The 576,716-nt window shown below is 39.8% G+C and overlaps 3 protein-coding genes and 3 pseudogenes across 15 annotated transcripts; 3 read left to right on the forward strand and 3 right to left on the reverse strand.

Moving 5' to 3' along the window:
- Positions 1-23,501: 23,501 nt before the first annotated feature.
- Positions 23,502-318,384, reverse strand: KIF16B (kinesin family member 16B). 8 transcript variants are annotated; one of them, XM_019714650.3, is made up of 27 exons: positions 318,178-318,384; positions 275,514-275,583; positions 273,368-273,481; positions 267,836-267,952; positions 265,735-265,832; positions 264,845-264,954; positions 262,198-262,340; positions 260,541-260,709; positions 260,211-260,342; positions 257,944-258,119; positions 251,328-251,393; positions 248,239-248,298; positions 178,462-178,581; positions 177,476-177,527; positions 175,731-175,868; positions 159,578-159,660; positions 158,004-158,092; positions 133,197-133,229; positions 132,793-132,846; positions 129,905-131,281; positions 123,751-123,903; positions 121,775-121,871; positions 121,004-121,054; positions 105,664-105,786; positions 83,432-83,521; positions 63,954-64,037; positions 23,502-24,784 (listed from the first exon to the last, which is right to left on the reverse strand). In XM_019714650.3, exons 1-27 carry the CDS (start codon positions 318,222-318,224, stop codon positions 24,626-24,628), a joined length of 4,005 nt encoding a protein of 1,334 aa, XP_019570209.3. In that variant the 5' UTR covers positions 318,225-318,384; the 3' UTR covers positions 23,502-24,625. The 8 variants fall into 8 exon arrangements, 6 of the variants coding, with proteins under 6 accessions (XP_019570209.3, XP_019570213.3, XP_019570211.3 ...); XR_002136070.3 differs by lacking the exon at positions 23,502-24,784 and adding an exon at positions 66,472-66,661; XR_016018232.1 differs by lacking the exon at positions 23,502-24,784 and adding an exon at positions 103,264-103,357.
- On the forward strand, positions 302,346-303,105 carry LOC148756051 (protein S100-A11 pseudogene; annotated as a pseudogene).
- Positions 318,385-324,963: 6,579 nt separating the features above from the next.
- On the reverse strand, positions 324,964-326,133 carry LOC148756052 (MAP/microtubule affinity-regulating kinase 3 pseudogene; annotated as a pseudogene).
- Positions 326,134-340,189: 14,056 nt separating this feature from the next.
- LOC109436220 (deleted in azoospermia-like pseudogene) lies at positions 340,190-374,071 on the reverse strand (annotated as a pseudogene).
- A 124,556-nt stretch (positions 374,072-498,627) lies between these two features.
- SNRPB2 (small nuclear ribonucleoprotein polypeptide B2) lies at positions 498,628-508,470 on the forward strand. 6 transcript variants are annotated; one of them, XM_088789272.1, is made up of 8 exons: positions 498,678-498,738; positions 499,554-499,560; positions 500,393-500,502; positions 500,905-501,077; positions 504,910-505,050; positions 505,810-505,860; positions 507,375-507,463; positions 507,928-508,470. In XM_088789272.1, exons 1-8 carry the CDS (start codon positions 498,693-498,695, stop codon positions 508,085-508,087), a joined length of 777 nt encoding a protein of 258 aa, XP_088645398.1. In that variant the 5' UTR covers positions 498,678-498,692; the 3' UTR covers positions 508,088-508,470. The 6 variants fall into 6 exon arrangements, with proteins under 6 accessions (XP_088645397.1, XP_088645398.1, XP_088645399.1 ...); XM_088789271.1 differs by lacking the exon at positions 499,554-499,560 and having other exon boundaries at positions 498,628-498,764; positions 500,413-500,502; XM_088789273.1 differs by lacking the exon at positions 499,554-499,560 and having other exon boundaries at positions 498,678-498,768; positions 500,413-500,502.
- Positions 508,471-514,912: 6,442 nt separating this feature from the next.
- Positions 514,913-518,000, forward strand: OTOR (otoraplin). The gene is made up of 4 exons (XM_019714647.3): positions 514,913-515,073; positions 515,456-515,595; positions 516,491-516,601; positions 517,439-518,000. The coding sequence occupies exons 1-4, from the start codon at positions 514,959-514,961 to the stop codon at positions 517,460-517,462; spliced, it is 390 nt and encodes a 129-aa protein (XP_019570206.2). The 5' UTR covers positions 514,913-514,958; the 3' UTR covers positions 517,463-518,000.
- The last annotated feature ends 58,716 nt before the right edge of the window (positions 518,001-576,716 follow it).

The raw sequence follows: 576,716 nt of genomic DNA on the forward strand, positions 1-576,716 counted from the left end.
TTTTAGGATGAAGTGCTCTATAAATGTCAATTATGTCCATTTCATCTAATGTGTCATTTAGGGCTACTATGTCGTTATTTATTTTCTGTTTGGATGATCTATCCATAGCTGTCAATGATGTATTTAAGTCCCCTAGTATAATTGTGTTTTGGTCAATTTCTCCCTTTAGTTCTGTTAGTAGTTGCTTGGTGTATTTCGGTGCTCCCTGACTGGGGGCATAAATATTGATGACTGTTATGTCTTCTTGTTTTACAGTCCCCTTCACCATTATGAAATGTCCATCTTTGTCTCTTGTTATCTTTTTCACCTTGAAGTCTGTTTCATCTGATATCATTATGGCTACACCTGATTTTCTCTGGGCACCATTTGCTTGGAGTGTCAATTTCCACCCTTTCACTTTGAGTCTATGCTTGTCCTTGTAGCTGAGATGTGTCTCTTGGAGACAGCATATGGTTGGGTTTAGTTTTTTGATCCAATCTGCTACTCTGTGCCTTTTTATTGGTGAGTTCAGTCCATTTACATTTAGGGTGATTATTGATATGTGAGAATTTCCTGTCATTCTATCTTTAGTTTTCTGGTAAGGCTGTGTCTCCATTGTTTCTTTGCCTTTTTGTTGTTGTCTATTATTTCTGTGTGGTGGTATTCTATGATGTTTCCCTCTGTTTCTTCTTTTATTTCAGTATATATTTCAGTTCTGGATTTTTTTTGAGTGGTTACCCTTAAGTTTATGTAAAAGTAAGTTTGATATTTAGAGTATTCCATTTTCTTCAGCACGCTTACTTTCTCCATTCCCATATTCCGGTTCAGGCCTTTATTCTCCCCCTTTTTGAGTTTTGGTTGCCACAAATTGTCCCTGTTGATGGTGGTTGAATAGCCTCCTTTAGTATTTCTTGTAGTGCAGGTCGTGTATTAGAAAATTCCCTCAGCTTCTGTATGTCTGGAAAGGTCTTTATTCCTCCTTCATATCTAAAGGATATCTTTGCTGGATATATTATTCTTGGCTCATGATTTCTCTCTTTCAATAGTTTGAATATTTGGTTCCACTCCCTCCTGGCTTGTAGAGTTTCTGCTGAAAAATCTGATGATAATCTAATGGGCTTTCCTTTGTAAGTTACCGTCTTCTTTTCCCTGGCTGCCTTGAGGATTCTTTCTTTGTCGTTGATTTTAGACAGCTTCAGTACAATGTGCCTTGGAGAAGGCCTGTTGGGATTGAGGTAACTAGGTGTTCTATTTGCTTCTTGGATTCGAGGGTCCAGTTCTGTCCACAAATTTGGGAAGTTCTCATCGACGATTTGTTTGAATATATTCTCTGTTCCCTTCTCTCTTTCTTCTCCTTCTGGTATGCCCATTATTCTTATATTGCTCTTTCTGATGGAGTCAGAAAGTTCTTGTAGAGTTCTTTCATTTCTTTTAAGTCTCAAGTCTCTTTCTTCTTCTATCTGTGTCATTTCCAGGTTTCTATCTTCGATGTCACTGATTCTTTCCTCCATCTGGTCAACTCTACTACCTAAGCTGGTTATTTCATTCTTAATTTCTTCTATTGAGTTCTTAATCTCCAGAAATTCTATTTGGTTCTTTTTTAAAATTTCAATCTCTTTCGTAAAATGCTCATACTGTTCTTTAATTGAGTTTCTGAGTTCATTTAACTGCCTATCTGTGTTTTCTTGTATCTCGTTGAGTTTTTTCAGAACTGCAGCCTTGAATTCTCTGTCATTTAAGTCACATATTTCTGTATATTTAAGTGCCTTTTCTGGAGATTTTTCACTTTCTTTCTGAGCTATCTTGTTGCCTTGGTTACTCATGGTGATTACTGGTTTACTATTTCTCTTCCTAGACATCTACAGGAGTGACTTCTGCAACAAGTTGATAGGAAGAGGTCTTTCTTTTGTTCAGCAGTTCTGTTTACTCCTGCAGGGAACCGCCCAGATAGGTGGGGCCAGGGGCGGGGTGAGCTGTGAGAGGTGGCCCAGAGCAATGGCAGCGACCACCACCACAGCCTGTCCTGCTTCCACAGCTCTCTTCCCTTTGCCGGAACTAGTTGGGCTGTGGATTTGTGTTTGTGGGCCACAGTTCTCAAATATAGCAAATTTTCTGTTGTTTTGATCTGACACTGCTACTGTTTCGCTTCTAGCACCGGGCAGGTGGGGGCGGGGCGAGCTCTGAGAGGGGAGGGAGGGGGCGGCTAGTCTCAGTGCCTAAGGCTCCGTTCTCTGCTCGGCAGTGCGGGCTTAAACCACCGTTTTCAGCCTTTTTCCCTCAGTCTTTTCTCCGAGGTCTCTGCCGTGAGCGTTGGGTTCAGCCGTGTTATATGCTGTCCCCTCAGCCCTGTGGAGCCCTGGCGGAGCCCTAGCAGTCCGATCTCCCGCAGCTGCGGTAGTTCCGGGAAGCAGCGAGCTCGGCGCACTGAGCTGGGTCTGAGTCCTGCGCCCGCGGAGCTGCGTCTCCACCCGCTTCTCACTTTCCTCCTCCCCCCGCTCGCGCGCGCGAATCTCCCACCTGTAGGTGATTTCAGTCGGTAGTGGGCCTCTTCGTCTTGCCTGTCTGCTGTGCAGGGAGTCCTTTGTGGAGTTTTTGTTGTTCGATTCTTTGTAAATTCCAGGGGAGCTTTACAGAGGCTCACCTCACTCTGCCATTTTTCCGGAACCTCTTCCTCATTATTTTCAAGGCTCTTAGCATTCCTATCCAAGGATGAACCATAATTTATTTAATTAGTCCCTTAATTATAAATATCTTGGTTATATAAACATATTTTACTATTATGACAACTGAAGTAAATAAGCTTGACCATGCATAAATTTGTACATGTACAACTATCTGGAAAATAAGTTTCTACAAATTGAATGGCTGGGCAAAATGGTAAGTGCATTTGTAATTTTGATAAGATATTGCCAAATCACCCTCCATGCTTGTATTAATTTAAACTCCCTACAGCAATATATGAGGATGCCTATTTCCTCACGTTCTTGCCAACAAGATTGTCTTAACACACTTTTTCTCTTTTCCAGGAAAATAACTGAGAAAGCTATAGCAATGAAATTTTATTCACATCTCTTATTTTGAAAAAGTAGCACTTTCTCATATAAATACTATTTGCATTTACTTGTCTCTGCACCATCTATTTATATACATTTTCCATTTTTCTATTGATTTGTAGGAAATCTTTGTATATTAAGGTAATCCTCTCTTAGTTTGAGAAGCACATCAGAATGAGGTTTAAGTAACTGTCAGAATGTTTAAAAAGAAAAAGAAGCTTAACTATAAATATGTTACAATAAAAATGGACACATACAAAAACGGGCAGAAAGAACTGGAAAGGATTAAGATAACTAGGTTAAAGGGAGGAAAAGCATGGGATTCCTTGAGTTAAAAATTGCAACTTGGAAGAAAGATAAAGAGATATCCTATAGAACAGGAACCAAGAGATGTGTGTTGTAGTTAACATATGCTAAACAGTTGCAACAAATATACCCCAAAATGCAACTAATCAAATGTAGTAGCAATTCATTTTTGCCCAGTAACTGTCTGGAGCAAGTGGTTCTTGTTAATATGGTGATTCTAGGATTCACATCCACCCCTAGGATCCGGCTCTGGTCTGTACCCACTTACTGAAAAGAAAGAATACTTAAAAACACTGTCCTTGCAATGGTTCGCATCCACTTATATTCCACTGGTAGGAAGGAGTCACAAGCCCACACTCAGCTGGGCTATAAAGAGCCTCCTGAGTGGGTAGCTACAACTTTATTACTATGGAAGTGGTGAACAAATTTTCATGGAAAGCTAGCCAGCTACACTACAACTGGTAAGAGACAAAAAGGGATAGATTTGGTACCCACACAGAACTCGGGACAAAAGGCATTAATACTGGGCAGAAGATCTTACCTGGCTTAGCAGCCAAAAATCTAACTGGTCAGGTGCTCACAACTTGCCTGCTATTTGCTGTGTCACTATTATTGCCTCAGTGTCTAAAATAGTACCTGGCACATAGCATGTACTAAGTAAAGTCGGTTGGATAAACAATTTTACACTGAAGCAACAGAAGCAGAGGCCAGAAGGTGGGGAGGTTTACTGCCTGACTAAGTGTACCTTGCCGGGGGTGTCATGAGGCAGATCATGGAAGCTCAAAGCCCACTTGTTTTTCCAAGCCTCTCCTTAGTCTTGGCCTTTTGATTTTCTTGTTTGACTTGGGGAATTCTTAGTATTTGAACCTGAGTTCCGTATTTCCAAAGAAGCTCAAAGTAGTTTATTATCAAACCTCAAACTTTAAAGGTTTCTCTCTAAAAGTCTTGAGTTTTAATATGAGTGAGAAATAATTTTGATTATTTCTGATTATCTTGCTTGCTTTTGACTCTTCCTCCCAAATTACTGCTCCTCTTCTTGTCCCTAAGAACACAAGATTAATGAGATTGGGAAATTGTCATTTTTATTCCTTCCCTCCAAATGCTTTGTTCCCATTAAATAGCATTATAAGCTAGGATGATTTTTTAAGCAGCAATCAGGTGAAATTCAATCCATTAATAACTATTTCGGCCTGAGGACAATTGCAGACTCAGATTCCTAACATTTTTAGGACTCCACTAGCTGTAGGAGCAGACCCTAATATGACAGTGTGTTCCAATGCTAGGGCTGCCAAAGACGGCACCATTGTCTCTTGTCAGATCTGTTTCTGAAAATTTATTTTTTTTCAATTTAAAATGGTATATTTTATACAGAGGAAGTCATTTAAAGCTGTATAAAGCAAAACAAAACACGCCCAGGCATAGTTTATTGTGGCTGACTTGACATATATGGTAATTACATTAGGGTTTCTGCAGGGGGAGGAACAAACAGAGATACAATCTTTGCTTCTGTTCGCTGCTCTTCAGTTTTGGAACAGGTAAATCTCAGGGACTGCTAAGTATTGATGCTGACCAAGTGGACCTGGTGGGGACAAGCCACCAGAAAATGAGAAAAGAGAAATGGAGATTTCAAAACACATACTGAATTCCGAAGTTCGTTGGGTTTCTGATATGTATTTTCTTATTTAACTACCAAAACACACCGGGGAGGTCCTCTCCCAATTTCATAGGCAAGGAAATGAATGTACCTGGTATGGACAGCTCTGCAAAGTATAGATGCAAAACAGACATACTAATCCCTTTTCCAAATCCTTTCTACCCAACTGAATTCAGAATGTTTCAGATTTGGAAAAGGTAACATGATGAACTGACTCTAGACTATGACTCCCCATCAGGATCGGACGTGGAACATCATCATCTAACATGAATATTTCTGCAGGAAGACATAGGAATGTTCTTGTTGGGAAGGACCAATGAAGATTACCAATACGCTCATGTTGAAGGAAGCAGCAGTGTACAAATGGATTAAACATTTTCTGAGGAGAGAGAATGCTTCACTAATGAAAAGAGGTCAGAGCGGCCAGTAATGAGCAGAACTGATGAAAACATTGCAAAAATTCATCAAATTGCGAGTCAAAATTGTCGACTGACTGTGAGAAGCACAGTAGATCAAGTAAACATTGATAGAGAAACAGGAAAATCTTAACTGAAATTCTTGGCATGAGAAAGGTGTGTGCAAAAATGGTCCCTAAGGAGCTCACCAATGAATAAAAGCAAAGGAAAGTCAAAGTTTGCCAAGACCTTTTGGAGAGGCAAGACAATGTTTTGGGCTATGTTATTATTGGTGATGAAACATGGGTGTACCAATAGGACCCTGAAACAAAGTGTCAAAGTGCAAAGTCAGCCAATTCTCTAAGACCAAAAAAGTTCCGTCAGTCCAAATCAAGAGTCAAAATGGTGTTGTTAACCTTTTTTGATATCAGAGGGATTATTCATTATGAACTTGTACCAACTGGACAGTGAACCAAGTTTTCTATTTGGAAGTGCTGAAAAAGCTGCATGAAAAAAATTGGACAAAAATGACCTGAACTTTTTGCCAACAACTCATGGCTCTTGCATCACTGCAATGTACCAGCTCACAGTGCACTGTCTGTGAGGGAGTTTTTAGCCAGTAAACAAATAACTGTATTGGAACACCTTCCCTACTCACCTGATCTGGCCCCCAATGACTTCTTTCTTTATCCAAAGATAAAGGAAATATTGAAAGGAAGACATTTGGATGACATTCAGGACATCAAGAGTAATACGACGACCGCTCTGATGGCCATTCCAGTAAAAGAGTTCCAAAATTGCTTTGAAGGGTGGACTAGGCACTGGCATGGGTGCATAGCTTCCCAAAGGGGGTATTTTGAAGGTGACCATAGTGATATTCACCAATGAGGCATGGAGCACTTTTTCTCGGATGAGTTCCTGAACCTAATTGTCAGAATTTGTATATGGCAGGAAAAGAAGAGTTTGGTTCCCTTTTAAAAGGTAACACTTGGGTATTCAAAGATCCTTCAGCCATAAATAATGGCCACAGTAAATGGTCAAACTGGCTCTTGATAAAGATACACTTAAGAATAACCTCGTGTGGTATTGGGAACTCAATTATGAAAGGTCCCATGAGACATGAGACCAAAATAATGTCACTGCTGGAGACTGGGATGCCAAGGGGGATGCCTTTGCTGAGCTCCTGGAGGCGGCCACTTGGGTGCCAGAGGTAAGTGGTCCAAGTCATGATGAGACCTCTAAGGCGGAAGGGGTCTATTATGAGGACCAGATAATTGGAGAGGATGTGGAGAAACTGGAACACATACGAGTATGTGCTGTTGTTGGGGATGTGAAATGGTGCAGCTCATGGAAAACAGTATGGAGGTTCCTCAAGAAATTAAAAATAGAATTATCATAAAAAATGCCTTCATATTACTTCTGGTTAGGTTTTGCTACCTAATGAGACTGTATCAAACTTGGGAAAAAAGGCTTTCTGACTTCAGAGCATTCTTGGGTTTGGAATCACAAATTAGAAATTATAGACCTTATTTATTCTTTCCTATGTCATTTCCTTCCTTCCTTCCTTCCTTCCTTCCTTCCTTCCTTCCTTCCTTCCTTCCTTCCTTCCTTCCTTCCTTCCTCCCTCCCTCTCTTCTTTGCCTCTAGCCGTTAGTCCATCCCTTTCTAAATCACTGGAGTGTTCTATGAGATAATAATGTCTTATTTGTATCACTAATCACCTCATTCCCCATCCCAAACAAATAATCAACAAAAACATTTCATGATCAAATGATTTGGGGAAATTTTGGGGAAAACAAAATATTTCTTTACTGCATCAATTATTGGAACTCTCAACATTATAAAATGCCTTGTAAATTTCCAAAAAAAGGAGATGTGGTGTGTATATGACCACAGACAACCATAGTGGGCTTTTAAAGACAGTGCCCTTGTCCTAAAAGATCCATGGTCTGAGTCCCTTGTACACATGGTCCCACCTAAGACCTCTTCATCTCTAAAACTTCAGGCTAGTCCCATGTATTAGCTTGAGAAAAATTAGCTGAGACTTCTAAGGATTCCTGTTGTAATACTGAAAACTAACCTTTGATTGTGTTCAGAAAGGTCCTATATTTTAGGGATCTTTTAGTATTAATATTATAAATTTATTAATAATACATTATAAAGTAGTTCTTTATTAAAGTAAAAACTGATTTTGTCTACTTATTTTTTACATTTTATGTATCACAAATGACTCAATGATTTTAAAATACAGTAAGCCACATTTCCATAAGCAAATTATCATTAGATTTAGGGGAGATGAGATATTCTAAAATGGATTCTAGTTGAAAACACATTCAATGGTTTGGTAAATCATATGTTTAAATCAACAACACTGGGGCTTATTATCAATTCTGGGGTCCCTATCTTTGGAACAGTAGCATTATATGTGAGGAACACAGACACACACATGTTCACAACAGTCTAAGGAAACTCTTCGTGAGCATAGATAAATAAATAATCAAGAAGTGTGGAAAACAGAATGCTGTCTTGGTTTGCTTTTTAAAATTTACAAATGGCTACAAAAATAAAATATATAGCTCACCATGAAAATTCTGAAAATAGAAAAAAAGAATAAAGAATAAAATGAAATATCTGTTAATTTCACCATTTTGTATGTGTGTGTATATATAATATATACACATTTATATACACTTACATATACATACACATATATATGTTTTATATGTATATATTATATATATATTTTGTGTATATAAAATTATATATTTTATAATAATATAGTTTGTTACATGTATATGGTTATTAAGTAATATTAATACAATGCATTATGTAATAGGATAAATATTATTTAATGTAATAAACTAATATTAATAATTATATGTTTTAATAATGGCATAACGATCATAATAGCAGCTACCACTAATTGGGCTCCTGGTATGAGTTCAACTTACACATACTATTAGTAAGCTACTTATTTAATTACTTCATTTAATTCTTATCATTCTCAGACAGGTACTATGATGAATCTTCGTTTTCTAGATGAGAAACCTGAGAGATCAGAAAGGTAAAGTGCCTTTCCCAAGGTACAGCCCTTGGGAAACTCAGTCTAGCCCTAGAGGCTGCATGTTCTACTGCTAGACTAGTCACACTCTCCTGTTACCTGCAGTTTTCACTTAATTTATAATATTATATTTTTATATCAATAAATATATTTTATGTCAATAAATATAAAAATTTTCTTTTTTAAAGGCTTCATTGCATTTCACTGTATGAAAAGCACCATAATTTATTAAGATTTTCCTCTATTTATAGGCATCATTTCAGTTTTGTCAGTGTTTTTATTACAGTACTACAATAAGTGTTCCTGTATATTTTTGTGCATTTGTGTGATTATTTTTATAGAATTCTAAATATATATGTTGGCTGTCTATTGCTATGTAACAAACCATCCTAAAATATAATACCTTATAACAGCAACAATTTATTATTTCTCATAATTTTGTGGGTTGGCTGGGCTCAGCTGGGCAGTTCTGCTCCATGAGGTGTTGACTGGGATACCTCATATGGCTGCAGTCTTCTGGAGGGTTGTTGGAGCTAGAACATCTAAGTTGGTATCCCTCACATATCTCATAGTTGGTATTGTCCATCAGCAGTGCCTCTCTCCAAGTGGTCTCTCCAGTAATATATACATCTCTTTACATGGTGGCTCAGGGTTCCAGATGACAAAATGGAAACTGCCATGTCTCTTAAGGCCCAACTTCTGAAGTTATACACCTCAGTTTTGTTGAATTCTATTGGTCAAAGCAAGTCTCTAGGTAAGCCCATATATTGGTGTGAGGATGGCTGATCAAATTGCAACAGGGCGTGTGGGATGGGAGGAGTTCTGACCATCTTTGCAAACAATCTATGGATTAGTCAAAGCACATGAAAATTAAAAAAGCTTTGGACAAATACTGACCCCCAGAAAGATTAGCCCAGTAACATCCCTATAGCAGAGACTCAGAATCTGTTCCTCCAGGTGTTCACTAATAGGTTAGCAGAAATCTCTTTAAACTTTTATCAATCTGATGTGTCTCAAATGATAGCCCATTACTGGTGATGACTTCATTTTAATTTTTAATTCCTAGTAAAGTTGAACATCTGCTGGTATGTTTGTTGACCACTTCAATTTCTTTTGTTGGTGTTAATTGTATGTTTATATTCTTTGCCATTGTAAAAATCATAGTTTCAAAAAGGCATTTAAAAATGGATTGTGTCACTTTTACTAACTTTTACTAATTTGAAAGAGCTCTTTACATGTTACTAATTCTTTTTCATATATACTGTAAACATTTTTTCCAGTTTGTGTTTTATATTCTTTCTAATGCAAGCACCACCTGCATCCTTTCACACCAACATCCCTGCTGCGTTCAGGCCCAGCTAGTCTAGATCTCTGTGCCCAATCTTCTCAGGAGCCTCCTCCGGGCAAGTTCCTGCACTGACTGACCATCCACTCTGTGGAGTATCTAAATACTGGTTTAGGAAGCTCGCGGAGGGGAATGTGCTGAGTGACTTAGGCTCACTGTGAGCTGTTCCTGGAGTCAAAAATTCCCACCAATAATGTTGGATATTTCTATAGTTCAGATCTTGGAAAAGGAATAGCTAGCTTAGAGCATTTCAGCAGAATTATCACAGCTAACCAAGATTTCTCATCATCCTTTGGGGAACTGAGTTAAGCTTGTTGCTGAGTCCCTGGAATGACAGTGCTCTTGTTTTCCTCCCTGTGTGAAGAGCTGTACCTGGAGACCATCAGCTTTCCCTCTCCAGCATCAGAGCCCAGCCTGAGGTACCTCAGAACAATGACTGATGGCCTTCAGAGAAGGCAGGCCTGTTAGCACTTTCCTAGGGTAGGAGCAGATTGAGCAATGGCTTGACAGGCTGGGAAGCTCTGAATTGCAATTTAAGCCTCTGTGATTGGTTTCTGATGGTGAGGCTACAGTTTCCATTTACGCAATCTAATACTAACCTAGCTGCTGCTTGAAAGTATTTTGCTGATTTACTTAAAATCCCTAATCAGTTTACTTTAAGTAAGGGAGTTTCTCTTGGATAATTTGGGTGGGCTTGACTAAATCCATTGGAAAGACTTAAAAGTAGGGGTGATATTTTTGAGAGAGAAAGAGAGAAGAAATTTCACAGAGGGCAACAACTTCTGTGTATGCCTGTAAATTTCCATCCTACTCATGGTCTTCCCTTCATTAATGCTGCCCTATGGATCTTAGACTAGCTTAGCCCACAATCTTATGTACCTTCTTTGGGAGATGATCTTAGCTCACTGAAACCACCCCAATGACCAGGATGCCTTCGCTAGTCCTGTACTAGGGGATTCCATGGGCTTGGGTTTCAAATTTTGTCCCTGGGTGAAGCTGTGGAGTAGTGGAGTGAAGATGAGAGAAATACGAGGAAGCAAGCTTCAGGATCTGAGCCAAACTAACATTGCTGAGGACTGAAAGGAAAGTGAAGAAAGACAGATGGACTCACTTCAGTGTTTGACTGATGGTGGGAAACATAAGAAGGAATGATGAGTATCGGGGTTGAACTATGGCTGTGGGCAGACTTGGCACTGAGGCGCTCCAGTGCAGACCTTCTCTCACCCCACATCTGTTTTGTTGTTTGTAAACCTAGACCGTCACTGCCTGAGATCCCACACAAACCTCTGTCTGAAAATCCCCTCTCTGGGCCGCTGCCAAACCATGCCCTCTTCTCCCTTCAAAATCTGATTTCATGCACCACTGTGCCATGACAGTTCCCCAGATTGGCACCATCTGGCTTTAGTTTGCCATTCCCAGACTTCCTAGAAACCCAATTGTCTCCTTTCTTCCATGTCCCACAGACGCACATGCTCATGTGTTGCATCTGGGATGTCTATCAGCTTCTGCTCTGGCCCTTTATTAGAATAAGAAATAATAACAATTTGGGAGACTAGAAGCATCTCTCCACCTTTGGAGTTTGGGGGTAGCACCTCCCATCTGTTCATGCTGGAACAAAGAAAGTCAATCAACCCACACAACTTTGCCTTTCTTCCCAAATACTAAAAAGTCCAGGGATGAGGCCAGCACCCAATTTCAGAAGGCAGTGACCTTATGCATCACCTTTGTTTTGGTATCACAGGTAACACCCATACATTAAATCTAGTTGATCTGACCTCTGTGGACACCTACACTTTCATCCTATCCCCACAGAGACTGCCTCAGCTAAGGCTCCCATAACATGTGGTCCCCTAAATTTTCTCCCTTCTTCCACTTTTGTCCCTCCAGTCCATTTCCAAGCAGTAGCCTGAGGGATCATTTCAGGACATCTGTCATTGCAATCTCCTAACCCCAGCCCAAAACACACACCAATTCAAATTATTAACCGTTGACTATGCTGAACACTGAGTTAGGGGAAAACAGTAAACCAAAGAATGGGATACTGTCCTCTCGGAACTCACCACATAAGAGAGGGTCAGACAGGGAAACTGATGTTTACCAGACAGTTGTTAAATGTCCTCCATTTCCTACTGAGTTCGGGATGAAATCTAACCCTTCACTGGATTTCTAACTTGCCCTAGCAGCCTCAGCGCTCACCCCACCCTTCCATGCAGACTCACCATACTGGTCCCCCACTGGCCCCTAATGTACTGAGTCTTCCACTCCTGTACACGTGCTGCTCCACAAGCCTGGACGGCCCCTCTCTCACTTTCCTGGTGAATTACTGGTGTGCCCATGTCAATTCAGGTATGTCACATCTAGGAGTCTCCCTAAAGACTTGTAGGGTTGGGAAGAAAACCCTCTAGATCCCATTTCCTATAAAAACCATGCTGACTAAATCTGGGCCAATGGTAGAGACACTTCATCAGATACTCATAGGGATGGAGCTAGGGAGGGAACAAGAAGGGAGAAGAAGAGGGAGAGGCAGAAGGACAGAAGGAAGGAGAAGAAAGAGAAGGGAGTGTGATGGAGAGAGGGAAGAGACTCGTAGCTGGTAAGCTGGTGTGGTTGGTGAGCCATCATTCCTATCATTACTTCCACAACTTTTATTGAGCACCTGCTATATGTTTAATGAACCATAGAATGGTCCCTGCCATCTGCATGCTGACAGGCTAGTGGGGGGAGACAGACTTGCAAACAAACACAGGTCCCCATCCCAATCAGGCCCTGAGGGGCCTAAGCTCACCAACTGGTTTTCAGAAACTGAAGTTTGTTTTTGTTTTTCTCCCACAGAACTGTTAGCTGCCTCTTTTATAGGCATGGTATGGAATAGCGTCATTCAGCCAACACACTTAACTGAAAAAATGACTGAATATACCAGGGGTGCCAAAAAATATATATACATGACTTGTGTTCATCTTTTGTTATTGGTATATATTGAGTATTACAATTTTAATACAGTTTTTTCCTTTCTTAAAATGTGTATATACAGGCAGAGAGTGTCCAAAAATGTATACACACTTTAAGAAAGGAAAAAAACTATTAAAATTGTAATACTCAATATACAAGTTCTGACAATTAAGTTCGCAAACTTGCCACCATATGCTTACATTGGTAGAACTGTACAAACACTTGGCAAGGTTTCATAACCTTGGTATATCAGTGTCTCATGGCTGTGTTCGTGTCGACATGTGGCGGTGTTTCGCTGCGTGGCATTCATTATTGTTGGGTGTTTTTGTGTGCCATCTCCAGAATGTCTGAGGTTGAATTAGAGCAACACGCAAACATTAAATTTCTTGTTAAACTTGGCAAGGCTGGAAGTGAAATCAGGGACATATTAGTCCCAGTTTATGGGGATAATGCCATGAATAAAACAGCAGTATACAAATGGATTAAACATTTTTCTGAGGGGGAGAGAATGTGTCACTGATAAAAAGAGGTCAGGGTGGCCAGTAATGAGCAGAACTGACAAAAACATTCCAAAAATGTATCAAATTTTGCATGAAAATCGTCAGCTAACTGTGAGAAGCATAGCAGAGCAAGTAAATGTTGATATAGAAAGTTAGGAAAATCTTAACTGAAAACCTTGACGTGAGAAAGGTGTGTGCAAAAATGGTTCCAAAAGGAACTCACTGATGAACAAAAGCAAAGGAGAGCTAAAGTTTGCCAAGACCTTTTGGAGAGGCAAGATGATGCTTAGGGCCATGTTACCACTGATGATGAAACATGAGTGTACCAATATGATCCCGAAACAAAGCATCAAAGTGCACAATGGAAATCAGCCAATTCTCCACGACCAAAAAAGGTCTGTCAGTCCAAATCAAGAGTCAAAATGATGTTGCCAACATTTTTTGATATCAGAGGGATTATTCATTATGAATTTGTACCAACTAGATAGACTGTTAACCAAGTTTACTATTTGGAAGTGTTGAAAAGGCTGTGTGAGAAAGTTAGACGACCTGAACTTTTCGCCAACAATTCATGGCTCTTGCATCACGACAATGCACCAGCTCACATGACACTGTCTGTGAGAGAGTTTTTAGCCAGTAAACAAATAACTGTATTGGAACACCCTCCTGCTCACTTGTTCTGGCCCCCAGTGACTTCTTTCTTTACCTGAAGATAAAGGAAATATTGAAAGGAAGAATTTCGATGACACTCAGGACATCAAGGGTAATATGACAACAGCTCTGATGGCCATTCCAGAAAAAGAGTTCCAAAATGGCTTCGAAGGGTGGACTAGGTGCTGGCATCAGTGCATAGCTTCCCAAGGGGAGTACTTTGAAGGTGACCATAGTGATATTCAGCAATGAAGTACGTAGCACTTTTTCTAGGATGAGTTCGTGAACTTAATTGTCAGAACGTGTGTGTGTGTGTGTGTGTGTGTGTGTGTGTGTGTGTGACTCTTTATATACAGTAAAATTTACCCTTTACAATGTATAGCTCTATGAGTTTTAACAAACACATACAGTTGTGTAACCACCTCCACAATCAACATATGGAACAATCCTCTCACCCCCAAAACATTCCTCCTTCATGGGCTACCCCTCCCCCATCTCACCCCCAGGTACTGAAAACTACTGATATGCTTCCTTTCCCTGTGGTTTTTGCCTTTACAAGATCGTCATATAAATGGAACCATATAGTAGTTATAGTAAATAATCATTATTAAGTTATTGCTTGTCCTAATTATGTACTGTGTTTCCCCGAAAATAAGACCAGGTCTTATATTAATTTTTGCTCCAAAAGATGCATTAGGGCGTATTTTCAAGGGATGTCTTATTTTTTCATGTACAACAATCTACATTTATTCAAACACAGTCATGTCATTTTCTTCTGGAACACTGTCAGAACGTACTAAATGCATCTGTCTGGCTGAAGATCTTAACTGGGGCTTATTTTTGGAAAACACGGTAACACTTGTTTGCCACTTTCTGTTGGTGCATTTTCTTTTATCACCTCTGCATTAGACAATGATGTAAGATCATCTTTAGAAAGAACAGAAAGATAGGCTTTCCTTGGACTCACAACTTATTACTGGAAATACCACATCTTGTGTGCAGTGCTTCTTGCCTAAGGGCAGGTCCTGGGAGAGCATTAGCTTTTTTATTTCTTCAGCACCAACCCCTGAGGCCTTGGCCTTGGCAGAGCTGTTCCAGCTCAGCTAGATACTTCCCCTCCCCCACCTCACTACTCTGCAGCTGCTGTGGGTGACAGAGGCAGACTGTGGCCCACACCAAAGTATTGCCAGGACCACCAGGTTCAGGAAATGTTCCTCAAGCTGGGGCAGAGCTCTCCCTCCCTCACCCACCTCCCATGAATGGCTGAGCTGCTGCTTCCTCCCCAGGTCTGCACAGAAGAACCCAGGGACCTTAGAAGGAGCCTATGCATGTTGAGAGGCTTAAGCTGAAACATCTTCACAGGAAATATGTCTCTGCCTTTGAACTTCCCTTAGGATAGCAGGAGGCTTTAAGGAAACAGCAATTCCCTCAAGCTTTAAAAGATGCATCCCTCTGCTCACAGCTCTTCGACACTGGAGTGCAAAGACGGCTCAGCAGGCCATTCTGTGTGTTCTCTCTCAGTCCTTCTGAAACGCTGCTTCCATCTCATAGGAAAAAAAAAAAAAAAAAGGAGGGACACAACTCAGATTAGTAGTCAGTCTGAACTAGAAATTTTTGTTATGAGGGTGGGGGAGGAGGAAGAAAAACCTAAGTACTCGAAGAAATTTTCTGAATTACCTGTATCTTGTCATTCCCTCTTTCCCAAGTGGATGATGGCTAATTATAGAGATTGCTTAAAGTATGTTTTATCTATTCAGACTTCCCCTTCTGTAAAAACCTCATCTTTAAGTGAGTTCCCTTGAATTCGTAGGCATGGTTTTGGCTTGTCTCCACTGATAAGCCCTGTGACACCATATTTTTCAGATAGCAAACTGTTACAACTCATGCTCCTGGCACCTTCACAAGATGAAGCTTTCTTTGTGATCAGATGTACCCTCAACCACTTGTCATCCCCACAGTGACGAGCCGATGGTCTGTCACTGATACCAGGAAATACAATGAAAATAAATGAAGTTCTTTGAGCTTCCTGGATTGCATCCATTCCAAGACGAAGACAGGCAAACACCAGCTCAGCCGTTGTGTGCTGGCTGGAGGGGTGAGGCTTGAAAGCAAGCAAGTATTAAATGTTCATGTCACTTCTTGAAGATTTCATTATAGTGTTTAGATAAGTTTGAGCCCCAGAGCCATAAGGGTTTTTTATGCCATCAGAGTTATTTGTCTCGATTGTAGAATCTTTGGACAGTTCTCTTCCAGAACCCCTTTCCTACGTGACTCCTCCGCTCTCTAACCCTGCCCACTCCCAGATGATTACCTATACCTCCTGGCACAGGCAATCAGCAAATGCTCAGATGGGAAGATAACCCTTGGGGTCCATGGCTTAGCAGAACTGCATCCACATTAGAAAAGTAGTCACGCAGAAGGGCCAACAAGAGCCTGGGAAAAACAAGACCCACATGACACCTGTCCCATCTTTGTTCATGGAATGTGAAATGTCTTCAGGAAATAGTTATTCCCACGTTCTGTAGTTCAGAATAGCCAGGAAAACAGCTGTTTCAGGTGTCTAAAGGTCACTGCCATGGTCCAGTAGCAGGAATGTTATGCCTGAACTTGCCTCACCTGGAGATAAACAGAGAAAAGTAATTTCTCAGGTGAGTAACGGGCAGAAGGGATAAAGCTGCCTACCTTAAATGGAGAGTCCATGGGGAATAGAGGCAATTCCAATACAGATTAGTAAGGGCTCTACTGCCAGCTGCAAAAAGACCAAAAAAACCCCTGCATTTAATTTATGGCATATAAACTCTGGGTTCCCAAGCCCTTGACCATAAAGCTTACTCTCCTGTCAGAACCTCTAAAACCTCATGTATTTCTGAAGGGCCTAGCCAGACTGTAGCTTGGCCGTACATGCCACTGCAAAGTGGATCTTCCTCAATCCGTGCTTCTGCAGCATAATCCGAGTGTCCTTCGAAGAGTGTGTCCTCTCCGTGTCCATCTGTATTGTTGTCTAGCTCTTGAATGGATCCAGACTGTTTCCAAGCCTCCTAACAGCTCTGACAGCATTTGTCTACAGCTGGGTGCAACGTTATCCTGCTCGTGACCTGTGGTTTTGTTGGAAGCTTGAAGAATGTCCCACCAGGAGGTTCAACTAGTGTAATTTCTGCCCTACCACAGGCACAGGAAAGAAATGCAAGAACTGGCCTCTGTTCCAGCCACTACGGACTGTCTGGAAGTATTACTAAGTGTGTTAAAGTTGTGCCCTTTGGGGTTCATGTGGATTGTAATGCATTCCTCATCCACAGTAGACGCTGCCTTACTGGTAGGTTTGCCAGAACAGATGGGACTTTCCTTCTATGCTTTGAATGCCTTGCCTGGCTCTAGGATGTGACAAGAAGCTTGGCTGCTGGTGGTAGAATGGTTGTGGTTTTCTCGGAGACTAACAGGGCTCCTGCCATCTCAGTGGGTGCCCTGCACAGCTCACTGAGATCACAGCCACATGTGTAAGGAGGTGGCACAGGGACATGGTATGGCACTTGGCAGAAGCTGCAGGAAGCTGACTTACCTGATGTTGAAAAGAAGAGTCATGTGCAGCTAGCAGGCCCTGGACAGCCCACCTCCTCTTTCCTCTGGCTTTTAACTTCAATAGATTTGTCCCTGGATGAAAGTTATTTAGGGAGACTGCCTTTGAAAGGCAGTCAAACCTCCAACAAAATTAGCTCTTGCTTCAGCACACAGGTACCCATTCTGACTCTGAGAAAGGAGGCCTTTGAGCCAGAACAGCCGAGGGACATCAGCAGTGGCAAAGAGGTTCCTGGGCCTGTCTGTTGAGATCCACAGGGCCCACTACGCAGCCAGGACCCCATCAGATGGAGCCCAGCCCATCTCCCTCTGCCTCTGTTGCACCTTCTCCTCACCTGAGATGTGGCCCAGCCCCGGTGCCTCTTGCTTTTATAAGACATTATCATTGACTGCAGCCATAGCCAATGGCAGTCTGTCCCCTATCGGTGATAGTTTTGGTGGTGGAGACCAAGGATGACCCTTTCTGCTTGTACTCAAAGAAGCTAGTTCACTAAATAGCCTAGAGAATTCATGCATGAAGAGCAATAGACCTTTTGAATGACAGCACTGAATTCCTCCAAACGGGAGCAGGCTAAAGTTTTCTGGAGGCCCTGGATTAGGGTATCAGTCTATGAGTCAGCCACCTGACCCGCTTCCCTGAACCACATTCTCAGGGTGGCTCAGAGGCTTTTGCTGCTTTTTCCAGCAAAGGGGCTTCTCTGTACAACCAAAGGATGGGTTACAGGCTGTTTGTTTAATCTTTAAAAGAAAACAATATTTTCTCTTATGGGGGTGGCTGGATAATGTTCAGGCGCAGAAGATAAAGAGGTGACCTGATGTCCAAGTGAGGCTGCAGGTCTTGGGATCCCCAGGCTTAAGGCGGACATGTGCCCCTGTGCAACTGCTGGTCCAAGTCATAAATGGAGCCCAACAAGCATGTAGCTTCATGACAGCTGTGCCTGTGTGGGGGCTCCCGGTTCGTGTTTCCAAAGCAAGGATTAGGTAGGAGCCCAGAGTGGACATGGGCTTTGGGCCTACTGGCTCCTGCAGTATGGGAGCTTGGACCGCTGAGGGTCTGGAGAGATCATGCTTCTTGATGGCAGGAGCCTCGGAAATCTCAGAACCCCAAACACAGCCCAGTACAAAGTTACAAGAGCAGAACAGTCAGACTCTAGGTGGCGCAGGATAGTACTCTTGGCCCTTATCTCGTCCTCTGGTTAATATTTAGTCAGGAAGTTGGTTTATCCCTATTATAAGGGATTTGAAAGGATGAACCCTAGTTGCCACGTGCTCTTATCTGGTAGCTGATGGGAAACCTGATCCCATTCACAAAATTCTGGCCAGCAACCTTCCAGGTACCTTTCATCTGCCTCTGTCTCCCTTTCTAACCCATCACACTCCTTGATGTTCTCTTTACGTTGTAGCTGCAATGGGCATTTCCCCTCCTGCATGTTCTTTCCTCAATCTGGGCAATCTCTCTGCCACCTCAGCACTCACTTCTCACAGCCAGTTTGCTCTGATCCTCCCTTCACCATCTCCACTGCCGGGGCAGCGGTGATGACATGACAGCAAGTGTCATTCACACCTTATGAACTTTCTGAATCTTACCTCACTATGTTCTTCCCTTTCTCAGCCCAGCCCCCAAGCAGCACAGAGCAAGAGAGGGGTCAGTGGGGTGCTAAAAGCAGGGAGAAAAATGGCTTACCCTGTGCTAGTGAGGTGGGGAGGCCCTGTATGGGGGGGGCAGGCTGGCTGGCACTGAGTTTTTGATCAGACTTGCACACGTGGGCAACACATCCACCACAGTGATCCCAGTGGACTGCAAGCTCTTCAGATGAGGAGTCACCCAGGAGGGGAGCCTGAAGGGAGCCCCATACTCTTTGGCCATAAGTTCTTTGCTAAGAAAAGCTACACGTGGGTGCTCCAAAGCTGCTGCCCTTGTATTAGAAGGCATGGAAATTCCTTTATAAATGTAAACATGACCTCCCCATCTGCTTATAAAAGATAAATAGCCAGTGTTTTAATATTACTTTGCAACCAAAGGCTTGCACTGTGAATCAACTTTTCTTGTTACATTCATTGAAATTCGGTCTTAAGACACTATACAAAAAAGTCACTTAAGAAGGCAAGCCATCCCCCTCCTTTTCCATGGCTTCTAGCTTGTTTTCAGGGGAAAAGCTGAGTTGAGAATCGACCAAAGTGCAAATACTAAAAAAGCTGTTAATCACCACGAACTGGTATTGTTGCTCACGGTGATTCTTTTCTCTGAAGATTATTCCTTGGCAGCTTTAAAAAAGCAGCAGCGGTCTTCCTCCTCCACCCTTTCTTCCCTTCCTTCCGACATGGCTGAGAAGGGAGTGGGGGCCTCAGGAATACCAGGCTGTTCTTCAGCGATAAGCTCTCAGGCACAACTTTAAGTGCTATTGAAAAGACACAAACACTTCTGCAAATATTAACTGTGCATAAGGATTTGTGACATGTTGAGGGAAATAACTGCTCTAAAGCAATGAAGATGTTTAATTATGCAGAAGGTGCCAAAAAAATGTATACACATTTTAAGAAAGGAAAAACTGTAGTAATTGTAATACTTAATATATACCATAACAAAAGATGAATACAAGTCACATTTGACTTCTGCAATTCCAAGAGGTGCTCAAAGTGGTTACCATCAGCGTCCAGACACTTCTGATTATGGAGGACTACTGTTTAAGTAATGTTGACCAAAGTGTTCACCTGTATACATTTCTTGGCACCCCCAGTATTTTTACTTCTCCCCCCACCCCACCACACCCCTTTCAACCTGCCCAGATTTAAATTGTGGAGAAAGGTTTCTCTCTTTCTGGTCACCTGCCTTAATGGTACCAAATAGCTTTGTCATGCTAACCCTATGGGGGTTTTCACATTCTGCTGATGCATTTTTCTTTATGTATTTCCAGTTTTGTACCTAGTACACTTCCCCACCTTCAAATTTTAAAGAGATGGCTTGTGCATCTTTTGCAAATACATCTACTTGTCTATCTGAATGGGGAAGATTTTGCCTTCTGAATGGAGAAGAAGTAAAACCAAATTAATGAATATCAAATTTCCACAGAAAAGTCAGTTTTTGGAGCGATGACTCTTAGGGAAAAAAAAGTCTCATCATTAAAAAGTCTCATTTTCAAGTAAAAGGTGACCAAATGAATACAGTCAAAGAAGAGATGTTTGTATTCATTTTGCAAGATAGTCACAGAAGGGAGAACCTTCTAGAAAGGTATGGGGTAACCTTAGAAGACATGCCCGAGCTTAATGTCTGTAATTCCATAGTGAGAAGTGTACGTAAATGTTATTTGCAGGGAACAACAATGAATGCATACCCTTGGACCCCTTCAGGTCAGTCAAGTGTCTTTCTGCCCTGTCCCTCCCATCATTTAAAAATCTAACAGGGTTCTACTGGGTTCCTAAATAAAAAAGACTCCTGAAGGAAGCAGCTTGGCCAACAACAACTAACTCCCAGGTACCATTGATTAATGTGAAATATGATGCTTCAGAAATTATAGTGAGAAGTAGGTGGTTTGGCTTCATCTTGGAAATAATTCTGTACATGCAAAATTCAAAATCTAAGTATCACTTAGGCATTTTTCATTTAATGTATTATCACCAGGAAAAGCATTCTAAACAGAAGAAAAAAAAGTCAAATCTGGATCCTCTTGCTGCATGTGGAATAACAAGAGGAATACATGGGCTTAATTTGTCAAGAATGAGTCTTCTTAGATGAACGATCTTCAGTTTTCCAAAAATACAAATCACCTGTCATAATTTAACTAAAATTGAAGGAGTTGCCTTTGCCCTGAAGTTGTTTTACCTAAATTTCCCTACTCCTCTTATTTAAACAAAACAACCACAAAAACCAACCTTTCCAGTAAGAAGTCCAATCAGAACCACTCCTGCAGGAATATGAAAGGACAATAGGTGAAAAAATGTTCAACTGTGGACTAAGGACACCTCAAGGCATCATTTTACACATTTGTAAAAGAGTGTATTTAAAATCCTCTTGCCAACATGACTGGAAAGCAGATGTCACTGAATATTCTGTCATGTCAGGCTGGAATTCTTATCTGGGTTCTCTCAGAGGGACAAGCCTTGACTTGTGGTAGGCTCTGAATGGGTGATAATGAGCCACATCCCAGTACAACACTGCTCTCCATCTCTGAGAGCACACTTGAGGAAATGGTGGGGAATGCACGGGATTGTGTGCCAAGGGAGATGTGTCTGGCGGTGGGGAGGGGGGTGGAATGTTCATCTTTAAAAGTTGAACCCAGAACACCCAGGTGGCCCAGCTCTGAGGCTGGGGACTGCAGATCCACAGCTGCTACACTTTCGAGTTCACAGATGCTCTAGGCTATGAAAGCTTATGGTTGCTTCTGCCCAGATTCTGAAGCATATGCTGTCTAGACCTCTGAGTGGGTAGATTGGGACCAAATTGAGCAGAACTAGCTCTTTCTTCATACAAATGTAAATAGAAGTGACCCTGGGGACTGGTCTCCTGTTCATGAATCTTCAAAGCATCTCCACATTATGAGACAGAGAATCTTCTAGATGTTCATTCTTAGGGAGCCAGCATAACTTGGTCACTCCCTATTCACAGGTTCAAATTAATCACAGAGTTGAATGTGAAACTTTCTAATTCAAGAACCAGCAAGGTCTAGGTGGGAGCCAGGCTGAATGATACTCTACTACTTGTGATTATAAACAAGTTTGGTGCACATATTTTACTGTGTAAGCAAGACCTTGGAGGACATGCTAAAATTACTTAAGAATTCTGTTTAATTTCCTTAGAATTGTCCAACTGACTACAAAAATATTTATAAATTGATGGCACCTCAATCTGAATTGTCTAAAGTAGGAAGCCTTACTTTCTAACTTGATGCACTTGAAAGTAATAAAACATACACTTGCTAATTTTCTTTCACTCCTTTGAATTAGTCCAAATTAATGAAGCTTTAATTTTGTCATCCTGACTCTGTAATCTGCCTTATCTGCATTCCAAAAAGGGATTCCATTATTTATTTAGATGAGACTTTTCACTGGCTTTTCTACATTCCCTGATGTTTTATTCAGATTAAGCTATCTTTGAGTCCAATTAGAAATTTGTATTTCACATCCACACACCTGTTACAGTCCCTGTAACTGAAGAACAATCTCAACTGAAGCAGTTACTTCCTCTGCTTGTAACCATGGACTAGAATGGAACCTAGAGATCCTCCTGTGCAAAAGTTTCATTTTCAGATAAGGAGACTGAAGCTCAGAGAGGTGAAATGACTCGCTTATGTTAAAACTGGCTTTACTAAGTGCCAGCTAGCTCTTGAACTCTAAACGCAACGCTAATTACTTAAGATGAGGATTGGAATCAAAGGATTTTCTGGTTCCTGCACTTCTCACAAACACATGTCTATTTATTCTTGCCAAGTTATTACTGTACTCTGTGTAATTTTAATGAAATGCTTGCTGTAAGCCAGGTCCAAAAGGGCAGGAGATAGATTATCTGGTCAGTTGAGAAAACCATTTAGTTTACTCAGCAAATGAGGGACAATCTTTAGCGCTTTGACTCCTTTTAAATAAATGACTTCTGGTTAATTATTATCTCCCAGATTTTATCCTTTAATCCTCAGGTTTAAACTCTCTAGTAGTAACTGTCCCTAAACCCATGCCAGGAGTCATGACTGCAGACAAAAGCTAGTCTTTCTGTAGCAATTTTTAAAAAGTCCTCATTTTTTTCCCTGCTAAACAATGATATCTAATTAATGCAATAATAGTTTTCCCCCTTATCAGGATAATGCCATCTTTAAATATATTTTTCAGGTTGGAGAGCTCTGTAAAGCAGGTATATTCTAGAAGACTGAATGAAACTTGTTTTGTTAATCACTCATTTGTGACTTCAACCATTGCTATCACGGCATCTTCTGCAATGCAAATGCTAAATTATACCTTACGTATTTTTCCAAACACAGTAGATAAAATTTTAAACAGACCTGTAGAAATTATCATGTCGCAAACTTAAAATGAACAGAGCTACAGGGTAGATTCCATAACCTCATTTAATATTGACAGCAGCTCAATTTAAATTTTGGAAAGCAAATACCTTTAATAAATTTGATGTGAATGATTATACATTTTGATAAAACTATTGTACAGGAGTACATACATATATAAATCTATAGGTAGAATTATATACATTTCAATATGTACCACATATATATTTTTTCTACTCACATTTTTCTCTTTAGTAAAACAAAGCAGTTTTACTGTACCTAGATGTGCAAGGCTACATTAAGTCCTGAGTAATTTAAGGAACCATTAATAAACTATGTAAATTCTAGTCTTTCACTTAAAGATCCAATAGCTTATACAACAAAAATGTGAACAGAATTGTTCAAAAATATGCATTCACCTATGTGCCCATTTTGTGCTTAGCATAGAAAACTCAAGAAATGCATAGTAGCCATTTACATTTGGGAAAATTTTCTTGAATATTCAAGATTAAACAAATACCTATTTGTATGGATTTATAGAAGTTTTAAGTGATGTTATCTATATCCAATTTGTCAAGCATGGAAGACTCCAGTTATGATTGGACTAAAAATCCCTTTTGCAGAATATGAAATTCTGTGTAAACATCAGTGGTTAGGTATTATATAAAAAATTTAGACTCAAACAAGAGGAAAGAGAAAAATACAATGAAATAATTTAAAATGCTTTTCTTGAGATATAGGCAGCCACGTGGAAGGAGTATAAAAAATAAGAGTATATTTTGGTGAAAGAGGAAATAAAAGTCATTTAAGGAGGGTCTGGTGAGCCACCCCTGTTGGCTCGATTCAGAGAGCCCAAGATAATCAAGCTACATCCACCTTGCCGTAGGGATCGGACTCCGCTGCACAATGAGAAGGAAGCACTGTGGGGAAAAGGCCACATTCAACCACAACGGGACAGCAACAGTTGCCCATCGGAGTCAGAGTCACCATCAGCAATCAAAGCGTCCCCGCCCCAAACTCAGGCACTCGGTATGAACTGGTGAGGTGGTCAGCAGGCTGCTCCAGCAGCAGCAGGATGAGGGCTGGCCCCTTGCCTGGGAGGCTGCGCTGCCCCGGGAGGCCCGCTTTGATGAGAAGGCACTGCATTGGTGGTTCCTCCATCACCCCCAGCTCTACCCTGTCCCGTGGCTGCTGTAGTCAAAGACTCCTTTCTTGAAGAACGGTGAAAACTCACAAATGGTGTGTTTTGAAAGAGTCAGCCCCACTTTGTTGATGTGTAGGGGAGATGTTGCAGATTGGAGCATCACGCTGAAAAAGTCCCTGAGGTATTTCTGTGGAAGAGACCAAAGTTAAAAACATGGTCAAGATATTGCTGGGTAGAGTCGAGGAGAGGAGAAGAAATCTCCAGAAACAACCTCCCATCCAGCTTGAGAGAGCTGTCACCATCATGAGAAGCAGCACTCAGGAAATCTCCTTGACTGCCTTCTCTATCATCAGACCAACTGAGGACCACAGCCATGATATCCATTATCAGATGACACATCTTGTAACAACGCAGCCTCAGGCCTATCTGCAGACAATGCCCAGGGGTTCCCAGCACAGGGGTCTGCTTTTTAGCAACAGTGTCACTTGTTAATATACTATTTTTTTTAAAGTCACGTTCCCCAACTTACTCATTAAAAAGAAAGATGATTAAAAGAGAGGAAAAAAGCCTAGCCATCTGTACAATGCTAAACATGCTGCTGACTATTTTTAGATGGGACAGTTACTGTCTGCTTTGGATCCTTCTTATAGATAAAAAAAATACTGGGGACAAAAGGGTTAGTTTCAAGTACTAATAATTACAGATCATTTTGCAAATCCTATAATCATCAATGAAAAGAAATTTCTGACTAACATTAACTGTTCTGAACCCTTGCTGTCCTCTCCCTCCCCCCCACACACATGTTTGTCACAGCATCGTCCACCTTTTCTGGCACTGAACAGCAAAGCATGTCTGAGACTAGGATCCAAGATGCTGGGAATGAAATCAGATGTGGGTGTTGGCAGGATGTATTAAAGGAAAAGACGATACACAAAAGCAGCTAATATATTTCAGGTCAGGCAAATCTTATCCATAACAGAAAATGGGGCGGGTAGGGAGAGAGGTGGTTAAGACTAAACCTTTATTACTGTTTCAGCTTGTTTAAAAATTAATCAGTCCTGTCACAAACTTAGAATTAAATATAATTACAGACATTGAGTAACAAAAATAATTTGTCTAAGAAACTCAGCCTAGGCCTAGAGCAGTGGTTTCTAGCCAGGGGTGATTTGCCCCATAGGAGACATGCAGCAGTGTCTAGAGACATTTTTGATGGCCACTCTTGGTGGGGGGAGGGTGCGTCTAATGGGTGGAGGCCAGGGATGGGGCTAACACCCTACAACGCACAGGATGGCCCCTATGCAAGTAATTACTGGATCCAAATGTCTGTCATACCCCAGTTGAGAAACTTTGGCCAAAGGAAGTAAAATTCAGCTACCTCTATGAAATGCCAACCTGAAATTTACTTCTGAAAGAAGACACATTGCTCAAAGAAAATCTGTTAGTTACTTTCTTAACACGTTGCGTACGGATCACGAGAATCTTCGTTTTTTTCTGAGCCATGCGTTAAGGACAGATAACGAGAATTCTCGTTTTTACTGTTGACTCTTTTTACTTTGCATATTTTATTGAATTATTTGTAGAATAATTATTTATAGAATAATTTATAGAATAATTTATTTGTAGAATCTATTATTTATAGAAAAATAATAAATGACATAGAAGCATTTACGCTTTAAACAGAAGAGTGCATTTTAAAGTAGTTTCTTTTAAAAACCTGCCGGAACAGAGGGGTATGAGGGATTTAAACCCCGCCGTACGCAACATGTTAAAAATAATAAAAAGGATTACTAACACTTAGTTTTTGTATAGTAATTTACAGTTTCCAAAAATCTCCTAACGTAATATTTTATGCTTTATGGAAGTAAGTGGTGCACAAGAACTGCACATTGTTAGTCCTGACACGTGTACACCTGTGAAACCATCACCAAAGCGAGATAACAAGTATTTGCATCAACCCCAAAAGTTTCCCAAGTCACCTGATTTTACGTTACCATCATATTCTACCTAGAGTTACCTCTTTTTATTATTGTAATACCCATTTTGGGGTGAGGAACCTGTTGAGAGGTGGGCAAGGCTAGTAATCAAGAGAGGAGACTTTTGAAAACAAGTATTTTCAACTCAGACTCCATTTTCAACTCAGAGTTTTGAGCTGGTCTCATGATAATCTCATGAAAGGTTTTTGAAATAGCAATAGGTTAAGGTAAGAAGGTGCCAAAACCAACTGCTAAAAAAAATGAAGATCTTATTCCACTAGTTACTTGCATCAGAGAGGCAAAAGGGAACCTGACTGCAGCTTTTTGGGGGAACAGGAAGCTGAGAATACCAACTTCGGAGGGACTCGGATTCCATCAAACATCGTTACTAGCAACTATTGTGACCACAACTGACCAGTTAATGCTTGCAATGAAACGCATGTGCGCAACTGTTTTTGAAAGGCCAAAAGTGAAATGATTTACAACGAGGAAGGTGAGGAGCTTGTCCACAGGTGCATGGAACTGCAACTCCTACGCAGTTTAAACGTGAGCAGAGCTGGACTCCTGCGCAGGCGTCATCTCAATGGCTCCTACGCAGTTCCTGCTTCAGGTCGCCCGCAGGCTGCATCACAGAGGCAAACTTGCCTTCCAGATGAATTCTGACAGAAGGGACGGTATTTAAATCTGGGAACAATGTTGTATCGACATTTGTCATAATTAGTTCACAAAGCAGAGACCACTTAAAGGGCCAATAAAGCCTGAAAGGTATAATGGAAAGTGAAAGTTAAGAATATAAATAAAAGAGAAAACAAAAAAAAAGTACTGGAGACAGTTCCTGCCAGGGCCCCAGCATAAAAAGAGAACAGTAAACTAGCTTCAGATAAACTAGCTTCAGGTAATGCCTTTTTTAAAAATGAACTCATCAGTATGCATCAATGAAAACTTGAAATAGAAGGATCTGATTCAACTAATTCTAAACATTAGTTTTTTCATTGCAAAACAAATCTCTGCTTCGCAGAATCGGGCAGCCTTGGCTCCCTTTACAGAGACTGCTTCCTTGCTCAAAGAAATGCTCTGACTACGAAGTGTTCTTTGCCATGACCTCAAAGTGCTCTAAAGTATATGATGTGAGGCATGAGACTGGTTGAATGTGTCCAGAGCCACATGCTTGTAATGGGCTGGGCAAATTCTTTCTGGTGAATGACAAAACAAAATGACTAGGTCTGGGGCCAGGGACAGAAGACAGAATGAAAATTTCAGAAGGTTCTCGAGGTCACAGACAGCATCTCATTCTTTCCAACCCCCATAATCCCTGGCACACTGCTAAGAGTGGGGAAAGTATTTAGAAGAAACCCGGTTGATTGATTTTGATTGATTTAAAAATGGAAGTGTATACAGAGAACACAGCGCATGTCGTACGTGTACAGCCTAATGAATTTACAAAAAGTGAACATACCTGTGTGTGGGGACAGAGCCCCAGAAAGCAGTTTCCAGGCTCTCAGCCTCACATAGACAGGTGCTGGCTCAGGTAGTAAATGGCCATCAACTGTGATTGCATGGCCATCAGCTGTGGCTAGTTGGCCGTCAGCTGTAACCAGTGAGCCATTGGCCACTAATATAACTGCTGTGGCTACGCTAGCAGAGAGAAGAGAGAAGAATGGGGGCTAGCAAGAAGATGGTGGCTGGGCTGGCAAGCGTGGATGGCGGTTTGCGGACAGTGTGGATCCAGCCTCCAGTGAGAGTATAGTGCCGCCAGAGTTAGAATATAGTGGTATGACTCCTCTACCTATGTCTCCATGGGTGTTCCTTTTTGGCCTCACCATATCCTGCGTTCTTATGTGGGCAGCGGGACCAGAGACCCCACCGGACTCCCTGCACGACACATGGCGCAGCGAGCAGGGTCTCCCGCACGACACTGTGTGATCAGCATCTAGGTAAAAATAATACATTTCTAGCACCCAGGCAGCCCTCCTCACACTCTCACAATTCCTTCCTCAGGTGTAACTGCTATCCTGACTTCTCACACCATCCGTTAGTTCTGTCAATTTCTGAACTTCATATTAATGGAATTACACAGGATACACTCTTGTGTCTGGCTTTCACTGCTTACCACGATGTTTGTGAAATTCAATGTACACTGATGGGTATAGCTGTAGTTTGTTCGTTATCACTGCTGCATAGTATTCCATGTGCAAATATAACCACTGATTGACTTTAGGGGCATGCAACCATGAGTGATTTGGTTCTTTTGTCTGAGCTCTTCTTCAATGTAATGAAATCTACTTCCATATAATGATGTCTGGTGAGTCAAGTTTATTACTATTCTTCCAATAAAGAAAACCGTTAGGACTTCATGCTTAATCCAAAGTCAGCCAATGTACTAGAACTCTATTATATATATTTAATATATATTGCAATTACATATAAAATACATATGTACATATATACGTATTTACATTAGTAATTTTTGTTGCCTGCGCTCACAGTGTTTTCCATAGCATCTACAGCTGAAGAAAGAAAATCAAAGTTCTTCCTGTCAAAGTTGTCCCTTTATTGTTGAACAAATGACATCCAAGCCCTCCCTGGTATATGGAAAATGAGTCCATGCGCTGTGCTGCATCCCCAGAGCAGTGCACCGTATAAAAGTTAAAAAAATAAATAAATGAAGGACTTTTGGAGTTTATGTGACTTATCAGGGTTATAAGGGCAAAGTAGGAAAAGAATTTGTGAAATCCAGTATCCAACTTGTTTCTTTCACATGGTGTTTTCTCCGTTAAAAAAAAATAAAAATAAACAGCAGGCACATTTAAATGTCTGTAGCCATTAGGGGCCATAGAAAGCCTGCACCTTTGCTCACCTTGGTGGTGGTTGTCCCACCTGAGTCTTTGCTTTGTTAAACACCCTAGATTTGAGCCACAGAGAACAGCATTCACACCCCCTGGGGTTGTGCAGCATTTCAGCTCTGCTTCAGATACTTAGAGGATGAAAGTCAGATTAAAACAAATCCTCTTTCAAATAAGATTGCAAACCTGGAAATGGAGTGGAGAGCAAGAAGGAGTCTGAAAGAGGGTCTATCTGAGTGTGAGAGATAGAGGGAAAGGGAAGGGGCCAAGAGGAGAAGGGGCCACACAGAGGTGGGGGGGCTGTTAGCTGGAGGAGAGCAAGAGGGGAAGGGTTGGGATAGAGGGGAGAACCAAAGGCACCAGGGAGAGAAAGAAATAGCACAATGTTGAATATGAATGCCCATGAGTTACTTGTTTATCAAGTTGGCAAAAACGATTTAAGAATAAAATATATTAGACATTTACCAAGGTTATTTACTTTTTGCTACTTAGGCCCACCCTAAAGTATAAGGTGTTTTCTTATCAATACTTTCAGAAAATCAAATTTAGATGGCTATTGTTTAAGGCATATTTCAATACTGATGTCATGTACTTTGATGTCATAAAGTGCCTTTCTTCTACAGGCTGTGGGCATATTTCATTGTTGTTGTTGTTTTGTTTTTGTTTTTTTAAAGTCAAGCTATGCAGGTGTAGTGAGCAGGGGGTAGAAATAACTGGGAGAGATGGGCCCCACTGATCTCTTCCAAAGTGTCAAACTGGCATGTGCCTTTAAAAATCCCCTCAAAACAAAGGCAAAATCCTGTAGGGACCATGCATTGTCAAAGGGGAGGCCAAGAGAGACCAATGGAAGCATGAGGGACATACAGATTGTCAGAGACACCCCACACCAGGCTCTTGACCCCTTCTTTCCTAAGTGGCCCTCTTTTTCCTTTAGCTCGTACCTGCCAAGATTCCTCTGAGCATTTCCTTAGGACTGTGTGCCACGTGCACAACACCAGGCTGACGAGCTACCATCTCATTACTCTTATGGAGAGAACATTTATCAAAGGGCTTGCGATATTCTAGGCACAGTGAGACGTTTTAATGGTGTATGTCATTTAATGACCATAACAACTTTTATGAGGTAGGGACTGTGGTTATCTCCATACTCTAGATGAAGAAACTGAGGTCCAGGAGGCTTACGTAATGTTCCAAAGGTCACAGAGCATAGAAGTGGGAGTTCCAGGCCTGGCATCTGATCTTCCAACTTGAAGCTGCATCTCAATCACCAGGCTGCTGCCCACAGCATTCACCATCCCCCTGTTTCCCACTGGGCCCCCCTCTCCCGAGCACTGTTGTCTCTTACGGGGCAAGGCCATCTACATTGGACATCTCAGAGGCTTGGGCCAGATACGCTGCCTTTCCCAGGCCTGATGGTAGTTTCATGGAGGGAGACCAGGGGCTCTGGGTTCTCTAGAGTTAACATCCATACAAACATGGGGAAAATACCTCTTTCCTGTGAGTCCTAGGCAGATCTGCTCATCCTCTGACATCTCACTCAGTGAGATAGACACTGGCCAATTTTTTACTGCCCTGCCTCTGTTTGCCTTCCCAAATAACACTCAGATTCCCTTCTGAAAAAAATATACTTCCCTTCTTTAGGGATTGGTTATCTGGTTGACTTAGGGCACAGGGCTGGTGAATTTTTCCCTTTCATATTCTGGGATGGGCACTTCACAGCCAAAGACCTAATTGAGATACTGGAACCAAGTCTGCTGGAATCAAGGATCCTCTCGGGTGAGCCTCTTCCAGATTGCGTGACTGCTGCCATTGAGCATTTTCAAGAATGTAAGAAATTCAGTGAGCTCCCATTGGGGGGAAGCTTCAGGAGAGCCTTTGGTCAGCCCATTCCCAAGCCTGGGAGTTTATAAACCCATTTGCTGATGATGGCCACAGGCATTTTCTACTGTTTGCAGTCATGTGAACTGACAACCCCTGGGGCTCTGGCAGGTGGCAGGCACCAGTCAGGAATCAGAGGAAACCTTCCATCTACACCACCCCAGACCTCCTTGGGGGCTAGTCTGTGGTCAGGTGAAGGCATCTGCCCAGGGCACTCTTCTCCTAGGAAGAGCTTTCCTGAATAATGTTTCTGATGGGTCCATCCTCCACCAGCGTTAAGCTGGAAGGCTCCTGCACCAAATCCTGATCTGTACACAGGCCAATCTTTAAAATTCCAGCCCCATTTCAAAACATAACTAAACATTATTAATCTTTTGAACCAAAACACAGGCTAATATGGTCTGTTGGCTGTGTTAATGAGTTCTGAAAGGCGAAACACACTCCCTACAGCAATACAGAGTAATTCAGCCAGAATTTAGTCAATTATTTTAGAGCTTTAGCCTGGTACTTCAATCAACACACTGCATTTTTTTTTTTTTTTTTTTAGGAAAAAAATTGAAATATAATGTGTAGCTACATGCTATTTCATTCTAGACATTCTTGATGAAGGTCGTTATGTTAACGTGATTCATGTGTGACCTATAATCAATTTCAGTTTCTCCTCTGGCTGGGAAAAAAAGGTATGGAAGCTAATGGAACAACCTGGGTAAACACTAGCCTTTAGATAGCCTTTGCTGGGTTGTTCTTTTCAACTCTGGAGCTTCCAGCTGAAATGCTAGTCTGGTCATATGGACTGACCACGTGTTGTATAGTCCATCCAGGCAAAACCCTGTGAGATTAGCAGGGTGTTAAATGGTATAGCCCATCTTGCGGTCATTTCCTTTCAGGTTTGGGATTTGGAAAGAAGAAATGAGTAGTAATATCCAAGCTCAGCAAACAGTGTGGTGTGAACAAGGGAGCACGGCCAACATGTGTAGAGCTAAGCATGGGAAACAGCAGGATTTTAAGGAGCACACAGACGACCTTGAATCTGTATTTGGGTCTGCAGGCACTTTGTACAAAGCAGTTCCCAGTTCATGAACATATGATCCCTAGGACACACGGAGGAGAGGAGGAGGACAAAGGTGTATCCTTTCTTTATAGATGAGGAAACTGATATCTCAAGAAGCAGTGACTTAGCCAAGGTCAACAGACCATAAAAGGCTGACAAAATGACTGGCTCCTCATTCAGGAGGAGGTCAGAATGGCCCTATGTAATTCTCAAAGTGCAATCCTTTAAGCATGTAAATGTAAATGTAAATGTAAATACAGACCCTCTCTTTGGGGCTCAGAATTTACCTTGAATTTTAATCAGCATGCGCGCGCGTGTGTGTGTGTGTGTGTGTGTGTGTGTGTGTGTGTGTAGAAGATGTGGAAATGAGAATAGGGCCTCAGGAGCATTTGAAAGATCTTAACTTCTTATCTTTTGGCTCCCTTCCTTCTATTTTAATTAGCAGGGGGATAAAATCATGACCATTGTATGTTATTAAAAAGTAAAAAGTTTCTCTTTTAATAGTGCTCGTGACTATCGTTGCAGCCTACTGCTTACTTCATGAGCAGTATATCACTCTAGCTGTGTCATTCTAATGATTTTCCCAGTCATTTCATTGTTGTGGCACTCTCTTTATTTTTCAAAATTTTAACATAAATTGTTAATTTAAAGTTACTGAAATTATTAAAATTGAGATGTGTTTTAAAAATGTAATATGGCTTCAGCCACCTTTTCATTGTGACATATTAACAGGGAAGACAATTCAAGGCATTCCTCATCTCCAGAAGTCATTAGCCACACTGGCAGCTTAAAGACAACTATCAGTCTAATAAGACTTAGAGGTTTCATTTACCTTGTAACGCTTGAGAAATTCCTCAGCGAATGATGGGCTCTGAAGAGAGATCAGACCCGGACGGGGAAACGCTAGGATATTTCTAGACCTGAGAGAAGTCTAGTCACCAGTGGGGTCACTATTATTCACTCAGTCAAGTCTTCCTCGTTCATGCTCATAAATTATAGTCTGAACACCTCTATCTGACTATTTAGGAATCCCAAAATATGTCTCCACTGGATCAGATATGCTGGGTTCCTTTGCCAACATGCTCCAAATGTCCTCCACACGCTAATGAAATTTTGATATAAGCACCTCTTTCATCCAGCACACAGTTACTACATACCGGCTACACACAAAGCAGTGTGCCAGGTACTGGGTGCCCACTGTTGATAAACACATATGGTGCCTGCCCTGGGCATATTTGTGACCACCTCCTCCTTGTTCAGGATTGTTCTTTTTGGTGCTTTGCTCCCAGAATCTAAATCCTACTTATCTTTTAGGGACTGGGTGAGGGTTTGTTCTTTGTTGACTCCTTTCTCTTCTTACTTCATTCATACACCCCCAAAATATTTATTGAGAGCTTTCTACACATCAGAACTGCAGGAGATTCAGGAGTGACTAAGACTCAGTTTCTGTCCTGAGCAATATACAGGCCTTTCGGGGAGATGGATAGGCAATGCAGGAATTAAAATATGGCTACAAGAAAACGGAGATGAGATGCTTTTGGAGCACACAGGAAAAAGGCAACCCACCTAGTACTGGGAGTTGGTCACATTAATCCCAAGACCTGACGGGTAAGAATTAAGGAGGTGAAGATATTGGAGGAAGATGCTAGAGAAAGCCTGTTCCAGGCGGTGGGGAAAGCATATAAGGAGCCTCGTTGTGGGGAAGCAGAGCTTGGGGCAACATTGATAGTCCAGCATGACTGGACTGCAGACCATGCACGGCCCATTCAGTGTGGGGTATACACTCCTGGAATGCATGGCTCACTGGATCAGCTCTCTGTTAGTCCTTACACTGGGGGTACTGCACTGTGCGCTGGTGATCTTTCTTCTTTTGGACGAGTAGAATCTTGCCAGGCCTTTTGGGTGGAGCCTGTTACTTGTTTTAACAACGAAAATGCACTGGAAGGTAATGCTGAGAGTGAAGAAATCAACTTGCAGGTTCCAGTACCCCAGGTGAGCCCAGTCCTTAGTGAAGGCACGACCAGAATGCAGCATATAAGTGGCCTGACCTGACACCACTTGGAAAAGATGAACTATCCAGTTGAGCCCTGCCCAATTCCAGAACCACAAAATCCATAAGCAACAAAATGGTAGCTGCTTTAAAGGCAGTAAGTTTTGGGGTAGTTTATTACACAGCGATAGATAACCAAAATACATGTGTTTGGGAATAAGGTAAGAGATGAGGGAATAAACAAAATTAGTCAAAGCAGAATAAAAAAGTTTCTTTGGTTTTTATTTGTAATTTATGACCAGCCATAAGTTGCAGACCTATTCTATTTCATGCCAACCTCTTCCAACCTTTTTAGTATTTTTAATGATTAATTATGTCTTAGCAGGTACGTTTTTTCTATCTATCCTAGGTTTTAAAGTAAATACTTGAAATAAGTAGTCATCATTTGAAATATGGCATTTATTCTTGATGTTATAGAGAATTCTGAGAGCTCCCAGTTAAAATTCATCAGGGTGAAATGTTAGTCTGTGATTACAAAATCAGAACTATTCATTACAGCTATTCAGAGAACCTTCTTTATAAGTTTAATGATATAAGCATATTGTATTGAATTATTATGGTACTGCATCAGCTGGACTCACAAATTTAATATATTCAGTCTGGTTCAAATATTCTAATAAAATTCAGCAAGCTTTACAAATTTTACAAGGGATGTGCAATTTAAAGTCCATGTGATATTTAATTTTCACAGGTTGATGTTCTAGCTCAGGGTATCAAGTAGCTTCAATGATCATGATGATGATTGCACCTGGCCAGCAAGCTTAGGAGAAACCCCACAAACAAGCCACATGACAATCCCAAATCTGCTTGGGCTGGGAAGCTGATTGAGCTTTTCTCCAGAACACAAGTCAATACCAGTCCCATCTTTTCAGCTCATGGAGGGGAAGAGAGAAATGGAGTTTATGCTACACCTGTGAGCCAGAAGAGACAACATACATCAGCAGTAATGGAGAAGACAAACAGCATCCAGACAGACTGACAGGCCCAGGTCGCAACTCCATCTGTTTGAAGCAAAATATGGGAGGACGCTATGGGAGAAGCCTACTTCCCAGGACTCACCTGGGTTCTCTGACTTTTGTTTATTGAATCTGCGTAAGAGATTGGTAACAGGCTAAATACAGGTGCTTAGCAACTCAACTTCCTCAGAATGGAAGATGGGAGTCTGGAAGAGAGCTCAGGATGCACACCTCCACTGTTTGAACCACAAGGTTGTTGTAACTCTGCACTACCATGTTTCCCCGAAAATAAGACCTACCTGGACAGTCAGCTCTAATGCGCCTTTTAGAGCAAAAATTAATGCAAGACCTGGTATATTATATTTTATATTATGTTATTATATTATATTACATTACATTGTATTATATTATACTGGGTCTTATATTAATGTTTGCTCCAAAAGATGCATTAGAGCTGATTGTCTGGCTAGGTCTTATTTTCGGGGAAACATGGTATGAGCCAGCTCCCGAGGGTACTTAATCACTCTGTAGCCAGCATGCTGGGGACAAGGGACATTATAGCAGAAGGGCTTAGAGTAAGTCCCTGAACTCCTCTGCAACCTCAGTTTCCTCATCTGATTATATTTATTTTTAAGATTAGAAGATTAAATGAGCTACTATTTGTAAAGTGCTTAGAACAGGTCCCAATTAACAGTATGTATTTATTAAGTAGTCAATATTATTATCTGCATAGCCTTCTCCTTAGGGATTTAATTCACAAATGTTAATTTTCTCCTCTTTTAGTTGTTTAAAAACACATGGGCTTAAAATGTGGACGTATTAACTTGAATGTTTTCTCCTTCAAGTAGAAGACAACAACAACCTGGAATGTTTCTTCCCCCCAAAGTCAACTCATATCAGATATTGCAGATCCTTTATTTTAACAGCTGCTTTAAAGTAAGAAAGACTTAACCTGTTTTTGAAAATGGGGAGTCACATTCAAAATAAGTCTAAAAAAATCTAACCTATACCAGGTAAATTAATTATTATCCCTCAAAAGCTCATTTTAAGATATATTTTGGATACTGAGATTCTGAGAAGTGACATCTGAAAAGAAAAAAATCTTGTTTGTTTCTAAGCTCATGATTCCTTTCTGCACTGTATAAACCTTCAAAGAGTTCCTGACATTTTGAGATAGAATGACTGCTCTCAACGACCGATTTGATTGACAGACTTTCAAATGAGAATCTTGCTGTGTTGTATCTCTTGGCTGTAATGCACTTAAACTCAAATTCAAAGAACAAGTCCTAAAAAACTTGAGAATCAAGAAGTAATTGCACATTAATTACTGGCATCCCTATTAGTAGAACCCAGAAATGGACGTGGTGCGATGCTGCAGGGACACCAAAGGCCCATCTTGCTCCTTTCACCAGCTATGCCTGTGGTTGAGCAGGACAATCCTTCCCTTTACTGAGCGGCCTAAGGTCATTTGTATATCGATGGCAAGTTTTCTTTGGCTGGCCTTGGACTGGGCCGTCAGACTAACATTCTGTCCCTGAATTCTAGGGCAAGAGGGTAAGCTCTTGAGACGCTAGGAGAAAAGACCCAGTGCCCCTTTTTGTTGTCTAGACGAGGGCTCCTCATTATCCCTGTGTGACTGTTTGCCTTGAAGATCATCCTTCTGCCCAGGGAGTCATTCCTCACTGTCCACATTCTGCCCTGTGCCCCAGGGGTCCACGGTCATGCCCTGGTGTTATAAAGACTGTGGCCCCAAGTGGTGGGCCTGTGACCCCACCCCACAGAGAGGATTAGCTGGGGATTTGGATTATCTGCACCGATGAGCCTCTTCACTGGGGACAATGACTAAAATTGACTCTGTCAAGGAAGGTGGAGGCAAGCAGAAAAGCCAGCTCAAACTTCTCTAACGTAACATCTCTAATTCTATACAAAAGGATGAGGTAGGTGTAGATTTCATACAGGAAAAGGTTTCCTTCACCAAACAGATGTTATCTATGGAATTAAGCATCAAAGCTAAAAAATATATACACTGAAAATACGCACTTCCTGCACAGTAGTTTGCTCATAAAGGACACTATCCATCAGATGACTGATGCAATGAATGGCTATTAGGTAATGTTAATAAATCATGATAAACAATGAGAAGCATGAGTTTTCTCTTCTTATGACCTTACCTAAGGTAAGGTAGCAAAATTTTGGTAGCTAAATTTCACAGGTTTATAGTATCTCCGTTCCCCTGAACAATGGAAGTTTACTAAATTACTGGAGAGAAGGCAGTCTATCAAATCTTAATGTATGCTTCAAAGCCACACTTTAGAGACTCTTAAACTGTTCTCGCCATCCCTTAAAATATGAGAAGTTGCTGCAGAAGAGAAGTGAAGAATGGTGTCCATTAGGCAGCTGATTAAACATGTGCTTCCTAGGACACTCGTGTGTGGCTGTGTTAAACACCAAATGAACCCGAAACTGTGTAAGCATCAGTCTTTCAGTTGTCAAAACTTTTAGCAACTGTGAATGTTTTGAGTCAAAAGGCTGTGACAGTAGTGCAGTAAAAGTTAAAAAGAAGTCTTGGCAAAATAATGTGGACAAAAAGACGATCTTACAGATGAAAAGGAAATCTGACTAGCTAGGGGATCTTGCAAAACGTTGTAAGGCATTTAATCTAACAAATAATAGACTAATTTGGGCTAATTTAACATTCACAGTTTCTGCCACAAGGAAACTGCCTTTCAAAGTAAGAAGTGTCAGTTTATATTGGCTGAGTTATTACTTGGATATGCCCAGATTCTTTCAAATAAGAAACTGCAAATAAATGCAATTTTGTGAAGTGGAAGATACACACTATAAATGGAAAAGAAAAGGTGAAGCAACAGTGACATATCCCAAGAAGCATAAATACCCCAAACTATGGAGACAGTAAGAACAGACAGAACTCTTGCTGCTCACAGCACTTATCCACAGAGCTCTGAAATAAAAGCCCTATAACCCACCAGACTCTGTTTCCAATGGCTAAGAAAAATCTATTGAGCAAAGATGATAGCTTCATTTACCACCATTTTCAACTTTGCTTAGCAAATGCGTCTTGATTTCAATATCAGTTTCTTAATTTTACTTATATATAATATGAAACAGGTGATCTCAATTGGAAAACAGATTAGAGAAAGTCCAAATTGTTTTTGGTTGCCTGGAATGAATATCATATATGTAAATATAACTGCATTGCAGTGAATTCCTGGGAATAAAAATAAGTCTACCTGAAAATAGACGGGAGCTTTACACAGGCAAACAAGAAAGATAAAAAGTTGTACCGAATCAGAACAAACTGGTTTCTATTCATTCCCTCTCCCCATATTGTCTCAAAGGGCTGCAATATATGCTATGATTAATTACCATTATGAAATATAAGTGATAAATACAGAAGAAAAAAGGGTTGTCAAGGGATAAAAATAACTAGCTGAATTCTAAAGTGAAGATGCGCTTACAAAGGCAACAAAGGGCGGGACAGAGGTTCACTGGCAAAGGCCACTGGGAGCACCTTTTATCTAAGAAAAGCACAATTTATTTTGGAAGCAAATCTAAATAAATGGAGTTAAGGGAACTGAAGCATTTCCAAGAAAGCTTAATTCAAATTTATAAAAGAGAAACGATGATTCCCAAATGTTGATATAAACAGCGAGCAGGGAACTTACTGGAGCTAGGACAGAGACCGTGGCTCTTAAAATACACAAATGCACAAGAAGAATTTTGAATACATCTTTTCGGTTGTTGCAACAAAGAAAGTGTATGAAGAGGGACTATACCAACATCAATGGAAACAAATATAATTGATTATTTCAGGAAGCATGAAGCTAGGGCTTCAGGTTTAAAATAGCACTAGAAGATGCAAAAGTAATAAGTGCAGTGTTAAAATGGGGAAGAAAGAGGGAGGTGGACCACATGGTACAGTGCTTCTCAAACAATCTGTGGGGAAGGACCAATTGAAGAAAGAGAGAAGGGAGTGGGGGTAGATTCTCTCTCTCTCTCTCTCTCTCTCTCTCTCTCTCTCTCTCTCTCTCTCTCGAAAATGGAAAATAGAGGAGATAGGAAAATGAGAGGAGGACCAGACTAGGAGGTACAACAACAACAACAAAAATATTATTCCAGAAAGAAACAGCAAAAACAAAAACAAAACAAACAAACAAAACTTAAGAGAGGAAATTATCATGAAAATCTCCCAGAAATGAAAGCTATCAGAGATAATGTGCATAAGGTAGAACTGACATTGATGGACTGCTCACCAAAGTAGAATTGTGAAAGCTCAAAACAAGGGGGACAGAGGGAAGGCCCTAAAAGCTTTTGGTAGGGGTGGAGAAGTATCATGTCACATACAGAGGATCAAGAATCAAAATGGCTTTGAACTGCTTACCACCACTGGTGTTAGAAGACAAGGGAATAAAACCTTGAAATTCTGAAAGAAAATGGTTCCCAACTATTATATTCCATGTAGCCACTGTGCATGTGAAGACATTTTCAGACATGTCTCTAGAAATTTACCTTACATACTTTCCTCAGAAAGCTACTAGAGATGTGTCCCACCAAAATGAGGAAGTAAATCAAGAAAGAAAACATGGGCCACAAGAAGCAGGGGGAACAATTCAAGAGAAAGCAAAGGATGACAGAGAAGGGAAATCAGAATAGATGTGACTCAGTCTGACCAAAAGAGGCAAGAAGTTTTCAGGAAAGAGTTCTTCAAGGAGGCTGCATTCACAAAATACCTGATGGTCTGAAGCTTTTCATAAGCGATTCCTGCAACTGACCAAGCATTTGAAGTTGAATTAGTGATCAGTATGTGACAAACTAGGCAAACAAACAAGCGGCTCTCCCACAGTCCTGACACACTGCATGGGAGGCTGAGCAACTGTTCCTGCACATTTTAGGAGGGCGGTGGGCTTGGGGTGTATGTTGGGGAACCACCGTGCGCTGTGGTATGTTACTAGATAGGACCTCACATTCAAACAAAAATAAAACGGCAATATACGAATGCAGTTTCAGTTTGGAGGAAAGTACCAACAGGTACTGAAAGGGTTCTGCTGGGGAAAGGGAAATGGGGGGTATAAACAGAAAGTAGGGACTGCTTTTCAGAAAAGCCCAATGGAACTATTTGAGCATCGTCATAATGACATTTAAAAAGATGTTTAAAACCACATATACATACACAAAACAGCATTAGGCATATGCTCAATCGCTCGCCCTCCCTCTTTTCCTCCCTCTTTCTCTTCCCCTTTCTTCCCAGCCCCTCAGAAAAATGGTCAGAAAGATATACGTCCAAACCATAAGAGCAGTTACCTCTGGGCAAATGATTCCATCTGAAACCCTCTGAAAGCACAGAATTAGGTAATTGATATGGGGGTGATCCTGGACATAGAAGCAAAAGGGTGGAAGGCAAAAGAGGGAAAGGAAAAACATCAGCAGTGGGTTACCACTGTGGGCGACTGGACTCAGTTCTGCTGGGGATGCTTTGAGAAACATGTAGAATGTGCCTCCATATTGCCCCAGTAAAGTATGGGAGAGGCAGGCACATTTATCCATAGGCGTCCTCTCTCACTGAGAGTTACCTCCAGGACCTCACCTCCCTCCAACCTCTGGACTAGCCTAGTCAGGGCTTGAGGGAGCTGTCTGGGATTCGGAGAAGGCGGATGGAGGAAAGTTGAGAGACCAGGTGGGACACTGCCAGCACACACTGCAAATATCCACCAGGATAGGACCAATATTGTGGTAGGTCAAGGGGATGTGGAATAGCACACGGCATGTGTCAGCTATTGGACAGGACTGGGTTGGTGGTGTTTAAGGGGGATTCTGGCTTTAGCTGTAAAGAGGGAGCCCTGCTTAGTGGTGCCTCCTAAATACCCTTGGGGAGCCAGTCTAATGGGAGGTGTTAGTCTTTGATCTGGTTTCCTCCCAAATGTTCTTACTGTGTCTTTAGCATCCAGTTTTCTGATGAGGACTTTCTGATTCACAACAAGCTTACTCGTTATTTTCCTAAGGATAAATAAGCATTTTTAAAATACTTAAAATGTAAGTTTTATTGCAACCCTAGACGATAAGAACTCAGGTGAATGTGGCTCATGCACTGGATCTAACAGAATCCATCATCAAAAGATTCCAGGGCATTCAGAAGATAAAGAGCCACCCATAAACTCCCAACTTGCCTACAGTCTTAGCTGATATCCAATAGGCAGGACTGTGGCATCTCTACGGGAGAACGAACCAGAAGGGCTGCCAGTCCTGAGGTCACTGGGCTGAGCTACACTGCAATCATTTCAAGGAACTCCTGTGTTTTATGTTTTTACAAGGATTCTTATTTTTTTTATTCTATTATATAATAAATAACTATATATATACATATATATGTATATATAGATATAATTATATCTATATATAATGAATTGTACCTATAATTGACATCTCTATACACATCTATAACCTATACAGCTATAATCTACATCTTTGTATACCTATATAACTATATTTATAACTATACCTATAATTTTATCTATATATTACCCATAGATAATTAAATCTGTTAATATCTTATTATAGCATGCTTTATCTTATTTTATCATTAGTACTATATCACTGTATATCTTCTCCAATGAGTATTTTACAAGACTGTGACTGTATTTAAAACAATGCAATCAGGGTCTCTAAATGACAATCTGGTCACCTGACAGTGCCAGGAAGGGACGAAGGACCTTACTGGTATGCCATGCCTTTATCTTCAACCAGGATGATATGTGCATATCCTGGAGGAAAAGAAAACATAGCATGCTCTGGCAGAAATGAGCAGCTATAACTGAATAAACAGGAATTCTCATAGAAATTAGTGACACAACCATGACACTATTGTATACATGATTCCAAAACAATTTCAATACTAACTTGGGTGTCACCGGAACTTGGTCAATCATCACATCTCAAGTAAGGATATTCTTTTTCCCTTTTAGCTGTACATTTATCTGATACTTCCCCTGGGGCCCAGGAGCTAATTAAGTGCTTCAGTTTAAAAGACCTTTCCTTCTCTCTCCTGTAATGCCACAGCATGAATGTGAGGTGTAAGGGACAGCAGAACGAGAAAATATTAAAATAATATTTGATTAAGCAGAGTAAACAATGGTCAATGGCAACTTGAAACTAACATCTGTCTCTGAACAAGACAGGCAAGCAGCCTCCAGGTACAGGCAACAGAGAAGTGAGCTCATGCTGCATGCTCCTTTTGTCTACGCCACTTGTGACATCTACTTCTACTGCAGAGACAATGAGACATTTAATAAAACAAAACAAACAGCGGTGCCTTACTAGAAGAGGAGGAACAACTATCCAGCTGTTTAACACTGCAATGTTCAGGTTCCAATTGCATTTTGCTTTTAAAAGTAACCAAAGAAATAAAAAATGTTATCTACCATCTCCATAAACAGGGCATGGAAAGCTCAGAAGTCTCTCATATTGAACTGTGCTGGGTTACCTTCACGTGACACTATTTCCAAAAATAGGAAAGAGTTGGAGAATCTCTGTTATGTATTTGTCAAGCCCCAAACACTCTGTGAATGATTGTGGGAGGTAGGGAGATGACAGATGTTACAGTTTGAATGCTAGGACTGCACATGAGGTGGCACTTGGGATTGATATTAGAATAGCAAAAGCCCAACAAATGGAAAAATTACCCCTGCAACTGTATCTGGGATGAACAGAAGTGGCTTCTGTTATGGTTAATTTTTGCCCAGACATCTGTCAAACATTATTTTGGTGTGTCTGTGAGGGTGTTGTTGAGTGAGATGAACATTTGAGTCAATAAATTGAGTAAAACAGATTGCTCTTCCTAATGTGGATGGGCCTCATCCAATCAGTTGAAGGCCTGAACAAAACAGAAGGCTGACCATCCCTCGAATAAAAGGGAACTCCTCCTGCCTGACTGCTTTGAGCTGGGACATCAGTCTTTTCCTGCCTTGGGACTTGAATGGAAATATTGGTTTCCCTTGGGTCCCAATACTGTTGTTTTCAGACTGGAACTTATACTATCAGCTCTCCTGGTTCTCAGGCTTTTGGACTTGGACTAGAACTACACATCTGCTCTCCTTGGTCCCCAGCTTACAGACATGGGAACTTCCACCATGTGAACCAATTCTTTATAACAAATCTCTTTATACACACACACACACACACACACACACACACACACACACACCCTATTGGCTGTTTCTCTGGAGAACCTTGACTAACAAAGTTTCCAAATCCAAAATAAGGGTATTAAAAAAAAAAAAAGCAGCACTATTTCAGTACCATGAGTTATATGTAGAAATGCAAAATTCACAAATATATTTAATACCGTATTTCACTATCTCAAGATCATTGTCCAGGGTCTTGGGCATCCATACTAATTTCATCACCACTCCCATCTCTCATTTAATTGAGTGACAAGCCATGCTGATTCTACCTCCTGTGTCTCTCTAATCCAGCCACTTTTCTCCATCCCAACCCCATTACATCCTCCTTCAGGCCAGTCATGTCTTACCTGAAGACAGCAACAGCCTGGTCACTGCCCTTCCTGTCACCTGTCTCCCCTGCTTGCATACATTCTCTCCACAGTAGTAAAATCTCATCCCTCCACTCCTCTGCTTAAAACACTCCACTGGCTCCTGACTGTCCCTGAATCAGGTCCAAAGTCATGGAGATGACTTCAGGATCTGGCTTTTCCTTCTCTGTCTATTGCCTCACCAGTCTCATCTTTCCACAGTAGATTCAAATACATGGGTCCCATACTAGCCCTGCTGATCAGAATATACTGGAAGAGCATTTGAGAATCAGTATTTTTCAGAAAGCTTTTCAAGATAATTTCAAATATCAGCCATACAGTTTTGGGAACTACCGCTTTGGGAATCATGTCCCCTGATCTGTTTCTGCACCAACAGGATTCTGAGCTCTTGGAAGACAGGAACCATATGACTGATACATGTAAGACTGGCTCAATTCAAGCTGGGAAGTAGTCCTGAGCATGGACAATGGCTGTCACAGTCACTGGATTGCTTGAATAAAGACAACAAAGACTATGAGAAAGACCACCAGACAGCACATGCTTCCTCTGAAATGTAACAGGTTGGACAGCACAGCCTACACTTTACACACTATCCTTGCCAAAAAGAAAAAAGAAAAATCAAACCTTAACCTCCTGGAGCATTCAAGCTACTGGTTTTCAGAATATGCGGGATTAGAGGATCATAGTGAGTAACATCATGGGGATGCAATTAGCAAAACGCAAACTGAGAATTCAACAGATAAATGACAAACAGATGGTGGGAAAAAAATGTCACCCCAATAGACTTCAATTAAAAAAAAAACAAAAAAAGATAAACCTATAGATTATAAGGCTCTTTAGATACATACAACCAGCGCTATGTATAGATATAAATTGGGTCTTGATTTAAGAACATCTACTGACAAAAATGAGAAAATTAGTGTGGTCTGAACACTGATCAAATATTTGTTTCTATTGAGAGATTAGTTAATTTGGGGGATGTGTGTATGTGTATGTGATAATACTGACATTGTGGTTATGTTTTTTAAAAAACATAATCTCTTGCTTTTTAAGAGATACATCCAAAAATATTTATGGATAAATAATATGATGTCTGGTATTTGTTTTAAAATAATTGTGTGTGTGTGTGTGTGCATGTGTGTGTGTGCGCGCGTGTGTGTGTGTGTGTGTGTGTGTGTGTGTGTGTGTAGTAGCTAGGGGTATAACTGAAACAAGACTGGTCACATGCTGATTAAATATGACAGCTAGATGATGTGGGATGGTACACTGGGGTTTATTACATTATTCTTTCTGGTTTTGTATGTAGTATCATAAGGAATAAAGTGAAAAATAAGGTATAGGTCATTGATTTTGGTATCACGGTATCTTAAAGTTCCTTTAATGTACTGAAGTATGGAAAGCTGAAGATGGTTGTATAACCCTTTGCATAGAATTCTGCTAATATGAAAAGCTCGCACTCTTTGACTCTAAGAATTCTTTTAACACCACACAGTAACCAATCCAACAGACTGGGGTAAAGGCAATTTCTCTTCTGAGCCAGAATAAGCTGCAAAGGACTGCCAAAGAAAGTCACTCTCTACGAAGGAAAACCAGGGCCATGCCCTTAAATAAAGCTGTTCTTTTTTTTTCCATGGGAAATTCTAACCATATTTTGATCCTAAAATTAATGTGTTAAAGTCCTTCTGGCTCTTCACATTAACTTGACAGAAGATTATTTCAACTTTTCTGTCTGGCAAAGAACTAAAGGGAATTTAGTTTCAGTACAATAGAAAGTTAAGAGGCAGAGGAAAGGGCAAACTATATTGAGATTTCTTAAGTGATCCTTGAAAAAATGTTTACAAATTATATTGACAGTGTAATTAAATGCAGTAATAGGTCACTTAGAACATCTTAGATGATATGTGCATGAAGGTCCTCTGAACTAAACATCACTGTGGAGAAGTCTTTGTAGTAATATATGAAAACAACAGTGGAACAGATCTTTACAACTGTTTGTCAATTATATCAGTATTCCACCTAGCTTCTAACATATTTTATGGTTATATGTGATTACAAGAGATTTCTTTCGGTTTTTCTGTTCAAATATTTTAATTTGTAAAGGTGGTCTACTGGGTGGACACCTCATTAACTTGCTGATTCTGAAAAGCACTGACTCATGTAGACAAATATCTGTCTTGAGTTTGGAATGAACAACAGAGTAAAAATGGTGCTTGGTAAAGATAAATAAAATAGTGATTTTCAAAGTTCAGAGTAACGAGTGAGCCACTCTCAATGAAACATAAATTATCATATGCTTAACAATTGAGAAAAGTTGTCTGAAAAGTGTAATTTGTTTAGAGGATGATTGCCTTCCTTTTAATAAGTTTAACCTCATACTCTCAAGGAAAATGTGTAAGACTGTCAAATCCACTCACCCACCAAATTCATCCATCCACTCTTCTTCCCTTCTTTTGTTTAGCAAAGCAATAAAGGGACAATGGAAAAATAAAGAGAATGTTGGGAGACAGAAATGAAAGAGGAATGGAGATGAGGAAAGGAAGAAGATTATAAATGCAAGATGATTGCATGGTTTAAATTCAAATGATTTTTATAGACTATTTTTAAGAGAAATGATAGGTTCACAGAAATATTGAGAGGACAGTAAAGAGACTTTCCATATATACCTCTACGCCCACATACACAGAGCCACTATTAAAAATCCCACACCAGAGTGTTTTATTTGTTATAATCAATGAACTGACACTGACACATTATCACCCAAAGTCCACAGTTTATATTGGGGATCAATCTTGGTGTTGCACATTCTATGGGCTTTGACAAATGTACAACGACATGTATCTCACAGAGTAGTTTCTAAAACTCCTCTGTGCTCCACCTATTCGTCTTACGCTCCCCCTTAGCCCTGATAACCAATGACCCTTTTACTGTCTCCACAGTTTTACCTGTTCCAGAATGTCATATAGTTGGAATCATACGATATATAGTCTTTTCAGATTGGTCTTTTTCAGCTACCAATATATATTAAGGTTCCTCCGTGTCTTTTCATTGCTTCATAGGTCATTTCTTTTCAGTGCTATCATAATATTTCACTGCCTGGATGTACCACAGTTTATACATTCACCTACTGAAGAATATCTTGGTTGCTTACAAGTTTTGGCAATTATGAATAAGCTGTTATTCATGTGTAGGTTTTTGTGTGGACCTAAGTTTTCAGCTCATTCAGGTAAATAACAAGGAATGCAACTGCTGAATCATATGGTAAAAACATGTTTAGTTTATAAGAAACTTCCAAAGGGGCTGTATCATTTTGCATTCCCATCAGAAATGAACGAGAGTTTCTGTTGTTCCATCCTCACCAGCATTTGATGTGTTGGTATTTTGGATTTTGGCCATTCTACTAGGTGTGGAGAGGTATTTCATTGTTATTTTAATTTGCAGTTCTCTAATGACATATGTTGATGAATATTCTTTTATAAGCTTATTTGTCATCTGTATATCTTCTTTGGTGAGGTATCTGTTTAGGTCTTTTGCCTATTTTTTAATTGTTTTTTTTTTCATTTTCTTGTTGAGTTTTTAAAGTTCATTTTGTATTTTGGATAAGAGTCCTTTATCAGATGTATATTTTGCAAATATATATTTTCCCCCAGACTGTGTTGGTTTTCTGATTCTCTTGGGGTTGTCTTTTGTAGAGTGGAACTTTTCAATTTTAATTAAGTCTAGCTTATCAATTATTTCTTCATGGATCATGTTTTTGATATTATTTCTAAAGGTCATCTAGATTTCCTCCTATGTTACCTTGTAAAAGTTTGATAGTTTTGTATTTTACATTTAGGTCTACGATCCATTTTGAGTTACTTTTTGTGAAGGTGTAAGACCCATGTTTAATTCTTTTTTTTTTTTTTTTGGCATGTGGATGTCCAGTTATTCCAGCACCATTTGTTGAAAAGATTATCTTTGTTCCATTGCATTGCCTTTATTCCTTTGTTAAAGGTCCGTTGATTATATTTATGTGGGTCTATTTCTGGGTTCCCTATTCTGCTCCATTGAATTGTCCATACTTTGTCCAATAATACACTGTCTAGATTACTGTTATTGTAGTTTATAGTAAGTCTTGAAGTTGGGTAGTGTCAGTCTTCTAACTTTGTTTTTCTCCTTTAATACTGTAGTGGCTATTCTGAGTCTTTTGCCTTTTCATATACACTTTAGAATCAGTCTATCCATATCCACAGAATACGTTGCTGGGATTTTGATTGGGATTGCACTGAATCTATAGATCAAGTTGGGAAGAACCGACATCTTGACAATATTGAGTCTTTCTCTACATGAGCATGGAATAGCGCTCTCTCTCTCTCTCTCTCTCTCTTTAATTAGAGTTTTGTAGCTTTCCTCTTCTAAATCTTATACATATTTTGTTAGATTTTACTCAAGTATTTAATTTTGGGGGATGCTGCTATAAGTGGTAACATGTTTTTAATTTCAAATTCTGTTTGTTCATTACTGATATATAGGAAAGTGATTAACAATTGTATATTAACCTTGTATCTTGCAACCTTGCCATAATTACTTATGAATTCCAGTAAATTGTTTTGCCACTTATTTTGGATTTTCTACATATACAATCATGTCATCTGCAAACAAGTTAGTTTAATTTCTTCCTTCTCAATCAGTATATCTTTTATTTCCTTTTCTTCTCTTAATGCATTAATTTGGATTTTAAATGTTTAATTTCAAAAGTAAACTCTACATCATTATATGGCAACTGCCATATCATTTCTAGTGTTTGCTTATGTACCTGGCACCTATCTAAGTATTTTGTATGAATTATCTCATCAAACCCTCACAACAACTCTATGAAATGGGTACTATTACTATCCCCATTATTTAAATGAGGAAACTGATTCACTGAGAGATTAAGTAACTTGTCCAAGGTCACCCAGTCAGTAAGTAGCAGAGCAAGGATTCACGACTAACCAGGATGGCTGGGCTCTACAGTGTATGTTTTTAGCCATTATCCTGTGTCAATTGAGGATATAGTGCAGGCTCTATCTTCTATTAGGTGTTTTTCCATGCCATTCTCATTTGATCCCTTCAACAACTCTAAAAGTTAGTTCTTTTTATCCCTGTTTCACATTAGAATAATGAAGTTCAGAGGGGGTAACTTGCCCAATGGCATACTGCAAAGTGGTACAGCTAGCATCCAAACCGAAGTTTAAGCACGTGCTCTCATTAATTTTTTTTTTTCCCAGAACAAATCTGTGCTATTTGCTATTCGATACAGCGGTAATTGGTCATTCAACAAACAATTATTAAGGACCCATTAAGGGCAAGATACTGTTCTAGGCACTGAGGAAAGAGAGGTGAACAAGATAGCTGGATTACCTGTCCTTATAGAACTTACCTTTTAGTAAAATATAAAACACTTAAAAAGCAAAACAAACCAACCAACAAAAATTATCCAACCACTAAGTGCTGTAACCTAGAAACAACCTGGGCATCCTGTGGGGAATCTGGGGTAGGGCTGCTTCCACTAGGGGGCAGGCCGCTCTGAGGAGAAGACATCTGAGCTGAGAGAGGTGTTGTAAGCTTGGGGGTGTCTCAGCTGACTTATATTACAATCAAGAAAGAAATGAAGATCCTGATTGCCATTTTAGAGTTTAGATTGGAAGCACAATGATGGGAATAGTTGTTTTACTTTTCGTGTATGTTGAGGCCCTGAGTTGTTAGCCATCACCCCATAGAGGATGCCATTTTGGAAAGGAGAGGAAGGAGAAAAATGGCAGAGAGTAAAACTGTTTGAGGACAGGTGCTTCCTTCCCTCCTCCAGACTCCCATCTGGGTTTGGAAGTTGTTACTCCCCTTGGAAACATCTGTTCTAATTTTGCTTTCTTGTTAAACTACTAGTAATTGCTCATGGAAACCAAAGTGGGATTTTCCCTCCAGTTGGACACTCACATTCTTTGATGTGATCATAAAATACCAACTTACATTGCTACTGTAATGACTTCTGTTGTATAAAATGATTTCTGGCAGTTTGCCTGTAGAGTTCATTCTTTCTCATACTTCCTTCTCCCCTTTCATGGCATTCCTTACTTCCAGTATACTATATATGCTTTCTCATATAATTCCAACAATTCTGAGGAGTAGATATTATTTCTGCCATTTAATAAGAAGCTGAAGTTTGGCGCGGGGAGAGGGAAGCAACTTGCTAAGACCACACGACACTGCTCTATCATAGAACTGGGTTTCAAACTGAGGTCTGACTCTAGAACCTTCTATATTGTTCCAGTCAACATCAAATTTCCCATCTCCTTCCCAATTTAGCCCCAGGATCACAGCATTTTCAGATCCTCTGACTCCACAAAGCACCAAGATGGAACAACCGAACTGCAGCTGAATCTTCTCTAATATATACAGTCACTGAACTCTCCTCAAAAATGTTTTGCTACTGACAGTGGTGATAATGGACTAATCCCTGCTACTATAAATAACCAGACAACCAGAAGGAAAAAAGCATAAATGAGGAAGAAAAGGATTCTTTCTATGAGGTATTTCTTAAAATCTCTGCGCATGTTTGATAATGGTTCTACCATTACTCATTTTGTAAGATCAGCAGAGAGTAGATAGAAAGAATGTTAAATTAAGCATAGAATTGCTAGATATCTTTTAGACAGCCAAGTGAATGAGAAAAACTCAAGGATTTTTCATCTCCTGAAATTTACTTTGAAACTGAAAGGGCTCAACCTATAAAATGTCTAAATCAAACTATTCTATTGTTGGAAATTTAAGGTTTGAAAGTAACACAAAACTAAAGTAGAATGAGACACTGTTGTTTGTCAGAAAAGCTAGGCTGTCTGTCTTGCAGGCACCATAAGCCAGAAAAATGACTCCTGGCAGTGAGGGTAGTGGTGGCAAAGGCATATCAATACTGACAGCCACTACTGATACCTATATTTGGCAGATAAAGCAGTTGAGTGATTAAGACTTTATTTTGAAAACAAGTCTTCATTTATTTCATTGTTCCCTTATAAAGGATGCTACCCATAAACTCTAGGCATCCCTTTATTGTAAGAAAAAGAAAAGAAAAACAGCTGGGAACTGTCCTGGTACTCACAGCTAAGCTACAGTGTTTTCCTGTCAATCTTAAACAATTTCAAAGAATACCAACACCAGGCAAGCCTGCTCCGTGATGATGAAGAAAACAAAAAGAACAAAAACAAACAAACAAACAAAAAAACTCCATAATCATGTCTGAACATAGACAAAAACATGAACATTGCACACACCACGAATGCGATCAAATATCTTACAATTCTGGCTAATATGGGTGACAGCTACTTTTTTTTCTTAATCACAGTTTTAACCTCACTCTGTTCTTGCCTTCTAGATAAGCATTATTAAAACATACAATCACAGAATTAGCCCAGCATCCAGTCCAGTGCAAAGCCCCTCTTCTGTGCATTCTCCCCAAAATCACCTACAATAAGCTTAAATCCTGTCATAAATTCTTTATAACAACTCCTTGTTGAGATGCCCCCATGCCTCCCATGCTATGTTCTCCCTTAGTGCAGTGAGTCAATAAATCTAACATTGTTTCAAAAAACAGGTGTATTTCTGGGGGCCTTTGCTGAAAGGCATTGACATTTCTATTTTTTCACAGGCAGAAGCTCAAGGGATACATCAGGTGAAATGGGGATGTCATAGCGGGCAGTCTTGCAGTCAGTGACCTGAGAGACATGCAAAAAGAACTAATCAGCTATGAGTACTAGCTATGTACACGTGGAGGAATTGTGCTCACTGCACAATGATCCTAGGACTTTAAACACTTTCACACTGGACAATAGCTTGACCTTGATTAAATCATCAGGATGCATTTCTACTTTTCAGATTATAATTTTACAGGTTGAAAAAAAAGGTTGGTTAGAGCAAGAGATTCCTGGTATTTTCCAGGAATCACCATGAATAAGAATACTCACATAATGCTTGTGCCTTTGCCCTCAGAAATTGATTTGCAATTAGATGTGACCAACTCAGAAACTCGTATTACACTTTATGCCTGCTGGTGGTGGAGCTCTTTGTCCTTCCGTGGCTCTTAAAGCAGATGCACCGAAAGGCTCCATCACTGTCGTCATCACCACCACCATCATCACACCACTTAACACTTTTGAGTGATGTACACGATCTCACTTAATCCTCAAGTCAACTCTAGGAAGGTAGTGGTATTATTTAACCTCATTTCACATATAAGGAAACTGAAGCAGTGACAGTACATAATTGCAAAGGAGCAGTACCAGGATTCGAGACCAGGATGATCTGCTCCAAGGTCCACACTCTTAGCTACCACATTACCTTTTATCCTTCTTAATAATGCTTTCGCTCTGAGATGAAAATTGGGAGAAAGAAGTGGTCTTAGGTTGCTGCATGCTCTACTACTTTCAAGAAAATTTCCTAGAATTTCTCAAGTTCTTACTTCTAAAGATGGTTGTATTATTCTTGAAAGCTTTATAGTTTTCAAGGATTTCATTTGTTTTCATCAGTTACTCATTGAAATGATAGACTATTAAGGTGACTAGCAGAAATATTTCCAAGTAGATGATGATGTTCTCTGAAATTAGTAAACAAAAATGCTCCTTTTATCAATCAACAAAAACTAAACAAAAAACTCATTAATTTGGGGTCAATGTAGGCAGATTTTCTGATAATTTAATGAATAACTCAATGAATGTGAAGCACACGTGCAATATCATGGGAGATTAAGAATTGAATTAGATGTCAATTCTGCTGCCTTCAAGTAGTTAAAAAATATAAGAGGGAAGACTCGAGACACAAACATATCTTTGATACAAGTAAGAAAGTGACAATAGTCTTTTTTTTTTAAGTTAATTTTCTCTTTTAATAAGAACAAGGAAATTATCAGGGGGAAAAACAAGAATTTTCTTAGAGTATTTGAGAATAAAATTATGTTGTTATTTAGTTTCAGAAAAAATACATTTTTGAGAGGAAAAAGTCTTCATACTTTAAATTACAATCTGAATTAGATTTAATCACTGTGTAAATTAGTTTCTCCATTGAAAGATAAATTTTTGTTATTAACATTTGTACTGTGTATAGCAGGGATATTGACTTTGAGGGGCAGACTGCATGTCCTAACCAGGTCAGAGTGGTCAAACATCGCCAGTGGGAGCAAGGAGACCAGCTCAGTCTCCTCCAAGGTCCTGTTATTCCTCTTTTAGACTTCTATGGGTCCCTGTCTATTTTTCAGTGGTCTGAGAAGCAGAAGAAAGTTCCCTGATTCAATTCTAGCTGAGTAAGCTGGTTCTCTAAGAGAGTTGCTGCCTCCTGAGTAGAGCTGCCTTAGTGGGCTGTGTTGGAAACATAGGAGATGGGGCAGTTTTTCCTGTGCAGTAGTCGTCTTGAGTTCTAGAATGGTGTCCTGCCTAGTTTCGGAAAGGTAAACCTCCCCACTTTCTAAGGTACTTCTGATTTTAAAAAAGAATTTCCCCCCAAACTGACTGGTGCCCTCAGGGTCAAAGTTCATCAATTCCTGAGCCAGGACATTGACAATAGTTTTAAAGGAAGTGAATGTGTTGTTTCATGGACATTCTAGAACAGTGCTACTCAAGGTGTGTTTATGGTTTAGATACTTTTGTTGCAATTTCATACAGTACTTTTGTCTGTTGATCCTACATATATTTAAAAAAGAATTGCACTTGTATTTTTTATGACCTTATTTCATTTTCTCATTTCATGTTTCTAGCAGTTAATTCTCATTCATTTTGCAAAAATACTGATAAATGATGAAGTGTAAATAACTGGTCCTTTACCACTGCAGTTTGAGAAGCATATATTCTAGAGATACACAGTTCAACTCGGGATGTTTAAGGCCTATTATTAATAAATACCAATGCACACTTTACTTATTAGAACTCAATTTGAAATCCATTTGGATATACATATAATATACTATATGTATTTTTATATATAATATTTAAAGTCACAAAAATCTCTTTAAAGATATTCTGGTGGAGTCTTTAAGGTTTTTATGGAAATAATCATGTTGTCTGTAAAAAGTGACAATTTGACTTCTTCATTCCCAATTTGGATGCCTTTTATTCCTTTCTCTTGCCTGATTGCTCTGGCTAGGACTTCCAATACTATGTTGAAAAGCAGAGGTGATAGGGGACAGCCCTGTCTTGTTGCTGATCTTAGAGGGAAAGCTTTCAGTTTCTCATCTTTAAATATGGTATTAACTGAGGGTTTGTCATATATAGCCTTTTTATGTTGAGGTACTTTCCTTCTATACACATTTTATTACTGTTTTAATCATAAATGGACACTGTCAAATGCTTTTTCTGCATCTATTGATATGATCAGATGATTTTTATCCTTTAATTTATTTGGTGTATCACATTGGTAGATTTGCATATGTTGAACCATCCTTGTGCCCCTGGAATGAACCCCACTTGATCATGCTGCATAATCTTTTTAATACATTGTTGTATTTGATTTGCTGCTATTTTGTTTCGGATTTTTACATCCACATTCATCAGAGATTCTGGTCTGTAGTTTTCTTTTTTGTGTGCTTTCTTATCAGGTTTTGGTATCACAGTAATATTGGTCTCATAAAACAAGTTTAGATGTATTGGCTCTTCTTCAATTTTTTGGAAGAGTTTCTCCAACTCTTCCAAAGGTCAGGTGTTAAATCATTTTTGGATGTTTGGTAGCATTCACTAGTGAAACCAATTGGTTCTGGGCTTTTGCTTTTTGGGAGGTTTTGATGATTGTTTCAACTTCCTTGCTGTTGATCAGTCTATTGAGATTTTCCAGTTCTACATGATTCAGTCTAGGAAGCTTATATATTTTTAAGAACTTGTCCATTTCTTCTAGGTTATTGAATTTGGTGGCATATAGTCTTTCACAGTATTTTTGTATGATCCTTTGTATTTTGTGGTATATATCATAAGTTCTCCTTTTTTGACAATAAACAAATACAGTAAAGCTGCAGGATACAAAACCAATGTACAAAAATCCATTGCATTCCTATATACTAACCCTGAAAGTTCAGAGAAAGAAATGGAAAAAAAAAAGCAATTTATTTTGCAATTGCAACTAAGAATACTTAGGGATAAACTAAACAAAGGATATGAAGGACCTATACACTGAAAACTACAAGACATTATTAAAAGAAATTAAAGAAGACACAAACAAATGGAAAGATATCCCATGTTCATGGACTAAAAGAACCAACATAGCTAAAGTGACCATATAACCTAAAGCAATATAAAGATTTGATGCAATCGCCATCAAAATCCCAATGGCAGAGACGTCATCAAAATGGTGGCATGAAGTGAGCCTCTGGAACTCTCCCCTAGAATTGACAACAAATTGAACAACTATACCTCCACAAAGGACTCCCTGCACAGCAGACAGGCAAGACAAAGAGGCTCACTACTGAACTCCTAAAGGTGGGCAAATTGTGCATGCTGGGGGGATGGAAGGGAGAAGTGCGGAGACAGGGCCATGTGAGTGCAGGACGCAGACCCAGCTTAGTGTTCCAAGCTCGCTGCATCCCGGAACTACCGCACCTGTGGGAGAGGGAAGCACTCGGACTGCTAGGGCTCTGTTTATGACCCTCAAGGCTGAGGGGACAGCAAATAACACGGCTGAACCCAACACTCACGGCAGAGACCTCTGAGCAAAGACTGAGGGAAGAAGGCTGAAAATGGTGGTTTAAGCCCTCACTGCAAAGCAGAGAACGGAAGTCTTAGGCACTGAGATTAGTCGCTCCCTCCCTACTCTCCCAGAGCTCGCCCCGCCCCCACCTACCCAGTGCTGGAAGCAGAACAGTAGCAGTGTCTGATCAAAAGAACAGAATATTTGCAGTTCTGAGAACTGTGGTCCGCAGACACAGATTCACAGCCCAACTAGTTCCAGCAAAGGGAAGGGAGCTGTGGAAGCAACACTGTGTGGCGGTGGTCGCCACCATTGCTCTGGGCCACCTTTCACAATCCACCCCGCCCCTGTCCCCACCTCTCTGGGCGGATCGTTGCAGGACTGAACAGAACTGCTGAAACATACGGGCTCTGAATCTGGTGCAGGAAGAGCTTTGGAACTTCAGAAGCTCTCCGCATCCCCACAGGGAGACGGCGCCCCATGACCCAGGTGAACTGTTAAAAGAGGAGAAGCCCGTCTTCCCGGGATTCCCCCCATTGTCTGAGAAGCTGAAATAGTGTAGAAAACACATAACACTACAGTGTGAGAGATGAAAAAAGGCTGCAGTCGGAGAGAAAATAAAACAATCCACCAACACGTACTGGAAAAAAAAAGAAAGACCTCTTCCTATCAACCTGTTGCAGAAGCCACTCCTGTAGATGTCTAGGAAGAGAAACAATAAATCAGTAACTGCCATGAATAACCAAGGCAACAAGACAGCTCAGAAAGAAAGTGAACAGTCTCCAGAAAACGAACTTAAAAATATGCAAATATGTGAGTTAAATGACAGAGAATTCAAGATTGCAGTTCTGAAAAAACTCAACGATATGCAAGAAAACACAGAAAGGCAGTTTAATGAACTCAGAAATACAATCAAAGAACAACATGAACATTTTACCAAAGAGATTGAAATTTTAAAAAACAACCAAATAGAATTTCTGGAGATTAAGAACTCAATAGAAGAAATGAAGAATGAAATAGCCCATTTAGGTAGTAGAGTTGAGCAGATGGAGGAAAGAATCAGTGACATCGAAAATAGAAACCTGGAAATGACACGGATGGAAGAAGGAAGAGACTTGAGACTTAAAATAAATGAAAGAACTCTACAACAACTTTCTGATTCCATTGGAAAGAGCAATATAAGAATGATGGGCATACGAGAAGGAGAAGAAAGAGAGAAGGGAACAGAGACTATATTCAAACAAATAGCTGAATATTCAAAAATATTGCCCTAGGCTGTATTCCTAGATTTTCCTACGAAAATCTAAACAGACCGATAACCAGTAACGAAATTGAATCAGTCATCTAAAACCTTCCCAAAAGCAAAAGTCCAGGACCAGATGGCTTCACTAGTGAATTCTACCAAACCTTCAAAGAGGATCTAATACCAGTCCTGCTCAAACACTTCCAAAAAATTGAAGGAGAGACAGTACTCCCTAACTCATTTTATGAGGCCAACATTACCCTGATACAAAAACCTGGTAAGGACAACACAGAAAAAGAAAACTACAGATCAGTATTTCTGATGAATACAGATGCAAAACTCCTAAACAAAATTCTAGCAAATCGAATGCAACAATGCATTAAAAAGACTATTCATCACAACCAAGTGGGGTTCATCCCCGGGTCACAAGGATGGTTCAACATCTGCAAATCCATCAATGTGATACATCACATAAACAAAAATTGATACGATTATATCAATTGATGCAGAAAAAGCATTTGACAAGATACAGCATCCATTTATACTTAAAACACTTAATAAAATAGGTATAGAAGGAAAATACCTGAACATAATACAGGCCATATATGACAAACCCTCAGCTAATCTCATATTTAACAGTGAAAAACTGAAGGCCTTTGTTCTACATTCAGTAACACGACAGGGCTTTCCCCTATCACCTCTGCTTTTCAACATAGTGTTGGAAGTCCTTGCCAGAGCAATCAGGCAAGAGAAAGAAATAAAAGACATCCAAATTGGGAATGAATAAACTAAATTGTCACTCTTTGCAGATGACATGATGCTATATATACAAAACCCTAAAGACTCGAGCAAAAAGCTTTTAGAAACAATCAACGAATACAGTAAAGTTGCCGGTTACAAAATCAACGTACAAAAGTCCATTGCATTCCTATATACAATGAAATCTCAGAAAAAGAAATTAAAAAAAAAATTCCTTTTGCAATTGCAACAAAAAGAATAAAATACCTAGGAATAAACTTAACCAAGGATGTGAAAGACCTATATGCTGAAAACTATAAGACATTTTAAAAAGAAATTGAAAAAGACACAAAGAAATGGAAAGACATTCCGTGCTCATGGATTGGAAGAATTAACATAGTTAAAATGGCCATATTATCCAAAGCAATATACAGATTTAATATAATCCTCATGAAAATCCCAATGATATTTTTTAAAGAAATAGAACAAAAAATCATCAGATTCGTTTGGAACCATGAAAGACCCCGAATAGCCAAAGCAACCTTAAGAAAAAAGAACAATGCTGGAGGTATCACACTCCCTGACTTTCGCTTGTATTACAGGACTACAATAATCAAAACAGCATGGTATTGGCAGAAAAACAGACACACAGACCAATTAAATAGAATTGAGAAGCCAGAAATAAAACCACATAAATATGGACAGATAATTTTTTACAAAGAAGCTAAAAACATACAATGGAGAAAAGACAGCCTCTTCAATAAATGGTGCTGGGAGAATTGGAAAGCCACGTGCAAAAGAATGAAACTGGACTGCTATCTGTCACCTTGTACCAAAATGAATTCAAAATGGATGTAAGACCTAAGCATAAGACCTGAAACAATAAACTGCATAGAAGAAAACATAGGTACTAAACTTATGGACCTTGGGTTCAAAGAGCATTTTATGAATTTGACTCCAAATGCAAGGGAAGTAAAAACTAAAATAAATGAATGGGACTACATGAAACTTAAAAGCTTCTGCACAGCAAAAGAAACCATCGACAAAATAAAGAGGCAACAAACTGAATGGGAGAAGATCTTTGCAAACAGTGCCTCCGATAAGGGGTTAATATCCAAAGTATACAAGGAACTCATGCAACTTAACAACAAAAAAACAAACAACCCAATCGAAAAATGGACAGAGGACCTGGAGAGATATTTCTTTAAAGAGGACATACAAATGGTAAATAGACATATGAAAAAATGTTCAACATCACTAATCATCAGAGAAATGCAAATAAAAACCACAATGAGATTTCACCACACACCAGCTAGAATGGCTATCACCAACAAGAGAAATAGTAACAAGTGTTGGAGAGGCTGTGGAGTAAGAGGAACCCTCATACACTGTTGGTGGGAATGCAAATTGGCGCAGCCACTATGGAAGGCAGTGTGGAGGTTCCTCAAAAAATTAAGAATAGAATTACCACATGGCTCAGCAATCCTAGGTATCTACCAAAAAAATCTGAAAACATTTAGCCATAAAGATACGTGTGCTCCAATTTTCTTTGCAGCTTTATTTACGGTGGCCAAGACATGGAAATAACCGGTGTCCTTTGATAGATGAATGGATAAAGAAGATGTGGTATATATACACAATGGAATACTATTCGGCAGTAAGAAAAGATGAAATAGTACCATTTGAGACAACATGGATAGATCTTGCGATTATAATGGTAAGTGAAATAAGTCAGACAGAAAAAGCAGAGAACCATATGATTTCACTGATATGTGGTATATAAACCGAAAACAACAAAAGAACAAGACAAACAAATGAGAAACAAAAACTCATAGACACAAACAATAATTTAGTGGTCACCAGAGGGTAAAGGGGGTGGGGGGTGGGAGATGAGGGTAAGGGGGTCAAATATATGGTGACGGAAGGAGAACTGACTCTGGGTGGTGAACACACAATGGGATTTATAGATGATGTAATACAGAATTGTACACCTGAAATCTATGTAACTTTACTAACAATCGTCACCCCAATAAATTAAAAAAAAAAAAAAAAAATCCCAGTGGCATGATAGGGCGGATCCATATGATGTCACTCATAGGTAGGATATAAAACTGAAAGCAACAAATGATCGAGACAAATAAAAACAGTTGTCTCACTGACAACTGTTTAGAGGTTACCAGAGGGTAAGGGGGGAAGGACGGTGGTAGAAGAGGGTAAAGGGGTCAAATATGGTGATGGAAGGAGAACTGACTCTGGGTAGTGAACACACAATGCAATATGTAGATGATGTATTATAGAAATGTACACTTGAAACCTATGTATTATTAACCAATGTCACCAATAAATTTAATAAAAAATAAGATATTCTGAGTTTATATTCTTCAATAATTCAGATAGGAAATAAATTTACATAGGAATAATGAGACAGCAAGCATACATATATGCTTCAAACATAAACAAAGCCATAAGCAATTTAGACTCAAACCTCTGGTGAGCCATGAAGTAAATATTTAAGAATCAACAATTACAATAAATATCTTTCTTTAAAAAAACATAAGGTTATAATGAAAGGCCATCTCTATAGTCATGGTCAGTTAAGAGGTGAGGAAAAGGGATGCTGTGTCGCTCTACAGTTTCTTCAGTTCTAGGATACTGCTTGGCACAGACTAGGTGCTCAATGAATGCCAAAGGAATAGTTATTTAAGAATAAATAATCAGGCATTGGATCCTGGTTAACACTGTAGTGATAATGGTGGAAGATGATGTTTCTTCAAAAGAAATGACATTTCTTTACAGAAGACCCAAGTCCATTTCAAACTTAGAGTGTACTGATTATTAAGAGAAGGGGCTTGCTCTGAAAGAAACCCTACTATGAACTGAGGCTTTGCCACTTACTAGCTATGTGACTTCTTTTATCCTCCCCAAGACTTAATTTCCTCACCTGCAAAATGGAGATTAAATAGAGCTCAAGCTAGTGAGGAGAAGCAAATGACATGATACACGAAGCGTTCTGCTCATGCCTGGCACTTAGGAAACAAGCAGTAGTATTAAGCAGATGAATATGAATTGCCAACGTGCCATCATTTTTGACCTACAGCAATGGCAGTTTCTTATGATGCAGCCTAATTGATAGTAATGATATCTGGGTAGTAATAGTAAAAACCACCTTTCTGCTCAAAATAACTGTCAGAAAGAGATTAATAGATTCTTTTCCTGTTACCCCCATAGCCTCATCTACCAACTTTTGTTTCCTAGGTAAAATCTGGGTTACAAGAAAGGATGTATGTTTCTATTTTCTTGCAAGTCACACATGGGGAGTGCTGCTGTCGTAATCCTCTGACTTACTGGTGGCAGGGTCTGCCTACAACATGCACAGTTACACTGAACTGGCTCCAGCCAGCAATCGGAGGATCTACCCATGTTAGAAATCTTCAAAGATTCCATGGCATGAATCTTTGATTTGAGCATGAGAGGCAAATCACTAACAGGCCAGATTCCAGAAAACTGGCTCCAGGTATAAACTGAAGTTGGCCCAATAACTGTGTGGGTGCACCTGATACACGTTTGTCAATAAGAGCTCTGACAGCCACGTTTGTACTCCTCCATTGATGATCAGCATATTCTTACTCCTGCCTTTCATGGTGCAGCGTGTCCAAAGCTACAGTCCCTGGGCCCCCACACCGCTACCACCAATACTGCCACACATACAGCTAATATTCCTCCCTCTAATGGAAGAACATTAATCTCCGAGACAGCCCATGACAGTTGGAAATTTCTGCTCCTAAAAATAATCATTTTTACAAACAATTGTTTTAAAAGATTTAACTTATATAACTTGGAAAGTGCCAACATGGTGTCTGTATCTTTAATGTGAAAACATTTTATACTTTTTGGTGATAAACTCAAATACAAGGTCTAAATCTTGGAAATATTTAATAGCAAGGAGGGTCAAAACACAACTGAATGCTTGCTTAAAACACTGCTTTATACAGCTGACTCAAGGTTAGGAGGTTTATAACACTGCATTCCTGGATTTTAAAATTTGTGACACAGTTCTGAGCACACACTATGCATACTAGTGTGTACCAGTGCAAATGTGTTCTAATGAAACTGTCTGTCTGTGTTTCTGTGTATCTGTGTTTATGTATTAAATTTTACCTCCAGGTAGTTTCACATAGAAATTTAAACATATGTTCTTAGAGGGAAAGGAATGTCTCATTTGTATTCCATATAATGCCTAGCGCCATCTCCAGCATGTATTAAGAATTCAATAAACGTACATTGAATTCAATCGAATAGGAAGTTCAAGAAAAATAATTTTGTTAATTTTCACATGCAAATGCTCTAAATGAAACAATGATTTCTGACGTTAGTTTTTAAAAAAAAGAAAGTCATAATAGTTGCAGGAAATTAACTCAATAATTTTGGATTAATTTTCCATTAAAGTGAAACTGAGTTATGCTTGCTCCCTGAAAAGAACATTCTAAGATTTAATAGTCAACATTAGATGAAATACATTTACTTTGAAATGTAAGTGCCTATTTCCATGAGGTGTGAAATCCATTTTATATAGATAGGCTAATACCACAGGTAAATAAGAGACAGGCAACAGAAGAGGTCCTCGTATGGGTAGAGACATTAACACAGAATTCTGTTCATCAACAGTTGATGGCTTAGTGGGGCTAAGTGATTAAGTAGGAGATACTGAAAGAACAAACGTGGGTCCATCTGAAGGTACCAAGAATGAAAGAGTGCCCTGAACTTTGCTCTGACTCTGGAAGCTGGAATGGAAAGACAAGAGTCACCGAGAGCTGTGCTCACAGATGCACAGCACACAGAATGCCCATCTGTTGTAGCACAGCTGGGCACCACGTGAATTTCATTAGAGCCCTGAGCAGCTAGGAATGACAATAGTCTATTGTTTGGGTTGTTTATAGACTTGGTTTTGTATACTATCATTTTCCGTGTTTCCATTAACGACAAGTCTAGATCACTAAGGTAGGTAAGGATTAGATAAAGAAAACCATCACTAGTTCTATTGTTATTTTTTAATTTCTTGTATGATACAATCAAACCTTTAAGATAACTTGATCAAGCAGACTCCCCATGATAATCTTTCCCTTGAAGACAAATTCTTCAGTTGGATAATAGGGTCATGCTATCTCATAGAATGATTTTTAGAAGCCTGCAATGACCCATCTGAGGTTCAGTCTTAATAGTTCCAGGGCCTCTTAAAATGTGTTCTCTACGGTTTAACTCAAATACATGTTAAGCATGGACACACCCTAAAACTTGTGTTTCCTCGGAGCAGTTCTGTATTGAGGATCTCAAAACTCTAAAATGCCCTTCATGGACCACAGTCTCCTGGTCTTCAATTTCTCCATGTCCCTCACTTCACCCCCTTTGCTTTCTTTCACTGGAATCTCAAGCCTCTGGCACATTTCCTAATTTTTGGTTCACTGGCATTAAGTGGACACCTTGGGCAACCATTTCAAACTGGCTGTCACAGGGACTGAGAATAATACCTAACTTTTATGTAGCACTTCACAATTAAGAAAGGACCATCTTATTTTATTTAATCTACAATAGTTCTTATTATGTCTCTTGAAGTAGCAAAGGGGACTTTAAGAAGCCCACTGAAAGCTTGCTGACTCAAGATTGTAGTGAGTCATCTGTAACCTTATACTGCTGTCTGCTTCCATGACTCATAATGTCAAGAGTGCAACAACCTAGGACGGCTGTAAACGTGCCTCAGCACTCAGACCTGCCACATTAGCATCAGAACCCAACCAAGTAAGCAACTCTATCCTGAAAAGGAATACAAACAATATAAAGCAGTCTGTAATGTGCACTGGCAGTGAGGCCGTCAGAAAAACAAGTTGTCCTGAAGCAAAGTTCTACATGTAGCTGGCCCAGACGACTAAGTTAAAATAAACCAAACAAAACCTAACCATGACTAAAATAGATGTGTGTATATTTTCTTCCAACTACTCTGAAAAAGTAACAATGATGCAATACTATAAATCTTCAGTTAATTAATTCAAGTTTTTTTTTGCAGCAAGCTCCATACGCTCCTCCTGTGTTACACACCATCTGTCTATGGTGAATATTTAGTTCTCACCCACAACCTGCTTCCTAACCCTTAGAATAAAAGTATCTCCTTAAAAATCAGAAAAACATTCTGTTAGACCATAGGGGGATAAGAGCTTATATTTCAAATAAACTGGTATCATTACTTTATAATCTACTGCTGCCATCTTCTGTGTTAATAAAGCAGCACCTTCACATTCATGAACAAGAGTAATAGTGATTAATAGGAATAATTCTCACTGGTCAATCAGATGGCAAATTATCTATACACAGAGAAAGAAAAGTTTCATTCTGTTACCTCTAAGTGGCTCCGCCTCTCAGCAATCACACGTTCATCCTTATTTCCAAATAGTTTCTTTGGAGGGAATTCAAGGGTAGCAAGCTGAAATACACATTTTGTAGGAGATGTGTTAATATGTGATCACTGAGCTATTATTAACCTATTATTTGGACTCTCTATCATGGGGTAAAAAGAGAAAGGGGTTGAAATTTTAAAGATAGTAGAGGTCCTGCCTTCCTTTGTCACCAACCTTGGACAGATTAGGCAAGATTCCATAATGGTCAAATGAGAAGGTAATACAATGGGAACTCAAAGGAAGGACAGACAAAAATCTCAATACTTTGTCTCAGACACCATTAGACTCTTGACCAGATAGCATTTCACAATTTTTTATTTTTAAAACACAAGTTTGTTTTTCGTTTACCATTACTTTTACTAGAATTCAATTATTTTTGTGTCAGGAACTGGGAAACTCAACTTGCACACTACCTGAATATTGTAAAATAGTTCTCAGACCATTGCTAAGGTTCTTTAAACATTCCATATTGCCTTTTTTTTCCAACTGCTACGGCAAATAAAAACGGCCCATGTGAAAAGAGGACTTCTCTTTGAATCTTATTGAATCTTTTCACCTCGTTTCCTAGAGAATAAAGGTTCAGAATTTGTTTTAGCTAGGTCTTGTAATTTCAGTTATTTTCCTTATGATTTTTTTTGGAGGTATAAAAATCATAATAAAAAGATGTTTTATTATAGACTCCGAGGCAAGAAAGACTCTATAATCTGATAAAAATTAAGAAACAAACAAAAGAACCTGACCAGCTAGTGTTGCTTTGGTGGAATGAATGCTACGCAGCATTAATTGCTTGTGTTCGCGGAATTCACTATTTCCTTCCTTCCTCACCTTGTGGGGTTCAGACAAATTGAGAGGCCAATAAAGCATTATCAAAATTAACAACATTTCTCCCACAATATAGGTCACAATATTCCACAAAATTCCTATTTTATACATATGCAAATTCCCTAGTTGATTTAAATTTATATTGCCACAGTAGGAGTCAAAAAATAAGCATCTGTACATATAGTACTTTAAAAACTTAGTATCAAAGTAGAATATATGTACAGAAAAATGCACATATCGTAAGTGAACAACTTGGTGAATTTTCAACATCTCAACACACTGTAACCATCACCCAGATGGAGAAACAACATACTCAGCACCCAAGGAACCCCCAGATCCTCCCTTCCAATTGTTCCCTCCCACCTCATACAAAGGTTGACTGATTTCTAAGAGCTTAGCATTTTCTATTTTTGAATTTCATGTAAATGGTATTATACAGCATTAACTCTCAGGTGTCTACCTTATGTTTGTAAGATCTATGTTGTCATGTGTAACAACAGTTTGCTCATACTATGCCTGTATAGTATTCCATCGCGTGAGCATTCCACAGTATTTATTTGGTTATTTTATTCATTTATTTATTTGTTTATTTATTTACTGGGCTTTGGGTTAGTTTCCAGTTTTCAGCCATTAGGAATTGTGCTGCTATAAACATTTTCCTAGAGTCTTCTGATGAACATATGTAGGATTTCTGTTGGTCATACTCTTAGCAATAAAAATGCTGGGTCATATGGTATACAGGTGTTCGGTTGTACTTCAAATTATCAAGTTTTCCACAGTGGTTTTACTAACTGATACTCCTACCAGCAGTGACTGAGGTCCAGTTGCTCCAGATCCTCACCAGTACTTAGCACTGTGGTCTTTCTGACCTTAGCAATTCTGGTGGGCATGCAGTGATTGCTACTGTGGTTCGAATTTGCTTTACTCTAATGACTAATGATGTTGAGCATCTTTATCCATGCTCACTGACCATCTGGTTCGTCATTTTGGGAAAGTGTCTTTTCAAGTCTTGACCATTTTTTATTAGGTATCTGACTTTTTCTTATTAAGAGTAATTTTCCCTTTGATCTCTGTTCAAGGTATTTTTGATGACTTTGTAGTCCTTTTTCTAAAGGTAACTGAAGTCGGGCCGATTTTGCTTCTTTCATACTTGAGTGCTCTTTCTACCAAAGCAGAGAAACCTTGGGTAATGCTGTGTAGCTCCTCTTCTCTTCCTTTTCTCACCAGCGTTCCAATTTTGTTGCTGACATTCAACTTTAAAATCAGTTCAAGGTAAAGTAAAAGACCATGGACAGTGAGGTTAAGACAGACCCAGTATGAATCTGGAATTGACTGCTAACTACCTAACTAGCTGTGTTTCTCTGAACCTGAGTAATCTCTGCTGGAAAAACAAAACAAAACAAACAAACAAACAAAAAAAACAACAAACCAGACAATAAACTTTACCAGGCTTCTGTGAAGATTTAATGAAGTAATGCCAAATGGACCTTAGCTACTATTATTATTTGTTAGAGATCTATTAATTACTAAGAAAGCAGCATGCCTCATTCCGTTGTACCCTCTCCCCATCCCTGGACTGGTGATGTGGCTTCAAGGAGCAGCGTTGCTGGAACCCTGGCCTCACTGGCAGAAACACACCTCCCGTATGTTGCAGCTTAGAGAAGACAGGCACACCAGAGCTTGACTTTTGGGCTTCATCCAGCTTCAGTTTCATCTTGTACAAATGTTTTCTCCCCCTCAATTCAGTGATGCTGAAAGCTTGGCAAGTATGCTTTGGCAGTTGGTTGTTTTGTCATTTTCTTATGTGGCTGATGAGGTGCTGTGGTTTCTGTCAGGGGAAATTGATAGTCACACTTGTACGCTCAATCAGAAATGGTACACTAAAAGGGCTTCAGGTTGCTGAACCAGGTGGGAACCAAGCATTTAAATGTCCTTGTAGTCAACAGCAGTGCTGATGGAGGCTAATATTTTATGCTATTAATATCCTCCCTGTGAAATAACTATGTATAAATTATGTGTAATACTGTTGTTCAGATTTTAGGAAGAAAAGGGCAACTTTAAATGACGTTTAGGCACATAATCATAGGACTCCAATATTCATCCATCTAACTTTAGAGACAAAGAAACACAGACCCAGAGTTAAGTGACTTAGAAAGGTTCAGAGTCCTGGGTGGGATGGCAGAGTCAGGATGAGGAATCAGGACTGACTCTAGGTTTTTCGTAATAATGCTGGAAAGGATGTCTGCAGTGTACCAAAGAACCCCTTCTGAAGACCTTGAAATCTAGGATTCAGATGAAAGGAAAGTGTATTAAACCACAAAAATGATGTGTAGTTGCTAGGCAGTGATCAACAGTTCCAACAAGAGCTGTTAACAGAACCTCACCTGAACCCGACAAGAAACAGAAAAGTGACAGGGGTCAGCAACAGCAGTGGGAATACCAGGAAAGGAAGTGGGTCTGGAGGCAGGCTCCCCAGAAGTCTGCCCTTGAACATATAGAATTAATTCCTATGATCATATACCTCTCATAATAAAACAAGTATATATCTTTAAACATAGTTGGAGGGTTGGAGGGAGGGAGAAAAAAATGGAAGCAGAAGTTCCAATGTGATTCATGATAGAAATGCATGCTACTGGGTTCATGTCCTATTGGTGGGGCTGGGGACATGAACGAATGGAAGTAGAAAGGGAAGATCATGAGGCAAAGTATAAATATATATATATGGCCTCCATTAATTATATTTACATCAGAAACAGCTTTCCAACTCTATTCTTTCTGACAAAATGAAAACTACCTAAATTTCTCCTTTTTAGAGACTCCTAACAGTGCTATCTATAAGCTCTTAGGTTGAACAAGATGAAATTGATAATTTTGTAAGTTAAAAATGGTTGACTATCAGTAATTTCATCTGGTTAAGCCTTGTGAAAAACTGACATTTTTAAGTGGCCACTAGGGAAAAGGTACATTTCTACCTGCTCTACATGTCAAATGTAAATATTCTCATTTAATGGATTATTAGTTGGCTATATCTAAACCAATGTTCCTTCATAAAAATATTTCCTAGAATGCACTCAAAAATATAAAACTAGCAATATATTAAAAATACACATGACACTGAAATAGCTGAGGAATTGGGAATTCAGGAGAGGTACCACACGACGCCAGTTAGGGACCAACTGTTGCTGACATAGAACAGAGAGTCACACTCAGCCATCTGAATCAGCCCATCTTCCACAAAGAAAAAAACACCATCATTATCTTTACTTGAATTAGGAGAAAGAAGGCAGGAACTGCTGCTTCATTCTTAAAATAGTAATACTATAAAAAACCTTACAAGAGCTTAGAAACCTGGGGTAGAAAACAGACCTGAACTTTTCCTCTCCACAAGTGCAAAGAAACAGCTTCACTTATTTTAAAACAGACAGTAAAAGAAATCCTCTAAAGGTTTCATTTCTGGATTGTGAATTAAACTGTCCAAATATTTTTAAAAATGGACAATTTACCAAAATCGGCAAAACCACCGGTCAGGACAAATAATGGGCCTAGAGAGTAAAAAACAAACAAACAAACAACAACAACAAAACTCTCCCATTTTGCTGAAAGTGTTCCTGTCTGAAAAGTAATATTTCCAACAAATTAAGAATAAATACAAGAAAGATGCTCAGAGAGAGGGTGATTCAGAATTGTCCCTGACTTCCCCACTCATGTCCTACATATATCAACATCTTTCGTTTATTTGCTTGGTTGGTTTTTCATGTTAAACAGAAAATCTGGAACAAAACCAATTATATTATCTGGACATTTTCATTTCTTCTCGGGTTCTTTATATTTACAAATTTTCATTTTCACAGCCTCATTTTTTAATCTAGCAGATGGTCTAGATTTGATTTCCATGGGAAATATTGTCAGGAACAGTAAACGGCAATCTGTAGGTAGAAGAAAGACTCCTCTTTGATTTCCTTTGTGGCTTCTGACAAAGGAAATACAGTGGTCTACATTTCTAAAAATTAAAGTTCCTGAGGTTCTATATTCCTTGCAATAACTAAATTCTAAAGTGGCTCAGATAAATGTTCCTGATTCATATAAAAATTATCAAGAAACTTGCGATTCAGTAATGAGGGGAAAATCATTTTCTTTCTTTGTGTAAGATTTTATTTTCATAAAGAGTAAGCACCACACTTCCCTTTATAACTTTCATAGAGTCAAATGTTCAAAAGTGTGATTTAATAAAAATAATCTTTTCACAAACTATAAAGTTTGATGGAACCGTTCTTTTCACAAACTATAAAGTTTGATGGAACCGTTCTGGTTACGATAGTAGAGCTTTCATTGCTCCACCCACCTCCTTCAAAAGCACCAAAAACAAAAAAGAGATAAAAGCTAAAGCAAACACTCTATCTCCATACCAGGAAACCACCACAGCCCCCATCATAGGCTAGGCAGCACCCAGGAAAGCACTGTGGGGAGGGGATGAGATGGGGGGCTTCTGAGAGCCTCCCTTACCTCATCTCCAGACCGTGGCACCATGAGCGATCCACCAAAGTCAGTATGCAAACTCGCAGACATTCCATTGTGATGCAATGTGCGGACAAGGAAAAGGTAGGGGGCACCTGCAGCCAAGAGGAAGGCTTGAGGAGGCTCTGGGAGGAAGAACCGGAGAAGCTCACAGTGTTAGAGGGAGAAAAGGTCAGAGGGCAAATATTAGGTTTTATGGCCATAGCCAGTTCAGCCCTTCTGAACACCAAAAAGTGAGAGAGTGTGTCTGTCTCAAAATGAAGGGAAAACATTGGGGAGAAAAAAATTCAGAAAAATTCCAGGCAAAAGTTTAGGCATGTAGCAACTTGCTGACTTTCTCCTCCACAGTATCTTTCCCTCCGTGGCCCCATGCCACGCTGGTATTTTCCCTTCAACAATTAGTCCACTTCACTTTAAGATGAGAAATAATTGGAAGAAACCAAAACTGGAACTTGAATAAAAGGGTTGGGTAAGAAGATGCTGAATCAAACAGAAGCAAAGGCAGATAAAAAACATATACCACAAGAAGGACTGGCCAAAGACAGCCAAGCAGAATTCAGACAAGAAATTATTCACAGGAACCACAAAAATCATCTCTAAAAGAGAGGTGAAAGAAAAAGTGATACACAGGTTGGAAAAAGAGATTACAAGTGGAAAGCGGGTAGAAAAGAGAGCCAGGTCTTAGAGAAATGGCTGATTCTAGTACTGTGACCTGTATATCGAAAATAAGCCTAACGCATCTTGTGGTGCCAGGACATCAGGAAGTACTCAAAAACAAAAGCACAGGGATAGGAGTGTTGTGAAGGAACACAGGTGCCAACTGAAGGAGCTCTTAATGGCCAACCTGTAAAAAATTTGAAAAACAAAATTGGGCCAGCCCGGTGGCTCACGTGGTTAGAGTGCCCTGCTCCTAAGGCCACAAAGGTCGCTGCTTCAATTTCCACAGGGGCCAGTGAGCTGCGCCCTCTACAGCTAAGATTGTGAACAACAGCTCTCCCTGGAGCTGGGCTCCTGGAGCTGGGCTCCTGTTAGCAGCCAGAGGTTGGCGAAAGCGGCAGCGTGCTGCCATGAGTGGCAGTGGCCGGCAGCCATCGTGAGTGGCTGGCAACCGGTGAGAGCTGCCATGAGCTGCTGTGAGCGGCTGACAGACAACCAGTGACCGACTGCCTCAGTGGGGGGGGGGAGTGCAAGGTTCCTAATACCAGCATGGGCCAGGGAGCTATGTGCTACACAACTAGACTGAGAAACGTTGGCTTGAACAAGAGTGCGGGGGGTGGGGGGGGGTGGAAGAAGGGGGAAAAATTTAAAAAATAATATTGGCTTACAACACAAAACATAATGAAGGATAAACAGTAAAGTAAATAAATAAATGAGGAAGAAAAGACAAGCCTCCCATGCCGAAAAATCCCAAATAATTGATGTCGATACTTTATCCTCAAGGAAGTCAAACATGTATCTCCCCATTACTAAAATGTGTGCTGTGCACAGTGACTTCCTTCCAAAGAGCACAGGGGAAACTGAATAAATATCCAGTGGAGAAACCTGAGCCAGGTGATCAAGGCCAGTATCAACAGTGATAAGTCATACTGATACTCCATGTATCCTTTATATGATGTGATAAGAATAGCACTTTATTTACTTCTGTGGTTTTCCTCCTTGAAACCCATGACTCTAATCTTATCACAAGAAAAACATCACATAAATCGCTACTGGGGACATTTTATAAAATACCTGACCATCATTTCTCAAAACTGTCAAGGTCATCAAAAACAAGGAAAGCATGAGAAACTGTCACAGCCAAGAGGAACCTAAGGAGACATAACAACTAAATGTAATGCGGTATCCTGGATGGGATCCTGGAACAAAGGACATTAGGGAAAAACTAAGGAAATCTCAAAAATATACTTTACTTACTAATATATCAATATTGGTTCACAATAATGCTGCAAACGCTGTGACAAATATACTATAGAATATAAATTATTAAAAATAGAGGAAACTGGGTATGGGGTATATGAAAACTCTCTGAGCTAACTTCACATTTTTTTTCTGTAAATGTAAAACTATACAAATAGAACTCCTGGTTTCTGATCCGATACTTAAGGAGCTCAGAAGCCATCATTCCTGTCTTCATGACAAAAAAAAAAAATGCTGAACAAACTGAAATTCAACAACTCTTCTTAGATCCATCAAAGAGTTGAGGTCACAGGGCAAACTACTGTCCCAAAATCAGAGAGACAGACAGAGAGAGAGAGAATCACAGCTTCGCCAGCATGGAAGCCCGAAGCTGGAATCAGTATCGGTTGGAAGACTAGGAAGACTTTAAATTGCACTTGATGAACTACTGGAGGCTTAGTGTAGACGAGCACGACAGTTAAAAGCTTGGGGTTTGGGGGTAATGTGGGGGTGGTCTCCACACTTTCCTGAGTTTTACCTCCAGGAGTTCCGTCTGTTTCTCACTGTGAAGATGGGAGAAAAATCCCCTCAGTTCTGGCAGGAGGAGAAAGGAACCGTTCTGAAATATACCCAGAGCTCTCTGTTCCCCTTAACAAGGTCTGCCCTCAAAGGAAACTCTTGTACCAAAACCTAACCACCTTGGGTTTTACCAAAGTCTGATCTACCTGAGGGAAGGGAAATGTCCCACTCAGGCTCACTAAAAGACTGAGACTCAATTGTTTGTCTACAGAGCACTTCACCTCCCCCCACACCCCACCACCACCTCACTAGGGTTCCTGTATAACAGCTAAAAGAACAGCAAGCCTCAGGCTCTATTTAAGAAGTATCTAGGAAAACCCCAAAACAAAGGAGACCAAAACAAAAGCACTAGAGGAAATTTTAGCCTCTGACACCATACCTACAGCAAACAGCAAACACAGCTTGTATTCTAGCCAGGTAAACATAACAACTCATACTAAAGACCTATATACCTCAATTCCTTTCACCCAATACATCATGTCCAGCTTTCAACAATAAATTATAAGGCATGCTGAAAGGCAAAAAAATACAATCTAAAACTATTCTAAAATGAACAAACTTGATTGAAAAAAGGAAAATCAATACCACCACACGGTCCACCCCATCACTCCCCTCGATCTACTAAAAAAAATTAAGCCAAAAGAACACAAGGATAAAAAAGGAAGAAACAAAAACAGTATTGGAATGAAAATCCCAGAAGGAACACAAGCAGAATGAACACAATGAAAACACAGATTAGCATAAAGTATACAATGTACAGAAAATAACAATGCAAAATGAAATGTGCTAAGAAAAAGAAAATGTGACCCAAGATGTTTATAACTAGCCAACGTGTTTTTCAAGTGTGTAGGCAACAGACAGAAATTCTCACACAGGTAAGAACACAAATAAAACACATCAAGATGCAACTTTCAAAAGCATCGTGGATGACCAAAAAACCCAACAAAGAGACAGCATAACATAGTGATCTCAAGAATGAAGAAGCCATGGCAAAGTAAATACTGCCTCTATTTAAATTTACAACTAAGATGGAATTATGTATAATTTATGCATATAAGAATGTGAATGTTATGTATCTTGACAATGTAAATATAAAATAGTATCATTTAATAATTTGGGAGATGGGAGTAAACAAAGTGTGCTAATATTACGTTGTGAGAATAGTCAATTTATCATTTATAAAACGGAAATATAATTGATAATTTATAAAACCATATTCGAAAACAAGCAACTAAAATTTTAAGGTTTTTTATAATCTTTTTTCTTAAAGTCATGTATTTTAGAAAACATAGCTTGTGGTGAAGAAACACTTAATTTGAAGTTCAACAATTTCTTCAGTTTTACTGTTTTATTTCACTTCTGTTACATTCAAGTAAAATTAAATTTACTTTTTTTGTAATTAAAAATAGCATATCTAGAATGAACACAATGTTATAGTTATTTCATTCTTTCTTCCTATTATTTTTCTCATTTAATTTTTTTTATCAATCTACATATCCATCCTTCTACATGTGCCTATTCACTTAAGAACTTAAAATAATGTCCATTAAATGGTAACCTTAATTACATTTAGAGAATGATTTTGGGTAATCTGTTGCTTTCTTGTATTATGTGTAATTTTTATAAATGAGTATGCATCACTTTTGAAACAATAAAAAAGTGATTCTTCTTTTTACAAATTTAATGGAACAGTTAAATTAACACCATATGTCTTTTTTATTTTAATAACCTGGGATATGGAGCAATCAGATTTCAAGTCGCAGCTCAGCAAAGAGCTGGTTGTATAATCTTGAACAATAAATACAACCTCTCTAATATCTAGTTTTGTCATCTGTTAAAATGAAGTTGAACTAAGGTGTTTAAGTTTTCTTTCAGCTCTGAAATTCTATAACTTGGGTACTGATGATTAAAATCTCGCTATGCTGAATTAGAAGTAGCACTTCAGATATCATGGAGATATTTTACCTATTATCTTGGCTATATTGCTTTTGAGGAGTGTAACTTACTTCCTGTAAAATCTTTGTAGCATGCTTATTCGAAGTAAGGCAAAAATGTATAGAGGGAAAACAGAGCCCAATATAACAATGAAACATTAACTTTCAAGAGGCTGTAGAATAGAAAAAGGACAAACACAAATGGGAATGCAGTATACATGAGAAAACCCTTCAAATGATATCTTTTCCTGCTATAGCCATTATCTTTACAGCAGGAGTGGGAAATGATGCAAAGATATTTGAGCTCTTATGGGAAAACTACATTAAAATTAAAAAATATGACTGAGGTCAAATAAATTGGATATTTGTGGGAGACAAGATAGGCCCAGAGAACACTGGAAGAAAATTTAACAAAAGCCCATGGTCTACTTTCTATAATTATGAAATTTGATTTTGCAGACTAAAACATAGAAAACAAACGAATGAGGATTAAAATAGCACATTTTTGGCCTAAGAAAAACATAATGACAAGCTTGTTCTGCAAATCAGTAAATAAAACACATTCTGAAAACAAAAGAACAGAAATAATAGCCATTAGAAAAATGAAATCAATAATTTTGAGGCTACTGATTTCCAATGAAATATATTTTTCATTGCCTGAGAAATCTAAAAACCCAAATTATTAACTTAATTTTGAGTATTCAATCAATAAGCCTCTAATTTTTAGGTTGAACAATAGATCTATATGAAGAATTATCAACAGATGAGAGAATTAGTAGTTGCTCCTAACTAGCACAGTCATTTTACAGAATAATTTGTGAATCTCAGTTATGGGAAAATGAAAGCAATGAGTATCCATCCATTCATTCACCAAATTAGCTAGCTATATGTGTATTAGAAATATAGTCAGCATTCTCTGTTGCTTTGCAATATTTCTTAATTATCTTAATGATCTCAGAGTGAAATTGTCATCTACAAGTTGGTTTTTCCCTTCCTGATTCTCAGTGAATGACACAGCCCAATTATCTTCTGAGAACCATCATGCTCAAATACCGATTTCAATGTTTATTACATTATAATAAGATAGGTCAGCCAGTCTGCTGCCATCAAAAAATATAAATTAATTGCAGTGGAAATGTTTGCTTTTATTAGAAGCCTTTCTCTCTTGGCCAAGTCCACTTTTTAGGTTAGACAGGCCCCATATTAAGTCCAGGTGGTCATAGAGGCAACACGACTGCATAGGTTTTGATAAATAGCATCATTATTCCTTTGGATATAAATAATGACAGACCTCATATAGAAAAGAAATAAAAATAGCAATAAAAAGTCTTGCCTGTCTTTTATGATTTTATAACAATTAAGCAGCTAAAACTGGATTACAAATCACTGAAAGAAAACTGAGAACAACTAATAAAGTATAGAATCTTTACTAATGAAAACATTTGACTTCTGTTACCATCTAACAAAAGTGTACTTTATTATCATTCCTCATTTACAAGGCATTTTCTTTACTTATGTAATACTTGGCTACCTAACTAGTACCCAATTTTTAAAGAGTAGAGGGAAAAATTCTCCACGGAACTCCAATTGGTCAAATCTGCTATAACCTATCTTTTGCAAGTAGAAGTACCTACATGATAACTGGCAGCATTTTAAACATCCACACCCCACAAGTTTGTGGCTGTAAATTTCAGCCACTCTAGCTTCTGAGAAATGCAAATAATAAAAACTCATTAAAGGACAGCCATAATTCTCACAGCTGACTAGATGGAAGCACTTCTGACTACTCAAAATTAATAGCAGCTCCCAAAGCCTTAGAAGAACAGCTGTCACTGAGAAATACACTGACAAATAAGCGACTCTCCAAATTTGATTTGTTAGAGGCATGAAGCAGCAAGTCTTCAGGACAAATTAGGTGGATTATACCTTAGGAGGTATACCTTTATACCTCCGGTATGATAACTTGAGCATACCACACAATACTTATGAACACCTACTGGAGGCCTAGTCCAGAGCTTGGCACATACTAGACTCTTATTAAATATCTGCTGAATGAATAAGCAAGGCTGAATTCTTTGCTAGTGGTCCATGTGGAGCAGCCAGCAACTACAACTAGGTCAGACCATTAACAGAAGCTGCTATCCTTTTGTTACTGAAATGCTACTGTTTTCCCCCGAAAACAAGACCTAGCCGGACCATCAGCTCTAATGAATCTTTTGGAGCAAAAATTAATATAAGACCGAGTATTATATTATATTATATTATACTCGGTCTTATATCAGACCCGGTATTATTATATTAATATTATATTTATATTATATTATATTATACTATATTATTATGTTATATTATAATTGTACCAGGTCTTATATTAAAATAAGACTGGGTCTTATATTAATTTTTGCTCCAAAAGACACATTAGAGCTGATGGTCCGGCTAGGTCTTATTTTCAGGGAAACACAGTAGAACTTGGAGTTATGACAGGTATAAAACCGCAGTTGGAAATATAGTTAAGATCGCACTGACCTAATTTCATTTGGTATAAAGATTGTAACTTCTCCACATAAAATCTCACTCCTCCCAAAACCAGGGTCAATTTTATTTAGGCATGAGCCAGTGAAGAGATTGGAAGACATTCATATATGTCGTCACAATTTTTAAAAGTGAGAAAATTTCAGATCTGTGAGAATTTAATATCACATTTTTAAGAATAATTATGAAAATGAACTAATTCAAATGTCTGTATGTCCCATCTTATACTATGATGTTAATTGTCTCTTTTAGATACTGAGACATGACAGGAACCTGTCATTGTCATGACACTCAATAGAAAGAACCCAATACCTAGTTATCATCCATGGAGTTTTGCTATTCAGCAGATTTTTACAGGAAACAGATTTTCTTCTCTTTGGTCTAACTCGGAGCACTCTGAATAGTCCCCCTTCTTGAGTGAAGTCATGGACATGGAATGGACAGGGAGACTTAGGACACAGAAGGAGGACCAGGGCTTAGGAGACATGAACCTTGCATTTGGCCTAAGTCTTGATGTGACTTTGAACAGAACTCTCTAGGTATTCGATTCCTCATCTCCTAAACAAATAAATGGACTACACAATCTTTAAGCACTTATGTTTAGGGTTTCCAGGCAGAAATTCCTTCCCACCCATTCTCGGGAATTTTTTTCACTTTCCTGTTCCCGAATCCCGAGAAAAGTTGGTTGGAAAAATCGGGAAAATCGGCTCCTTGAACCCAGTAAACCCACAACGGGAAATAAATGTACTACTCACAATGTATCTCTTAGACATTTTTCCTATTTATCTGTACCTAAAGTTACATTGTGTTACTATGTTACATGCCACCAGACATGCATGTGCGACACCAGAATCAGATATCAAATGACCAGCTAATTTTAGCTCTTGTAAATTAAGCATATTTGATCATGGAGAACAGAAAACAGTTTGTATTTACACAGAGAAATATTTATTTTCACAGCCCAGGATTTGACTGCAAAATCATCTTCAGGTGAATAACTAAGGAAATCTAAGGTAGTCAAATCCTGGGTTATGAAAATAAATATTTCTCTGTGTAAATACAAACTGTTTTCTGTTCTCCATAATCAATCGTTTCCACAAGTGACGGCCGATACTACCAACCACATTCGATCAGTTTGTTTACGGCTGACGATTGTGATGTATGTGAGTGTTCTTGGCTCTCTCAGCTACTGTGGGTAAGTCAGTCTATTTAAAAACAACTTGCACTGCTAATATTTTATTCCAATATTACAATAATTTCCAATCTCATATCATAATGTTTTGTGGCACTTTTTAGCTATAAATATTTGCTGAACAATATAGGTCTTTCTTAATTTTTTCTTAATGCCTTTAAAGGCAATAAAATTTAATTTGGTTAAATGTAGAAATAGAGATCTTGTGTCTCTCACAAAGTACTTGAGTAACGTTAGTGGTCTATGTGAAATGGAAGAGGATGAATGTTTTGCCTTGTCAAATAAGAATGAAATTGCACGATTGGCAAAGCCATTAATGGAAAGACTTTTTAAAGGAACATTTACAGCAGAAGTTCCAAGAGAAGAAATAAAGGATGTCCTTACAGAGAGTTCTGCCATTAAATCAGAATCTGATCTGAAGTGCGAATTGACTAAAGCAATATCAACTTTGACATCAGAGTCTAGCCTTATGCATGCAGACAAAATATTTGCTTCTCTAAGGAAGGAAATGAGCTTACATGAAGCAACGCATTCTCTCACTCCCAACTTGAATATGCTTTTAGATGCACTCATAACAATTCGACCGACATCTACAGAAAATGAAAGAAATTTTTCCATATCAAGCATATTTGTTACAAAGCGAAGATCATGACTGTATGATCAGGCAATTGATGCTCTATGTTTCTAAGGTTTCATTTTAAAAAGGACAAATAAAAACTAGTTTTAGTATTTTTTAAATTTTCAAACGAGTAATATTTGCTTTCGTCTTCTGTTAATGTTTAATTAAATAAATAAAATATTTAAACGAGACTGGGAATGTTAACACAGTGTGTGATAATGTAAAAACTCACTGTATACTATAAGGTTTGGTTAAACAAAGTTTGTATTAATTACATTGCTTATATTTTGAGAAAACCTGAAATAAATAGAAACCTATCCTAAATGATACTGTAGTGACTACTGTTTAGCGCTCAGGGCAAGAGATGCACTAGTCATGAAATTCCGGTCGACCTCCATTTAGGAAATTTTACTTATTCAAGTTTCACGTCGACCTTTTACATATAGGAGTGTCCTGAAACCTCTGAAAGACTGCGCCCGGGGCCTCGAACCCCAGTTGCCTCACCTTCTCTACAGCTTTTCTGTTTATTAACATTTACTGTTACAGCCATTACTACAGATGATCAATGACAATTTAATTAAAAAGATTATTTCGGGAATTCTGGAGAATTCTCGGGAAATACAATTTCCTGTTCTTGATTCCCAAAGGTTCCAATGTGTCAGGAATTTGGAAATCCTACTTATGTTTCATCATGTGCATATGGTTCTAACTCACTGCTATTGAAGTTCCCTTGCTGGTTGCAGAGGCAGCTTCATACAAATCTATGTTCCAGTCTTGGTGATCAAAGAGACAATCAACATGTTTTCATTGTGTAGGTTTAAAATAGCCTGTCATTAATTTTGACAAGGCTACTTGTCACTTGAAATCACCTTTTATGTTTGGTGATATACAGTAATGAAAAATCAGTGAATGCTCCCAAAATGGGTACAAAAGAAACAACAGGCAGTATCTTAACCAGTGATCCACAGAACATCATTTAGGGGATACTTTTCCCCCAACTACACACTCTCAGGCCCCATTTTAGAGGTACTAAATTAGAATTTCATAGTTAGGGGCCTGAGTCCTGATATCTTGGAAAAGCTCCCCAGCTAATTCCTATGCCTTCTGCACCCTCTCACCCTCCCACCCCGCCACGCTTGAAAGCAGAGATTTAAATACTGTTTATCTATCAGGTGGAAAGAATGGTCTGACACAAATCCAACAGTGAGATACCTAGGTATCTGATAACGTACCAGGTCAGGAAGACAGCAGCATTCCATTTTTGCCTACATAGCTGTTTGCTATTTAAAAATTCAAGAAGGCTGAGGGCTTAAAGCAGCTGAATTTATCTAAGGCTTACTGATGTTCCCCGTGGCTATGGTTGGTAGCATCATACTTTGGGTGGTGAGTAGATTTGAAATTTTTATATTAAATTTGGAATGCAGGTTACAAACTTGTTTTAAATGCATTTCAGTGATGAATGGTAAACAGCTGTCCAAGACAAATATAAGGCCAATAGCCACTTTCTTTTCTTTTCTTTTTTTTTTTTTTTTTTTTTTGGTGCTGCTTTGGGGAAATTACTTGGAAAATAAAGAAGATGAGAAACGGTTCTATCAGCACACACTGCAAGTCCATATAAAATTAAACAACTTCTTGCCTAATCGCGTTTCTTCCATCCCGTTGGTATTTACTGGGCATTGAAAGACAACAGTTGCTCAAACATCGCAATCTTTCATGATTTACTGGAAGGCTCCCCTTCAGCTCTGCAGAGAGAAGGGAGCCCCTTTGGGGATGCGGCTGATGGAGCCTGATCCTGTTTGCAACTCGGGGATTCTAATGACTCACTGTAATAACTCAGTTATGATCAGAGAGGCAGCATGGCCTGCTCCACATAACTTATGCGGTCACCATGCAAAGGAATTAAGAGTTACCTTAGCACTTATTTTGATTGCACATTTTAATACACAAAATATCCTATTTTCATGGTTCATCCTCTTGCCTCCAGGCAGGACAACACAAACCTGCTTCAGAATAACTCTTAGCCAAAATGATAAAAGGACCCTCAATGATGGATTCCAATGCTTAACTGCTTTCACTGTGAGATGATTCTCCAAAGAGATAAGGTGCCTATTAGACTCTAGCAACTGGAAAGGGGGACTCCTTGTTAAACGTACTAAAATAAAGTCCTCTAAAAATCAGACAAACGTCGACATCTCGGAAGCTCCCGGAGGGGGCGGCTCACTCAGTGACCCTCTGATTTTGCAGCCCCATGTCCTCCTACTTAATTAAATACATTCAGAGCCCACTAGACAATTATCCAAAAGGAGGGGAGAGGAAGAGGGAACACAAGATCTTCACTATTCATTCTGGTGGTTGAAGAAGATGTGGTTTTAGAAAAGTGTTTTTTTTCCAGCGTTTTGATGAGCTATGTTTTTGTCTTGATGGATTCTCAGACTGTGATCTGGATCCATAGGTAAACTTTATGGACACTAGACATAAACAGTAACTGCCTCTTCCATAGAGGAAAAAAGGAGGACACTGAAGCTTTGTTCCTGAGCAATAGCTTGACTGATATTTAAAAGGATTAAACTGATTTTAATAGAGTCAAAATAATACATAGTTTTCATATAGATAAAGACCGTGCAAATCGTTTGCATGATAAAATTTCAAAGACATGCGCTCTAGCAGATACTGCATAATAGTTCATAGTTGCTTTTAATAACATATTTTATCCAAGGCTCTCAAATTTTACAACTAGCTGTGGCATTATCATTTTACAGATGTGAAATTTGAAAACACAGGGTTTAGTATGATTAAGATGCCATACAAGGTCAATGAAGGGGAACAGAGAAGGAAAGCCAGAAGGACCTACTATTTTGCACAGTACATGTCAGTATATCAAGAGGACAAATTAAAAACAAAAGGGAAACCTATTTAGAATCCAGAAGGAAATGCTAAGGTTAAAGAAAATGAATAAATAAAAACAACAATTTTAGAAATTTTGAATAATGCAGCACCTCCAGTGAGAGCTCAGTCCACTCATATAATGACTCTGAAAACAGAATGAGCGTAACGCTTACATATGATCTAAGAGCACAAGCAGCCAATTGTTCCTTTTTAGTATTATACAGGGTATTTAGGGTTCTTTTTCTATTCTGAAATTTGTCACCATACAAAAATAATGAACTAATTTTTTCTTTGGTTTCTGCTTTTTCCCTTGCCCTCAATCTGCACTCCTCAGTTTCACGGGACCCAGTAACTTCTTGTCCTTTCAATTAAAAAAAAAAAACAAAAAAAAAAAACCCACTTTATTTCTCTTATAATAACCCTAAACTAAGTTCCTTCTATTTTCCTTCAGACACATGTGTTATATCTAATGATCAATGAGTCCTTCCTGTTTTAATTGGTTCACTACCCAAGTGTATATAAAGGATCCCTTAGGGGTCTCCAGTTGATATCATTCTCCTTAAGGAGACATTACAGTAAATAATTAAGCAAATAATTGTGAGTAAACAGGGGTATTAGAAGATATAGCTGAATGACGGTTACGGAACTCTTAAAACCTTTTCACTAATGGAGGTGAAGGCCCTTAGAGCTCTCAGCTTACCCAGTTTGTGTGTTCTTCCCTAATCTTGTTGTTGTTGTGTTGTTGTTGTTTTTTTTGTTGTTGTTTTGTAAATTAAGTCTTTAAGAACAGTTGAGCAATTACCAAATTTCTTCACAGAGAAAGTCTGCACAAGTGGATCAGAAAACATATAGATATCTTGAAGAATGTCCATAGGGAAGTAGTCACAGCAGCAAAAATCTAGAAACTACCCATACGTCCATCAAGAGGATTCTGGAAACCTGATAAGGTGATATGCCAACTTTGTTAACTAGGTACCATTGCTCACAGTAGAATGATAAATTGCTTGAAAATTGATCAACTGTTTGTAGACTACTGTCGGAAGACATAGCTTTAGGCTTCTCCAAGTGAGGTGACTTATAACCCAGCATGTTCCTTGTAGAGACTCTGGAAGTTCTGCCTGTGAAGTTGCTCCCAGAGATACTGGCTTCCTCAGTGCACAGCATGAGATGCCAGAGTGGTTCTTGCATCTGTCCCACGTGGATCTCATCTCCTTGCACCTAAGCTATTACTGGGAGAACAGCACCGGACAGCTGTGTGAATGGCTGTAGGCACTGCTAAGAAGCAGTGGTCACTGTCATATCCTTCCCCAGTCACCCAACCTAAGTATGGCCTATGAAAGCCCTATGAAGCTGAATGTCTATTGGACCCAAGAAGACCTACTGATGGCATTGCAAATGGCTACTTCTGAGGGTTAGATTCAGAGACACTTTCACATTCTATGTACGTATCTTTGAAAATTTTCAATCTTTTACCATAAACATGTAACTTATCATCTTAAAGAAAAAAGATTATTCAAAGAAAAGACTCTTTGGCTCTTGTCCACTACAGTATTACTAGAAACTAAAAAATATGCCTATATAGAATGGCACTGAACTGATGGCATTGAAAGATCAGATATGAAATAAATCATGGAATGAATATGTACATAATTCATATTTATGCATATATATGTATGTACATATGTATATAAAATCCTTGTAGTTTGTGTGCCTTTGTTTCAAGTACATATTTTTTTTCCATCTATTAATGTGGGAATTTTGCATGTTAATATGAATATCTGTATACTATTAAAGTACTGATATAGTAACTGAACCAGTTAATGAGCTGCATAGCTCATTTTAAAAATAAGTTGCTCAGTACATTTAATGTGTACACAATACTCCCACTTTTCATTTTCAATATTAATTTGGGAGATAAAGAATAAACTGTAGAAACAAACTTAACTTGACTTTGAAGCAGTTAGTTCTGGAACGAAAGTTTCTTGGGAACATTGAGCTATATAATTCATACCATTATTGAAGCTTCTTCAATTTTAAATAGAACACTATTTAATACTAGTCTTTTTATAGAGAAAGAAAGGGCAAATCTATACTGAGGAACTTATTGCTACTTCATTTTAATAGGTGTCACTCACAGTTGAGAAGTTGTAAGTTGATTAAAATATTTATTTAAAATTTATAAAATTTATGAAAAATAGTTCATTCACTGTCACTTTATTATCACTTTCAAAATTTTATGTTCAGAAATTGTGTAGAATTAAATTGTCTAGAATAAAAATGAAACAAAGGACACAAATTAAAAAGATACCTTCAACAGATGAGTAATTCAAATAAAACTTGGTGACACAAGCTAATAACCTAAAGGGGGGACACCAATAATGCAATCAATGCATTTACTTAATAAAAGAAATGTTCTTAATTGGAAATAATCATTTTATAACTTACCTCTGCATACTTTAACTTCAATGTTTTATGCATTTCTCGAAAACGACTGTAACGCCTGAATACAGTCCATGTTTCGTCTAGGACAGTAATCTATTAACCAGGAAAATCAAAATAAATCAGCATTAATTAGAGGAAAAAGTTACAAAAAATATTTTAAATAATTTACAAATTAACAAAAAGTGATTAGTATGCAAATTTTCTCCAGAATTGAAAACATTAATCTTGCTGCATAAATAAGACTTATAAATAATAATTGCTCTGTACTTAAGCATGCAGCTCCAGTTTCCAAACCTGGTTATAAGCAGCATGTGCCTATGTAAAGTCAGGGACAGACAGTTACCTCTTAATGGCTTATGAAAAGTATCCCTTAACCCCTCCACTTGGGTTGTAGAAAGAAAATCCAAAAGGATGACCATTCTGCCACAGCGATGTGCCCATACAAAATGTTGGTGCAGGTCACCAGATGCCACCACAATGGACAGGAGGGAAAAATAAATAAGAGAGAGAAAGGCAGAGAAAAGACAGTAAGAGGAGGAGGAAGGATAAGGACAGGAAAGAGGGGAAGGGGAAGGGAAAGAGGAAGAGGAAAAGGAAGAAGGAGGAGGAGGAGAAATGAGGGCAGAGTAGAAAAAGGAGAAAAAAATCTTTCTACATCAAAATGACTGTTAATATTAAAACACAATGTATTTTGCTTTATTTTAGAGAAAGAATTCTCAATCCAGCCGTTAACCTGCAGTTGCTATTAAATGAGCTGACTGGATGGAAAGTCTGGCATACATCAGCTCACATACTGACAAGCAGAAGATGGCAGACAATGGCAGCCTTTAGAATCACACCTAAAGTGTGGACTAATGAGTCTCAAATTCCTGTCTCAGTTCCCGTCTTTCTTCTGAGCTGCAGATCCAAGTACTGAACCTGTAGACATCTTTCTTTAGATGTCACATAGGAATCTCAAATTCAATGTGAACTAGACATACAGAGGTTGTCAAAAAAATGTATAGAAGTAGATACTTCGGTCAACATTGCTCAAGCAGTAGTTTGCCGTAATCAGAAGTGTCTGGACGCTGATGGTAACCACTCTGAACAGCTCTTGTAATTGCAGAAGTCAAACGTGACTTATATTCATCTTTTGTTATTGATATATATTGAGTATTACAATTTTAATAGTTTTTTTCCTTAAAATGTGTATACATTTCTTATATTCTTGCTAGAGAATATCTAGAGCTAGCGAAGAACTTAGTTCTCTGCTGGTGTTCCATCTCAGTGCATTCACCATCCTCCACCAAGCTATGCCTGAGAGAAGCTGAAGCCAACCTCATCCGCTCCTGCCCACTAACATGCCCACAGAAGAACAAGCAGTAGCTCCTGTTCTCCTTTTACTTCCGTAACATTTCGTAGAGCTCTATCCATCCATTCTTCATCGTCACTGCCATCTCACTCTAGGCTATCAGGTCTCACTCTGCCAGGGCCTCTCCCCATTATCTATATCACATTAACCCACTACATCCCTTCTCTGCACAATTGACAGGGAGCTTTTAAACACTTAAATTGGATATTCCACCTCCCCCAAAAGATCTTCCCTAGTAGCTTCATGCTGCTCCTAGGAAAAGACCCACCTTATCAACCTTAAAGACAGCAATTTTTAATTTTTAACCACTGCCTACAGGAACCTCACCTCAAGTCTCTCTCTCCCGAGGTGACTTCACTCGTGCTGCACTCCCTGAAGGCACATACTCCTTCCCACCTCAGAGCCTCTGCATGAGCCACGTGTCGGTATGGGAAATCTTATCCTGCACTTTAGAGAAATGCCCTTCTGGAGCACAATAATTCAAACTGATTTTCCTGCATGCAAACCATAGGGGATGAGCAGAAAAGGAGAAGCAACAGTGGGGGGCAATACACATGTAGGTCATTTTGGGGGGAGGAGCGAGTCTTGAGTCTTAGCCATTCTCTGGTTCATTCATTTCCCAAAGTGGCGAATGAGATGATTTGGGGAATATAAGGATGGACATTTGTATTTTCATCATTCTGGCTCTGTATTCATTAGTCACAATAACTGTTTAAATTGATAAGTTTCTTCTTATAAGTTAACTTTAAAAATATATTTCTATAGGAAAAAAAGGTAAGTATATTTATAAAAAATCATTAAGTAAAAATAGTACAGTGCTCTGCAGCTGTTAAAGCTGGTTATGCAAGTCTCTCAAGCTTTGGAAACACTGCTACTCAGCACCTAAGCTGGGGGAGCCTTTCTCTCTGGTACTCTCCTCAGCAGACCACTCTGAGGTACCCTGAGTAAGGCCAGCACAATCAGCAGGGGTGTGATGGCTTCCTCAGGGCAAGAGCAGAGCAATACGCTGCCTTGGCTGGACACAAACCAGGTGTCAAAGAGAACTGGAGCAGAAAAGGGCATGATGCTGCCTACTTGCCAGGAAAGCTCAGAAAATGAATGGAATCACACCCACAATCTGGGGGTAATAAGATGTAGGATGTCCATAGGTGAGACCATCCTATACTGGGACTTTGGATTCCAGAGAAAGTCACCCAAGAACCATAGGTTACCCTCATCCCCCAGATTCTAATGCCCATGGCTCCTCTTTCTCCTCCTGAAATCCTTCCACTGTACCTCTTGAACTCATGGTCAATCATGAGCAAAATCCCCTAGGTCCTCATCCTCTTCTGGGAACATGCCCTTCATCTCTGTTCTGAGAGCTGGCTCAGGAACCACTTCCCCTGCAGCCTTCTCATGTAGGGACTTTCTCCCCACTTTCTTCATGCCATTGTGCTGGGAGGTAAGTAGACATTCTTTTTCTTCAATCCAACTTCCAAACCTTTGTTCTTTTATCCTTTCTAAAATCCCTTCTCTGTGAAGCGCATGCCTTCAGGTCCTGCCACTCTACCCCTCTTTCCTGCAGGCATCAATTCACCTTAGTCATTTCCCCAATTCTTCAAAGGCTTTAGGTTCTGTTCACTGTCATCTGCTCCAACAGACTGTGGAACTATGGAACTCCTGCCATGAGTTTTGGTAATTTCATTAGCAACAGACAATCCCTCCAACACCCTGACCTCTTGTTCCTTGACCTCTGCCCTTGTTCCTTCCTCACTCTATTTGAAAACCATAGCAATCATCATAACCAGTGTATTCAACCTCAACTCTCTGTCCCACTCTTGAAATTCCCCGGACGAAGCTAAACCACAACCCTGGTTAAATCCAATTGTCTGCTTATTCCCAGCCTGCACCTTCCCAAGACAATGTGGCTGAAGAGAAACACACCACCAGATGGATTGGTCTCATTTTAAAGTCACTATCACCACCTTCAGGTCAGCCTCCTACCAGTCATATCACATTTCCCAAATCCATCCTCTTAGATAATAGTTACCTAAATAGTTTACTTCATCTTTCTCCTCCTCAAGCCTTCATCACCTCTTTCCCTGTCCTCACTCTCAGCTGATAACCTTAATTCCCATTTCACTGAGAAAACAGAAGCAATTAAAAACAAAAAATTCTACAAGCACCCTCAACCAAGTCTACTCATCTGCCACCATCTGCTCTGTACCTACCTCATCTTTTCCTTGTGTTACGAGGCACGGGATATGCATCAGTGCTCCTAGTTAAGGCAACCCCTGTTCTGAAATACTGGATCCCATCTCTCTTGACTTCTGAAGGATACTGTAATACACACATTTCTCTTCTCCTGTACCAACACATTCCCATTTTCTACTAGACTATTCCCAATAGCATTTAAACAGACTATTATTTCTCTCATTAAACTCCCGTCAATACCTGTAACTCCCTTTCCCTTCCAACTACCACTCCATTTCTATCCATCCCATAATTCAAAACTCCTTGAAAGAGTTTATTCTTGATGTCATCAATTTCTCTCCTCCCATTACTTCTTGAATCCACTCCAACCTACTCACCATTCCACGCAAACTTCTTTTACCCACTCTAGCAAGGTCATCAATAACCGCCATATTGCTAAATCCACTGGGTAACCGTGGTCTTGACCTTACTCTATTGGCAGCAGCTGACCACTCTTCCTTTTAACACTTTTTTTTCCCATTTGACTTACAGGTTGCTATATTGTCTTACATGAACTTTCTTTGCTGGGATTTCTCCTCATTTCTCTGACCTCTCAACATCAAAGTGCCCCAGGGCTTAGTCCTTGAATGTGTTTTATTTTCTACCTACACTCACTCCTTTGGTGATCTCATCCCATCTGATAGCTTAAATTTATATGCTGATGACTCCCTGGATGCTCACCTCTCTTCTGAACCCAGACTCATATATCCTACTGCCTACTTAACATGTCTGCTTACTTGGAAGTCTAATATGTATCTCAAAGTTAACATGGCTAAATTTACCAAAATTATTATCACCCAAACTTGCTCCCTCCCCACTTCTACATCTCAATAAATGACAATGCCATTCTTCTATGTGTTCAATCCAATGACTTTGGCATCATTTTGGATGTTCCTCTTTTGCTCGTACCACATCAAATCAGTCAGCAAATTTTTTCTGCCAAAGTCCAAAATATGAAAACCTGACCACTTCTCATTATCTCCACTGTTAACATCTTGCTCTAAGTGACCATCATCTGTTGCTCAGATTATTTTTAATGGCCTCCTAGTTGGTCTCCTTGCTTCTGTTTTGGTTCTCACTCCCCAATTTTCCCTTCATTTTTTTCTCAACATGGCTGTCAAAATGGTCTTGTTAAAAATTAAGTCAGATGAGGCCATTCTTTTGCTCAAATAGGACAAATTTCCAAGGTGGCCTTTTTTTATCCAGGGTACAAGTTCAAGTTAATTTATTGACCTACAAGGATCTCTATGATCTCTCTCCTTCCTGGCCTCATATCCAACCACTCTCTCCCTTGTTCACTCTCTCTTCCTTTCTTTGTCTAGAATACCTCAAACATGCTACACAGTAAGTATGGCCTCAAGGATTTTGTATGTGCTTTTCCTCTGTCTGTGTATGTGTGTATATCATTTTCACATGACTAGCTTCCTCACTTCTTTCAAGTCTTTGCTCAAATCATTTTCTCAGTGAAGCCTTTTTCTGGATATACCATCTAAAACTGTACCCCGGTGACCCCCATTCTCCATCTCCATATTACTTACTCCTCTATTTTTCTACTAAACAAAATAATTTTATTACCTAACATTATATATATATATATATATATATATATATATATATATATATATTTTTTTTTTTTTTTTTTTTTTTTTTTTTTTTTTTTTTTTCTCTCTTCCCCATTAGAATATAAACTCCAGAAGAGTGGGGATTTTTAGCTGGTTTTCATTGTACCTGAGAAGAGTACTTAACACATCACAGGCATCCTGAATGAAGAGTTTGGAAGATGGAGCCCCAAGATGGACTTGTCTTAAATGCACTCAGGCTGTTAGTGACAATGAATGAATAATGTCTTTTTTCATCTCTCAAGAAGGCCTCGGGGAAGCTGGTTAGCTCAGTTGGTTAGAACGTGGTGCTCTTAATAACAAAGTTACCAGTTCAATCCCCATATGGGCCACTGTGAGCTGCGCCCTCCACACCTACATTGAAACAACTGTGTGACATGGAGCTGATGGATCCTGGAAAAACACACTTAAAATAAATAAAAGTTAAAAAAAAAACAAAAGAAGAAGATCTCAAGCAAAACTAGGATAAGGTAAACTGGAAACCTAGCTTGTGGGGCTTTGGCATACATTTGCCGCTGCTACAGCTCATTAATGTTGAACCACTTTTTGAAATCTCTGATTAATGAAATGGCTACTCCAAACTTACCTCATGAATTTGTGTTTCATTCCTCTTTTTCAGAATAGTGTCTTTATAAGGAATGCCAATTTTTCTAACAACATGCACATACCTAACACTGGGGAGGACATGATATGACTAAGTGATTTCCTGGGCAGTAAATATCAAAGGCATTTGGGCACAAGGTGATAAGACAACAAAAAAGAAGATAAAATCCCTGAGAGAGCCCCAAAAGCATTCACTAACTTGCGTCTGCTTTCCTGACATCACCCTCATGGCTTATATTGGGACGTGGGATGCTACCATGGTGAGTGCATAAGTGGAAAGAGACAGAGAAAGATGGTCCAATGTGGAGAAGGCCATTCAAAGCTTCATACGAATATTACTTTGAATTGGGTTGAATGAGATCAAGAGGGATCTTTGCCCTTACTGTGTTACCCTGGTGTCTCCAGGAGCCTCACCATTAATGAAGAGACAGCAGACTCTGTAACCATTAACACTGTGTAACCGAAGTTCCCCAAAGTGTTTAACAATGGATATCATTATTAGTATATTCTGGGTAATGATTTATTTTATTGCCTCATACCTACCTTGATATTTTAATAAATTCATGTTAATAAACTCACAAACAGATCTCAGTGACTTCTGCCCTCAATGTTTCAGTCTACACTGTAAGCCAGTAGTTCTCTAAGTGTAATGCCTGACAGCAGCATCAGCTCCACTTGGGATCTTGTGCAAATTTTCAACATCTTACCTGCACTTACTTAATCAGAAACTCTGGAATGGGGCCCAGCAACCTGTGTCTTAACAAACCCTTCAGGGGATACTGACGCAGCTTAAAGTCTGTGCATCCTTGCTGTAAATCAGATATGGTCACCTCCCAAAACCTACTCACCCACCTCATCCCAAGGCCAAAGCTCTTAGCATGGCAGTCAGGGCCTTTTCCAGGCTGATCAAACAATAAACCTTTCTAACCCCAGGTCCCAGTAGATTAAAAATCTGATGCTTCAATTTGTCAACAAACAAATACGGCATATCTGTCGATCTTCTGAAGGGTCTTTTGAATGGCCTCAGTCATACACCCTGTTGTGTGATGAGAGCACATGCTCAGGCCCCCAGGAAGCATCCAAGCCACACTTCCTCCCTTGGCAGTGTTCCCACTCCTACCCCTTTCTCCCTGGAAGAATCAGTCCTTCCTCAATGATTTACCATGTAGGTCACACTTTGGTCACCCTACAAGATATTAAGCCTTTTAAGGAAATGAGCCTTTGGCAGTAAGTGAGGTAGAGGTGAAAGGACTCTTGTAGAGATAAACATTTATTGGGCTATCACTTAGGTGCCAGGTACTATACTAGATGCTGGTAGTTTTCTGAGAGACACAGTTAAGATTATCTTGATTTTTAAATCAGGTAAGGTTCCAAGCTTGACCCAAATCAATGAAAATGGAGAACAAGACCTGCTGTAATCTTGGCTCCAGTTCCTCTGTTCTGGTGGTTTGAGATTCATCTGAATCAGATTATTCGAATTAGTCACACAATAGTATGATTTTTTTTTTTAACTGCACTAAGATTATGGTGCATTCTCGATATTATTTGTAACACAAGTCTATAGTGAGGTACAAACAGATGTTTAAATTCTTCACCCTTGAGATTTTTACCTGAGTTCAGGTTAAACACAAGGATAACAAAATCTCAAGCTTCCTACTTTATATATAGAACATTTAAATCTCCCCCTTGTCTATCAAAATGTAAACAAGAGGAGGAAATGATGATTAAGGATGAAGATCATCAATGGTCATGACAGAAATGGCTGGCAAGTCAACCATAGGTGTCATCTCTCCATAGGAAATGGTCAAACCCCTTCTCTGTAATGGAGACAGCTTCACACCTAGAGCTGGAGAAATGGTGCATATGAAGTTTGGAAAAACTATACAGAAAAGGGATATATGTATTAAAGTCCTATTTTGCCCCAAATTAAAATTGGGCATGGGATGAGGGGTTGATGTGGAGAGCAGAGACAGAAGACCACTATGACAATAAATCAGATCAAAACACTAAATTATATTTTTTGATGTTGAGAATGTAGGGCATCATTACTGTGTAACTTTGACAAGCAGATTTCATTACTTCTCTCTCCTGAATGGTTCCGCTGATACAAATCTATCTTTTCTAGGCCATAAAATTATCAAGCACAACTTAAACACCATAAATATATCCAGAAGAAGTGCATTTACTTATAAACTATTCTCATTTGAATGTTTTCCACAAATTTATGTTATATATAATACATATCTTGTTGGCTTAAGGATTGTAGACTTTATTTTTTAAGATCCATCCTCAGTATATATTTGCTATGTGTAACGAAAATCAACAGTGTTTATCCAAAGAAAAATATTCTGGTTCCCATTTAAACAGTTACTTATAGAGTTCTCTTCAACATTTATTTTTTAACAATATTTGGAGAACCTATGTCAAGTATGTAAAAATAAATTTCCTTTTATTTAGTAACAGTTTGGAGGAAATGGTCTAATATCAACCTAGTATATACTAAAAGAGTCAGATTTTGCAAAATGTAATCTTATGAAGCAACATGACTATGAACATGTTTGAGGAAACATGAAACATTTTCCAAATGTTTAAATCTGTTTAGTAACATACATTAACGCAGTAGGTTTAATTAAAACCTCTTCAGACAACTGTTGCAAAAGAAACTAAATGCGAAGTGGTGAAAAAAGCCAACACTCCATTAATCACAGTGACATCCCATAGATATCACAGTGCCACTCACTGACTCCTGGCTCTGGTCAACCTCGAAGATCGCCAAATATTTCTGAGGGTAGACAACACCGGTGCTTTTGGATTTCCAATAGCCGACATGTGCCGAATCTGCTGTCTTCACTGTGACTGCCCACAACCTTTCCTAGTCTTCTAGCTCAGCTCTTCCCTTCTAATCACACACCTACCGTGTTTCCCCAAAAATAAGACCTAGCCAGATAATCAGCTCTAATGCGTCTTTTGGAGCAAAAATTAATACAAGACCAGGTATTATATTATATTATATCACATGATATTATATTATATTATATTATAAAGACCCGGTCTTATAGTAAAATAAGACCGGGTCTTATATTAATTTTTGCTCCAAAAGATGCATTAGAGTTGGCTAGGTCTCATTTTCGGGGAAACACGGTATATGCCCAGGCTGGACACCTGGTCAGTCTTCCTATGACTGGGAGACAAGCATCTTAAAATCCCTTGCTGCCTAGACCTTCTGATGAGTCATCAGAAGAAGAATCACCCAAATCCGGCAGCCTATACTGTCACCACCACCACCACCCCACCCTGGAAAGACATGCATTTGCATGAAATTTATGCAATTTTAACTCAGCAGGGTCACTCTCACTTGGAAATCCTTATAAATTACATTCTCTGCGATAAGTATTTCAAAATGTTCATGATTTTCAATTTTAACAGACAATGATCTTGTTTTACTGAGATTAGGGTTGCCCAAGACCAACTCCCTCAACACCTTCTCAGCCTATCTCAAAATGATGCTGTTGCGACATTCCTTTTCCTCCCTTCTTCAAAACCTCCTCATCTTCCACCTGAAAGGAGAGTTCCTACCCAAGGTTGGCCTCCGACTGTACTATTTCCTATGACCAATATATCATCTGTACCTGTCTGCGCTTGGGCCTCTATTCTGGTGTTCCCATTACCTAGAGTGCGCTCTGTCTCTCACCTCCACTCATGGAACGCCACCTGTCTTTCTCAGGCAAACAAAAATGTTAAGTCTTGATTCTCCCTTCATGATCCTCTTTCCTCTGCACTGTCCTATTTTTCTGCATGTGTCTCTTCCCCACCGTAGCAGACCCTTGAATACATGAACTGCTTATTCATCTTTTCTGTCCCTCAATATCTTCATATCTCTAGTACGTTTTATTTTTTTTAATATATTATAGGCACCAAATAAATATTTGTTAAATAATAAATGAATAATGGAGACAGTGGAGTCCAGAGTCTCATTTCAATAAATATTTTTCTACTTTATTTTCCAATTCCTTTTCTATTGTGAAATGTGGGCAACAGAGTGACCTGCATTTTAGTCCTTTCCTGACTTACCAGTGACTATTTAAAGTTTTTAGAGATTAGGCATTAGGGGAAAAGTAAACAATTATAAAATACAGAAAGAAAAAGTGTCATTTTCCAAATTCCTTTTGGAGAGCGGAGTCTATTGATTTAGAAGAAATACTATAATAAACAATTTGGGGTAAGAATGAGGGCAGGTTGTGAGGCTCTTAAAAAACACAGCAAGAAACAAAAGGTGGTCTCTAAATTGCCGGTGGGGTGGGTCCTATTGACTTAAGAGGCTTTTGTTTCTGAGTGTCATGATCCTTAGCTGTTTTTTATAATTAATTTTAAATTATAGTTCATATACAATACTATATTAGTTTCAAGTGTACAACATAGCGATTTGACATTTATATACCTTACGAAGTGATCATGAAAAGTCTAGTAACTATCAGTTATTATGATATTATTGAGCATATTGCCTATGCTATCCACTACATCCCTGTGACTTACTTTAGAGCTACAAGTTTGTACTTCTTAATCGCCTTCACTTTTTTTTGCCTATCCCCATTCTCCTCCTCTCTGGGAACCATCAGTTTGTTTTCTGTATCTATAAGTCTATTTCTGTTTTGTTTGTTCATTTGTTTTGTGTTTTAGATTCCACATAAAATAAAATAAAATAAAATAAAATAAAATAAAATAAAATAAAATAAAATAAAATAAAATAAAATCATACAGCATTTGTCTTTCTCTGTCCAACGTATTTTACTCAGCATAATACCCTCTAGGTCCATCCATGCTGTCACAAATGGCAAGATTCCATTCTTGTTTACAGCTGAATAATATTCCATTATATATATGTGGTAACACCTCTTCTTTATCCATTCGTCTATCAATGGACAGCGATTGCTGATTGTTTCCATATCTTGGCCACTCTAAATAATACCATGATAAACAAAGGGTACATTTATGCGTATCTTTTTGAATTGGTGTTTTCACTTTCTCTGGATAAATACTGAAGAAATGTGCTGGTCCTTCAGGTAGGCAAGCTGGAGGATAAAAACCAAGGATGTGAGCTGGAGTTCAATCCCTCCACTTAGCAATTGGAGCTCCCAAAGGATATCTAAGAAGGAGGAGAGGAAGGCCAGTGATTTGGGGAGAACCTAATGTCTAATAGGGTTTTTTCAGTTATTTGCTATGAGATGTGAAATGTACCTCCTTCTCTGGTTCTTCTAGGGAAAATTCAGGAAAGATTATATACCTTTCTTTCTGGGGATTCCAAAGAAGTGGTCTGTAGCCAAATGGTCACAAAGGAAAAGAGACTGTGTCAGTGACCATCCAGGGGTCTTGGAGGCAAGGAAGTAGCTGCCACTTGAATCATGTCCACAAAATGCATAAGGAGATCCTGAACCAAGCAGGCACCCCCTCCACTGTAGTGGACTCCATGAAACAACAGCTCTAACTCACTCCACAAATTCCATCTCGATGGCACCTGAGGTAAGAAACTGGGCTCAACAGGAGGAGCCTGGTATTGAAGCCAGTGCAGTGCGCAAGGAGAAAGGAGTCAAAGTTCCAATGCCAGATCTGTCCCGGTCAGGGATGGGAGGCGTATGGAGTTTGGAGAATAAACATTCCTGAAAGTAGGAGACCCAAGCAGATATAAGATCATTCAGCCTTATTACTCAGGAAACTCCCCAGACATCCCTCTGTGTAACTCATCACCAACAAGTACAGAGAGTGCCTTAGAGTCTTTGGCTCCTGAATCTGGTGTGCCATGAAGAAAGGAGTCTAGCGGTTGACTACCAAGTTACACCATACTCTACAAAACTATTAGGTTGGTGCAAAAGTAATTGCAGGTTTTGCAATTATTTCTAACCTTTTAAACCACAATTACTTTTGAACCAACCTAATATATGAAGTGATACAAAATCAAATAGGGCTTTCTAGCTGACCCAAATGTCAGCCTTCTACAGTTAACTACAATAATGACTTATTGATGCTTCAATCTTAGCACTTTTGTAGTAGGGATAATGAGACAGGTTAGTATGTTGCTAGGTAGACAGCGGGGTCCCTGGTGGAATAAACAAAAAGCAGCCATATCCTGAAACTCCAGGTCCTGGAATGTCTCATTCACTCCAGGACAAAGACAGGAGAATACGCCTTGAGGTTAATAAATAATCTCAAGTCCCTTCCTGACGGACAAAGGAACAGATCTGATAGATAGGAATGGGTTGGTTCGTTAATCCCTTCAGGATGAGCAAACAGGACAAACCTGATAGGTGAATTCCATTAGAAGTCTCCAGTCCCCTTCTCCAAGCAGGCAAGGGAAGGTATAAAAGTAAGAGTTTCTGCCTCAGTCACTGGGCTTCCTACCCCTGCCCACTTGGGAGCTGCAAACCTCTTCTCCTGCTTCTAATAAACTATCTTCCTTTACAACTCCTTGCCTCTCCCTGGCCCATGTGTCCATTCTTCCGCTTCACAAGATATGATCCTGGCCTAAACCCAGAAACTACTGGCAGATCCAACATCATTTACATCAGTAATACTGTTTATTTTACCATACTTATTTCATATAGCAATTTGAAGACTGTACAAAGACCCTAAGGTTCTGAAAAAAATGGATGCCTTTCAAATCCAAGATCATTACTGTGAAGTATTTCTCTTTTCCCCTAACACCTCTGTGAATCACGTGAAGAATGGGGGGAATTATTCTACTTTAAAATTGTGGGAAATTGCAAGAATAATAGCCTAAGCAATTTTCTTCAAATTATCCTAATATTCAGAGGCAAAGCACGGAAAGCAAACTCTCTACAAGTCATCACTGGAGAATGGCATAATAAAAAGCTCTGGATTAAGACAGACCTAGATCCTGACTTCAGCAGTCACTAATTAGCTCTGTGACTTTGGCTAAATTATGCAACTCCTCCAGGCCTCAGTTTTTTTCATCTGTAAAATGGACTCATGATACATAACCTGTAAATGAACCAAAAAATGTGAAGCAACTAGCAGAGTGTTTAAGTACTCAATAAATGGTAACTCTTGGCAGTGGTCACGTTCCAAAAGAAAGGCCTTTTATTATGTTCTAGTGAGACTCAAGGGTATCCACAGGCAGCAACTGCAAAAAGGGAAGTTTGAACCATTTGTGCTTTATTTTAAAATTAGTATGTTATAGGAAGAGATGAAAAACTCCCCGAATTCTGAAATTAAGAGAAAACAGTAATATATTTTTATAGAGAACAAAACTTTGAAATGGAAATTCAAGGTATGACCACAAGGTAATGACTGCTTTTCTTCTGTGCCTGGTGACTTAATCTCATTTCTTCTCCATCATTTCTCACATGTGCAGCAATTGCGTTGTGAAGATAAACACAACTGCCCAAGTAAAAGCAATATAAAAGATTAGTTGCTTTGTGTGAAAACAGGGCAAGGAAAAATGTTTGTTCCTATTTTTTTCAGTGAAAGATAAAATTCTCAAAGAGATGGGAGGGGTGCTTAAAAACAAAACTTAGGATAAAATATGATTCTTCAAGTCCCAGTGCTATTTCTTTCACTTGTTATTTATGTTTAAGAATAATACACAAACTGAATATTTGAATCTAGATGGACCATGGCATAAGCAATACTCCATTTGTCTCAGCTACGCTAATGCACATGCAGGGAGACAATCTATCAAGTTACTAATAAGCAGAGATTCAGATGCCAGCACACAAATCCTTCTGAACATTTATATTCTATCAAGTTGGGAGTATTTCTAAAAGACGAATATGTGCATAGTTTATCTAATAGACTGGAATGGCTCTTATTTCTGTTCTGCCAAATAAAGAGAAATTTCTCTGACTGTAAATGTGATTGTTTCTACTCCCAAAGTGCAAATTTTCTTCGTGCTTCCTGGCAGGTCTATCCACCATCAAATTCTCCAGGTTTGTCAAAGCCTTAGCAATAGCTCCAGTTTATAAAATGCCTGCAACTTGGCCAGAATTCAAGATAAGAAGTTAAAACACACACAAAAATAACAGCAAATTTTGAGAACAGGCAAGGATTTGGAAATGGCCACCCTGTTTAGGACAATACTAAAATACAGCCTCATTTCTAACATGTGCAGAAATCAGCAACATTTACAAGGTACACTAAAATGAGCAAGTGAGAGAACCAGCATGGCTCAGAAGACTTAGATTTGACACAGATATTTAGTGCCTGGATCTATTTACTAACTGTGTGGCCTTGGGCAAGTCACTCATAATTTCCTAATTCATTAAATGCAAGTAAAACCCCCATTTTGCTACATTTGTGGAAATGTCTGGCAAAGTGCCCAGGAGGATGGAAAAGGTGCTTGATAGATGTTTGTGTCCTCCCTTAAAAAGAGATTGCAAACTCAGTTGCCTACAGGGATCAGTCAGGAATGAAAATGTAAGAGGCTCCGTGACTGTAAGACAACAGGGAGCATAGCAGGAGTCTGCGCACTATTTGAGCACATTCAATCCTGCTACAGAAGACGGATGAAACACAGAAGAAGGACTGAGCACAGCCAGTAAGTAAGCTGGAAGCTTATGCAATACAGGCAAATCTCACAGAATGTGTCAAAACAGATAACAAGTAAGCAAGTAGCTTGTGAGACTCAACAGAATTCATAAGATGTGCTAAATATAGACCTATAATTTATAAGACACGCCAAACATACAGTGAATAAATATGACAGAACAGACAAGAATGCTACTTAGATATAGAAAGCGTTAAGTCATGATCACGCCCTCTCTGGGCCAATAGCGATGTCAGTCCTGAATTGACCACCCTTGGTGACAAATGGCCTGGTTCTGTGCTGGCTCCATGTGTGCTCTACCCAAGAAATGCACATGAAACCCAGGGCTATTAGCAGGCCACAGGCCAGCCAGGCTCCCACGGTGCAAGCATGTGTTACTCTGGGCACCCTGCTTCTGCCAAGGCCCCTTGCTCAAAACTCCGGTCCCGGTAAACACGAATGGAAAGGCTGAGGCAGCAGAGGTGAACATGGTGTGACCCTGGGGTCAGGTAGTGCAGTGTCCACCTGCTCCTCCATCCCCAGGCTTCTCTGTGCGTGTTTAAACTGATTTAATAATCTGTGATCAGAGCCTTTATGTACAGTGTAGTCAGACCGTGTGAACCTAGAGGTGTCCCTCTATCAGGTGACCTTCTCCAGGACAGGCAGCTCTGAGGTCTGTGGAAAAGCAGAGGCACGGGCATCACCCCAAGAGATGCTGGCTGCTCTGGGGGGACATCAGCCCAGGATTCCCAAGTTTTCTGACATTTTTCAGAAACTAGGAAAATCTTGATTTCCATGTCAGATCTCCCAAGTTTTAAATGTTGACAACTTACTCAAATTTTTAAACATCTGTTCAGGCCACATAAAAATATACATGACTCACCACCAGTTCGCTCCTGCTGTCTTAAGTGAGTATGTGCCACCAGTCCTAGAACCACAGTCTGTCATGTGGTCCGTTAGTGGTAAAAGGAAGATACCATAATTTGAAGTTTTGCAATTGACCACATCTCACCTGCATGTCTCCTCTGTCTAGGAAGGACCAAGCAGACCTGAGAGTGCTCGGCATTCCCCCCAGCCCTAGGGCTACACTCAAATTAAAAGGGAGGGCTCAAATGACTGAAGAGAAAACGACCACCACTGCCTCAGAGACTCAGGAATTATTTGCAGGTGGTCTGCAAGCTTGTGGTTATACTTCTTGAGATTATACTTTCTTGCTATCATTCTTTATCGTTGTTTTCTCTGCTTCTCTCCTTGTTTTCAGGGCACTGACTGGGAGTTAGAGCAAAACAAGGTGGCATTTAGGAGCAAAAGAAGGAGACTGTTACCATGGTACCTTCAACAAAAAATCAGACAGTTAAAATTAGGACAGGTTGCATTTTAGATGTTGTGTATGTGAGGTAAAGTGTGTATCCCTGGACCAAAATGATTCTGGACAAGAGGGCTGACTTCCTACAACCACATGAGGTAAGGCAGGGACCTTTTCTTTTCCTAAACAGTGTGAGGGGAGTGTAACTAGGGTACTAGAAAGCTCCTTAAAGGAGACAACACTGTAACATGTGCTCCCATGCGCAAGGGGCTGGAGCATGCCCAGGAGCTCAGGAAAATGCCTAGGGGGTAGACAGTGGGCAGATGTGTATCCCTCTATGCAGATAAGCCAGAACAAAATTAAACTATTCTGTAGGTGCTGGAGGCTGCCAGAGCCGGGATGTGTGCATGCACGCATGCTGGTGTGTGTGTGTGTGTGTGTGTGTGTGTGTGTGTGTGTGTACACCAGTATACTAGAGGCCAGGGTTGAGGAGGTGGGAGAGTGGCAGGGAGGTAGAAGACATCAGCTTTCTTGGACTCAGACACAGTCAAGAAGCTTGGTTTGCCCACACTGTCACTGGACAACTAGAGAACCAGACAAGGGGCGAGAGGACTAATCAATGACTGAATCCATCAGCACAGACAGAGCACGGGGAGCCCAGGGCAGGGGTCTGGGGGGAACTGCTTATAAAGAACACACGGTCACATAATTCCTGGATCATGTCCAGTGAGAACACCTTGTGGCAGGGCTCGTGTGGGTCACAATACTGAGTACTCTACCAGGTGACCATTACCAGTCATGCCTGGGTGAGGGCTGGGGACTCAGTGCTCCAGAGACTGGTGGGGCGGGGCCCATCATACATCTACAGGAGAAGACCAGCAATAAACAGGGCAGTGACTGAAAAAAGAAAACAGTGTGACTGCCTGCGGGCTGTGACATCTGCTGTGAAGGGAATAACCAGGTGATGGGATGGAGGGTGGGGGAGGGGCACTATGGCAGATGTCACCACTGTAGGAAGGAGCCAGGAAGACAATCTTGAAACATTACTTTCACTTTTAACAGGAAAAAAAACTCTCAAGGAAAAAAATATATATACCAGTGTTGGCTTGTTTCTTTATATGACCATGTTAATATGTAAATTAAAACGCAGGAAATTTAAAACAATGCTGGAAACATCAGCTTATTTCTACAACAAGAATATGACAGCCTCTATTATTAGTCTTAATTATTAGATTTCCTAGACCGGTGTTTTGTATCATGCTGAAATGTAATTTAAAAATTAAATTCCATCCACTCTGGTTCTAGCTAACTGAAAATCGCAAGTATAATGCAATGTAATTGATTTCACATATCAATCACTGAAAAGCATTTGAAGCAGGAGTTTTAAAATGACTGTTGCAATTCAGTTACTCGTATTACCTGCCGTTTCATGCAAGCACATGTTGTAGAGGTACGTTCTGCTGACCAGCAGGTTATATTCAACAATATTCAGCACAGAGTGGGCTCTTCTCAGAGAGTAGCCAGAACACCCTCAGTTTCTCTGCCCGCCTCTGACATCAATTGGCAGGATATACAACTCTTTTTTTTTAAAATAACATTTTTAATTAGTTTCAGGTGAACAAAACAATGCAATACTTAGACATTTATCATTTATATCCCTCACACAGTGACAACCCCTTCCCCCATCCACTACCTCTCTGACATCGCACACAGCCATTACATTTCCACTGTCTCTATTCCTAATGCTGTACTTTGTTTCTTGTAAAAATATATATATATATATATATATTTTTTATATATATTTATTTATATATATATAATTTATACAAATATATATAAAATTGTAGTTGGCATTCATTATTATTCAGCTTCAGCTTCAGGTGTACAGTGCAGTGATCAGGCATCTACATCATCCCTGAGGTGCCCATCGGTAGACGACTGGATTAAGAAACTGTGGTACATTTATACAATGGAGTACCATGCAGCCATAAAGAAGAAAGATATATTAGGATATACATCTCTTGAAGTAAATGTGGACACAGTCCTAGAAGGAGGTGCTATTGGGACCCGCTGGATGGTGTAACTGCAAGGACAATGGGAACTGATGCATTAACCCAGGGATTCCCAGGAATATACCCTTCAAGGACCAGTAAAATAAAGAGGGGAGGGGTGCAACATGGAGATGACAACTTTCTGTGTTGTCAAATAAAGACATTAAAACAAACACAAATCCACAAATTGTGATATATCCATACAATGGAATTCTATTTAGCAATAAAAAAAAAAAAAATACTGTTATACTCAACTACATGGATGAATTTCCAAAACATTACGTTAAATAGAAGTGACCAGGCACAAAACAGAAAACGCTGCCTGATCCCATTTACATGGCACGTGGAACAGACATAACCAATCTGTTCTTATAAAAAGCACATCAGTGCTCACCTAAAGGCTGGGCATGGGCACTGACTATAAAGGGGCAACAGAAACTTCTGGAAAGACTGAAAAGCTCTAAGTCTTCACTGGTTACATGGGCGTATACGTATGTCAAAACTCACCAAACTACACTTAAAAATATGTGCATTTCATTGTATGTAAACTATGCCTCAATAGAGTTGATTAAATAAATTAAATGTGACCAAAAAACAAAAATAGATATTTCATAAAAGAAAGTTGTTTTTAATTCCCAAAGTAATAGTAATATAAAAGACAGTCCACTTGAATTAAATATATTTTAGTTTAATAAAAAGCTCTATTTTTCTCATTTTTAAAGCCCAGTGATGGAAACCTCCTCAGGACCCATCAAGGATCAGAAAATGAATATGTGAGAACCACTGTTGTCTCCCTTCCTCCCTACAAATTCACTCTCTGAACCCTATCTTGAACAGTCCTTTAACAAGGCTCACCACTACTTCATTCTGCACTGAACAGACCACTGGAGCTACCAGATTGGGGATTAAAATGAAAATGGCCATGAAGAAGGAACGATTTCAATAACTGAGGATTTCTGTCTAACAAAGGGTAGGCAGAAAAGGGCAGGGGGCAGAGGAACCAGGAAGGGTGAGGGAGAAGCTAAAAGGAAGGGAACTCAGGGCAGCCATGGCTCCATGTGCTATCTCTTCCCAGGCTCTCGGTGACCTGCCAAGTCAGCTACTGGAGACGTATATCCAGTGGGCCCTGTGTGTTTGTGAGTCAGCACAGCCCCTGAACGAACTGGCAGTGACCACAGCAAGTTACACAGTCAACAGTGGTCTATTCCAGGGGTCTATTCTAGATCTATGACCCTGCCCTACTGGTCAGAGGGCACAAGGCCTTGCTAAGTTCATTCAGGGCCCTAGAAGACCATTAAGGCCATCATGAGAAAAGGGTGGAAAACAAAGATTGATATTTTTAAGGAGAAGCAGCAGAGATTTTTCTGAAGTAGAAAGTGCAATAATATAAAATATATACATTAAGATCAGATTTTCCCTCAAAGAAGATCTAAAATAAAACAGAACAGACCGTTTTGAAATTAATACTTTTTTATCTTAGCCTTCTTAAAGCACTGGCTCACCAGGAGAATTCAGTAGTAGCCAAACTATTTCCTAAGTGTGACTATTTGTTCTAGAAAACACTGCCTCTGCATGAAATACTCAAATGATGGATGGAAAAGTTTGACATACTTAATTTTAAAATTCAGAATGTTCAGGGAGAATGAATCATAAAAAAAATAAAAAAAATAAAAAATAGAAAGGAAAAAAAGAAAGAAAAAGACACAATTGAACATTGAAAGTCACTAAGGGGATTCCAACGGTAAAATCTCACAACTCTCCCCACAACTTTTTAAAATTGATTCATTTATTTTTAATAACACTTACCCAGCACTTAGTATGTGGAAGTCACTGTTCTAAGCACTTTACATACCTAAGCTCATGCACTCCTCATAATCAATCCAACTGTGCCAGTTTCATTGTCCCCATTTTACAGATGAGGTACAGTGAGGTTGCCTGACTTGTTCAGGTTACCTGGAGGAGACCGGACAGGGCAGCACTACTCCAACAGCTAGGCCTTTGCTGGAGCTTGGCTATTTTTGTTAATTTTATTCAGGGGAGGGAGAGTATATTCATGTCATGTTTGTTTCTAGTTCCTGGCCCTGATGCTTCTGTGACTGGGTATCCCCACAAGAATGGAGGCCCTCAGCACACTTACCTGTGAATGCATCAGGGGACCTTTCTACAAGGTGAACTAGGAATTCTCCAGACAAATGCTAATGGGCCATTTCTGGTGCTAATGATTACAGCACCTGGGATAAGCACAAAAAGGAAGCAGAACAATGATGTGCTTTGAGAACTTCATTCTGATAAGTTCAAAGAAAGCAAACTCTTTGGATTTTACATATTTTGAAGTGAAAGCCTAAATTCTGAAAGGCCTCATAATGATTTTCTTGCATTTGGTTTTTCTAACTTGCCTTTACAATAGCATCTTCACTATTTTGGCCAGATTTGCATATAACCTGGACTATTTATTACTTGCTTGCAATTTTTATTTAAATCAACTCAATTTTTCTTTTTTTTTCCTTTTTGAGGTATAATCGACATACAACATTATATTATTTTCATTTTAATCAACCTAATGATTAAATATCTGTATATATTGCAAAATCATAATCACCATAAGTTTAGTAAACATACAAAAATATTTTTCTGGTGATGAGAAGTTTTAATATTAACTTTCTTATCAACTTTCAAATATGGAATACAGTATTATTAACTATAGTAACCATGCTGTAGTCACCACATTACATCCCCAGGACATATTTATTTTATAACTGGAAGCTTCTAACTTTTTATTCTCTTTACCTATCATCTCACTCTTTCTTCTGCCCCCAACCCTCAGCCCCTCAGACAGCCACCAATCTGTTCTTTGTATCTATGAGCTAGGGATTTTTTTTTTTTTTTAGATTTGACATGCAAATGAAATCATACTAAATCAACCCAACTTTAAAAAATTATATATCTTTGTTATCCATGTCTTAGTTTTATGCATGAAATTGATTTAAACTTATGTTTTATTAACACATTTATCTATTAAAATAAAATAAATCTATGCATACACTAAAATCACTGCATGTCCTCCAGTGCTGTGAGCTCTATGTTTTGGAGGATTCATATTCTGAGCTGGTGAAAGTCAGTATTTACCCTCCAATTAAAAATAAGGAAATAATACAAACACACCTTCAGAAATTATTTTTATGTATGCATATGCCATTACATGTATTTACAAAGGGAATGACACACACACACACACACACACACACACACACACACACACACACACACAATTTCCAGTGGCTGAGAAACGGAATTGAGCAGGCATAAGGCATTACGTTACAGGCAGTGCAAAGTACTGAATCAAGGACAGAGTATAACGTTAGTTATTTGCACTTTTCTCCAGGGAGACAGAACATGCATGCCTGGAGAGAGCAATGGGGGGGCCGGGGTGGACAGGGAGTGAGGAGGACTGGCGTCAGGCTCCCTCCCCTCTGCCTCCCAAAATAGCAGCTCCTTGTTTATCTGTTTTCTACAGTGTCCTTGCTCACAAGATATTTTTTGAACAAAAATCTCTCAGCTAAGAAGAAATGTGGAAACCACAGGTACTATCCAATTTCCTAATTTTATCTATGAGGCAACTGAGGCTCAGTTGCCTCATGGATAAAAGTGACTCAGCAAACTGCAGCAGAATCAGAGCCTAAATATCTCAACATCCAGATTCCTAGTCTGGTGTTTATGTGACCAAGACCACCTCTGAGAGCACCCTCACGCAGCTATATACTGGTGACTTTGGTGGACGTCATTACATCAATAACCTCGTCTATCCTAAAAAATGAAGAAGTATAATTAATCATTAATTCCTTGAGGAGAGAACAGTGGTCAACAATATTTAATGAAGTGTTATGAGTCAATGGAAATAAATTAAAAAGAAGATGAAGTCATTATTTCAGAAAGTATGATGTAACGAAACAGGCATCACTCTTCCTGAAAGCTGTATAAATCAAATAACGCCTAAAACAGATTAGGAACACTTCCTAATTAGTAATAATAGAAACAACAATAAAAACAGCAATAACTATAATTAATTATCACATACCAGACACTAGACTCAGCACTTTATATGCACTGATATCGTGTGACATAAATATTATTATTCCCATTTTCATAGGTAAGCAAATTGAACCTAAGCCCATGGGTAGGGTGACCAGCTGTCCTGGTTTACCTGGCACTACTGGGTTTTCCAGTACATGGAACTTTCAATGTTGAATTCAGGAAAATCCTGGGCCACCTGGGATGGCTGGTCACGATTTGTGGGGCTGGTGAGTGATAACTTCCACGTGTGCCTACCTCCACAACCACCACTACTTTCTACGGGATAACTTCCCTCCACATGCTCCAGTCAAGATTTGTACATACTGGTTTAAAGAAGGGAGTGACCAATACCTTACAAAACAAGATACTCACATGTAGCTTCTTCTCCTTTTACAAAAAAGACAAAGAAAGTACTGCATAGAATCAAGCATCTATTCCTCAAGAAGAGTAAAGAAGGGACACTTACCTTGACCTCAAACTCGAAGTGCTCGTCCTTTCCTTGCCCACAGAGAACATAGCGTGGAATACTAATTTTAATCGGGTCCTTCAGGTCATCTGGATTTGCTCCCAAAGAACGAGAAACCATCCTCTATCAAAGGCACATCAGAAGGGGAGAACAAAGAGAACCAAGATCACTCAATTGCAAATACCTTGCTTGGGCAGGCAGGAGAAAATGTGTTTCAGGTAGAGAAAAGAGCATCAAACCAGTAGAGTTTATTTAGAAAAATGATGGTTTCCTTTGAAAGAGAAATGTTAAATCTCTCTCATAACAAAAGACCATTTCTTTAGGTATACCATTCCCAGAAGTTAGGGCAAAAGCACTTCAAAATGTTGTTTCGCTTTGAAGTTCCTTCCAATTTATAAGAACAAGTGAAGAAAGGGACAGATTACACATTCTGACTTTCAAAGAAATCGGTCTAAACCAGATTCCTTTCTGAAAAGTCTTGATCATCTGACTTATTTTTTCTCCACAGACTATCAGATTGCCGTACATAAAGCTCCAAAAGCTGGAGATTTTATTCAAGCTTACTTCATTTTAAATTCTAGGCATTTTTATAAGCCAGTGTAGTGTGGAAAGCTCTTTAAACCACAATTAAAACAAATCCCAGGTATTTTCTTTAGGCTCCATTTGATTAATAATGAACTTGGCTCTGACAAATATTTATGGTCTGGATGGTGGGAAACCAGAGGGGTTTGAGGAAGAGGCATTATGAAAAAAATAAATCTTCAAAATGAGTTCTCTTGAGTGTGAATGCAAAGAAATCTAGGAATAACCTTATCATTTGCACTAACCTGGGGCTTTAGAAAATATAAGAAAGTATATTTTTGAAGCAGTAGCAATAATAAAATAATTACAATTACAATTGCATTTATTGAATACTTATTATATACCAAATACTTCACTTAATAGTTTATATGCATTGTTGCATTTACTCCTCACAATCCCCTATGAGGTATTAACCTTTGCTAACCCTGTTTTATCAAATGAGAGGCCCAAGACAGACTTTCGGTAACTTGACAGATGTAAGTGATAGAGTCAGGATTCGAATTCAGGCTAACACAGGGCCCAACTACGGCATCACTATGCCATACTGCTACAGTGAAATTTTAAAATAATTTTATCCATCAGAGATAAACTGAGTTAATGAACACTTCAACATCAACAGAATTTAAGATGGGAACTCCATGATTATGCAGTGAAACCTACTATTTGACAAAGAAGAAAACAGTGGGCAATAATGCTCCATTTCTCTCAGGCAGAAAGGGGTCCTAGATCCTTGGCTCTTCAGCCAGGTTGGACATAGAGGGTCCAACCCAGCTGCTGTGTGTGTGTGTGTGTGTGTGTATGAGAGAGAGAGAGACAGAGAGACAGAGAGACAGAGAGACAGACAGAGACAGAGAGACAGACAGAGACAGAGAGACAGACAGAGACAGAGAGAGACAGACAGAGACAGAGAGACAGACAGAGAGAGACAGAGAGAGACAGGAGAGAACTGAGCTCAGATTTCTGGATGATCCAGAGGCGTATGGTTTGTCTCAGATTACTGCTTTTATCTAGCTGACAGTACAAACATTTTGGCATGACGTGACATTTCCAAAAGCTTTTATACAACCTTAATCTTTCCCTGTGTGGCTGGCCACCCAAAACAAGAACCACTAATTTTATCGCAATGGTGCCCCTAATAGCTTTGCCTGATGTCAAAAATCATAGTGGAAATTCTTAAAAAGCAAGTTTCTCAACATGCCCATGGACAAAGACCTTTCAATTCACTGGCAGTATATTTCTAAATTACTTTAAATGTAGACATTTTCTGAAACATGGAATATGTTTTTCTATTTAAAAGTGAAAAGGCAGAGAAATAATTTAGTGGTTTTATTTTTCAAAGAACACATTTAATGTTAGGAAATGTCTTTAACCTACAAATGTCATGGTTTACCTGCTCTGCTGCCTAAGCTCTGAAACCTTATATATCATGCTTAATAACTATAGTTTTCAAGTAGGAACCTAGTCTCTTTTCAAAATCTGACACAATCACTTGGGAAATCAACTTGTGGCATGTGTGTGGGCTGGGATTTGGGAGCACACTGTAACTTGGAACAACTTCAGCAGAAGGGAATGCTGCTGAAGACATTTTAAGCAACAACTAGCAATTAAAAATATGATCTGAGAAGTAAAGACCCATTTGTTCACATTCGGAAGAACCTGGATCCTCCCTACCGATTACGCCAAAGGCTGACACCACAGCTGATTTGGTAAGGCTCTTTCCTAAGATGTGAGAATGAGGAAAAGGAAGAAAGAAAACAAATCTTTCTCCTTCAATCAACAAGGAACAATGTATTACTATGTGTATTACGGTTTCTCAAAAAGGTGTGGATGACAATGTCAATAAGGGTAACACACTTGGTATTGAAACTCTACCGTTCTCAGCTTCCCTGAAGCAATCACAGAAAATGGACTCGGTATTCCATGTGGTGTTCACTTCAAAGACTCAGAGAAAGAGAAGACTCAGAATCAAATCCCAGCTGGAGGACTTGTAACACTCTCAGTAACAGTCACCCATCCCCTCTGCACCCAAGTTTTCTTGTGTCTATGGAAATGGGCATATTTACCAAATCCCAACTACATGGCAGGCACCTGACTGCGAATGAGGGAGTTTATCACCTTGTGGGACTTACAGTTTGAGTAAACTGGTAATTACAGGGGGACTGGAGAGTTGTGATGGAGGCATTGAGTGAGAAGAACTACAAATACATACGAGGTGTGATCAAACAATACGGTGACTGTTTAAATGAAAAAACTGATTACAGTAAAAGACATTCCCATTAATCCTCCTCAAAATACTTCCCCTTGCTTCAAACACATTTATCCTATTGTTCTTGCCACTTTCTGAAGCAGCTCTGGAAGTCCTCTTTTGTGAGTGTCTTTAGCTGTGCTGTCACGGATGCTTTGATGTCCTAAATCATTTTGACTTTGGGGAAGAGCCAGAAGTCGCAAGGTGCCAGATCCTGTGAATAAGGTGAACGAGGACACACCATAATTTTTCATTTGACAGAAATTGCCGTATACCAGAAGTGATAGGTGACACGGAGCATTGTCATGATAGAAGATGATTTACGGCACATTTTTAAACACACCGTCTCTCAACCATAGCTCACACCCGACTGACTGCACCGAACAAGCTGAAACTTGTCACACACTGTTTCTAAGGTTCAACACACTACTTCCTGTATTGATGATTCCTACCTTTCTGTTGGATAGCACTCGGCAGCAGCCTTCACCATATTTTGTGATCACAACGGAAAAGCTCCGTGTCATACGTCACTTCCGGTACGGCAATTTCTGTCAAATAAAAGGATTATGGTGTGTCCTCATCCATCTTATTCACCAGATCTGACACTGTGTGACTTATGGCTCTTCCCCAAAGTCAAAATGACCATGAAAAGTAAACATTTGGAATCGATTCAGGACATCAAAGCAGCCATGACAGCAGAACAAAAGACACTCACGAAAGAGGACTTCCAGAACTGCTTCAGCAAGTGGCAAGAATGATGGGATAAGTGTGTTCGAAGCAAAGGGAATATTTTGAGGGGCATTAATGGCAATGTGTCTTCTACTATAGTCAATTTTTTTTAAACATTCACTGTATTTTTTTTTTTATCATGCCTTGTACACTAGTGTCTAAATGTCCTGAATTTTACTGAGGGAGAACTACAGTCAAAACCGCCCAGGTAATAAGTAGTTAGCAAAAAAATGGAGACTTAACTTTAACTTTCTAAATGCCTTTCTTATAGGCACCCCTAGAATATACAAACAAACTGGTGTCTTTTATTGAGCACCAACTATGTGCCATGCAGAGGACCAGGTCCTGGAAAAACAAAGTAACTTTTACAAAATATCTGGAATTTCTAAAACCTTTAGGTTTTTTCAATTGCATTAAGTTTTGAATAAAGATTTTGTTTTTCCACTGGAGATGGAATACATTCTAAAGTTAGCAAATGCTACCTTAACTTTCTGTTTTTATAAGTCAACTTTCAAGTTGAGATAAGACTGTAACTGATGGTCTGGTTACTATATAGGCCCTTTAAAACTGGAAAGTTCTCTATTTCTAAGAACGTATAATTGTGAAACCAATTCCTAATAAAAAGAAAGTTGTTTGAAGCTCAGGCCTATAGACCACTTAAAGATTTTCAAAAAATCCTTGCCTTTGATAACTTGACTAGGTATATGAATTAAGCCAGGACCAGTTATCTGGGAGGAACTGGATCTTATAATATTTATACAGCTCATCTAAACCCAGGACAGCCCTTTATATGCCAGCACCTGCCTGTGTAGCTCAAGAAATGGTTCTAGATGGGATACGAGAGCCCTGCCTCAATCAGGATTGGACAGTGAAGTGTAACAGAATCCTTTGCTGAGAAAAAGGATATTTCTCTTTGTTATCTTATATGTTGGGGACTAGAAATAGTGTTAGAGTCTGCTGTTATCATTGGTGGCCACAGTTCACTTCAATTTCATAGATTTCAAAGTAAATATTAAGGGTAAAGAAATTAAAAACTGCATAAATAACTTAAAAATAAATTTGAGCATAAGTATAAACAGATAGAAGAAAAATCAAAAGAGTCTGTGTTTCCATCAAAGCACTGCTGCAATGTCAATTTTAGAAATTACTTTTGAAGTCAATTTCATGAGAAACATAGACGTCTCAGGATACAGTGTGAAAGGTTCCTGACATTTTCCTAAACTATGTTGGGCAGGAAGGAAAACTAATATAACCGTATCCTAAATTTATTTTTTTTTTATTTAAAAATAGCTATATTTTGAATTTTATACCAGGCAAGTATGTGTTATATCATATTATATCCCATTATTTATGAGAGCTTTTAAACTTCTATGTAATAATTTTACAATCAGTCACAGTTTCTCTACATGTAGCAAAGATTCTTAGACTTGGAAGGGAAGCTTATGACATCATCAGGAGGTAAAGAAACATGAAAGGCCGTATATTCAGAAGCATGTCTTACAGCCGACCTGGCATGAGTAAATACGTAGGACATTCCAAGGTACTTTAAATGCACCGTGGATTGGCTCTATTTAGAAGTAAAAGGTCAAGGAAAAGCACATAATTAGTAACTTGCATTGCATTTCTGTACATACAAATATCACCTTTTAAAATACGATAAAAAATGTTTTACTGATAGCTTTAATGAAATAATGTCCTATGTCAACAAATACTCTATTTTTCAATGGTGTTGGGGAAACATCATAGTTGAGTCCTCAGCCAAAAGCAGCAGGTAGAACACAGACTACATTTTAAATTCTCAGATTAATTAATCTTCTCTCCTTACGCAGGCTATCTCAGTCAAAAAGGGCAGATAAAAGACATTAATAGGACATGGCTTTAAGATCCCCTCAGATAACTGTCGGCAGTGCAGAGGGCACGGAACAGGGGGTCATCAATGTTTCCCCTGAATGCTCTAATTACATACCAGATGGCTGAATTCAGTGTACGCTTTCATCGTGACAAGGTCAGACCTAAGGACAACTGTCTGATCTCCTAGAGTCAAATATCCAAGCTTTGCTTGTGAAACACGGGCAAACCTCAGTTTTTATCAGATTTAACAAAATTATGAATTTTCCTGTCTCTGTTCCCGGCAGAGCTCATATTTCGAATCCCTCCTGTTTTCAACCACACGCACTACAGTGATAGCTCTAATTAGAGCTATTATGTATCGAGCATCTACTATGCCCCAGCAGTTTGAAAACCTGGGTGTGGGGCAGAGATGGTAAGGATCTGTTACATTCTCAAATATGAGCCATGTTATAAGAAACAGGGAATAAAGGTAACTTGTGTGAGCAGGTGTAAATTATGACTATGGTAAACAGCCATGTTTATATTCATCTCTAGCAGGTGAAGTCTGCCTGTGCCCAGAAGGGAACTTATGCTAATGCTGAGCTCTCCTAGAGGCTTAGTGCATACAACTGAATTGGATTCTGCTAAGACATGTGGCCACACATGCTATATGCACACCCTGACCATCCTTATCAAGGTGAGGACTTAACAGCAGCTTGACACAAAGAAATAATACTAACCTTATCTCATTTCAGAGTGAGTTTAGAACAGTCACATCAGGAAACAGAAATAAGGGTTTTCAAATGAGTATATCTTTAATTTTGATATATAACTTTATGTATAAATTACCCAGAAAACGACACCATCTTGGACATAGGTACCTGTGAAATATCTTATTTACCCTAGTGCCTTTGGGTAAATCCACGAGGTTTGGCTAACATTTGCAATCCATGATTCTTAACAGAATAAACTATTTCATCCATATAGATCTGAGTTGATCAACATTGTTTCAAGGTTTGGAAATACTGGATATCTGATGAATGTTTCAACTTGGAACTATTAAAAATGTTGCCATTTGTCTCTAGATCACCAAAGACTGGTCCCTTTAATGATCATCATTTTCAGGTAACTCGTCACTAAGTGGGTACATTTGAAAAGACGAATGGGTCTAGAGTGACTCCTTGAGAACATGGCAAGTTGCTAAGTGGCTCTCCTTGCGAAACATGACTATAGACAGTTTGGGACCACCAGGAGGGGAAACCATGTGTTCTCCCTTCTAGTTCTACAGAGTCTTTAACCATGGAAAGTACCACTTATCTTCAGTGATCGATTTTTGCTGAGCCCTAGTTTTAGTTCCAAACGTGTTGAATTCTAAGGCCTAGAAGAAACGAAAGTGTGCCTCTGTGTGGAGGCGTGGTGGTGGTGGGTGAGGGTGGTGTTCTTTATCAGGTTTCTGTAGAGCATATTATTTAACCTTCCAGCTAAAAGAATAACACTGAACATACTAGATCATTGTACTATATTCGTGCTATGACTGTACCCAGGCTTTTTGTCCATAGGAATTAAAAATGCAGAGAAGAGGGGGAAAAAAAGAAAAAAAAAAAGGCTGAGATTCGTATAAGGAAACAATGGATTGCAAAGATTTTTTTTTTCTATTTCCCTTCCCATCTTCCATCACCAGCTCAAGCCGTTGTTCTCAGTCTAGTTGTGGAGGACACGGCTCCCTGGCCCATGTTGGTATTATGAGCATTGTGCTCTACCCAGCTGAGCCAGTCGGTCGCCGGCCACCACCCGGCCGCTCACGGCAACTCACAGCATCTCTCGCTGGCTGCCAGATGCTCACTTGCTCATGGCAGCCCATGGCAGCCCATCTCCCAGTCGAGCCATTGTTCTCAATCTAGCTATAGAGGGCACAGCTCCCTGGCCCATGTGGGAATCAAACTGGTGACCTCGGTATTAGGAGCACAGTGCTCTAACCACCTGAGCCACCCGGCTGCCCCACAAAGAAACTTCCTGTAAGACAATTCTATGGGGAGGAAAAACTTATAAAGAGAGAAATAATTTTTAATGTCTAGAAATTTCAAGATAAAAATTGCAAGTCAGAAAATAATCAATTTAATAGTTCCTCCAAATATTAATTCCTAGCATAGTCATTCCTATTTTAAAAACTTAATTAAAAAAATACGCTAATCTCAAAAATAACTTGTGACTAGGAGATGACCTTGACAATGAGGAAAGAATGTATGCTCTGGAATATGAAGTTCTGGGTTTGAGTTCCAATTGTCAATCAAATGATCCTTTCTGAGTTAAATTTCCAAATATGAAATGGAGATTGATGATAACAATTCCACAATCCCGGGAGGATCACTGTGGGTCCCCAAGGAACAATGCATAGGAAAGAACATTGTACACTGAAAAACACAATACAGACAGTAGTTGGGATTGTTATTACTATAATCCACTACATCTTCAGCAACAAAACATTTTAACCAGATATTTAAAAGAAAAGGCAGAAGGACTGATTTGCAATGAATCTCTTTACTTCACGCCAAGTGGATTATTCAGTCCCATTCTTTATTAAGGCGGCTTTACAAAATTATATGAGTTCCTCCTTAACAAGAAATTAGATGGTGGTGGTTTGGAAACTGTTGTGTAAGAAACAACATAGAGACCGAAGGGTGCTGGAGGTAAAGAAGAAAAATCAGAAGAGGTAAGAGAGATAACTGTCCTCTTTGAAGGGTTGTGCTATAATACAGATTGTGGAACATACGTGTTCCAGTCTGTTATAGAAGGATACTCTGCAGATGGGGATCACAATAAGGAAAGTTATGGAAAGAATGGTCTAACAATGGGAACAGTTCCCAATGAATAAACTGCTTCAGAGGCAGACAGTGATCAGTCCATCCATGGGCATATCAAACAAAGACTGAACTAAAAAGGAAAGTGAACTAAGTAAGTTTAAATGACCTATGACATATGTCCTTTCTATGACTGAATATTTCTGTTAGGGAGAAGTCCTACAAGTTTTATCTGAATTTTACCTTCAACAGCCTTAGGAACCCTGACATAATACATCTGTGGTAGATTGAATTATTGGTCCCAATTCTTCTCTCCCTTGTAGTAGTAGTAGTATACAGTCTTAGTCATGCCATGACTTCATGGTGGATGGAGTAGACTTTATAGCTCCTTGACTTTGGACTTAGTTGTGCAACGTGTGTTGGCCAATGTGATGTTAGCAGACATGATGCATTGATTGCAGATGACCTGTAGCCTACAGCAGAGCCACCTCAACCTATATGTCAACCATCAGTGAGAAAAAAGTTTTGTTTCTTTTTTGTGTATCATTGAAATTTTGGGGGTTAGTTGTTATTTGGCAACAGCTGACTGATATAACATCTGTTACAAAAGATATATTAAGGAATGAAGCAGAATTGTGTAAGATGCATACTGGAGGCTATGTAAGTAAATTAACAAAATGACCTCATTAGAAACTGGTCTATCCAGTAAGACCACTACAGAAGCATTAATAAAAGTGCTGTAATCTATTTACCATTCAAAACTTTAAATCATCTAGAAAACAGAATGTAAATAAAAATGACCTAATTACTACTGTTGGAAGGTGTAAGTATTCTCTCCGAAGGGTGCACATGCAATTTTTAAGTAATGAGAACAGGGAGACCAACTATTTTGACATGGTCTTCAACAAAGCCTAAATAAATTCACCCTACCAACCACAAGTCTGCAAAACAGGCATCTGTGAGCAAAATGGATTTTAATTAAATTCAGATCAAATCACTGTTTCAAAAGAATGCAAAGAAGTTTTGTGTAGAATACATTAACAAGCCCTATGATGGATGAATCTTTTTTTTTTTTTTTTCTTTTTATGTAGAAACTCATTATAACTGAGAGGTTCCATTACGCTGGTTGTTGAGACTCTCATACCCGCTCCTGTATAGTAGCACTGAGGATTCAGAACTCCTGAAGAATGAGCCAGTGGAGCCAGAGGGAGGCCGCTAGAATGGAAGCCACAGTGGGTAATGGCACCAACACTACTCCACTGACTTCTACAGACATTACCACAATCTTAATTCTCACTTCATGGATGATAAATCGAATTATCGTATCGGGAACCATATTTGATCTCCAGGTAAAAAGTGTGCTTAGGTAAGAGAAGTGACATGTAAAATTTGACTGCTGGAGGCTGCTTCTTTTATGTGGTGAGCTCCGAATGTAATCCTCACTGCGGCCTACTTGCATCATAAAACAGAACTGAGAAGTTATAACGGATAATTTGGTTTTTATGCAATGCTCATATGTGCTGCATGCTCCACGTATGAACAATACTAAAGACCATAATTTATCACACAGTAGACTTACAGCTTTTTACCTGTAAGAACAAGCAAGTCTGTTTAATATTTATCACTCTTTGTTAAAATTTTGTACTAGTTATGTATTGTATGCTTTCCAAAAGCAGCATCCCTGTGCTGGCACCTTAAATTCCACTCCCTCTGTTCGTCATGATCATTAATTCTGTTCTTATCAAGGACATATGAGAAAATACTCAATGGGGCAATTTTTTCAAAAAGGTAATGTGAAATATATTAGCTAAAAAAAGTGAAAAATATGAAAATAAATTAGGTGAAATATTCTGATATTAGAAGACTTTCAGGGTTCACTTTTGAAATTTTTCCCTGGTCGAAGATCTAGTAGCCAAGAATATGACAAACTAAACAATGTCAATGATGTCCTCATCAGAGACTCAAAAGCCTTCACATATAAGGCAATAGGTGTGTACATGTGTGCATGTGCATGGAGGGGGGGCGAAAGTGGAAGTGGCAAAAGCAGGCTCCACCTAAAAACATTTGAATTCTATTACCTCAAAAAGACAAAAAGCCTCCACTTAAGCCACTGCAAACAAGGCCGCAACCACTAATGTGTGGATTCTCACACACTCTCCAATTTCTTACCTTTTCCTATTCACTTCCCCAGAACGTGGGTAGAGGAAAATATAGAACAAGTAGCTTGTTGTTCGCTCTGACAAGGGAAAGAAAAGAGCTGCACTTCTTGACCAAAGGGAGATGGTAAGTTTCCGTGTGGGTTAAGCTTTGACACTGCCCCTATCTTCGATTAGGAGTAGAAATGAAGAGGGAGCTATGACATCTATGTTGCCCACTGTCTGAAGATCTGACCAGAACAGAAAATGAGCCCCCCATGCCAGGGGGAAAATGAATGGCTTAATGGAATCTCTGACTTGCTCAACTGAAAACATAATTTGGTGAATAGCTACCCTGAGCTCGGCATGATCCTGGCTGGAAGGGGAGGGAGAGTAGATGGAGTGATAAAGATGTGTGCCTCCTTCCTGCTAAGACTCTGGAATTTAGTAGAACACACATACCCAAGAAACAGGAGCACATTGGCAGAGCAACCCAGGGTCAGGCAAAATAAAACATAAACACAACAGATGAAACTTGATTCCTTATTAGAATGCTGAACAGACGTGGATCCAAAGGAAAGAGTCAATCAGAGGAGAGAGACAGTCTGAAGAAGCCAGTTTTAAGCCTCTGACAGAGACAGAGGGCAACTAACAACTGGATGGTACATCATGACAAGAAAAGACCTACCTGAGGCGGACATGGGCATGAACTCATCTCAGAAGGGAGGCTAGCACACTGACTGGCTCAGGCCAGCAGAAGACCTTGGTCAGAGGTTATGAGTGACGGGTAGGGTGAGAGGCAAGAGTGAGGACCGACAGGGAAAGGTGCTGAGAGCCTTCGGAGGCGACGCTATATCTGATAAGACAGCATAAAGAAGTTGTTAGAAAAAGTAAGATGAGATGAAGAACCTTTCTAGGATAGAAATACAAGAGCTCAGAAAAAGAATTGGTATGCAGGGGCATGTGGCATAGGGGGAAGGTAGTCAAAGATAAACAAGTAAGGAGCTGAAATCACAGGGTTGGAAAGGAATAGTCAAGAAGTCTGAAAGGAGGAAGGGAAGGGCAATTAACTGAGAAGAAGCCATTGCAGGGCATGTGGCATCTTCATTCCACCCATTATAGTGAGGGGAGGGCATTTGAAACCCCCTTAGGAAAGCCTGATGTATCACTGCCTCGCACTGCTACAGAGCTCTCCTCATCATGGGTAAGAGAGGACGTCGAGGAAGCTCACTGCCAGACCAGGCACTTTTGTAGGCAGCACAAATTAAAGTCCGCCAGCATACGGCAGGCACAGACAGCCTGCAAGCCATCATACTGTAAGTCAGCATGAAGCTAAACACAACAAAACATTCTTTAATGACTCACAAGTAATGAGGAGGACCCAAATTTACAAGGCTGGGGTTCAAGAAAATGAAGCATTTTTCTTTTCAGTACTCATCACCTATTTTCATTTTATTATAGATATTTAAAATATTTGCATCTTCAGTTTTAGAGGTCTGCATTTTTCCAGTTTCAAATCAATTAGCTACACTGAGATATTCATAGTCCTTGATTGCATTCATAATGTTCATTTTATTAAAGCTCTCAAAAAATATGCAGAGTATTTTCACAAGTCTCCTCCCTAGAGCCTCGTCAAATGTGAGATTAGCCACAGAGCCTCGTCCTGAGAGTTGAGAGTCAGTTTCCAGACCTCAGGCGCCACATTCTGACTGCCCTGCAGACACAACGGGCTGGTGAACACCTGGACATTCTGGGCTTCGTGAGAGTACTCAGACAGACTGTTTCTTAAATTTGATGGAAGTCTGAGTTTTTGTGAGAAGACAAGCTCGACTGTTGCTAATGTTTTCTTCTCTGGAACAACGATGCACCTGAATTCACTTAAAGCACGGCATTTGATCACATCGAATCGTGTTCGTGGAGGAGGCGTGTTTAGATACCGAGAGTGTGGATAGAAAACTCGATCTTCACTCACAAGGGCAATGTGGGTGTTCAGAAGGACCAGTGACTGGCAGGGGCCTTGGCCAGAGTCACCTTCAACTCTGACCGTCGTGTAGAGCAATAACTGAACCTCCGACAGGGAAGGGATATTGACTTCCAAATTGCCATGAACAAAGTAAATCATGTCAACCAAGGTATTCTGGAATTTGGATGACAACCGAACTCCATTCGGCAAAACCAAATCAGGGACTTCTGCTTTCCAATCAAGAGAAAGCTGAACCAGATCACACTGGAGCAAAGGATGACCAGTGCAGGCAGCAGCATCAGAGTCGGGCATCAGGACACCCAGGAGGTCACGGCATATCTGTTGACAGAGGTCTTTGTTGTAACAAAATACAGTGAGGAGGAGGCTCTCTGCAGAGCTCAGGAATCGAATGTGCTGCCCGCCAAAGCCAATTTGAATCTCCCGTAGTGCAGAGAGAGACAGAGCATGAAAAACACCCACGGAGCCCAGGTGGTCATCTGACAGAACCAAGGCATATAAAGTGGAAGGAAGCAGGAGCAAACACGCTGGCTGGGGGTCAGGTTCTGCGCAGTTAGCAACAGCAAGCCAGTAAACGCCTCTGACTTTGTGCATGCCACCCAAAAGTTCTGGTACAGAACAAGCCACATGCTCAAGGAAGTCTTTTAGAGGGCACCCCTGGAGTTTCAGCATTTGATCCGGGAATTGCAAAAGGGTCTGCTTAAATGCAGAGCTGCTTCTGGCATCTTCATACTCCAGGCAGACAACTGAGCTTGGCGATGAACGCGGTCCCTCTCCAGCCACAGGGCCTAGTGCTCTGTAAGGCAATGTGCTCTCTGCTGCCCGAATGGCTGCTGCCTCCTCGCTGCTGCTGCTGCCAACCTGATGTTCTGCAGGACAGGAATGCGATTCTGATGACACCCAGTATGACTTCAAGCGCACGTCCGGGGATAAGTGTTTCACAATCGGCAGTCTTCTGATGAACGTTGTTATGTGGGAAGTGAGCCCACTGGGGTCCCACAGGCTCCCCACGTGCCTGGCTTGGCTGAGCACCTTTGTGCCAGCCTGTAGCAGGTGACTGCTGGTATCTGTATAAAGGTCTGAAAACCTGTGGTAAAAGTATCCCAATCTACTGTTTCCTTCTGTCCTAGTAATCAGTGACTCTGGAGAGCTCATGTTTTTAGCAGCTAACTCTTTCTCAGTGTGCTGCTCACTATAAAACTTGGAGGAGAGCATACTCTCCTCACTACACACAGTTTCAGAGAGAACACAGCAGAGTAACTCACTTTGTCTGGTCTGTTTGTTTCCCCTGCTGACAGACACTCCTTGGGACATATGTTGAAGCAAAGTCCAGCTGGACTGGATTCCAAAGCTGTGTTCATCTTTATGAGTCATCAGCTCACTGTAATTTTCTGACTTACCCTGAAAATATTCTGCATTGCCAGTGTTGCTTTCATTAAGAAAAAAGGTTTCAGACAGATTGAAACATCTTGGCTGAAAACCACCCATATACTCAGGACGACTATATTTGCAATCACTGTTCTGTAGCACCTCGTGTGCTGAGGGCTGACCCCTGTGCTGCTGGGTTCTCTCTCGTGATGCTGAGGAGAAAGTTGTAGGGCCTGAGATGCTCCGTGTCATGGAATCATTCTGATCCACCTCCTGTCTGCTGGAAGTGTCGGTGACATCTCTGGGCAGCAGTGGGACAAGACACCCTTTCTGTTCAAGATGTCAAAAACAGTTGAAATGGGGATGTGGTAACAGCTTTTGCGATTCTTTTGCACATGAAGATTCTTGCAGTCATTGGTTTCATTGTGTGGATTGATTCGGAGGTTAAATCAAAAGCCTAAGCTATTCTTATTGATTGATACATGATTTAAAAATATATGATAGAATTCACACATAGAACATCAATTTCCATATTAGATATATTACAAATTGCCGAGTATTGTTACAGAAATACTTTGTATGGAATTGATCCACAGTATCCATTTCTTGGTCTAATATTTAATTTACTCTAAAATAAACCCTAAGACCTTGGGGTCAGTTTTCAAAAGGTCAAATTTAGTTGTGAAAGAGTCCATGACCATATAAGAATCCATGTCCACAATATAAAAGAAATCAGGGGATACTTAACTAAAATCAGACAGAAAGCAAGGCCAAAAGAAACTGACAAATACTGCAACCAACATCATGTTTCTCTCATCTCTTGGTTTGTTTTAGGGAAATTCTTAATTGTATCTGCCCGGTGAGATTGCTGTTACCATATCTACAAACCAGCACCATGAAAGGCCAGGCACTGTGGATAAAAAGAAATGAAAGGCAATGTGTCCTGCTCTTCACGAGGTTTTGGCTAAAGAGATGGATGTCCAGAGCACATAATGTCATTACTGAATGACTGGAAGGAGGGCATGGTAGTGGCCAGAGTCAGGGAAGCCTATTGTGGAACCCCTACCCTTTCAACCTCTCGCTCTCTGGTCAGGGACTTACGAACACCATCTGTAAAATTTATACCACCTAGTAGTTTTGGGTTTTTTTGTTTTTTTTAATTTAAGAATATATGGGAAGGACAAGTCTCTCAGTGGAGAAAAATACAAGCAAACCCTTACAAATTGTATGCCCAAATAAACCTTGGTTTGACAATCCACCAGAGAAATAACCAAGAACCATTTCCTTTGTACTACTGCCAACTCAGTCTGTAAAATGAGCAGGGTTTTTAAAACATTGAGAAGTACTCTGTTTCATTTCCAAACCACATATCTGATTCTGATTATATAATTCTGCCTTTTAAATGCAGACCAAGGAAAAGGATACTGTTACGAATGAAAAACCGGGCAAAGCCCCTCCACCACAGCTACATGCCATTCAAATAAAGTCAAAGCAGTTTCCAACCTGCAGGATTCCGTTTTTAAGTCCATATAAGAGCTTGCCTTCCTTATTAGCCATTAATCTCACTGGAACGTTAAAATCCCAATTATGCAACTAAACATTAAGAAAATTTAATTATATGAGCATGCCATAATTTAAGGCGACCCTATCAATCTGAAAAATCATTACCTACCTCATATTTTAGCTTACGTTGAATGGTGCCATTGTGAAGTTTCTCATTATTCTGAAAAGAAAATTTTAGAAAAACCTCTATATTAAATTATAGTGTGTTCATAAAGCAGGAAAATCGACTTGGTTAGAAATATTTATGGGAAAAAATTCTAAAGAAACGTACTTATTTCAATGACAAGCCCCCTACAGAAATTATATTCCAAGGTAAACATGACTCTATCGACCCATCTGCCTGTAGGAGAACTGAACCATTTATTCTGAATCTTAAAATTCTAAGAAAAATATTAAAAGCAAGATTTCCTTAGGATACTTCTTACATTGGCTGGACAGAAATGAAATATTTTTATTTTGATAAAAATCAACTCGTGACAAGTACTATCTTCTCAAAGGTAAAACTGTATTTCTACTTGGGAAAATTTATGAAGCAAATTAAATACTTAATGGAAATTGGTTGTGTTTTGGGATAAAATAGGAAAATGTTACATGTAGATTTTTATAAATCAAACAAAGTAAATGAAGCATTTTAGGAAACTTTATATTCATTTAAGAATTTTCCCCATAAGTTTAAAACTTGAAAACAAAGTTACTCTTGAACTGATACTATTCGTGAACAGTTAGGCTCCACCCAAGCAATATTTAATTTTTTTAGGACATTTGCATCTCAACTTTCTCACTGACGAACAGTAATAAAAGAGCCTATCATCACCACTAATAACTTATTGAAAGGCTATCTGAAAATGAATGAATGCATTACTTGGCTTCTCCCGCTCACCTTCATTGTATCTGTAGATGTACTGCTATCCTTGCCAATCACACGATGCAAATCCTGAAGACGTCTTTGGACTTCTTCTTCAATGTAAGCACTGACCCTGGAAACAATGGAGATTGGTGTACTTCAACACTTCTAACCACACGAGACATTTGAGATCATTTTTTTATTATGCCCTTCATAACAGGGAACTTTCTCATTTTAAATGCCAAACATAATAACAACACAAGACCTTAAAACATTTTTCTACTTTCTAAGAAATCTAGTACCATGTGTTCACTACCTGTGTTTTCCCCAAGTGAGAGAGAACTGGATGGATAACAGAATCTTGAGAATGGAAGGGAGACTAAGTGAACCCATCCAACTCTCTCCTGGATTTCCTTAGCGGAATCCCTGCTACAAGGCAGGGCAGAATCATAGACACTGGTTTTTGAACGCTCTATGACCTTCAGTTTATTCACACACAAAAAAACTGATAGTTATTGTTCAAAACACAAAGTCATTTAAGAGGATTCAAAGTAAAAAAGAAGTGAACATAATCTTGACGAATCTTCACTATTCAAAGGGAACAATGTCGAGCATTGTTCCTGTTCTGTCTTGTCTCTCCAACTGGGTTACCTGTACCTGGCCAGGAGAGACTACATTTTAAAGGTCTCTACCTTCCAAAATGCCTGGCACAGCACCAAAACAGTGGAAACCAGAAACAGTGGACTTTTCAGGCAGTTATCAACTGAATATTTCAAGCCCCCTAGAATGTAGGTGAAATTATATGAAACACAACCAGCCACCAGAGGAACCAAGGAGACTACAGAATTTTATTTCCATCTAAAATCTTTCTAGTAGCTCAGACTGCCAAGATGGAAGTCTTACTCAGCTCCCAACTCTCCCTCCCATAGGTCTACAGGCATTGATTAGATTAATTAATTAAAATGAACTGTTTTGCATATTTACATCTTACCACACTAAAATAAAACCTGGTTTCACCTTTCTAAACATATGCATAGTCCTATAAATATTTTTGTACTACTGACCACAGCAAAACGATTGTCTGAAATGTTAAAGAGATTAATATTTTAGGTAAAATAGCCCAGAAGAATGGAGTTAGGGTAACAAAGTGCACTATTTACCTTTCAGTATTGAAAATAAAATCATGTGGAACTGAATTTGAGCAAAGTCCACTTACAAATGAATTACCTCACCAGGCTTTTAAATTTTAAATTTTAAATTTTAAATTAGCCTTGTGGAACATGCAGAACTAGATTTAAAGGGCTACAGAGGCTCATGTTATTCCAACTACATTTTGATATCCAAATATATATCTCCTAATACCCAGGGCTCAGGAATACCCAATTTGAAATGTCCCCATGACATAGATGGGATTGAGAAAAATAATTAAGTTTCTTATAGACAAAAAATGACTGAATCAATTTATCTGGGAGCTCTAAGCCACAGAGCAAATGACAATGCCACCCAAATTGAAAATCATTTTACTATAGTAACATCAGATATATAGTTATGTTATTTGTGATCATTTTGAATAACTGGTACAATTTTGTAATAGACAGCATCTATTTGTAATCAGTGACTTCTATAAATTATAGTAACTGTCAGCACAAGGTCCTTCTTTCCTGGTACAATTCAACTAACTCTACTTCTTTGTTCCTCTCAACTTGGCCACGCATCACTCCTTTCTGCATGAGCTGGTTTCTCTGGATCTTTCAAGTTTACCTTCCTATCAAACTCCTTGTACCAGCATTCCTTGGATTTAGCTGGCCAGTTCTGAGGTCTCTTGTTCCCTTGAAATGATACTTCAACCCACCACTGGCCACAGAGGTAGATGGAGACAAAGCACATCTCAAGGACACAGATTACTTGTTGGCTTTGAAAGATCCCTCCACATGCAAAATGGCCAATACGAGGTAGTGACTCATTAAATCACAACAGAAATGTAGGCATGGCATCAGTTTAATGTCCAGTACCTGGCATCCATGAGAGGAACCAGGTGAGATTTTTCATCACTGGATGACAAGCTGGAAGAAGCAGCCTTCCCCTCCAAGGTCCCACGATACCCTTTTTGAACACCATCAACCTCACAGATCTTTTGCTTCAACTGCTGGATTTCATGTTCCAACCTACAGAGATGGGAATTACATGAGTTCATCCATTAACAGTATTTCCTGAGTATCGTCACTGGTTGGGACATTGTTTTAGAAATCACTGGGGATTCAGACACAAACTCTGCAAACAGCTTTACCTTATAACAAAAAAAGGTATCACAAAACTATACGGCAACATATAAGGTGATAATAGGCCACAAAAGGGGTTCAGAACAAGTGCTATAGGCATCCAAAAGTTGACGAATTTTATAATCAATGTCAAAGATATTCCCACTGTGTTCCAAGCAAATTCTCAGAGGCAGATGTGCAGGACACTGAGCCCCCTACCCCGGCTTCAATAAAGCAGTTGTTTACTATATATCAGGATCCCACTAAATATTTCTGTTTGACAAAAGAGATCTATGCTTTAAAGAGTTTTTTTTAAAAACCACCAATCCTGGAGAACCTTCATGGTCAAGGTAGTTCCAAATTGAATCTTCAGAAGCCAGTGAAAATTTGGACATTTGGGAATGATGGTGGAGGATTCTTCCAGGTACAGAAAGGAATATGAATAAAGAGGCTAAGCCAGGAAAACCAGGAATCCACTTTGGTTAAAGCAGAGGGTGTGAAAAAGCAAACCAGTGAGAGACCTAGGAAAGCAGGCTGAGTAGCTCAAGAAACTCAGATAAACCATAAACTGTGGAACCAAACATTTCCAATAATAAATGATACATCTAATATGAGGTCAAGTGTCTGTAAGGCTGTTTTCCCACTGGCCCAGGTACACATGAATCCACGGCCATCAGGCTAGAGGGGCAAGCTTGCTAGTAAATTTGGCACCAGAGAACGCAAGACCCAGCTAGGGGTTACAGCCCACGTGCTGTGTGAACTGGGGCAAGTTAATGAAATCTGGGTCTCAGTTTCTTCATGTATCAAATAAGAGAGTCAACTCGTCTCTCTAATTTCCTTCAGATCCAAACATCAGGGATTCTATCTTCAGATGCTAACACACTGCGGTACTGCCAGCTCTCTGATAACACCAGCAGCAACTGACTGCTCTATCTTGAACATGAAAGCCACATTCTTAACTGTCAAAATGGGATTATGGAGTCACCAAGGTCAGCACTCATGGGTTCCATGGGAGGCAATGCCCTGCTTAACTCAGCCCTTCATCTATCTACTGATTAGCGAGCACTTACTGAGCTTCAACTTGCAGAACATATAACATTTTCAAAGGAGGAGGGAATAAGTTTAAAAGAGTGATGTTAGGGGCCAGGTAGTCAGCCAAGAACCAAGGAACAATATTAACAGAGTCTCAGAGATCAGAAGGAAAATGAGCCGGATGTAAGTAGGTAACCGCCAATGTTTATAATTAAGATGACGCCCACTGGAGTTGTTCAAAGACATCCTTGAGGGCTGGCACAGTGGAAGAGACTCCACAGAGCAACAGGATTTGCGAGGAGCCCTGAAAGCTGGGCAGGATTTATAGAAAGGGTCACAGCACACAGGAAGAACCGGCGTGCCCAGGCAGCAGCTCTGTGATCAGCAGACAAGAGGACAAGTGGCGAACAGTTGGGTGGTAAGTAGACCTAGATTCAAGTTGCAGCTCTGCCACTTTCTAACTGCCTGACATTTGTCCCTGATGGTTATACAATCATTGGGCAGAAAAGAAAACAGCAAATGGATTAAATTTTGTTCATAAAGCAAGCCGGCAGGGAAAGTCAAATTCAGTTCTGTTGTCTAATCTGGTTTCATGTGAATTTAGTATTTCACACTTGTGGAACTTCACAAGTGGACAGGTCAGGCTGTATGGCATGGCCTGGCTTAGCCATGAAAACCCAGAGGAATAATAAAACACGAAACACTCACAGAAAACCACAGACGCATCACAAGTAGAGAAAAGACCTCAGATTTGTTGGCCTAAATTAGGTCTTAGAAAGTCTACTCTATTAAAACACATGAAGCTAAAAGCCTCCCTTGTTTAGCTGGAGGAATGCTGACATTGGGAAATCACCTCCATGGAAGTCACACTGTATCCACTATAATAGAGTATTAATACTAAATGGCCAGGGAGCAAAGCTGGTTGACCAAAGCCAGGGACATCAAGCTAATCGCTCACGCTGCATTCTTACTGTACACTGCAGGATACAAATTGAGAGCGTGCCCTCCACTACTTTAAATTTCCTGGGGCTGGAGCTTTGACCAGCAATTTCATTTACATAACATACCTGCAATCATTTTCTTAAACCTCCGACCTATTTCTCTGAAGTAATAGCATTATGGTTTTTTATTGTTATTTGTTGCCGTTTTGCCTGAGGGAATTACCAGAGAGCAACTGTAAATAAAATCCACAGTATAAACAGATCATTTGAAAGGAGGTTGTCATGACCTTTTCAGGCATGATGGATGGGCTCCAGCTACACCTCAGAGTAGACCCTGCCTTATCATCAGCATGGATCCCGGGTCTCTACCAATGTCAAGCTGGGCTCCTAGAAGCCAGCAGACTGGGCTTCTATTGCAGCCCCTCAAGAGGGGCTGTGGGTGGGAGAAATGCTGAGGAAAGAGCAGCGTTCTAGGCCCTCCCACCTGGGCTACAGTTAGGATCTCAACTGACCAAAGGTCTGGAGCTAAGAAAATACACAGACCCCCTGACCTTGTCCACCCCATCCTGTAAGGGTGAGGATACCACAGCTCAATGATAAAACATCTGCCCAAGGTCACTGTAATGCAGGGACTCTGGTTCGGCTCCCAGTGGGTGGACACAGAATATGGTGAGGCCAAAAAGGAACAACGGAGCCATGGATAGGGGAGTCATACCACTATATCTTCGATGGCGGCTGGTCAAGACACAAAAGCAAACATCCACCAGTACCCCAACAAGGGGTCTTCCTGCACCCCAGTCTTACTAGCGGCCGGGAGAGACACAGGAAGTAGGATCCACATGATCCGCAATCCGCCATCCGCACTTGCTAGCCGCAATCCCCAGTCTGCTTCTCTGCCAACCAACCAACCCCTTGCTAGCCACAATCCACCATCTGCTTCTCTACCAACCAACCAACCCCCTAGCATAGCCACAGCAGTTATATCAGTGGCTAGTGGCTAACCGGTAACAGCTGATGGCCACCCAGCCACAGCCACATCTAATAACCGAGCCAGCACCTTTCCACCTGAGATTGAGAGCCTGGAAACTGCTCTCTGCGACTCTGTCCCCACAGTCAGCAAGGCAGAAAGTGCTGGGCTGGGCCATGAAGACCCCTTGCAGGACAACAAATTGGGTGATGTTTGCACTCTAGGCGGCCCTCAGCCCTCCTGAGAGTCTTGACATCATGTCTGCAGGGCTACCAGAAAAAGCATTCTCAAATTCCTGTATTTATTCATTTGGAGAACCTACTGTGTGGGAAGCAGGTGACAGGGGATAGGTGAAGGAAGACAACTATTCTTTCTTTACCATGAAAATAGTGCTAGTTCCTAGTTTTATTTTTCACACCACCAATAGTAATATCAGGAAATCATCACCAAACATGCTCAGAATCATCTGGAGAGTTTTGTTTGGTTGTTTACTTTTTAATACAGTATCCTGGTGATACGAGCCAAGCAAGTAGCCCAACCACAACCACACTGACAAACTTTAAGTTTTCTTTCCTATAGAGATTTTAAGTTTCCTTTTCCTTAAAGTTTCCTTTCTCCCAGTTTTTTAGCTCCTATCCCCCTGCTCCTTAATTATTTCATAAAACAGTTTCTTAATTATAAACAATAGATTGTTTTTAACCTGAATCATGGAAATCTCCTACCCCCTGCTTTAGATAATTACCCTAACACTTGTGATTTATATTTGTTGATTGTAATCATTGAAGCCTAATGTTCTTTCTAATCCATTCTGGGCCCAGCTCCTGGATAACTGACGCCACCTCAGTGACTAGTTGAATGGCCGCAGGCTCCATAAGAGCTGACGGATTTTCCATCACGTAGCCACCCTGCATCAATAGCTTTGAGCTCTGCTCTTTAAGCACTTTTAAATTTATCAATTAAAATCTATTTCTCCTCATTCAGGGGCCTTGGGATACAGATGCCCCAGCAAGGTTACCAGTCCCAACCAAAGAAGCCAGCACGGTCTTCCAGGCCGATCTCAGAACCCCTTCCTCTCATCTGAGATCAGATAGGGCAAGAGTTCCGTGAATCCCCAATAGGTAGGGACAGCTCTACGCCTCTGCCACGCAGGAAGCAGATACAGAAGAAAAGACCTCCTGTCCCTCAATTTCCCATAGAGATTTTATGGGGATCACGTCTCTCAAGGGGAAAACAAGGCAGGCAGGCAGTTAGACAGACATTGGGTCTCTGCATTCTTGCATGTCAAACACAACCCACAGAATGCAACCACTCAACAGACCTCCCCTCTCTGCCCAAAACTTCCCCTTTTTATTGTAATTATTTACCCCTATGAGGAAACAAATGGGTACAAAATACTCAACTAGATTGGACCAGTCACTGACACCTGCGCAGTAACAGCATTACGACCTTCTTTTCACCTGGGCCTCATTATACCATAATATCATACATATGCCTGGAATTTCATTAATATCATTATAACAGACTGAATTCTGGGAAGGAACATGCGTAGTCTAAAAAGATGAGGTAATAGCCGTTTGTCAATCACAGGTGTCAATCAAGTGGTCCCATGCCCAGAGAGGAACAGCCTATTCTAGAGGAAAAAAAAGGAATAAAAACTCCAAGTCCTGGTCAGTTAGGGCCTTTGAGCCACAGCCCCCTCCTAACCCTTTAGAGTGTACTTTCTCTTCTAATAATGGCCCCTGAGCCACTGCTTTCTACTCGGGCCGCTTCTACCGCATTTCCCCGAAAATAAGACCTAGGTGGACAATGAGCTCTAATGCGTCTTTTACAGCAAAAATTAATATAAGACCCAGTCTTGTTTTACTATAAGACCGGGTATAATATAATATAATATAATATAATATAATATAATACTGGGTCTTATATTAATTTTTCCTCCAAAAGATGCATTAGAGCTGATGGTCCGGCTAGGTCTTATTTTCAGGGAAACACAGTACTTCTTTGAAGTGTACTTTTTCTTCTAATAAACTGTTCTTTCACCATTTCATTTCTGTGTCTCGTTCAATTCTTTGCTCGAGACGCCAAGAACCTGGACACCACGCCGAAGGGCCCATCCTCTGGCAAGGTAGCAGCTAGGATTCCCAGTTTTCCTCAAAGTCTGGGTGTGACCTGTGGTGTGGGAACCTAGCTCGGACTCCTCCGGATTTGACCCCCGGTGTAGAAACCAAGCCCGGACACCGCGCCGAGAAGGGCCCACTCTCCGGTAATACTGGAGCCTCCTTTCAAATCCTGTAAATCCTCAGGGTGTGAGAAGTATTGTTCCCTTCCCTACCAGGTCTGGAAATCAGTCCACTCGTCAATCTGTGAACACAGTGGGGGGGAGGGGCTTTACTGTAACTCTGGCTTGTCAGGGAAAAGATGTAAAGCCAATGAGGAAGGGAGGAGGGAAAGAGAGAATGGAGCAGAGTGAGGAAGAGGAAAAAAAGCACAGAAGGAAGGAAGAAGGGAGAGAAGGAAAGAACAAAAGGTGGGAAAGAAGGAACGAGGGAGAGAGGGAGGGAAGAAGGAAAAAGGAAGGGAGGAAGGAAACGGAAGGAAGGGGACAGACCAGAGGGAAAAAGGGAAAGGAAGAAGGAATCAAAGGTGGAAGCTTTCAGTCTTTGACATTTATCAAATATTAAAACATACACATTCCATAAGTCAGTGGGCTAATGGACAAGGGTTGTGCTTTTGTTTGTGTGTTTGCTTTCAACTTTAAACCAATGATTCTAAAACAAGGATCCTAAAGGGAAAGTGAATGTTTAGGGGTATTTTTCTCAGGTTGGTAGAATAAGCATTTGCCTGTGTACTACAGAATATAAAAGCTAAAAAAGAAAATTACTTTTTAAAAAGACAGTGAGAGACTCATTATGCGGGTAAAAAGCACGCAATCATGACGGTTTGCCGTACTTTTCTTTCCCAGTCTCACCTCTCCCCGTCCTTCTCCAGGGCTTCCTGCTCAGCTTCCAGGCCGGCCTGGAGCCCTGACTGCTGGCTGCTGCTGCTGCTGCTGCTGCTGCTGCTGCTCAGAGTGGCCAGCTTTTGTCTCTGCTCGTCCATCTCCAGGCCCAGGGTGGAGCGCCTCTGCAGGGCCGAATGCCTCCTCTCCAGCCGGGCCACAGCGAGCTCCAGCGCCTCCCTCTGCTGCTTCTCCCGTGATTCCAGAATCTCCTTTTCCTTTTTCCTCACTTTTTCTTCCTGACGTGCAATGTTGGCAGTGAATTCAAAGGTGGCTTGGAGCTTCTGCAACTGGCTCGCGTTGGCTTGGTACTGTGCAAGCTGTTCTTCTTTTTCCTCCATTTCTTTTTCTACTTGATAAAGTGTGTTGTCTAAGCCGAGAGGGCCTCTGTCAAGGACTTCCAGCGCTCTCTGCTTTTCTTCTAACAGAGTTGGCAAGTGCTTCTGCAGGAGGTACTGGAGCTGGCGTTCTTTATGTTGCAGCCTATATTCTGCTGGCCTTATCTTCTCTAAATCTTGAGCCACCTGGGTGACATCTGTGACACTATCATTACTTTTTTCCAACAACCTAACTTCCTCTTCATTTTCAGATCTTAAACACTCCAGGATTTCCTGTTCTTCCTCGACTTCCTTTCTCAGAAGGTCCTTCTGCTGAACCAGGTCCTTCTCCAAGTTGGCGAGCTTGATCAGCTGCCTTCGCTTGAACTCTAAGAAATGCAGCTGAGCCCTTTCTAACTCCTCGCGGTCTTCCTCGCCCTCGGCCCGGGCGTCCTTCACCCGCAGCAGGGACTCGCGGATGCATTCCAGGTCTCTCCTCTCCTCCTCCAGCCTCTGCACCTCCCCGCGCCGCAGGAGCGCAATCATCCCCTGCTTCTCTCGGAGCTGCCCTTCGAGATGGGCCACGAGCACAACCTGCTCCTTTTCTTGCTCCTCCAGCCTCTTTTTTTCCAGTTCAAGCTTGGCATATTGTTCGTCTTTTTCCCTTTTGAGCCGGTCCAGTTCTTGAAATATCTGGATCTTCTCGGCCTTCTCGATGTTATTGAGTTCCTGGAGCCGCTGGAGTTCTTCTCTGACCAGGAAGAAGCTCTCTTCTTCTTGTTTCTTCTTCTGCAGCTCGATTTCCTGCTGCTCCCTCAGTCTCTCCTCTTCAAACTTCTCTTTTTCAGCAAGCAGGTCCTTCAGCCTGCTCTCGATGTGGAAGCTGCGGCGTTTGAGGCTCTCCTCTTGCTTGCGGATCTGGAGCTGGACGATTTCCGTCTCCTTGCGCTGACTCTCCACCTCCTGCTGCATCCGCTCTAGTTCTGCCTTGTCTGATTTTTGCTTTTCCTCCATTTCTTCTATGAGTTTCCTGAAATGCAAAATGTTGACAGATCATTTTTTGATCACTGCTCAAGTGTTGCCACAACTTTCCCCTAACTGAAATGTTCTAAAAATAAATATAAAACCAAACCCTTCACTGTAATAAAAATGCGGGAGAACTGCTTTTCTTTTCATTTTCAGCAGCAGGCTGTTTAATTTATTTTTATTTTTTTTTCTTTACTCTGTAACTGTCCAACATATCATTTGCCTAATCTCTTTCAGTTGCCTCTGATATCATTTCTTTGTAGACACTATAAGTATAATGTGTTATGCATGATATAATTTTAAAAGCCCCCTGAGCTCAAAGAGAAAGAACCATGCTCAATTTAAATTTAAATGTGAATAATTTTATTCAGTCCAATGGCTGCAAAGTAACAGAAATTCAGTTAAGAGATGACATTAAATAAAAATGCTTATGCTGCCCTCAACTCATTGGGGTCAAATATCAAAGTCAGGATAATCAACAGTTCATTGTTCCAGCTCAAATAACTACATGCTATTTAGCATTTAAACACGAGTTTAGAAAAAATTGTAATAACCAAATGGCCCAAAATATTAGTTTATTAATATATAACATTGAAATGAACAGTCTCCATTAAAATACTTAAATGCATGGTTCCAGGGGTTACAAGTCATGTTTTGTCTAGGACAATAAACGACTCCCGCTGGGTGCTAAATCAGTGTTTGGAGGTTGGAATGGCCTCCAAAGCAAGAACACAGAATATGTAAGAATACTGATATATGGCCTCCATCTACTGATCCACCAAGGATCTATCATTTATGGTGCTAAAGACTAAACTAATTTATCTGTAACATCTAAACTCCAGATTCCAGAACATACCAAATTTATAGATTTTCTATCGCCTTAGTTTCTACTCCAATATCTACCCTTGATTCAGTTCTTGGATTGTTAAATAGGTCAGGAAAAAGAGAAGAAGAAAATACAATTTTATCAAATAATTATACTCAGAACATATAAAAAACTCTCCAAAACACACACACACACACACACACACACACACACACACACACCCCAAAAGAAAAGGGAGCAAAGAATACAAAGAGGTGAATTACACAGGGAAATACAAACAGCCAATCAGCATAAGGAAAGGAGAGATGTTTAAAAGGGGGGAGGCATAAGACAGGAGAATTGTCATTCTTTCGGCTTTTTAAGAACTCGGCAGATATTTTTAAAGAAGATATACCTTTGAGTTAAATGTAAACAAGTATATATTTGGTGTATTTAATGAGTATATTAAATTTGCCTACTGATTATTTCTCCTTTCTCACAAGTATTTGAAGATGAACTATTTAAAAAAATTCAAATATGAAGTTTGAAAAACTAACAAGCTGAAGAGAAATGACCTACAGTCATTAGACATGTAAACAACAGACACAGAGCCAGAAGGAGATATTAAAACACAGATAAATCAGTTTAGGACATTATCATATTAATCTGCAACTGTAGTAGTATTAAAACTCGTACCCCACATGGCTTACCTTTTACTTTCTAATTTTTCAAGTTCTTCACGCTGTTGCCGCTCAAATTCAAGTCTGATAAAATCAAACGAAAATGAGTCACTTTCCTAAAAGAGCTTTCCTCTCTTTTTCACCCTCTCAATAGTTATGTATTACAAAGCATCAGTTATTCGAGTACTATTTTTCATTACTATGGATTAGCAAGTTTAAATGTATACTTTGCTCTATGACCATGATTAGAAATTAGACATACTTTTGGGTGCTTGAATTCAGACTGAAAAAGAACATACTTTACTTAAAGGAAAACAAACAAAACATGACTGTACTGAAAAAACAGAGTTAAAGGAGACTTGTACATGATAATAAGTACATCTATTCTATGCAGCTTAGTCACTGACGAGTATATAAAAATGTAGAATCTCTACCTTAGACAGATGGGTCCTTTTATAGGGTAAAGACTGCCAGGAAGGAGAAAAAGAGAGAGAGAGAGAGAGACAGAGAGAGAGAGAGAGAGAGAGAGAGAACAGACATCAATTAAAAGAATTAACCAGGAGAAACATCAGGAGAGAAGCAGTTAGGTACTTAAAAGCCAATAGCCATACAGAAATTGAAATGTCTTTTTATACATATCACATTTCAATTTCTTGAAGCAAACACTTGAGTTAGCTCCGTTGTTTTGCACACTTCCCATAATAATTATGGCACTAATAACTGAGTACCAATAATTGCGAACAGTAATCACATTCATATTTTTACTACTTCATAGTTATACTGCACATAAGTTCGTCAAGATGCCCTCGTAATTAGTAGTTATATGATATAGGGATTACTGGGCGCTATATAGATCACGAACAGATTTACCACAGTGGTAGCAAAATAAAGGGAGCTGGGCCCTTGGGAATTTTAAGACAACTTGTTAAACTGTTGGTAACAAAACTTGGTTTCTCCTCAAACACTAAATTCAATTACTGCAAGATTTCACTATTCCTATTAAACAGCATGAACTATAATTCTTAAACTTACACTTAAATGTTCCTGTTGTGGCAGATGGCAGATACATCTAAAAAGTTGAACGATGGAAAAATTCACCATAAATTGTTTTCCTTGGATAATACGCAAATCCAGATTGGCAACAGTTACCTTTCTAAATAAGCTAACACATATTTCAAATAGCTCTGTTACCAACTTAAATTGGGCTAATACTGAGAGTAGGATGTCTGATGGCTTTTGTAAGCAGAACTGAGTGCTATGTTGAGTGATTTATACATGTTTGCTTACTTTGTCTTCCTAGCAAATCCTTAAGATAGCAAATAGTATCTCCATTTAACAGATGAGGAACCAAAGCTTGGATATGTGAAAGAACCTATCCAAAGTCATAATGGTACGTAAGATGTGGTGGAGCCAGGATTTGAACCCATGGCAGCCTGCTTCCAAAATATCCTCAATTAATTCATTTTATGAGCAATGCTCCAATTTGTGATATATGATAAAAAGTATTAAATCCTTCATTTAAACTTGTCACTTAGGGTTATATTTATCCTCCTATCAAATGAAAATAATCTGTAGATTATAGGCATTGCCACCCATGAGAAATCAATCACATAAATACATATAAGAGGTTTTTGCCAATTCCTGAGTCCAGCACATATATCATTATACTAAGTAGGTACAGGGCTTCATTAGAGTTAATATATGATCATTCTCTTTTATATAACAATAAACAGAACCTTGGGAATGTTTCCTAGGAGAGATTTTTAGACGTTGGTACAGTTTAGTCTTTCTAGAGATATTTATATAGTCAAACAGAATCCCTGGATAAAACACTTTAAAAACTAGAGAATTTCCTTAATGGAATTGTCTTTATTTTCTATTTTTATTTTCTGCGAACAATAGCTTAGTGTGACCATCGGCAGACACTACCACAACAATGACACAAGCATGTGGTCATAAGCCAAAAGCTCCTCTGAACATTGGGAGACCTGTGTGCGAATGAAAGTCTATCTATCACCTGAGGACTGTTTATAATGTGTGGGGGCTGGTCTCAGTGTACGACACCCTCACTTTGTTCTCTCAGCCCTAGCGGGTTGACACGTTTCTCATCCCATTTTATAGAACAGAAAATTGAGTTTTAGAGCAGGTAAGCAGCAGAGGGAGGCTATGAATTGAAATTTGGTACTAAAAATCTGTACTGACAACTATAATTGTTGCTAACAAGCTGCATAGTTTCAGGAGGTCATAAAATGTGAGTTTTAATATCTTCATCTCTAATGTGACACTCTGAGTACCTACTTTTTTTAAATGAGCACAGTGTAAGGCACTATGCTACACATAAGGGATACAACAGTCTGTACAAGAGATGTGGTCCCTGCCCCCATGGGGCTCCCATTTTGTAAGTGACAGTCACATAAGTACGGGGGGTTCACCCAGTGTGTCACGAACCAAGACTGAGCAGGAACACAGTGTTATAACACACAGAGCAGGGTACTAACCTCAGAATTTGGAAGTGCCTAGAATCAAGGCAAGCTACGCAAGGGAAGCTATATCTAAGTTCCACCATTCTTCCACGAGCATGACACAGAAATTCAAGAAAAGCTCAATGTAGCCAGATCCTGACTTGTTATGTGGGAAGTGGCAAGACATGAAGTTCAATAGGACAATAGAAGCCAGACAGGGAAGGGCCTTGACATTATATTTAGGACTTTGAATTTGACCTTAAAGATGATGGAAAAAAAGTGCCTTGGAATAGGGTTTTTGAAAAATAGATGGTGTGGTGTTCTGTGGAGAAAAGGTGGGAGGGGAACATTATGAGAAGCCAAGAAACAAATTAGGAGGCTGTTGTAGTCATATAAACAAGAGATAAGGGAGGCAGGTCCTAAGATAACTGGGATAAAGAAATGAAGATATCGTCTGATATTCAGGAGGTTGACTTGACAGAACTTGGTAACTGGTTAATTTTGTTGGGGGTTGTGATGAGAAAGGAAGAGTCGAAGTTGACCCTTAGGTCTCTGGCCATGTTCCACAGGTGGTAGGAAGGCAGAAGTGCAAAACGGCTGAGCTAAGAGGTCAGCACGTCTGACCGCTTACAAATTCTTGTTGTTATGAGACTATGTGATGAGTTATGTAACCTTGGCTGCTGAATTTTACTAGAAATTGAAGAAAATAACAAGGCTGACCTCAAAGGGTGATAGTCAGGCTCAAATGAGATAAGACATGAAAATACCTGTAGAGCACCTGCACATATTGGGTGCTCAAGTGTTGCCTCTTATTGTTATGATACACTGAAATGAGGAGCAGTGCTGGGGATGGGGCCAGCGGAGGGAGGGCGAGCAGTAGCACTGGGAGCTGTACGAGTGCTAGCACTCATGGTGGCGAGGGCGAGGGCAGCTGCCATCCACCGAAGAGGCACAATGTACCTGTTTCTGAGTACTTTGCATTTAACTCACAATGGCCTGTGTGCTAGGGCCCATCATTGCCCCATTTTACATATGAGAAATGGCCATATTGCTAGTAAATGGCAGAATCCATCTTGACTCTAAAGCCTATAATTCTAATCTCCTCTCTAGCCTGCCTTCAAGAAGGTGAACTCAATTTTACATGTTACATCTAATGATTCAAAAGTCATCCAAATTGAGATGTCCCGTAGTCAGGGGATACAAACAAAAGTACTTAGGTCTTTTATCAAAAACAAAAGAGTGGATGAAGCTACCCAAAATGTATGTGTGGACGGAGAATAAAGGAGCTTTAGTGCAAAGTCTGAAAGTACACAGCACTGCAGTGACTGGCAGAGGACAGGCCTTCACATGGGCTAGGGGTGAGGAGCAGTTAAAGACATAGAGAGATCAGGACAGGTAGGCAGAGGAAAGGAGTGTTTCAGGAAAGTAGGGATTAGTAATACCGTATTTCCCTGAATATAAAACCTAGCCAGACCATCAGCTCTAATGCGTCTTTTGGAGCAAAAATTAATATAAGGCCCAGTCTTATATTATCTAAGATCCGGTGTTATATGATATATTATATTATATTATACCTGGTCTTATAGTATATTACATAAGACCAGATCTTATATTATATTAAAATAAGACTTATAATTAATATGTCTTATATTAATTTTTGCTCCAAAAGACACATTAGAGCTAGGTCTTATTTTCGGGGTAACACGGTATGATGTGCTTCAGAAATGCCATTTAAGATAGACCCCAAGGAGAACTCATTGAACTTAGCAACATGGAGGTCACCAATGACTTTGGAGTGACCTTTGTGGATTGGGGCCAGACTACAGTGGGTTGAGGAGTGAGAGGAAAGTGGAGACCGTGACTGTAGATATGGTAGAGAGTTTTCTTGGTAATTTTCGTTATAAAGGGGAGGTGGTAGTTTTAGGATGATGGGTGCTGATTTTGGTAACTGGAAGAGACTCATGTATATTTAAATTCTGGTATAAACAAGCCGTGAGAGAGAGGGGATACAAAACTGGGGCAAGGTTGGGATATCTCAGGGGACCCTGAGTGAGCATAAGAAGAAAGAATGGACAAATGGCTAAAAGCAAGGGCTCTGGAATTGCCTACCCCAGATCAAATCCTGGCACCTATGTAACTATGGAACAAGCTCTCAACCTCTCTTAGCCCGTTTTCTCATCTGAAAATATACTAAAAATAATCCTAGTCCTTAATGGGTGGAGGATCTAATGTTGAGAAATCAGCAGTTAATAAACTTTAGCTATGAATCCTATAGAGTCCACAGTACAGTTCGGCCATTGGGACGGGAAAGAAGGAGGAAAGGATAAATGTAGACGGGATTTGACGGTGTTGTTCTCTTAGAATTTCTATATTCTCTGTGAGGTCAGAAGCCAGGTTCTCTGCTAAGAGTGAGGAGGAAGAGTAGTGGGCTTAGAGGCATAGAGAATATGGAGATTATTTGTAACAGGTGAAGGGGCCATGGGCATGAGAACTGATAAGGATAATAAGCAAAAAGGGGTGGCTAGGTATCACTCAAGCTTAGAAGCCATCAATTTACAAAGGCACCAATCTCTTGTTGCACTGAGGGGAGATGTCTAGGTATATGAGTATAGGTTCAGGGCAGGAATACAGTTCAGTGGTTCCAGCTGTGACTCTGGCAAGCGAGAGAGCCAAAGGACGATCTCAGGTTTAGGAAGAGGATGGTTCAAGTGATAGGGGTGAAGACTTGACTGGACAGGGAAGTAACTGTGTGTGTGTGGGGGGGGAACAAGACAGGGCACACAGGTGAAAGAAAGAAATCAAATTAGTTTCCACAATGAGTTATCCATGTGGAGTCACACAAGATAACGTCAGGACTTAGAAAGATGGTCAAACTTAAAAGGAAATGCCTGGAAGGCAAGTAGCTGACAACAGTTAGGAAAGGCAAAGCATGCAGAAGCAGATGCCAGAGTGAATGGATCAGGAGTGGCCTACGGATCAGAGAAAGGGTGGCCTGAGAGCAGCTTGGGGGAGGGACCCAGTCTCTGGGCTGATGAGCTCACTGGTTCCTCCTGGGGAGAAGATTTCATTTTACAATATGTGACTGGGATGGAAAAGCGAAAAGTATCTGGATCAGTGGCAGCTGTCAAACTCAGATGTAGGTCACAGCTCTGATCCCTCCTGAAGAGTAGTATCTATTGAAAAGTTCTGAGTCAAGAAATCAGATCAATGCTGTACACATGAAACTAATATAATATTGTATGTCAACTATAATTGAAAAAAATTAAATTAAAAAAAGAAATCAAAAAGATATATCCATTCTAATTCTGAATGAAGAAATATAATTTAATTATGCAAATAGGAAACTTAAGTATAACAAATAGGAAAAAAGTTTAATTGCTTTCTAAAACAGTATGTCCTTGATAAATAATGACTCCCATTTCCTCAAAAATAAGAGTAAAACAAGAAAAAAACAAAATATGAAGATGCTCAGTCTTAACTTAAAACAAAGTCCCAAAGAGTCTGAGGAGTGTGTCATAATTACAAAGTTAGGAACTATATTTTAAATATGTGTTGATATGAGCTATTGCCGGTACTATGTAACTTTTGTTAAATATTACATATTTAATAATCATACTTTAAAATGCACCTTTTTCCATAATCAATGATCATCATGCCAAATAGCAAATTTCAATAGATTGTAAAATATAAATGTGAGGATGTTAATATCAAGGACAAAATATCAACTGTAATTGTATTTTAATGTGGCTTCATTTTAAATAAGTGCCATTCACTATCTTACTTCACTGCAATTATCTTGGCCCCAAATGCTAATTTCCTAAATGTTACAGTTAAAAGGAAAACCAAAAAAGATGTAATTTTTGCAGCTGTTTTTAGCATTTTAAAATGACAATTGGAAGTACATATACTGTGTTAGGTCCAACAAAATGCTTGGCATACAACTGATTTTTATGAGAAACAGCTTTTCTTTTTTTTGCATTAAAAGACATCTAGCATCTTTAGGTGTAACTGTGCATCTTATAATTTATATTTCTGTTATCATTGGAAATGAAAAAGCAAGGGGATGGGAATTTCTCACTTTGTACCATTACACTGAAAATAAATTGTAATTATCAAAAAAAGAAATTAAAAATTTATGAACTGAAAGCATAAATATTTGAGATCTTGTGTTGTTCCAGTGGTGATTAATTTGGTACCCCTGATGTTATTTCACTTTCTAAAAGGAGGAAAATGGCTCCTCAAGTCCAGCCAACACTTGAGCCACCTCAAAGGAGGTGGAGGCAGGGAGGGTAATGGAAGCTGAGCTCCAGACTGCAATAGAACTAACTGGAAGGGAGCTCTCACCCAACAACGGAGATGAGCTGAAGGTGAGGCAGTCCCCCACGTGGATATTTTCAGCAGGTGTGAACGGGTAAAGAAAAAAAATTATTGGTCAGTGCTAGGCCTAGATTTCTCCTACGTGACTCATAGGTTATAATCAAATACAGGGATGACTTCATGGTGTGCAACCCCTGAAGCTGCACAGTGCCATGCATTCAGTCGATGCTCTACTGTCATCATCTTTCTGAAATATATGAATAGGAGGTCCCCATTTCTTTATGCTCTGAGCCCTGCAAATGATGTCGCTGGTTTTGAGCAAGTATATGTCATCTAAAAAAAAAACCAAAAAAAAAAACCTGGCCTCTTTCCTGGAATGTTTGGTGGCATTCCTCAGTCCAGATTCTGGTAAGGGACAGATGGAAAGGAGGTGGAAAGGCTAGACTCAGTGTAAGATGGTTCGCTTCTCCCAGATCCTTTGAAGGGATTTGGTTTTGACCACAGTGGGTTCTGTAATAGTTTAGACCAGAATGGCTGACCTTCTCACAATGCTACCACCCTCAGGAACTTGCAATCAGTCTCAAGTCATCTTATGAATGAGCACATTCCAAGAAGACAGGGAGAATCCATCTTAAAAACTAAAGAGAAAATTTGAATGTGGATGCTGGAGTTTGTGCAGGTTCTGCCTAATCAACTCACGGACCCTGAGAACCTTGACATTCTCGATGTTATTTAAAGGCTGAGCAGAAACCAGTTACTGGGCCAAGGCAGACACAGGGAAACTCATAAAGGGGAAAACTGGCCATTCATCCAGATTCCCACTCTTCACAGAAAGGCTTTGTGATCTTTCCCAGGTGCATCAACTCTCATGTAAACTTTCATTAGAAAGCTCAGAATAGCTGCCGTGTAGAGGCAGCTGGAAGTGTTACAGCACTCACTCCCTGTCTCCTTTCACCCCCAAATCATGGTGTAACATGCCAGGTTACCTTACAGAAAGTGGCTTATATATAACTGCAATTCAAGATGTATGTATCAAGATGGGGTCTCACAACACAATTTAATCTAAGAGGTTGTGAAATTAAACCGCTTTTGGGTAAAAGTCAGAGTTTATAACATAAATATCCCTAGCACTCTGGGACTAGTTTTCTACTAAATTTCCAAATCCCTGGTCTAGAAAGTATTCACTAAAGACTTTCCATAGACATAGAGAATATTTTGATGGTTGCCAGATGGGAGGGGGGTTGAGGGGATGGGCCAAAAAGGTGAAGAGATTAAGAAGTACAAACTGGTAGTTGCAAAATAGTCATGGGGATGTAAAGTACAGCATAGGGAATATAGTGAATAACATTGTGATAACTATGTATGGTGTTAGATGGGTGCTACTGGGGTGATCACTTCGTAAGTTATATAAATGTTTAATCACTATGTTGTACACCTGAAATTAATATAATATTCTATGTCAACTGTAATTGAAAAATAAAAATTATTAAAAACAAAACTTTCCAGGATCCCATGTTAGCCTTTGGTATTACAAACGAAAGTGCTCAAAGAAACAAGGTTCACTGTAAAAAAACAAAAACACAAAAAGCAAAACAAAAAACAGTAAAATTCGATACCATAAGCATTTTAAGTGAGTTTCTCTGTAGGCTAGTTCTCATAACAGTATAACTTACTCTAATAAAGACAGTCAGGGCCAAATGTTAAACCCAGGAGACCTATCTGATCAAGCTATAGGATCACAGCGGTTAGAACTATATGGAGACTCAAAGAGGTCATGCACTGGACTCAGCACACACCCCTACATCCTGCTCCCTCCACCCCCACTTTAAAGGTTAAGAGACTGAGGCCCAGAGAGTTTTAGAGAGAGGTCCAAGGTGACCTCCTCTTTAAAGGAGCCAAGAGTAATGCCCACCTCTTCCTACTCCTCCTCCATTCTTACTTCACCTCTGGAATTCCATCTCACCTCCTCAAGCAAACCATGCTAACTTTTACCCCAGAAATAGCTTCCCAAAAGTTAAAAATAATTCACCATACCACCAGCAATTTTGCTGCCACTTCATTCAGGCATGTATGCCACACATCCAGAAACCTTTATCAAGCACCTGCTACGTACAAGGCAGTGTATTAGACTCTGAGGGGAATACAGAATGCAAAAAGTGCCTTTCAGTCTTAAGAATGATTTGTAAGTGAAATAAAATACACATATATATCAATCACACAGAATGTGATGAGCATGACAAGAAAATTCCATTTTAAACAGGAAATAGGATGGAGGGAGAACACTTATGGCTGCAGGGAGGAGAGGAGGCCTCCCAGAGGAGCTATTCCTTCTGAGCTGGGCCTTGACAGATGGACAGAATAACCAAAGGACACAGTGTGATAAATGGAGGAAAATCTACTGGAAAAAAAACAAACAAACAAAAAAAACAGGAGAAGCAAGACAAAAGATACAAGCAAAGGAAGCAGTAAAGAGCCTTGTTTGGCTATTGCTTAGAGAAATAAAGGGCAGTGATAAGAAAGAAAACCTGGAAGTTAGACTGTGGGCAGCATATCAAAGGTTAAGCTGACAGTCTCAGAGACACCTTCCTGGGTGACCTCTCCTTCCACTGCCCTGTGTAGTCCTCTACACAAGGCACAGGATGAGATACAGGAACCAATGGTTCATGCATCCATTAACTCTTTTGTTCAACAGACCACCCATGTGTCAGGCACTGTCCTAGGCACTGTCCTAGGCACTGCGGGTGCAGCAAGAGGAACCGAGTCCTTGCTGGCATAAACCTCCCATTCTAGTGAAGGGGACAATCAACACAATGAGTGTGTTATGTGCTAAGTACTATAAAAAGAATGAAGCCAGGGTATAAAGAAAAGGGGACACTCAGGAGAGATCTGAATGAAGGGAGTGACCATCAAGATGCATCTAGTGTAAACAGGAGGGAGAAGCCAGGCCAACAACCAGAAGACAATGCGTGAGGCACACTGGGAACACAGCAAGACCAGCATGGCGAGAGCAGATGGAACCAGGGGACAGTGATGGCATGAGAACAACTGTGGCCCAAGAGGGAGCCAGGGAAAGACCACCCAGGGCCTATAGGTCATAGAAGGCGGACAGAGCCCGGTCCACCAGGGCTACTTAAGGACAGAGACCTGCCTTAGTTGACTATACATCCTGAGGGCCTTCTGCCAGGCATCTAATAGGTGTTTACCCAATGACAGCGATTGACAGAGCTTTGAAGTCAGTGACACATGAGGCTCACAGCCAGAGTCAAACTACAGAGTCACAGAATACCTGCATGAGGAAGAGGTGGTGTCAGCCAATGCAGAACTCTCTTTGCCTTTAGAAACAACAACTTTTGTTGCATCCCACACTCTCAAGATGAAAATAATTAACTGTAGCAAACGTAGAAAAACAGGTAAGTCCCTTACCACGAATGCCCCATCTTGGTATACACAACCTTTGGTGTTCACAGCCATACACATACACATGAGTGAGAGCCTAAAACAGAGTCTATTTTGTAAACTTTTCCTCTTAATATATACCGTAGACAAATCCCCAAGTCATTAACTATTATCCTATCACAGTTTAATATCATGCAGTTCTATACTAGACATACACCATGACTTATGCAAGCAATCTCATATTGTTGGGCATGTACATGGTAGATGATTCTGACAAAACGGTTTGGTGGGATCTACACTGGGTAGCCCATGGGAAGGCTGGTTTAAGAAAAGCTACATAAATTCTTGGGCAGCGGGAAGACAGAGAGCAGAGAAGGGAAGTTTGAAGATATGAAAAAGACTTAAAATGCACTACAGTTCCTCTGCCTTGACAGTACATCGTTGAAGTGAAGAGCTTTGCAAATCTGCTTCATAAATTTGCACTCCTCTGATATTGTACAGTGAAAGACAAAATGCAAACACACCTAACCAGGCAATGCTTGGTATGTGCGCCTCTATATTAGACGGGCTGAACAGAGGTCTGGGAGCGCCTTTTGTGTCTCCACAGGCCCGTCCGCCCACACCCAGCTCTCCACTGCCATGCCTTTTCTTTTTCAGGTCTTCAAATCTTCCTTCCCTTTATTTCTCTCTCTGACGTCTCTCTCTTCATTCCTCCCCTATTACTTGAACGTAAGCAGCAGTTGCCATCAAATAAAGAATTCAGGTGGGTGTAGACTTAGCTGAGAAAATAGCCAAGTGGGAAAGATTTACATAAGTGGATTAATTGCAACATAATTAACAATTTATGTGAAAAAAATATGCCCCAAAGTATTTAATGATTAAGCAAGAATTGCATTATGATATAAACACAGAATTAAGACTTATGCTCAATTACATGGGAAAAAGTTCACAATAAAATGTTTTAAAAAATCAGAATATAGAACTATATATCTAGAATGATCTCAATTTTATTTTTTAAATATTCTTTATACTGTATAACTATAATATATGTACAATTAAAAATATATATGTATATATATATATGTATTATAAAATATGAGTAAATATTACAAATGTAAATCAATCATTATTTTTTGGTAGAAGGATTGTGAATGCTTGTGATTACTTTATTCACTCCTGAATGTTTTACTTTTTTGTAATAAGCATTTCAATTTATGAGACAGACTACCTGTTTCAAAAATTCTTCTTAATCTACTCTGATTATGGCAACCATTTCATTTCCTTTTTGCTTTCACAAATCTCTGGTTTATTTCCATTTATTTCCAACAATCATGATGATTAACCTTAGAAAATCATAAAATGTAGGGGTTGATGGTGACTAAACATCAGATGTCACTGACGTGGGACACAGCTATTCGAGGTTAGAATTATGGTCTGTGATAAAAGAAGGGAATGCAAGTGCCTCATCAGGGCACAATTCTCTCTTACTCTCACACACGTACGCACACACACATTCAATCAACAATGACTCTCAAACCACCTACTTATAAATGGGAAGACAATAGTAAGAAAATCAGACCCTTTTATTTTACCACTAAATATACAGACCTAGAGTAGACAAATAGTTGCACCAACAGACATAATTACCAACTACTTAAAGTTCTACAAAGAAAAGATAGAGGATGCTGTGAATGAATAACCAAGGAGATGAAATTTGGATTGGGGTTGGTAGGGCCTCCATGAGGAAGTGACATTTAAACTGAGATTTTAGGGACTATGTAGGTTTAGCCATGTGAAGAGCTGGTACACACATGGACGAGTGTCCAGGAGGAAACAGCATGTGCAAAGACCTGAAAGCAAGAATGGATAGGTACAACTGGAACCTTCTACTGAATCAAAAACAAGCTCTAATCAAATGCGTTAAAAGTACAGAGAGCTTATGGTATGCAATCGAGTTAATGTGTTACTTGAAAAGAAAATCATGATGTCAAGTAGGACTAAAAGGAAATCTACTCACTTCCACCCTTGCCCATAACTACCATTCTTCATTTCACTAGGAAGTCTCATTTCCTCAGTTGACCTTTACAATTCAGCTTGCGATCCTGCACAAAGTGTGTGAAGCACAATGCAAATCTAAAGTAACTGAATAAAGACGAATTGTTCTTTAAATTGTACTGCTCATCTTTCTGCCTACTTTGGAAACAGGAAAAAAAGGGAGCCCATCATTTAAAGTGGCTCACAGTAAAATAATATTCAAGGACAAAAAAGGAACAAAGCAAAGGCCGTAATTAACAATAATCTCTGCTAATGAAAGGAAGAAACACACTTCTTTCAGTAGCTTTCATCACAAGTTCCCGATGACTGTGTATCTTAACAAGTTATTTGAAGCACTCTCCAGCAACTGTAAAGTTAGTAAATGATCCATAAAAAAAGCAAGACAACTGAGACAAAAAGCTGGAGAGGAAATCAGGCTTGCAGCGAAGCAAACTTCGGAAAAATGAAGGTCCAATAAAATAAAGCAGCAGAGATAAACACAGTAAATAACCATCAACTAAAACACAGGCTAACTACAAAATCACCAGCTACATAAATATTGCCAACTACATGTATAAAACTTTCATGCTCAAGGTCAGCAAGAAAAAGTAAAAAAGATAAAACAATTTATAAAGCACTAGAAAGTGAGAGAACAGGGTACCATATGTATAGGTAACATAACCATTTCTAGCAGGACATGCAGTCTAGACCAGGGCCTCACCCAAAGCTATAAATCTTACCAAGCATATCTCCAGCTATGACCAGATTCTATTTCTGAAGCCCCTTCTACATTGGCATGAATTAAATAAGGGGGGAAAATGAATTCACTTAGTTCATATTTATTAGATGTCTACTACGTTTCAGGTACTATGCTGGGTGCTGAGTGAACAACAAATTAGATTCTGTGCCTGTTTTCGGGAAGCTTGGAGTCGAGCACATTGAGCTAAGGCTCAACAAAGGGCATAACCCTGTTAGTGATGTCTTATTACTTTCTCCCTAATGTGATGTATTTATACTTTCAGTTGAAGGGAGGGAGGAAGGAAATAGGGAGGAAGAACATAAGGAAGAAATAGGGAAGAGGTGGGGGATAGAAAGGAAAATGAAACTGTTTACTTTTTATATAATTGTTGACAGCTGGTGCTTTGGAAGCTAGTTCCTTCCAGCTTTACATTCCAAAATTCCATTCCTACTCTTAATCTGAAAGGACCAGGAAGGCTGGCGCTAACTACACGCAACATTCTAGTACAGCATGTAGCTCAGCACAGGGTAAATTAGGCGTTTTGTGGAATCCTTGGTCATAATTAGGGTACCCAGGACACACTTCTAGACAGAGCCACTGTTAGCAGGATTCCCTAGTCTAGTTCCTGTGAATACAGCATAGAGCTGTATCGAGTAAGGTGTACATATATTGACAAAGTCCACACTTCAAGAGAATGCCTTTCCAGTTTGCAAGCAGATGGAAACTCTGGTGGTGATATGTACAACCATTCTATAGAACAATTTGTGAACATGTATCAAGAACCTTAAAACTATATACATCCTCTGGTGTAGTATTTCGTTTCCACTTTTTTTCTCCCCTGAGGAAGTAATCATGGATAAGCACAAAGACATAACTACAAATATGTTCACCCCAATTCCTTGTGATAGCTGAAAACTAGAGAACGCAATGCCTAACAATAGAAGACAAGTGAAATGATTTGTGGAATATTTATACAATGGAATATGACATGAATACTAAAATGATGTAGGAAAATACACGTGAATGAAAGAAAAAGATCTGTAAGTGTGAAAAACTCTTACCAATCCACTTTAAACCCACTTTGGTAAAAGGACATATAAATATACATATATATATGTATAAATGTATATCTACATAAATGTGTGTACATATATACGCCCACTCACATACAGAGAGGAAAAGACATAGGTGGCTAGATTCAAACAGGCAGAGGTATAGACTAGAACGTAGAGCAACATGTTTAACTCTGCAGTAATTTCTTCTTTTTTGCTTATGATTTCTAAATTTTCCAGAATGAGGACATTTAAATAAAAAGTTAGGCTAAAAATAATTATCACTCATCTGTCTTCATCCCCTGATTGTTGATGACTTCAGACCATCTTCAGAGTTAGGGGCCTTCTACAACTACTGAGGTCTGTGTTGGCCCTTTTGCCAGTCAAACCGCATCTCAGACCGCGACACTCCATGAAGCTGCTTGGATGGCTCACTAAAAACAGGTCTGATTTTTCACTTCTGATACTGTTTGGTCCAAGCATGGGTGTTTCTCCTCTTCAGAATTTAATTATTCAGATATATCCATTTAAATGAGCTCACCACTGGTTAGTACTTAAAGGGAAATAGAACACAAATGAAAATGCCTTCCTTTATTTTCAAGACTGAAATGAACTTGGATTGTATGTAATTCTGCTTCAAGCACTTTCAAGAAGCTGTGAAAGCTTCGGTATCCTGCCAAATTAGCTGCCTGTTTGCAGTCTCAGAGCAGGACAGCGGAGCCCAAGCAGTGGGCCCGATTTCCCCTTTAAGACTCCATCCCGGCTGAGGAGGAACGTTTCCCCTGCAGCAAAGTTATTTCCGGGCAAAGTCCTTGGCTGGGCGCTTCTCCAAAGTGGAGCTAACACCTAAACGAAGTCACCAGGCTGCTTTGCCTCATCCCAAAATTTTCTGGCACCAAATACCACGCATGTGTGTATACAAATCTCAGTTTCCAGGGAGCTTGAGATGTGGGCCAGCAGCAAGTTCCAAAACTAAACTACGTTAGAAATGAGACACCCAACTTTATGTGCATATCAGTTGGACTGATAAGCATAAAACGTCCTTGGTTAACAAGTACTTTACTTTGAAAAACTCCAACTCTTACTACTATTCAAAGCACAGCTTTTTTAGCCGTGGTTATGTGGAGAATTAATATGTTGCCTGTTGAACAGACAAAAAACTGGGTGCTTTGAAGATAAGTTGGACCTTACTGGATACATTAATTTGTAAACTAGACTTAATTCTTTCAGAGAGCTTTGGTCTAAGAGGAACTAAGAACTAAGCGGTAATTTTTTTAGTCTATTGCAAAAACAAACAAAGAAACAAACAAACAAAAAAAAAAAACCCACATAATTGGGTGTATATGATACCAAAGAAAAAAAAAGATATGCTGATTTGTAATAGTTAATAAAGCCACAAAACATGTATAAAGTACATGTGTGTGAGGGAGAAATAAAAAAGATAGGGCGCAGCTAACCTGGAGTTACTAAAAAGTACACAGGATCCATTTGCAGCACAAGGCACATGGAGACCCGTAAGCAGATACATCCTATGGACTGAGAGCATGTCTGCTGTCCACAACCCACAGCTCAACGTGCCCGCTGTGTGCGAGCTTCTGGAGATTCAAAGATGAGGAAGAAATGGTTCCTGCCCACAAAAAGCCTAACAGAAAAGCAGCCATAAGGATCCAGTTAAATGAATCTGGAAAACACTACGATAAAGGTATGCACGACATGCCTGCCAGAGAATAGAAAGAAAGCATTTGGTTCAAACTGGAGAGGCACAGATGCTTCCTGAGGAGACAATTCCTATACTCACTTGAAAAGTGAAGAGGCCTGGCTCACGGAAGAAGAGTGGGAAGATTCTATAGATGATTTTACAAGATAGATTTTATAGATAGGTTTTAGACAGGCTTAATAACCTCAAGAGAGGTGTGAAAGATCTGTTTTGTCCACTTAAACCAAAGCATAAAGTTCAAGGTGGAAAGTGACAGAAGACAATGTTGGAGAACAAAGTCATGGACGATTGTTGGAGCTTGGCAATCATCCCATAGGCACTGAGGGGCCGGGCTAGAGGAAGGAAGAGTGACCAGGAAGGGCTAAGGAGGAATGCTAAGCTCCACCCTCTGGTTCAAGGTTGAGACAGGATTCCAGAGGTAGGTCCATAAGTCTTTCGTCTGTCATGTCATGGAGGAAGTCAGGAATCACTGTCAGGGCCAGTGATATCACATCTTCTTTACTCATTCATCCATCAATTGAGACTCAGTTTGCTTACTTATCTGAGCTATTATAAGTAGTGTTTCAATGAACATGGGGGTGCATGTATCTTTTCAAATTAGTGTTTTCGTTTTCTTCAGATAAATACCCAGAAGTAGAATTCCTGGGTCATGTGATAGCTTTTTTTAAATTTTTTGAGGAACCTCCATGCTGTTTTCCATAATGGCCTTACCAGTTTACATTCCCACCAACAGTGTACATCCTCTCCAGCATTTGCTGTTTGTTGTCTTTTTTATAATAGCCACTCCAGCAAGTGGGATGTGATATCTCATTGTGGTTTTGATTTCCATTTCCCTGATAATTAGTGATGTTGAGCATCTTTACATGAGCTTGTTGGCCATCTGTTTGTCTTCTTTAGAAAAATGTCTCTCTTCAGGTCCTCTGTCCATTTTTTAATCGGATTGTTTTGGGTGTTTTTACTATTGAGTTTATGAGTTATTTACATATGTTAGATATTAACCCCTTATCAGGTATGATTTACAAACATTTTCTCCCATTCAGTAGGATGCCTTTTCATTTTGTTGATGATTTTTCCTTTACTGTGCAGCACATTGGCCATTTAAAGAAAAAAAAAATATCTTGCATATTTTCCCACATTGACAGACAGCAAAGTTCTCAGAGTGAAAAGGCCCCATGGATTTGCTCAGGGTGGGGATGGAGACTGCGAGAGGGAGTGAGCTGGTAAGAGAAGAGTCTCTGTGGAGAGGAAATTTGAGGAGAAAACAATTCCCAAGGCAGAGTGGGAAGTGATTTCCACTAAAAGACAGGAAAGCAGGCTGGTGCTCAGGAACCTGGGGCAAGAGAGGGAAGGAGCTGAAATTCGAGAAGGGTTCCAACATCTTTAGGTAGAAGTGGTAATGAGAGTTTAATAAAAGAAAAAGAGAGGAGGAGGAGGGGGCTGTTATCATTTATTAAGCAAATACTGTGCATTATGCAGTCATTAAGAAGGTTAAAAGCGACTTTGCCTACGGGAGTACAGTATTAAAAGCTGAAGGAGAAAAGTTTTGAAACAAGTCTGAGAGGGAGGTGCCTCATCAATTATTTTCTAATTCCGGTTTGCTAAAACTGGTCCTACAGAAGTGACAAGGCAACTATGGAGTAGGGACACCGAACTCTGCAGTTTTCACCAGGGCTTGGCCACCTGCTGATCACAGGCTTCATGAATAGTGGGGGCCTATGAGAGGACTCACTACACTGAGATGCAGAGCACCGGGGTGGGAGGGGGGTCTAGACTGAACTGCACAGCTGTCCCTAATGAAAGACACCCCAGAGTAATCTAAGAGTCCCATGTGCAAATGTTACCGGTGTCCTGATTTGTGGCAGGATTCACAAACGTCTTCCCTGTGCACTAAATCCTGCTCTGAGGTGACTCAACCCGTCTGTCTTACTCACCAGAGCCCCAGCACAGGACTGGAGAAATGATGGCCCCTCAAACAGCAGCTGAATGGATGAGGAAAAAGTGATAGAATTTGTGAACATCTATTTTATTCAACAGGAGAACCAATTGAATCCTGTACTTTTGACAGGCTGCACAGACCCTAGCATGTAGTGGCTGACAGAATATTCAAATGCACAGTCACTTACAGGAGAAAGTTCGCCTGGAGCCCAGTTTTTCAAGGTTGTACTCATTATCCTTTACACTTCTTGACAACCTGCTCTTCCTTCTCCTGTATTTGTATTTTGGCTGGGTAGCATGCAACCCTTAACCAATTATTTAAACCAGAAAATGGAAATCAGTATCTTCATTTCCCACATCTAATTAATTATAAGGACCTCATTACTTCCTGCCCTGAAAACCTCTATAGCTCAGTTTTCTTCTAGGTTCCTTCCACTGCTGCCTCAGTTCAAGCCTTTATCTCACATGTCCTTCCCATCACTTCTTCAGTGCCCTTGTTACTCAGCCACCAGAGTGATCCCTTCAATGCAAAGATGATCACTTCTCTCCTTACCTAGAAATACTTTTTGGGTTCCAACCATCAATTGGATTCTGAGATGCATGTGAATGAGCTGGTTGAACTGAACTTGGCAGAACTTGAGAGAAGTCATCAGGAAATTGATCCTTGTTAGACTCATGTTCACCATTTGATTACTACACTTATTGGGGGAACTAAGTTTTGAGATTTTCTTTCTGTATTTCCAAATACTATTTTCTAGATTGGACATTTGAAACAATGGGAGGGGGAAATAAAGAGCACAGGAAAAGCACAACAAACACTACTGCACATCCATTAGGTTGGCTACTATCATTTTTTAAAAAAGGTGCAAAAAACAACAAGTGTTGGCTAGGATGTAGAGAAACAGGAACCCTTGTTCACTGTTGGTGGGAATGTGAAATGGTAAAGCTGCTATGTAAAACAGTATGGCAGTTTCTCTAAAAATTCAAAACACAATTACTAAATGATCTACCAATTTCACTTCTAGGTATATACCCAAAAGAATTGAAATAGGGACTCACACCGTATTTGCACACCCATATTCATAACAGCATTATTCACAATAGCCAAAATGTAGAAGCAACCTAAGTGTCCATCAACAGATGAATAGATAGACAAGATGTGGTATATACATCCAATGGAATATCACTTCCTTAAAAAAGAAAGGAAACAGTTTTGATATGTGTTACAACATGGATGGACCTTGAAGACATTATGCTAAGTGAAATAAGCCAGTCACAAAAAGACAAATACTGTATGATTACATATGAGATACCTAAAATAGCCAAATTCCTACCACAAAAAGTACAATGGTGATTGCCAGGGAAAAGGGGAAGGAAGGAATGGGGAGTCACTGTTCGATGGGTACAGAGTTTCAGTTTTATAAGATAAAAAGAGTTCTGGAGATTGGCTGCACAACAATGTGAATGCACTTAAAACTACTTAAGTGTATACTTAAAAATGGTTAGGATGGTAAATTTTATGTTGAGTGTATTTTACCACAATTTAAAAAACAAAGAGTGAAGAAGTGAGTTACCAAATGCTTCTGAGTATATAGAAAATAGTTCTCTTTTATTTGAGGTCATGCATTTAAATCATAGTCATAAATTCTGAACATGCTAACCATGAACCTGACCTGCAATCTCTCTCCTACTTATAACCCATCCTGCCCAAACCCCAAAGTGCATCTCCCCAAAGAGCAGCTCTGTTTATCAAAAGCAAACTAAAAATCACGATGCTTGGCTATCAGCGTGCCGCTCAGCCAGGCCTCAATCTGCAGGTTCCTCTTATTTCTTTCTAACCCTCAGCATGACTTTCTCCTTCCAGACTCCATCTGTTTTACTCATAAAAGATTCGTCTCCCAGAATATCTTCTCTCCAGTCTGCCACTCCTACTTGCAAATATCTCAGGGCCCAGCACAGAATCCAGTTCATTTGTGAATCTTGGAAAGAATTCTCAAGCAGAGCTGAGGCAAGTGACTTGGGATTCCTCAGGGGTGGGTGTCCAGGACCGAGTCTTTGGTTAATATTCTTCCCTGCTTTGTTCTCCAAGGTAAGGCATGTTTATAGACTTCTAACATCTTTAAGTCCTCAACTCTGGAGAAGAAAGCATTAGACCAGAAGCTTCTGAGAGGAAGGCTCCTGATAAGCCCTGCTATCCCCTCCATACCACCCTTCCCCTGGCTACTTACTATAAGCGACGTGTGGCTATGAGAGAGAGCAGAAAAGAGTGAAAACTGGGGAAGATGTTATAATAGGGGGAAAATGCCTGGCCTCTATAAGGTTTGAGGGTAAGTGGGTTTCTGTTCGTTAGGCGTATGACAGATTCCATGACGCTGGCTGAGGTGATCTCAGTGTCAAGAAAGATTCCTTCTGGACGTCTCCAGTTTTCTGTTGCCCAGCACATTACAAGGTGTGGCTACATGAAAAGAATTCCTTCCTAGGAACTTCCCACCATTCCTTTCCCACTGGACCTCCAAGAGGACATGCTACTTAAGCACTGCTCTTTGTCCTAAGTCACAGATGGCCTTGCATTCACTCTAAATGGGTTCAATTGCATGTGTCAGTTTTCCTAGCAGAGACAACACTGCAACTGACACTGACAGGTTCCACACACACAGCAGACTCTCCCGAAATTCATGCTGAACCGTTGAAGCATCTCATCCCTACTTGTCCATCTTGAGAAACTAACATGCTCAAGTGTCTAAGCACCTTATTATCCAGATTTAAATAACAACCTATTTAGCCAGGATCCAAGCAGTAAACATATATCTTTCAATGTCCTTCCAGTTTTTCATATGGTGCTTAATTTAGGCTGAGGGTATTTATACTGTAACATAAAAAAAGATATAAAGAACATGGCTACAGCTTTAATTTTGCTTCATTTTACAGAGTTGCTGGAGCAGTCAACTTCACAAGGTGTCATCTTATAAATCAGAGCAGGAAATTTTTCTCCAATTATGTTTTAATTCATGGGCAATTATTCTCTATAGCAGGTGACAAGTTTAGGGGAGCATGAAGTCAGGGCGATGAAGTATTAAGTAATTTTAATCTGAATTTTTACAAATGAGTATTGCAGGAGGGGCAGAGACAAAATGTGTCTGTTAACTGAAGCCAGGTGAACAGAAGGCACATTGGTGGCATCAAGAGACTCTCTTCCCACATTTTGCTTAAGGATCCTGAACATGATCTTGAGATTATTCAAAAACCGCAGTGTCATTTGGGAGTTGACCCATTCCACAAAAACACATTCGTTTGCATCATATGCTGTTTTCTGCTACTTCGAACACCCGATACCCAGAGAAAGTTCCTTCTTAATCTGTTTGCTAAACATATACTAAGCATGTTTTGTGACTGACACTTTAACATACAGAAGTTAATAAAACAAGCCTTTGACCCTGAGAAACTTCTAATCTAATGCGGAAAACATTCACATAAGCCGAACTCTTACCCAAACGCCAGCCCACACCGGTCCTCCCTGTCTCCCACACCTCAGGAATGGACACATAATCTTCCCAGTTATTCACATCCAAAACCTGGGACTCACTCTTTTGATTCCTTGATACTCCATCTCTATGGCTACCACCCAGATCCAAGCCATTGTTGCCTTTCACTTGGACGAAGGATACAGCTTTCTAAGTGGTTTCTTGTTCCTATGCTACTTTCTCCCAAGGACACACATACACCCTATTTGTGGTATGCACGTCTTCGGGTCACTCCCTTCTCAAAGCCCGCTAGTGGTTCCCTCGCACTTAGAAAAGAGTCAACGCCTTCCACGGCCTACCAGACCCTGCACTAGACGGCCCTTGACTCACCTTCTACCACTCTTCCTTTTTCTTACCACAGTCTTTCTACTTGCGCCCTCTTGCAGCTTCTCATTTTTAAGCCATTGTGCTTGTTTTGTCCTCTGCCTGAAATACTCTCCTCTCTCCCCCTTTGAGTGTCACCTTCTCTCCACTCAAGTTTTAGATTAAATATCCCCTCCTCAGGAAGCCTTCCCTGATCACTCCATGAAATACTGCTCCAAGACTGTCTTATTTTATGTTGATTTCATTTTTGCTTTCTGCATTTGTTTGTAAATTACCTGTGATTGCTTTTCTCCCACAGCTAGCTGTAAACTGACTTCACTGATGGTGCTGGCAACTGTGCTACTGCTAGAAGCTGCCTGCTTCACAGGAGGGGCTCAGAAAGGACTTGCTGAGAGATGAGTGTCCATTACAAAGAAGAACAAAATAAAGATGACATAAATGTGTCAATGTACCATAAGGAAGGGACACTTACTTTTCATTGGGAGGAGAAAAGCTGGAAACAGCTTGCAGAAGAGAGATCTTACATGCTAAACTTTATAGGACAAGAGAACACATCTTAAATAGCATTGCAGGCTCTGAAACCAGCAAAGGAAGAATCCCAAAGGCACAGCTAGTCCAGGGGGGTCTGAGCAATGAACATGGTACCCGAAATGGCTGGTGCCCAGAAGCATGAAGGGATGTGCTGAGAAGAGCATAGTGAAGAGTCTGAATGACAGTTTTATTTGTTAGACCATGGGAAGTAACTGAAAAGATTTTGAGGATTAAAATTAGTACACTCAGACCTACATTTTATAAACACTGAGAAAAAATGTTTTAACTTAAAAACAAGCAACCAACAAAAAATGGTATCGTGTTTCCCCGAAAATAAGTCTGAGTCTTATATTAAGTTTTGTTCCAAATGACGCATTTAGGGCTTATATTCAGGGGATGTCATGCTGAAAAATCACACTAGGGCTTAATTTCCGGTTAGGTCTTATTTTCGGGGAAACACTGTACCACTTTTAAGAGGACCACATATTCTCCTGCATTGGAAGGAAAAAGGACTTAGATCCCATCTATCATGCAAAAGAAAGAGGGTCCACAGTTGGTGACCCTGTGTCTCAGGGAATAGGCAGACTGCAGAACAAATTTTGGTTTTCAAAGGCACCAAACAGCTATATAACATTTCCAAATTGTTTCAAAGTAAAAGGTACCACCATCAAGGATAATAAAGCTGGTGCCTGGGTTCCAGGATCAGAGCTCAGTTCCAGGCCAGGAGACAACTCCAAGCAAGCATTCTTCATATCCCAGAACAACTGAATTAGTCAAACAGTACTGAACAGATGACTCATACTATGTAAACTGAAATTAACCCTAAAGACCTGCATATTATATTAAAGTTAAACAAAGTGAGCATATGAATTATTCAACCTAGCCATGATAAAAAGAGGTTGCTACAATTACTGTAAGGAATTAAAGACCTACAACAAAACACACCTTTCGAAGTAACGGTAATCCATTGCTGAGGGACTTTTATCAATATGGCTTATTTCAAGACAAATTTATTTAATAAGCACAACTCTCCTCAATAACCACATAATTGGATGGAAGAGCTGACTGGTACAGACAAAGGTTGACACAAGGGAGTCAACCGCTTGCTTATACTTCCAGAAGTTCTGGAAGGAGGGAGAGACCAAGGAGCCTTCAGCAGCCCTGGTGTTGCACTATCTGGCTTTTATTTATTTATTTATTTTTTAATTCAAGCAAGGTGTCACATCTGCGCTTCCGGTAACCTAGAAAATGAAAAAATCCAGAAAGGTGATCAAAGGTCCCTGCCAATTTTAAACTCCTATGATATGACTAGAAAGAAACTCCTTTTAGGCATGTCTGCTTTCCATGAACCAGAGTACTGACTTGCACTGAAGGAGGGAGTGTCTGTGAGACATCGGGCCCAGTGTCTGTGAGAAATGCTGAGCCAGGAGCCACAGGCAATGGAACTGGCTCCAGATCTGAACTAGCCCTCAACTGGAGAAAGGCAGGTCATAACATAGAACATAGGTTGGAAATCAGAGAGACCTGGACTTACACCACAGTTCTAACTACAAAACCATGGGCGAGCAAACCATATAAATTCTATGTGAACCGGGGACAGAGTCATCGTGAGAATTAAGAGAGATAATGGATGTGTGGTGCTTAGCACAGAGCTGGCATACAGTCACTACTAAATAATGACACTTCTAGAAGATGTTGTCAGTTTTAGCTCACTTATTTAGCTAGTAGATTTACCTGCACTGTTTTACATGAGATTCTCCTTATAGGAAGAATAACCTTATGAAACTTCACACACCTGGAAAGGACCCCCAGAGGCCTTTCATCTAGTTCCCTATTTTTAGACATTTTCACCATTACCAACATTTCACTGATGAAACACCGAAGGACTTGAGTAGTTAAGCTGATTATCTGAGGTCACTCGCCATGAAGTCCATTTAAAACACTGTATGTTAACACGTTGCGTATGGATCACGAGAATCTTCACGAGGGATTTAAACCCCGCCGTACACAACGTGTTAAGTGAAATAAGTCAGACAGAGAAAGAAAAATACCATATGATCTCACTTATATGCAGAATCTAAAGAAAAGATTAAGTGAATGAACTAATCAGAAACAGTTTTGGAGACATAGAGGAAAAACTGAGGGTTGCTAGATGGGAGGGGGGGTAGGGTAAAGGGGGAAGGTGAGGGGATTAGAAAATAGTCGGTAACCACAAGATGGCCACGGGGTTTTGAAAATTAATTTGGGGAATGTAATCAATAATGTCGTAAAGCTTTTGTAGGGTATCCAATGGACACGTGTCACATCTGGGAGACCACCTCAGGGAAGATGTAGATGCCTGATCACTGCACTGTACACCTGAAACTGAAGCTGAACAATAATGAATGTCAACTGTAATTTTATATGAATATATATATATATATATATATATATATATATATATATATTTGTTTTATATATATATATATATATATATATATATATATATATATATATATATATATATATATTTGTATATATTTGTATGTATATGGTTACAGGACACGGAGTACAGCATTAGGAATAGAGACAGTGGGAATGTAATGGCTGTGTGCGATGTCAGAGGGGTAGTGGATGGGGGGAGAGGGGTTCACACAGTGTGAGGGATATAAATGATAAACGTCTAAGTTTTGCTTTGTCTTGTGCACCTGAAACTAATAAAATTATATTTTTAAAAAACAAAACAAAACACTATTGTTTGTGTCCTCAGGGGACCCCCCAGAGCTTGGAAGTTGTAAACATAATTTTCTGGGCTATATTGTGCTCTAAGACTCAAAGCTGTCTCTGTTATTACAATAAATTTATAAAATGAGATGAAAGTGCCTCAGCCAAAGAGAGATCGTGCACTGAGTAATCAAAGTGCCAGCTCTAAAATATTAGACAGTTATGAAAATGATAATGAAGCTTGTAGCAACCCTCACTAATGATTATGCTGTTCAGCAAAATTTTAAAAAATCAGAATATGTAATCTCATTTATGTTGTGATTATAACTAAGTAAAATTATGTACATATATAGCAAGGGCTGGAAAGGAACCTGGAAAATGACTACGGCTGATTTGATAAGGAGGCGCGATTGCATAAGTGTTATTTTTATCTAGTGACTTTAATGGAGTTGACACAATAGACATCATCACAGTAATAATCACAGGAAGAAGACACTGCTGTTCACTCACCCTGGGTTGTATAACATGACTGTGGAGAGGTTCTCACAGGACTTCGAGAGGTCAGTCATGGACAAGCTGAAGGAGGATAGAAGGCCACTCTAAGAGCAGACACAGGGCAGATCGGTTACCTTAGCAGATAGAGGCCAGTGCTCTGGACTTAATGCTTTCAACTTGTGAGAAACAATGAAGGGCATACACTCCTCATGAGCATGCATACCAGCTGGTCTGTCTGAGTGTGGCACATCAGGGACAGCCTCAAACCCAAGCCTTCAACTAAGCAGAGCAGGGCCCTAGCATACTCGGACTGGGCAAACCAACCAGGAACTCCGCACCCTGATGGTCTCCCTGACCACGCTGCATTAAAGTTGAGGGAAGGGCATGACATCGTTATCATCCTCATTCCCTGGCAGGAGCACTGTCCTGTAATCAGCAACACTCAAGTACGTTTACTGAGTGATACAGATGGACAGGGGACAGGGGACGAGAGACCAAAAAATAAAGACCTTGACCTGTTTTGCTTCCATGGAAAGCTATTGGCAAATTTTCTGCAACTGTGGACTAAGAAGGATCCTCCAGGGAGATCCTGGGTTGGAACAGATAAGAGGCTTCACTGGCTAGAACGAGCAGCCCGGACAAGGCTGAGGTTTGTAGCTTTCTCGTTATTTCCCATCTATAGCACTGGCAACCTTGCGCAGTCCTTACAAAACTAGGCTGAGATGTGGGGCTGTGTAACTCTGGCAAAAGGCAAACACTTCCTGGTTGGGAGGTCAAAGCTGCAGCTCAGGGCTGCACCACTTGTTGTCCCAGGAACAAGTTTGTCTTAGTTTCTCACCATTATCATCTGTGACATGAGAGTAGTAGCAGCTGCTGCACAGATAAAGCAGTAGAATGTATGTGGAAGTTTTGCCCAGTGCTTGGCTCATAGAAATGTTAGCTACAGTCTTCATTATCTCCCTCAGTCTAAGGACACCATGATGTCCCTAGGTAGATCTCTCTCCATCTCATTTTTTTCCCTCTCTCTCTGGTCCCCTAACCACCTCCCTCATCCAGCATTTAAAGTGCCCTTGGATATCCCCATCCAACCAAGATAAAGTGTCTCCAAGTTGTCCTAAACTCACTCTCTGCTTCACACCCCAATCAAAAGTCCTATTTAATATGGCTCAAAACAAAAAGTGAGCAAAGTTTTGGATGAAAGTGATTCTGACATTGGATTAACTACTAAATAGATGCTCATAAATGGAAGCCACTCTCTACTTAATGCACAATGATGTCCAATACCTTTGTGGGGGTGTAGGGTTGAAGAGAAGGGTCTAGAAGGAGCCATTTCTCCTGCTCTGGACTTTATTGCTAGCCCTCCTACTTCATCAGCCAATCATCTGCTGGGAAACTAACTCCCTAGAATCAATCCAGGCTCCAGAATGACTTTTCTGGTTCTGTACTCCAGAAAATCAAACTTCTAGAACCAGAGTGGAGATACCCCCAACCCCAGGCCCAGGCCCAGGCCCAGGCCCAGGCCCACGCCCAGCCCCAGCCCCAGCCCCACCTGGATCAGAGTTAGCTCCTGGAGATTTCATGCAACTCACCTTCCTCTTCTCCCTGAGCTTGGCAGCCTCCTTTGGATGGTTAAAGCGAAACATATTGGTTCTGCCCAAGAGTATCACGGCACCTGAGAACACACAAAGACAATAATGAGTTTACAGTTAGCAACCTGGTCAACTGGCAACATCAGAACATGGAATTTTACAGTTCAAATGCAATTTCCAGTGCACTATAAAACAATAATAATAAGGGGAAGAGTTAGTCTCAAAAGTCTGCTTTCATAAGCCACTTTTAAATCTGCAAATACTTTTATTTTTACAGCCAAACGTTGCAAGACAAATGTTACCCAAGGCAAAAGTAATAGATCCAAGTATTAGAATATATTATAATATTTAAAACTTAATATTCAGGTAATTATACTTTTTATTATTGAGAGAGAAAAAGGAAATCAGTTCTTCAAAGAGATGCTGTATTACCAAGCAAAACATATGGTCACAAATTTAGGAAATGTGTTTTAATGCCGGTAAATTAAAAACTTCAAAGGAAAGTGTTTTTAAAAGAAAACATGGGGAAATTGGCAAAGTACAGGTAACTATTACTAAAATCTCCCTCAGAATTTGACAGGAAAGAAATTGTGTACATGTAGTTTTACATTTCCATGTAAAAACACTGATTCTTGTTAAAACCTATTAAAAGAAAAACTCCATCTGATTGACCAGGGTCCTGCTTATTCAGAAAACAACTACACAAGGGATAAAATAATTCAATGTAAATTCCCAAGGGTAACAAAATCTTTGGGGAAGCAGGTGGCAAATTTCAGCTTGATTAAGCAAATTATCAAGCAAACACTTTCTAAGGTCAGAGCTGTCGAAAGCTGGCAGAGGTGCCACGAAAGGCAGTGAGCTCTTTGTCACTGGAAGCATCTAAGGGAAGCAATGTTCCAGAAGAGATTCAGGTGTCAATGGGACTATCTTATCTGGTCCCATCGACACCTGTGAGTCTACCACATCTCGGAATGGACCTCCAGGTTCAATCTTTGCCCTGAAAAAGAATACAATTGATTTGTGAAGACAAAACACAGATACTAGAAGTCAGCCAAGAAGGATGACATATAATGAAGTGTCGGGCATCTAAGTGATGAGTGCAGGCTGCAGTAGGTGGGGACAGACTTTTGCACTGAGGAAATAAGCTGGGACAGGTAGGGGACAAAAGAGGTGCTCCAAATTGGGGTAACCACAGGCAAGGGCTAAGCCTTAGACAGAATAGGCCTGCTATGTCTGCAGAGGGGAGGGAGTCAAGACCACCCAAAATGCAGGACATCTGAAATAGGAGCAAGAATCGATACTGGATAGATGACGCAGAAACAGATTCTGAGGACCTGGAGAACCAGGATAAAGAATTTGCACCAAAGGTCACAAACGGGTCGCCAGAGAAAAATTCAGCTCAGAGATGTGTTTTGTGTGTCCTGTGCAATGTTTAAAAACCAAAATTATTACTTGCCAACAGTTAAAAATCTGCAATTTTCACATAAAAGTCTGAGTTTCTTTCTGGATTCCCTCAAAAATCAGAAGATATGGTACGAGTAGATCCATGTTGCCACTTGGCAAAAATCCCTGGGCCCTGATGGCTGCCCCCTTTTGACAGAGCACGTGACTTCTGGTTGACAACAGTCACCAACCCCCCACTTGGGTATTATGTCTACCTGGACCCTGCAAGTTTACATCATAACCCCAGACAGCTATTCTGGAGCTTCACACCAGTTTATCTACCTGCCAATTCAACAAGTTGTCTCAGATTCTCAAGAAGTTTCAGACTCAGTAGGGTTAAAACCTAATAGGTTTAGATCATAACCAAGGGACAACCGAAGGGTTGATTCTGGTGGTGGTTATTATGTAGTGGAAATAGAGTCAGTACAAAAAGGAGAACACAGTTTTAGGAGACTCAGAGGGGCAGCAGGGGATATTATCCACTCTACAATCTGCTTATCCCCCTCATATAAAATTACACTCATATGTTTTCCAATTATGGAAAAGCACCATTACCATAATTAAGAATGGTGTTTCCCATGCCTTTTATGACTAGGACTCAGAACTATGTGCCACATAGAGACTCAAAAGTTAAGCAGCCATGTCTAAGATATATGTATATTTAATGCTCTTAAAGTGACATTAGAGATTAATAAGGCAATCGCATTTGAGGAGTTAATTACATCTAATCCAATTCTTCTTTTTCTTTCTGTTAATCAAATGCCCAGCCATGCAAGTTGAAAATTGCTAAAATATGTTAATGGAAAAATAGAATAGCATTTCAAAGACATATTTCATATCATATTAAATCACTGAAAATAATCTTGCCACCCATGTATTTGCATGAAATACATATAAAAATCCCTTTAAAGAGTTATAAAAGGAAACAAAACTACCCATGACCATTCCTGTTGCCATCTAAATAATGTGTGTAAATTATTGGCACACAAAGAGGGCTCTGGTAAAGCTAGTTTCCTTACATTTCCTCTATTGTATTACTCTACTCAACAAACCTACTGACTAAAAATTTGCTTCATTTTTACATGATACTGCTGTTCACTCAACAAATACTTAATGAACAGTTACCATATGCTAGTCACTGGTAAGCACTGGGGATACAGAGTTGAACAAGCCAGATATATGCCTTGCCCTTATAAACAAGTACGAGAAAGAAGTAAATAATCAAGTAATTCCACAAATAAATGCAAAGCTGCAACTGAAGAAGAGATATCCTTCCCAGTGTTGAAAGAACAAAGAAGAAGGGAGCTGATTGCAGGAGAGGTTAAGAAAGGATACCTTTGGGGAGGTGGTGCTTAAGACAAGCTCTGAGGATTGGGGGGTAGGGGGGGTAGCATACGTAAAGGTCCTTTAGCAAGAAAAGATGATGATGATGATGACTGATTGAAGACAGCTGCACGTCTATAGCAGAGGGAACAAGGGAGAGCACTGTACAGATCAGGCTTGACAGAGAGGGAGCAGACCACAAACAATCTTGCAGGGTGTAGTAAAGCATCTTGTATTTCATAGAAGCGCAATAGGAAGACACTGAAGGGCTCTGTGCAGCAGCATTACATGGTTAGATGTGGGTTTCAGAAAGGCCATTCTTTCCACTATTTGAAGAATGAACCAAAGAGGACACGAATAGATGTAGATAAAAAAGGTAGGAGGCCACTATAATGGTCCAGGTCAAAGATGATGGTGGCTCAGAATTGGGGAGGAAGGGTAGAGAAGGAGAGAAATAAACAAGTCTGGAAGATATTTAGGAGATAAGATCAATAGTACTGAGTGATGGTCTAGATATACGAACAAGAGCGGTGAGGAAGATGTCTCCCCAGGTTTGGCCTGCAATAATTAGTTGGTTGGGGAGTGTTCACACAGACTAAGAACACTAGAAAAAGACTAAGATTGGGTTAGAGGGGAAATCATGAGTTTGATTTTAGACATAATTAATTTGAGTGTCTTTGGCAGGCAGAAACATGAGTCTGAAGCTCCAAAAGAAAAAAGCCTATCAAGCTGTCTATCTACCATCTTACCTACTACCTACTTACTCTCAAATATATATATATATAAATATTTAAGTATATAAAACACGCCCATACACCACACATATATGTGTACATATTTACCTAATACCTGTATATACATATATACATATATCTGCAGATATTAGGTATATATGCATACGTGTGTGTGTACATCTCTCTCTCTCTCTCTCTCTCTCTCTCTCTCTATATATATATATATATATATATATATATATTTGAGAGTCATCTCTAATGAATGAAGCCATGGGTGTGGGGAAGTCACCTGAAGAGAGAATGGAGAGGTAGAAGAGATTGGGCACCTTGGAAAACGCCATTGGGGGTGGTGGCATGGAGGTCGGAACTGGCCCTGGTGATCAGTGAAACTGTTATGATAGTGGTGAGAAGCCAAACTAGACGGGCTGAGGAGTGACTAAGAGCTAAAGATCTCCTGAGTCCAGACAACTCATTCAAGAAGTCTGTGTATGAAGAGAAAGACAGAATTGGTAGTAGCTGGAGGGTGGTGATAGATCCCATGGGTAGTTTGTTTTTGCTAAAAGGAGACTCATGGGTATATATTAAAAAGCAATACATGAGCTGAAGGAAAAAAAGAATAAATGACTGAGAATGACTGATGGTGTAAGGTTTCTGGGTGAGACCCGGAACCTGTGTGCTGCCCAGAACCCTTGGGGTGGCCAAAAACGAGTCACTGCTTAAACTCTCCAGAATTCAGTCTCCTCATCTAGTCACAAAACTGGATACTTTCTAAGGTTCTTTCCAGATCTTAAATTCCATTTAACTATGAACTACTCCTTGATCTGAGGTTAATGTAATTAATCACAGCAGATGAACTTTTTGTGATGCACTTAATCTTTAGCTTTTAGAGTATGTCTAAATCTTGAAATATATGATGGCTTATTTGCAATTACTTCAGGGCCTGTTAAATACTTAAAGATAGACAAATTCCAGATGGTCTTTAAAAGGGATGGAGGGGAAATGACATTGTAAAAGGGTAGACTAAAACACTCGTTAACAACAATAAAACCTTCATTTAAATCTCTGAATGAAACCACTGAAATTGGTTTCACATGACATTTTCTATTTTAATATTTCAGGTACACTGAAAAATGTTAAACATGTAACCATTTCTAGTGATTTTTAAGGAATATAATGATAACAATTAATATCACTATAATTACTTTTTTCAAATTTTATGTGAGATTTCCTAATTCTGCTAACTACACAAATAAAGCAACTCTTTTTTTTTTTCTACTAAATGTCATATGAATGTTTTTGAGGTGATGATGTATGAATTATTTCATTCTGGGTTACAATTAATAGAAGCATAAAAGACAACTATATCCTTAAAAGTGCTTAGTCCAATGTAATATGAGCTTAGAGGACAAAAAATAGTGGGCCCTTTGAAATTCTGCTTCAGGGCTTAATACTGTAGAATCCGACCATCCCCCATACACACAGACAGGTTATAACGCACTGCTAAAGTATGCTCAGGAAAATAGAGGTTTTCATTTTAGATACAACAATCAAAGGCAAAGCTCTGTCTAAGAACATATAATTCTCTGCAATGGTACTGAATGAGGGGTTGGGGTGAGGTAGGATGGATGGAGTTCTTATTTCATTTCCTGAATCAAGCAAAAACAAACTAGCTTGTGTGACAATTTCCCTTCTGATTTAAAATGTCTTTAAAATATTTATATTAAAACAGGTTACGATGATGGTACTATTTGGGGGACCTGATAAAGAGAAAGTCTAATTTCCACTAATATATGCCAGTACTTAAGAACATATTAAAGAATATGTCCTAGGGCCTTGAACTCTTGTGACAGTGACTTTTTTATTTATGATACCTGTATTATAGTATTTTTTCTCCAACTCAAAAAATGGCTTTGGGCAGCAATATGGTGAAGATTAAGATCCGCCATGGTGACTGTGGTGGGTGAAACAATTTCATGTGAATATTAATGAATTCAAACAGGCCACATGGCTTGGGGTTGAGGCTGGCTCGGATGATGATAGGCACTTGGCATCAAGGATAGCGGGTGTCAGTCTCACAGCATGCCATCAGATCATCAGTTAGTATTTCTGAAGGACAAGAAGGCACAGGACGCCTTACCAAAAAGCCACATAGGCTGTCCTTTCCTTTTCAACATTTATAATTCACATATGGAGTTACAATTTCCAGGTTTAGATAAATCATTTAAAACCCTTGTTTACTCCTGGTAAAGTAAAAATGGCAAACTTAGATTATTGGACTTAGGAGAAGAAAATAGATTTTCAATCTTTGTTACTAAGGTTTCCAAACAAGTAATCCATCAAGAATGATTTGCCCAATTGTGTGCACAGGCTGAATGTGGAGCTTTGTAAAATTTTCAAGATGCTCCAGTGTCACCGCCAAAGAAATTTTTAGAAGTGTGAGGTAGGGGGAGATGTGGGATGAGTGGGAGCTGAATTTTTTTCCTTCTTAAAGCCTCGGAGGAGATACAAAAAGAGTGTGTGGAACAGTTTTCTTCCTTCTGAAAGAAAATGTAGAAAGTATATGAAATAATTAGAGGGCGATACCAGACAGCAGACAATGAAATGATAAAATCTAAGGGACAGAATGGAAAGCATTACACTAACTGGTCAAGCTATTTGTAACTTTCTTTACTTCATATTTTTCACCAGTAACACTACTTATTCTGTTAGTAACAATCTCAATTATTTAGTTCTAGCCTCCCACACACTCCAAGCTGTCTATATCCCATTGTTCCTTCTAAAACAGTTCTTCCAAAACTGTGTCCCTTCTCCCTAAGCTCCAACAGTCTCGTACCGTCATCAACCCCGTTTTGTTACTGCGCATCTCCAAGCCTCCATTGGGGCTACACAAACACTATACTGTCCTTCGCCTCTGCAAGCACTTTCCACAGAAAATTCATGCCAACAGTCTGGGATTCATGAGCCCTACAAAGCAGCCGTGACTCAGCAGCCTTGGTCTCCCACTACTCCGGCTCCCACCTCAGCTGCTTTCTTTCTAGTACAGTAGTACCTCGGTTTTCGAACATCTCCATTGACGAACATTTCGGTTTACGAACGCCGTAAACCCAGAAGTACATGCTTCGGTTTTCAAACACACCTCGGAAGTCGATTATGTCATGCGGCCTCTACTGAGTGCAAGATCCTGAGGCCTAGCTATTGGCTGTTTTCAAACATTTCAGAACTCGTCTTCCAGAATGGATTACATTAGAAAACCGAGGTACCACTGTATTTCAACGTTTCTTCACTACACACTTTTGTCAAAGCATATCTAAGTCACTTTTGCAACATGTACCATTATGGCAAATACATTCACTCACTTTAAAATTTGGCTTTGGGTAAATTTCTTCTTGTTTAACAGTCTAAAACCACCCTATGGGAGGAATTTTGGTTCTGTATAAGATGGAATAAGCACATTCAAACCCGTCTCTCCCACTGAATGCCACTGACCATAGAGGCAGCAGTTTTCTGAGAGCCCTGAAAAATGAACAATAGCAGGTAGGTTGAAGAAGACCAGGATCTGAAGTACCACTCAACTGATGGTGAATTTACCATTTCTTTCCTCCAGTGTTCCCTGGCTTGGTCTAGGAGTAAATCCAAAAGTTGACATCAGTGCAAATGAGAGAAGTTCAGAGAGCCCTCCAGTTCATGTTTGAGGAGGAAGGAGAGGGTCCCCTGGCAGCAACAGCGGCAGAAGCAGGGGGCCCACAGATGTTTCAACCTATGAGGGAGGAGGAAATCTCCCTCTAGTCACAGGAGCTATGGTCCCCAGGAGGGTGGGGAACACCCCTGTTGTTTTTTCCGTTCTCTGTCCTCTCACTGCTTGGCCATGGACATGGGGACAAGTGCAAGAAGAACATGAAAAGTAGTATGAAGCTCCATACTTGTAGCTAGATGACAGAAAAAGAAAAACCCTTGGGAGATGGTATAGAGCGAAAAGTTCAGAAAGGCATCCTTGTAGAATTGTTTATGAATTCCTGGGCCATCCCCAACTGTGCATGCATGGATCTGATTTTTAACAGCACATGAAGACTATGAGAACTGAATTAAGATGTAAACCACTGCTCAGATCCCAAACTGGCCACTGGGTAGCACCCTGATGGGACAGACTAGAATAGTAGCGCAAATGCTTTGAAAACTGAACTGGCATTGGAACTCAAATCACAACCCACAGAGGCTGTGATTCTAACTTATGTCTGAATCCAACCAGGTCAACTGCCTGCTAAAAATAAAACCTAACAAACAAAAATTAACATTTCCCATAGAATTTAAACAAGACCCAGAATCTCATAACATGGTACCAAAATATCCAGGATGTGATCTAATATCACTCAGCATATGAAGCACTGGGAAAAATCTCCATTTATGTGAGGAAAAAAAAAATCAACAGATATTAATGCTGAGATCACAAAGATGCTGGAGTTATTTGATAAAGACTTTAAATTAGCTATTATAAAAGTGTTCAAACTTAAGGGAATATTCTTGAAAGGTAAAAAGGTTTCAACAAAGAAATAAAAGATGCAAAGAATAATCAAATATTACAACCAAAAATACATTAACCAAAATTGAAAAAAAAAAAAAGCCTACTGGATGAGCTTAACAGCAAAATGGAAATGACAGAGAAAGTGGGTCAGTAAACTTTGAGACAGATCAATTGAAATTATCTAATCTGAAAAGCAAAGAAAAAAGTTTACCAAAATCAAAAATAAGTAAACAGAACTTCAGAGACCTGTGGGACAATACTAAAAAAATTAACAGTCATGTAATTGGAGCCCCAAAACAAAAGGAGAAAGAATATAATGAAGAAAGAAAAAAAAAAAAAAACTAACCAAATAATGGCTGAAAGTTTCCTAAATCTGGAGAAAGATATAAACCTATAAATTCAAGAAACTTGGCAAACCCCAAAAAGGTAAATGCCAAGACACAGTGTAAAACCACCCTATGGGATGTGAAGTTGAAAATAAAATTTAAAAAGGAGCAGACAGAATATGGCAAATAGATGTGATGAACCAAACAAGAAACTGACAAATGGTTGTCTCATGCCCAAAGTCTGGGGCACCAAGGAACTGACTTCAGTGTGACTAGCTTTGGTCAGCTGCTCTCATATTAGAGCGGGCATCAGAATCACTTGCAAGTGTTGGAAAACAAAAAATAGATTGTTGGACCCCATCCTAGATTTTCAAATTCAGTAGGTCTAGGATGGGGCATTTCAAAAAGTTTCCAGGTAATGCTGATAGTCCTGGCTGGGGACACACTTTAAGAATCACTGGCTTTGGGGACACACTTTGATATTCAAAAGTATCTGCTGAATCATCCACACGCAACCCAGATTTGCAGGTCTCAAATTTGAAGAAGAAATCTACTGAGTGCTTATGGGCAAGTGCAGGTGAGTCAAATGGGCGAGAGGGTAGACACTGATATCTGCTGGCTTTTTGTAGTGTGTAAAAGGTCTCTTCTGTTCACTAGGTATCTTGGCTAAACTCCTAGAAGATCTATTTCCTTTTCTAGATCCACAAAAAATTATTTTTTAATTTGCTTCTGAACAACTCACAGGAGCCTGTCAGCAAATGAAAATTTTATCCAAGACTCCTGAGCTTCACTCCCCAGACAATCACCTGTTCCCTCTTTCTGAGTGCTTGAATAGACGCAAATATATTTTGACACTCAAGCATAACACATTCAAAGGCACCTAAGTGTAAATTCCCCAAATGCAGCTTCTGCAGCACTTTAAAAGGACAGTTGTATGTTCAATGTCTCTGACGAACCAGCAAGAAGACCAAAGGAGTTCACTGATATGAACAAAAAAGTAATTACATTTAACAAATTTCAGCTTTAAAATAACATTACTACAAAAAAGAAAAATATAATAGTCAAAATAAGAGATATTTCCTGGCAATTGGAGGACAGTTTTTAAATTATAACTCAATTGATTTTTATAGCATTTCATATTAAGTATATGAAAAAAAAGAAAGAAAAAAGAAAAACCTAAGCTAAGGTCTGAGAACAACTCAAGGCCTATGAACTAGACTCCAAGGTCAAATTCACACTTTTTTCTCTAGCAATTGCCTCCTCTTTCTATGGAATCACAGGAGTGAGGAAAACTAAGTGTCAGAGAGCATGCCAATTGAAGAGCATAGTTACATGCAACGCTACATATCCATGCACTGTTTCTGGAAGAACTCAAACAAAAGGAGAAAAGCTTCATACACAGGCTTAAGGCAACATGTGTTATATATGTGATCATATTTAACTCCCACGGTATTAGCAAATGCTTTTCATTTTAGTGACATTACCAGATGAAAGTATTCCTGCAATTTAAGGCAGGGGATGTACTGTTTATGCAATCTGAAAGAAGGAAGGCTGTTCACTGACACAGGTAAAAATTTCCCCGCAATGGTGACAATTTGCTAAATATAGATAAATCTCCTATTAGTTGATAGTCACAAGTGCCTTAAGTGATTTAGATAAAGAAGTGGTAATTACTACATGTGCTTTTTAATGTGACAGCCAAACTAACACATTTCCAAATGAACAGTAATTTACTAATGAAAAGAGACATTTGAATACCAAATATCAGCAATAAACTGAAAACTGATAGTAAAAAGATAGGGAGCTGCTGGTAGTGCAGGGTGAACAAGGAATCCAGTCAATGTGGAGTTAACATGGTTGGATCACTGTAACTTGGATAAACATTTATCTGTAATTTCTGTTCTTGACAGCTTTACTTAAATCGTTTCATGAATAAAAGCCAAGGAGTACGAATATACTGCTATGTTATCTTATTTCCCCATTGTTATATTTTAATGAAGTCTATATACTTTTTTCATTTTTTTTTTTTTGCTTTAGTCTTTGTTTTTCTTTAAAATCTAAAACATTATAGATACAGTTGAATCTTTTGTAACCCTGCCTAATCAGAAACTCCCCTTTTTCTCCAGAGGTTAACACTATACTGTAGTGTCAACAAAGGTTACTGTGGCCAATTCAATGCCAAGAGGAGTCCCCAGTTTCAGGTGTAGGGTAGGGAGAGGAACTATTCCATAAAAACCGCTCAATCATGAAACAACATAGCTGTGGAGCAACTCTATGAGGCGGCCCAGAGGAGGAGGCTCCAGTGTTACAACTCCAGTGTTATAGCGCTGGTGTCACAGCTCAGTTGGGAGAAACAGCTCAGCTCCAGGGAAACAGTCCTCAGTAAAAACTGAAAGTGGCCTTCACTAAGGCAGAGGTGAAGCTGGCTTATGTAGAGAAGAGTTCCTTACCCCAGTCCCTGATTGGTCCATTCTCATGGGAATGAGGATTCCTCACAATTTGACTGGAGCAGTTGATTGACCAAAGACACAAATGAGGATATAGCTTGTGCAGCCCCAATTGACCAGAGCAGGTCTTTAGCCCATTGTTTGATTCACCAGCCTAGAAGCTCCTTTATAAGACTCAACTCTGACAGCAGAAACACAATGCTGGAGGCTGGTAGCTCAGTGCAGCTTCTCCCTGAAGCGCAGAGAATATGAGAGGCCCTGTTTAGCAATGACTACTAGAGTGTGTTTACAAATTTGAACCCAATTTGCCACAAGGAGTCCTTTTTAACAGGCACATTCATTCTCGTAGTCAACAGAAGTAGTCATGTGTCAGTCTCATTCACATCTTTGTATTTTTACTACATATTTTTGTAACCACAAACAATAGTATATCATATATTTTGTGTTTTAAAAGTGTGTTCCAGTTCTCATTTTAATAAGGCTCAATAATCAAGCAAGGTTAAGTAGACAATTCCTACCCTAATTTCTGAAGGACAGTATATGCTTTCCCCTTGATGGAATCTTTCAGTCTTAAAGCATGCGCATTAAAAAAAAGAGTCCTAGCTTGCTTCTCTCATGTAATGCCTTGAAACACAAAGTCATCTTGCATTTCACTGCCCTAAGACTTACTAATGACATTTATACTCAGTGCACGGTATTTTAACACCTTGAAACATAGCATTTTTATGTCAATTTTATTAACAGTAATACTGAGAAAGCTGTTCTGTAGCAGAGCAGAATGCCAGAGGAACTCAAGCCCATCAGATCTGAAAATCATAGCACCGTGGTAATAAAACAATTAAGAGCATCCCTCAGGGAGAGAAAATTCTGATGGTTAACCTTGAATGTCAATTAGTACCACTACTTTCTTAGGACAAGTCCTATCTTCAACATGAAAATGAAAAATTTAGTTCCCACTCATCACTAACTTAAACAGGCATATTTTTTTAAATGGACTTTCAATTTAGGTAAAAATTTAAGACAAAACACCATTTAATAAAAATACTGCACAGGAGATGTATTTATTATTTATCTACCATACCTCAGTCCACAAAGAATTTGAGACATAATTATAGTTACATAAGTAGGGGGCAATAGAATGATACACAATTTCTTTGAACTAAATAAATAAATTAATCTTTTTTTTTCGGGGTGGATTACTCTAATATTAAATATTAACTTCTAGGCAATTCCCATATTAAACAGTATGTGCTCTAAAAGTTTCATTTTCAAAAGTATGTTGTTTGGAACTCAGGACTGATTTTCTCACAGAAACATCACTACACATAACTGCTTCCAGGCAATCCACAAAAGACCTAGCTAACCTATAATATAGTAGGAGCAGTGATCACTGCAATACACTGTAATCCACTCAGTCTTCTCAGCACTCAGTGGCCAGGATGTGGACAGTGAAAGCTCCAGAAGCTCCAGAGAAACAAGGCTGGAGCAGGGAGAGTACAGTCTCATGGCCGGAAAACAAAGCCAGGTGGATCCAGCAGCTAATGTTGAAGTTTGTGGGCTATTTGTTTTTTAAGCACTGCTTATACTAAAGAACGCCCCCACATTAATCCCAACCATACATGACTCCTTCTTTAATTTCCACAGACAAGCAATACTGCATTCTGGGTATCTGGAAGAACCACGCACAAGACTCAGAAGTCCTAGAGTCCAGTCACTAAATTCTTTGGGCTCCATTTTCCTTGTATGGTTTTAAATTGATATTCTTAAAAGCCCTTTGTGCTGGAAAAACCTGTAACACTATCATGAAAATAGATTATTATAGAATGAAGGATTTTTTTCTCCCCAGTTTTGGGCAGTGATGTTTTATTTGATAGAAATTTGGGCAGTGATGTTTTATTTGTCAGAAATGGCCGTATACCAGAAGCGATGTGTGACACGGAGCATTGTCATGATGGAGGATGATTTATGGCACACTTTAAAACACACCTTCTCTCAACCATACCTCACACCCAACTGACTGCACGAACAAGTTGAAATTTGCCACACACTGTTACTAAGGTTTGATATACCACTTCTTGTATTGAAGATCCCTGCCTTTCCATTGGATGGCACTTGGCAGCAGCATTCACTGTATTTCGTGATCACAATGGAAAGATTCCATGTCACACATCACTTCTGGCATGGCAATTTCTGTCAAATAAAACCATTACGGTGTGTTCTCATCCACCTTATTTACCGGATCTGGCACCGTACGACTTCTGGTTCTTCCCCAAAGTCAAAATGACCATGAAAGGTAAATGTTTTGAATCGATTCAGGACATCAAGGCAGCCACGTCAGTGCAACGAAAGGAACTCATGAAAGAGGAGTTCCAGAACTGCTTCAGAAAGTGGTAAGAATGATGGCATAAGTGTGTTTGAAGCAAGGGGGAGTATTCTGAGGAGAATTAATGGCAATGTGTCTTTTACTGTAATAAATTCTTTTTTATTTAAACATTCACCATATTTTGTGATCATACCTCATATATTAAAAACCTTCCAAGCTTTATTGTAAGAAATAGATGATAATTCAAGTAGAAGAAGACATATACAGAGTAAACAGAACTCCCAACATGGAACTATATTTTTCAAAATGAGAAAAAAAATCTAACTTCTCAAAGGATATTTTAGAACAAAATGATTCTAAATTTTCTTTGAAAAAATTAATAGGCATGAATAGCAAAAATCACTCACATGAGAAAAGAAAGCATATTATAACATAACAGGCATTAAAACAATGTGATACTGGTACAAAAGTAGAGAAATACAGAGTACTGGAACAAAGTGGGAAGCAAAGAAGTAGACAGATATGCTATATGTGTTTTCATTTTTGGTAAACAAAGTTTCTTCAAAAGGGACATGGGGGTAGTGTGGAGGAAGGTTATAATAAATGGTATACCAATGTCAGGGAAATTAAGTCAGATCTATACAGAGCAGTGCACCTCAGATGTGTTAAACAATTAAATATTTCAAAATGAAATAATTTTGATGGGTGGCTGAGTAGATGCTGTGGAGGTGGGAATATGGGTAACTGTCCCATCAATTGCTTTTTAGGATATCTTTGATAGACTCTAGGTACCTCCTATAAAAGCATGACTGTCCTGGTCCATGCTATATGTCCTTCATTTCTGAGATACTCCTTATAACTAACTCCCACTTATGATATGGCTAAGCCAATGACACATGCTTTTTGGTCCCCATCTTTCCAATTCTTATGTTATAACAGGTATGTAACCACACAAAAAAACTGTAAGTATAAGGACTATATATAATACACAAAAATGGGGATAAAATATAATACAACTTATTTCTTTCTTGCATAACTCAGTCCAAAATCCACTAGGCAGGACTAACCAAAGTAGGCATCAGCATGGGAATGGGAGACATGTGACACGTTTCTGCACTAAGAGAAGGGTGAGGGCGCCCAGCATGGAGTGTCGCAGCCTAAGCAGGAAGGGGAGGGTCCCTCAATGAGGAGGAAGCAGTAGTGACAAAATATTGGTTACATAGTGGGAGTAAGGTTTGCAACTGTCAGGAAAGGGAGCTACAAATATGAAAAAGGAGAAAACTAGAATGAACTCTATGGTATTGGGTTGGAATTACAGGTGTTGGTGTAAATTCCTGGTTAGCAATGTAGATAGTTAAATATATTTCAATATAGCAATATAAACAGAAACATAGTTGTAAAAGTCTCTCTCTCTCTCTCACACACACACACACATAGACACACAGACACACAGACACACACACACACACACACACAGTTAATTTCCTTAACACTACTGACTGACAGGACCTGGAGCAGCGACACTTCAGCAATGAGCTTACCGAGCTGCCCAGATCTTGGTTTCTAAATCTCATTCTCCACTAAAAGGAACCAGGCTCCCTGTAGAACTAACTGGCTGATTGCAGCAAAGTATAAGATGGGCCTGGAACATCTTGTATCAGAAAGTAAAAAGTATTCACAAACAACGGGGACAAGCCAAAAGGACAGAGAAGCCAGCATGAAGGAACTCCCATTGGCCAAGTCTGGGACGATTTGAGTATCAAAATAAATATTGATAAAAATAAACCAAGACCTCCCAAATAAAATAGCAAGCAATGTGACGCTGATGATTTAAACAAATAAATGAATAAATAAATGGCAAGAAGAAAAAAGTTTTCTTACAATAAAAAGCCAACTTTCTGTAAAACACGGTTTCTTAAAAAACACTGTTGTACAGTAAAAAGAAAATGAATGAAGAAAGAAGAAAATCACCATTCGGCAACCATCAGAACAAAAATTAAATCAGATAAAAAAGAAAAAGATCAATGGATTCTGAAACCAGAGTAATTTTAAAGTGAAGAAGCCTAGCAAGCTCCACCTTAATCAAATGATCACAGTGAACATCATTAGTAATGGCAATAGGAACCGTGTAATGGAACACAAGAAAAATACAGCATTTCTCCTATATGCTTGTCAAAAACACGTAATATTAGTGTAATCATGAGGAAGCATCAGAGAAGTCCTACATTTACATAGAGGAACATATCTGACCTGCAGTTTTCCAAATTGTCAAAATTATAAAAGTCAAGGAAAGACCAAGGAACATTTCCAGACAGAAAGGGACTAGAAAGACATGGTAACCAAATGCAACATAGGACGCTGACTAATCACTGGACCCATAACGGACACTGTTGGGACCAATATTGAAAACTGAACAGTGGTCTGAGAATCAGATGGTAGGAATGTATTAGTGTTAGTTTCCTAATTTGGATGGTTGTATTGTAGTTACATAGGAGAATGCCATTGTTTAAAGGAAATATGCACTGAAGTATTCAGAGGTGGTGGGGCATCATATTAGCAATTTATTTTCAAACGCTTCTGAAGTTAAAAAGTTCTTTGTACTATTCTTGCAACTTTGCTATTCTAATGAAATTATTTCAAAAGAAAAAAGATACCAGATCATGTATGTTATAATTGTAACTTTTCATTAAATAATACACATAAGGTAATTAAATTATTAAACAAAGCTTTGTGTTAAGATTTTGTATCGGAAGCAAACTTTTTTAACTTAAAAAAATCTGATAAAGTCGTATTTCCATTACAGCAATAACTTCTAAGATAACTACATACATGTTCCTGTTTAATTCAACAAGACAATGGGTATTATAAAGAAGTCCTTCAGCAAAACGAAAGAGAAAACAACATAATGAAGCAGCCTTTAATCTTTAAATACTTAATTGGTAACTAATTCTAAGATGCACATGTTCCCCCATTACCTAGCCAACTTGTTTTCTAGCAACAGAATATATAAACATTTCTGAAAACCAGAACCCAGATACCTTGATTTAGGTGTGTGGCCTCCATGATCTGAACACCATTCACAGAGCACTGAGACCCACTCAGGGGTATCAGAGTCACCGTCCCCCCGACATTTTCAAAGACACAGTGTTCACTCTCCAAGTCGAGGCCATGAAGAACTACATTGAAAAAAAAAAGGAAAAAGAAAAATTTTTCTCTGGTATCTAATGCAATGATTCCGAACCCTTATTTATTTTCCCATATTGAATACTTTTCCTTTTCTATATAAATATTGTGAAGTGAACATTTATGCTTGGTGAGGAAATTGAATTTCAGGAGTTTGTGGCATTAACTGATAGAAATGAGGGTATCCCTTAAAAGGGTTTGGATATCACCTGTATAAGGAAATAAGTTCTCGAATGTTCATTTATTTCATCTTCAGGGAAAAAATAGTTGAGTAATTTGTCTTAACTGAACACCACTGAGTCACTCTGATGCTGAATAGATTTCTTTTACCAGCCATCCAAAGGTCACAGTAAAATGGAGGGAACAAAAGCGCTCCATGGGTCAAGGACTTACTGTGACTTTACAGGCACTGTGTTCCAGGAGAAAAAAAAAGGGTGAACATAACATGGCATGGATCTTGGGAAGCCCAAGGAACTCTCTAGAAGCTGTACTGGGATGCACACTGCTATAGCCTGTGCCAATTCAGAGCATGTGGCTGCTAAGGTTTACCTAATCACATAGGACGACCTGAGTTATTTTGTTTAATGAAAAGCTAGACATAGATATAAACTCCTGCCAAACAAACCTACATGGTTTTAGGTACAGATCTTAGCCAGATTCTCACAAGTACAGATGAAGTAGCTCCCACTATTCTCCACAGAACTGCACTACTGAACTGCTCTGTTCACAGAAAACATGTGTTCTTACCACTCAGCATCATTTATAACAACCGCAAAGGTCAAACACATAATTTAAGGATTACAAGAAGAGGCCTGATGCTTAGTTCTACTCAAAAACAGTTGAACCTAAGAACTTCTGGGAATTGGTTTTCAGCTCTCCCATTTTCACAGGAAATAGTAAATATCTGTAGGAATATGCTAAGGTTGGCTTGATTAATAGCTTATACTTGGCAAGAAAGCAAATTAATCACGAGCAATTCTAAAGACAGCTGAGAAGATATAATTCTTCCCCTACCAATCCCCACCTTGCCACACACATATACAGACCACCGCCACTGCCACAAATTCCCTAAGTTATGCTTTTAAAACCTGGCAAGCCCTCACCCTGCTCAGGCTGAATCCCTGGTTATCTATTTGCCTCATGAAGACTTTCAAGAAACCTAGGAAGTAGTGCCTCCATAGGTGTGTATGCTGTATCTGTGTATCCTTTCCATCGTCATCTTTGTGCAGGTAAGTGTCTATGTCCTTCCTATGAAGGGGTCTTGTATCCTTTACCCATGTTTGTTGGCATATTTTCATCAACCATTGTCTCACTGTGACAAGAGCATAGTGATTTACACAACTGCTCCTGGAAGACATGATGGAGCATAGAATGCATGTAGGGTGGGGGGAAATAATTCATAGTTCCATTTTATTAGCTAAATTAATTGTTTTGTTATTCATTTGAGTTGAGTTAGATATTACAGAAATACATATATTGATCAATACTATATTTGAAAAATTGTTTTTTATAATTAATTCATGTTCATCATCCAAAAGAAAGTTTTTCATTAAATGATTTTTTAAATCATTGGGAAGGGGAAATTGATAAAGATTCTCACCTATATCTTGTTCTGTTGAAGCATCTTCTCTACCAACATATGTCTGACCTTCCTGGAAAGAAAAGTCAAGTAAAATTTATTAGTAAGAGTATGAGGAATGGTCTGTGTCTCCATTTGTCATTTAAGTCCAAGAAACCTAATGACTGATGGGCTGAGCAAGGTCCCAGGGAAGGCCACAGCAATGTCCCATGTCCCAGGGAAGGCCATGGCAATGTACCAGGGAAGACCACTGCCTCAGTGCAATTAGAGTTCACTGAGACTCTGAAACAGTACCCAATGTTGCCTAGAAAATGAGAGCAGAACTCCTGGGGCTTACGGCTCAACAATGAGTAGGTTCCTATCTTGGCATGCATCAATGACTTTCCCAGGACAGTAATCTCACTTATCTTCCTGATCCTTTCTGGTGAGATTTTCCTCCAGTGGCGAGAAGTTTCTTTGTGTCTAAAGATAGTTTATGGGAGCCCACAAAGCACAGCACAATACGATTCTCATTTTAATCCATGGATGAGAAAGAGGACACTAAAGTCAAGGTTACAGAAGCAACACTGAGGCTGATGGGCAGATTCTGCTCTCTTGACATGAATAGCCTGTTCAGGACCAGGTCCAATAATGCGAGAGACACAACTTTATAATTAACACAACCGACCAGGAAACTACATACAACCAATCCCAGCTCCAACTGCATGTGACTTTTCTTCCTCAGTGCGTCTGCTTTTTTGGTCGTTACCTCCCTCTTATCAATTCTACAAATTAGAAGGCAAAGTAAATGAATCTTCATTTACTTTAGAACTCCATAAAAATGTGAACTTCTAATACCACAGAATCCCAATGAACTGCTGAAAATCTCCAGAGGGTTCAAAGATTTGTTGCATATTCTTTAATGCAATAGCTGTGTCCATGGACACAGAGTATTATAACAAACCTTGCTAGTGTCTAAAGGGAAAACTGAAAACAAAATTAGAATGTTCCACTTAAGCAGTTTTTACCTTCAAGTGATATAAGATGATTCCAGTACTCAGAAGGTCATCATCAATGCCAATCAAATGGGGCAGTTCAGAATCCAAAACAACTCCAATCCCTTCTTTCCTAAGGGCTAGAGTTTGTTCCTGAAATTAGGAGGAAAAGAAACAGAAAAGATTACCTTAAGGAAAGAGAACTTTTTGCTAGGTATTCTTTAGAGTGTTAGAAAATGTTATTTCGCATCCAAAAAAAAAAAAAAAAATCCAAGAAAAATGAACCTTAAACTTCATGTTGAAATCCTGGCATATGGTAGGCAAAGTGAACTTGAAACATATAAAAGCTCAATATAAAATGAATTAAACTTATTGCCTGATACATATAACCTCTTTGAACCATGTTCAAACTTTGCCTTCCTTAGGAAAGGTTCTATAACCACCCAAATACAAAATAATCTTTCTCTTCTAAAATCTTTATTTCACTTAGTATCTAGATGTCTCTTGATTTGTTGGCTCTTCTCTCCAGTTACTACAGTCAAACTGTGCACGTCCCTAAGAGCAATGATGTCCTGTGCATTAGCTACCCCCGCACCACAGCTGCCTGACCTTCTGTCTCCTGCATCATCTTCTCCTCTTACTTATCATTCCCCTCCACACACAAATCTGCTACAGATCTCCCACCACCACCAGCACCACTGCCCTTGGCTCTGGATCTCCCTCCAGCTCCCACCAATTTCTCTCTGCCACTTTAGAGAAAATAACTTCCAAAGAGTTCCCTACTCTTGTGGTTCTCCAATTCCTCCCGTCCTGCTCTCTTTTGAGTCCACTCTATGGAGTCTTTCATCCTTGGAAGTCTAGTAAGTACAGTCACTCCGTTGATGATTTCCTGCCTCTTGACTTTACCCGCAACCTATATGCTGATGACTCTCAAATCTAAATTCCCAGGCAGACCTCTCCGTTAACTCCATACCCGTGTGTGTGTGTGTGTGTGTGTGTGTGTGTGTGTGTGTGTGTGTGTGCATGTTATATATGCCTGCCTGCCTCAGTATATCTGTAGGGATGCCAAACAGGCAGCTGAAACTTAATACACTGAAAAACCAATCCTTGATTCCTCCTGCCTCCCAAACCTGCACGCTATCCCTTCTCAGTAAATGCCAACCTTCCTTACTCGTATAGTTACTCAGACCAAAAACCATGGCTCTACTTTGCTCCTTACTTTCTCTAAACCCTACACATTTAGTGTTGACTCTGCATTCAAAATATGCCCCCACCTGATAGCATCAAGCTACCTGTACCACATTCTTCCCTTGCCCCCCCCATCACCTCAATGATCCAGGCTACCACTACTCAAGCCCCAACTATGGCACATGCTCTGCTCAACAGCCAGAGGGATGCCAGGACAGGCCATGCCTCTGATCAGATCCTTTATGTGGCCTTCCATACTCTGAAATAAGAGCCCAAGTCTTTGTAAGGTTCTACAAAGCACTGCACAATTGCATCCCTTGCTAACCTCTTGCTCTCATCTCCTGCCACTCTCCGCTTTGCTCATTCCTCTCTAGGAATCCACGGCTCTGCTGTCCTCAGACTTGCCAGTCTGCCTCTACCTCGGGGTTTAGACATTGCTTTTCCTTCTGCTTTTGTGGTTGCTGTTTCTTCTGATATTGTCTATTCCTTCAATTCTCTTAAAGCAGGGTTACTTGCCCTTGGTTGACACTACTGACCTTTTAAACCAAATGATTCTTTATTATGGGAGGAATATCTTGTGTATTGTAGGATGTTTACCAGTATCCCTGAACTCTACCCACTAGATAACAGTAACACACTACATCTCCCCTGAGGTTGTTAAGAACCAGGTGTCTCTAGACACTGTCAAATGAGCCTTGGGGGACAAGATCAGTCCCAGTTGAGAAGAACTGCCCTATATACATATATAACTTGGTTCTCACTGCCTCAGGTCTCTGCTCAAAAGCTACTTTCCTCATCACCCGATACAAGATAGTAATCACCAACCTCCCTTATCCTGATTTCTTCCTCTCCTTAGCAATTATCACTATATGATATGTTATATATACAAGTATATTAGTTGTCCCGACTAGAATGTAACCAAGTGACTAATTACATGTCTGACACATAGTAGCTCCTCAATTAATATTTACCAAATGAATGAATGAGTGGGTAGATACATGTGAATTCAGAGAAATACAGGAATGAGGGTTAATGGCAGCCCTTTAGGGAAGACACTGGTAGGCCTATGTCTTAATATCAGGTCCAAGACAAAAGACCTCTAAAATCAGGCTTCTAGGCAAGTCCAAGGGAAAGCAGACAAATTCCAGAGCACTGAAGGTGAGAATTCCAGCCTTGAAATTGAGCTGTGCTAAGTTCACAGTGAGTCATCCCAAGAGCATGACATTGTGCTCTGTGATTTCAGGTGCGATGGGAGCAACAGGAGAGCAATTCCAAGCTACAAACCTGGGCTCCTGGGGAGAGACACTCCCAGTGAATGTCTTCTCCACCCCCCACCCCCCAACAATCAGACAGCTCTGGAACTCCAATGCCCAGTACTATCTAAAACATAACAGGTATTCCCTAGATTCCTGGAATGGAAAAAGTATTTGTGTCATTTAAATATTAAAACAGTGTACAAATTCTGCCATTCTCTAGGTGAAAGATTCAGAACCTCACAACCTTGCAGACAAGGGAACTCCTCTAAGTTTCTGGGGAAGAGTGGGGGAAGCAGAGCAGTCCCTCAGGCCTTCATCTCTGCAGATATGTGTGTGAGTCTCAAACATGCACATGCAGAGCTGGAGTCATGCAGAGGGCAATGGAATGAAGTGGCAGAAAAGATGGCTAATAAATAAATAAATAAATAAATAAATAAATAAATACCACAACTTGAAAGAAAGAAATTTAATTTAACAACCATTAAATAGATACATAGAGAAAATGACCAATGCGTAACAGATTCATGAAAAGGAAATGAAGCTCATCAGTTACTCCTCTTATCAGCCTGGTTCTCATCCCAGGGCTCAGAACCTCAGGCTTTGAGGTCAGAGACTTGAGTCATTTGATGTGTTACACCAAGGCCCTTGCAAAGCTTAGCTGAAATGAGCTCTCTAAACAAACCAACCCCTGCTACTACCTCTGGGATATTGGTAGAATTTGTGCTTCTCCTTCTGCCCACAGAATTCAAGTAGAAGTTAAAAGTATTTAACTTTTTTAAAGATATAAATCACAATGGAGAAGTTAATCATACAGCCCCATTGCATAAAACAATGCCCTCACTTGTTGCCTGACAGCTGCCAAACCGTTTGTTCCCCGTGCTCTTCCCAGGATTTCACGAGGCAGTGCTTCAGCACAAGGCAGTGCTTCAGCAAACTGAGGCTCGATGGAAAGATATCGATAAAACTCCCTTGAGGAGATGTTTCAGCAAACTGAGACCCGAAGAAATAATATCCCCGCTGCCCCTTAATGGATCCCCTAGAGTTATGTGTGTGCGTGAAGGCCCAGTACGTGTTGGAGCACAATGGGGACTTTCGGAAAGACAGCCAACAAGCACATAATTCACAGATCTTAAGATTACTTCCTCGTTTGTTAACCAATAAAAGCTTTGTGTTGCCCTGATTCGGGGCTCAGTCCTTGAGGCTTGAGTCCCTTGGCCCCACTTGCACTCTGTTCTTGGCTACTGTCTTTCTTAACCCTGTGCCCTTCTCGCTTCCCACAGCTCTTGTCGTGCAGGATGCGACACTCACTGGAAGGTCTGGTAGCTCAGAACTGTGACAGTGCTGCACATAAGGCAGGTAACCTCCTGGCAATGAATTGTTCCAGGCTTCCAGGTCCATGTGACAAGTACAGTAACTGGTCTCATAACTCCAGACACATATGTATTTTCTTTCTGCATAAAAGTGGACAATAACCCCACCAAAAGGCAGTATTTTAAACTCTAATAGTTCCCACTCAAACTAGAGAAATTGTTTTGGAATACATCCCAGTTTGGTTTAATTTTCTTTTTCTTTTTTAGACAATGAAAAATAGTTTGTTTCTTTTTCCTTCCTTGAAATAAGTCTCAGAGACTTCGAAAATCATTTGAAATTCATAACTTTGGAGCCATTAGGTCAAAAGCATTATTTGTCTCTACCTATCTCCTCCCACTCTTCCACACACACATCAGCATGCACTCACACACACTTCAATACATAGAATGGGTGAAACCGGAATTAAGACAAAGTTTTCCAGGATTGGGAGTGGGGGCAGATGAATTTATGATTAATGTTGCCCTAAAGCTCTATGACATTCGAGCTGCATTCACTACATGATATTATAAAAGTGTCACCTCATAAAACTAAAAATGATGGTTTAAATCATTGCTCAAGTGAGAAAGTGATTTCAGACAAAAATATCTATCACCTATAAAATATTTATTGAGTGGCATCTACTGTTATACATAATTTATGAAACACCTCCTTGATAAGATGGAATATTTAAATAGTAGGCTATCCCTCCAACTCCAGGTACACTGGGTCCCAAAGAAAGTGATAAAATATGTCTAACCACACATATATTGTATTGAAACAAATCTTTTGGCAACCAATATTTGCATTAAAAGGAAACTATGGACTGACTAAAAGTGTCAAAACATAGAATCAGCGTATTTTAAACATTATATTCATTACATTTGCAAATAATATGTTCAATATGTTTTTCTTCAACCTGCGAATTTAAAACATATGTCCAGTGCTGGGACAACTGCAGCATCACTTCTGGCAGATGCCAGGTGGGAAGAAAGGCCACACATGGGTTTGGCTCACTGGGAGCATCCTGTGTACCCACTATACTCGTTTTATGAGATTGAGCAGGAATTCAATCTCTTAATCACAGCTACATCCTTCCCATCTATCTCTGTGTCTGACAAAATTCAACAACTTTCCTGAATAAATTAGTGAAAACCAATACAAAAATTTATCAACAACAAAAATCTATATTTCTGTCTTGAGAAGTCTACCTGAGAGTTAGATCTTGCTTGGGAAATATTAAGAAAACTTTGGCAATGTGTCTGTGCTACCTAAAGTAAAAGCTCTGTAAGATTAGAAATTGTGTTTGGCCGTGGAAGGGAATGGGTTCTTGCCATCTGCAGTGGCATGGATGGACCTGGAGGATGTTATGCTGAGTGGAGTAACTCAGACAGAGAAAGACAGATGCAATGTGATTTTGCTTATCTGTGGAATCTAAAGAACAAAATACACAAAACAGAAACAAACTCATAGATACAGAGAACATTTTGATGGTTGCCAGCTAGGAAGGGAGTTGGGAAACGTGTGAAAAAAGGGAAGGGATTAAGAAGTACAAATTTGTTGTTACACAATAGTCATAGGGATGTAGGGTATAGCATAAGGAATATAGTTACTATTGTAATAACTATATATGGTGTCAGATGGGTACTAGATCTATCGGGGTGACAGATGGGAGGGGATTTGGGGCAGGATGAAAAAGGGATTAAAAAGTACAAATTGGTAGTTACAAAATAGTCATGAGGATGTAAAGTAAAGCATAGGGAATACAGTCCATGATATGGTAATAACTATGTATAGTGCTAGGTGGGTATTACTTCTATTAGACTAGTCAGGGTGATCACTTTTTAGTTATATAAATGTCTAACAACTATACTGTACACTTGAAATTAACATAAAATAACACTGAATGTCAACATAAACAAATAAATAAAGTGAAAAAAAGAGTAGAAATTGTGTTTCCTCATATTAGTATATTAGGTAACTACAGCTGCACAGGTACACAGTAGTTACTCAATAAATGCTATTATTTGGCACTGAAGGGAGTAAATGATTTTAAGTGGACACACACACACACACACACACACACAAATACACACACCAAAGGTGCCAACAAACTGTATACAAGTGGACACTTTGGTCAACGTTGCTCAGCAGTAGTTCCCCGTAATCAGAAGTATGTGGACACTGACGGTAACCACTTTGGAGCACCTCTTGTAATTGCAGAAGTCAAACGTGACTTGTATTCATCTTTTGTTAATGGAATATATTATTACAATTTTAATAGCTTTTTCTTTTCTTAAAATGGGTATACATTTTTTCGGCACCCTCTGTGTGTGTGTGTGTGTGTGTGTGTGTGTGTGATAACCAAGAATTAAATGTCAGAATCTTTGGACAACTATGTGTTTCACTAACTGGAGGAATTTTGTAGAGATCCCTCACAGTATAAAGTGTATTTAATTTCTGCAAACTTGACCACAACACTTAGCAAAACGGGAGGAAGAGAGCCACAGTCAAGGCTTAGCGCACAAACCCAGTGTGGGTGTGAGGAGGGAGGGAGGAAATCAGACAGGCAGGAAGACTTTTCCAAAAAGTAAAATTACCCTTAGCAAAGCTGCTTTCTATTTTTATTATTTTTTTAATGCATGTGATTTTATTTTAATTTAGCATTAGGAAAAGTATTTGTTGAATTTCAACCAAATGTTTCTTCACTACAAGAGATATTTCCTAAAATATCCTTCTAAGTTAAGACATTATGAAACATATTTAGAGGTTGACAGCACTGCATATACATATTTTTCATACAAGTTTTGGTTATAAGAACCATTACTCAAGTTTGTACATGTTTGAAAATATCTGCCTCCTGCCCTTCTACCTGAATGACATTGGAGCCGCATCAATTTGGGCCACATGCTGAGTCATACTAACTGTCCCTCAAAACAACTAAAGATGTGGCTTCACTGTCTTCAGAAATTGAATGCTGCTCTAAGGAAATACGAAGCTAATTTGACTTTCAGTCCATGGAAGGTAATTTGGTTTTCTGTCTGGATCTTTGAAAATTTTTTCCTTTATACTTGAAATACAACAGGTTAATTAGGATAGACTGCAGTATTAAACATTCTGTACTCTAAATTTTCCTGGAACACAATACATTCTAATCTGCAGACTCAATTCTTTTATTTGTTTTCCATTTCATGAAAATTGTCTTGTTTTTATATTACATTTTCTGTTTCACTTGATGACTGTCTACTTTGGGGACACCAATTATCCTTATATTACATTGTCTTTGTCTTCTTTATCTTTCAGCTTCTGATTGCTTTACTGTCTTCATCATTTCACTTGTGTCCACTGAGATTATCAAGCTTTTTAGTAATTTGATCTCAATGGCATCTATTGTTTTCCTTGATAGTTCTAACATTATTTATTAGTCCTGCAAAGCATGTTGTTCAAGACCTCAAAGTCTACCTTTAGGTTTGCAACCTCTCTTTTTTCATCTCAGTCTGCTTTTTATTATCATCTTATTTACTGAATTTCTGTTTCTCATTAACTTGATCTATAGAATAAAACAATTGTAAGGAATTCCCTTTATGCCTTGAGGTATGTTGTCATCTAAATCTGGATCTTTTTGTCTTTTGCATGCTTTATTCCTTTTCTTGTATTCTGTTTATCTGTCTGTCCATCTGGCTATTTAGCTATCCATCCACCACTACAGCTATGTTTATATAATTGCCCTACTTTTTCCTTCATCTTGCGTATGCTTAGGTTGCCTGTCTATAAATTCCATATGCTCTAACACAGGATGGGCATCTCCTTGACTCTTGTCATATGTAGGGTCTTTCTAGTTTAAAGACTGAGCAGCCTGTGTTCTATCCATTCTCTCTCCAGATGGGATGACAGAGGGCCAAGAAATCTCATCTGAAGCACTGTAAAGACTTTGAGTTCCTGGGTTCTGCCCTTGTTTAACAAAGGTGGTTAAATAGCCTCTACTGAGCTCCTTACTTCTGCTTGAGAAGAAATCTCATTCCTATGGGGAGGGTTGCTCTCAGGTTTCTCATTGTTTCACCAGGCCTTCACTTAAACAGAGAGTCAGCATCACCCCAGTTACCACCATCAGCCATTTCTATGATTCCTCAATAAGAAAAGGAAAATCAATTTGTTTCTCCCTGATTTGAGGGTACTGAGGAGGGTTTATAGAATCTTCTCTCATTGAGCTTCTGAGGTACACGCTTAAGAACACCACCTCCCTTACAACCGTCCCTATTCCTCAACGGCCAGCTCATGACTTTTTCATCCGCTTCCTATTAGTGATTTTTTACAGTGGTTCTGCTGCCAACAACATGTTTGTCTTGCTTTTTATTATCAACTATTCATTTCTTTGAAATCTGTGATGTCATCTCCAATTGCCTCTTTAACATCAAAGTCAAGAATAGGATTTCAGCAAGCTACAAATGGGAAGGAAGAAAACAAGGGGTACTTCTTTGGGTTTGGGGGATTCCTTAAATAAAGATACGGAAGTGGAAAACATTGGCATATACATAAGGAACCACTGGGCATCCAGTTTAACTGATAAACCTGGGGAAAATGGTCTGAAAAGTCAGACAAACATTATTTGATTCAGAAACTGGGAAGCCACTCAGAATTTTGAAAACAGGAATTGGTTGATACTTCATAAGATGAATCTGGCAAGGATGTGCAGGATAAATAGAAACAGCGGACAAAGGGAGGCAGAATTAGAAGGGAAGGGAGAGCGTGAGAGACACTATAGAGGGAGATGGCCTCTAAGTGACAATTAATTTAGACTGATTGACCTTAAGTAAAGACATTCTTCTCAACTGTTTTACATATTCTTCTTAATAAGAAATAAGGAAACCAGAGAGCTTGCAAGAGTTGCAAAAATATGATAAATATCCGGAAGATTTTTATTGCTAGGTAAAAAAAAAAAAAACCCTGACATTTCCTAGTTGTACTTTCCAGACAGCTCAGCAAGTGGGTATTGCTGACTTATTAAAACTCACTCACCAATTTGACTAGCAAGTGTCGACAAGTAATTTACATGTTTCTTTTACAATATACAAATGATAAACAATCATTTTCATCACAAACCAATTAGCTCTGAAATCCTGAAAGTATACCACAAACTCGCATTCACCCAGAAGTGAAGCACGTTTATTTTGCACATAGAAAGACACTTGACTGTCCAACAGAGAAAGGAAATAGTTGCCCAGATTACCTGGCAGTCAATGAAGCTGCACCTGTGAACTGCCCTGACTACCATCCTGTCTTCCTCCACCCTTTGTCCATGCAACCTGAGCAAACTATGATGAAAAGATACAAGAATCTCCTTCACATCCCTTCAGGAAATAACTGCTACTTTTGCTATGTTCCCAAAGAGAACGATGAAGTAAGAGAAACAGTACTTGCTGGTTAGCAGCATGTTCTGTCCCTGCAGAGCTGATAGGTAACATGTAATCCCTCATGTGGGAGCGCTACTAATTACACTCTTTCAATCAGAATCAGGTTTAAAAACACAGACATAAAGAAGGGAAAGAACAGTCTGTGGAAGTTAAGGACTGGAAATCTACCTAAACTGAAAAGAGCTGGCAGATACCACAGACCTAGGGAGGCAAGAGAGGACCAGTCATCAAAATGAAGCCCCAGCAAGAAAGAGGTTCAGGTAGGAAGACAGAATTAGCCATCAGGTTGGAAAACAAAAACAAAAACAGAATCAAGTGAGTTAACCTAGAAGCCACCATCAAACCGTCTCTTTGCCTCAAACCCCATAGCTACACCATCAGTGGGTCCATCAGCTCTACGCGCAGAACAGTCGGAATCATCCACAACTTTCTGTCTCCACTGTTACTGACCTGGGTCTGGCTATCACCATCTTCTGCCTGGAGTCTCTAACATGCCCCAGTTGGTCTCTCTGCTTCCTCTCTTAGTACCCTACAACCTATTCTCCGCATGACAGCCAGAGCCATTGTTTCAAAACTTGAAGAGGTCGTGCATAAAACCCTGCAATGCTTTCCCATGCATTTAGATTGAAATGGCCCCACATCTCACTTAATCCGGCCCTTACCTGCATCTCCAACCTTACGCCCCTCCACTTCCCCCTTGGCTCACAACGTTCTAGCCACAGTGGCTTCCTCATGCCGAGTACATGCTGTTCTCCCTGCCTAGGAAATTCTCCCCCTAAATATCTGTGGCTTGCCCCTTGTCCATCAGCTCTTATACATGCTGCCTGCTCTCTAAAGATCAAAGATACCAGTGAGTAATATGGACAAGGTCCTTGCTCAGGTAAAGCTTATGTGCCCCACCCCTATTCTCCTACTCCCAAGCATGTTCTGTTACTCCACGGGGCTTACTGCCTTCACAGCACACAAGACTATCAAAATCATACATCAGTTTATTGCCTGTTGCTTCTCCAGAAAGCAAGCAGAGGGTCCAGGACAACAAGTCAAGCCCAGGGAAAGAGAGATCAGGAGGGAATCATCGAGAGCCAAAGTAATGAGCAGTGTCATGACCTCTGACCTGAGGGTTGAGACTGTCTCTTACCACTACTGTTTTTACACCCCTTGCTAGGCAAAAACAGCTCTTGAACCACAAATGAACACCTGAAATTACCAGGATAAGTCAAGCTTATAAAGGAAATCTTGTTTAAATATGAAGGTTTGATTCTAAAAGACTATCATCATAAATAATTTAACAAGTATCCAAAACATCTGTACTTAGCATCATGACGTTGATATCAGATTGTAACCTATTATATGATAAAAACCAGAGTAGGAATGCAAAAGCCTTTGCATTTTTCAATGCCTGTCAAACATTCCACATTAAAGTACCTGTGGTCAAAAGAAACACATTTAGACAGATGGTGAACAGTCCCAGACTCACCAGGGCAGAAACAGGAAGAGAAGAACCTGGCTACCGCCTACTCCGTGGTATTAATAAACCTAAATTTCCTCGCATATTGGCAGTAGGCTCATAAACAGTAAATAGAATTAATATTGTCATTTTAATGAACAGAAACTCTTGGGGCAGTTCAATTTCTACTACACTTCCCACTGCAGAAACATCCTTCTTTTTTTAAATGCCACACAGTTAACTGTTGGCAGGCAGCTCAGAGAAGATGCTGTATAGATCTTTCTGATGAAACAGTCCTCTCTGCAGGCTGAGCAAATCACCCAGATGTCTGTATTTAAATTATGCAAAATGCATATACCAATTAAAGAAATTACGTGTGAAAATATGCAAGAGCAAATTTCCTCACATTAATATTTAACTAGACTTTTTAAGTAGAGCAGATTCTTGTGATCACAAGTACTTTAGTATATTTGACCTAAATGGAAGCCCCAAATACTCAGAGTTCACCAGAAGGTTCTACAAGGGCATTTCTATACAGTACGAACTGTAACACTAGGTAAGAAAGCTAAGTGAAAGGATCACTTTAAGTGGCACTTTGTAACCCAGAAAGCTTCGCTCTGACATTGGCTTTAAACTTTGGTCTGTAAAGCTGGCTTACTCTTGTTTCTTAGCCATAGAAATGTCACGCTTATTTCTATGTCCCAGGCTTTACTCAAGTGGTCACATATGCTTGGGACAGCCTTCCGGTTCCTCCCTCTACCTGAATCTTACCCACGCGTTCCCTTCCCCTGGGAAGCACTCCAAGCCTACTTGGATCCATGGTGCACCCTCCCTTTGCAGTGACCACCGTTACCCGGCCTACTCACTTGCATCTCAGTCATTAATGGACTGATGTCTTTACATTCATGCATTGCTTCTTTCTCCTGCTAGACCAGTGGATCACCCAAGCAGTTTTTAAAAATAACATGTCTGAACCCTGCACTAGTCCTTTAAATGGGCATTCAGGGGCAGGGCCTGGGCATTGGTAGATTTTTAAGCTACCAGGTTTTTCACATCCAGGGTTGTGCCGTAATTTTCTGTATTCTCCAAATGACCAACATCTCTGTTTTGTTCGGTGCATCTGGAGAGTGCTCAAAGGAGTAAGTGCTGCAGTTTATCAACTCAAATCCCCTCGTCCTCCAGTTAGCTTCTCCTGCAACTCACTGAACTAATACATAACAAGCATCTCCTACTTGCCAGGTGATAGTCTATGCTGGGAATGCATCAGTGAATAAAACAGACACTCCCTTATATGTTATCTACATCTATCTCTGTATTGCTATCGTTAGATCTGGATCTATAGCTGTGTTACATGTAAAGATATTCCTATATTATGTAAGCATAACTATAGATATATCTATGTATTGCTCTGTTAATCATTAGATAATTTATCTATATTGGCTTATAAATATTAGACAGCAGCTGTTGTCACTAAAATAGTGACAAAAATAATTCAAACAAAAAAACCTGAAATTCACAGCACTTCTGTTTAACCAAAAAGTTTCAAGGTCCTGGTATGTGACAGAGTTATTACAAATAATATTTAATCCAACAAAATTCTTGCACACAGACTGGCAGAGTTTTTGCAAATTTCAACTCCACTGGGCCAGGCTGGGCACTAATGAACTATAGTGTCTAGTCACAGATTGCACGTCCTCCCTCCTTAGTTCCATTTAATCAGTCAGAATACCATGCCACTGGTAAATAACAGACAGTGCCACAGGAAAAAATGACATGCCTCTATATCAGGGCCATGAGTAAGAATGGTTGTCTTCTTCCTTTGGGCAATGTAAGGAATTAGCTTGATACCAATTCTTCAAGTGGATCATGAGATCCACTTTACAAAGGCAGTAGCCTGAGTCAGAGGGTAACTTCTCCCCCACCCAGCACAGTTACCCCAGACTCAGCAGTCTGGAATAGTCCAAACCCAAGAAGAAAAAGGGGGCTATGCGCAGTCCCCACTGATGTCACAAGTACCCCTGTTACTATCAAGCCCTACACAGCTTTAGAGATAAGAAAACTGAGCCTTGTAACACTAGCTGAAAGCACACAGCTATACTCAGAAGTTTCCAGAACACAGGCTGACACACGTCTTCATGCTATCCCCTGGAGCCTGCACATAAAAGATCACGTCGTCCCGTGTTTTATCCTTGCATTTATTTGAGACGGTGATTTCATTTCCTTCAGTTATAACTTAGCAGAAGTGGAATTGCTGGATTGTAGGGTAGTTCAATTTTATATATTCAGCCACAAAAAGAAGGAAATCCTGCCATTTGCAACAACATGGATGGACCTTGAGGACATTATGCTAAGTGAAACAAGTCAGAGAGAGTAAAATACATACTGAATGATCTCACTTTGAAGTCTGAAAAAAACAAACTAGTAAATACAGAGAATAGATTGGTGGTTGCCAGAGGGGACTACGGGAAGAGAGGGCGTAAAATGGGTGAAGGTTGTCAAAAGGTATGAACTTCCACTTATGAGATAAATATGTTATGGGGATGTACAGCCTGGTGACTAAAGTTAACAATACTGTAATGTATAATTTAAAGTTGGTAAGAATAAATCTTAAAAGTTCCCATCACAAGAAAAAGAAATGTGTAACTATGTGAGGTAATGAATGCTAAATAAATTTATTGTGATCTTTTTGCAATATATAAATATATATCAAATCATCATGTTGTATACCTAATATAATACAATATTCTTAAGTCAATTACATCTCAGTAAAACTAGGGTAGAAAACAAACAAAACGGGAAAATCCACAGGTGTCTGGAAGACAAAGGAATTTTGGCCACTTATTTATTTATTTTTTAATCAGCAGAAATCACACTTGAAAGACTTACTAATGCTTTCAGTAAAAATTTACCATTCTCCACAGGCATCAGGAACACACTCATGAAAATAAAATTTAAAACTATGTGGAAACCTGTAAGTGTGGCTTTGCATGATGCTGTGATGTCACAAGGCATCTGGATTCGTAGCTCTTAATTAAGCAGGAAATAAACAAATATAAAAGCAAAGATCCTCTAACTTTTAATGCAAGATGTTTTTACCTTTTTTTTTTAAATAAAATACGCGTGCACACACAGAGGTTTTCTCAAACAGGTGAAAGAAGGGTGAAGGTTAATTCCTGGACTTGGGGGTAGAGATTTCATTTATTTCTCAGCCACTTGAGCCACCAGCATCATGGCCAGAAGGGAATTTAGGAAAAAAAGAAGAGGAGAAGGAAGGAGAGATGTAAGAAGATAAAAAGGTAAAGAACAAAATTCTAGTTTCTCACAATTTTCTTCTGGAAGGTGCATAACCCCCAGCGAATGGGCTCATTGCTTCTCTTACTAATAAAATCTTCTTTTCATGGAGAAGAGAGAGTATACGCCTCTTTCCTTCTATTAACTTAATATCCACCATACTCACTAAAACCAAACCAGTCTAATGAATCCGTGTTCAGACAGCTGCTTATACCACAAGTAGTGATGGTTCGTCAAGAGCATACAGCAATACAGAAATGAGTTTCTGCCCTGGCCATGCAGTACACTTGGGGAGAAGGAATGAAAGCCCAACACAGAGGGACGTGACCTGGGTACTCAGTGAGTAACTAAATACAACCATCCTCTAGGAATCTCAGTAGTTAATCCTTTCCAAATGGTCTGCCACTCAAACCCAGACCCTTAGGAGTCCATGTCCTTTCCATCACAACACAACACTTAGATGAACACCAATCCCAAAAGAGCAGCTCCTCCTCCCCCAATTAATTTAGCAGGAATATCAGTGTATTGCTTGGTTGTATAAATGCTCTTATGATCAACAATATTTTACACAAGTATTCCTGTAAGTGATACATTACACTGTGAAACATTCTTAATATTTCTTTGGCAAGATAAATTGCAAAGTAAATCAAAAGGGCACATTCTTTCAGATCATACCAGAGGAGAGCTTGCAAAAGCCCACATATAATTTTGAACACTAACTGGACATGGCCTCAATAGTTTATTCAAATAGGAAACATAACCCATTTTAAAAAGAGAAATTACATTTGAAAGCTGTTTTGCAAGTAAAGCATGTATGGCTAAGATTACAAAACTGTTCAAGGAAACATGAAATTCAAAATAAAAAATGAATTGTGTTTCCTCATCTGGTCCATTAGTAGTAAAAGAGTAAACAAAATAAAAGGTACATGTGCAACATTTTCCAATCACACACTTCAATTATTTTTGCTAATAAGTGCAGTGCCAGCCAGTTCTCTAAACAAATAACTTCCCACAACCAGTTAAGAGTCAACAGTAAGCCAACAACTCTTTCCTAAGCCATCACAAAATCCAAACTCTAAAATCTACAACCTTCGTTCATTAAAAAACAATTTTACATGTTGTAAACTGGATACAATCACTTTGGAAAACTGACAGTATCTTCTTTAGTTAAATAATAATTACACCATGTGACCCAGCACTGCATCCAAAGGCACAAGCACTGCTATGGAAGGGATGGTTGGCTCCAGTTTAAGGCCGAATAAGGCTATTTTTTTTTTTGTATATCCTGTGTGCTACATTTTCAGATAGTTAAAAAAAAGAAATCAAAAGAAGAATCCTACTTCATGACATGTGAAAAGTATATGAAATTAAAATTTCAATGTTCATAAGAAACGTTTTGTTGAAATACACATTGCATATTCATTCATTTACGTGTTATTATCTGTGGCTGCTTTTGTGCTGCAGCAGCTGAGGTTAGAGCTGGGAACACAGACAGTATGGGCCCCGAGGAGGGAGTTGTTTACTACCCACCCTTTACCCAGCTCGCTGACCTATGCACTATGGAAATGCATGCATGCGTTCACCAGAAATGTCCGAATATGTTCATGGCAGCAGTATTCAAAATACACCCACAAAAAACTGCAAACTACTCAAATGTCCATTAAGAGTAGAATGAGTTAATGGCCATTTATTCATACAATGGAATAACATATAGTAATGAGAATGAACAAACAACAGTTACAGAAAATACCATTTTCTGAATACTACATATCTGATATTTGTGAATCTCACAAACCTTATGTGGAGTAAAGAAACCAGACAGATGGGGGGGGGAAATGTGAGATTTCATGAGTCTAGGGTTCAAAAACAGGCAAAATAGTCTGTGCATATAGAAAACAGGATAATGGTTAGCTTTCAAGGGGAGACTAGTGACCAGGAAGGAACTGCTGGAGCTAGAACATTGTTTCTTCATCAGGATGTATTCACTTTGTAAATATGATTCAAACTGGACACTTAGGATTTCTGCACATGATAGTTCTATGCTAATACTTCAATGAAAAGTTCACTAAAATTTAAAAAAAAATTACATAGAGTTTATGCAGGTGTGATAATGTGACTTCCTGACCCGACAGAGTAGAAACGACCAATAAGAAATGAGGAAGGACATGACTGGGAGAAGTAGGTGCAGGCGTGACAATAGGTAAGGCTGTCCAGAAGGGAAAGTGAAATGCATTGGCACTTTTAGCATTCAGTCTATGTTCACTGCTGCTTCTGCTATCATGCAAAACAGACTCAAGAACACAAAATCACGTGAATTATAGGGTAGCAATTGGTAATTTAGCTGTACTATGTGTGGGCTCAAGAGATCCCCGTAGATGGGCATAACATTCACCTGAGTTTCATAACAACTATGTCTGGGTCATTAAGGAACACTTAGGGTGCCCTTACAACACAGTAAAGTCTTGCTCTTTACCTGTCAGCTGCTTGTGTGTGTTTTTTTGTGTGTGTTTTTTTGTTTGTTTGTTTGTTTTTAAATCATCCCACCTCCCCAAACAGGACAGATCATTCCCCAAAGGCACCAGGCCTAAGGCTGGACAATCTCCCCTCCCAGTGATTCTTTCATTGTTCTTATTAACACTAAGAAGAAATGTGGCCATTTCAAGTATTATGGTGCTGTTCTACTGCTATGCTATATTTAACATGATGGGAAAGTGTGTTGTCTATTTTCTGAAACATTCCGCCCCAAATGGGTAACATGTGTCTGTTTGCTCTGAGGGGTAAACTTTTGTAACCTAGAAAACAGAAGCTTATAGCAAATGCCTAACTCACAATAGTATCAAATAATGAGAGCCCTGCAGAGTCAGGAAGGCAATTCCTTTCACTGATATTAAACTATATCGATAATTCCCTCACCCTGGGCAATTTTGTACAAAGGAGAAAAGCCAAAGTACATATAAATTTTAAAACTGCATTAGTCTTCTGTTGCTGCATAACAAATTATCACCAACTTAGTGGCTTACAAGAATACAAATGTATTACCTTACGGTTTCCCTGAGTCAGGAGTTGGGACGTGGGTTAGCTGTTCTCTGCTCAGGGTCTCATAGGTTATAGCAAGGTGTGAGCCAGGACTGTGGTCTCATCTGAAGCTCAGAGTCCTCTCCCAGGCCCGTCAACTTGTTGACAGAATTTAGTTCCTTAAGTCCCCCCCCCTCCCCCACCTTTTCTTCACTGGCTATTGACTAGGGATCACTTTCTGCTTCTAGGGCTCACCCTCAGGTCCCAGCCAGGTGGCCCTCACAACATGACAGCTTACTTATTCAAAGCCAGAAGGAAAATCTCCAGTCTGTTATGACAGAGACTTATATAATGTAACATAACCATGGGAATGACATCCCATCATATTCACAAGTCTTACCTTCGCTTACATTGTGTCCACAGCAGAGGACAAGAATCTTGGGCTATGTTAGAACTATGTCTCCCACAAAAATGAATAAAAGTTAATTTACTTCTTGAAGGTATTTACAACATTAAAAACTATTTCTTTACTTTTGAGACACTTAAAATCTGAAATTTCATAGATAATATTAGCTAAAACTAAGCTTTTTTTCTAATAAAAAAATTAAATTTTTTCTACTAAGTCTGTTTTCTACCAAGAAAGAAAAAATGTACATATCTCTAGTTATAGTTAAGCAAAATGTTTAAAGGAATACTCAGTTGCAGGAATAGATTAAAGTACTGTATCTCTGTCCTAAAAAATATTCCCCTTCTTTCTTTCCGTCCTTCTTTCTTTCATTTAGTGGTGTGCCCTGTAATGTGTTAAGGAGGCAGTAGTATCAGATTAAAGAGCTTGGTCGTTCTTCTCTAATCTTTTGTTTCAACATTGGACTAACAAAGGATGTTAGCTTGACACAGAGCATATGAAAAGATACACATATATTCTTTTCATCTATTTTATGCATAAAGTTATATACAGATGATTATGCAGAACAGAAGCTACAACAACAACCCATAGTATCCATCAAGTGAGAAAGGAGGGCGTCTCCAATGTCATGATTCCTCCTACCAGAACCCTGCACTGTTTGGCTTTATAATTAACATGCTTCTAATATGCCCAGCAAAAAACACCCAGATATTTATCAAGTTGTAGTCATTTCCACTGGAGTTAACTTAGGTCAAGATGATGCCTACACCTCTGTGCACCTCCAGTCATTTCTGACACACAAAGTAGGCATTTCATCAGTATATGATGATTAATGTGGGTGCTTACCAGATGTGACAAATAACATTAGTAGGACAAGAGATATTAGCTCAGCCTAAACTTATTGTCCTTTTGAAAAATAGCTATTTTGTTCTAATTCTGATATTTTTGTTGTTATTTATTTTGAGCAAGGACAATATGGCAATGAGTCTTTTCAACCTGGGACAGCACTTATAATAGACATAATGACTGAAGAAATATTGCTGTGCTGTGTTCTGTTTTTGACAATACTTAGGTACTCTCCCCAGAATTAAGTTACCTAAGTTGAGAATACCTGGGTGTCCGGACTTTACCCAGTCTCTATTTACAAGTACGCCTCTGCTGGGCTGGCCAAGAGAGGCGGGCCTCTGTCATCCTACTTCCTGTACTCAACCCAGGGCTCTCACCCATGACTTGTGACCTTAGGTGAGTTCTTCACCTTGCTCTCTGGTTTTGAAAGTAGGAACAATAGTACTTACCTCAGAATGTGTATGAGTTTAAGTAAGACAGTATGCTCAAAGCATTTAGTGCCCATTACAACAATGGCTAGAATGAAGCAAGAACTCAGTAAATGTTACGTTTATATCTTCATCATTTTAACACATAATTGTTTCTCAACAGGGCTAAACTTCTCTTAAAAACAGTTATCTCCCCTGAAATGGAGTGATACTCTTGGAGACATTCTTGTCCAACCGGAGATACAACCCATGACCAGTTTCATACTGATGACTTCAGATCTGCTTTTTTACAATTATCAACAGATTGGGTCATTTCAACGATTTTTTTTTTTTAATCAGTGATACAATCACATGGAATAACATTCAAACTGTATAAAGAGCATACAGGGAAAACACTCCTTCCCACTCCTATAACCCAGCCAACCAGGACCCTTCCCCAGAGGCTCCTGTGAATCCTAGCAGAGATGCGGCACAAATGAGTATATGATTACTGTGTTACCTCTCTTCTCTTTTTGTACACACATGATAGTACATCATGACTACCATTCTGAGCCCAATTTCTCTCTCCCTCTCCTTCTCTCTCTCTCCTCCTCCCTCCTTGTCTCTACTTAGTATTTCTGGAGTTCATTCCATATCAGGATATAAAGAGCTTCTTCAGGTTTTATACAGTTACATAAAATTCCATTGTGTGAATACACCCTAATTTATTTAACCTCTATTCATGGGCATTTAAGTGATTCTCAGAATCTTTCAATCCCTGGCTATTGCTAACAATGCTGAGATGAATAATACTGTACTTACAATAAACCTTTCAGCCCCAGTTTAGGTAAATGATAGATAGTCACAATTTATTCTCATTTATGCGTTGGAAACAATGCAAAATCTCCTTCAGGGCTTGGGTTCTAAATGAGCTAAGTTCTATACTAAACTTAAATGTGGCCAAAAACCTCCTCTCTTTCTAGGGGGCCAAGTACATAGGGCATTAGTTATCATATGTGCATTTATTAGTTTTTTAAGAAAAAAGAAAATAAGAATGAATATATATGCACATATACTTATGTATTCATTTGTGTGTGTGTGTGTGTGTGTGTGTGTGTGTGTATGTATTTTCCCCCTATATCTGAGATCATTGTATTCCAACCAGAGACTTTACAAGAACTAATTTAAATATACTTTTAAGTCAACAATTTGAATAACAAACAAAAGTCACATGTAGTTTAGAATTCCAAGTGTTCTCAAATGTCACAACCAAGGAGCACTTTTCATGGCCTTTTTTCTGAAAATAAGGACTTTAAGGGCATGTCATGTTTTTGCCCCTGTCAGCACTGGGGACGGGGGGGGTGGGGGGGTGGGGTGGTAAATGAGGGTGTAAGGTCCTTTTTCACAGAATCACAGGGTGTTTCTCAGTGAAATGCAAGTCCAGAGCAGTGATTCAGAGTATGGTCTACAAACTGCTACTATTCCTCAGTAAGTACAGAAATTAATTGCAAGTATTTAGAAACTTAAAGAGAATTGGACAGAATAATTGAATGAGCATTGATTCTAATAATAAAACACTGGGACTTATGTTTTCGTATATCTCTTATTTCCTATTTTGTTATTCTAGTAATTCATTTTTACGGTATTTTACAGACATAACACTGCACAATGGATTAAGATTTAAAAAACAAAACAAAACAAAACAAAAAAAAAAAACCTGTATTTGATCATTGATAGTGTACACAACCTCCTCTTCCTGTGGGATTCTGCCAGAATGGACAGCCTATGGGAGAGGAGAAGCTGTCGTTGCCTTGATGTCAACAATGCCCCGTAAAGAGTGGGGAAATCAGGGTAAAAGAGGTTGTCACCTTTAACAAAAACAAATTTTTTATTTTCCATCAGTTAAACACTGAGAAAACAATCAAGGATGCTAAATATCCTCTTCTTTCTTAAAAGGCAAATTCAAAAGTTTATGAGAAACCATAAAGGGAATTACATTGTGGTTTTAAGGAGAACAATGTCAAACATTCGCTGATTCCAACTTCAACAGCCCTGTGGTCGTTAGTAAAGCACCAGAGCAGGCTCTGTTTGTACTTTAATTAATCTAATGAACCGGGTGTCTGGCTTCAGTAGACATTTTTTAAATGTCACTGCATATCTGGGGGCTGCAACTGAACCGGTGGTGAGCTCTCTTGCACCATCCTGATTCCATTAACACTTCCCTACAGGAATATTTTACATCTACATCTCATATGCCGTGATAAGGTCGTAAATTTATGCTTTATTAACCTGATTAAAATACAGAAATGTTAAATAACGGAAATGTACAAAATTAGAATAATTCCTTAAACTAGACTACATAGCCTCAATTCAAAAAATATATATTTATAATATAGCTGCCAGACCTCAGTTATCTAAAGGATCCATGGATTCTACCTGCTAAACAGGGGAAATGTTGATCTAATTACTAGAGACAAAACTATTTAAATCCACTAGATGCACTAGGTACCGTGTTTCTCTGAAAATAAGACGTACCCTGAAAATAAGCCCCAGTTAAGATCCTCAGCCAGACGGGTGCATTTAGTACGTTATGACGATGTTCTAGAAGATGACATGACTGTATTTCAATAAATGAAGACTGTTGTACTTGAGAAAATAAGACATCCCCTGAAAATACACCCTAATGAGTCTTTTGGAGCAAAAATTAATATAAGACCCTGTCTCATTTTCGGGGAAATATGGTATAAGACCCAGTCTTCTTTTCAGGGAAACACGGTAGAACAGTGGATTTCTGAAGGCTTTACAGACTCGGCAGTAAGTGTTTCTAAATAAAACTTTCAGACAAACTTGAGAAAATATTAGGACTCAAAAAAGTCATCCTATACTGGATTGCATTCACCCATATTCACCAACTCTATTCCCACATTACCTCTTGAGAACAAGAACCTTGTTTTTTTTTTAACTACTCCCAGCACAGGGAAGATACTCAAACACAAAATGAATGTTCCCTTGCAAACTAAGTAAGCACTTTAAATCCTTCAAATCATGGACTGTACTTAAAAACAGGGAAAAAGGAAAGAGTTTAATACATTTCTTTAGGGGCTTATCTGATTTACATTAGATGTGAGCCACTTAGAACATCTTTTCATTTTTTCTTCCCCTTGTTCAAAAAGACTTCTATGACCTAAAAACTATCCTAAAATTAGACAAAGAAAAGTACAGATAAGTAACAAATCACAGAGACTCATTCTGATGTGAAAAATATCCCAATGTTTTTGATCACCTTCTTGAACTGAGATCAAAGACCTGCCTCCAACTTCACTAATCACGGGAAGAGAGATGAAGGGGTTCTAGAGGGTGACCTGTAATTTCATTAGAGAAAGAAAAGATACGCTAGAAACATACACAGGAAAATTGCATTTAAAAGGTCCACCCCAAGCTAAAAGTTCTAATGAAAAGTTCTGGCTTACAATGGTGAGGGGGAGCAGTTTGCCACTGCAAAATATGCCTTTTTGGGGATACTGATTATGTTGAGCAGGTTATTTTTAAGAAACAAAAGACTCATAAAGAACCTCTGACTTCCTCCTCGCTGCCTAAAAGAATTGAAGATAGAAGATCTGCTCCAGGAAGGGAGATAACATCACAAATAACTATGGTTTAATATGAACTAAGTGTGACAGACAAGGAGAAACCTTGCAAGGCACCCACTCTGTGTCCCATTATTAAAGATGGCCCAACAAACATTTGTTTATCAAATATTTGCTTTTCCATGTCTATGTGAACTGCCTTCCTGTCCTATGAAGTCTCAAATCACATTCCCTGTCCCATCTCCTTAGCTCAAGAAGGCACATAAGCCTCAACCTCCTCTGGTTCCATATTCTTATGGAACCCCTGTATGTACATACATAATAAATTTGGTTATTTTCTCCTGTTAATCTGTCTCACATCAATTTGATTATTAGACCAGCCAGAAGAATTTAAAAGGGTAGAAAAAAGATTATTTTCCTCCCCTACAATAATAGCAACTGCTAATAATACCAGTGGCAGCTGTTACACTCTAATCTGTTTCCACATTAAAATACTAATGAAAACACAGAAAGAATTGCAAACTAACAAACACGTTGAGATTTGGAAATATGAGTGATGCTGAGAGATGTTTCTATCAATAAAACACAGGTAAGTGTCTGTGAAAAAAACAGCAAGGTTACACAGAAAGACATATGAAATATGACAATTAAGTTCACGAACTCATCCTAGAAAAAGTGTTCCATATCTCATTGCTGAATATCTCTACAGTCACCTTTGAAGTATGACCTTTGGGAAGCTATGCACTGATGCCAGTGCCTAGTCCACCTTTCAGAGCAATTTGGGAACTCTTTTCCTGGAATGGCCATCAAAGCTGTCATATTACCCTTGATGTCCTGAATGTCATCAAAATGTCTTCCTTTCAATATTTCCTTTATCTTCAGGTAAAGAAAGAAGTCACTGGGGGCCAGATCAGGTGAGTAGGGAGGGTGTTCCAATACAGTTATTTGTTTACCAGCTAAAATCTCCCTCACAGACAGTGACATATCTTGCAGCATTGTCGTGCTGCAAGAGCCATGAATTGTTGACGAAAAGTTCAGGTCATCTAACTTTTTCATGCAGCCTTTTCAGCACGTCCAAATAGTGAACTTGGTTAACTATCTGTCCAGGTGGTGCAAATTTATAATAAGTAATCCCTCTGATATCAAAAAAGCTTAGCAACATTGTTGCAACAAGTTCACAAATGTAATTGTCACTTTGTATTTCTACCCATCTCTCACCAAACCCCCATTGCCAACTCTTGGCAGGAGGGACCTCCTTTCTGAAGTAGCCTACACTATTTCACCATCCCAGCCCAACCACTCCCGTTGGTAGTGTTCTTTCTGCAAAACCATCAGTCACAGCAGCATGAAAGAAACAAGCCACTGTACACTGTGTTTTGTAACATGAGGCAGATAATAGGAAGGAGCAAAAAGTGGAGGAGCTACCCATGCAGTGTCCTATAAAGAAGATGTATTCTCACACAGCATTTATTCCAAGGTAAAAAAAATGCAGATGTTTCCATTTATTATAAATAAATCTTAATTTAAATAACCCCATAAAATACAATGGGAATAGGTCATCCCTTTTCAGAAAGGCAAGCTGAGCTCGAAAACATAACTCTAAGATACCAAGAATTTGACAAAGGGCCGTCCACTTAGACCAGTCCTTCAGCTTACAATCTGGCAGAGAATTCTAACAAGAAAGAAGGTAAACTCTGTTGGGAACCAAAGGAAATCCCCAACCAAGTAAAAGCAACAACAAATAGCAAGCATAAGTAGCCACTAACATAAGCAACAACAATATCAATAATATCAACAAATATCAACCAGCATCACTGATAACAAACAACAAGTACTAGCAAACAATTTAAACAAAAATAGTCCACAAGGAGAGCCAACAATAAGGACTCTGGGGCAAAAACATTTTGCAATGCAAAATAAGGGGAGCGGCACATTCCAGATACCAGAAATAACAATTTGCTCTATTCTGTTTACAATGAAAAACAGAAGCTAATCCAAGAAAATCTGACCTTGAAAATAAAGGAGAGAAAGAGAGAGAGAGAGAGAGAGAGAGAGAGAGAGAGAGAGAGAGAGAGAAAATAGCTAGGATGTGACTAGAGGATGCAAACTCAGAATTAAATTCTGTATCAGAAGAGGAAACAAAATGTGTCTCTACATAACCAAATGAGAGAAACAGAGAACAAACAGGAGCTACAATCCTCAAGTGCAAAGTGTAAGAATGAAGAGATGAAAACAACGTAGGAAAAGATGACCAATGCAGAGCAAGGAAATGGAAAATCTGAATTAAAGGAAAAGGGTACTCTAGATGAAAAGAGGAGAGTAAATGAGACAGAAGCTGCAGAGATAATGGAAAGAAGCTGAAAAGAGACCAACATCTGATAGGCAAAAGGTCTCTCTGAATCCTACAGGTGAGAATATTTACAAAGGAAAAGATATTAGGCCGGTATATGAATTTCTCTTGGTGATACTGACCCAGAAATAAGAAAGTAACATTCACAGCTGTTTGAAGGGCTGTTTGAAAGATCAAGAGCAAAAAAATTCTACACCCACATTTTCCATTTGCAAAAGTAGCAAAAGCGCCAAAAGATGGTCTGCAAATAAGAGATGATCTAAAAAAGGAACTTAAGAAGGTAGGTGGGCATGGTCGTACAGTCTAAAATGAGTGGCAGAAAGCAATGAGTCATTTCAAAGACTGTTCTTATTAATTGTTGGAAATAAGGTTATAAAACTGAATATAAATGTCAAAATAGAGATGAAAATTAAATAAAATTATTACTAATATCATATAAAACCTCTCATTACATCAACAACAGTGAAATGGATGGCAGATGGGTGAGATAATTAGTAGAAAATAGCTGCTAGAACTGAACTGAGTTCATATAATTTGGTTCATTGAGTACCTCCACGAGCAAGGCACCATGGGACATAAAGGTGAACCAGAAACATAGGTTTTAATGAGGATGAGAGCAAACGGCAGAAATACTAGAAAAAAGTTTAAATAATTAAGGGGGGAAAGAAAAAGTTACAGGAAGGGCAAACGTAGATTCTTTTAAAATTCTAAATGCAATCCAGCCTACTTCAGCATTAATCTCTGACAAAGTTTACCTGAGTTTGAGTTTTAACCTCTTAACTATTTTATAGATTTTTGCTAATTTAGATCATAAAGGAAATAAATATGAAGCTAAAAGGAACACATTTCAGTACTGGTGTTCATACAACTTGGGACTGGCAAACAGAAAAAAACTTTACAAACAAGCTCCAACTCTACCATTAAACATTTGCACACAGAGCTCAAAGATCCATCAGATGTCTTCCAGTTTAAAATATCAAAATGCTAGGTCACTGGCTTCAAGTTGGCAAAATTCTACTGTAGAAGCTTTTCCAGCAGGAGGCAAAGAACAGGAGAGCCACAGAGGATCTGAGACCTCTGTGACTGCACTTGCAAACACACACACACATACACATACATACACCTGCCCAATAGGCTCTTCTGCTCAAGTTCCCCACGTTACACTGTTGTTCCTGACTGTCTGTACTATAATCATATGCTGTCTCACTGGACTGTGAGTTCTTTGAAAACAAGGACAGCATCTCATTCAGGTTTGCAACCCCAGCACCTAACAGTGCCTGGTATATGGTATATGCTCAACAAATGATGTGGGGCTGAACTGAGCTTTAAAGTAAGAAGAAACACGTGACATTTGGAAACAAACATACCATATTTAAGATCCACATTTTAATTGACAAGAGCTCAATTCTGAAGAGATTTGAATGTACCACTCTTTGGAGAAGGATAAATAGTAAAATGATGTAAGCATCATTTTTCCACCGAAGAATGCTGCAATTTGTTTTAAGTGACAAATAATGTGGGAGTATGAACAGAGCGCAGGACAGTACGAATGATGACAGCATCATCTTCTATATTCTTGCATATTCTCATATAGGTTTGGGTCAAAAATTTCTATTCTTCCACATTACACAGAAAATAAACTTGTCAGCATATATTTTGCAAGCCACTTTCCAAGCTCACATAAAAAAAAAAAAAATACAAATGAGAAAGACTAAAATAGAGCAAGTCATTTAGCATCTCATGTGGCTAATGTCTTTAGGGAAAACGTTTCTATAATTGTAACTTCCTTATTTGGCCTTCTGATGGGAGACATTTATAGAAGCAAATGCAAGATGCTGCTAGACTTGGGAGATACAAAAACACATTTCATAGAATAATGAGGAACAGGAAAAAAAAATGAATCTCCTCTAGCCACTAGGAAAGTTTATGATGCATACACAACTGCACTTCTCTTAGTATTTAAAATTTCACTGATAGTGACTCTGGATCAATCATAAATGACTCAAAATAGTGTCCTAGGGCGCTTGAAGGCTTCCTTCTTTGGATCACTATGCCATTTGCATTAAAGTGAAATAAATCCCACTGTGTCAAAAAATCATTAATTCTCAAGATATTTTAGTCAAGTTTATTTAAGTCTCTCCCTTGTGAACTTGGCAAACAGAAATCAGGGGAGAAAGCAATTATTAAACAAACCTTGTCTCATGTTCACACTATCCAGTATCCAGTACCCAATGCACATGAAACATTCCCATAGATATCTGTAGAAAGGGTTGAGAACCAAACTATTTTAATTCAGATCTTGGTTTCATTAATTTTAAAATTCAGTATTTTTTAAATAAGCTCATGTTTACCTATTATTAAAAGGAATACAGGGCACCTCTCCAGTTTCTGGAAGGAATATGAGAAGTGCCCACACTTGAATCTTGCCACTTCTAAAAACCATGAAAAGCAACTAGAAGAATAAACAAAACCTTTTATGATGCATAGTTCAAATAGTGTGAGAATGTGGGGGGCACCCACACCAGTAGAACTGATGGCACATGAAAAGCGACAACTGTGTGCGGGGCAGTGGATGCAACCGGGCAGAGCAGGGGTAGGTGGATAGGGAGGGACATTATTAGTAGTAGACCCAGAAAACACCAGCAAAAAACTTTTCACCAGCAGAAGGAGAGGGGCTCACACTTTGAGGGAACTGCTCTGAGCAGGTCTGAGAATGAAGAGGGTAGAGCAGGAAGCACTGGGGAGTAAGAGAGAAAAGGCATGGAAAGCAAAGAAACCATCCATTTCATTTGATCCGTAACAGAAGATATCGTACGCTGAGAAACCAGGAGGGTTAAGTCCTCTACCATCACAGGACCCTGCTACTAGCAGATAATTCAGGAAAACACAAATAATTCGAACAGAAACAAAAAAGCAAGTAAGATCACCATATCCACCAAAAGAAACAAAAAAATTATTATTTCTCAGCAGAAGAAACTTCACCAGAAAATATAGCCACAGCTAGAAAGTTGCAATAAAACATTCCAAGAATTCAAAGCTATGACTAGGCATATTGAAAGAGGGGAGAAGAAAATATACAGAACTCAAGAAGGATGAAATAGGAAAACAATAATTAAGAGATGAAGACTGAAGGACAAAGAACACATGGGAAAACAGAGATCCTAGAAAGCACAGTAAAGGACATCAAGAAGATAAAAATTATGAAAATGAAATCCAGAGAGAGAGAGAGAGAGAGAGAGAGAGAGAAACACAGAGAGAGATAGGACAAAAGGGGATAGCTATAAAAAAGTAGTCAACGGAAAAAGAAATACACATATTTCTCCATCCAAACAAGAAAATCAAAACAAATTTTTGAAACCTAACACAAGCAAACATCCCTAAAATAAAGTAGTTCTCTAAACCAGGGGCTGGCAAACTGGAACCCAGGGCCCAATCTGACCACGTGCTTTGGTCAAATTATATGCATCACCTATGGCTACCTTCACACTACAACAGCACAACTGAGTAGCACAACACAGGGCCTACAAAGTTGAAGCGATTTATGCTCTGGTCCTTTACATAAAAAGTTTACTGATCCCTGCTCTAAACTATGAATTGGAAGGCACACCATATGCCTGGAAACACCAAAACGTGAGCTAGGAAAACCAACAGACTATTTAAAGAGGAAGACTCTTTTGGGAAGCCAGTCAAAAGGACCAAGTTACTTACATGGAAAAATAACTCAGATTGGCAATGGACTTTAACACCAACATTCAGTGTCAGAAAATAATGGAGCAGTACTACACAGAAAGGATCACTGACTTACGTATGTATACATGCTTTCAGGGAGTATTTTTCCTGAGAGCTGTTCCACAGAAAACTACCAGAGGACAAGCTTTAGCTAACCAAGAGATAAGAGAAACTTCAGCAGGGTCTAATGGAGACCCATAAGAATCATTTCACTGTAGAACTGAAACTTCAACAAAAATGGGGAGAAAGATAACTGAATAGCTTGTACATGTTAATGCACTGACAAGGCAGCAACAGCACAACTCACAGGCCACCCATCGGTAACGGCTGAGGCAGAAAGGATGGCAGTTTAAGCTGGTAAGTCTTATTTAAGGGTTAAAGTTAAATATTAAGAAATGTCACGCAAGCGACCAAAAGTGGAGGCGAAAGAGAAGGGGAGGAAACTGAAAAAAGAAATCACAAGTTAATTTCATTGTTGCTCATTGCAGGGGACCAATAAACATGGTGTCAACTAAAGGTAAAGGGGAATGAGAGTCTTTTGTGATTCTACTGTCAAAAAAAAAAAAAAAAAAAAAAACTACTAAGGAAAAAAGTATAAAGAATACATTTCTAGGTGTTTTTTTTGTTTTGTTTTTCTTAGTTTCAGGTTGAAGGAACACATTTCTAAGCAAACAGAACATATAGGGAAGAACCTTTAAAAATGCACACACTCAGGCATACATAAAAATGCATAAATTAATATCACAGAACTAAACTCGTCATATTGGTTATATCTAGATCTACAACGTTCTGACAATTAAGTTCAAGAACTCAACCTAGAAAAAGTGTTACATACCTCATTGCTGAATATCACTATGATCACCTTGGAAGTACTCCCTTTGGGAAGCTATGCACCAACACCAGCACCTAGTCCACCCTTCAAAACAATTTTGGAGCTCTTTCTGGAATGGCCATCAGAGCTGTCATCGTATTACCCTTGATGTCCTGAATGTCATCAAAAGTTTCAATATTTCTTTTAATCTTCAGGTAAAGAAAGAAGTAATTGGAAGCCAGATGAGGTGAGTAGGGAGGGTGTTCCAATACACTTATTTGTTTACTGGCTAAAAACTCCCTCACAGACAGTGCCCTGTGAGCTGGTGCATTGTCGTGATGCAAGAGCCATGAATTGTTGGCGAAAAGTTCAGGTCATTTTCATCTAACTTTTTCACACAACCTATTCAGCACTTACAAAAAGTGAACTTGGTTAACTGTTTGTCCAGTTGGTACAAATTCATAATGAATAATCCCTCTGATATCAAACAAGGTTAGCAACATCAGGCATCAAGTTTGCGTACTTAATTGTCAGACCTCATATATCTATCTACACATAAAGGGCTTAATTCAATGATTTTAAAATTGAGTAACAAAACAAAACTCCTTTCTATGTCAAGTACAAGAGACACTTAACATAAAATCCATCAGAAAGATTCAAAATGAAGTTAGGAACAACGGTATACAGGACAAATGTAAACCAAAGAAGTGCATGGGTCATGATCTTGACATTAAACGATACAGAATTAAATCATGTAAACAGCGGGCACAGTGATTGAATAGACAAACAAAAGAGAAAGTATAAAAGTTCAGAAATAGATCTAAATACATTTGGGAAGTTAACAAATGACAGCATATCAAAACAGTCAGGAAAAGATCAATTTGTAACTACAGAGGGTGCCAAAAATATATATACACATTTTAAGAAAGTAAAACTATTAAAATTGTAATACTCAATGTATACCGATAACAAAAGATGAATACAAGTCACGTTTGCTTCTGCAATTCCAAGAGGTGCTCAAAGTGGTTACCATCAGTGTTCACATACTTCTGATTACTGCCAAATACTGCTTGAGCAAGGTTGACTAAAGTGTCCACTTGTATACATTTTTTTGGCACCCCTGGTATATGTGGTGTGACAACTGAATGGCCATTTTAAAAAAAGATAAAGTTGACCTCATACTTTACACAGGATATGTGGACCAAAGAGTTAAATGTAAAATATAAAACTATATAGATACTATGAAAAACAAAGTATATACTCCTTTATAGTCTCAAAGTACAGAAAGCCTTTCTAATTATGATTCAAAATCCAGAAGTCAGAAAAGGTTAATAAATTTGATATAAAAGCTGTGTGGCTATATCATATGCTTTAAATATAAATACATGCATACATTTATAAACACTAACATACATAATTCACATATAAGCATACATACACTGACACACACACACACACACACACAAACACTACAATGAAAACATATTTAAAATTGGGGACAGAATATTTGCAATGTATACTACTGAAAAGGGGTTAGTATATGAAGAGCCCTAGACATTCAGGGAAGGGGAATGACAATAAAGCCAATAGAAAAATAAGGAAGTTATATAAACACATAATTTACAGAAAAGGAAATACAATTAATTGGCCCTTAAATAAGGCATTTTGTTAATTTCACTAATAAGAGAAGTATAAATCAAAACTACCATGATTCAGTTCTGATCTATCACACTGGCAAAATTTCAGTTTAACAATATATTCTGCTGAGAGGCTGTGAAGAAAGCAGAATGCTACAAACCCTACAGAAAATAATTTGTCAATATCTTCCTGTATTACAGATTAGTTTATCCTTGACTCAGCAACTTTACTTCTAGAATCCTGTCTTATGAATTTGAAGGAAAAAGTACAAAATGACTCTCTATCTCTCTCTCTCTCTCTCACTCACCCACACACCCACACCCCACACCCCCACACACACACGTTATTCAGTTATTCCTTACGAGACTGTTTATACTTCAAACACTGAAGGGAAAAAAATGCCCAGCAATAGAGAAATCTACCCCAGATACAGTTCTATTCACACAATGCTGTACTATGCAATTGCAAAAAAATAAACAAATGAAGAAAATCTCTAAGGGGAGCTAGGATATATTGCTATGTGAATAGAAACAAGATGTAGAACAATGTACATATATTCTTGTCTTATTTTTTATAGTAACTGTGAAGAATAAAAATATATATTCATGTTTGCTTTCCAAAAGGATATTCATATTATTCATATTTTCCAGAAGAAAAACTTGAAAGATAAAGAAGTAACTAATAAAAATGGTTACCTATGGAGGCAAGAATAAAAGTAAGATTTATCTGTATATATCTTTTATATTGATTTAGACTGTAGAACTGCACTGACGTAATATATATGTCACAACTATATATAAACACATATACAAATATCCATTTTTATTTATGTGTAACATATATATAAATGTAGACATATACATTTTTAAAATGAAATTATATATGCAGATATACATATATGTATACATATATGTTAATTACATATTACACGTGCATATTTATTATATATGTATATATGTATATATGTATACATATACACATATAATTAATTTTTCAACTTTAGCATTTAATGCTAAAGTTGAAAACAAATTAATCCAAGGATTCATCAAACTAAAAATATAACCACATAATCATTATTTCAAGTGAATTTATAACAGTATTTGGACAACATATCCTCCTTTTTCTTTTTCAATTCTTTTTATCAGGGAACAGTGTGTTTCTCCAGGGCCCACCAGCTCCAAGTCGTTGTCCTTCAATCTAGTTGTGGAAGGCGCCGTTCAGCTCCAAGTCCAGTTGTCAGTTTAAATCTTTAGTTGCAGGGGGCGCAGCCCACCATCCCATGAGGGAATTGAACCAGCATCCTTGTTGTTGAGAGCTCGCGCTCTAACCAACTGAGCCATCCGGCCACCCCATATCCTCCTTAATAAAAAGCATTGTGAGGACAAAAGACTCAAAAATTTATCTTAAACTTCATTCATTACTTTTATTATTAGTTATTAGTAATGATTTTTTTTTGGGGGGTGTTGTTGTTGTTGTTGCTGCTAAATGAAACTTCTATTGAGAGAGAAAAATACCAGTAATGTTTTTCTGAGGTTCTTGAGTCTCAGACCTCAGGAAGTGGGGCCCCCAGGCCAATGATCTGTTATGCTATGCTGAGTTGTAGGTCCTGGGCACACATTTCCAGGTTGAGGCCTGGCCTGTAGACTCACAGGTCTGCAGTCCCCACAGCCTGATCTTCAGAGGCGGCCCCATGGGGTATAGTAAAGCTTTTAAATAAATCAAAAATTAATAAATATAATAAATCAAATAATTTGTTAATGGTCTTAGAAATCGATATTTTCAGTTAAGGAAAAGACATATAATTATGTCAGAGATGAGGACAGGCTGCCTCAAGATATCCAAAAATGGCATATTGATTATTTAATTAAAGTTAGTTAAGAAACTGCCCGCTGAAGAAGAAAACCCGGACCGCTCTGCCACCCTAAAAGCAGGAGATGAATCTCCCATGTGATAGGTGTCCTCCCTGCTCCTGATGGCTGAGCAAAAATGTTATCACAGAGTTAAAAGAATCCCGAGTCCAAAACTTGTATAAACAAATGTTGTAACGCCTTTACTAATTCACAAACCCTGCTTAGATTCTTTTCTAATGAGCACTTTCTTTGTCCTGTCAAATTCTCACATATGTATTGCTTCTCTGTCTACAAAGTATAAAAAGGTGTCTAGTTCGATCATATGTTTGAGACTCATTTTATAACCTAATCATCGTATTAGCATTCTCCCATGCTCACATATTAAACTGGCTTTTCTCCTGTTAATTTAGTCTTGTACTAATTGTATTACATTATTATTAGTCTAGCCATAGGAACTACAGAAGGATAGAAGGGGAGGTGAATTTTTCCCTGCCTTGACAGTTATGAAATCAAATAAGTTAAATACAAAGATTGCATTCATGACATGATTTAGAAGCCATAGCAGCCCAGCAGCAATGAGCACCCCAGTATTCAGAGGTTGGTCTCTAATGCTGTTCCGTCACTAATAGGAACCAGTGCTTCCTAAAGAAATGGCTGGTTTCAACTTTCAGACAAAAAAAGGTTCAGTATGTGCCTGGGACATCTTATTCTGGCAGAAAGCAAGAAAGCTTTCAAAGACTGATACGGTTGTGTAGGGACAGGTTGAAAAACAGCCACTGAACAAAGTTGTAAGAGTTCGTACATAAAAAGAATATAATTGTTGTTGACTGAAACACACTGAACCCAGGAAATTCTATGGTTCTATAATAATAACCAAAAAAGAAAAATTCAGAAAGAAATAAACCTCATTTGTCATTGTTTGAAGTATCTATGAAACTAACTCCTTACCTTAAATAATGTGATAAAGAAAAGACAGTAAGCATCTGTCCTGCCTTTTCAGAGGAACTAAATGGGCCCTGGTGATAAGGTGAAGTGCAACTTTACAGAAGAATGCCAGCCAATAAAGGAGAATGATAAAACTAGAAAATCGTTATTCTGCAACTTCTAATAAAATCATTGATTCAGGCAAGAATTGTGTGTGTCACACACACACACACACACACACACACACACAATTGTCAAATATTGTCAAAACCAACAGGTAAATGTCTCATGGAAACTAAAGTTACTACATATATTTGTTATTACTTCCACTCCAATGCCCAACAAGAGTCTACATATAATAAAGACAAAACACGAAAAAATAAAAATGAAGGGGGGATAAAAAACAGACCAAACGGCAGTAGGCTACATAAAGGAGTGAGGAAAGGTTACAAACCTCCTACCAGGAAGTCCTATACAGAGGACAACCTCTGACCCTAAATGTATCTCCAACACAAAGAGGGAGCATCTGCATGATTCACAATGTTGGTGAGTTTAAAAACAAAACCTTTCCTCAACACAGTTGGGATCATCTCTGATCCCAAAAGAACTGCCCACATGGGTTCTCACAGAGAAGCAAGCACTAGTCCTAAAAACTCCTCAGATTAAACATTGCATCCTGCTTTCTAGGACATGTCCTTCAATATAGGTTAATGGAATGTTGACAAAAGTTAGGTCAATCAAAGCAATTCTACTGGGAGCTATTATGGCCCAGTCCAAGCATGTAATTCTGATGGTCTTATCTAATCCAGGGAAAGATTTCTGGGTAGCTAGAATCCAGCTCACCACATTTTACTCATATAAACACATGGCAGATTCATATTTCCTATGGGAGGCCTAATTTGGAAAGCACAGCTCTCGAATGCTTAAATTCTCAAATTCAAAGTGACATTAATGTCTTTGCAGTAGACTGTTTTTCTTTCTATGAAACAAAAAAATGCAAGCCAAAAAGGGACAGGAAAGCCCTTCCATGATCTTGCAAAAAATAGTCTCACTTTTTTTGTATTTGAATTAAAGCGTGCGCACACCCTCCCACCCCCCACACACATACACACACAAATGCTTTATTTCAAAACACGCACACCTTATGCGCTTTTTGACCAATATGGTGCTGGTGGAAGGTGAGACGCTCAGAGCTCCATAGTAATTCCAAAAAAAGAAAGAGAGGCGCTAAAGAAATAGCTAATATCCTAACAGCTAAAATATAAGTAACTTGCCCAAATTATACAACTAGTAAACGCATCTAGGACTGGACCTTAAGTAACCTGACTTTGGGACTATTACATTAAACACTATACTCTACTACCTCTCTATAGCACGTCCTCCTCCATGCATCCTTTCCCCGTGTTTTGTTCTGTGTTTCCCCCCACACAGCTGGCTTGAGGAAGAATATAAACATGGTACCAAATCTGCTTACCATTTTTAGAGACTTATGAAAGCTGCAGAGTAGACAAGTCTCATCCAGCCATGATAGGATCTGCCTGACCACGCAGCTTTAAGCTTAGGGACAGAAAGAACTGTGTTTCTCAGGGTAGGAACAGATCTGCAACGCCTGAACATTCCATCCATGAATCAACTCAAGACACAGAAACATAAATGAGCGTAATGCCCCTCCCTATACACTAATTTACAAGCTAATCCAAACAAGACAAATACAGTGCATCCTGGGTTAGAATCCCAGCAACTTCTCACTCTTGCTGACAACACTAATAAACAACCTTTTATTTTGGTATCTGTTCTGGGAGACCTTTGGTCAAATCCTGTTTGAGAGAAATGCTACGCAAGTGTTTCCATTTTTTTGGAAACCACAAAAAACAGCAAATAATATTTCTAAATCTGTGTGCATTGTTGCCAAACAATAAATTATACATATTCTGAAAAGGAGAGAAAGCATATAATACTGCAAAATTTCTGTGAGCAATGTTTATCTGATAATGAAAATGAAAACTCGATGGCTGACTATTCAAATGAAGTTACAGACTTATGATTTAATGTCACCACAGCCCTTCATTCTGTTTCAGATATTAAAAGGGGTGGGCGGGGGAGGGGGGAATGAGTCCTGAACAACCCCTGCTTCTGAAGCCTTTATTGCCTCATCCATGAAAAGCTCGACTGTGGTTTGTAACGCAATATTCAACAGCTGAGCAAGTCCTATGTGAATGCTGCCGAGCATTGTCCTGGACAGAAAACAAAGGACCAGGAAATAATACCTTGAAAGATCTTCACCTCATGCAACCTTGAAGCTTCCGGCTCAAGGTCACAGTAAGGCTTCATAGTCACAGTAAGGCTTCCCCAGATAAGGAACTGACCCTTGAAATGGACAAGGACCTGAAACAGGCATAATGATAATAGAGGAAAGCTTCAAGGCTTAGCCACTCCTGCATCACTGGTTCAAAATCACAATTAAAAAAAAGGTGGATGCAAAATCCTTTTATTCTTCTGGAAAGAAAAAGATGTAACCTGCACTACCCAAGTAAAGCACAACAAAGAGGAAACTTCAGAATTAGTGTTTCGGGGGGGGGGGGGGGGGCAGGGATATAGTTTCCTTTTGGCTTCATGAGGTCCTACTACTTGAATCAATCAAGAAATCCATTACAGAGTCTGCCACAACCCAGATCAAAACAGTGCAGTTTTGCTGTGAGCCACTTCACTGCCAACATGCAGCTCTATGAGAGCAATGCACAAAGGCATTGAGAGCTGCCACAGATGAATATCAATTAAAGAAAATGACAGGTGCGGTGTAAACAACTGTCCATATCAAATGGCAAGTCTGGCAAAGAAATGAGGGTGATAGAAAATTAATATGGTTGTTCTCTATAAAATGTTGAATTAGGAATATCCTCACCTTCTCACAATTCTCACTTTTCCTATCAATTACTTGCTTTAGTCACCGAGGCAATTGTTCACCCAAGGGTGGGCATGAAAATAAAAGCAATTATTAAGAAAACAAGTTCTATTATGAGTCAAAACAGGAAGCTGCGGCTGAAATTCATGTTTTAACAGCAATTCTGGTATCATCTTTTGATTAATGGTCTGATGTGTATGGGTGGCATATGCTGTGTGTTTTTTTTTCCTAGAAAACTCCATCTTTATGAATAAATGTGGCTTAGGATTCTAAAAATGGTATGCAATTGTTTGAAACATGATACTTAACAAAATGCCAAGTTCTACCCAAGATAAGATTCAGAAAATAGCTTACATTAGACGGAATTAGAAGTGAAGGAAGAAAGGGAAGGAGAGAGGGAGGATGGAAGAAAAGGAGGGAAGGAGGAAATCCACATGCAGACGTGCGTACACAGACACACACCCGAATAGCCACTCTGCAGGAAAGCAGAGATTAATTAGATGATTTCTGGAAAGTGCTTTGACTCTTTGCAAGAAAGATGCTATATACATGGAAGGTATTAGAGTTTTCTTATTATTCTGAAAGGCATTTTCATTCACCTCCAGATGAAACATCATACAACTAATAACCAGTCTGCTTTAACAATGATAATTAATTAAATCACAAGTCTTTTTAGAATTTTTATCAAGCAAACACCAATTCCCCATTCACCAACCCTAATGCTTATAGGAGTACCATTTTTTAACAAGGGCCTGGAATCATGATTTCTTGCCAAACTATTTTAATATAAATTTAATTAGCGAGATATAGATATTTCTCACTTCTGAGAATTATGCTTTCATCAGCAAGATTATCAGCACAAGTATTATATTGACTACCTACCCTGAGTAATAAGAGAAGCACAAAATGACCTCAAGAAGCTTGCAATTGTAGGACAATTTACAGATATACATAAAATATAAAAAATATCCACTAATATATTTACCCAACACTGTGGCTGGGGGGTAGGTGTCAAGTGTTCTCCACAAAAGAATTTTCCCAAAAGCCTAGGCCTTCTTTTTATAAAGTTCTAAGCCATTTTCTAAAAGGAAATTATATTCAAGGGGAATTTTCTGAAAAGAACAGCCCACTTTGCTTTGTTGGCTCATGAGCTGACTACACTATCATCTACCTCTGGGACTCTGAGTCATCATGATGGCCTCAGATGACTCAAGTGTGACAGAACTCAGTCCCTGCCAAGGCTGGGGCCTCTGAAAGTGGTGTGGGAGCTGCTTTCCCCCTAAACCAAGGAGCCATCAAAGTGCTTGGATTTGTTTAAATTATTCTGCTTCCTTTCAAATCAGCAAGCTGTCATTTACCCCGCATCTGGACCTGCTCCTCACAGCGCCTACCCCACTTCTACATTGGTTTTTGCTCATCTCCTCTGGGCTGGGAAATTCAGAAATCAGAAAGACGTGTGCGTGCACAGAAGGGTCGCTCATGTAAGTTCCTGAAATACTCCAAATACTTGCCAGCCTTTCTTTGACTTTTCACATGTGCTCAAAGGGCTGCCCTGTGTTAGTGCTCAGCGATATTCTAGGTAACTGAAACTGTCAAATTCACGTGTCTAACTTACCCACTCACAAATGCCTACTTTAAAAGAATAATAGGTATAAAAATGAGGAAAATAAGGAGTAGTGCTAGGAGATTAAAGGCAACATCTATTCAACAGAAATTTCAAGTTGTTTTTCCTAGGTATCCAGACAGAACAAGACAGAAGTGGCCAGTACCTGCATACCTGTTCGTAATATGCTTTTATAAATAGAAAATGCCACAAAGAAGTACAAATAAAAAGTAAATGCAGGTTGGCTTCAAGTAGCAAAATGATCTAAGATTTCTCCTCAACTTAGCATTTGGAAGAAAATAGAACATGTTTAAGCTTTAACCAAAACATCATGACCCAACAGCAATCTAGCCGTCAGTTACGTACAAAAGCCGCAAACATCCCAGGAATGATACCTCCATTCATCCAAGAGATAAAATAAAAAACAGGGTTGTGTATTAGTTTAATATGATTTCAAATCAACTTGTTCATAATTTAAGTGAAGTGGTTTTAATCCCCGTGCTTATAACAAAGATAAAAAAAACAACAGTTGTTTTTAGAAGTTGTTTTGATATAAGAATAAAGTAAGTTGGATCAGGATGTCATCATCTCTTCTGTTGTCTTTGATAAGCAGTCAGCAGCCCCAGTGCTGAGGGGCCCTTCTCGGGGTTTTTGGATAAGAACTTGTGCAGAAGTAACTACAGCAAGGGGACATTCAGACCATAAACACTGGGAGTGTGTGAATTTCCCTTTGGGGAAGGTGACTCTTTGCTGATCTAAAAACTCTCCAAAGACTTCAAGATTACAGACCTCTGAGGCATTCTTAGCCCTCACCCAGGCCAAGGTAATGCTGGTTGGCAATGGTGAGAAACCCCATTAACAACCCCATGAAAGAGATTAGTCCACCCACCAATACTGGGGGCGTCTTCATTCCCCAGCAACGAGCTCCCTTCCCCGGAACAATAGTGTGATTAATCTGTCATTTGCCTAAAGTACGTTATTTCTTTATTTGGTTTATTAAGAGATATTATCCTGTGTGCTACTGGCTTATGAAATTCCTATAATTCCCACAGTGAACCTATGTTAAACTAATGGCTGGTAGAGACTAAATCAGTCCCTGAGTAAAGCTTTGCCACCTCCCCCAAAACAAAACAAACAGAAAGAAACAAAATTATGTCACCTCTGCTTAAATAGGCCCACTTTACCCATCACTATATATGAGAAGATTAAACATACATAACAAAGTATATTAAGCACAGTGATTTCAAACTAAAGGTAATTTATCATTGATTTATATATTAAAAAACAATATCAGTGATTGAAAACTACCATTAACTCAAGCCCACATTGAGTACACATTGACAACAGCAGAGCTCTTCCTGAAAAGTACAAATCTTAATGGACTACTGACCAGTAATTCCCAATTTACCCTTATAAATACCAAATTTTAGTGACCTAAGAAGTTGCTAACAAGTAACTGTTAGCTATAAAAACAAAATCCAACAGAATGTTCATGATGTGCTCAGAAGAATCACATAAAAGACATTAATTTTTAATAAGTTTCTGGCCTACTAGAACAAAAATGGATATTTGAGAATCACTGCCCAAAAGCTGAAGTCTCAAACTGAAAGTTTTCTAAAGATGGAAACTTCCAGAGGATATTAAGCATGGATGGATTTAAGAGAATCAATTTCCAGATCTCCAATTTGACGTGTATGGATCTGCCTACGAAGGAGTCTGCAATTTGCAAACCCCCACGTCCATTTTCACAATTGCTCTTCATTTTACAACAGAAAGACATACTTGTTACCCATCTTAATTTTTCTACAGAGCACTCAAGGTACCGAACAAAGGTAAAATCTGAATATTTGCTTTAAACCTAACCTCCCTAGTCAAGGCATATTATAGAACTCGTTTTTCCCTATCTGACACATGTTTCTGTTAAGGGCAAACCTGGTGATGGAATCTGGATATTCTGGGCTATGTCGGGATGCTCTAAACTGAGATACATGAGAGAGCCTGACAACAGGCAAACAGAAAGAATGATAAGACATGTTGAAGACAGTTTCCTTACTTCAAGTTGGTAAAGTCACAGCAAGGCACTGTACCTACCTCTCACCATCTAACTATCTTAGAATTGGAAAACTGAAATGACAGAGATGACAGAGAAATAGATAACATCTTATTTGAAATGAAAAATGTAGTCAGATGTTTTAAAACAAGAGGTCTGACTTTTCTAACTGGAATAACAATAATTCTACAGCTCCCGTTTTCACCACAAATACAGTATAGAGACAAAAATACATTTAAAGCCAATAATATGAAAATGCATTCTCAAACTATCCAGAGTACATGGAACTTTAAAAGGTGCCTTAAGGTGAAAAAGCAACAGGTATGATTGATAGTCTTCTGATAAGTCAAGGTAAAGGCTTTCTGGTAAACTTCCAGATACGGAGAAAGTGAAAAATTCTAATGACTGGGTAACAAAGTCTTTTTGGAAGTCACGTGGTTTCCAATTCTTGACTTTCAATAAAATTGAAGAAGAACCAAATCTCGAGTTGTCAGTACACAGAGTATTAACAATAATGTTTGATGACAGAGCACCATGAGACTTTTTGCTTATTACCTAAAACGATTTGGAAGAATTGAAGGACACGGCTAAAGCAACTCTCCTTCCATTCCCCTCAACTCATCTACGTGGAAAAGAAGAAGGTTTATCAAGGGCAAATCTTTGACCCTCTATCAATGTCTCTGTGAACAATTACCTAATTGAGTGGAAAATCCCATACACTTTGTTAAATGATACATTTCTAACAGCACTTTTAATGTTTAATAATTAGTTATCAAAATGTGTATTACTGATGTTGCTTTGATAAAGTGTGTACCACTAATAATTATAATGGTAACTCACTCTGGAAGAAATTTTCTTAATAACTACATCCTCATGATTGTAGGAAATATTTTAATTACATTTAAATTTCTTTGCATGGTTTTTGTATAAGGAATTATAAGATGATCAAACAAAACCTTCCAAGCACATAACTATATTAAACCAGAAAAAAAAATTACAGGGAAAATTGGATATACATGTTCAAGCAAGAAAAAATGACGTAAGAGTCTCAACAATTAAAAAAAGAGAACTTTAATTTATTTTTACATGGATGGTAGTGGGTATTGAATTCCTGTGGTTTTAGATTCCACTGCACTCATTTAAAAAAGTGATATAAATTTTCTTTTATATATCAATATTTAAAATCCACCAAAAATTCCATCTTGTGCAGATGTTAAATGTGTGATAAAACATAGTCAGAGTCAGATCCAACTTACAAATGTGCAGGGAATACAGTTTTGTGAAATTCCTTTTGCAAATATACAAGTAAAGAAGTCTGAAGGCCTTGTCCCCTGTTTTCCAGAATGGTTATAGCTTATGACAGGCACGCACTCCAAAATCCAGACTCAACCATTTCTTTGACACCCTAACACCCACTACTAACTTCTTCAAATGGACTGGACTCTGATTTCCTTCACTTACTCTTTCACAGTATTTGTATCCCAACTGCCTACCACAATAGCACACGACAGTCATGCAAAAAGTATTGGTTTTCAAAATTAAATAAAATGTCACTTGCCAAAGGTTAGAGAGAGTAATTCCTTGCTCTTTGAGAACCTGTTCAAGCTGAACATTTATCAAACATAAGAAATCAGATGGGTTGAACTTTGGACTACGGGAAAAGAGGCTGGGAGTTGAGTTCCTAACCACCATGAATCCTAGGAGTGACCTTTGATAAATCATTTAACTGTTGGATGCATCAAGCAGGTTTCCATCTATTTAAATATAAATGTAGAAGAGATAAGGATTCATGCCCTATTGTAAAAGTGGCCTCAAGTGCATTAATACATGCCTGAAAAAGTATTTCCAGCACCTAGTAGAAAGAAATGCGTGAGACTGGGACAAGAAAGGATTTCAGGTACTCATTTATTCTAGTGTATTATTGGCCTCTGGATAAAACCAGAGCAAACCAATTCCACACAGAGCTGATGGTAACATGGTATTTAACCATATGGTAGTTAAGCATAATGAATTGGAAATCAAGAGGTTCTTTAATAAAAAAATAAAAAAAATAATAAAAAAAGATGCTTTGCTAATTCAGTTTAGATCCACAGCCTCTGACATCGCTGGAGGTGGTCAGACAACCTCAGTCCATCATGCAGCCTCTGTCCTCCCCAGTGAAGTATTTCATAGGCCTCCAAAGTACTGTGCGCAGCTATTTCAATGGGCCCCTGCATTATTCTTTTTTTTAATCATTTAAACACATGTTATTGTAAAACATGTGGCTACATCTATACACATTCCTATACATAAACACACATGCAATGCAGAGTCTCTACATGAATTATTTTACATAGTTCAAAAACTAAAGGTGAAAGAAAAAAATCACTTTGAAGCCTTCCAACAAAAAGCAAACACATACACACACACACACACACACACACACACACACACACGTGCATAACATTTACTTAATCACATCACATATTATGTTCTACATAGCCAAGGCTGAACAAAGCAGATTCATCTTTCCTCTCACTTAAAAAAAACAAAAATCTCAGTGTAATTCTTAGTGAACAGACGAACAAATCATTCCTCCTGCACTTCTCTTTCTTTTTTCTCTTAAACTTAAGGAATCTGTAAAAGAATCAGAATGATGAAATCTCCATGAGAGCAGAGCCCAGGTCTGTCTTGTTCCATATCCCCAGTGTCTAGGACCCTGCCTGGATGGATACACTAGGCACACAGTAGTTACTGTTGAACAGACAATACAAAGATCCAAATGTAGAGGGTGAGGTCTCACCACCACACACTTCAGACCTGCAGGGCAGGTAAGTAATAGTATCACAGTGCAGCAGATTTAAGTGAAGTTTGTTCGGCTTATTTATATTGGAATAGCAATTTTCTCCAGGTTTACTGAGGTATTGTTGACATATATGTAAGTTTTTTGTGGTTTGATACCCATATATACTGCAATGGCTTGATACCCATATATACTGCAAAATGATTACCACAATAAGATTAGTTAACACCTCTATGCCCTCACATAATTACCTTTTCTTATATGTGGTGATGACATTCAAGATCCACTCTCTTAACAACTTATAAGTATATAATACAGTATTAATTATATTCACCATGCTGTATATTAGATCCCCGAAACTTACTCATCTTATACCTGATAGTTTGTACCCTCTGACAAACATCTCCTAGTTCCTCCATTCCCAGCCCTCGGCAATCAGCATTCTACTCTCTACTAATCTGAGTTCAGGTTTTTTTGGTTCTACATATAAGTGAGAACATACAGTATTTGTCTTTCTCTGTCTGACTTATTGCACTTAGAATACTGCCCTCAAGGTCTACCCACACTTTCATAGAAAGCAGGATTTCCTTCTTTTTAATGGCTAAATAACATTCTACTGTATACATACATACCACATTTTCTTTATCCATTCATCCATACATAGATACTTAGGTTGTTTCCATGTCTTGGCTATTGTAAATAATGCTGCAATGAACATAGGAGTGTTGACAGATCCTCAAAACAGTGATTTCATTTATTTCAGATATATACCCAGAAGTGGAATTGCTAAATTATATGGTAGTTCTATTTTTAATTTTTAAAGGAAACGCCATACTTTTTCCATATTGGCTGCACAAATTTGTATTCCCATCAACAGTGCATTAGGTTTCCCTTTTCTCCATATTTTTGCCAACACTTATCTTTTGTCATTTGGATAGTAGCTATTCTAACAGGTGTGAGGTGATATCTCTTTGTGGTCTTGATTTGTATTTCCCTGATGATTAGTGATGTTGAACACCTTTTCATGTATCTATTGGCAACTTGGTATATCTCCCTTGGAAAAATGTCTATTCAAGTCTTGCCTTGTTTTGTTTTCGCTGTAGAGTGGTATGAGTTCCTTGCATATTTTGGATATTAAACCTTCATCAGACAGATGGTTGGCAAATACTTTCTCCCGTTCTATAAGTTGCCTTTTCATTCTGTTCATTATTTCTTTTGCTATGCAGAAGTTCTTTTCTTTTTTTAATTTCTTTCTTTTTTTTTTTTTTTTTTTGCTTTTACTGCTTGCAGTTTTGGCGTCATCTCCAAAAACTCATTGCCAAGACCAATGTCACGAAGATTTCTCCTTGTATTTTCTTATAGTATAATAGCTTTACAGTTTCAGATCTTACATTTAAGTCTTTATTCCATTTTAAATTAATTTTTGTAAGTGGAGTAAAATAGGAATAATATTTCATTATTTTGCATGTGAATGTCCAGTTTTTCCAGAACCATTTTTATTGAAGAAACTGTCCTTTCCCCATTGAGTACCTTTGGCTCCCTTGTCAAACATTAGTTGATCATATATGTGTGGGCTATTTTCTGGGCTCTCAGTTCCATTCCATTGGTCTATGTGTCTGTTTATATGTCAGTACTATACTGTTTTGATTACTATAGGTTTGTAGTAAAAATAAAATTATTATAATGAGTGAAACACAGCTAAACGCAGATTAGGGCTTGAATGAGGACCCATTCTGGGATGAATTTCAAAGAAAAAAAGAACTGAGACCTAACTTCTGGTTTCTAGTCCACCAGGTAAGGAAATTAGAAGCCATAACACCATCCTAACAACAAGTTAAAGACTGAAAAAATTGAAAAACCAACCACCCTTCTAAGATCTGCAGAGAGGTAAAGTTACAGGGCAAACTGCTGCCCCCAAAATTGAAGAGACAATAGATACAGAAGAACACAACTTACCAGAGCAGAACCCATGAGAAAGTGCCAGGGTAGGAAAACCTAAAGGATAATGTGACAAATTGGTGGAGGCTTGAGAGGTTGGGGGGTGGAATTAAGCTTTTATGAGATTTCCAGGAGGTCTACCAGATCCTCATTGTGAATATCAGAGAAAAATTTCCTTGTGCTTCTAGCAGGACATGGAGAAAAGTAGCCATTTTGAAATACAACAGAGCATTTTGTTCCTCTTAACAAGACCATCCTTCAGGAGAAATTATTTTCCAAGAGCTTAACCTGCTGGGGTCTTATCAGAGCCTAAACTACCTGGGGAAAGGGAACTACCCAATTCCAACTCACGCTAACAGTCACGTCCCACCTAAAGGGGCATGGAGGGAATGATTGAGATGTATTGTGACATTCATAATCCAGGGGCACAGGCTCACCAACAGACTGAGAGCTGATTATAAGACTACTTCCCCTCCTCCCAAACCTTACAACTACATTACAAAAGGCCTATTTACCACGGTTCCTTTCACACAATGCAATACGTCCACATTTCAAGCAAAAATTGCAAAGCATACCTAAAGAAAAAAAACACAGTTTGAAGAAACTGAAAAAGCATCAGAACCAGAGTCACATATGGCAGGAAAGTTGGAATTACCAGACTAGGACTTTTTAGAAACTATGATTAATATGCTAAGAGCTTTAATTTAAAGGAAAAAAAAAGTAGCTAACATGCAAGAACCCGTCACAAAAAATAACTCAGAATGGATCACAGACCTAAAAGTAAAATGCAAAAATACAAAACTCCTAGAAGATAACACAAAAGAAAACCTAGATGACTTTTGGTATGGTGATGACATTTTACATGCAATAGATTCATTAATACCATGTTTCCCCGAAAATAAGACCTAGCCGGACCATCAGCTCTAATGAGTCTTTTGGAGCAAAAATTAATATAAGACCCGGTTTTATTTTAATATAATATGGGGTCTTTAATATAATATAATATAATACCAGGTATAATATAATTAACACAATATAATATAATATAATATAATATAATATAATATAATATAATATAATATAATACCGAGTATAATATAATATATAATACCGGGTCTTATATTAATTTTTGCTCCAAAAGACGCATTAGAGCTGATGGTCTGGCTAGGTCTTATTTTCGGGGAAACACGGTATGCATATGGTTCCTAAAATAGTTACTATCCGGTCCTTCACAGAAAGTTTGCCCACCCCTCTTCGTGAGCACTGTGTAAAGCAGTTATATACATTACCTCTTTCCATATGTTATTCCTTTGAGGCAGAAATGATTGCTATCCCTATTTAAAGAGGAAGGCGCTGAGGCTTATCAAGATTAAGTAATTCGGCCAAAATCATAGGTGGTCGAGCAAGGCTTCGACCCCACTCACTCGCTTAGAGTAGACACTGAACCACCGAGCTCTACTGGGTGAGATCTAGGGGATAACTTAAACCTAATGTTACATAAGCAAAGAAATCTTAACTTCACTGGTACAAAGGTGAAAGGCCTAAGCCAACCTCTGGGATACAGAGACTCCCACACACTCTGGAGAAACATTTCCCGAATCCCACCATAAGTCTGATATCACAGCATTACCAGCTTTCCCATGATAATGCCATACATACTGTTTGCTTTTGCCACTCTGTGGATCAAGTCAGAACCTCCCAGCAGACTGACTACAGCCTACTAACTTTGCAGTCTGCCCTCGCTAACCTACTCTGTGTTGTGACCATGTAGATCCCCTCTAAGGGCTGCGTAAATCAATACCTCAGGGCACCTCATTTCCTGAGCTAAACCAACTTTGGTGGCCCAACCTTAGAACCTATCCACAATTGAATATCAATATTCAATGGACAAAAACAGGTTCCAGATTCTGAGAAATTAAGCACATAATTCATTTTTCAGAATACAATTACCTTCCAAGACAATGAGTTTTTTTAGCAGAAAACTTTTCACTATTTTAACAGCAAAAGACCAAAAGGCAACCTAAAAAGAATAAAATTCACTTTTGTTCTAAGGAATCCATTCAGGCTACAAGTTTTCTTAAATCTGGACACCAACATTGAAAAAGGACATTTAGCTTAGAGCCAAACAGGAATCCTCAGAACTCAGTAGGTTTGAAGCGATCAGCTCCCTCCTTATACCCATTTAGAGCCACAGAGCACAAGAGAATAAGTCCATTTAATTTTATTTAACCCAGCATTTCCTAGACTTATTTAAACAAGGATTTTTTTCTCTCTCTCAAGAAACTGCATTAACACTGGAATAGCCTGTCAACACAACATTCCTGAGTGTCCACTATGTGTCAAGCATTCAATTAAGGACTGGAACTAGAATCCAGGAAGGATACATGTCAAACACATAACCATAAATTATTAGCTAAATATCGGTGCTCTGGGAAGGAACTACACCGGGACTAGAGAATACATTCTGGGCAATACTGGTAAGGTGGACACTGGACTGGGAATCAGAAAATGATGTGACCTGAACTCAGACACTGACTCCCTGTGAAATCCCGAAGATCACTCAGCAAGGGAACCCCCCACGTGCCAGCTGAAAAGCTCCCAGCTAAGAAATGAAAGGTTGAAAAAGATCGGCTCTAAGATTCCATCCATTTTGAATATTCTATGCCATTAATTCAATGTGAAATGAGAGAATGAATAAGAAATTTCAATGTACTACTTAGACACTTCAAAAGACAAACTGATGGCATAGATAATGAAACTAAACTGGAAAAATGTCTTCAGAATATACATTCAGAATTTAAATGAGCTCTGAGTATTTTTCCTGAAGGAACAATAAAGCAATAAGAGCTTTAAAGGGGAAATTAAGCCCTCCATGATCTGACCCATGTTCTTTCTCAAGCCTTGGCACCTCCATCCTCCCTCCCCCTTGCTCCAAGCTCACTCAGTTTCCCCAAAAGCCCCAATTTACCAGGATAAGGGATTCTTCTGAGCTTAGGATCTCAGAACGCCTTTAGAGACTCCCAACATCAACTCAGTTCTAAGACTAGCTTCGAAGTCATATCTTCTCTGAACCACTCCTGACCTCTTCACTACCATCTTCCAGAAGGCTTCACCTATTGACCAAGCCCTTCTATGTGTCTCCACCAATCCTCAGACTGACAACTAGGCAGTCTGGTCACTTACTGGGTGTGTGACAAGTGTCTTACATACTCCAGCCTCCATTTCCTTTAATAATTAATGAGTATCCACATGGCAGGATTGTTATGAGGTTCTAATGAATTACAAGTAAAGTGCTTAGAACAGTGCCTGGCGCTTAGCAAGTGGTTGTGGTCAAGACAGCCTTCTGCTTTCCCTTTCTTCCTCATAAACAAAAACCCAGTTTGTTGGGGATGACAATGTGCCCAGCTGAAGAAACCATTTCTTTGCAGCCGGAAGAGGCCACGCGGCACAGCTCTGCAATGAGATAGAAGCAAAAGTTGTTGAGCAGAGCTTAAAAGAGGGGTAAACTCAGCTAACATATGCCCCTCTTTCCTTCCCGATTTCTCTTGACTGAATGCCAGATGGGATCATACGGTTGCAGAAACTGTCTCGAAACCATCAGGGAAAGACCAAGAAAATTACACAGAGCTCAGTTCTGGCAACCGTGATCCAGTAAATTCATGCCACCACCAGTCTAGCTCTGTAGTTCTCAACCAATGAGGGGGAAAAAGACAACCCTTAACTGACTTAAGGGATCTTTTCTGAGGTTGCTGTTATCTGCAGCCATTTGTATCCCTGAAGCAGTTAGCTCTTGCAATTATTAACCTAGCACCTACAACAATTTATTTCATTACATGTTTAAAATTCGGTTTCCCCAGCAGATGAAAGGTGTCTCATTCATGTTCATACAATGTCTCGCACCAAGCAGGTACTGAAAAATGTTAAACGAATGAAGTGACAGTAATGGTCATCATAGTTTGTTTCCAGTTCTTTGCAAGAGAAAACAGATTTTTCTTCTTCTCTCCCTAACTGAATATACTCTAGATTACTTAGCATTTATAAAAAGCCCATAGAGTACCTAAAACTAAAGTTCTTTGTTTAATAAGCCCTTAAATAAGAACATTATTTGCCAAGCAGTACTTTCAATGCTTTCACAAGCAACTCATTTAATCTTCATAACAACCCAATGAGACAGGCAGGTACTATGATCTCCATTTCACAAATGAGGAAGCTAAAGCACAGAGAGGTTAAAGAACCCACCCAAGGTCACACAGCTAGTAACCAGCAGAGCGGGATGGTATTCCATGTTGTTGGGTTCCAGAGTTCATGTCCTTAACTGTTATTCCCAGTGCCTCTCAGTCACTAACTGGGGCAGTACCTTCTTGTTTCTACATAAACAAGAAAAAAGCTGGGAGAACATTCAATCTGAGTATCTATAAAGGTTCTTGGCTCCACAAACCACCACACACCAAAGGAGAGAACTCTGCATACACTATACCAAGAGTCGAGGTTACTTTACTGGAGTAGATGTCAAATGTAGGACTGGTGATAGAAGGAGAAGACAAGGATTGTATGTTTTAATTCTCTTCAGAACTTCTAGAATTGAAAATGAGGAAAATGCAAAAAAGAAATGACATACTAAGAAAAGCCTTTTAATTGGCAAATATAAGTAAATGACAAAGAAAGCTTACTAGTGGCAAGCCAATCAAAATGACTACCTAAATCCAGATTAAGAAAACTCTTAGAAGAAAGGTATTATCCAGGTATTCTGCTCTTGAAGAACTATTTTTAAAACTAAGAAAATTACCTCCAGAAACGAGGAATTTACATCTGTTAGCAGCAATTCTCAAGTTGGCTGCAAGAAGACATTACTTATACTAAAGTCTTCACAATTTATCTCTCGCAGATTCAGCATCCAGAATCTGTAACCAGGCCCAAACCCACTTAGCAATACCTGTCAAATCTCTTCAGACAATTTCACTGCCAAGGACCTGGAATTAAACATAGGTAGAGAATTTGTTTTACCTATCTTCAGCGACATCTAGTGCTAAGAAACTAAAACGCACCCTACAGCAGAACATTTATTCCTATTATCACATTAACTGCATATTATAAAATAGGAATATGTATAACTCTAAAACGCACGGCTTTTTCCATAATTGGAATTGCCAGTTGTCAACTGTCTTCTAATACAAAATTTAAAATATCTCATAAGATTAACCCATTGAGAAGATATACTTGTTTGTTTGGTTGAGGTAAAGAAATTATTTTATTCTCCAATTTTTGTTTGTTTTGTTTTAAATGCAAACACATCTTTATTTAGTAACATTAGTGATGTTAGAAGATTCTACAGACATTAAAAGACTTCCTCTTAAATTTAACCAGAAAGCATGCTGGCTTAATAAAATCATAAATACAAGCCATTTTAGAAAACCAACTTTCAAAATCTCAGAAGGAGAATAATTTAAATGTAAATGAAGCTCATTATATAGAACGGTTTGGTGATTTTAGTATGCCATGGGCTAAATTCTGTCTCCAAATTTTACACATTAAAATCATATTCTAAAAGATGTAGTGTGGCCATACTCTCTTCATCAAAGTAAAGTACCATTTTGGTACTATGAATCTAGGTATTTGGAAACCATTTTAAAAGAGAAGTAAGATATTAAAAGCACTGGATTAAGAGTGAGAAAACAGAATCTAGCCCTGGTTCTACCTCTAGAACATTGAGACCACATCGTTTAATTTCTTTTGGCATCAATTACCTAAAAAAAAAAAAAAAACAAGGTAGGGCGGGCCAAGGGAACAGTTTAACCTAGATTCTTTCTTGGGCCCCTTGTTCTAACAGCCTATATTCTATGAACAAGATGATTTGTAAGATCTCACTGAGCACTGTTTTGAAATCAGTATGGAGTACACAAAGATCTCTTTAAGATGTTTAGATGATGACTCTTGATCTGGATCAGACACACTAAACTGCAACCACCATGACCTTGTACTTTCTAAATCATAAATATTGTCTAAAGCATTTTTTAACTTAATTTAAATTTATTGGGGTGACAATTGTTAGTAAAATTACATAGATTTCAGGTGTACATTCTGTATTACATCATCTATAAATCCCATTGTGTGTTCACCACCCAGTCAGTTCTCCTTCCATCACCATATATTTGATATCCCTTACCCTCATCTCCCACCCCCCAGCCCCCTTTCTAAAGCATTTTAATAAAGGTCTTCAGAAATCATGTAATTTAAGTGGGCTTTGCTGCTAAACCAGGATATTCATTAACATTCTGGTTAAGTGAGGTTTTGCCACCACAGTAAGCTTAGATCGTGTTTAGTTTGCAGGGAATGCTCACCATAAAGATTTTCTAAGATAAGCAAAGACATCTAAGTAATTGTATAATATGCCTGGAGTTTTCTACTATGGCTATTACTCTTATCACTTTGCAGAAAGCACTTCGACATAGCTAAAAGAAAGAGATATAGAACAGCTAAAAAGAGACGGGGTGGAGCGGGGGGTTGAGCCAGCAGAATGAGTAGTCAAATTCAACAAAGAAGAAAGTAAATAATAAGGTAAGCTGAACCCAAAAAGCCCACCAGATGTGGGTTGGCTCCAGATCACTGCACTTTTTATGTCCCAAGTATCTTAGAAAGTCCCCGTGGACATTTGTGAAGAGCTGGTGACTGAGTGAGTGACAACTCTCCCAAATGGGGGTGGCAAGTTCATGCATAAACAAAGTAAAGTGAGATGGAGAAACCTGGAGGAGCGCCCAGTGACCGAGGACATTTAAACGCTGGGACAACTCATGTGTTGACAAGGTCTGAGGTGAAGTCAGTCAGGAAATGAGGCTAATTAAAAATAATGGGGAGTTTTCTTTTATACTATCAGAAAATTCAAAACAGAACCATAAGAGGACACCACTACACACCCAATGAAAATGCCTAACATGAAAAAAAAAGACAGAAAGCAGCAAATGTTGGTGAAGAGGAGCAGCAAGCAGGCCTCTCATCCGTGGCAGGTGGGAGTGTAAATGGTTCACTGTGGAAAACTGTTTTCAGTATCTACTACAGCTGAATGTCCACTTGCTCTGTGACCCAGCAATTCTACTCCTGGGTACACACCCAACAGAAACATGTACATACTTTCACCAAAAGACATATAAGAAGGTTCACAGCAGAACTATTTCTAACAGTCAACACAAGTAAACAACCTAAATTCAAAGACTAGAATGAATAAACAAACTGTGAGATAGCCACATTATGTAATACCATTCAATAATGTAAATAAATACAGTTATGTGCAAAAACATAGATGGATCTCACAAATATAATGCTGAACATATAAAGCCAGTCACACACAAAAAAAAAACACACACAAAAAAAAACATTCTGTAAGATTCCATATGTATTGAGTTTAAAAGCAGAATAAACAAAGCTATGCCTTTAGCAGTCAGGCTAGACATCCCCCTTGGAGGAGGGAGCTGAAGCCTGTATAGCAGGGACACTGAGGGGCTGAGAACGTTCTATTTCTTCACCTGATCACAGGATATGCGGGCGTGTTCAGTTTGTAAAAATCCATCAAGCAGTAAACTCATAATGTGTGCAATGTTCTGTATGTATGTAAAACATAAAAACATAAATGCCCAGACTGAGAACAGGCTCCACAAGACACATTCAAAAATGAAGTGTGGTCACACACACAAAAAAGTCCATCAGTAAGGGACAAAAAGGACGTAGTCACTGAAGATCCCTGAATGCACAGAAACAGGGAGGGTCCCCACACCCAAGACATGGAGCCCACAGGTTAATCTCATGCAGCGTCCTGAGGAAAAACCCAAGTCCTTCTCAAATAGAGGGAACCCTCAGAGCTCACCTAGACCAGCCCACCCCGTATATGATTGAAAAAACTGAGACTGAGAGAGAGAGGGTGTAACTTTGTCAGTCACACAACTAGTTAGGGATAAATCCAAGTGTAAAAGCCAGGTCATCTCAGTTAATAAGTCTTAAATAACTATTACAAAAAGGAAAGATATTTCAAAAGAATGACTTATGTGACCACCCAGAACGGGTACGAACTCAAGAAAAAAACAGGCTTCTGTCTACTTCATTCAAATGACATAAGGAGTGAAAAGGTGAAGTGAAGCACACACAGCATCCACAGAGAGAAGGGCACCTCAGAAGGAGGGAAAGAGAACGCAATCTTGGAGAAATCTGGGAACACAGCACATTGCAGATGAAATATAGCAAACTATCACTTTATCTCTACATTTTCTTTCTTCATATGCAGCACTCAAAATAATACTTTGCACGTCTGAACCACTTTTCCCTGCCAAAGAGCACATTTTAGATCTCTGTTTTATAAACTATCATTATAATAAAGGGCAAGAGAACAATTACATAAAACCAAGTCTCATATGAAGTAAAATATTACCTATAAAGATAGACAAACACACACAGCTGGCTGGATACATTTCAAAAATAAAATCTGAAAGATGCCCAGAGAAAAATCAAATGCTAATAACACATGAGGAGAAAAATAAATAACTGGGGAAATAACCATGACTCTCTGCTTAAGTAAAAGACTAGAAATGAGCCAAGGTAAAAAGAGATGACTAAGCCCAACCTTGGTGGGGAAAAAAAAAAAAAAAAATCAGACTCATTATTAAAGAAAGAGCATTACAAAATACAAAAGGAAACCTGAGCCATTATTTCAGAGAAAGTAAATCCTGTCTTGACATTTATAGAGATAACAGGGCAGATGGTGCTTAAACAGTGGCCATTATCTATTTTGGTTTTTAAAACACTGATGAACAACCAAATTCACTGCAAATATAGGATCACTATATAAGATTACTTTTTTTCACCAATTTTTATAACATGTAAAAGCAAAAACGACAAAGGTCAGAGAAAGAAAACAAAAGCCAATGCATTTGAACATGAAAAAAATTGAGGTCAGTTTCAAACAATGAAGAACTAGAGAGGGTCACGAGCCCAGACCTCGAGACAGGGTTCAAATTCTGACTTCACCTCTTCCTTCCTTAACTGTGTGCCCTCAGTTTCCTTGTCTGTAAAATGAAAAAAATAATATACCCACCAAGGCTGCTAAATGGGACAAATTAATACATGTAACACCTAAATCTGCATCTTGTACGTGGCTATTGAACATCTGACATGTGGCTAATGCAGTGGGAAAACTGAGCTTTTAACTTTATTGGCTTAAATTTTTAATCTACACTGAATTAAGTGACTGGAAACTCTTAAATATGTTTGGAACAAGCATAGCTACTACGAGAACCTGCTTTTCAACAATAAATTTTATAAAATCCAAATACAGATCAAATATACCTGATAGAAAATTGAGCATCTGAGTTGAAATACATTGTAAATGTAAAATTCATGCCATGTCAAAGACTTATTAAGGAAAAAAGATCACAAAATATCTCATTAATAATTTTATAGTGATTGTATCTTAAAATGGCAATATTTTTGCATAATGGATTAAATTAAATGTACTGTTAAATTAAATGTATTTCAGCTAGAAATAGCTGAAATTAATTTGGCTGCTAGAAAATTTTAATGTGGCTACTAGAAAATTTTAAATACCATATGTGGCTTGCATTACACTTCTATTAAACAGTGCTGACTTAGAACAATGCCAGCACATAGTTAAGAGCACAACAAATAGTATCCATTATTATCCCTATTCATACTATCATGATTGCTGGATGTAAGGCAATTAGTGGGGAGGGGGGGGATCCAAAAGCAATTAAAACATGTCTCCAGACCTCAGAGTCTAGCAGAGGAAAACCAGACAGACCATAAAAGCTTTATAGAGAACAAAGTAATAAATATCTAGCTGTGAATAAAGGACACTTACAGAAAAAAAAAAAAAAGTCCACAAAGATTGTATTAAACGTATTGAAAACCTTTGAAATTGCCATTCTAAAATCTAAGAAATCAGAATTTGTGTTAATCGCCCAATTAGACTAGATGAAAATAGGGAGAAGAATTACCTGAGGTATTCACACAGCCCGAAGGCCAACATCTGCAGTCTGTGGACAGGCGGTTTGGGTCCTGCTGGGTCCAGACCTGACACTCTGGGACAGGGAGTCTTACCTTGCTCCCTTGGCCCAGCTCACGCTGAGAGCCAGCTGGGTGGGGAGTAGAGGTTGTTTGGATCAGGGATACATAAAGACTGGGCCAATGTGTGCAGGAGAAAAGCAAGTCAAACTATAATCCAGATGAGAACCAGAAGAGGGGCCCAGTGAATGTATACACACCCAACAAAAAAGGTTCAAGAATGTTGGTAGAAGCACTATTGATAATAATCCAAATGTAGATAATCAACAATAGAATGGATAAAAAGAGTAGAATATTCACATAATAAAGATTAAACTACTGCTAAACACAGCACAGGTGAATCTTAGAGACAACGTGCCGCACCAAAGAAGCCAGAAACGAAAACAGAATGCACTGCATGATTCCATTTGAATGAAGCTCAAGAAAAGGCAAAACTTATCTATGTAATAAAGGTCAGAGCAGTTGTTACCTCTGGGAGAGGAAGACAGAAAGTAATGGTCTGGGAAGGGACAAAGGGAACCTCTGAGGAGTAGGAAGTGTTCCGTATCTTGATCTGGGCATGGGTAACGTGGTATATACACAGGTTAAAATTCATGAGCGGTATACTTCAGATTTGAACTATACATTTTTTCACTGAGCTGCACTCTTAAGACTTGCACACTTTGTGTATACTGAACTTCAATTAAACAATAAATCATTTTTTAAAAAGTCCTATGAACAAATCACCCTATTTAACAAAAAGTATCCTATTCAGCTGAAATTTATTTTCAAATGGTATTAACCACTGCATTCAAATGCTTGCATGAATGTACAATTTGGGGACTTCAAACATTGCAAGAAGTGGGGCCGGCCCGGTGGCTCAGGTGGTTGGAGCTCTGTGCTCCTAGTGTCGAAGGTACTGGTTCTATTCCCACACGGGCCAGTGAGCTCTCAACCACATGGTTGCCGGTTCGACTTCTTGACTCCCACAAGGAATGGTGGGCTCCGCTCCCTGCAGCTAAGATTGAACACAGCACCTTGAGCTGAGCTGCCGCTGAGCTGTAACTGAGCTCCTGGATGGCTCAGTTGGTTGGAGCGAATCCTCTCAACCACAAGGTTGCCGATTGACTCCTGCAAGCGATTGCGGGCTGCGCCCCTGCAACTAGAAAAAGGCAACTGAACCTGAAGCTGAACTGCACCCTCCACAACTAGGATGGAAAGGACAACTTGACTTGGAAAAAATCCTGGAAGTACACACTGTTCCCCAATAAAGAAAGTCCTGTTCCCCTTCCCCAATAAAATCTTAAAAAAAAAAAAAAAAAAAAAAAATGCAAGAAGTACTGCGCACTGTTTTTTTTTTTTTGTTTTTTTTCCTGAGAGCATACACTCATGCAAGAAACAATTGGAGGTATGTTTTAAAGAATGATATTCCACATGCCCTAGGGCTGTGAGTCCCGACTTTTGTGAGGTTCAGGGTACTTGTGTAAAAATAGAGATTTGGGGATACCATCCCACTAATTCTCCTTGGATGAGTCTTCAGAGCCCAGAATTTGGTCTTTTTATAAGGTTCCCAAGTGATTCTGAGTGGAACCACTTCTGCATGGAAAACCAACTTCTATGCCATGTAAAATAACTCATATTTAAGTTGTTTTGGGTGAGACACTGGACACAGCATCTTAGAGAAGTGTCACAGCAAGTTCTGTTGCTTGATTTCATTCCAATCTGCAGGAATGCCAATATAACTTTTATTTTAGTGGCAAGGACAAGAAAGGCTTAAATATAAAATGCGTACATTAATATTGGATCTAGAAAAAAATGACTATCTTCGATGATATCTGCCTTGTTAGATTCTTTCAAAGAGAAACCACAGCTATTTGAAACTAATTCCTCTCATCTATGGGAAACAGACAACTTGCTCAGGAAAGCTGTTTTTAGCAGGCAAAGCTGGTACTGTGTAAAGTGTTACATAAGATGTTAAAAATGTATAGCAGCCACCTCCCCCCTTACAAGTATCAGAATATCCTGGTAATAAATATCCACATGCAACCTAGGTCCATCTTTTTTTTTTTTTCAGTAGATGCCCACTGCTAATTATATTGTCTTACAGATACATACTTCTTAAAACTATCACTTTTGCTAGGAGACTTGGAGCTCTGGTCCCTGCTGTTAAGAGAAACTACTGTCATCCTTAAATAATGCAAAGGCAAAATCAACCAGAATGCTAAGGAAAAGTAATTTAAAACCTGCTGTTGTGTTACAGATGGAGGGCAATGCCAACTCACTGTTCATAGTAACTGTTGCTAGGTAGACTGGGCTGGGAAACACCAAGCTAAAGGGGTCAACTGGAAATTAAGCCAAATTCAAAACCACATGTGAAAAGCGGGAGAAGACAACACCACCCACATTTAGAGTGCATTTTGAATCACACAATCAATCTAATGGAGAAAAGGAAAATGCATTTACATATATGGCATTTGCTGTGTGCCATCTTTCAATTCTAACACCAGAAAAGAGCAATTCTTCCTGTATGGAATGTGCACATCACAATACAGACATTCAGTTGGCCCTTTCACATAATTTTCCAGATGAATATAGATAGGACTTCTGAGTCATAAAGGAAATATTCAGAAATATTTTCTCTTAAATAAAAGAATGTTTCAACTAATTTGCATCTCCTGTTTGCCTTGACTGTATCCTACACTACAGTAAGTGACCAGGTTCTATGTCTGCAGTGGAAAATGTGGATGATATCATCAAGATTCAGCTCCCCCCCCCACCCCTCACCTCTACCCCCTCACTCCCCGCCCAACCTCACAGTGCATAGCAGCTGTGGCAAAGGGGCCTGACCTCACCCCAGCTCAAAAGGTGGGACTTGCTTCATATCTCAACCAATTAGGGTAATCCATTTCCTTATCAAAGTGATTGGCTTAGATAACCTAGGCCTAAGTTACTCAGCACAGGGCCCCAGGGATTGATTCAGAAATGCACAAATCTGTACAAACATGAGAATTTTGCTGGGGACTCTGAAACACACATACTCTTTGAATTTAGATGGTGAAGGGAAGCCTTTTGGGACACTGATTTTAAGGAACAAAAGACTCAGGAAAACTCTTTGACCCCCTTCCTTTACCTGCTTAAAGGAATTTAGATAAAGGACCCTCTCTGTGAAAGGAGATATCATCACAGATAACTATAGTTTAATATAAACTAGTGTGTGATAGGGAGGAACCTAACAGGCCCTTTTGATGAAAGTCCTCTTTGTGCCACACTGTTAAAGATGGCCCAGCAAACATTTTTTTTACCCAACATTTGCTTTTTATCCCCATGTGAATTGCCTTCCTGCCCTTTGAAGTCCCAAACCACAATCCCACCCCGTCCCCTTAGCTCAACTGCTCAATGCTTCCTTGGGTCTCACATCTTATAGCACCCCCAAAAGTACATCCGTAAAATAAACTTTGGACTTTTTCTCCTGTTAATCTGTCTACTTACTAGCCCAGCTAGAAGAACTTAGAAGGTGGGAGTAAAGTGATTTTTTTTCTGTTCTCTTACTTCCATTCTGAGAGCAGAATGCCTGAACATGAAGTCAATATACTAAAAAGGCAAAACCAAGAACAATCCCAGAGAACCAAAGCCAGTGTCCTGATCAAACCATGCCTAAATCCCACCCTGCCTCCACACCATTCCTCTTCTGTGAGCTAATAAACCCCTTTACCATTTATTAAGCTAGTCTGGACTTGGGTTTTCTGTAATTTGAAATTAACAAACATAAAATGCCACATGATAAAATTTCTTACAAGTAATGCCATATTGTAGATGCAAAAACTATACATTTAAGAGTTTCCATATATGTAACTTCTGGTTTTTTCCTGCCCAACACGCAACCCAGTTTTACATGTAACAGGATGGAGGCAGAGAAAACAAAACAAGTAAGAAAAAACGGTCACTTATATGTGGAATCTAAAAATAATTAATTAATTATTAATTAAAAAAAAAAAAAAAACTGAACTCCTATAGAAAATAGGTGTTTGCCAGAAACAGAGCTGGGAGAGTGAAATGGATGAAGGTGGTCAACAGCACAAAATTCTAGTTATAAAATAAGTCACTGAGATATAAAATATAGCATGGCGACTAAAGTTAATACTGCATTGGATATTTGAAAATTGCTGAGAGCAGATAGTAAAAGTTCTCATTACAAGAAAAAAAAATTTATAACTACGTGTGGTGAAGGATATTAGTGACACTTATTGTGATGATTATTTCCCAATATATACAAATATTTCATCGTTAGTTTGGATACCTGAAATTAATGTTACATGTCAATTATACCTCAATAAAAAAAGAAAAAATTAATAACATCACTGTAATGTTTACAACCCTGACTGTGCACTAGACACAGTTCTAAATACATGTGCTCATTTCTCACCTTGTACGGTAGGTACTATTATTGTCTCCATCTCACTGAGGTTCTAAAAAACAGAAAGGTCAATGTGACCAAGGTCAAAATAACGTATAGATAAAAATCATAGGCTAGACGGGCCGAGGACCATGTCCTCACTCCCAGGCTCACTCTACCACCACCCACTCCTTTCCAAACTCACAACTCTTACAACTCCTCCAAGGTGATTTCAATGTGTTTCCCTGAGTGACATGAACAATAAACTGCTTGTACTATGAAATGGTCGTTTTCGAAGCTTCCCTGCCAACAAAACCAAGTTCCTAGAGTTTAGCCAACCCAGTGATTCAGGAGTACATAAAGCACACTTCCACACGACCAGGCAATCTTTTTCTCCCTGATCGTGGCAATAAATATGCAGTAAGAGCCCGTCAGCAAACATATCTCACTGCAAAAGATCAGAAGGAAAATCCCATATGTATTCAAAATAATTTACTGCATGGTACCAACATTTAACAAGATGCATTTGACTTATTTCTGAGCCTTTTGCTCCAGAAACGTTATACAAAAGAAAGAACCAACATACACTTGCAATACTTTCATTTATGAGAAGTTCCTTCAAGAAGAAAACTGCCATGGAAAACATGGTAGGCTTGACATTATTAACAACGTTAGAGCTGGTTCTGTGAATCGTTCGCTTAGCCTGTGACTCTGCCAAGTTCTTCAGTCAACCTCCAGTGCTGGAGCGCAGACAATCATCTCCCCTATTAATTATCAAGTCCCAGTTTCAGAGAACAATTAACTTTATTTCTTTGTGTTTCATCTTAAAAACAGTTGCACAAGCAGAACTTTAGAAAAGGGAGAACACACAGTTTGATGGAAATTAACAGCCAGAATCTAACTTTAAGGAAATGTTGACAAATTATCAACTGCATATAAATAAAGTGCAATAACATTTTTTTTTTCTTGCTTCAAGAAAGAGGCAATAGATAGTATGCATGAATGCACTGAAAAAAGATAAAGGGTTTTGCACATGGGGGGCACTGACTTTTGTTCAAACAGACACAAAGTCATCCACATTAGTCTGCAGATGAAAGCAGGAACACAAATAATGTCTCACGATGCTCTCTCAATTCATCCTTATTTGAAACCCTCATCCCAAATCCTCACTCCTTGCAATACTCTCTTCTATGGAAAGACGGGAACACATGCTCAACTGTACACACACAGTTGGAAATCACTGGGGCTGGTTGGGAAGACAAAGGAGAACAGAGAAAGATTCTTGTGCTTTATTTTGCTTTTCCCTGCAAAAATGGAAAGAATCATTGCTTTCCCTGTACCCATGCCTTTCGGTAATTCCCTCACTCCTAACCCCTAAGCTATATGGCTAGCTTTGGCCAATGGGACATTAGCAAGTGAGGTGCAAGAGAAAGCTGGAAAAATGCTTGGACATTGCAGCTTATCTCTTGCTCTTCCTACGACTCTGAGACCACCATATAAAGGATGAGAAACAAGGCCAAATCATCCCCAACTGACACCATGTCAACCACTGGCCATGTGAGTGAGGACATCCTGGACCATCCAACCCCAGGGCATGAGTGAGGGCAGCAGAAATCCACTGAGCCAGCGTGGTCCACAGAATCATGGGAAATATCAGTTTGTTTAAGCCACTGGGTTTTAGGGCAGATTGTTACACAGCAAAAGTCTTCAAACTTGTCCTGAAACTTCTCAGAAATGGGAAAACTCAGTTGAGTTCAACAGGTATTCATTGAATACTTCCCATTTATAAAAACCTAGTATACAAGACAATAGAATTTATGAGAGATACAAAGATGAGTGAAACATGTTCCCTGACCTCAGGATGTTTATAATCTAACAGAAAGAATAATGAGCATACCCATAGTTACAATGCAACATGAAGGATCAAACATCGTTCCCTCCCATCTCCAGGAATGGCGCCTGTCATTCAGCTTACATTCATGAACTCATCCCCCAAACACGTTCTCCTGTGACATACAGCTAAGTGGGGCCTTTCTAACCATCCACTCGTTCATCCGGTATTTAGACCTACTGAGCAGTGAAGAAAACAGACAGAAGCTGTATCATATGGAGTCTATATCCTAACGGATATAAATTTGTAAAATTTTGTGTTTCGGGGCCTTTTTTTCAAAGTGCTATCAGTATAAACGGGTATATTAATTCGTTTAGCATAAAATACCTTTGTAAGTAAAATTAATAAAATACTAAAACTGAAAAAGCCTTTTTAAAAAAGGTAAGACTTATTTATTTTACATAATCTTATGCCTCAAACATAAAACAGTCTGAGAGATGCACTGTATTTTTTTATTAACAAATATATTTTTTAAAGGAAAAGAGATAAGAAAAGGATTAGATTATGGGAGTTTTACAAAAAAATGCCCAATGTTGGGAAAAAGTCTTCTAGCATTAGGATGTGGTCTCCACGAGGACAGGAATTTTTGCTTTGTTCACTGGATATACCCAGTGCCTAGAGCAGGGGTGTCCAAACTGCGGCCCACGGGCCAACTGCGGCCCGCAATCCATTTTTTATTGGCCCGCAGCAAATTCCAAAACTATATTTAGTTTACTTAAATAAACCAGGTGAGGCAATACGTACTTCACCTCGAGTGAGTGGCCCGGCTGTTTGTGTATTTTACCACATCTGGCCCTTGGTAAAAAATGTTGAAAAAAGTTTGGACACCCCTGGCCTAGAGCTATGTCTAATACATAAGATGTTCTCAATCTCTCAATAAATAAGTGCTTAATGAATGAGGGAAGGAGGGAGGGAGGGAGGGAGGGAGAGAGGGAGGGAGGGAGGGAGGGGTGAGTGGGTGGGTGAGTGGGTGGGTAAGTGGGTGAGTAAGTGGGTGAGTGGGTGGCAGGGTTGGTGGATGGGTGGGTGGATGCAGAGGTGTATGATTGGTGTTATGACAGAGATAAAATGAGGCAAGATGGGCAAGCAAGTACAGAGAGGGTATTTTCAAACTCACAGTAATGCTAGGAATATCTTTATCAACATAAGCGTCAACCCTAGTTTATCAGAATATCAGCATGCCAAAAAGATGCTCACCACCTTTTATCCATTCTTTGCCAAAAAGCTTCCTAAAGTTTGAACATAAAGTTTTTAAAAATTATGAGATTGAAACTCACAAGGCAGTTACTGTGACCCTAAAGGTATGACCTACACATAGGCTGCAGGTGCTGAGTTGGACTGACTCTTTTTATAATAAAAACCAAAGAAGAAAGAGCAATGACTTCCAAAATTCCCACTACAGCCAATCTCTGCTTGGATGAACACTTGGAAATTCAATGTATTATCTTCATGCAGCCAAATGAGCTCTAAAGACTATTTTTAAGATGGCTGTAATTAAACAATTAAACAGTATTATGACTGTCTGAGGTCAGAATTTTGAACTATCAAATGTCCAAATAGTTGCTAATAAGGAAGGTGACTCATGGTTGAAAGAGATGTCTCCTCCCTAATCCAAAATCTGGGCAAAATTGATGTCCAAAAATAAAATTCTATCCTAGAGGTACCCTCAGGTTCAATTTTTGTACCAAGAAGAGGTCAAGATTAACTGATTGTAAAGGAGACACAGGCCACAAAAAATGTCTCTCCGATGTTTTTTTCGTAGATTATCTGGAAACCAGAGGATTCAGCACCCTGGGCAGTAGGAATCCAGAGGGCCACAAACTTGGTCTGTCACAAGCCCACTGAGCAACAGCCCATTATTAGTGCTGCTTCCAAATCAATTATGCTGCCCAATACACATCTTCTACACAAAATGGAAAAATGCAGACAGTGGGGGAAAAATCTTTTACAGGTTGCCAAAATCCTTGAGAGACACTAGTTCAGCTGACTGATTCTATAATAAAACAAAAATAAGTTCGTTTAACGTATGCCTCTCCATGAAACTTCAAATGCAAAAAATCTTAAGCCAGTAAAGGATCCCAATTTTGTTTTACTATATTTCTTATTAGTCAAAGCATTCTGAAAGAGTGAAAAATTTTCTTCCATCAGTGTGTTATCTACTCCTGCCACAAGCTTGAAGTAGCCTGCCTCTTCTTTTCCTCAGAGATGGTATATCAAGACACTAGCACAATTTAAACTTAAGTCGTTTGCATTAGTAGGATCTCATCATCACATAGATTCCAATACACTCCATTCTCCAAATTCAATTCAACAAACATTGTTTACTGTGTGTGAGAAAAACAATCCATATAATTAATGTCTGAAAAAAAACAACTTTAATTCAACTTACACTTATACAAATAACTCACTGATTTTCAAGGACAAGCCTCTCCAGTTTCAGCCTCTGTATATGAGCAGCCTGCTTCCTCCCTCTCACCCCCATGCCAAGTCCCTGTCAGATGTCTTGTACACGGGAAAGAAAACACAACATCAAGTTAGGTACTGGCTATGTCTTTTAGTAAGGAAGAGGCCCTATGTATTAAAAAATGAGAAGAATAACCAATGCTGGGGGGATTCAAACAGGGCTGCAAGCACCACTGTGCAGTTCAGCTCCGCACTGATACTGCACGGTTAGTTCTCCCTTCTGTTGCACCATCTGTCAGACACTTGGGAGCGTGGTGCTGCAGTCCAAACTGTCTGTGATTTATTCTGGAGCACAGTGCTTAAGGAGTTATTTGGAAGTCAGATAACATATCTTTGAGCATTTTTTTTTTCATTGTTTATAAAACACTGGAACAGAAAAACCAAAATGCATACAAACCAAAAAGGTGTATAAAAGGTGGGGTGGGGAGAAAGAAAGTGGAAGTGGACAAAGAATTGGGGGAGTCTTCATTACTTGAAAAAATTAATCAGTAACAAAACATATGGGATTTATAAAAAGCCAAGCCAAGAGGTACACAAGTGGGGTAACAAGTAGTCACTTTATAAACCACTTGAAACACAAAGGAGTCAGTGCAATATCAAAGCTATACAAAAGGGAAACCAATAGTAAGGCCTCAGAAATGCAGATTCCGGGGCTTGAAGAAGCAGGATTTATCACTAAATTCCAATTCCCAAGTGAAGGCATTTGAAGGCATATTCAGCCAGGATAAAAAACACACTGGGGCAGCATTTTAAGAGACCAGAAAGACAAACCAAAAAAACAGAAGAAGAGATGGTAACAGATTCTGAGGAGCTGGCAGCAAACACCAAGAGACCGGGATGTGACCAGTTCTAACCACGAAACAGAAACAACTTCAGTATTTAAATCCCAGAGGCTTTACTACAGAGAACTGGTCACTCAGCAGAAGGAGGGGCTGAGAAGCCATCACGGATGGTGAGGCCACCCACAAACTGACAACAGCAGGAGATCAAGGTCACCCCTAGTAGGGGGGACAAAGGACAAGGAAGCGTTTTTGGAGGCCAGGGCTATGTCACTTGGGCTGCATCTGGGATGGGCCTTGTGGATGCCATGTGAGGCAGGAGGGGGCAAAGTCTGGTTTCTCCCCAACCTTCTAAAATGAGTCTCACAGAAGTACGGAAAAGGGCAGCCCACGGCGCTCAGCCCCGACAATACACGGCAGAGCAGGAGAAGGGGGAGAGGGGACCTGAGCCCGAGACTGCTCCACGTTGCCTCAGATTTTCTAACTGAGCACTCAAACTTTAAGGTGCAGACACATCACCTAGAATACTTATGAAAGTACAGCTTGTGACATAGGAAGGCTACAGTGGGACCTGACATTCTGCGTATCTAACCAGCTCCCAGATGATGCTGATGCTTCTGGTCCGAGAACCACACTTTGAACAGCAAAGATCTAACTGGCCCAAATGAACATCTAAACTACAATCAAAAGGAATTCAGCCACATTCCTTCCAAGAATAGAAATACACAGTCATATATAAGTCTTTCAAATAGGAAAGAGAAAAGTAAGATGGATCATGTAGGTAGAACATTGCGAGGGCAAGACTACTGCCCACACGCCACTCCATGCTACTTTTCTCACTGGGTCATCAGATTTGTATGGTTCAGAGTTGTTATGGGCTGAAATGTGTCCCCCTAAAATTCATATGTTAAAGCCCTACTCCCAGTATCTCAGAATGTGACTGTCTTTGGAGATCGGGCCTGTAAAAAGGGAATAAGTTATAATGAAGCCATCAGGATGACCCCTAATCCAATCTAACTGGTGTCCTCATAAGAAGAGGAGATTAGGACACACAGAGGGTGGCCAGAGGTGCAGGCACACAGAGAAAAGGTCATGTGAGAACAGAAAGAAGGTGGCCACCCATGAGCCAAGGAGACAGGCCCTCAGGAGAAATCAACCCTGAAGACACCTTGATCTTGATTTCTAGCCTCCAGATCGGTGGGCAAATAAATTTCTACTATATAAACCAAACTGTCAGTAGTATTTTGTTATTGTATTAACAAATTAACATAAAGCTGTTTGTTTTTGTTTCTTAATACTACTTGAATCCAGTACATTTTCACTGCATGCCTCTTGGTGAGAAGCAGAGTGCTAAGAGTTGGTACACAGAGTGACAGAGCCAGTCCTTGCCCAGATCCTGCTCCAGTTTAGAGGGCGATGCCAAGACCACCAAACTCAGACGATGAATACAGTGACAGAAGTAAAACCAAATGTTATAAAAGCCAGAAAAAAACAACATCATTCTACCTGGGAAGTGGGAAAGAAGAATGATCAGAGAGCATTTTAAAGTGGATTCTAACAGTCAGAGAAAGGGGAAGTACCTTGAATGATAGAGCAACACAGGCAAAGCCCACAGAGACAATACAAAACCCAATGCCCAGCTTTGTGCAGGGACCAGCAAGACATCCTGCAGGGTTGGGTGGCGTTCTGGGACAGAGGACTATGACAGGACATGTGAAACTGAGAAGATCAGTGCCTTTCAGGGCCAGGCAGGGGAGCTTGGACTTTAATTTCTAGAAAATGAAGATTAATGAAAATGAGGACTGTAGATTAAGGGGCAAGAGAGCGGATACACAGAGTACATTGTAGAGGATAATGAAACTCTCATTACCTAACTGCCTAAAAAATGCCTCTTTAAGATAAACACACTTTCCACTGTCATTAGCTACTTTCAAAATAACTGAGCACTTTATTATCTCTTACCCTGTTAACTTGGATGTTATGGACGGGGTTGCCATCAATCCTGATTTCCAAGCTGGGAGCTAGGGTATATAACAGTTGTAGATAAATGGCACTACCCAGTGAGTCAGAAAGAGAACTCAAGCCTAAGATCTGAGTTCCAAAGATCATAAAAGCCCTAGGCTCCATCCTTATCACCATGATGCCACCAACTTGGCTGAGAACAGTAGTGCCTTTTGTCAGAGCATCCGTTTACCCAGAAGCCTTTCGTTCTCTCCCTACCCCCATTCAACATGACCTTGGGTTTCACTCATCCAGAGCAAGGAAAGCCATAGACTAGATTTAAAAGAAGGGAACAAAGTTACTCCTTGGCTTTTGAGAATCCAAGAGCTCAGGATCTGGTGAATTAAAGGATTTTTCAAGAGTGATTTTGACACTATGAGATCTTGGCCTTACACACCGACTTGAGTCTTCTACCCCTGCATGAGAGGGACTCCAATATATTCCTGAAGCAACTGCTCATGATATACTCTGACCAACTACTCTCAGGTCTCATAACTGAAGCAGCACAGACAGAGTAATAGAAAGAACATCACTCTGATAACCGAGAAGATGGGTTATACTCTTTCTTTAATCGTCTCCGCAAACAACACCTATGAGTCTTCTCTGAAACTACCTGTCAATAAAGTTGGGCAAGAAAAAGCAACAGGGCAGGTTCTCACTGTGCCAATAAAAACCAAACTGGTCCTTGTATGTCCCTTCAATCCCCTGGATGTTTCAATTCTCTCAGTCTTCTCCCCAAAGGTCTCTCCTTGGATGTTTAGAATTTGGGGCTTGGAAGGGATGATGAGTAAACAGCCAGGTCCTAATGAAGAAGATAATCCTGGAAACGCACTACTTTATGGGGCCTAGCCGTACAAAATGGGCAAATTCGGTAGAAGGGCAAATTCCCAGAATTTAAAGATTCATATTTTAACACAGGCATGTGTAGGGTAAAACCACTGATCTCAAAGTAGGATTACCTATTTACACCCTTGCCATGGCCTTATTACAGGTAAAATATACTTCTTCCCCCCTTGACTTTCAGTTCAGCCAAGTGACTTGCTTTGCTCAATGGGATGCTAGCAAACATGATATAAGCAAAAGCTTGAAACGTGCTCATATGATGAGGCCTGCCTGCTTGTACCTTGGCCAAGACTATGAGAGGAGCATGCCCCGGACAACCAACTGGTCAGAGGATGAGAGACACGTGAACCCACCCACAGCCTGAATCCAAGCCCAGCCAAACCTACTTGACCAGCAAACCCCCAGCCAATCTACACAAGTATGACAGAATAAATGTTGTTTTGAGCCACTGGGTTGGAGTGGGTGCTATGAAGCATTATTGGAACAATAGCTGACTGACGGAACAGTCAGATAGCAGAAATATGGGAAAGGATTACACAAACCACACAGATGCAAACTCATCGAGTAACAACCTCTCCCCCCATCAATTTCCAAAGAATGTTTTCAAAAACATTTGAGTAGCCTTTCTTCACCTCAGTCCTCAGGCACTGTCTTCCAGTAAGACGTGAAGACAGCCCTTATCAAACATGAGCAGAAAATGCCTACAGATTTAAAGCACAAACACCAGCAGAGAAATCTAAAGTGGGCTTGAAAGGTCAAAGGAAGAGAATAATTTGAAATACGATTAGCCTTTCTCATAACCTTTAACACCTAGCACATATCACATTTCTATTCTTTTCATCTGAAACGTTATAAAAGTGGTAAGATTTATGAAAAATAGACCTGGAACTGGAAAAGGATTTTAGCTTCAGCGCCCCAAATCACCTTATGAGAAAAAGCAAAAGACAAAGTTCAGGGGTTCAGCAAGGTGGCTCTCCGTGTGGATATCTTTGCAGGGATGTTACAAAACCCCCACTACAGTGACAAGGAGAGGCACAGCAGCAGAAGAGATGAGGCTGAAGCCTTTCAATTCACTGCTGCATTGCTCCCTCTGCTAACAGGCATTACGTACACTAATCTTTTCAAATAGCTAACTATTTGATTTCGCTTTTCCTTAAATAAAGCAGATGTAAGCCCTCCCTCTCTTTGACAAATGTACTGAGGAAAGTGTACATCGCACCATGAAAGGTCAAACAACTTAGCTGCGTAAGCCTGGGGATGCGGCACTACATCTTAGAGTTGGTGCAACTTAAACAATGAAAAATATTCTCATCTTTGGTGGTGCTTATTCCACACCTGACTATTCTGAAACGCGAGTCAAGTCTTTGTTCAGTTTCCTACACAAAAACCTCTCAACAAAAGAAACGCTGAGGAAGTACCTCGAAATAATATATTATCATCGTAGTCAGGAGGAGAGAAAAGAAAGTCTGAATGCAGAAGCCCTCATTTATTGTAGTAATTTCTGTAACTGGAATAAATGTGTCTAGGACCATCAGAACCCACCACCGTTGAGAACTGCAGCACAAACTCTGACTTCGTGAGAAACAGTCTTTTTAACCCCCAGAGCAGACTGAGCTGCCTAAATGGTGCAAGGAGAACTTTACATAATATGATGATGACCCCACTCTCTAGGAGAGCTGTTAGATGCTGAACTAAATGGCTAATCCAGGCCTTCAGTTTAGCCCCATGAAACAGTAACCATGAAAACGGGTGTCCCATTTTCATGTGAAGTGGATCCAAGTTAGGGTTCTGCCAAGACATGAAGCTAAACCTCATCTACCCAGCCTTGTCAAAATTAGAGGGGCATTTTAATCCTTTAGAAAAGTTTTACCTCAACAGACCTCAAAAACAAACATAGGATTCAAAGCCTCTGGATCGCAGTCTCTCACACATAAAGTCTGACAGATTCTATCAAAGCCAAAAATTCCATTCTGAACCTCAAACCTGGCATTGCTAACCCTCAATAAACACAGGTTTTCTACCAACTCAGCAAAAAATGGGAACATAAAGAAACATGTATTCTGAAGCAGAGAGTATGAAAAACAGAAGTCATTACTGATGTCCTTTCACAATGAGTGCTGCAAAAATGGCAGACCATCACTGTCTAGTCCTTGAGACATACAGAAAAAGTTTCTGATAAGAAATTACTGGTTTAGAAATTTCTGAAATCTAGCCATGTTGTGCACACATATTCCACAATATTACCATGGAAGCATTTTTTTTTCATTTAATGTATTGTTTTTATACAGGATTTAACAAAAGCAGAAAGGCAAAGTGCATGCCCTTGATATTAAATGAAGTTTAATATATGCCGAGTCAAAAATGGAAAAACTCCAATAAGTGAAAGCAAACACCTAAGGTATCAACATCACCTCTACGTTACAACACACAGCTTTAATGTCTACTAGCTCCCTTTCCCATTTCTTCAAAATCAAACCAGAACCCCAACCCTGCAAGTCACTAATCAATTCTACTGATCTTACCTTAAGCAAAGCACACAATAGCCTTATTTGAAGGAGAAAAAGTTTTACCTATTTAAAAGCCAACACTGCAAAATTAAGACACCTTTTCATAGTCCTTACTTTCAAAATATTTTGGGTTTCATTCCACTTATTTGTCCACTCCTTGGTCAATTCTTGAACCTAAAAGGAAAAATATACATATGTAATTTCTGCATAAAAAAATTGTGATTTTTCTTCTAGAAAGTTTCCAAACCCTTATAGCTTTATGAAAGCCTGTAAAATACATACACACACACACACACACACACACACACACACACACACACACACATCTTTTAATTATATAGCAATTCCTATCCCTGAAAGAACCATCACCAAATATAAATCAAACAAACTGATCTCATCCTACAACCTACGTTATGGCAAAGGAAAGAACATAAAAAAAACTGTCAAGTTGCCTAGAGTTTTACAACAGTCTTTTCCATAGTGCATTTAAATAAAAGCTGCTTCCTTGGATATTAACCAAAATTACGAGTTCAAGGATGACAACGTCTTATTAAATTAGTTAATTTTTTCCTGATCTTACATTTCAGAAATAGTGATTCATTCTTCTCTCTCATTAGATGTGGTGATTAAATCACCTGGGATGCTGCAGTTTTCTTTTAGGAGATAATCTGCTTTTGTAGCTAATTAATAGTTTATAAACCTCATTCTATCTTTAAAAAAAAAAAAGAGGGCTCTTAAATTGACTTTTAGTGAACGCAAAATCTTTTGATAAAGAATCAGCTTTTCTCCAGTCTGCTATAACTTAGGGGAAAAAACGTCCCCAACTGTTGAACACAGCACAGTTGTAAACTGCTTCTCAAAGTAAATGAAAATATTCTGCAAGTTCCCATAAAACTTTTTGTATGAGCCTAGTGAGTAATTCATTAAGAAGCAAAAAGTGATAACTGATTAAGAGGTAGAAACAAAAAGAATGAAAAATGTGTTCTATGAAAAGGAATATACCTACAGCTAAAAAAGAGTGACTTCTGAGAGACAGAAGAGGGGGAACTCATGCTTTCAAAGTATGTTCCCTTCTTTACTTTAGTACTCCTGCCACCTCCCCACTCCCAACAGCAGATACCATCCCACTTACACCTACCAGTCTTCCCTCTGATAAGTTATCTTATTTAACCAGCTCAAATGAGTGCACGGAATACATGTGCCTGTACTCTCACTGCTACGAGGAAGATACTTTCCACAGACTTAGTATTAAATAGAGTAACTGGAAAGAGCATTCGTGTTTTCAACCTTCATGAAAGAAAGCGTTTGTTGCAAGAAATGGAGGAACTGGGCTGATGGTTTATGCAAGAAGAAAACCAAAATCTATCTCACCCACCTATGTTGAATTGGTCATTCACTTTACTCCTCAGTTTACCTTTAATAGGGCTGTAGAACACAGAAATTAAAATCTTTTTTTTATTTTACTAATAATGTCAAAATCTATCATTTTCTTGGTAAAAAAACAAAAGACACAGAACTAAGCCTCTCTAACTTTGTGTTTTGCTTGTTTTTAATGGTTTGATACGGTTGTCCTGATTTATCTGGAACCCGTCGTACATTCCAGTCCTTCATCACTTAAGTGATGCCAACGCCATAAACTCTAATAACAGCAATAAAAGTCATAGCGCTCTCAGTGCTTTCATTTTAGAAAAGATTTCAGAAAAGGAATATTCTTATACCTTCTCTCCCTACCGAAAGATAAAGATTGGTGTATTGAATTTACTAATTTATAATAATCAGTTAACAGATTCTCACTGGCAATTTATCCAAGAAACACAAAGCACTCAGTAATAAATGCTTCTGCATTTCACCAACAGATATTTTTTCCCTGAAGAAACATAAGCCAATCAATCCTTTCCCACTTCAAATAATCCTAGCTTTAAACAAATTTTAAGTATGCCTTGAGTTTATTTTACTATTGAATTTGAAGCAAATAATCTTCATTTATAAAATTAAGAAAAAATGCAAACGTGATATTAATACCACCTCTAACAATGTGACCAGGTAATAAGATTTATACACAAGCAGATGGCAAACAATTTTAAAAGGTCATCCAAAAAATAGACGAAAATTTAGAAAATATTATGAACAAGACAGGCAGTCATTTCTGTCACAGCATGTATAATGCATTCAAATTCAAATGTTTATTGGTTTCTATTAGCTTGCTAGGTATTCCTGAAAACTATTATTAGGAAACAATTTAAGACTATATCCAGACATTTCAAAGCACTCAAAATTAGAATTTGAAGTACTAAATACAAAATTTCATGAGAAAAACAGGGATTAAGAAACTAATGACTTTATTAATGCTATCATCAGCAAATTAACCAGCATAATTAACCAGGGAAATGTCACCAAGTTCCTAACTACAACCCAATTTGTATCTTCAGTACTGTGCATTCTTTAAAGAGCTTCACCAATAGAAGCCAATTTTCTTTCTCAGTCTATTTTAACAATTCACTGCAGTGAACAAAATTCACTCCAAAAATGTTCTTAATGACAGTTTCTCTTCTCACAGAGGGTTTTATTTTTAAACAAAAATAGTATAGAACCAGGTCAGTCATGAAACTGGTTTGCAAAAAGCACCAGCCACAAACACTGGCTTCAGCCACAGTATCTCTAGAGCTACTCTCTCTCCTGCTCACTTACTGCCATTCTCTCTCCCTGCCTCAAATCCCACCTTGCTTAAGAGAAACCACCTGAGCATCTACCTAGGGCACTTTGAGATTTCCCAACCGCTGCACCTCCCCCTGGAACTGAAGCAAAAGATTGACGAAACACTAAACAGTGGTCACAGTTTACCTACGCTTCAGATATGGGGATCAACGCTGTTTCATGAATGTTGAACACGGCCTCCCCTCAACCTGGGACTACTCTGAAGCCCCCAGCGGCCTGTTTCATCAGTAAGGACCACATGTGAATTTCAGTTACCCTTAATCATCACATGCCAGACAAACCCCATTTATTAGGTCAGATAACATAATGAGATACATAAGAAGTCAACTATTATGCTTCTTTAAAAATAATCACGGGGTAGGGACGGGGAAAGTTAAGTGTAACAAAGGAAGAAAATGAGTCTCAAACAGCCACAACTCAAAAGCATGCACTTAAAATAACAGAGAAAGTTGTGATTTTACAATAACAAGAAATAAGGTACCACTTACTCTTGCTTCATTCTGCTGAAGTTTTTCCTCCATACTTAAGGCTGTGGGGGAGTCTAGGAGGGCAATCTAAGATTTAAACCATAAGAAAGCAGCAATTAGTAAACAGCAATAATCTAGAAGAAGGATTTCTCCATGATATAGTAAATTACCAAAAACTGCCAAATAAACTATTAAATGGCGCTAAAAAGTATTGTCCCACACCCTCCAAAAAGTGTCACTCATACCACTAAGTCTTTATTCCATGGGCTACTTATCTCATACTTTTCGAAACCATGGCAACCTGGTAAACTTGTATTTGCAATACAAATCAGCAAAGTGAAAAACGACAAAAAGACAAATGTAACATAACTGACATTTTACCAAAGTCAAGTATGATCTAAATCTCTAGATCCTAAAGGATTCGTCTGTGTGAATAAGCACAAAGTTCAAAATTCAAAATCTAAGAAGCGTAAGTAAGTCTTACTCTACCACAGGCTTCTGAAATCCATCCATGCTGATACTGCATGCAAAGGAAAATCATTTATTTTCATTGCTGGATATTCCATATATGGTATAGCTACACCACCATCTATTTATCCATTTCCTTATCCATGTTGCAAAGGTATAAAGATTGACATAAGAATAACTAAACACCAAAATCAGGTTAGAACTGGGTGGGACAAGTCAGAGAGAGAGAGAAGAAGCAAATGGAGCCAGGAGGGACATACAGGGGGTTTGATGACACTCATAACTCATAATCTGAGAGGCAGAGACACAGTGTCCCCTCAGGCTTCATCAGAAAGAAAAAAAGAAAGGGGAGTCTTGCTCCCTCCCCATCCCACAGGCAACCACTCTTACCCAGTGTGCTGTGTAAACCTGCAATTATTCTGGTCATATGCAAGCATGTTTTTGTTGTCTTTTTAAACATAACATGAACACTATTTTGAATGCTGCCTTTTTCATTCAACAATATATTTTGGGGGATATTCAGTGTAATTAAAACTACTTGATGCTTTTTAACAATTCTAATTCCACCACAGAGTGGAATTGTATAGATATTCTATAATTTATGTCAGTGCTTCCCTATTAACGGAAATGCAGTTTTTCCTCATCGCTGGCTTTACCAGCAGTGCTACAATGACTATTCCTGTATTAGTTACCTACAATATACATGGCTGTAGCAACAGAATGAATTCCTAGAAGGGAATCTGTGAATCATCTATATATATGATTCTTTTTAAATAGCCAAGTTGTACTCCCCAGAGGCTGAGCATTTTTTTCATTACTACTATCCACTTTTCAATTTCTATTCAAACAAATATAATACCAATGAGGCGGTCTTATTAGGCTCAGTTAGACATTCAGACTAACAAGACTACCATGGGCCACACTTGGCATCTGTCCACTCAGCAGAAAGCAGGGCTGCCAGCAGGGGAAGGCAAGGTCATCATGTGGTCTCTACAGTCATCATCACAGCTGTCCAGGAGCTATTGCCTGGCCCTCGTGAGGTGACCCCACAAAGGGGCCCACCGTGGCTTAGAAGCCCACGCGAGCCCACATCTCTTGTAACAATGTCATAGGCACATCCTCTATGGGCCCTAAAAGGGACACATCTGTTATAAGAGTCACTGCACTCAAGGAAACCCAAAGCTATGGCTTCTCAACAGGGATTTATAGTTTTTATATAGTTCATCCTAATCTAGATGCAATTCACCAATTGGGGACAATTTTATCATTAGAGACGCTGCCTGGTTATATAGCTGGCCTCCCACTTTTATCCATTTACAGAGAAAGAAGCCAGCGAGTTAACCCAAGGTCAAATTCATCCTTAGTGAAGGAAAAGGAGCTTGGCTAACACATTACTTCAATGCATCACTGCACCTAGCATGTCATCTGGCACACAGATGGTATTCAATCAATATTTTAAATGAAGAAATGCAAGTCACAGACATTATAATGACTGCATCGCTATATATGGTTGATAATTTTCAAAACAATTAGTAAACCCTTTATAACAGGGGTGTCCAAACTGCAGCCCGTGGGCAAACTGCGGCCCATGATCCATTGTTTATTGGCCCGCAGCAAATTCCAAAAATATATTTGGTTTACTTAAATAAACCAGGTGAGACAATACGTACTTCACCTCGACTGAGTGGCCCAGCTGTTTGTGTATTTTACCACATATGGCCCTTGGTGAAAAACGTTGAAAAAGATTTGACCACCCCTGCTTTATAACATGGTTAATTTTACATCATCCACTATTGGAATTTTTTCATCTATAATCAAAGCTGACACATTCCTACCACATCATCAACTGAGTAGGTAATAAGTGACTGATATACACATGCAAGCTATCATGACCACCAGGACTTTTGAAAAATTATGTTATAGCACATGCACAGAAAGGCCTACCTAAGTCCTTTTTAAAATAAATCTTTGGTAAAACTAAACCACTTCCAATTAAATTACTCATTATAAGGTGTCTGTTTAGAAGAAAAATGTTCAGGATTAAATAATACCCAGACTAAGTTTACATGTTAAACCAAGAGTAACACTACATCAGAACTGCAGCAATATCAACTCCACTGACAACACACATGAGCACCTCTTGCTTCCATCCTTGCCAATATACCGTGCAATCAAGTATTTTGATTTTCACCCATCTGTTAGGTGTAAAGGACATCTCATTGTTTTTTAAGAACTTTGAGGTACAATTTACATACAGTAAAATACCCAGCTTGATAACTATGTATGTATCCGTACACATGTATATACACATTTCTCTATTCTTAATATTTGAATTTACCATATTTCAAATGACATTGAGCACACTTCCATGTTTAGAAGCCATTTGAAACTCTCCTATGAATTGTATTCACATTATTTGTTCACTTTTCTGTCAGGTCGCAATCTTTTTCTTATTTTTTTAGTAGCTCTTCTCATAATAAAGAAAGTAGTCATTTGTTGCATGAGTTGGCAATCTTTTTCCTGGTTTGTTTTGATCCAAGAAAATTTTCATTTTGTCATGTAAATAAGCTATGTCCTCACTTATTTGAAATGAAAGAGGAGTTCAAGTTGCCTATGACAAATGTGCGTATGGCTCTGCTCCTACTATTTTCTACAGATTTGTTGTTCTTTTTTTTTCCTTTATGAAAGCTGATGTCATGTTTGATTTTAATTATAAATTGCACTCTTTGTCATGATAAAGTGCTTTTCTTCAGGCTCAAATAATGCTGTTTTTGCAATGCTTTCTTTCCCCTTGAATTAGCTGGCAGAGCTTTGCCCCGCCTTACAAACATCATATAACTGAGCTTTCCTGTGTGACCCTCTCTGAGAAGTGTCTATCTTAAAGGTTTACACATTATGATATTTCTGTTATCTATTATTTAAAGTGTATCTGTACTCCAGCTACAAAAATGAAGAATTTATCCTACTTCCATCTTCTCTCATTGTCTTCTTTGCTTTCTGACTTTTGTTGCATATCTAATATCTATATTGTTTAATTTTCTTGTTAGCTCCAGATACATTCAAGAGAGAAGAGTTGAAATATTTTCTCTCTGCCAAATTCAAAGCAGAAGTCTGAAAAGATGTTTTAAATATAATAAAAGAGAACACTTGAAAAGACAAGATATCCAAGTGCTCAACTTCATTAATCAACTGAGAAGTACAAACTAAAATCTTTCTGTGATACCACTATGCAGCCATCAGAATGGTTACAAAGAAAAATGGACAATACCAAGTGTTGGCAAGGACCTGTAGCAACTACAGCTGGTGCTTGCATATACTGACAGTGGAGTATAAATTGGTCTAACCACTTTTAAAAAAATGTTTGGCAGCATCTACTAAAACTGAACATATGTATATGTACACTTCTGATCCATCAATTCCACTCTTAGGTATAAATCTAACAGAAATACATCTGTACGTTCAGTAAAAGACATGTACAGGAAAGTCCATAGTAGCATTAATAGCACCAGAAGGAACTCCCCAAATGCTCATCAAAAATGGAATAAATGAGTTGGGATACATTTGTATGATGGAATACAACATAGAAATGAAAATAAATGGATCTGCAACTACATGAACTAACATGGACGAATATCACAAATACAATGTTGAATGAAGAAAGGGAGATCAAAGAGTATATACTGCATGATTCTATTTGTATAAAGAACAAAAATAGGCAAAACTAAAAACCAATCTATGCCTTCAGAAGTCAGGATAGTGGTTACCCTTGGTGGTACCTGGAAAGGAACTTTAAAGGGGACTTCTAGAGTGTAGTTCCTGTTCTGTTTTTTGATGTGGGTGCAGGTTCGATGGGTGAATCCAGTTTGTGAAAATTCATTGATCTGTATACTTACACTGTGTAATTTTTTATGTATATATAATACTTCAATAAAGCTATATATATATATATATATATATATATAGATAGATAGATAGATAGATAGATAGATAGATAGATCATATATATATAAAGTTTATATATATATATAAAGTTACATATATATATTTAAACTACTATATATATGTATATATAATTAGTAGAAGCAAATCCAATGCATGTCAAAATGTTTGCTTTATTTAAATTGTGCTTTTGAAACTCTAATGTACATGACATTTTGCTTGGCAAACACATAAAATTATTAAAAGTAGGAGTTTATTTTTACTTATCTGTACTAAAATAATCCTAGAAATGGAACTTTGATTTGAATAACATTCTCAATGAACCATGGCAGCATTTGGAATAAAATATTGTGGGACTATAACAATGTCATCAGAAAAATTTAAACAGAGATCGTTAATGGGCACTTAAGAACACCTGCTTATTTTATTGAGCATCACAAATTTCATTAATCTAGGATGAGCCTGTATTGTTTCACAACAATTTATAGCTTCATATTGTGATAAGTTATTTTAAATTGGGCTCCTGTTTTTTATTGTAATGTATTAAGTTTATCAATGAATTTTATCTTCAGCATGTTCTAAAATAGACTTAACCATCTTTTCTATCCTCACTACCAAAACTACAGCAACAAAAGTACTCCTTTAATTACAGCAGTAGTCTTTGGTCACAAAAGAAACAAGATAAAAGACCACAAAGTATAAGGCAACTGGCATGCACAGTATCTCTGAAAACATTCCTCAGACAGAATTTGAAAAATTTCAGTAAATTAGAGTTTTCCTGTCCATGTAATAAGGCTCCTTTCAAGGATTTCCTCAGTTTGATTTAAAGTGGCTGATTTTCCTTTTCCTTCATTCTTATAACTTAGTAAAACATTAAGTACAAGAAGTTGCACAAGAATTTTCCAAATACTTTCCTTCATACATAGTTTGGGTGATCCTATACAATCAGCCTTAAAAGTTTACTTCAGATAAATAATGTTTTAAAAACACTGAAAAAGATTCCAATAACAGGGTATATAAATAAAAATGGCTATTGTGGTTCACGTCGTAAGTTACATGAGCCTGGTAACATCACATGCAGCTGGACTACTTGTTCTGACAACTTCCCTTCACACACGGGAAAGCTCCACATCAAAAAGTAAAATGGATGTGGACATATTTTTAAGTGCAATGAGCAATTCCCATACAACTGTTGTTCACCACCTATAGCAAAGAGCTGTCAGGTGTATTTCAGGACACAGGAAACTCAGCAAGGTTTTTAACCTATCAATCTTTTCATAGGTCAAACCACTTACCAGATGTCAAGGGCTTCAAGGGCCATATGCTCCTAGATGGAAAGCTGCTCTGGAGCAAGTACTTTACATTTAAAGAAAAGTATTTTTTTAATGATACATTTTAGATATATCATTTAATATATCATTTAATTGTATCATTTAATGATGTATCATTTAATGATATATCTGTTCATAGGTTAAGAAAACAGGAAGAAATGTATCTTTATTTCTAACTCCAATCTAACTTGAACATTTTTAAAAGCTGTCCCTGATTTTCTTTCAGAGTGGACTTTCCTCACAACAGTCTAAACCTGTAAGAACCTAACTCACACTATTCATCAAGAATGTAACTCTGTATGTACACTATGCAGATGATAAAGAAGTCTACTGTGAAAAACACAAAAGGACGAGGCTCCTTCACTAGAATCCAAAAGATCCTGAAGTGAGGCTGTTTCAACAATCAGCCAGGCCCCAGGGACATCGTCTCAACCAGGCCACATGCATTTCACTGCATCACGATAACCACCTCTGTAATGGGCAAAAGACTCAGAAAGATGTGCAAACTAGTCTTTCTTTCTCTTAAAACACATTTTCAAGTCATAAAATGCATGAGTAGAATTTTAAATATTACTCCAAGCACTTCAGTTTCCTTCTACTAATGGAGATTATGCTGTTAATCCTATCGCATGTTAAATTTCCATCCATAATTGATAACTATTAGATGGTTAATCATTTTGAGTTTAGTGGATAAAATCTTACTTACACACAGAGCACATAACGCATATAAAGGCCAGTGAGAGGGTGATGTAAAGGAGAAACCAGCTAACTCATTCAAGCTTTACTTAAAACTTATTTACTCAAATCAATACAATGAGTGAGATAATTGTCTCATTAAGATCTAGAAATAGATGCCATTATTCAAAGAAAATTATCCATAAATCTCAGAAAAACCCAACCTGATTCCCTTGAGCAAGCAGCGTTTTCAGTCTGACTATTTCAGCTCGCAGCTCACGGATGAGTTTGACGTTAGCGTCCTCATTAATGGTAGGCTTGTTGATGATATTTTTGGCTCTATTTGCATAGCGAAGAGTACTTAGGGTTTCTCCATAATTGACATCAGCAGGTGAAATGGCTGTGAAGAATGAATTCAAAAAATAATTTATCTAGCTCTCTATGTTTCATTTAACACAAAGTTGGTTTGTAATTTAAAAGTCAGATTAACCCCAGGTCATTGCATAGACTAAATATTCATTGCCACAGTAATGAATATTAAAAATTATCTAGGATTTATAGTAAAGGTGTTCACTATACTAAATTAAATATCATTTTGCTCTTCTTAAGTATAAAATCAGCCATCTAACTAACTCTAAAATGAGATATGAGATACTCCACTGTAATTTAGGGAGTTTTCTCTATTAAAAATACTGGAAGAAAAGGATTTCAAGACTACAGTAGTCCCTGCCTCACCCATGGGGGTACGTCCCAAGACCCCCAGTGGATGCTGGAAACCACAGATAGTATCGAACCCTAATCAACTTCTTCAACTCAGCTGGAAATGTGGCAGCAGCTTCTTCACCGGCAGATGCAGCCTCGCCAGTAATTTGTCCATTTTTCAGTCCAAACTTATTCCTGAATCTGTGCACCCCTCCCTTATTTGCAGCAAATGGTTTGGTGTCACTTGTTTCAATGGACACTTTGCCGAAGTCTGTATATGTAGGCTCAAAGCTTTTTGGTGCAACATGTTGCCATCAATTGAAACATTTTCTGTTCATGGCTTCCACCCACAACTGTAATGCTTTTTCCATCTTAACTAAGTACTTATCACACTCTGTGACTGTAACTCTTACAGTTCGAGGTGTGACGGCAAAACTAGCACAAATTTCTTTTTCCTTCTTCAGAATTTCTATTAAATAGAAGATTTGCTTACTGTAGATCTTAGCAACTTCAGCATATATATTTTTTTCTTTCTTTATTAAGTCAAGAACTTTCAACTTTTCATTTGAAAGAAGCACTTTACAGCTTTTCTTTGGCATGTCTGAATTGCCAGTATCACTACTTTTGCATTTTGAGGCCATTATGTAAAATAAGGGTCACCTGAACACAAGCACTGCAATACCAGGACAGTGGATCTGATAACGAAGATGGCTACGAAGCGACTAATGGACAGGGAGCGTATAGAGCATGGATGTGCTGGACAGAAGGATGAGTCACACTGTGGGTGGGACTGAGCAGGATGGCGCAAGATTTCATCATGTTACTCGGAACAGTGCACAGTTTAAAACTTATGAATTGTTTATTTCTGAAATTTTCCATTTATTAATAATACTTTTGGACCAAAATTGACCGCAGGTAACTAAATACACAGAAAGTAAAACTGCTGACTGGGGGGACTACTTTATTTGTATTTCTCAATATTAAGTCGAAATTCACCTATACAATCCCAGAGCACGAAAATTTTTGAAGAGTCAATAGATCAGTTGATTATTTACCCTTTAAAGCTTTGGTTAATCACACACCCGCACCACCACCACCACAAACTTTAGGGCTTAGGTGACTATACAACTGCATGTGGTGTGCACACCCCAGGGTAGATCCCTTGCCTAAGGAATGCATGGCATGGAGAGTAGACATGGAGACAGGGCAAGGGAAAAGAGAAAGGGGGAGGAAAAGTGAGGTTCGTAGGGGAAGAGCTTTTGGGTTCTCCTTAACAATTATGTTCTCTTTGTACATTTTTTCCTCTCTTCTGCTTCTTTCAGTTAATTAGTGAAAATATAGAAGTACATTACTGTTACCATTATTTGTTATATGCATTGGGGCTCTTCCCTCCCCTCCCAGTTCTTAATTTTAAATTCTGCATTTACTGCTTTCAAATATAAAACAAAGTTGGGAAATCTTTTCTTTACGTCCTTATGATGATTTTCTCCTATCAGTTAAAAGTTTCTATCATATACTTTGAGCAGAGAAAAGCTGAGAGTCATTCTGCATGTATCACAGCTGGCATAACCAAGAACATGGCAAATTTATAGAACTAGAAAGAGGGAAAAAGTTAGTAATATGATACTGCAGACCAGATCACAGGAAGTGGTTTTCTTCAAGACAGAAAGACTATTATTTTTTTAACATAAAATAGTGTTATTTCCCAATGAGACTCTTTAAAATTAAATATTTACAGTTAATTCACATGAAACACTATATGTTGAGGAAAAGAACTTAAAATTCTTACTGGCAATCATGATAGTTTTAGAGTTTCCTCCAAGGCTATCTTTTAACAACCAAGTCAAAACAGAATCTCTGTAAGGCACAAAAGCTTGCTTCTTCTTTACATGAGGATTTGCTGCATCCTGAGATAAATCAGCTGTAGAGAAAAGAAGAAACACAGGACCGAAAAAAAAAAAATTACTAAAGTTGTTTTTTTATCCCCCCTCTAATTTGGCTTCGGAAAACCTTGAGGATATAACCTCAGTTTGTAAACATAAACATTTGTAAACATTAAACATAATTGCTGAGGGCACCACAAAGAATAAGAGGAGGCAGGAGACAAGTATAAACCTACCTAAGGCAGAAATGACATTTCCCAGAGTCACGAGGGATTTGTTAATATTCCCCCCTTCCTTCAGTCTAACCCCAGTGGCACCAGTGGCATCGGCTCGCTCACTTCCAGCAAGATCAACTAAGTGGATCTTACTCACAGTTTCACATGGCATTTCAGAATCAAATTTTGCCTGTAGTAAAACATAAAAGCAAAACTGAAGAAGTGTAAACAGTCCTGATGTTGTTTATGATACAAATTCTAATTATTTTCCACTCCTCACTGTGATCTCTCAGAGTAGGATTTTTGTTTTTGTTTTTTAATTGTGTTGTTTCATTGGCATTCTTAGTGATTATAAAAACTCCCAAAATTAAATTGAATATAATAGAACTACAGCATATGTGATTCTTAAACTTTCTGAAGAACTATTCCATTACTCAAATCACTCCGTCTTTTTCAACAAAGGCTTACAGAGTCTGACTGGGACGGAATAGGAACCTAGGCACAGAGAGGCAATCAGCAAAGGAAAATATAAATAAATAAATAATTAGTTTTGTTCTAATCTAGAAACTTCAGCATTCCAAGCACAATAGCTCTCCAAAGTATGATAAATATAGACAATTATGTAAAAGATCATTTGACCGTTATCCAATGCTAAAACATTTGTTCACAAATTATAAAAGACTGAAGAATCTTAAATACTATATCCCTTGATTCTGAATTCTACCAAAATCTTACTTTCCCAAAGACTTTTAACTACATTTACAGTCTGAACCAAAATGCCAAAAAGAAATTACCGTATTTCGATAGAAATGTAAGCCTATTAGGAACTGGGGAGGACCATAGTCATACTCTGCACTAACCAGAAAGCAGGAGAAAAACCAGTAGAGTAAATCAAAAGCAAAGGACTAACAAAAGGTAAAGATGTACAGAATTTATTGGGAGAGTTGTTCAATTGACCTCAGAGAACTTTTTTCATTTTCTTTGCTCTCTGATCGCCCTAGTTAATAAAATGCTATATCTTTGTATCTGAAGTGTTCAATGGTTAATATAGGCCAGGACACCCCCCCAAACTCCTAACACACTCTTAAGTTCTGGGAGGACCCCATATTTTTTGCGTTCCTGTGTTCTAGTAGCCTAGGTATTAAAATATTTAAACTCAACAATTTCCAGGCATATCCAAATGCCCTCCAACCCTTGATCAGAATGAATCCTTATATTTACTACTACTTTAAAATGTTCGTTTTCCTTTAATATGATTCCAATAATCACAATCAACGTTGTGGGTTGAGCTCCATGGAGTGATAATGTACAGCAGTGAGTTCCTCACCTTGGCCTCCAGCTGGCCTGACTTGAAATCCATTATCTCCCACAGAGCTTGCAACAATGAAAATTTTTGCTTAATTAAGCACAAAGCAAATTTTTTTATGTTCTGAACAAGGTGGAAGCCTGCTAAATATTTCTTAAGAGTACACATCAGGACATTTCAAATTACTGTGATTGTAACCACAGAGAAACTCAGCACACAGCACATGTTCAACTCTAATTAACAAGAAAATGACAGTCAGTCACCTTGGCCGGCTGCCGCTCCTGGTTCAACAATGATGGGTCCTCAGCTGGTGTTAATCAGCAAGTAAAGACCTCAGAGACACAGCCAAGCAGTCCCCACAGCTGCCCTTACCTGAGTGAACTTGATGGTGAAAATGGCATGAGACCTGCTACTGACGTCATTCATCCCAGTTGCTGCAGTGGTGCGATTGATATTTCCTGCATCCATAAGTTCTTCTACATCACCATAATTCTGTACTAAATGTTTGGATAAATCTGAGGGGGAAAAAAAAAGACGGAGTGAAGAAATCTTCACACATAGTAAATGGAATAGAAATTCACCTCTCTGAAATAAATACACAACTGAACAAATCTGTTGTTTGAAGATCTTACTTATTCCTACAGTGGGGTAGTTTATAATACACTCGGGAGCTGGGCTGCCTGGGATCTAATCCCAACTCTGCTGCTTACTAGTGGACTTACATAGTTATAGCCAAGTCACATAGCCCACCACAATGCCTCAGTCACCTCATCTGATAATGCATGTCTGACACACAGGGATAAATGTTAGCCATTATCATCAACCTTAATAGCATTAGTCATAGCACACAGAAGGGAAATATAAACACTAACTTCATGCAAAACCCAAAAGCATTTTTAAAAATCCTCTTTAAAAACGTTTTATTTATTTTCTTGGGAACATTCATATGGTTCCAAAGGCAAATACTACAAAAGGTATACTGTGTAAAGGGTATACCACACCCCCTGTCCTATACCCATCCCCAAGTTCCCTTTCTGACAGGCAACCCAATGTAATCAATTCCTCCATACCCTTCTAGAAATAAACCATACATAGACAGACAATTACATATATAACAAAGACATCTTTTTTTCCTCTCTTACACAAACCATAGTTTTGCATCTTGCTTTTTTTCTATGTAGTAATACATTGAAGAATATTCTGCATCAGTTAAGGTGGGTCCTCATTCATTTTTATGGCTACAAAGCATTGAATTGTGCCATAACCAATTTAACCAGTCTCCTATTGAGATTATAGAGGTTGTTTACATTTTGTTTCCAATTACAAATAATGCTGCTATAAATAATCTTGTACACATAGGTCTTTTGAAATGTGTGTGAATATTTCTGCAGAATAAATTCTTAAGAGGTGGAATTGCCTGATCAAAGTACATTTGAAATTTTGATAGATACTGCAAAATTGTTCTCCATAAAAGGCAATTTACACCCAGCAGTAGTAACACATAAGACTGCCTGTCTCCCAACACTGTCATATCCGGCTTACTTGTATCTGCCAGAGACAGGTAATAAATGTTATCTTGAAGAATTTTTATTTTGCTTTTCTCTGACTATGAGTGAGGCTGAGCATTCTTTCCTTTATTTAAAAATCATCTGTGTTTCGATTTCTGCAAACAATTTATTCACATCCTTTGTTCATTTTTCTACTTGGTTGTTGAATCTGTCCTTATTGATTTATAGGAACTCTTTATACATTAGGGAAATTAGTCCTTTGTCTGAAACTTGAAATGAAAATATTTTCCCCATTTGTAAGTTGTCTCTTTACTTTGCTTATGGTATTTCTGCCAAATATAAAGTTTTATTTTCCTTAACTTCAAATTTAACACTTTTATTTCATGGTTTCTGAGTTGCCAATCAAAAAATTTTAAAGCCTTCTCCAAATTTACGGAAAAAATTAGTAACCCATATTCCCCCAATCTTTGAATAGCAGATTTATTAGAAACTAAATCCCTATATGTATCTACATCAGATTCTGGACGTTTTACCCTGTTTGATTATTCTGTCTCTTCATATAGCCACTTTTTAATATGTTTTAAAATCTGATGAAACAATTAAAGAGAAAACATGAGGGTACAGTTAGTATAAAAACTATTAACAATAAGAGCTATTCCATACACCACAAAACAAATACATTGCCACACACCTTACTTTGGGCATAAAAGGCAAAAGTTCAATCGAAAATTTAATAAAATGCAAATGAAGTCTTATTGGTGTACCTGATATCTGCAAGTAAAAAAGGATAAGGAAACAGGAACATCTTTAAACCCATGACCAGTTCTCAGCATTGCCTCCAATGAGACACACATGAAGGACCACAGACACAGGAAAGAAGGTTCCTGTGTGTGATTCCTACAGGCCAGCCATTACTCACCCATCTTATGCAAAATAAGTGAGAGTAGCTTCATTATAAGAAAATGCTTAAATCCAGCCTATTTTTAAAATAATTAGCAAGGCCCAGCCCTTTACCTTACCCATCATTACTTGTGACATTCCTCACAACTGACTGTGACACAACTATCACAACACAAATGCTGAGAACCATAGCAACAGGAAATTCTGTAAACGCTCTTCTCAAAAGGTAAGATTCTTAGAATTTCCTTATGGTCGTATTTTACCATTAGGGTTAGTAAAAATATTCCGCTAAAATGCAATGCCATTTAAAAGAGACCGATTGTAGAGTTGCTTATCTTGCATTATAATATTGGAAAACGAACTGCCAAAGAGTTCTTACAGCCAGAGGAAATCCATGAGCAAACCCCACAAAACAATTGAATGCGCAGTGAAGTATGAATTCATTAAATGAACATTATGTAAGTGATGGCACATGTCATTTTTTTACTATAATAAACTGGCAAAGTAAATTAAAATTTTTAAAGCTCACCATTATCCTACGGTTTTCATTGAAACCATTATTTTTGCACAAATTCCCAAGAAGAATAGGGCTATGAAATATTCACTCTTACCTTCAACATAAGGTCCTTCTTTTGGATGCTCACGGACTCTTAAATTGAAGGTTTTAGATGACTTCCGCCTAAGTAGATCTCTCACACGTTCATTATAAATCTCTAAGTAGCTAAAAATGTTAAATAGAACTGAATTCAGAAAAATGATTTCAGATATCAATAACAACAATACTAGCAGCAACATGCATTTGTGGGTGGCAACCATACATCAGGTACTATGCGAAGCACTCCATGTGGATTATTTCATTTAATCCCTACAGTAACCCATAGGTAGGTACTACTATTATCCCCACTTTACAGGTTAGACAGTGAAGATTTAGGGTGATTGAAAGAACCTGTCCAACGCCACACAGCCACTGAGAGGTCAAGCAGCCATGAGAACCCTTGATTGCTATGTCTGCCCTCAACACCACTGACGAGTGGTTCCCAGAAAGGTTTAATTTCAAGAAGGGAAAAACACCTCAACCCTGCAGACTTATTTAAAGATTAGATTTATAGTGATCCTACCAACATAAATAACACAAGCCTTATTTAGCTAAAAGAATAAGGCAAGTGAATTGGGTATACATTTAAAAGTCAAAAAGCTTACTACATTAAAGCAAAGCGTCCAACATTAGTGTTTCTGACCAAACTGGGTTATTTCCACCAGCCTCCCAAATCCGAATCCAAAGTGTACCCAAGAAAGTCATTGAAAATAAAAGCGTTGTGAGCTTTATTTCCAATTATCATAGTACAGGAGGGGAAAAGGCAAACTCTCCCTTTAGGAACCCAAAGGCTTTATCCATTCCTTGTGCCTAAATACAAAATTTAATTTAATGGATAATTTAATCCAATAGATTCCTTGTATCCATTCCAGCCACGCTCACACTCACTCAGGCCACGGGCCCTACCTGACTTCAGTTCGAAAAGATGCTTCATCCCATCTGGTGGTTTCATTTATCCGACTGAAAAGCCCTTCACAGATCCGAGGTATTAAGCCAGAATCGCCCTGAGATGGGAAGAAGGAATGGCAACAGGTATCACTTGAAATAAAAGCTTCTGGTGATTCAGTTTACAATTTGTTGGAGTGGACTTAAGACTCATGGGGTCTGCATGCCAACCCCAGGTCTACCATCCAGGGCCCCAGACACACCACTTACCCTTCCAGAATTGCATCCTAGTCTCTGAAATGAGAGAATTGAGTTTTCTAATTTCTACATGCTGAGAAATATATATGTTTATTATATTACGGTGATATACAGTCATCAGCTGTTAATCAGTTAAATAATAGTTTGCAAACATTAGAAAACTCACTCTCTTTCACACAAGACGGTCTACAGCTATAGAATAAATGTTAAAAATCTGATCTGGTCAAATGACCAGAGAAGGTGAAATATACACTAAGCACAAAAGAAACACTAATGAAACCTCAGTAAGTCCTCAAAATAGCTCATCATTGTCTTAAAACTTAGGTGATAGGACCACATTAAAGCATGTAGGATATCACTCCTTTGATGCACTAATATCTACACAGGACTTCCTAGACAGGAAGATTTTAATATATTATATTACTTATATAATGTGGGCATAACCAATAATTTTCATGTTTCCGCCAGCATGAACAAGTTGATGAACCTCAGAATGATACTAAAGATGAGGCAAAATGTTCTTGTTAAGAAACCAAAACTTCAGAGCTTCAGTGTTTTCTTGTGAAGCACATCCCTACCTTCACTTAACCGGAAAAAAAAAAAAAATCAACACAGCTTTAAGAGATTTTTTTTTTACTTATACCATTAAATCAGCACCAATTCTTATCAAGGATAAATGGGCCTTTCATCATATTTGTTGTTCTTATTTTTTTTAATATTTTTTAAGTACCCAAACAGTACTCAATTGTAAGGTCAGAGTAATCAGTTGTAATTTAGGAGTGCTTTATAAATGTTTAACTTACATAAAATAGCTACTAGGGAATCAGCATGTAAATTTTATTTTTACAGAAGGCTTTTTTTTTCAAAGGCACAGTAAGAGAGTAGGAAGAGAGAAGTAGTGATAAAAGGAAATGCATCTATTTATTCTTCCCTATTTACTCCTCCGTACTTTTCAGCACTGAGGACTCTCCGCACAGCATCTATTTACTGATGTTAAGGAAAAGCCTGGATTTAGAAGCCAGGAAGCATGCACAGAAATACTTCCATCTGGAACGACCAATCCTCCTGTGCTGCACTCTTTCCACGCACCACCAAACCTTTGTGCTCCACCACCACTGTGCTCACCAGCAAGAAGCTCTCAAATCCTCCACTATCTCCACATCTAGAACATGCTACAGGTCAAAGAGTCAGTGAAGAGTTTTCACGACTGCACAAGAAAAGTAAAACACACAAGCACCTTCTAGATCTGGAGAAAACACAGATGAGATAAAGTTCCTGCAATAATGTCTAGTTTTCACTCTTCCACATTTTGGGACAAGTATAAGTTTGTTAATTTATATAGCATAACTACTAAACTTTACATACATACTATGTTTATAACTGCATAGATTTTATATAAACTTTAATTCTAACCCTTTTAATGTATTTGTTGGATTTATTTGGTACCTTTCTACCAAAGATTTTGATTTTTTTTTTACATTTTTCTTGGGGAAAAATGTTTTGAATAATTTAAAAAAGAACAGAGTTCAGTAATTTTATTCAAACTGTTGTGTTGGCAGGAAAGAAGAATAAATTACTTGTGGGCCCAGCATACTTTTTTGATAAGATTATAAAGCCTTCAAAAATGGAAAATGAACTGAGACTTGCATCCATTATTCATGGTTATAAACTTAAAACTGTTTCTAATTTAAAATCTCTCAAAGGAAATTTAGTCCAACTTATTACTGAGTTTTATCTTATTGCTAAAGAATGATCACAACATGAAAAGCAAGTTAGCACAGACCAAGGAGATAAAAGAGACAATTCTATCAGTCCAAAGAGAGATAATGAAAAATTTTCTTCCCACACAGTGTAAACAACGTACAGAATTTCCCATCATAGTGTATGACTTTCCCGATCCAGTTTGCCCATATGCAAAGACACAAGCATTATAACCTTCAAATGCAGATTTCACGACATCTGTGCCAAGGGTTTTGAAAACCTGAAAGCAAAAAAAAAAACACAAAAGATACAATTACCATGGATTTTAATAAAAGCCCCTTCATTATTGACAATATTCTTGAATGTCATTTTCATCTCATAAGGATTACACGATATAAATAAATCACAGCGGAACTATTAACAACAGAATATATGTGTGTACCTCAGTTTTTAATCCAAAGGAAACTTTCTAAGGAAAAAGCAACCCCGTTCTTTTTCCGACTTACATTAACAAAAAAGTTCCTGAAATATAAAAATGTAAACAAGGCAAAGTGACAATCATATCTACAAGCAGAGATGATTTTTAAATATGATGATTTACCATTTCAAAGTTAAATCAACTTACAAAGGTATTCATTCTATCAGAGCTTCCAAAAACTAAATATTCAATACCTGAAAGTCACAGCAGCCAAAAGTTATTGCCCAAACCATGCCACATCAATGCCATCATTTTAAGGGTCCAGTTATCCATGAAAACAAGGCTCTGGAGGTTTGGACAGAGCTGACTGATGGTGGGTATGGATGAGGGGGAATGGCTGTGCTCCCCTTGAGTCAGAGTTCAGATACTTTTTCCCCATTGGGTATTTGCCCAGGATGGAGAGGGCTGGAAGATGAGCTGTGTGGAGACTGGGGTTACATCTACAAGGGCCTCAGCCCATGCCTGCGGTCCCACATAGGTGCAAAGGGTCGCTCTAGGGAATGAAAGGGGGTGAAGGACAAATACTTCACCTAGACAATACAGATGAGGCAAATCAAGATGCCTGGTCATCCTAGTTACACCCCGTTGGGAAGGAGACCAACCAAAGCTTTCCAAACCCCCACAACCCTTCATGCTGCCCCTGTCCTCTCGGACTGGCACACTAAAAGCACATAAAACATCGCCTTGCTTTAAAAACAAGGCACATCAGCAGCTAAAGAGATATCGAAGCGAGGGAGTGTGATCAGGCTTTCAGTCAGAGCCAGGAAAAGTGAGGCACTGCTCTGTAGAATCACCAGAGTCCAAGATGGGAGCTTCATCAACGCCTCAGGAGTGTCTGAGTGACGCCAGGTCAGCAGGGGCCTAGGCCTTCTGGCCAGAACATCCAGCCCTTAGACAGGGCTGTTAAACACCGGCCATATTGATCTCTGCTCCACATAAACCATCCCTGCTAATAACACAGCCTGTCATCCAAGGATAAGATAAAAATACAGTCAACTGGACTTCAGCTTTCTTCAGGCACCATCTTCCCACCACCTTGTTTGGAATTTGTTTCCTTAGTCTTGTTAGTCAAAGATTTACAAACTGTCATTTCAATGGAGTCACCTCCACAAATGACCAGTCGCATTTATTTTGAGTTAAGTTTTATCCATTTCAGCTTTTGGGAGCTGATATTTTCTAATCTTATTATCAAATTCTGATGGCTTACTCAATTCTCAACTGCAATAGCAGCTCACATAGTGTTCATGCATTAGTCCTCATAAAAATGATACAGGGTGAGCAGTGTCGCTAGGTCCATTTTCCAGGGGGAGAGGTTAGGTCACCGGGCATGCACAGTGAGTGGCAGATTTGGGATTTGCACCCAGGACCTTCTGACCCAAAAGCCTGTGTTTCTAAAGGACTCACAGCCATGAGTCCCCCAGCACTCGGCCGTGTGTTCCTCATAGCCATGTGTCCCCCAAGAGGCCCCCACCCGATCTAGAAGGACCTCCCCCAAAAACACTTCTGTGAAGAAGCAGAAGCCAGGAATCTCAGGGAGACTCAGGGCTCCAGACCACTCATTTGAGTTCGTTTTCACCACTGTATATGGAATATGAGGAAAAATTCAAACTATTTCTTCAATTCTCTCTCATTGAATAAAAGGCATTAAACAAAAGGCATCGTTTTTACCATTTCATAGGGTGTCACCCTATAGGAAGAACAGCCTTCCACAAACTTCCCAAAGAGTAAAGATCGCTCATACTTTTGTCTGGGGCTAAAACAAAGTCATGGAAAATACCATATTTAAATCAAACCCAAAAGTTTTCAAAATGAAATTCTTCCCTCGGGTTAAAATCCATACCCACTATTTCACTACTACTCTATTTTCCAGCAAACTAACTCAGCTGGCATCTCTGACAGACTCAGGGGGCCCAGGGCGAGGCTGAGGCTGGTTTACATGACTGCAAAACAGGGCTAGAAAATGTAGGTGCAGAGGTGCTGAGACCCAGGTCTGGCTCAGTCTCAGTTTCAAGTAACCCACCCGAAGTCGGCTGGGACTCAAAGAAGCAGAGGACACTGTCCATATCTCAGGGGTTCTTGGCAAGGAAAATAGGCTATCCCACCGCAGCTCCCACAAAGCCGTTATCTATCAAACAGGGTAAGGAAGGAAGGGCTGCTTTATGAAACTAATGACCTGCTCTCCCCACTGGCACCAAACCCACTGAGATCCTCACCTGTCCAGGTCACCTTGCTGCGCAGACTTTAAAGCCACCTTGCTGCGCAGACTTTAAAGCTGATTTCCAGAGTAATCCAAGGTATCATTTGGTCTCACTTGAGGGGAACTGCCCACAAGAGGGCACTGTTAAAACAAGACTCCTCTCCAGCTGGTCTACTGGGAGGTTTTCGGTTTCAAGTTTCTCCAGGGTTGAATCAAGAAACAGGTTGTGTGAGATCAAAGTCTCCCTTTCAAGTTTTCAAGAACCACTAAGAAAATTAGACCTTATTTAATAATGGTCTTTAATTTACATGAATATAGATTTAAAATGCTCACTGGTCTTTTTTTCTAAATCTAAAATTCATTTGGAAGGCAGAAATAATGGTCATCTTACTTGGTATTTGTTAAACATTTAGGGAAATTTGACTTGAACTACAGTATTAGGCATGACATATTTTCTCAAGATGCTTTTATATTCAAACGAAAGAAGAAGAGGAGGAGGAGGAAGGGGAAGGAGAAGAAGACGTCATGCTAAGTTTGCATCTTTCCTGTTTATAGTAGGGATACAACCTGTCAGCTTAATTCCTGTGCTGAATACGACAGCATGAAACATTAGTCAATATTCGAAATTGAAGCCCCTTTTAGTAACAACAGCTATTAAAATTAGAGATGAGAGAAAATTAGGTTTTCTTTAATAGAGTGTTTAAAAAATAGGTATTTTCCTGTATCTATGCTGGTTTGATTAGCACATAGTTGTACTAGGAAATGGTGTTTACTACCATATCTCAAGGCTTTTTTAATCTTGTAATTTATGGAACAATCTCAGGTTATTTATAGAGTCAAAGAACCCAAAGCATCTGAGAAATGCTGCTTATACCTGAAGCATGGAAATTATCCTTAACAATTGAAAGATTTCACAATCTAAAACTATTTTTAAGATCTGGGCATTTATTTTTAACTTCCAAAAGAGCTAAACTCGTTAGTGCTTCCCTGATCTTTATTCCTGCAGAACCCAGGAAATGTCACCTGTTCCCATAAGTTAACCACCATCCATAAACAAGTTCTTCCAATCAGCAAACATTAACTGAGTGCTGCCTGTGTGCTGTCACACGCCTCTACTCTGTCCCTGGGCTTTCCCTCAACACAGCCTTCTATTCCCAAAAGGCCTCAAATTCAGGTTAAATAAGGGGGCAATCCAGCCACTCGTTAGTTAAGTTAGAAGGGGAGAACTTCATGGCTCTTCATTCATCCTCTGTTGAAGACATTCTAAAGACTGTATAATGAACTGGCTTTTCCCTTAACAAAATCCCTTATACCAGCCACTTCATTCCCATTCCTATATTAAAGCCAAAATTTGGATTCCAATATCTATCTATAACATTCCTCACCAGACTCCTAGCTACCAACATTGATTAATCCAGTTAGTCAACACCAAAGTCATCTTCACTCACTCACTCGTTCATTTATTCATTCATTCAACAGGGCTGCCCTATCTGTCATTCAGAACACACCAATCCTTTTCTCATAGCCCTAAGACCTTCCAGTAGCATCTCCACTACCCTACCCATCAGTCCCAGGACCTCAGCTCTACAACTATTACGTCGATTGTGTCTATGGACTTGAGCAAGTTACCTGAGCTCACTGAGTCTCTTCAATAAAGAAAAATGGAGCTAATGTTGACCTTCTCTTGGTCCTTGTGAGGATTAACAGAGAGAGCGTACACGAGCACCAAGCAGGGTTTCTGACACCAATGCAAACTCCAGCAACACTGGTTCATCTTTCCTCACACAGCCCCTTCTTCATACCAGGCACTTCATCTCTCTTTACAGCTCTGATTCTGATTGCTCTTGTCTTTTCTGTTTCTCCCTGATGTTGAATCAACATCTTCTGGATACAATCACCCCAGTCCTCTCCTTTGAACAACTTCTCTATGTTCACAACCTACCTTAACTCCAACATTGCCTCAGAAAGTCAATCTCCATCACAATCCATTTCTAAACCAACTAAATTTGTCAAGTGTTGGGGTATATGCAAATAACCTGGGGATCATGCGAAAACATGCAGTTTCTGATTTAGCAGGCCTGGGACAGGTCCTGAGATTTTGCATTTCTAACATGTTCCCAGGTAACGCCAGTGATTCTGGTGCATGGACACATCAAATTTCAAGAAACCAGACAAGAACGCCATTTCAAGTGGCCACTGCACAGGCTGGACAGGAATTCTTAGCCTTGTTTTAACACATGGAGACCTGAAGTAATGTAGCTAAAGAAGCAGTTAACTAGCCAGGAAGAGGCCCAGCCATGAAATCCATGTTCTTCCCACACACACACTGGTGCTTCCCATAACCCAGCTCTGCTCAAACACCCTCCTTGACCCACCCAGGGAAACACCCTTGTCGTTCTGCTCACATGAAATGTCAACATGCAATGGTCTCCCGGGGGATCTTGGAGTCTTTTTTTATCTGCCTGTGTCATGTCTACATTTTAGACCATAAAAGCCTACAGCACAGGTTTCTTGGACAAATTCCATATTCACTCTAATTTTTAGAAAGATTCTGGATAAACAGTCCTTTCTTGCTAGAATCTTTCTTTCTAGAATCATAATGATCCATCCAGCAGGGGACATGTGACTTGGGATTAAAATCTACCTTCCAGAGCTCTGCATTGTAGCAAGAACCAAGACTAAGTGGTTTATTTGCCAAGATTAGCAGCAAACAGCCCCCCAAAAATGTTTTATTTGCAGATCTCCTGCAAAACAGTAGTTTTGAAATAAAAGTTAAGAAATAAAAAAGGTTCTGAAATAAAAGTTAATGGTCATCAGGCTTATGGGTTAAAGACAATCATTTTGGGGGGGATTTGATTCTTCTCAGGCTTAAGACAAATGGTGCTAATTTACCAAAGATTAATTTTATATAAATTATACTCAGAAAAAAAACAACAGTAAGCTGTTTTAAGAGTTTTAGGGTAGGCATGTTTTTCTCAATATGAAAATAAACCAAAGTAAAGATTTTGAAAATGTCTTACTGTTTCTTGTGAAACATAATCTGGACTTTTTGTATCAGCAGAATAAAAAGAAAAGTCGTAAGTGAAGGTCTTGGTCCGTTCTCTTCCTGAGTCCCCCGTCCCTCCTTCTGGTATCTGGATAGAGATGATTATGATAAAAAGAAAATAATAATAAAGTAAGAGTACTCTCAGTTAACAAGTGAACCAATTAAAAAAATTATCTTCATAAAAAATATGCAATGACCACCATTTTTCATATTTATATCCTAAGAAGCAATTAATTCTTCCTGAACCCCCCACCCCCAGCAAAATAAATAAATAAATAAACCTCAAGTCCTCCCAGCAATCCACGGCCACTCTATGATACAACCCAATACTACTTTCTTGGACTTTTTATCATGATTACCTTATATGAACCCAGCACTTCAGCCAGACTTGATTTTTGCCCACCTTCAATGCTTTTTACTGTTCTCTCCACCCGAAACCACCAGAGCTGGGTCTGCACAAGGCCAGGGGGTGCTATTCACATAGTTTATGATGTGACTGGAACTCCCTAGACTTGTGTGATTTTGTGGCCCCACTGAAAACTATAGGTCAGATGCTTCCTCTTAGATGAAGCTTCCCTTGGGCACTCCATCCAGAAGTAACTCCTCCCACCTCTGAGAGACTAGACTCTCCCAACACATAGCACCTTATTGCAGATGTTTGCAAATATATTGTCCACCTGGCTCTGTTACCTAAACTGAACCAAAAAACATGTTTAAAAATCTTCAAATTCCACCAAAGCCTCACACAGCTCCCTGGACATATGCTGAACAAATCCAATGAGCATCATGTTTTCCCAACACAATTCAGATACTATAAAGAAAAAATATTAAGGTTCTTATTATTAAAATGTTAAAAATCTGGGCGTCTTTTGTGGTTACATCAGTTGAGGAAACGTTTGTAAAACTCAAAAAGCAACAAAATAATCAAGGAAAACAGATTCCATTATGCATAAAGAAAGGAGACTCACCCAAGGCCAGGGTCTCTCACTGTTTCAGTAAATGCAATTTTTTAATGATTTAACTTTTACCACAGCACTGTGAACATACAAAGATACATGAAGCAAAGGAAAGGCAATTAACAGCAGGGAAGGGACAAGTGGTGACTGGTAGAAATGTGAGAAAATATTGGAGGTCAAAGGAGGGAAAGCTAAGTGTGGGCCAGAGAGAAGATACAAGGATTGTGGTCAGTGGAGAAAGAAAGACATTCCACTGGAGAATGCCTCAGGCAAAGGACACCAGAGCCTCAAGGGAGGACTATCAAATTATCCAGTGCACAGCCCAACTGCAGGATAGGGGCATTCCCCAGCTTCTACCACTGGAGATCAAGTTGTACTACTTTGAAATTAGATTTCAAAGTGTCCAGTCCCTTGAGCCACAAATTAAGAGAAATCCAACTTGAGGATGACCTGCTGCTGGCCACGAAGCAGCAGGCCTCAGAAATGCAGATCTCTAAGTTTATGACATATGTCAGGAGAAAGGGGTTGAGTCTATAAAGCACACGATTTCTTTATTATTAATTTTACACCCTCATTTCCTCCCTAAGTGAAAAGTATTCAGGGTCCTTAACAAATTCACTGACAAAGAAACAATTAGGATATTTTAAGTGCAAATGGAAGAACTTGCTAACTTAGAAAATTTTTCATTTTGTTTTTTCAGAAAAAAAAAAAAGTGTTTTTTCATCTTTTACCCCTGAGCTCCTCTTACAAAGTTTATAAAACATGATTGTTTTCATTAAAAATGAAAACAAATCTAGGGCCAAAGCTTATTTAATGATTCACAAAATGCAGTCAACTGCCAGGCTAAGAGTCCACCACAGGATACAGGATAAAAATGCTTAGGTCTGGACTAAGCGATGAGCTCACACACCAGGGTTACAGCTCTGATCTGGTTTTCAGATCAGATGCAACCAGGGATGGGAGAGGAAGCAGAGGGTCAACCCTCTTGCTTCATGACTGAGCCCAAGCCAAGAGCAAGTCGATATGGCTAATGGAACTGAGGAGTGGCTCATTTCAAGTAGCAGTGCTGCAAGGGCAGAAGCATTTTTATTTATCCAAGCAATTCTGATAATAAAACAAACATGGGGGCTCATGGACCAGGAGCAAGGCCAGGTTGCTACTTACCTTTAAGTTTGTGATTGTTGTTTTGCTTTTCTCCATTTGAATAATGAATTTGGCTTCCAGGTCCTTTTCCCTGAAACACAAATAATTCTGTTTGGTTAGAAAAGAAAAGATTGTTTAAAACATTTTGTATTTACTGTTTACATATGGGAGTTTGTTTTTAAATGGCATCTGAAGCACAATCCCTGATATGACTCCCCCTAAATCCTTACTAACATAAACATGCAGACACACAAAATAGAAGTCACCATTAAAAACTAAGACTGACAAATAACGTGTTGTCAAAACCTAGAAGAATTTCTAACTGTAAGCCAAAAGAAGTATAAATGAAATGACAGAAAACATGGAGATGTTGAAACATGGAGAGAATCATGATAAAAGCAGCCCCACCCAACAAGTTACAAAAAGAAAGACTGCATCCCTTCACCCAGGATGAGCTAAAAGATAAACTGGAACGAGTGGTCACAACCCGGTGCTGCTTCTAGAATCAGCCAGGGCACTGCTCCCTCATCCCCCCCTTCTTTCTATTTCCAGTCAGAACAGGAAGTCAAGAGAACTCCTGAAAAGTATAGTTCTCTAGGATAAATGACCATATATCTACACAATTGAGTGTGACATAACTGAAAAAGAAACGAAGATCTCTACATGCTGCTATGGAAGCCAGGATCTACTGTTAAGTGGAGAACGCAGGTGGGGAAAAATATACACAGAATGCTACCATTTATATTTAAAGATAAGAAGGGATAACCTGAGTATTTTTCAAAAAGATACCTATAGAGAAAGAAGAAAATGGAGTGGAAGGAACAAGGATAGAAAATTAGATTTCTTAAAAAAAAAAAAAATACCATCATCTGTGATGAGGCAGGAAAAGAGTTAATAAAAGTGAGCCTGAAAGGGGACTGCCCAGGCCTGCATCCCCTCCCCAGGGACCACCCAGGCTCATCCCCTAGAGAAAGAGGAGATAAGACCCTAACCAGAGTGGTTTAGTTTTAATGCCAGCGCAATCTGCTGGAGTCTGCCTATTGTTTGAACTCCAGCCTCATTATAATTCAATTAAAATAAAATGAACATTATGGCTTGCCCCCCGGGGCCCCCAGGGGATTTTCTGTGTGCATTCTAAGAATATGTGCAGAAAAAAACTAGTTATATAACTACCATATGTCAATCAAATGGCCTCAGTCTATGGATCGAATGTCCTGAGTTTGGATGTCACATCTTCCCATGTAAGAACATTTACGTACCCTTCCTTTCTTATATAAGAAAAACCTAACCTGAAGTTAGGTACAGTTGTCTGCTCAAGGCTTTGCCCCGAACATCTTCTCTGCCAGCGCCTTTCTTCTTCAATAAACTTTCTACCTTCTATTCCTTTTGAGTCTTGTGAATGCTTTCACATTCTGTAAACGGCCAGCAGTATCCAAAGACAAAACATTTGGTGCAGACTCTACCTCCTCCTCCCTCCCTCAGGAGCCTCTCACAGAAGGGTGTTAGACCGTCCCACTCCCTTCGCTCCCTGTCTCCTTTACTTTCGATTTCTGATTTCTACGAGGCAACTCCAGTGTTCTAGCTGGGGCATCAGTCGGTAAGTGGATATGCCTGGGGACATCCGTGGGGCATCAGAAATTCCACAGATTGGGTCCATGACGCCTGAACTTAGTAGTGCTGGGGACGCCCTCATAGGTCAGTCTCACACTCTCTCAAGCTCTGACATACCAGGTAATGAGTACACTAATTCTGTAACTCCCGAGTTAGAGACTCCTCAAGAAATGGCGGAGAATTAGGGGGACACCAGCTATCATGAACCACCACTCCTGCAGCCACAGGAAGTAGCCCCTCTATTGACAAGCCGGGAACTTGTCAAACCAGGAAGCACACTGGAGCTCCCTTGTCTCTGCCATCGGAGCCTCTCTTAGGCTAATGTTTGGCACCAGTTCTGGGCTTATATGCTGTCTGGGCTTCGTGCCAATCTGGGGCCTCTCTGAGGCCAATCTGCAGTGTCAGGTTGGTTAGAGACCGGGTTTTAACCCCAAGCTCCTCATTTCAGGAAGATTTAGTTCTGTAAGTACCCATCTAGTTTTTATTTTGTTTACCTCTAGTCTGTCCTTTCCCTTTTTTCCCTCATACTCCATTTCCCTTTTCTATTTGTATCTTAAACTACAAATAGGAGGCTCTATATCTATACCATTTGAGAGCCCCCTAGGTCATATATTAGCAAACTGGTCAACTTACAATTATAAGCCAATGATGTTTTATTGTAACACTGCTTGGCCCATATATGTTCTAAATTCTAAAGAAAGGGTAGGTAAATTTTCTTACAGCAGGACACGTGATGTCCAAATGTATGACATTTGACATATAGACTGAGGTCATTTGATTGACATATGTTGGTTATGTAACTAGTTTATTTCTGCACATGTTCTTACCCATAATGCATACAGAAAAACCCATGGTGGAGGTGGGGGCAAGCCATAATATCCATTTTAATTTAATTGTATTATAATGAGGATGGAGTTCAAACAACAGGCAGGTTCCAGCAGTCTGGCAAGCCTTAAAACTAGATCATTCGGTTAGGGTCTTATCTCTTTTTCAGGGTGTTGGGACAGCTTACTTTATCTCTAGGGGATGAGCCAGGGCAGTGCCTGGGGAAGGGATGCAGGTCTGGGCAGTCCCCCTTCGGGCTCACTTTTATTAACGCTTTTTCTGCCTCATCAATCTGTAAATCAATTTTAGAATAATGAAAATAATTTACACAAAAATGAAACAATGTATTTTAAATTAACCTAAAACACAAAAGTTGAAGCAAATAAACCTAACTGTGCACTGCACAGTGCAAAACAATGTCAATTATGACTATATGGAGAAATTTGACTGTATAATGTAGTAGGACGTAGCCCAAGGAGAGAGAACTATAAAGAAATCTTAAAACATTTTTGGTAATCATATTTTTGGTGATAAAGTATCATAATTCTGAGATGTTTGTGTATTGTAGAATAATACATGAATAATTATGTCGGTGCCACTGAGAACCAAGGTTTTTGGTTGAAAGGAGATACACACATAAAATTCATGAGGTTAAGTAAAAACTCCATAAAGTGCTGAATCTGAATAGGAAAAACTAGCATGAACTTTACCTAAAATTGACAGTGTCCAGGCAATAATGAAAGCCAGCTGCCATGTAGTTGAGAAGCCCTCTGGAGAGACCTAGGTCTGGAGGAACTGACGCCTGCCCGCAGCCACGTGGGAGAGCACCCTACCCAGGTCACACCAGGAGATGACTGTGGAGCATGCTGACACCTAGAGTGCAGCCTTGGGAGAGACCCTGAGTGGGAGGACCCAGCTAAAGTGCCCCCCAGATTTCTGTCCCACAGAAACTGTGAGATAATAAATTCTGTTTTAAGCCCCTAAATTTGGGGATAATTTGTCACATAGTAAGAATTAAATGATACAAGGGTCATGTCAAAAGTACCGAGGAATCAACCTAAGTTCCTACTGACCAAATCGAGTATCAAAAAGAGTAATAACCACGGACTAAAAACACATAGACTATGCATGTTTATGAACTCATAATTTAAAAATAAAACCTGGATGGTCCCCTTTGAAGGATCAAAAGAATTTCCTCATTATATCTTGAAAGATATTAGATAAAGGGAAAGAATCAAGCATTTCCCCTACATTTCCTAAACAATCTGCACTCCAGGGTAACCAAATAATTGTCACAGTTGTCCAGAGGAAGTCTCTCTTATCAAGGTTTTCCAGCTAATAAATGAAGATGGAATGAAAGAATTAGAATATCATCATTTTGCAATCCCTGGTGAATTAATGGCTAACTACAGCCACTAAGAGACAATCCAACATGTTGCACCTTCAAACTGAAGGACCAACCCACTGCTACAGGAGTCTTGACCCTCACTTAATGACCAGGAAATACAGGGGGAACACAACCAACAGTGCCAGGGAGGCGACCAGCACAATCCAGCCTCTGGGAAAGCTGACAGATAAATTATCCAGTTTCTTCAATAACAATGATAACAAACTGCAAGGAATATAAGGATAGAAGGGTAACTTACTGATTAAAAAAGGCTTAAAAGATATAACCAAATGGATCTCAACTCAAAAAGAAAAAGCATGTTTTTTAATTATAAGATATGTAGGGAAATGGTAACTAGATATTTGATGATATTAAGGAATTATTATTACTATTTTAGGTGTGACAATGGTATCATGATAATTAGAAAAGGTCTTAACCTTTTAGAGATACATACTGAAATATTTACAAATGAAATGATATAACATCTGGGATTTACTTTAAGATAATCCAGGGGTGGGGGAACCAGGTGGGGATAGCATCTGGCCACCTCAGGATGAACATACAGAACACCTAAACCCAATGAACATGTAGTAGACATTAGTCAAGAACTACAATAGATTCACACAGAATCCATTTATTGTATTTTGCCGTGTATAATGTGCTCCAGTGCAAAATGTGCATCCACATTTTTAGCCCAAACTTTCAGGGGGAAAAATACTCCGTTTTAATTTTTAATTCAAAATTGTAGGTACTTGTTTTTTGTATCATAAAGGAATTTTAGGGGGGCGGCCAGATGGCTCAGTTGGTTAGAGCGCGAGCTCTTAACAACAGGGTGGCCGGTTCAATTCCCACATGGGCCAATGAGCTGCGCCCCCTGTAACTAACACTGAAAACGGTGACTGGACTTAGAGCTGAGCTGTGTCCTCCACAACTAGATTAAAGGACAACAACATGACTTGGAGCTTATAGATCCTGGAAAAAACACACTGTTACCCAATATAATGAGAAAAAAAAAAAAAAAAAGGAATGTTAGCATTTATTTTTTAACACATTATGGTACAAGAAATTTTATGTAACAAATAATTACAAAACACAAGAACTGACACAAGGTATAAGAAATTTTATGTACTGATAACAAATTTATGATATTTATGCATCAAAGAAGGCCAAGAACTCTTCCTCGTTGCAAGTTCATCCTAAATTCAACAAAACCCATCACTGTATTCCAGGGTATTATTTTGCATATGGATATCATTATTGATTTCTAGAGTTACACTTTTAACTCATAAGAATAAATAAAATAATTAAAAACATATATAGATACGGAATTAGTACTATCCATGTATAATGTGCATCCTTATTTTTCTTCAACAAATTTGGGCAAAAAAAGTGCACATTATGGTATACACAGCAAAATACGGTAACTTTTCCAAGCCAGTTTGATGAAGGGTGTGGCTGGATAAACTGAACAATGGCTTAAAAGTCAGGTAAACAAATGAAATCCCTCTTGTGTACAAAGAGCTTCCATTCCTGCCCTCCAGGTCTTGGACTGCTCCACTATGGGCCCCAAAGTGAGAATTGCATGAGGGACACCCTGGGTTCATGTGGCTCTAAAACAAATGCTTCACAAACTGGCTCCTTTGCTCCTACAGCACTCAACTACCAAAAGTATATATCCTGCCCAGCAAGAGAACTGGGCAGGGATGAGTTTTAACACCACAGACTGCCACATCTGGGTTCCTCCCATTCCCACGTGGGTTGGGGGGGGAAGAAGGAGGTAGGGGAGGGGGGGAAGGGGGGGGAAGGTGAGGGGAAGGGGGGGGAGGGGGAAAGCGGGGGGGGGGGAAGGATGTGGGGGGGAAGGAGGTGGGGAGGTGGAAAAAAACAAACGTGAAGCAATGCAGCTCATACCATGCCTCCTTCCTATTGGTTGCCAAAGATTAAGTAATGCCACAGCTCAGAGCCTTATATCTTTGGAGCAGCTGGATTTAAAAGGCCCTACACATGATCCTTTATTCTAACCTACAGGTAACCACAAAGTATTTTCCCAGTTTTAAATTAACATCCACTCTATGCAAACAACTAGGAAAGATACTGACTGAAAGACTATTATGTAATATATGCATCTTTCTATCAGCACTTCTGAAATCAAAACTGAAATCAAAGGGTTCACTACCTCCGTGACATCGTATGACTGGGATTTGGTAGTGGGGAAGGGTGTGGTAACAGGTTCACTGTTCTGAGGTCCATACCTTTCCCCAGTTTCTCAAAAAGCTCTGTGCCCCAAAAGATAGGAACCCCAGCTAAGACCCTTGTTACTCAAAACGTAGCCCAGGACCTAGCAGCGTCAGAATTTTCAGGGAACTTGTGAGCGATGAGGGATCTCAGGCCCCACCTCAGACATACTGAATGGGAACTTTCATTTTAACAAGAGCCCTAGGTATTTCCAATGAACACTAAAGTTTGAAAAACACTACTCTGACATTATGTTAATATGACAGTGATAACTGGTCTTACATTTACTCTCATGAAACAAACGCTACAATGTTCATACTTTGTACACTGGGGAACTAACTTTGTACTTTCACCTTTAAGCTTTATTTTAAAATTGCATGAAAGAATATGGATATAACCTACGTCAGCTGACATTGTCTCTACCCTTTGCTCTTAAAGTGTACATTAGCTTCTGACCAAGAGCAATAAATGTCTGACATAATCAGATCTAAGAAGTCATCTGAGTGCCATCACATCCAGCTTCCGTCATCCTCAGCACTCTGCCCCACTATCAGCTTCTAGCCCTTTCTATCCTCAGACTGTTTCCCAATATCAGTGTTAAGGTTGCTTGAAGTCATTTTAAAAGTAATCACAGGTCATCAAAATTAAGATGGAGGCCATCTGTTCCAGAAAGGAAATTTCACAAATAATTCCCTAGATTGTTTTCTTCTTAAGCATAAAAACTAAAACTATAAGCAAAAAGGAGTATCTTTACTCCGAAAATAATCTCTAAGTATAATATTTATAACAAAGATGCTAGCTAGAGATTTAGCCATAGAGAGCAAATCTCACTGCAGTTCTTGAAAATACTTATGGAAAAGCCAAAGTAACCTCTATAAAGTGGTTATGATGGTTGGAGTTATTAACTGTTGAAACTAACCCTTGGGTACCTTGATCCCTTATAGATTCCAGGAGGGTTGTGAAACTTCCAAATATTTCACAGATGCAGGAAAGAAGGAAGGCTCATTCCCTGCACACCCTACTGACCAATCCTGCCCAGCCCCCACATCTACTGGAGAATGGAGACTGACGGCTCACGGCCTCCTCTGCACCCCAGGGCCTTGAACTATCATAGGTGACTTCAGGGTCCTCGTGATACTCCATCCAACAGCCTTACCTCCCACTTCTTCATCCCCCACCCAACATTCAGTTACCTAGTCCTGTCCAATCTACCCCCTATTTACCAACCTCAGCCACATGTCTCCAGTCCACAGCCATTGTCCCATGTCGGGCCACCACCACCTCTCCCTAGTCTCTTTACCATCAACCCTGTCCTCTCCCATCCACACTCCACTCTGCTATCAGAGAGATTCTTTCAAAGTATACATCTTACCATGAGGCTTCCTGCTTTAAACTCTTTTGGTGACTTTTCAAAGGCTATAGGATAAAATCCAACTCTCTGTGGTACACCAAGCTCTTCGTGATCTGACCCTAACTAATACTGCCATTCAACACGACATCTATTCCATCTGCTCACCTGTGCAACTCCCAGCCATCCCTGCAGATTCAGCTTAGGCTCCACACACCCTGGAGAGAGCCTTCACAAGCCCTCTGTATCGCCTGGTTAGATGGCCCACCTGCTTGTCTCACCCACCAGACTCTGAACTCCTTAAGAGTAAGGACTTGCCTGTCTGGGTTTGCATCCCCAGGTCCTGGCACAGGACCTGCAACTTTGAGGTGCTCGTAAAATGGCTGTTGAATGTGATGGGTTGACTGAGATGTTACATAAATGGTTCTTACCCCAGCCTACTTTTTGCCACGTGCATCCTCTACTTAATGCGATCTCCCTACTAGCCCCCCAGCATCCTTTGTTCTTACTTTCCCACATACTAAGGTATCTTCCCATCCACATTTTGAAGCAAAGTTTGTCTCAGGTCTGGTTTGACTTACCTAGCCTGATAAACCTTCAGAAACAATTTCCCTTCGTACACTTACCTAGCTTATCCCACTCATGAGGGTTTCATCCCTGCTAATGTCACTCTCCAGTTACTCTAGAGAATCCCAGGGAAGTGAGGACTCAGATTCCTTCACACTCCACAACCTGAGCTCACCAAGCATAAGGGGGCAAAGCTCACAATCCACACTCTGTGCTTTGTCTTGATCCTTCAGCTGAAAACCGGAAAACACCCAGCACTGATTATTCCCCCAGCACAGGTCAATTTCCTCTAACATTTAAGAAACATGGGACATAAATCTTGCCGTTTTTCTCATATTGAGGAAAATAAATAATCCTAAAATATTATTTGAACATTGATTTGATAATAGAGCAAAATGAACTACATCTCTCCCTGGCCACTTTGGTGAATTGGGTTTCTCAACCAAAAAGTCAATTATGGTCTCTTCGTATAAATAAGTAATTTATTTGAAAGGTCTGGAAGCTAGATCATAAGATGCCACAAATGAACCAGCTACAGTAAGTATACTGAGTTATAGATCAATACTGGGGGAGAAGGGAGAAAGGAAAAGAAAAGGTGTAAAATATCCCATCAGAAAAAGAGATAAATTATGTCAGCTCTGAGATATATGAATACGAGAAAGCTTATAAGAAAAAAACAACTCTATGTTAATTCAAACATTCTAAAAATGTTTTTAAATTATTCAGCAATTCAAATTGATTCCATTTGTTCATTGCTATTTTTGGCCACTCCATGATAAGCTGCCTGAGTAGATGGTGCTAAGATCTCCAAACTGAGCCATTAGCTTGGAAGATTCTAAACAGTGACTTAGTCACCTGGATTTCTGAAGTATATCAGTATCCCCCAAATTTACTTTAAAACTTATAAACTATGAACCAATATTTAATTGCCCTCATTTTGGTGGCAGGGCACTGAACAACAAAGATAAAAATGAAAAACTCTGCTTTAAAAAAGAATGTGTGACCTCCATGGGTACTATGGAAAGAAGCCCGAGGAACACTGGTAAGTAGGAGAAGGAACAAGTAGCAAAAAACTGTGCCGACCACGATCCAGTCTGCAGTTAGATAAATAAGGCAGAATATGCACCTGTATGCTTCTAGGTGCACAAAACATCTCTGAATATTTCTGCAAGAACAAACAGGAAGCTGTTAACAGTGGTACCTCTGGACAGTAAGTGACAGCAGGACCTCAGGGGATGAGAAAATGAATTGAACACTTTGCTGCTGGAGTTTGTTTTAGCGTGATTTAATATGACTTGTATAATTAACACAAATTTGGTTAATTAAAAGACACAAATCCCCTGACTTAAAACTTTGGGTGGCTTCTCAGTGCTCTAGGGTAAGTCCAAGTCCTTCCTTACAAGGCATGAAAACGAGGGCTGGTATACTGACCCTCCGCCCCTGACGACCTGACCGTACAGCAGCCACCTCACCTCCACTTCGCAGTTTCTCACGTCCCCCAGCATTGGTCATCACCACGCACTGCCTACATTTGCCACTCCCCTTTCCTACCTAGTGCTCAACATTCAAAACCAGGCCCAGATTCCCCTCTTTAGGAAAGCATTCCTGATCCCCTCTGCTCAATGAATTGCTCAGTCTCTCTGCTCAACCCAATGGCACTATTCTTTTTCTCTTCTAATTACAGTTCCAGATAAAATACAGGACACCCAATGAAATCTGAATTTCAGATAAATGCCTTTGTAGTATACCTACATCCCAAACATTGCATGAGACCCACTCATACTTGATTTTGCTTGCTAACACTGATGCCACTGTCTCCTACCCAAACGTGTGCACCGAGCGGGCTCCTCCAGTGAGATGCATGTGTATCAGCCTCCCTTCCTCAAGCCCAGAATGTGACGGAGCAGAGTCTTTGATTACACCTGAACCCTCAGCACCTAACTGGTATAGCAAAGGATTCATAATAGGTGTCCCCTCGCTTATGTCCAAGTATGGAAACAAACTCAGGGAGGGCTATTCTCCTGAAGGCTCTTTGCCTTTGCCTTTGCCTTCTGGTTGGTTCTGAGCACTCAGAGATCCTGGGACTGCCAACCACTTTTAGCTGTTCCTATGGAATACAGTCAATTCAGTTTTTGAGAAAAACCCAGGAGAGACAAATACTGAAAAAAACTCTGGAGTGGGTTTTCCAGGCACTCACCCTGACTTCATTTCAGCTCCACAGATGCCTCACCACACAGCAGGCAGCTAGAGGTCAGTAGCACCGTGACCTACATCTAACTGCCAACCTTGAGTGGCAGCCAGGAAGAGTCTGCACAGCTTCCACTCCATTCCCTATGGGCTGTCACTATGAACAAGCCAAGGACCACATGCTGTCGTCTCAGATGTTATGAGCGTCCCATGTTAAGTGAAATCCTCCACTGACCCCTGCTATAGCAGGAGGGAGCTATTACACGGAGCCTTTTATTATCTTCCCTGGTCTAGAGAGGGTGTAATAAACCTAAAAAGTGAGGCAAAGAGCCAGCTGTTACAGGTTGGGAACCCCCAGAGGGAGGCAATCTGAGGGAGTTTAGCATGCAGGGTGCTCATTATGGCGTGCCCTTGGGATCAACATCTGGAGAAAGAAGGAGATAGAAGCAGGACTGGGCAGAGGGAGCAATGAAGCTACGACAGACCCAAGGACAGCTTTGACCCACCCCACAGGCAATTCTGGAGCTACGGTGGCCCTTCAGAGTTGCCAAGGTTGGGCCAAGATGGCCAGGTCTTTATACCCCCGAACAGGTCAGTCACATCATGTGGGCTGCCTGGGGATTGGGGTGTAACCTTGGGACACTAAGGGACTGACACTGAAGGCCATGCCAACAGCACTCCATCAGTTGGGCAACAAGCTTCAGCAAAGGAAGATTTGGGCAGTAAGCACAGGGTCCACCACACTAACTCCCCTTAAATCGATGCATGTAGGGCATACTGACAAGTGGCAGCCACCACCCCAACTCCCCAACCGAGAGCAATGAGCAAGAAAAAAGCAGATACTTTTTTTGTTTCCAGTTTAAGATAGCCTAACACTCAGAATCATCTCAGTACAAATGAGCTGCTTTGAGATGTGCAGAATCGTCACTGAGGAGGTTTAGTAGGAGACTGACAAGTCCTTACCTGGTGAGAACCTCTGACCTGCCAGATAATACTCTCAGTGTAGGGAAAATGTAGTAAACAATACAGACAGAGTCTTCCTGGAGTCTACATTTCAGTGAGGGGGGTCAGAAAAAAAATGCAACAATATTTTAGATACTGGTAAGTGCTATAAAGAAATGAAAGGGTGTCAGGGACAGGATCAGGGCAGAGGCGGGGGAGGCGAGTAGTCAGAAAAGACCTCACCAAGGGAAACACGGGGGCAAAGACCTGCCCAGGTGGGCTGACGGCAAAGATCTGAGAAGAGATTCCAGGTAAAGAGAATATCAGGTGCACAGGTCCTGGGGCAAGAACCAGCCAGAGGTCTGTGGGAAGAGCAATAAGGCCAGTGCAACTGTAAAAAGGAGAGGGGAAGCAAAATAGAAGGTGAGGCCAGAAAAGGAGGCAGGGGCCACGTTTCATCAGGCCTTACAGGCCTTGGTTCAATGGCTAAGGCTTTGGAACTAAAATATGATAGGAAGTCATGGACACAGGCAGGTTCCGGGTATGGGGGAGTGGCAAAATTGCATTTACATTTTCAAATGATCCCTCTAGCTGCTTCAGAGGGGCGAGAGTGGAGCAAGGAGCCCAGTGAGGAGGCCACACAGGAGATGCTGGGCCAGGAGTGCAAGTAGAGATGTACCCAAAAAACAATGAAGCCAGATCCAGACTCCCAAACCCTGTTTGATCAACAGAATCGTCTGAAGAGCCAGCCCAGACCTACCACATGAGAATCACAGGATAGGGAGCAGGAATCTGTCTATTTAACCTCCTAGGAGATGCTGATAACCAACCAAGCTTGGAGACACGGCCCTAGTTGGTCTGTGATACCTCTTTAGCTCTGAGGAGCTAGAATTCTGCAAGAGTGCAGAAGCTTAGAAGGCTTTCAGCTCTCTCTGAGATGGCACTTCACTAGGTGGTCTTATCCCATCCTCCGCATGGGGCCCAACCCACCTATCCCCAATTCCAGAACAAAAACCCTGAATGGGACTATGCCTTTTGGGTTATCATTGTTGGCTTCTAACTGGGGCTTCTCATCTGAACTCTAGAACACCAAAGTCATTGAGAAACACTGTAAAGTGGGGACAAAGAGCAAGCAGCAAAACAGCATGAAAATTACAATCCAGTTTGAGGTAAAATAAAAGGAGGCATGGGAAGTGGGGATAATATACACATTACCAAGTAACTCTTTCCCCAATTCTCCTTAAGAAGGTCCATAACTCCTACCATTCTAGAAGCACAGGAGTAAAGTTAATTCACTCAGGGCATCAGGCTTAATTCTATCATGGCAGCCTGGTCCCAGATGAGAAAAGCTGGTAGAAAGCTGAAGAATTTCAAACATTACATAAATCAAGCCCAAAACCATAAAGAGCCAAATTCTGCTCAAGACAAAAGATGTAATGACACTTTCACAGGGAATTTTGGATACTCTGCAGGGAGGACAACTGAGGCCAAGATGGTGAAGGGCTTGAGAGCCAAGATGTGGCTCAGGGAAATGGAGCACTTGACAAGAAGAGGATGAACTCAGAAGAAACCAAGAGACCTAGCCTGTGACCTTGTCTGACACAGATGGAAACTGAGGCACCAGGATATTAAGTGACTTACTTGGAGTTGCTACTACAGAGTAATCATTGTGAAAGGTTAGAGGAATTAAGCAAGCAATCAATATTTCAAAGCCAGAGAAAACTGCTGAGAGCAAAGCCAGCACCCCTAACTTGATTTCAGCTGCATCCTCCTAAAGGTGGGGGTTTAGTAAGCTTGGGCTCCCATGGAAACACAATGGGCCAGTCAGCACATTTAAGGAATCCATAGGTACATTACTCTCTAAACAGGATGCATCGCCACCCAAGCTCTCCCATCCCATTCCAAACTACCCCTTCTTCCAGGACTCACAAAGACCCTCATGCTGGTCCCTCTGCCTGGAATGTACTTTTCTCCTCTATCTCACTTTGCTTCCAAAGCCCTTGAAGATGTCTCCTCCTCCAGGAGGCCTTCCCAGACCTCGCCTAGCCATACCTTCTGTGTCATATTCCATAACACACCACAGCAGTTTCCACATTCTATCTGTTTATTGTTGGGCAACTACATGTTTGTCTTCCCCACCAGTCTAGACACTTCCTGAGAACAACGACAATACCCTACTTTTGTATATATCCCATAGTACCTGGCACTGTCCTTCCACACCGCCAAGCACTTAGATGAATGAATGAATAAGCAATGAAAGAATGAATGAAACAGTTGAACTAAAACCAAGATACTATTCTTGAACTCAAGTACTAAAATAAAGTTAATGCTTCAGAGTTTACTTTACATTTTTAATTTTTAAATGCTAATGTATTTTCCCCATAAACAGCAGTTAACCTGGCAGATGTTAACGCCAAAGGTAGAAACAAAGCTCAGCTCCTCGCGCAGACCCACAGCTACGACTCTGACTCCAGGACAAAGGCATAGAGAAAGTCTGCCTCTTGTGCAACACAGGAAAGAGGAAATAAAGGATGTGTACACGGCCGAACTTCTTTGTTACGTTTCTCCAACACACACAAGCAACATATTCATAAACAGAAAGTGGAAGTTTAAAAGGGGTGGTGTAAGTACAAACATTGAGAACATAAGAACACTTATTAACACATCCTTTTATTTCCCTGTGTGCAGACATTAAACCAACTATTGAATGCCCCAAGATATTCTAGCTTAGTGCTGTAGCATCATGAAACACAAAGAAACAAGCGTTCTCTGCTCTCTACCCACACCATTACTACAACCCTCTTTCCAGATTTATCTGTTTTAGAAAAATGTTCTCAGTGGCAGCTTTTGAAAAAAACTATACATAGCTGACCTATAAAAAAGAAGATTGGTTCCTTTTACAATATTGGCAGCTAATATACCAGATAGGAGAAAGGTATGCTTCAAAATACTAAACCGCAGGACTTTTTCTTCAAAAGACTTCATTTCGAGTCAGAGTGGAATAAGATGCTACCTTAGTCTTGTGTAGCTTTTTCAACTGATGTTGCCGAGCACAGTGGTATAATAATTGTGGGGATGAAGTACTGGGCTTCGGGGTTCAAACTCACGGTAGCTCTGTGACTTTTGCACCTTATTTAACTTTGCTGAGTTTTGGTTTCCTCCCCTGCGTAATAGGTGAATAAAACCTATCATAACCAGTTGCTAAAAAGTACTGATTGCTCTGGGTACTGAGCTACCCAGAAGTAAAACTTTTTGCTGAAAGATGTGATAGAAGAAAGCAGGTGACACCAGGCCAAGCACACAGCAGACAATAAATGTACTCATTTCCATCACAAATCCAAGATCCATCCATTTATTCAACAAATGCTAATCATGCCTCTACTGTTTGAGGCACCAGCCAACAAAATTGACAAGTCCTGCTGTCCGGGAGCTTACATTCTGATAAGAAGATTCACTTAACAAAACCTTTCCAGTGCTTTCCCAAAATGGGTAGAAATGGAGGGAATACAGAAAATACATTTTGCCAAAATTTCCAGCCACATCTCAAAAAACGTAATGAACCATCATATAGTTAATCTTCATAAGTTTTGTCTATGAAATGCTTTACCTTCATCAACACAATCCAGAGGCCACAGTTCATTAAAAAGATAAGAATATCAGAAACACCAAAATTCTTTCACTTATTTTCAAATACTTGCGAATTCTGTTCGGTTATTCTGACTATGTACTGAACGCTCAATCCAAAGACATGTAATGCATGCTGTCCTGCACTGTGCCTGGCCTCTCGTTTCCTTCCCTCCCCTAGGGTAGGCTTGCAATGCTCACTCCTAGTTTCTCTATTTCCCCATGTTAAAAAGAGAAACAACAGGCACAAAACAGAGTCACTTGTGCTAAGTCCCAGGTCAGCAAACCAAGGCTTTTAATACCTAACCTAAGTGCAATGTCAACCTCTCCCAGAAATGGGGTCTTAAACCAGTCAATCTGGAGTTTCCTAGTCAACACTAGTAAGGTACCTAACGGCAAAACCCTCTGCCCTCTAAGGAAAGGTGACAGGTGCCTGAAACAACTGCTACCCTGTTTCCCCGAAAATAAGACCTAGCTGGATAATCAGCTCTAATGCGTCTTTTGGAGCAAAAATTAATATAAGACCTGATATTATATTACATACCATATCATATCATATCATATTATATGAGACCCGGTCTTATACTATAGTAAAATAAAACTTGGTCTGATATTAATTTTTGACCCAAAGGGCAAATTAGTGCTGACTGTCCGGCTAGATCGTATTTTCGGGGAAACACGGTAGTAGCTTCCTTGTCCCACCCCTTTCTATCTATAAAAGCCTTCCATTTGGTACAGCTCTTTGGAGATCCTTTCTATTTCTGAGATGGGATGCTGTCCAATTCATGAATTGGTAAACAAAGCCCAAGATCTTTAAATTTATACAGTTGAATTTTGTTTTTTAACAACCGCTAAATGTCTCAGAGGGACAACGTGGGACTCCTGCATAATCACCTGTCACTACCATAGCCCAGAGGAGAAAAGAAAACATGGAGCTGGGCGAAGCAGGATGCGAGAGAGGCGAAAAGAACAGGCAGACCACCCAAACCGTCCGCAAAGAAGAAAAGGCTGCCACGCACAGGCAGGCAGTGTGCACAGAACCAGAGCATCGTGGCCAAGCATGTCAGAGCCTGAAGAGCCAGGCTGAGACCCTGGATCTCTAACTGACCAGCGCTTTGATGACCACTGAGCCTGTCTACCCATCCGTAAAATCAGGACGAGCCCTGCCCGCTCTCCCTACCTCACAGGGGGCTAGAAGATTCGGAGGAGCGATGTGAAGTGCACAGTGAAAACAAAGCTTACACAGGCGCCCCAAGGGCTGTCCTTACTTCGAATTACCAGCACAGTTCGCAGAAGCCCCTTTAGAGCTATATCATATCTTGTAGGAGACCCCATCTCCCATGACCCTCCTTTCCTCATCTTTGTGGCTACCAGGACAGGACCAGTCTCTGTAAGCACTCAGTGAAATTCAAAGATACTGGGGCACAACTGTGTAATGAGCAAAGAGCACTCAAAGATGATACCTCCCCAAAATATTGAAAGCACTGATATTGTAGGAAAGTGATAAGGGGAAATGGTCTACAGAAAATAAAGAGTTGTAAACAAGCAAATAAAGGAGAGTTTTAAACATTCATTCTAATCCAGAAGTTTTACGATGGCATCCAGGTCTAGGACTGGTACACTCTGTGTTCTAAAACATCTGTAATTATTTGCCAGTACTTTAACAATCAGAAGATTTTACATAAAAATCTGGGTTTCTGACTTCTCTGGAAATATGGGACGACATGGCACTCTGTGTCTGCATTCCACAGGACAGCACGGCAGCTTCAAGCCACAGTCCCACCCGGCTCATGCAGGTCAGCTGCTCCGCCCCACTCCTCAGACATGGAGCTGAGACCCCACCCCCACTCCCTCCTAGGAAATAGAGAGACTTCAGAGAAGGGATTATGCATTTAACAGCAAAAATCTTTTTTAAATGACTAATTGGCAGCAAAGGATCTTAGATTTCATGCACTTTCTGCTAGATTTTATCTTCTTCTGCCACCCCTAGTGCCTCCAAGGGAGAATGAGCAATGAAAAAACTGTCTGAGGTGATGAAACTAATCAAGCTGTCTTTTAACAAACTTGAAATGATTTAACCCTGCTAGGAGCAAATAAGGTTTTATTTGTTCAGGTTTTCTAATTTCTTATTTAGGATTTATTAAAGAAACCACCAGTGAGGGGCTTTCTCACACCCTTCTGTCTTTTCAGCATGGGCTAGATGGCCCTAATGTACAATCCCTCTGACTCCGAGACAGTATTTTCACCTCCTGATGCCCTCCAAGTGTGCAACTTTGAAGACTGAAGCAGTCATTCCCCAGAGCTATAATACAGGGGCACTATTACCAGGTGCTTAACACTTAAGAATTCAGCCATCCCAGATTCATTGAAATTGAATGTATACCACAATTTATAGGGAGAAATAAAAGAAATAACCTTATAATCAAGCCAGAAGGGCCTGAGGTAAGAAAGCCCTCTGATATCACCATGTTCTTTGCAATAAAACAGACAAAGAGAAAAACAGGTCTGGCCTCATTTCTGTGGCTCAACTGACCAAATAGTCTATGCACAATAACGCAGGCTCCCTCCTACGACAGCCATATGAGGGCAAAGGAAGGCTCAAGGTGCACCTGCCATAATACTTACACCTCTAATTTGGACCTCATTTCAAAGAGGAAAGGAGGAGGGGGAGAGCCAGCACATAATGTAAAGGGACTCACTGTCTGAGGCCAGAGGCCTGATCTTGCGATAACAATATGACATCAAATAAGCAGTTCTACTTAGTTTCACTCAAGTCCTCAACTCTCAAGTGTCACCTTTCCGTTCTTTAATGATTAGTCATGCGTTTAATTCAGCCTCTACTTGCCTGCACACTGCCACTTCCTCTAAGCCCCTTCGTGCATTTCCAAAACTTGACAAACCCAGTTCAGCACCTGAAACAGGAAGCTCTCCAACAGGAGTGGCAAAGAAACAAGACCCTAAGCTTTCTACAAGTCACCCAGGGAAGGGACTTCAGAACAGCTCTGTAAGCAAAAAAGCAGATAAAATCACATCACACGGAAGCCACACAGAGAAAGCAAACTGTTGGTATCATTCTAGCAGAGACAATATTAACACATAGCCTGTTGAACTCCTTTTAGTTCATCTCATGAGGCCTCTGGGCCTCGCACATGCTGTTCCCTCTACCTGCTACACTCCTCTTCCCTGGCTGATGGTCTGGGTGACGTGTCTCTCCCTCCAAACACCTTCCTTGATGCCCCAAGTCTGAGTTACACTCCAGCTCTTACCACAGGCGTCCATGGTACGAGACCTGGTCCAACAGAGCCAACGGCTGTGCCTGACTTGTGTACCACTGTATCCCCAACATGCAGCCCAGTGGCTTTTAAAGGTTTGGGGGGACTCTGCAAGGTCAAAACTATTTTCACAACAATACCAGGATGTTATCTACCTTTTTCACTCTCATTCTCTCATGAGTGCACAGTGGAATTTTCCAGACACTACAAGAGTGTAATGACAAATCATCCTGACGGCTAACGGAATGTGTGCTTACGTATTCCCACATACTAATTTTTTTCTGTTTTAACTTCTAATGTGGAAAATATATATTGATATAACCCACAAAAGCAAGAGCTTTTTGGGGTCAATTATTTTTAAGAGTGTACGGGTCCCCAAAACCAAACAGTTTGAGAACTGCTGGTCTAGCACAGGCCTGGCACATCCCCAGCAACATTTAAACACTCTGCAAATGATCAATCAATGCTGGGTCGATGGAACTCTTTCTATTAACAGACTGATGTCTAGCTCATGGTCTATGATAAATAAAAGATGTAAAGAAGCGGTGCCCAGGGGTCACTCTCTCTCTCGGCTAACAAGAAAAAGAAACAGATTTGGGGGAAGCATCAAATGAGAGAGCCAGGACCATCACAACAAGTCCGTGACTCCACACCAGTTCCTCCCACAGGTCTGTACAGTGTGTTTGGTATAATGAATAATACTATTATACATTCTGATTGTTTAAAAATTGGCCAAAGACAATGTTACCCAGCCCATCCCCCAGCCACCCAGGAATTGTCACCCATTTCTTCCCCCCCACCTCCATCTTGTGAGTCACTATTAACTCTATTAAGCATCTCTTGAATCCTTCAGAATTCAGCTTGGCTGTCCTTCCTCCAGGCAGATTTCCTGGGCCCTTCTCCCTAGCTACGTCTATTATAGATTCTTGTAGAAGTTTTCTTCTTGTTTTCCAGAACACTTACCTCTACTTTTAAACAAACACCCATTTGTATTAATTTCATGCTTGCCTCCTAACTAGATCACAAGCTCCAGAAGAGCTGGAATGTGCTGGCCTTGCTTACCACACTATCCCAAGCAACTGCCACAGAGCCTGAAACACAGCAGGAGCCTAATAAATGATGAGTAGATTGCTGGTTGGTTCGTTGGTTGGTTGGTTTGGTGGGTGGGTGAGTGATGGGGTGTGGTGATTGGACAAGCACTGGTTGGCTGGGTGGGTCAGCAGTTGGGTAGATGAGTAGATAGTCGAGTGGGTAGACAATAAGGATGGGTGGGTGGATGGATAAATCACTGATTTGCTGGTTGGATGGTACCTGAGTAGGTGAGTGGGAGAGTGGATCCACTCCAACTGCAGTGCACTAACTAGTTCAGGCCCTTCTTTGACCAGTCATATCTGATGGCCTCCCAAATAGTTCTGACAGTTGTCTCACTCCACAGCTTTCTAATACACAAATCTTGTCACATTACACCCATTTGAATCAGCTATAGAATCAGCTTAAAGTTAAATCACTTTTAGAATAATAGATAGGAAGAAACAATAATAAAGTTCAAACTGTACAACTGGTCAAACCAGACAACCCCATAACCTGAACCTCCCACTTCTCCAGTCCCCACTCTCACCAGCCATCTGGTTTCAGCCATGCTGTAATATTTTGCAGATCCCTAATAATGCTGCACAGTTTAGATGCTCTGTACCCTTCCTGCTTAAAATGGTATTGCTCACCTTGCCTGTGGCTGACTCACCCTTCAGAGTCCTGCCCTCAGTCATGACATCCTCTAGGATTTCCTCTTAGTCCTCAGAAGGAGATCCTCTCAACAGTTCCCCATCCCCAAGCTGCCATGCCTGGAGTGCACCATTATTGCCCACAGAACTTGTGAGGGTCTCTTTGATTCTGTTGCTCCCCCTACATCACGGTACTAGAGAATAGGGATCATGCCCTCAGTCATCTCTGCCCCAAAAAGGGTTCAATAAAAGTTAGATGTGTGGACAAATGTCAAGGTCACCAGGAAAATGTCTGCTCTTCACCAAGCTAAGCCAACTCAGACTTCAAGCCTAACTTCCACCATTACACGTTGACTGTAGACTTGAGCTCACCTTGATCTTCCTATCTCCAAACACCTCTGGACTTTAGCATCTACACAGCAGAACCTAACATTTGGTAACTAGTGGACTCTGCCACTCATTACTGAGTTATGCAAGATTCTGCTCCATCATCATAATATTCATGTAATATCCTAAGAGGTACAAAACAAAATCATAATACTTACCATCTATTGCACCTACTCTGTGCAAGCACTTTACAGCCATTAATTCTTTAAACCATCAAAATAACCTTATGAATAAGGTATTATTATCCCTGTTGTACAGATGAGGAATGAAGAGATCAGAAAACTAAAACATCCTTTCCAAAACCATGCAGGTAGTGGCAATGCCACGATGCAATCCTAAGACTATCTGATTCACTTACACTCCCACATCTTTGCCTCTATCACACACACACACACTTTCACTCTAATGAGCACTGTATGCAAGTTCGGGCTTATGGGGCAGCAAAATCTCTGCCTCATTAATTTCATCAAACCACAATCCAAAGGCATCCTTCCAAGGAAAAGCTTTCATTAGAAAAAGGGGGGGCGGGGGGGCAATTTCTCATATGCAGAAAGCACTTAATGTCTGCTGAATGGATGAATGAATGAATGAATAAGAAATGACAAATCAATAACTACAAACATGCCCCAAAGGCTAAGGAAGATGGTACAGAAAATAAATCAGATTTATCCAGGGCTGATTAGCAATAGCTACCTTTCAAAAGTCAGAGGAGAATAAAAGGAAAGATGGCAAAAGCAAAAATAACCACAAAATCCTCTGACTCTTCAAAATTGAAAAAGAGAGAAATTCCAGCGAAGATCAAATTAGAGACAATCAAATCAGTCCATAAGCATTTATATTTCAGGGAAGGAGGAATGAATTCCTCCTGTTGATTCTTTAATTAATTTCTTAGTCATCAGAAAGAACAGAAAATCTGAAAACTACTTGTTAATAAAAAGTGCAAGCTAAGTTACCACTGAAAATAAGGTTCCCTTGAGGAAAAGCCTGCCTTTGGAGAGTTATGACCTCTCCTTCTCACCATCCTCCTTCTTCCAACACTGGTCCACTGACTATCACACTGAATATCAGCCTCCATCTCCCCAACGTACCTTCAGTAGCTGTCCACTGCCAACAGAATAAAAGCTGTTGATCTCAGTGCTACCGTGTTTCCCCGAAAATAAGACCAGGTCTTATATTAATTTTTGCTCCAAAAGATGCATTAGGGCTTATTTTCTGGGTATACCATCCTGAAAAATCATGAGGGCTTATTTTCCGGTTAGGTCTTATTTTCGGGGAAACACGGTACAAGGATCCCACAGGTCACTTAAGCACAAGCTCTTTAACCTGATACACTAGCCTGGTGATTAGCCCAGCAAGGGAAAAAAGCAGAGCCAGGTGGCAGCACACCTGCCTCCACAACAGAATAGCTCCCTGCCTTCTCCACTGCTCCTCTACTCAACCTTTCAGTTGTGAACCAGCTGGTTACTCACTTACTAGCCTGCGCTTCCTAAGGACAAAGACCATGTCCATTGGTGCCCGTGATGCCTAAAAGGATGGTTGGCACTTCATGGGCTGTCAATCAATGCTTGCGGGGTGAATGATCATGTGGATAATCATGATCATATATATTCAGGCCTCTTGTCAAATCACCTGCCTCTATCCGTGCCTCCTCAGAGTCCGTGCTCCAACAGCAGCCCAACGTAAGTCAGATCAGCCCACTCCCATTCCCTTCCATTCCCAATGGCCCGAGCCACACTTAGTATAAAGACTGCACCCTTACCATGGCTTACTGGGCCCTACATGACCCACCACACTTCCCCTCCCTCACTGCACCCAGGACACCCTGGCTTCCTGTATACACTGTACAGTGCAGGCTCACTTGTGCCCTAGGGCCTTTGTACCTCTGTTCCTTCTGCCTAAAACATTCTTCCCAGATATTCCCATAGCTCATCACCTACTTTCAGCTGCACAGACAGTCCTCCCCTAACCACTGTTTTCTATAGTTATCTATCCCTTCACTCTGCTGTACTTTCTTTATTGAACTTTCAACTATTTGCCTTTACAGATGATCTATTGTTTCCTCACCAGACCTGTGCTGTCCAATCAGCAGCTACTAGCCACACGTGGCTACTGAGCACTTGAAATGTAACTAGTCCAAACTGAGTTGTGCTGTAAGTGTAAAATATATGCCAGATTTCAAAGACTTACTACAAAAAAAAAGAAAGAAAGAAAGAAAAAGAATGTAAAATATTCTATTGATTGCATGTCGAAATAACATTTTGAATAAACTGGGTTAAATGACATAGATTATTAAACTTAATTTCATCTATTTCTTTTTACTTTTTAATGTGGCTCTCAGAAAATTCTAAGTTACATATATATGTGGCTCATATTACATTTCTATTAGACAGCAGTATACTAGAATATAAGCTCCCTGAGGGTAGCCACTGTATCTGGCCTGTTCACCAATGAATCTCAAAACCTTGAACAGAAACCTCTACATAAAAGTACTCAACAAATACTTAATGATTGGAAGAACTTTCCCCTACTATGATTCCTTCCCATCTTGCAAAGTACAAATCAAGCCTCCCCTCTTCCCAGAAGCTTTTTAAGATTGTGCCACGTGGCACTTGTTCCCCCAGCACCTAGCACAGGGTCCAGACAGGTAGACACTCAGTAAGTCCAATAATTCAGCAACCATTCACCGAGCATCAATGGTACATCAGGTGTTTTTAATGTATGATCTACCTTATTTAATCATCGTAGTAATACAGGAAGAGAAGGAAGATGAGGGGAACTATTAGTCTCTTGTTAGAGAAGGATCTGAGGCCCAGAGAAGTGAAATGACACACCCAGCCAACACAACGAGCAGCTGGCAGACCTACAAAGCAAACCCCTGTCTTCCCTCCACCCAAAGCCCAGAATGGCAGCCAGCACCACAGAAACAGACATGGTCTGCCTGACTTGCACAGTATCTGTTTGCTTATATGTCTTAGCTATAATCCTTGTCAACATTTGAAACTGTAGGGATTATAACAGTCTAGGTTCCCATTCTTATTTAACACCTGAACACTTGTGACATTCCAAGCACAAGGAACGTATCCAAGAACAAAATAGAAATGGCCCCTGTCCTCATGGAGGGATTCAGACAGTAAGTCAATAAAATAAGGCAAATACATAGTAGGCCGAGTTGTGGTAAGTGCTATAAAGAGAGAAAATACAGAAGGAAGACAGGAAATATCAGGGCTGGGGGATGCTAGTTTCAATGGGATAACTGAGGGGTAACATTTGAGCAAAAGCTCTAAGGAAAGAAGAAGTGAGATGTATGGACATCTGGGTTTCCACACCTCCAGCAGATGGAACGGCGAGTGCAAAGGCCCTGCATGGCGTCACTGGTGGAATGGAGAAACGTCATCTCTCCAGACATAGGGTGCAGTAGAAAGAACTTCCTTTTAAGGTATGCAATTGTCACTGGAAAGTGGTTTCCCAGCCAGTTAAGTACAGTTCCCAGAATTCCTTGCATCCAGGTTTAGGCATGCGACCAATGGAAGGTAAGCACTAGTGATGTGTCTCTTTCACACCACGGCAGCCCAGAAGCAGTGCACCTTCCCCACCCCCCGGCTCCCTTCCACTGGCTGGAGAGATGACACTGAGGCCCCAGAGAGTGGAGGCTCCAGGATACAGGGGAAAAGCCACCTGCTGACTGGAAACTGCATCAGTGACTTCTTACTGAGCAAAAGATAAGCTTCTTTGGTGACTCTAGCGCTACGCCATTAAAATGTAGGGGCAAATTTGTTACAGAAGTTAGCAAGTGCCTCTCCACACACGATTTCCTCCCTGACTCAGAAACTGAGCATCTGTGGCTACTCATCCTCTCCTCTGTGCTGTTTCTAATGTGGATTCCTGCAGGCCTGCCTGGTCCCTGCAGGCGTTACGCTGGTGGCCCCTGTCCAATGCTTGACACACCACTGAGACCTGCCTTCCTCCAACCCTTTGTGCCTCATCAAGGATTAAAGGTCCCCACCATGTCCTTTTTATTTGACATGTGGAACTAAACTATTAATCCAACCAAGGTTTTAACAGCTCAGTGTACCTGTCTATATTCCGATAAAGGAAACCAGAAGGAATAATTCCTCAATCTTTTGAATGAATTCAGATAATGTGGAGGAAATGTTATCTATTCTTACTCTTACTGTCATATCAGTATAGGCAAGGATCCCTAAGAGAAAGAAAAGCTTAATTAAGAAGATGTTTTACAAGACAACTAAATACATTGTGTGATCTTGGAGGGGATCTTGGACCAGAAGAAAAGACATTATTAGGGCAATTTAAGAAATCTGAAAAAAAATACTGCTGTATCAATGTTACCTTCCTGGTTTTTAATTATACTCTAGTTATATAAGATTGTAACATTTGGAGCAGTTGGTGAAAGATGCATGAGAACTCTGCACTATTTTTGCAACTTTTTGTGACTATTTCAAAATGAAATTTTTAAAAATATTTTTTTTTTAAAAGAAAAAGTGCCTTAATTGGATAATCACATGTGAGCACCAGCCCAATACTGACATTTTTCTCACAATTGCCTTTCTATCTGATCAAGCAGAGACAGCTCACATGAAAACACTAACTTTAGCAAAAAGAAGAATACAGACTAAAATCTTTTTAAAAGCTTCATCTCTGCAATTTTTTTTTCACTTTGAACTAATCTCCATCAGCTTGAGTCATAGTATCTTGAAAACTCCCTGGGGAATTTTAAGTCTCTCTCAAAGGGAGTTTACAAAGTGATTTACCTCTGCTCCAAGCAGAATTTCCAAGTAGAACCACTAGGATGGCACAGACTCTGTTAACAAAACTCTGAAAACAAGAATCAGCAGGTACAACCAGGTGAGAGACTATGAGGGAGGTCACCAGGGCTCAAAAAAGAAAGCCTATGAGAGTGCACATCCCATGGGGGGTTCAGAATCCTAGACTCTTAAAGGTTTCAATTTCTCATTCAAAGCTTTATTTAGCCTCTTGGGATCCTGCGTTTTCCCCTCTGCCCACCTACAACACCCCACCCCCTTCCAAGAGAAAACAGAATTCACTTTCACTCTTGTCCTGCGGGAGACCATGCTGGCTGCACCATTTGTCGTGCAGGGCGGCCTGCGGGGTCTCTAGTCCTGCTCCCCACATAAGAACGCAGGATATGGCTAGGCCAAAAAGGAACACCCACGGAGCCATAGGTAGGGGAGTCTCACCACTATAGTCTCACTGGTGGCACTATAGTGTCACTAGAGGCAGAAGCCACACGACCTACAACCTGCCGTCCACTTCTCTGCCTGCCAACTGGCCGACTCACTCGACTGGACTCTCCAACCAGTGCAGCCCCAGCAGTTATATCAGTGGCTAATTGGCTAACTGGTAACAGCTGAGGGTCAATTAGCCACAGTTAATGGCCATCTACTACCTGAGCCAGCACCTTTCCACATGAGGCCGAGAGCCTGGAAAGTGCTCTCTGGGACTCTGTCCCCACAACTCTAATGGCATCCTAATTTCAATGTCCTCTCATGTAACAAAAACAGATTTTACCAACTTCTGCTCTGAATAATAAACTCACTACACTAGTGTTTTTCAAACTACAGATCATAACATCAATTTAGTGCATAACAACCACCTTTTCTTTTTTAATGACATAGTGGAGGGTAGAAAATATCAGCATGCACTGAGCTGATAATTGTCTTACTGTGGATACACAGTGCTGTACAAACATCTTCAGCAGTCTAAAACACAAATGTCCTTCATTTTAAATGATATTAAAATCCTTTTTCACTATAAGTCAGAGGGAAAAAAGTTTTAAATTAATCTTACATGCACAATAACTTTTATTAGAAAATCTGAAATGTGTTCCCATGAGGGAAAATTCTCTTGCAAACTGAGGCCAAAAACTTCCTGCAATGTGTCTCCTGAAGATATTTAATAATTACAAAGAGAAAAAAATATAGCATTAGAGGAGAAATCCTGCAGACACCACCTTAACCAATTGATCACGGTCAATATCACCAATAATAAAACATAATAACATCATGTACCCCTTGATATGTCTGTGAAGCGCACAATATTCTTGCCAAAATGTGGTATTCTTGCCAAAATTGCATAACTTAAATTTAATCATGATACAACATCAGAAAACCCAAATTGAGGGCCATTTTACAAAACAACTGGCACTCCTCTGGGACTGAGAACTGTCACAGAGCAGAAGACATTAAGGGGACATGACAGCTACCAGCAATGGGAATACTGGACTGAATCCTAGGACAGGAAAAGGACACTAGAGAAAAAAATTATAGTTAATGGTAATGTACCAATGTTAATTTACTGGTTTTGGTAACTACCATGGTTATTATGTAAGATGTTAATATTAGGGGCAGTAGAGTGAAGTATGTATGGAAACTTTACTACAGGTCTAACATTATTTCAAGATAGAAAATTTTTATAAACAGCTTTTCTAAAGAAAGGAACAAGAGTCCCATAAACTACGCATGATTTAAATACAGTAAGTGTGGTATACCTCTAATTCTCTAACCCTAAGAATTACATATAATGAGGATTGGATGTGTAATTCATGTATCATTAACTTAATACACAGGGAAAGCAGTGAAGTTGTCACTCTTTACCCAGGCTCTTCCTCAGCCCTCTTCCATCTCTCCCTTCTTCCTAACATCCAACAGGAAGAGCATCAAAATTCTCTTTTCCTCCTCATAGGGAACAACGCAAGACATCCTACAACTGCTGGGCTATGGATTCCTAATTCCTTACAAGCACCCACCAACTGAAAGACTGGGAGTGGGGGCGTGGCAGTTATTAAGGCAACAAATATTTTCTGAGTACCCATCCCTGCTGGGCATGGTTCTAGGTCCTGAGAAAGAGCCACGAACAAGACCAACAAAGTAACTGGTTCTCATGGAGTTTACATGCAAAGAGAGAGACAATAAACAAGTGAACAAACAAAACTACATTCATATGGAGCTCGCCACGCCAGTCCCTGCTCACAGCCTCCATGCCTCACTCCGCTCCGATGCAACAAAAATGGCCAGCCCTACAGAGATGGAGCAGTCTCTGACTGCTGTTTTCCAGAATTGTGCTGGAAAGGACTGTAACAAGTGCAGTCTCTCCAAGACTGAGTTCCTAAGCTCCATGAATACAGAACTGGCTGCCTTCACAAAGAACCAGAAGGACACATGATAAAGAAACTGGACGTCAACTAGGTGGGCAGCTAGATTTCCAAAAATTTCTTAATCTTATTGGCAGCATGGCGGTAGTAGCTTGCCATGACTCCTTTACCAGTTCCCAGAAGTGTGACTGAGGAGTCCCTGGAGCTGGCCTCCAGACCACCCTTTTTCTTCCAGCCTCTCAATCACCATAATTTCCTCACAGACCACACATACCCTGAGCCCAGCACACCCACTGCCCCATGCAGGCCACTCCTGCTGGCAGCAATAAAACATTATCATTTTTTAAAACATACACTGGAGAGTCAATAAACTTGTGCAAGGGAGAGTGGAAGGAATGTAAATTGGACTAATGAAAGCAGTTACCAGAAGCTTCTATTTACTGTGTTACTGGTAACACAGTAAATAGTAAAAACGCATCTTGGGTGTATACATAATCATGACTAATGATACCAACAGAATCATCTCTAAATTACTGACTGATAGAGAAATGTCACTTGTTGTCATTATTCATTCATTAAATATCTACTCATCCCTACTACAGGCACTGACATAAGCTCTAGGAATACAGTCAGCAAGGTAGACAAGGTCCCACCTTCACTGAACTTATTTTCTAATGGGAAAAAACAATGAATGAATAAAAAAAACCAACACACACAAAACAATACGTTCATATGCACACACACAGGCATGTTCACACACATATAAACTCAGTCACGGTAAATGCTATGATGCCAGAAAACCAGAGTAGTATGATGAAGTCTTCTCTGAAGAAGAGATATTTGAGCCAGGACCTTATTCTTCCTGCTTTAATGCCTAGTTTTCTCATCTATAAAATGGAGCTAACAATGGTCGCCTCTATAGCATTATTAAGAACTAAATTAGATAATGATGGCATAAGATTTACCAGTTTCTAGTAAGTAAATAAGTGGTTACAAATAGTAATTGGTGACAAAAGTTACTTATTAACACCATCACAGTGAAAGCCCTATCTTTCTCAATTTACTTTAAATTCTACAGATCCCATTGAAATTTGCTCAAAGTGTCTATGCATGTATTGTTAACCACAGAAACAGCTATTTCCCGTCCACTGGACAGCAGCGAGGAATAACGAGGTATGTGAAAATGGACAGAGCAGGCACAACTGCTCAGCCCAGAGCCCATGAGAGTGCAGGAAAGCTCCCAGGCCTGGCTGGCGGTTATCTCCGCTGTGCTTGATGAAAATTGATGGGCTGAAGCTAAGGGAACGATAACCACCTTCCCACGAGGGATTTCTCTCTTGACTGTCTCTGTAACTGGGGCTGGAGAGAAGGCAGTCCAAGGCACTGACATAAACTAGAGGCTTTCAGTGTTGGGGAAGGGCCTGGGGTTGTAAGGCATTATATCACATTTCCCCAAGGCTGGAGGTGTAACTATAGCATTTTCTTTCACAAAACAAGCTTCAGCAAGATTGCATCCCAATTCCAGAACTCACAAAAATAGCAAAAGCTACTAAAATAATTTAGAAAAGTAATTGTGAAATGAGGATGTGTAAAATAAATCAACTGTAAACCAAAGTGCTATATGTACCACACAACTGGACATTTCTAAATAATCTCTCTGATGGGTAGACAGACAGACACACACTCGCAGCGTCTCTCTCTCACACAGTCTCCATGAATAAAATAAAGTTGCAGAAGTTTAATGCCAACCTATGTTGACTAAATATTCTGAGTCACTAAAGAGCATTTTTTAAACAACCAGTACTTACGTCATGTGTAAGTGCATTATCCACATTAAGATATTTTTTTAAGTTCTGCATAAAAACATATCATCGGTCACTTTTTTCACATCATTTGTCAAGTCCACCTAAAAGAAATGGAAGAAACCTCCATGTGCTCCAAACTCCAGTCAGCAACAGCACAACCCTTCCTAGAAATCGCACCTGAAGCACCACAGCTGTTCCAAAAAACCTGCCTCTCTCCTTCTAACCATTGATACTTCCCTCCCTGGGCCCAGTAGCCTTTCTCCAACCTCCAGCTCCCCATTTTCTTTTCCTCTTCTTTAAAACAAAAACTGACCAAACACACACTTCTCTATTGCTGAGCCCAGGTTTGCGATGCCAGGTGAGGGATGCCCTGTGTGTCACACAAGCAGTAAAGGTGTTTGAAAAGATTTTATTACAAGAGCCAAACTCTGCACATGTGAGCAGGGATCAGCTGTCTTCTTCCTGTAATCCCTCCATTACCAGAAGGGCAGTCAACAGGTACTACCTACCTGCCCTCAGCCCCAGTCTCCTGTCCCCATAGCCCCACCTCCCAGCCCTCAACTAAAACAGCTTCAAGAGACAGGAACCAATTGGGTTCTCAACCTGTGAGCCTCCTGAGGCTGGAAGCCTCCCCCCCACCCCACCCCCACCCCCGTTGTTAGTCATGACCTTCCACTCTCCTGCTTTTCTCCCTCCTTCTCTCACTCTGCCTCCACTCCTGCCTCCTTAAGTGTAGCTATCAGTAACAACAGGGATTATAAAAAACAATAGCAGCTATGATTTCTTGAAAGGTTATTACCCACCAGGAAGGAAGTACATTGAACATTCTATATACTCTCTCATCTAATCCTCTCCACAACTTCTGCAACATTATTTCACGGCAGCATTCCCAAATGTAGCTTGAGGACTTTTTCACATCATTAAAAAATGACTGAGGAGCCCAAAGAGCTTTTATCAATGTAGATATATCTATTTATAGTTACCATATTAGAAATTAAAACTGAGACATTTTTAAAACATAGACTGCACAGCACACAGAGCCCTACATCATCGTACATCATGTAGCTTCTGGAAAATCCACTGAACCCTCATGAGCGATGAGGGTAAAAAAGGCAAAAACATCTTTGTGGCATTACTGTGGAAACAGTTTTGACTGCAAACCCCCTAAAAGAGTCTCAATGATCGCCAGTCATCCCTGGACGCTGCTTTGAGAATCACTGTTCTACAGAAAAAAAACAAAAACAAACAAAAAACTGAGCCTTAAAGAGTAAAATCAACTTGCCCAGGTCACTCAGCCAGCCCCCTGAACAGCTGTCTCAACGCAGGTTATACAGGTCTGCTGTCCCTCTGTCCCCTTTGTCCCCCTCCCCCATCCTTCTTTTTTTACTATGGTCTTCCTCAGAAACAAACTTACTTTAGTCACCACATTCACTATCACCTTCAAGTGACTCACCTCCAAATGTGCATTCACAGAGCTGGTAACTCACCTGAATTCTTACCTCCTGGATCCCCCACCAGCACCCTGAGCCATCTCAACTTACCACCATGCCCCTCCACCCCAAGCAGCTCATCCCTGACATCCTGACTTTGGGAAACATCATTCTTCCATTTAATACGGCCCTAAACCACTCAATCATCTTGGATTTTTTGCCTATGTCTTGCTGGTTCGTCTTCAGAATGTCTCTTGCAAATGCAAAAACACAGTACATAAAAAAGTATACATTATATTCCTACACAAACTATTCAAATGCACCAAAACTTTACAAGGAGTTATCTCTGGATAATGGAATTATGAGAGATTTGTGAGCTGATTTCTTTAATACACTTTTCTGCATAGCACACATTTTTTTATAAGCATAAATACTTTTCACAATCAGGAAATACTGTGTAGTGATAGCTTCTTCAGGGTTTAGTTTTGTGTTTCACCTCTTGACTAAGCCGTTTCCTATTACAACTCCAACCTAGTCCAGAATCACATCATCACGGGTCATATTTCAGTTCTCTTTATAGTCTTCCTCCACTGGCCTCTTGGGACTTGGGGTTTTGCACCACAGAGTATGGCAGGGAAGTCCATGGAATACTAGTGTATAAAAGGCACTTAGCACAGCACTTGGCAAACAGTAAGTAAACGTTCATTGCTGCTGTTCCCTACACTGCTATTAAATAAAACTTCTAAAAACACTAATTGGCAAATGGCAACCCTGTTTTAAAACCATCAGGAGCTCCCAGTGCCTAATAATAACCAACATTTATAAAGCCCTTACTTTGGGGCCCGACATCATTAGCAAGTGTTACCTCATTCAGTCACCATCTCAGCCCGATGAGATCTCCATCTCTCAGATGAAGCAATTGAAGCACCGAGCAGGTAAGTCCCAAGGCATGTAGCCAGGACGTGGTAGAGCTGAGATGCAAACCTAGTTCAGCCTTACTGCCCAGAAGAACTCTGCACAATGATAGCCATGTTCGATATCTGCATTGTTAAATATGTGGCTATTGAGCATTTGAAATGCGACTAGTGCAACTGAGTTACTAAATTTGTACTTCATTTCATGTTAATGTAAATAGATGCACGCAGCCAACAGCTACCACAGTGGCTAGCACAGGACTGGAGTACAAAGGCCTGAAGTCCCAAGCTTAACAAATAGAAGCCCTTACAACATCCCACCTACTACCTCTCCACTAATTCTTACAAAAAGCTGCCATAAACCTGAAAGCCCTGCAACTGTATTCATCCCTACCTCCAGCCATTCCTTGCCCTCTTCTCATCCAAGTCCTCTGTATATGGAGGAACTTTAGAAGTTAGAGTAAGAGAGACTTGCATTCAAATCCAGGCTCCACAGAGACCTGGGTGTGTGACCACCAGAAGGTCAGTTCAGTTCATGATTCTTTGTCTTCATCTGTAGAATGGGGTTACTATGCCACCTTCCAAAGAGCATCTTGCCACACTCTCTAAATCGTCGCTAATAATACACCTTCAGAGCTCGATTCAAACTCTATCCTCTTTTCTAAGAGGCCAGTGGAAGCCCTGGAGATCTCCCCTCCTTCTCCCACCCAGGCTACTTCTCAACTGCACAGATTCTAATGTTATTTTTGTGTGTTGTGTGTTTGCTCCTTTTCTGCCATTAGACCAGCAGTCCCGTGAGGCCAAGGGCTTCTATCATCAGTGAGCTCGAGGCAACAAGTCACCATACAAAGGGCTCTAGAGGGAAGTAGAGCCATCTCAGCCCTGCAGGGGTCTCAGATTCTCTCTGTAAAGTGGGGATAAAAAGTCCTCAGTGAGTTAGTGGTAGGAGGAAATGAAGTTGCCCAGGTAAAGAAATGAGCATGGTGCCAGGTGCAGGCAGCATCTCAACAGCTGTCTCCCATTCTTAATACAAGAGGCTTCTGCTGTCATCGTCACAGAACTAAGAGACTAACCATGAACTAACTATTCACTGACACTACCTTGCTCTTAAAATGGGAAGACTTCAGTACACTCTAAGGATGTCAATCCTAGTCAAAATATCACTGGCATTTTTTTCTTCTCTTTTTAACTTGATAGATACGACACTAAATTCCACCTGAGAGACTAATCAGGAAGAGAGGCTAAGAACAATCAGAAAATGGAAGGAATGGGATGAACTTGGTTATCAGATAAGAAAGCACATTATAAAGCTACCACCTGGCCCTTTGCCAGCATTTGGTAAATTATTTTTCCCCTTCTTGCGCCTCCTCCCCGCCCACTATGGTTGAAGCCGTTGTTTCTCAGTCTAGTTGTGTAAGACACAGCTCCCTGGCCCATGCAGGTATTATGAGCCTTGCGATCCCCCTGGCTGAGGCAGTTGGTCGCCGGTGGTTGGTCGGCCGCTCACAGCAGCTCACGGCAGATCTCACTGGCTGCCGGCTGCTCACACTGGCCATCAGCCGTTCCTGGCAGCACACAGCAGCCTGCAGCAACACACAGCAGCTCACAGTGACCTCCGGCTGCTCACAGCAGCCCAGCTCCAGGGAGAGCCATTGTTCACAATCTTAGCTGTACAGGGCACAGCTCACTGGCCCATGTGGGAATCGAACCGGCTACTTCGGTGACCTCAGCGTTAGGAGAACGGCGTTCCAACCACCTGAGCCACCAGGCTGACCCAATATTTTTTCCTTTGGTAAAACATTTTAAAATACTTGTTATTGAATGAAGTTAATTAAATTTAAGTTTATTTATTAAATTGTAGAAATAGCAGTAATAACAAGAACCAATCTTTACAGAGTCCTTGCTAAATGTCAGGCAGTGTGGTGAGAATTTTATCTGCTCATATTATCTCATTTGAACCTCACAACAGTGTTTTCCACACTGCTGATTACAACTCTTTATTGGATCTTGAAGTCAATTTAGTGGATCTAGAAACAGCATTTTTTAAAAATGAAACAGAATAGGGAAAAATAAAAAATATGAGTAAATTTCATGAAACACCCCATGAATCTTTTTACATTATCCACAGTTTCAATTTAAACTTTTTGTTATTGTAAGTCACAATAAAAAATATTTGAAAAAAACACTTTATCTCACAACTTATAAGGTATGTACAACTATTATCACCATTCTACAGATGCAAAAACTGAGGCTTAGAACAATTAAGTCACTGGCTCAAATTTACCCCACCATGTAAACGATAGCCAAAACTGGAACCCAGGCAGGCTGCCCTCAGATCCTGATCCTGTGAACATTAGCATATCAGTGGGACAGGATAGGTGGCCCTAAAGAATCACTTAGTGTGTCTATGAAAAAAATGAGCAACTGAAACGAACAGGAAATGGACTAGTTACCAAATTATTACTTTGGTGTCCTTCAGAAGGGGAAAAAATAATTCTACCATAAAACTGTAAAAAATGAAACCATTAGAAAAACTAAGCATAAGAACAATGGAACAAATCACAAACAAAAAGGTATACAGACAATACATAAATGTTAAACTTCTGCCCATAAAAGTTATGAGTAGTTGTGGGGACAGAGCCCCAGAAAGTAGTTTACAGGCTCTCGGCCTCACGTGGAGGGGTGCTGGCTCGGGTAGTGGATGGCCGTCAGCTGTAGCCAGTTAGCCAATTAGCCACTAGTATAACTTCTGCGGCTGCCGAGGAGAGCCGAGGATTGCCAAGGAGAGCCGAGGAGAGCCGAGGAGAGCCGAGGAGAGTGGAGGAGAGTCGTCAGTCGGTTCGCAGAAAAACGGACAGCAGGTCGCACGTCCAGTGAACCCAGCCTCCAGTGAGACCGTAGTGGTATGACTCCCCTACCGATGGCTCTGTGGGTGTTCCTCTTTGGCCTCACCATATCCTGCGTTCTTATGTGGGGAGCGGGAGCAGAGACCCCGCAGGCCACCCCTCCTGAAAAATGGCGCAGCAAGCAGGGTCTCCCGCACAACAACTGGCGCAGCGAGCAGGGTCCCCCGCACGACAAATGGCGCAGCGAGCAGGGTATGGTGTCGGCTGAAACTCTCCGGAATATACTGGAGCAGTTTACACGTATAAAATCGCAGCTTCGTAAGCAGAGTACGGGGCCGGCCAACACCTACCGAAGCATGGGGAGCGGTTTGTGCGTGTGAGAGCCCAGCTTCGGATGCCCATGAGGAGCGACATCAAAACGGGAGGCACGGTCTGCCTGGGAGACTCAAGCCTCCAGCTGGAACATCACCCTCTTGGCCATGGACGGCGTTGCCTTCATTTTGGTGATCTGCTGCAGCCTTAAGCTCCGAGAGTTGTGGACATCTTATACCGAGGCCTCCACCCACTCAGACACCTGGCACGGCGAGCAAGATTCCGACCAGGTAGGAATGGAGTCTGACTCTGGGCAGGAGGACGTGTGGCCCCCACACAGTATATGGTGTTCGGTGGCCACTGTTCTCAGGAGTTGCACCCCCAAGGAGGGGTGGGAGGACATGGACGGCTCTCCGGCCAGTGTGGAGAGGGCCCTACAGGCTCTGGCTGAGCGGTTGCCGGAGGAGGAGAAGGCTACAGCCGGCCGCGTGGGCTGGATGTTCCTCAAGGCCTTGAGTTTCAACACGGAAAATGGGCTTAATGAAATGGCCCAGGTGCCAAACCAGGTGTCCCGGTTGGAAGCGCTGGAAGCCCGGGTCCACCTGTTAGAACAGGGGCCCCAAGGTGGAGACTTGGAGGCAGAGGCGGAGGAAGCGAGTGGAGACAATGTAGCTCCCAACCCACAAGCCTGGCCAATCTTGAAGCAAAGGGTAAAACATGAGCAACCTTTGGGCCCCGGGGGCGTTGCTGCCAGCAACCCAGCTGTGACTGAGTTCACAACCTACACCCCATACACTCCCACTGAGTTGCAGGAGCTGGGGAGGCAGTACAGACAGTGCCCTGGAGAGCCGGTCTTGGCTTGGCTATTACGTTTATGGAATGAGGGAGCAGACAACATTCTCTGCTCCCCAGGCGAGATGGAAAAGCTAGCCTTCGTGACAGTGCATCCGTCCCTGCGACAAAGGTTACAAAACTGCCATAAGTTGGCCAACAACCAGGGCAACCATTCTCTAATGCAGTGGCTCACTGCTGCGGTATGCACAGTATGGGGACAGGCTGGCGAGCTGCCAGACACTGTGAGTCAATGGCAGTCATATATAGAACTTACGCAAATAATCCGTGAAATGGGTATGAGACATGCTATTTTTAACCTCAACATGCAGGGCCCAGATGACGAGCTTTTTACTGCCAGCATGAGAGATCTGGTTTTAGATACTGCACCTGCGAGTGCTTTTGGATCCTTGATTGCTATTCTTACAACGTATGTAGGGTGACGGATCCATGAAATTACAACTGCCATGGCCACCCTAGGGAATGTAGAAAGCCGGAGGCAAAGGAAGTTAAGACAGGAGGTCCGCGCAGTTGAGACCTAGAAGCCCAAACCAAAGGTAAAGGGGCGAGATCGCGGGCCTCAGAGAGTAACATGCGCACAGATGTGGCGTGATCTCGTGGCAGCAGGGGTTGATAGGAAGAAAATAGACTGACAACCCAATGCACTCCTGCTGGAACTTTGGAAACAGTTGCGTCCGGAACAACAATTCCGGAGAAGCATAAAGGAGGAGTCTGGGAAAGGGCGACCCGTGTCCCTCCAGGACTTCATGCAGCCGCTTGAGGCTGACTCCTTTCAGCTTGATTAGGGGTGGGGCCAAGGTATCCAGTCAGAGGGGACGAGCAGGGACCGGAGGCCCAACGTGGAACTGTCCATACATTGGTCCCCTTCGAATGTACAGAGGGTTTTGGCTCTAGTTGACACTGGCGCCGACTGCAGTCTCGTTTATGGGGACCCAGAACTATTCCCTGGACCAGCAATCTGCATTGATGGCTACAGGGGAAAAACTGTGACTGTGAAAGCCGTTTCCTTACCACTAGGTATAGGAAGGCTTCCTCCTCGTACCTACAAGGTTTATGTCTCCCCCGTTCCAGAGTATATTCTAGGGGTGGACGTGCTACATGGCCTCAGCTTACAGACGTCGGTAGGAGAGTTCCGTCTCCGGATCCGGGTGGTGAAAGGGGTGACACGCGGGCATGCTCACCACCCTCCTCAAGTGTTGCCACAGCCCTGGCGCGTGGTTACAGTGCGACAGTACCGCCTGCCAGGAGGACAGGAGGAGATTGGTCGTACAATATTGGAATCGGAGAAGGCACATATTGTGAGGCAACGCACAGTCCCTTTAACTCCCCAGTATGGCCTATCAAGAAGCCAGATGGGACCTGGCGAATGACTGTGGACTGTAGGGAGTTAAATAAGGTGACGCCACCCTTGCACGCTGCAGTGCCTTCAATTCATGATTTAATGGATCGTCTGACTGTCCGCCTGGGGACATATCACTATGTAGTGGACTTGGCCAATGCTTTTTTCTCCATTGACATTGCACCCGAGTGTCAAGAGCAGTTTGCTTTTACTTGGGATGGGAGGCAGTGGACTTTTCAAGTCCTTCCGCAAAGATACTTGCACATCCCCACTATCTGCCATGGGTTCGTGGCCCAGGATTTGGCACGGTGGGATCGCCCATCCTCTGTGACCTTGTTTCATTATGTAGATGACATTCTGTTAACCTCAGATTCTCTTTCGGATTTAGAGCAAGCAGCTCCCTCTCTTCTCCGCCACCTGAAGTCAAACGGCTGGGCCGTGAATGAGGAAAAGGTCCAAGGCTCTGGCTTATCCGTCAAGATTTTGGGTGTTGTGTGGTCGGGTAAGACAAAGGTTATACCTGAGGCAATCATTGATAAGATACAAGCCTTTCCCCGGCCGACCAAGGTCTCTCAACTGCAGACATATTTGGGTCTGCTAGGATATTGGCGGGCGTTTGTACCCCATTTAGCACAAATGGCGCAGCGAGCAGGGTCCCCCGCACGACAGTAGTTACGTTTCTGCTGACATTTTACTCATTTTAAAAAGCATAGCTGTGGGCCGGCCCGGTGGCTCAGGCAGTTAGAGCTCCATGCTCCTAACTCTGAAGGCTGCCGGTTCGATTCCCACATGGGCCAGTGGTTTCTCAACCACAAGGCTGCCAGTTCAATTCATCGAGTCCCGCAAGGAATGGTGGGCAGCACCCCCTGCAACTACGATTGAACATGGCACCTTGAGCTGAGCTGTCGCTGAGCTCCCGGATGGCTCAGTTGGTTGGAGCACGTCCTCTCAACCACAAAGTTGCCGGTTCCACTCCTGCAGGGGATGGTGGGCTGTGACCCTGCAACTAGCAACAGCAACTGGACCTGGAGCTGAGTTGCGCCCTCCACAACTAAGACTGAAAGGACAACAACTTGACTTGGAAAAAAGTCCTGGAAGTACACACTGTTCCCCAATAAAGTCCTATTCCTCTTCCCCAATAAAATCTTTAAAAAAAAAAAAAAAAAGCATGGCTGTGAATGTCCTAAGAAACTGACGTTAGGCAATTAGTTTCCCAATCTTTAAAATGGCATGACAATAAAAGCCTTCACCTGCTAAACCTGTTGCAAATATTAAACTAGATTTCTGTACCATTGGCACAGAGCAAATTATCAACAATTTGCTATTGCGTGATGCAACATAATGGCTCTTTCAGAATTAAAACTACTACTCTGCCACATAATGAAAAGCCACAAGATAGTAAAAACAAATCCATCAATCACATCTTGACCTGAATCAAGCATCGGGTGTTCCCTGCAAGGAGGACTGGTAACAGGAAGTCTCCCAGCTCAGAATCTCAGTATCTTACCACCTTGCCCCCATTCTTTGAGAGTCTGGCAGCTACAGCTGTACTCACTTTCCAATCATTCCAGGTGTTTCCTTACTGTTGGTTGTTTCCCCTTTGCCTGAAGCTCCTCTACTCTAAAACCTAACATTAAAAAACCAAACAATTTTATATATGCACCCTTATATTCACAGCAATCATTTATAATAGCCAAGACATGGAAACAACCTAACTGTCCATTGACAGATGAATGGTTAAAGAAGTTGTGACTGATACACACATATACCACACACACACACACACACACACACTGAAATATTCAGGTATAAAAAAAAATCCTGTCCATTGACAGATGAATGGTTCAAGAAGTTGTGATTGATACACACACATACACACAAAATGAAATAATCAGGTATAAAAAAAGAAAATCCTGCCATTTGCAACAATATGGATGGACTTTGAGCACATATGCTAAGTGAAATGAGTCAGACAAAAAAGACAAATACTATATGATCTCACTTACGTGTGGAATCTAAAAAAAAAAGCAAACGAAGCAAACAAACAACAACAACAACAAAGAACTCACAAAGAGATCACATTTATGGCTACCAGAGGCAGAGGGTAGAAAAATTCAATGAAGGTGGTCAAAAGGTACAAACTTCCAGTTAAGACAATTAAGAACTGGGGCTATAATTGTTCAACATAATAACTATAGTTAACATTGCTGCATGGTGTAACTAAAGTTGATAAGAGAGTAAGTCCTAAGAGTTCTCATCACATGGAAAAAAACATTTTCTTCTTTTTTTTTTTTTGGTATTATATGAGATAATGGATGCAAACTAAAATTATTGTAGTAATCATTTCACAATAATATGTAAGTCAAGTCATTATGCTGTACACCTTAAATTTACACAGTACTATATGTCAATTACACTTCAATAAAACTGGGGAAAAAACATTTTTAACAACTTCCTTCAATCCTCCTAAACAACCAGCTAAAAATTCTTTCTCCGGTGCCAGTGACTTTTTAGGTAACTTTTAAAAATTACATAAACAGGGGGAGGCCAGTTAGCTCAGTTGGTTAGAGTGCAGTGCTCTTAACACGGTTGCTAGTTCAATCCCCACATGGGCCACTGTGAGCTGCACCCGCCACAACTAGATTGAAACAACTACTTGACTTGGAGCTGATGGGTCCTGAAAAAACACACTTAGAATAAATAAAAGTTTACAAAAGAAAAACATGTCACATTCCTTCTTTTAAAAAAATAACATAAAAAAGTTTGTAATTATTAATTATAAAACTATGCCTGAGGAAAGTAAAAATTCAAACAGTAAAAAGAGAAAAAGAAAAGCCTTCCATCTTCATGTAACAGATTCATTAGTCCTCCTCCTCAGTTACCACTGTTAGACTTCTTATGAATAATTCTATACAGATATAACCATGCACACGTGTGTGTGTGTGTGTGTGTGTGTGTGTGTGTGTGTGTATATATATATATATATATATATATATATATATATATATATATACACACACGTACATTTTTTTAACACACACATTCATACAATTCTGTAGTATGTGTGGATATCTTGCTTTTCTCAATTCCCTACCTTGGAACTCTTTTAAGATCAATACATTCTTTTGTAAGTACTGCATAGCATTCTACAAAATGAATAGGCCATCACTTAACTGGGGAAATCCCCCATCTTTGTATATTTAGGTCATTTATGATTTTTTGTTGTTACACATAATGATGCAACAAACAACCTTATACATACACTTCGGTAGGTAAGAATATAATCCATAAAATAAATTTTTAGAAATGAAATTGCCCAATCAAAGGGTTTATAAATGTCTAATCTTGACAACTACTGTCATATTTCCCAATACGAAAGTTTCAGAGATTTTGACCCTTTATGCTTCCATCACCACTCCTTCACCAGCACTTGATGTTCAGTTTATAGTCACCAATCTCACCAGTAAAATATGGTTTCTTATTGCTATTACAATTTATATGTCTTTCCTTATAAGTTAGGTCTAGTGTTTTTGGTTGGCCATTTGTATATCGCTTTCCATTTTACCACCAACTTCTGGGTCATTATCTCTCTTGCTCTTTGAAAGGTTATCAATGCCCTTGTCTCCAAGACCAAGGACCTCACTTTCTCGAATCATCAAGAGCACCATCTTGGCAACATCTGACACTAACAACCCCCTCCTTCAGGAAACACTTCTCCTTTCCCTGCCATGACTTGTGCTGTGCTGGTTATCCATGAGGTACAAGCAATCTTCTCCCTAGAATCCTAAAGAGGAGCATATCCCAGTGTCCAATCCCTGGCTCCCTTTTCTTCTCACTTTAACAGCCTTAAACTGTCTTCTATGTGCAAAAGAGTTCCAAATGTCATCCCCAGATCACCTAAGACCTAAACCCAGGTGTCTATCTACTGAAGACCAGCAAAGAGATGGATGTATGTCCTTCCCACACTTCAAATAACAAATAGGATCACACCCGGGCAGCACTCACTCTGTGCCAGACACCGTACTTGTACTTGACATTTACTGTATCGCATGTAACTTTACATATCCAAGAGAGAACACACCAATCTCACTGTTCAAGTTCCCAAACTCTTCCACCTCCTTGATCATCAAACCTCAGTTAATGACTCTGTGTTCCTTCCCTTCCCCCTCCTTCCCACCCAACGAGCTACTAAATCCTGTCAATTCTGCCAATAAACTGTCTTGGTCTATATATCTAGGATTCCTCTTTCCACCTCTGGCCCAGACCGCTGCTTCCTTACCTTTTGCCACAATCCTGATGCCACCACCAGAGTTCTCTGCTAAGAGCACAAATATCATCACTTCAATCTACCTCCTCAAAGCACAGGGCTTTTGGACATGGTTCCCGCCATCCCTCCATAAGCATGAGTCCCAGGCCTGTACAAGCAAGGCACAGTGCTTGCAGCACCCCTTCCAGCTAGCCCAATATTTTGCGAGAGTTCTGCCAGCATGTAGGCCCTTCGTCACCAGACAGTGGGCTCCTAGAAGACACTCATCAGACCTCATTCACCTTGTCCGCCAGAGAGCACTCAGCACAATGCTGTGCATTTGGTAGGCACTCAATAAATGTTTTCTCATGTTACCTGATACAGTCTTCTAGCATGTGCTCATATTATTCCAAAGAAGAAAAAGAATGTCTAAATATGTATGTAAATCCAGAACAAAGAAAAATCTTTTTAAATCACCTAAACGACTTCAGAGTCTGTCTTCTATGACTGAATATATAGGGAAACATACATATTCTCTCAGAACTTACAGAAAGGTCAAACTTCTTCCCGAAAAAGCTTAAAAATAACTTGAAAATCACAAAAGTACTGATTTCCAATAGTTCAAAACCAAAATAAAATTCCCTGTCTGCAAACAAAAAAACAGCTTTAGATGAGTCAAAGAATGATCTGGCAATCTTTTGATTTTATGATCTTCTGATGCCCGGATCAGCTGTCAGAACCACCAAACAATGACCTCTACAAGTTAGTATGATGAAAGGGGAAAGACCGATGGTTAAGTCAAATGTCCAACAAGTTGACAGAAAGCCAACAGAAACAAAATGGCATTGTGTGAACTGTGCCTATCAATGTGGAGGACACATCCATTTAGGTCTACTTTATTCTTTAAAGTTAACCCAATTTTAAAAGTAACTTCTAAAGCATCTTTCTAAATTGATTATGAAGAGGTCATTGAAAAGCCCAGATTATTTTTCAGTGAATTAAGAGTCAAATCATTCTGAAAAGCATTAATTTGTAGAAATATAGAGGATGAAATTCTAAATGTTTTTATAACTCTCCCCCTCTATTAACGTCATCATATTTCAAACATGTGTACTTAAGTGTCCTTGTTTTCCTTCCCCCCAGAAGTCAAAACTCTGTTAAAGTTTTCCCACCTACTCTTTAACCTGAAGTTAAGAACTGCTAAATTAATCATTACAAACTAGGGTTCACATTCAGGGAATCGAAATCATCTCTTATTAAGAGATTTTTTAAAAAGGAACATTGTTAATACTTAAAGAACTTCTGAGTTATCATAACTGAGGGTAGTTTGCCTGACAGCTCTAGGGCCCCATGACCACTCTCAGGCCCCACCTGAAGGATTTTACACATTTATGAAAGTGATCCCTTGACATTTTTAAAAAGGGGTAGAAGCAAACCTCCTCAAGTTGATGGAATGGGGAAGAGTTTATAGGAATCTTCTCCGTGGCCTCTTGAACTCTTTAGCCCCATGGTCCCCACCAGGGAAGCGTGAAAGGGACAGCAAAGCATAAAGTGCTCTAGGCCCCCAGAGACCACAGTCAGGGCCCAGTGGGCCAGAGACCGACCCGTGACACATACGTCCAGGCTGGCCTTGGAGGAAAGTTGGAGACCAACTTCCTCCGGGTGGGGGTGCGTCGGGAGATGGCCTGCACCGCCCCCCCACTCACCTGCGATTCATAGGCCGGACCCTCACGGCCACCTTGACCGATGCCATTGCTCATCCCGGCCGGGCCCGCGCGGGGCCCCACCTGCTCAGGTCCCAGCGACCACCAGCGACTCCCGAGACTCAGCCCGCGGCTCCCTCCCACTTCCCTCCTCGCCCCCACCCCTCCGCTCCTCGCTGGACCTGACGTCCCGCGGCGGCCCCACCTGCCAGGCCACTGAGCATGCCCAGAGCGGCTCAGACCCGCGTGATCCGCGCGCCGGGCTTGGCAGCTGCCGAGAAGCGCCGAGAGGCGGGGCCGGCTGCCTGGGCGCCGCCGCCTGAAGTCGCGAAGTTGGGAAGGTCCCGCTGCGGGCAGTGACCTGGAAGTCACCGAAGGCGTTTGGAGCTGAGTGACTTCAGGGAAGCTGGAACCCAACCTCATGCCAGGAGTGGAGGGCGGGGGAGGGGGGGCCGGCAAGGTCCCAGTAATTTAGGGCCAGAGCAAAGACCACAGTCCTGTGGGACAAATTACTAAAAACACAGTGTTTCAGGCCTTTAACAAGTACCTGGCTTTACCCCACAATGCAGGAGTTAGCTCATCCAATTTAGAGAGCAAGAAACTGAGGCACAGATGATCACGGTTTGTTAGTGGGGAACTCCTCTAGGGCCTTCTCCACTACTCTAAGGCTGTCCGACTGTGTTTTGGACCCTTCAATTCAGGGATACCAAGAAATGAAAATAAAGAGAATACCAAATGTTTTAAATGTGGGCAAAAACATGTATGGGCTGAAATCAGACCTTAATTGGACTTTTTTGGACTTACAGTTTAGTTTTAATCATAAATGATTAGGGGTGGGGACCACCCTCTCTTTAAGGATTAGATTAGGGCCTCTAGGATAAGTGAGGTCCTACTCAGCCTCTTAGAGGGAGCCCCCTCTCCTCTCCCAGAGGATGTAAATTCAGTCATGCATGCAATCGCGGGTTTGTTCACACACACCCAAGAGCCCACCTGTGAGCCAGAGGATTACCTACAGCCCATACTAACCAACGTATCAGCTCTGCCTTCCTCCTGCTGCCCCATTCGAGGCGCAAACAGCCCACTCCACCCCCGCCACAAGAACCCACATTTACTGCCCCGCAGCTGAAGTCCCACTGAATACATTGCTCCCCGCCCCACCGTTGAGATCCACTTGGGCCCCGCCCCCACGTCCCTAATAGGGCCACAAAGGGACGCTCTGCGCTCACTCCCTCCCGCTCACCGTGGCATACTACACCCGCAAGGGCACGCAGGAGCTGGCTGGAAGCGGCCCTAGTTCAAATGAAGGGGCAAGAACGGGTAAGGGGGGTGGGGGGGCTGCTACTCCAGGAAGCCAAGCTATAATGGAGGCTTCAAGGAGTAGAGGCTGAGCTCCTGGAGCCCTAGCTCCAACACTAGTTTTGGGAGTCCTCCACTCAGTTAGTAGGCGTCCCTGAGGCTTTTGCCTTACTGCAAATCAGGAACAACTCCATTGAGTTAATGCATTGAGATGATGCCTGCAAACGTGTAACCTACTCAGACAAGAAATCACTCTCTCATCAGCTTCCCTAGGGCCTCGCGGTTAGCCCAGAATCAGTGTCCTTGCTGGTGCAGTGCAGGGTGTGGATTTGACTACCCAGCTGCAGGAAAAGCCACAGCGCCAGATTAAAGTGCGGGCTGGGCACGCGCAGTAGCCGGCTGGGTGGAGACGCTGGGAACGAGCCGGCCTGGCGCCCACGTCGCCCAAATCAGGGGCGGGGCCCGCCTTATATGGGAGCTGCTTGGGGACAAACTGCGCGGGTCGCCCTCCCTACACACCCGTGAGCTCCCACCACCTTCCTGTGTCGGGCGCCTCAGCTCTCGGAACAACCGAGCGCCCTACGCCGTGCAGATCCAGCCCTATTCTTAAAGACAACAAATCAAACTTTGTAGTTCTAGTTTACCGATTAAAGGGATTTTTCTGTGTGTGGGCTTTTAGTGGTTGGTTATTGGGGAAGTTTAATTCATCCATTCGTTAATATATTTTCAGCAGTTTACACGTGCCTATAACCCCCCCCCCCCAACAGCGCACCTGGAGATTTTGAATGGGAAGGAGGCAGTAGGGCCTCAACTCACCCCAGGTGGGATGGAACATACTGTGTACACTTAGCCAGAGAATATTTCTAATGGAGAGTGAAAGAAGTTTTTGAAAGGGAAGATTTAATACTGGCTCATCTTTAATGTGCATACTTTCAAGCACTTTGCAAACTTTAATGCTTACAGGAATCACCTGGGGATTCTGGTTTGGCAGATCTGGGATGAAGTCTGAGATGCTGCATTTCAAAGAGGTTCCTGGGCTTGTGGATGCTGCAGGTCTGCGACCCACACTTGGGACAGGCACGGGGTTAGTGATCTCTAAACAGTGTGGGAGCTTTGAAATACTAGCAGTGAAAAATACTCATGGGTCTCAATCCAGAGTCCGAGGGTCAGTGAATAGTATTCAGGGGTTCGTATCAATTATGTATCCTGGCCTAAAAGCCCAAAATTTAGCGACTTAAAACACCCACCATTTATTACTTCTCACGGTTCTGTGGGTTGCTGGTCTAACCTGAGCTAACAACTTTTGAGGCTAGAGGCTGGAGACTGGACCCAATTAGCCTGTGCCGCTTTTTTTCATCCTCAGAAAGCTTAGAGCAGTTTTCTTTGTTTGGCAAGGTAGCCTTCTGGGACGGCAAACGCAATGACTGTTGGAGTCCAGTTTGCTCATGTCCCATTAGCCAAAGGCAGCAAGTTTAGCATCAGGGTGAGAGATGTCGCCCACTTGGAGGGGGTACTCTTGGGAGCCACTAAAGTTAAAAATCTACCACAAGGTCCATGAACTTAGATGAGGAAAAAAAAAATACATCTATAATAGGCTCTAAGTAAAATATATTAATTTTAGTAATATCAGAGGTCTTGACACCTTTAGAAATCACAGATATTTTTGTGTTAAATTAGTATTGCTTCAGCTTCCTCGGATTGAATTTTTCATTAATTATTACTTTGAAATTGGGGTAGTCATTAGACTGACACTAAATGTTATTTTGTTATTTAATATAGTCATATGTTACTGTATCACAAATTTATTTTTCTTATATCTTGATAACTGTATTTCATTATAACTGATTTTCTTTTTAAGCCTACGTATTTTATTTTATGCATTTTAAAATGTTATTCTGGAAATGTTGCTTTCACCAAACAACCAAAAGTGTCCGTGGCACAAAAAAGTTTAAGAACCCATATTTTAGAAATTTTTTTGGATAAGTAAATAGCATATCTATTTTTCAACAAAAATGTTGATTAGTGATGGAAAGAAAAAAAGATTCTGAGGCATGGGTTAAAACCTTAATGGTATTAAATGAGACTGGAGTATTAATCCAGTCACCAATAAGGTGTGTGTGTATTATTTTTATTTTGTTTGCTTGTTTTGATGTAGTTTATTTGGGCCTTCATTTATTTTAGAATTCTTCTTTTTCTAATGTTTAGTCATCCCATTACTTCCAAATAGTTGTGATTTAAACTCCCTCAGTCTTAGCTTCTTCATTTCAAAGTAACATAGCACTGAAATAAAATGTTCACATCACCTCTAGATTTTTTTTTTTTTTAATATTGGAGAATATTAGGGAATATTGGAGAACAGCGTGTTTTTCCAGGACCCATCAGCTCCATGTCAAGTCATTGTTTTCAATCTAGTTATGGAGGGCGCAGCTCAGCTCCAGGTCAAATCGTTGTTTTCAATCTAGTTGTGGAGGGCACAGCTCACGGGCCCATGTGGGGAACAAACTGGCAACTTGGTGTTATGAGCACCGTGCTCCATGCACTGATCCAACTGGCCGCCCACCTCAAGATATTTGAATCAGATTCACCAAGAGCCAATGATTTAATCAATGGTGCCTAAGTAATGGAGCCTCCATAAAGAACCCTAACTGAAGGGGTTTGGAGAGCTTCTGAGCTGGATGAACATGTGGAGGTACAGAGAGGGTGGTTGGTGTGCCTGGAGAGGGCACGGAAGCTCCGAGCCCCTTCCCACATGGGCATACCTTGCCCTAGCATCTCTCCCATCTGGCCATTCCTGAGTTGTATCTTTTGTAGTAAGCAAACTGTTTCCTTGAGTTCTATGAACCATGCTAACAAATTATTGAACCCAAGGAAGGGTTCTGGGAACCTCCAATTTATAGACTGTCAGTCAGAAGCACAGGTGACAACTTGAACTTGCTATTGGCATCTGAAGAGGGGGCAAATTGCGTAGGACTGAACCCTTAACCTGTGGTATTTAACACTATTTCTAGGTAGGTAGTGTCAGAATTCAGTTAAATTGTAGGACAACCAGCTGATGTTGGAGAATTGATGGATGTGGGGAAAAACACCCACACATTTGGTGACCAGAAGTGAAGTATTCTGTGCATAACTTTCAAGGCTACCGGGAAAAATTGAACTTCCACCTCCACGTCAAGTACTCCAAGCCACCCTTACACTATAACAACAGCATCATCAGGAGAGAGTGGCACAGCCTGATCTCGGAAAAGAAAACAGGAAAAAGAAGATCCAAAGTGTATGTGAGGAATATTCTTGATCATGCACTCAAAGCCAAGATTGACTCTCCTCGTCCAGGAGGAAGACAACCCAGAGGCTACTTGTGGGGCTGATGGTGTCTGAACTAAAAGACCATCTTTTGAGAAACCTACAGGGCGTAGAAAAGAAGAAAATTGAACATGGATTATGTTTCTGGATTGTTTCAAAATTGCTGGATCTCATTTGCCAAGTACTGGAAACCAGTTGGAGGAAACATAACCTTCATCCCTGGGTTCTCCACTTTGATAGGCAGGCCACTGTTGCTGAATATGCAGTCTTCCACATCAGGACCAGGATTTTGGAAGCTACTAACAGTTTGTTTTTATCTCTGTCTCCTGTTCCAGAGAACTCAAGAAGACCACCTTTCTGCTGCCATTCCTCTAGACTCCATTCTTTGATTCAGATGAGCTAGTGGTAGAATCTAGTGCTTGACAAGGATTGTGCTGAATGGAGTGTTAAACCATTGGGTTTATTCCCGCTCCGTGCTCCAACACACTTCAGGGAAACGTTCCGTTCTCACCAATAATGGTGACCCAATCATGCTCTGACCTCTAAGAAGAATGGGATGTGGGGCTGTTGGCAGCTCATGTCATTTTAAAGATATACAATTTAGACAGTGCTGGAATCATGGGGAAGAGATGCTCTATTTCTGTTGGGACGCTGCTGGGATATGACGTCATCCTGTGGCTGTTGGTGGCCACCTTGCTTTCATAAAGGGAAAGACCACCTGACAATGACGCCAGCACAGAGGGAAGGAGGCAAAGCCAACAGGTCAGGGATGATGATTCCTGTTGACATCATCGAGCGCCCAGGAAGGAGAATCTCTCACAGAAGCCTCCGTGGACTTCCTGTAATATCTCATTGGCCAAAACTGGGTCATGAGTCCTTGCCTCATCCAATCACTAGCATGGGGTTGGTAGAGGGGACTGGTTGCCATAACCAGTTTGGACCAACTGTGATTCCTTCAAATTGAGCATCCACAGGAAGAAGGCAGCATGTGTGCTATGTGAGCAAGCAACATCATCCTGCCACAAAGGAGAAATGGACAAGGGAGCTGAGGGTTCAAAGCCAAACAAACAGAAGACCAAGAGGGTACAACATGCAAAGGTGCAGAGTTGTGCCAATTAAATCCAAGTATTACATCACTACACGCTCCTAAAACTGGAGGATACAAAACAAGAGTACCCAATACATCTTTCTGAAGCAGGACATTTATTGAAAGGCTTGGAAAACCAAGTACTTTAATAAGAACCATCCCCTCACCACAGAGCAGGGGAGGGAAGAAGGGCCCCAGGAAAAAACAGTCCAGTCTCTGAAGTTTCACCCAACTGGGGGCTGAAGTGGTGGACCTGCAGTGACAGTGGTCCCTCCTCTTGTCTGACAGGGAGCTCCAGGCCATCCTCCAAGGAGGTGCTTCTGAAGGCCACAATGATGCCAGATGCCACGGCGATGCCAGATACCCTGGATGTGAATCCCATGCAGAGAACGCCACGGCACTTTGCACACCTCTATTGTCCACTGGACCAAGTCCTCTCGCCCACAGCTCCTTGCATACACCTTGTATATTTCTTGTACTGCTGCCACCTGCAGTTTGCATCCAGCCTCTGGCCGATCTCCCCCACCCCGTGGTCAGGCTCCCTGGACCTCAGTTTCATCCAGTTCAGCCTTTAAAATGCAGGGAGCCTGGCTTGACCTCCCTGGAGTCTTGTTCTAGCCCTGCTTTTGCCACCCAAAATCTAAAGGGGCTTTACCTGACTGTGTTTGCACTACCCCTTCTTGGGAGGCAGACAGAAGAGCTTTCTTAAAAAGTTCAAGCACCTCTTAGCCACCTGCTGCCAGCCCTGCTTGATTTCTTCTGGGTTTCCACTGCTGCTGGTGGTGCTGTGGCTGGAGAGAGAGTCCTCAGGGTGACATTGGGGGCCTGGGCTAAGGATGGCTGTGCTGGAACCAGGGCTGAGCTTGGGAGTGATGGTCTTGGATCCTGGTCTGTGCTCAGGAATGGCGGTCCTGAAGCCTGATCTGTGCTCAGTAGTGGCGGACCTGGAGCCTTGTCTGTGCACGAGAGTGGCGGTCCTGGAACTCCGGCTGGGCCCAGGAGTGGTGGTCCTGGAGCCACAGCTGGGCTCAGGAGTGGCGGTCTTGGATCCCATGCTAGATGGGGGTGGGGGGTGGTCCTGGACTCAGAAATGGAGGTGCTCTACTCTAGGATGGCTGTAGGACCGGCAGACTCTTGGGCCTTCTGCCCTGGCTCATTGTACATAGGCTGCTGCTCCGCCTGCTAGGAACCGGACCACTCGGATTGAACCTCCTGGACTGGGGAGGGACTGTGGCTCTGGAACTCAGGAGGATGGAAGGGCTTTGCCTTGATGGTGCGATACTGGAATGTTGTTTTTTTGTGCGTGAGATACGGTACGTGGCCATGATGTCATTGTATGTTTTGTTTGACAATGTGTCCTTGATGTCTTCCCAGTGAAAGCCCAGATTAACCATCTATTCTATTACCGAGGGGTCTATGACATCACTGGGTGGCTCAACATAAGGCTTCAGTTCTTCCTCTTGGCCCACGTTTAGCCAAGGATCTGGGATGATATCCTTCAGATTTTCTCTCTGCTCAGGGCTGAGGGTTAGCAGTTTTTTTAGGAAGTTTTCCACTTCATTGGATAGATAGGATGGCACCACATACTGCCCGCTGACTACCTTCTGCCGCAGCTCTCCCCAGTCCATTGCCTTGAAAGAGACGGTGTTGGTGAGCATCTCGTACAGCAGCACTCCTAGGCTCCAGATGTCCGCAGCGCAACCTTCATATGTTTGGCCCAGGAACAGTTCTGGGACTGCATACATGGGACTGCCACAAAATGTGCTGAGTTGATGGACATCGAAAGATGTGCCAAGTCCAAAGTCTGCAAGTTTAGCATTTATCTGAGTGTCTAACAGCACATTTTGTGTCTTCAGGTCCCGGTGAGCAACGCCCTTCTCGTGGCAGTAGTGCACTGCTGACACCAGCTGCCGGAAGACACCTCTGGCCGTGTCCTCCGACTTGCGGCCGTGGTCATGAAGGTAGTGCAGCATGTCCCCTCCAGGCATGAGCTCTATGACTAGGAAGAGGGATTCCATGGTGCTGATCACATGGAATAGTTGGACGATGTTAGGATGGTGCAAGTTTGCCATTCAGTGGACTTCTGGCAGGAGTGATCTGCGCATTCCATAGAAGACCCATTGGTCAATGATTTTCACAACCACCTTTGACTCTGTGAGTATGTGCTTGCCCAACACTACCTTAGCAAAGGTGCCCTTACCAATGGTTCCCTGGAGCTCATAATGGGCACTGGGGGGCTCCTGGTCAACAGGGATGTCTGTCAAGTCACGTGACATGGTGACCCGCTAACTACGCTCACTGACGATACTAACGATGCTCTCCAACTGTGTTCACAAACAATAACTGTACTAACTACGCTGACTATCAATATTACTAACTGTGCCAATAAACAGTAACTATGCTAACTACACTGACTAAATATACTAACTGTACTAACTGCTAACTAAAAAATTTAAAGAAAAACAGAAAAAATACTGAAAAAGAAAAAATAAGAAAACACAAAATTGAGAAAATTAAAATAAAAGAATGAGGATAAAAAGAACAAAAGCAAAATGAGAAAAGAGAGCAAAGAAAAATAAGAAAAGGGAAAAGAAAAAATGAGACAAAGAAAACAAGAGTGAAGGGAAAAAAATAAAACTGGGGATGAAGAAGGAGAAAAGAAGCTAAAAGGCCCAAGTCCAACAGGTCACCACAAATCAGCTTCCTGGACTATAACGGACAGAAAACTCAGCCCAGCCAGAACTTTATATAGCAACTTTGGGTAATTCCCTCACACTGGTGCTTTATGAGCTCAGAGCCAGAAACTGATCATGTATGGCTAAGGATAAACTACAGTGATTTTCTCAGTTTTGGGTTTCAAGACCCCTGAACTCTGAAAAAAAGGGGGGATCCCAAAGAAATTTTTGTTTATGTGGGATATTAAAGACTGATAGTTACTTTATTAGAATTTAAAGTCTGTAGGATGCTTTAAAAAAAAAAAAAAAAGACGTGTATTAGAATGTTTTTCCAGGGGTGGATAGTGTTGCATTTTGAAAAGCCCCTAAGATGATTTGTTTCCACTCCCTTAGCCAAAAAATGGTGCTGCTCTTTGAGAAGCACTACTTGGGTGTATAATAAAGTCACTTTTTATGTAAAATGTTCATTTAAAAGGTGTTTACAAGCAATTGTTCTTTAAAACCACCTTGTGCTTATTAATACCATAGCTTAGCTAAGGTGTGTATTCATTTTGGATACCTTCAGTTTTTTTATTTGTTTGTTTTGTTTTTAAATAAATGTAACCGTGTTAAATGTGAAAAAAAAAGATATTTGAATCATCTTGAAATACAATTATCAGGGGGAAAAAAAGACTATATCCCTATCAGCTATACACACAGCTACATATTTTTTCCCTTGCCTCTGAGGAATAAAATTGATTGACTTTCCTACAAGCATGATTTTAAAAAACATTAATAAACAGCAGACTGGCACACTTAAATTGGAACAAAGGCTACAACCGACATCTCAGAAACCCATCTATTTTCCTATGTGCTAGAAGTACTGACGTCAAGCATTGTATCATACAGTATACTTAATATCTCCTTGTTGGGGTACCTTACACCACAGGACTTAAGATGAATTCAGAAGCTATAAAGCCAATAAACAAAAACAAGTGTTCTCCTGTTTTTCAAACAAATGTATAATAGTATCAGAGACGGAAATCATAGATATCAAATCGAAACCCAGAATCATTTTCATTTTCCAAGTGATAAAATGTAAAGGTAAATTCTAAAATACTAAACATTAAAAGCAAAGATAATTTGAAAAAGTGTACTTTGGGGCCTGAGAGTGAAATCTGAGCTCCAAAGTAACAGTAAAGATAATCAGAAAAGTCATACATTACTATTTTTGCGGCAAAGCCATAGGTAGGTATCTGAATGCCAGCTTTCTTTCACATCAGAAGTGAATAAAGAAATCACAGCAGATTCAAATGAATAGAAACTAACACCCTATATCTTAGTCATTTTATACAAAGATTTAAAAAAAAAAAAAAGATTGTTTTCAATTGCATGTAACTATACCTATGGTCACAAATAGTTCAGAATTGATGGACTTTGTAGTCTCTGTGGCAGTATTTCAACTTGAGAAACAACAGTTAGCTGAAGCAGTGGGGAAAAGATTTGTGGATGAGTTGGTTTTGGATATGGGCCTTGCAGGAGGGATGGAATTCGAACCCCAAGATGGGTAACAGGGACAGCCAGTTAGCTCAGTTGATTAGAGTGCAGTGCTCTTACAACAAGGTTGCTAGTTCGATCCCCACATGGGCCACTGTGAGCTGTGCTCTCCACAACTAGATTGAAACAACTACTTGAGTTGGAGCTGATGGGACCTGGAAAAACACAATTAAAAAAAAAAAAGGGCGGGTAGATGGCTCAGTTGGTTAGAATGTGAGCTCTTGACAACTAGTTTTCCAATTGGATTCCCACATGGGCCAGTGAAATGCGCCCTCCACAACTAGATTGAAAATAATGGCTTGAGCTTGGAGCTGAGCCACCAGTGGGTGGATGGTTGGCTCAGTGGTTCAAGCACGGTGTTCATAACACCAAGGTCGCTGGTTCAATTCCCACATGGGCCAGTGAGCTGCACCCTCCACAACTAGATTGAAAAACAATGACTAGACATCCTGGAAAAACATACTGTTCCCTAATATTCCCCAATAAAAAAGCAAAAAACAAACCAAAAAATCTTTAAAAAAAAAAAAAAAGCTATAAATTCTTCCCCTCTCTGTTCTTATACCTCGCAACGTCACTTTGATATAGGATTCTGGTGTCTGGTGCCCAGACATCTCGTGCCCGGAGATTGTGGTCTCACGTATCCGAAGAATAAGAAGGCTTATTCAGGAGAGGTAGAGGAGCAAAGATTTTTATTAAACCGAAAGTACAGCTCTCTTACAAGAGGAGGTACCCAAAACTGGGATGCCCTCTGGCTAAGGCAAAACGCTCTTACTTTTATACTTTTTCTTGCATGCTTGGGGAAAGGAGTTGGCACCCTCTGATGGATTTTGTCTATCAGATTTTCTCTGTTTGTCCAGCCTGAAGGGATTTACGAAATAACCCCTTTATCCCCAGAGCGCAATTACATTGTTGCCCCAGAGCAAATGAGTCATTTCAGGACCTGGAGTTCCAAGATATGGCTGCCTTTGTTTATTCTACCAGGGACTTCCCTGTTTACCTCACAACATGCTAACTAATCAACTTTGCAATGACCCTCAGTCAGGAGTGGGAGTCTGTTTCTCCTCCTCTTTAATATGGTTGGCCTTGTAACTTGCCCATAGAATGCAGCAGAATTAACTTGGTTATTTCCAAACCTAGGCCTCAGCAGGCCTTGCATGCTCCAGAACTCCTGCTGCTGTCATGTGAGCAAGCCCAGGCTAGCCTGCTGAATGATGGTGTGATCCAGGCAAACCCAGTGCCACAGCTAATAGCCAGCCAACCACCAGACCTGGGAGTGGGGCCACATAACACAAGCCAGCCCCAGGCAACTTGCTAGCTGATCACAAATGTATGAGTCAGGGCAGCCCAGGATGATAGAACCCATCCAGACCAGCCGAACCACCAAGCCGACTTGTAGACTGAATGAAATCAGAATATGCTACCCCAAAGTATGCCTCTATGGGGTAAGAATTGTTTTGAACTGAAGGCAATTAAGAAGAAGCAAACACCAAAAGAGCTCTTTGCCCCACCCACCTGCCTAAAAGCAGGACACAAATTTGCCTTTGTAAAGGTGTTCTTCCCTTCTTCTCCCATACCAGAAGAACAACTACTACTAGAAACAGAAAGTCAGCAAAGCTTACTAAAATAACCCTTATCTTCCATTCGTTTCCCCCATATAGTTACCACAATTTACTGTCCCTAGAAGCCAAAACCTTTTTCTTTTCCTTTTTTCCTTTTTTTTTTTTTTTAATGTATCGGGGTGACAATTATTAGTAAAATTACATAGATTTCAGGTGTACAATTCTGTATTACATCATCTATAAATCCCATTGTGTGTTCACCACCCAGAGTCAGTTCTCCTTCCATCACCATATACTTGATCCCCCTTACCCTCATCTCTCACCCCCCACCCCCCTTACCCTCTGGTAACCACTAAACTATTTCCTTTGTCCAATCACTTCTCTACATTTGTTGCCCTTAGTTAAAATGGTGTACAAGCACTCAGGTCTAATCCTTCTAGGTGTTTGCATTTCTTTCCTCTGATGCCCCTCATGTGCATATGAAATAAACCCTCTCTCCTGTTAATCTTTCTTTTGTTGGTTTAATTTGCATGTTCCAGGTAGTAAACTTAAGAGCCTAGAGGAAAAGATTTTTTTTCCTCTTTAATAAGACTCATGAGCAATAAACCAATGGTTGTTGTTTAAGCCATTTGGTTTTGGCTATGTGTGTGTGTTGTTGCTTGCATTAAAATGCATTCCATTTTATATAATGAGAAAGGTTTTAGACTGATATGGCAATTCAAGAGCCTTCTTAATCATATAGAAATATGAGTAACATTAAAGGACCTATGAACTGGGCCCTAAACAAGGGCCTTTGGAGTTGTAGTTTGGAGCTGAAAGAGCCTTCATGGTCATTTCTTATGTTACATATGAGGAAACCAAGGCTTAGACACACTACATGACTGTGCACATCACTGAGACAGGTTAGTTAGTATGTTGCTAGGTAGACAGCGGGGTCCCTGGTGGAATAAACAAAAAAAGTAGCCATGTCCTGAAACTCCAGGTCCTGGAATGTCTCCTTCACTCCAGGAAAGAGACATGAGAATACACCTTGAGGTTAATAAATAATCTCAAATCCCTTCCGGACAGACAAAGGAGCAGATCTGATAGATAGGAATGGGTTATTTCATTAATCCCTTCAGGATGGACAAACAGGACAAACCTGATAGATGAATTCAATTAGAAGGCTCCAGTCCCCTTCCCCAAGCAGTCAGGGGAAAGTATAAAAGAACTTTTGCCTCAGTCACCGGGCACCCCCATTCAGGACCCCCTCCCGCTCGTGAGCTATGACGCTTTGCTTTCAATAAATTATCCTCTTTTTAAAACTCTTTGCCTCTCCTGGGTCCGTGTTTCTGTTCTTCGGTCTCATGAGACACAATCCTGGCACTCACTCTAAAGTCCCTTACATCATTTGGGGACTCACAGAGAAATATTCCTACATCACTACTTTCCTTACCACGCACCCCCTTCAGTAGAACTTAAATCAATAAAGCAGATTCATAGAAGAATGAATGCTCTGAACACATTATCTGTATTCCCACTGCCACACCTTTGCTTTAGTTGTGCATCCAGCAGGAATGTCATCTCCAATTGTGTTCTGCATGCAGTTCTTCCTTTGAGTTCTACTGTCCCTGTCCCCAGTGTCCCTGTAGTGCCAGATTGGTAAATGCTAAAGTTGAAAATTAGCAAAACCAATAAACTCATTACATTATTCAGTTTCTGTAGATGGCCAGTATATAAATATGAACTTCTATGTAATGATTGGCCCCTTTTATCCTTTTTTGTTCCTCTAACCAGGTCATAACTTTAAGGTTATGCCATTTGTTACTGTCAAGCTTAATTAAGCCCATTATAATTTGTTAACCCCTGTGCTTGCTTTGTAATTAACATCGATTAACACAAACAAGTGTAATGTAGGCCATCAGCACTTTCCAGAAGTGCTGATTACAATTATATTGGTAATTCAATACAGTATACAATGACAATTAAGTTCGCAAACTTGTTGCAACTATATTTCTAACCTTTTTTGATATCAAAGGGATTATTCGTTATGAATTTGTAACAACTGGACAAACAGTTAACCAAGTTTACTATTTGGAAGTGCTGAAAAGGCTGTGTGAAAAAGTTAGACCCCCTGACCTTATTGCCAACAACTTATGGCTCTTGCCTCACAACAATGCCCCAGCTCACACGGCACTGTCTGTGAGGGAGTTTTTAGCCAGTAAACAAATACCTGCACTGGAACACCCTCCCTACTCACCTGATCTGGCCCCCAATGACTTCTGCTTTACCTGAAGATAAAGGAAATATTGAAAGGAAGACATTTTAATGACATTCAGGACATCGATGGTAATATGACAACAGCTCTGTGGCCATTCCAGAAAAAGAGTTCCAAAATTATTTTGAAAGGTGGACTTGGTGCTGGTGTCAGTGCATAGCTTCCCAAGGTGAGTACTTCGAAGGTGACCACAGTGATATCCAGCAATGAGGTATGTGGCACTTTTTCTAGGATGAGTTCACGAACTTAATTGTCAGTCCTCATAGACGATGACAGGATAGACATTTACATTTTCTTTACACAGAGACAAATGGAACCAGGCAAAACTAAGCTTAGAAACAAAATATTTTATTCATCACATTCACCTGATTAAACCTTCACCGTGTTAACCCACCTTACAACTATTGGAACCTCAGGTAGGATTACGGAAGGCACAGCTCCAAGTAACTTGCTTCATTGTATCATTGGACTGAAAGAGGGAAGAGATTCAACTCAAACAGATAGATGGTGGAGTGTCCAGGCACAGAAAAACAGCCCCCAAGGCTTATGGCAGACAATTATGTAGATCTGCCCAGATCGCATTCTGTAGTTCTGGGAGAAGTCCAGGGTTCCATGGCAGCAGGTTGAAGGTGAACAACAATGAACATCCATTGGATCCAAAAAGCTCAAAATGACTAATCACCTGAAAATAAATTCTATCTGCTACTCAAAACACAAAAAGCAACAACAACAAAAGCACTATATTTTATATATTCAAGATTATATTGAAGTTCCCTTTCTCTCTAACGTCAGGGGTCAGGCACGTGATCTTGACATTCATGTTAAGAGGAGTCCACCGTGCTCACAAATGACTATTGTAGATTCCTCGTGCGGATGGACACACATTTGAACTTTTGCTTATTTCTAGAAATAAAGCTGGAATGTGTAGGAGCTGTAGTAGTATTTGTTCTGTACAAAATAAATGAGACTGACTCACTGTAATCCAGGGAAGGGTTAACAGAATTGATATCATCCAAATCAACTGGCCCTGGGCAGATGGTTTGATAATGAGGCCATGAAGTTCTTTGATAATGAGGCCAATACAGTTCTGTATTACTGCTCCAGAAAGTATGCTATGGAAATCGTTCAAATCCTCTAAAAGGAGTGTTATTACAAAATGGGGTGTTTCAAAGTCATTGCTGAAACATTTGTAATGTTCATGAAGATCCCTGAGATACCAAGACTTCTGTGTAAATGTGTGTCATAGAGAAAAAAATATTTCAGATGGAAAAATATGGAGAAATTTGCTGAAAGTCCTATAACTTCTAAGTATTGAACCTGGCGTCTGAACCCAAATGTCTGTGTCCACAGAGCTAGGCCTTCTCTTTTTGCCCCCTTCTCCTCAGCAGATTTGTTAGACAAAGTTCTGGAAATGGAAAAGCAGCTGTCAAAGGCAGAATTGACTTGACAGAAACAAAAACAAACAAAAAAAGAAAAAGAAACTCACAACACACTTTGATACAAAAGGTCAGCCTTAAGCCAGATTGTGACATTGGTGACATTGTCTCTGGTTCCACAATCTTCCTTCCTGCCATCATCAAACATCATACTTAGGGTCTTATATCAATCCCAACACAGTTGTATGAGTCATTTAATCCTCTCTCTTCCAGTATTCTCTCTCTCTCTCTCTCTCTCTCTCTCTCTCTCTCTCTCTCTCTCTCTCTCTCTCTCTCAGTATAAGGTGTGCCCAGACATGTTTTCTTCTTTATTTTTTAAAATAATATATAAAATACATACAGTGGAGTGCATAAAGTATACAAATGTTAAATGTACAGCTCAATGAATTGTTTAATATATACATACACTGGTGTAACTGCCACCCAGATGAGATTCAGAACATGTCCACTATCCCAGAAAACTTTCTTGAGCTACAGCCTTTTTATTTGAGAGTAAGGTTAATTGAGGTATCATTTTCATACAATAATATTCACACTATGCGGTTCTATGAGGTTTGACAAATGCATATTGCCATCAGTAAAATCAAGATAAAGAACGGTACCATTGGGGTGACGAGTTAACTCGGTTAGAGTATGGTGCTCTTAACAACAAGGTTGCCAGTTCGATCCCCACATGGGCCACTGTGAGCTCCGCCCCCCCACAACTAGACTGAAACAACAACTTGACTTGGAGCTAATGGGTCCTGGCAAAACACACTTAAATAAAAGATTTGAAAAAAAAAAAAAAAGATTACAGGCCTATCCCAAGAAACGAGAAAAATCCCAAATAAATAACCTCACGTTACACCTTAAAGAACTAGAAAAAGAAGAACAAATGAAACCCAAGGTCAGCAGAAGAAAGGAAATAATAAAAATCAAAGCAGAACCAAAGACAATAGAAAAAATTAATGTAACAAAGAGCTGGTTCTTTGAAAAGATTAACAAAATTGACAAATTCTTGGCTAGACTCACTAATATAAAAAGAGAGAGGACACGAATAAACAAAATCAGAAATGAAAAAGGGGAAATTATCATGGATGCCACAGAAATACAAAGGATCGTCCAAGAATACTATGAAGGACTATATGCCACCAAATTCAATAACCTAGAAGAAATGGACAAGTTCTTAGAAACATAGCCTTCCTAGGCTGAACCATGAAGAACTGGAAAATCTAAACGGACCAATCACCAGTAACAAAATTGAATCAGTCATCCAAAACCTTCCCAAAAGGAAAAGTCCGGGACCAAATGGCTTCACTAGTGAATTCTATCAAACCTTCAAAGATGATCTAATAGCAAACCTGCTCAAAATCTTCCAAAAAATTGAAGAGACAGTACTCCCTAACTCATTTAATGAGGCCAACATTACCCTGATACCAAAACCTGGTAAGGACAACACAAAAAAAGAAAACTACAGACCAATAACTCTGATGAATACAGATGCAAAAATCCTAAACAAAATTCTAGCAAATCGAATGCAAGAATGCATTAAAAAGATTATTCATCACGACCAAGTGGGATTCATCCCCGGGGCACAAGTTCAACATCCGCAAATCCATCAATGTGATACACCACATAAACAAAATTGAGGACAAAAATCATATGATTATATCAATTGATGGAGAAATAGCATTTGACAAGATACAACATCCATTTATGATTAAAACACTTCATAAAATAGGTATAGAAGGAAAATATCTTAACATGATAAAGGCCATATATGACAAACCCTCAGCTAATCTCATAATTAATGGTGAAAAACTGAAGCCCTTTGCTCTATGTTCAGGAACACGACAGGGCTGTCCCCTACCATCTCTGCTTTTCAGCATAGTGTTGGAAGTCCTTGCTAGAGCAATCAGGCAAGGGAAAGAAATAAAAGGCATCCAAATTGGGAATGAAGAAGTTAAATTGTCACTCTTTGCAGATGACGTGATGCTATATATAGAAAACCCTAAAGACTCCACCAAAAAGCTATTGGAAACAATCAACGAATACAGTAAAGTTGCCGGCTACAAAATCAACATACAAAAATCCATTGCATTCCTATATACTAAGACTGAAATCTCAGAAAAAGAAACAAACAAACAAACAAACAAAAAAACCAATTCCTTTTGCAATTGCAGCAAAAAGAATACAATACTTAGGAATAAACTTAACCAAGGATGTGAGAGACCTATATGATGAAAACTATAAGACATTTTTTAAAGAAATTGAAGAAGACACAAAGAAATGGAAAGACATTCCGTGCTCATGGATTGGAAGAATCAACATAGTTAAAATGGCTATATTACCCAAAGCAATATACAGATTTAATGCAATCCCCATCAAAATCCCAATAACATTCTTTAAAGAAATAGAACAAAAAATCATCAGATTTGTATGGAATAACAAAAGGCCCCGAATAGCCAAAGCAATATTAAGAAAAAAGAACAATGCTGGAGGTAGCACACTCCCTGACTTTGGCTTGTACTACAGGGCTACAATAATCAAAACATCATGGTATTGGCAGAAAAACAGACACATAGACCAATGGAATAGAATTGAGAACCCAGAAATAAAACCACATAAATATCGACAGATAATTTTTGACAAAGAAGCTAAAAACATACAATGGAGGAAAGACAGCCTCTTCAATAAGTGGTGCTGGGAGAATTGGGTAGCCATGTGCAAAATAATGAAACTGGCATGCTGTTACCATGTACCAAAATTAAATCAAAATGGATCAAAGACCTAAGCATAAGACCTGAGAAAATAAACTGCATGGAAGAAAACATAGGTACTAAACTTATGGACCTTGGGATCAAAGAATATTTTATGAATTTGACTCCAAAGGCAATGGAAGTAAAAGCTAAAATAAACGTATGGGACTATATGAAACTTAAAAGCTTCTGCACAGCAAAAGAAACAACCGACAAAATAAAGAGGCAACCAACTGAATGGGAGAAGATTTTTGCAAACAGTGCCTCCGATAAGGGGCTAATATCCAAAATATACAAGGAACTCATGAAACTCAACAACAAAAAACGAACAACCCAATTGAAAAATGGGCAGACAACCTGAAGAGACATTTCTCCAAAGAGGACAGACAAATGGCAAATAGACATATGAAAAAATGCTCAACATCACTAATCATCAGAGAAATGCAAATAAAAACCACAATGAGATATCACCTCACCCCAGTTAGAATGGCTATTATCAACAAGACAAATAGTAACAAGTGTTGGAGAGGCTGTGGAGCAAAAGGAACCCTCATACACTGTTGGTGGGAATGCAGACTGGTGCAGCCGCTATGGAAGGCAGTGTGGAGGTTCCTCAAAGAATTACGAATGGAATTACCATATGACCCAGCAATCCCTCTCCTGGGTATCTACCCAAAAAATCTGCAAACATTTAGAGATAAAGACACGTGTGCTCCAATGTTCATTGCAGTTTTATTTACGGTGGCCAAGACATGGAAACAACCAAAATGTCCTTCGATAGATGAATGGATAAAGAAGTTGTGGTATAGATACACAATGGAATACTATTCGGCGGTAAGAAAAGATGAGATAGGACCATTTGTGACAACATGGATGGATCTTGAGAATATAATGCTAGTGAAATAAGTCAGACAGAAAAAGCAGAGAACCATATGATTTCACTGATATGTAGTATGTGAACCAACAACAACAAAAGAACAAGACTAACAAATGAGAAACAGAAACTGATAGACGCAGACAATAGTTTAGTGGTTACCAGAGGGTAAAGGGGATCAAATATATGGTGATGGAAGAAGAACTGACTCTGGGTGGTGAACACACAATGGGATTTATAGATTATGTAATACAGAATTGTACACCTAAAATCTATGTAATTTTACTAACAATTGTCACCCCAATAAACTTTAATTCAAAAAAAAAGAGAAAAAGAAAAAAGAAAGAAATAACTGTACCATCAACCTCCCCTGGCAACCACTGATCTCTTTTCTGTCCTTATTCGTATTTTTTTCTAGAATGTCAAGTAAATTAAACCATACAATACATTGTCTTTCGAGTCTAATTTCTTTCATTCAGCATAATACATTTGAGTTTCTTCCATGTGGTTGTGTGTTCAACAGTTCCTTCCTTTTTATTCCTGAGTAGTACCTAATTATGCCACAGTCTACCATCCATCAGTTAAAGGACATTGGATTATTTCCAGATTTTTACAATTATGAATAAAGCCACTATAAACATTCACATGCAGGGTTTAATGTAAATCTAAGTTTTCATGGGGGTGGGAGGTACGGGGCATAAATCCCTCCTTGATTTTTTGACCTATGCTAAGGGGTGTCAAACTTTATTTAAAAAACAAACAAACAAACAAACAAAAAAAACACTTTCCAGAGTGCTTGTACCATTTTATAGTCCCATTAGCATTATGTGAGATTTTTATTTGCTCCACATTCTCACTAGCACCTAGCATTACCAAATTTTAAAAAAGTCATTTCACTAGGTGTGTGGCACAGATTTTTGAAGCTGAGCAAACATGTCCATAGGGTTTATTGTTGTCTTCAGAGGAGACTTAAAAATCAATCTTAAACATCTAAACACACACACACACACACACACACACACACACACACACACACGAACTACTTGGCTGCATACTAATTAGGCAGTTCATATTAATGATCCTGACTGGAGTTACTCCTCATTCAGTCTGATTTTGATTAGCAGTCTATATTTCAAGCAGCATGTGACACCAATTTATTTAGCACACTTGTTAAAAGCAAGGGTCTTTCTTGCAGTTGACCCATGGGTTATACCTGAAGGTTGTGACTCCTCAGTGCCTTTTGGCATCTTTAAAATAATCAACAACCTACTTCTGATTACCTTGTTTAAGTGTGTTTTCTGTACCCAGAAAATGAAACACTTCTCCAGCTTCTACTTTTAAGAATATATCTATCAAAAATACTGTACGCTGGAGGAAGGGGAAAAAAACGCTTCATTGCAGTAAACAAATTGTCACACTCAGGGGATTGCTACAGAATTCAATCACTTTTCTTCTTTGCCCTCAATATGCACAGGGCCGCACATTGCTATTCTCTAGAAGTAACCACTTCTGATTTTTCTGACTTGGGCAGAAAGCACTTATAGTCAGAACCTAGGCCTCTCAGATTTATCACACAAATTCCTCCATGGCCTGCTTTCAGGTTGTCCCTGGATCTCTGCTAATGCCTTATTCATTTGCATCGTCTCCCCATCTGCTGATTCTAATGGTGTGTGGTCAGCAATTAGACTGTGATGCATGTGCCACCCCCTATACATGACTTACCCCTCCTCCCTCCTCACCCAGCCCCAGCTGTTTCCATCTTTCTGCCTCATCCCCAAGTAGAGGAATACACCAGATCACCTCAGCTGCATCTTTTCATTTTCTTATTTTAAATAGATAAATGTGCACAAAGAATAAGTTCAAAAGATACAAAAGACATAGAGCTAGAAGTCTCTTTCATTCTCTTATCCAGTTCCCCAAGTCCCTTGCTCAGAGGGAACTACTGTCACCGGTATCTCGTGCCCTTTCAGAAAGAGATATTCTATGCATCAACAAACACACAATTTATTTGTATTCTTTGCAGAAATGGTAACAAGCTATAACACCTTTTTCAATCTAGCTTTTTCCATATAAAACATATACTTGCTATTGAGCATACTTCAGTGGATTTCCCTCATTCTTTTTAAGTTGTTTAATGTTAAAGTTGTGTATATATTATGATTTATTTTAACGAAGTCTTTTCTAAAGTATCCAAAATAATGACTTAGTAGCCTAAACAAGATAGTTTATATCATGAAAAAGATGAGCAAAGTTATGTGGTTCAGGGCTAGTATTGGTAGCTACAGTCTCAGAGATGGAAGATCCTTCTATCTTGTTGTTCGCTGTTCTTAGTACATGAATTTCTCCTTGTGTTTGAAGATGGCCGCTTAAGCTCTAACCTTTACTTCTGCATTCCTGCCTAAAGAAAGATCAGTGGAGGAACACACCAGACCACCTCTCATGCCCTTTCAGAAGAACACTTCCCAGCATACAAAGTTCTTTCAGTTATATCCTGTTTTTCAAAACTTAGTCACAAAGCCATACCTAGCTGCAAGGGAGGATGTGAAATGTAGTCACAATTCAGGGAGCCTGTTAAAAATTTGGGGTCCTATTAAGAAGGAAGGGCGGTAGAATGGATACTGGGGTATAACAACAATCAGTTTCTGTCCCAGGCCTTTTGCTCTTAGATACAATGCTGAAATAAAGATCTTTGTGAAAGTTTCATTTCACACTATGTGGGAAGATTTCTAGAATTTCTGGGTCAGAGGGTTATACATTTTTATTTTTATGAATATTACCAATTGCCCTCCATTGACAAGGTAACAATACACACCTGTACCGATGTTACATGAGAGTGCCTGTTTTCCCCACACCCTCAACAATCCTGTATGCTCACATTTTTTTATTTTTTTATTCTTTACCATTATGATAGCTAAAATACAGTATCCCAATTTATCTTCATTGAACTTAATGGAAGTTTCTCTTATTTTTAGTGAAGTTAAGTACTTTAAAAAAGGTCTAGAAATCATTCCTATATCCTTATCTCTGAACTGTTTCCATCATTTGCCCATTTGTTCATTGGATTATTTCCTTGTTAATCTGTAGAAATTCTAAATTGGGGAAATTAGCATTTTCAGTAGTATTTTTTATAAACAGTTTTCCACAATTTTGGCTTTGTTTATTGTGTCTTTGTTTCTATGCAGATTTTAAAAAGAGAAGTAAGCCTTTATCTCTTTGTCTCACAAATAAAGCTGGATGAGTTGGTTGCTTTTTGGTGATTAGTCAGAGGGAACAAATCCCATATCCTCTTCTGGTGGCTGCGGGAGCAACGGGAACAGCAGTGGGGGCAGCAGCCATCGGGCAGCAGCCACAAATGGAGATGAACTAGCCACGAAAGGCCTTGACCTTTACAGCAAGTGGAAAGGTGTAATCAGTCTCCACAGACAAAGCCAGGACCCGCTGTACTCACTGATGATAGATGGGGTGCTGACGTAACAGGTGGGTAAGCATCTGCAGACACAAGCTGTAACATGGCGGACGCCTTCCAGGAAGTGAGAGTGGCGTTTTTCTCTGTGATGTCAAGCACGTCCGTGTTGTAGATGCTGCCATTGCCAAACCCCTGCCGGACGATCAGCGTGGGGAGAAAGGGAAGGTGTTCAGCCGTGTGGCTTTGTCTGAAGTCTTATTCAGCTGCACGTCACTCAGGATTTAAGTGGTGATTCCTTTGTGAAGTTGAATTTATCCCTTTTAAGAAATTGCTCCTGGGTTTTGTGATATTCTTAGGAAGGTGCTTCCCGTATGTCATGCAGGGACTCTGCTCCCACTCCCCGCACCAGAAGGCAGGACATGGCGAGGCCAAAAAGGAACACCCACGGAGCCATAGATAGGGGAGTCATACCACTATATTCTCGCTGGCAGTTGGTGGAGACACAAAAGCAAACATCTGCCAGTAACCCAATGAGGGGTCTTCCTGCACCCCAGTCTCACTGGCGGCTGGGTGAGACAAAGGAAGTGGGATCCACACGATCCACAATCCACCATCCACGCTTCTCTGCCAAGCAACCAACCAACTAATCCCCTAGCATAACCAGTTATATTAGTTATATTAGTGGCTAATGTCTAACCAGTAACAGCTGATGGCCACCCAGCCACAGCGGATGGCCATCTGATTACAGCTGATGGCCATCTAATAACCGAGCCAGCACCTTTCCATGTGAGAATGAAAGCCTGAAAACTACTCTCTGGGACTCTGTCCCCACACCATACCAAAATTACAAAATAAATTCTCATGGTTTTCTTTTTCACACTAATAACAATTACAAAGAAGCTCCAACTTCATTTATTTTAGCATGACTTTTTGTTATCCTGGCCCCACTGACCCATCTATCTTCCCCCATTGACTTGATATCTTAGCTGCATCAAAAGGGAGGAAGCAGTCTTTTTTCACTCAAAATGAGTACATCTTAATTCCACTTTCTATTTTATATATCCTGTACTGACACTGATATTATTCATTATGCTTTAGAGTAACATATTGCAGTTGTATCCAATTTGCCAATGAGTGAAGTTAAGTACTTAGAGATTCAAGCATTCAAACTCATCTGCTCTCAGCCTAGATACTGGACCATATAAAGCTAAAACACAGGGAGTTGTGGGGGAAGGAATTCAGGTTTTGGAGGTGGTTATGGTGTTTAAGTCCTAACTCCCAGTACCTCAGAAAGTTACTGAATTTAGAGATGGGGTCTTTAAAAAGGCATTTAGGTTAAAATGAGGTCATATAGGTATTCATATAAGAAAAAGGAAATTAGGACAGAGATACAGAGGGAAGACCATGTGAAGACATGGAAAGAAGATGGCCATCTACAAGCCAAAGAGAGAGGCCTCAAAAGAAACCAACCATGATGATTGTCATGCAGAGTGTCATGTGGGGTCTCTGGTCCCGCTCCCCATATTAGACTGCAGGACATGGTGAGGACTAAAAGGATCACCCACGGAGCCATAGATAGGGGAGTCATACCACTACATTCTCGCTGGAGGCTAGGCCAGAGACACAGGAAGCAGGAGTCACACTATCTGCAACCCGCCATCCCCTTCTCTGTGCCAACTGACTTCACTTGCTAACTGCAATCCGCACTTGCTAGCTCAGCCACCATCTCCTTACAAGCCCCCATTTGCTGCTAGCGTAGTCACGACAGTTATATTAGTGGCCAATGGCTCACTGGTTACAGCTGACGGCCAACTAGCCACAGCTGATGGCCATCCAATCACAGTTGATGGCCATTTACTACCTGAGTGAGCACCTTTCTACATGAGGCCAACAGCCGGAAACTGTACTCCTGGCTCTGTCCCCACACTCCACCCCTACAGGGTCTCGCCTCACAATCTACATGACAAGAATCTTCTGCGAAGTTCCCTGTGTGAGGAGCCTGGAAGTGAATGCAATATCCTGGACACAGCCAGGCTGTGGGGGCAGAGCCCCACAAAGTAGTTTCCAGGCTCTCGGCCTCACATAGATAGGTGCTGGCTCAGGTAGTAAATGGTCATTAACTGTGATTGGATGGCCATCAGCTGTGGCTAGTTGGCCGTCAGCTATAACCAGTGAGCCATTGGCCATTAATATAACTGTTGTGGCTACGCTAGCAGAAAATGAGGGCTAGCAAGGGCGAAGTATGGATTGCGGATAGTGTGGCTCCTGCTTCCTGTGTCTCCAACACAGTTGCCAGCGAGACTATAGTGGTATGACTCCCCTATCTGTGGCTCCGTGGGTGTTCCTTTTAGGTTTCACCATGTCCTGTGTTATGTGTGGGGCAGGATCAGAGAACCCGCCTGCCACCCTCCATGACACATGGCACAGCAAGCAGGGTACAGTGCCGGCCAAAGCTCTCCAAAGGATGGTAGAGCAGTTTGTGTGTATGAACACTCAGTCCCAGGAAGACCAGGAGGAGCAGCTGCCGGAGAGCTGGACCCCCGTGGAGGGGCGGGAAGACGTGGACGGTTGGCCCTCACCCCCAGGTTGGGGAGGAATTGGAGCCCTGCGGAGAGGGCACACATTGTGAGGCTAATGCACAGCCCTGGCAAATGACTGTGGACTATGAGGAACGGGCTCCATCCCTAATTTAATGGACCCCTTGACTGTTGGCTTGGGAGCGTACCACCATGTAGTGGAACTGGCGGATGTTTGCTTCCTGTGTCTCACCCAGCCACCGTGGAGAATATGTGAGAACCCTGGCTGTGCCCAGAGAGAGTGGTGGTGTCCTGAGAGGCCCTGGCTGTGTCCAGGGAGACTGGTGGTACCCTGAGAAGCCCAGGAAGTCTGGCTGTGCCCAGGACTGGTGGTGCCCTGAGAAACCCTGGATGTGCCTAGAGAGCCTGGCTGTGTCCAGGAAATTTGTGGGGACAAAGTCCCAGAGAGTAGTTTCCAGGCTCTCGGCCTCACATGGAAAGGTGCTGGCTCAGATAGTAGATGGCTGTCAACTGTGGCTAATTGACCGTAAGCTGTAACCAGTTAGCCAATTAGCCACTGATATAATTGCGAAGGGTGCTCTGGTGAGTGAGTCCAGTCAGTCCTGTTGGTTGGGTGGCAGGCAGAGAAGCAGACAGCAGGTTGCGGGTCGTCTAACTCCAGCCTCCAGTGAGCCTATAGTGGTATGACTCCCTGTGGGGACAGAGCCCCAGAGAGTAGTTTACAGGCTCTCGGCCTCACGTGGAAGGGTGCTGGCTCGGGTGGTGGATGGCCGTGGCTGTGGCTGATTGGCCATTGGATGTGGCTGGTTAGCCGATTGGCCGCTGGTATAACTGCTGCGGCTACGAAGGAGAGCCGAGGACTGCGGAGGAGCCGAGCAGAGCCGAGGAGAGCGGAAGAGGAGAGCCGAGGAGAGCGGAAGAGAGGAGACGAACAGAGTCGAGAGAGTGGAGGAGAGTCGTCGGTCGGTCAGTTGGCGGAAAGGTGGACGGCAGGTCGCGTGTCCAGTGGGCCCAGCCTCCAGTGAGACCATAGTGGTATGACTCCCCAATCTATGGCTCTGTGGGTGTTCCTTTTTGGCCTCACCATGTCCTGCGTTCTTATGTGGGGAGCGGGACCAGAGACCCCACATGACACGCTGCGTGACAGCTTCTTAGGTACAACCAGTCTCTCCGGGCACAGCCAGGCTCTCTCAGGGCACTGCCACTCTCTCTGGGCACAGCCCGACTTCCTGGGCACAGCCAGGGTTCTCACATATTCTTGACGGTGGATGATCAAGACACAAAAGCAAACATCCGCCAGTTCCACTACGTGGTGGTACATTCCCAAGAAAACAGTCAAGCGGTCCATTAAATTAGGGATGGAAGGCAATTCCCCATAGTCCACAGTCATTCGCTAGGGCTGTGCATTAGCCTCGCAATGTGTGCCGTCTCCGCAATGCAAGGGCTCCAATTCCTCCCAAACTTGGGTGTGAGGGCCTCAGCAAGCACTTCCCAGCCCACAGGGCCACAACGACTTTCACTTTCTCCGGCCTATGCTGGTTGGAGGACTGTCCACATCTGTCGTGTGGAAGACCCTGCTCACTGCACCATTTGTCATGTGGGGCGGCCTGCGGGGTCTCTGGTCCCGCTCCCCACATAAGAACGCAGGACATGGTGAGGCCTAAAAGGAACACCCACGGAGCCATAGATAAGGGAGTCATACCAGTATATTCTCGCTGGCTACTGGGTTGGAGACACAGGAAGCAGGAGCCACATGATCCGCAACCTGCCGTCTATTTGTATCTGCCAACCAACCTCACTTGCTAACTGAAATCCGCGCTTGCTGGCTCAGCCACCATCTTCTTGCTAGCTCCCATTTTTCTGCTAGCATAGCCACGGCAGTTATATTAGTGGCCAATGGCTCACTGGTTACAGCTGACGGCCAACTAGCCACAGCTGATGGCCATCCAATCACAGCTGATGGCCATTTACTACCTGAGCCAGCACCTTTCCATGTGAGGCTGAGAGCCTGGAAACTGCACTCCTGGTTCTGTCCCCACAATGATGTTACCAGAGAGTGAGTCCTCCTTGGAGCAGTGTCCAGGTTCTTGGCGTCTCGAGCAAAGAATTGAATGAGACACAGAAATAAAGTGGTGAAAGAGTAGTTTATTAGAGGAGATAGTACACTCCAAAGAGTTTGGAACGGGCCTGAGCAGTTGAGACTGGTTCAAGGGCCCCGACTAAGGAGGCCTTGGTAATTTTTATTCCTTTTTCTCTCAAATGGGTCATTTCTTTACAGGCATGGGACCATTTGATTGACACCTGTGACTGACAAAAGATTATTATCTCATCTTTTGAAACTGTGCATGTTCCTTCCCAGAATTCAGTCTGTTCTAATATTAATGAACTTCCAGGCATATGTATGATATTATAATGAGGGTATAATGAGGCCCAGGCGAAATGAAGGTCATTGTGGCCTTCACTGTGCAGGTGTGAGTGACCGGTTCAATCTAGTTGGATATTTTGTGCCCATTTGTTCCTCATAGGGGTAGATAATTACAGTGAGAAGGGGAACTTTTGGGTGGAGAGTGGAGGTCCTCTGGGTGGTGTGTTCTAGGAGTTGTGTTGGACATGCAAGAATGCAGAGACGTGATGCCTGTCTCTAACTCCCTGCCTGCCTTGTTTTCCCCTTGAGAGAAGTGATCCCCATTAAATCTCTATGGGAAGTTGAGGGACAGGAGGTCTTTTCTTCTGTATCTGCTTCCTGCTGGGCAGGGGCATAGAGCTGTCCCTACCTATTGGGGGATTAGCGGAACTCTCACCCTGTCTGATCTCAGATGAGAGGAAGGGGTCTCAAGATCCACCTGGAAGACCGAGGTCTGCTTGGAAGGCTGTGTTGGCTTCTTTGATTGGGACTGGTAATCTTTCTGGGGTATCATCTGTACCCCCAAGGGCCCTAAATGAGGAAAAATAGATTTTAATTAATACATTTAAAAGTGTTAACTTTAAAAAGCAGAGCTCAAAGCTATAAATGTAAGGTGGTTACATGATGGAAAATCCGTCAGCTCTGTAGAGCTTGTGGATGTTTAATCGGTTATTCAGATGACAATAATTCCAGGAGCTAGGTCCGGAATGGGTTGGAAAGAATATTAGGCTTTAGAGATTATAATCAACAAATATGAATCACAAGTTTTAGGGCAATTATCTGAAGCAAGGAGTAGGAGATTTCTATGATTCAGGTTAAAAACAATCTATTGTCTATGATTAAGGCATAAAAAACTATTATAATCAGGGGTTATAAAGTTAAAACACTGGAAAAAAGGAAAGTTAGAGTTTCTATAATAAAAGGTCTCTTCATTTGGCCCATAGCAATGACGCTTTGATCTCAGATTTCTAGCCTCCAGGACTTGAGGAAACATATTTATGCTCTTTAAGCCACCCGGTCTGTGGTACTTTGCTATGGCAGCCTGAGCAGACGAAAGCAGTGGTACACAGACCTGGCTGAATCAATAAGGGGATTTGGTTGGAAGTCTTAGAAGTTACTCAGATTTGCTGTCTTAAGTTGTGTTCTCTGGACTATGCAATGAGGGTCTGCATACCAGGTGTAAAGGGAGCATTTACAGGAGCCACATCTATGAAGGAGTAAAAGAAATGAGAGAAGTTGAACAGTAATGTAACTGCACAGAGGCTTCAGTTGATCCTAAGGGGAGCTCTGGATGCCCCTGAAAGGTTGTCCAGATTGAGGCAAGGAGGCTGGGCCTTTGTACCCTCCTGTGGGCTATCCCCTGGCAGAGGGTCTGAACTTAGGTGTGGAAGCTCTGTGTGGCTGAGGCCAATTACTGAGAGGGCCTCAGCTGTGAGCCATCAGGGGCCAATGCTGCTGGCAGCAGGAAAACAAGTGTCCAGTGTTAGAGGGGGGATCTGAGTGGTGCACTATTGTTATACACCACGTCTACCTACACAGAAGGGAAACTCACAGCATGGAGGGACACCCTAAAGAAGGAGCACTCAGGATAGACATTGCCCAATGTGGCCTTGAGGGTTTGGAATGCAGGAACACTGAAACAGTTTCTCTAGGCAACTAGGCAACAGCCATTGGGATGAATCAGCCCAGCTATCATTATGTCTGTGAGGACAGAACCCCAGAAAGTAGTTTACAGGCTCTCGGCCTCACGTGGAGGGGTGCTGGCTCAGGTAGTAGATGGCCGTCAGCTGGGGCTGGTTGGCCGTCGGCTGTGGCCGGTTAGTCAGTTGGCCACTAATATAACTGCTGCGGCTATGGAGGAGAGCCGAGGATTGCCGAGGAGAGCCGAGGAGAGCCGAGGAGAGTTGAGGAGAGTGGAGGAGAGTCGTCGGTCGGTTGGTAGAAAAACAGACAGCAGGTCGCACATCCGGTGAACCCAACCTCCAGTGAGACTATAGTGATATAGTGACTCCCCTATCTATGGCTCCGTGGGTGTTCCTTTTTGGCCTCACCATATCCTGCGTTCTTATGTGGGGAGCGGGACCAGAGACCCCGCAGGCCGCCCTGCTCGACAATGTCATGCCTTCTAGGATTCAGATTCATAGGAGAGAGGGTCTACTTAACCGGACTGTGAGTTCTCAGAAGGCTGCATAATGTGGGGGAAGAGTGGTCCCCCCAAAAGGCCAATTGTAATGTCATCACCAGAAGAAAAGAGATGGATAGTGGGCAGGTGAAAACAATATGCATCCATTGGGCCCAGATTCTGAGTTGGAGTCTCAGTTTTGTGTATCCCTTGACAAGCAGTTTGAACTCATAAAATTTTAACTGTTTCATCTGTAAAGTAGAAATAATATTACCTAACTTATAGGATTTTTCAGGATAAAATTATGTCTATACAGATATACAAGTATATCTATATAGATAGATATCTATCTACTTATGTAAATATATGTGTATATGCATAAACAAATTATGCATATATATGCACAATTACATAATGTATATATGATGCCGATGTAATGACAGCCATCATATATTTGAGTGTCTATAGTTCCTAGGACCTCAACCACTATTTTCTATCATTTTATCTATGTGCATTTTGTTTCCCCAACTCTTTGAGAGAAAGAGGAACATTTGATTTGTCTTTTTAAATGTGCTCATCCTCAAACTCTAAATCTGGAAAACCCCTTAGAGATGCTGCATCTTTTTACAGAGAGAACTGTGGAGTTGGAAAGCTTTACAACTTTGTATTTCTCATATTGGCTGTGTGGCTATGCATAATTTTTCATTTAAAAAGTAAATTTAAAATAGTCAGCAGTGGAATAAAAAAACCAAAAGGGGAGTTTACTTGGTAGGTCATCTGCTCACTGGGGTCCGTATAAGCAAAGCCTTCTCAGGGGATTCTCAGTACCAGATGGTCCAAGGCAGGGGGAAGATAAGGGCAGGGTCGCCAGACAACGACCCACTGGAGGGTATGATGAAGTTCCAGAGTAGGGCACCCAGTCCCATTTCTTTCTCTGCTTATTATAGAAAGTGACACCAGGCAGAATTTGAATGGAGAAGAGAATGGTAAAGAGAAGTGGGAAGGGGCTGGCATTTTCTCCCATTTATTTATTTTCAAAAAGAGATTTAATTCCAGCAACAGCATGTCAACTTCACTCCCACACACAGCCACCAAAAGGGACGCTTCCGTGGACAATTCTCAGCTTGCAAAAGTTTCCTGTCCAAGGTCACACAAAAAACTGATATATCAATTTCCCTGAAATAAATGCCATCATGGAGGTCTTCTTGTCTCTGTCAGAGGTTATAAGCAGCCTTTGATGGAGTGGGGTAATGACATCGCAGAGTGATTGAAAGTGTTTGGGATGTGATTTCCTATTTGGTTCAGACAAAATAAAACAATTATCTGTGCTTCATCTTTTTTAAAGAGATTGTTTTCTGAACTCTTTCGTGCTTGAAGCCTGTTGCAGTACCAAGGAACAATATTAGCCTGTCACAATTATAAATCAGCTCATCATCCATAGTCAGTCTCCTATCTCCTTGAATTCTTTCCTAAGAAAATGATTTTTCTAGGTCTACCTTATCCCTGGGTGTTTTGCCTTTTGAAAAAGATGGTGCTGTAATGATCCATTAGCTTCAGAGAACTGTTGGATAGCACGTATCCAGGCACCCTGGGGAATATGCAGGTTGTCATCTTTGAGAGACCAAGACCCCCATTCTCTCAGGGACCAGCAGAAATAAGACACTCAGACACATGCATGCTGTGAGGGCAAGTGTTTACTTAAACAAGTTAAGGATATACTTGATATTGACATACATTAGGTACCCTGGTACATTTCTTATACATCACTAACGCATGCCTGAGGCAGTGGGATATCAGGAGAGGTCTCAGCATCCTCACTCTTACACTTTTACCCCCTGCTAACCATGTCATTAATGTCCTGACCCCTGGCCCTGCTTTACTCAACAATAACCTGTCACCACACCTACTAACTAATTTTTAGGTATCAGATTGCCGGCTCTATGCTGCAAAGAGTTTTTCTATCCCAGGGCCTTACCAAACAGAAGCCTTCAGCCCAGCCCTGCACATCTCTACACAAACGGTAGGAAAAGGTCCAGTGAACTGTTGCTTCTCCTAGAATCAACATATCTTTAATTCACTTCCATAGGTAGGTGCAGCAAATGGATACAGCCACCAACTTTTCTTTTTAATTGTGATAAAATATACATAACCTAAAATGTAGCATTATAACAATTTTTATGTGTACAGCTCAGTGCATTAAGTACATTCACATTATTATACAACCATCATCACCACTATCCATTTCCAGAACTTTTCCGTCTTCCCAAACTGAAACTTTGTACCCATTAAACACTAACTACCCATTCTTCCCTCCCCCAGCCCTGGCAACTACTATTTCTTTTCTGTCTCTGTGAATTTGACTATTATAAATTTGACTACTGTAAGTAATTTATACAAGTGGAATCATGCAGTATTTTCTTGTAACTGGCTTATTTTACTTAATATAATGTCTTCAAAGATCATCTATATTGTAGCATATGTCAGAAGTTCATTCCTTTTTAAGGCTAAATAATATTCCATTATATGTATATATGACATTTATTTATTCATGTTGGTGGACTTTTTTTCAGTTGTTTCCATCTTTGGCTATTGTGGATAATGTTGCTGTGTAGATAGGTGTATAAAAAATATCTACTCAAGTCTTGGCTTTTAATTCTTTTGATATATACCTTTAATGGGATTGCTGAATCATATGGTAATTGCATGTTTAATTTTTTGAAGAACCATAATACTCTTTTCCACAAAGATGCATAATTTTACATTCTCTCCAGCAATGCACAGGGGTTCCAATTTCTCCACATCCTTTCCAACATTTCTTCTCTCTCTCTCTCTCTCTTTCTTTCTATCCCTTTTTTTTTTTTTTTTTTTTTTGGTAACAGTCACTGTAATGCATGTCCTGTTGGTTATTTTTAAATGTAGTGATCACTATTCATTTGCAAAGTTGCTTCAAAATAAAGGGGAGAGAAAGAATATGGAAAGAAAACCAATGAGAAGAGGTCAATGAGAACTGAACAAAGAAATTAGTCAGTTAAAAAGGGAAGTAATATGTGTGTGTGTGTGTGTGTGTGTGTGTGTGTGTGTGTGTGTATTGTGTGTATACATTTTACAATATAACAGCCACCATCATTGGAATCTTGTTGCTGGTGACTGGGCCTCTTTTGCATCTGAGGGGATGGACACTCTAATTTTTCATGCTTCTGAAATATTTCATATATTCTCAAGCAACAAGCTTAGACCATTGTGATCTTTTTCATCTATTAGCTCCACAGTACTAAAACATATTTGTCAATAATGGTGTCAATAAAAAACAGACTGATGATCACCTGAGAGGAGATACTTGCAATTATCTAAAGTTGATGGGGGTTAGTATTTAAAATATATAAATAACTCCTGCAAATCAAGAGGGAAAATAAAGAAATCAAATAGAAAATGGGCGAAGAACTGAAGAATATGGATAAGCAGTTTACAGACAGGGAAGTTTGAAAAATGATAATACGTGGGGTGGCCGCTTAGCTCAGTTGATAAGAGCGTGGTGCTCTTACAACAAGGTTGCTGGTTCGATCCCCACATGGGCCACTGTGAGCTGCGCCCTCCACAACTAGATTGAAACAACTACTTGACTTGGAGCTGATGGGTCCTGGAAAAACATACTTAAAGTAAAATTTTTTTAAAAAAAAGTTTAAAAAGAAAAATGAAAACACATGAAAGAATTCTCTACTTCACTAGAAATCAGAGAACTGACAATTAAAACAGGAATCCACATTGCATCCCAAAGCATAGCAAAACTTTAAAAGCTTAAAAAAATAATAAAGGCAAATGTTTGTGGGTAAGCCAAGACAAGAGCTTCCAGGCACTGCTGTTGAAAATGCAAACTCAATTATTCTGGAAAATAAACTGATGTTTCATGACATTAAATATGTGTACGACAAAAGAAGAAGAAATCCCTTTCTTGAATATCCCAAAGCAATTCTTGGACAGGTCTGTGAGAAAAATAACTAATGAGGATCTTTATCACAGCATTGTTTGTGGTGCCAGGGGGTGGAGAAAAGCAATTTGGAGTCCATCACAATGGGATAAGATAAACAAAATTAGTGGATTCCCCATGAAATATGATGAAGCAGTTAGAAGCAATTGAATGAAAGTACATTCAACACCATGGAGATATAATAAAACAAAATGTTAAGGTAAAAAAAATCAGCAATCAATAAACAGAAAAAGATATACAGCATATCACCTTTAATACCATTTATGTACATTAAAACTCATGCAGATACAAAACAACAGTGTTTTTAAAGGGTACATGCATATTAGAGATGTATATCAGCACATTAGAATGGGTGCCTAAAAGAGAGACAGGAGAATGGATATGAGAATTAGAAATAAAAAGGAAAAACACAAAAATAAAACAAGAGAGGGGACTTTCAGTAGACTGTTGATGATAGCATGATGATGACAATAGAAGTGATGAATACGGATGGCTAGCTCATAATTCCTTAGCTGAGGGCCAAACATAAAATAAAACAAAGGGAAAAAAAAGCAAAAGAAGAGCCAGTGAATAACATCTGATTGTTCTCTCTTGTATCATTAGGTCTCTATCTGTATATCTATATCCCACAACCCAGAACATTCCAACATAGACAGTGAGCAGCTCTACATAATAAACATGAAATCTTTCCTCTTACACTGAATGTTCTAGTGAAGGCAGTAAGCAAAAAAATAAAAATAATAATGAAAAAATACAGGCAGTCAGTTTAGAAGGAATTATTAAACTATCTCTATTTGCAGAAGACATAATCTTACGTATAGAAAACCAAATTCAGCAGGATCACAGGATACAAGATTAATGACAAAATAAATTGTATTGCTGAACACTAGAAAGGAAGAATCCAAAAACGAATTTAAGAAAATTCCACTTACCCTAGCATCAATAAGAATAAAATACTTACGAATAACTGCAACTAAATACAAAACTTAAACTCTGGACACTACAAAACATAACAATGAAATTAAAGAAGAAAAGAAATTAAACAACAAAAGAAATTAAAGAAGATGTAAATAAATGAAATTAACAAAAGAAATTAAAGAAGATGTAAATAAATGAAAAGCCATCCTATTCATGGATAGAAAGACATATTATTAGTGTTAAGAGGGCAATACTTCCCAAATTGATCTACAGTTCCTATTAATATCCCAGCTGTCTTTCTTGCTGAAATGACCAAGCTAACACTGGAATTCACATGAAAATTGAAAGGACCCAAAATAGTCACAAAACAATCTTGCAAAAGAAAAACAAAAGATAGAGGACTCACACTTTCCAATTTTAAAACTTACTACAAAGCTACCATGATGATGTCAGGGTGGTACCAGATAAAGATAGACATATAGATCAATAGAATATAATTGAGAATCCAGAAATAAACTCTTGTATTTATGGTCAATTGATTTTTGACAAGGGTGTCATGACAACTTAGTGGTAGAATAGTCTTTTCAACCAATGGTGCCAGGACAACTGGATATCCACATGCAAAAGAATGAGTTAGACTCCTTTATATCACATGCAGAAATTAACTCAAAATTAATCTTAGACTTAAATATTAGAGCTACAGGTGATAATTTTTTTAGAAGAAAACATAGGAGTAAATCTTTGTGACCTAGGGTTAGGCAATAGTTTTTTAGATAGGACCACACAAACACAAGTGAGAAAATAAAAAATAGATAAGTTAAACTTTATCAAAATTAAAAATCTTGTGCTTCAAAGAAGACCATCAGGAAAGTGAAAAGACAACGCACAGAAGGGAAGAAAATATTTGCAATTCAAGGGAAATCAGACAATGGATTCATCAATCAACAAAACAGAGAGGCAACCAAACAAATAGGAGAAGATATTTGCAAACAACACCTCCAGTAAGGGGCTAATATCCAAAATACATAAAGAACTCATACAACTCAACAACAAAAAAAAACAAATAATCCAATTAAAAACTGGGCAGAGGACCTCAACAGATATTTCCCCCAAGAAGACGTACAAACAACTAACAGATACATGAAAAGATTCTCAACCTCACTAGTTATTAGGGAAATGCAAATCAAAACTACAATGAGATACCACTTCACACCTGTTAGGATGGCTAACAAGACAAGTAAAAACAGGTGTTGGAGAGGTTGTGGAGAAAAAGGACCCCTCAATACACACTGTTGCTGGTAATGTAAATTGGTACAGCCATATGGAAAACAGTATGGAGGTTCCTCAAAAAATTAAGACTAGAAGTACCACATGACCCAGCAATCCCTCTTCTGAGTATCTACCACAAAATAATTGGAAAACTTTGTCTGTAAAGATATACTTGTATGTACCCCTATGTTCGTTGTAGTATTATTCACAGTGGTCAAGACATGGAAACAACTGAATGTGCTTCAATAGATGATTGGATAAAGAAAATGTGGTACATACATACAGTGGAATATTATTCTGCCATAAGAAAACATGAAATACTGCCATTTGTGACAACATGGATGGATCTTGAGAATATCACGCTAATGAAATAAGTAAGATAGAAAAGGTCTAGAACCATATGATTTCACTCATAAGTAGGATATAAAACTGAAACCTACAAACAAACTAAAATTCATAAACACAGACAATAGTTTAGTGTTACCAGAAGGAAAGGGGCTGCTGGGGTAAAGTAGAAAAAAGTAAAGGGGGTCAAACTTATGGTGGCGGAAGGAGATTAGATTTTGGGTGGTGAACACACAATACAATACACAGATGAGATACTATAAAATTGTACATTTGGAAAAAAAAATTGCTTTCCCTGAAAAAAAAAAAAAAACCTTAAAAATGTGCAAAGTATCTGAATAGTCATTTCTCTAAAGAATATATAGACAAATATTCAATAAATACATGAAAATATACTTAACATTATTAGTCATTAAGAAATTACAAATCCAAAGACCGAAACATAAGACTTGAAACAATAAACTGCATAGAAGAAAACATAGGTACTAAACTTATGGACCTTGGGTTAAAGAGGATTTTATGAATTTGACCTCAAAGACAAGGGAAGTTAAAACTAAAATAAATAAATGGGACTATATCAAACTAAAAAGCTCTGCTCAGCAAAAGAAACCAATGACAAAATAAAGAGGCAACCAACCGAATGGGAGATTTTTGCAAACAATGCCTCTGATAAGGGGCTAATGTCCAACATACATAAGGAACTCATGCAACTCAACAAAGAAACAACAACAAAGAATCAAATTTAAAAATGTGCAGAAGACCTGAATAGACATTTCTCCAAAGAGGACACACAAATAGCCTATAGACATATGAAAAAATGCTCAACATCACTAATCATCAGAGAAATGTAAATAAAAACCACAATGAGATATCACCTCGCACCAGTCAGAATGGCTATCATCAACAAGACAAATAACAAGTGTTGGAGAGACTGTGGAGAAAAATAAACCCTCATACACTGTTGGTGGGAATGCAGATTGGTGCAACCACTATGAAAGGCAATGTGGAGGTTCCTCAAAAAATTAAAAATAGAATTACCATATGACCCAGCAATCTCTCTCTTTGGAATCTACCCCAAAACTCTGAAAACATTTATCCGTAAAGATATATGTGCTCCAATGTTCATTGCAGCTTTATTTACGCTGGCCAAAACATGGAAACAACCAAAGTGTCCTTTGATAGATGATTGGATAAAGAAGTTGTGGTATATATACACATGGAATACTATTTTGTCATAAGAAAAGATGAAATAGTGCCATTTGCAACATGCATGGATCTTGAGATTATAATGCAAAGTGAAATAAATCAGACAGAAAAAGTCGAGAACCATATGATTTCACTGATATGTGGTATATAAAACTGAAAACAACAAAGGAACAAGACAAACAAATGAGAAACAAAAACTCAATGACACAGACAATAGTTTAGACAGAGGGTGGGGGGAGGGAGTGGGGTGGTAGATGGTGGTAAAAGGGATCAAATACATGGAGATGGAAGGAGAACTGATTCTGGGTGGTGAACACAAAATGTGACATATGGATGATTTATCACAGAATTGTACACCTGAAACCTATGTAACTTTACTAACAATTGTCACCTCAATAAACTTTAATTTAAAAAAAAAAGAAAATGCAAATTAAAAAAATGAAGACCATGTCACACTTACTAGGATAGATATAATTAAAAAGACTCACAATAATAACTGTTGGCAAAGATACGGAAAGATTGAAACCTTTTGCTCTGAGAATTGTAAATTGTCTGCTATTTTGGAAAACAGTTTGGCAGTTTCACAAAATGTTATACGTAGAGTTATGGGAGGAGTTACCAACAATACTACTGCTAAGGATAAATCCAAGAGCTATAAATATATATGTCCATGAAAACACTTATACTCAAATACACATAGCAGCATTATTCATAATAGCCAAAAAATGGAAACAATCCAAATGTCTATAACTGTGAAAGGATAAATAAAATGTGATATATTCTGACAATGGAATAAAAACGAAATGAGATACTAATACATGCTAGAACATGGATAAACTTTTAAAATATTACGTTAAGAAAAAGAAACCAGTCATAAAAGATCATACAAGTATATATATGAATCCATTTATGTGAAATATGCTGAATAGCCAAACATATACAGACAGAAAGTAAATTAGTGGTTTCCAAAGTCTTAGGGATGGGGAGAATGGGGAGTGACTTCTAATGGGTACAGTGTTTCTTTGGGGGTGATTAAAACATTCTAAAATTAGTAGCGAAAGGTGCACAATTCTGTGAATAGACTAAAAACCATGAACTTGTACATGTTAAATGGTTAAATTGTATTGGTAAATTGTATTGGTAAAAGCAATAAAGTTGCTTTCAAATAAAGCCAAAATAAAAGTTTTATTTGGTTTGATTTTGTTTTAACATCGCTATATGTGTCTCTATGCTGAAAGTCAGAATTGGAGAGAGAAAGAGAATTAATATAGCACATTTCGAGAAGAATGCCAAATACCTTGCTTTAAATGATCAATCACTTAGGGGAGAAGTGACACACAAAATAAATATGGAAATAAGCATTTTCCTCCTTCTATTTTACAGCATGATCACATTGACTGTTGTGGACAAGAAAAAGGAAATTCCAATAAATGTTTGGCTAAATATATGCAGTTATATTTAACAGTACCAGGAAATATCTTCAGAGCACTAGGACAGGACACATACTGAAAGTCTCTTCAAATTACCCATCTAGATTTGATACTAGTACTATTCACCTCGAAGAGAATGAAGACATTGTGTACCCAAAAAGAAATAAGAAAGAAAGCTTTTTATATGTGACTTTGGGAAGGACTTGTCCCCTGATGGGGCATATCCAGCAGGAGGAACCCATTGTCAGACTACTGCACTACCAACTTCATTTCAGTACACATAGAAAGATAGGATTCATTATGCAAGGTAGGACGGGATCATCTTCACCAAGATAAAAAAATTCTTACTTCCATTTCTTTGTTGTGCATCATATTTCACAAGAAATGCCGCAAGTACAAATCTTTATTAGTGTCATTCATTTACGTGACCCATTTTCACTTGTTAATGGCCAAAAATATCTACTTAAAGTGCCGTATTTATCAGGCTAATGTTGAGAGTAACTATACAATATATTCCAGAATCAACATAGTGGTCTTTATAGAACCCCTTTTCTGGTGGTAATAGGTTTGTTCAACTTGGTCTAAATTAAATGAATAAGTACTTCAGGAGACAGAACTGTGTATTTTATTTTTTTCATATTGTCCTAACCCCATGGAACCTAGAATCAGGTCCATCAATCCATATGTACTTAATAAATTGGGGGAAAAATGATACAAAATGGACTGGAGACTACTAAAACCATAGAAATGAAATGATAGAAGACACATCTAAGAGACACAGCAACCATTCTTGTTGAAATGCTACACTCCCAGAAGCCCAAAGGACCTTGGCTTACATTTGTTTATAGAAGTTTAACATGGTAGGCAGGTGACATTATTTGTAGAATAAGAGAGCCCCAAATGCTATAACTCAGTATTTATTGTTTATAAAATTGATTGTCAAGTTTATTTTTCTCAGCCTAAGGAATTTCTAAGTTTAATGTTTGGCATCTTATTATCTGCCTGAGAAGTCTCTAGGCGAATCACAAATTTAGACAAAGCTGAAGTTTACTCTCTCTACCCTGGTGCTTTTGTGACCCTAGTAGTCTGTCTGAATGAAGACTCAGAAGTATCCCAGAATATTCAATAGACACAGTAACTTAAACTAAATGAAAAGTGCCTAAATTTTCAAAATAATGTAAAATTTGTCAAATAATCCGAAATAAATTTTCATTTCCTTTTACAATCCCATGGCGGCCCACAGTGCATATAACCAGTACTAAAATACATGGATAATTGTCGGATTCGTTTGGACGTTATATGGACAACAAAGTCAGATAATTTAAAGCAAAGCAAAACAGAAAATTTGAAAATGTCATTTTTCGGGAGCAACTGAGCTTGAATGGACCCTGGATCTCTGGCACAGTCAATTTTCTATAATTTCCTAGAGATTGCGGTCACGCAGAAAGGCCCATGTGCTTCAGCATTGCAATGACACAAAGGTCTCTCCATGTGCCTCTGCAGTCTGTTCCTTTCCTTGCACCCTGGCCCATGAGCAGTTGTAGGAGGAAGATGCAGGAGGAGACAACACATTAGAAATTAAATCATGCCTATTCTGCTCCCAAAGCAATGCCAAGACGATACGAAGAGATAATGAGACACATGGGAAGGCTGGGCATACATTTTAATTGGCCTAGATCAACCGGTGAAGATGAACAATTCATCATTTCAAATTCTATTCAAAATAAATCAAGAAATTGCCATTCAATATTGACTTAATTCATTCTTCACTGAACGCAGAGACACTGAAGAATCATGTGAGTCACAATCCTTGCTTTCATCTTCCAACTTTTTTACTGTGGGGGTGAAACAAGTAAACAATTTCCACACCTTCAGATAGGTGCTAAGTTAACAGGATATTATAGAAATAAGATGCTTTCAATCCATCTATGAGCTTCACTCCTGTCTACCCCAAAGGTAACTTGATTTGAGTGGGTGGAAGAAGAGCATTTAATTGCTACCCCATTGAGGAGGAGCAGATGGGCTGGATGGCCAGACTACCTTGCCTTAGGTGAATTGTAAAAGAAAAACATGTGCTAGGCTTCTGATTTGTCAAATGTTTTCCAAGGTTTGTTTGGTGACAAGAACATACATAGCAAGGGGTGGGGGACTCAATTTTCCATTCTAGTAAATACTATTCACAAAAGTAATAAACATTTCAGTTTTATTCCGTAAGTTCTATTGCTAATGAGTGCTGAGAGTGAGTTGCAGGAAAGTGGTAAAACCAGCTCTGAGGCAGGGCTCTCAAGTCTTGGGGGGAGGGCAAGGAGGCCCTTGAAACCTCCATGGAAGGTGGGGAGCAACTAAGTGTGCTTCTGGGGCCCAGGTCAATTGCACCTGTCAATAGCCCTCTGTGTTCACGTGAGTTAAGTGCAAAGGGGAGCATCCAGATAGATCATGGAAAGGGGTTTTACAGGATGAGCCTCCAGCCTCCAAGTGAAGAGAGGTGGTCTGCTTTATTGTGTATGACTCATTCTATTCTTCATATGCTTTTTTAAATTGAGATATAATTAACATATAACATTGTATTCATTTTAGGTGTACAACATAATGGTTTGATATATGTATGTACTGTAAAATGGCTACTACAATAAGCTTAGTTAATATCTATCACCATACATACTTGCAATTTTTTAAAGATCTACTTTCTTAGCAACTTCTAATTATATCATACAGTGTTGTTAACTATAGTCCTCATGCTGTACATTTCATCTCCAGGATTTATTAATCTTATAACTGCAAAATTGTACCTTTGCCCCCTCCCCTTTACCCATTTCACAGACTCCCACCTACCCCTATGCCCCCACCTCTGGCAACCACCAATCTTTTCCCTGTATCTATGAGTTTGTTGGTGCTATTTTTTGTCTGTTTGTTTGTTTTAAGATCCACATATAAGTGATAGCATGCAGTATTTTCTTTCTCTGTCTGAATTATTTCACTTAGCATAATATCCTCAAGATCCATTGCATGTTGTAACAAATGGCAGGATTTCCTTTTTTATGGCTGAATAATATTCCATTGCGTGTATATAAGATGTATATATATAATGTATATATATATATATATATATATATATATATATATATATATATATACCAGGTACACATGACTTGTATTCATTTTTTGTTATCAGTATATATTGAGTATTACAATTTTAATACAGTTATTTCCTTTCTTAAAATGTGTATACATTTTTTTGGCAACCTCTGTGTGTGTGTGTGTGTGTGTGTGTGTGTGTGTGTGTGTGTGTGTGTAATTTCCATTCATTTGCTGATGGACCCTTAGGTTGTTTCCATATCCTAGCTATTGTGAATAATGCTGCAATGATCATGGGGGTGCAGATATCTTTTCGAGATAGTGATTTCATTTATTTCAGTTTCACTTTTAAAACACAGCTTCTTTTAAAATATTTTGGAATTGTACTATATTTATGCAAGATTTCAAGATTCAGGAAGAGAGGGGTGAAGAGACATGGGTGTTCTCTGTACATTTCTTTGTAACTTTCTCTGAATCTATAAGTATTTTAAAATAAAAAGGTTTTAAAAATTCTGTTGGTGCATTAGATGTAAAGTAAGATAATTAATAATAATGGTAACAATAATAATAATAGAATCTCTTTTCATTAAAAAATATAAGTTCTGGATGCGTATTTGTCAGCGATATGTTTTAACTTAGATAATGTTCTAAGTACAACTATCATATAATGTCACTTCCTCATCATATGGTCAATCATTTGCTTTTTGAATTCCTGCATTCACTGAGTATTAATTGAACACTTATTATATGACAGGGCATTGCTGTAGATGCTGGGTATAGAATACTGAGTGAAGATAAGATTTGTCCTCATGATTCTTGTACTTAATAGGGAAGACAGCCATTAAAAAAGAAAAATCCTCAAAAGAAATGTATAATTGTCATTGTAACAAATGCTCTAAAGGAGAGGTGTGTGATGGGATAATAATAGCTTCCTTTAGAATTCTTTTAAGGACGAAATGAGATACCATTAAACCCTCTAAGTTCTTCACAAATGTTAATGGTCATTAATATTTGGGAAGGACATGGAAGTCAGTTGTCTTTTAAATTCAGTCTTTCAAAAAGTGCCCCAATTACTTTTTTTTAAAAGATTTTTCTTATTGGGGGAGGGGAACAGGACTTTATTGGGGAACAGTGTGTACTTCCAGGCCTTTTTTTTTTTCCAAGTCAAGTTGTTGTCCATTCAATCTTAGTTGTGGAGGGTGCCATTCAGCTTCAAGTTGTTGTCCTTTCAGTCTTAGTTGTGGAGGGCGCAGCTCAGCTTTAGGTCCAGTCACTGTTGCTAGTTGCACCTATCCCTTGTGGGACTTGAGGAACTGAACTGGCAACCTTGTGGTTGAGAGCCCACAGGCCCATGTGGGAATCGAACCGGCAGCCTTCGGAGTTAGGAGCATGGAGCTCTAACCGCCTGAGCCACCGGGCCGGCCCCCCAATCACTTTTTTGTAGTCTCGTTCTCTTTGGCTGGACATCCTTGCACTACCCCAGTGCCTTGGGTATTTTACATGCTACCTGTCTACCCACCTGGGCACATGCAGGCAGCCCCCTCCCATACAACCTGAAACGTACATTGCACAGAAACGTACCCCGGCACAGGACCCTGAAAAATTGGCTTCAGATTCTCTGAGCAGCTGGCTTCCCTCACAGATTACTTCAGGGCAGTTGGAAGCCAGTTTCTTTGGAGGGCCTTGTAGCGTGGCATTGGGGATGATCCAAGTGCTTTGAGCAATTGCCAAGTTCAATTTTCAAAGAGTGCCAAATCTGCCAAAATCAGTGTCTATTGCCAGAGGAGAAATTTGACATACTTTCCTGTCACAGAAATCCCTTGGGACTGTCAGTGTGGCTACAGCCATTCACATTTCAAGCATGGAAAGGATTCTCAACATCTAAGCTGAGAGGAATGGACAAACATGTGGGTTATAATGCAGGGACAAATATTTCTAAGAATGAGAGACAAGGAAGGTCAGTAGAGAAAGACAAGTCTCCAAGGGGACTCTGGGAGCCAAATCATCGTTAGACAAGAACCACAGGATTAAAGCATCTTGAGGATAAGCAAGATGTTTTTGAAAAGCAATCAACTCATTTCATGTTGGGGGTGGGGAAGTTGACTATGCATCTGAAATTCATGATAAATGGTGATGAGAGAATGGAGAGAAGCTGAAGATTGGGTAAGGGAGATGATAAGCTTGATCGTACTGAAATTGAAAAGCTGGATAGCAAGAAGTGTCCAGAAGACAGCTCGTCATTCATGCCTGAAGTTTTAACCAGGGGCTGAGATAAGAGGACATCTGAACAGAAGGAGCTGTTGAAATAATAGAAGCAGTCAAGCATGCTCAGGGAAACCAGGAGCCACTTGGTGCCAATAAGACTCCAACCTTACTGCTCTCCCAAGCACACCTCTTATGGTACAGATTGACTTGTCACCACCTCCTTGTTCCCAGAATCTCCATATAGATCCTGCACACCTCTTTCTTCCACAGGATCTACTTCTCTACTGTGTGTGATGAGAAGAGACAAAAGCAGAGGGCTGAAGACACCAGCTGCCATGGCTGACTTAGGACAAGATACTGAACTCAACTTGCTGCAGTCCCTCATCTGGAAATGCGGATAATGGTATTTTCTACCTCACGGTGTTTTGGAGAATATTTAAACTTTTAACACAGTATCTTTCAATACTCAACCAATGTCCGCTATTATTAATAGTTTGAAAGAAGCAAGAGAAGAGTATACGTAAAGAAAAAGTGGTCATCTACTTTCAACCCAATATAACATAAAAATAGCAATTTAGATTGTAACTGTGGACCAACAAAATTCATGACACCCCAATTTCAAAACACACTGGACATTTGTGTATTTCCACATATGTATGTAAGGATACACATGTGTGAACACACACATATGCACATATCCACATATATAGATACACATGTGTCTTCAGGAAATGTCATTGTACCTATTTTTCTTCAGAGCATTTGCTTCTGTTGCAATTCTACATCTATCTTTCCACTAGATGTAAGCACCATGAGGACATAGGACATACATGTATTTATGCAACACCATGGACCCGTTGCCAAGCACTGACAATGGCACATAGTAGGACCTCAATGACAAGTTGGTGGATGAATGGATGGGTGGATGAAGAAGTTAGTAATGAGTAGAGAATGGCATCCAAAGATTAGCTACAATAAAAGGTTTTCCTAGACAAATATCCCAGCATCAAATAACTTGAGGGAAAGTGGATTTGTTTACTTCTCTAATTCCCTAATAGACTTTTAAATGAAAATTTATTTTTTAAAAATTTTGAAGAATAAAATAAATCATGAATGAATCAAAATGAATTTCTGAATCATGAATATGTGATGTAAAATCTTAAAAAATCAAATTTCTCCCCAGCTCTGATCCTTTCCAATTTTATGTATAAGTCAACTAACTTGTTGACTTATGGGTTTTACTCAACCAACTTAACCAGCAGGTATTTACTGAGCACTGATGATGTGTACATTATACTAGGACCACATGAAAATGGCAAGATGCATGCTCACAAAGGAGCTATAATGTTCTAAATGATACAGACGTATTTTGAAAATTTGCATTTGCAATAACTGACACTAATTGAATTCTTCTTATGTTTCAAACACTCTTCTAAGCACTTTTCAAGGCTGATCACTTTTAAACTTTATGATGACTCTCTGAAGAAGGCATAAATTATCACCATTTTTCTTATTGCCATTTTCTATTGAAGAAATTGAGGCACAGAGGGACTAAGTTACTAATTCAAGATCACACAGATATTCAGAGCCTACACTTGGGAGCCTGTGCTGTTTACCACCACACTCTATTTACTCTCAGAAAAGCAGCGGAAGGTGACAGTGGGATATGTTCAGAAATTAAATGTACAGAGTTTGGCTTATCTTTATTATTATTATTATTATTAATTATTATTTTTTATTTTTCCTTTGGACCGTATACCCAGGAAATAAAAATAATCTCCTATTTGCTTTAAGAAACTGCACATTCTTCTTGGACCCTCTGAAAGTAAGTTGTTTCAGACAATTTGATCCCTTACAATGTATATTGTTTCATTTCCCGGCACTTGGGTGACCATATCCCAATGTGCTGTTCTCAGACAAAGTCAAGAATAGCATCACTGACATAGTCATGGAATTGTGATACCTCCTCATTGACTGATGTGTAAACATTTCCAAAAACAGCTAAAATGAGTAATTCTTGACCATTTACACAGTTACTTAGAGTTTCTCTGTGCCTCTTCATTCACTGGGACACAGGATACGGGGAAATTAATTACAATTTATTGTGAAATATCCATTTGCTACCTACCCTAGGTATTTATTTATTTATTTAAGTGTGTTTTTCCAGGACCCATCAGCTCCAAGTCAAGTAGTTGTTTCAATCTAGTTGTGGAGGGTGCAGCTCACAGTGGCCCATGTGGGGATCAAACTGGCAACCTGGTTGTTAAGAGCACCGCGCTCTGACCAGCTGAGCTAACTGGCTGCCCGTACCCTACATCTTTTAACTTTGTTGAAATTCCATTCTTTCTACTCAGTTTAGCAAATGCTTATAAAATTATGACTTAACAAAAATAAATGAGATTTCCTCTTTTCCATAATTCTGATCCTCTCTGTCAGCTAGGGATTAATTTTGGTGACAGAGGTTACCAAAGAAGAGGTTTGGTTTCCTCTCCCATAACATGAAATTTAAATGTGGAAGCCAGGGCTAGCGCCATGGAGGCACAATGTCTCCCAGGGCCCAGTCTTCTTTCATTTTTCTATCCTCTTCTCTCCTAAGATTGCTTCACGATCTCAAGATGGCTACTGGAGATCTAATTGTGTCATTCCAGACAGAAAGAAGAAAAGAAGAGAACAGGGAACAGGGATACTTTTCAGAAAACTATACCTTTAAGGAACTTTCCAAGAGCTCTTATCCAATGGCCTATACTTACCTATATCGGACATTGCCATCTTCAAGGGAGGCTGGAAAACGTAGATTAAAAAAAAGAAAACAACTGAGTTAACTATCTAACAACATCGAGGTTCTGTTACAAAGAAGGTAAAAATAGAACCTAACTAGACAAATAGCAAGCTCTGTATCTCCTGTTTTAAAACATGTCTACAAATGCTTGGCTAGTCCCCTCATTGAGAGGTGACATCTATGTCCCACCCCCTGAATCTGGGTTGGCATTAGTGACTCACTTATAACCAATAGAATGCACAGGAAGTGACACTACAAGACTTCTGTGGCTAGGACACAAAAACCTTACTCCTGCTTCTCTTGGAACACTCACTCTCTTGACACCCCTACTGTGAGAAGCTAAAGCCACATTGAAAGGTCACATGAAGGTTGTCAGTCCCAGCTGGGGACAGTCTTTGAGTCAGCCCAGCCCAGGCGCCAGACATGTGAGTGAAGGAGCCCCTGATGACTTCAGTCTCCAGCCATGAGGTCACCTACAGCCTTAGTGTCTTTCAGACATTGAGAAGAAGAGATAAACCATTCCCACTGTGCCTTGCCTGGAAGCTCACAGAATCTATGAATTTAATATAATGGCTATGTTAAGCCACTAGGTTTTAGAGTGGCTTGTTATGAAGCAATCGTATCCAGAACACCTCCCTTCCTCCAAAATGAGACACTTGTTCCTAAATATTTCTAACACATTCTAGTCATATATCTACACTTTCTATAACTTCTAATACATAGGGCCTGAGCATTTGCAATAAATGTTTATTGAATGAACATACTATATACAGTACTCATACTTTGTTCTAGTTACTTTTTAATGTGCCATCTTCTCTGCTAGACTGTGACTGCCAAGGGAGAGACCATCTCTAATGGCACATGAATAAAACTTTGTGGAATTAAAAATACAACGGATAACTTTGGAGCTCCATTTAAGAATATACGGGAATGGATTTGGCTTCCCGCTGTAATGATGCTCACAAAGATTTGTGTTTTATTTTTAGTAGAAATAAATATATCGATTTTTCACAGGGATAACAACAAATGAGGACAAAGGAATGCCAACTACAATCCAACAATGTCTATAGCCTGGACCTATAGACCATACTGTAATCATCTCCTGGGCCTTACCAACAAACAGTCTTTACCTGGCCACACACACACTTGCCGGTGTCTGGCCCTGCAGAGGAAGGCAGCAGTCATTTGGTGACCTGGGCTCACTTTCTGAAACTTCTTCCACCTTTAAGTCAGTCAGTGCCCCCAGTAGGTACAGCTGAGTTGCTGACTGTACTCTACTTGCCCAAACCGTGGCTTGGTGCACGGTAGTTACAGAACAAGTCTTGGGTACAGTGACATCATCCATATCCTCTAATCATCCAGTGCTATTGGGCATGCAATTTTCAATACCTGAAGTTCAACCGCGTATTTACCAGAATGTGTATGCTAGGTTATGCTGCAGTAGCAAACATCCCCAAAATATCAGAGGCTTAATCCAACAAAATTTATTTCTCACTCTCTTGTAGATCTAACGTGAGTCAGTAGACCCACCTTGACAAATACTTTCAATTGCTAAGGGAGGACAAAAGAATGTAAAAAATTGTACACTGGTTTTTAAAGCTTCCATCAAAAAAGACATGTCACTTCTACTTCGTTTCATTGGCCGAAGAGCATCTTGTGGCCACATCTGATTAAGCAAGGATGGAGAAGTTCAATGTACCGTGTGCTGAGAAGGCAAGAAGTCATAACACTATAAATTGCAGGAATGACTATTTGAGATGTGTGCACGCCTCTACCCCCCTTGAAATGCAAATTCTCTTGGGACTGGGATGCCACGTTGCCCAGCAACAGCCAGTAATAGCCTCATGTGGGTATTATACCATATTTTTCTTGAGAATAAGTCTTGATGTGATTGGGAAAATATTCATGGAGACTAGAAGAAAATAATGACCTAGATCACAGAAAGATGACATGGGATTATCAGAGAATTCTCACCAAGAGGCTGCTGAGAAGTAAACAGAAAAGACAAACTTCAGTTTGTGAGGAAAGAGACAATGACTTTTGAAACTCTCTAGTCCCAATTCTGCCCCTATATAGCTAGAAGTTCTTGGACAGACCCTTCTACTTCTCGGGTTCTTGGCTCCCAATCAATAATTTAAGGCTTCTAGAGGATGTTATTTCTAAGCCGCAGGCCACCTTGCCAATATATAAGATAATCAGACTTTCACAGATGGATGGAAAGAGAGGTATGAAAAAGCAGTAGATTGGATGCCCACACAGAGAAAGTTAATGTACATTTTAGAGGTAAGGAGTCACTGTCCTTCCAGACTTCCCAGCTGACCACTGCCGACAAGGTGCTCAGACCTACACCAGGTTCCTTTTAAATCATTTCTATTGTCAATTTAAGAAAGAACAAATCCCCATTCTAGGTGGAGAAGGACAAGAGCCAGCTCTCTTTACATCTAGAGCTGCCCTTCAAAATTCAAGCTTATTAACCTCTGAAGAAAAGAATGAAGGGCTCCTAGGACCAAACCCAGACAAGAGAGACTCCGAGGGTAGGTTTTATTAATACTATAACCCCTTCCTTCAGGAATTGTATGGGGACCTGTCAGGCAGCGTGGACGTGGGCAGCAGACACTGCCCAACTGCTTGGTATCTGAAAGCCTTGGTTTGAAAGCATATTCTCTGCAGGGTCTTGATGTATTTTTAAGCAGACAGGTGGGAATTACTTATTCCTCCCAGTGCATGATTTCTCATTTTTCTTCCAACAGAAATGGAGAATGGATTGCTTAGGGATTTGCAAGCTTCCTAAGCATTTGGGAAGGTAGCAGTTAGAATGACAGTAATGACTTAGATTTCCTCTGAGGGTGGTCTCTTCATTACTGGAACAGCCTAAGCTCTGGTTCCTTCATTCACACCCTGCCACTCCATCCACTGCTCCACTTCCCACTCTGACCATCACATTTGTACCCTGCAAGCTGGTCTCTCTCTTTCTGGGACAGTCTGTCAACCTTATCTGCCACCTCCCTCAAATGAGGCACTGGAACAAACACTACAGAGTTCCCTTTCCCTCCCTCCCTGCCAACACACATGCATACACACATGTACACACATATGGACATACAAGAGAATTTGCACTTAACTGAACACTGTAAACAATCTGAGAAATGCACAAGGAGTCTTCAGAAGAGAGGTATGGAAGTGGGGTAAACCAGCCCCATCTGTTTCGTTTTGGTGAGGGGTAAGAAGCAAAGGTTATTGGTTAATTATATGTACCTGACTGTAGAGCAAAGAAAGGAACTGAGTTTCATAACCCACTCATTCACATCTATTTTCCTAAAAGACAATTTGGAGACTGACCATATTCTACTTTATGCAGCAATACAGAGGAATCTCACAGATGTAATGGCAAGCACACAAATGGGTAACTTTTTTATGTGAAAACACCAAAAGGAGTTGGAGCAGACAAGTCATGATAATGCCGGGGTAGTGGCTGAAAGGAGATATGAGGGACTCTGGGGGCTCTTCATGTCCTGTTTCTTAATCTGAGTGCTGGTTATGTGAGAGCATTGATTTTGTGAAAATTCATCACTTTTATGCATAAAACAACAACAAAAATCTAATCATTTCACTTCCCTGCTTCAAGGGGTTTCTTGTCTGGCCGTTTTCTATATGAGATTCTAAATACCCAACTCAATTGTCACTTCCCTCTGCCTTGACTTCCCTCATCCTTCATTACTCAGTTATAACACAGACTACAGCACGTGGCAACATCTGATCTGTGTGTTCCCCCAGTTAAATCCTGAGTATCTCTAGAGCAGACACTGGGTCTCATCTTTTGGGTCTGCGTGCCTAGCACAGTACCTGACATGTACTAGACACTCCATAAATGTTTGATAAACAAATGGATGAATGAATGAATTAATGAATAACTTCATAATCAATCCTACTTAGAGCTCCAGGTCATCTTGGTGCCAGAAGCACAGGGTCACAGGCATGGAGAAGTGTGTCAGGAGTCAGCTTCCTATAGTCACGGCTCCCTCTGCTTAATGTACGGCTCATCTTTGACTCACCCCAATCTGGCCTCTGGCCATACGAGTTTACTGAAAACTCTCTAGCTTCAGTCAACCTCATTCAGACCTCATAAATGTCAAATCTAATGGACTTTTTTCAAGACTCATTGTGGAGGGTCTGTCTGAGGCATCTGGCATTGTTCAGCACTTCACCCTCTTAAAATATCATTCTCTGCTGGCTTCTCAGACAATACTCTCTAGGTTATCTTCCTGCCTCCCTAACAGTTCCTTCTCAGGCTTCTCTCTGGCTTCTCTTCTCTGTTCCTAAACACTTAGGCCTAAGGCCATCCATCTTCATGTCTCACTTCCCACACTCCTCACACCTATCTCCCACAAGCTAATGACTCTCAGCTCTGGGATGCTAAAACTCAATGGCCTACTGGAGAGCTCTTCTTGGGCACCCCACAGACCTCCAAGATCTAATACCTGACACTGAAGTTACCTTTTTCTCTCCCAAACCTATTCCTCTTCTTTGACGAAGATCCTGGTTTTAGAATGGTGTCATGATCCACACTTTACCAAGCCATATCCAGGGGGTTATCCTAGGTGTCTCCCTCTTCCTCACCAAAGGCAGGCCTGTGAGCAGGCCTGGACTGTGATTTTCTCTCTAGTTTTATCTCTCACCACACACAACTTGATCATTAGCTTTCAAGAACTTACTCTACTTCAACAGCCCAGAATGTTTGGTGCCTTTGGACCTTTGCTCCTGCTCTGACTATTCCATGTCTGTTTAGAATGCCACCCAGCAAGCCACTCAACCTAAGTGTCTCTCTCTTCTGAACCACCACTACCTCACCTTTCCAGGGTCAACTCAGGGTCACCTCCTGGAGGATGCTTTTCTCAAGCCTCTATTACCTGGCCATCCCTCCTCTGACTCCCATTCTCCCTGTACGTAGCTCTGCCACAGCACCAGCAATACTGCATTGATCTTGATGAGTTTCACACCCACCTTCCCTTTCTAAACCTTGGTGGGCATCATGATGTTTTATTTGTTCCTTTGTGTGTGCAGTAACCATCAGAGGACTGGATATAGGTACTCAGTAAAATGCTTGTGGAATGTTGTTATTGAATGAATTACTCAGTATATTTATCTCTGCAGTTGTCACTGAGGAAGAGAGAAACAGCACAGAAAGGTAAGCCCAAAGTCTAAATGGGAAAATCACAAATACAGTGTTATAAACTCTGCAATGGAGGATCACTGTTTTTTTCCTGCCTATTGTTACCAGCCCTTCAGCTTACCTTTGGGGAACCAGCTTCCCTCCATTGCATCTAGTACTAGTGGGCTCTTAGGGGTGGGTCAACAAGGCTCCTGGAAATTTGAAGCTTGAATAAATCTTACAAAGATGGAAAATGGTTCCTTCTTCACCCTCAACAGTCTCAAAACCATTTTAGTTCCTGTCCTTTCTGAGACATGTCTGATCAGATTTTATTCCTATTATATGGGCACCCATATCCCTCTAATAAATTGCATTTCTCCCTCTTCACACTGAAGTTGGTTCCTCTGGCTTTGACTTAGAGAACCTTTTCTGTCCTTAGTATTGCCCCAACTGCTGCTTTCTGAGAAGTCCTACCTCGTCTCAGGTGATTTACCTGTTGGCTGCCTTTTCATGTGAATACCTGCTTCTCAATTCTTTTTGTCACTCCTGCTTTTACTATCCACCTGGCAACAATTTTAATGGGGGAAGTGGGGGGGGGTAGGGTTGTTAGAAAAGCAGAGGCTCTCATCTCTTAAAGGTAAAGGTAAGCCTTACTATTTCTTCCTAGCAGGGGTACTGCCTCATTTGGCAGGAGTGAGTGGGAAGAGAAGCCTGCGGTGTTGGTGTTGGAAGAAGGAACAGTTTAAAGTGAGGTGAGAGTGAAGAGTCACAAAATTGGAAAAAGTGGTCCGAGTATGAAAATATTTAAACTACCAAAGCCAAGGTTGAGTCTCATGGATTTTTCTGGCCAGCTGCTTTTATCTTACCAAAAGTGGGAAGATTGACAATGGGGTATTGGTCCAGACGGAAACAGAGCATCCCTAGCTTCTGAATATTTATCTTCTAAAATCTCATTTATAGAACAGTTGTGTGGAACTCACAACGTATTTTCTCTTTGAACAATGTAGTAGATGTTGGCTATAAACACTCAAGTTAAGCTAAATAGGGGCTGAGCTGTTCCATATGTGGAATCACTTACTCTTTCAGGTCGTTCCTGAAAGATTTCCATGTCCCTTGCTAAATACTATGAGCTGAGCTTAGGAATCAGAGGGGCAGTGGAAAGGTATGAGGTACATGGCGTCAACCTGCAGCCATCTCCTGTGGTAAAGAGACTGGGGATGTGAAAGAGTCAGGGAGTCAAGGGCACAGAGGTGGATGCTCTGAGGGTCTGTAGCTCTTCCGACCTGCAAAGTATATGCCTGTTGCTTCTGGTACCAACACCCTCATTTCCTTGGGGGCACTAACCTTCGCCCAACCTCAGCCCATGTAGAGTAGGTAGAGTTGGCCCAACCCCCATTCAGTTTCTAGGCTGAGCATGTGACATTGGCCTGGCCAGTAAGATCAGACCCTGGCCAGAGGTACTGGTTCACAAACCAGCAGAGCCCAAAAGGGCTCAATTCCAAGACTTTTGATAGAATTATTAAGAAAGGAAACTCAGCTAGAGTTGCCTGAAGGCTCCATCTAGTCACAATGAGGGGAGTTTACCTGGAGATGGAGCCAATGCTGAGACAAGCTGGGCCCAGGAGTGAAGAGAAGGGGACTGAAGCCTGATGACGTCATTTGAATCCCTGCAGTTGTCACCTCCTCTAAAATGTATGAGTATGCCATCTTTGGCTGAATGACCTCTCTTCTGCAAAGCCTTTCCAGCACGACTGCCAGAAGCACACAGACATTATTTGCTCCCTCTCCAGTGTCCCAGTGACCCATATTGTCTGGAGCTCCCAACTTAAATCTTAAAATGGACAGTTAGACACCTTAAGTTTATCAAATATATGCCACTGGAGCTCAAAAATGAGCAAAATGCTGTCTCTGGCCTTTGCCCATATCCTGGCTAAGTGGGAGAGAAGAAATATAGCTGGTTGATGAAGAAAATAAAACACAGAGAGTTAAAGTAACTTTCCCAAGGACCCACAACTACCAAATACTGAGTTTGCATTTAAACCCAGTCTCTGATTCCAGAGCCTGGAAAATTTTACCATTCATGTCGTCTCTCTTAGAACTGTGAAAGATATTGTTATAGGCATTTTCCTCAGTGGATTTCCTCTTAGAGAGAGTTTTTAGTTAGTAAAGCTTTGCCCAATGGCATACAGAGACCTAGGTGAAGGTGGGGGCTAGAAAGGGCTTATCTTTACCCAACTCTGGGTGGTTCCTGGACACAATTGTTTGTTCTGCTTGTGGACACATCACAAGCTAAATGGATTTGGAGACTTTCAGCTCCTGCTTTCCCTTTGCCAAGTTCAGCTGACAGTCAAGTGAGGTGAATGACATTTGTGACATGAACTTCAGCCCCTCTCTACCCCAGTCTGGTTCCGTGAGGACCTGGAAAAGTCACAACTATTGATTCTGGCTTCCTTTGGCTGCCACCTTCGCAGTAGTTACTTATAATTCCATCACTTCTCCAACATTTTCTATAAACTCACTCCACACTTACCCTTGTCCTGCCTTCCCTCCAGTGTATCACATTCACACTTAATGCAGCAGAGACTCTAGATGCTAGGAGAATAGCACAGAAAAGATAACCTCTCTGGAAATCCTAAACTGGCATAGGATTGATTAATCCTAAGTTTTTAAGGAAAAATCCTAAATTTTATCCTTTGAACAAGCTCCCTCTTATTATTTCATTACCTAGGCCAAGAGGAAAGCAGCCTGTCCTAAATTATACCTGCTTCAAAGTTGGCCCATTTATCTATGGTTTGGCCTCATTAAAAATTTTTAATAAATTGAAACACTGTCTTTTGAAGAACGTCACTGAATTGTCTCTCAGTCTTCTTTAGGCCAAAGCAGTCAATTCCTTGATTTCTCTCTATGGAAATTGTTTCTCCACTGTCTCAACAACAGATTCCCTTGTCTAGATCCTTGCTACTCAAATGGACCTTTGCTACTGGGCCATGACCAGTAACTGCAGCACCCTTGTGCTATTCATGGGTACTTGCTGGAGAAGTGAAAGGCTTATATTTCAACTATCAAAATTCTGACCTTTCAAAATCCTGGGCTTTCTAATACAGTTTTTTGAAAGTCAGCATTTGCTTTTAAACTGTTAAAATGTCAATTTCAATTTAAAAAATCCTTACAGATAAAGTTATTCTTTTCAGTCTCAATTACTTTTTACTTTCAACTGTATATTTGACACAGAACCAGTTTCTAAATAAACATCTAATGAAAAACAGTTTCATTGTAAAATAAAACTAGGCAATTTAATACAACTTGTATCATCTGAATGTGATTTATCAATATTCAAAATTAAATTTCTGTAATAGTGAAAAACTTTCAGTCTCTCCTTTATATTCAAAAACAACAACTTCCCATGAGACTAGAAAGTTTGTAGAGAGGGTCACAGATTTAAGTACTGCCTGACTTCTAAAATAATGCACTCTTTTATCCTTGAAGTAGTCGTCTTGAGTAACAACAGAGTTTCTCAGTCTGTTCTCCGGATTATACAGATAAGATACCACCGTCTGTACGCTTCAGTCCACAGATTTGTTTTGTGGCCCATTTCCAGAGGGTGGAACTGAGTATTCACGTGACAAAACTTCAGCTTCTGAATCAATTTTATTACAATGGTACTTAAGAGCTGTATATGCTGGAGGTATAACATAGCTCCTTTGTTCCCCAGCAAGCCACTGTGGTGGCGTCTGATAATTTATCCAGGCAGCTGATATCCAGCGATGACCTGAACTGGTGAACTTGGATAAGGAGGATATGCCTGAATAGACTGAGTTATAGGAGCCATCATGGTTGGAAGCTGCATATAAGTTTCAATGTTTGGATTGCTCCAGACACTCTAAAATTGTGGGGCACACGGGGGATTAAAAACAAAATGACATGGCTGCGCATAAATTTGTTTCCTGATTGCAGGGCTCAGTTTCAGTTTTTTTACCATGGAAATTTATCTGTGATTCTACTGTCTTTTGCACATCATGTCATTATAAGAGGAAACAAATCCATAGCCTTTGGACATACCAGTTCGACCTGTGATTATCTTCACTTCTTTTACTGAGCCAAATATAGGGGGAAAAAACTTCTAATTTTGGTTCTATCCATCCTAATACCAAATTCCACCAACAAAAACTGTGTTTGGCATGATTCTGAGTTCAGGTGAAAAATAGCCTTGGCTGGTCACATCTGTGGAGGACTGGGTGCTGGCCTCTCTGGAGGTGGTTGGATTTGGAGCCTCAGAATTTTCAGGAGATTTATCTTCCAAATCACTCATTCAATCCTCTGCTTCATCTAATCTAGTGTTAATTACCTCTAATATATTGTTCATTTCAGTTATTGTATTCTTCATTTCTGACTGGTTCTTTTTTATGTTTTCTATCTTCATTTTTATGTTTCCTATTTCTTTGTTGAAGTTCTCACTGAGATCATTGAGCATCCTTAGAACCAGTGTTTTGAACTCTGCATCTGATAGATTACTTGTTTCTGTTTTTGTTTTGTTCTTTTCCTGGAGCTTTGTTCTGTTCTTTCATTTGGGCCGTGTTTCTTTGCCTCCCCATTTTGACTTCTTCTCTGTGTTTGTTTCTATGTATTAGATAGGGCTGCTATGTCTCCCAGTCTTAGTAGAGTGGCCTTATGTAGTAGGTATCCTGTGGGGGCCTGTGGTACAGTCTCTCCAGTCTCCTGAGCTTCAGGTTTGTCCCTTGTGTAGGTTGTGTGTGTCCTCCTATTGTAGTTGATCCTTGATTGCTGTTGGCATATCAGTGAGAGGGATTGACATTTAGGCTGATTGGTTGTGAAAACTGGCTGTGACTATAGTGGAGTAATTGTACAGGGGCTGTCCCTAGGGAGCAGGATTTGCTTTAATGGGGCTCTGGGGCCTGCCCAGTCTGTCCTTTGGGTGTGTTGTTCTTAGAAGTGGTTGGCTGATGATGCTCCAGTGTAGTCTGAAGCTTACTACCAGGTGTGTTGGTTCTAGGGCCTCTTGGGAGGGGCTTTGGTGCAGGCCAGGGTCAGGTGCTGCCTGTATCCTGCCCAGAGCCACTTGGTGTGAGCTACAAAGTGATCTGCAGGTGGTTGCCACTTGTGCTGGCCTTGGAGGTGCCTGGGAGAGGCCAAGCTGCAAATGAGGCTGGCTGTTGCTACTGCCGGGCTTGGGTCTGCTTAGCAAGAGCTGCAGGGCATGCTGAGGACAGATGCTGCTTGTTTGGGGCTTGTGAACCTTTGAGAGATTTTTCAGAAAGTCTGCAGTATGAGACAAGACAGATTGTTTGTATGGGAAAGCCACTGGAAATGGCTTGGGTGGGCTCACAAGTTGGGTGAGGTGGGGTCTCAGGGAATCACCAGGGCAGGGAAAATGATGTTAGCTAGGAGACTCAGTTATGGTAGTCACCTGTGCATGCAGGCTGGTTGTGGGGAGGGCCCATCTGCTACCACTTCTGTCTGGGAATAAGCTGCCCCTCCAGTCCTTACCCTGAAGCCAGACAATTCAGTACCTCCCCATATGTCCCTGGCAACTTTCAAGCTGTTTCATCAGCACTGAGGCTCAGAGTCAGTGAGTTTGTCAGTAAGTAAGTCTGTGAGCAGGCCCTTTAAGAGAAACACTAGGACTCCAGCAGCCTTCCATCTCACTTTGCCACAATCTCTGCTGGTTTTTACAACCAGGAGTTATGGGGATTTCTCTCCTCAGCACTGGAACCCTGGGCTGGGAAGTCTGGTGTGGGGCTGGGACCTCTTGCTCCTCAGCGGGGACCTCTGCAAGCAAGATATCCCTCCTGATTTTGAACCACTACATGTGGGTGTGGGACCAACCCTCTCAGAGTCTGTGCCCCTCCTACCAGCCTTGAGGTGGAATATTCTGTATATCCTTATTTATAGGACTTCTTTTCAGTTAGATTTCAGGTGACTCTCAATATGGTTGCTCTATAGTTTAATTGTAATTTTGTTGTGGTCATGGGAAGAGGTAAGCACAGCATTTACCTACTCCACCATCTTGACTGGAAGCCCACAGCAACAACTTTTAATCATTGATTGAAAGCTTCTGGGGCTTGGTAATTTTTTTTTTTTTTTTCAGTCTGTCATACACATGGGCTAAGCAAACTCCCAAGGCCAGGAACTTCAAAAGAGAGATGCTGGTGCTGGCAGTTTGCAATTACTCAGCTTCACCGTGGCTTCAAGGTCTTCCTGGGTGGCCCTGCTTTCATCCTTAGCCTAGCTACTAGGTCCTACCCCCAGCGCTGCTGCATCAAAGAATCTTACTTCACCAGAGATTTGCCATTTTTAAAAGGGACTGCATTGTGTTACAACTCCCAGCTTTTCATGCTATTACTTCTGTCTGAAATGCTCTTCCACATATTTAATTAAACTTTTGTTAAGACTCACCTCACATATCACATCCTTGATGAGTATTTTCTGGTTCCTCCAGAAAAACTGACCATTCCACACTTTGTTCCATCTATAGATGTCCATCTTAGCTCCTGGAGTAGTTTGTTTCTCATTTCACAAGATTGTCTATGCTTATTAAATTGCAACTCCCTGAGTATGAATAACCTTACCTATCCCTGAATACATAGTGTTAACAAACAAAGACAATAAGATCTATGCTCTCTGCAGATGGAGAAGGCAAATTCTGAGGCAACAGTTTTTTCCAGAGAAAGAGATTTATTCATCAGGCCAGCTAAACAAGGAGATAGGAGACAAGTCTCAGATCAGTCTCCCCCAGACAAAGACTTGGAGTAAATTTAAAGGATAAGATTAGGAAGGGGCTATCCATATTTATTAATTCTAATTTAATGGCTCAGATAGAGTCAACTTGGAACTAAGTCATGGTAGGTAAGGACTGTGAAAGGGCAAAAGAGAACAAATAATTCCAATCTGGCAGTTTGATTAATCAGTCCTGTGTGTGTCTAAATTTGGTTCTTGCATTGGATCTTCCTTATTGATGGACTCCTCACTTCTTAATTAACTCTGGGTGGTAAAAGTAGCATCTCTACTACTTAAGTTCCATGAATCTTGGTTCCACTGTGCTCTTGAGGTCAGCTTAGAGTCATTTATCTGTTACTGTGTTCTCCCAAAAATAAGACCTAACCAGACAATCATCTCTAATGCATTTTTTGGAGGAAAATTAATATAAGACCCAGTATTATATTATATTATATTATATTATATTATATTATATTATGATCTGGTCTTATATTATAGTAAAATAAGACCGGGTCTTACATTAATTCTTGCTCCAAAATATGCATTAGAGCTCATTGTCTGGCTAGGTCTTCCCCTGCTCTATGCTGTTCCCCTCATTCTTTCCTGGGAGTGCTCCTGCAAAAAAGCAAATGCACTAAAATTCTTGTACCAGGCTGAGCTTCTAGGGAATATGCCCCTGGTGAAAATGTGAATTCTCAATCCTAGGATTACAGGGAGAATTAGAGTGTGCTGAAGCAATTAAAGTAGAACTTTTCCACCAAGCTGGGTTATAGTAGCTGCCCAGAAGAAGCATGCTTCAAATAGTCACAGTCAATCTTCAGAGATCAATACAGACTGTCAGATTGATGGGTATTATAACGGACCCAGAATGCATTCCTGCAGTGGCCTGCATGAGTTATTGTTCTGAGCAAGCACATGATTCTTTGTGCCATACACAATGGGCTCACTTATCTCCTAATTATTGCTTACCCTGACTTGGATGTCCTTCTTCTGTCATCAGCTTAGGCAAATAGCTCATCCACAGGCAACACTATAAAATCAATATGACTCCCAAATGCTTCCAGGAAGGATCAGCATGTGGCGTGCCTTCCTCAACATTTGCCCCAGTAGAAGAACTTAGTTTCTGTGGACGGGATGTCTAGACCATTATTTTAGATTAATTAGTTAATGTTCCATCTTCACACGGCTAGAAATGACTGAATCACCAAGAGCATGCATATGGCATCCATGAAGCTTCTAAGGGAGCCTATTGAGGAGAATGACATTGGCTGAGAGCCTCCAGCTGATGTAACTTTAAATCCACTGCAGTGTTCACACTGAGTCTATGCTGCTTCCAGCAAATGATGAAACATGGTGGGGGTATGAAATCCATGTAATTTCTGCCAAGACTCTTCTAATGGGCAAATCTTGCACAGAGACTCCCCATTTGCCTTGCTGTGACTTTCTCAGAGCTGCACTGCAGTCTGAGGCTCATCCTACCCAGTCTCCCTTCCTTCTCCATCCCTCCTTTCACAGGACTCAGGCCTGTATTTGCTATGAAGGCTGTCTCTGCCTACTCCTGTTCCCTCTCCCTTTTATCCTTTAAAGGCATTTCCCTCAAGAAATTGTTTGCACTTCTTATTCCATCCTGGCATCTGCTTCTTACAGGACCCAGCTGACATATTGTATTTCAGTCCTGAGGTCTGATTTGTGGAGCTGTAGGTGGAAAGCAAAGATCAGTACAAACAAGACATTAAAATGGTATCCAAGGTAGCAACACTTAAAATTATGGCAAACATTTAATTGGCATGGAAAGATGTTTACAACAAAGTAAATGGAGGAATTACAAAACAGTATGTAGTATGTATTCCAAATTTGTTTTTTAAAAAATGTATATAGAGAAAAAAATTAGGTGACTCTACATTAAAATGTTAAGACTCATTTGCAGGAGTTGTTTTGTCTTTTTTGAACATTTTCATTTTCAGATTTTCTTATGATAAGAAATGTTTCAGCTTGGAGGAGAAGTACATTAGAGCCAAGAACACTTTGGGAGGATCATGCTGATGTGCGATTCACAGAGCCCCAGGGCTGCTCCATGAAGGGACAAAATGTAAGCACCAAGGGCCTAGGAAGAAGGGAACTTGGAGACATGAGAGCATAAAGATCTGAAGGGGAGGGTGGGGGGAAGACCTGAAGGAAGGTGCCAGAGAGAGTGCAGGAAGAGGTCATCCTTTCTAGTCAATTACTATCCCCCTCCCCCACCTATCTGATTCCAATGTCTTTCTTCTATGTCCCCATAACTGGCTATGTGTATTTATTATAGCTTATTCTTTCATTCCACCAATATTTATTGAGCCTTACTCTTGGCTATACCTTGAAGGTGTTAAGTTCTGAGGATTCGGGATGTGGCAAACACCAACAGTTGCCTCTCAAATATCCATTCTCACCTTTTTCCTTGTTAAAAACATCCTGATTTTGTTCATACAGCAATGTGTCTGGTTACAAACTGTATTCTCCAGCTCTCCTTGCAGCTAGGAAGGGGGTGGCTAAGTTAGCAGGAACTTTTGTCCTTCACCCTTATCCATCTCTGGGAAGTAGATGAGATGCCGGAGAGAAACAGCCACTTTGGGACCATGAAATGAACATGAGGAGCAAAGACCATATATTAAAGATGTTGGAGCAACAATCTTGAAATATCAGTCATTGGAGGACTTATCAAATCACTGGAATGGCCCTCTTCCAAACTAAAAATATGAGAGAAAAAACACACCTCTTAATCTATTAAACCACTGGGTGGTTTCTGTAACTTATAGCTCAACAGAATTCTAAGTGGTACAAACAGAGAATAAGTCATAAGCCCCATGCTGTTTATGGGCAGAAAGCAGATAAGTATTAGATTGGTGAAAAAGTAATTTTGGTTTTTGCAATTATTTTTAACCTTTTAAACTGCAATTACTTTTGCACCAACCTAATAAAAGGCAATTATAAAATCGTGCTATTAGCAGTACGTAGGAGGATAACCTGGTACTCTGGTTATTATTTCAAGGACAGCCCACAAGAGTCATGGGATCAGAGAGGATTTTTCTTGGAGACATTTGGGTGGAGTCATGAAAAGTAGGGATTAGGGAGAAAAAAGGAGGTAGCGAGGATGAATGGTTCTGGATGGAGTCAGCTTACAATGGTTGGAGCATAAAATGACAGTAGTAAAGAAAGAGTACAGGGATGACTGGAGATGGGGTCTAGAGTGCAAATCTTGATACTAAAACCAAGGTAAGGAGCCATATTTTTATGCTTAGGACAATGGCTTAATTGTTTACATTTCAGTATATGTATTTGAACTACTCAAGTGGGGAATGGATGGGCAGGGTCAGGGTAGGTGAAGCAATACCCTCACCCAGGAGAAAGAAGGTGGTAGTGATAGGGGTCAATGAGTAGCCCCCCCCCCGGAAAAACTTTAAGTTTCCTTTCCTGTAGAAATTTAAAGTTTCCTTCTCCTTAAGTTTCCTTTCCCCAAGATTTTTGGCTCCTACTCCTGCTTTAGATAATTACCGTAAAACTTGTGGTTCATACTTGTTGATTGTAATCATTGAAGCCTAATGTTCTCTCCTACTAGTTCCGGGCCTAACTCCTGGACAATTAACGACACCTGACTGATTGGTTGACATATAGAGCTAACAGATTTATTAATTAAAATCTATTTTTCCTCATTTAGGGCCCTTGGGGATACAGAGGATACCTGTCATGCAGGGAGTCACACAGGACATCATGTGGGGTCTCTGGTCCCGTTCCCCACATAAGAACGCAGGACATGGTGAGGTCAAAAAGGAACACCCATGGAGTCATAGATAGGGGAGTCATACCACTATAGTCTCACTGGTGGCTGGGTTGGAGACACAGGAGGCAGGAGCCACGCTATCTGCAACCCACCATCCACTTGTCTCTGCCAAACAATCTCACTTGCTAGCAATCTGCTTCTCTGCAATCTGCAATCCACACTCCGCCGCTTACTAGTTCAGCCACCATCTTCTTGCTAGCCCCCATTTTTCTGCTAGCATAGCCACAGCAGTTATATTAGTGGCCAATGGCTCACTGGTGACAGATGACGGCCAACTAGCCACAGCTGACAGTTATCTAATCACAGTTGATGGCCATTTACTACCTGAGCCAACACCTTTCCACGTGAGGCTGAAAGCCTGGAAACTGCACTCCTGGCTCTGTCCCCACAATACCCCAGCAAGATTGCCAGTCACAACCAAAGAAGCCAACTGTGGGGACAGAGTCCCAGAGAGTAGTTTACAGGCTCTCGGCCTCACGTGGAAGGGTGCTGGCTCGGGTGGTGGATGGCCGTGGGCTGTGGCTGATTGGCCGTTGGCTGTGACCGGTTAGCCGATTGGCCGCCGGTATAACTGCTGTGGCTACGGAGGATTGCCGAGGAGCCGAGCAGAACCGAGCAGAGCCGAAGAGAGCAGAAGAGGAGAGCCGAGAGGAGAGGAACAGAGTCGAGAGAGTGGAGGAGAGTCGTCGGTCGGTTGGTTGGCGGAAAGGCAGACGGCAGGTCGCGTGTCCGGTGGGCCCAGCCTCCAGTGAGACCATAGTGGTATGACTCCCCTACCTATGGCTCCGTGGGTGTTCCTTTTTGGCCTCACCACATCCTGCGTTCTTATGGGGGGAGCGGGACCAGAGACCCCGCAGGCCGCCCCGCCCGACAAATGGCGGAGTGAGCAGGATCTCCCGCCCGACACCAACACAGTCTTCCAGACCAATCTCAAGACCCCTTCCTCTCATCTGAGATCAGATAGGGCGAGAGTTCCATGAATCCCCCCAATAGGTAGGGACAGCTCTATGCCCCTGTCCAGCAAGAAGCAGATACAGAAGAAAAGATCTTCTGTCCCTCAGCTTCCCATAGAGATTTTATAGGGATCACTTCTCTCAAGGGAAAAACAAGGCACGCAGTTGGAGATAGGCATTAGGTCTCTGCATTCTTGCGTAACCCACAGAATGCAACCACCCAAAGGACCTCCCCTCTTCACCCGAAACTTCCCCATTGCATTGTAATTATCTACCCCTATGAGGAACAAATGGGTACAAAATACCCAACCAGATTAAACCAGCCACTCACACCTGTGCAGTAAGGGCCACAACGACATTCATTTCACCTGGGCCTCATTATACCATCATTATAATATTGTACATATGCCTGGAAGTTCATTATTATCATTATAACAGACTGAATTCTGGGAAGGAACATGTGCAGTCTGCAAAGGTGATGTAATAGCCTCTTGTCAATCACAGGTGTCAATCAAGTGGTCCCACTCCTGGAAACGAACAGCCCATTCTAGAGATAAAAGAATAAAAACCCCAAGCACTCACCAGTCCAAGCCCTTTGAGCCTTTTGAGAATTGCTTTTGTTCAGGGACTGCTCCAAACCCTTTGGAGTGTACTTTTTCTTTCAACAATGAGCCCTTGAGCCATTCTCTGATTCTCAGGTCCACTCCTATTTCTTTGGAGTGTACTATCTCTTCTAATAAACTACTCTTTCACCACTTTATTTCTGTGTCTTGTTCTATTCTTTGCTCGAGATGCTAAGAACTTGGGCACTGCACCGAGAAGACCCCACTCTCCAGTAACAATAGCCTAACTCAGAGGATGCAAAGGGATCCCAGGAAGGTGGAGGGGTCTGAAAGAGGGTGGGAGGCCATCCCTGCATCCAAGCCCTGAAGTGTAAGGGTTGTACAAGAGGGAGAAGCAATAATATGGGAACAGTTGGGGAATGACCAACCTGGAGCAAAGCCAGGGAGGGATCAGTAAGGCCAGAGGTGACAGAAATATCTGGGGATGATGTTTTGTTTACCAGGTGGTACTTCGGAGGTTTCATGGAAAGGTCTGGTAGGGCAGGGGCAATGGGCATGTGGAGAAAATGCTGGAACAGTGTGGGCAGAGGGAAATTAAAGTGGACAGCCATGTTTGCCACTGATGGTAGGGATGTTAGATACAAGGGGTTTAGCTGGTTTCCAAGAGAATTAATTCCTGCAATCCTAGTCCAGAACCAATCACTACATTAACAGAAGCATGAGGCTCCTACTATTTTCCCATAAATTTGGGTTTTTGGTAAGCCCTCTTAGGACTTCTAATGCCCATTAAAATTTGAGAACCATTGGTCTAGATCTGTGTTTCTCAAATTTAAATGTACGCCCTATGAGGTTCCTGCAAAGTGCAGATTCTCTTTCAGTAGATCAGAAATGAGGGCGGAGAGTCTGCCTTTCTAAGAAGCTTCCAGAGATACTGTGCTTTACACTCATGATTTGTCTAGAAATTCACCGCAAACGCACAGTTCTTAAAACTGCATTTTTAGTCAGTGAAGCCCAATATATGGTTAGCTTTATTGAAGTTTTCTTTATTTAAACCCAGTAAAGCCAATTCTAAGCGGTTCAATCAGTTGATATTGTGTTTATTAGTTGGAAATACTTTATATTTGATCTAAAATCCACACACAGATATTGCATTTGATTGGGATAGTAACTAAGATAACTAATATTCTGGACCTGATTTTTTAAACAATTCAAGACAAACTAAATCTAACTAGGTAAATAAGCTTCTCAGTGAGTTACCATTCTCCTATTTTCCCCTTGAGATGCTAAATTTAATGGCTATATTGTATAAAATATCGGTAATGAAAAATACTAAAGCTTAAAAAAAAAGTTGCTGTTGAATAAAATCCTCAGCTTCTTCCCCTGTACTGTGAGAAGACTCTGATACAAGTTCTTCATTGTCTCTTAGAGGAAGTTCCCAGCAGGAATGAGCACCAGCTGCCCAACTTGGTGTGCTACTATGATTTATAATAAGAAATATATATTTGATCTTCATTCCAGTTCCTGTCATGAAGCTCCTAAAACCCTTAGAATTTCCTAAGTGATCAAAGCAGTAAAGGTGTATTTTTTATGTTTATTAGGTGACATTTGGAAAACCCCCAGATAACCTAACCTAGAGGTTGGTTGCCAGGGGAACCAACCCTGTGATTATAAGGTTGGAATTTTCAGTTCCACCCCTGACTTCAAGGTTGAGTTTAATTACCAGTGGTCAACAATTTAATCATGCCTATGTAATAAAGCCTCCACAAAAAATCCAAAGGACAGGGTTCAGAGAGCTTCTGGATTGGTAAACGCTTGGAGGTGGAGATTAAGGAGAGTGGTATCCCAGAGGGCATGGCAGCTTCTCTTCCCCTCCCATATACCTCGGCCTGTGCATCTTGTGCATCTGGCTGTTTCCCAGTTATGTCTTTTTGTGATAAACCAGTAACCTAGTTAGTAAAATGTTTCTCGGAGTTCTGCAGGCTGCTCTAGCAAGTGAATGGAAAAGGAGGTGATGGTGACATAGGATTCTGGTGTCTAGTGCCCGGAGATCTTGGTCACCCGAAGACTGAGAATGCGGACTCGGAAGGAGAGGTAGAAGGGCAAAGATCTTTATTAAAGCAAAAGTACTAAAAGTATTAAAGTATTAAAGCTCTCTTACGAGAGGGGGTACCCGAAATTGGGATGCCCACTGGCTAAGGCAAAACGCTCTTACTTTTATACTTTTTCTTTCATGCTTGGGGAAGGGAGTTGGCACCCTCTGATGGATGTTGCTTATTAGATTTGCTCTGTTTGTCCAGACTGAAGGGATTTACGAAATAACCCCTTAATCCCCAGAGCGTAATTACATTGTTGCCCCAGAGCAAATGAGACATTTCAGAACCTGGAGTTCCAAGATATGGCTGCCTTTGTTTATTCTAGGGGAGACTTCCTTGTTTACCTAACAACCTGCTAGCTAACCTGTCTCAATGGGAACTTCTGATTTATAGCCCTTCAGTAAGAAGCACAAGTGAAAACCTAGATCTGTGAATGGCATCTGAAGGGTGTGGGCAGTCTTGTGGGACAGAGCCCTTAACTTCTGAGGTCTCCTGCTATCTCTAGAAAGATAGTGTCCGATAAGTTAGTTGCTTGGTGTGGAAAACAGACACACATTGGACTTGGTAACTCATCCTTTATTTATTTATATTTCTTCCCTCTTTCATTTTTCTATTTATGAGCATTTTCTGGGATCAACCCCCAAATATATTCCTTTCACTAGAGTTCTGCTTCCCCGCCAGCTTTTGGGGGAACCACACAAAACAGTTGTGTGACTTTCACTAAAGGTAGTTTGGTACCAGTGGCATGACTGCATTTACTGACTGCATTAGCAAGTAAGCTCCTTGAAGCAAGGACTTGGTCTCCTGTGGAGTGGGGTGTGGCAGAATGGTGGGAGGGAAGAGTTCATTTTATTTCTTATTTTGCATAAATATTTAAGTGTGGGAGAATTATGAATGATTATACTTAACTTTTGTGGGGTTTTCTGTATTCTTAAATATAGAAATCTTAAAGACCCATGATGAACACCTGTTGTGAGGGAGACCCTGCTCGCTCTGCCATTTGTTGTGTAGGGTGGCCTGCGGGGCCTCTAGTCCCGCTCCCCACATAAGAATGCAGGATATGGCTGGTGTCGTGCGGGAGACGCTGCTCGCTGCGCCATTTGTTGTGCGGGGCGGCCTGCGGGGTTTCTGCTCCCACTCCCCACACAAGAACGCAGGATATGGTGAGGCCAAAAAGGAACACCCACGGAGCCATAGGTAGGGGAGTCATACCACTATGGTCTCACTGGAGGCTGGGCCCACCGGACGCGCGACCTGCCGTCCGCCTTTCCGCCAACCGACCGACCGACTCTCCTCCATTCTCCTCGACTCTGTTCCTCTACTCTCTTCCGCTCTCCTCGGCTCTCCTCTGCAATCCTCGGCAGTCCTCGGCTCTCCTCCGTAGCTGCAGCAGTTATACCAGCGGCCAGTCAGCTAACCGGCCACAGCCGACGGACAATCAGCCACAGCCGTCGGCCATCCACCACCTGAGCCAGCACCCTTCCACGTGAGGCCGAGAGCTTGTAAACTACTTTCTGGGGCTCTCTCCCCACAGCTGGCCAAAAAGGAATACCCACGGAGCCGTAGGTAGGGGTGTCTTACCACTATAGTCTCAATGGATGCTGGAGTCACACGACCTGCAACCTGCTGTCCGCTTTTCTGCCTGCCAACTGACCGATGGACTGGACTGGACTCTCTAGACTCAACTCACCAGCGCAGCTGCGGCAGTTTTATCAGGGGCTAATTGGCTAACTGGTAACAGCTGATGGCCAATTAGCCACAGCTGACGGTCATCTACTACCTGAGCCAGCACCTTTTCATGTGAGGCTGAGAGCCTAGAAACTGCTCTCTGGGATTCAGTCCCCACAACACCTCTACTGGAAGTCCTTGCTCACCATACTTAAGCTTCTGCTAATATGAAGGGTTTAGATAAATTGAAAACAATGTGCACCTGTGCTGGAGCTTCGGGCCTTATTTTTGTCTTGAGGAATGTTTGTCTGTCACTTAAATTGTATCATTAGTGTTAAGTTTCCTGAAAGAAAAATAAAAATTACCTCTCGGAGCTCTCCAATTTCAAGTAAGAATGTTGACTGGAGAAAAATACGTAAGGGAGTAAATGAAGAATAGGTGTTTGTGGTTGACATCTAATTGCTACAGAACTAGGGAGTAGAAAAATGAGCATGTCTCTGAGGAATCTCTTCCATCTTCACCCCGACCTCCTTGCCGTACATGAGCTGAAATGCAGCAATTTGTTGGTTTTCTTTCTTAATTGTACCAGGGAGATGTTCTAACAACTTTGTGTTGGTGAGCTCTTGGCACCCACTCTCCCATATATTTCCCTTATCAGCCAATTTTTGTCTCCATTGTTTAGTGAACTGTTGCTATGTCTTTTGAGAAATGGGAAGAGTGTTATGGTTCAGTAATGAGATAATGCTGGGTGACAAATATCTGTGGAAGCAAGAGCCAGAAAGATTTAATAATATTCAGTGAGTTATGACTCTAATCGTGTTTTCTGTTTGAAACAAAGAAAACTTGTAGCAGGTATCCTGTAGAAGATTTTCACTACCTCTTATTCTCCAACTCTCATTTCTTTGTGGCTGAGAGCTGCTCCTGTGTATGAAATCTGACAATTATGTTTGAGAAATTGTTGCACCAATGTTGCTAAACTTTTTTGATATCAGAGGGATTATTCATTATGAATTTGTACCAACTGGACAGTTAACCAAGTTTGCTATTTGGCTGCATGAAAAGGCTGCGTGAAAAAGTTAGATGACCTGAACTGTTCACCAACAATTCATGGTTCTTGCATCAGGACAATGCACCAGCTCACACAGCGCTGTCTGTGAGGGAGTTTTTAAGCCAGTAAACAAATAACTGTATTGGAACACACTCCCTACTCACCTGATCTGGCTCCCAATGACTTCTTTCTTCACCCAAAAATTAAAAAAAAATATTGAAAGGAAGACATTTTGATGACATTCAGGACATCAAGTGTATATGACAGTTCTGATGGCCAATTGCTTTAGCTTCCCAAGGGGAGGACTTCGAAATGATATTCAGCAATGAAGTATGTAGCATTTTTTCTAGGATAAGTTTGCAAAATTAATTGTCATAATTTGTATGTCCCTAGCATTTCCAGATAACCTAATGGGTACACTAAGCATGCCAGGGAAAACCTATAGGGTATCCCAGGTGTTTGCAGTACATACATGGAAGAGGTAAATGTCAAGGGGAGTCAAGCATAGACAGCATCTTTCACAGGTTGAATGCATAATGGGCAGATATGAGATGCTTTTACATAATCCCTAAAATTGGATTATCCCATCTTTCTATGAACATTGGGATAGAGCTCAGGGAAAGAGGACTGAAAAGGGGAAGAAGAGAGAATGAGACTGAAGAGGAATGGAAAAGGGTGAAGAAAAGTGAAGGGAGAAAGAAGAACAGGGAACATAAGATGAAGGAAGTCCCAAGTAGCATATGATATTATGAAGTGTCTTTGTACTGCAGGCCAGTTGTAGTCGATATTTGCACTCATTTCTATGATAATAAAATAGGCAAAGCTAACAAAAGAGGAGCAAAGACAGTGCTTGCAGTTAAGGAAGTTGTTGTCCTTTAATAAGAGCCTACAATGCTATCACATAAAAGGAACCAGACCTCATATTTGTTGTTTCATACAGATTACTTGTCATTTTCACAAGGAATCTGTGATGTGGGTATTATTGTCCTATTTTACAGATGAGAACATTGAGGCATACAAAAGTTAAGTGATTTGTAAGCCACCGTTTGTAGCAGAACTAGCTCCAAATTTTATGTTCATTCTCCTACCAAGGGTTACACAACTCAGAATCACTAAGAAGACTCTGTTATGCAAAAAGTGAACTTGGACTAAGGTTAAGCACATCAAGTGTATCAAGCTCAAGCATCACTTGATGTTAAGTCATGGTTTTGACACTTGGATGTGACCAGTTTGATTTGGCCTGATGTGTTGGGTTTATACCAATTTCTAGGCCACCAGGGGCTGGAGAACTTCAAATAGAATGGGGGCCTGCTTAGCCTACCAGGATGCCCATGCACTCTCTCCTGCTTCATCCCACCCCCCATTTTCCTGCACAGAACCCAGCTCCCTGAGGATTGTAAGCTCTGAGCACATCTGATTATGTCATCCCTGGTGTAGAGAGTGATGTTTTTGTTATGGAAGAGAACCCGTCAGCAGCAGGTGATACCTGCGACTAAATGTTTGGGGGAATCTATAAGGATTTACTTTGAGAACTCATAGGAATAACTGGTGTCTTAGATGAGGTTCTCTAGAAGCAGAGCCTGAGACAGGCTTCAATTGGAAGGCAATTTACTGGGACGGAGAATGAGAAGAGATCTTGCTTGAACGTAAGAGGGGCTAATAAACCAAACGACATTTTGCCTGCAGTTAGGAATAAGCCAGCTAGAGCAATCAAAATAGTCCTGAAGCTGGATAATTGAGTCAAATCAATACATCCATAAAGATTGCTACATGAATATCTATATGCTTTATAGGCAAAAGGCAGCTGGACTTCATCTTTATTCTAAAGGGGGAATTTGCACTTTTTAGACATTCTTTTTTCTTTAGGAACTACACAGAATCCAGGAGAGACCTGATGATTTAGGATCCCAAAGAAATTTAGCCAACAAGGACTTCTTCCAGGCAACTCAAATGATTGAATCCTGCCCATCTCATAGAGTGACCCAGGGATGTCAGAAGAACACACAGAGCCAGTCTCAATGTCATGTGATGTGCTGCCTTTATTGCTCCAAGCATCTGACACCTGAAGGAAATGATTTCCCCATGGAAGGAGACCTATATCTGATTGCAATACCCAATCTAATGTGAGCACCAAGACCCCTACTTGGCTTACTTCATTTTTTTCTTATTTAGTTTCAGCTTCTTAAGGACTTCAGCTCCTAAGCCTTGCTTAGCTGAATACCTGATCCTCAACAGACATTTGGTGAATGAATGTATGGGTGCTGAGTATTTGCCTCTGACAGTTATTAGGTTCTCTGGTCTAAACCCACCCTTCTACACTTCTGGCTTTGGAAGCTGAGCCCCGCAAATGCCATGGCTCCTTGTCAGCTGGCTTCCATGGTAGCTTCTGCCGATAAGAGGCTCTATGAGGGATTAGAAGGCTGGAAGTGGCGCTTGGTGGGGCAAGGAGAAGGAGATTTCATAGGTCCTGTTTTGCTGCTATTCCTATCAGCATGGTCCCACTATAACTATAGCTTTCCCACTGGCGTCAATTGGCTCTAGCTTTGAGCTTCATTCTGCTCTCCCAGAACCAGCCTCACATCCTTTAAGAAGAACCAGCCACAGCTGGGTGTAACGTCCTTGGTCTGGGGGTCAAGCTCCATGGGGCTTCTCCTAGTTTCTAGGTCCTATCAGAACTTGATTTCCTCCCTTTGATTTCCTGGCCCTAAGAGTAGTAGCTCTTCCTGCAGCTATTACCTCGGTATTTCCTCTTGCTTTGCTCCAATACTTGTGTGATTACATTCTCTCTGTTAAAATACCTCACGTGGCTTTTGTTTTCTGACTGGACGTGAACTCTCACATGACCTTTGAGCAACTCTATGATGTAGTTTACTATCTCCATTTTGCAGATGAGGAAAGTGGTGCAAAGGAATGTTAAGTAGCTTTCCCAAGTTTACACATCTAGGATATGTTGGAAAAAGCAATATGTTGTAGTCAGACAGCTTGAGTTCGAATCCTGCCCTCACCATTTGTTTTGTTTTTAAACTTTTTAATTTACATACATCAAAATTCACCCTTTCTAGTGTATGGTTCTATGAATTTGGACAAATGCATAGTTGTGTAACCCCCACTGCAATCAAGATATACAATCATTTCATCACACTCACACCCCCCAAATTCCCTTATGCTGTCCCTTTACAGTCCATTTCCAGCTCTTGGCAATCCCTGATCATTTTCTACTCTTATAATTTTGTTATTTCCAAATTGTCTTCTAAATAGACTCATATAGAATATAGCCCTTTGAGTCTGGCTTGTTTCATTTAGTATTATAATTCATATGAGATTCATCAATATTTTTGCAGCAGTCCATTCCTTTTAGTTGCTGAGTAGTATTTCTTTACGTGGATGTATTATATTCCATTCAGCAATTTAGGGACATTTGGATTGTCTCTACTTTTGGTTGAATATGAATAAAGCAGCTATGAACATTCATTTGTAGGTTTTTGTGTGAACATAAGTTTTATTATTTTGGGGGGGCTAAACACCCAGAAGTAGGATTTCTGCATCATGTGGTGATTGTATAAACTTTATAAGAGAAATGACCAAACTGTTTTCCAAGGGGCTGAATCATTGTGCATTCTCACCAAGAGTGTACGAGTGTTCAGTTACTCCACATTCTCATCAGCACTTGGCATTGTACGTTCTTGTTTTATGTTTATTCTTAAATGATTTCGGCCATTCCAATAGATGTATATGATGTGTGGTGCATTGTTACAGCATTTGGTAGTGTGGGCGGTGGGGCTTTGGACCATGTAAGTTCACCTGGAAAGGCTGCATGGCATTGTGGTTAAGAGTCCAGACCCTGGAAGAAACTTTGGTACTTTCTACATTTGTGAACATGGGCCTCAGTCTCCTCATCTGTGAAATGAGGATACTAATAGGATATCTACCTTAAAAAGTTGTTTGGAAAGTTACATGAGTTAATATACGTAAAGCACTGATACAGAATAAGAACTATTTAAGTGTTGATTATTGTTGTTATTATTTTTCTCAGAGCTGGATCATTCTGCTTTGCTACATGATACGCACATTTGGATAAAACAAAGCTGTGAGGTCACCCCTTGGACTCCAAACAACAGATCTTGAAGGCTTTTGACTGCATCTTCCATTTTGTCGTATTGCTGCACCACAGTTCTTTTATATGTATAATGCAATGTCCCTCCTTACTTTGTAAAAGTCCGTTTTTAAAGACAACGTTTGAAGTTCAGTGATTAAAGAAAGCATTTGAATTGTCAAAGATTTCCATCTACCTCCAAACAATGTGCTTTTAATAGAAATACAGCTTGTGATTTGTACTATTTCACTTTGATCTGCAATGCGGTCTGCGTCATCAACATTAAGCTGAAATTACTCTGCAGTTACACACGAAGCTCATACTTGAAGTAATTGCACAAAGAAAACCTCATTATCTTGTAATGAGCATTTCAAAAACAAACACACAACATTTCCTCCCTCTAGTGGCACATTTAAAAAGCCACCTCAAGTATCGCAGCGTCTAGTCTTGCTTATTAAAATCAAGGGAAGCAAACAGTTTACACAAGACGTGGGAGATTCATAATATTTGTTTATTATTGATTGTGGTGAAAGTTTGCATTTTATTTATGCAAAATTATATTGCTGTCACGATAACAGGCTGGCTTATAGCAGTAAGAGTTTTGTGATTTATCCTCACTTGGCACTTTATTTTTTATTAAAAACAATAAACTAGAAGTCTATAAATATTGGCTAGTCAGGTATTCTGATTCCTGGCAGCCTCTGGAGAGAATGAGATACTCCCTCACCCCTCCCTTGCCCTTTAAATGTTTATGAGAATTTGAGCTGAATGATAATGCCTTACTGCAGGGGGTTGAATAGTGTCACCCCCAAATTCAGATCCACCTGGAACCTTAGAGTGTGACCTTATTTGGAAATAGGGCCTTTTCAGATGTAATTAGTCAAAATGAAATCATACTGAATTAGGGAGGGCCTGAAATCCAATAACTGGTGTCCTTATAAAAGGAGCAGAGGACACATAGGAAGACATGCACACAGGGAAGAAATCCTTGTGAAGATGGAAGCAGAGATTAGAGTGATGCATCTTGTTAAAAGATAAACTGAGGCATATTAAAAATATGAAGATTTTGTTTGAGCAAACAATTAATTCCAATAGGGCCACACCAAACCAGAAGTGGTTAGGAACACTGTGTTTAAGAGCCAGGGGAAAGACTTACAGAGAAGGTGCAGAAGCAAAGAACAGAAACTGAAACTGAGGCCTCTTATGACTTTGATTAAATTTAAAATCCTAACTCTAGAAATCCTCTCTCTCTCTCTCTCTCTCTCTCTCTCTCTCTCTCTCTCTCTCTCTCCTCCCCTCTCCCTCAGAGATCTAGCCTTTCCCCCCATAATCAGCAACCCCCTGAGGCAGCAGAAGACAGTAGCCCAGAGCTGACTAGTGGTCGCACTAATGGTTACACTATCTGGACCTCTGGCAGGATAAAGGGAACATCTTGACCTAAGTTTTTTCAGCTCCTGAGCCCTAAGGTGTAATGACCCCCTGGCTACTTTCCAACTGGATAGAAAGACACAGGAGTAGACCTCAGAGCTGTCCTCAAGACCCTTAGAAATGATTTATTACCTCACCTCTGACCAATCAACTCCCATCATTGAGACAGGCTAGTTAGTATGTTGCTAGGTAGACTGGGGGTCCCTGGTAGAATAAACAAAAAAGCAGCCATATCCTGAAACTCCAGGTTCTGGAATGTCTCCTTCACTCCAGGATGTTGATATGAGAATGCACCTTGAGGTAAATAAATTATCTCAAATCCCTTTTGGCCGGCCAAAGAGCAGATCTAGTAGAGGAGGAATAGGTTACTTCGTTAATCCCTTCAGCATGGGCAAGCAGGACAAACCTAATAGATGAATTCCGTTAGAAGTCTCCAGCCCCCTTCCCCAAGCAGGCAGGGGAAAATATAAAAGTAAAAGCCTTTTGCCTTAGCTAGTGGGCTTCCCAGTTTTGGGTAGCCCCTCCCTCTTGGGAGCTGCAACTTGTTTTCCTGCTTTTAATAAACTATCTTCCTTTACAACTCTTTGCCTCTCCTGGGTCCGTGTTTCCATTCTTCAGTCTCACGAGACACGATCCTGGCCTACATCCAGAAATTGCCAGCAGACCCTACATCATTATGACCCTGAATCCCTAACCCAAAGTGCCTTGTGATTTTGCCCTATATGATCTGTAACCTACACGCCATCAGCGAGCCAGGTTTTAAGAGCACTAGCTCATCTGCATCTCCAGTCTTGGTGCCATTTCCTTAAATAAATCTCTACTTTCTTTGCTGCAAACTCTGTTCGTGTCTCATTGGACTTTGATACGCTCAGGCAAACGAACCCTTTGAGTTCAATAACAAAACCATTTAACCAGCTAGAGCTTAAAGCCTAATTGGCTGTTTGTGATTGGTTGTCCCCACCTTTCCATTTCTTAACTTTGAGGCATTTAGCTGCTGGGGTTTTGGTTTGCTTACATAAGTCACCGAAGTATTAAAACCACTTCAGTCTAATAGCCTCATTTAATTAATTTAATAGCCAACAAGCAAAGGAAAGCCAAGATTTTGCCAGCAACCACCAGAAAAGAGAGAGGTCTAGAACAGATTCTCCTTTACGGTCTTCAGAAAGAACCAACCGAGAAAACACCTTGACTTTGGATTTCTGGACTTTTGAATTGTGAAAAAATTAATTTCTGTTCTTTTAAGCCATCCAATTTGTGGTAATTTGTTACAGCAGCACTAGAAAACGAATACACTTACTCTGATGGATAAGCACAATGAATCCCTAATTACTATCATGCACTCATTACACATAGTATTTTATATAAATTAATTAATTTAGTTCTCACTATCACACTGAGATAGCAACTATTATCATACCCAATTATAGATGAGTGAAACTGAGTTTCAGAGAAGTTACATAACTTGCCTAAGGCCACATAACTTGAAATTATTTAGGTGCGGCTGCTGTGTGTTCTCTCATACCTTGCAAGTGTCTGAGATTGTTATATGTTTTCTCTATTTCACTTGAGTTGTTGGTTAATTTTAAACTCTTTTTTTTAAGAATAAGTTGCATATAGCAACCTATGCAAATCTTATGTGTATAGTGTAATGAATTTTTACGTACGTAGATACCCATGTAAACACCGTGGAGATGAACACCCCAGAAGACCCTGCCATGGTTCTTCCCAGACGATATGGTTTCAAGACTTTTTAATATTAAAATATTACAAAAAGTCACATAGATTTCTTATAAAACTTTCAAACATTACAAAGCTATAAAATTGAAAACTTCTCTCACACATTATCCCTTATTCCTACAGCCAGAGTTAATCATTGTTAATAGGTGGGGTGTATATCCCTCTAGACTTTTCCATTTTATGCTTTTATTTATGTGTGTGGATACATACATATAATACTTATATAAGCATATGTGTTTGTGTGTGTATATGTGTATAGATGTGCATACATGCACAAGCACATGTATATACGTACACACATAGCTTTTCTTACATGTGGTATAATTTTATACATATCTTGGACCTTGCTGTTTTTTCACTTAATAAAAAAGTCTTACCACTTTTTATTTTCAGTTAACACAGATTTGCCTGGAAAGAGTAACTCTTTGGCTGCCATCAGTCATTTCTACTGCGGTATGAAAGAAGTTTCTAAATGAAGCTATCCACGAGCAAGAAAGAAAAGTGGAGCAGACATTCCATTTTGGCCCACTCCACTCTGTGCCACCCTGATGGTCTTGTTGCTAGAGGTTGGCAGGAAAAAGCTTACATTCGCCAGACTCCTTTGCATCTTGGGGAACCAGTTTACTCCCAGGAGACATCTGCAGAATTTGGAATGCAGCAGTGAAACAGAGATCATTCTGCTCCTTCTTTCCCTCTTATGTTCCTGCAGGGAACTGTGGTCATGGTAGATTTTACTTTTCCTACAGCTGTGGCAGCAGACGTCCCAGGTTCTCAGAGGTGGGGCACGAGGAACCCATTTATCAGCATGGGTCTTAGCTTAGGTGACATGCTCCCGGAGTTAATGGTATGATGGTGACTTCTTAACCCCAGATAGATATAGAGCCTGTGTGGTCTGGGAGCCAAAGGTAGGGTCTGTGGCTTCCTGACCATGGCCAAGGGAGCAGCTCCTTTGGGAGGCCTGTTCTGGGAGTCATTCCTGCAACTCAGCTGAGAGCCCTCCTACAGTCCTCCCAATGGTTTTATAAGCACCTACATCCCTGTTTAAACTTATTTCTGTTTAAAATAGAGTGGTTTCTGACAACCACAATTAAACGGCTACTGAATCAGAAAAAAGGAGGAAGAACAGAGAAGGGCAAAGGGAAAGCTGGAAAGTTCTACTTGGGACAAGATCTTAATTATTTGCGTATGTCAAATATGCAGATAATAATAAGTCATTTCAATTCATTAATCGATAATGAAATGAATAACCAACTAAAAGAGGTTGACCTGAAACATTTATATTTGGTTTTTAATATTGTGTTAGAACTTCTAATGTTTCATGCCCTGGAAGTTTATTTTACTGCTGGGAAATAACGAAGCCACACCCGGAATGTGTGACGTCCGTTTCTCAATGTTTCTCCTCGCTGAACATCTTCCTGGGGACTCAGACTGTAGGTAAATTTCCAACAAATGTGGTATTTCAGTATCCCAGGTATTTTCTCATCCAGTTCTGTCTTTTTCTTTCTCTTCTTTTCTTTTCTTCTTCTTCTTCTTCTTCTTCTTCTTCTTCTTCTTCTTCTTCTTCTTCTTCTTCTTCTTCTTCTTCTTCTTCCTCTTCCTCTTCCTCTTCCTCTTCCTCTTCCTCTTCCTAATTTCCACACCAGAGTAACTGGCTGCGGGGAATGTACCAGACTCACAATCTCACCCACCTTTATTTCTATTTCTTCCAGCTCTGTTCAGAGCAGAAAAGGGGAAGAGAATTTGTTGGACAAAAATTGAAGATATGATGAAGGGGGTTCTCTAGTACTTACGTCAACACATGTGCTATCTGGAATGGCTTGAAGTGCTTTTGAAAACCTTGAATCCATTTAAAGCTTCTGCAGCTTTCCAAAAGAGTTTTTCCCTTGTCTTGAAGCATGTAAGCAAAGACAATTTTCCAAAAGAGTAGCCGTAGAAGATTAATGGAGTATAACAACAACAAAACTGCTCTCCATAGGAATTCTACATACTGAACTTTGTTTCATAGTAAATCTTATTAGAATGGAAGCATGCTGACCCACAAGCGTGGTGCTCACCAAACCCTCCCTTTTTCCGTGGACACTCTGCCAGGGCCTCCTCCATGGAGAACCCTTAGGTCTTAACATCCCCAGTCATGGAAAGCAGAAAACATTCCAAGTTGCTCCGTGTGTCCTGCACCAGAAATCCATTATGTTTTACTTAGCTTTTATTAACCAGAGTGTTTAACTTTTATAATTTAGAGCAATGATGGGCACTCTATAGCTCCCAGGCCAAATTTGGCCACAGCCTGTTTCTGTACAGTCTTCAAACTGAGAAAGACATATGCCTGGGAGTGCCTCTATCTTCCTGGACAGACCCTGTGAAAGGCATGAATTTGGAAGCTTTCTCCCCATACTTCATTCCATGGGACCATTTGCCCAGTGACTTCGTACAGGGGCTGGATGCTGACAGTCGCCTCTCTGTGACGGGAGTCATGGCTCTGAACTCTGCAGGCTTCATTCACCTGGGAGAATACTGGGCTGACCCTGCCAGGATGAGACATTGCAGGATGTTGCCTCACTGTGATATGCCCATGGCAGACGACATAATGATTGCATATTCTGTTTTCCCTTTCTTAGTATGTATACACAGGGTACTTTCAGTGCTCTGAATGTTTTCAGTGCTCAGTGTTCACCCTTCTGTGCCAGCAGAAAGCTTCCGACTTCCTATTACAAGCACTTGGACTCTCTTCCTGAGCACGTTCTGTGGCTTTAGGAGCAGGCTTGTCCTACGAGTATGTGCAGGGCAGGGTGTGAAGAGCTGGGGAATTAATTCCTAAGGAATAACTCAGAGCCAATAAATATACCAGCTTCCTCAGACCTTGGGTGTGACACCTCTGAAGTTTGTTCTATACAATCTCCCAGAGTTTGCCAGTAGTTTCAAACTCTATTTACCCATGTCTATAACCTTCTCAATAACCCCATTCTTCCCACTCTGAATTAACTTCTGTGGTGTTCATGAAAATACCTCCCAGATCTCTGACTACATGGAGTGTGAAAGACCCACATCCAGCTAATGCACTCAAATCCATCACTGTGCTGGCCTAGTATTGGCACTTCCTGTCCATGTCTCAGCACAGAAGGGATCCTGAGGCAAGTCTAGGCTTAGGAGACACCAGGCTCCTCTGACTGCCAATTGTGGCTCAGGGACTGGGCCATTGACTGCCAAAACTTTATTAGAACTGCACTGCAGTCCAAGATTTTTTCTGTTCAACCCCCTTCCTTCTCCCTCCTCCACTGGAATGATACTAGTTCCATTTGCATTTTTACCTCACAAGTGGTTTACTCAATAAATTTCTTGTGTATCTTGTCCTGTTTTTTTTTTTGTACCGTAAAGACCACCCTTTCTACTTTCTCCTCTTCCCCCACCCCCTCCTTCATGGCCCCTCGATCCCCCTTTCCAGGTTCTACTGAGCAGGGCGGAACGGAGGGATCCTGAGGGACCATCTCTGCTCTCCTTGTGTCTGCGGCGTTTCCAGAACACTCTCAGCATCTCCTCACATAACTGTCTTCAGAGACTGCAGGAGCGTGTGTGAGGGCATGGTGCCATTTTCTCTGTCATCACCACTGATGAAACAGCTGGGCCTTGGTATCCCTCTTCCACTGACCATGTGGGGCCACAGGCTTTCCTAACTGTTGTCCACATGAGCAGGATTGTTCTCCAGTGCAGGTTTAGCCACCATTCTCAATTTCTGCTCTTGTCTTGTCCAAATTGGTAACAATGTTTGTCCTGTCTTTCTTGGAAGATATGAACTAACAGCTTCCTTTCCTTCCTCGTCTCACCCCTGCCCTTCCTTCCTGATTCTTCCTGTAGTCACCTTCCAAAGAAACTATTTACATCTTGGGGTTGGCTTCTGTGGGACCCCAACCTACATCCCATCCCGTGAGTGTTTTTCTCATATTGTGTTTAAGAGGCGAGCCCAGGCTGACCACCAATGCAGTCTCCCATACTTTAGATGCCCATCCAGGCTTCCACTGGGAAAACCCAGATGTCGATGGCCTTGATGAGACATAAAACTAACAGCAGTCTGAGTTTTAGTGTTGTGTTGTTTCCTGTGGTCTTAGCTTCAGGGTTTGCACAAACCTATTAAATCAATTGTGGCCTTACTCTCATCTTTGCGTGTGAATTGAGTATCAAAAATCATTATTAATAGTTGACTTGCAAATTACTCTTTTTCATGCTACTCTAAGTAGAGTCAATATTTGCCTCACATTAAACTCATTGACATGGGACAGAGAAGCCAAAAATACCCCACACAGCACAGACTAATGGATATTAAGATTGTGAGCATAGTCTCAAGAAACTCATGATTATTTCACTCTTTTTAATGGTTCATAGAACCCTGGCCTAATTTCAGCCATTATATAAACTAGCTGAAAAGGCTATTAGTATAGCTGCATTATGTTATTTCCTGTTGATTTATTTTAGAGCTTTGTCTCAATGCTATACCTGTTTGGTACTCTAAACCCCAAGTGTTCTGAATAAACTGAAACATAGTCAGCAGGAACATAAATCTTGTATAGTATATACATTTCTAAATAAAAAAGGAATTATAATTCATGAGAAAAATGGTGTTTAAGTATCAAAATATTATCTGATGTTAAATCTAGAAATTTTGGACTCATAGTTAATTCTCAAGCATTTAGCTTCCTAATTCAGAGAAATCAATAGAATTATTTTCTTATGTGAGAACCAAACATTCACCCCACGACTGTGGGAAGATACAGGTCTTAACATGGCTGATCTTTCTCTGTGAGTTGGCATGATAGTCAAGCCAAGTAGCTTCTCCTTGGTGAAGTGGCTATACACTTAAGAACCAAAAATACCCCATTAGAGCTGTTGGTTAGGACTGTGTGTGTGTGTGTGTGTGTGTGTGTGTGTGTGTGTGTGTGTGTTGGGGGATATTGGTCTTTCCCTGACATTTATGAAAAGAGCTATGGGCAACAGAATTATAGTACCTTGCCAAAATGCTTTCTCTTCTATTATCCTTTGGTTCACTATGGGTGGACATACTTATCACTTTTAATGTTCTTCCTTCTAGTCCCCATATCCTCTGCTGTGACCTACGTAATTGGAATATTCCATGCCAGTTTCTACTTTCTAAAGAAAACACATTTCTGTGGCTAGAACAAGTTAGTGAAAGGTTAAAGGCTAAGGTGACCTTTTATCCTCCAATGCCACATGTCTGAGTGGGCTGGGACAGGCTGTGAAGTAAGAGTTAGAACTTCATATTTTGTTGGCATGTTTATAAATATAAACAAATGTATTGTTCCATAAGAGCATTGAATAGAGGTTATTACCAAGAATTAGTACTAAAACGATTTTTTTAAATCTATGAGATGTTTGGACTGAAAAGTGTTTTTGAGTCATTAGGCCTTGCTTTTATTCATGAGAAAACTCCATAACTGTTAGGAATTGTTAGAGAGATAAAAACCTTCCTCTATCCTCCTATGTTTAGTCCTGGAACTTGCAAATTAAACTGACAAAAGTCAGGCTAACAGGATGTGGGGACAGAGCCCCAGAAAGTAGTTTACAGGCTCTCGGCCTCACGTGGAAGGGTGCTGGCTCGGGTGGTGAATGGCCGTCGGCTGTGGCTGATTGGCCGTCGGCTGTGGCCGGTTAGCCGATTGGCCGCTGGTGTAACTGCTGCGGCTACGAGGATTGCCGAGGAGCCGAGCAGAGCCGAGCAGAGCCGAGCAGAGCCGAGCAGAGCCGAGCAGAGCCGAAGAGAGCGGAAGAGGAAAGCCAAGAGAGAGGAACAGAGTCGAGAGAGTGGAGGAGAGTCGTTGGTCGGTTGGCGGAAAAGCGGACGGCAGGTCACGCGTCCAGTGGGCCCATCCTCCAGTGAGACCATAGTGGTATGACTCCCCTACCTATGGCTCCGTGGGTGTTCCTTTTCGGCCTCACCATATCCTGCGTTCTTGTGTGGGGAGCGGGAGCAGAGACCCCGCAGGCCGCCCTGCCTGAAAGATGGCGCGGCGAGAAGGCCTCCGTGCACGACAAATGGCGCAGCGAGCAGGGTCTCCCGCACGACACAGGACAAAAAGGTACCATTTTTATTGATGTTAATATTTCATTTGCATGGAAGATTTACAGAAAAGAAGTAAAAACTCAATGAAGCAGTTAGACTGGGGGGAGGTTTGTCTTATATACAGTTTTAACAGAGAATGATGATGAGGTTATTTTAGTAAGAGCTGTTTATGCAGATTTGTTACCAGGAATGACGTTATGCCTCAGCTCTTCATCATCTTGAAGGAAAGAATTCAGTCAAGAGACAGAGTTTGCGCAGCACAGAACAGTAAAAGGTTTATCAGTAAAAGTGAGTACACTCTGAGACATGGAACGGGCTGACCCAAGAAAGGGAAGCAGCCTCTCCTTATATTGTGTGGTGGTTTTTATCTCTATAGTTAGATGTCATGCAGGAGACCCTGCTCGCTCCGCCATTTGTACTGCAGGGCGGCCTGCAGGGTCTCAGCTCCCGCTCCCCACATAAGAACACAGGATGTGGCTATGCCAAAAAGGAACACCCACGGAGCCATAGATAGGGGAGTCATACCACTATAGTCTCACTGGTGGCACTATAGTCTCACTGGAGGCTGGAGTCATACGACCTGCAACCTGCTGTCCGCTTCTCTGCCTGCCAACCGACCCACTCACTCTCAACTCTCCACTCCACTCTCCAGCCCAGCCGCAGCAGTTCTATCAGTGGCTAACTGGCCAACTGGTAATAGCTGATGGTCAATTAACCACAGCTGATGGCCATCTACTACCCGAGCCAGCACCTTTCCACGTGAGGCCGAGAGCCTGGAAATTGCTCTCTGGGCCTCTGTCCCCACATTTGAATTGTCTCTTCCTCTCCCTTCTCTTATCCCTCTTTCTCCCCCATTGAGGTGCCTAGTCCTCCCTTCTCTGGCATTTAACAATGCATTTCTTTGATTTAAGTCATGTGCAAACATAGCCCTTGGGAGTATGTATAAACTTGGAATCCCACTGGACTAGTAAGGTATTGGTGATCCTGACAAGCAGGATGTATACTCTGGTAAGCAGGCTGTCTTCCTCCTTTCTCTGGCTTTTAACAACATACCCCTTTGACCTTGAGGTATGTGTAAGCCTGGAATCCTAAGTGAGGGCAGCTGCAAGAGATCTTGACCCAAGTAGGAGCTGCAGCAAGGGGCTTTCTCACTGGGGCTAAGTCTCTCCTTCTCCTGCTCATTTCTATCTATCTACCTACCCTATCAGATTCATCTTAGTATAAAACCACATCCCCTCACACCTATCTCTGGTGGTAAGAGTCACTCTCCTTGTGAGGACAGAGTCCCAGAGAGCAATGTGGGGATAGAGCCAAGAGTGCAGTTTCCAGGTTCTCGACCTCACATGGAAAGGTGCTGGCTCAGGTAGTAAATGGCCAGCAACTGTGATTGGATGGCCATCAGCTGTGGCTAGTTGGCCATCAGCTGTAACCAGTGAGCCATTGACCACTAATATTGTTAGAGCAGTCTCTAGCAATATCATGCTAGAGCAGTCTCCGGCAATAACAGCCCTTAGAAAATCTCCCGTCACCCCGACCAGCTTTAACCAATCCCCTAGTGCCACAATAGCAATGGCTCGAACCCTCTCAAACCCAGAAGCCCGATGCTATATAACCAAATACCCGACTCCGGCGAGTGCTCAGTCTTTGGGAACGATCCCACTGAGCCAGCTGGCGAAATAAAGCTGCGTTATCCCTGATCTCTGTGTGCCACTTGAGTATCTCTGTCCTTGCCGTTTTCTGCAACAATGTAACTGCCATGTCTACGCTAGCAGTAATGGTGGCTGGCAAGGGCGAACTGCAGTTAGCAAGGGGTTGGTTTGTTGCTTGGCAGAGAAGCGGATGGCGGATTGTGGATCGCGTGGCTCCTGCTTCCTGTCTCTCCAGCCCAGCCACCAGCGAGAATATAGTGGTATGACTCCCCTATCTGTGGCTCCGTGGGTGTTCCTTTTTGGCCTCGCCATATTCTGCGTTCTGGTGCTGGGAGCAGGATCAGAGACCCTTCATGACAGCAGTTTCCAGACTCTTGGCCTCATGTGGAAAGGTGCTGGCTCGGTTATTAGATGGCCATCAGCTGTAATCAGATGGCCATCTGCTGTGGCTGGGTGGCCATCAGCTGTTACCGGTTAGTCATTAGCCACTAATATAACTGCTGTGGCTATGCTGGGGGATTGTTGTCAATTGGCAGAAAAGTGGGTGGCAGGTTGCGGCTGGCAAGTGCAGTTAGCAAGCAGATAGAGGATTGTGGATCATGTGGATCCTACTTCCTGTGTCTCGCCCAGCTGTCAGCAAGACTGGGGTGCAGGAACACCCCCTGTTGGGGTACTGGTGGATGTTTGCTTTTGTGTCTCGACCAGCTGCCAGCAAGAATATAATGGTATGAACCCCCTATCCATGGCTCCATTGGTGTTCCTTTTTGGGCTCACCATATCCTGCATTCTTGTGTGGGGAGTGGGGCCAAAGACGCTACATTACACTCCTCTTCCTGGTACAGAGGGCCACCTTCTTCAAAGAAAATGTATGCCCTAGTTTTTGGCAGAAAGGAGATGGTGGAGAACATTTGCCTTCACCTGTTGCCTTCACCTCAAAATAATCTTTATACCGAAGTCCTGTATTTTGGGGTGTTATATTCTGATCCACTTCAGGTTCCAAAAGTATCTAGGAGGAATGAATTATATAATCGGTAATCTTGACACACAGCACATTTGATTCAAACCTCAGAATGAAGGAGCTAAGGAGAAAATTGACCCACCTACCTTGACCTGAGAGTATAGGAAGATGAGGAAATAGAGTTCTAGAGAAGTTAAACAGTCTGCCCACAGTGGCATTGCTAGATAAATAGAATAACTGATTGTAGAGCTAGAACTCATTATCCATATGTATCAATTAGGGGCTCCAGCTGCAAGAAACAAACCGCAAATCAAAATTGCTTAAGTAGTGAGGGGGTCATTATCTCAGAAGAATTGCCTGGAGAGTGATTAATTAATTAACCAGGGTTAATTAATGTAAGAGGTCATCAAGGATCAGATTCCACCTTCTTTCTGCCACCCAGACCTCTGTATACCTTCAGGTTAACTCCTTGTCGGGACAGAGCCAGGAGTGCAGTTTCCAGGCTCTCGGCCTCACGTGGAAAGGTGCTGGCTTAGGTAGTAAACGGCCATCAACTGTGATTGGATGGCCATCAGCTGTGGCTAGTTGGCCGTCAGCTGTAACCAGTGAGCCATTGGCCACTAATATAACTGCTGTGGCTACGCTAGCAGAAAAATGGGGGCTAGCAAGAAGATGGTGGCTGAGCTAGCAAGAGCGGATTGCAGTTAGCATGGCAGATTGCAGCTAGCAAGTAAGGTTGGTTGGCAGAGAGAAGTGGATGGCAGATTGCGGATCGTGTGGCTCCTATTTCCTATGTCTCCAACCCAGCCGCCAGCGAGACTATAGTGGTATGTCTCCCCTATCTGTGGCTCCGTGGGTGTTCCTTTTTGGCCTCACCATATCCTGCATTCTTATGTGGGGAGCAGGAGCTGAGACCCTGCATGACACCCTGCGTGACACTCCTTTATGGTTCTCAAATGATTCCCCAGTGCCATGCATTGTTTGTAAGTAGGTAACTGTTTAATGGAAAGAAATTAGGCCACTTACTCTGAGATTGTCTGTGTGCTGTTAGTAGAAAATCTTCCACAAAGACCCTCTCAGACCACTCATATTTTGTTAGCCAGGATTGCTTAAATCACTCACAAAGAGATTCCCTTTCTTCTTGTTCCTTGAATGTCACCTGCCCTGTGTGCATAGTCTTGTGGAGAAGGATAAATTCAAGAATAGATTCAGGAATCTTGCTTTAAGGAAGAAAGGGAGGAGAAGGAAGTAATTACACAAAGAACCAACACCTGGGTCGGGAATTCTGCGCCCAGGAATATTCAGTACTCGAACAACGATTACTCCAGATTTTGAGGATAAATTCAATAAATGTCATTGGACATTCAGAACAATGTTTTTGGATGATGAGGTTGTGACGTCTCCTGAATTACTGACAGGACTCAAAGCTATCAACTCAACTCTCATCAAGAAGGCACCACTTAACCCTTAATTAATTCGAGATAACCTACATTCTTGGAGACAATAGCAAGTCCATTGCTAGGGGTGGTTTGTGGGTGATAGTATTACAATTGAAAGTGACAGAGTAGAGAGTCTTCCAGGTTCCACCCTTATGATGGATAGAAGGGTATCTACCTTACCTGGCTCCAGATTTGTCCCTGAAAAGGGACTTCTGTGGCAGACTAAATTTGCTATTCTCTGCCATGTATAGCATAAATGATTGCAGGCAACTTCTAATGATTGCTTTGATTTTCCAACTACCTTAATACTAGGAAAGAGGTGTCTTGAATGGAGAACTTGAGCACTTTGAATACTCAAAAGGCCTCTCTTCTACTGCAAATCAATAAACTGTCATCATTCTGACATACATACTAGTCTTTGATGAGCTGGGCTTGTGATCAGAAGCGGAAAATGAAAAGTAAAATCCTGGATGTCCGTAGATGAGGACCAGACCACAGGCAGAACCCTTGGGAGGTCCTGCTTTTGCAGGAGGCTAGGCAATGCCTCCAGCCTGAGAGGCCCAGACCAATGGGTCCTTGGCAGCACGCAAGAAAGAATTCAATTATGAGCCAAAATGAATGTAAAACACGAATGAGTTTATTCAAACAGAGGAGAGGCAAGCAACATGCTACTCCATACATAGAGTAGCAGCATTCCTGCCCCGGTTTGCGCCTAATATTAGTGTCTCTTTAATTGGGGACTGTACATTCAAATTTGTTGGAGGAATATTCAATTTTCTGGAAAAAGGCAGAGATTTCCCAGAAGGCCTCCACTGGCAAATTTGTGTCCTTTCCATTTCCAACAGTCTTTTAGCATGCTAATGCATTATGATGAGTATGGAATGAGTGTTAGGGTCACTGCTAGGTGAAATCCATTGCCATGTTGGTTTCAGCTGGTTGCAGCCGGTCTTAGGCCCGCTCCCAGACCACCAAACATCCATCCTGCATTTCTTGTTTCACAGCAAGTCCTCTATCTCACTACTGCTCAGGCAAATGGCCTGCCATCCCATGAACTTAGGTTCCCCTATTGCTTGGTCAGCGCTGCACTTTGGGACAAGACTCTATGAGCTAATATAGATCAAAACTGAATGAGCTGCTGGTGGAGAGGTTTCCTAATCCTCCTGCCATATTCTCCTGTGTCATCCTGCTACCCCAGCTTCAGATTCTCAGTTCTCCAGCATTGCCTGTGGGCTGAACAGACTTGAAGGTTGATTAATTCACTGGGCTGCAGGGAGCTTCACAGAGCTCTGGGCCCCTGAAGGACATCAATTTGGCTTCCCCATTTCTCTTTAGTGTAATTGAATGTCAGAATAACAGATGTAGGGTGGGGAGAATGAATGGGAGTCTCACTTTCAGCAAGTGGGGATAGCCTTTTTGGAAGAAGGAAGGGTTAAAATTTCAAGATTTTTAAAATTTTATGTCAGTTTGGTGTCTGCTCTTCTTAACAGTTTGGAGAGAATTTGACAAGTAAAGAAAATGCAAGTACATCCTAGTTTCTTAACTCTGGTTCCTAAAAATTCTCTTTATGGGAATTGACGTAGACCCATCCAAGGAGAGACCTCCAAGACTGACTGTAGGGAACCAGAAAGAATTCTGAGACAGTGATTAAAGCACCTGCTTAGACATTTACTCACCATTATAATTCTAAGTAAGTTATGTTGACTTGTCCACAAATACTAAAATATGTGTTCTACCTACATTACCATAGGGGACTTTGGTTAATTTGATATTCCATTTACCTATGCCCCTCCAAGTAAAGCATCTTTCTTTTAGGAAATTATCCCTCCCCAACTTTTGGCCCCTGGGTTTAGATGAAGATGACCCCCCTTCACCCCTTGCCTTAGCAGTGAGGAGATGATCCGCTACTGACCAATCAGTGTATTCTGTCAATCTCCTAAAAAGTCACAGGGGAGGAAAAAAATTTCCTCAACCCACTTAGCGTCCCTGGCTGTGTCTGAAAATTAAACTGACAAAGCTAGATTAACAAGTGAAAGTATAAACATTTTATTGTTTTTACATGTACATGGGAGCCTTCGCAGGAGAAGGAAGACCAAAAGAAGTGACCAGGAAGCTTTTATATCGTGTATACAGAGAAATAATAAATTTGTGAAGAATTGACAAGGCATGGAGTTTGGGCTAGGGATGATAAATGGTGAAGAGGTAACTAAGAAGATAAGGGTGAGTTTAACAAGGTTTGGATGGATTCCTGCCATGCCATCTTTGTGCTGAGAGGAGTCCATCTCTAATAAAAGGAGAATGTTTTTCCTGCCTTTACGCAGAAAGGGGGAGATTTTTCTACATTTGCTTCTTAATTGCATTCAGCTCAAAATATTTTTTTATGTCAAAGGGGCATATTTTGAGGTGATATATTTTGGTTTCCTTCAATACTGGTCCAGCAATGAGAGCAGCACTCACGGAGAGCCTCGTTACTTAATTCTGGGACTCTTCTTGGACCACCTGGAAAAGAGAAATCCTCTTTCTTATGTATTGCTAATTAAAAAGGATGTGAGTTTGAAGATACTGTGGGCAACATGAGAATATGATTATGGAGGCTGGCAAGTCCAAAATTTGCAGGGTGGGCCTTGCGGCTGGAGACCCAGAGAAGAGTCAATGTTGCAGATCAAGTCCAAAGGCTGTTGAATGGGAGAATTCCCCCTTGCTCGGGAAAGTCAGACTTTTGTTCTATTCCGAGATGAATTCCTCTCACATCATGGAAGACAATCTACTTTGCTCAAAGTTCAGCAATTTACAAGTAAATCTCATCCAAAGATACCCTCACAGAAATATTCAGAGTAATGTTTGACTAAATATCTAGGTGCTGTGGCCTAGCCAAGTTGACACACAAAGTTAATCATCACAAGTCTTATCAAAGCCTGTAGGGCCACCTGTGCTCAGGCCCCAGTTTCCAACCTTCCTTCCCACCACCCTCTGAGTAGATAATTGTGCTCAAGCTGAACCAGCGGTTCTCAAACTTTCCTGTGCAGCAGAATCACCTGGAGGGCTTTTAAAAATAGATTTCTGGGCCCCATCCCCAGAGTTTCTGATTCAGTAGTTCTGAGATAGAGCCTAAGAATTTGTAATTCTAAAAATTTCCCAGGTGATGAGAACCATTGTTCTAGATACACTGGTTTTCTTGGTATTTCTCAACAAATAAAATACTCTCCCAACCCAGGGCCTTCGTACTGGATGTTCTTTCTGCCTCGAAGACTCTTTGCCTGGGTATTTGCTTGCAATTGAGTGTTGATAAATACTTAATGACTGACTCTCTAAAAATAAATAAATAAATAATGTACTTACTGATTCATAGCATTTGCTGGTTTCTGGCATGCAAATCCTTTCACCATGGCTGATTTTAAGCTACCAAATGTGACGTCACTAAGCATGGAGTTGGAAAGAGTTGTGCCCTATTCATTCTCAGAAGCCAACATGAGCTGGCTCAGTGCACCAGTGTTTGGGTGATTTCTCCATGTCTCCACTCAACATCACTTCTTCAGAGATGGAGGGCTTCCCCAATCATCAGATAAAATAGTCACCTTAATCATTTTCTCTTCTATTTTTGTTTATTACGTTAATTTCCACCTATAATAGATTTCTGTGTTTATGTTGTCATTGTCCCCTGCTGAGTCATAATCTCCAAGAAGGCAGAATTTCTGTCTTGTTCCATGCTGCATCTTCAGTGTCAAGAAGAATGCCTGGCACAGAACAGGTGATCAATAACCATTTGTTGAATATATAAATGAATGAATGAATTTATGTTTGTATTTGTTCATTGTCTGTCTTTTCCACTTCCCCCATTGGAATATAATTCCATGAGGGCGAGGAACTTGTCTAGTTTTATTTACCACTGTGTCCTCACCCCACATAGCAAGGACAAAATAAATAGCTTTTGAATGCTTTAATCCACCAAGTTGTGGCAAGGATAACATGAGGGTATATTTAAAAGTGCTAAGAAAGAGAGAAATTGTGATACAAATGTAAAAGGAGCTTCACACTTACCTGGTCTCTAAACATGTGTGAGGACAAGTTCTGGCCCCCATTAGGGAGGAAGTACAGAAAAGCTCCTGAAACATCTGTCCCATTTAGAATCCCATTAACCATGGGAAGAAGTGAATACTTTGTTCAAGAAGAATCCTTGTCTCAGTCTGCTCCTGGAGAACCTACATGAGACACAGGGTGAAGGGTTATGGTTACGTGTTTTGCTTGTTGATCTTTAGGAGCTTACAGTTGGGGAAGCTAAGACATTCACACAAGTTTTGACAACACAAGACTGACAAGGCTAAATGCCTCCAAAGCAGGGCCTATAGCAGACATCTGGAGGGAAACCCAGTCTAAGAAGACAAAACTTTTCAAAGTGTTTCCAGGATCAAGAGCAGGTATACACTTCCCTCCATCCTTGTATGAATTGCCTTGTCAAACAATGTCCCTGAAAAGGCAAAGCTGTTCAGGGAACCTGGTGGGTGTCAGCTCAAGAAATATGGACAGCTCATCTGCATATCTTTTAGTGACCTTCTGGAATGACAGCCAAGCCACCAATGCTTCCCTGTTTGCAAATGATAGAGATCTCATTTCTGGGGACAGCAAGATTAATGTGGCAGTTGCAGTACCATTAGACCTGGAAGATGCTCTGTTCTCATTACTGTCTCCTGGCAACATACCACCAGATGCAGCCTTGAATATTAATGACCCTCGTACATGTAACCTTTAGCGCCTTACTCCAGCTCTTCCAAGCTGCAGCCAGGAACTGCTGCTATCTGCTTTTGTCGTCTCCATCTCAACAAATCTTTCCTTTTTCTCCTCCTATTTGAGAAAATATTATTAAGGAGATTTTTATCTAAGGAGCGGGTTTCTACTTCTCCATGGAGACACTCACTTTCTAAGCCATATCCCATTTTCTAAGAAAGACAGTGGCACTCCCATTCTGCTTGTTTGTGATTGCTTTCATTGACTTTATCTACTGGGTAGAATATGTAATTTGTCTAATATCTTTGCTTGTTCATGAGTGGGGTTTAAAAATAAATATGAAATTGGGCAAAGGGGAAAATCAAATATAACTAAATTCTCAATGAGTTTCATAGTTCCTAGCAGCTTCCAACAAGTTCACAGCTGGGGTAATGTGTTTGTATTTGGCTTGCCTGTCTGACTTCTTTTGGCTTCTTGTGCTGAGAGGCATACTCTTGAAAAGGTCAGGCATATCCAATTGCTCCAACCTGGGCTGCTTAGTTTTTTTAAGCTGTCTGCCTTGTTTCTTTAGACCAGATATTGACCAGAGGTTGTTCTTGAGTAGGCTTTCCAGGTAGGAATTCCCGTACGTTCTCAGGAATTCTTTTTTTTGCTTTCCCGTTCCCAAATCTCAAATCTTGCCATCCCCAGAAATGAGATCGCTATCATTTGCAAACAGGGAAGCATTGGTGGCTTGGCTGTCAAATCTCTTGGTTGGGAAATCGGGAAAATTGGCTCCTTGAACCCAGGTGGTTGGTAGTATTGGCTGTCACTTTGTGGAAACGATTCATTGTGGAGAACAGAAAACAATTTATATCTCGGGATTTGGGAACCAGGAAGCGAAAAAAAATTCCTGAGAACGAGCAGGAATTCCCTCCTGGAAACCCTACTCTTGAGAGTAATTCAAGGCACCGCAGAAAGTAGAATCTTCCCCTTTCTTTTCCTTCCCTTCCCTTCCCCTAATATTTGGTAAAAGGCATAATTAGTAGTTTCAGAATACAAACTTTAGAGAGAGCCAGGCCAATGAGTGGCTCTATCATTTACTAGTTGTGGAAACCTGGGCATGTTGTTCAATCTTTTTTAGCCTCGGTTTCATATCTGTAAAATGTAGCTGAAGCCATTAACCTCCCCAAGTTGACAATAAGTTAAATGACATTACGTAAGTGAAATACTTAGCCCAGTGTCTGGTACACACTAAGGACTCAATAAATGGTGACGTGGTATGATAGGTTGTTTCATCAATGGCCCCCAGTGATACATGTCCCCTGGTATCGACACCACTCACAGTGATTCCAGACATGGTCATGTGACTTGCTTTCACCAATGGGATATCAGCAAACGTGACTGAAGCAGAGGCTTGGTAAATGTTTGTGCTTTGGGACTTTCTTTCTGAGAACGTGGCTACCACCACAGGAAGTTTTAAATAACAAAAATTCAACCAAGTAAATTTGAAAGATGTAATTGGATTTATTGAATGACTCATGAATTGGGCAGCATCCCATCTAGCAAGCAGAAAGGAGCTCCACAGAGCTGCAGGTTTTTGTGAACTGAAAAGGGGCCATATGTTAAACCTGACAAGCTCAGCAGACTGAGCATAACCACATAAGATGGTGTGACCATAAAAATTCCTAACTGAAGTGGGAAGCCATTGCGGGAAGTCACATCCTTGGCCTGTAGTTTCCTTGACAAAGGTCAGTCTTTACCTTAAGTGAGCCTGTCCTCTTTTCTGCATCTAAGATAACATACCCTTGGAATGTCAGAGTAATCCCTTTTTCCAGAGTCCCCAGGGGGCATAACCCACCACACCAGAGCAGGAAACTACAAAATCCATCATTGTTATCTTGTTCCCCAAATACCATCGCTATGTGCTATAAAAAGCTATTAACTATCCTGTACCCACCAATGTAAAAGAAGTGTGTCTCTCCATTTTGTATTTCATCTAATCCCAGAGGTTTCCCTCCTTTGCTTTCTCCCACTCCCTTAATCTACAACCAGTGGATTTCATGTAACCTTCCACCTTTGATTCTAATGTATAAAATAAGTTACAAAGCAGCCATTTTCTGGAGCATTTTCTCAATCTGTTGAGACTTTGCTTCCTGGCAATTGTTGTCAGTTTGGCTCAAATAAACTCTTATAAGTTTTCTCTTAGGCTGGATTTTTTTTGTTGACATTTTTAAAGGCAGAGAGGGAGCAGAAAAACAGAAATTATTAGCAAAGACTGCATTGTTTTAGGCAAGGTCTCCCATCTAAGGGGAAGGAGTCTATTATCAGGACACCAACTAGTGCTGACCAGAAAATTCCAGGTTTGCTGGTTACAGGTAACATTCCTGGGGAAGTTTGAAACTGTAATTAGGTTAGGTATTATGTCTTGGTTTGCTGCCATGAGGCCTGACGCAGTAATTCCGTTTTGGGCCTATTTTCTCCTTTTTAACAGAGGAAGCCCAGTCCAGTCCCCTGGAGAATGAAGGACCACATGGAGAGAGAGGCCAGTTTGAAACTGAATGATGCTACATGAGTGAGTCCAAGAGAGATCAGCCCAGGGCAGAAAACCTACAAGTCTAATCATGAAATTTTGAGAAAAAATAATTTTTATTTAAGTCACTAATTTTAGACTCATTTGTTATGCAGCAAAGGCTAACTGATATACTTAATGGCTGTTACTTTCATAACTATTGTCTTACTTAAACCGCACCATAATCCCATAGGGTGGGTGATCTTATTTTCCTCTTTGCCCATGATGAAATGAAGGTTCAAGAACCTCAGGGAGATGTCACCTTGATTGTCCAGATCCTTAAAATAGTTGGTGAGGAAGAAATGCAAGGGACAAAGCATATTTAAACACTATTCTTAGGAGTGAAAAAAATCTTTTCATTCAGATAGAATCTTATGTTGAATCTCTAGGCATCTGTTGGCTTGTCTAACTAACATACAGTCAAGAAAGCACGATTGAGCTGAAGAAATGAGCTTAGAAACCAACCTAGCTCTTCTCTCTAACCTCAACAAAGAAGGTTAGCAAGTTTCTCATCTGACATTGCTGGCCCACACTGATGACTTTGCAGGTGTAGTGGTATAACATCCCAGGTTGACAGAGGAATGAATGGAAGCTTCTGGCAGCTGCTGTTTCTGAGAGTTTAGATGCAGAATAGCAGCTTAGATGCAGGAAAATTTTTCTTATTCTCTCACCCTCATCCTGGGCTGACTTTGTCTCTCAGTGGAAAAAGTTACTACACACCCAAAATAGCCTCTGAATTTCCATCATTAGAAACACGTTCCTTTATGTTTAACTTTGTAGTCTTTAAAAGTCTTCTAGAAAATTCAAATATCCCCCAAATTATGGCCCATCAATTCAGTTAACTGCTCACTGTAAAATGGGACATATAACAGATTTATATTGGTGGGAAACCAACACTGACGCATTGATCTATAGCAGCATTGCCCAATAGAAATATAAAGTGAGCCACAGATGTAATTTTAAATTTTCTAGTAGTGATATTAAAAAGTATAAAGAAATAGGTGGAATTAATTAATTTTTTTTATCAATCCTATCCCAAACTTCTTTTTTATTTTACCATATGATCAATATTAAAAATCTTAATGAGATATTTTATATAATTTTTTTCTACCAACTCTTCAAAATCTTATGTGTGTTTTATACTTATAGCACATATGCATTCTGCCTCACATTTCCAATGTTCAATAGCCACAGAGGGCTAGTGACTTCCATGTTGACAGCATTGGACTAGAGACCCAGCTTATTGAATTGTAACGTGGGGACAGTCGTGGTATGCTGACCTCATGCTGGGCTGTGCACGTTGACTATGATCATATGTCCAAGATGTGTGTCATCCCTGCAGAGCCCACAATGTGTCCCAAAAATCTTTGTGCAGTTTTAAACTTGACTAACTTCAGAAGTACCAATGCTATAAACCTACGAAAAATATTAATCGAAAGTTTGATTGTTTAAATTTGATTTACACTTATTTACTTTCACAAAATTTAAATAACACAGTTTCTAATTTAATTGTTTTTAGGCTGCTGGATCTGTAGTGGGGCCCTCTTGCTTGGCAATGTCATCACCTGATGTAGCTCCATTAGGCTGTTTTGTGTGTGGGTCGCATCAAACTATCATGTATGTAATGAAGCCTCAGTTATTGGATGATCGCTCAACAGCAACTGAAAGTTTACAACATTCAAATACTGACTAGAGAGACATATAGCACAGGTCGGTGTTTATGTTGAATTTAATAAGAATACATTACTATTTTTTAAAATTTAAATTAACCTTTCAAGTGCTATTTTTTGTAAGTTTATAGCATTTATACTTCTGAAATAATTAAAACTTAAATTGGCACTAGCCTTCAGGACCATCAAGTTAGTAAGAATTGCTTGCCCCAGTCAATACTAGCCTGTCTTCACAGAATTATTCCCCAAAAAGCTGTGCTGCAAAGGTTGTTATGCCAGCTCTGAGGGTCAAGAAATCTGTGGTGATAGACAGTTCTTACTTGGCTTGGAAAATTCACCCCAATTCATCCATGAGAATTAAGACCTTCTAACTGCCTTAGAGATCAAGCGGCCGTTTTTCCTTCTCTGTGGAACAGCTAAGCTGCTTTGCATTTTTCTACAGATGGAGACATTGCAGGGAAAGAATCCTACAGCAATGTACAGAGAGCATGGATAGTATTATATATAAATTGCCATGTCTTGGTGAAGCATAGTAGTGTAATTAGTAAAAGTAAAAAACTTACCAGGAATGCCTAAATAACTTGGTTTCAAAACCAGCAGAATCCATGCCTTTGAAGGGTATGAGTAAGATTTTCGTTAGTTCATTTGGCCACTTTTGTGTTTATTAAGAAAAAGTGCCCTTCCTCTGGGAGAAAAGCAGGACTGACAAAGGGCACATGGCTTGGTGAGTGGAGTGTGGCTGGATTTCAGCCCCAATTCATCTTCTTGATGGCCGTCCTTGTACACAACCTGTACAACTGTATGTGGCAGCCTTGACTACTGTCTGTTCACATTGCCTCCCAAGACAGAAATGGAACAAGTCAGGCAGCAATCTAGTTGGCTCATAGACTAGTTTGGATAGACTATTGTTCACTGTTGGGCTATGGTCCATTATCCTGCCTTTACAAATCAATCAAACAGAATACTCATCTTTTAAGGACAGGAGGAAAAAAAAGACTCCAAATGTCTTCATGATACTTGGAAACAATGAAATTCAACTGCCAACTTCTGCCACACCACAAAAATGCATTTAATTTTATTAATATTTTATGCCTTTTCCCTGGAGCAATTGAATATGTCACATGTCACAAGACCACATTACTTTTATTCCTAATAATTTAAAACTAGAACTCGAGCCAAGAGAATCCAGAAAGGAAAGAATGATTTCTGACCACTGTCTACATGAATTGTAGTGTTTCCAAGTCAGGACATGACCCTTTCGGACCAGGAGAATACATACATTTACCCAATGAATGAAGAAATAACACTAAAATCATATCCAGTTCATTTTCTCTGTCTTTCATTAGAGATTAAATAATTCCGAAAGAATGGTAAAAACAAGAGAAAATATACATTCCCCATGTTTTTGAGCAGATGGCATATGGAAATTCAATGAACTGATGATAAAACCCACACCCATAGTATTGACATTTATTAGTGTAAAGAGAATTTTGAAAATCTAATCGGCCTTGATGAGGGACAGATAATTGTTTGACTTTATTATCCTAACTGAAAATGGAAAGAGATCTTGTTCCACAGTTTCAGAAAGAATTTTAGAACTACCCAGACACTTTCCATAATTGCACCATTACTTTTGGTAAAAATGACAGATCAGGAAATTTTCATTTTCTTATACTATTTCTGGAACAGTAAACACTGACTTTCTTCTCTCTCTGTCACATACAAACAAACACACACCTTTCAGTCTATCATAATTTGATGTAACAGTTAGTTTCTTTCAGCCAAATTCTCTCCTTCACATCCTATGGTCATAATCTGAACTCGTGCAGAGAAATGAATAAAGACAAATCTGCCTTTTCATCTAACTTTGCTCTCAGGTGTTCAGAAAAGCTCCAATTCCAGTTGCTGTATGTAGCAGACACCACTGGTGCCCTGCCCATATCCTCTTGCACTCACCATTCCAATACCTATTGAGAACATTCTTCTGTAAGATTGCTGCTCTCTCTACCTGATAGTTTTGTCTCAGCCTGTGCCTGGGCCAAGCCAAAAATGTCAAACAGTTAATGCCATCAGGAGTATGACTTAGCAATGGATGAGAGTTAGAGGACCAATACTACCCCGGCTTCCTTATTTCTTGACTGGGACAACTTTGAGCCACGCTCTAGGTTGTATTGTCTAGAGGCTTGCAAGAAAGGGTTGCTGGATAAAATATGGGATGTCTAGTTAAATTTGAATGTCAAATACACAATGAATAATTTTTTAGTTAAGTATATCCTAAATATTGCATGGGACATTCTTGAATTACAAAATTATTTGTTGCTTATCAAATATTCAAATTTAATACAGTGTTTTATTTGTTAAATTTGGCAATCAATTCCCAGAGGAATTGAACTGCAGTTTCCCACATGGTGATCTGCTGATATCGCAGGCTGTTTTGGACTCCTTCCCTGTATTATTTCACCTTTCTCTTACTGATGCTTCCTAGAATCTGCCCTCCCCCCCACCAACCTTAGGTCAGCTTTCCTAGAAGTAGAGTTAGAGATGGAGATTCTTACACAGGTGATTTATTGACAGAATGCTCTTAGAAGAAACCTGAAAACACACAAGGAAAGCCGGATATGGCAAGGAAAGGAGCTGAGTAAGGATGTGATTCTGTGACAAAGCATAGCTTCAGGCAGATTCCATAGGGAGCTCTGGAGCGTGGTTGACATAACATGGTTGTCATACCTTGAGTTCAAAGGGTCTGGGCTTTTGCCACCCCCTTCACCAATATTCAGTCATTGGCAGTGATCTACCCAGACGAGTGCAAGGCCAAGGGATGTGGGAAAGATGCCAATATCTTCAACACCTCCCAAGAAACTTGCCCTCACAGCTTTGTTCCAGGGTTTAACTTCAGTAAAATCCTGATGACTCCTAATTCCTTAAGGACTAAATTCTATGGCTCCCATGAAGGCTAGAACTGCAACTTATTTGCAATGCTTCACACATAATAATTTAACCATAAGTATTTGTTGAATGAAATTATACCTGAAGCAAAACTGGTATGTTTATAATATAAACATTAATGAAAAATCATACTTTTGTATAGTACTATAGACTAAACTAGGTACTCGATTAGGTTACTCATTTTTAAAATAAAGAGAACAAAAAAAGCCTTGCAATTATGTCTCAAAAAATACTCCTGAACTATCCCAACCTTGTTAGATCCTTAGTGAATTAATAAAGTATAGGATCTGAGAGTCCTGCTGAGTGTCACTGAAGTACAGAAGCATCAGCTAAGATATGGAAGTTGAGGGAAGATAAAAGATCTGTCTTTCCAAAATATTGCCCCTGGTGAGCTCTCCTTTTTATGTAGGCAGCTGTCTATGTTAAGGAAGTGTATAGCATTGCCGGAACCCTGGGGAGGGCCATAAGGCTCACTCTTCAAAGTTGCCGTTGTCTGGATCTCAAAATGCTGCCTCTCCCAAAGAAGCCACCTAGCCCACCTGACTTTGCTTCCTGGGCACCGAATAGTCAGGGGATGAGCACCAAAAGTGGAGGGACAATAGATGGAACACAGAGGTATCATGTGTTGTTGCACTCAGTCTGGACAGGGACAATGAAACCCGGCTCTTGTAGGGGGCATTACAGAAGGCTTGAGACACGGGACACAGTAGATTTGATGAAGCTTGGTCAACACTGAACCAGGTCAGACACAAAAGAAAATAACCAGAACTCCAGGCATGGGAACCACAGCAGGAACAGACATAATGTGCCCTTGAATCTTAATGTGCTCCTCTTTGAAGATAGACTAGACCTTAGAGGCAAATAGCCTGACGTCTTTGGGACTAGAGAAATAGAGGCAGATTTTCAAAAAACATTTCTTTTTTAAAGGAAAAGGTCCAGAATATTTGATGCTGTGCAATGTTAGGGTGGGTATGTATTCAATTAAACCCAGAGCAATCAGAGGCTTGAAGTTCAGAAATATGGGAGAAGGGTAAGAGGTGGAGGTGAGGACTGGACAAAAATGTAGAAGCTGAAGCAGGAATAAGGGAGCAATAAAGAGAAAGCTAATAGTCAACCACTTTGGAAAATTCTTTAATAGTATCATGAAAACAAAACATTTGCATATTCTATTATCCAGCAATTCCACTCCTTGGTACATGCCCAACAGAAATGTTACATGTATACAACAAATACAGAAATGGTTATAGCCCCATTATTTGTGATAGCCACAAACTGAAACAATCCAAATGTTCATCAACAGTAGAATGGATAATTGTGGTATATTCACATTAACAGACTACTATACATCAGTAGAAATCTATCGTTACAGGCAATAACATAGATGAATCTCACAAGCATAATATTAAGTGAAAGAATCCAGGCACCAAAAATTACATACTTTAATATTTCATTCGTATGAAGTACAAAAGAAAGCAAAAGGGCTGATTGGTGACTGCAAGTGGGCACAAGAGAGCGGCTGGATAGCTGGTGATGTTCTATTTCTTCATCTAAGTTCTGGTTACATTTGTTATATTGGTGAGTTCAGTTTGTGAAAATTCATGGAGATGTACACCTAAGATTTATTCTGTATATGTACTGTTCTTCAATAAAATATTAAATATAATGTGAAAAAGGAAAACTATTGAACAGAGAAGACAAAATTCACCTATGTCCTAACTTTGCCAAGTGGCAAACTCCATCTCACTCTGTCAGTGATTTCTGTAGGGTATGAAAACAGCAAATGTGATACCGAATTTAGGTAGTTGAATAGTTGTTGACTTTCAGAGTGGGGCAGCAGTTAAATTCTTGTTTCTCCCAAATCAGACATCCCTACTACATCCTTCCTGACAAGACAACCTAGAGATGCATTTAAATATTCTGTTATTTTAATGATAATCACTGTATGTAACTCTGCACAAGCAAAAATGCAGATTCATAAGACAGCTCCAGAGACATCAGCAGCAGGATTCCTAGATCTTTACACTGCCACTAATGTGACTCAGTTACATTCTAACAAGTCTACTTTCCATACCATAATTTTCTTTTTTTTTTGTAATTAAAGTTTACTGGGGTGACAATTCTTAGTAAAATTACATAGATTTCAGGTGTACAATTCTGTATTACATCATCTATAAATCCCATTGTGTGTTCACCCAGAGTCAGTTCTCCTTCCATCACCATATATTTGATCCCCTTTACCCTCATCTCTCAACCCCCACCCCACTTACCCTCTGGTGACCACTAAACGATTGTCTGTGTCTATGAGTATTTGTTTCTCATTTGTTTGTCTTGTTCTTTTGTTGTTTTTGGTTTATATACCACATATCAATAAAATCATATGGTTCTCTGCTTTTTCTGTCTGACTTATTTTGCTTAGCATTATAATCTCAAGATCCATCCATGTTGTCACAAATGGTCCTATTTCATCTTTTCTTACCGCCGAATAGTATTCCATTGTGTATATATACCACAACTTCTTTATCCATTCATCTATCAAAGGACATATTGGTTGTTTTCATGTCTTGGCCACCGTAAACAAAGCTGCAATGAACATTGGAGCACACGTGTCTTTATGGATAAAAGTTTTCAGAATTTTTGGGTAGATCTGCAGGAGAGGGATTGCTGGCTCATATGGTAATTCTATTCGTAATTTTTTGAGGAACCTCCACACTGCCTTCCATAACGGCTGCACCAGTCTGCATTCCCACCAACAGTGTATGAGGGTTCCTTTTTCTCCACAGACTCTCCAACACTTGTTACTATTTGTCTTGTCAATGACAACCATTCAAACAGGGGTGACATGACATCTCACTGTGGTTTTTATTTGCATTTCTCTGATGATTAGTGATGTTGAGCATTTTTTCATGTCTATTTGCCATTTGTATATCCTCTTTGGAGAAATGTCTCTCCAGGTCCTCTGCCCATTTTTCAATTGGGTTGTTTGTTTTTTTGTTGTTGAGTTGCATGAGTTCCTTGTATATTTTGGATATTAGCCCCTCATCGGAGGCACTGTTGGCAAAAATCTTCTCCTATTGGTTGCCTCTTTATTTTGTCGATGGTTTCTTTTGCTGTGCAGAAGTTTTCAAGTTTCATATAGTCCCATTCGTTTATTTTAGCTTTTACTTCCATTGCCTTTGGGGCCAAATTCATAAAATGCTCTTTGAACCTAAGGTCCATAAGTTTAGTACCTATATTTTCTTCTATGCAGTTTATTGTGTCAGGTGTTATGCTTAAGTCTTTGATCCATTTTGAATTAATTTTGGTACATGGTGACAGATAGCAGTCCTGTTTCATTCTTTTGCACGTGGCTATCCAATTCTCCCAGCACCATTTATTGAAGAGGCTGTCTTTGCTCCATTGTATGTTTTCAGCTTCTTTGTCAAAAATTATCTGTCCATATTTATGTGGTTTTATTTCTGGGTTCTCAATTCTATTCCATTGGTCTATGTGTCTGTTTTTCTGCCAATACCACGCTGTTTTGATTATTGTAGCCCTGTACTACAAGCTAAAGTCAGGGAGTGTGATACCTCCAGTATTGTTCTTTTTTCTAAGATTGCTTTGGCTATTCAGGGTCTTTTGTGGTTCCAAACAAATGTGATGATTTTTTGTTCTATTTCTTTAAAAAATGCCACTGGGATTTTGATGGGGATTGCATTAGATCTGTATATTGCTTTGGGTAATATGGCCATTTTGACTATGTTGATTCTTCCAATCCATGAGCATGCAATGTTTTTCCATTTCTTTGTGTCTTCTTCAATTTCTTTTAAAAATGTCTTGTACTTTTCAGCATACAGGTCTTTCACATACTTGGTTAAGTTTATTCCTAGGTATTTTATTCTTTGTGCTTCAATTGCAAAATGAATTCTTTTTTGTTTGTTTCTTTTTCTGAGATTTCATTGTTAGGAAGTCCTCGCCAGAGCAGTTAGGCCAGAGAAAGAAATAAAAGGCATCCAAATTGGGAATGAAGAAGTTAAATTGTCACTCTTTGCAGATGACATGATGCTATATATTGAAAACCCTAAAGACTCCACCAAAAAGCTATTGGAAACAATCAATGAGTACAGTAATGTGGCCGGCTACAAAAATCAATGTACAAGTCCATTCCATCCCATAATTTTCTTTAGATTTTCTACTTCTTTGTAATTTCTGCTGAAACATGGCACAGTATGGCTTCTTGCCCTTAGTTCTAGTTTCTAAAATAAGTGTTTCTCCAGGGTGCTTTCTTCAAATTCCTCAAAATTTCCAAACTCAACTTTTCATAGTTTGATAACAAGCCCATGAACTGACGACCCTTGAATCATGTGGCTTCCTCTGGTTTCATCAGCTGGGGTGCTGATGAATCCTGGTCATGTGATATAAATCATCTGGCTACTTTAGTACATTACGCTAGTTTTTTTTCTAGAAGAAGGTGGACTGCTGCAGACCCACTACTTCTCCATCCTCTGTTACTCATTTAGTCCCCAAAGTCAAATTCTCAAAGCAATCACTTAGTACAAACTTACTTTTTGCCTGTCTGATCTGAGTCTTGCTTGACTTCTGACCTTTGTATAGTCAACTGTCAAATTTCCATGCAACAATGATAGGATGAGCCCTTAAAAGTTTCAGAATATCCAGAAACTTCATCTGGGGCATGAGTTTCCACCTCCCTTTCAGCCCAATCATTTATCAGTCAACTCGGCAGTGGCAACAATGGTGGATTCATGGTTTAACTCTTTTAATTTCCCCTGTTGCCTACCTTCTGGCAGCAATGCCAGTGAGCTGTGAAATGGTCAAAAGTGGCAGAGTGGAGGCAGAAGCCAGGGTGCTGCATAATAAGTCTTTGAATAGCGAGACCTGACTGAGCCAGGGGCTTCCTGAGCAGACTGAAGGGGAGGATGGGCCCCTTTTGGCTGGGAGCACAGATGCCAATCCCTAGGGAAACACCACGGGATTCATCGGCCTTGGCAGGGTTATAAAAGCTCTGGTTTCACTTGAATAAATGCTTCTTGAACACCATCTCCAGTGTATTTCCACAAATCTGTTTTCTCAGAGTGTTCAAAATTCATTCTTTTTTGGTTCTACTGCTGCTCAAAGCAAGTATGCAGGAGCCCAAGGGATCCAGCTCCTCAATGTAAAATAAACACAATTCTTCCTGGACCAGCTGAGCCAGAAGAAAACTAGACAGGAAAAAAAAAAAAAAAAAAAAAAAAAACCAGAATAAGACACAAGGTTAAAGCAAATCAAATTGTTATGAGTCCTCTCTCATAGTCCTCTCTCTGCCTGGTTGAGTGAATAAATGGACATAGCATGTATTCTTTCCTCAGCTACCAAGAGTTGGTCTATATGTTCTTACTTCTAATGCATTTTCATATAGTTTCAGTTTCAAAAGCTTGCCTACCTGTTCAAAATCATTGTCCCTTCTCTTCACCTATGTACCTCTAGGCTTTCTTCATCTGCCTCACATCTGTTCTAATCTTAGTGATGACCTAATACACATTTGCATGCAAAGGTGCCCATGACTGATGATGTAATAAATGGTTAGTGCTTCAGGGTCACCTCCAGTATCCCCTGCCACGGCCAGTTGCTATTAATATTGGGCCTTAGCCCTCTAGCTCTATTACAGACCACTCTAATGACTCAGATGTTTTGCACAGAAAACATTAGAAATGCATTTCCAGCCAAAACTGGTATTCAGACCTCAGCAAAACTCTGAGCACCCACGTTCCCCTAAATCAGAGTATCCCCCCCTCTACCACAGACAATGCCTGAGGACTGACCTCACCTTCATCTCATGTGCTTCATCAGTCAGTTGGAAGCTGATGTCTGGAATCTTCAGGTGCAGCACACCCAGTCCCTGAGACATTTCTGACTGAGGGCAAATAGGCTGCGTGCATGTCCCACTAGGAGCAGGCGATTGGTTTTGTTGTCTGGCCATGTATAGGGGGAGATAGTCCAGCACCCAAATGTATAGTGTAGTGGTGACCCAACAGTGAGTCAAGAAGACATGTTTCTGCCTTCCCAGAGCTCTCAGATATAAAATCTATCGAAAACTTGGGCTGTGAAGGGAGATATGTGATACTAAAGGGGTTTGGAACAGAGGAATTTGACCTGCTCAGGGAAGTCAGAGGTGGCTTTCCTGAAAAAGTGGAAATTGAGCTGAAATCTGAAGGAAAAGTTTAAAAGGGAACATGGAGGGACAAAGATCATTAAGTGAAAGGAAGAGCCGGCCCTGTGGAAGGACGGGTACATGGAACTGAAAGAAACACCAGTTGGCACACTCAGAGAGAAGGGTGGGGTCACACCGTAGACGGTCTTTCTTTGAGGCATCAGGAGGTCTGGTCCTTATCATAAATAGCTTGGGATTTCACCAGACGGAAAGAGAGAGTCAGGGGAGCTTCCAGCATGGCCAAGAGCATTGTTTCAATGGTGGTTCGTGAGATCTAAACTGGATAAGGAGGGAAGTGAAGCAAAGAGAAGGCTGATGGGAGAGAATGGAGGAGACATGGACTTGATGCCTCCATAAAATAGAAATATGGTTGTAGTGAAACAACTGAAAAAATGAGTCATAAAGGAAGGGTTTTCCCTACATCTGCCTTGGCCTCCTGAGATGGTCTATTATGAACCTCCTGCTGGAGACCTAGAGCTGGAAAGGGAGGTGCATTGGGAGGTATGCAGGGGGGAAACCTAAGGAGCTAGCACCTAGAACGAGGGGGCTTGGAAGTGTGGGACACGGAAGGAGATTTTAGCAGTAATCCATTTTCTTGGCTATTTGGAGCTAAGGAAAATTTTTGTATGTTGTAATTTTTTTTCTTAATATTATAAAAAGTATGTATAAATACACCTCCTTCCAGTCATATATTATTCTTGACTATCATTTTTTTCCCTAAAGGGGAATCTAAAAACAAAACAAATCAAACTTTGGAGATAATAACAAACGTAAAAATTGTTGAAAAAGTAAAAATATTACAAGGAGCATCCACATACCCCTTAACCAGATTAATCTGTTGTTAACATTTTACTTCATTAGCTTTATCTTTTGTTCACTCTCTCTAGGTATGTGGGTAAGTAGATAGATAAATATAAGTATACCCCACTTTTCGGAAGTTTGATTTTTGTCACTTTGCTTTTATGAAAAACCTGCATTAGTACCTGGTTTCACTAACTGGAAGAAATCCCAAGAGGATTTTCTCTTTTATAAAAAGGCAAAAATAAAAAATAGTGTCCAGTGTTTGTTTTGCATGAGATGTCATTGAGGCAGCGAGAGCAGTGAGAATAGCATCAAGTTTCTTCCCCAGGGACCACACTCAGCATCTCAACATCAAGCCACCATAGCTTTGAACTCTGTCTATGAGCATCTGTGTTCTAGCTCCTTTATTCTACTCATCATTACCAAGAGGTGTCCTAAGGTAATCACTTCTTTGCTTTATGTCTTCTTGGCTTCATAGGCTTCAAAGGTTTCATAGGAACACTCTATGAAAATGAAAATCTTTGTCTCAAGTTTCCACCAAGGGATAATGGGGGAAACCTGTACATAGATAGATGATAGATAGATAGATAGATAGATAGATAGATAGATAGATAGATAGAGTCTCTAAACTATTTGAGGTAAATCGCTACATCATTGTTCTTTGCTCCTCAATACTTCAGGATGCATTTCCTATGAATAGGTGTATTCTCTCCTATAACCATGGTAGGGTGATCAACCTATGAATGTACATTTCTATTGTAGCATTAGTCTTTCCCTCTAGTACATGATCCAGTCTAAAGTATAATATTACATGCAGTTGTCATATTTATTTAGCCTCCTCTAATCGGGATAAGTGCCACATATTTTGGGCTATCATTTTTAATACCCCAGTGTTTGCTTAGTCATCTCCCTATTGTGTAGAATTATTGGAGCAAAGGCTATGAACGTTTAAGCATCTTTTAAAACACAGCCTGCCATGTTTTCCCTCAAACAGCTACCAGTTTATGTTATGTGTACTATTTGACTGCATCTGTCTTAGCACACATCTTATAGGAATGGGTATTACCACATACCCACATGGTGATGTCCACTTAGCAGATGTAAAATGAAATGGTACGTCACCCCTATTCTGCTTTGCATTTCTTTCCATATAGGCATGTTGTCCCCTCAGCCTTTGTTACTGAATTTCCTCATGTCCATGCATTTTGCTAGGGTTTGTCATTGAAAGCAGAAACTGTATTTGTTTGTTTTTTCACTCACCCAAAACCCTAGCAGAGTATTACAGAATTAGTGTTCTTGAGAGATGAAAATATTCTTAGAAACATTTTTTAGTAAAAAATGACTCGCAGGGATGTTTTAAAACAATGTCAGTAGGTTTATTAATAATAGCATGAGTTGGGTTTCCAAGTCATCAAGATAAGTACGTTCTTTATAATTTTAAAATATACATATTGCTCATTCACATTTGGTATATTGGATTAATTGATTTTGCAAATGCTTCATGAATATATATTCTTTACAAATTTTAATGTCTTTTTATTTAAATGGAATAGTATTATTTAATAGGATATTAAAATGAAAATCTTTTTTTTTTTAATTAAAGTTTATTGGGGTGACAATTGTTAGTAAAGTTACATAGATTTCAGGTGTACAATTCTGTATTACATCATCTATAAATCCCATAAAATGAAAATCTTTGTTTCAAGTTTCCACCAAGGCCCCCACAGGCTTAAAACAAAACAAAAGATGCCAAATTGTCCCACATTTCATAGTGAGTTTCTAGGTCATCTATGCAAAAGAACTGGTTGGTGATCCAGCCAACAGCCACCTCTTGGGAATAAAAGGCTATGGCATTTTCTCCTCCCCATCTCTCACCTTGGAGTGTGTGAGGGTTGCTTGCCCTCATCTCCAGCCTAGTGAGAAGGGTACTAAGGGGGGTCCTCTGAGAACTTGACATTTTGTGGAGATTGAGGGTAATAAACATATGAACTACGACTTTAAAGTTCCAGGTCTGACCTTATCTGTCTGTCAACACCCACACCCAAGGGCTACCTATTTTCTAATGAGGGGCCACCACATATTATCATCCTTTCCTGTTTTATGGGTGCTAGTTTACAAATTCACAAAACATACGGTCAGTGGGAAGTTGGGTAGCAGAGCCAGCACATATACTAATCATATCTAGGGTCACTATATCTTAGGGTTGGCTTATTTGCATATAGTCAATCACAGCAAGAGTCTGAGGAGCAAGACCCTTGGGGGAGCCAATCATGAAGAAGAAGTTCCTAATGCAGAGAATAAGAACCATGGTTATTAACAGCTCAATGGCACTTGTGCTCACTGCAGGGGTATGTGCTGTTTGTCAAGTTGCTAGAACCCTGGACTTCATTCACACAGCCCTTGTACAAGACCCAATGTGCAGTGATGTGGGTGGCAAACACCATGGAGGGAGGGAGCATCCATACCTACAAGGTGACTGCCAAAACTCATCAAATTGAACAGTTGTGATTTAAGCATTGTTTGGTATGGAAACTACCTTAAAATATAAACAAATATTGATCTCTAGCTAATAATAATACTGAAGTGTTTAAGGTTGAAATGTACTGATAGCTTCAATCTACTCATAAATGCATTAAAAATGAGATTGATAAATAGACAGGTTTTTAATAGGGGAAATAAAGAAAAGTGTCAACAATTGTAGAATATCGATGGTAGGTGTCTGGGTGCTCATTGTACAATGCTTTCAATTTTTTGTATGTTTGAGTATTTTCATAATAAAATGGTAGAAAAATGTAAGCAAAGTAATTATTGTGACAAATAAAGGACATTGGATATACTACAGAGGAAATAAAAACAATTAGTGATGAATAACACATTTGGTTATGCATAAATATTCAGAAAAACAGATTACTAAAATTGACTCTAGAGACATAGAAAACTCGTCTAAATGGGAAATTTAAAAAAAGGATTTTTAAACAATGCCAAGTATGAGTTAAGTGGTTATCCCAGAATGTGGAAGTATGAACTGGGGGAGGTTTGGAGAATATAGAGTAGATAAGGTGCATTGAAGACAGAAAAGGAAGTGGGTACAAGGAACCTGACCATTCTTACTAGCTCAGCTTGCTGGTCTGTAAGAAAGGTGACAATCCTAGCCTTATTTGATTACACTAAAGATTAGAGCTGTAGTTCTCCAATTTGTGTGGACATCACAGTCCACCGGAGGGCTTGTTAACACACCAGTTAGTGGGTCCAACCTCCAGAGTTTTTAATTTAGGTCTGGGGAGGGGCCAAAGAATTTGCATTTCTAAAAAATCCCCAGGTGTTGCTGCTACCACTGGGCCAGGTTCACATTTTGAGAACAACAGGCCCTGCATAAGTGATTTCTACTATTTCAGTCACCCCACATACATCTTCTCTTTTCATTCTCAGCAACTCAGCAAATAAACAGATCATTTGTTCAGGCAAATAATTGTAAGTATAGACTCAGACGTGAGGACACCCACACAGGGTTAATCTCCCAAGAGCATATATATAATAATTTTGGTCATCTTATCTGTTTTATATCCTTGCATTTCTATTAAAAATATTATAATTTTCCCTTTTTTTGAGAAGTACATGTAATATCACTTAGGTGGGAAGGTACTTGTTTTGTTCTTACACGATGTATACATCTGTAGGAGATTACATTTTATATTAAAGCATTAATCGCTTGTGTTAATTATATTAGAAAGCATTTTGAGAGGTTGTGATCAGTTTTGAAGAGGGTATCTTTATAAAACTGGTAAAAGGGGAAGATGCACACTTATCTATTCTTTCATAAATGCCACATGTAAATCCTTGCAAGAATGTTACACACACACCAATACGTTATAGGCAGAGGGCCTTCCTGTTTGAATACATATTTTCTTTTTCATATCTTAATTTGGAGATTAAAAAAGTGTTAAATGTGGTGCCTGCACCACCCCCACTCCTGACCAACAGATAGACAAGTAGAAAGACGACAGTGGTCACTGCTGACAATTGAATTAGTGTCTGGGAAGATAAAGTACAAAGTGAACAAAACCTCTCAAAACAGAAAGAATAATGAAGAAATAGAAATCATAAGGGGGAAAAAAAGATTTGGAGGCCAGATCTAGGAGACCTGAGTGAGACTAATAGCCATTCCAGATGGAATAGATGGAACAGATGGAAAGGAGTTAATCATACACATAATTGGAAAATTTGCTCGTTTGTCAAAAGACTTGGTTTGCAGACAAAAGTACTCACAGAGTTTCAAACATGATTAATGAAAAAAGACACACACTTCAACACATCCTGGCAAAATTATGAATTAAAGATAAATGATAAAATGTTACTTTTCCAAGCAGAGGAAAAAGGATAACATCAGCGTCAAACTGTGGCTTCAGCCCTGATGTAGGCCAATTCCACATTCCCTCTGTTTCTGGAACTTTCAGAATGTAGAAGAGAATGTAGTTTCTCTTCCACTTGGCTTCACTTACTGTGGTTGATTAAATAAGACTGCAGATTCTTTGTCACCCTTTTAAGAGGTGGAATTTGTTCTCCTTCCCTAGACTCTGGGCTGGCCCAGTGGCTACTTAATCAGTGGAATGTTACAGACTGATGCTGTGCCAGTTCCAGGACTCATCTGTAAGAGCACCAGCTGCTCTGCTTCTTGCTTCTTTGAAGGATTGCACTTGGGATCATCATTCTCTGAACACAGCTGCCATGCTGTGAGGATGCCCAAACCACCTGGAGAAGCCACTAGTTGGCTTTCCTGCTGACAGTCCAAGTGAGTTTAGATCCTGGGCAAGATAATGAGTAGCCAGAATCAAGATTCTCTTTAATGGACTGGAAGGGAAAATTCCAAAACTGATAGACTTTAATAATCCCATCACATTTCATCACTGTCATTACCTAAGTGGGATCGCTTAAGGGAGGTATCCAATAGATTCTGTATGCTCAGAGAAATGCCTCCTCTTCCTAGATAATCCTTCATAATGGAATTATGTATAGTTATTTTGATGTACCTCTGCAGCCCTTGTGATAACATTTAATCTTCTTCCTTTCCAAGACCTAAACCTTCTCTCTAGGTATTACAAAATGTAGTTTTGGGGCAAGCAGCCGAGAGATGCCCCTGATTGTCTAAGACAAAGAAGAGTGTTGAGCTATTTGGCCATGAAATGGCAGGGGTTATTAGCTGAATTATTGCATGAGTGTTGTTGCCATAATGAGATCTAAACAAACAAACAAACAACCCAGGGAAGACATCAATCCTAGTGGAGTCTTGTATTAGCCATGTCTCTTATTTTCTGTATTCTGATGTTTTGACATCTGGGGTCTTGCTGACCCTTCCAGTGCTAGGTCAATTCCTAGAAAGAGTAAACAACTCACCAGTGAGCACGCTTTTCAAATACAAACCAACCAATCCCAAGCCCACACCCCCACCACCTCATAATTGGGGCCACGATCCATCTTCTTAATCAGCCCAAGACCAGGTACCAGATGACCAGGAACAGCCTCTATGTCCCAGAGCCCACTGAAATCATTCAAACCAACTAATCCTAAATTTGCTTACCTTGCCTCTCTCATTTCTTCTTGTGGAAGCCACAATAAAATTTCTTGCCCACATTTCTCCTCTCTCTCTCTCTCTCTCTCTCTCTCTCTCTCTCTCTCTCTCTGTCTCGGTCTTTCTCTCTCTCTCTCACTCTGCCATTGACTAACCTCATATTTCCTCCTGTGGTTCCCCCATGATGTGGCATGCCACCTCCTCTTGGGAACTGTGAGTAGCAAACTATCCTTTCAATGACAATTATCTCCTGATATGTTGGCATTTCTATATCTCAAAATTTCTATTATTACACTATATTTTAAAGCAAGCCTGTAGATATTGGAGCTAGGCTTTACTTTCTTCTGGATATTGGAAGATTTTTATCTTAATGATCACACTGATGGGACAGCTCTGTCATGGATAATTTTATCACTACACAAACATGTTCTAGGTGGTCTGTGGAGGATTATATTTTTCAAAGATGAGTGCAGCCCTGCCTTCCATCTAATATGCTCTTCTTTATAATGTGACTTTCACACTCTTCTCACTTATTTCCTCCCCTTGAATCTTGAGATTATGGCAGAACTGATGCAATATGTCTTCTGAGGCTAGATAATAAAAGGCAATAATAGCTTCTGCCTGGTTCTTTTGTGGAATACTCACTCTAACAACCCTTCTACTGTGAGGAAGCTCAAGCAGCCTGTGAAGAGGACCACAGGGAGAGTAACCAAAGCTTACCGCCCACTACCCTGGCTGAGCTCCCAACCCACAGAGAGAACCACCTTGCCAGCCCCGTGAATATGCCATCTTGGAAGTGAATCCTCTGGTCCCCAAGTGAGCTGTCCCAGCTGCTGGTAAGTGGAGCAGAGATGTGCAGTCCTTCCTGAGCCCTGCCAAAATTGTAGATCCATGAGCTCAATAATATTTGTTGTTTTAAGCCACTGAACTTTGGGGGTAGTTTATAATGCAACATTATGTAATTGGAAAGCAGCTCCATCAAAAATGCTCTTTTCAGGCCACACTAAAATACACAGGAGACTTCTGGAACTTGCCAACATGTCTGAGCCTGGGGCTGAGGCATATTTACTAAACCAAAAAAAATCCACTTCTAGAGATTCAGATTTAATTGGTTTGTGGTAGGGCTCCAGTGGTCCTAGTGAGCAGCCCAGTGATGCTAATGTGCCTGCACCTAGAATTATTCAATTAGAAACTGCAAGGTTGGGACTTAGGCATCTGTACATTTTAAAGGTCCTCAGGTGACTCAAATGTATAGTCAAAGATGAGAACCTTGTAGCTAAATTGTCTACAAGAAAATGTCAGAGCAGTTCTTATCAAACTTTAATATGCAAACCAATCACCAGGGGTTCTTGTTAACACTGCAGATTCTGATCTAATAATTCTGATGTGGGGTCCCAGGTCTTCATTTTATCAAGTTTTCAGAAGGTGCTGATGCTGCTAGTCCCAGGACCACACTTGGAGCAGTTGATAGTTAAAGCACCTATGAAAGAATGAAACAGAAATATCTGGGTAAAGTGTCTACCATGGTTTATTAGCATCTGCCTGAGGGTTTCGAATTTGTCCTAGGGTCTCACATTGGGCAAGAAGACACTAGTGCTGATGACGGCTTTGGGATTTCAGTGGTTGCCAACTTAGAGCCTGCAGTGAATGGAGAAGTGTCCTCCTGGCTTCTGGGTTTAGAATCAAATAACATCACTATCATGAAGTAGCACTAGGCTGGAATTTATGTCTATCTGATATGAGCCATCTCCCTGTTGATAGCAGAATATGCAGGATATGGTTTGCTGCAGCGGGGCTTTAGGGAATTATACCTTGTGGGTTCTGTTGTCCATACATACCTACTATGAGGCAAGAGCTGGCCACGGCCACAGAGCTAGGCCTATAGCTATTGATGCCTCTTCACCAGTAACTTCCCTGAGAATTGTTGGACTGAGAAGCTGGAAGACAGATGCTTTCAAGGCTCCAACAGCATCCAAAGAATGCTTGAGTAAATGGACCTGGTTAATTTTACTCCAGGTTATGGATTAGAAGGCAAGAGTATTTCCCCCCACAATGTCTCCAACTCCAGAGGATCAAGGATCCAGCTGAAAGTGAGTAATGTTCTAGACCAGGGTCCAGATTATGACTCATAGCCCAAACCAGCTTTCAACTTGTTCTTTTTATGGTCCTTGAGCAAAGACTACTTTTACGTTTATGACACTTGTAAAATAAACAAACAAACAAAAACCAAAGATGAATATATGGCAGAGACTGTATGTGACCCTCAAAGCATAAAATACAGAGGGTGACAAAAAATGTATACATATTTTAAGAAAGGAAAACTGTATTAAAATTGTAATTCTCAATATATACCAATAATAAAGGATGAATACAAATCGCGTTTGACTTCTGCAATTACAAGAGGTGCTCAAAGTGGTTACCATCAGCGTCCAGACACTTCTGGTTACTGCAAACTACTGCTTGAGCAACATTGACCAAAGTGTCCATTTGTATACATATTTTTGGCATCCCTAGTATTTATTATCTGTCCCTTTACTAAAAACATTTGCTAACCTCTGTTCTAGATTAAAAAGTCAAATACGCTTCTCAACTGTCTTCCCTACCATGAAAAGAACAGGGATCTTCAAGACATATTTTTTTTCAGGAGTAAATAGGAGAGCCTCTCATGAGAATTCTGGAATCATCCCTGAACACATCATACCCAACTGATCTAGACATAGAGATCTAGGAGAGAAGAATTTCTGTTCTTAAATGCACAGAAACAAGAAGTGAATGCCTTTCATCATAATACAATCTTGGTGTTTTGTTTTGTTTTAATTTCTTTTGTATATTCACTTTTCTTACTCCTCTATTTTATTATGCCTGTTTTCACCTCCTATTCTTCTGGCAAGGGTCTTCAAAGAAGGGGTAGGAGGAGAGTACTTCTCCAGTCACACAATGCCCACCTAGGCCTGGTAGAGACACATACCACTTCTCCTCACATTCTATTGGCCAAATGAGTCACATTGCCTCACCCACTGCAAGTGAGCTTGGGAAATGTAGTTTCTGGCTGGATCAATCTCATAATAGAATGTTGTGTGAAAGAAACCAGACACAAAATAGTAAATTTGGCATGAATTCATTTATGTAAAGTTAATAAATAGATAAAACCAAATTCCATTCCATTAGAAGTTTGGATAGTGGTTACTGTTATGTGGTAGTAATTGGAAGGGACATGAGAAGGCTTCTGGATATTTAATACACATAGATTTTTTTTCCTTAGCTGGCTTCTGAGAACATAGGTGTCTTCATTTTGTGAAAATCCACTGGGCTATGTATTTATGATTTTTGCACTTGTCTGTTATATTTCATTTAACATTTTATACTAAAAAAGTGACACTAGACAGGATGTTTGGGAGCTAAAAGGAAAAATTAACTCTTTGACTCACTTTTAATTATTTAACTCTGTGTAAGGTACTTTATTTCTCTTAACCTCAGTTTTCTCGTGTTTTAAAAAAGATAATAGTAGTTACTTTGCTGAATTTTTGAAGCACATGGGGTCATAGAAACAGTGCTTAGAGTATACGAGATTGGATATTTCAGTTCACAAACTCATCCTAGAAAAAGTGCTCCATACCTCATTGCTGAGTGTCACTATGGTCACCTTTGAAGTACTCCCCTTGGGAAGCTATGCACTAATGCCAGCACCTAATCCACCCTTCTAAGAAATTTGGGAACTCTTTTTCTGGAATGGCCATCAGAGCTGTGGTTATATTATCCTTGATGTCCTGAATGTCATCAAAATGTCTTCCTTGTAATATTTGTTTTATATTCGGGTAAAGAAAGAAGTCATTGGGGACCAGATCAGGTGAGCAGAGAGGGTATTCCATACAGTTATTTGTTTACTGGCTAAAAACTCCCTCACAGACAGTGTCGTGTGAGCTGGTGCATTGTTGTGATGCAAGAGCCATGAGTTGTTGGCAAAAAGTTCAGGTCGTCTAACTTTTTCATGCAGCCTTTTCAGCACTTCCAAACATTAAAGTTGGTTAACTTTTATCCAGTTGGTACAAATTCATAATGAATAATCCCTCTGATATAAAAAAAGGTTAGGAACTTCGTTGCAACAAGTTTGTGAAGTTAATTGTCAGACCTCATATTATAGAAGAGATTATCAGCTGCTAGATCCAGGGCATCTTCGTACAGAAGATGGTTGGGAGAACAATGCAAAGGGCTGATCAGACAGAAAGAGAGATAAGAATAAGGGAGATTCAAAGCAAATTTATTTTGCAAGAATATTGACTTTGAGGACTTCAAGGCTGATTCACGTTATGTAAACATGCTTATAATCTAAGGGGAGAGAAATATAAAGTATATAGAAATAACAACTATAACATAAGAAAGTTTATAATATTGTACATCATATGTCATTTCACTTATGTGAGTTCAACTATGCACATTTGGCAAATATACACACACAGAGAGCTTTGGAAGGGAGCATGAATTAGGAGATAAGCATGATCTGTTTCCAACTCCCACTTAGCCCTCTATGTGAAACCTCTCACTGACAAGTATAATTCCAATGCTTAAAGAAACAATTATTTTCATACCACACAGCCCGTAGGTGCACACTGACAACCCTATTTTAATCACTCATGGCCAGGTGGTAGTGGTGAAATGGGCATCACTGTCTGGTGTGTGTATAAAAACTTGCAGAATTGGTAGATGAGAGGAAGTTTCTTTTTATGGAAACTTTCAACCGTTAAGTTATAGAATTGGAATAGCACCTTTTTGGAACTGCTAATGAACTAATGGATCTTGGCATTGAACATCAATGGCTGCTAACATCACAAGAAGAGACAACCAATATATGTGCCTACAGATGGAAGAATTCATCCCGACCTAGGAAGCATTCTTGCCAAAAAAAAAAAAAAAAAAATCAAAACTATCTGTGATCAAGCGTTCAGATTTAAAAATAAATTGTAGGAAATACAGGGGACAAAGCAGCATTTTAAATTACACCACAGGGGTGAAATCAACAAAATTCTGATAATGACAAACTGTAAGAGCAAACAATCCAATTTCTTCAACAAATAAATGATAAGGAAAAAGAGAGAGAATGAAGGGGAACGTATAGGTTTAAAAAAATCAAAAGGCATATTAATAAGCTACCATGTGTGAACCTTATTTGGATCCCAATTAAAAAACAAAATTTTAAGTTATGACATTTATGAGATAATTGGAAATTTGAACATTGCCTGGATATGTGATGATGCTAAGGAAGTATTTTCTTTGTGTTTCAAAAGGTATTGTCTTTTAAAAATAATCCTATGTTTTAAAGAGAGATACTGAAAGATATACAGATGAATGATATGTCTGGCATGTGTGAGGATGACATGCCATATGAAACGATATGTCAGATGTGTGCTTGAAAATTATACAGGAGGGGGGAAGTAGATGATGGTGTGGGTGAGAATGGTGGTGGTTGATGGCTGTTAAGTGATGGATACACAGGAGTATGGTTCATTATTCTATTGTGTCACTTTTGTATTTGTTTAAAATTCTTTATAATGAAAAGTAAAAAACAAAACACAAAAAACACCAAGAACCTTATAATATGGTGTCAGTGCCTTGGAAGAAAACTCTGTAGACAATAATGATTCACATGCTTTAAGAAATGCTTCATCACCAATGCTCTTGGCACAAAAGATAATATCGATACCATCACTGGTAAAAATGGAGTCGAAAGTTATTCAGAATTGAACTCTAAATGTGAAGACATCTTAAGAATATTTTAAACAGTTTTTCCTGTATACATTCCTTTTAGAATCCATTAGGGTGATAGATGATAAAAAATATACTTAAATGAATATAATTCATTTAATAGGGATAAAAAATTCAATAGGGATAAAAATTCTCTTTCATTAGGATAAAAACTCTAACTGATAGAATGCAGCATGTCTGAGATGGAATTTTTTTTTCTTGAGTGGTACATAAAATAATAGTGTGTTATTAATAACTTTCTAGTTTTGATGAAATACAAAACTTCCTCTAGTGGTTTAAGTGATTTATTCAAATGCCAGATGGGGAAAGAAACTGGTTTAATGGATTAATTGATAAATGTTCCTGTACTGTTCTCACTTGGCAATTTTATAGTTTTTAAGGGATTCTTTTGCTGGTTACTGATTTGAGTACATGTAGTTCTCCTACTTAAAGTCTGGTCAAGATGGGAAGGCTGTGGGGGACTCTGTGGTAGCAACCTTGGTGGCAGCTTTTACATGGATGCTTATCATCTCTCTTGCTTAACCACTTAGACTAGGAGAAGAAAATATAAGAAAAGATGCTTAGGTGTCATCTAAGAATTCCCATTCTATAGAGGTAAGTTTTGCAGTGTATGCATTAGTTACAACAGAAATATTGGAGTGAGGGGTGGGGGTGGTACTAGCCTGGCTAGTAGGAGATAATATAGCTATAGGAATTGGCAAGAATTTTAGAGGTCATCAAATCCCCCAACGTCATTTTACAGGTGAGGAAAACGTGCTCAGCTTTCTCAAGGTTAAACAGCAAGCTGGATCATGGCCAGAAATTGGGTCTCCTGGATTCTAAGATTCTGATCTGTGCTAAAAGAACATATTTCTCAGCTTTCCTAGAAGCAGAGACTGAGACGAGTATTTTTGTGGAAGTGATTAGTTGGGGAAGAACTCTCAGGAGAAAGGAAGTGAGGGGAGCTGGACAGGACAGGAAATAAAAAATAAGCTAAGCTGTGATTTCTGGTGCAGATGAGCTGTAGCCTCATTCCATGGGAAGTGGTGGAGCACAGATTCACCATAGAGTTGGTCTGACATTGAGGCAAGAGGGCCAGCCTTTATTATTTTCCTTTTTTTAAAAAATTAAATTTACTGGGGTGACATTGGTTAATAAAAATATATGTTTCAAGTGAACAATCCTATAATATGTCATCTGTATATTGTATTGTGTGTTTACTACCCAAAGTCAAATCTCCTTCCATCACCATATATTTGATCCCCTTCACCCTTTTCTGAACTCTGTGTCAGCTGTTGGATGTGGGCAGCTGGGGATTGGGCAGCCATTGTGCCGTTTTGTTATGGGCTATGTTATGTACCCCTCCAAATACGTATGTTGAAGTCCTAACCCTCAGTACCTCAGAAAGTGACTGTATTTGCAGATAGGATCTTTAAAGATGTATCTAAGCTAAAATGAGGTCATTAGGGTAGGGTGTAACCCAATATGACTAGTGTTGTTATTAAAAGAGGGAATTTGGACACACACACACACACACACACACACACTCACAAACACACTCACATAGAAGAAAGACGGTGGAAGAAGATGATCATCTATAGCCAAGGAGAGAGGCCTCAGAATGAAACCAACGCTACCAGCACCTTGATCTCAGACTTCTGGCCTCCAGACTGTGAGGAGATAAATTTCTATTGTTTAAGCCACCTAATCTGTGATATTTTGTTATGTCAGCCCTAGCAAACGAATGCACCTTTGACCAAGGGCAATTCTCTGGAGAAGGGAGCAGCTGTGCACGATATTATCCAACAACACTATCAGCAGCTGGGGGATGGATGCCCTCGTTGGCAAAGAGATCCTCTATTGAAGTCTTTGGAATAGTACCAAGGGATCTCTTAAGAGGATGCTCTGTAATATTAGGGTAGGGTGTCACTTTAGAAACCATCATTTATTTAGCTTCTACTATGAGTCATTCTCAGAGGATACAGGAGGAGAAAGGGAGATAGGGATGGTTTATTTGATTGCCGTGATCTAGCAGCATGATGCTTTTAGGTTTTTTTTTTTTTTCCCAAAGCAGAAATAAACAGAAGATGGAGCCTGGCATGAAGCAGAGGAGGGGAAAAAAGGGTATGACTTTTTTTCTTAATTAGTGTTGTGTCTGTGTCCGAGTGGACAGTGGTCCGAGCGTAAAGTGTCTGACTCAGGGAGCTGGAAGAAGGTGCATGGAACCGAAGGCAAAGTAGACATGCTTTATTTACAGGCTTCCTGGGACACAGCCAGGGGTTTCTAACTGCTGCACACAGCTGGACATTCTCAGGTTACAACCTGTATCCAGCAGCAGCCTCATAACTCACAGCAGCCTGTTTCTCAGCAGCCCACAGCAGCCCCACTCAGCAGTCGCCCTTGGACATGGGCCCCACAGCCCTATTTCTCAATAGCCCCTTACAATACAGCCCACGGTCTCTGCCGTGTCCACTCCCTCTCCAGTCCCCTAAAATGGCTGGACCCCTTCATACAGTACAGAGACAAAGGCGGCATACAGCCAAGGTGCTTACATAAGCGTATGCACAAACAACATCTTCAGGATGAACGGTGCCTGCAAGACTTTCTATCTTATCGGACCGGCAGGCCCCACCAGTCAAAGTCACCATCTGGCCGGGGAGAAGCCTGATTAACTCTATTTCCCCCACAATTAGGAAGTAGCAGAACCTGCTGGATATAGAGGGGCTTCTAGAAAAATCTGGTCTTCAGATCACCAAATGAAGTATGAATCATATTAATGCCATGAGATGGGCATTATGGGACAGACTGCCTTTCCTCATTACCATAATCCACTCTTTTGCCTAATGTTTTTACAACATTTTTTGCTCTTACCTGCTGGGTGAGAAATTTTAAAGAAGGCAAATTAAATTATTGCTGAGGTTTATCAAGTTGATTTTTTCCGCTCACTCACTTTCTATACTTAATAAAGTGAAGGAAATGTTATTGATTAGAAAACTTCTGCAGGACACTTTATGAGCAGGGTAATGAAACATGATTCTTTTTAATAGTCAGAAAGTTGGATCCTTCAAACCTGCAGTATGATTATCATCAGGAAACAGAACTCACCTTTTCAAGAACTTACCCCGTTTAACTTTCTACCAGCTGTATTAAATTGCTACTAAGCAAGAAAAGTTCCTGCCATAATTTGGATAGCGTATTTTCACACACTATCACGTAAACCTTGGTGCAAAAAGGAAGCTTTCATCACTTGATATAGCAAGGCTGTCATAAAAGAGAAAATGGTTATGCTGCCTGAGTGGGGAGGAACGCTAAATGGCTACACTAACAGAGTCAAGTCTTCCTATGTGTGAATAAAACAGGCAGAATTCTATGACTTTTCCTATGTGTACAGAGATGGATATGCTGTGAATCAAATGAAACTTAAGCTCAGGGGCCCCTCACTTGCATGATCATTTTCAAGGCTTTGTATCTAATTTTGTGTTTGTTAAAGTTTTTTGTTTCTTTTTTTCTAAAATAGGCCCCCAAATTGAAAAATCTCCAGGCTACCCAAATCTGGAACTGCCCCGTATTGGATATAATTTTGCCAGAAGAAATCATTATGGGTGAGACACTTGGACCAACGCCTATTGTGTACTGCAATGAGGGCCTGCAAGGGGAAATATTCAGTAATACTGCTTTTACACAAGACAAACTTCTTTGAGCAATGATTCCCCAAAATGACTATGATATGGAGCCCTCTATCAGCTATTTAGCTGGTATACAAAGTGTGATAAAAAAAATACAGTGAATGCTTAAATTTAAAAAATTGTTATAGTAAAAGACACATTGTCATTAACCCCCCTCAAACTACTTCCCCTCACTTCGAGCACACTTATCCCATCATTCTTGCCACTTTCTGGAGCTGTCCTGGAAGTCCTCTTTTGTGAGTCTTTAGCTGTACTGTTATGGCTGCCTTGATGTCCTGAATCAATTCAAAACATTTCCTTTCATAGTCATTTTTTACTTTGGGGAAGAGCCAGAAGTCCCATGGTTCCAGATCTGGTGAATAAGATGGATAAGGACACACCATAATGTTTTTGTTTGACAGAAATTGCCTTACCAGAAGCGATGTGTAACACGGAGACTTTCCCATTGTGATCACGAAATACGGTGAATGCTGTTGCCGAGTGCCATCCACTGGAAAGACAGGGATTTGCAATATAGGAAACGGCTCTTCGAACCTTAGTAACAGTGTGTGACAAGTTTCAACTTGTTTGGTGTATTCAGTCACTTGTTCGGTGCAGTAAGTTGCGTGTGACCTCTGATTGAGAGAAAGTGTGTTTTACAGTGTGCCGTAAATCATCCTCCATCATGACAACGCTCCACGTCATACATTGCTTCTGGTATACACCAATTTCTGTCAAATAAAAACATTATAAAAACTCATCTACCTTATTCACCAGATCTGGCACCGTACGACTTCTGGCTCTTTCCCAAAGTCAAAATGACCATGAAAGAAAACGTTTTGAATTGATTCAGAATGTTGAGGCAGCCATGACAGCACATCTGAAGACGAACTCACGAAAGAGGACTTCCAGAACTGCTCCAGAAAGTATCAAGAATGATGGGATAAGTGTGTTCAAAGTGAAGGGGAGCATTTTGAGGGGGGTTAATGGCAATATGTCTTTTACTGTAATTTTTTTTATTTAAATATTCACCATATTTTTTTTATCACACATCGTATGTTATCGATCCATTTGGACAGCCATGTAAAGATAACATTCCCTAAAATAATTTTATGAGTATTTAGTTTATCTATTGACCAGTGTTTCACAACTAGGGGTGATTTTGCTTTCTAAGGAATATTTGGTAAAATCCAGAGACATTTTTGATCACTATGACCAAAGGGATTCTCCTGTCATATAGTAGGTACAAAGAGACCGGGAAGGCTGCTAAGCACCCTGCAATGCACAGGACAGCTCTCTGAACCAAAGAATTATCTGCTTACAAAAGTCAGTGGTGCCACAGCTGAGAAACCCTGCTATAAACAGTGGAGGTTAAGATTCTGGCATCAGCATTCATAGATTTGAACTCAAGCTCTTCTACTTGCTGGATCTTGAAGCCTCAGTTTCCTTATCTGAAAAAGGGGATAATATTAGTATCTATATCACAGGTTTGTTAAGGAGGCTACATGAGATGATAGAGGTAAAATGCTTAACATAATGCCTACCTTATGGTGCTGGCCATTCTTGCTATTATTATATTTATACTCTAATATACTTTGAACAATAATAAATCTTTATTTCTTTCCAAGCATTAACTTCTTAAGGAATCAATTTATTTAAAATAAAAAGAAGGAACTTGATAGTGGTACTTAAACTTGGCTCAAAGGAGTCAAGGAATTTAGTAACAACACCACCTCTCCCCTCATCCCAGAAGTTTCCATGGGGGTATGGGGCAGGGGGCACCAGTGAGTGGAGATAGAAATCCTCAGCTCTAATTCAGATAGATCATTCAACTTTTATCTGTTTTGTTTTTGCTTTGAGTAGGGTTTCAAAAAAACTTTGAAGGGGGTCTTAAGGCAGAAGAAGTTGTTCCCAGTAGAGAGTCTTTAGAACATTGTACACTGAGAGGATACAGCTACAGAAAAGAACAGTTCTCTCTTCAAAGAGAAAGCAGACACAGGGTTGTGTCAGCATCTGCACAGTTACTCTTTCTTAGAGCCACAGACACATCTCCAACATGGACAATAAGCAGCACAAAGCAGATGTTCCAGAGCAGATCATGTATGTGAGACTGGGAAATGCAAGAAAGTTCAGCTCAGCCCCAGAACATGTCCCTTACCCCCTGGTTAAAGACTGGAGGTGTCTGTCAGAATCCACTGTAGGATCTTTCTATTTAGTGACATGCATTTTTTACATGGGGATATAGGGTAGAGCAAACAGAATACAGTCAATAATATTTTAATAATTATGTATGGTGTCAGATGGATACTACATTTATCAGGGTGATAGATGGGAAAAGTTTGGGGTCAGGGTGGAAAAGGTGAAGGGATTAAGAAGTACAAATTGGTAGTTACAAAACAATCATGGGGATGTAAAGTAAAGCATAGGGAACATAGTTAATAATAAAGTAATAACCGTGTATAGTGCCAGGTGGGGACTAGACTAGTCAGGTGGATCAGTTTTTAAATTATATAAATGTCTAACCACTATGCTATACACCTGAAATTAATAGAAAATAACATAGAATGGCAACTGTCATTGAAAAATTAAAAAGAGGGAGAAAGGTGAAGGGGAATAAGAGGTTCAAATTTCCAGGTATAAAACAAATAAGTCATGGGGATGTAATGTGAAGCATATGACATATAGTCAATAATATTGTGATATGTGTGGTACCATGTCAGATGGTTGCTGGACTTATTATGGTGATCACTTCTTTAGGTATATAAATGCTGATTAACTGTGGTGTACATCTGAAACCAATATAATATTATACATTAGCTACATTTTAATAAAAATCTTTAAAACATACAAAAGACGATATAAACTCTAATGGATGCTGCCAAATGGTCAACAGACATACGAAGAGATGCAAATTCACCAGTTATCTGGGAGATGAAAATTAATCCAACAACGAAACATCATATCCTTCAGATTGGTAAACTGTAAAAAAGACTTATAACATCAATATAACTCTGGGGAGAAGCATAATCTCATACATTGCTGATGGAAATATGAAGTACACCAGTCTTCCTAGCAGGCAGCTTAAAGATTATTAATGCGATCACAAAATAAAACAGATGTCCCTCATCTTTTCATGTTTCTTTCCACTTCTGTGAACTAATACATACACGATGACACCTTGAATGTGCTCCCTCATAGATTATCCCCTCCACTCACAGGGAGTGAACTATCTGAAGAATCACAGACCTTGTGTACGTGCAGCAGACCTCACGTGGGCTCTTAGAACCTCATCTCCTGGCTGTGGCTGATATTGTCCTTGTTGGACACAGGGGGATGAAATGAAAGTGAGGGGTAATAGAGGAATGGGGACTTGACAGTTAAGCTCTGGAGAAAACCCTCGTTTCCTTGGTTTGGCAAGATTTTCTGAGCAAAGGCCCCCAAATTAGGTAATCTCCAAAGTCCCTCTCCGGGCATGCAGAAACCCATGATCCTTTCCTGAAGGACTTTCTACATCTGACTGAGAAACTTCTAGCCATAATTTAACAGTGTCCTGTGTTTTCTTCTGGGTCAAACAGGCTGTGAGCCTTTGAACAGTCCCACCCCCCACCTTTTCTAGAAATGCTATTGATTTTCAATACGGTTGATAAAACACAGAGATAAAAGGCCCAATTTTCTTTTTATGATAGATATGACTAATTAACTATAAATGTCAAGTAGCCACAACTTAATTAATTCCAGTTTATTTAACTGCTATAATTAGATTTTTTTTTTCCAAAACAAAGCCACAGTCTGTTTTCGAAGGTCATAGATTAATACTACAATGAACAAGGCCGAAAAGACCTGCTCTTTGGATGAAAAGTAACTGATAGTTGGTGCCTGTGGGGGAAATTACCACACAAAATAAAAAAATAATTGACAGGCTGATTAATAGAGTTTAGTTGAAATGTGTACATAATACATCTCTGATTAATAGCACTGCTGAGCACTTGAAATTAAACCTTTAAAAATTTTAGAGACTTTTAATTATAATCAGAAGATTTTAAAAAATCCAACTGCAGTTTGAGTCAGATGGACCAACAAGAAACTAGAATTCCAATTAGTGAGAAATGTTTATTTTGCTTCAGAAAAAGCAGCTTAAATAGGCATGTTCTATTATTAAGTCACATAATCTGGATAGAGAGATTTTTAATCAAGAAAGGGTTCACTTATTTCCCTTAAAAAGTAAAAAGCTTTAGAAAATTTGAAGAGGCTGGTAGAGGCATCTGGTAGCTGGAAGAGGGTATTCAGGGGCATATGAAAAAAGGGAAAAGAACAAGAGACCCAAGCTACATGGATGGCAGCAGCGAGAATCTGCAAAAACCAGGAGAAATTCCCCAAGGGATGAGTATAGTCAAAGAACTTGAAAACAGACATCTATTATTCAATTTTAATTAATTTGTTTCCTGGACTTCCTTCTACCACCGTTTCCCCCAAATTCAATTAAAGTCTCCAAGTTGAACTGGCTTGTGCAGTGGTGTGTTTGGGGGAAAGAAGGAAGCAGTCTGTATCCAGCATGGGCTAAAGACATGTGGAAGGAAGACGGCAGCTGTGGGAGGAGCTGGAAACAGTAGGCAACAGTGGAGAAGGAAAAGCATATGGCAGAGAGGACCACTTCAGTAGAAAGAATGCCTCCCCAACACCTTCAGAGGTAATAAGCCAGGATCTGGACCTCGGCTAATGTGTGGCCTGGGGCACAGGATTTTTGCCATACCTCTTTATTGACACATTCCTTTTATTTACCAGTTTTCAAAGCAATGAGTTGGTTCACTTCCATCCTCCAGTGGTTTCCAATTAATTTTTAAATAATTATGAACTCATGTATTTAAATATATTGTTAAGTTTCAATCATTTACAGCTATTATCTTATTAATAGACTGTCCTGTCTCTGGCCCCAGGGAGCCTCTTGAAATTGCCCAAGCCATTTTTTCATATAAAGAAAAAGGGTAACTGTATAAAGCTAGAATCTCAAGGATATCAAGGCAGCAGACACTTGGGTTACCTTATTTTTCTGCTAACTGAAATTCTTCCAGCTATTTCTCATCAGTTCTTTTCTTTTTTTAAGAAAAAAAAAAATCTAGATCACTTGACCTTAGCTCAAGCATCTTATTAGACTTAAAGGAAAACCATCACTCAATTTTCTTTATTCGTATTTATTAAGTGCTCACTATAGTCCCAAACTGTGCCAGGCAATTCTCCCTTCTCTGTTGGCCAGACTTTTGACTCTTATTTTCTGAGTGTTACATCATTTGGGAAGGCAGTCACAACGATGACATTCTCAACTTGGTGTAGACTGTAACATCCAAATGTGAGTTGACATGCCAGGTTAAATTGGGCAAGGCATCAACAATAAAAGCTACTGTGAAGGGAATCAGTCTTCAATAGTTTGGGTAATGCTTTCTTCCTGAAATGGCTTGATGTGATTGATATATAAGGGGACTTCATCCCTACAGGGAGTCGCCAGCATAGGTAATTGGGTTCATGGCCCATGACTAGGGTGGGCAAATGAGATGCCACTGTTAATGGCATTGCTGACCATCTAGTAACTAAGATGAGTGGTAATAGCAGAGTAGAATTTCTCCCTAACTACTCTATCTGTTTGTAAATGTAGCCATTAAAGCTGCATTCCAAGATATCAAAGATGAGTCATGTTTCAAGTTTCCAGAAACCTTTCCTCCAAACTCTTCTTGGATTCTCAGGAAGTGTATCTGTCTGTCATGCTCACTTTCCCAGATGCTCAAGGGCCAAGAAGGATGTCCAAGAGGATGCTTCAATATATTTGCATAGAAATAGAAGATTTCTTGTGGGCTCTGCCTTTGAAAGGATCAGGTCAAGACCCTGAAGTTCACAAGGGTCATTAGTAAAGACAGTGACCTCCTGCTGTAATCTTTTTTCTTTGTGGCCTATTCAATGTCCACCACAACGGCTTGGAGCGAAGACAAGAGACCATTTGAAAAATTCTCTCCTTCTTGATGTAGAAAGTATAGAATCAGACAAATTGAATCTTGGTTTTAGCCAACATTTTTGTTTATTATATGGACTTGAATATTGTCTGATATTGGGTTCTTTCTGAAGCAGACTCTGTGAAAAAGTTTACTTGGAAGGTGATTATTGGATTCTTGGATTCCCAGAACTGGTATTGGAGTGGGGAAGTGAAGTAGGGAAGGGAAGGAAATCTCTCCAAGACATATTAATGAGCAATTTACTACTGTGGGCAACTGGATCTTATTTCCACTGGAGAAGTCTGGGAGGCTGTGTAGAGCATGCTTCCGTGTTATCCCATACAACAGGAGAGGAAGCAGACAGACATCTATGAATTGATTCAGGATATCGAGGCAGCCATCACAAAGCAACTAAAGACACTCATGAAAGAGGACTTCCAGAACTGCTTCAGAAAGTGGCAAGAATGATAGGATAAGTGTGTTCAAAGTGAGCGGGAGTATTTTGAGGGGAATTAATGGCAATGTGTCTTTTACTGTAATACGTTTCTAAAAAAAAACCACATTTAAACATTCACTGTATTTTTTTATCACACCTCAAATGCAACATCTCTAAACCTCGGTTTCCTCAAGTGAAAAAAATGGAGATAAATACTAGCTATTTCTCAGAATTCTTATGAAGGTTAAAAAGCTAGTGTGAAGGGTAAATGCATGGCATATAGCACTTAACGTAGACACCTGATGCATATTTCTTTCCTTCCTTTTTTTGTAGACACTCTATAGTATGACAGCAAGCATATAATCTGGCAAACACGTTCCATGCTTTACAGAATTGGGTAGTAGGAGGAAGTGGGGTGGGAGCAGTGGGTAGACACTGGTCCCAGCAATGTTGATAAATAGGAATAAAAGCATCAAGTACAATATTGTATACTTGTCCAAGGGGCTGCTTCAATATATTTGCATAGAAATAGAAGATTTCTGCAGTTTCTTCACAAATTTTCCCAATGGCATCTCTTTAGTGTAATATGAAACGTGTTTCAAAAGCTAAATTGCTGTCTGGCATTTTAAATGGAGTATTTTCTTTGGGATCAGGCAACAGAATGTGAATAATTTGTTCCAATATATCTTCCATTCTTCAAAAAACTAAGTATTGTCTGTCATTAACACATCCTACACTTCGTTTGGGAGGGGAAATCATCTCATCACCATTTGAGATCCCTATCATTGTTCTTGCTTCCTCTGTTTTATGGTTAGAGAGACCAAAAGGCCTACAGGTACATTCTGTTAAGTGGTGTATGAAGCCCCACCTCCCCACCCCAGAAAAATCAGGTTCCAGTTACACCAACTCTAGTCCTCATGAAATTGTAATATCCAGAGCTTCATAAAAGGAAATGAGAACATTATACTCTGTTTCTAAAATTAGGCTATGGTAAAGGAGTTAGACATGGCTTTGCATCTTCTCTTGGCAAGGAAGTAAAACAGAGCAGCTTTCACGTGTTTGTGGGTAGGTGGGGCTGTGTATCTTTTTTATTTTGTTCTGTTTTTATCACATGTGCATGTGGGTTTCTGTGTGTGTGTGCGTGTGTGTGTGTTTGGTGAATGGACAGGGATAGACAATAATGAGGCTCAGCGAGCTAGCCCATCATGTCTCTTTTTACTCTTACCTCACTCAAGATTAATGTATCAGTCAGGATAGGATAGGCTATGCCAAAATAACAGACAGCCTCTAAATTTCAGCGGCTTACACAAACAAAGGTTGATTTTTTTGCTCCTTCTACGTGTCCATTAGGGTCAGCTGGGAACTGCTCCCAGGGGCCTGTGTGACTATGTAGTTATTCTCCCCTCCAGGACCTAGGCTGATCAACAGCAATTATCTGAATGTTTCCAGTAACTGCAGAAGAAGGAAGAGAAAACCCTGGATGGTTTCCCATCACTAATTAAATGTTCAACCTGGAAGTGACATGCATCATTTGTACTAGTAGCTTATTGAGCAGAATTGGTCATGGTCCCAAATCAACCACAAGGGTTCTTGGAAGTGTGATGCTAACATGTGCCCAGAAGAGAGAGAGTACTGGAATATATGGTGAACAGCAGTAATGACCATCACAACTTGAATTTTGGCCAGACAACTTAGGGTCATTATTACTTTTCTGATTTTATGTAGAAATACCCTTACCTAAGAGACATATTATCACTATCTTCAAGATATAAAATTTCAGTCATTTATTTCTAGATCATCTCTGTCCAATATAACTTTTGGCAGTAATGGAAATGTTTTCTGCATTGTTCAATATGGTAGCCACTGGCCATGAATAATTATTGAGCACTTGAAATGTGGTTAATGTGACTGAAGAACTGAATTTTTACATTTTTACACTTGATCGTAGCCAAAAGGCCGAGAAGCGATGAATTTTTACATTTTCATTTAACTTTAATTAATTTAAGTTTAGGTTTATATAGCCACTGGTGGCTACCATATTAGCCAACACAGTTCTAGACTACTGAAGTCACAATGTGGATTTGTGCTTTTCATCAGCAATAATAACAGCATTAACTACTCCATATATTTGTATTGTATTCTGTAGTTTTATATACACCACTCATCTCATATGATTCTACTAGTGTCCCTAAGAGATACATAAGGAAGGTAATATTATAATACCCATTTTATAGATATGAAAACCAAGATTCAGAAATTTTAAGTGATTTGCTCACAATAATGGCATAATTAGTGGTATAGAAACTAGAAACCAAGTCTCCAGGCAGAGGTATGTCTTGTTTGACATTATACACCCTACTCAGCACTATGGTTGTCCCTCAATAAATAATTGACCCAACCCTTCAAACTTCGAAGAATGTCTAAGAAAAACCATCTCCCCTTCCTTTGATGCACTTATTTTCATAAGCACTTCCATAGCACTTCTTTTTAAATATTATACCATATTAATCATAGACTAACCTTATATTAATCATATTCTATCTTGAATTGGTATCTCTAGGTTTCATGTGAGAGTTTTATTTATTTATTTTTTAATCTTTATTAAATTTATTGGGATGACATTTGTTAATAAAATGATATAGGTATCAAGTGTACCTTTCTATAATACGTCATCTACATATTGCACTGTGGGTTTACCAGAGTCAGTTCTTCCATCACCATATATTTGACCTCTTTTACCCTCTTCTACCACCCCCTTCCTCCTTACTCTCTGGTAACCATTAAACTGTTGTCTGTGTTTGTGAGTTTTTGTTTGTTTGTCTTGTTCATTTGTTGCTTTCAGTTTTACATACCACATATGAGTGAAGTCATATGGTTCTTGACTTTTTCTGTCTGACTTATTGCACTTAGCATGATAATCTCAAGATCCATCCATGTTGTAACAAATCGCATTATTTCATATTTTCTTTTCTGGCTGAGTAATATTCCATTATATGTATGTACCACTTCTTTATCCAATCATCTATTGAAGGACACTTCAGTCTTTCCATGTCTTGGTCACCATGAATAATGCTGCAATGAACATAGGGGTACATATATCTTTACGGATAAATGTTTTCAGATTTTTTTGGGTAGTTACCCAGAAGAGGGATTGCTGGGTCATATGGTAATTCTATTCTTAATTTTTTGATGAACCTCCATGCTCTTTTCCATAGTGGCTGTACTGATTTACCTTCCCACCAGCAGTGTGTGAGTGTTCCTTTTTCTCCACAACCTCTCCGATACTTGTTACTATTTGTCTTGTTGGTAACAGCCATTCTAACAGGTGTGAGGTGCTATCTCATTGTGGTTTTTATTTTCATTTCCCTAATAACTAGTGAATTTGAGGATTTTTTGATATATCTGTTGGATATTTGTATGTCTTCTTGGGAAAAGTGTCTGTTGAGGTCCCCTGCCTATTTTTTAATTGGATTGTTTGTTTTTTTGTCATTGAGTTGTACGTGTTCTTTATAAAGTTTGGATATTAGCCCCTTATTGGAAATGTTGTTTGCATATATCTTTTCCCATTTTGTTGGTTGCCTCATTTTTTTTTTAACCCAATTAAGTTGTGAGTTCCTTAAGTTTAGGAACTTTTCTTTCTTTGGCAGCTTCCTAAGTGCTCAGTAGAGTGATTATTGTCCAGTTTGCCTGAGAGTAAGGGATTTCTCAGGATGCAGACTTTAATGCCTAAACCAGGACAGTCTCAAACACACTGGGTTAGCAGGTCACCCAAGTGCCCCATACAAGGTTGAGTTCACAGGTTGAGCTGAATTTAATATTAAAATACCAAAGATGTGTTTGATCATAACTTTTACCATAGTCACTGCGCATTGTAGGTACTCCATAAAATAATTTATTTTAATTTTAAGACAAAAATGAAAGGGCAATAAATTTTTCATATGCTTCTTCCTTATGTCCAAGTAGCAAAGTAAGCAAATGGATAGTTTTAGAATCTATATGATGCCACATATCAGTGAAATCACATGACAACAAAAGAACAAGACAAATAAATGAGAAACAGAAACTCATAGACACAGATAATAGTTTAGTGGTTGCCAGAGAGTAAGGGGGATGGGGGGTGGGGGGTGGGAGATGAGTGTAAGGGGGATTGAATATATGGTGATGGAAGGAGAACTGACTCTGGGTGATGAACACACAATGGGATTTATAGATGATGTAATACAGAATTGTACACCTGAAATCTATGTAATTTTACTAACAATTGTCACCCCAATAAATTTAATAAAATAAAATTTAAAAAAAGAATCTATATGATGCCAGTACACTTCTCTTTTAATATTTCTACATTGGTTTGAATGTTATTTCAAAGTCAAGAGTAAAGAGAAATTATGTATTGCTGATCTTGGATGTAGTGGGCATTGCTAATAGCATGTACATGCACAGATACACAGACAGAGAGACACACTATCAAATGATGGGACATTTTCAAAAGCTTTCATTGACTTTAGATAAGTATTCTGAAGTTCAAATGTTTATTTTCAAGCTTTGATGCTTTTTATCACTCTTTGAAATAATCATAACCTTCTGTCTCTCTGGGAAACAAAGCCAAGCTCTTGCCTTGTAGATTTTCTAAGCTTCTACTCTTACAAGCAGGACCAGAGCTTTGATTTTGATCTGTGGATTTATTTTGGGGTGTGTATGGGGGTCATTCTCTATTGTGCCTTGAGCCTTTGAATGCCTCAGTCACTACAGCATATTGATTTACCCAATTTCTTCAAATGAGAAAGTGCCTTTTGAATAGCAATAAGGTACCTCTTTGCACACTTCCTGAATAGCAATCTCCTTCTGCATTTGTGTGCAGAATAGTAATGTCTCATGTGTTTCTCATTACAACAGGCAGCTTCATTATATTCCACATCACTACCACCTAGTGAACTTCACGAGGACATCAGATGGCCAGCACTTCACCCAGCTTGTTTTTGGTTTTTTTAATTGGGTTTTTGAAAAACTTAAGGTTAAATTTATTCACATAAATCAAACACTTCGGTCACACATCTGCAAGGATATTGCAGAAGAGAGTTTATGCAAGGTGAAGAGGGATTGGTCCCAATGACTCACCCCCTCTCCCCAACTTCTGAGATCCTGTAAGTCTAGGTCTCCTTTAATTCTCTATTTTGCTGATAGTAATTTTAGAGATTTGTCACTTTCATTCTTGAGTGAGCTTAAATTAACAATGGCCCCTAATAATTAGCGTTAGTTTATACTTGTTCCCACTGCAATGCCCAGAATAGGTTCACAATTAGCAGGTGTATCATCCGTATGTACGGATGGACAGCTGTCATAAAGAAAAAAATAGTTTTGCCTGGATTGCCTTCCACGAAGCTGGTAGAGGCAGAAATTGCTTTCTTAGGTCCTCTTGAACAATTCCTAGTGTTTATGGACATAAATGCAGAGATGTGAAAGGGACTGGGAAGGATGTCAGGGCACCTTTAGCTAAGGCCACATCGAAGATGCAACCAGAGTGGAATTTTCAAGCAAAATAAATCCAAGGAATGTAGAGAGTTAAACTGAGGTATAAAATTAAGACCCACTGAAGAGGCTGCACTGAAGAGTTTGGCATTGAAACATTCGTAATCATGACTCAAACTCACCTTTGAGATCAGCTTATGCCCAGGCTGAATGCCAAACCGACTGAGACCAAATCACTGGAGTGGAACCCAAACATAACTATTTTTATTATTTTTTAATTCTTCAACTGATTCCAACATGCACCCAAGTCTCAAACCCGTTTGAGTAAGAGACTTTCACTTTCTGAATTCCTTGAGAAGGATCTTTAAGAGAAGCATCTATGGTATGGTGAAAAAAACACCAGAGAAGATGTATATAGCCAGTTACATTTCATATTCTGATTATGGAATTTGTTTCTAAGCTCAGTGCTTAATTTCTTCCCCCCCCTTTTTTATTTGTTTGAGGGGTACAAAACAATGTAATAGTTAGACATTTAAACCCCTCATAAAGTGATAAATCACCCCCTAAGCTACTACCCCTCTGACATCTTATATAGCTGTTACAATACCATCGACTATCTTCCCTATGTTGTACTCCACATCCCATGACTATATATACCTATATATTTAGTTATAGTTGATATTCAATATTATTCTACTTCAGCTTCAGGTGTATAGCTCATTGGACAGTCTATGAAGTGATCCCCCTGATAAGTTCCATGCCCATTTGGCACCTTACACAATCTTTACAACATTGTTAATTATATTCCCCATACTGTATTAACTACCAATTTGTATTTCTTAATACCTTCACTTTTTTTGCCCTGACCCCAACCCCATTCCCATCTATCACCCTGATAGATCTAACACCTATCTGGCACCACACCTAGTTATTACAATATTATTGACTATATTCCTTATGCTATACCCTACATCCCCGTGACTACTGTATAACACTCAATTTGTACTTCTTAATCCCTTCCCCTTTCATCCATCCTTAACACCCTTTCCATCTTAAAGAAGTCCTGGTAAGACTCCTTGTAATACTGGTTTGGTGGTGATGAACTCCTTCGTTTTTTTCTTGTCTGGGAAGTTCCTTATCTGTCCTGCAATTCTAAATGAATGATAGCTTTGCTGGGTAGATTAATCTTGGGTTGTTGCTTTTCATCACTTGGAATATTTCCTGCCACTCCCTTCTTGCCTGCAAAGTTTCTATTGAGAAATCAGCTGACAGTCTTATGGGGGCTGCCTTGTAGGTAACTAACTGCTTTTCTCTTGCTGCTTTTAAGATTCGCTCTTTGTCTTTAAACTTTGGCATTTTAATTATGATGTGTCTTGGTGTTGGCCTCTTTGGGCTCATCTTGTTTGGGACTCTGTGTTTCCTAGGTTTGTGTGTCTATTTCCTTCACCAGTTAGCAAAGTTTTCAGTCATTATTTCTTCAAACAGGTTGTCAATTCCTGCTGTCTCTCTTCTCCTTCTGGTAACCCTATAATGAGAATGTTGGTATGCTTGATGTTGTCCTGGAGGCCCGTTAAACTCTCCTGAATTTTTTGGATTCTTTTTTCTTTTTGCTGTTTTGGTTAGGTGTTTTCTGCTACCTTATCTTTTACATAGCTGGTTCAATCCTCTTCTTCATCTAATCTACTGTTGATTCCCTGTAATATAGTCTTCCTTTCCGTTATTGTATGCTTTATTTCTAATTGATTCTTTTGTATGTTTTCCATTTTTATGCGTCCTAGCTCTCTGTTGAAGTTCTCCTTGAGATCATTGAGCATTCTTATAACCAGTGTTTGGAACTCTGTGTCTGATACTGTGTTTCCCTGAAAATAAGACCTACCCAGACCATCAGCTCTAATGCGTCTTTTGGAGCAAAAATTTATATTATATTATGTATATTATATTATGTATATTATATTATGGATATTATATTATGTATATTATATTATATTATATTATATTATATTATATTATATTATATTATAGACCCAGTCTTATATTATATTAAAATAAGACTAGGTCTTATATTAATTTTTGCTCCAAAAGACACATTAGAGCTGATAGTCTGGCTAGGTCTTATTTTCGGAGAAACACAGTAGATTGCTTATCTCCATTTCACTTAGTTCTTTTTCTGGAGTTTTGTTCTGTTCTTTTATTTGGGACATGTTTCTTTGTCTCCCCATTTTGGCTGCCTTCCTGTGTTTGCTTCTATGTATTAGGTAGGGCTGCTATGTCTTCCAGTCTTAGTAGAGGGGCCCTTATGTAGTAGATGTGCTGTGGGGTTCAGTGGCACAGTCTTTCTGGTCACCTGAGCTGTGTACTCCAGGTGTGTCCCTTGTGTGGGTTGTGTGTGCCCTTCTCTTGTAGTTGAGCTTTCTTTGATAATTGCACATCAATAGGATAGATTGACCATTGGGCTCACTGGTTGTGAGGACTGGCCTTGACTACAGTGGAAGAGTTGTTATGGAGGGGCCAATACTACAGAGCAGGATCTGCCTCAACAGGACTCTGGTGTCTGCCCAATCTATGCCTTTGGTGTGTTGTTCTTGGAGGCAGCTAGATAATACTCCATTTCATTTGAAAGCTGGCCACTAGTATTACCAGCCCCAGGACCACCTTGGAGGGGATCTGCTGTAGTTCAAGTTCAGCCACAGCCTGTGCCCCACCCAGGGCCACCTGACAGCATTCATAAAACAATCTGCAGATGACTGTTGCCTGTGCTGTGCTTGGAAGTGCCTTGAGAGGCCATGCCATGAACCAAGGCGAGCTGCTGCTAGTGCCGGTTTAGGGCTGCTCAGCTAGAGGTATAGGACACGCTCAAACCAAATACTTCTTGTCTGGGTTCCGTGAACTTTTGCAAGACCCTAAGAAAGTCTGCAGCTTGAGCCAAGGCAGGTGATCTGCACAAAAAAGCCACTGGAAGCCACCTGGTTATGTCTGAAAGTTGGGCAGGACCAAGGCTCAAATTGCCAGGGTGTGGTGAATGAGAACAGCAGAGACTCAGAAATGGCGGCCACCTGCATCCACATGCCAAGAAGAGGGAGGTCTCAACAAATAAACAATGGCCTCCACCAGCTCCTCCGTCCAGGAGAAAGCCACCTGTGGGGACAGAGCCAGGAGTGTAGTTTCCAGGCTCTTGCCCTCACGTGGACAGGTGCTCACTCAGGTAGTAAATGGCCATCAACTGTGATTGGGTGGCCATCAGCTGTGGCTAGCTGACTGTCAGCTGTACTCAGTGAGCCATTGGCCACTAATGTAACTGCTGTGGCTACGCTAGAAGCAAATGAGGGTTAACAAGAAGATGGTGGCTGAGATAGCAAGCACGGATTGCAGTTAGCATGGCGGATTGCAGTTAGCAAGGGGTTGGTTGGTTGGCAGAGAAGCGGACAATAGGTTGAAGATCATGTGGCTCCTGCTTCCTGTCTCCAAACCCAGCCACAAGCGAGACTATAGTGGTATGACTCCCCTATCTATGGCTCCGTGGGTGTTCATTTTTGACCTCACCATGTCTTGCGTTCTTATGTGGGAAGCGGGAGCTGAGACCCCGCATAACACCCTGCATGACACTTCCTCTCCAGCCCCCATCCCAAGCCAGACAACTCAGTTTCCCACCATATGTCTCTGCCACCTTTCCAGCTGCTGCCCCAGTGCTGGAGCTCATAGTGAGTGATTCCGTTGGTGGGTAAGTCCGCGTGCAGACCCTTTAAGAGGAGCACCTGGGAATGCAGCTGCATTCAATCTCACTCAGTTACAATCTCTGCTGGTTTTCCAACCAGACATTATGGGGACTTCTCTCCCTGGCCCTGGAACCCTGGGCTGGAACCTCTTGCTCCTCTGAGGGATGGGGGGCCCCCTCACAGCTGAAATATACCTCCCAATCTTTAATGGTCACATGCAGGCGTGGGACCAGCCCATTCCACGTCTCTGTCTTTCCTACCAGTCTGGAGGTGGCTTCTGGTGCACATCCCTAGTTGAAAGGCTTCAGTTCAGCTTGATTTTCGGCAGTTCTTGATAATGGTTGTAGATTAGTTGTACTTTTCATGTGATTGTGAGAAGCATAGTGTTTGCCTACTGCGCCATCTTGGTTCAACAAACCTCAGTGCTTAATTTCTAATCCTCTCAACAATGGCATGAGATATTCATGTTAGGTCTAATTAATGCATCTTTCCAAATTACCTCAGATTCAAATGTCTCTCAATGAAGGATCCTTATGCCCTCATCATTAACTTATCTCTTGCTAATCCATGAATGTGCCAAACATGTCAATTGTCCCTTAACCTGGGAGCGTCAAGACTATACTTTCCAGGCCATCTACTTAGAACTTGCTGCCCCTTCAACTAGTCTTCACTCTTGCTGTGACTTTGATACTTTGCTGCTGTTGGGCATCCATCCCAAGACTGAAGAGCTGGCTTTATTTTCTTGTGGTATACTGAGTAATCCACCAACTTGTATTTGCTTTCCTTCCATTTCTTCTCACTTTCCTTTTCTCTTCACTCTTGCTGCTCTAGGATTGGAATCCTCAGTAAAATGTTAAGAGGAAATTCTGCCACATGTTTTATTTTTGAGGACATCCAGGCTAAGAGAGTATTATTATCCCAACAAATGCTGATCAGTCAGTTTCCAAAGTCCATGCCCTTTTTACTCTTTTCCTTCTCTTTTATTGCCTTCTAGGAGGGAGGAGAACTGGGTCTTGATCCCTGCTTTGCCACTGATTTGTAGTATAATCTTAGGAACATCTTTGTCTTTTTTAAGCCTCAGTTTTCAAATCCATAGAATGAGGGGGTTGAGCTATCAGATGTTCTTAAACTTCTGGATTTCGTGGACCTCACCAGCAGCTGGGGAAAGGCTATAGATTTTTTCTCAAAATAAAGGTTTTAAATTCATAAAACAAAATATACAGGATTACCAAAAAGAAACTCCACAATTATATCAAAATACACTTGTCAAGATAATATACCTGTGTATATTTCACAAAATATTTGTGATGTAGTAATATATGTGTTTCTTTACTAATGTCTTAAATAGCAGCCTGTTTAATAACTATTATAATATTTAAATAGAAATAAGAATAAATATTTTTTGAAACATCTATGAGAGAACAGCTCTGAAAGCAACTAGGCTATAATGACTCTAATTGAAATAAACAATGCTTATAAAATATAAATAATCATCACAGATAAGTTCACTGTATGACAATATTTAATTATTTTTATTTTTTATTTTTTGTCAAATTTTTATTAGAGAATATTGAGGAACAGTGTGTTTTTCCAGGATCTATCAGCTCCAATTAAAGTCATTGTTTTCACTCTAGTTGTGGAAGGTGCAGCTCACTGGCCCATGTGGGAATTGAACCCGTGACTTTGGTGTTATGAGCACTGAATTCTAACCAATGGAGCCAACCGGCCACCAGGACAATATTTTAATAAAATAGAGACAGAGGGACCCTCTAGAGCAGGGTGAGAAAACTGCGGCCCACGGGCCAACTGCAGTCCGCAATCCATTGTTAATTGGCCCACAGGAAATTCCAAAAATATATTTAGTTTACTTAAATAAACCAGGTGAGGCAATACATACTTCACCTCGAGTGAGTGGCCCGGCTGTTTGTGTATTTTACCGCATATGGCCCTTGGTAAAAAACGTTGAAAAAAGTTTTGACACCCCTGCTCTAGAGCCACAGAAACCACTCAACACTTCCCTCTTACAAATAACACAAGTGACTACAGCTTCTTTACTACTTATAGCTTTAGACTTCCTTTAGTATTGTTACCTCTAGTTAAAAATGATCTAATACCCAATCACTGAATGACTCCTTTGTATTGACAGCACCTGATTCAAAACAGCAGCTCCCCGCCCCCCGCGCCGCACACTTTCTTAAAACTTCCTAGAAACACACACAACAAGCATGATCCTGTGATAATCCCATCCTAATTCCTTCTTACTCCCATGTCCCATGGCTTCTCTGGGGTGTGCTTTCATTCGCTTCAGGGAGCTAAATAAACCTAAACATTTGGACAATGGTTGTATTCCTGGTGATCTCTGGATGGTGGGCTGTAACTTCTACAACAACCTTACTGTGATATGAAAATAAATGTGGTTTCTACCATTGACAATAGAGCTATGAAGATGAGATTCAAATCTCATTCTCATTTTGGAGATTAAACTTTTAACCATTATGCTCCATAGCCTCTAGGCATAAAGAATTAAAAACTATAAAGCATAAGTAGTTACATGCCAGTGTTGGACTGTTACATACACAACATCTCAGAGGGCAAATATGAATAGAAAGAAATTTTAGCTGGTACTAAAATAACCACAACTACCAGTCATGGTAGAAAAGAAAATAAGTAATCACAACGATAATCTCCCATTTGTATACCCCTTTATATTTTACTGGTCCACCTGCATACAAGACTCAGAACAGGGAGGGCAGGCCCCAGTCAGGGTTTTCCTGGGCATAATCCAAGTCTTTTCTTTACCTACAGAATCTAACAAAAGATATAATTTCCATAAGTGAAGAAGACAGGTTATTCTCAGGTCATTGCTGAAGCTTTACTATTTAGGTTATATTCACCTAATATTTATTAGATGTTGTTGTTGACTGAATTGTGTCTCCCCCACCCCACCCCCCACCCCAATTTATGTTGAAGCTCTAACTCTCAAAGTGACAGTATTTGGAGACAGGGATTTAAAGAGATAATTAAGGTTAAAGCAAGTCATAAGGGTAAGCTCCTAATCCAATAGGACTAATGTCACTATAATAGTAAGAAGAGGCATGAGGGATAAACATTCATAGAGTAAAAGCCATATGAGGACACAGAAGAAAGGCAGCCATCTGCAAGCCAAGGAGAAAGGCCTCAGGAAAACCTAATCCTGCTGGTAACTTAAACTTGAACTTCTAGGCTCCAGAACTATGAGGAAATAAATTTCTGTTGTTTATGTCATGCCAGTCTGTGGCATTGGGTTATGGCAGCCCTAGCAAACTAATATAAATGATTAATGAATGTGCTAATTTTATTTCATTAAATGATCATAAGTAGAAGTGTGCTGGAACCACCTTCTACTGGCTTGTGAGAGCCAATTTAAAAATCTTTAGGAATTTTATGAGCTGGTTTTTGAAACATCCATTATTAAAAATTAAGTTATATAAACAAAATTAAATAAATTATATTTTTAAAAAGTGATACATATAAAAATACTATCACTTTCTAATTATTTCACTACCTTTTACTATTACCTATGTCCTTGAAGTTATGTCTACTATCTGAATAGTAGAAATACTACATAATGGCATACAACTGTGGGTTCAATAAGTCAGGTTCATAGTTTGAAATAAACCATGGTTGAGGTATTTAAACCATGAAAATGGGCAAACAAATCAAGGGTTTTTGTTTTTGTTTTCCCCCTTCAGGAACCTAGTTGTTAAACGTTTACCAGTATATCCCTTATCACAACAATCTAATCTGGAGGCAGTCTAATACCAGATTTACAAATGAGGAAACTACAGCTACTAAAACACAGGACTCAAACAAAAACTGGGTCTCCTGGCTCCTAAAATAGGACTCTTGCACAATCCCATACTGCCTCTCTATGCACACATGAGGAAATGCTATAGCTCTATTTCTATCTCAGCAAGTCTGCCCAGCAGAAATCAAATTGAAAGGGGCCCATAAGTTTGGTGTGGGTCTGCGTCCCGCCTCGTAAATTTCTCTGTCCAGTGAGGGCATTGTGTAATTCTAATACCCAGTAGAATGAGAGCCACTGGCTATAAACCCCAGGATCTGGTAAAAAGCAGTGGGAGGAGTGCTCTTTTATAACCACAATTTGAAGTCTGCTGTAAAGTACTTTGGTTGCTACTCAGTGTGGGATTTACCTGTGTGTTTTTCCAGCATGGTCAAGATTGACGAGGGGCAGAGGGCTGAGTCCAGGCACTTGCTGGAGTTGGGAGCGTAAGTCCTGACCATTCAGAAATGGATTTATAGAAATGTGGACTTAAGACACAGCAGGAAGTCTTCAAAATAACTCTCAGAGAAGCTTCTTTGATGAGCTGAGACAATTCAGCAGCTTTTGCACTGTGCATTCATGCTCATAAATCACTGGGATTTGCAGGCATTGCAAGATGTGTCCTACTCTATGCAGTGAAAAAAAAGGACTCGCTGCAGTAGCATTAAAGATCTACTGCCAATTATTTTGTTCAGGTGCCTTCCATCTTTAGGGACAATTTGATTTTGTTGTTGTTGATTATTGGGTATACACAAGTTTTAAAAGGCTAACTATTGAACTACTCCCAAAAGAATCTTGAGGAAGTCATTTTCCCAAGAAAATATACCCAGGCAACTCTTGAAGATTTAAATGTGTTTTTTTCACCTGTGAAATTGAGAGGACCTAAAGTTGAATTTAGGATGTGAATGGGAACCAACTGGAGAGCTTTAGAAATCCTGATGCCTGTATCCTGCCATATCAGAGATTCTGGCTGAAGTGGTCTGGCCTGGGTATTTGAATTTTTAAAAGTTCTCCAGGAGACTCTCAGGCACAGTCAAGTTGCAAACCACTATTCTGGAACTTTGCTTCTCCAAATGCAGTGAATCCCTGGACCAGCAGCATCTGCTTCACCAGGGGGCTTGTTAGAAATGCAGAATTCCACCCTTGGTATGCTGAATCAATGTGCATTTTAACAAGATCTCTAGATGATTCAATTGTACAGCCAAAGTTGAGACTGTCTACAACTTAGAAAAGGAATGCTAGAAGCTGATCTTGTAAAAGACACTAGCCATCTTCCTTAATTCAGGCTGAAAATGGTTTTTCTGTCTCGTTCCCCAAATCCAATCAGTACCTAGTCCTGTTAATCATCCTGTCAAGTAAATCTCTCCTGCGTTTCACAAAGCTGTCCCTCCCAGCCCCTTCCATCTTCCTTGAGGGCTACTACTGAAATAAATCCTTTCAATACCACTGCTCAAAAATTTCCAATGGTTCCCTACTTCCCATCATTTCAAATGTGCGTTTCTCTGCCTGACTCCAAGGCTGCCCCACGTCTGGCTCCAGGTGACTTGTCTAACTTGATTTCCCCCAATGTGTTTCTGTTTATAGCTGGTCTTTTCAGTAAGTCACAAGATGCCAGCCAATTCCTCTTTGTTTTGGCTCCTGGAAAGCCACTCACTTTCAATCTTGCCTCTGCCTCTCCAAACCTCATTCATCTTTCAAGGCCACTTCTTTTGCTCTGAATGCTTCTAGCACATAGAAGTATAATCTGAACCACTTCATTAGCTCCACATCGTCTCATATTGGTTACTGATTTTCATGCACTAAGAACCAACTAAGTATGTAGCTTTAAAACAGGACTAAATGTACCCTGGAGATGAATCCAGCATCTCCCTGTTCAGAACAGGTCGGCACTTCCCTCACCCTGCCCCGGAAGGCACGCCAATTGATGCTGCCCTATCACCTATGATTATCCTTTGCTCTCAGCACTTAGTTCAGGCCTGTTGGTTTTGTCTTCTCCATCAGACTAGCAGCCCTCAGGTTCAGTCCTGCAGCCTCTGTGGGTCCAGCATTGTCATCACTCATTCAGCAAGTGGGTCATGGTGCCACCTATGGGCAGACCATCATGCTAAGCGGTGGTAATGATGGATGGAGAGAACAGGGACAAGGATTGTTCATAGACTAGTGGTACCAATAGCCCCCACCTGTTGAGGGCTGTCTAAGCTGGGCCTGATTCTGTTTTATATATTTCTTTATTTTTAAAAACTTTTATTGTAATATAAAACATAGATACAGAGAATCAAACAAAACAAAAAAGGCAAGTACACTTGTAAACACCACCCAGATCAAGAAACAGAATGTCACTGGTGACCCTAGAACCTCCCACGTGTCCATCCTGATCATAATCCTGATCTTGTTTCCTTTCCCCACAAAACAAACCCATTATTTTATCAATTTTTTATTGTGGTAAAACATATAATGTAAAGTTTACCATTTAAACCCTTTTTAAGTGTACAATTCAGTGGCATTAAGTACATTCACATGTTGCGCAACCATCACCACTATCTGTCTCCAGAGCTTTTTCATCTGCCCCAATTGAAATTCTATACTCATTAAACAATACCCTATTCCCCTCTCTCCCCAGCCCCTGGCCACCACCATTCTACTTTCTGTTTCTATGACTCTGTCTACGCTAAGTACCTCATATAAATGGAATCATACAGTATTTTCCTTTGGGACTGGCTTATTTCACTTAGCATAATGTCTTTAAGGTTCTTCCATGTTGTAACATGTGTCAGAATTCCCTGCCTTTATAGACTGAATAATATGCCATTCTCTGTATATAGCGCATTCTGTTTATCCATTCATTCATCAATGTGCACTTGGGTTGCTTCTACATTTTGGCTATTGTGAATAATGCTGCTGTTAATATAAATGTACAAATATGTATCCTGACTTTTACAGGAAACACTTTATTAATAGTTTTTCATCCAATTGTACATTTCTAAGCCTTTTCATGTGGTGTTGACTACTCCTTACAATTTGATGTTTCTTTTAATTTTCTTTTAATCTACACTTTTAAAATACGATTTCTTGTCCTGACAAGCCCGATGTTGTAGGTATTATTACTGTTCTCATTGTGCAGATGCAGACACGGTGGTTTCTCAAAGCCAAACAGCTAGAGGGTGGTGAGCCAGGATTAAGATACAAATATATCAATTCCTACAAGTGCTTTTTAAATGACACTGGCCATTCTTTATAACTTTGGGGTCATTACCTTAGCAAAGCTGTTTGACACCCTGGATGCAAATTAGAGTCACCTGGGCAGCTTTAAAAAACAAAATCATTAAAGGGTCCCACCCTAAACCAATTAAACTTCTTGCTTGCAGGGCTCCAATATGTTTGAAAAGCACTCCAAGGGATTCTAATAAGCATCCAGGGTTGAGATACACTGCATTAGTATCTTTCTCTACCTGAGAAAGCCGTAGTATTATTTAATCAACGTGAAAATTTAAAAAATTCAGGAAGTGCCACCTGCCTATTGTAAGTTAGAAGGAAAACATTCTCTATTAATGCTGTCCTCCTGAACTTCAAATACTCTCCTGTATATTTGATGGACCTAAGAGTTGGCCTTTGGTTGTCATAGCAACATAGCAGCTAGGAAAGGAATGACTCAATGAACTGCCCTGGAAGTCTTCACTCCCCTCTGCCATCCTGCAGTGAGCCAAGCCTTTCTTTTACCCATTCAAGCAAGTTATTGATTAACTGAGCCCTTCTAGGGCAGATCCATGGAGACTGCTGTCACAGGCATTGCTTGCTGTAGCTATCATGACCTCCAACTTACAGGGCACCAATTGGGACCAGGCAGGCACCCACTGGGTTACAGCTGTTCCTGGAGCAGTTGCAATCCTAGCTTCCTTCCTGTGAAGCAATAGACAGAAGTGCATTTAGGGAGAATGAGGTCATGTTTTATGGGGTTTTGTGCAACAACAGAAAAAGACGTTAGGCTTAGTTTCCTAACTAACGTTTTCTGATTATCTTCTCTTTAAGTAGTCACACTTCAAAGAGATGCATTCCACTAACAAACCATTACTTACTATGGTAAACTGTTTGCAAAAATAGCCAGAATAATTTCCGTTGCTATATCTACACTCTTAGGCAATATGACAGCAGTATCTTCTATCAAGAGATAAAGACCTGGAGTCTGGGCAGGTCATGTGACTTGATGGCCATTACAAGGTAGCAGAACTGGCAGTGTGCTAGTTCTAAGCCTACGCATCAAGGGGCCTTACTCTTTTGGGATTCTTTTTAGCATCACCATGAAAACAAGGCTATCCTCCTGGAGAACAAGAGACCACGGGAAGCAGAGATGAGCAGTTAAGTGCCTCTAGTATAGCCAACTCAGCAGGTGACTGCAGATGCATGAGTAAGCCCAGCCAAGACGAGAGGAATGAACCAGCTGAGCCCTAGCCCTGGCAAACCCACAGAATAGTAAGCCAAATAAATGGTTACTGTTTTAAGCCACTAACTTTGGGGTGGTTTATTACACAGAAAAAGCCATGTGTTATAGACACATCCAGTATTATAGCAAAGGCTTCATTTTCTATTTAGTTTATGTGACTTCAAACATTTCCTGAGTAGATACCCACTTTGTAAGAAAAAAATAAAGTGAGACATAATTCCTTCCTTTCAGAAATCAATAGACTTTTGTGAATAATGGGGCACCCCTTTTCCATCTGGACAAACCAGTTCAGACTTGCTGAGGAGTTCTAAGAAAAATTCAAATTGCCAAAAAATTCCAGCTGTCAATGACCTTAATGCACTAGAGAGATTAACTTGGGATTCACAATAGAGAAGTGAGGAGACAAGCTATGGAAGTGAATGAGAATTCCTGAGACAAAGCATATGTGGGGACAGAGTCCTAGAGAGCAGTTCCAGGCTCTGGGCCTTGCGTGGGGAGGTGCTGGCTCCAGTAGTGAATGACCATCAACTGTGATTAGCTGTAACCAGTTAGCCAATTGGCTACTGATGTAACTGTGGGGCTGCATTGATTGGTTGGTTGGTTGGCAGGCAGAGAAGTGAATGGCGGACTGCGGGTTGTGTGGCTACTACTGCGTGTGTCTCACCCAGCTGCCACAGAGAATATAGTGGTATGACTCCCCTACCTATGGCTCCGTGGGTGTTCTTTTTTGGCCTCACCATATCCTGCGTTCTTATGTGGGGAACAGGACTAGAGGCCCTGCAGGCCGCCCCGCACGACAGCATATAAAGAAAAAAGATCATCTACCACATTCATATTGGGGGTGTCTACATTTGAGGGGCAGGAGAAGAAGGAAGACAGAATGTTGGAGACTAAGAAGAGATGCACAATAGGATATGAGGACCAGAACAGTGTGGCATCATGGATAGCATATTGTGTACTTTTTAAGGTTCATTGTTTGCACTTTATTTATTTTGCTCCTTAGGTGCTATGGGTTAAATTAACTGTATTCTCAGTTCATGGGACATAAGTTTGAATGAAGCTCTCTTGTTTTATGTCTTTATTCCCTTTTACTTCAGTCTCCATTTCCTCCATTTCCATTCTTTTCCCTGTAATTGCTGGAATTATCTTTGGAAACATCAAAAACAGTTGGAAGTAAATGTGGTGACTAAATTGGCTAACTGGTCAAGGCAATGCATTCATTCCAATACCAGGTAAATTTCTTCTTTCAATGGTGGTTAGTTGTAATCTGTGATCATTTTCTAACTCATTCAACAAATGTTTATTGAGCATCCACTTCATGCCAGAAATCATTCTAGGCACATCAGATTTGGCAGGGTGCTAGATAGATATGGTTCTTATTCCCACAGACCTTGTGTTACAATGGAGCTTACATGATGAAATTCTAAACAGATATATCAAGAGGGTAGATTCAGAAAGTAAGTAAAACAGGAGAACATGACTAGTTTGAGGTGGAAGTTACTTTAGGTGGCATAGTCAGAGAAAGCCTTTCTGATAAGGTGACATTTGAGCTGAGACACAAATGATAAAAAGGAGCTATCATGGGTTAAGCCAAAGAAAGAGGGTTCCAAACAGAAAGACCAACAAGTGCAAAGGCCCTCAAGTGAGGAAACAGGCTCAATCAAAGAACAGAAAAGTTAGCCTGACTGGAGTAGGCTGATTGAGGGAGAGAAAAAGAGTAGAGGCAGTCGGAGAAGTAGGCAGGGGTCAGTCCTGTTGGCTGCAGTAGGTGATTTGGACTTTAAGTTAGTGCACTAAAGAAGTCAAGGAACAACATCAGGCAGGAAAGTACCGTATTATGAGTTTCATTTTGGGAAAGCATTTTGTCTTCTGTGTAGAAATGGGATTATGGGGGAACAAGAGTGAGGACTGGGTGCAGTGAGGAAACTGTAAGAACAGTGTTAGGGAAGATGATGGGTGGCAGGCATGTAGAGAGAAGAGAATAAGTTTGGGAAATAAAAAACAGTGAACAGAGCAGCCATTTTCAATTTTCAGAACTCAATATTATGAGCTGCTTAATGAAACATGCCCTTAACACAAATGTGCTATAAGTACACAATGAAGTAGATGTAATAAAGGCGACAGGTTTACCTCATTTTTTAAACTTAAGTGGTGAGAAATGGGCAGTTGATTTAATTATTCCAACTGTTTATATCCTTTGAAGACTATCTTTTTTTCCAAAGAGAAATAATTATATTTGATAGTGAAAGTTTTAATATTTTCATTTATGGGCAGACTAAAATGGGGAGTAATTTTCCAAGTACGCTATTCTTTCCCTTTCTTAGAGAAGTTAATGCTGCTCAGTGACGTCGTTATGGTAGAAACAAATAAAGAGATCAGTGTGATATGATTTGGATTGAGAGTGAGTTGCTCTCTGTACCGAATGTGCAGGCAGGTGAGAATACTGTCCATAAAGTAGCCTCCCTTTTAAATGTGTGCTCTCTCTCCAGGACTTTGCTTTATGGATAATTTGGTGTCATTTTGCATTATACTCCTTTAACTCAAGAAACAGTGTCTCTGACAGGATTAGTATCATATAAAAATGTCGCAATTAAAACCATTTCATTTGGACACAACCTCACTTTTGTGATGTGCCTGCCATAAATACTGAATACCTCTCATTACGAGAAAGCATCAGACAAACCCAAATCGAAGGACAACCAGCCTGTACTCTTCAAAATGTCAAGGTCATGAAAAACAAAGAAAGGCTGAGAAACTGTTCCAGATTAAAGGAGGCTAAAGAGAAATGTCAACTATATGTAATGTTTTATCTGAAATTGGTTTCTGGATCAGAAAAAAATGCTATAAAGAACATTATTGAGAGAACTTGTGCAATTTGAATATGTATTAGATAATAATATTATACCAATGCAAAATATCCAGGATTTGATAATTGTGTTGTAATTATATAAAAGAATGTCCTTGTTTTTAGGATATGTGGCTGAACTATTTAAAAGTTTGTCATGTCTGAAATTCTGAAGTGGTTTAGCAAGAAAAAAACCCAAGAAGAAATACATCGACACATGGGGCAAAACACATTTGATAAATCTAGACAAAGGATATACAGGTGTTCATTGTTTAATTTTTGAAACTCTTCTGTGACTTCAAAACACACAGTTTAACCAAAAGTTTAAAAAGTTAAAAAATAGAAAATGCCATTTTACTTTACAGGTCACATCATAGACTGTAGCTTATACTTTTAGCGAAGGACAAAATCAGGTAATTGTAATCGTGACTATTCACACACAAGGAACCGTACCAGCACAAGGAGAAACGAGTGCCCTGGAATCACAGCAGAGGTTTCTGGAATTGCTTCATCCAGAGCCTCTGGGTGATGAAACCTGAACCTCTTCTCTCACATGTATGCGTACAGCTCCACTTCTGTCTTCTGCATTTTTTCAGGATCTGTCTGTTTTCCATCTATGACTGCTGTGTGGTTTTCTCCCCTCAGCACCTCTTTTAATGTCTGAGGTTCTGCTTTCTGCTTCTGGAATCTTCTCTGATTTTAGCACACTTGTTTGGAAAAGCTGACAGGGGTGAGTCCTTGCAGCCCACTTCAAGAAACATTATGAGATGATTGACATGCTGGTACATGGAATGGTGTTCCACAAAGAGGGTGCAACTGGAAACTATAATGGGGGAGAAGATGGGGGGAGGGCTTCTTAGAAGCTGCAGAAGCCTCATTCCTGGATGATAAATCCCATAGCACCGCACTGGGATCCAGGAGAGCTGGGTTTCAAACTTAGCTGTTCAGGCTCAAGCTCTGACTTTGGACTACTCCCTTAACCTCTCTGGGCTTCGTTTTCCTCACCTGTAAAATGATTGCTGAGGTCTCCCCAGGTCGAAAATTAATTATGATGCTTCAAATTTTCTAATTCAAATCTCTCCTCATGACACCATAGGGTGCTGCAAACTGAGGATTGTCCATGAGATGTGAAAGCGTCGATTAATCATTGAAACATATTTTGAGCAGGTTCTATGAGCCCAGACCTGTTCACAGGGGTAAAATTTAGAATCTTGAGTCAGGTACACTTATTTTCAAATATTGGTTCTTTCTGTTCTTACTTGCTCTGGGAATTTGGACACGTTATTTAACTGACTACAACCTCAACTTACTCATCTGTAAAATGGGAACTATAATGGTACTTATTCTAAATGGTTATTGAGACGATTAAATGGGATAATGCATATAATGCGACACAATAAGCATTGATTAAAATAGTATTTCTAAGTACAATTAATAATATTCTATTATTATTTAGTATAGAGAAAATCCCTTTCATCCAGAATACTGTAATTGAAGTTTTATGTGTGAAGTTCATTTAACAACTGCACAATAGTGCAGAAAGGTAATAAATTTAGTGATAAAAACTGTGTGGCAGAGACAAACACAATTTTAGTAGATGAAAGAGAATGGCGAGTTTGGACTGGAATTGGACTTATTTCTGGTTTAAATGTGTCAAAGTACTATTAAGTATGGACCAACTTAAAATATGTATATTATATGTAATCTTTTTATTTTTAAAATACATTAAATGCAAAATCAATACATCTAACTTGTAAAAATGATTTCATTTAATACATACTTAAGAAAAGTCTTCTTTACTGTACAAGCAAATCCCACTCTTCTCCCCAGATAGAATCACTATTCTCAGCTGGGATGCATTTGTTAAAGTCTTTCTTCTTCTATTCATTTTTGTTTAAATATTCTAAAGCTGCTAAATATTGTGATCAATATGAATAGAAGCCTGGTAAGTAAGGGTACAAGACTTTGGTAATGCCAACTGCATATTTCCTTAAGTCAGTTGTATTTTCAGAATATCAATGTGATGTTTCCTTATTGTCATCATTGTCATCATTGTGACAATAAGGAAATGTCACAAAATAACAGTGTGTGACTGTTTTGCTGGTTAGTTGTTCCTTTTTTTTTTTTTTTTTTTTTATTGGGGAAGAGGAACAGGACTTTATTGGGGAACAGTGTGTACTTCCAGGACTTTTTTCCAAGTCAAGTTGTTGTCCTTTCAATCTTAGTTGTGGAGGGCACAGCTCAGCTCCAGGTCCAGTTGCCGTTGCTAGTTGCAGGGGGCACAGCCCACCATTCCTTGCGGGAGTCGAACCGGCAACCTTGTGGTTGAGAGGGCCCGCTCCAACCAACTGAGCCATCCGGGAGTTCAGCGGCAGCTCAGCTCAAGGTGCCGTGTCCAATTTTAGTTGCAGGGGGTGCTGCCCACCATCCCTTGTGGGAGTCGAGGAATTGAACTGGCAACCTTGTGGTTGAGAACCCACTGGCCCATGTGGAAATCAAACTGGCAGCCTTCGGAGTTAGGAGCACGGAGCTCTAACCGCCTGAGCCACCGGGCCGGCCCAGTTGTTCCTTTTATCAATATGAAATACGTCTTATTCTTTTAATGCTTTCTGATTCAAATTTGCCTAGAAATATTGCTCATGAGCTTTCTTTTCGTAGCATTTATCTAGTATAGCTTTTATTTCCACTTACTTTTAACCTTTTGACATGGTTATACTGAGATACATCTCTTGTCTACAGCACAGTGTTGGACCTCTTCAATTTGAGTGCTGTTTTTCTTTAGTTCTGTGATTTCTTTTTGCACAATTGTTTTGAGTGTTCTCACTCTCTCCATTCACTCTATTCTCTCCTGAAAGTCTTACAGTTTTTTGTCTTGCCCTGTACCTGGCAGAACTCTTCACCTTAGTCTTCCAGTCAGCTCATTTATGGTACATCAATGTCTATTTTGCTACTCATCCTATTACTTAGTTTTTAATTTCAACAATACATTTTAAACAGTTTCCTAGATCTCTAATTGATTATTTTTTGTGGCTACAGTGTCCTCTTAGATTTGTCTGAGACTAGAGATTATAATCATTCTAAACTCTTTTGTTTGCCATATACACTCTGTTCCTTAATTGCTGAGTTTGGTGCCCATGTTGTTGGCCCACTCAAATGTTTGCCCTGATTTTGTATTGACCTGACTCTCTGAATAGTGTCTGCTTGCCATGGACCCCCAGTAATGATTTTGCAGAATGAGTTAGACTGCTTCTAGCTGAGGGAGACTGTAGTCACTGTCAGGTTTAGGAGTAGAAGGTAGACATAGGATGTGTTGTTAAGCAGGGCATGCCATCTTCTGGACATGAGTAATTTCCAGTACTCCTTTTGGTCACCATCTTCCTGAGTATTGTCCTGCCTTTCCCACCCAGATGCCAGATTCAGTTCTTCTGTTTTGTCTAAGATTGTTCTGTTAAGCACTCTCTAGCCCTGCAGAGATGTGGAAGGGGAAGGAGGGTCAACTGTTTGGCTTGTCTGTTGGCCATATGCCAACCAATTGTCCAGAAACCACTTCACCCAGGTCCTTTCTTTCTTCAAATTTTTCTAGCTCTGCGCTGGAAGCACCATGAAGCCAAACACATTTTATAGAAATCCTCTCCTATATAGATTTTTCACTTTTTATGGTACAATTTCATTTTTCTCCTGGCCTACCAAAAACACCTCTTCTTGATTTCCAACCTGATTATGTATTTATTTTCAACTATATATTTCTCCTATTATTTCTAAACTTATGCACTGGGAAGAAAAAGTTAGTTACAGGATATTGGCAGGAGCCTATCTCTTTCTGAATAGACTTTAAAAACTGTTTTCTTTTAAAGTTTGTTCTCAAAGAGCACAGGAAATAGTGTTGCATTTATTTATTACAAGGAGTTATCTTTATATTCTATCAGGGTTATATTTCAACTTCTTGAAAGCATAATGCATTATAGAGATGCTCTTGTTAAAAGAGAAATCTTTGAAGAATGCCAAGGGTTATCTTGGCGGAAATCCACAGTAAACAGACCTCTGGCTCAAAGAGATCATAATATTCAGTCTCCCAGATGAATGACCCTGTAAGAGAAGGGAAAATTCTGCATCTGCCAGCATTGTGTGTGTGTGTGTGTGTGTGTGTGTGTGTATGTGCACACACGTGCACGTCCATACATGCATATGTGTGTTTTTAATAGAAAAGTTTAATTTGCAATTTCATGTTAATTAGTGACCAGTTATCAGACAAAATTTTAAATTCAATTAGAAAATAACTGTACTGGTGCAGCCGTTATGGAAGGCAGTGTGGAGGTTCCTCAAAAAATTACGAATAGAATTGCCATATGACCCAGCAATCCCTCTCCTGGGTATCTACCCAAAAAATCTGAAAACATTTAGAGATAAAGACATGTGTGCTCCAATGTTCATTGCAGCTTTGTTTACGGTGGCCAAGACATGGAAACAACCAAAATGTTCTTCGATAGATGAATGGATAAAGAAGTTGTGGTATATATACACAATGGAATACTATTTGGCAGTAAGAAAAGATGATATAGGAACATTTGTGACAACATGGATGGATCTTGAGATTATAATGCTCAGCGAAATGAGTCAGACAGAAAAAGCAGAGAACCATGTGATTTCACTGATATGTGGTATATAACCAAAAACAACAAAAGAACAAGACAAACAAATGAGAAACAGAAACTCATAGACACAGACAATAGTTTAGTGGTTACCAGAGGGTAAGGGGGGTGGGGGTTGGGGGGTGGGAGATGAAGGTAAGGGGGATCAAATATATGGTGATGGAAGGAGAACTGACTCTGGGTGATGAACACACAATGGGATTTATAGATGATGTAATACAGAATTGTACGCCTGAAATCTACGTAATTTTACTAACAATTGTCACCCCAATAAATTTAATTAAAAAAAGAATATTTAATTAAGATGTTTTAGTGTCTGAGGAATAGAAAAGTTAAATATTAAAAATGAAACACGTATGCACGGTGACAGAGGTTAACTAGATTTATTATGGTGATCATTTTGCAATATATATACAAATACTGATCATTATGTTGTATATCGGAAACTAATGTAATGTTATGTGTCAATTATACCTCAATTTAAAAAAAAAATGAGGTGATGTGTGTCAACTAAACTTATTGTCATAGTCACTTCACAATATACACATATGTAAAATCATTATGTCGTACACTTTAAACTAATACAATGTTATATGTCAATTTTATCTCAATAAAACTTGAAAAACATAAAAAAAAAAGAAAAGAAAATAACTGTGATGAGTAATTGTATATATCCCATGAAGAAGAGTCTCCTGGGGAGAAAAGATAAAATATAACTTTTGCCTTTTCCTTCATAAAGTAGCAAATTCAACATTATGGTTCTGCTGTCTTGTATATAAATTGGATTTCAAAAGAAAGCTCTAACAATTTACTCTGACTAGTAACAGTGTACTCTCCCCTCTTGAACTCACTTCTATGCTTATCATTCATCCTTATACGTATTGTATTCGTGCATTTTTGTTTTGCAATGAACCACTCCAATGATTAGGGAGTAAAAACAACAGTCATTTATTTAATTTAAGACTTAACTGGTGTCCCTCTGTCTGGTCTGGCCTTGGCTGAGCTCAGCTGGACTCATTCACACATCTGTTATCAATTAGTGATTTTGCTGAGGGATGCCTAGACTATTGGCTTAGGTGACATGAGCAACTGGTCTGACTGGCCACATGTCTCTCATCATCACCAAGGATATCTTCTGATCATTCACTTGGAGGCTGGGTTCCAACAGCAGGCAAACCCCAAAGCATGAGACCCCTTGAAGCCTCAGGTAGCCTCACTCTTGTTAATGTCCTATTGGTCAAAGCCAGTTACATATAAAGAATATATCCAAGGGTGAAGGAATGAAAGAATCTGTGGCCATTTTGCAATTTAAGAAGTCATTTTTTTTAAAATTCATGTTATTTTATTTATTCATTCATTCATTCATTCATTCATTCATTCATTCATTTATTTTTAAAACACTTTTTTTATTAGTTTCAGGTGCACAAAACAATGTAATAGTTAGACATTTATCATTTATGTCCCTCACACAGTGACAACCGCCCTCCCCCATCCACTGACCTAGAGAACATTATGTTAATGAAATAAGTCAGACAGAGAAAGACAAATACCATATGATCTCACTTATATGTGGAACAAGTCATATTTTGATTAATTCTATTAATCTAGTTTATCTATAGATATTAAAGATTTCTCTACAAACTTGAAAGTATTAAGAAAAAATATGAAAAAGTTATAGCAATTACATTGCAATTTCTTATTCTGAAATAACATGAGATTGGGTAGGAAAAATAAGTTCCAGACCTAGTCCACCATTTTTTTTTTTAAATTAAAGTTTACTGGGCGACAACTGTTAGTAAAGTTACATAGATTTCAGGTGTTCAATTCTGTAATACATTACCTGTATCTCACACTGTGTGTTCACCACCCAGAGTCAGTTCCTTTCCATCACCATATACTAGACCCTGTTTACCCTCTTCTAGAGCCCCCTGCCTCCCTTACAGCTCTGGTAACCCCTAAACTATTGTCTATGACTGAGTTTTTGTTTCTTCATTTGTTTGTCTTGTTCTTTTGTTGTTTTCAGTTTTATATACCACATATCAGTAAAATCAAATGGTTCTCTACTTTTTCTGTCTGACTTGTTTCGCTTAGCATTATAATCTCAATATCCAACCATGTTGTCACAAATGGTACTGTTTCATCTTTTCTCACAACCAAATAGTATTCCATTGTATATATATACCACAACTTCTTTATCTGTTGAAGGACATTTTGGTTGTTTCCATGTCTTGGCCACCGTAAATAAAGCTGCAATGAACATTAAAGCACACATGTCTTTATGGATAAAGTTTTCAGAACTTTTGGGTACATACCCAGGAGAGGGATTGCTGGGTCATATGGTAATTCTGTTTGTAATTTTTTGAGGAACCTCCACACTGCCTTCCATAGTGGCTGCACCAGTCTGTATTCCCACCAACAGTGTATGAAGGTTCCTTTTTCTCCACAGCCTCTCCAACATTTGTTCCTATTTTGTCTTGTTGATGATAGCCTTCTAACTGGGGTGAGGTGATATCTCATTGTGGTTTTTATTTGCATTTCTCTGATGATTAGTGATGTTGAGCATTTTTTCATATGTCTATTTGCCATTGGTATGTCCTCTGTGGAGAAATGTCTCTTCAGATCCTCTGCCCATTTTTCAGTTGGGTTGTTTGTTTTTTTTGTTGTTGAGTTGTATGACTTCCTTGTATATTTTATATATTAGCCCCTTAACAGAGGCATTATTTGCAAAAATCTTCTCCCATTCATTTGGTTGCCTCCTTATTTTGTCGATGGTTTCTTTTGCTATGCAGAAGCTTTTAAGTTTCATATGGTCCCATTCATTTATTTTAGCTTTTACTTCCCTTGCCTTTGGAGTCAAATTCATAAAATGCTCTTTGAACCCAAGGTCCATAAGTTTAGTACCTATGTTTTCTTCTATGCAGTTTATTGTTTCAGGTCTTATGCTTAGGTCTTACATCCATTTTGAATTCATTTTGGTACATGGTGACAGATAGCAGTCTAGTTTCATTCTTTTCAACATGGCTTTCCAATTCTCCCATCACCATTTATTGAAGAGGCTGTCTTTTCTCCATTGTATGTTTTTAGCTTCTTTGTCAAAAATTACCTGTCCATGTTTATGTGGTTTTACTTCTGGGTTCTCAATTCTATTCCATTGATCTATGTGTCCGTTTTTCTGCCAATACCATGCTGTTTTGATTATTGTTGCCATGTAGTACAAGCTAAAGTCAGGGAGTGTGATAATGGACTTTTGTACGTTGATATTGTAGTGGGTAACTTTACTGTATTCGTTCCTTATTTCTAATAGCTTTTTGGTGGAATATTTAGGGTTTTCTACATATAACATCATGTCATCAGCAAAGAGTGACAATTTAACTTCTTTATTCCCAATTTGGATGCCTTTTATTTCTTTCTCTTGCCCGATTGCTCTGGCGAGGACTTCCAATACTGTGTTGAAAAGCAGAGGTGATAGGAGACAACTCTGTTGTGTTCCTGAACGTAGAGCAAAGGGCTTCAGGTTTTCACCGTTTATTATGATATTAGCTGAGGGTTTGTCATATATGGCCTTTATTATGTTAAGGTATTTTCCTTCTATACCTATTTTATTAAGTGTTTTAATCATAAATGGATGTTGTGTCTTGTCACATGCTTTTTGTGCATCAATTGATATAATCATATGATTTTTGTCCTTTATTTTGTTTATGTGGTGTATCACATTGATGGATTTGCATGTGTTGACCCATCTTTGTGTCCCTGGCATGAACCCCACTTGCTCATGATGAATAATCTTTTAAATGCATTGTTGCATTCGATTTGCTAGAATTCTCTTTAGTATTTTCGCATCTGTGTTCATCAGAGATATTGGTCTGTAATTTTTTTGTGTGTGTGTTATCCTTACCAGGTTTTGGTATCAGGGTAATGTTGGCATCATAAAATGGGTTAGGGAGTATTGTGTCTTCTTCAATTTTTTGGAAGAGTTTGAGTAGGACAGGTACTAGATCCTCTTTGAAGGTTTCGTAGAATTCACTAGTGAAGCCATCTGGTCTTGGACTTTTGCTTTTGGGAAAGTTTTGGATGACTGATTCAATTTCCTTACTGGTGATCCATCTATTTAGATTTTCCAACACTTTGTGATCCACCCTAGGAAGGCTACATGTTTCTAAGAACTTGTCCATTTCTTCTAGGTTATTGAATTTGGTGGCATATAGTCCTTTATAGTATTCTTGGATGATGCTTTGTATTTCTGTGGCACCCGTGATGACTTCCCCTCTTTCATTTCTGATTTTGTTTATTAGTATATTTTTTCTTTTTATTTTAGTGAGTCTAGCCAAGGGTTCATCAATTTTATTAATCTTTTCAAGGAACCAGCACTTTGTCACTTTAAATTTTTCTATTGTCTTTTTGTTCTCTATCTCATTTAGTTCTGCTCTGATTTTTATTATTTCCTTTCATCTGCTGACTTTGGGTTTCACTTGTTCTTCTTTTTCTAGTTCTTTAAAGTGTAACATGAAGTTATTTATCTGAAATTTTTCTTGTTTCTTGAGCTAGGCCTGTAATGACACAAATTTCCCTCTTAAAACTGCTTTTGCTGCATCCAAAAAATTCTGGTAGGGTGTATTTTCATTCTCATTTGGTTTTATGTATCTTTTGATCTCTCCTCTTATTTCTTCTTTGACTTGGTCGTTCTTTAAAAGTGTGTTGTTTAATCTCCACATATTTGTATTTTTTCTGCTTTCTTTTTGCAGTTGATATCCAATTTCAAAGCCATATGATCAGAGAATATGCTTGGTACTATTTCGATCTTCTTAAATTTGCTGAGGCTAGTTTTATGTCCCAATATATGGTCTATCCATGAGAATGCTCCATATACACTAGAAAAAAATGTGTAGTCTGATGTTCTAGGATGAAGTGCTCTATAAATGTCAATTATGTCCATTTCATCTAATGTGTCATTTAGGACTGCTATTTATTTATTTTCTGTTTGGATGATCTGTCCATAGCTGTCAATGATGTATTTAAGTCCCCTAGCATAATTGTGTTTTGGTCATTTTCTCCCTTTAGTTCTGTTAGTAGTTGCTTGGTATATTTCGGTTCTCCCTGATTGGGGGCATAAATATTGATGACTGTTATGTCTTCTTGTATAGTCCTCTTTATCATTATGAAAAGTTCATCTTTGTCTCTTGTTACCTTTTTTATCCTGAAGTCTGTTTCATCTGACATCAGTATGGATACACCTGATTTTCTCTGGATACCATTTGCTTAAAGTGTCAATTTCCATCCTTTCACTTTGAGTCTATGTTTGTCTTTGTAGCTGAGATGTGTCTCTTGGAGACAGCACATGGTTGGGTTTACTTTTTTTATTCAATCTGCTACTCACATAAAATGTGCTTTTTTATTGGTGAGTTCAGTACATTTACATTTAGGGTGATTATTGATATGTGAGGATTTCCTATCATTCTATCTTTAGTTTTCTGGTAAAACTGTGTCTTCATGGTTTCTTTTCCTTTTTGCTATTGTCTATTATTTCTGTGTGGTGGTATTCTATGATTTTCCCCTCTGTTTCTCCTTTTATTATGTTATATATTTCAGTTCTGGATTTTTCTTTTTTTTTTTTTTTTTTTTTTGAGTAGTTACCATTAAGTTTATGTAAAAAAAGTTTGATATTTAGAGTATTCCATTTTCTTCACTATGCTTATTTTCTCCATTCCCATATGCCATTTCAGGCCTTTACTCCCCCACCCCCCTTTGTGTTTTGGTTGCCACAAATTATCCTTATTTATTCTGGTTGAATAGACTCCTTCAGTATTTGTTGTAGTGCAGGTCGTGTGTTATAAAAATTCCCTCAGCTTCTGTATGTCTGGAAAGGTCTTTATTCCTCCTTCACATCTAAAGGATATCTTTGGCTGGATGTATTATTCTTGGCTCATGATTTCTCTCTTTCAATAGTTTGAATATTTGGTTCCACTCCCTCCTGGCTTGTAGAGATTCTATTGAAAAATCTCATGATAATCTAATAGGCTTTCCTTTGTAGGTTACTGTCTTCTTTTCCCTGGATGCCTTGAGGATTTTTTTTTTTTTTTTTGTCTTTAATTTTTGACAGCTTCAATGTAATGTGCCTTGGAGGAGGCCTGTTGGGGTTGAGGTAATTAGGTGTTCTATTTGTTTCTTGGATTTGAGGATCCAGTTCTTTCCACAAGTTTGAGGAGGTCTCAAACTATTTGTTCGAATATTTGTTTGAATATACTCTCTGTTCCCTTCTCTTTTTCTTCTCCTTCTGGTATGCCCATTATTCTTATATTGATCTTTCTGATGGAGTCAGATGGAAAGTTCTTGTAGAGTTTTTTCATTTCTTTTAAGTCTCTTTGTCTTCCATCTGTGTCATTTTCAGATTGCTATCTTTGATGTCGCTGATTCTTTCCTCCATCTGGTCAACTCTACCACCTAAGCTGGCTTTTTTGTTCTTAATTTCTTCTATTGAGTTCTTAATCTCCAGAAATTCTATCTGGTTCTTTTTAAAAATTTCAATCTCTTTGGTAAAATGTTCATTTTGTTCTTTGATTTTGTCTTTGGGTTCATTAAATTGCTTTTCTGTGTTTTCTTGCATCTTGTTGAATTTTATAAGAACTGCAATCTTGAATTCTCTGTCATTTAAGTCATATATTTCCATATCTTTAAGTTCATTTTCTGGAGATTTTTCACTTTCTTTCTGAGCTATCTTGTTGCCTTGGTTATTCATGGCTATTAATGATTTATTATTTCTCTTCCTAGATATTTACAGGAGTGGGTTCTGCAACAGATTGATAGAAAGAAGTCTTTCTTTTGTTTTCCAGTATGTGTAGGTAGAATGTTTTATTTTCTCTCTAACTGCAGCCTTTTATTCTCTCTCACACTGTAGTGTTATATTTTCTCTGGACTATTTCGGCTTCTCACACAATGGGGGAATTCCCTGGAAGGCAGGCTTCTCCTCTGTGTACAGGTCGCTTGGGTCATACGGTGCTGCCTCCGTGGGGAGATGTGGAGAGCGTCTTAAGTTCCAAAGGTCTTCATGCACCAGATTCAGATCCTGTGTGTTTTAGCGGCTGTTTACTCCTGCAGGGATCTGTCCAGATAGTTGGGGACAGGGATAGGCTGGCTTGTGAGAGGTGGCCTAGAGCAATGGCGGTGACCACCACCACAGCTGGTCCTGCTTCCACAGCTCCCTCCACTTTGCCAGACCTAGTTGGGCTGCGAGTACATGTCTGTGGACCACAGTTCTCAGAACTGCAAATATTCTGTTCTTTTGATCTGACACTGCTGCTGTTCCACTTCTAGCACTGGGCAGGTGGGGGTGGGGCAAAGTCTGGGAGCATAGGGAGGGGGCAGCTAGGCTCAGCACCTAAGGCTTCCATTCTCTGCTCAGCAGTGAGGGCTTAAACCACCATTTACATCCTTCTTCCCTCAGTCTTTGCTCTGAGGTCTCTGCCACGAACATTGGGTTTAGCTGTGTTATGTGCTGTCCCCTCAGCCCTGTGGGCCATAAGAGGAGCCCTAGCAGTCTGAGTTCTTCCGTCTCCCACAGTTGTGGTAATTGCAGAATGCAGTGAGGTCAGAGCACCGAGCTAGTTCTGCATCTTGCTCCCATTCAGCCCCGTCTCTGCACTGTTCCCTTCCCTCCTCCCCCACTTGTACAATTTGCCCACCTTTAGGTGATTTCAGTAGTGCACCTCTTAGTCTTGCCTGTCTGCTGCGTAGGGAGTCCTTTGTGGAGTTGTAGTTGTTCAATGTGTTTTAAATTCCAAGGGAGGTTTCAAGAGGCTCACCTCACGCTGCCATTTTTATGACGTCATCCAAAAAGTCCACCATTTTTTTTTTAACAATGTGAATTTTGCCTAATCATTTAGGTTTGGAATTAGAATTTTTATCATTTAAAATGAAGAGATTGGATTGGATTATCGCTGAGTCCCTTTTTGTCATTCCATTAGTGGTAAAAGGAAATTTGATTTAAGATAGTAAAAGCAAACAGCTTTATCTGGAAGAATTTACAAAAAACACAAATGCTTCTGCATCCAGGATAAGTATGAGAATTTGTATTCCAAGAATATGAGGACTTAAATATTCCCATATTTGGACTTTGGATACTTAATCCCAAAGAAAACCTTTCATTTTTTTCTCTAACTTGCTCCTACAGGTCCATTCAGTCTTTGACCAGATTTATTATGAAGAGCTCAAATCACTGGACTTGGGCTTTACCTTCTTGTCTTGCTATACTGGTCTCCCACCATAGATTAACTTTGACCTCATTGAAGCAGACTGTGTCTTACACCTTCTTTTGTTCCTAGTAGCTAGTAGAGTATCACATGTTGATCATCAATAAACATCGGTTGAATGAATAGAATAAAACTGAGTTGATTTTCCACACTGAGTAAAAGAATGATGTATTTCTCTGAGGAATATAACAGTGTATTTTTAGGGAGACAGTGGAGGCTGCATCTCTAGCCCAAGTTAGAGGTTTTCTACCTTCAACATAACACAAATCAGAGATCCCACTGTGTTGGGAATAAAGAAGGCAATAGAGAAATGAAAATTAAACCACCACCTGGGCATCACTGATCTGGAACATTAATGTCACTTAAATCCCAGCTCTCTAAGGTTGAGCTTAGAGCTGGGGCCATTCCAGCCAGCCTCAGGGAGACAAGTCCATTCATGCAGCCCTGTTGACCTACATATTCATACGTCTGTTGCAGCCCACCTCTCATCAACAGAGTGAGAACCAGAAGGAAGGCAGGGAGGAAAAGAGCTCCATCAGGTTCACCTTAGAAAACCAGCACTTGGATAATCACATGATCAGAATTTTTTTTTAAAGTCATTGACTTTCCATCCAAAGTCTGTCATTATTCTATGTTGGGTTTTGGCCAAGATTATCTCTGACGATAAAAGATGGAAATAAGCTAACTCATATTGGACTGTGAGGTTTCTGCCATTTATCTTAAATAAGCAACAACAACAACAAAACATTAAAGAGCAAAGAAAAAAAGTCCTTGTCATTTTTATTGACTCAAAATAGAGCTATTAAGCTTAATGCAAGATAACTTATTGATTAACCCAGTGAGGCAGGTAGTAGAAATCAGTCTTACAGGGGGAAAAATATCTGATTTGGGAAAAATCATATTCAAGAGAGTCATGTTCATTTTAAAACTCACGTGTGACTAGTAATGAAAAGTTGAGACCCTAAGTTCCTGACTAAAATTGATTTAGGGATGGCCTCACTTAAAACCAAGGAAATGCAATAGAAATCCTTATTATCTCTCTTGTGTGGTTGTTCTCCAATTAATTAATTAACCCTTAATTGCTCATTGTAATACTCCTGTGAGCGAGAAACCTGGCAAGATACAGCCATCTTAATGAGAAGGGACACCAGGCAACGGGATGTAAAATGATCTAAGTCATAGAAGGAATCCACATGAGAACTCAGCACAGAATGCACGTCCTCCCAGCTGCTTCTTTGCAAAGAGGGGCTTCTCCTGAATAAGCAGATAGTCGTTCTTTGTTCTCCACCAAAGGCAGCCTTTTTAACTTAAAGCAGGAGGGAGTTAGACTCTGCACTAAAGAACCTGCAACCTTTCAAGACATGTGCGTGCCATGTAGTACAACACCTGGATTAACAAATCTTGAATATTTACAAAGGTTTTGAAAAGAAGAGAGAAAAATGGTTGTATAGAAGCACACAATGATCTTTTATCTTCTTGTAACCAACTGTATCTGAATTGTTTATTTTCCTGCCTTCTAAAGGGATCTAGAAATTCAAAGTTGGGAACACATTTTCAGAGCATTGTGCAGGCAATGCATTGTCATTGTTCAGTCACATTCACATTCTTTTTAAACATTTTAAAATGGTTCTTCCAAACCATCTTGAGGGATTGAAGTAAATGAATGTTTGGGAGTATATAATACACTCCTGGGTCCAAAAGTTCTTTATTTCAAGATAAAGAATACTAAGAGAAATTATAATCAGAATAAACCCAGAAAACTGGAAGGAGTAGGTGCTCTTAATAAATTGGCAGATAGACTGTGAAATCCCATCTGGAGAGCAGGAACAGCTTGGCTTCACAGAATTACCTCCATTCAAATTCATGGCAGAATAAATCACCAGTGTCTGAAGTACCACAGAGCGAGTATGACAGGCACAGAAGGAACTACTGAAGGCATGAATCCAGCTTTGTGTGGCAAGGTTACTGAAATGTACTTTATTTACTTTTGAACCATTCATAGGAAAAAAAGCAAGAAAAACACAGTATAAACAGATATTTCCTTTTCAATGTTTTTAGCAAACACTCTGGGCCTTTGGACACGGTTGCTTCCCTGGGTCCACACAAGCTGTCATTGTATTGCCGTTGGATGGGTGGATAACAAACAACGTGGGGAGAGGGCTTCAGTGTAGTTCCTTCACTGCACTCCAAGGGCATTCAGGGTTTAGACAGTTTTTGTGAATCCTGATATTTTCTGGGAGAAGGAACCTTCCAGCCCCAGCTTAAGGGGGATCAAGTTAAGATCCCATGATCTTGGTCAAGGAATCGAATTGTCTTCTAAGCAATTATGGGATGAATTGTGTCCACACACACCCTCTACTCATATGTTGAAGTCCTAACCCCCAGCACCTCAGAATGTGAGTATATTTGGAGATAGGGACTTTAAAGAAGTAAGCAAGTTAAAGTAAGGTCCCTAGAGTGGGCCCTAATCCAGTGTCACGCAGGGTGTCAGGCGGGGTCTCAGCTCCTGCTCCCCACATAAGAATGCAGGACATGATGAGGCCAAAAAGAAACACCCACGGAGACATAGATAGGGGAGTCATACCACTATAGCCTCGCTGGCGGCTGGGCCAGAGACACAGGAAGCAGGATCCAGATGATGTGCAACCCGCCATGCACTTCTCTCTGCCAACAAACCTCACTTGCTAGCTGCATTCTGCCTTGCCAGCCACCATCTTCTTGCTAGCCACCATTTTCTGCTAGCGTAGCCACAGCAGTTATATTAATGGCCAATGGCTCACTGGTTACACCTCACGGCCAACTACCCACAGCTGATGGCCATCCAATCAGTTGATGGCCATTTACTACCTGAGCCAGCACCTTTCCACGTGAGGCCGAGAGCCTGGAAACTGCACTCCTGGCTTTGTCACATGGCAACGGCCATGTGAGGACATGACCATCTGCAAACCAAGAAGACATTCTTGGGAGAAACCACATCTCCAAGGACTGCCAGCCTCCAGAACTGTGAGAAAATAAAATTCTGCTGTTTAAGTCACCCAGCTGTGGACTTTGTTATGGCAGCCCGGGAAGACTATGGCACTGGCTCTTGACCCTGCCTGCTATTCAGCTCTCACAAGCAGCTGAGCAGACTGCCTGGTCCAGGTATGCAATGTGAGCTCAAAAATATTTCTTAAATGAATGAATGGAAGAAATGGACTTTCCTTCAGTTTCCTTATTTCTCTAAAATAGGCATATTTATACTAACTCCATCACAGGGTTGTGGTCGGAAGTACCTGTCAAGTGCTTAGAACATTGTGGTTGGCATATGGTAAACCCCATAAAAATGTCTGCATGCATGACGTTTACTATTAAGCTTGGTATCAGTTTTCATTTTCCACTGGCTTTATAAACAATGATTCTTAAAGCAGGCAGTGAGATACATTCTTGAGCACTATAAGAATTTTATTTTGTGCATTTCCGATAGAATGCAGGCTGTTTTTCTCTACTATACCCAATTGCTTTGTGGACCAGAAAATCACTGAAATTAGAAATGGATGAGCCAGGACCCATTACACCTGGTTCATCCTTTAATGACTGGATTCGGTTGATTTATGACTGGTGTTTTATATCAGTAGTGGGAATAGAATATGTAAGGAACAGATAGATATTCTTTACTTTTTCCCATTCTTGCATAAATTGATATTCCTTACTTCTTTGGTTCCCAGCAAATACCTTGGACCCAAAACAGGCAGAACTTGGGTCTGGATTATGCATTATGGAGTGGATGGGAGACCAAGTTCATACAACAATGCTTGAAGTATAATAAGTGATAGAACTTTCATGATTTTTGTCTTAACTCTTCTGCTATGAACCAGATTTTTCTTCTCCTTGCTCAGAAATTTCCTTAGCTTCGTGCGATTACCCTTAGTTATTCCACCTCCCTCAGAAGTAATCTCCCACAGTAAAAAGTCCCCAAGTAGAGCTAACAGAGCCAACTTTTGTGCTTTCTCTATTTCATGATTATGGAGTAATCATAATCATAATTACTACATGCTCCATTAATCTTTCAAACCAGCCTCAGACTTGGGCTGCATTGAAAGTGTTTCCAATTTCAACCTGTCTGCCTTCCATGAGGCTTTGTTTATGCAACTGACACTGTCTCAGAGGACCCACGGCCCATGGTCCCTGTGTCATTTCCATTTTATCACGGCATTATTATTAATTTGTGATTTATCATTGTTGAGCATCTATACATTTGTCCACATCCTGCAACCCCTTTAGGTCAGGAGTTTGTGGAGAGCATGCCTGGCATAATTTGCATTTTCTGTACCCTCTTCACCAAGTGTGAGCAGAGAGTACTTAATAACTAAGTAATGGGATGAGAGGTCCTGGCCACACATCCATTTCTACCTCCCACCTTACTGCCCAGCCGTAGCACCTGTATTCTTTATTTTCTCCTTTTCCTTTTTTTTTTTTTTTTTTTTCCCTGAACAGTCAGTGTATTGGTGCACGTCAAAATCGACAAGTATGCTATTGAGAGGTAAGGCAGAGAGGGAGAGTGTTTTAATTTTTTTAATTTTAAAATGCTTTGTGCTGCCAGAAAAAGTAACAGGACAAGTTCAGCTGTTAGGTGGTGGGGAACACACCACGCATAGGATGGGTGAGCTCACAGCAGCAACCAAAATAAGGAGAATTAAGACAGACACCAATAAGGAAAGAGAAAAAAGGGCACTTCTCTCAGCTGACTGTGACCCCTAAAAGCACAAGGTACAGGGGTGGGGTGGGGAAGATGCTGACAAGGTAAGCGAGAAGAGGATGGTAGAAGAGAAGGTAAGGCAGAAATCTAGAAAGTGCAGCTGCAGTGTAGCCTCCTGGCCTCTCACTTCTTCAGGAAAGGATGCTCTGCCTTGTCACACACAAAATGTCCCCGTCCCCTGGGGTTGGGATATACAGATAGTCAGCTCAGACACAGGGACCTGATTGGCCCCAGGGCTTCCTCCCGGGCAATTAGAATTTCCTACTGTGGCCTAAAGTCAAATAATTTTTCTTCTAGTCTTTTCCAATGGGCTCTTAATAGAATCATAAATCTATAGGATATTAGAGATAATTTTGAGATTTTATTATAAATCTTTAATTTTACAGTGGCCACTAGTACGTAGGGATGTTGGGATGGGTGATTACATACTATATACCAACCAGAGCTTGCTATTTCTGTTTGTTTTCTAGTAAGCTTTGTATTGAAGTATAATATACTCAGATAAATATGCATAAATTGTAAGTGTACAACTCAGTTTGTGTTTCACAAAATGAATATATCATACTCATATAACCAGCACTCGAATGAAGAAATACAACATTCCTGTCATCTCAGAAGCCCTCATTGTCTCTTTCCAAGGGTAAACCATTCCAACCTCAGGTAACCTCTATCTTGATTTTAATAGGATAGATTAGTTTACCTATTTTAAAAATTATATAACTGAAACGAAACAGTAAGGCCTATTTTATGCTTAGCTTATTTCACTCAACATTAGGTTTGTGAGATTTATCCATGTTGTTGTATGTAGCAATAGTTTGTCCATTTTTGTTTTCATGTAATATTCCATTGTGTGAATATATACCTTATTCAATCTCTTTATCCATTATGCTATAGAAGGACTTATGGGTAGTTTCCAATTTGGGGCTATTATGAATAGTGTTTGGAGCATTCTAGTACAAGCTTGTGGTTTTGTTATTGTTGATTTTACATATGCATTTCTATTGAGTATATAGCTCGGGGTGGAGTTACTGGGTCATAAAATATGCTTTGTTCAGCTTTAGTAGTCAGTTTTCCAAAATGGTTGTACAAATTTATACTCCTACTAACAATGTCTGAGTGGGCCAATTACTCCACACTTGGTACTGTCTGTCTTTGTCATTTTAGCTATTCTGGAATATGTGTTACTGTTTGCTTTTGAGACTCAAAGATTTGGAGTAAGTTTTTTTCCCTTAGTGGAAACATTCACTGAGCTGGTCAATATACACTCTTCTGGTTTCGGATGCCTGGTGCCCGAGCAATCTACAGGGCTCTACCAACATGGAACAATGTAATCCCTAAAATGAAATGAAACAAATGTTGGGTATGAATTGTTAAAGGCGAGCCATAGAATCAGTCCCTTAGTATAGAGAGGGGACAGATGACAGGGCCCTGGTGCTGGGAAAAGGAATGAAATGGGACTTCAGCTGGGCCTTTAAGTATAAGATGTTTGTATGTGAAAACAATTAGAAAAATATTTCATGGTATTTTCTGTGGGGGTGGGGGTGCACATTTGTGTGTATGCAATACTGAGCAAATATTTTATTATCAGCAGTTAACCTAAATTGCCAACACCTTGAGGAGAGTCATGATTATGACAGAAACATAAAGCACAAGGGTCAGCTCACTGAATGATGCACAGAGTTAGTGCCATCCTTTAAGTTTCAAATTGTCCTCTGATATCTTTCATTAGCTCTGACTTCAGTCATTTAGAACAAGAGCAAAATGTGCTTTGAAATTAGAGGGAAGTCTAAAACATGATTTGTATGCTGTTGTCAACTATTTAGAGTAAGGAAATGGATTCTACAAAATCTATTTCTCACCTCAAATTTCAAAATGTTGACGTAAATCTCTCAGTTTTTGCAGGCACTTAAAAAGAAGAAATGTTACCACAATTATATATCACTAGCAAGGTCTTTATGATGCATTTAAGTTGGTGGGTATCTTTTTTTATTATTAATCTTATAAATAGAACATTTGACAGAGAGGGTTTCTTGACTCCAAATATTAATTTTCACTTTTTGTCTTTAGCAAACAAAACCTTAGGCAACATCTCTTGACAAGAAACTACAGTTCACAGGCTTGTTTGTAACTTGATGAGTCCATATAACTAAGTTCTGGCCAAATTGATATAAATATTAGTATAGTTTGAGACTTCTGACACGCCTACCTAAAAGACAGTGGGATAAACGTTCCTCCTTGTTCTTCACCACTGACTGGAATGTGGACATAATGGCTGGAACTCCAGCAGCCACTTTGGACCATGAGGTGATCTTTGGAATGGAAGCAGAAAATAAAGCAAGAAAATAGAGCAGAAACATAGAGGGAAACTTGATTCATAAATACTTTGTATTCATGAACTGCCCTAGCCTGTTGATTTTCAGTTGTCTTTTATAAAACAAACCTTTGTGAGATGAAGCCACCGCACATGAGTCTTTATTGTTAGCAGTTAACATGATTCTCTATGAAGCAGATGGATAGACATGTATAATCCATGCTTTCCCAACCTACAGATTAAGGCCTATCAGTGGATCCTGATGGTGTTTTCCTCCCATGGAGTGAGATATGCACCTATCTGCTTGTTTGACTCCCTAAACAATTCATGAATGTCACTATCAGGTCAGTCCTGTATATTCTCCCTTCCCTCAGTTCTGGATGGATCTCAAGACTGTGGGGGGGAAAAAAGAAGTGTCTCTCCTCACATAAAGACAACAGACCTCTTTTATAACTTTTATATCAGAGTCACCCGTGGCCCAGAAGGCTTGAGGCACCAGAGAGGCATGATTGTGTTGCTTTGACATCCTACCCAGAAATGTGAGAAAACATTCCTTTAGAAAGCCATGTGTCAGTTACTAATTTTCAAAATTGAACATAAGAATATTTCTGTGTCCCATATGAACTTCAAAAAATTTTCTACTTCTCTCATCAAGATTCACCACTATGTCCCTTTACTTTGAAGTCAGACAGGTCTTTGTAACTATCTTAGTTAATAGAGGACAGCAAAAGAGATACTATGTGACTTCTAAGTCTGAATCATAAGGGCAACACAACTTCTGCCTCTCTTTCTCTCTCTGTCTCTCTCTCCATGTATGTTTCTAGTTCTGAGCCACCAAGTAAGCAGTCCTCTACCCTGAAGTCACCATGTTGGAAAGACCACACAGAAGTAGAGAGAGATGCCCAGGAAACCCAGATGCTCCAGTCTTACAGCTGTTCAAGTCTTGCCAGCCCAGGGTCCAGACAGAGGAAAGGGTGGAGGTCTTCAAGATCATCCCTACCCCAGCCATTGTCTGACATCAGATACCCTGAGCAAGAACTGTGTAGCTGAACCTAGTCAATCCCCAGACTGGGAGAGAACATGCTCAAATGATTGTTGTAGTTTTAAGCCACTAATTTTAAAAACAAATTGTTCAAAACAATAGAATGCCTGAACAGCCCAACAGACAGAATATCAGGGCTCTGAGATGCCTTTCATTCCTGCCCCACATTCCTTACTTACATACTTTCAGCAGTGTTCCTGGTAAGTGGTCCTTCCCATTTCACCTGAGCTCCTCCAGGGATGGGGACTTACTACCCCGAGACAGCTTGCATAGTTTTCAATCTGCTCTGACTAAAATTCTGTCTCCCTATGACTTCCACCTTTTGGTCTTAACTCAGAGCCCTAGACCATTCAGAGCAAGCCAGACTCCTCCTCCATAAGTAACTTTTAAACTATTTAAAGATGTTTTTCATGATTCTCGTGAATTTTTGTTTCTCTAAATATTGTTTTCTTGTTTTCTTTTGTATGTCTTTAATCCCTTCTTGAGCATCACTAAGGAGCTAGGAGTGAGAATGGTGTGAGGCCAAACCTCTACAGTTGAGAAATCTTCAGAGGGCTATAGAAGGTAATAGAAGTGTAATGGAAGGCAAAAAAAAAAAAAAAAAAAAAAAAAGACACAAAAAAAGAAAACCAACAAAACAAAACAAACAAACACATAAAATTATATAGTCATTGGAATTATAATTATGTGTATGAGATAGGCCATAAGAAAATACTGCTTGGTGGAAAAATTATATTTAAAGGGTGATTTTCTGCCAAATTTTCAAAACTTTTTATACTATCATTTAATTACTCATATATAATGCACTTGATAACCTCTAAAGAAGGTAATTGTGTTGTATGGCCTAAGGAAGGGGGAGATACTAATGATGGAGACATTCCAAAGAAGTGGCCAGCCACATGTGTGTCCTACATGTGTGTCACTTAAACTCTTAATGGCTTTTACCACATCCATAAAGAAATCAAATGATTACATTTTTGCCCAGTTGGTCTTCTCAAGGTCAGAGGGTCTATCTGAACTTGTATCCAGCTGCCAGAAAATCAGTTTACCCAAAATAAGTAAACCAAGGTTCACTGTTCCCAGACCATGCATAGTTTTTCTCTCCCCTTTGTCCTTTCTCTCACATATCCTGTATTCGTCTTGGTTCATTGACAGTCTATGAATCCTCTTCCTTGTAAAGCTCAATTTGCATGCAAAAGCTAAAAAACTCTGAATAATTCTTTGACTTATTTTTATTCCTAAGTAAAAGCAAACTTTCAATGGTTCCCCATGTTCTAGCATCGAAGATATAAAAGGAAGCTGATCACCACTATTCATTCCAGTTTATTTTACATTTCTCCCCAAATGTAACATTCTGGTATAGTCTACTCAGTGTCACTGAATGAAACCTATAAATGCCTTAATTTGTCTCTGTCCATTCTGAGAGCTTCTTCTCTGTGGTTTTCTTTGAGCATCGAAGCTCAAAGTCTCCCACTTTTTTGCACTCCCCAGAACCAGGGCATGTACCATTTTGTATATTTCATAAAGGGCCTTTGGATCAGTTATACTTTTTAAATGTCTTTCCTCAATAAACTTGCAATGCTTATGAGAGGAGAGATGGCATACTATACATGCCTTATGTCTCCCACAGTATATAGAATATGATGTATCTATATCTATCTATCTATCTATCTATCTATCTATCTATCTATCTATCTATCTATCTATCTGACTATCTACCATCTATCTATATCTATCTTATAGAAAGAACCCCTTTTAGTCAAATACAACCATGGGAAGAAATGTGAGCCACATTTTTAGCACCTACTGTGTGTCAAATATATAGTAGCTTCTTTCCTATTACTTTATTTCATGTAATCCATACAATAACCATGTATTTTGACAGCATCACTCTTAGACAAGAATGGCAAGAGAAGCCCCTCCCGGTCCATGGGGTTAAGTGGTTATAACCACTAGAACCTGCATCTCTTCCCTTAATAGATATTTTCTGGGTACAGGGATGTCAGAATCCTCTGTCTAAATGGTCCCAAGTCCTCTTTCATAGCCTCCAAGAGCCTATTCACTCTTAAGCACAGACTTTGTCCAAGGGATAGCCCATAGGCGACTTCCTGGAGCTGAGCGTTGAAAGGAGGGTGAATAGAGCTGGGACTTGCCAACTGGGTTTTTTGTGTACCTTTTTGTGACGTTCCTGGGGGTTTGGAATAGAGCACAAGGGACGAGGGTAGCGTTGGTAGAGAGGGACCAATAGTCTCCCTTTGTACTCTGTCCCTGAGGCTTCAGATGTTAGGAGTGGCCCTCAGTTTGGTTTTTATGACCACATTTTAAAGAGGAGGAAACTGAGTCTTAGAGGGGTTAAGTATCTTGTATAAATTCTCATATCTAGTAAGTGGCAAAGACAAGATTTGGCTAGTCTCAGTCCCAGATCTGGCAAGAGACAAAATAATTAATGATGACAGGAAATGTACAATGTACAAAACTATCAGTGAAACTTGACTTTTAGAATGACCAACCTATCGCTGCTTGGCTAAAGAATGTGATGAATACCAGCAGTGTCTTTGAAAAAGGGTGAGATGATGCCCCAGAGAAAGGACTCCAGAGAGTGAGAGAGTCTTTTCCGTCTTCCCCCTTTGTGTGTGTGTATATAAATCCGTAAGCCAGAAGCTGATGGCCAATGTACAGGAATGTCACTGCCTATACTTTACCCATTTAACAGTTTAATTGTAAAATACCACATACTCTGGTCAGAGGGCCTCATTATTATTAGGACAGAACCAAAGTTTTGCTATTGGGGTTTATGCTATGTAAGAGCAGGAAGGGACCTTGAAGAGACCATTAGGAACAACCATTCGTTCTATAGATAAAGACACCAAGGCCCAGCAAGGATAAGTTAATTATTCAGCTTATACAACTATGAGCATAAAGCAGGGCCTTGACTTCAGGGGTGTGATAGAGCCAGCTTGTACCAGCTTGGAAAAATCAATTTTTAAATTTTCAGAAGTGTTTTCAAGTCTATAATCTTGGTGAGAGTATTTGCACTCTGGGAATTGGTAAACTACATATCAGGGCTTTCCTCTTCTCTCCTCCCCTTGGAGAGTTAGTTGTTAAACATTTACCAGCACACCATTGGCCTTGATTTTTCTCTCCATGTCTTGAGGGATTGAATGAAGGTTCCCTGGGCTCTAGGTTTTTCTGTCTGTTCTCACCAGTCAGTTAGACTTCCTTTCTTGTTTGTCACTCTGCAGGGTATAGTTCCTACACATAGGGCTTCCCCATCCAGATTTCCCCTCGGAAATCTCCAGACTTGTCTATCCAACAGCCTGTTGGATCTCCACCTGGACGTCTCACAGTCAACTGAAGTTTAACCTTTTCAAAATAAAACAGTTGATTTCCCAGCTTCCTGCTTTCACCTGCTCTTGCTTCCTCATTATTCACCATTATTCCCCCAAGTATTTGTGCTGGAAACCTGGGAGGCTTCCTTGGTATTCTTTTCTTTCCCTCATATTGTAGATTGAATTGTGCCCCCAGAATATTTGTTGAAGTCCTAATCCCTGGTACCTGTGAATGTGACCTTATTGGAAACACAATCTTTGCAGATATAATCAATATTAAGATGAGATCACACTGGAGTAAGGTGGGCCCTTAGTCCAATATGACTGATGTCCTTATAAGAAGAAGAGAGAGACAGAAAGACAGGTACTGAAGGCAAATGTCATGTGGTGTCTGGGGCAGTGGGATGCTTCTTCAAGCAAAGGAATACCAATGATTGCCGGCAACACCAGAAGTCAAAAGAAAGGCCTGGGACAAATCCTACTCCAGAGCTTCAGAGAGAGCGTGGCACTAATGACACCTTGATTTCAGATATCTAGCCTCCAAAACTGTGAAAAAATAAATTTCTTTTGTTTTAAGTCACCTAATTTGGGGTGTCATAGCAGCCATAGGCAACTAATGCATTGCACAATCCCTACACTCTCCATGTTCAGTCCACTAACAATACTTGTCAACTATGTCTCTAAATAGAACTTAATTCTGTCTACTTCTCTGCTGCCACATTAATTCAGGCCACCCTCATCATCAGCTTAGACACTGCAACCATTTCCTAATTGGCCTAGATTTGACCCCTCCAATTCATTCAGAAAAACTTATGCAAAGCCTCAGATTATGCTAATCCCTTGCTTAAATGTCTGATTTCCATTGCTCTTAACATAGCATTCAAATGTCTTAACATAGCTTACAAGCTATTGATACCAGCTAACTTTTTGTTTGTTTGTTTTGTTTTTTTTGTTTAATGTTTGAAATTTGGCAAATTCCTTTTTGTCTCAGAGCCTTTGCAAGAAGTTATTTGCCTGGGGAACTCACCATTGCCTTCCTACTACTTACTACCTTTCTAACTGCCCAACTCTTCTTACTCTTAGGTCTATAAAGTTTTTCTCTCCACCTCTTTTTTTCGTCCTAAAGAAGATCCACGTATCACCCACCTTCTGATGACCCAAGATACTGTGGTTCCAAAAGCAGCCCTAATAACCTCAGAAGAGCTCTTCCTGGAGAAACAAGCTTGACCACTATGCCATCAAGTTCCTCCTACCACCAAGTCAGCCATGAAGAAGATATTATAGAAAATGACAGCACACTTGTGTTTATTGTGGATGTCAAGGCCAACAAACATAAGATCAGACAGGCTGTGAAGAAGCTCTATGACATAGATGTGGTCAACGTCAATATCATGATCAGGCCTGATGGAGAAAAGAAGGCGTATGTTTTACTGGCTCCTGACTATGTATGATGTTTTGGATGTTGCCAACAAAACTGAGATCATCTAAACTGAGTCCAGCTGGCTAATTCTAAATACAGTATTTTTCACCATGAAAAAAAAATAAGTAAAAAGATGGCCATAATAGTATCTCCCTTCCGACAAACTCTGTACAGTCTTAATTTGCTATTCCCATATCAAGAAATGGAATCCAATTTCCTTCCCCTTGAATATAGGATAGCTTTGTGACTCACTTTTAATGAGAAATTTTTAAAAGTTTTATTGTGTGACTTTCAGGTTAGGTCCAGAAAGGTCATAAAACTTCCACATAATTTTCTTGAGACACTTGGTCTGGGGGTACCTGAATCTTATGTGAGGAATCTATGCAGAGACCATCATTCTGGAAACACCATGCATGGATATTTCAGTTAATAGTCCCATGTAATGTCAGTCTGTTAGCCACTTCTAACTACCAAACTTGTGAGTGCAGGTATTAGGATCCACTAGACCAAACCACCTACCAGCTGAGTCCCACTGAGTAACTTTTGTCACTCCAAGAGGAGCAAAATAATTATCCAGCTACACTCTGACTGAACTCATTACCCACAAAGTCCATTAGACATAATCAAACAGTTGTTATTTTAAACCAGTACATTGTGGGGTCATTTGTTATGCTGCAATAGTAATGGGAACACCCCCACAGCTGTTATTTACAGACATTTACTTACCAGTCTAATCCTCCAAGAGACTGAAAGCTCCATGAGAGCAGGTAGCATGTCTGTTGCTCTCTATTGTGTCTTGAGTACAGGATTCGCTATGTTGCAGGTGTTTAATAAAGATAAGAGTGTCCCAAAGTCTTAGTATAGTTTCAAGCTATTTAATGCTTAGCACTACACAAAGACTTCTGGGATACCCTATACTGAATGAATGAGGGATGAACTTTTCCAGTCGTAGCCACTTATAATGGAATCTGACATTTGCAATTTCAGTCATGAGGAAATAACTCAGAACTAATTTCTTTCAGGCTTCTAAACTGACCAGTTTTATTCAGAATCTTCTACTGAAATGACAAAATGTATTATAAGTTTTATTAATATCTTTCAGGATCTGAAGTAATTTTGTAACATTAAATGTCAGAAAGTAGCTGCATATTAAAACCGAAAAAAAAGACTGTGATTAAAGGGAGACTATTCAGTATCAATAAGACACAAGCACTATTTCTTATTTTTACCGTCCTTTTTAATAAGCTCATTAACCCATGTGATGATGTTTCTGCCACTGGATATTAGAAAAATTTACAATAGTTGAACTGACCCACATTCATCTTAAACAAAATAGAATAGGAAGTACCAGCCTCATTTACATAATTGTTTTGGATTCCCTAGACAGAAATAATTTTCAGGGTTGTCTTGTTCGAACAAATCTGCAATTCAAACTAGAGGTTTCATTTTTTCCTTTCAATTTCTTTGTAGTAAGAATCCAAATTATCTCATAATGTTAAATCTTACCTGAAATGCTTTATACATATCCTGGTCTTTTGTTGCAAGGTGATTCTGACCACCCTAAAATTGCAGTGTGAACATGATACCTCTTTATTTCTTCAGAACCCTTCTCTAAAGGTATGTGAAAATGCTACCAACCACATTCTCTCAGCTAGGCCTCAAGATATTTTCTCATATTGTCATCTTACAAAAGTGCTCAATAAATCTGAGATTAATTTACTCAATAAAGGTCACTCAAAAGATGGATTATATAGTTATAAATTGATTACTTTGATTTTCCCTTCCAAATGCATCAGTCCCCTCAGATATATGACCTCTCATGCACTCAAAAATGATCTGTAATGGGAAACTGCTTGCGTAAAACTCTTTTGAACTTTTGAAGAATTATTTTTCAGAGGTGGTTTCAATTAGTGTATAAAGTCAGGATGGCCATGCCACATGAACAAATACCCCCTAAATCTCAGTTAATGATTTCTTGCTTATGTTGCATGACCAGTTTGGACTGGTGTATGTGTGTTGTGTATAGGGGAGGTGTCCACTAATCATTGTAGTCACTCAGGGACCTAAGCTTGACAGAGGTTCCGTCTAGGGATATGTTTCCAAGATAACAAAGACAGGAAAAAAGGTCCTTGGCAAATTGTGCACTAGCTCTTGATGTTTCTATCTGGAAGTGATGCCTATCTCATGTCCTCACACTTCATTAGCCAAAGCACGTTACATGACCAAGCCAATTTTCAGAGCATGTGGAGAAGTGTAAGCCCTCCCTGAGTGGATCAGGAGACAAGAATCAGAACAGTTGTGCACAGATGGAATGACTACCACTAATTAGAAGGTGACCCATGGCCTCACAAACAATCATGCTATCTCTTGTCAGAGGGAATAACAATTCCAGATTTTCTCACTCTCACTTAAGATCGATTTCCAAATACCCAGTAAAAAGCAGTTAAAATAAATGAAAGTTTCAGATAGCTCATACCTCCTTTGAAAGAAATTGTCGATTGTGTTTGTGTTAGAAGATAGTATTTGGTATCTGGTAGGAGCTAACTGTTGTGCGATACTGGATAATCTACCAGGCATTCCTAAAGAGGAAATGCTTAGGGTCTTGCTACCCGAAATGTTGTGGGGAAACTGCAGCATCAGCAGCACATGGGAACTTACCATAAATGCAGATTCCCATGCCCTATCCCAGCTCTATCAAATCAAAATTTGATTTTAACAAAATCCCTAGTTGATCCATGTGTACATTAACATTTGAGAAGCACTGGATTAGGCTAGCTGGGGTATGCCCATGAAGTCAATGACATATCATGTTTGAAAGTACATACTTGAGGTCCAACATTGAAAAAAAATTTCCTTTTTAATATTTGGATTTTCAAATTGTCACAGGGCTTAAGATTCAAAAAAATTTACAGCATTGAATCATAGAAGTGAAACCTATACTTAAGAATTTTATCTGCATAATATTTTGCTTGTTAGGTGAGACTCATGGGACTGGCATTTTATTTTTCCAATCTTAAAGGGAATGGCAGTCATGTGATGTTACTTAGTGGACTTCAGGGGAAGTCACATGACAGTGCTGAGCACAACTTACACATATAATATTGAGTGAGTTCAGGTTTTACCACACTCCTTTGGATTAGTTATCAGGTCTTCAAAGGCAAACTACTGCTTCCAAAATTTATAGAATGCATACATTATAATAACCTAGCTCAGGTCTGCCTATTTGGGGGAAGGGATAGTATTCTTGTGTATGTGGAAGGCACTCCATTATTAACAGTAATGTAGTACATATCAGAAGTGATAGTTGCTTTCGGTTTTTATTCCCACTAAAAACAGAACATTTCCAAAAAGAATAAAACAGAAGGACTGAAATAAAATGAAAGGAAATAATTGCACAAAATAATTCCCTTTCTGAATTGCAGGAAGTGCTTTTTTTTCTTTCTTTCTTTCTTTCTTTCTTTCTTTCTTTCTTTCTTTCTTTCTTTCTTTCTTTCTTTCTTTCTTTTTATTTTTATTTTTATTGGGAAAGGGGAACAGGACTTTATTGGGGAACAGTGTGCACTTTCAGGACTTTTTCTCCAAGTCAAGTTGTTGTCCTTTCAATCTTAATTGTGGAGGGTTTTGTTCAGCTTCAAGTTGTTGTTCTTTTAGTCTTAGTTGTGGAGGGTGCAGCTCAGCTCCAGGTCCAGTTGCTGTTGCTAGGTGCAGGGGGCACAGCCCACCATCCCTTGCGGGACTCGAGGAATTGAACCGGCAACCTTGTGGTTGAGAGCCCACTGGCCCATGTAGGAATTGAACCAGCAGCCTTCGGAGTTAGGAGCATGGAGCTCTAACCGCCTGAGCCACCAGGCCAGCCCCATGCTTTTTTTTTTTCAATTAAAGTTTATTGGGGTGACAATTGTTAGTAAAGTTACATTGATTTCAGGTGTACAATTCTGTATTACATCATCTATAAATCCCATTGTGTGTTCACTACCCAGAGTCAGTTCTCCTTCCATCACCATATATTTGATCCCCCTTACCCTCATCTCCCAACCCCCACCCCCCTTACCCTCTGGTAACCACTAAACTATTGTCTGTGTCTATGAGTTTTTGTTTCTCATTTGTTTGTCTTGTTCTTTTGTAGTTTTTGATTTATATACCACATTTCAGTGAAATGATATTGTTCTCTACTTTTTCTGTCTGACTTATTTCGTTTAGCATTATAATCTCAAGATCCATCCATGTTGTCACAAATGGTCCTATTTCATCTTTTCTTACTGCTGAATAGTATTCCATTGTGTATATATACCACAACTTCTTTATTCATGCATCTATTGAAGGACATTTTGGTTGTTTCCATATCTTGGCCACCGTAAATAAAGCTGCAATGAACATTGGAGCACACATATCTTTATGTATAAATGTTTTCAGGTTTTTTGGGTAGATACCCAGGAGAGGGATTGCTGGGTCATATGGTAATTCTGTTTGTAATTTTTTGAGGAACCTCCACACTGCCTTCCATAGCGGATGCACCAGTCTGCATTCCCACCAACAATGTATGAAGGTTCGTTTTTCTCCACAGCCTCTCCAACACTTGTTACTATTTGTCTTGTTGATCATAGCCATTCTAACTGGGGTGAGGTGATATCTCATTGTGGTTTTTATTTGCATTTCTTTGATGATTAGTGATGTTGAGCATTTTTTCATATGTCTATTTGCCATTTGTCTGTCCTCTTTGGAGAAATGTCTCTTCAGGTCCTCTGCCCATTTTTCAATTGGGTTGTTTGTTTTTTGTTGTTGAGTTGCATGAGTTCCTTGTATATTTTGGATATTAACCTCTTATCGGAGGCACTGTTTGCAAAAATCTTCTCCCATTCAGTTGGTTTCCTCTTTATTTTGTCGATGGTTTCTTTTGCTGTGCAGAAGCTTTTAAGTTTCATATAGTCCCATTCATTTATTTTAGCCTTTACTTCTCTTGCCTTTGGAGTCAAATTCGTAAAATGCTCTTTGAACCCATGATCCATAAGTTTAGTACCTATGTTTTCTTCTATGCAGTTTATTGTTTCAGGTCTTATGCTTAGGTTTTACATCCATTTTGAAATAATTTTGGTACATGGTGACAGATAGCAGTCCAGTTTCATTCTTTTACATGTGGCTTTCCAATTCTCCCAGCACCATTTGTTGAAGGAGGATGCTTTTTAGGAAGTTTCAGCCAATATAATCCAAACCAGCTAGGAAAAGGTAAACCTGATTTGGTGCTCAACAATAGTGCCCAGAATTGTTTAATGTTTGTTGCAAAAATAGTTTCACTCTACATAAATTTCTTAATGGAATCACCACCTGGAAAGAGAAAGAACATACAAATTGTACATTCTGTTGTTCTATCTAACATAAATAAGCCAAAATTTATCTACCACAGTTTTATGATGCGTTTTCCTTTAAACATGGCCCCCTCTCAACACTACTACAGCAAGATACTGAAAATATTTTAATGAGAAACATAAAACGTGTAGATAAGGTAGGAAAATAAGTGTGCATTCGGAGTCAGTAAGAACCACCTTAGTTATCATCCTTATACAGTAATTTAGGTGTCTTGACACAGTTTTATTCTCAACTGTTTGTAGTAATTTTTCTGCAACCCCTAAAATAAGCAAGTTTCATCATCAGTAGATACATGAAACTTGGCTAGAGTATTATATAGTGCTGCTTCTGGGTTTGGTTCAATAAAAATAAAAGAAGAAAAAGAGAGAGAGGGAGAGAGAGGGAGAGGGAGAGAGAGAGAGAGAGAGAGAGAGAGAGAGAGAGAGAGAGAGAGAGAGAGTAAGAAGAAGAAAGAAAGGAAGAAAGAAGGAAAGAAACTGTTTCACAGGCAAGTGAATCAGAGACTGGACAGAACTTCAAGTAAACTCATTTGTTGTTTTCTTCTTTTTAAAAACATATGAGTTGGGAAACATTTAATTTCTAATTTGACCCTCGAGAGGTGAATTTGATTATAAAGGAATGATGGTTGTTTTAACATCAATCTGATGGAAGTTTAGATGTTATAAAGCTCTTAATATAGTTATATAACCAGGCCATCCAAAGCTTCTCACAGGGCCAGAAGAGCTCCTCTCTCCCCTTTATTCCATCCCCAGTCATGCTATCAATTACTGGTTTCTCAAAATCATTCAGGAAATCATTGGGGACCATTAACAGGTCATTGGGAAACCCAGAGCAACTGCCCAAGGACGGGAAGATGCACTGGCTGTTTAGAAGAACCTGGGGAAGAGCATACAGAAGTTGCCACTGAGTTGGCATTACATGATTTTCTTCTCATAGTGTAATTTATAGTAGCCATTTTTCAGTTGTTAATAGATCACAGTGTGTAGTCTGTTTTTAAATCTCTGTTTCCTATGATTTTTTTTCTTTCCAGGTAGAGTATCTTTGCAAAGTCCCACCTTATCTTCTCTTAATAGTTATGATACACTCTTGGCCAGAATGACTTGCATAATCAGTTAGGTTATAGCTTATTTTTCAGAAAAATAGTTTACCCATCTTCATTATCATTAAATAGAATTCATTGTTCAGATGCCCATATTAATGATCAGAGTAGCTTGTCCTTTGTTATTCAGAAATTGTATTTTATTTAGTTTATGTTTCCTTTAATGTACTAAGCATATTCTTTTCATATTTTTCATAATTCCTTAACTGAGACAGAAGTATTGACATGTCTTCTAATTTTCATATCTGTATAATAAAATAATACTTTTCTGTGGTTGTTTAACATTATTTCCTACACTTGTGTGCATCTTGATAGGTTTAGTATTGTCTAATTTTTCCATGAAGCTTCATTCATTCATTCAATACATATTTATTATCAGCCACTTTTCTAGTTACTGAGGGTACTTGAGTGAACAAAACTGGCAAAAATCCCCACCCTCAAGAAGCTTACATTATTTTCAAGATGTTGCAACTTTAGGTGATCTTTTAAAATAAAAATTCCCATGTTATAAGACCAACCTATTTGGCCCTTTCATTCATATGTCCAAGTCATAGCCAGCACTTAGAAATAACATTTATAAACCATTTATTTTGTGTTTAATCGCTTTACACTTAGCTCACTTAATCCTCACAGTAACACTAAAAGGAGGTACAACCGCATTTCCCCGAAAATAAGACCTACCCAGACAATCAGCTCTAATGCGTCTTTTGGAGCAAAAATTAATATAAAACCCGGTCTTATTTTACTATAAGACCTAGTCTATAATATAATATAATATAATATAATATAATACAATACAATATAATATAATACCAGGTCTATTAGTAATTTTTGCTCCAAAAGACGCATTAGAGCGGATTGTCCGGCTAGGTCTTATTTTCTGGGAAATACGGTGTTATGATCCTGGTTTACAGAAGAGGAAATTGAGGCTCAAAAAGATTACTTAAGGGAAAGAAGCAAGATTGGATTCCCCTTGGCTCATAACAACCATTTTAGATGCTGCTTTACATACATTTGATGAATGGATGAATGAATACATGTATTTTTTGGAATTCCCATTCAGCTTGGCCTAAACACCAACAATTTATATTACCCTAGAACAATCTAGGCATTTTGTGAGGAGGTGAGAGGGTGGGAAGAATGACAGGAAATTAATGGGGTGTTTTTTTTTGAGTGAGTTTAGGCCGATGATCTTATAGGTGTTTGATTATTGGTCAAATGTAGTTGCCTTATGAGGTGAGAGAGCCTTACAGAGATATCAAAGTAATTTATAAATGTTATTTCTAAATGCTGACTATGACTTGGACATATGGATGAAGGGGCCAAACAGGTGGTCTTATAAGATGGGGATTTTTATTTTAAAAGATCACGTAAAGTTGCAACATCTTGAAAATAATGTAAGCTTCTTGAGGGTGGGGATTTTTGTCAGTTTTGTTCACTCAAGTACCCTCCCTCCGCTTTGGGGCCTCAAACTGAGCTGCCTCTTGGATTCAAGCTCATCAGTAGTGTTAGAGAGTTTCCCTGGAGTCCCAGGAATCAAAGGAGACTTGTATGGGTACGGGCTGCCCTGAATGTGATGTTAAACTGGGGCCAGCCAGAGCCCAGAGAAGGGCGAAACTGGGGCACCTGCACAAGTAGTGAGTATAGAGGGGCTGAGCCTGTAAAACTATGTAAGAATTGGAAAGATGGAAGGTACTTTTGTGTGGGGTAAAACCGCTCAAAGTCGTGGTGGTGTAAATAAATCAATGCCCTCCCCTATCTCTTCACGCCACAGTCCCAGCATTCGTTCCATTCCACACAGTTCCCACGAGACCGCTCCCCTTCCCCCATTCCATCTTTCCACCTTTTCTCCCCGCCCACCAGATATGCGCATGCGCAGAGATTCCTGGTCGTGGCCGCGGGGCATCGATTAATTCTGCTTCTCGATTTATCGGCGCTCGATTGAGGCGCATGGTAGCGTTACTTCCGGCTTCTGGCTCCGTTTCCGGCTTTGTGTGCTTACTGGCCGCGCGCTGGCCTCAGGTGAGTGTGAGCGCGCTCTCCCTTGCTGTGTCGGTTCTCGGTGCTGCAGGTTGCGGCGGGCCCAGCAGGGAGTGGACGAGGCGGCCTGGTGGGAACCGTACGCGTCCGGCCCAGGGTTCGCGGAAGGCTTAGCTGGTGTGCGAGGGGGGAATAGAGCCTGCCGCGTTGGTCCGGCGAGGCCCCCTCACGTGAGAGCCTCTTTACTGGGGCGGGTTGGTGCTGGGAGCCGTGGCTGCTTTCTTGGGCTTCGGGCTGGGGCTTTGGGCGAATGTGCCTATGGCTGGAGAGATGGGAGGCTCCCGCGTACGGAGTGAAAGATAATTTTAATTGTCCCTTCGCTTATGCTAATTTACAGCTTGGTTTGGGCTTTCGGTTGCCTTTCGCATTGGGAAGCGACTTCCGTTGCCCCCTCACTAGCCCAGGCCACCATCAAACTTCGCACGAGATATAGTGCAAGAGTCTGCCTTCTGTTCTGTCTGCCTTCAGTTTGATCTCTATCACTTCCTTTTCGTGGTGGGCTCGGCCGTTCTAGCCCTCCAGGTTTAAGTTTAGGGGGTCGCAAGTTTCTGGGAAGCCATACATTTCACCTATTACCTATACAAGTACAGACTTTCCCCTTGTCAGTCGTCCTTTGCAGTTCACATACAATGGGTGTAGTTGTGAAGTTAAGGAATTTGTGGGGCGTCCAAGGAAGTCAAGGTCATAATTTGCAACCAAAAACAATGTAAAAATGAAATCGTGAGGTGAATGTGAAAGAAAAGTGCAAGAGACCAGAAGACAAGAGCTGAGTTCTCAGGTCTGCTGCTTATTAGCTATGTGACCTTAGACAAGGCCCTTAACCTTTAATAACATCACTTTAAGTTCTTGCTGTCCATGCAAGAACTGTGCTAGATCTTTGTCTCATTTAGTCTTCTGAGTTCTACTGGGTAAAGGCTGTTACCATCCACATTTTACAGCTGTGAACCTGAGAGATTAAGGAACTTGCCCTCAGTCGAGCAGCTAGTTAGACGCATAGATAGGATTTGAATTCAGATCTGGCTGGTAGTAGAATCTGAGCTCTTAACCATGCCGTGCTGCTCTCTCTGCGCTCTATTCTCTCAGGCTGGTTAGAGGTAACTTTGGAGTTGGGACAGATAGTGATGGTGTGTATTAATGAAGTAATAGATATGAAAGTGCTTTATAAGTGTACCCATGAGGTAGTTCTTGGCAAACTTCATTAATGTTCTAACTTAGTGATTTTTACTGGATATACATTTGCTAAGTTTCTTTTTCATTTTTCTTCAGATCTACTTAATTTTTAATAATTTGCTTAGAAAAGTTATAAGTAGTTAAACAAACACTGTCAGTTGTAAGTGAAAGATAAGTATAAAAATGAATGTATTAAATAAAATAATGTTATTGAAATCTGGCTAGGTAGTAGTGCTCTACCAGGTTTTGAGCTTGAGAACTGTTCTCCTTTGGTTTAAAAAGGAGGGCTAGCAAAGTGTTGGTGAGGTTTTAAAGACCCTTCCAAAGTGGTATTCTCTGACATTTGGGATTGAAAGAGAACCAAAGTTAATAAACCCCCTTGTATTGTATCCTAATGCCACACTAGAGTTTAGGTTAATAATCTTCCCTATTCATAACAGAATATTTACTGTCTCTTTAGGCTGTTTGAACAGTTTAACCCAAAACATGGATATCCGACCAAATCATACAATTTATATCAACAATATGAATGACAAAATTAAAAAAGAAGGTAAGTGCTTTTTAGATATATTGGTTAACAACCGAAGTGTGTTTAATTACTACTGTCTTAAAAATTGTACTACTTCGAAACTTCTCATCTAGTCAGTCATCTTTCTCAGTGCCTGAAACAATGGTTTCTCTTTTGGGGTGAGAATTTTAAGGCTTTTTAAAAATAAAATAGATGTGGGCTGAAAATGTATTGAATATGATTTTAGTCATAGATACAACGGTTACAAATAACTTTTTAAAATTGGATAGCCAATGGGAATAGTATGATGTTATTAAACTTTGTAACTTTATATAAATAAAAGAGTGAATAGTGGAGGCAGGGGGCACTCAAGGTGTCATTTTATGAAGGATTTTGTCTTTGTTTCATTCACAAATAACTTGTTTCCTTTCTACTTTTGCACAGAATTGAAGCGATCCCTGTATGCCCTGTTTTCTCAATTTGGCCACGTGGTAGATATTGTGGCTTTAAAGACCATGAAGATGAGGGGACAAGCCTTTGTTATATTTAAAGAACTGGGCTCATCCACGAATGCCCTGAGACAGTTGCAGGGATTTCCATTTTATGGTAAACCAATGGTAGGTTGATCTTATTATTTTGGCTTTACTCTCTATTAGTGGTATAATAGTTTCAAGTATATGTTTAGAAATCTATGGCTATTGCTTTCTGCTGTTAAGAGTTAGAGAGAATTTGGGTTTAATTATCTGTTTTTATAGGAACAGTAGTAGAGTTTATAATTCACTTATTAATTTATGACAGTTCAAATGGGCAAAAACATTGAGATACCGAATATTTAAAAAAGAGTGGCAGTATAGGCAATATTCTTATCTCAAAATAATTAGGAATTAACAATAAGTCAGAAGATTAAAAAGAAACTTCTGTTCGTAAACTTACAAAACAGCACCACAAAAGCCATGGGTTAGAGAGGAAATCTGAAGTTTCAGAAAATTCCACTGTGTAATATACATATCAGAAGCTATGCAGTCTAGATAAAGCAATGTTATAAGGAATATTCATAGATTTAAATTGAGAGGCTTTATTAATGAATAACAATGAAAGGAAATAAAATAGTTACACATGGAAAGTTTTAAACTCAGGAAGACATCGTGAGATTCACGTTTAGCTGCTGGAAAAAGATTTTATTGTGGGAGGGCCAGAAGGAAGTAGGGAACTCAATTAGGAGGCTCCTAGTCTAAGTCAGAGATGGTAGAAGATTGGATCAGGGTGGAGACGAGTGTAAAGCAAGGCGTTCTGCATGTGTGAGTGAGTAACAGGACCTTCAGTGTGGATTCCAAAGCTGTTCTCTTCTGGACCTGGAATGTAAGGGAAGGAGTGTTGGGGAAAGATCCAAGGCCCAGAGTTTCAAGGACCCGGCTCCTCATTCTGGTTCTGCCATTAATTGGCTTCGTTCCCGTGTTCAGTTTTACCACCTATAAAATGTAAGCAGCCTGACTGTTTTTGGTATAATTGAGGTCAGCAAAAACTATAAAAGACCAGATAATAAATATTTTAGGCTTTGTGGGCCACATACGGTTTCTGTTGCATATTTTGTGTATAAAAAAAATTGTTCACTCATAGCCTATACAGAAACAGGCCATGTGCTGGATTTAGCCCATAGTCTGTAGTACACTGCTCTAATCCCTTTATTTTACAAATGAAGAATCAGGCCCAGAAAGGCTAATTGCTTATCTAGATTACAGTAATATAACAAATGGCAGCATCAGGATTTAAAAGCTAATCTAACACTGAGCATTATGATTTTTTCCCTAAACCAGGAGTCAGCACACTATAAAGGACCAGACAGTAAATATTTTAGGCTTTCTGAGCCAGCTGATTTATGTTGCAACTACTTAATTCCTTCTTTTTGGCAGGAAAATCAGCCATAGGTGCTCTGCAAATGAATGGATGTGACTTTGTTCCCTAAAGATCTAATTTACAAAAACAGATAGTGCTGGTTGTGGTCAGTAGTTTGAGGATCTATACTGCATGTTTAATTCAGGACTGTGCACTTTTTGTCTGTTAGTACAGCAGGTTTTTGTCTCATCCTGTATCCAACTCTCCTTTTCCCATCATTTCCCACCTGACTGGGCACCATCTGTGTGGAAAGGGGAAAGGCCCATCCCAGAAAACTATGGAATTGTGCCTACATACCCTGTTTTCAATAAGTTGGTATTTCCTGAAATCAGCTTGTCTTTCTTAGTAGTATGAAGGAGCAATTTTTTCGTTCAGGGCTGTTTTACTGAGTTGAGATGACAAGTTTGCATGTGCCTGTTACTCAGATGCAGGAAAGCTGGAAATTATTTGCTGTGGCTGGCAATGGCTTCACCTTGCCAGCTAATTATTTTAAATCAATGGAGAAATTCCATTAGACTGATCTTATATTAAAGGTATTTTAGAAGGTCCATGCTCGGCCTTCAGGAAGGTAGCAGATATCTGCCAGATCGCAGCATCCTGGAAGAGGGAGAAGAACCTCCTTTGAGCTGTCTTGTTTGTGTTTGTTCAGGCGCTTACAGTTGCTCTTCTGTTTTCATTCCAACATACCAAATCAGAAGTGAACAAAATTTGCTGTAACTTAGATCAAAATTCTCTATGATTCAAGGACACTTGGTTATTTAATGCCAAGAGTACCTCAGTGAAATAGAACCATCTTCCTAAGGGCTTGTGTCATGAAATATTTGGCTTAAATGTAAATCTTGCCCCTTCTCTAACCTGTGGGCAGACTTTTATCCCTTACCAGTATTTAGTCTAGGTCAGAGTTTTGCAACACTGGCACTTTTGACATTTTGAATTGAATAACTTTTTGTTGTGGGCGTCTGTCTTTTCATATAGAGTATTTAACAGCCTTCCTGGCCGCTGCCCACTACGAGCCAGTAGCATGCCACCCAACGATGTCTCCAGTCAACAGTGCTAAGTGTCCCCTGGTGGGCAAAATCACCTCTGGTTGAGAATTACTGGTCTAGACCAGCCAGCTAAAAGCGACGGCTGAGATCAGAGATTTTCACAGGTGATTGTCCTAAGGACAGACACACGGTTACCCAAGATCTATTTGAGTCAGGGAGAAAGTTGAAGACCCAGAGGAGTTGGGAGGGAATCCTTGGGACCAAGTCAGAGTTAGTCTAAGCTGTCAGCCTACATCTTTGGTTAGATGATGAAGCCTAAGACTAACTGAGTTGCTTGCAGGGATAATAAATACACTCAGAGCTGTTCTAATACAGCAGCCCAGACCAGCGAGAGGACAGGACACCTGGGGTACTCAAGTGTGCTGCTGGGCCTACTCCCTTCCTGTTTTCCCAGTACATTCATCTCGAGCTGAAATAAAAGGGAAGAAAAAATCCCCTGCTTTGGAACCACACTACTTTAAAATGTTACTTGTTTCCTTCAGATCAAATTCTTGCTATACAAGGCAATGTTAAATAGTAATTTATAGGATTGTTGTGTTTTGATGTGATCAGAGATGGAGTTTCAGCTCTTTGGGATCCAGGGTAAAGAACATTCTCTTGAAATGGAAGTTGTGGTTTGCACACCACAGATAACAGTTTAACTCATACAAAACAGTTTGATATAGTTGTGTTGACTTAAGCTCTGTGCAATGCTTCAGGCCAGGACCGTACTACTCAAAGTGGCACCCATACTGGTAGTTCTCACTATAATCCCCTTGTACTTACTAGAAGTGCAGAATCTCAGACCTCACCCAGACCAGTGCATTGGAATCTGCCCTTTTACAGACTCTCCAGGGATTTGGAATGCACGTTCTAGTTTATGAAACACTGTCCTAAACCAATGTTTTTCAACGCTTGCTTGTTGTCTCATTCGTGCATACTGTTCTGCTGGTTGTGGCCTAGTAAGAATGAGAAAGTGGCCTGGTTGCGCAAGTTGTGATGCCATCTTTTTGTTTCCTTTCAAAGCATTTTAAGTTTAAGTTGATGCCACTATTCGTCATTTCATTTAAGAATAGTAGATTAGATTTCAAAAGAAAGTCATTCCCAATCTTTGGTACTTTAACTTTGGAAGTAAAAAATTCCAGATGACACATTTCACAGCTGATTGACACATCTTGGCTCTTCTAGTGAGCGTCCCTGCTGAGGGATAGGTAACTTTCCAATTCAGTTTTCTCCATTCTTTTATTAAATGAAGAGAAGCAGTGGTGGAGCTATTTCGCAGTCCTCTTTTACTCATATGAAAATCTATGGTTTTTCTCTAATACAGAGTTGATTCTAACTTTGTCTAAGTTGTGAATCATAGACCACAATTTATTTTCACTTGGCACTCAGTATATTTGACAGTTTTCTTAGGGATGGGTTTTAAATTGTCTTGTACTGTATTTGGCTAATGAAATTTGGAATATTAATAACTAGCGTAAACAACCTTCACCGTAATGAAAAGTAACTTGTTTTCAAATAATTAAAATAGCGAATCCAGTATGCAAAAACAGATTCTGACATAATATCCAAAATGCGTGGCACTTTTGCTGACAAAGAAAAGAAGAAAGAAAAGAAAAAAGCCAAAACGGTGGAACAAACAGCAATGACTGCAAATAAAAAGCCTGGTCAGGTAAGATGGACAAAAGTTCATATTTTTTTGGTGTTAAAAATTTGATAGGATGTCTGTGTTCCACCTGAGGGATGTTTGAGGTGCACATAATGTGTTTAAATCGTGGATTTTTAAGAAGCTGGACTGATGGAATTCTAAAATTCCAATGTTTATATTTAAGCAACAAATTAAAAGATACATCTTTACATATGCAGATTTATATTTAACAGTTTTATTTGAATTTGTATGACATTTAGTTCATTCACAGAATATGTTAATATATGTTGGCTTATTTCTCAATTTCTGCTGCCTATAAATAGTGCTGTGATATCTTTAATCATTAGTACTCCACTCAGAACTGCTTTTTAAAAACAATTTAGAAATTCAAAATTTAATTTAAAATACCAGATAAAAGTGGAATTATCCATAAACTAATTACTTTTGGATTAAAAGTGATTAGAAATCTGTTTCACTAAGTATAATGCTTGAAAAACTGCTCCTTGATTTTTTTCTTGTGTTATTTCTCCATAATTTTATAGCTTACAGGTTAAATTTTATGATACAGTCTTTAAAATTAAGGGGTAGACCTTTCAAAAATATTTGACGAGTTAAATATATGAATGTTTGAGTCAGAGCTAAGCTGTAAATTATTAAAATTAAATGGAATAAGCAATCTGTTTAAATCAATGTTATTTTTATGCAATAATTATTAATACAAACACATGCTTTTTTTTTAGAAGGTTTGGAAATCTCACCTGTTTTTCTGTTTCTTTTGTGTAGGGAACACCAAATTCAGCTAATACCCAAGGAAACGCTACACCAAATCCTCAGGTAGTATTTTTTTCCATGTGGTACTTTAACATGAAATAATATACAACAACAATAACAATAATATACAACAACCTGCATGTCTCCAAAAACTGAAAATAATTCCATCTGTAAAATACAACATTAAATTATGTAACACTTTAATGTAGAAACTTACTCAAAAATGTTTTAATTTCTTTTAGGAAGGAGAAAAACCAAACCTGACTTTATTCTTTACTTTTCATAATGAATCAATGAGGGGATCATAATGACAGATTTTAAACTGTGAGGCCTGAGAGCAAGCATTTTTGTTTTTCTCACAGTACACAGTACGTAGCTTAGGGCTTTGCAGACACATGGCTTGGGGAAACTGGCCAGATGACAGGCTCTCTTCCATTCTAGTTAGCTGAAGCGCTAAACCGTCTTTTCTAACAGACTCACCGAGTTGTTTTTGAGTTACCTTGCTCTTCCTTCCTCAGCACAGATACATTTAAGGCTTCTTATATAGATGTATTAGAAACTCCTCAGATCTCCTTGCGAAAGGCCTCAAAAAGAAAGCCTCACTTGTGTACTCATGGTTTCCTGCTTGCTTCCTTGAATGCTAAGGTCTGACAGGATTTTTTTTTAATAATTAATTTCAGGTGTACAAAACAATGTAATAGACATTTACACCCCTCACAAAGTGATAACCCCTCTCCCCTAATCTATTTAGAGAATTCCTTGCATTATGAGTGTTTGCTCCTCTGATTTCAAGTTATTTGCATTTTCTTATCTACTTCCCTTTGAGCAGTTCCAGTTCAGTGTACAAATGTCAACACTTAATTCTATAAGCCTTAAATTGTTCACTTAAGTTGTTCTTTACACTTCATCTTTATGTTCCATGAAATTAGCCAAAAGACAGGGAGGCTTTTCCTTATATAGGACAATCTTCCTATAGCTCCTTCCTGATAATCTCAGGGTAGGGTATCAAATAATTTAATATCTAGTAACTGCTTATTTCTACTTACTCGTGTAACTGGATGCTATGCATAGCTCATTTACTTGCAGAAAACATTAGAAGTCACCATAGTGGTTCTAAACTTTCTTAAATGCTAGGAGGTAATAAGTAGTAATGCAGAGAATAAAATATCGGTGTTATTACTTGGGTAAGCAGCTGAAGGGAAGTGACTCTCTAGTTTTGTTAGGGATCTTTCAGTTATTTAATCCGGATGACAAAATCCTCCAATTACGACTGACCTCCACGTGCTTAAAACTTAAATATTGTTTTTAATTCTGTTAAATACTTAAAAACTGGTATGATTTATGATCTTCCAAATTTATATTATGTGATTTGAATGTCTGCTTTGCTTAGTTACTGTTAGGTTTATGTTTATTTTTCTGGTGTCATTTTCAGCTTTAATGTTTAATGCAATAAGAGTTCATAAGCCTTAGTAAACTGGAATGTAGCTCTCTCAAGTTTAGATTTTAATGTAAGAGCCAAATGGTTTACAGTACTTTTTATACTTACAAGCTAACTTTGCCTTTTTTCTTTTTAATAGGTCCCTGATTACCCTCCAAACTATATTTTATTCCTCAATAATTTACCGGAAGAGACTAATGAGATGATGTTATCCATGTTGTTTAATCAGTAAGTTTTTTTTTTTTTTGTAAACAGGTCTGTTCCAAGAGCCACCTGATAGGACAAATAGCACTTCCAAATGGATTGAATCCATTTGTGTGTCACACAGCAGTAATTCCTTTCAGGTTCATTAAATTACCTCGAATGTTTGAATTATTAATTGTAATCGATGAGTAAGACAGGAAACAAAGATTTGATGTAATGACAAAAATATAATTAGCTTATATTATCCCTGTAATTCTGTAATTTTTTAAATTATATTTTTTATATATTTTTATTATAATGGTATTAATTACATTTTAGGCTCTTCATCCCACTCAAGTTTCTTGGTAGGATATGACACTTTTCCTGGACCAATATCAGGAAGTTGCTTAACAAATTTAAACAGAATAGACGTTTATGTATTTAATGTCATTTATATATTTACATATATATAAATTGTTTACATATATAAATCGTTTTCTTCTTTATAGATTCCCTGGTTTTAAGGAAGTACGTTTGGTACCTGGGAGGCATGACATTGCATTTGTTGAATTTGAAAATGATGGACAGGCTGGAGCTGCCAGGGATGCTTTACAAGGATTTAAGATCACACCATCCCATGCCATGAAGATCACCTATGCCAAGAAATAGCATTTGGGATAGTTGTCTTTAAAGGACTTGGTGTTATTTATACTGTTTGTTTTGGTAACATTTGGTCAGGCCATTTTAATAGTTGGGGGTGGGGGAAGTAAAAGTGAAATTTTTGTTCAGGTTTTTAAAAAATTACCTATTCTTCCTTTAGCCTTAGTGAACTATGAAATGTGAAGGCCTTAATTTTGTACAATAAACTTTTATTTGTATTCTATACATAATACTTCATTTATTGGCCCACTGTCTTATCATCAAATACTTACATTAGTCTGGAACACATCTTAAGGTATATAAAACTGTAATAGGATGCTTTTCTAGTATTTTGGAGCAGCTAATGGTAGAAAAACACTGAACCGTTTTAATAAAAGCAAAGGAGAATTAGATCAAGCCCTTGATGAGATTTTCTATAATGTTATTTATGCATGTGGACTGCCATCCTGTAGTTCATTTTGTTTTTTAGTGAGTCTTATATTAATGGTAAAAATGATTGCTCTGAATGTTAGAAGAAAATGAGACCTGGGAAGTGTCTAAATTTGATCTTCACATTCTTCAAATAAATGAGCATAGTATTTTGCTGGTCATAGGCATCTCACAAATCATTCCATTCAGTGTTTAGTTGAATAAAGGCCATTTGGGAGTAACTTACTTACTGTTTTTTGGGAAAACAGAAGGTGTGCTGTCTTCAAACTTCACATTTTATGTTCTTACTCTCTTATGGCAGGATTGTTCCTAAGGAATACCTGCATGGTTATCTAACCTCTTTATTAAAAGATCTCCAAGGAAAAGATTTTATAATCCACAATCTTTTTTAAGACTAATAGGCTGAATTACAAAGGGTTGCCAATCCTGATTTTGCTACCTTTTTGTAATTATTAAACATCAGTGTACAAATATTTTAAAGCTCATTTTCTTGAGCACTTGATTTATACCTAAGGCTATTGATTCAGTCCTCTCCAGAGAAGTAAAACCATGGGTATCTTCATAAGTGGACAATTTTTTCATAGATAGTACATATTAAAGTGACATTGATCATTTTTCATATTCCTGTTTCAATATTTCCTTGAGCAAAACTTTTCCTTATCACTTAGAAGTTTTACTATATACTATGGACAGACTGTTAGACTTATGTAGATTATTATCACATCACTCTTGTGTATACATATGGAGGGAAAAGTAAAATTTTATTCCTAAAACTGCCACATTCAGAGTCTGACTCTTAAGTATAACATTTTTAACCTAGTTGTCAAGTTCATTTACTTTTTAAAATTTAACAGTCAATTACTAGAAAAAGGACCATGCTCTTGCATGTTACAGCAATGCCAGTTGCTATAAAATTTTCCAACTGCTTACTCTCAGTGGCTGTCCTTAGCTTGTCTGACAACAGAAAATGTTTCACAGACCAGCCCACCTTGAGTGGCTGGATGAGAGAAGTAGGTCATGTGGTATGGCTGGAGTGAGGTGAAGGGGATGAGGAGGATAGGAGGAGATTGCATAGGCCTTTTTAAGGATTTGCCTATAGTCTGAAATGGGGAACTATTAGATGATTTCTTAAATTGAGTTATTTACATACAATAAAATTGACCCATTTTAGTGTTCAAGTTGATGTGCTTTAGCAATTGTATACAGTCATATAATAATCATAAGATGTAGAGCATTCCATCACCCCTCAAAGCTCCCTTTGTGCTCCTTTGTAGTCAGTCTCCACCACCCCCCACCACACCCCATCTCCAACATTAGTCACCCACTGGTCGGCCTTCTATCACTCTAGTTGTCCCTTGTTTAGAATGCTTTTGAGGTTCATCTCTATTGCATGTACCAGCAGTTTGTTCTGTCAGTGGATGGGCATTTGGGTTCTCTCCAATTTGGGACTTATGAATAAAGTAGCTATGAACATTCATATACAAAACTGGACGTGTGTTCTGTTAGAAGATTTTGAGCAGTGGAGTGACATCTGATTACTTTGGGAAGCTTTTTATTTTAGGAAAATCGCCAATTGATATAAAAATTGCCGAAATAGTACTCAGAGCTCCCATAAACATTTCTGAACCGTTTGAGAATGCGTTGACCTGATTCCTCATTGACTCATACTACAGTGTGTGTTGCCCACGTAACTACAATTCGACTATCAAAATCAGGATGTAACAATCCTATATTATCCAATTCAAATTTTGTTGATGTCCCAGAAAGGGCCCAAGAAACAAATCCAGGCTCATGTGTTGCATGTAGTTGTCATTTCTTTTTAGTCTGTCAGTTCCTCAGCCTGTCCTTACCTTTCATGATCTTAATATAGAGATAGCTATACCTACATATCTGGGCATATCTATACAAAATGATGAATTTACGACAGTACTTCTAACAAATTCAACAGCACGTTTATTCTAGGCTTCCTCCTTATTTGTAACTTCTCTACCAGTTCTATTCAATGCATTTACTTATTTGCTCAGATCTCCCTGTATGTAACCAAACTTTAGAAAGCAAGGCTTCAAGAGGGAGGAAAGGGAAGGAAAAAGTTACTGACTACACTTTGAAGATTTGATCAAATTAGGATCTTCTGACCTTTATCTTAGCCATCTGGATGAGTGGGAGTTGAGTGTTGGGAGGGAGCAGATGTTGCTATCCATTTAATATAGTGGTTAAACTTTGAATTTAAGTTTCAACTTTGGCTGCATGTTATTAATAACATCATCTGGGAAACATTTTCAAACACCCATACCTAATCTGCACCCCATATTAAATTTCAATCTCTAGGGGCGAAATCCAGTCATCAGTATTTTTTAAGCTCCCTGGGTGATTCCAATGTAAGCCTAGAAAAAAAAAGAACTCACAAAGCACATTTCTACCTTTAATAAGGAGGTGACAATGATTAGATCATTATCTCAAATTATGTTTTTCAAAGACCGTATATTGATAAATAGAGGGTAGTGTAAAGAAGGAAACTGGTGAGAGGCTCTCTTCTCCAGTTTAAACTTTAAGGCTTAAAGTATTTTCTGTTTGGGTATTTAATAAGCATTTTGTCCTTTGAGAATGTATCCTTCAAAGACCTACTACAGAATGTGGAACCATGGCTACAATTGTTTTATTTGCCTTCAAGCAACACCCTCAGACTTGACTGTTCATATGAATCACTTGCGTGTCTTGATAAAATGTAGACAGATTTAGCTGGTATGGCGTGTCGTCTGAGAGGCCCTTTCTATTCAGTGATGCCTAAGTTGCTAGTCTGGGGATCATGCTTTGGTGGCAGGACCCCTGAGTCTGTCCTAACAATTTAGTCATTGAGTCTTAATTTGGGGGTTAAGAGCTTCTTTTTAAATCTGATAAAATCTAGGGACTTTTCCACAGGGGGAAAAATGCCCATGTCCATGTATATACTTAAGCATAAAATTTCAGGAGAATCACGCACTTGTTCAATGAATACCTATTTATGAGTACAGAGTATTTTTCTGGGTGTTAGTTATAGTGATGGACAACATAGACAAGATCCCCACCTCGTGGAGCTTTGATCATAGTGTTGGGGGTCGAAACACTACCAAGTAAACAAGACATGTCACCATAGTGATACATGTGCCAGGACAGCATACCATGGTCATGTGATGGATGGATTGGGTTGACGGAGTGCAGGGAGTGGTCTGGTAAACTGGTCTGTCTGTGGACCAGATGCAAATCTTGGCCAGAGATGTGAGTGCCAGTATCTAGAGGGAAAGTATCCCAGGCAATCAGCTTAGAGTTGCCCGAAGTAGAAATGAGCTCAGCAATTTCAAAAGACAGCAGCCAGTATGGCTGGAACAGAGTGAGTGAAGGAGAGAGTGACAGGAGGTGACTTCAGAGGGACAGAGGGTCCAGATCATGCAAGGCCTTGTAGGTAATGGCAAGGAGGCTGCTTCACCCCTCCCACTTGCTCGACCTCTTTTTAGACCCTAAGGAAGTTACAGCCTCCATTTCAACACCTCCAGACAAAGAAGCTAATTTAGGAATGGAAGGAAAATAAATGTCTTTTGGGGATAAAAGACTCAGAGAATACATCTGAAAATCCAAAGGAAGAAGGTAAGCAAGCCCAGGACAGAGCCCTTCTCTGCAGATTAGCAGTGTCTTGAGCAAAGCTGCCAAGCACAACTGCTTGCTGAACTATTGCAAGTTTAAGTTCCTATTTGCAAACAAAGTTTGTTACAAAGAGGTTTCTAGAGTCCATCTGCTTTTGCCCACTGCAAAATGCTAGGATATCCTGGACCTGCCCAGGATGTGCTTTTGCGAGCACCTGGAAGGGCAGTCGCTAACATTTCAATGTCTTTCTGAAAGCCAAGGGGACATTAACCCCTTGGCAGGGCCCTACATCCCTGTGTGGTACTCATGACACAAGTGGGGAACAAAGTCCTGGCATACAGGTTCAGACAGAGTGACCAACATAGCTTTAATTGGGAACCAATGTCCCTCCAGAGGCCAATGCTCTGGTAAGCACAGAAGGTTATACAGAATAGAATTTAATAACGAACCAAGTCTCAGAGTCAATCGAGATGAAGAAGGTCCCTGGTCCGGGAGAGAAGACTGGGCCCATGACGGGTCTGAGGAGAGCGGGTCTTGCAGGGGAGAACTTCAGAGAGTCCCGGAGTATGGTGGCTTGCACCTTGCAGAGGGTCTGAGCAGGAGTGCCCACTTAGACCACTCATGGCATTGCTCTGGATTTCTGCTTTTATCCTCTTTTCCTTTGACTTGTTTACCTCTTAGGTGATAACCAGAAGTTGCTTGGGTGAATATGTTTATCACTCAATTTTGTTACTCTCAGTTTCACACAAAAACATATTTTTCACTTCACTCTTATCAGTCTCACACATGTGTGGCCATATTCCTAGCTCACGTCCCTACTAGTAAACAACTTGTTTTGCAAACCTCAATCCAACATATATAATATATTTTATATGCTCTACACATGTGCTCAGAAGGCTTGACATCTCTTATCTTCTCCACCTTCAAACAGCCAATAATGGCTTCATGTTAGCATCAGCCTTACTTTGCTGAGTTGTAGTGGGAGCTTGGGTGCGGTTTCATTCAACATTTCACTTTGCTTTGGGGAGCCTGTATATGCTGTGGCAATCTGAGTCTGTGCAGTCTCCATTTCTGAAAGTGCCTCTGAAATGGCAATTGTCTTTTAACTCTCCTGTGTTGAGGGCTGGCTTGAGACTATAACAGCAAAGCAACTGCCCCATCAGGATTAAAAAGATTAAATTAATGCTTTTCTTTTTCCAGAGATCCTCTTAGGCCCCTAGATTACAGGAAGGAAAATGCACTGGCATTCTTTCAAAATTATTTCCAATTCATCCTCTCCTTGAAGTGAAGCAGAAAATAAAGGATTTAAAATCACAATTCTAATTTGACAGCAGATGAATGAAAACAGCACTGAACCACAATCCCCCAGGGCAACCTTTAGATTGGGCAGGTAAGAACCGTGGCTCTGGCCTTTGCTAGGCCTCAGTTTCCTCATCTATGATGAAAATAATGAATTAAGCAAGCTCCCACGTCAGGGCGAGCTGTATAAAAGATCCTCCCTGAAAATAATACCCCCTGCCCACACATGAACAAAACAATAAAACTTCATTTTACACACACACACACACACACACACACACATTTTTTTTAAAAATTATGCTTTAAGTATATTTTGCTTTACCAGTCTATCCCTTAGAAACTGTTTTACGAAAAATTATTTTGTAAGTTGAATGTTTAGCCCTAATTTTGTGAGGTGATTTCATTTGAGGGGAGGAAGGAAGAGTTAATGCTCTGAAACCTCATCATCCACCAAGTTGGACAGGGCATCCTGACAGGGAACTCTATGCCAGGAACAGTGGGGGTGACCTTATAAGAGAGACACCAGCCCCAAACACTCTACAAAAAGTAGCAACTTTTTGTCTTTCTTTCCTAATAGAAAGTAAGTCCTTGGGATCTGGGTCTTTTTTTTATTTCACTGCTATATTTCTAGTGCATTGAACAGTGTCTGGCACATAGTAGATAAATATTTGGTGAATTCATGGAGCCAGGTATTAGTGCTTCAACTTTGGTGGATTCTAGCAGTGCCGCACTTTCCATGGGAAAGACCCCAAAAGCGGGCAAGGGGTGGGGGTGGGGGTGGTCACACAAACCTCTCACTTTACTCCTATCATCCACGATCCTGAGCATTTTGAGCTTGAATTTCAAAAGTCTCAGATAAAGGAAGTGGAGTAAAGATTGTTCCATTTTTTTCTAACCCACCTCTCCCTTCCTTTACCCATTAATACTAGGATCTGAATGTGACAACTAGTGTGTTACAATCCATATCTGCTCCAAGATAGACACGATTACTGAGAATCCTATCATGAATGATTTGTAAACTTTAGCATCTTTTATTTATCTATTATATAAATCCAGATGTTTAACTGGATTTGTTTAAATTCAAATCATTTGTATTAAAGATATAGATCTCACATTTTCAACAGATTCCTACAGTTAGCACATCTTTGCTCATAAGCTGAAAGAATACGAGAGTTGAACTAAAATTTTTTCTTAAAGATTTAAAATTCTCATAGTTCTTTCAATAATACCCTTTATTGCTGATGTAATAAGCCACAGCTAAAGTGGCTACAACAATGGTGAACCATTTGGAAATCATTTGTGTATAAAAAAGACATAGAGTTTGAGTCTCTTTGGAAAATCAAATGATAAATCCAGATACAATTTCTCTGTGCTGGAGCCCAGTAACTGTTATGAAAGCAGAGGAACTAGAGGCACCTTCCCATTGGCCAAGGGGATTTACCCAGATGTCTGGCTTTCACATAAAAGACAAGAACCGCTGAAGTCAGTTTCCACTTCCACTCAAAGAGTGATAGTATAAACAGCAAAAAGGAAGATGGCAAGACTCTTGTTACTTTTCCTTCCAGGTCTTGTGGCTATAGGTACCGTGCATGGAATATTTATGGACAGACTTGCTTCCAAGAAGCTGTGTGCAGATGACGAGTGTGTCTGTAAGGACTTTACTATGCCTTTTATTATCTTTCTATTAAATAATTGAAAAGCTATCCACTAACAGCATGAAATCTAATTGTTCTTTGAAATGTATCTTCTCTAATGCGTATGTGATTGGCATTGTTTCTCCTGGTCTATACCTTTGGAATCTTACCATGAAGAATTCACTTGGCTAAAATTTCTGTTGGATGCAGCTTTAATGCTTTGGATTTCTCATTCTTCTTGAACTGAACACAAGTTGTGAATGGGGAGGTATTAGTCACTCTGATTTCCTAGTTTTCTGATCTGCTTTGCCTTTTTACTGTTTTGAAATCCAAGCGCCTAAAAGGTAGTCATTCAAAGTTGTTTGTTTGTGTGTTTTTTTTTCCCTTTTTCTTCCAGATACTATTTCTCTGGCCAGAGCTCAAGAAGATTATAATGCCCCAGACTGTAGATTCATTAACGTTAAAAAGGGGCAGCAGATCTATGTTTACTCAAAGCTGGTAAAAGAAAATGACGCTGGAGAATTTTGGGCTGGCAGTGTAAGATGAGACTATCAAAAATATACACACATTTTGACATATGTTGCTCTTAATTTTTTCTCTATTACTTATCTTCAACTCATTTTAATGTTTAAAGCTAGCTGTAGAGATTGTAGATGCAAGTGCAAAAATTCATGTATATTTACTTTTACTGCATTTTGAAGAAACAATGAAAATTTCATATCAAAACCAAATGTAGGTTTTGTGATGCTTTGGCAAGAAAAAGTAGTCAAATACTTGGGAGCTTGAACATCCCAAAGTGTTTGAAACTTACTCAAAAATGTTTGAACGGACTTGCCAAGTAGAAACGTTTATGTTGGCAGTCAGTGTACATTTCAATACTTTTAAGAAAATTTCAGCACCTTCTTTAAAGACTCTGTTTTCTTTAGTTAAAACGTGCAGGGGTGGGCCCTGAGGAGGGCTGAGGCAGGACTGATTGATTAACTGTCTTCACCTGCAGCCTCACAGCTAGATTCTCAAGTAATGAAGAATTAAATCTTAAATTCCCTCAAGTATTTGTTCATTTAAATTTAAAAAAACTGAGAAATATGAATCCTTTAAAATACATGGGTCTATTTACTTTTTAAAAAATGTACTGACTTTATTTATGGTTCCAAAAAGATTTCAGCAGTTCACAAAATTGCATAAAATAATGCAATGCTATGTAATGAGGCCAGTAAGACTGGGCCACAAAAGAACAGGTACAAAATTTCTCTGAGTTGATTTAGTTGCTGGAAGTGAACTTCAAATTTAGGTCTGACCTCCCCGAATTCAGAGTGGAAAGTGAGCCACTGGCAGTAATGTGACTTTCACTAACAGCAAAGGGGACGCCTGAGGGTTTCTGAAGCAGACTCAAATCAGCTCTCCCTTGACTGTTGCGCTTCTGGGCCCTCAGGTGTATGGCAATCGCCCTGACGACGAGATGGGAACAGTGGGTTATTTCCCCAGCTACTTGGTGGAGGAGCAACATGTGTACCAGGAAGCCACCAAGGAGGTCCCTACCACAGTAAGTGTCTCAGACATGGCCAGAGAAAGACCCAGATCTTGGGGTAAAGTAAAGCTGGAGTTTAAAATGCATCATGTGACTTATCAGATGAATCAAGCAAAGACCCCAATTTCCAACGGTGACTTTTCTGAGACAGTGAGGTTTGGGAGAGCATGTATACCTACTATCAATGTTGGAAGTATATTGAACTTTCTTCACTGGCCCCCGTTTTGTTTTAGATGAAAATGATCGATGTCGCAAAGAAAAAAAACAAAATAGTATTAACTGACACTTAATGGTGGTTACACACTTATTTGCTAAAGATTTGGACTGGAAGAAAAATTACTACTTCTATTTAATAAAATCAAAACTTTCTGAAAAAAAATCTTTGAATGCCTTACTTTTAGGGTGGATAAACTCCACTTATGTATGGGAAAAAAAATTACACTCTTTTCAGTGTCCTGGGGGCTTGTAAACCCAGGACAGAAATAAAATATCCCCTTTGAGCTACTTTATAAGGCGGTTGTTTTGAAGCTATTCTCCTGGAGATAATTGCTGTGCTATATAACTTCAAAACATTTCCCAACCTACACAAATGGGACTCGCATGTCACCACTTCTTAGCATTGAGTTTGAATGTGTCAAATAACCATCAATTAAAAGCATATTTGAGAACCTTCATTTTAAGTAATTTTTTTACTTAGAGTGATAATTATGTCATAATCTTTGGGGTTCAACCTTTACTTATTTTAAATCCAAATTTCCCTTTGATTACATATGATTTTAAATAAAGAAACTACATTTGTTTTCTGGCCCTGCCTGCTCAGTTCAATCTCTTTTTGCTTTTGTTTTTTTCTAGGCTATTGACTTCTTTTGCGAGTAAGAAATTAGACAAGTCTGCAGATAGAAAACACCAAAAATAAAGAAAAAGTAAAAATAAGCAAAAAATACATGTCCCTAATTTCTGACTTTTGTTTCCAGGGTTTGTTACCTTACAGGAGGGGTGGGGTTGGGGCTGGAGGTGGCAGGTAAAGGAGGGGCTTCAACTCAGTCTCCTTTTCTGTTGGCCTGGTTGTCCCACCACCTAAGCAGGGCGATATTGGCTCAAGTGGGCGAATTGAAAGCAGAGAATTATTTTTCAGCTTTCCTATACAGGGATGCATATAGAAGGTGGGTTATTTGTAGCGATTTCTAAATAGTAATTCTTGCCAGCTCTTTGGCTCCCTGTATAAATTTGGCACATCTTCACTTTTGATATGATGTTGTCTAGTTATTTGTCTCTCTGGCTAATTGGAGTGTTATAATGTACCCAAAGGGGCTATATCATCAAGGAGTATTCTAGAATTGTTGTTACTTTTAATATTTGATGCCTTTGGGATGTGAACTGTCAGGGAAAAATAAAAGAGCTGTTTGGACTCATAGATGTTTGGGCTATGCTTTTAAATTTCTCCTTTAAAAAAGTCTCAGAAATCATCTCAGTTGAATAATTTTACCCTCTAAATGATCAATTTACCTCTCTCCAAATTTTAAATAAGTTTGTGTGTATATAGTGGGGGTAGGACAGTTTATGAAATATTTTAAATGAAATAGCTGTCCTTATGTGCTGTCACTGGATATTATTTAAGCTTCAAGTCAAAGGACATGGGGGGAAAAGTCTATGGGTTATTTTCTTTACTTCTATCTCAACTCTGAACTTCCTCTTCCTGTGCAAATTCCTCCAGTCAAGGATGATGTGTCAAGAAAATCTAGTGAGGGGACGCAGTTTTGATGGTTCCAATAGACCTACAAGTTTTTATATATTTAACTGGAAATCTGCTTTGATTGTGTTTTATTAATGTAATTCTTTTTGATATAGTCATGAGTTTTTTGTTTGTTTGTTTATATGTAATTAAAATGCCTGTACTAGACTCAAAAAAAATCATAATATCTTAGTTACAAAACTTTTAAAAACATTTTTTACCTTGGGATATAGAAAGTCACGGAGGGGAGGCATGGGAACGGGGTTCATTCCTGTTTTCTGTGGTCTGGTTGTCTCACAAGCACGAAGAGGAGAACATTTAGGACAAGTTGGAGTCTTGGACTCCAGGGTCATTTTTTATCTGTGTCCACTGTGACTTTGAGTGAATATGTTTTTGCCACATTTTATGGAGTTCAGTCAAGTAAATGATATCAAAACAACAACAAAAAAGCCTGAAAACCCCACACCCACTAGTGTTTTGTTCCCGTTGTTATTTCTATCTCACTTTATTCCATAAAAGGTTTCAGGCAACATCTAGGGCTCACAACATAATTTTAAGGTAAGAGGCATTTATCCTACCCATGTGTCAATCTGTCTCTCACTGGCTAGCTCCCCCATTCCAGATATTCCATCACCTCTTGAGACACCCAGAACCCCCACTATGCCTTTAGCTTGCTCAAAGTTCCTCACCTGTCTGGCCTCATGCATCCAGCCTCATTCCCCAAGCACAGGGCTCCCAAGTGCAGGTTCCCTCCTTTCCCCAGTCAGCAGGTCTGATACCTACCCAAAGAAAAGCGAGCTGAGTAATGGAGGGTTTGGGGGCAGTGAGGCCTCTGGGCCCCTTCCCCCGGGAGAATCTTCCTTCCTTCCCACTATAAGCAAGAACATCATAACCCTTCTAAGAGGTTGTCAAGCACTGAAATTTTTGGTTCACAACTTTGGGAGTTCCCCAGGTGAAATGTGAAACTGTGCCCCCATACCCGGAAGGTGAGGAGAGATAGAAAAAGAGGCAGGCCACTCCAGACTAGTACATAGCAGAATAAGAAGCAAGGCACTTACATACGAGGCCACAGGAGCTCTCAGTATGACTAAGTTCAGGAGCAGGATTTGTGCAGTAAAGCTTTAGAAAACCCTAACATATTTCATACGCTTAAAAGAAAGATAATTTGAAGGTGTTGGTGCCTTTAGCTTCACCCACTCCTGACCTGAGATAAATGTGGGCATTTATTGCTTCTCATATTTATTGGCTGAGGAGAAGCTTGTGCCCTCATGGATCTGATTCAATACAGGGAAATATTAAGCTCATTTGTGTAGCATTTAAACAAATCTCTGGAGGAGTGGGTATTTTGGCTCTGAATGGAAAGAAGAAATAGGAGCGAGTGCTAAGAAGAAAATCTCATTTCTTCAAACATCAGCCTCATCTATCTGAAATGGTGAAAAAAATAAGAGAAAAAGAAATTACACAATCTAATACTATTGCATGTTCTACCCTTGAAATGCAATTTTCGTGACTGAAAGGCCTTCCCATGCTATGGTGTCTTCTCAGCTGTGTCACCTACAAATACCAGGGTATATCGGTAATTTAATCAGGAAATTACATATTGATCCAGATGCTTTATATAATCTACCCTCTAACACATTATTAACAGAGACAGAAAATGCTCCCCAACCCATGATTTAAATTTTTTTTCTAAATGGCAATGACTTTTCTGTCACACATGAGCAATTGTTTTAATAATTTTTCTCAAGCATATGCTGTGTGTGTTTGGGAGGTAAAAAATGAGGTGGTGTGACTAGTATCTCATCCACCTTTCCTGCCTTTCATCTCTTCTTATCACCCCCCTCCCCTTTTCCTATTTGCTTCAGCATGTGATTTTATTCTGACCAAATGAACCAGTAGAGAGGGGACTGTTCGTTTGTTTGAGCAATCTTATGTTGGGCTGAGGAAAAGAAGAAAAGAGCACTTCTCTTTCCGGCTCCTTCTCCTTTACCCTGGCCTTCATGACTCCAAGATGATTTAAGGTCCTTTTATCTATTTCCTAGCTCTTTTTCTGAGCCTTAAATTACTACTGTGAATGTCATCACAAATGGACTAGCAGACAGACCTGGAGCCTTCACTCCCCAGGACCAGACACAGACATGTTGGTTCCCAGGAAGCAACCTTAGCCAGGCTCAGACGGACAGCAGCAGAATGAGTCAGCGGGACAGACTCACACACTAGTCTGTCCTGCAGGAAAAGGAAGAGGGGTGCAGGGGCCACGCCAGGTGATATGTGTTCCCAAATCCCAGTGATACCTGAAGCAGACAGGTAGATAGATGATCGTGGGGGAAAGGAACCAACGTTTCTTTGAGCAGCAGCTGTAAACCAGTGTCTTAGATGAGTTTTCCTAGAAGCAGACTTGAGATGAGGATTTAGACACAGTGATTTATGGACGAATGACTCCCAGGGGGAACAGGAAGGGGAGAGGGCAGCAGGATAGGGAAGGAGGTAAATAAGGGTGCACCCTCAGTCAAGGCCCTGTAAGAGCTGGCTCCTTCCTGATCCCACTGGTGCCTCAGAGTGCAGTAAGTTACACCTCAGAGGCTTCCTGGACACGATTCAAGGAAGCTGAGCTTCCTTCTGGCCCCATGGTCATTGATTAAGGGTGGCTGTGGGGAACACCATCCCCTGGCAGTTCTGGCCCTCTCTGCAGATGGGTAAAGCGGACTTGAGGAAGCTGTAGGTGCTGGGGTGCATGGCAGCCCTAAAAGGGCATTCAAGGGCATTTTGGGGGGATCACTGACTTTATCTGCTATAGCCTGGCTCTCTTCACTTCATTTCATCCTCCCAGCAATCTGTGAGCATGCATGAGCCTCTACCACATCCTTCGTGAGGCGAATGGTGGTGATTCCGGTTTCAGATTTCCTCCTTGATTAGCTTCCATGGACCCTGAAACTTCCTGATGTGCACGTTAGCTGCAGTGAAAAGTTTTGGTGGGACCAGGGCGACATCCAGTGGTAAGCTTGGGATCTGAGCTACACAGAGATATTTCTAAACTTGAGCCGGCAACCCAGAGTATGAGCCTCCTTCCCAGCATTGAGAATCCTCAGTATCAGGGCCGCCCCCTCGGATGGACTTTACATGCTCTACCCTACCCCTCCAACACACACAATCGTAAAATATGCTTGTCACACGGCATAGAGAGGGACATTAATGTGCCTTTATTGCTGACATTAAGATAAATTCAACCGATTTGAAACGTCACACGTTAGGGCAAAGCTGACATTTCACTTTCAGACCTGCTTTGCATGTTTGCCTTGGATAGTGAACCCTGCAGAATTTATAGATTGTTTCAGACGATTTAATTCATTTGCAGAAAATCAGCACTAGCACCTTGAGTTCAGAGAGAAGGAGTTTCTCTGGAGAACAATTAACACCATCCCGAACCCCCTCAAGGGTGTCATGGGGTGGCTGGAAGGCACAGGACTTGGTGTCCCAGATCAATCACTTATAAAGTATGGCAACAGGAATCTGCAGCTATTATAAATAAGCTGGTTTCAAGATCACAAACTCTCGAAGACGCCAGTCTAGAATATGATTTAAAAAAAAGAAAATCTAGGTTTCTACTTTATTTAACAGACCAATGCTCTATGGGGGCAATTTTGACCCCATTTCCCCACCTCCTCCCAGGAACATCTGGCACTGTCTGGAGACAGTTTTGATTGTTACAATGGAGGGGAGCACTACTGGCATCTAGTGGGTAGAGGCCAGTGATGCTGCTAAACATCCTATAATGTACAAGACAGCCCTCACCCAAGAATGATCCAGACCCAGTGTCAATAATGGTTGTGAAAGCCTACTCTCTAAGGGGTGTAGTAATCAAAGGGTGAACTTTGAAAGAAAGACAAATGTTAGGAAGGCCGAAGCAATTATCTGGCTATATGTTTGTTCTTCAAGTCTAATCTGGAATGTAATTTATTTTGTAATGAACCATTGGGTAGAGCTGGATACCTGAAGAATAGGTCTGTGCAGTCTTATCCTGACAGGTGTGCACTGTACTGTGGGGACAGAGCCAGGAGTGGTTTCCAGGCTCTCGGCCTCACGTGGAAAGGTGCTGGCTCAGGTAGTAAATGGCCATCAACTGCGATTGGATGGCCATCGGCTGTGGCTAGTTGGCCATCAGCTGTAACCAGTGAGCCATTGGCCACTAATATAACTGCTGTGGCTACGCTAGCAGCAAATGGGGGCTAGCAAGAAGATGGTGGTGAGCTAGCAAGTGGTGCAGTGAGGGTTGCGAACAGTGTGGCTCCTGCTTCCTGTGTCTCCAACCCAGCCACCAGCGAGAATATAATGGTATGACTCCCCTATCTATGGCTCTGTGGGTGTTCCTTTTTGGCCTCACCACATCCTGCGTTCTTATGTGGGGAGCGGGAGCAGACACCGCGCAGGCCGCCCTGCGCGACACGTACCTTCTGTGTTACAACACAGTACCGAGAGAACCTCCATCTTGCAATCGGCTACAAATCAGCATCAGTGATTCCCTTTCTTTGTGATTTTAAACATGGTCCTTTTGTTTCCTGCTCTAGTTGTGTGCACACTTACTCCCAAACTAACATTTCACCAAATGCCCTTCATCAGCTCCTGGAGGGCTCAGGGCTCGGGAAGGGTTGACACATGATGGGGCTGAAAACTATTTGCATTTCTTCCCATGTCAGTTTTCAGTCTCCTCTAGGAGACTGCTTAATTGCTTTTCAAACAGCTATCATGCCCTCCTAGCTTTACAGCTTCTTCCAGAAGATGATTACAATATCCTATTATTTTCAAGCAAAAATAGTTCTTCCTTCCTGCTCAGTAATGTATGCACTGTCAATTTCAATAGCACCAGCTGTCTTTCCCTGACATGGATCTCTTTTCCCTTTATTTCCCTTCCTTTGCTATTGTCATCCTGTTTAACCTTTCTCGGGAGAGGTTCCTAGAAACACAATTGTATTTATAGAGTCTCTGTACATATGTGAATACAATTAAAACTTATATACTGCACATTTAGCCCTATGTTGACATTTCTCATTCCTTAGAGGAAAAATTTACTTAAACATTGATAACTAAACGTGCGATGCACTTTTCAGTGCATACTTCAGTTCTGAGATCAGAAGAAAGATATCATGCAGTTCTCATCTTTTAGAATTGTGGATTTGTTTAAAAGAGATATGTCATTGGAGAACTAAAACCTAATTTGAAATTTGTTACTTTACCTCATACTGGAATCAGAAATGAATATAGATTTTTTAATAAAATCTAATTTATCCCCTGCTTGTTATGGTTCATGAGCTTGAATGGGGCTTGTGTAATTTATTTTTTGAAGTTGCTATTGAATTTAAGTTGTAAAGAAAGAAAACATTCCTGTCCTCAAATGACATGGCACTGCATTTCTCAAAATGGATAATCTGAGCAACAGGAAAGTACAAGATGGCTAAAATATACACTAGAGGTTGGAATTTTGGTTTGGGTACTCCAAATCCTACACTTCCATGACTTCTCCCCTTCTTCAAGTTGAAAGGACCAAGTAAGTTGCAAAAATATCAGCTTAATTAGCCAGGCAAGCATCCGAAGAGGCCCATCTCCTAACATAGGGCTCCCGTGGCATAGGCTGGATGGGAGAGTGGGGCTCAGACTGGGAGTCTGCATAAGCTTTCCTAGTTCCTACATCCTTTAGTCTAGGTTCCCTGGGCCTATGGCACAGGATTCAACTAGCCAGATAAACAAATGGCTGATCCCACCCAACTACAGACGGAGAAATTGCAACAACTGAGAGGAAGAAGAGCAGATGCTCTTGATACCTGGTCTACGACATGTGCATCTTTTTGCCTGATGTCATTTATAGTCACTGGAGCTTGCTCTACCCTTCCAGGGCAGTCTGGAAGCACCCAGGGATTAACACATCCTGGGAGGAGCCCTTAACCAATGACTAGTCGGGGAGAGCGCATTGGTGTATAATATATCCACACCTCCACCCATGGAGGGGATAACTTTTGCATGTGTAGTCTGCACTATTTCCCAGATACCCTGAGTGAAACTGGGCTCCAGGTGTCCTTGATAACATATGCTTTGTGGCTGTCTTCTCCTTCCTGCCTCACTTTCCCACTGCCCTAGGATGTTCCCTGGAATCACCTCCCAAAGAAATTACTTCTACCCATATCCTTGTTTCAGGGTCTGTTTCTCAGGAAACCTAGACTAAGACAAAAAGTGTAACTGGTTCTGTCCTTTACAGTCAGGCCCTGTCCAGGGAAGCAGGAAGCCAAACAGGATGCAGGAAGACGGCCTGGTACACAGAGGTGCAGAAGGTGAAAAACAAAGAGTTGGCAGAGCTGTATGACTTCCAAACCCAGTGGTCCCACCTACTAGTAGAACTTGGTCCGGTGAGATTCTGACCAATAAGGTCTGCAACTCCTTTTCCATTGGGGAAGAGGTGGTGAAAAGCAGAGTGAGAGAAAGTTTGGAATTTTTCCCTCAGGTTCCCATTCCTGTCTCCGTTAAAATTTTTAAAAGCCCAAACAAAAGCTTCCCCTCCCAACAGTTCTGGTTTATCCCAGGCTATACCCATTTTAGTGTGGAAGATACTCTAAGCTGCCTACTGTCAGAATTCCCTGCAAGTTCACATCCCTGCAGGAAGACAGAAGAGTATTTGTCTCTGTTTCATATGCAAAGCTTTCTGTACCATTCCCAGCCACCCATCATTTTCAGATTCGTCACGTTAGGACTCACTATTCAAACAAGATTTCTTAAATTCCTCCACTTCCTGGTATGAACACTATTCATAGCTATGAAAAACTTGTAATGCAGCCTTTCGGGTGTATTTTATTAAAAGGTAAGGTTGTGCTTGAAGCAAAGGTTAGGCAAACATTTGCTTAATGTCTTGGAACTCAACAAGCCTGAAACGTTTTCTCAAGTCAGGAAGCTAAATAAAATGGCTGTTGAGTGAAGAAAGGTCTTTACTTAAAGGTCAAACCAAAATATAATGGGAAAGAAAAAAACTTTTTTTTTTTTTTAAAGGAAGACTGGTTCTAAGTAGAGATTTATTTCCTCTTTCAAAGTTTTGAAAGTTTGTATGCCAGTTTTTGAAACAGTTATTCTCAGACACAAATGTGTAACGGAAGGAGTGCTGCTGAACTGTCATGCGGCCAGCCTCAAATTTAAACAGGAAGAAGGTGACAAAGTATTTGGAGGGGCCAACTTCCCGCTTCCCAGTGCAGCCCAACCAAGTACCCTGCTCCTTCATGGCACCTGCTCCCTTGGGTATTCCTGTGTTTCTGATTTCCAGGCCAGGGGTCTGACGTCTCTAGGGGATAGGTGGATTCTAGAATAGAACACCCATTCTTGAACCTGTTATGGGCCAGAAACTCTGCATTTCACAGCTGCAAATAGCACAGTGCCTTTCTGCCAAGGAAGGAATTGCAGAGCCTGGCAGGTTGCAGGGGATCATAGCCAGGTTTGGTAAACTCCACAATTTTGCTAAAGCCTCAAGTGTGGGAGGCCACCAATACTTGGGGGAGGCTCCAGGCATATGTACCTATTCCATGACCAAATAAATGAAGAGGTGAGGATGCTCTTTGGTGCTTTCCTAAGGCTTTGGCCATGTTCTCCCATAGGAAGTCCCCACCTTTTCTCATTCCAGCTAATGAAAACCGACCTTCTCAGAAAATTGTTCAGACTTGCTACATGGTATAAAAATGGTACTCTAATATACTGGAGTTGACAGATGGCTTTGCCTTACTGAGATGTATGGTAGATTGTTAACTCCTCCAAGACTCATTTGTACTAGTTACTTTTTTGAAACACTGTTTTACTCATTGGTAAGTAGTTACTGCTCTAAAGCCCCTCAGTGTCCTTTCACTGCCACTCCTGACTCACAAGTCCCTCGCCTAGGATCACCAGGACTTCCAACAGTTACAAGGTTAATGCCTAGAACAGCATATGTCTCCAGGACTCTCTGCTGCTCAATTCTGATGGGGTGGTGCCCACGCTCTGTCTGTTGTGTGATCTGGTGGAACTCAGCTCTCTGCATGTCCCTTCTCTGTGATATCTGGCTCGTGTCCTCACTGCCTTAGGTAGCTCTCTGATGGCTCAAGCATATTTAATATACTTGTCTAGCTGTTTTGGTCATTCTTGGTGAGAAGGTGGGTGTACAATAAGCTAATCTCTCACTACTGGAAGCAGAAACCACCTGTGGACTCTTTATGCTAGCCAGATGAACCACTGTTAAGCTACTGAAGGTTCAGTTCCTTGCAGCCCAATGAATTCCTAACAGGTAAGCTTGTTATCATGAAGACCATGTCATGTGCATGATCCATGTTCAGTTGATCTGTGTAAGGACTTGGGCATGTGGTATAAAGAGGAAGACGCTAAGCAGCCTGCCTTGAATATAGAAGAGAACGATAAAAAGCAGAATTCTGAAAAAAGTAAGTTCTTCAGGGTAATCAGAGAAGGATAATTTGGATTTCTACCTTTTGGAAAAAAAGAAGGAAGAAATCTATAAAGTGTGCTAACAAGATGAAAGGGCTATTAGAGAGAAAACTTTGGAAACTGCTGAGTGGTAATATTTCTAACTCAAGTTAATAACTTGCTAGAAACTCAAGAGGTAGGCATTTCATCTCAGCTTTGCCATTAAGCATAAAGCTGAAACTTTTGGTACATGATTTATAACCCTCAGAGTGCTGCAGATTTTTTTAAATTAAAGTTTATTGGGGTGACAATTGTTAGTAAAGTTACATAGATTTCAGGTGTACAATTCTGTATTACATCATCTATAAATCCCATTGTGTGTTCACCACCCAGAGTTCAGTTCTTCTTCCATCACCATATATTTGATCCCCCTTACCCTCATCTCCCACCACCCACCCCGCTTACCCTCTGATAACCACTAAACTATTCTCTGTGTCTATGAGTTTCTGTTTCTTATTTGTTTGTTTTGTTCTTTTGTTGTTCTTGGTTTATGTACCACATATCAGTGAAATGATATTGTTCTCTGCTTTTTCTGTCTGACTTATTTCACTAGCATTATATTCTCAAGATCCATCCATGTTGTCACAAATGGTCCTATTTCATCTTTTCTGACTGCCGAATAGTATTCAATTGTGTATATATACCACAACTTCTTTATCCATTCATCTATCAAAGGACATTTTGGTTGTTTCCATGTCTTGGCCACCGTAAATAAAACTGCAATGAACATTGGAGCACACGAGTCTTTATGTATAAATGTTTTCAGATTTTTTGGGTAGATACCCAGGAGACAGATTGCTGGGTTATGTGGTAATTCTATTCTTAATTTTTTGAGGAACCTCCCTCCGCACTGCCTTCCATAGAGGCTGCACCAGTCTGCATTCCCACCAACAGTGCATGAGGGTTCCTTTTTCTCCACAGCCTCTCCAACACTTGTTGCTATTTAGATTGTTGATGATAGCCATTCTAAATGGGGTGAAGTGATATCTCATTGTGGTTTTTATTTGCATTTCTCTGATCATTAGTGATGTTGAGCATTTTTTCATATGTCTATTTGCCATTTGTATGTCCTCTTTGGAGAAATGTCTCTTCAGGTCCTCTGCCCATTTTTCAATTGGGTTGTTTGTTTTTTTGGTGTTGAGTTGCATGAATTTCTTGTATATTTTGGATATTAGCCCCTTATCGGAGGCACTGTTTGCAAAGATCTCCCATTCAGTTGGTTGCCTCTTTACTTTGTTGATGGTTTCTTTTGCTGTGCAGAAGCTTTTAAGTTTGATATAGTCCCATTTATTTATTTGAGCTTTTACTTCCCTTGCCTTTGGAGTCAAATTCATAAAATGCTCTTTGAACCCAAGATCCATAAGTTTAGTACCTATGTTTTCTTCTATGCAGTTTATTGTTTCAGGTCTTATGCTTAAGTCTTTGATCCATTTTGAATTAAGTTTGGTACATGGTGACAGATAGTAGTCCAGTTTCATTCTTTTCAACGTGGCTTTCCAATTCTCCCAGCACCATTTATTGAAGAGGCTGTGTTTTCTCCATTGTATGTTTTTGGCTTCTTTGTCAAAAATTATCTGCCCATATTTATGGGGGTTTATTTCTGGGTGCTCAATTCTATTCCGTTGGTCTACGTGTCTGTTTTTCTGCCAATATCATGTTGTTTTCATTATTGTTGCCCTGTAGTACAAGCTAAAGACAGGGAGTGTGATACCTCCAGTATTGTTCTTTTTTCTTAAGATTGCTTTGGCTATTCGGGGTCTTTTGTGGTTCCAAACAAATCTGATGAATTTTTGTTCTATTTCTTTAAAAAATGCCACTGGGATTTTGATGGGGATTGCATTAAATCTGTATATTGCTTTGGGTAATGTGGCCATTTTAACTAAGTTGATTCTTCCAATCCATGAGCACAGAATGTCTTTCCATTTCTTTGTGTCTTCTTCAATTTCTTTTTAAAATGTCTTGTAGTTTTCAGCATGTAGGTCATCAACATCCATGGTTAAGTTTATTCCTAGGTATTTTATTCTTTTTGCTGCAATTGTAAAAGGAAATTTTTTTAATTTCTTTTTCTGAGATTTCATTTTTAGTATATAGGAATGCAATGGACTTTTGTGCGTTGATTTTGTAGCCAGCAACTTTACTGTATTCGTTGATTGTTTCTAATAGCTTTTTGGTGGAGTCTTTAGGGTTTTCTATATATAGCATCATGTCATCTGCAAAGAGTGATAATTTAACTTCTTCATTCCCAATTTGGATGCCTTTTATTTATTTCTCTTGCCTGATTGCTCTGGCAAGGACTTCCAACACTATGTTGAAAAGCAGAGGTGATAGGGGACATCCCTGTCGTGTTCCTGAACGTAGAGCAAAGGGCTTCAGTTTTTCTCCATTGATTATGAGATTAGCAGAGGGCTTGTCATATATGGCCTTTATTATGTTAAGGAATTTTCCTTCTATACCCATTTTATTAAGTGTTTTAATCATAAATGGATGTTGTATCTTGTCAAATGCTTTTTCTGCATCAATTGATGTAATCATATGATTTTTGTCCTTTATTTTGTTTATGTGGTGTATCACATTGATGGATTTGCGTATGTTGAACCATCCTTGTGCCCCTGGGATGAACCCCACTTGATCGTGATGAATAATCTTTTTAATGCATTGTTGCATTCAATTTGCTAGAATTTTGTTTAGGATTTTTGCATCTGTATTCATCAGAGATATTGGTCTGTAGTTCCCTTTTTTTGTGTTGTCCTTGCCAGGTTTTGGTATCAGGGTAATGTTGGCCTCATAAAATGAGTTAGGGAGTACTGTCGCTGTTTCAATTTTTTTGGAAGAGTTTGAGCAGGATTGATATTAGATCCTCTTTGAAGGTTTGGTAGAATTCACTAGTGAAGCCATCTGGTCCTGGACTTTTTCATTTGGGAAGGTTTCGGATGACTGATTCAGTTTCCTAACTGGTGATTGATCTGTTTAGATTTTCCAGTTATTCATGGTTCAGCCTAGGAAGGCTATATGTTACTAAGAACTTGTCCATTTCTTCTATGTTATTAAATTTGGTGGCATATAGTCCTTCATAGTATTCTTGGATCCTCCTTTGTATTTCTGTGGCATCCGTGATAACTTCCCCTTTTTCGTTTCTGATTTTGTTAATTAGTGTCTTCTCTCTTTTTATCTTATTGAGTCTAGCCAAGGGTTTGTCAATTTTATTAATCTTTTCAAAGATCCAGCTCTTTGTCACATTAATTTTTTCTATTGGCTTCTTTCTTTTTAAATATATATATATATATTTTTTTTAGTTGGGATAAGGTTAAAGGACTTTATTGGAGAACAGTGTGTACTTTCAGGCCTTTTTTCCAAGTCAAGTTGTTGTCCTTTCAATCTTAGTTGTGGAGGCTGCCGTTCAGCTTCAAGTTGTTGTCCTTTCAGTCTTAGTTGTGGAGGGCGCAGCTCATCTCCAGGTCCAGTTGACATTGCTAGTTGGAGGGGGCGCAGCCCACCATCCCTTGTGGGAGTCGAACCGGCGACCTTGTGGTTGAGAGGACGCACTCCAACCAACTGAGCCTTCCAGACGCTCAGTGGCAGCTCAGCTCAAGGTGCCCTGTTCAATCTTAGGTGCAGGGGGCAGATCCCATCATCCGTTGTGGAACTCGAGGAGTTGAACCAGCAACCTATGGTTGAGAGCCCACTGGCCCATGTGGGAATCGAACCAGCAGCCTTCGGAGTTAGGAGCATGGAGCTCTAACCACCTGAGCCACCGGGCCGGCCCCTCTATTGGCTTTTTTTCTCTATTTCATTTAGTTGTGCTCTGATTTTTATTATTTCCTTTCTTCTGCTGACCTTGGGTTTCATTTGTTCTTCTTTTTCTTGTTCTTTAAGGGGTAATGTGAGGTTATTTATTTGGGATTTTTTTCGTTTCTTGAGATAGGCCTGTAATGATATAAATTTCCCTCTTAAAACTGCTTTTGCTGCATCCCCAAAATTTTGGCAGGATGTATTTTCACTGTCGTTTGTTTTTATGTATCTTTTGATCGCTCCTCTAATTTCTTCTTTGACCCGGTCATTCTTTAAAAGTATGTTGTTTAATCTCCATGTATTTGTGTTTTTTCCTGCTTTCTTTTTGCAGTTGATATCCAATTTCAAAGCCTTGTGATCAGAGAATATGCTTGCTATGATTTCAATCTTTTTAAATTTGCTGAGGTTAGTTTTATGTCCCAATATATGGTCTATCCTTGAGAATGTTCCATATACAATAGAAAAAAATGTATAGTCTGATGTTCTAGGATGAAGTGCTCTATAAATGTCAATTATGTCCATTTCATCTACTGTGTCATTTAGGGCTGCTGTTTTGTTATTTATTTTCTGTTTGGATGATCTATCCATAGCTATCAATGATGTATTTAGGTCCTCTAGTATAATTGTGTTTTGGTCAATTTCTCCCTTTAGTTCTGTTAGTAGTTGCTTGGTATATTTCATTGTTCCCTGATTGGGGGCATAAATATTGATGACTGTTATGTCTTCTTGTTCTAAAGTCCCCTTTACCATTATTCAACGTCCATCTTTATCTCTCGTTATCTTTTTCACCCTGAAGTCTGTTTCATCTGATATCATTATGGCTACACCTGATTTTCTCTGGATACCATTTGCTTGGAGTGTCAATTTCCACCCTTTCACTTTGAGACTATGCTTGTCCTTGTAGCTGAGATATGTTTCTTGGAGACAGCATAAGGTTGGGTTTAGTTTTTTGATCCAATCTGCTATTGTGTGACTTTTTATTGGTGAGTTCAGTCCATTTACATTTAGGGTGATTATTGATATGTGAGGATTTCCTGTCATTCTATCTTTAGTTTTCTGGTAAGGCTGTGGCTCCATTGTTTCTTTGCCTTTTTGTTGTTGTCTATTATTTCTGTGTGGAAGTGTTCTATGATGTTTCCCTCTGTTTCTTCTTTTATTACAGTATATATTTCAGTTCTGGATTTTTTTTGAGTGGTTATCCTGAAGTTTATGTAAAAGAAAGTTTGATATTTACAGTATTCCATTGTCTTCAGCACGCTTACTTTCTCCATTCCCAAATTCCGGTTCAGGCCTTTACTCTCCCCCTTTTTATGTTTTCGTTGCCACAAATTATCCCTGTTGATGGTGGTCAAATAGCCTGCTTTAGTATTTCTTTTAGTGCAGGTCATGTTAGAAAATTCCCTCAGCTTCTGTATTTCTGGAAAGGTCTTTATTCCTCTTTCATATCTAAAGGATATCTTTGCTGGGTATATTAGTCTTGGCTCATAATTTCTCTCTTTCAATACTTTGAATATTTGGTTCCACTCCCTCCTGGCTTGTAGAGTTTCGGCTGAGAAATCTGATGATAATCTAATGGGCTTTCCTTCGTAGGTTACTGTCTTCTTTTCCCTGACTGCCTTGAGGATTGTTTTTTTGTCGTTGGTTTTTGACAGCTTCAATACAATGTGCCTTGGAGAAGTCCTGTTGGGATTGAGGTAACTAGGTGTTCTGTTTACTTCTTGGATTCGAGGATCCAGTTCTTTCCACAAGTTTGGAAAGTTCTCATCGACTATTTGTGTGAATATACTTTCTGTTCCCTTCTCTCTTTCTTCTCCTTCTGGTATGCCCGTTATTCTTGTATTGCTCTTTCTGATGGAGTCAGAAAGTTCTTGAAGAGTTGTTTCATTTATTTTAAGTCTCAAGTCTCTTTCTTCTTCCATCTGTTTCATTTCCAGGTTTCTATCTTCGATGTCACTGATTCTTTCCTCCATCTGGTCAACTCTTCTTCCTAACTGGCTATTTTATTCTTAATTTCTTCTATTGAGTTCTTAATCTCCAGAAATTCTATTTGGTTCTTTTTTAAAATTTGAATATCTTTCATAAAATGCTCATGTTGTTCTTTGATTGTGTTTCTAAGTTCATTAACCTGCCTATCTGAGTTTTCTTGTATCTCGTTGAGTTTTTTCAGAACTGCAATCTTGAATTCTCTGTCATTTAAGTCACATATTTCCATATCTTTAACTTCATTTTCTGGAGACTTTTCACTTTCTTTCTGAGCTGTCTTGTTGCCTTGTTTATTCATGGGAATTAATGAGATATTATTTCTCTTCTTAGACATCTACAGGAGTGGGTTCTGCAACTGGTTGATAGGAAGAGGTCTTTCTTTTGTTTTCCAGTACTTGTTGGTAGAATGTTTTATTTTCTCTTTGACTGAAGCCCTTTTTTCTGTCTCGCACTGTAGTGTTATGTTTTCTTTGCACTATTCCAGTTTCTCACACAATTGGGGCATTCCCTGGAAGGCGGGCTTCTCCTCTGTTAACAGTTCGCCTGAGTCATAAGGCACCGTGTGGTGATGCGGAGAGCTTTTGAAGTTCCAAAGCTCTTCTTGCACCAGATTCAGAGCCCATGAGTTTCAGTCGTTTTTCTACTCAGATAGATGGGACAGGGCGGGGGTGAGTTGTGATAGGTGGCCCAGAGCAATGGCGGCGACCACTACCAAAGCCATTCCTGCTTGCACAGCTCCCTCCCCTTTGCTGGAACTAGTTGGGCTGCAAATCTTTGTCTGCGGACCACAGGTCTCAGAACTGCAAATATTCTGTTCTGTTGATCTGACACTGCTACTGTTCTACTTCTAGCACTGGGCAGGTCCGGGCGGGGCGAGCTCTGGGAGGGTAGGCAGGGGGCGGCTAGTCTCAATGCCTAATACTTCCATTCTCTGCTCAGCAGTGAGGGCTTAAACCACCGTTTTCAGCGTTCTTCCATCAGTCTTTGCTCTGAGGTCTCTGCCGTGAACATTGGGTTGAACCGTGTTATATGCTGTCCCCTCAGCCCTGTGGGCCATAAGCGGAGCCCTAGCATTCCATGTGCTTCCGTCTCTTGCAGCTGCAGTAGTTCCAGGATGCAGCGAGCTCAGAGCACTGAGATAGGTCTGCGTCCTGCACTCATGCGGTTCCGTCTCCGCACTTCTCCTTTCCCTCCACCCTGCTCGCATAATTTGTCCACCTTTAGGTATATTCTGTAATGAGCCTCTGTGTCTTGCCTCCCTGCTGTGCAGGGAGTCCTTTGTGGAGTTATAGCTATTTAGTTTGTTGTAAATTCCATGGGAGCTTTACAGAGGCTCATCTCACGCCAACATTTTGATGACGTCTCCAGAGCTCTGCAGATTTCGTTAAAAAGTACTAAATAAAGGCTGACACCACTCAAGATGTCCCAAAGCCTGGGATATCGGAGATAAGAGGCTTTATCCAAGGTCAGACTCTAGGCAGCAGGGAGCCCATGGAAGTGAGAAGGTTATAGGTGAAATAATTAACACACACACACACACACACACACACACACACACACAATACCGGGGTAGTTGGTAGGAATACTGTACAAATCTCATGCCCTCTGTGGCAGACTGTATTTTCCAAAGATAGCCCCATCAACATGCCCCATCTCTCACGCTCTTCTTACAATGGACATAGACTTTCCTCCATGAAGAGGTGCATGTAGGGGGTGAGGGAGTCTTCGTGCCTTTCCTTTGCATCTGGGTAAGCCTGTGACTACAGTGAAAGTGATGTTATGTGACTTCTAAGGATAGGTCATAAAGGGCAATACAACTTTTTCTGGCTCTCTCAAGACCCTTGACTTGGGAATCCTGCCAGTAGCCAAATGGAAAGGCCACTGTAGGTGTTCTGACCACAGGCCTAACTGACAGCCAGCACTGACTACCCATCAATATTATCAGTAGCAGCCATGTGAGTGCGATTTCAGAAGATGCTAGCCCCCAGCCTTTGAGTGCCCGAGTGGATGCTGCATGGAGCTGTCCCTGCCAAGCACTTTCCAAACTGCAGGTTCACAGGCAAAAAAATGTGTTATTTTAAGCCACTCAGTTTAGGAGTGGTTTGTCATGCAGTAATAGCTAGACCTCCTTCCCTTCTTCTGATGGTACTATTTACAAGAGTTGCTCACCTGTCACTCATGACAGAATGAAGAAACACGGAGTCTACCAAATGCATTAGCTGGTCCAAGCGAACGCACGAAGGCAAGGCTGTGGGTGTTAGCAGAGCCTCAATCTGGCACGAGGCCTTTCCTTTTGGAGATGTTGGCAGTAATACAGAGTACAATTCTGGCCCCAACCTTTAAACGGTACCGGTTTTAGTTTCTATGTTGGTGGCTTTATTGAGAAAGAATTAAAGTCAAGGGGTATTTGACAGAGCCCACCAGTAGATCTCTCAAATCTGCTTTCTCCTCCTTCCTTTAGTAGCAAGTTCCTGAATTTTACCAGTACATAGACCACTCAGAACAAAGATTTCTGTTGTAGGTGTTTGTGAGGCCTCACGCCAGTCCTCTGTGGTCCATCTAATCTCCCTGCAGCCCTGAGACAGGTCCATGCACCATTACTTTGTCCGGCATCAAGTGTATATGCTGTCTCTCTGCTCTTTCTTCTCTAAGGCTGTGCAAAGACAGGTATAGGCATGACCCAGGCATGCAGGGGCAACCGCTGGGGGGAGAGCCCTCAGCCAGTGAGGGATGGGAATTCTTGGAGAAATGCCACAATCTCCACATCCTCAGATGGAATAATTCTAAGCTGTGTTCTACAATGTCCCTCAGCAGGTCCTCGTGGGACTGATCCCCAGTTGCCCAGAGCAGAAGCAGCTCACTAATTAATGCTCCTTTCACCAGCTTTTCTTTTTCCCTGTCCACTTTCTATACTCACTCACTTCTATCTTTCGGGATTGCCTCCCAAATAAACTGCTTGAGCCCAAGTCCTTATCTCAATATCTGTTTTTGAGGGAACCTAAACTAAAACAATTATGTTTCCCAGAATCCCTTACAGAACAAAACCACGTTCTGCTTGGCCTGCACAGCTATTCCATAAACTTTGATTTGTCTTTTGTTTCCCTGAGTCGGTAATGCTCGGGTGTGGCCTATTGTTTGAACTTCCTTGGCGTAGCAGTTAAGACTGAACTCTAAAGCCCTTAGAACCAGATTTCTAGGATTCAAATCCTGGCTCTGCCACTTCCCAGCTGTCTGACCTTGCGAAGACCACTTAATCTTGCTGTGTCTGTTTTCTCATCTATGAAAAAAAATATGATGATGATAGTATTCTCACTTTGGGTATTAAATGAGGAAACATGCAAAGTGATGAGAAAAGTGCTTGATAGATAATGTTAAATCACAAAAGTACAGTTTTATATATGCTTAATAAAATATCTAACTCCTTCTCAATGAATAAAGAATGGGTTGATTGGCACGCCGCCATCAAAGCCGGAATGATTCCCAGATCAAGGCAGGCGCTTTGGCTCTGAAATCAAATCAGGAGAACACCTGAACTGCAGCTGGGCTGACAGTGCCCAGAAGACAGTGCAACAACTCGCTGTTGTGAAGTGGCTTCCTAAAGACTTGAACCTCATACTATCCCTGCAAAAATGGGCACAGGTAGAGGGAGGAGGAGCAAATGCTGATAGTGACATGTGACACCTAAGGGACTGATGAAATTGATCACAGAATCTGGAACCTCTTGCTTGGCTCTGCTTGCCAGAATGCTTGTGTACTTTGTAATGTCTGCATCATATGAGAAGGGGCAACCAACACTGAAAATAAAGGTGGTTTCTGTGTTATCTTCCATTGGATGCTCAGACCTTGTCCATAGGTACAGAGACACACCTAGTAAGCTTGATTTCAAAGATGTTTGTTTGTTTCTGCATTAAATTCATTGAGAATCTCAGCTTAGGATTCTTTAAAAAAGACACTGTCATTGGACAGATCTTCTTATCTTGGAAACAGGGCTGGAAAAGAAAACTTTTATTATTATTTTTTTTAAATGTGGAAGATGTTTTGAAAGCGCTGCAGACAAAGCTGCTATTGATGGATCAAAACTTAGTAGCAAAAGCTGGTGTACACTGCATGGCCCAGTTTGGGCCCCTCAGAAATTTCTGTCTCACAGAGCAGTTCCTTTTCAACAGGAGCTGGAAAACCGTTCAGGCTAATGGGGTTCTATTGTTTTCATAATGTGAAAACAATCATGAATTCATTTTCAATGCTTCAGATAACTAACAATCACAGGGTACGTACTAAGGCAGTGTCTTGCCTCATTAAGTCTAAAATTGATCCTGAGATGGATGATTTTACCATTTCCATTACACAGATGAGGGTTTTGAAGCATAAAGAGGTTAAGTAAATTAATAACATCACACAACTGAGATTTGACCTTAGGTAGTCTGGCTACAAGCCCACTATCGTAGCTGCTATTCTACAGTGAGGAAATTGTGGATCAGAGTTTCATTTTTAAAGTCTTTTGATTATATTTCCCGCAAAATCTGAAATTTGGACTTTAAAAATTTTGTGTTTCTAAGAGAAAGTTAATGATCTTCTTAATTGTTTTCTATGCCATATTCATTTCTTTCCTCATTTTTATTTAAACTAAAATTCACAGAACTTAAAATTGATCATTTTAGACATTTAAAAGTGTACAATGCAGTAGTTTTTAGCATATTTACAATGTTGTGCAACAATCCCACTATTATTTAATCCCAGAGTATATCATCCCCAAGCCCTGTACCTGTTAAGCAGTAACTCCCCGTTCTACCCTGTCCCCAGCCTTTGGATACCACTAACCTACTTTACGTCTCCACGGATTTGCTTATTATGGACACTTTCTACAAATGGAATTATGTAATACATGGCTTTTTTTGTCTGGCTTTTTCACTTAGCATAATATTTTCTTCTAAAAATTTAGGTTCAGCTTGTCTATTTCTACAAAAAAGGCAGTGAGAATTTTGATAGGAATTGAATTGAATCTGTAGATTAGTTTTAAGAATATTGCAGTCTAAAGAATTGTCTTTCAATCCATGACCATGAGTTTTTTTTCCCATTGATGTTCGTTTTCTTTAATTTGTTAAATAATATTTTGTAGTTCTCAATGTAGAGGTCTTGCAATTCCTCGCTTAAATTTATTTCTAAGTTTTTTTTTTTTTTTTTTTTTTTAGATGCTATTGTAAATAGAATTGTTTTCTTAACTTTATTTTGGTTTGTTCATTGCAAGTATATAGAAATGCAATTGATCTTGTATCTTGGAACTTTATCAAACTCATTTTTAGCAATAATTTTTTTGTGGGTTTTTACAAAAGTGTTTTCTATATATAAGATCATGTCTTCTGGAAAAAGAGATAATTTTACTTCTTTCTTTCTAACCTGGATATACCTTTTATTTATATATATCTGGGATCTCAGAGTTATATAATGGAGTTATGGAATGAAGATCTGTTTTGGTAAGTTGGTTGCCCACGCAGAAGAGAAAGCAGGTGAGACATTACAGAGGTATGCAGTTCTTTAGCATGGATTGCCACAGCTGTGAACAGTAAGTGGGAAAGGTGCTGCCCCACAGGACTGCAGATAGCAGTTGCTTATAGGCCGCTGGTGATATTCCCAAAGAGATGAAAGAGAAGGGAAAGACAAAGTATGTGATGACAGTTTGTGATGATATAATTTATACTTCTAAAAGCAGAAGAGATTAAATAATATTAAAAACTAGCTATAATGTATTTCATGTTATTTGAGATTAGAGAAGAAAACCACGCATAGAGAATGATGGTGGATAAAGTTATAGAGGCTCCAAGATTTTTTTCAACAAGTAATCACTCAACAAATATTTATTGAGCACCCGCTGTACGTGCAGGCACTCTTCTAGGCCCTAAGAATATAATAGTGAAAAAAATGGAGTCCAAATTGTTAAAGGACAAATTTATTGAAGGTAAAATCATGACTCACAGAAAAATATAAAATGAAAGTGGGTCTGAGATTTTATTTAATTCATTAATTAATAAGAGAACCAATAAGATGCTACAACTGTTTCAAAAGAGAATTCCAAGAGCCAAATATGTATAGGCAGTAAGAAATGCTGAAATGAATTTCCAAATTGATGCAAAATTAATCTGTCCATCAGGCAATAACCAACTACATTCTACAGAACATAGTTCATTTGCATTTGTATGGCCAAGAATCTTTTGTTTTGTTATCAGTTTTCTACAATTTACATTGTTATAAACTAGCTCAAAATCTATGAAAAGCAGAGAAAACCATAAGCAGGCTCGGGAAGGACATTCTACAATAGTTTCCTCCTCATTTCAAAGTTTTTCACAATTTTCTCAATTAACAGTCAATAAATATTTGTTCAATGAATGGACAGCGATTTAGAAACAAATGAAGAACATAATTCAACAGAAAAATGTGATCAACTGTGTCAAACTTACTGTACGGACAATGAGAATTGATCACTGAATTTAGTAACATGGAGAATTGGGTTGAGTAACGTGGAAGCTTTAGGGGAATTCTGGGAGTAAAAGCCCAGTTAGAGTGGGTACAAGGGCAAATGGAAGATGCGAAGTGAAGACAATTAGACCAATTTATTTGTTTAAGTTTCAATACAAAACAACACAATGATTCGACATTTATACACCTCAAAAAGAGATAACCCCAACAAGTCCACTACCCATCTGACACCATACATAGCTATTACAATACCATTGACTACATTCACTATGCTGTACTTTACATCCGGTGACTATATGACTATATATAAATAAATAAATACATACATAAACACGTATTTATAGTTGACATTCAATACTATTTTATACTAGTTTCAGGTGTACAGTGTAGTGGTTTGGCATTTATATAATCTATGAAGTTATCCCCCCAATAAGTCTAGTACACGTCTGATACCACACATAGTTTTTGCAATGTTATTGACTATATTCCCCATATAGTATTTCAAATCCCTGTGTCTATTTTGTAATTACCAATTTGTACTTCCTTATCCCTTCACTTTTCTCACCCATCCTTCCACACCCTTCTTCCATCTAGCAAACATCAGTTTGTTCTCGGTATCTATGAGTCCATTTCTGTTTTGTTTGTTTATTCTGTTCTTCAGATTCCACACACATCAGATCCTATGTCATTTGTCTTTCTCAGTCTGACTTATTTCACTTAGCATAATATCCTCTATGTCCATCCACGATGTTGCAAATGGTAAGATTCCATTCTTTTTTATGGTAAGATTTCATTCTTTTTCCATCCCTTGTATGAATGTACCACAATTTCTTTATACAATCGTCTATTGATGAGCATTTCGGTTGTTTCTGTATCTTGGCTATTGTGAATACTGCTACAGTAAACATAGGGGTGCATATATTTTTTCAAATTAGTGTTATGGATTTCTTTCATAAATAAGTAAAAATAGAATTGCAGGGTCATAAAGTAGTTCTATTTCTTAATTTTTTGAGGAACCTCCATGCTGTTTTCCATAGTGGCTGCACCAATTTACAATCCCACCAACAGTGCTCAAGGGTTTGTTTTTCTTCACATCCTTACCAACACTTGTTTGTGGACTTACTGATGATAGCCATTCTGAAAAGAGTGAGTTGGTATCTCATTGTGGTTTTAATTTGCTTTTTTTTTTTTTTTTTTTTTTTAATTGTGGAATATTGGAGAACACTGTGTTTTTCCAGGATGTCAAGTCATTGTTTTTCAGTCTGGTTGTTGTGGCCCATGTGGGACTTGAACTGGCGACCTTAGTGTTATGAGCACCTCCCTCTAACCACTGAGCAAACCGGCTGCCCACTGGGGGCTCAGCTCCAAGCTCAAGCCATTGCTTTCAATCTAGTTGTGGAGGGCAGAGTTCACTGGCCCATGTGGGAATTGAACTGGCAGCTTTCTTGTTAAGAGCTCGCGCTCTAACCAACTGAGCCCCCTGCTTTCAGTTTTATATCCCACATATGAATGAAGTCATATGGTTCTTGACTTTTTCTGTCTGACTTAGTTTGCTTAGCATAATCTCAAGAGCCATTCTTGTTGTTGCAAATGTCACTATTTCATTTTTTCTTACGGCAGAGTAGTATTCCATTGTGTATATATACCACAACTTCTTTATCCAGTCATCTATCAAAGAACACTTTGGTTGTTTCCATGTCTTGGCCACCATAAATAGTGCTGCAACGAACATCAGAATACACATATCTTTCGGATAAATGTTTTCAGATTTTTTTAGTAGGTACCCAGGAAAGGGATTGCTGGGTCATATGGTAATTCTATTCTTATATTCTTGAGGATTCTCCATATTGTTTTGAGGAACCTCCATAACAGATGTACCAATTTACATTCCCACCAACAGTGTATGAGGGTTCCTTTTTTCTCCACAGCCTCTCCACTTGTTATTATTTGTCTTATTGATGATAGCCATTTTAACAGGTGTGAAGTGATATCTCATTGTGGTTTTGATTTTCATTTCCCTAATAACTAGTGAAGTTGAGAATTTTTTTCATATATCTATTGGTTGTTTGTATGTCTTCTTGGGAGAAGTTTCTGTTCAGGTCCTCTGCCCCATTTTTAAATTGGATTGTTTGTTTTTTTGTTGTTGACTTATACGAGTTCTTTATATATTTTGGATATTAGCCCTTTATCAGAGACATTGTTTGCAAATATCCCATTCGGTTAGTTGCATCTGTTTTGTTAATGCTTCAATTTCTCTCTTCAATGCCTTATAATTTTCTGAGTATAGGTATTTTACTTCTTAGTTAAATTTATTTTTAAGTATTTTTTTGATGCAATTGTAAATGGAATTGTTTTAATTTCTCTTTCTGATAGTTTTTTATTGGTGCACTCATGTAATTGTCAAACCTTATATATATAGGTCTTGTTTTCTTATCCACTCAGCTACACTATGTCTTTTAATTGGAACATTTAATCTATTTACATTTAAAGGGATTATTGATAGGTACATAGTTATTGCCATTTTATTATTCATATTTTTATCTCCATTTGTTTCTTTTTCTGCTTTCTTCTAGTTAAAGAAATCCTTTTAACATTTCCTGTAATACTGGCTTGGTGGTAATGAATTCCTTTAGTTTTTTCTTGTTTGGGAAGCTCTTCATCTCTCCTTTAATTTTAAATTATAGCTTTTCTGGGTAGAGTAGTCTTGGTTGTGGGCTGTTGTTTTTTCATTACTTTGAATATTTCCTTCCACTCCCTTCTTGCCTGCAAAGTTTCTGTTAATAAATCAGCTGAGAGTCTTTTGGGAGCTCCCTTGTAAGTAATTAGTCATCTCTCTCTTGCTGCTTTTAGGATTCTCTCTTTGTCTTTAACTTTGCCATTCTAATTATAATGTATCTTGGTGTGAGCCTATTTTGCTTCATTTGTTTGGGACTCCCTGTACTTCCCGGGCTTGTGTGTGAATTTCCTTTACCAGGTTATGGAAATTTTCAGTCATTATTTCTTCAATTAGGTTCTCAATCCCTTGCTCCCTTTCTTCTCCTTCTGGTGCTCCTATGATGTGAATTTTCTTATGCTTAATGTCCCAAAAGTTCCTTAAACTATCTTTTTTTGTTGTTTAATTCTTTTTTTTCTTTTTGTTGTTCTGATTGGGTGTTTTCTGCTACCTTGTCTTCAAAACTGCTGATTCAGTCCTGTGCTTCATCTAATCTGCTGTTGATTCCTTCTAGTGTATTCTTCATTTCAGTTATTGTATTCTTTCTTTCTGACTTTTTTAATGGTGTCTATGTCCTTCTTTATGCTTATTATCTCTTTGTTCAAATTCTCACTAAACTTCTTAAGCATTCTTATAACCAGCATTTTAAATTTTGTCTGTGGTTTTGTGTTGTTTCTGGTGTGTTTTAGGACAGGCTCCCATGCAAGTCAGTTTCAGCCTTGCCTGTGACTGGCCCATCGTTACCTGGTAGGAGCCACAAAGCTTTATGTGGTTGGCTGTGCCTTTGCTGGACCTGGAGGCATGTGGAGGTGACTTTGCTGTGAACCTAGGACAGCTGCCACCAGTATTAGGCCTGGGGTAGCTTAACAAAAGGCCCAGAGCCCCCTAAGCCTTTTTCCACCTGCTAGTGGCCCATAAGGCTCAGCCGTTGAAAGAGCCTCTTTAGGTGCATGGGCCAGGCTGGTTACTTGGTGTTGAGAGTGCCTGTGGTGATGCAGCTCTAGCTGGGTGGGGCTGGGTCCCATGGAGTTACAGGGTGTAGCTGATGGTTTTTACAAAGTTAATGCAGATTCCATTCTTACACAAGTGCCTGGCCTGTGACCACTTCCCAAAACCCCTGAGAACACTGCAGCCAGCCACCACTTACCTTGGGCCTACAGATCCCTGAGAGACACCGAAGAGAGTCTGCAGCACAAGGTGTGGCTCACTGTCTACTCCCAAAAGTGCTCCAGGCCGCTGCACGCCATCCACTGCTGTAAAAGTCTTCCATAGCTTGTGAGGCAGTGCTGGCCACCTAGGAGCTGAGAGTGTCCCCAGCAACGCAGCACTAGGTGGGTAGTATGGGTTCCAGGTAGTTACAGGTTGTGGGCAGTGGGTTTTACAGAGCTGATGCAGTTTCATTGCTTGCACTAGTCCTGGTCCTGTGACCACTTCATAAAAATGCCCTGAGAACAATGCAGCCAGCCACCGTTCACCTCAAGCCTGCAGGTCTCCGAGAGCTCCCCAAGAGAGGCTTAGGTACAGGGTATGGCTCACTGCCCACCACCAAAAGTTCTCCAGGCCACTGTGAGTTGTCCACTGCTGTAAAAGTCTTCCACAGTGTGTGGGAGGGGCTGACACCCATGAGCCAGGAGTGCCCCCAGCGACACAGTACTATCAGTATGGGGTGGGGATTAAGGTCATCAAGGTTTTGTGCACACACAGGTTTTACCAGACCAATGTGGTCTCAGCTTTGGCTATTTGGGGGAGAAAAGATGGTGTCCTCCTGTAGGCTACATGTGAGGCAGGCTCCACACAAGGATAATGGCTGCTGTACCTCTAGCCCACTCTGAGGCTATACAACTCAGTCTTTCCCTATATGTCTCTGGCACCTCTCAAGCTGCAGCCTCTCCACCAGAAACCAGGTGAGTGTTTGCAAGGGAGTGAGTCTGTGTGCAAGCACTTTAAGAGGGCGTCTGGGTTTCCAGCCACCTTCCATCTTACTGGGATTGACTGACAGAATCCTCACTGATTTTCGCTGCCAGATATTGTGGGGACTCCTTCCCAAAACAGGACCCTTTGACTGAGGAGCTTGGTGTGGGGCTGGAACCCTTCCTCTGACAGGAGGGCCTCTGCCTTCGAGGTGTCCCTCCTGGTCTTCAACCACTATCTGTGGGTTTGGGATTAGCTTGTTTCATAACTCCCCCCCTCCTACCAGTCTTGATGTGACCTCTTCTTTATATCCTTCATTATAGGAGTACTGTTCAGCTAGTATTCAGATGATTCTCGGAGTTGATTGTTCTATAATTTATGTGTAATTTTGGTGTGATCCTGAGAAACAGTAGTCATAGCAGTTACCTAATCTGCCATCTTGGACTTTTTTTACTCTTTTAAAAATCTGTTTTTCAATTACATACAATATCATATTAGTTTCAGGTGTACAATTTAGTGATTATACATTCATGTAATTTATGAAGCTATCACCCCAATAAGTCTAGTACCCATTTGGTACTATGCATCCTTATTACAATATTATTGACTATATTCCCTATGCTGTACTTTACATACCTATGACTATGTCTTTTTTTATTAGTTTCAGGTGCACAAAACAATGTAATAGTTAGACATTTATCATTTGTATCCCTCACACAGTTACAACCCCCCTTCCCCCATCCACTATCCCTCTGACATTGCACAGAGCCATTACATTTCCACTATCTCTATTCCTAATGCTGTAATGCTGTACTCCACTTCTTGTAAGTATATACATACATACATATATAATTATAGGTGACATTCATTATTTTTCAGCTTAAGGTGTACAGTGCTGTGATCAGGCATCTACGTCATCCCTGAGGTGGTCTCCCAAATGGGACAAGTGTCCATCAGATACCCTACAAAATCTTTACAGCATTATTGATTACATTTCCCAAATTAATTTTCAAAACCCCATGGCCATCTTGTGGTTACCAACTGTTTTCTAATCCCCTCACCTTCCCCCTTATCCCCACCCCGCCTCCCATCTAGCAACCCCCTCTATGTCTCCAAAACTGTTTCTGATTTGTTCATTCACTTATTCTTTTCTTTAGATTCCACATATAAGTGAGATCATATGGTATTTGTCTTTCTCTGTCTGACTTATTTAACTTAACATAATGTTCTCTAGGTCCATCCGTGTTGTTGCAAATGGTAAGATTTCTTTCTTCTTTATGGCTGCGTAATACTCCATTGTATAAATGTACCACAGTTTCTTAATCCAGTCATCTACTGATGGGCATTTTGGTTGTTTCCATGTCTTGGCTATTGTGTATATTGCTGCAATAAACATAGGAGTGCATAAAGATTTTTGAATTAGAGTTTTGGATTTCTCCAGATAGATACCTAGGAGTGGAATTGCTGGATCATAAGGTAGTTCCATTTTCAGATTTTTTAGATACCTCCATAACGTTTTCCATAGTGGCTGCAACAATCTGCAATCCCACCAACAGTGCACAAGCATTCTCTTTTCTCCACATCCACGCCAGCACTTGTTGTTTGTTGATTTTTTGATGATAGCCATTTTGACTGTGGTGAGGTGGTATCTCATTGTGGTTTTTATTTGCATTTCTCTGATGGTTAATGAGGTTGAGCATTTCTTCATATGTCTGTTTGCCATGTATATGTCCTTTTTAGAAAAATGTCTCTTCATGTCCTCTGCCCATTTTTTAAAAGGGTTGTTTGCTTTTTTGGAGTTGAGTTTTTTATAAATTTGTGATATTAACCCATTATCAGCTATATCATTGGCAAATATCTTTTCCCATCCAGTAGGATCCGTTTTTGTTTTATTGATTGTTTCCTTTGCTGTGAAAAAATTTTTAGTTTGATGTAATCCCACATGTTTATTTACTCTCTTACTTCCCTTGTGCGAGGGGATATATCAGTAAAAATCTTACTCTGGGTAATGTCTGTGAAGTTTCTTCCTATATTTTCTTCTAGGAATTTTATGGTTTAAGATCTTACATTTAAGTCTCTAAGCCATTTTGAATTTATTGTTGTATGTGGTGTAAGGAGGTGGTCCAGCTTCATTTTTTTGCGTGTGTCTGTCCAGGTTTCCCAGCACCATTTGTTGAATAGACTGTCCTTACCCCACTGTACATTCTTGCTTCCATTGTTGTAGATTAAATGGCCATATAGGCATGGATTTATTTCTGGACTCTCTATTCTGTTCCATTGATCTATGTGTCTGTTTTTATGCCAGTACCATCCTGTTTTGATTACTGTAGCCTTGTAGTATAATTTGATGTCAGGTATTGTTATACCTCCCACTTTGTTTTTATTTCTCAAGATTGCTGAGGCTATCCAGGGTCTTTCATGGTCCCATATAAATTTTAGGATTATATGTTCTATTTCTTTGAAAAATGTTTTTGGTAATTTGATAGGAATTGTGTTGAATATGTATATTGCCTTAGGCAATATGGACATTTTAACTATGTTAATTCTTCCTATCCATGAACACGGGATGTGTTTCTATCGATTTGTATCTTCTTTCATTTCTTTCTTCAGTGTCTTATAATTTTCTGAGAACAGATCTTTCACTTCTTTGGTTAAATTTATTCCCAGGTATTTTATAGTCTTTGGAGCAATTGTAAATGGGATTTTTTTTTTTTTTTAATTTCTCCTTCTGATGTTTTATTATTGGTGTATACAAATGCAACTGATTTTCTGAATATTGATTTTGTATCCTGCTGCTTTACTAAATTCATCTATCAGCTCTAATAGTTTCTTGGTGGAGTCTTTAGGGTTCTCTATATACAGTACCATGTCATCTGCATATAATGACAATTTTACTTCCTCATTACCAATTTGGATGCCTTTTATTTCTTTTTCTTGTCTGATTGCTGTGGCTAGAACTTCCAGCACTATGTTGAATAGAAGTGGAGAAAGTGGGTAACCTTGCCTTGTTCCTGATTTTAAGGGGAATGGTTTGAGCTTTTCCCCATTGAGTATGATGTTAGCTGTGGGTTTATCATATATGGCCTTATTATGTTGAGATATGATCCCTCTATTCCCACTTTCTTAAGGGTTTTTATCATAAATGGCTGCTGGATTTTATCAAATGCTTTTTCTGCATCTATTGATATGATCATGTGATTTTTATTTTTCCTGTTGTTAATGTGGTGTATCACATTGATTGATTTGCAGATGTTGAAACACCTTTGCACACCAGGAATCAATTCCACTTGATCATGCTGTATGATCTTTTTAATGTAGTGCTGAATTCTGTTCGCTAATATTTTGTTGAGGATTTTTGCATCTCTGTTCATTAGAGATATCGGCCTGTAGTTTTCTTTTTTTGTAGTTTCTTTGTCTGATTTTGGGATCAGGGTGATAGAGGCCTTGTAAAAAGTGTTTGGGAGTCTTTCCTTCTTCTGAATTTTTTGGAAAAGCTTGAGGAGAATAGGTGCTAATTCTTTTTTGAGTATTTTGTAAAATTCACCTGTAAAGCCATCTGGTCTAGGGCTTTTGTTTCTTGGGCGATTGTTGATTACTGATTCAATTTCCCTGGTGGTAATCAGTCTATTTAGGTTTTCTGTTTCTTCTTGAGTTAGCCTTGGAAGGTTGTATGCTTCTGAGAATTTGTCCATTTCTTCCAATTGTCAAATTTGTTGCCATATAGTTGCTCATAGTAATTTCTTAATTTTTTTTTTGTATTTCTGGGGTATCTGTTGTCACTTCTCCTCTTTCATTTCTGATTTTATTAATTTGGGTCCTCTCTCTCTTTTTTTTAATGAGTCTGGCTAAAGATTAGTCAATTTTGTTTATCTTCTCTAAAAACCAACTCTTGGATTTGTTGATCTTTTGTATTATTTTTCTGGTTTCTATTTCATTTGTTTCCACTCTGATCTTTATTATCTCCTTCCTTGCACTCCCTTTGGGCTTATTTTGCTATTCTTTTTCCAGATCCCTTAAGTGTGAAGATGAACTGTTGATTAGCGATTTTTCTTGTTTCTTTAGGTAGGCCTGCAATGCTATGAATTTCCCTCTTTGGACTGCTTTCGTGACATCCCATAGATTTTGGGTCATCGTGTTATCATTTTCGTTTGTCTCGAGGTGTCTTTAGATTTCTTCCTTGATCTCCTGGTTGACCCATTCATTATTTAGTAACATGTTATTCAGCCTCCATGAATTGGTGTGTCTTCCAGTTTTTTTCCTGTAGTTCATTTCTAATTTCATAACACTGTGGTCAGAGAAGACAATTGGTATGATTTCAATTTTCTTAAATTTATCAAGACTTGTTTTGTGGCCTAACGTGGTCTATCTTGGAAAATGTTCCATGTGCACTTGAGAAGAATGTGTATTTTGCAGCTTTCGGATGAAATGCTCTGAAAATATAGATTAAATCCAAGTGGTCAATGTGTCCTATAAGGCTGTTGTTTCCATATTGATTTTCTGTCTGGAAGACCCATCCCTTGTTGTCAGAGGTGTGTTGAAGTCCCGTAGGATGATAGTGTTACGGTTGATCTCTGTGTTTATGTCCGTCAATATGTGTTTTATCTATTTAGGTGTTCCTATGTTGGGTGCATAAATGTTTACTAGGGTTATGTCCTCTTCTCGGATCGATCCCTTTATTATTATATAGTGTCCATCTTTGTCGTTTAATATATTCTTCATTTTAAAGTCTATTTTTTCAGATGTAAGTATTGCAACTCCAGCTTTTTTCTCATTTCCATTTGCATGGAATATCTTACTCCAACACTTCACTTTGTCTGTGTGTGTCTTTTGATCTGAGGTGAGTCTCTTGTGTACAGCAAGTACAAGGGTTTTGCTTTCTTATCCACTCAGCCACCCTATGTCTTTTGACTGCAGCACTTAATCCATTTACACTTAAAGTGATTATTGGTAGGTACATAGTTATTGCCATTTTTAAAATTTGTAGTTAGATTGTTTTCATCTTTCTTCTGTTTACAGAAGTCCTTTTAATATTTCCAGCAATGCTGGCTTGGTGGTAATAAATTCCTTTAGTTTATTCTTTTCTGGGAAGCTCTTTATCTCTTCTTCAATTTTGAATGATAGCCTTGCTGGATTAAACATTCTAGGTTGTAGGTCTTTGTTTTCTATCATTTTGAGTATCTCCTGCCACTCCTTCCTGGCCTACAATGTTTCTGTAAAAAAGTCATTTGATGGTCTTATAGGAGTTGCCTTGTATGTAACCCTCTGTCTTGCTGCTTTTAGGTTTCTCTCTTTGTCTTTAACCTTTGCCATTTTAACTATAATGTGTCTTGGTGTGGACCTGTTTGGGTTTATCCTGGTTGGAACTCTCTGCACTTCCTGGGCTTGTATGTCAGTTTCCTTCACCAGGTTAAGGAAGTTTTTGGACATTATTACTTCAAATATATTCTCAATCCCTTGCTCCCTATCTTCACCTTCTGTTATTCCTATGATGCTCATGTTGTTACGATTGATGTTATCTCACAGGTCTCTTAAACCATCTTCATTGTTTTTTATTCGTTTTTCTTTTTGTTGTTCCGTTTGGGTGATCTCTGCTAACTTGTCTTCTAAGTCACTGATTCGACCCTCTGCTTCATCTAACCTGTTGGTAATTCCTTCAAGTGAGTTCTTTATTTCAGTTATTGTATTCTTTAGTTCTAACTGGTTGTTCATTATGATTTCTCTATCCTTCTTTATGCCGTCACTAAGCTCCTTAAACATTCTTATCATCAGTGTTCTGAACTCTGACTCTGATGGGTTGGTTACCTCTATTTCATTTGGTTCCAATTCTGTAGGTTTCTTCTGTTCTTTTATTTGGGACATGTTTCTTTGTTTCCCCATTCTGGCTGACTCTCTGTGTTTGCTTCGATGTTTTAGGTAAATCCCCTAGAGTTCTTAGTTCTTGCTGGGTTATCTTATGTAGTATGTGTCCTTTATATTTGACTTGCACCACTTCTTTCTTCTCCTCTGCATGTGCTCCAAAGGTGACTCTTGTGTTGTGTATATTGTCCTGTTAAAGAAGATCTTTAATTGCTTTTCGCTTGTGAGTAGGTGGGGTTAACTCCTAGCCTGACTAGTTGTGAGACTTGGCTCTGCCCACTGCAGGGTATTCTGCTGCGTGAGTGTGGGGGCAGAGCCCCAGAAAGTAGTTTCCAGGCTCTCGGCCTCACATAGACAGGTGCTGGCTCAGGTAGTAAACGGCCATCAACTGTGATTGCATGGCTATCAGCTGTAGCTAGTTGGCCGTCAGCTGTAACCAGTGAGCCATTGGCCACTAATATAACTGCTGTGGCTAGGCTAGCGAAAAAGTGGGGGCTAGCAAGAAGATGGTGGCTGAGCCTGCAAGCGGAGCAATGAGGATTGACAATTGTGTGGCTCCTGTTTCCTGTTTCTCCAACCCAGTCGCCAGCGAGAATATAGTGGTATGACTCCCCTACCTATGGCTCTGTGGGTGTTCCTTTTTGGCCTCACCATGTCCTGCGTTCTCTTGTGGGGAGCGGGAGCAGAGACCCCGCAGGCCTCCCTGCACGACAAGTGGCGCAGCGAGCAGGGTCTCCCGCAGGACAGTGAGGGTTGACCACTTAAATGTGGTTTGGCCTATATGGGCTCTTGTGCCTGTAGAGAATTCCCTCTGGGTGTGTCACTTGTAGGTCAAACCCGGTAGTACTCTGGTTTGGTCTGTAGTTGGCCTCTGGGTTTGTTGAATCTTGTGCCTCTTAAGCTGGGCCCTGGTGTACGCCAGTTTCAGAACAAAGGAAATCACCAAGCACAACAACAACAACAAAGAAAAAACCAAATACATTCACATGTAAAAACAACTGATAACCCACACTCAACAAAGGCAATGATATAAAAAATACAAAAACAAAACAAAACAAAAAAAGCAGTGCCAGTCTTGGCTTAAGCCCACCAAGTATTCTCCAGGTTGTCCTCTGCTGTACCAAAGAGTCCTCTGCATCTTGTGCAGGCAGAGTTCGTCACCTGGTGCCCAGAGTGACCCTGGGACTGCAGTTCTAGATTACTGTGGCTATGGGGACTGGATGGTAGTTTTTATAAAGTCAGTGCAGTTTCTGCTCTTGCCTGCACATATGCACACTGAGAGTAACACAATCAGCCCTGTGTCCAGGTCTCCTGAGTCTTAGGGCACTTTTTCCATGTTTGTGTGTGTGTGTGTGTGTGTGTGTGTGTGTGTGTGTGTGTGCAGAGCGGGAGATTTCTGAGCTGCTGAAAGCCCAGAGCTGCGTCTGCCACCTACTGCTGATCACTGGGAGTGTCTCCACAGTTGTAATTGTCCTGCCCTAGGCAGGCCAGACAGGGGGGTGCTGAGGATGGAGGAGTATTATCTCTAAGCCCAGCAGTGCCACACTCTTCCCAGTCTCCTCCCTGGGTCAGAGCTGTAAGCCAGGTCTTCCTAGATCCTGAGCACTATGGCTCCTCTATAATCTGACACTACTCCTCAGTTCAGGGTCCAGTTTAAGTCTCTGGAAGTGTGGGGGGTCGGATTGGGAGAGTGGGGGGAGGGGCCTATGTATGGTGTTTATGTCCTTTGTCCAACCTAGGGCCCAGCTGGGGGTCTCAGCTGAGGTTACTGCCTCAAATGCTGAATATGCTGTTTTTTCGGCAGGAGAGATCAGCTGTGGGACACAGGGAAATAGCCTACCTCCTGGCTCTTGTGGTCTCTGTTCCGTCCTAGAACCCCCTGCATCTCCACAGCCATGGATGCGGGCAGCGTCTCCACTCCACTCCCTTCCCTGTTCCCCTGCTTCCCCAATTTGCCCACCTTCAAGTAATCCTCGTACGAGTCTCTTAGCTGTTCTGTGTGATGAGCAGAGTCCTTTGATGGGTTATAGATGTTCAATTTGTTCTAAGTTCCGGAGAACTCAAGAAGACCACCTTGCTGCTGCCATTCCTATCTCAACTCTCTGATCAACTTTTTAAAAAGCCAGTTTCACCGAAGAATGTCCTTCAAGAAGCAGTAAAATTTATTAATTTTATTATTTATTCTGAAATACATGTCTTTGTATGATGAAATGGGAAGTAGGCAAAAAGAACTTCCACCACAAACTGAATTGTGTTTGTCTAGAGAGAAAACACTTGCAAGGTTGTTGGGGTTGTGAGTGGGACTAGCTAACTTTTTCATGAAATATAATTTTTACTTTAAATAACAACTGACAAATAAAGTAAGGTTACTCAGATTTGGATAGTAAGCAGACATTTTCTCCAAAATGCACAAAATGAATCTGCAATTTCAAGAAAACCACTTAGTACTTATTGCCAATGATAAAATTTGAGCTTTCAAGCAAAAATTCAAATTCTGGGAAATGTGTATGCACCACGGTGAGCTTAAAATTTTTCAATTTTAAAACTTTGGTGAAATTACTAAATACATTTTCTTCTGTTGTGTTATGTAATGCTGTAGCATCCAGCGCAACACGGGCAGTGAGGGTGCAAGAAGGGGCGGTTTGGGTTTTTTAGAAAGAAACAAACAGAGACTTAATGCAGTTAAATCTCTCCGAAGGCCAGGGGTCTCTCAGTCTCAGAGGACTGGAGCCCAGAATATGGCCGACTGGGGGTTTTTATTGAATAGGTATACAAAAACAAGAGAAAGCAACATTGTTTCTTACACGGTCTCTGAAACTCACACAGCATAACAGAAAAATATTTATCTCAATCACCCTTTGTCAGTCAACAGCTGAAGCACAAGGTCCCACAATGTCTTAATTAAGGTATGTACCTTCTCAGGGTCAAGTCTCTTATTTTGTAACAGTTCTGTTGAGCTAAGTGGAGAGAACTGATCTTTATTGTTTTTGTAACTTCTCTCACAAACAGGTGCCAGGGAAAAGGCAGAGCCGGCAACAGCTTTTCCCAGGCAGGCGGACGGGGAGGCAAGGCCCCTTCCCATATTTTTCTAAGGCAGCTCATTGGGGGTCCCCACTCGGTTCCGCCTGGCTTAGGTTGTATCTCCTGTGAGATATCTTACCTGTCTTTGGCTGCAAACCATCTTTTGGGGACCAGACAGAGAGACATAGGTGTAAACATAAGGATGGAACAAAGACCCAGAAAGGCACAGTCTCACAGACTCTTCTTTCCTTAAGGAAAGACACGGGGGGACAGTTGGCTAGGCTGTTGTGTGACTACATAATGCAATGTGTTAAAACTTGAGAGATCTATGTAACCCAGCAGCCAATATTTTCCAAATGGACAAAGGATAATGTTACAAAATTATGCATGGATAATGATCCACTCAAAGTGCAAGAATGACCAACAGGTGTTAATGTAACAGAGAAGGAAAATTTTACTGATATGTTCACAGATTTCACAGAACAACTAAACTTCAAGAAACTATCACTTGTCAAGTTTTGATGTAGTATCAAAAAAGAATATCCACAATTGTTTGAAAAGACTACATATCTGTGTGAGGCTGAATTTTCTTCGTGTACTTCAACCAAAACAATGCATTAAAACAAGTTGAATGTAAAAGAAAACAGGAGAATCAAGATGTCTGTTATTGAGTTCCATATTAGACATGCAAAAATTTGAAACAATGCAATTATTCTCACTATATTTTTTGTTTGTTTGGAAAACAGTGCTACTTTTCGTAAAAAAGAACATGTCATTTAGGTGAATATGTAATGGCTTTATTATTGGCATTTTAATACCAATGAAAATTGGTTTCAACCTATAATACTATAAACATTGATTGATATGGCCACTTGTACAAAAGTTCTTTGGGGTCTTCAATAATTTTTAATACTGTAAAGGGTCTTTTGAACAGAAAGCTTGAGAACTGCTGTTTTAGAGCATGCAATTCAATACCACACTTCACCAGCAGATGCCGCCACTAATATACATTGCACACTCCCCTGCCATGGCTTAAATTTGAGGCTTTTTTCTGAAACACATACAAGTGACTTGCACCATCAATTTAATGAGTCCAGAATTTTGCATATCAGTTGATGGTGGAGAAGAAGACGATAGAGAGAGGAATTCTATTTCTAAGTCTTAATAATGTGCTAGAAGAACTTGTGATCATACCTAGCGAGGGAAAGAAGAAAAACCAAAGGGAGAATGGTCTGAAAGCTGCAGAGATGAAACAAGCACGGTTTAGTGGCACCACCTACATTAGTGAGTACTGGCCGGTCTGCACCTGATATCCAGGCTGGAGACTATCCCGGATTTCCCAGCCGCTAAATGAAACCAGACTTTTCCCAAAAGCAAACATTTCCACTACTCTGATCACTTTTTATACAAGGTGAATAATTCTTTGCTGTGACCTTCAGGTTACTGTGAGACTTGGCCCTGATTCCTTGCCCACCATACATTTCCTATTGTCCACAAACTCAATTTCTCTCACCAAATTCACAGAAGTAGTTCTCTGTGTAATATTTCACAATCCTGTAGCTATGGTACAGAGAAATGACAATTCCCTAGTATTATGAAAAATTATGTGATTATATTACATATTCATGTAGTGTGTTCCTTGGGAAATCTGTTCTGAGAAACCACATCATTCCAAAGATGTAGTGTCCACCACTTGGAATATTATGATTATTATGGGCTTAACTTTATAAGGTCTCCATTACTGATCATCCAGTCCCATGAGCAATGCTTTAAAATGTTGATAGTATTTCCCCTCCATGTATTGATGTCAGTGCATTTAGTGATAACCCATCCCTTCTAACTTACAGTTGGTATGATTATGAAATGTGAGGTTATTACTATACTGACCTTCAGTTCTGCAGGAGAGCCATTTCCTTTTCTGACTTTCTTCTTTGTTTCCTGTTCTGCATCTGAATCCCTCTTGTTGTGCTGACTTGGGCTCACTATACTTTTCCTCCCAGTTTTCATTTCTCTATCTCTCTTAAGGGAATCCTGGGCCTTGTGCTGTTTTACCTCCCCCAGCCTTGCTCTGGATGATTCACACTCACTCTCCTTGCATTAACCACCAGACGAGAAAAGGTACTGACTATGTCTTCATCTGCAGAAGGGCAACCTATACAGATCTCACATGCACGGGAGAAAATAGTTTAATTTCCTGGGGTCACTCATTTATTACAGTCCCTTTTTGAATGAAAAAAAAAAGGATTATGTATTAATAATAAACCCAACAAGCTCAGGGGGCTACTTGGCAGGCCTGACAAGCTCAGTGACCAAAAGTAACCACACAGGGTGGTCTGCTCATAAATTCCTAATGGGGCGGTCGTGCAGGTAGTCACGTCCCGGACCTATAGCTTCTTTAGCGAAGGACAGTCTGTACCTTAAGTGAGCCCTGCCCATTGTTCTCATGGATCTAGGATAACATACCTTTGAAATGTCAGAGTATTTTTCTTTTCCAGACCCCTTGAAAGCACAACTGCTGGCACCAGAACACAAGACCATCAGAGCATGAGACCAGGAACCCCCTCATTGTCACCTTGTTCCCCGCGCACCATCGCTATGTGCTGTAAATGTTAAATGTTAGTTATCCTGTACCCACCAATGTAAAACAAGCATGTACTTCTCCATTTTGCTTTTTACCCAAATCCCAGAGCTTTCCCCACTTTGCTTTCTCCAGCCTTCTTAATCTACCACCAATGAATTTCATGTAACCTTCCTTACGTTTTCTCCTTTGATTCTAAGTATATAAAATGAACTGCAAAACTGTCATTCTCTGGAGCATTTTCTCATTTCGTTGAGATATTGCTTCCGGGTATGTCCTCAAAATTTTGGCTCAAATAAAGTCTTGTAAAATTTTTCCATAGGCTGGACATTCTTCTCCCAACCCCTCTAGTTCAAGCAGTTTTCTCAGTCTAGTTGTGTAGGACATAGCTTCCTGGCCCATGCTGGTATTGTGAGCCTTGCTCTCACCCGCCCCCCGCCCCCCACCCATGCTGGCCACTCATGGCAGCTGACTCCAACTTCTGGCTGCTCATGGCAGCCCAGCTCGAGGGAGAGCTGCTGTTCACAATCTTAGCTGTAGAGGGTACAGCTTACTGGTCCATGTGGGAATTGAACCGGCGACCTTGGTGTTAGGAGCCCAGCACTCCATCCACCTGAGCCACTGGGCCAAACCCTAGGCTGGATGTTCTTTTGTTGACATCTTCTACTCTGCCTTCTAGAGATCCAGGTAAACTAGCTTGACTATCAATGCCATAGCTGGTCAGTATCCAAGACACAACCTAAAAGACTAAGAATTTCTGGAGGCTTAATTTCACAGCATTTTCTCTGTCTCCAGGCCATGGATCCCTGTATATCCCATATTTCCAGCCTCTGTTTTGCCCCACGAGGTAAGAAACTCAATAACTTCTTTACATCTTACCTGTCCATTCAAAGCACTGGTGAGTACTGTGCATTTAAAAACAGCTTAGCAATGGAAGCACAAGCATTACCATTTTCCTCCCCTCACCTGCTCTGAGCTGCTTTCATCTGGCTTGCTTTTTTCTCTTCATCCTCCCTTTGCTCTTGTCTCTTCTCTCATCTCTCCCTTTTCTTCCAGGATCCATAAGTGTTTTTCCTTCTTTAGGAAGTAATGCTGCCTTTGTTTTTTCTTCTGCAACTTAGCACAAACAAATACATTAACATTTAAGGTCTCACCATCTATCCTAATATATACCAAATTATATCTGAAAAAAAAAGACGCTCTTTTAAAATAATAACTGATAACATTTTATTCTACTTCATTGCTAATTTAGCTTGCAGTTTCTATTAAATTGGGTTCACTCACAAGCAGACTTCAAGTCAAGAGTTTTCACGAGACTAGCTTATTTGGGAGGTGACCATGAAGGGATGAACAGCTATAAAGGGTGCAACTGGGCAATTGGAGCACTTACAAATGAAGGTGTTAGAACATTCAAGTGCAAGTTTTTGTGTGGGCATATGCTGTCATTTCTCCTGGATAAATACCTAGCAGTAGAATGCTGGATCATATAATAGATTTATGTTTAACTTTTTAGGAAACTGCCAAACTTTTCCAAAGTGGTTGTAACCTCTTCCACCTGCACCAGCTGTGTATGGGAGAGTTGCAATTCTTCCAAGATCTTTATGCTAAAAATTATAAATCATTGCTGAGAGAAATTAAAGGAGCTCTAAATAAAAGGAGAGACATACTGTGCTCATGGGTCAGAGAGTTGACTATTGTTAAGATGTAATTATTCCCCCAAAATTGATGTACATATTCAGTGAAATACCAATCAAAATCTCAGCAGGCATTTTTTGGGGGTAAAAATTGGTAAATTGATTTCAAAATTCATATGGAAATGCAAAAGACCTAAAACATAAAAAACAACTTTGAAGTTGAAAGGCTAACATTACATGATTTCAAGAATTATAAAGCTGGGCAATATTTTAAAAATTCTGATGCCCAGGCCGTGCTGCAGACCAATTAAATTTCAATCCTAAAGGGTGGAGCCCAGCAGCAGGAGTGTGGGAAGCTCCCCAGCTGATTCCTCAGTGCAGGCCCACTCCACTGACAACTGTTTTAGAAGATTCTTAAGGGAACATTTCATTAAACCTCTAGAGGGCATCCTAGGCTTAGGACTGCCAGAGGAATTGCAGTGCATCTAATTAGATGGACATTCACCTGAACATTCTGAAGCCTATTTCCTCCCCCTCCCCCCGTAATCAGATAATGTGGGGGGAAAGAGGACAGAATAAAGAAAATGAGACTGATGGTCATTACAGCTAGTAGTACTTTAAAAAATATGTTATTTACCAAGCATGGGGGTTGAAAACACGTTCATCTACTTTTGATTCTGTGTTGATGGAATCCTGGTATGAAAAGAAGCACTCATCACTTACAAATTCTAAAATGAAAATGGCTGATAGAATTTTACACTTAGCCTGGCTTATAAAACTTGGCTCTAGATTAACCTTCTAAACTCTTCTAAGCTGTTCCATGCCCCTACAGATATCATTCTGCTTTAGACACACTAGTCTAATCTAATTACCCTTTTCCAAATTTGATGTCCTGCTCCCTCTGACCTTTGAGTTTCCCAGACAGGAAATTCTCAAGTCACCCTTCCCAGGAAGCCTTCTGGTTCTCTTCATCCCTCAGAGCCCTGTAACACCACTTGTCAGGATACTCGTGAGGAATTTTTTGTACATTGCCCTGGATTATCATGCAATGCCTAAAATTCTTTCTTTTAAAAATTTTTATTAAAATATAGCTAACATAAAATATAACTAACAATATTGTATTAGTTTCAGGTGTACATCATAGTTATTCAACAGTATCCACCTGGCACTATACAGAGTTATTACCACATTATTGATTTTATTCCCGACACTAAAGAAATTATCACCATGATAAGTCCAGCAAACATCTGACACTGTACCACACTATCACAATATTATTGATCTTTCCCCCTTTACAATTTTTTCAATTAGAGTTGACATTCACTATTATTTTATATTAGTTTCAAGTGTATAGCATAGTGGTTAGACATTTATATAATTTAGGAAGTGATCTTATCACTAGCACTACCTGGCACTATATACAGTTATTACCATATTATTGATTACATTCCCTTTACTTTACATCCCCATGACTATTTTGTAACTACCAACTTCTATTTCTTAATCCCTTCACCTTTTTCACCCTGCCCCAACCCCCCTCCCATCTATCACTCCGGCAGATGTAGTACCATCTGACATCATACATAGTTTTATTACAATATTATTTACTATGTTCCTTATGCTGTACCCTATTTCCCTATGACTACTGTGTAACAACCAATTTGTACTTCTTAATCCCTTCTCCTTTTCACTTTCCCCCAAACCTTCTCCCACCTGGCAACCATCAAAATGTCCTCTGTATCTATGAGTTTATTTCTGTTTCCTTCGCTTGTTTATTTTGTTCTTTAGATTCCACTTGTAAGTGAAATCATATGACATTTGTTTTTCACTGTCTGACTTACTACACTTAGCACAATACCCTCTAGGTCCATCCATGTTATCACAGATGGCAAGATTTCATTCTTTTTTAATGTCTGAGTAATATTCCATTGTATACCTCTACCACTTCTTCTTTATCCATTCATCCATTCAGGGACACTCAGGTTGCCTTTATATCTTGACTTATGTAAGTAATGCTGCAATTAACATATGGATGAGTTCACCCCCTCAAAGTAGCATTTTAGGTTTGTTTGGATAAATATCCAGAAGTGGGATTTCCAGGTCCTCCTTTGTGTCTTGGTATAGTTTCTGTTCTAAAGTCTGTTTTGCTGGACTTATCATGGTGATAATTTCTTGCTTCCCAGCTTTGTTTGTTTTCATTTTCATGAAATAACTTTCTCCATCCTTTTACTTTCAGTCTGTGTGTGTCTTTCGATTTGAAGTGAGACTCTTGTAGGCAGTATATGTAGGGGACTTGTTTTCTTATCTATTCAGCCACCCTATCTTTTGATTGGAGCATTTAATCCATTTATATTGAAAGTAATTGTTGATAGGTATGTAGTTACTGTCATTTCATATATATATATATATATATATATATATATATATATATATATATATATATATATTTTTTTTTTTTTTTTTCCGTCTTAAAGAAGTACCTCTAAAATTCCTTGTAATACTACTGCTTTGGTGGTGATTAACTCCCTTTAGCTTTTTCTTGTTGGGGAAGCTCTTTATCTGTCCTTTGATTCTAAATGATAGCTTTGCTGGGTAGAATAATCTTGGTTATAGGTCACTGCTTTTCCTCACTTTGAGTATTTCCTGCCAATCCCTTCCGGCCTGCAAAGTTTCTATTGAGAAATCAAGTGACAGTTTTATGGGAGCTCCCTTGTAGGTAACTAACTGCTTTTCTCTTCCTGCTTTTAAGATTCTCTGTCTTTAATCTTTGGGATTTTAATTATGATGTGTCTTGGTGTGGGCCTCTTTGGGTTCATCTTGTTTGGGACTCTCTGTGCTTCCTAGGCTTGTATGTCTATTTCCTTCACTAGGTTAGGGAAGTTTTCAGTCATTATTTTTTCAAATAGGTTTTCAATTCCTTGCTCTCTCTTTTCCTTCTGGCATGCTTGATGTTGTCCCAGAGGCCCCTTAAACTATCCTCAATTTTTTGGATTAGGTTTTTCTTTTTGCTGTCCTGATTGGGTGTTTTCTGCTACCTTATCTTCTACATCACTGGTTGAGTCCTCTGCTTCTTCTAATCTACTGTTGATTCCCTGTAATGTATTCTTTATTTCCATTATTGTATTCTTTATTTCTGACTGGTTCTTTTTTATGTTTTCTATCTCCATTTTCATGTGTCCTGTCTCTGTTGAAGTTCTGACTGAGCTCATTGAACATCCTTATAACCGATGTTTTGAACTCTGTTTAGTAGATTGTTTGTCTCGATTTTGTTTAGTTATTTTTCTGAAGATCTGTTCTGTTCTTTCATTTTGGACGTGTTCTTCTGTCTCCTCATTTTGGCTGCCTCTCTGTGTTTGTTTCTATGCATTAGGTAAAGCTGCTATGTCTCTTGGTCTTAGCAGAGTGGCCTTATGTAGTTGGTGCGGCGCATTCTTCAGGGTCACTTGAGCCACACATTCCAGGCATGTCTGTTGTGTGGGTTGCATGTGCCCTCTTGTAGTTGAGTTTTGGTTGCTATTTGCACATCAGTGGGAGGGACTGACCCTTGGGCTTACTGGTTGTGAGGACTGGCCTTGACTACAGTGGAGGAGTTGTGGTTCAGGAGCTGACTCTACAGAGCAGAATCTGCCTCAGCAGGGCTCTGGTGCCTGCCCAATCTGCCCTTTGGGTGTGTCAATCTTGGAGGCAGCTGGGTGATGCTCTAACTTGTTTCAAAGCTGGCCACTGCGGGTACCAGCCCCAGGGCCATGTTGGAGGGGATATGCTGCTGCAGCCGTTGCCCCAACTGGGGCCACCCACAGAAGTCACAAAGAAATCCACAGATATCTGCCTCCTGCTCCATGCTTGGAAGTGCTTTGAGAGGCTAAGCTGGACCAAGTGGACCAAGGCCAGCTGCTGCTAGTGTCAGGCTTAGTTAGGGCTGCTCAGCCAGAGATACAGGACATGCTCAAGCCAACTACTGCTTGTCTGGGTTCCACAAAACTTTGAGAGACCCTAGGAAAGTCTGCATTGTGAATCAAGGCAGGTTTGTACAAAAAAGCCACTGGAAGCAGCTTGGGTGTCTCTGAAAGTTGCGGGGGGAGTGTCTTGAATCACCAGGCCATGGCGGATAAGTGCATTAACCAGCTTGATTTAAGCTCAGATATGGTGGCCGCCTGTGTCTGCATGCTGGGAAGAGGGTGTGCTCAAAAAAGAAACAATGGCTTCCACCAATTCCTCTGTCCAGGGGAAAGTTGCCCCTCCATCCCTATCCTGAAGCCAGGCAACTCAGTTCCCCACTATATGTCCCTGCCACCTCTCCAGCTGCTGCCCCAGTGCTGGAGCTCAGAGCCAGTGATTCCATCAGTGAGAAAGTCCTTGTGAGGTCCCTTTAAGAGGAGTACCTTGGACTCCAGCTGCCCTCCGTCTTACTCAGTCACAATCCATTGGTTTTCACAACTAGATATTATGGGGACTTCTTTCCCTGACATTGAAACCCTGGGCTGGCGTGGGGTTTGGACCTCTCACTCCTAGTTGGGCGGGAACCCCCCCATCTGAGATATCCCTCCCAATTTTTAATGGTCACACACGGGTGTGGGACCAGCCCGTTCTATGTCTCTGCCCCCTCCTACCAGTCTCCAGGTGGCTTCTTCTGCATATTCTTAGTTGTAGAGCTTCAGTTCAGCAAAATTTTAGGCTATTCTCAATGATGGTTGTTTTGTAGTTTAGTTGTAATTTTGATGTCATCATGAGAAAAGGTAAGTACAGTGTTTACCTACTGCACAATCTTGACCAGAACTTCCCGCACCCTATAATTCTGAACTGTTTCATATCCTGTCTGATTGACTAATAATAGTATTATATACTATTTCCTGAGACTCCATCTTTAATTTAATAACCATTGGTAGTGCTCGCATGTGGATGATTGATTATTTGCTTCGTGAAAAATTTTCTTATGATTATATGAGCTTAAAATGAGTTTCTTGAGAAAATGACCATGTTTTACCATTTTCTTCCTAGTGCTTAGCCTCCTGCCTAGAAAAGTGCAGGCACTTGATGCATGAGTGTTGACTTGAGATATATGTGTCCATTTTCAACATTTCCTTGCTTCAAGCTGAATCTTCTCCTTTTCCTCATCTTCCTCCTCATTTTCTTTCTTTCTGACTCTTTTAGAGACCACTTGGTGCAATCTGGCTCTGGACTGTTGTTTCTTTCCTCTTCTTCCCTCCCTCTCTTCTCTCTTTCTTGTACATGTACTTCTGTGATGTAATAATAAATAGATACTTGGTCTCTGGCCCCAATTCCTGGCACAGAGCTTCTGAAACCCTTGTAATTTCCTGAGTGATAGGGGTGCTAGGCATATTTTTTGTTCTGATATTAGGTTTTTGACACCAGTTCCTGACATAGAGCTCCTGAATTCCTGTGAAATTTCCCGGGTGATAGGAACATTTTTTTGTTGTTATTTTAATAAGGTGACTCTTGGTGGGCTCCTGGATGGTTTCAGGATGGAGGCTGGTCACCAAAAGACTAAACCATGATTAGATGCTTTGGAAGTTCAGACCCATTTCCCATACTCCAGGAGAAGAGACTGGTGATTGAGTTAATAATTTATCACACCTATGTGATGAAGACTCCATAAAAAAAAATCTTGAACTATGGAGTTCAGATAATTTCTGGGTTGGTGTACACATCTATGTGTGGGGAGTGAAGCTCCTGAACTCAGGACCCTTCAGACCTCACCTTATGTACCTCTTCATCTGGCTGTTCATCTCTATCCTTTATCATAACCTTTTAAATAAATCAGTAAGTAAATGTGTTTCCTCAAGTTCTGTGAGCCCTTTTAGCAATTTGTGGAACCTGGGAGGAGGTCGTGGAAACCTCTACTCTATAGTCATTTGGTGAAGTACAGGTTGCAATCTGGGACCACAACAGGCATCTGAGGTGGGGGCAGTCTTATGATTCCTTAACATGTAGGGTCTGTGCTAACTCTGGGTAGTTAGTGACAGAATTGAATTAAATTGCAGGACGCCCAACTGATGTTTGGATAATTGGAAAATGAGTTGCTGGTGTAAAGAAAAGCCTACATGTTTAGTGTCAGAGTATTTGTGACTAGAGAAATGGTTTTCCTTTAGCTTCTTTATTAACACATTAAATAACAAGATTCAAGCAGCGATGAGCAGAAGTCACATTTAAGATATTTGTAACAACTCTAATATGGTCCACACTTAGCTGAGACTTTATTTGTGGCAAGTACTGTTGATAATTCTCTGGTTTATCAATCTACATTCACAATTAAAATATTAAATTGCATTAGAGTTTAGTGAAAATACAGATGTAATTTTCCCCATAGATGCCCATAAACCCTCTCAATTCTCGTCAGAAACCTCTGGTGGCCGGGGAGGTCTGTGTTCTCCCAGGTTAAGAACCTCTCTTGTAGAATATGCTAAATATAAATTTTTATTTAATGGCCAATCTCTCTCTCTCTCTCTCTCTTCCTTTTTCTTAAAAAAAAAAAATTCAAATCTTCAGAAAAGTTTCTAAGTAGTTGTCTTTGAGTTTTAGGTCATATGGAGAACCTGTGACAGGTATCAGTACTTCTTAAACTTAAGCATGCATCAGAATCATCTGGAGGGCTTGTTAAACCCAGATACAGGGCTCTAGTCCTAAAGCTTCTGATTCAGGTGGGGATTGAAACTCCACTTCTAGCGAGTTCCCAGACAATGCTGATGTTGCAGATGTGTGTTTGAGAACCACTACCTTTCACAGAGTTTGACTTTATGACATTTTGGTCGTTTGAATTGGGTAAGTGACCATCTAAGAGGGAGAGTTTGGTGCATTCAGTGTGAAACAGTAATCACTGCTCCTGTGTGAACATGAGGCAATAGGGTGGGTGGGCTTATAGTATGCTTATACTAGGTGGACTAGATACACAGAGCTGGTATGGGAGGTGACTTGGATTCCTGCCCCACGCCTTGTGGTCCCACTTCAATTTGTCTGCAGCTGCACCAGTCAAACTCCAGCTGACATTTTCCCAAGCCTGGGACAGCTGTCTAACCATGGGCATCCATGGAGATATTCTCCAGCCTCCCTGTTCTTTGTGTGGTTCTGCAGAGATTCCCAGCTGGCCTGAGGCCCTGGTGCCTACAGCAGTAACCCACTCACTGATTCTCACTTCGATGGCCATTTCTACCGTCCCTGTATCTTTCTCTCCTCTCTCTTTCTCCTGCTTTGTGGAATGACCTTCCAAATAAAACTACTTGTTGCCAAGTGCTTACCTCAGGCACTGTCTTTGGGAAGACCCAATATAAGATGTGTATTCAAATCCTCACCTGCCAGTTACCCTCTGGGCAGTGAATTAAGTCTCGTGAGCTTCATTTTCTTAGGAGTACACCGGGGACAATACTACGTATTTTGCAGTTGTTGTGAAGATTTACTAAGATTGTATTCAAGAAGGACCATGGGCCAATTCTTGGCACAAGATACAGGTGCTCAGAAGATGTCAATTCTCGCCTACCTTGAGGCTGACTGCCTCTGACAGGAAGAGGGAAGAAGGCTTAGGAAAGAATTAATTTGCCAGATCCATGAAACAAACAGGCAAGGATGTTCACCTCAGCCACAATAATATGGGTGTGAGTGGGCAGATTGCATCTCTAGTCCCTGAAAATGCAGCTCTCACTCTTACAGAACTGGATGGACAGTAAAAACATTTGTGCTGGCCTTGGATACCTTGAGCCATTGAGCTTTTGTCCTGGGATTTAACAATTCTCATCAATAGCACCATCTTCCACAAAATATATTTGAGTTTCGGGTAGAGACGAATATATAATTGATTATATGACAACATTTATTTTGCCTTCTTCCTCCATCTTAGTTCAGGAAGTGGGTTTGTCTTCTTTATTATTTTGATAATTTTATAGCAGAAATATTAATGAGATGACTGGCATTCACTGATTTGATTAACTGTGGGCCTCTTAATTTATTTATGGTTTGGTTAAAATCTATTGAATAGGAAAAAAAAAAAACACAGAAAAAAAGCTTTAACTTCAGAATCTTTGCTCAACAAGCCTCTTGTCTCCCAGCCAATAATGCCATGTTGAGACAGAATCTGGACAAAAGGCACTGATGGGGAGAGAAAATTGATATGGTTGCCTCTTCATTCTCCATCTACTTGTGTGATGCTTCTTGCAGGTTCTGTGGGCATGTGTTTCTAAATACATTTGCTGCAGGCAGATACATCTGGTGGACAGAAGTAGAGCAAAACAGAGATAGATATGTATCATATTACGAAGAAAGCACGAAATGCAAGAGATACCGAACAAATACAAATTTAGAGTGGCAAATCAATTTTTTTGTAATTAAATATAATTTTAAAAGTCAGTTTTTATGAGTTCAAATTCAAAGGATAGCATTATTCTTCTAAGAAAACTGTATATGTAATTTGAGGCTTGTAGCTGTGGACACAGAAGTGGGCTTTGTCCGCATTCCATCTCTCAAGTCTGACTCAGCCAAAAGAGCCAGCACAAACCAGCGCTGTTCAACTTTCTGGCTCCTAGCAGAGTAATGGAATGTGACAGTGGGTCAGGGAGATCAGGGTCCATTTTAAATAGATAAATAGAATTTGAGATGCAGACAATTAAAAGCTAAGAAGCTGAGGTGAATCAACTTCCCCTCTGATCACAGCAGACTGTTTCCTCAACCAGTAGACTCCAAGCCAATTTGTCCAGGATTCGTATCTGTTACATCATGATTTTTTTGCACAGTACTCCTGATACCTTGAAAAGATTTATTCTTATGTAAATAGTTTGAACCTTCAGATTTCATTGCATGACATCTTGGTTGTATAGAGTGTGTGTGTGATTGTGTGTGTGTGTGTAAGCAAGATGTCAAATCTCAAAAGTATACATGTGTACATACACACAGTCAAAGAAAGAGAGAGACTTAAACACAGAACTCAAATTTACATTTAATTCATTTGTCTAAAAGAGTCACTAAAAGTTTGTGAAAAGCATATTGATACAATCAATATTACCTTTCAAGAAATTTACTGTAGTAACAAATGGAAGAATTATCATTGGTAGTGGTGGGGTTGGTGATTAGAAGCAGAAAGAATAATTTCACAGCCCTCGAAAATCATCTGGATAAGAAATGAGAAGAGATTGTCCAGCACTCCCAGCACTTGTAACAGACATGAAGCAATTCACTTGAGAGACATCGAAGAAGTAGAACGATCATGACATGGCAATTCCCCATGGGAACAGAAAGAGGGAACCACAGATATTTCAGAAATGCAATGTCTGTCTATCCATCTCTGAGTCAGGACCTCATTAAAAGATGACCACATCCAGTTATTTAGTGTTAGGAAGGACTCCAGGGGACCTTGTGTTGTGTCCTCTAGCCCCTGCTCTCCTAACATTCTTCCTACTACGTAACCTGTGCATTCCCACATGCAACAGGACTTCTTCGTTACAGGTAATCAGTGTGAAGTATCCGTTTTTATACAAAAGTATTTTATATTATAAATCAAGAGGGCAGTCTTTTAATTTTGAATGTACTCTGTTTGGGATAGAATTTCATTTCTAACTTTATAAGATCAGCTGAATTTTCTCAGAGAACATGGCCTCCTCATCTTTAGGATGGGAAGAAGTTACTTTGGAGCACACAGAAGATCTTAACTGTAGCCCACAGGCTCTCCAGGGATGGCAGAATCTGAGGAGAGAAGAGAGGGTCAGCATGAATGTCTTGAAGGCTGGACATTAATCACTGGGGCCTTGGGGAGCAGAGACAAGGATCCCCAGTGGTCTAGCCTGTGGTCAGTGGGTTGGACACTCGAGAGGGAGAACTTCGTGGTTTTCCTGAGCCAGACTCCTTTCTTATTTTCTTGATGTCATATAAAAAAAATGCTCTTGGGTTCTTTGTGATCCAACAGAGGGAATGGGAGAGTCTTAGTAAGGACTGATACTGGACACTTTACTGGACTTGGTGAATGGAAGCTGGAACCAGACTTAACTTGTTTTAAAAAAATAAAGAAATATGATGATTCATCTACCCAAATATTGTGAGCCATACATACCTGTTACAAGGATTAAAATGCAGGACTGCACTTTCATTGGGCTAGTATTTCAGAGGTGCTTTCTATAGTTGATTTAATTGGATTGAGCTGGCTGTGAAACTCTCAGCTTCATGGGCTTGCTGATGCTAGAGTGGAAATTCACTATGTTAGTGCTGTCAGTCACCTGGGAAATATAAGATATGCTGTGGGTAATTTTTCTGACCCTTGTTAACAGTGTATGTGCCTCTAGGATAAGTTCTGTCTGAACCTCACCCATGGTGATTCATGCCTATTATAATATTAACATTGGGCATTCCTAATCATTGGTGAATTCCCATGCTAGGGATGAGACTAGGTGAGGCAGGGTGAGACTAGGAAGCATTGGAGATGGGGTTTAAACTTGAGCATGGATCTGAAGCACTTTGGGAGCCATTGCCTAATTGTAGGTCATTGGACAGAACAACCATACGTTATCCAGTGAAAACTGAGTGGCCAACCCCAGGACACCACAACATTCAAAATGCAGCGGTGGCTCCAGCCCATATTTGCACTGTGAGCACTGGTTGCATTTCCTTTATCTTGTGTGAGGAGTGCTTTCCATTTGCTCTCTCAGAACATCTGAGTTGCAAGAATCAAATTTGAGTGTGCCCTATTCCTGTTGAAAATTACACTCTTTTGATAACTTCCCTTTTGCATGTCTTTCATATCTTTAAACCAGCCCCCATTTCATTATGTCAAGAAGTGCAGTTTACACATCTGTGGACTAGCTGACATGCTTAGGACATTCCCATTGAATTGATTGAAACACAGAAGTTGTTTGTAAATATTTGAAAGGCTGTCCTTCCCATCATAGACCCGTGGCCCCATTGCATGAAGGTGTTTCATTTAAAGAGTTCATTTGAGACTAACCTTGTCCTGTGAAGTTAGTATTACCAACTCTGTTAAAGAGGAAAGCTACTTTCTGGTCAGAAATAAACAGGACCATTTTTTCTTTCAAAGAGAAAATGTTTGACAATTTCTGTACCCTTGAATTCTTTAACTAAGTAACATGGAGTTTGTTCTGGGGAATGCTGGCTTAATTCTTTAAATGCACACGCACACACACACACACACACACACACACACACTCAAACAAACCTCTAATCATGGTTAAATGATTTGCTTAGGGTCTTATACCAGGATTTTTGAATAAAACTCAAGATTTTGTGTCAAGACTTGGAATTTGTTTTGTAGAGGGGGGAGTAGATAATTCTGTATTGGTCCAGAAGACATCTTAGACTAATGAGTAGAAGTTATTTTAGGGGGAAGACTTAAACCTGACAAGTGAAAGAACTGTCTTAAAATGATGACATAACAAAATATTCATTAAAAAATTCCCAGTTTTCAGAGCAGCCTTATGGTATGATACCATTTTTATAAAAAGAAAAACTTGTATATATGCACAGTAAAAATTGTTGATAAGACTGAGTTTAAAATGATAATAATGTACTTTTCTTTCTTTTTATTTACTTGTGTTTTCTAATATTTATTCACAAGTCTGAGTTTCTTGTGTCAAAAAATAATAATGGGGAGAAAAGAAAATGACATTAACAGTCAGAGCTGTTCTAAGGTGGAGCAGGTTGTAAACCAATAAACCACTATCACTAGAGGTAATGAGCAGAGGTATGAAGGTTAATAGACAGAAATTCCATAAGAGGAGAGCCGTCCACTTAGTTGTCAACGGGAAAAGATGGACCACTTATTCTCAGCTCAATCCTAAGGTTCTGTAACTTGGAATTCTCATCTGGCTATAATTTTCAAAGCCAATTATAAATACTTTAACAATCATGGCTCCTGGTCACTTAAAGTGAAGCGAGTGCTAGGATATTTTTAACCAGTGTTAAATCTAAAGTGTCCTCACTATGTATTTTGTCATATGTGAGCAAAGTGAAAAAGGTACCATTTCGTGTAGGAGTTGGACTGGATGCATAGTAACTGTCAATCCCCCCAAACAGACCTGCCTCCTCCTGGGAGCCCTGTTTCATCATCCCTGAAGTCAAGCCAAGTTAGCAGCCTCTTAATGGCAGATTGCTAACTTTCCTTTCTGTGAGGTAAATAAATAATTGACAAATAAAGGCTAACCCAGATTTTCTTAACAAGATCCAGTCTATCCTTCCTTTGTAACCTAAAAATATTTTCAAGAGGCTGTGATCTTCCTATCTAGACAGGTTTAAAAAGGAAAGAGACAATCCCACAACAGGGCCTGTCCATGGGGAAGCCATTAGAACAAAGCATGAATTTCAGTTCAGCCACACTGGCTGGAGCAAACACCTTTCTATAGAAGTGAGAAAAGCTATTTGTAGAGAATCAAAGCAATGCTTCCTAGTGGGGCAGACATGAGTTAGGGATCTCTACAAGAGATTTTAACCATTTCATGGGTCACCAAGTCTCACATTATAAAATGAAAGGAACTCTGTAAATAGAAACACCACCTCATAAAGCCCCATTAATGAAAAAAAAAAAAAAAAAAGACAATATACTGAGTACATTTTCTTCACATTTTTCCTTTTTTTTCTCCCCCTCTTAGGACAATTTGTTAGGCTGAAGGGAGCTGAAGGGCTTGCTTCACACCTGCAGTTCCCTTAGATATCCAGCAGTTCTCTGCTTGTTCTGAGTAATCTATCAAAAATAATAAGGAGGTTGACAGTTGCTACTGTGCAGAATGTAGCTGGCAGAAAGGGCATCTCTCCTTAAATAACCCCATAATTATTCTGGGAAAATTTCATAAGAAAAAAAATTGAGGTTCAACAAATGAGGTATTTTTTGCATCATACTTTTCTTTGCCATTTTTTGTTATCTTTGGGTGAGAAGGAGAGTATGACGCGGTTTTTGTTAATTACAGGATATTTTGTTGGCATCTTGTGTCTAGTTTTGACATTTTGTGCTTTCCAACTCACAGGACAGTGAGGCTTCAAAGCCCTCAACAATTTTAACTATTTTAATTGCTTGCCCCAAAGCAGAGTTCTGAATTCAAGTTTGCATTCTTTTATTGTATCTAAGCCTTTGCAGGTGGTTCATTTCCCATTTTCTCCCTCCATATACAATGTATTGCACAGACAGCATTACAATACAAAGGAAAACACTTTTTTTAAAAAATAAAGAAATATCTTACCACCCTACACTGTCAATTATTTTTATACTGTTGATACAAAAAAGGACTCTTCTGGTCCTTATGTACATTATATTAATAAATGGAGCATAGGAACTTCTGACAATTAAGTTTGCAAATTTGTTGCAATGATGTTGCTAACCTTTTTTTGATATCAGGGGGATTACTCATTATAAATTTGTACCACCTGGACAAATAGTTAACCAAGTTCACTATTTGGACATGCTGAAAAGGCTGCATGATTAAAAGTTAGACAACCTGAACTTTTTGCCCACAATTCATGACTCTTGCATCACAATGCACCAGCTCACACAGTCCTGTCTCTGAGGGAGTTTTTAGCCAGTAAACAAATAACTGTATTGGAGCACCCTCCCTACTCACCTGATCTGGCCCCCAATAACTTCTTTCTTTACCTGAAGATAAAGGAAATATTGAAAGGAAGACATTTGATGACATTCAGGACATTAAGAGTAATACAACAGCACTGATGGCCATTCAGAAAAAGAGTTCCAAAATTGCTTTGAAGGTTGGACTAGGGGTCAGTACATAGCTTCTCAAGGGGAGTACTTCAAAGGTGACTGTAGTGATATTCAACAATGAGGTATGTTGCACTTTTTCTGGGATGAGTTCGCAAACTTAATTGTCAGAACTTTGCATGTATTTTGCAGAGGTATTTGTGGAGTAATCCAACTATCAATGGTTTTATAATTTGTTATTTTCAGTTAACTTTGTGTCATAAATAACTTTTCCATTTATAATGGTTGTTTGTAATTATTCTGTGACATAATACCATAGGGTATGATGTACCATTATTTCCTAAGCCTTCTCTTATTGAAATTTTGGATCATTTTATATTTGCACTGTTATGAATATGATATAAAAGAGGCTCTGTTCCATTTAAATAAAGACACAATCTATCATTTGACTCCCTAATGGTTTACTAAAGATGTGACTGTGTAGTTGTTTGTGTCCTTTATGTATATGATTACACTACCATTCGCCTGTTATGTGTAAGGTATATACTTTCTACTGATGGGCTTTCTGGGAAACTAGAATTAAGACACTGTACCATGAGTGCCTATCATGTCTGAAAATGAATTTCATAAAAAAAAAATAAAAACAATTAAAAAATCCCAAAAGACCTTGATTAGAACATTTGAGTGAGTGCTCAAATTAATTTAGGTTTCTAGTTAATTAATTAAATAGAATATTTGCTACTGCTGTTATTATTAGCTTATATTTATAAAGAGGTTAAACATACAGTTTTCATAATATAATTTTTTAAATCATGAAACTTGGGCCTGGTAAAAACTTGTTCCTTCTTTATGCTGGTTCCCGACATTGTGTGCGAAATGTGTATGTCTCTTTGTGTCATGGAAGTTCCACAAACTGTCTCTCACATGGTGAGTATAATTCCATCCCTTTGAAAGGTTGTAGACTTTCCTGGTGTCATTCTGAACATGGTGTGGCTGTAATGTTGTCCAGGTAATTGGAATAGAGTGGCCCCAATATGATGAAACTTGAAAATTATTTACAGGACCCAAAGCACCCCTTTGTATGTATGACTGTTTCAACAAAATTCCCGATATGAATATTTGGGTCTGCTTGCTCATTTGCATCACAGTGGATTTCCACAAAAATTCCCTCTAATTGAGGACTTCATCATTTAAGATCTATAGACTCTAGAACTTGTAGAGACCATGATGATCATCTAGGTCAGGAATCTGAAGCCCAGAGGAATCATGAGCTTCCTTCGCCAATTAGAACTTGACTTAAAACCCTGGAGCTGTGAATCATTATCCAGTGTTCTTCCTTCCACTTTGTGGTCATATTTAAAGTTTTACTGCATATACTCTTGGATGTTTTTTTGAAACAGCCAGGAGCAGTTGATGGAGTACCACTTATAACACTCACAGATCTTATTCTCGGTTTTACTGTCAACTCGCTTAGTAAGACTGCATTAAGTAATAAAGGAAGGACATTAGATTTACTGTCATTCTTTTGTTAACTTTTTATTGTGTTCCTACATTATGTTAGGATGTGGGCTAGGTGCTCAGAACACAGAGACTAAAGACACAATAGTGAGGCAATTTGGTATGATCGTCACACAGATCAGGGCTCAAATCTCAGCTCTGCCATTTATTAGTCATAAACGTGGGGAAATTACTTGACCTCTCTATGGAGAGAACTTGATACTGAAAATAGGATTTTCAGGAAAAGGGAGAAGATGGTTCCCCAGGAGCAGAGAACCACAGGCCAAATTAGGCAAATCTAGTTCTCCCCTATGAAACTATTTTTAACTTGCATCTCCCCTCGATTCTGGAAGTGATCTCACCTTCCTTTATATTCCCATTGCAAGTCATTTAGACATTCTTCCAAGTGACATCCTGGATGCAAGAATCAAGAAACGTGAAAAGAATCCTGTGTTAGGAATATATATTTGAGAGTTTTCAGACTATAGGTGATGTTTTAAGTCATGGAATTGGATGGGGTCACTTAGAAGATAGTATAAATAGACAAGAGAAGTGGGCCATGAAGAATACCAGTGTTTAGAAGTCCAGGAGTATCGCTCTGGTTATATCATGTTTATGTGATCATGTTAAGTTAGTGCAGAGCAAGCATCAATAATTGACCATTGGATTGAATTAAAAATTAAGTCGGTATTTCCTGGACCTGAAGTTTCATATGTTTGGGGTATCATTGTACTAGAAGAAGTGGTGACCATATCCTTTTCCAGGATGCTGATCCACGAGTCATGTCTTTCCACCAACCACTGCCCTAAGGAAAAAGGAGTTATTGATAGATTTGTGCATTAATTCACAGACATTGAAAGACCACTTCTGTAATATGTACTAGGGAAAGAATAATTAATATAACAATGAGCTGATGAGATGTACAAGGGTGTAAGGCACATGGAAACAGGTTAACATTTACAACACAGTGTATAAATGTGACCAATGGGGCAAGAACAGCATGGTTGTCTCTCATTCATCCACTTGAAGGAGAGAAGACACACAATGGAACTTTTCAAAATATCAGTGTGGAGACACCATTCTCAAACACGTTAAAAAATGCCCCTTGAATCCTGATGCTCAATCTTTCTTCAGGGTTTAAGAGAAATAGTAGTGTGGAGATAAAAGCTTGAACATTAGAGTCAGAGAGATCTGAGATCAGTACCTGGTCTTGTCATTTATTAGCTAAGGTGAGTTATTAAACCTTCTTGTAACTCAGGGTTGTCATGTGGGTACAACAGTACCTCTCATTGTGGTTCTAAAGTAGAAATGAATCTGTGTAAGAACACTCTTAATTTTGTTGTTATTTCTGTTCCCTTTACTTCAGGTTTAGGTAGAGGAGTGGAAAATGAACTGGAAAATTTCTTAACTCCCAAAAATGTGCTTTTGTCTAAAAATTGAAAATTACCTAAAATCTGAAAAAGTGAAAAGAAAAAGAATTGTTAACTATTTTGAGTGGATTGAAGAGTGAAGAACCTTTTCCCTTATGCTCAAGCATACCAAATGCTGACTAATAGAAAGTTTTATTATATTTGTATGTGAAGTTAAATGAGTCATGAGTCAGGAAGCAATGGGTAAATGAGCGATTGTGAGACAGACAAAATATTTCTGTGTACTCCTTCCTAGTTTTTTATTAAGTGAGTCACAGAAAGGAAATATGAAACTGACACCACAGAGGCCAGTCTGTTAAATAAAAACCAAAACCTAACTTTAACAACAGAAAAAAAAAAGTATTATATATTACTGTCCCAAATGGGAGCTCAATGACGCAGTTGGGCCTAACATTCATGGTTTTCAAAAGCAAGAAAAGTTGAAATATAATCTGACCTTAATCTCAAATAATAAAGAATAGAATTGGGGTTGGAAAGGAAGCTTTCTGAAGTTGATTAACTCTAAATGAATGCAATAGTGCTGTGCAGCCCCGCATCCTAGGTACCAGTATTCCAGCAGATTCATGGTTTAGATGGTTCTAATGCTTTATTTCTATGCAAAAATAATGCCAAATTTAATGACTTTAAACAATTAAGTATCATATCATATCTTATGATTTCTTAGGTCAGTACGTCAAGAAAAATTTGTCTGGGTAATTCTTCTGTTTCATGTGGCATTGACTGAAGTCACTTGCTGGTATTCATCTAGCCAAACAGCTAGTCTGGAGGGTCCAAGATGCTTTAGTCATGCATCTGGCTTCTTGGCTGGGGTGACTGGAAGGCTGAGCTCTACTGAGACTCTGGAATGGAACACCTACATATGGCATAACCTGAAATGGTCTCAGGGCAGTTGAGTTTCTTCCATGGTGGTTCAGAGCTTCTGGAGTGAAGGCTCCAATAGTGTGAGTGGTAGCTGAAAGCATTTATATGTGGAAGCTTAGCTCATAAGTCCCAGAATATCAATTTCACTACATTGGTCAAGCAACTCACTAAGGGTAGCCCAGATTCAAAAGGAAGGGAATGAGACTTGACCTCTTTTTCCCCCTTAATAAATTGACTCATTTGATCAATCTCACTGTGAATCTACCTTTTCCATCACCAACTCCATCCCCACGGGTGCCTTCATAGCCTTGATTAGGCTATACTTCATTCCACCATGTGGATTTCCTCTCCAATCTGCTTGGGCTACAATACCCATTCTGGACTATCCCCATACATGCTCTGACTCTCTGTGCCAATAAATCATCTGAGTGGATTCCACCCTCATCCTTAAGTTCTAAATCCCTGTTGCAAGCCATCGTGTTCTTTATCCCCCACTTCTGACAGACATTTGTCTTTATCTGCCCATCTAATAGCTTTATATCTGAATTGGTCAGACAGAGAAGAGAAGATAAATGAATAAAAGAGAATGGTAAGAGCACAAAAAAAGTGATCACTATTATAGTTTTGATAACAGATAATGGAAAACACTCCCACTGTGATGTAAACACAGAGATGCTGTTTATATGAACTTACATCATCACCGAACTCTTCAGCCTATTATCTAAATATATGTCATCACCTACCACACATCCTACACAAAATGTCATTTTTGTATTCTCAGTCTGACCCTGCTAAAATGGTATGCCTCATTAACTTGCTTTGTAGAATGTTGAAACTCTGGTTGAATTGGCAATTAATAAATATAATTTGACATTAATGGTACTTTTGGAAAATGCCTGGTTTGTCAGCTTTTAAAAGAAGATGTTGAACTAATTCTTTAAAACAATTTTTTTGTTTCAATTGCAATTGAGAGACTTGATCTCTTAATGAGAGTAGGAAAGAATTTGCAGCCATCTTTATTTGATTATACAACCTTACATCTGGGTTATTAATGCTTAGGACACTTCAAACTTAGGTTCTTCATTATATGCTATTTTTCAGCTCTCGATAAGCACCTTTCTATGAATGTTGATGGCCTCCTACTACAGTTATCTATAACTCTCTTCCTAAGAGTTATCTCTGGCCACTAGAGTTTTCTCAGACCAGTGAAGGGTCAGGCTGGAAGACATGGGTACTTAATATCTGCCAATGATGGGTAGGAGATGGAGGATAAATATTACTGAGATACAGAAAAATCATTATGCTAAACTCATTTATCACTGAGGCTGCTTAGAATCTCTGACACACAGTGTTGAATACAAGTGATGTTTATAATGAACATAGCTGTTTAACTAGCTTCTAGATCCAGAAACAAAATGTTAAAATCACCCCAGAAATACTATGTGAACTCTCCTAGCTACTGTCTCTCTTCCAACGGCCACCACTCTCCTGATTTCTAACACCACAGACTGGTTTTGTTTGCTTTTGAATTTCACCAAAGTGGAATTGTATAGCACGTGCTTTTCTGTGTCTGGCTTTTCACTCAACATTACATTTAATTGCCTGTTTAAATTATTGGTACATGTAGCAGTTTATTCGTTTTATTGCTATATACTATTTTATATACAGTTAATTTTTCAATTCTATATTTAAAATGGTGACTGGCATTTGGGTGGATTTCTGGCTTCAGCTCTTATGAATATATCTTTTTGTGGAAACATAAGCATTTCTGTTGGGTATATATGGAGGAGTGAAATCTCCCAAATATTCTTTGGAAATGCATTTTCCTTTCCTTTTCATCCATAAGACCTCTGCTCATCTCTGCACCTTTAATTGTGTCTTCCCTGAGTCATGGCAAAGCATTCTGACTCAAGAAGATCCCTTCTCCAATCCATTTGTTTACATTTTCATCACAATTACTATCTTAAAATTGATATTGCTTGGATGCCACTCTTTGAACCCCAAAACATCTGGTGGCGCTCTGCTGTCTTCAAAATAGAGAGCCATTTTGAAGGTCTTCCAACATCTGTCTCTGACCAAAACTCCTAGCTTCCACCAGCCTCTACATCCTTTTGCACATTCTGTTTATCAGTCATATTAACTGATTTATAGTTTCCAAGTCATACCTCTCCCATTCTTCAGGGTTCTTTTCTCAGCCTAAAATACTTGCCCTCCATTTTCCAGTTCTCAAAGTTTTACATAAAAGTATCTAGTGCAGAATAGAATTTGTTGTGGAGTTATCAGAGTGGATACTTAGAAATCTAATAGGCATTGCCAACTCTTGGTTCATGTCATTTCCTGCAGGATTTTCCTCCAACTCCGCTGTTTTAGTCAGGCACCTTCCATTTGCTCAGCTCCACAACTCAGTAGATACCTTGGGTTAGTATTCTTAACCTCCTACCCTCCACATCCAATTCCTGAACAAATTCTGACTGTCTGCCCCTCTGAAAAACCTGATCTGACTGTCACCTCCCCTACCCTTGTAA

This window comes from Rhinolophus sinicus, chromosome 13, assembly GCF_057876585.1.
Source record: "Rhinolophus sinicus isolate RSI-liver-muscle chromosome 13, RSI-T2T, whole genome shotgun sequence".
Taxonomy (NCBI): domain Eukaryota; kingdom Metazoa; phylum Chordata; class Mammalia; order Chiroptera; family Rhinolophidae; genus Rhinolophus; species Rhinolophus sinicus.

Coding starts and splice junctions, on each gene's coding strand:
- KIF16B (XM_019714648.3), bottom strand. CDS start 318,224: ATGGCATCGGTCAAGGTGGCCGTGAGGGTCCGGCCTATGAATCGCAG. Junction 177,528..178,461: donor TCATCTTATATCACTTGAAG/GTAAAAACTGCT, acceptor TTTTCTTTCCAG/GAAGGTCAGACATATGTTGG. Junction 131,282..132,792: donor GAAAAATTAGAAAGTAAAAG/GTAAGCCATGTG, acceptor TTTGCATTTCAG/GAAACTCATAGAAGAAATGG.
- SNRPB2 (XM_088789273.1), top strand. CDS start 498,693: ATGGTAGCGTTACTTCCGGCTTCTGGCTCCGTTTCCGGCTTTGTGTGC. Junction 498,769..500,412: donor CGCGCGCTGGCCTCAGGTGA/GTGTGAGCGCGC, acceptor CTGTCTCTTTAG/GCTGTTTGAACAGTTTAACC. Junction 501,078..504,909: donor CATTTTATGGTAAACCAATG/GTAGGTTGATCT, acceptor TAATTAAAATAG/CGAATCCAGTATGCAAAAAC.
- OTOR (XM_019714647.3), top strand. CDS start 514,959: ATGGCAAGACTCTTGTTACTTTTCCTTCCAGGTCTTGTGGCTATAGGT. Junction 515,074..515,455: donor TGCAGATGACGAGTGTGTCT/GTAAGGACTTTA, acceptor TTTTTCTTCCAG/ATACTATTTCTCTGGCCAGA. Junction 515,596..516,490: donor GAGAATTTTGGGCTGGCAGT/GTAAGATGAGAC, acceptor CTGGGCCCTCAG/GTGTATGGCAATCGCCCTGA.